Source organism: Puma concolor, chromosome C1 (assembly GCF_028749965.1).
Source record: "Puma concolor isolate L17-30 chromosome C1, mPumCon1.1.hap2, whole genome shotgun sequence".
NCBI classification, from domain to species: domain Eukaryota; kingdom Metazoa; phylum Chordata; class Mammalia; order Carnivora; family Felidae; genus Puma; species Puma concolor.
In genome coordinates this window covers 151,986,891-152,563,606 of record NC_141674.1, presented here as the reverse complement: position 1 = coordinate 152,563,606, position 576,716 = coordinate 151,986,891, and the positions used below count along the sequence as shown (strand labels likewise).

Below are 576,716 nucleotides of genomic sequence, written 5' to 3'. Positions count from 1 at the left end.
CAGAACCCTGAAAACAATATTCTGTCATTTTGCAGCATCTAGGCAGATATTGTTTGTTGTCAGCCTAATTCTTGCTACTTTTGTGGAAGACTTGTTTTTCTCTCTGGAAAAAATAAGAATTTTCTCTTTGAAGGGCCTGGGTGGCTCAGTTGATTAAGCCCCACATCAGGCTCCATGCTGACAGCTCGGAGCCTGGAGCCTGTTTCGGATTCTGAGTCTCCCTCTCTCTCTTCCCTCCCCTCGCTCACACTTTGTCTCTCTTTCTCTCTCTCAAAAATAAATAAACATTAGAAAAAAGAATTTTCTCTTTGAATATTCTGGACTTTCACAATTATGTATCTAGATGTGAGTCTTTTCTCATGTTTTATGCTGGGCATTTTGTTGGCCCTAAAGACTTATTTTATTCTTGAGCATTGGGAAATTCTCTTGTATTCATTTTGTATAACCCTTCTTCCTCTGCCTTCTTTGATCTTTCTTCCTCAAACTCATACTAAGTGGATATTATTCTGGTTGAGTTTATATTCTATGTCTCTTACCTTCTCCATCATTTTATTCATCTTTGTATTTCTGTTCTGAGAGATTTCCTCAATTTTATTTCCTAAACCTACAATAATTTTTTTTTGGTTAAGCTTATTTATTTATTCATTTTGAGAGAGAGAGAGAGAGAGAGTGGAGAGAGAGAATCCCAAGCAGGCTCCGGACCATCAGCACAGAGCCCGATGCAGGCATTGAACTCACTAACCGTGAGATCATGACCTGAGCCAAAACCAAGAGTCTGATGTTTAACCTATTGAGCCAACCAGACGCCCCTATAATGATTTTTTTTGGATATTATATTTTCAATATGTAAGAGTTTGTTGGAATGTTACTTTTTCATAAACTGGTTTCTGAATTGTAGCAATATCTGGCTGAATCTCACTGAAGATGCTAATTCAAGCTTCTTTTTCTTTTAATTTTTTTAAATGTTTATTCATTTTTCAGAGACAGAGAGACAGAGCATAAGTGGGGAGGGGCAGAGAGAGAGGGAGACAGAATCTGAAACAGGCTCCAGGCTCTGAGCTGTCAGCACAGAGCCCAACGCGGGGCCAAACTCAGGGAAGGCGAGATCATGACCTGAGCTGAAGTTGGACGTTTAACTGACTGAGCCACCCAGGAGCCCCCTAATTCAAGCTTCTTAATTTTTTTTATTTGTTTTCCATTTCCACTTTATTGAGGTATAATTGACAAGTAAAATTATAAGATATTTAAAGTGTACATCAAATTGTGGTTTATATACACAATGGAATACTACTTGGCAATGAGTAAGAATGAAATATGGCCTTTTGTAGCAACGTGGATGGAACTGGAGAGTGTTATCCTAAGTGACATAAGTCATACAGAGAAAGACAGTTACCATATGTTTTCACTCTTATGTGGATCCTGAGAAACTTACCAGAAGACCATGGGGGAGGGAAAGAAAAAAAAAAGGAAAGGTTAGAGAGGGAGGGAGCCAAAACATAAGAGATTCTTAAGAACTGAGAACAAACTGAGGGTTGATGGGGGATGGGAGGGAGGGGAGGGGGGGTGATGGGTGTTGGGGAGGGCACCTGTTGGAATGAGCACTGGGTGTTGTATGGAAACCAATTTAACAATAAATTTCATATTAAAAAAACTACAAAGTTCAGATTTTGCTAAAAAATAAAAAAATAATAAAAATAAATAAAGTGTACAACATGGTGATTTAATATACATATACATTGTGGAAGGAGTCCTTCTGTCTAGTTAATTCATCCATCACCTCATTTCTCTGTTTGTGTTTGAGAAAATTTAAGTTCTACTCTTAGCAGATTTCAGTTATACAACACAGTGTTATCACCTACAGTCAGTATGATTTACGTTAGATCCTCAGACCTCATTTACTTTGCAGCTGGAAGTTTGTACTCTTTACCAACCTCTCCCTATTTCCCCCAGCAATCACTTTTCTGCTCTTTTTCTAGGAGTTTGACTTTTTTTTTCCTCTTATCTTTTTTCTTTGAGCCTTCACGTTTAAATGATACTATGCAGTATTTGTCTTTCTCTGTCTAGCTTATTTCACTTAGCATAACGCCCTCCAGGTGCGTCCATGTTTTTGCAAATGGCAGGATTCCTTCTTTTTTATTGTTGTATAATACTCTATTGTATATATATATACCACAATTCTGTAACCATTGGTCCCTTGATGAACACTTAGGTTGTTTTCATATCTTGACTATTGTAAATAATGCAATGTACTGGGAGTGCAGACATCTCTTTGGTACCTGTTTTCATTTCCTCTGCATATGTAGCCAAAAGTGTGATTGCTGAATACAAGCTTTTTTTAATGGCTGTCTTTTGTTCTCAGAATTATATCTGTGGTCACTTTTTCTATTTTCCTTGGTTGTCTTTTTTTTCCTATTTATTCTTCTTAGTGTCTTTACTTTTTCTTGCATGTATTAGGGTTTTGATTCTTCTTTTTTAAAAAAAAGTATTTTTTTTTTCTCCTGATTCTTGTTTTTGTAGCAGATGTAAGAATAGGGTAAGAATGGAGAGACCCTACTATGCAGGCAGGGCTTATTGGCTGATGGGTTTGTTTACAGAAAAGAGGTCAGGAAGCCAATAAGTGAGAGGACTGGATCTACTCTGTTGCACTGACTCCCAGTTAGTACCTCTAGTACCCTTCATCATCAGTAGTTTAATATCTCTTAAAATTAAATCTCCTATTGGGGAGCCTGGGTGACTCAGTTGGTTAAGTGTCTGAGGTCAGCTCAGGTCATGATCTCGCGGTTCATGAGTTTGAGCCCCGTGTCGGGCTCTGTGCTGACAGCTCAGAGCCTGGAGCCTGCTTCAGATTCTGTGTCTTCCTCTCTCTGCCCACCCCCCACTTGAGCTTTTTCTCTGTCTCTCAAAAACAAATAAACATTAAAACAAATAAATATATTTTTTGCCTGGACTAAATGCTCAGCTTCAGAATTGTTCTACATCCGGAGGTGAAGAGTCTATCTATGGATGTTCAACTTGTACCCTTTATTGCAGCCCCATTTCTCTCTCCAGACTCAAGGGTAAATGCTATCTCTATTTTTGAACTGTTTATGGAAGTTCCTTTCTAGGTGTGTCCAGGGAGTTGCTATTTCTTTTCTGTTTCATCCACTGATGATACTGTCTCTGTTCCCTCCACTGTAGCATGCCTTATCCTTTTTTCCCTTATAATCAGTCTAATGGAGTTTCAGAGGGCAAAGAAATTGATGCATATGATAAGTCTACTGTCTTGAATTGGAAATTTCTTCAACCCTTTTCTAAAGTGTTTAGAATGTGACTCAGGGTATTTTTCCCCTCTCCCCAAGTATTACCATAATTTGAGGTAAATCATGTTCCCAGATAGATATCGCAAGTGACACCATACGTTCTTTTGCCAACTACTTTTCCAGTTATGTCATTCCTTTCCTCTATCTTGGCCACCCATCTCTGTATCCACACAAGAATACAGGTCCTTGTCAGCACCTTGAACTGAAATCTTAAATTGAAACATTCTGCTTTCTGGTAACAACTTTTATTTTATTTCCCACACTATCACTCAATACCTGCTTTTGGCCTCGTCAAGATATGTGGCTTTTTGGCCCATTTAATTTCTTCCTTCTCTTTCACCTCCTCCTAGATCCAGCTTGATTACACATCCCATCACTGTACCTATATATACTCTCCTGTCAGAATCTTAAACATGAACCAATCAAATTGTGTTATGGAATAAGATGTGTTAATGTCCCATCTCTACCGCCGACATGGCTTATGAGCACAAGATTATAAGCTGTGTGACTTGGGGAAGTTACTTAAATTTTCTGTACACCCATGTTCTCATCTTTAAAATGAGGATAATGGTATTACTGATGTTCTGAGGATAAGATGAGACAGTTATATATGAGGTCAGCCTCAATATAAGTGTTCAATAAACATTAGACAGAGTAATAATATTCTCTAATTTAAAAATATTAATGAAATCGCAGTGTGCTTTAATAAGTTGTATTGGGGCGCCTGGGTGGCGCAGTCAGTTAAGCGTCCGACTTCAGCCAGGTCACGATCTCGCGGTCCGTGAGTTCGAGCCCCGCGTCAGGCTCTGGGCTGATGGCTCAGAGCCTGGAGCCTGTTTCCGATTCTGTGTCTCCCTCTCTCTCTGCCCCTCCCCTGTTCATGCTCTGTCTCTCTCTGTCGCAAAAATAAATAAACGTTGAAAAAAAAAATTTAAAATAAGTTGTATTGACATATATGAAATGCTCACTCATTCAATTTATACAATTTAGTCAGTCTTTCTTGATTGAGCATTTCTAAGGAGATATCATATTTACATATTTAAACTACATCAAGGCACCCAAAGAAATGGGTTATTTCTCTAATTTTTTTTCCTAAGCTAACTTTGATAGTTAACTCTCTGCATGTCCAAGGAGAACTTGCCCTAATTATTATATTTGGAACCACTGATGTCTAATTATAACATCTATCAAGGTAGTAGTTACCAATTACAAACTGGGAGGAATATTGCCTCATACTCTCCCTTATATAACGATTGTGGTTTTAGGAAATAGACCAGATTCAAAGAGTGATTTAAACCCTGGCACTGTTATGCTGTTCTGCCACTTCTTTCAGATCTACAGTTGTGGATAGCTATTATGAGCTTTGAAGATCTCAGGAATCTTTCAGCTTGGATCTCAAAATCTCTTTGATGATGGGATTCTGCTGAATCCCTTAATTTTGACAGGTCCCTGAAGGAAGACCTTTTAGCCCCAGGCAATAATTATTGCTTTGATTACTAGATCTTCATTTTAATAAGACTAACCAAATTTATATTTTGAACCCTATACCTGTAGGGTGAGACTGTGATCTTTTAAGACATACATAACAATGTCCTTTGAAGATGTGAGAATTGTGCATATTTTAATGATAATGATTCTACTATCATACTCTTAAAATATCTCTGAATAGAGAATCAGTGAGATGTCAATTAAATTTAAAAAAATATTTGTTACTATTGAACCAACTTCAGGAGCTATTACAAAAAAACAACGTAATATGTTAACATTGGGTCCTGTTGGAATCTTGGGTAAGTTAACTAATTTGTCTGGGCTTCATTTTCTAGTCAGTAAAATGAGTTTTGATTATGAGTTAAATAAAATAACGTACTAAAGCTCTTTGTATATACCACTGAACTAGAAATATTTACTGAATCTAAGGAATCAGATGGGCAGGTGTGGCCTTCTTAAGAGAAAATTCTTATTTTATAAAAATCAAGGCTTATGTGGACTCCACTCCTGTCCTCATACCCCTTACTTATAATTTGCCATTAAATAATCTGTCTTAGATTTTGGTTAATAAATGTATCTCTTTTTATCTTCCTACTCCCAAATAACGAGAGAGAGCATCCCTATTCACGCCTTCAGCATGGTCTTACTGCCATTCACTTTCTACAGGTGTATCACTGGCTGTGTTTTCTAGGAAAACATCTACATCAAAATCATTTTTGGCAGATGCACAGTGGCTACTGCTGAACAGGTCTATAAATCTGTCTTAGTAAGCTAAAGGTTTACATTATAGTCAACTTTCCCAGTGGGCCTATCAGAAGGTAGTCATATTCCAAATTAACCCTCAGAAGGCCCATCTTTGGGGCAAAGCTCAGTTGAGCCTCTATTATCCTAACTCTTGTTCTTAGTTTTATATAAGCCAAAGTCATACTTTCCATTTCTGTTGCATTTGAGTAGACTTTCTGAAAAACATCCAGTCCTGACAAAAACTAGACTTACATTAAGGATATCAAACATGGTGTGTGGACTTTCTGACTCCTCCTGCCTTTATGTGGAAGTCAACAACCCATCAGGGGTCTCTTGCTTACTAAGCACAAACCCAGCCTCAGGCTCATTCTCAGCAAGAGCTCCCAAAAGGCAAAAGAAATGAATATGTAAGAACTTGCCAGTCCTGCTTATACTAGAAAGTAAGCTCCCTGAGGACAGACCTGTTTTCCTGACATACATGCTGACTGGATATTAACTCACTGTATAAAATAAGAATGGTGGTCAGTTTTCCTAATATTTAAAAAATTGTTAGCATAAATATTTTAATATTCACTCTGAAAGAAGAAAAAGCCAGTAAAGATGTTATAATATTAACAGGATCCAAATTTTGTTTGGATGAAAGCTAGAACACTTACAGTATCTCAAAAGGGATGGACATGTATACTTCTATTAAAGCAACATGTCCCTGGGGCGCCTGGGTGGCGCAGTCGGTTAAGCGTCCGACTTCAGCCAGGTCACGATCTCACGGTCCGTGAGTTCGAGCCCCGCGTCGGGCTCTGGGCTGATGGCTCAGAGCCTGGAGCCTGTTTCCGATTCTGTGTCTCCCTCTCTCTCTGCCCCTCCCCCGTTCATGCTCTGTCTCTCTCTGTCCCAAAAAAAATAAATAAACGTTAAAAAAAATTAAAAAAAAAAAATAAAGCAACATGTCCCTAACCCATGGAATCGGATGAGAAAAACTCTTGACATCTTTACTTCTGTAGTTGGTCTTATTTTTCTAAAAACAGGTTTAAACCAGTAAAAATTTTCCAGAAGTTGCAGTTTGAATCACCAACTTTCCAAGGAAAAAATAAACAAAACTAAATAAACATATTTCAGCCTCATAATACCCACTCACTAACAGTTTCAACTTAAATTTGTTCCTCTTAAAGCACCCCAATTTCTCCATAGAACCTACCAGTTGGGTCTCTTGTGGACACCCACACTTGGCTGCAATCCTAAGTGGTACTCAGACTAGATAAGTGTCAGTGTATATTTAATTGCTAAAGCGAATAGTTTCCATTTTAATTACACCCTAATCATTTATTACAGTCAGTCTTCAGAATGTAAAGTCTTGGAAATAACACACTAAAAAGTACTTGTGGACTCTGGGGCTTTGGCAGGCTGTAACAGAACTTATGAGAACATGTTGTGTGAATTTTCCAAAGGAGGCAATCAGAGAGGACCCACACGGGAGCTGTTCATTTGGAACCTAGCTGGTGGCTTTTATCTCAGGTTTGAGGATCTCACAAAGGATATGCCTGCAACTATAGAGCATAACCAGGATATTACTCTTAATCATTGCTTCAGTTTGTAAAGGATTCGCCCCATCAACTGCAAAAGAGGGCGACTCATCTAGAATCCGGGTGGCTACATCTCTCTGCCAGTAAGTGCTGAATGACTCATTTTCCTCAACAGAATTTTCATAAGACTGGAATCCAGGGAGGGATGTCTGGAGAATGTCTGAAAGGAAGTTCACAAGCCACTGTCCTGCTGTTTGCTGGAGAGAGCCTCCCATGGTAGTCAGGCCAGCTGACTAAAGCAAACAGCAACAGATTTCAGTATAGTTTCCTCATTATCTTTCATGAACAACTCATGAAATGTCACCATGAAGGTTGTTTGAGTCAGGTTGAGAATATTATAAACTTCCAGAAAAGAAAATCGTTGGTGGAAAAAAAAAAAAGACACAGTAGGTTAACAACTGTGTTTACGTGGAACCACAGAATCTATCCAAGTGAACTGCACTGAGCCAGCCAGAAAACTCCAAGAAACTGTTGTATGCATGCATTTTTTAAAAATTCAGTCAACCATCTTTCTGGTCTGTTGAATTGACCAGTTGCTTTGGAATTACATGGATTTAGCCAAAAGGAAATTGTACTTAAGACTTACTTCTATTTTCAAATGCTTTTTTATTTGTTTTAGAGGCTTTATAATTACTAAATGGTCTTTTCTCTCAGAATATATTCTGAGATAGGAGCAGAAATATCACTTTTGCAAAGCCATTTCCATTCTTCCAAAGGTCTGCTGGTAAATTATTCTTACTGATCTTTCCATCTTTCTGGCCTGTGCATACACACCTAACCCATACTAAATTTCACCAGATGGCATTTTATTTCTTTAAAGTAAAGCAGTCGTGGGTTTAGACAGTTGAATTTTTAAACTTCTGTATTTACTGAAAGTGCATATGGTGCTATATGGACAAAGAAATTGTGCTGAAAGAAAAACATTTCTGTCCGCAAGTACCTCATAATCTCCCAGGGGAAGAAAAATGTGCAGTTATGTGGTGTATGTCTCATAAAATCTTATATGGCTTTAATTTTCTTTCTCTGCAAAAAAAATAGACATATATATATTGTATGTACCTGGAAGTTCTACTATTTTAAATCATGTCGGTTGCAAATTAAAAGGTTATACTTGCCAAAGTGATCCATGAGCGATTTCTAGAAGAAAATGAAACATAAACCCAAACTTGTTAAAAAAAAATAAATAAAACTAAAACCTCTGTATGTCAACGTAAGCAGATGTTGGTGTAGAATTTACAAGGATGAGAAGGCTATAAAACCTCCCTTGAGCCACTCACAGTTCATTTTAAGGCCAAGAACGCCCCCAAAATCTGTTTCTAATTTTACAGAAATCTTTTGAAATTTGGCACGGTATTCAAAAGTCCGTGGAAAGAAAAAAAAAAAAACAAAAAAACCTTGTCCTAGCTTCAGCTTCCAACTCTGAAGACAGACTTGCTGCTTTTCAACGGTTTTCACAGATCCAGTGACCCACGCTGTGAAGTCAGCTAACTTTCAAAAACATCTGGAAAAATGAAGGTTAGTATATGCAGCCTCAGGTATTGCTAAAGAATGAGGACTAGCTGGGTTGAGTTTGATCAGAGTTTTCTATTGTTTAGAAGGTAAAGATTTATACATAAGTATGCACTTCCTGGAGTAGGTTGGGAGGGAGAGATTATTCTGAATATATTGCAGAAACATTTGTTCTGGCCGAGCTGGAAGAATTCCAGCAATTATAGCCAGATCAGTGGAAAACAATCAAAAGCTTTGTGGGGAGGGAGAAATAGGATTAAGGTGTAAACAAAATCTTGCCATTTCTACTTCCTAGCAGAAACTGTGCATCTGTCAATTTTCTTTATTTTATGTAGATATGGTTAAAAATTGTATTTGGAATTGCCACATCTGCTGTTCTTGCTTTGCTGGTGATGTGCATTGTCTTACGTCCTTCAAGAGGTAAGAATTTTCTCTCTTTTGCTCTCTCTCTGCTTAGGATAGCTTGGAAAGTGCACTAATGCATGGTCGCAAGTGATCGAACATTTCCTAAGTGTCTATTTCCCAAAGTAAGTCTGTTATTTCTAAGAAGACATAGAGGCTCACAGATATGTTGTTGAGCAACCAGAAATACTGAGGAATTTAAGGCACAAGTAGGAAGGGATTTCCAGTATTACTTTCGCAATAGAAAAGCCTAAGCACTATTCCGTATCACTCCCCCCACACACCCGCCAACAATATATGCTAAGTTACAAGTTTGGACAGGCCTTTAGAGAAAATATTTTTAACTAACATTGCTTTTCATTATCGGATTCGCTTATGGAAAATAAAGTAAGAATGGAAAAGTCAAAACAGAGCCTATGGGGTTTTGTATTACGAATCGTTCTAAAAATTTAAGAAGGCATTGGAAAATAGATATCGCAGGAATAGCTGTATAGAAAAGGTGAAATTGTTGCTCTGGATGCAGTAGCAATGAAAAATCAGATTAGAAGACTATCATCAAGTGAGCATTATGTCTAGTGATAAATTGATCCTTTTAAAAGATTAACATTGATCTCAATTTGCTGTAAGTTGGAAGATAGTGTGAACTGATATTGGGACTAGTCTGAATTTAAATTAAGACTGTCTACAAATAATCCAGTGATATTAGGGGAATAAGTTTTTATGAAACAGTTGATGAAGAGAAGCTCAAATTCTAAAATAGGAAAAATATCACAACAATAACAGGTCTTGAGCGTTGGGATCTCAGGAAAGGAGAAAAGTTTGTACTAATAAATATTAAAAGCTTGTGATAGCTAAGATGGGAAACATTTTTGGTTACAGGTTAACTGACAATAAATGCAGACCAGCGGTAAGCCTTTAGCTAAAAAAAATGATCTGTTGCTTTAAAAAAACAAAATGTAGAAAAATATTTTGAAAAATTCAAAATGTTACTGGGATTTTCACAGAATTATAAAATGAAGAAGTTAGTCAACAAGATGAAAGCAGTGTTCTTAGATCTTCAGTGTTAATCTTTAGTCCTTATTCCTGCTATCTTCTGGCACTGATTATTCTTAGGCTGCTGAGATGTGTGTGCCCATCCATATTTTTCGTATGTTTTTTCAAATTAAAATTGTTTTCAGACAAGTGTCTCACCTCAAAGGTTTTGGGCCATATTTTCCTCAAACTATTAATTGTCAGATGGCGGATTAGGTCTAAGTGACCTGTTGAATGCTAATCCGTTCAAAATTAACTCCTTATTTTGAGAGAAACTCACCAGTACTTGAAATCAACACTTTGCTCGCCCCAAAATTAATGTTCTGAGAACAAAAAGTGTGTGGATATTCCTCTGAGCTTGCCGCCATGTCCACAAGCAAGATTGGATTGCATTGGCACTTTGCAGTTTAACCCATAATTTTTAATAACAAATATACTATGGTTATACATTTAATTTTTTTTTTCAACGTTTATTTATTTTTGGGACAGAGAGAGACAGAGCATGAACGGGGGAGGGGCAGAGAGAGAGGGAGACACAGAATCGGAAACAGGCTCCAGGCTCTGAGCCATCAGCCCAGAGCCCGACGCGGGGCTCGAACTCACGGACCGCGAGATCGTGACCTGGCTGAAGTCGGACGCTCAACCGACTGCGCCACCCAGGCGCCCCTGGTTATACATTTATAAAAAGTATACAACACATAGACATTTGTGTAGTTGTATACGATCTCAATCCTTACCTTCTTCCCAAGGTTAGATATGTATATTACACACATAAATATATGTTATAATCTACATATATATTGAAGTCCTATCGTTTGTAACATAGTTGTCCATTTCAACCAACAAGATTAGTCTCTGAGCAAAGTAATTTCTTGAAAGAGTGAAATAGGGGCGCCTGGGTGGCGCAGTCGGTTAAGTGTCCGACTTCAGCCAGGTCACGATCTCGCGGTCCGTGAGTTCGAGCCCCGCGTCAGGCTCTGGGCTGATGGCTCAGAGCCTGGAGCCTGTTTCCGATTCTGTGTCTCCCTCTCTCTCTGCCCCTCCCCCATTCATGCTCTGTCTCTCTCTGTCCCAAAAATAAATAAAAACGTTGAAAAAAAAATTAAAAAAAAAAGAGTGAAATAATCAAATTAAACTTTAGATAAAATTTTATTACTCCTCGAGCAACAGAAAAATCACCAAAAAAAAAAGCTGAGAACTGTATCTTTTATATCCATGATACCATTCTTTTTCTATACTAAGTTGGCTGAAGCACTTCTCAGAATTGCCACTTCAATAACTTGTACATGGGACTATTCGTTGCCTTACTTTTCTGAGCAGGAACAGGTTTGAAGTTTTCCTTCCCTCAAGTCAGTGTATAGGCAGCCCTGATGCTAAGCACATCCTTCTGACCTCCCTCCTGTCTTCTCACCTCACTCCTTAATCATCCCAGATCCAGGACTTCGCTCTCACATCTGTCCGGTGCCTGGTCAGAATAGCATCTAAGGTAATAAGGCAGGAGGAGAAGGGAAGGAGGAACAGAGAATTCAATGCCAAGTAAGCTTCCAGTTAGCATTCTCACACTTCCTCAGAAATACCATTACCTCACATTGGCCTCAAGTGCCCTCGTATTCTTAGCCCAGGGTTTCTGTGCCAGTATAAGAACAGTCTTCCTTTGAGAAACTTAAACACCCACTTAAGAAACATTGGCTTGCTTATTTATTAATTACCGAATTGAGTCCCACCAATGACCTGCCCATCATTGTGCCAGTTACTGGGGAAACAAAGATGCAGTGGTCTAGATTGCCTTCTTAAATGCAAGGTTAAAACCCACTGTGGATGCATAGTCATCACCACCAGAGGAGATTTCTGCCAATCCCCACCAGGTCTCAGTGACAGAAGGAGAGAGATGGGCTTTTCCACACAGGGAGAAGGTCCCAGGAACACCAGCCTCAGTTCTAAAAGAGCTGTGGAGGAATTAGGCAGGATTTTAGGAAAAATAGAAAATGTAGTAGTAAAATGAAAAGATCCATTTACATTACTCACATAATAATAAAAACAAGGGACAACATTTTTGGATACTTCCAAAATTTCCCATTTTTATTTTCAACAAATGGGAAATTCATAGGGTTTTCTATCCCTTAGCCCAAGGCTATCCCCCTTGGCCTCAGCTGACTCTCCTTTCAGCGATGCCCTTTCTAGTCTCCTGACTCTATTCTTTTTCTCTCTTCTTCCCAAGCATCGCTCCACTTCTCTTGTGAAGATGCAATGAGGCCAAGAATGAAACTAACCTCCCCCCTGTTTTCGCCAACCCCAAAGACAAATGCACAGATCTTGTTACAAGAGATTTCAAGAGATAAACAAAAACCCACAAAAAAAACTAGAATTGGAAAGTAATAGAAGTTCCAGAATTTCTTTTTTTTTTTTTAATGTTTTATTTATTTTTGAGACAGGGAGAGACAGAGCATGAACAGGGGAGGGTCAGAGAGAGGGAGACACAGAATCTGAAACAGGCTCCAGGCTCTGGGCTGTCAGCACAGAGCCCGACGCGGGGCCCGAACTCAGGGACCACGAGATCATGACCTGAGCTGAAGTCGGCCGCTTAACCGACTGAGCCACCCAGGCGCCCCTAGAATTTCAAAAGTAAATTCTATATGGCCTTCCTTGCCTCATAATTTACACTCTCAGAATTCCTGGACCTGATTTGTATAAATTGTGTGTGAAAGGAAAGGTGGGCATGCACTGCCCCTCCCCTAAACTTCTACTGCGTGTAGAGTTCCCCACATGATAATGAGCAAATTCTCCACAAGTATTAGCTATTATTTTTTGTTTATGATTTTAATATAGAGTAGCTACTGAAATAGTGACAGCCAGAATTTTATTGTGTTCTTCATCCTAACATACATGGCAAGTAGGCCGTTGATGTATTCCAATTTCAACAGTGTTCTCCGTTCTGAGAGTAGGGAGTCTTTACCCCTGGGTACCATCCCTGTTCTTATCCCTCACCTCCTTGAACGAAAAACGAGTATTTTTCAGAAACTTTTGTGCACAATGCACTCACATAGGACACTAGCAGCATTGGCGCAAAAGCAAGAAGAAAAAAGGAAGAAGTTAAAGGAAACTGGAAAGGGAGGTGCAGAATAAAACTGAAGAAAAGAAAAAGAGAGGGAGAATGCAGTGTGGAGAAGTTGAAAGTTCTCCTGGGCAGTGCCTCCAGGATCTCTCAGTGGAAGGAGAACCATTGGAAGTGCAGCCTCAGATGTCCCTGAAATCCTCTGTCTACCTTTAAACATTTTGCCCCTTTTTGTTGTTTTGGGGTTGGCAGTGTTTTATACAAATTTGTATTAGTTGCCAATTTTTAAGAATCAGAAGATTTCACATAAAAATCTTAGATTTTTTACTCCACTTTAAATATTAGATCTGGCAACATTGGGCCCATGGTAACCGTTAGTTGAAAAGTAGGTGCTCTCTTTAGATGGGCAATGCATTCTCCAGTCTGCCACAGACCATACAACTTCCCATTTTATTGTGCACAGGACACCATATTCATTTACAATATCTGCCCGACTTCTGAAAACAGTTGGATTTTTAACCCTTGGACTGAATGAGGCATATGATTCCTCCTAGGATTAAAACTAGCAATCTACAGGGTTCCTGGGTGGCTCAGTCAGCTAAGTGTCTGACTCTTGGTTTCAGCTCAGGTCATGATCTCACGGTTTGAGTTCGAGCCCCACATTGGGCTTTGAGCTAACAATACAGAGCCTTCTTGGGATTCTCTCTCTCCTTCTCTCTCTGCCCCTCCCCTGCTCGTCCCCTGTTTCTCTCACAAAATAAATAAATAAACCTAAAAAATTTTTAAAAATAACAGTCTACTAAATATGAAAAACCTGAGATTAGCAGCCTAGAGTTATCCAATATCCACAACATCCAGTCCATTGTGGCCCCCTGACATGTCAATTATTTGTCCAACGATTATTTGTTAAACACCTTCCAAATAACTGCCACTAGTCTAGGGCATGGATGACAAGATCTCCATCCTTAAGAAAGAGCAGTCTGATGATAAGCAAATAAATATCGAAGATAGTTCAATTTCTTAAAAATGTTACCTAGAACAAGTAGAGTGAGGGTTGTATTGACATCTAGGACTGCCATAACAAAATACCACAGGCTGGGTGGCTTAAAAAACAAAACTTTATTTTGTCACAGTTCTGGCGGCTGGAAGTGCAGGATCAAGGTGCAGACAGGTTTGGTTTTTTTGGAAGCTTCCCTTCTTCGCTTGTAGATGGCTGTGTCCTCACATGGCCTTTTCTCTATGCACACACACTCCTGGTGCCTCTTCCTCTTCTTATAAGGACACCAGTTATATTGGATTAGGGCTCCACCATTATGATTTTATGTAACCTTAATTATGTACCTCTTTAAGGGCCCTGTCTCCAAATACAATCACATCAAAGGTTAGAGCTTCAGTCTTTGAATTTTGGGAGACACAATCTGGTCTGTAAAGAAGGTCATCAATGAGCCTCCTCTGAGATGACAACTGAGCTGCGACCTTAAGGACAGGGGGGTTACAATCCTCAAGCCAGGGATAAATCCTCAATGCAGAGGGAAATGCAGGCACAAAGTCCCTGAAGCAGGAAAGTGTTTAAGAAGTTCAAGGAATCAAAAAGAGAATGATAGCTGTGAGGTCAAATTGTGTAAACCAGTTAGCACAGGAAAATATGTATATACACATATGTTTACAGTTATACACACACCTATATAAAATCTACAGTGATTGCTTCCTTAGCTAGGTAATGCCTTATATAATTCATTTCAGAAGATATCTGAAGCCATAGACAATTTGGAAAGAACCGAAATCAGTATTTTGCAAGAAATATAATTTAGGATGTCTGCATTTTAGGCAAAAATCCACAGTTGGTAATATTACTATTACTACTACTATAACCTCCGTCATCACTGTTTGTAAAATCAGATACATGTGAGACGAAATCATCTTCAAAGGAGATGTGAATATGTTTTTAGGGCTTGAAATTTTCCCAGTATCAACATTCAGAACTGTGAAACAGACTCCCTCAAACATCTAAGAGTTTTAAGCTTATTTTTTCACTGTTCTTTTGGAGGAAATATGGGCAAGTCTGAAGGATTGAGGAAAAGGTTCAGAAAGTTCATGGACATGAAAGAGCTTTTGAGTTGAGCATAAACAAATCAACTTTGCAGATTATATTTCTGTAATTTGCACTTGGATTTTTAAATCACAGAAGATGATTCTTGGCAAACTTTCAATGAGTTTTGCCAAATTTTAAATAATATAGAAAATAATCCGTGTTTGGATGAGTCCCATCATGCAGAGGAGTTTACCTGTCTCTGATTTCCAAAGGGAATTGTGTTACAACTTACACAAGAACTTCTAGTCACAGATATACTTGAAAAAAAAAAATCTCTAAAGCTCAAATCAGGTTTGTGTATTTGGGGATAAAAGTTTTTAAGAACCAGAGACAGTCAAACTGAGTCTTAAAATATATTGTAATAATTAGCACAGTAGGCACAAATTGAAATGATTTTCCATAGGATAATCAAACACGAGCCAATCTTTTGTTTAAAATTTATTCCCACGGGGCGCCTGGGTGGCTCAGTCAGTTAACCGGCCAACTTCGGCTCAGGTCATGATCTAGCAGTCGGTGAGTTCGAGCCCTGCGACGGGCTCTGTGCTGACAGCTCAGAGACTGGAGCCTGTTTCAGATTCTGTGTCTCCCTCTCTCTGACCCTCCCCCGTTCATGCTCTCTCTCTGTCTCAAAAATAAATAAATGTTAAATAAATAAATAAATAAATAAATAAATAAATAAATTTATTCCCTATTTATATGCAAAGCAAAGAACTTATTTTTCATTTCAGTATCTTTGTGAATTAACAAAAATTATGTAGTAAAAACAGAATAACTGACAACTCTTATTAACCTGTATTCCTATTAATCATAAAAAGAATATGATTGCTTAGTATCTAAATTAAATTTTTTTTTTTTTTTTTTTTTTTTTTAATTTTTTTTTTTTTTTTTTTTTCAACGTTTATTTATTTTTGGGACAGAGAGAGACAGAGCATGAACGGGGGAGGGGCAGAGAGAGAGGGAGACACAGAATCGGAAACAGGCTCCAGGCTCCGAGCCATCAGCCCAGAGCCTGACGCGGGGCTCGAACTCACGGACCGCGAGATCGTGACCTGGCTGAAGTCGGACGCTTAACCGACTGCGCCACCCAGGCGCCCCTAAATTAAATTTTTTCATATAGGTTATGATTTTATACTTGGTAGAAAAACTGATGTAATAGAATATGTAAAATTAAAAAAAATTAATGTCTATTTATTTGTTTATTTATTTATTTTGAGAGAGAGAGAGAGAGAGCACAAGCAGGGTAGAGGCAGAGAGAGAGGGACACACAGAGTCCGAAGCAACTCCAGGCTCTGAGCTGTCAGCACAGAGCCCGACGCGGCCCTGAACCCACAGACTGGGAGATCATGACCTGAGCTGAAGTCGGACACTCCACCGACTGAGCCACACAGGCACCCTTGATGTGATAGAATCTTTAAAGTAACAGGATGAAAAGACTGTATGCCCAAAAATCAGGTAACATATATAAAATGGAAAAATTTCTAGAAAGATACAAACTCCCCAAATTTACTCAAGATTAAGTGCAAATCTGAATAGAACTATAAGAACTAAAGAGATTGACTTAGTGATTTTAAAACTTCCAACAAAGAAAACCCCAGGCCCAGATGGCTTCACTGGCAAATGCTACCAAACATTTAAAGAAGAATTATTACCAATCTTTCACAAACTTTTCCAAAAATAGAAAAGAATGCCTCTCAATTCATTCCACAGGCCGGTATTAGCATGACACCAAAACCCACAGAAAGATGTCACAAGAAAAAAAGTTACAGACTAATATCTCTCAGGAATATAGATTAAAAAAAATCCTCAACAAAATACTAGGAAACCAAATTCAGTTATGTTTGAAGGATTATATAGCATTACCAAGAGGAATTTATCCCAAGAATGTTGGTTTAACATCCAAAAATCAATTACTATAATAAACTGTATTAATGGAAAAAAAAGACAAAAACCACGTGATTATCTCAATGGACACAGGAAAAATTTAAGGAAATCTAACACTCTTTCATTGTAAAAGCACTAAGCAGACTAAAGATAGGAGGAATTTCCTCTATCTGATCAATGTCATCTACAAAACATTCACAGCTAACATCACAGTGCTATAAGATTCAGTGCTTCCCCCCTAAGATCAAGAACAACACAGCATGTCTTCTCTCACCACTTCTGTTCCATATTTTTTGATGGTTGTAACCAGGGCAATTAGGTAAGGAAAAGAAATAAAAAGGATCCAGACTGGAAAGGAAGAAATAAAATTATCTCTATTTGCAGATGATATAATATGGTTTATAGAAAATCTCAAGGAATTCACCAAAAGAAAATTATTCAAACAACTTAGAAAAGTTGCAACTTTAGAAAATAATAACAACTTTAGAAAAGTTGCAAGACACAAGATCAGTGTGAAAAATCAATTGTACATTAGCAATAAACATACATTAGCCATAAACAGTACAAAAAGATCTAAATAAATGGAAAGACATCCTACATAAACTTTATATAGATCAGAAAACTAAATATTTTTAAGATGGCAATACTCACTAAATTTATCTACAGATTAAAAGTAATTCTTATCCAAATCCCAGATAACTTGCAGAAATTGACAAGCTGAAAACTAAAATTCATATGGAAATGCAAAGGACCCAGAATAGTTATCTTGAAAAAGAACAAAGTTGGAGGAATCACACTTCCTTATTTCAAAACTTAGTACAAAACTTACATAGTCATAACAGTGTGCTGCCTGCATAAGGACGCACATATAGATCAATGGAATACAATTTCAAGTCCAAAATTAAAGCCTTATATATATGATTCATTGATTTTTTTGCAAGGGTGCCATAACAATTTAATGGGGAAAATGCTTCAACAAATGGTGTTGGGAGAACAGGATGTCCACATTAAAAACAGATATTGGACTTCTTACCTCTCACTATATGTAAAACTTAACTCACAATAGATCAGAGACTTAAATGTAAGAGACTTAAATGTAAAAGCTAAAGCTATGTGAGTCTTAAAACAAAACATAGGAATAAATCTTCATGTTCTTGGATTAGTCAATGGTTTCATAGATACAAGCAACAAAAGGCTAAGTACATAAATTGAACTTCGTTGAAATTTAATGCTTTGGGCTTACAAAGGATACCATCGAGAAAGTGAAAAGACTACCCACAAGATGGGGAAAAATATTTGCAAATCATATATCTGATTTGAATTCAGAACAAATAAAGAACTCTTAAAAGTCAATAATAAAAAGGCAAATAAACCAATTTAAACATAGACAAAAGATAGACATACCCCCATCCAAAAAAAAAAAAAGGTATGCAAATGACCAATAAATACATGAAGAGATGCTCAACATCATTAGTCATTAGAAAAACGTAAATCAAAATCTGAATGAAATACCAGGAATGAAGTTGCAGGTAGAGCAATTAGGTGTCCATTATAGTCTACCTAGTGAGAAATGGCTTGGTCTTGAAGCCATTGGTCTAGAAATGGAGAAAAGCAGACACAGTAGAGAGAGATTTTGGAGACAGGGTTGTCAGGTTTAGGTGCTGGAAAAAGGAAGAGGGGGAGGAGAGAAGTCAAGGATAACTCCCAGGTATTTGAATTGAGGAACTACATGGATGGTAGTGTCATTACTTGGAGGAGTCTGGAGGGGCAGCGTGGAATTCTTTTATTCTTAGCTTGTAACATACTGATTTTGAAATGCCTGAGAGATGTGCGAGTGGAGATGTTAAGAAGGAGGGCTTTTTTTTAAAGTTTATTTATTTATTTTGAGAGAGAGAGAGAGAGGGAGAGAGAGAGTGCATGTACACACATGAACAGGGAAAGGGCCGAGGCAGAGGGAAAGAGAGAGAATCCCAAGCAGGCTCTTCACTGTCAACACAGAGCCCCACATGGGGCTTGAACCCACAAACCGTGAGATCATGACCTGAGCCAAAACCAAGAGACAGATTCTTAACTGACTGAGCCACCCAGGCACCCCAAGGATAAGGTTTAATATACAGGTCTGGAATCTAAAGAACAAATCCAAGGGGGGGTCAGGTGTGGCAATGGTGGTGGAGGTGAGTCAGGCCAACCATGTGTAATAGAAATCCTAAAATGAAATGGCTGAGGAAAGTGGCTCTCCTCAGACCCCAAGGAATACCAACAGAAGCCACTCCAAAATCTAAACCAGATATTAGAGGCAGATGAGCTGGCAACGTAGACTGAGTGAGCCTTCAAAAATAAACAAGGTATGCTTTTACCTTCAAGGTCACCCAAATGGCATTTACTGTTCCTGTTCTCATGCATTATGTTGACCATGTCCTCTGATCTTCAAAGCTTTAGAGATCATGGGAAAAAAAATGCCCTAATTATAATAACATGGCACAATAATGACATAATACACAAACGGACTTGAAAAACTGACAATTCCTTTGACTTACGTTGTTTAGTGTTATTTGTAGAGAAAATTGTGGAAAATTGCTTTCAGAACTGCGAACTACTACATTCTTCAGTGAGACATTAAAAGGTTTCTTGCAACCTCTGCTTTGACGAAGCTCAAATTGCTCCGTTTTCTCTTCACTTACGTTTTGAGGTGTAATTATTCTACGCTCTTGTGTGTGGCTTGCTTCTTGACCTTATTTTTGTGTTTGTTTCGTTCTGTGGTTGTTTTAACGTGTGCTTTCACTTTAAATCACAGTATAGTAATAAAATGCGAGCCTCTAAGATCAGATAGAGCTGGATTTAAACTCCATCTTTGCTCTGTGTTAGGCAAGTTACTTTATCTCTCTAATTTCCATTTCCTAATCTGTAACATAGTGTTGATAATAGTACTTACACCCGAGAGTTGCTGTGAATATTTAATGGGACCAATGCGTGTAGTGTACTTAGTACTTATAAGAACCTAGTAAATTATTACTCGTCTAAGGCTGCCTCAGACCTATTTTTTTTTCAGAGTTGTAAGCCTTTGCTCAAATATAATGTTAGTTTGTGAATAGTATACTTCGCACCCTAATACTTCCTACCCTAACCCTTGCGGTGTTCACTCCAGAAACATGCATGACCTGGTGTGATGGTTGGAGGTGACGCTGCCTCACAGACAGCATCTCTGCAGACCCCACAGAAGCACAGGTGTGGTGTGTGTGGGGTCTCGGGTCACTTTCCCTGAGGTGGCTCATAAGCATTGCTTCCAAGTCAAGTTCAAAAGTGAGAGCAAAATGACCTACTAGCCATTTGTGTTCCCCTTTAATAAACCGTATTTTCTCATTTAGTTTATGATGAATATTGCAGCTAACATCAGATGTCTCTGCTCCAACACTTACTCTCAGTTTTTCAGGACTGGAAAATTAAAGAGCAGAAATAGAAACAGAATCCTGATAAAGAATACACAAAGTTTTAAGAAAGAATTAAGAAAATAGTGAATCATTACTTGTGAATCATTTCTATGAATTGTAATTTCTTGGATTTGTAATTGAAGTAATTTTCAGCTTTGCTTTAATAGGTTGAAAATGAAGATAATTAAAGTATGGTTAATTAGAGTGTTTAAGCGGTGTATGAGTAACTTGTGCTAAAGACGGGCCAAATTGAATTTAAGGGCACTATCAGGAATTAGGTGTTAATCAAGTGAGTGTCAGCTATGTATAGAAGAGAGATATGCTTTCAGAATTCATTTGTGCTTCTGTTCAACTATTTAAAGTTTAAGAATTATGGATGCCAAAACTAAACTTCCAAAATAATCAAAAGGTTATATTTCAAAATTAAAATGTTATTTGGAAAAGTGCATGAAAATCTATTTATTCATACAGTAACTATAGTGGAATATTTTTCAAGTGACTAGAAATTGTTTAGTGTGATTGATGCCACAGAGTTGCACTTTATACTGATTTACACACACACACACGTGCGCGTGCACACACACACACACACTCAAACCACTAGAAAACAATGACTCCCATGCTTTCCCTGCAATCTTCCTTTAATCTAATCTGGGGCAGAATCAGCACACACACACACATCCCTTGCCTTTTCTCCATTCTTCAAGGATCAGCAGAGGAATGTACCTAAAGAGGAGTCCATGTAGACACAGCCTCAACAGATAATGAGCAGGAGGATTGCACAGGGGCGTAAACATTAAGAGAGACCATCAACCTTTTGAAATCCACGATCAACACTTAGTTGTAGAGTGTCTTTATGTATGAGGTATGGATTGCGATGCAGACCAGGAATTTATAGGCAAAGAGCAAGTCTACTGATAGGCCCAGGAGTACATTGAATCAAGTAGATTCAACGAAATCACTAAATTTGGATTCTTTGAAGAAGCACCAACTTGGGGTGCTTGGTAAAAATAAAAGCTACCAGGGCCCCAGGGCCTAGAGATTCTAAATCAGTAGGTTTGAGACAAGGACTAGGAATCTGTTTTTCAAAAAGCACTCCCAGGGACTCCAAGGACTAAACTTTTATGCATTCTGTAAATGAAGATATGTCCAGGTAGAAGAGTGTATACATGAAATTCACAACATGGACAGGAGAGTAAAGAGTAAGGATATGCAAATCTTTGAGGGAGAATTGACAAAAATAAGTTAACACAAAATCTGTTTAGTTGATTTATTTTTTAATTCAACAATTATTTATCGTGCTCCCACTCTATGCCAAGTAGTCCTGGCTACTGGGCATATATGCATGAGAAAAATCAAATACAGACCCTACTCTCATGGGTAAACACCCACACCTTATCCAATTCACATAAATATAGAGATGAAAAGGGTATGTGTACAATATAATTTAGGTAAGTACTGAGATAGCAGTTAGCTAATGACAGTTTCATAGAACCCAGTGGAAGATCATTTTTGCTGGTAGCTGATACAGGGGTTTTAACACTGGTAGTGTAGTAAAACATAACTATGTTTATGGTCTTTCTAGATGTACAAACAACCAAAGCTTGGATTGGAAATTCTGAGTAAACTTCATGTTTCATAACTCATATTATGTGACCTAATGCAACTTCTCAGAACAGATATATTACTCCACTGCATTTATGAACATGTGGCCATTTTCAGCAGAAAGAAAAGAATGCCTAATTTAAATTCTTCCCATTTGATTTGGTACTCCTCTGAGCCCAGCCTGACTCTGGCATAATCACACCTTCTGAGCTCTGGCTACACCACACGTAAGGTTAAGAGCAGTGGCTTGCCCTAAATCTGTGCCATGAACCTTATTTCCACACCAACATAGCTGGCTCCTCTGGATATGTTTTTTGTGCATCCACTCATCACTTCTGGGTGCTGGTGGGGCTTATTATCACTATACTAATTAGCAATCTAATTAATACATGTTTAAAATTGCTTTTCAGATATTTTGAGTCATAATAGGACATATGCTAAGTTCTCTCTCTCTTTTTTTTTTTTTTTTTTAACATTTATTTATTTTTTGGGGACAGAGAGAGACAGAGCATGAACGGGGGAGGGGCAGAGAGAGAGGGAGACACAGAATCGGAAACAGGCTCCAGGCTCTGAGCCATCAGCCCAGAGCCCGACACGGGGCTCGAACTCACGGACCGCGAGATCGTGACCTGGCTGAAGTCGGACGCTTAACCGACTGTGCCACCCAGGCGCCCCCATATGCTAAGTTCTCTATATAGATTGTTGGCATTTATAGCTACTATGCACCCATTTAAAAAAATGACTAACTAGGGAGTAGTATGAAATACACTTTCATGTAACTTTCCTGAATAATCTAAATTAGAGGTTCTAAAAGAGTAAATAACTGATCCTTAAAATCTTTTTGAAAAATCTGACAAGGATCAGTATGATTGTTAAGGATATGAAAAGGAAAATGGGTAGGTATTTTAAAAATAACTTGAAATTCTTGTTTTTTATAAACTTTTTTTATCCATGTATGTGATATTAGTACTAACTGCATTTATGATCACAATTGTGATATTTCAGTTGTAAAGCTGTAAGATGACCAAAATGTTCCAAACACAACTGATGAATTTTATTCTATCAAAATAAAAGTGAACATTAATTATATACTAATGGTCTAATCTGAAACTGCATTTCCCATCTGTGGTTTTAGTAGATATTCAAAAACAAAACAAAACAAAAACGGTGCCAGTGGTCAAATTAGTTTGGAAAACACTGATCAAGAATATTTATTTGGTTGGGCAAAATGGGTGAAAGGGAGTGGGAGATACAGGCTTCCAGTTAGAGAATGGATAAGTCACGGGAATAAAAGGCACAGCATAAGGAACATAGTCAGTGATATTGTAATAGCGATGTAACGGGACAGATGGTAGCTATGCTTGTGGAGAACATAGCATAATGACTGTATAAACTTGTTGAATCACTATGTTGTACACCTGAAACTAATGTAACATTGTGTGTCAACTATTCCCAAATTTTAAAAAAAGGAAAAAATATTTAAAGAATACAGATAAGTTAATAGCAAAAGCTAACATTTATTCACTGATTACCATGTTCCAAGCATAGAGCTCAATGTTTCATTTCAATTAGCTCACTTAATTTAACCTTCTACAGAAATGAAAATTAACTGTAGCTATGAATTTCTCGATTAAGCATAATTGCAAGTAAGGAAAATTATATGCAAGGATATTTAAATAGGAAAATCTATTATGTAAGTCATCAGCCAAAGTCAAAGCATTACTTATGCTAGACAAAAAAGTGAATAAATAAACCACCAATGTTATATTTATTTATTGAATTAATATCAAAAAAAAGTTTTTTACAAAGCAATTATCTAGGGCTTTTTTTTGTATTCACAATAAAAGGATTCACTGAATTGAAAATTTCTTCATCTATAGGTTCAGGATTGTGTAGACAAAATTAAATGCATCTCAAAAAGGGAAGTAATTTCCACTGCAAATAGTATTAGAATTTCCCCTTGACTATATTAGAAACAGATTGTAATTTGCTTTTAGAAGAGTTAAGTAAAATTTATTTAAAATACTTAGCAAGTATTCTAATGTTATTGTAGTAAAATGGTCTTTTATTCATTGAATAGGAATTATAAAAATCAGTGGTGTATATCTTACACAAGAACATTCAATTAAATAGAAGAACTTTTATTATGAATAACTATCTGGCTTAGAATTCAAGGAGAATTTAAGAAGATGAATATTTTAAAAAACCGAATAACTTAGTGTTATTATTTAGGGTCTACTTGCAAAAGGGTTCACCAGCCACCTGTTGTTCTTATAGCCACCAGAATAATTTTTAGTAAATTAAGAAAAGAATTCAGTGTCCTAATTAAGCATATGGAGCATACATACATCAGTGTGAATCAGTTAAAATAACATAAGATGATATTATCCAGTTGGTCAATTAACTCTTATCACATGGCAGTACATTTATGTAATTACAAGGTTATAGAGCATGCTGATTCTCAAATTTCAAAAGCTAGTGTGGAAGTGCTGGAAGTATTATCATTTTCTAGTACAGTCCTTCATAATATTTCAGGTGAGTAAGCTATGATGCCAGAGATTGACTTACCAAAGCCATACAGGAAATTAGTAGTAGAATGATTCTGTAAAAAAAGAGGACATAGGTCTCATCCATCCATCCATCTTTCCATCCATCCATCCATCCATCTGTCCATCCATCCATTCTTCATTTAAGGTATTCATCCATTGAACAAGCATTTATGAAATGCCTATTGTATTCTAGATACAAAGGATGTGATGGTGAGCAAAACTACACATGGTCCCTGAACTTATTGTGACTGAGAATATGGTAGAAGGTGGAGAAATAATAATAAAATACTCAAATACATACATGATTACAAATCAAGACAAATGCTTTCATGCAAAAGAACATGGTCTATCGTAATGTATAACAAGGGAACCAGATCTAAACCAGAGGGTCAGAAGGAGCTTCCCAGAGGAAGTAGCCGTTATATTAAGCATTCAAGCATGACTAGAAGATATGGGAGGGGAGAAGGTGGAAAGAAGTGCAGAAGCCCCAGAGAAAGAAATGAGAAAGCCCAGTATGTTTGGAATCTAAAAAGAAATGACAGAGAGGCAAGAAGGGACTGGAGGGCCATCCCAGACCATCCAGGGCCTATAGTTCAGACTAACATTTTTGGTCTTTATCCTAAGAGTTATGGAAAGCTATGAGACAGTTTAGCAGGAGGATAAAGTTATAGCTCTCATCTTCAACAGTTTTATTTTTACATGGGCAAATACCAGATTCACAAATGCTATTCAAGGTAGAGGACATTTTTCTAAGTTTTGGTTCTGTAAGTGATGGCCTGGAGAAGGGGTAGGGTGGGAGGGATGGAGAATGGCAATATGGATATGAAGGAGGACTGGAAGATGGTTGCCATACTATCCATCTGGCGTATCTGACTGTTTAGGAGCTCTGTAATGAATGTGTTCTGAGAATAGAGTCGTGTTTGAAAAACACAATTGTTTTGGAAGATTCAAATGTAGGTGAAACTTGCCTGTGGTCTGTCAGCTACCTTAGGTGAGGTTTTACATGGAAATCCTCTACTTCTGGAAATTTTAAGATCATTTGTATAGATCATGTGGTTTCGGTTCTTTTTTTTTTTCCCCTGTCCCACTTTCTCTTTATAAAAATCCCAGTCAGGATAAGAAATTATCTACTTTCATTGATACATTCTCTCTTGAGATGTCTGAAGGTAAGGATTTTGGCTGATCTCTTGTGACCAAATGGGATGCTAAAATATGTCCTTGACAAACCAGTAGTAATCCAAGCCAAGCATCTATGACGAAGTACAAAGAACTGCTTAAAAGATAAGGTGTGGGTTTTTTTTGAAGTTTATTTATTTATGTTGAGAAAGAGAGAGAGGGCTTTTCTCACATGAGCAGGGGAGGGGCAGAAAGAGAGGGAAAGAGAGAATCCCAAGCAGATTTTGCACTGTCAGCACAGAGCCGCATGCGGGGGCTCGAACCCACCAACCGTGAGATCATGACCTGAGCTGAAACTGAGAGTCAGACGCTTAACCCATCGAGCCCCACCCAGGCACACAAAGGACGAAGTTTTTAAGCTAGGTCTGCAATCCCAGCTTTGCAAGGTTTAGGGTTGTTGGAAGGTCACCTCATCTTTTAAAAATATATTTTGGGGGGGAGGGCCTCCGGGGTGGCACAGTCAGTTAAGAATCCGGCTTCAGCTCAGGCCATGATCTCCCAGTTCATGTGTTCAAGCCCCGCATTGGGTTCTGTGCTGACAGCTGGGAGCCTGAAGCCTGCTTTGGATTCTGTGTCTCCTTCTCTCTCTCTGCCCCTCCCCCACTCACGCTCTGTCGCCCTTGTGGTTTGTCAGCTACCTTAGGTGAGGTTTTATATGGAAATCCTATACTTCTAGAATTAAAAAAAATTTTTTTTAATATTTTTTTAATGTTTATTTTTGAGAGAGACAGATGGAGCGCGAGTGGGGGAGGGGCAGAGAGCAAGAAGGAGACCCAGAATCTGAAGCAAGCTACAGGCTTCGAGCTGTCAGAGCCCTAGGAGGGGCTCAAACCCACAAACTGCGAGATCATGACCTGGGCTGAACTAGGAAGCTTAACGTCTGAGCTACCCAGGTGCCCCAGGTCATCTGTCATCTTATCTTTTATAAAAGACCTCTGACAACCCTGTGCTGCCTGAAGAGGGTTCCTACAACCCATCATGGCCTTCCTGAGTGCCCACCATACTCCTTCTGGTAAGCCGACTGTCTCTCTAGGCCTTGATTAGCCTCTCTATCAAGGCGATGACACTCACAACTCTTAACAGGGGTGAAAAGTTTAGCAATGGCAGTGTTTTCATTACAGGAGACAGGACAGATGAGAGACAGGCTCAGGATTTATTTGCGTTATTAATCATCTTTTTAGTAATACTGTTTCCATCTCCCCTAAAGTTCATGACTCTGAAGGAAGTACAACAAGAACACTCACATTGAAGGATATTTTAAATGGGACATTTTCCTATAAGACATTTTTTCCAAACTGGATTTCAGGTAAGTGGATTGTTTCTTTACCTTTTGAGGTTTTTGAAAATACGTGTTTTTGTTTTTATTTTTCGTGCCAATACATCTCAATGGTAACAGAGGCCATATCAATTGAAATAGAAAAAAAGAGCACTTACTTAGATAAGTCAAATGGCCACCAAAGCACCTTTGACAGAACCATTTGCCGAATAGTAATGATGCCAGTTGGATTTTCAGTAAAAAAGTGAAAGTTGAGAGTACACTGCTAGAACAATCTGAGCATATTGTATGACTCTTCTGAATATGCACCTATTGAGGAGAGGCCATAAGAATTTTACCAACAGAGAAATTCCATTGTTAATCTAGATAATCTGAGAAATGGACAAATCCCATCTTGGCCACAAAAAAAAAAAAAAATCCTTCATAGACCATAAAATTGATATTTGCATATACGTTTTCAGAATAGGATATTGTCAAATAAGTCCAAACAAATAGTAAGGTCAACTAAATTATTTATGGTATTATAGTTTGTATCTAAAGTGGGACTAAACACATTTAAATATTTTCATTTTTCTCTTTAGAAAATAAAATGCACATCAAAAGAGTTTTAAACTAAATCAAACAAACCCAAATATAATGTATTTTTTAGTTCAAAACAAATACACCATTTTAACACCAGTTTTTAAACACACCAGTTTATCCTCTTTGTTGTATCACAGAGAAAACCCAATTTTATTCCCCAGCACCCTGAACTGGTCACAATAGGGCAGCCTACTAGCAAATGTGGCATTTTTGTGGAAAATAGAAAAGAGCATCCTTTCCTCCCTTCCACTGTCAGCTAATTATTTTAAGTCTGACAAAGCAATGTCCTGGACAGGGAAGAAAAGCAAAGCACATCTGTGAAATAAGGGAGGTTTCTCTTTCTTATAAATGCATTTCCTACTAAGGGGGATCATTTCAAGTTTGTTTTCCTTCTTGTTTAAAGGACAAGAATATCTTCATCAGTCTACAGATAATGATATAGTATATTACAATATTGAAACAGGAGAATCATATACCATTTTGAGTAATAGCACCATGGTATGTATCCAGCATCATCTTCCTCCTCAAACCTTTGCCACCTACTCAATGACCAAGGAACAGAATCCAAACTCTCAGCACTTGACCTAGCCTTCTCGGATCCATCCCCCACTGAATTCTCCAGTTCTCTCTTCTAGTCACACTATACTACTGCCTTTGCCTCCTCTCAATCACCCAGCATCTTTCCTTCTCTGGGAAAAAAGTGTAGTAAGAGATAAGAGTTGAGAAAACATTCCTTATAACAGGCAAACTGAGGCTCAAATCCAGGTTCTGTCACTTCTTAGCTATGGAAAGTTAAATAAGGTTCCATACCACACCGGCCATGGTGTGCCTCATTTTCTCTCTCTGAAGAGTAGGAAGAATAATACCAGTCTGGGTTTCTAGAAGAGGTAAGTAGTGTAACATTTGAATGTGGGAGGACGGCACCTAACCTGGAATACACGCTCGACAAACAAGAACTATGAAATGTAGGCTTCTGCTGCTCTATGCTCCTAGGCTCTTCCCACTTTCTCCACCCTCAAAAGCCTACTAATGTTTTAAAGTCAAGCTCAGATGATACTCTCTTCCTCATGCAACCAATGATCCTCTTAATTTGATTTAATCAACTCTTTTTCAAATGCTTTCGCAATGCTATATTTGTATTTCTTCAATAGAACTTTCTAATTTGCAATACGCTACTTATTTTCAAGTTTAACATATTAAGCTTCCTGAAATCACAAAGTATATTCTATGTATCACATCTTCCTCTCATAGTGTTTAATAAATTTGTTTGTATACAGTAAGTACCATGTAAACGTTTTTTTAATTGCATAGACAGTATATGTATGTAAGAGTATGTCAGTTATGCGATATCCTTTTAATACTTCACATTTACATGGCTCTGGTTTTTCTTCTATATTCTAATTGACTTATTTATGATTTCAGAAAAGTGTGAATGCTTCAAATTATGGCTTGTCACCTGATCGGCAATTTGCCTATCTAGAAAGTGATTATTCAAAGGTATTGACTATTTAATTTGGGTATATCCGTTTATATCTGCTACTAATCCACAGTTTGGTTTATAAAAGTAAGAGGAAGTGAGAGTATATTTTTATCTCTAAATATTCAAGAAGTTAATGTGAGTTCTAGATGAGCCTAAAAAACATAACTGAAGCACATACGCATAATTCAGAATTTGGTGCACTTGTCTGGCTATCCTCCAACGGTAGAAACTACTTTCCTCTGGGGTAGGGGACTTCATTTGGGGGCACTGATATTTATCAGAAATGGGACAATTACACTTCTATTTCTAAAACTAGTTGACTTCATAAGTCATTAGTTAATCCTCACATATTTTAACCTTGTGAAAGTTAATTGTTATGGAAAATGGAAATATCGAGGTGTAGCTTATTTAACTCACTTGCTCAAGTTGGATAATATATGGTCAGCGGTACACTAGGGTTTAAATCTGTGGCTTCAAAAAACTGGGGTAGGAATATCCCACCAAATCGACCATTTACCTTTACTTCATTTCCCCTTCTTGAATGAAGTTATAGAGGGAAGTTGATGATCTTATTTTTTCTACTTACACAACTTCGAGATAATTTTGCAAGAAGGCAAAAGAATTTATTATCAAATGAAACTTCTAGTGATTACCTTTAGAGAGAGAACCTTTTTACTGCCATTTTTCATATCCTATGTGAGATATAATACAGAATGAATAGTTAATCTTGCCACCGCCCCCCCAAGTTGTTCAGTCTGCTGATTATTTTCCAGTAGACCGGGTCCTGGTCGCTACCAGTCTTCAGGAAGACATGTTTTAACCAGTTGGAGTTTCTTTGCCAAGAGTTTGAAAGCTCTTTTAAGAAACAAAATCCAAAATAATATTTGTATTATTCACTAACCACAGAACAAATACACTTAATGAGAAAAAGAGCAGTTTTTTTCAGGAGGAATTATAAACTATGGAGCTTCTATTTCTTTTTCAATTTCTATTATTCTTAAAAAGTGTTATATTTTAAGAAAGGCAAACATGTTGTAACAAAACTCTGTGTTGAATAAAATTCTCTTTATCTAATTTTAGAGGGTATCATTGTAATGAACTACACAGGTTTGGGGTAATCCTTATGGCCAGGGAGATCATGGGGGTTTTACTTCAAATCAAGGTATAGCATAAAGGAAAAATTCTTAGGATAGAGTGTGTCAAAGAAAAGCTTTTTATATTAAGAAATGTCTTCGGATATGCTTTTTATGGAGTGAGGGTTGAATCACTGCTGAGATTAGTTCTGGAACTTAGACAAACATCACAAAAGTCCACAGTAAAACTCTTTAAATGAAGACTCTTTTGGAATTGAAACATATCCTTCCTAGTGCTTTATGAAAATAGTCCTTTTATAATTCTGAATCTTGAATCATTTGTTATTATACATTATTGATAGAAGCTTTTTAAGAATCATAATTTGTCTCTGTCTCTCTTCTTTCCGACAGCTTTGGAGATACTCTTACACAGCAACATATCACATCTATGACCTAAATACTGGGTAAAATTTCATATCTATGTATTGATACTACTTAAATCCATTATGATTTTTCACTCCACGCTCTGATTTAAAGTTAAGATTACATTATCTTGTTACTGATCTTAGTGTTTTACTTCTTTACCGTGTATGGGCACCCATAAAAATTAAGAAATTTAAGGAAATACTTTTATGAAACATTTACCTCTTTTTATTTGACAAATGTTCCGTATTTTTTTTTTAATTTTTTTTTCAACATTTATTTATTTTTGGGACAGAGAGAGACAGAGCATGAACGGGGGAGGGGCAGAGAGAGAGGGAGACACAGAATCAGAAACAGGCTCCAGGCTCTGAGCCATCAGCCCAGAGCCCGACGCGGGGCTCGAACTCACGGACCGCGAGATCGTGACCTGGCTGAAGTCGGACGCTTAACCGACTGCGCCACCCAGGCGCCCCAAATGTTCCGTATTTTTATTCACCAGGCAGTTTTATTCTCCCTACTTTGGAACACCAAATTATAAATATACCATTTATGGACATAAACCTACATACTGAAAGCACAAACACGTGCATGGGAATGATACACTGCTTACAAGAGAGTGGCTGTTTCAACGGAAGGAAGCAGAAGGGCAGGAGATGCAAATCTCCTTCAGTTGTATCTAAACACAGGCTCCATTAATTGATTTTAAATTAACTGTTACTAAAATTGCAAAACGTTAATATTTTTTAAATTGGGGCTGTAGATAAGTTGGCATCTGTCATACCATTTTCTTTCTTTCTTTGTATGCTTCACTATTTGAAATATTTCAATTTAATCAAAAAAAAAAAGAAAGAGAAAGAAAGAAAGAAAGAAAGAAAGAAAGAAAGAAAGAAAGAAAGAAAAAGGAACGAGTAGGTAGGCAGAACACCTAGTGAGGGAATTCCTGACAGAAGGAATAACCTGTAAAGGCCCCAAGGGAAGGGAGAGCACAGAGAGTTTCGGAAACTCAAAATAGGTCAGTTGAGTTGAAATTGGAGGAGGGCATGCTGACTAGTGAGAGGTGGTGTAAGGTTGGGAAGGAGTTGGGGCCAGGAAGCAAGGGCCAAATAATCATGAGGAAACCATTAAGAAGAGTTTAGATGTCGTTCTGATGACAATAGGGAATCAGATTTGCACTTTAGAAAAATCACTCTGACTCAGTATGGACAATGAATTGGTTTAGTTACTCATCTTAATGTGATATCCTATTTGCTGTTATATAAAAGGGAAAAATAATTATATGGCTTGAAGAGGTATTGAAAAATTTTATGGTCTATTTCCTCTTTTGTCCAGTAAGAACACAAAAATTCAAAACAAAATCTACTTGTTTTAAGAGTTCAGAAAAGAGTGATTCTGATCTTAAACTGTCAATTTAGGAAATATGAACTACTACATAAAGTAGAAACTGAACTCATCTAATATACTCTGGGTCTTTCTCTTCTCTGTATCCACATCATCACCAAATTCAAAAATAGATTTTTTTCTTTTTTTAAGTTTATTTTTTTATTATTTTGAGAGAGAGAGAAAGAGTGTGTGTGTGTGTGTGTGTGTGTGTGTGTGTGTGCGCATGTGTGCGGGGGAGAGGCAGAGAGAAATGGAGAGAAAGAATCCCAAAGAGGCTCCGCACTATCAGCTCAGAGCCCAACACAGGGCTTGAACTCACGAACCTTGAGATCATGACCAGACCTGAAATCAAGAGTCAGACACTTAACTGACTGAGCCACCCAGGAGCCCCTCAAAAAGAAATTATTGAACACCTATTATGTGAAAAGCATATATGGGGAGATACAAATGAACTCGAGGCACTGACCCTACTCTCAAGAAAACTTTAAATTGGTGAAGTAAAATCCTTACTCTTTCAGCACAATTTCTTAAGGCTTTAATCAATTCCTTATTTTTCTTTTAATTGTTTTGAAATTCTCCACATCCTACCTTAAGGTTCAGCAAATTAAACAGCATTCCAAAAGAAAGTGACAATACTAATATTTTAATTATGGCTTGTATAAGTTTTATGGCCTCGAATCATTTTAAATATTTAGCTTTTGTGCAGTGAACTTAGTCAAGCCACTACTTGCCTGCTTGCTTTCTCTCTCTCTCTCTCTCTTTCTTTTCTTATCTGCACAACTTTCTAATTTGCCAAATTTGTCTTTTGTCAGGTAAATATAGCATAATTTAGGAAGTGAGGGATGACAAATTTGTTGAGATTCAAGGCAAGACCACATACCACTAATTCCAAATTTTCTATATGCTTCTGAAGAGTCTATAAAAATCTACCACAGAGAAAGTGAAGATAGTTCTGGTTTCAAGCATGGGAAGGAATACTGAGAGGAGACGACAGCCTTTGTGAGCAGCCTCCTCCACTTTCTCTCATAGTGTTAGTTATTTAGAAAACATAGAAAATGGCAGCTGTGGTGACTTGCCAGTCATGAAGAGACTCTGCGCTGAGATTTTCAGCTTGGCGCTGTCTGCATGCTTGCATAGATGATTCCACAGCATATGGAAACCTAAGACAGCGTTGCAATGTCAAAGGTAACATGAACGCTGGCCTGAGATAGAAATGCCTTTTCTTCTGGATCATTCCTTTGCCTGTGCCTTCACATGTGTTTCAATATATTGTGGACCTTCCCAGTGCCTGCTGCTCATATACTGCCCTCTGGCAGGCAGGATTCTCACTGCTTCACCAGCGGTCTCTCTCTTCCATGGCCATTATTCTTTCCCCAGTCAAAGCTGATCTGCCTGTGTTCCCTCACAGCTTGCTAGGCCTCAGGCTGCATGACCTAATAAGTTGTGTCAAAGTAACGTGGGTTACAATTCTTTGCAGGTTCCAGCTTTAAAAGAATGAGAAAAGTAGAAATGTCAGGCATGTTAGGTCCAGGCTGGAGTTAGTTTTTTGAGGGAGAGGACAAAAAGTCTTTCTTCAGGCTCCTCAATTTATACCTTGGAGGCAAGTCTAGTTTCGTTTATCTTCAAAAGCAGTCTTGATGAAACTATTAATATAATCTTCAAGAAGATAATAGTCAAAACTTAAGCATGGCATCCTATGACTCTTTAGCACTTACAAAAATCTGAACACATTCTCGTTGAAGAACTACAAAAGCCCCACAGTGCAAGTTAGTCAATTGAGTATTTGCAGGGTGAGTCTAGGCACCAAAGTGAGATTTTTGGCCAATAAGATATTTGAAATTTCCCCATGGGTGGAGAACTTTGCAAGCTTAAGGCATACTGCCCAGTGTATGATCTGTTTTTCAGTTTAGTTTGAGATCAGATGTTCCTTTCCTTTTCTGATTTCAAGTCAGATCCCTGGGGAGATTGTCAAATGGCATCTTATTTTCAAAAATTTGAAATGCATATGCATTCACAGAGATGGGGGTTGTAAATGAGAATGTGGAAGAGCACATATTAAACTTCAGCACAGCTATAGCATTTTAGAGCTGGAAGGCACTTCATCGACCATCTCAGCCTGATGTGTACAAATTTTACAGTCCTGAGGGTTAGGAGACTTGAGTTTAAATAGGGTCGGCCAAGAACCAGCGATGTGATTTTAAAAAGTCGTATCTCTCTAACCTCACGTTTATTTATTTTTTTTAATGAGGGTGTTCCACCAGATAATTTCTAGAGATAGTCCCACTTTCACAGTCTATAAATCCTTAATAAATCTTTAATTCACTTCATTACAAAGGTCAGAAAACTGAGACCCAGAGAAATTAAGTGACTTAAGTAACTGGTAAAGAACTGCTACCAGAACCCGATGCCTCCAGGGCCATTTTGTCACATTCTTTCCGTTAGGTTTGAGGAAGCCGAGGGCGATCCTTCATTTTTATTATTTACTTTTTTCTGTTTGTAAAGATGCTTTTTTTCCCCCTTGAACAGCAAGGTTTATTATTATTTTTTCTTCCTTTTTTTTTTTTTTTTTTCCTTCTAGACAGTTTGTAAGAAGAAATGAGCTTCCTCGTCCAATTCAGTATTTATGCTGGTCGCCTGTTGGGAGTAAATTAGTAAGTGTTTAAATTATAGAAGTGTTTAATCATTTAAATAAAAGAGGAGCCATTTGATTTTGGCCTTTGTTAAATTTCCCTGCCTGAAAGGAAAAAAAAAATTCATGACTATTTTAGTGGTTAAAAACGGGAAGAGTTTTGATAAATTGAAACTCATCTGAGAATTCCGCAAAATCTCAAGCTCATGGATAGACTTCTTTAAATATCGCAGTCAAAAACTTTATCCTCATACTCAGCCAGAATGCGTTGTGCCAGAAAGCTGAGGAAAAATATGGTTTTCACAAGTTTCCCAGACTAGCTTCAGACAACATGAAATTTTGTCCAAGCTCTTATTTAAGGACTCTAAATAAAGATTAGATCTGGCTAGCTATTAATATTCAAAGATTTATTTGACTTTCTGTTAATATGTACAATTATTTATTTGAGTAATAAAACAACAAATATATGGTAAACTTTATGCTTTATTTGATAGACTTTAAAAATCATAACTGATGTTAATGTGAGCTGGTTGGTTTTTTGACCTATTAAAATGATACTTTAGTTGTGATTCCTTCTTGCATCTGGATTACCATGCATTTTGAAGGTATTAGGTAAATAATTAAAACAAGTTTACAGGCTTTATTGTATTTCTTATGGAATTCTCCTTATTAACTAACTTACCACCACTTCTAGGCATATGTCTATCAAAACAATATCTATTTGAAACAAAGACCAGAAGACCCACCTTTTCAAATAACATTTAATGGAAGAGAAAATAAAATATTCAATGGGATCCCAGACTGGGTTTATGAAGGTAAATCATATTCCTTTTCTACCGTTGCTGTTTTAGGCTTTTAATTGAAAATAATTGCATATATTTAGTAAAGTTTAGACAAGTGGTATGTTACCGAGATGAATGGTGGCATTTCTGAAAGCTGTTATCAGGTTATGAACAGGATGTACATGTTCTCAAAGAACAAAATCTAATAATCAGGCTGGTAAAGCTGATTTTCATGAGCATTATAAAGTGGTAGTAATAATTTACATTTCAAGAAGTTTATGGTCCTTAGATGCTGTGTTGGTACATTTCCTCAGGTTTCTTTTTTCTTGAGGAATAAATCTTACTTCCAAAACTAAACAACTGTCTACATAATTTTGCAGAGAAATATTCCTAGTTTTTGATACTTTTGTGAATTGTGTCCTCTTTGTAGGCCATGTAGGATCCAGGACCTAACTGGACTTTAAGAAGTCTTATAGTTCTTGCCTTTATTAAAAATTATATAACCGAACTGCTTTTGTTTTTTTGTGTTTTTTTGTTTTTTTGTTTTTTTGTTTTTTTTTTGGTTTTTTAAATATTCCTAGGAGAAAAAGTCAACATCTAACACTTATGTCACTCTTGTAGTGTAATTACAGTTCTCCTTGTTTGGGCTACATTAGGTGACTATAAAAACCAGAAGCTGCCCCACGGGAAAAATCATTTATTGCTGAAATGCTTAATTAATTTACTTAAAGAATTACATTTCTGATTAATATCAATTCCTACGCAGACTGATTGATGTTTGAAATGAGGTATAAGTTAGGCTATGTCTTTAAACTCAGATTATTTATCTTTTTTAATAACCAAATTTTGGCATATGTCACACCCACATTAAATAAATTATTGCAGTCAGTAAATGGCTAATACAATATATTTTGAAGAATTTGCAATAATTTTAAGAGTAAGCCATAACGGTTATTTGTATGCTTGTATTTTATTTTTCAGAGGAAATGCTTGCTACAAAATATGCTCTCTGGTGGTCTCCTAATGGAAAATTTTTGGCATATGCAGAATTTAATGATACCGAGATACCAGTTATCGCCTATTCCTATTATGGTGATGAACAATACCCTAGAACAATAAATATTCCATACCCCAAGGTATGTTGAGTACTTTCAACAGATGCTTCCATTCCTCTGGTGTCAAAATGAGCAACCAACACCATGAATAGAGGTGGGATCAACAAGTTTGGAGAGCTTCTTATCCTTGTGCATTGTAAGGCAAACATTGTACTGTGCTCTATTATTTATGTGGACATCTGTTGCTTTGGACATCTGGTTGTGCTGGATGAAGTAGTCTTTGCAAAATCCATCGCAGAATCTTTGAAAAACATATGGTCTAGATTATGGAGGAAAAACAAGCTTAACTTAATTTTAATTTTTCATCTTTCATGCTCCAAATTCAGGGTAAAGTTCTGTTTTGCAATTCCTTCTTGAATTCTCATGTAAATGCGAACTAGAATGGAAAATACAAATGTTGAACTTGATGTTCCTGTCAGGTAGAAGCAGGCATGAGTTGTGATCTTTTCTGGACATATAAGGTAGGTTAAGTGTGTGCATCTAATGTCTTCCTTGAGGAAATTAGACATGGAATGAACCCAATGTTTCTTGTATAACCATTCTAGAATTCTGAGTGAAACACTTTTCATTCAGTCCCATGTCTGAAGAGAGGGCTCTTGTATGTATAGTAGGAGAACAGCAAGGTCACAGTGGAGAAGCGCTGTATCCTAATTTGACTTAGGCAAAAAATCTGAAAAAGGATCAAATAATAAATTCTCCTCTTTTACAAGGAATGGAAGTGACTGTAGAAAATAGTTCTTTGTTCTTTGGTCCCTGTTGTGTTTACTTGCCAAAGAGAACACTGTTACAGATGGACCCAGTGGGTCCCTCTATGGATATGTGTACACACAAGTGGTTTCTGATGCGAGTCACAGTGGGTATAGATAGAGAACTAGAAATCCCGGATAGTCTAAAATTTATGTTAAAAGTCATGTGATAAAAGATAATGGATAGGAGATGCATGTTTAGGTAGGAGACCCCTCAACAGCTGTATATAAAGTCTGAAAGACTGAAGATGTTTGGAAGTAAGAGAAGTGGCACTTGGGACCCAAGACGTAAAAGAATTTGGATCTTCAAGAGGGTGTAAGGCAGCAGGAAGAAATGGAGGAACCCAGAGCTGAGGACTAACTGACACCGACAGAGAAGTTGGGACCCAAATTTTCATGTTTTCCTTGAAGACTAGAGTTGTTGAAACATCTGACATCAAGCTGAGAGGTGAGGCAACTCAAAAGAAACCAGAAGTCCCAGCTAAGCTTCACAGTGAAACAGGAGGTCAGAGGAGAGCCTGGACAGTTCTTTAGATAAATCCAAATGGCATGGAGTCATTTAAGGCTGTGAACCTGAACTCTGTGGACTTAAATTGTTTGACAATTATAAGACTCTCTTTTTCTGTGTTAAAATAACAGGAACTCTAAGAAGCTGTCTGGGTGTGAACTACACTGTCATGCAAATTTAGGGTGTATAATAGCACAGAAAGTACAAAACAAGAAAAGTGCAAATTCTACAGTCACTTTATTTGGAGGTGACATTTCCCTAATTTGGGGGGGATGATAACAGTAGTAATGTAACCAGCTAGGAGACCGACTGATGATTGTCCTAGACCAAATTATAGGGCAAAAAGCAAAAAATATCTTCTGTTATTTATTGTTTATACTGTCTTCCCCCTTGCACTCCTTCCAGTACAGGGAGAAGTGATTATAATAATTATCCTAAGAAGAAGAAGAAGAAGAAGAAGAAGAAGAAGAAGAAGAAGAAGAAGAAATATCTGTCTTGAAAGTCAGAAAAGAGAATATCAATTATGGCACTGCATTTTCATATCCAAAATATTTTCCCCTATGAATCAAAGCTCTCTCATTAATCACTTAAAATATGTGTCTTCACTCTGGTTGACATAATATTTGTAATTGCCCTGCAAGTAAAATCGAAATGAAATTCCTGGTCATGTTATAATTCAACTGTTTTCAACAATGATATACTTAATATTGTAAACTTATAAAAAATGCCTAAACTCCTAAAGTGTCTTTAATATGCTAGTCATAATTAAAAATTTATGAGCATATAATCTCCATTTTTTCGGCAGGCTGGAGCTAAGAATCCTGTTGTTCGGTTATTTATTATCGATGCCACTCACCCTGAGCATATAGGTCCCATAGAAGTGCCAGTTCCAGCAATGATAGCATCAAGGTAGGGCAAGCCCAGATGCTCTCTTTCCACCTTAACCTGAATTTTAACACTTAAATTTCTTAGCTGAGATTTACACTTCTTTTCTAGTGAGTTTATGATATGTGTACTCTAAGCAGAAATAAATAAATAAAATTGGCATGTAAACCTAAATACGTAACCAAATTAAAAATGACATTTCTTAAATTGATTTTAAAGTGTCAGCCCCTTTCACACATGTAAGGATGATCAGAGCGATCAATCTAAGTGATACTCCCCTCAGACGTGTGAATGTAAACTCGGGATCAGCGGGCAAATAATAAAATTCATATATGTTCTCAGCCTGTCTTGTTTCAAGTCTGGTCTATGTTCTCTCAAGCCCAGGGTTTATAGATCATGTTTGATCACATATGCATGACTAACAAGAGGCCAACCCTCTCCAAATATTAGCAATTTTTACTAGGATGCAGTCTATTCACAATTATCTGGTTGTACAATTATCTGTTTGGGATTCACTGTAAGGAGACAGGGACATGAATCAGTCTCACTCCCCCAGCTTGGGGCCATATGTAGATCCTGTCTGATTAGTTCTGATTGTAGCAACCCTTCCAACCCTCCATCAGTCCTCTGTGGTCATTATGGTTGAAGCAGATCAAGGTAAGAGGCCGCCCACACCCAGCCTGGTGGGCCTCCTCACTACTTCCCAAACCCTAACAGGGCATGCTGCCCCTTGCAGGAGAGCCGGCCAGGGCAGAATGATTGATCACTGACAGGAAAGAGAACCTCAGCAGAGGCGTCAGTGGGGCCTTGCCAGGGTGAATCTACTCTTGGATAATTTAAATGTTTTTTAATGTTTATTTATTTTTGAGAGAGAGAGAGAGAGTGAAAGAGAAAGAGCACGAGCAGGGGAGGAGCAGAGAGAGAGGGAGACACAGAATCCGAAACAGGCTCCAGGCTCCAAGCTGTCAGCACAGAGCCCGACGCGGGGCTCGAACTCAAAAACCTGAGCCAAAGCCGGGCGCTCAACTGACTGAGCCACCCAGGCGCCCCTCTTGGATAATTTAAAATGGCTTTATTTGGGGAGATGATCCATTACTTCCCCCAACTACCACCAATCTAGTTGATGGGAACTTAGACTAAATACATCTTTCTTTCTCTTTCTTTCTTTCTTTCTTTCTTTCTTTCTTTCTTTCTTTCTACTGTCATTCTCCTTAGGAAGCAAATGGAATGATAGAAAGGGTACTGTATAAGGAGTCAAGAGGAGCATCTGTAAAATACTAACAATTTAATAGTAATAGCTAACATTTTCTCAGCACTTACCATGGAGCAGGCAGAATTCTCACGAACTTTAAGCACACTCAGCCAATTCTACAGCAAGCTCTACATTTGGTAATACTGTTATTCCCATTTGATAAAGAACCAGGGGCACAGATATGTCAAGTAAATAGCCTTACGTAGTAGAACTACTAGGAGGTAAAACCAGAATCTGAGACAGAGACCCTTCCAGTTCTGTGATTTCTTTTATATCAATGTCCAGAATTCTGTGGTTTATTTACATTGATGTTCTCCATCTATAGGTTCATTCTCAGAGCCGAGTGATAGTTGCTGCCATTCATTGACACCAACTATGTGCCAAGCACTGATAGAGGAGTTACTTAGTGTACATCATCTCTGATTATGATACTAAACCTGAATTTCAGCCCCTGACCCTGGTCACAGTTAAAACGAGGCCTCTAATACAAACTGCCTGGAGAGAAAGATGGGCATTTATCACACTTGGCTCTCTCTCAACCACTTAAAAAGTGAAAAATTGAGTCTACTCATGCAAAATAACCAGTTTAATGCTTTTCCCCCCTCTATATTGACCAATAGCTTTGGCCTCATGTCTTAAAATGTTTCCCAAGATATAAAAGTCCAAAATGAGGAGAAAGCTCGAATATAAAATAATTCCATTAGATGAACCAACTCTCTTATAGATATTGTTTAAGGGTCAGCAAGTATATTTAAACTTTCTCTGAAGAGAAGGGAAAGTTCTACCTTCTTTATCTATGGAATAGATATTTCATAATAACAAAATACATCCTTGAGAAAACAGAACTTGAGAAATTATTTGACATCATACTGGTTTATGGTAGTGACTGTTGTTTTGGTTTATTTGCAGTGATTATTATTTCAGTTGGCTCACATGGGTTACTGATGAACGAATATGTTTCCAGTGGCTGAAAAGAATCCAGAATGTTTCAGTTCTGTCTATATGTGATTTCAGAGAAGGCTGGCAGACATGGGATTGTCCAAAGGTAGGTCATATTAAACCCACAGAGGTGTATTTCTGAAGATGAAAGTGTATGAGGGAGGACTTATTTATCGCTAACATTTTGTATTATAAAGCCAGAATTACTGCATTCAACTCTTGATTGCTTTGCAAAACAAAACAAAACAAAACAAAACAAAAACAACCCTTTATTCACAGTCCATTATTTTTATTAAATAAGTAATAGACTCCTTGTTTTCTTGAATGACTTTAACATTGAAACTGAATGGAGAAAAAGACTAAATGAAACAACGTAATATTGGAAAAATAAGGTATCTGGTTCTGAGTTAGGATGAAATTCCATCCTTTTGAGAATATAAGATTGGTAGTCAACAAAACCCAAAATAATGAAGATGAGAAGATAAGATGGGTCTTTAGGGAAATAGATATATTCTACTTAAAACAAAACAGAGGGGCGCCTGGGTGGCTCAGTCGGCTTAGTGTCCAACTTCGGTTCCGGTCATGATCTCGTGGCTCATGAGTTTGAGCCCCGCGTTGGGCTCTGTGCTGACAGCTCAGAGCCTGGAGCCTGTTTCAGATTCTGTTGTCTCCCTCTCTCACTGCCCCAACCCACTCACATTATGTCTCTGTCTCTCTCAAAAATAAATAAACATTAAAAAAAAAAAAAAGAAATAGATAAAAAAATAAAACAGAAAAATGCCAACAGTGTTATGTCTATTCAATGTAAAAATAGAAAAATAGAAATTTTGAAGGAAATTGATGTCATCAAAAGAAAGCCAAACATTCCCATTGTAAAATTTAAAAGCAGATAATTGAGAATATGACATGAAATATCAGGTCAAACTATCCTGCTATCCTGTTATCTTGCAGTAATTCAGTGGGTTAATACAATAGAAATACTGTGCTAATTTTAGGAAGGGAAAACTTGAAAATTAAGCACAGATTTATTGTTGAGTTTTAATTGTTTCTATTGTTCAAATCCAAACATAATCTGTTAAATTAATGCGTTAGAAAAGTACTCCACCAATCTAAAAGCTTTAAAATGAGCCTGTTCATAAGTACTCCTATTAGAGACTCAGACACACAAAATGTTTTCTTTAAATAGGAAATTTGATGGATACATTTCATAAGACTTCTAATTATGAAGACATGTTTCATTAAACCAAATATAGAATAAACCTTTTTTTATCAAGCAAGAAAAAAAGCACAGAGGAATCAAAGTAAATCACTAAATTCCTTCTTGAAATTAGGACACTATGTTTTGCAAGAAAAGAGTCATATGAATCTATTTGGAAATATATCAGGACTATTATAGTCAACATTACTTGGGCTAAAAATATTTTTTTAAATCACTACTCTGTAAGAAGCTTGACTAATTTTGATGGAATATGCTAGAAGCTTTTTTTTATATCTTATTTATATTTTGCTATACAAAACAAAGATTTTGGCTTCAATGCAGTACCATAGGGGGAGAAAAAAGAATAAACTTGATTGTGGTAGTTAATTAGAAACCATTCATCTGATAAATCAGCTTGGGATGAATATATCTTCAATGTTTTTATTGAATCTAGGTATTAGGAATTGTTGATTTTACTTATTACTTTTAAACTGTAAGATCAGTCATTTAGACTAAGATTTTAGTTCTTAAAACTAGGCATTTAAAAACAGTAATTGCTTTGGAATCTGAAATTCTAATTTATAAAAATCAGGGTCAACTTTAATCTAAACTGACAGAATATAAAAGATGCTTATTCAAGGAGATGTGGAATTCCTTGGATATAAACTTTAACTTTACGGCCCAAAACAGTGATTAAATTTAGAATACCAGGTTTAATTAACCTTAGGATTTCAAAGCAACCTCTGTTTCAAAATAATTTGATAAATACATGGAACACATTTTCAGATAAGAACGGCAAAGTGTCGTGTTAGACAACAAAGCTGTGCCTTAAAATTTATTATTCCCTTGCTTTTTATGACAGTACCTTCTCTCATGGTTCCCTTTCTACTTCACTGACTTTTTGTTTTCAGCTCTTCTTTTTATGATTTCTCTATAAATCTTACTAATCTCCAAATTAATGTGTTTGTAAGGTAGGCTAACTGCTAGAACACCAATAAGACCCTTCTTATTATTACAATACTACAATACAATACTACAATACAATACAATACAATACAATACAATTAATACAATAGAAATTTTGGGGGGCGCCTGGGTGGCTCAGTCTGTTAAGCATCTGACTTCAACTCAGGTCATGATGTCATCATGGCTTGTGAGTTCCAGCCCCACATCCGGCTCTGCACTGACAGCTCAGAGCCTGGGGCCTGCTTCAGATTCTGTGTCTCCCTCTCTCTCTGCCCCTCCCCCACTTGTGTTTTTTCTCTCTCTCTCTCTCTCAAAAGTAAATAAATAATTTTTTTAAAAAAGAAGAAAGAAAATTTTTACACATTCATGTAACCACCTAATACTGAGTCCAGGTTTGTGGGAAATTTTAATTGTTGGGATGCTCTGCTCTGCACAGTCACTCTAGGATCCAGGTTGATGGCATTTGTGCTGTCTTCATCTAGTGACTTCCAAAGCTAGTCCAAGGTTATTCAAACCTGATCACCAACATCCCACTGGGGGATGGAAAAGAGAATGGAAGATCACATATAATAGGTTTATATAGGTCAGGCCTAGACGTAGAATGAGTCACTTCTGCTCACACACCATTGGTTAGAATTTATCACATGACCACATCTTACTGGAAATAGGCCTGGGAAAAGTAGCCTATCTATAGTCTTAGCAAACAGAGAAAATGATTGCTAATAATCTTCTAGTCTCTACCATAACTCTCAACTTACTCTTTAGGCAATTTTTATCTGTACCAGAGGTTTTGGTTACCATTTGCCCTCAAATTTATTCTGAGGATTTTAACTTTTAAATATCTCTGGCTACATCTTCTCTGATCCATATTTGCTATCCATACCTAGATTAAGGCCTTTATCATCCTTTTTCCCAAACATTCCAGTAGCCTTCCAATTGATCTCTCTGCCTCTTTCTATCTTGCTGACTTATAATCCATTCTCTGTATCATGTTCACAATTATATTTTCCAAATTGTGACTTTGAACTCCTTCAAAGGGCTCGTCTAGAAGGGGAATCTAAACTTCCTAGGGTGGCATAAAAGTTTCTCCAAGATCATTCTGATACCCAAACATCTTCCTTCCTCTTGAACTCTTTTCCATAGTCACCTTCCACTCAGCCATATGGAACCATCCCTGTGGTCTACTAAGCTGGCCTGGTCTCTGTGCTGTTCATTTCACCTAGAATGATCTTTCTCTAATTATTTGTCTAGGAAAGCCTGTTCATCCTTTTATGCCCACTAAATTTTGATCAACAAATGATTATACTATCCTAAAATGTACACCAAAATAAGATTCTGTGCACATTTTAAGATTCCTACCTACTTAATAAGATTAAGAAAAGAAAAAAAATTTAACCTAAACTCCACTGTGAAATGCTTTTTTAAAAAAATGTTTATTTGTTTATTTTTGGAATAGGATAGAGTGAGAGTGGGCATGCGAGTGGAGGGAGGGGCAAAGGGAACGGGAGAGAGAGAAATCCCAAGCCAGGTTCTGTGTTGTCAGCAGACCTGGGGGGCTCGAACCCACAAACCATGGGATCACAACTGAGCTGAAACCAAGAGTCAGATACTTAACTGACTGAGCCACCCAGACACCACTGAAATGGCTTTTTAAACTATACGACACCAAGTGCTTGGGTTGTGCTCAGCTTCCATAAATGAAATAATTCCAGGCACTGCCTCATGGAAAATTCAACCAGAATTATTAAAGGTTTTCAGTAAGATCCATCCCTTAGATTGCTCATGTATATGCAATAGTGTTGATGTATAAGATGTTGAATACGGTCATCTTAAATTCAAGTATGAAGTTAGGCTATTAGCAATGGTACACTCTGAGTGGGCAGCTTAACAGGTTCAAATGCCCAGATTTTGTTTAGGAAAAACTGTTCTCCTAATAGTGTGCTTGACGTGATCTTTCTTTCTTTTAGACCCAGGAGCATATAGAAGAAAGCAGAACTGGATGGGCTGGTGGAGTATGGTTTTGCTATCTTTTCCTTATATTTTAATGACACTTCACAGATTCTCAGCCATCAAAGGACTTTTTTAAATGTATCCAAACTGACACTACTCGTGTCATAGAAAAAACACCAAGGTAAAAAAAACACAGAGGTAGGGATCCTTCAGCAGTTTTGTGCCAGACAATTAATGTCTATATATTTAAAATTCTATTGAGAACAAATCATAGTCCTCATGTCACAACCTTAACTTTTTCAACTGACTCTCTGATATTCATAATTAATATTCTTATTAAACAAAATAAAGGCTCTTTTTCAAAAGCAATTACAATTCGTGATCGACTTAAAATAATACTTACTAGCCAGTTGAATCCAGAAAAACCAAATACATTGGGTATTCATAGTAATTTAAACACAATCTGCCTCTTATTCAATTTCATATAAACTGAAATGAATAAATGAATTATGTATTCGTTTCCAGTGTTTAAGTGGTATCAAATAGGAAATCGTATATTTTGTTATGGTTTGTGATCACTAGGTTTTTTGGATAGGCTTCTTCAGTGATTTGTAAGAATTTTTAGCGTAAAAAAAATCATGATTTACAAAGTTATCAATTGTGTACAATATTCTATTTGAAGAATATAAAATAGGACAGAGACCAAGTGAATGTTGCATGGATGCTGCCATTTATTACAAATACATGATTGAATTCAACTAGCATTTGGATTTAAAAAAACAAAACAAAACACAGTTTCTCTGAGTAGCACAAGCAAAGAAAAAGAAGACCCTTAGGACCTGGCTTAACACATTAACCCATGATACAAGGACAATAAAGACTTCAGAGTTAATTGTAAGATGATAACTCATAAAAATTCAAAGTTAAGATGGGTAGAAAGAAGGTAAATTGCAAAGTAAAAATCTTCAGATGTCAAAAACTCCTTGTACATTTTTCTGGAGTTAGCAATTTTAGCTTACATATATTTACTCTGTCTTTAGTTAAAGATATCTCAGTTCTAAATAACATAAGAACTCTTTGCCACTGTACTAAATAACATAAGAAAAATCAGCAGTATTCAGTGGAAGGACAGAATTTTCTAAATTTTTGGAATCTTGGTCAATCCATAGCTCATCTTCCAAAAAGACAATGCCTAGATCATTGTTTGAAAACTTGAGGAAAGGGGAAATTAATCTATGAGTTCACTCTCATTATAAAATTTCCAGTAAAGATTGGAGGCAAAGAATACTTTAAGACTTCCTTTGCTTGTATTCTCCGTGATGATAATATAGCTAGAGTTACTGCAGAATATTATGAGTGACATGATTTTACAAATACATAAACAAGGATACCAACAATCTTCTCAAAGACGTGATCTTTGGAATCCATGCACATTTATTCTGAAAATGCTGCATGCGTTCAAAACACTCTGAAATATTTTAGATTGCATCTTTTGAAATCTCTTATTTATAAGCAACTTGGAGTCAACATTTGTATCTTATCAATTTTTATAATCTGTATAGCACCAACCTTGTAATCTCAGCAAACATGAGCAGAGTGGATTAATTAATTAATTGATTAATTGCCTTCTAAAGCTGTAGAGCCTTGCTTTAAATACCCTCAGTGGAGGCACATACACATCCTTTGAGGGAAGATGAGATCCCTACATTAAATAAAAAATGATGCCAAAGTAAATCTAGTGAATAATGTATTATGGATCTGCAACATATGATTATGTGCTAGATCATTTTAACATCTGTAGCTTTGGAATTCTATTGGAAAAAAATCATCTTTTAATGTATTCATCTCAATCTCTTAAAATTTAAAATAGTCAGTAAACTTTCTAAATACCCAAAGAGGTATTGTCAAAAATTCTTTGTAGTGATAGCTTTCAGGAGTAAGTTCACACTCTCCCAAGGCAGCTGCTTTGAAGAAGTCATTAGATTTTACAAGCTTTGACATGTCTTTTGAAAGTCAGGCCATAGCTTCATATGCTTATAAGTCATATGTCATAATGTGCTGGATAGCTTCCTTTGACCTATAATCAAATCAGTGACTTAATAAAATTACCCAGAAAAAAACCTAGGAGTATGAAATAACCTTTCAGACATTTGTTCAAGTAATATCTATGAACTTTTTAGAGAAAGTGTACAGGCTAGTCATATCAGTATAAAATTAAAGAGTGATATTGGAGAAGTTGTTCCTTTAGATTTTATTAAGGAGATTTGAACTGAAAAACACCTTTGGAAATCACCTGTGAATCAGAAAAGATTGAAGGACTTGCTAAAAGCAATGGACCTGTTACGGTGCAGGGCACGGAACTAGCAAATAGAACTTTACCTATCACTCTCTCTCCTCCAGCATGAGATAGTCAAGTGTCTTAATTTGGGGGATGTAGCCTAATATCTCCTTTGGTATTTGATCAGAAAAATAACAAACCATGAGTTCACTTTAAACAAATTTCTTTTTGCCCTGTAGGGAACCCACAAAAAGAACTATTTAACCAAAGAATGTAGTATTGAATCAGTAAAATTTGGAGAACAAACACTAAAAGCATAGACTACAATGCTGCATTTAAATTATTTTAAAATAATTAAGCAATACGGCCCCTCCCTTTGCTGTCAGTAAAACCCCTTTGTTCAGAAAAATGAGCTTGTGGGTTTTTTTTTGACTTTTACGTAAGCCTTTATTTCCTTATTTCACAAATAAAGTTGGCTGAATTGGTTGCCGGAAAAACGAGTTTTCTGCTTGATGCTTGGAAGTCTGCTTTTCATCGAACGTGGACTCAGCTTAGGCATCAGCCTCTGATATCTAGGACCTTGGGTTGTTTACCAACCATGGCAAGAAATTATCAGGTGGTAAATAATCTCACCTTCCAAGTAAAACAGTTTAAATGGCTTTGCACATAGAGGTGAGTAATTTATCAGAAAATCTAAGATGATAAAGAGACTGTGAAGAGGCCTTGTTAAAACTGAGGACCACCTAGTTACCTGTGCTTTCTAGGGTCCAGGTGTAACTTGATGCAAGACGCATTTAACTCAGGATGCATTATGGAGCTAGCTCTGGGAAAGTGAATGCGGAAATATTTCACACTCTCTTTAGCTCACCCAAGTTACCTGTTCATCTAAAGCAGCTGTCCTCAGTGTGCGCAATAAAAGGGGAGAAGATAACATTCTTTGCTTAGCGGAGATAGTCTTCCTGTTTGCCTGATTCTAAGATCTTCAAACACTCTGCCCTTTTTTTTTTTTCAATGAAAATGAAAGTTTTAAGTTTTAATCCAGAACAAAACCTTTTTTAAAGTTCCTTACTAACCAGAGGTGTGAGGAGACTATGTTTTTACTCTGGCATCTTAAAATATTTTGTGACCCTGGTTCCATTTTAGTGGTAAAAACAATGCACAGCCAGTTTTTTGTCTTCACCCTAAGGAGTGAGAGGGAGGCATTGGAAAGTGGTTACTAGTAAGTAAGGATATCATCATTTGTCTGAGAAGGCAAAGCTTCATTCTCAAATGAAACAATGGCTTGTCAGACTTATACTAACAAAATTCCATCCACAAAATTGCAAACCAGAATTTCTTTTCCCTGGGCCTCTTTTTCACTCAATTCACTCTTAATTTTATTTAGAGGCACAAGTCTCAATACACAGAATCCTACCAAGGCTGGTCTTATTATTAATGAAACTCATAAAGGAACCATGGAAGGAGACAGCAGTTTCTCCTTATCCCATTTTTTCATTTTGTGAAAGGCATCCATTCTATGCCAAAGTGATAAGACTTAGGACAGGGTATTAGTTTCCTGGGATCAATGTGACAAATCACCACAAACCTGGTGGCTTAAAACAATAGAAATCCATTGTGTCGCCATCCTGGAGGCTGTAAGCCCAAAGTCAAGGTGTCAGCATGGTCCTGCTCCCTCTGAAGCCTCCAAGGAAGAATACTCCCTCTCCTCTTCCACCTCCTGGTGGCTCTTGGCAGGACTCCATTGGCTTGTAGCCATCTCCCCAATCTCTGCTCCCATCCATGAAGCCTTCTTCCCTGTGTCCCTCTGTGTTTCTTTGTACCCCCTCTTTTTATGAGGACACCATTCATTGGATTTGGGGCCCACTCAAATCCAATATGGTCACATCTCAATTCTTACTTTGATTATATCTGCAAATAAGGTCATTATCTTCCTTCATTTGAGCTGTTATGACAAAGTGCCATAGACTGAGTGGCTTAAAAACAACAGAAATTGATTTCTCACACTTCTGGAGGCTGAAGGCCTTAGACCAGGGTGCCAGCATGGTTGGGTTCTCGTGAGAGTTCTGTTCTGGGTTGGAGACCACCAACTTCTTGTATCCTCAAGTGATGGAGAGCAGAGCAAGGGAAGCAAGCTCTCTGGTGATTCGTAGAGGGCACTAATCCCATAAGGCTCTACCCTTACGACCTCATCTAATCCTAATTACCTGCCCAATGTCCCACTTCTAATACTAGCCCTAATTCATATTAGGGTTTCAAAATATGAGGTTTTTTTTTTTTAATTTTTTTTTCAACGTTTATTTATTTTGGGGACAGAGAGAGACAGAGCATGAACGGGGGAGGGGCAGAGAGAGAGGGAGACACAGAATCGGAAACAGGCTCCAGGCTCCGAGCCATCAGCCCAGAGCCTGACGCGGGGCTCGAACTCACGGACCGCGAGATCGTGACCTGGCTGAAGTCGGACGCTTAACCGACTGCGCCACCCAGGCGCCCCCAAAATATGAGTTTTAAGGAGACACAAACAGTCCATAATAGTCACATTCTGAGGTTCTGGGTTCACGTAAATTTTGGAGAACCCTACCCAGATCACTACAGACACCGCATCGAATAAGTTACATTTTAATAGCATGCAATCATAATCATCAATTTGGTCAAAAACCATCACTCAAAAGGCCTACAGCAACTAAAAGATACTGATAGTTTGGTTGTTGTTGCTTGGTCAATTCTGAAGGAGTTAAACATCTTGATTCCTTGTTGTGTGGAAACACTTCCAGCTAGAGAGAGCTGGCTTGGGATTATTTGTGGGAGTATCTACTGGCCGTGATGTAGAGTAGCTCTATCCTCACATAGCTATTTTACCATTTTACCTTCCTTTTATAACCCAACGGCCAGGAAAAAAGAAGCTGACAAATGTAAGATAAGGATATATATTTTTAATTTTTTATGTTTATTTGTTTTTGACACACACACACACACACACACACACACACAACACAAGCGAGGGAGGGGCACAGAGAGAGAGACACACACACAGGACCCGAGGTGGGCTCCACATTGACAGCAGGGAGCCGGACATGGGGCTTGAACACATGAAAGAACTTGAGATCATGACCTGAGCCACCCAGGCGCCCCAAGGCTATTTTTTTTTATGGGAGAAACTACTAACTAAAATTTGGTCTGAGGACTTTTGCAGGATTTTAGTTATCTATACCATGAAGGATATGAAAGTATGGTTTGCTGAGTGTCAGGGCCTCCTTAGGTCATTCACCAGTTCCCAGTAAATGACCAGTAGCGACCCTGGGAAGAGGTCAGAGATGGGTAATGAGGTCTGCTTCGCTCCCTGAGCTCAAGGAGCAAACCTCCTACTTGCTTGTCCTGGGTCTAGAAGTTTCTTTCCATCATGAAAAACTGTAACTAGCAGGGCATGATATTTTCATCTCTAAAATGTCTTCATTGAATCACTGGCATTAGGTGCTTGGCATCCGACAAATCAAAACTCAAAAAAACTATCAGCCTTCATGAGTCACGCTTTGGTCAAATACCACATTTTGAAGTTAGACTTGGCTACATGGCAACATTCATTTATGATTCTCTTAACTCTGTTCCAAACCACAGTGTCTCCAAGCATAGACATTCAATCAAATTAAACATTATAAACAGAGGGGCATGTAGTAGCAATTAAGCAGCAGTTGGAATGTGCAAATGCCTGTTAGAATTACTAGAAAAGCTGTCTAACTGAAAGAATGGCATTTGAGATGTGGTTGATGGACACTAGGGGAGGCAGGACATTCTGGTTCCGATAATCATGAACTATCCACTGCTTATAAAAAATTCTATAGTTTTAGTTTGGCTTGTCTTTTGAACATAACCTCTGTTCATTTCTTTCAGTTCTTTGTTTCAACACCAGTTTTCAGCTATGATGCCATTTCATACTACAAAATATTTAGCGACAAGGATGGCTACAAACATATTCACTATATCAAAGACACTGTGGTATGTTCCTTCCAAGATTTATCTCCTCAAAGATCATTCAGTTGAGGTTGCTCAAATAACGCTCAGCTTCACACAACATAATGTTTGTCTTTTTATAGGAAAATGCTATTCAAATTACAAGTGGCAAGTGGGAGGCCATAAATATATTCAGAGTAACACAGGATTCACTGTAAGTATTGCATGAAGCATGATGCACCATTCAGGTTTTAATTGGCACTGATGGACCCACAAATGATACTGTACCACCTCTTAGTTAAAAGCATTTTTTGTTACTTACTCTGTAGTGTAGTTCAGACAGCTGTGGTTTCATTAAAATTGTGTATTCTTTAATAGTTAACATGATTTCTTTTAGGAAAGAATATTTAGTCAGCAGTCACTTCTCTTCTGATACTTGGTAGATAATTACATTAAAAGTATAAAATTTTAGAAATAATAACGACTTTTAAACACAAATTTTACTCTTTAGCACTTGAAGAAATGAGCAAGCTTCAAAAGTCCATGAAGGGCAGCCCATAGATACAGAAAGTTTTTTGTAGTGATTCACTGTTATAGAAGTTTAAGATTATTATCTACAACAGCTATCTTTAAAAAAAAGTTTATTTACTTCTTTTGAGAGAGAGAGAGAAAGAGAGAGAGGGAGAGAGAGCGCCAGGGGGGAGAGACAGAGAGAGAGGGAGAATCCCAAGCCGGATCTGTGCTCTCAACACAGAGTCCAACGTGGGGCTTGAACTCATGAACCATGAGATCCTGACCTGAGCCAAAGTCAGGAGTCAGATGCTTAATCAACTGAGCCACCCAGGCTCCCCAGCTATCGTTTTTTGAGCAATTACTTCATACCATATACTGTAAAGTAGAAACAATTACCCTGGTTATACAGATGAGAAAGCTGATCCTTGGAAATTAACATGGCCAAGACTGCATATTTAATTAGTAGCAGAACTAGGATTCAAACCTAACACATATTAAATCTAAGGTTCTTATTGTGATCTCAACATGGGACTTCTTCCTTCCAGTTCTTTCCTCAGTCCATCCTGTGTGCTATCTAAATAAATCATCTTAAAATAATCATTTATGATCAAACTTCTCTAGTCAAGAATGTACAGTTTCTTTCCCTTGCTTCTAATAAAGTCCAAATCCAGGGTGCTTTCTTATAACCTGCCTGTCATTATCTGTAATTCTAAGAGCAAAGAAGGGGAATCATTAGTCCAGGCTCACTGGATAAAAACATGTCGGAAACCAATTGTCGATTTATGGCACTCTTGGAACATTTGACAAAGGAGTTTGAACATTATATGGAGCAGCCATTACAATCACCAGCGTAAGAAGAGTGACGAGATAAACGTGGATGGCAAATTTCAGACATAACAGGGTTAGGGCTTCAGGGGAAACCAAAGTCAGGGAGACCCAGCTATGGTCATAATCCAGGCCTGCAATGATAGAGACCTAAATTAGAATAGTGGCAATAAAATATGGACTCTTTGAGGAAAAAGCTACACCTCCTTTCTTTGTGTGTCCTTAGCACTTGACATAGTGCCTGACACATAGCTGGAATTCTGTAAATATTAGTTAAGTGAGTGAGAGGAAGGGTAGATAGACCATAAAGACAGATGGAGGTTGAACAAGACTGGTGACTTCGTGGCAGTGAAGGAAAAGGGAAAGGCAAGGCAAACTGGATTCTGCTTCAAGTGTCAGATGAAGGTAATCAATCTTGAAGCCTTTGACAGAACAAGAAAGCTGTGGGAGGGTGGGGGGAGGGTGGTGCTGTTTGGAAAAGATACTGAGTATTTTATTCACTAGTAGTTTGAGATGATGTGGGGGAAGGCAAGTGCAAGTGACCATCAGTCTATCAGAGTCCGTTGAGATCAGTAAAGTCATGTAGAAAAATGCTGGGTCAGAAGATACGTTTAATCCTAGGAGTGATTGGCATTCTGTTACCTTTTCTTTTTACTTGCGGGTAACAAGGTTTTTATGACAGTGAACATATGGTAGTACCTGAGCCACTGAACAGCCTCAAGAATTAAAAATTGGTAATTAAACCTAACTTTCTACAGTCTATTAGGCTCTTCTTGAAGGAAAAAAAAAAAAAGGCGGTTTCTTCGTGATATTCAGATGAACTCAGAGGAGTGAAAATCATGCCACTAAATTGGATTTCCCACTTCATGGCTATATTAAGACAGGTTAGAACTGGGACCCAGATACTTAAGTAACAAGTATGTTCTCTTGTGACTTCTTTTGCATCTGGGTAAATCAACATGCCCCTTTGTGTTGTGTCGTAGTGTGGATACGTTTCTGGATTTATAACAAACTTCTCTGTCAGGGCTTCTATAAAACAAATCCAAAATATCTTCAGAATCACAAACAGAATTAAATAATATAACATAGAGAAACCAGTAAACTTTATCATGGTAAGGAAGGGGGTGATATTAATCAATATCCTAGCTTATTTTGTATAACTCATAAATAATGAGTCAGAATATAATATACCTATAATAAAAAAAGAATATTTGGCACACTTTAATCCTCCTATGATTTGAAAGTCAGAGTAAGTATATAAAATTCAGTGTTATAAACAGCAATGACTGGGGCACCTGGGTGGCTCAGTCACTTAAGCATCCAACTTTGGCTCAGGTCATGATCTCATCGTTCATGAGTTCGAGCCCCACCTCAGGCTCTCTGCTGTCAGCACAAAGCCCACTTCAGATCCTCTATGCCCCCTCTGTCTGCCCCTCCCTCACTCATTCTCTCTCTCTCTCTCTCTCTCTGTCTCAAAAATAAATAGACATTTAAAAATAAGTTAATAACCAGCAATGATTTATCTACATAAGTGCCAATTAATATAGTTTCATTAGATGAACATTGGACTACATTGTTTATTAGTACTAAAAATTCTATCACCATTTAGTTATAAATATTTATCTAATAGCTTCTGAATGTATTTCAGGTTTTATTCTAGCAATGAATTTGAAGGCTACCCTGGAAGAAGAAATATCTATAGGTAATTTATGTCAATTCATTCTAGTATTTGTATACATTAATTTGAATGAAAATATGTCAGAGTCCTTTGGATACATAGAATATCTTTAAAGCATAAATGCAATAAAAATAATATATGAATTAAGGTAAAACATTTGGAGCATACTGTACCCCACATCAGTATAAAATATACACCCCCCAAATATTAGCTAACTCAAAATGTCTTCAGAAAGAAAAGCCAAGGAATTCTAATGCTGATAAAAACATGATACTAAATACTTCAACTAAATTTAGAGGTAATTGACGATGTTCATTCACTTAGCAGACACTAATTAAGTCCCTATTGTGTACCAGGTATGGCATTGACTCCCATATTGTGTGATTTCTTTTAACATGGTTCACCTTGGCATAAGCCTATTAGGATTGGAGAAAATTCCTCTCTCTTCCTAAATTAGTGTTTAAGTTGGCCCAATTGTCCCCTTGACAAATGGAATGGTGGCCTCGCCCCACTAAACATTTTTAGAAAGGGAGAAAAAATGAATGGTGCCCTCAACAGCCCTTTCTGATGTAGAAGTAAAAAGCATAGCTACCATGGGCTGATAATCTGCTATATGCCAGGCATGTTTTTATCTGCTTTACATATGTAATTTTGTTGAATCCCTACAACTTCAGGAGGCAGGCAATACTGTTATAGCCAGAATTTGTACCTGGGCATGCTGACCTAATCCCCTTACTGTTAACTGCCTACTTAATATTTCCAAGATTACACCAAAATGTGAACATGAATGCAGATTGTAACCAAGGAAATAAGAAATTTTCCCTCTGCTGCATTTCTCTGCTCCTTCCTGTATCATGACTTCTTATCTGTTGGGGAGAATCCCTCTATGGTGCCAGCAACGTCCCTGGCTCCCCTCTACCATGTCCAAGGCAAGATCAAGGGCAGCAGCAGAAAGAACACTGCAGCAGCCACAGATTATCTTACCAGTCACAACAGATTCTGACCCTGACCCATGTTGGCATCATACCATCTAGTCTGCCCCAAATGAGATTCTGATTCTGAATGTTTGGGGTAAGGTCTTGGAGTCTGTATATTAAAACCAACCACCTCCTTCAGGAGCCACGCAGAAGGTTCTACTGGGGAGAGGGTGTAGGTCCATGTTGGCTTATGTAAGAATGCCGGTAGGGAAGCATTCCCAGGAAGAGCTTCTCTGAACCAAAACTTCCTTCTGAAAAGAATGAAAGGCACAGGAGGCACTTAAAAACTGTGTTTTTTTTTTATTTCCAATTTGCTTATTACTAATTTCCCCTTCCAGATATATGATAAGAACAGCGACCCTTTTCTTGGTGAGACTGCCAGATTTCCTTGCATGTTTTACATGGGAGTACAAAAAGAGAGATGGAAAGATGAAGAACTATGCATTGCCAACCACTTTGTAAGATGTGAGAGATGAATGGCTATGGGAAGTGGTTACCTCACTTCCATTCAAGGTGTTAGGTATTTCTCCCACCCCAGAGAAACTGGGGGGGCTTCTCCCTCAAGTCTGGTGCCCCTTCAAGCAAAGATGATTGAAAATCAGGCTACATCAAAATACTGTAATTCCCCTTCACTTTAAATGATATTGGCAAGAGAAAAATAGAGTGGGTTTGATGTCAATATGTAAATTAGTCATTTTACATGGAGTAGTACATTTTGATAAATACAATCTCAAAATTTCAGCTTAGTTTTATTTTCATTTTCCTCTAGAATTAGCATTGGAAGCTATCCTCCAAGCAAAAAGTGCATTACTTGCCATCTAAGGAAAGAAAGGTGCCAATATTACACAGCAAGTTTCAGTGACTACGCCAAGTACTATGCACTTGTCTGCTATGGTAGGTAATGGACCCAACACGAACTCTACCACATCACTGCCAGTGGGGTCGCCTTCATCACCACTATCCTCTAGCCGATCTTAACTACGGGTTATCAAGTACCTTTATGGGAGGGGATCTTACCTATGTTATCTGACCTGATGCTTATGGCGGAAAAGAATGAAAAGAAGATAGGAGAGCATTATTATCTCTTTTTTTTTTCGCAGTTGAGGAAATAGAATAGCTTGCAAAATGTCTGCACTGCTGGCAAGCATCAGAGTTAGGATGGGACCAAGGATCTATTGACTGTAAATCCCAAGCTCTTACCCGCCACCTGCCACAGCACCATCTAGTTGTATGCAAACACCATCTAGCAGCTATTGCAGCAAGACTCGAGCAATAGTATTAAAAGAAGCATTCTGTGTTAAAAATGGCTGCCGGACTTCGGCCCCATTTGCCTGGAAAATGTCAAACTCTTATAGCCAGGAGGAAGAATAACGTCCTAGAAACCTGAGTTCCTTCCCTTGGAGGCCAATAATTCTTTGAAGTACAGTTTCAGCGAGGATGGAAAATAAAGTTTGTCACCCAGAATGCCCTTTCTAAATTTGGGAAACATAAGAATTCATTCAAATGTTAAAAAGTCATGGGTAATTAAATACACTAAATACTTCGTGGTTTTTTAGGTCATGTGTACATTTAGCTAATCATTTCTATACAAAATATTTTATGCATAACATCTTAGCTATATCTTGAACATATGAAAAGCAATGAAACAGGTCAGGTTGGGCATCAGTAGATCAATGAAATATGTTGGGGTCATGGAGATTTGGAAAATGGACTTGAGAAATACCTACTTTTCCATTCTCTGTCCCATCCCCATAATTAAATCCCTGAGTTTCTCTGGTGGGGAACAGCAAACAGAAGATGTTATTACAAAATGCACACCACTCAGCTCTTTCTGGTATCAACTCCCAGTGGAAGGCAGCTCAGAGAACAAAAGGAATCTTTGCCCGATGGAGATCCCTGAGCAGTTGCAGAAGACCCCAGGTTCTTTACTTCCCAGAAGGAAGGCTTCCCTGACATGCCATTCTCCTCACTCCAGTCATCTCGCCCCTGAACCAGAGCCCCAACTCATTTGACTGCGGAAATGAATAAGCATTTTACCCCAAATGCCCCCTGTAAGATGGCACAAGATGTCGGTTTGTTACAACTATTTTCACAAAATGTTGGGTCAATGACATCTTTGAAAAGCCAAGAGATTGTTGTTCATAATCGTATGTGCTGAATGTGGTTATGGTACTTAAAGGTATATATTAAATGTCCTTGTCAAATTATATGCAACATTTTTCAACCCAAGCTATGTATTCATGCAAAACATATTGAAAGCTTACATGCCAGGCATGTAGTATCATTGAATTAACTCTACTGAGTAATCTGTTTGTCTTTCTCTCCTGAAGGCAGAGGATGCTTTCCTTTAATCTTCACATTCATAAGGCCAAGAAAAATGGCTAATGCATAATAATTATGTATAATGTATAATGCATAATTGTTGAATGAACATAGGTACGAAAGAAGATCCAAGCATTACTGCCTTTTGTGAAGTCTAACAAAAAAACTTTTTCTTATGCCGATATATTTACTGATAAAGACATCAGTGACCCTACACTTGCATACACTCATTTGTGTTTATGTGCGTTCTGCATTTGCATAATGCTTCAACCCTTTTTGAAAGCACTATGCCACTTTTTATAGCGGTTTGTCTTCCTAATGTTTGCTCGAGTCTGAGTGCCCACTGAAAAGATAAGGAAGCAAAGACTAAGCTCTCCTCAAAAGTTGGTGGAAGAGTCCTTTCTAGAACTTGAATCGCCTGACTTTTCCACACTCACTCTTGCTCGGCAGTATGGTAATTTCCCATTTAGCAAAAAATATACTGTGTGGGAAGCATCACATCGTCTGGTGTTTTTGAAGCTCCAGTAAAATGAGTCACTGAGCCATCATAAGAAAAACCTTGAAATCTTTCCCTTTAGGACTAAGAGTAAAGCCTCATTATGTAACTTCAAACTCTCCAAGAGAGATGGTGAGTAAATCCCAGAGAATAGGATTAAATAGGTGAAAACCCTCTTCGTGATGCTGATGGAACAAAAGTAATGCAAAGGGGGGATTCCAGACAATTGATGCTTTTATGTCATTTGTGCTCAGGTCTTTTGTATCTAGGGCAGTCAGTTATTATTTAGTGTCATAATTTGGCCAGAAAAGATATGCTAGTTGTCACTACTGGAACCGCATACCCGTGAAAATTCCATAGGATGGATGCTGGTTGACTAAAGTCAACAAATTCTGATTCATGTTTCATTTCCTTACATTCTGACCACAAATATAATATGCGTTTGTCCCTTCTAATACCTTTGAAGAAAAGCTGGCCAAAATGACAATCTCTGAAATTAAGTTCTATACAATTTTGGCACTCCACACAATAACGAATTGTTGTTTTTTTGAGGGAGTCTAATAAATAGTATCCCTTCTCCTCACTCTCAAGTTAGACTGAAGGGTCAAGAAGGAAATTAAACTATTTAGCTTTATTACTTGTAAATGTTAATTGGAAAATGTGGTTAAATGTGTACAGCTTCCTAATATTGTACCTCAGAATTACAATTACACAAATATGGGTATGACTGGACAGCCACTGGCTGCCCCCACGGAGCCCGGCACTATCCTATTTGGAACACTGAGGACCCGACAAAAGCAGGGAGAACGATGCCAGGAACAACGTAGAAGAAGGAGTTACTTAAATCTAGGTCTTCTCAGAATTCATCAAAAGGTCACCCCCTCCTCTGCTTGCCTGGGATCCAGGGTGCTACCCGAATGATGTTCCAAAAAGAAGGCAGAAGCGTCAGAAGTGCAACGAAGCTCTACCCCTAACCTCCATGTTGTTTCTTTTAACGCATTGACTGCCTGAGCAAATTTATCCTTTAAGAGGATATTATTTTATCTCTCAAGTGAGAGAAAATTAGTGCTTAATTATTTGTAGGTCTTGTTAAAATGGCCAGTTTCTGCACAGAGGCCCTGAGTTCCATGCTGGAATATGTAGTGGACACTGACGTGCCACCCAGAACCTCCCACCTCAGGACTGAACCCCTCATTCTGCCAGCTGCTGAGGGTGCCAGCGGCTGACAGCTCACAGCTGAGCTCCCACCCTGGGACGTGCCTTGCCACAGCCAATGGCCACTCCATTCTGTGTAAAAGCCAGCCCGGGTGGTACATGAAGGCAACTCTGCAGGCCATCCAGCTCCGGAGCTCCCTGTGGGGGTCGGCCGAGTTTTGTGTTTTGACTGCACTGAAGCCCACCTTCCCTCACTGCCTCATCCCTCCTAATACTACCCCAGAAAAACTGCTCCCCCACAAAACTCCTGCTGGGTCTGTTTCCCAGGGAATGTGACCTGCCACAGCAAATTTGAACAGGCAACAGATTCTAGATAAATTTATTTCTTTATTTATTAATTACATAGAAAAAAGATGTTGAGTTCTACTGAGCATTGAACCAAGAAGCCAGACTGAAAGTATTATCTGGGTACTGGTGAAGGTTATTGGATAATAGAGACTTAGCTAACGTAGCTCATACAGCATGGTGTCTTCTCAGAAGGCCATTTGCCACAGCAGTTTCTGGGGTCCATTTCTGTAACTAGATCCTGAACTATTCAGGATCCCTCCTGGTAAAGCGCACCGGTGACTCTTCTCTCACATCTCAGCTCTGGGCTCTGATCTCTTGTGTAGGTTAAACTTAACTTACAAGGTGATGTTTTCTTCTCTCTGGGGGAAAAAAAATAGCTGTAGAATTAAAAGATGAAGTTGAGCCTGACATTAACCACAAAGATGACCAGCAGTTCTTATTGGAAACCCAGGGTTTATTTAAAAGCTAAAGCATGTGTTTGTTTTTATCCTGTGCACAGGCCCAGGCCTCCCCATTTCCACCCTTCATGACGGTCGCACTGATCAAGGTACGCTCTCTTGCATGCTGCTGTCTAAAGAAACCCTGAGCTGTCGGTGACATCACACTAGAGGAAGCAAGACACTTTCCTCACACCAACACGGGGACTGTGATGGAGTCTTGTTATCATAAAGCCTATTGTTATGTAGATTTGGGTATTCTTTGAGTCAAACTGGACCCTATGAAATTTAACAATTATTTGCAGTAAGAACCTGGCATAACACGGATGGGTTGTTATCACAGGGATTCATACTGTCTTCCCCAATCGGCCCCCTAAAAAACACAGCAGCTTAGCACTAGAAGGACAGTTAGGATATTTAGCACAACCTCCTTCCCAAATCAGAATTCCTGCTTTTTTTGTAACATCCCAAACTGGAGACAAATTCCAGATATAAGTCCAGTTCAAAGCAGAGAGTGACTATCACGCTGGCTTTTTGTTTTAACAGCTACATCACAGTGTTGCTACGTATGAAAGCCCTGAAATTCAGAGGCTTTTCCCATCTTCAACTATGATCAAGATCGTCCTCCTCCATCCTGTATTTATGATATAGGTTAAAAAGGGTTCACAGACCAAAGATGACTGTCTTTGCCCTCGGCGGAGTTATCCAAGTGTGTCACTGCCCCGTGCTCTCCCAGCAATTCCCCGTTGTCTTCTGATTTACTATTAAAGGACATTTTAGGTCGAAGTTGATGGAGACAAGGGACAATGAGGGACTTGAGCACTTGTGCCTGTGATCCTGATCCCTGAACAGCTTTGATGACAAGTCAGGAGACTGTTTTGGGATTAGTTTGGCTGCCAGCACAATGGCTCAAGTATAATAGGTGAAAATATGGTAATGAGGAAAAACAGAGTCAATTCAGGAGCTCTGGACAGGACAGGCATTGTAATACAGGGACTGTGAATTTAGTTTCATTTTGAAGTTGTTTTTTTTTTTTTTTTAACCTTGTGGCTAATAATGAAATACTTTTAAGAATAAGTGAATGTATTTCTCAATATGGCTCAATTCAACCTTGAGTAAGAGACATTTTAAAGCAATACTACATTCAAATCTGTAATCTTTTGCTTTAATGGAAATTCCCATAAATGTATGATTTCCATTTTATCATGGCTGTTAAAGGTCAGCTTCCCTTTTCTCAGGGCATGAATTTCCACTCTCTTATTATCCTTCTCCTCTTCCTGCCAGGTATCGATTTCTGTACTGCATACAAAAGTGTTACTACTTCTCCCAATACTTACAAAGCAGGTGCAGTGCTCATGTCATTTTCATTTGTCATATGTATTTATATGTTTTCTAACTCTCCTACAGAACACAAATTTTTTTAGAGCATAGTTATGCAAACTTGCCTAGCGATGAAATTCTCCAGAGATATTTATCATAAAGGCCTGAGCTTTCAGGCGCGCCCCAGAAATTCCAGTTCAGTACCTCTTTGACTGGGCTAGAGAATTTGTATCTTTAATAAATTCCCAGATACGTCTTGGAGCTGCTTTTTGGAATTGATGCTGTGTCTTCTATTCATTTGTAGCTTTTGTTTTCTTTTGTTTTGTTTTTACCCATTTTCCATTGCATTTCATGCCAGAAATCTTTATTCAACATATATTTATTAAGCACCTATCACAATAACCCAGGCACTGTGCTGGATACTAGATCTTAAAAATGAACAGATACTGGATTAGATATGACTGGATTAGATTAGGTAGATTTCCTTTCCTCAAGGAAATTATAGATCAATGGGGAATGCAGACATGTGAATGGACAATACTGTGGGGTAGAGAATTCAGATACAGGAAATAGAGCATGAAAGCACATAAGCAGGGCACCACATCTGGGTTTCAGGGGTTTGGAAATGTCTCATAAGGATAGATACGTCAAACTGGAAACCCACAAATATGAAGGAGGTATTAATTCTGCTTGGATGTCTGGCTTGGTCAAGTGGATTGATATTGATGTTTTTTTACTGGAAGAGGGATTCACAACAGAGAGAATATTTTTGTGGAGATGATGAGTTTTATTTTTAACGTTGAGCTTGAGGCACTGCGACGATATCCAAGTGGAGCTGACTGGAGTGGCAAAGTTTTGAATCTGGACATCATGGGATCAGTTTGGACTGAAGATGAGGAACACGAAGTCATTACTTTACGAAATATATGGTTACTGAGGCCATGGAAGTGGATGAGACTGCAGAGTAGGAAAAATGAGGGTGGGCGGAGGTAGTAGAAAGGGAGCCTAGAATAAAACTGTGCAGAATACCAACATGAGAAATGGGAAGAGGAAAATGACCCTGTAAAGGAGACACAGAGGGACCAGAAGGAGGACAACCTTGCGGATATGGTATCAAAGAAGGCAGGGAGGAGGGCAAAGAGGGCAAAGAGGGAATGCCCACCTGTGTCAAGTGCTGCAGAGAGTGAAGTGAGACCTGCTCTAAGTCAATGAATTTAACAAGAGGGAATTAGCATTGTCTTGGTCGGAGCACTTTCAGAGAACAGTGCAGGTGGCAGCCAGAATAAAGCAAGTTTAGGCTTGCAGAGGAGGTAGATAAAAAGACAGTATTTTCAATAGGTCTGACTGAGGAGAGGAGGGAGAGGGGGGTGGATGATGGCTGGAAGCAGTTGATAGAAGTTCAATTTTGTTTTTGAAAGATAATAAACATTTGAGCGTGGTTAAATGCTGATGGAAGAAACGAAGAGACGAAAGGGGTTGAAGACATAAAGGAGGGGAGTCCCCAAGGAGTTGGGAAAATGGATGGAGTCCAGAGACAGGTGCAGAGATTCATCCCTGGCATTGTGCTGACCAAGAATGAAGAAATTACTAATGTGATTTAATACAATTTCATATAATGTATGCAAGTTTGTAGACGTTGCAGAAAACAGTACAGTGGCTTCATTTTATCTGCAAAGTGGGGTCGGGCCATTTGAAAATAACATAGTACCTCAACCATGTGCTTTAGAAACCCAGAAGAGTTGGCCCTTGACGTAGCCCAGTTGAGGCTTAGTTGCTTCGGGCACAGCAGGTTACCCAACTGATTGAATGACCCCGTTTATCAGCTTTTCCACAGATTCCTCACATAATTTAATTAATGCGCAACATATAGTAGTTAATGCAATTGAAACAAAAGTTTCTTGCATGGTCCATCCTTTTTCTTTTTTTATTTCATCATAATGAATAGTCCACAAAAAATACAGAGCACATCCTACGTACCTATCATGTACTAGGTACTGCGTATACAATGATGAGTGAAATAAGTTTGAAAGGTACAGTCTAGACTGCAGCACTCCTCCCACATTATTGGCTTTTAATGCAAAGCCACATAGAGAAGCCCAGTCGGCATCCCCCAACCACAGTCCTATGAAATCTCATTTTGCTCCAAGGGGTGGGCAAAATTGCCAAGTTACCGTATGTACAAATGCTTCTCTGCACTATAGAGCATTAATAAGCTTATAAATTAAACTTGGCATTCAATAAGTCTTGAATCAGTAAGTTCAACAGCTAGCCAAATGGAGAAGTGAAAGTCTAACCAACCTGCCAACACTTGGGTATGATCTTCCAGTACCTGTTGGTAAAATGATAAAAATAAATAAGCAAACAATAAATATAATAATAACTAAAATATAAAAAGAAATAATAAGCAATTATAACACACTCTGTGACTCCACACAGGATTCCCTTTATCCATAATAGCTCCACACACAGAACCCACACAAAGAGAATGAAGAATTGGCTCCATTGTACTTAGAATTGTATATTTGTTTTTTGTTTTTTGGGTTTTTTTCTAGTTTTAGCTTTTAAGATGCCACAAGTATCTCTTTCCTGATGGATTATCCAAAGTTAAAATGAAATTTATTATGTATCTTATACAACTCATACCAAAACATCTATACTTGTTCTAAGATTAAATATAACATGTTGGAACAAAATGCCATGAGTATATGAAAACTGAGAGTTACAAGGGAAGTGGTTTGGCAAACTTAGTGTAGTTACAAGTACTCCTCCAGTTCCCTATCTTCAAGGACCACTTTTTAAAAAGGCACAAAAACAAGAAGTTCACAGGATGTCTTTTGTAAAACCTGCCATATCTCAGAAGTCATCCAGACCTTCTTTTAAAAAATAAATCTACAAATTCCACATGCCATATGAAAGTCTAACTTTTCTCTAGAAGATAGCCAGTGTCAATTCCAGTTCAAAATCAAACTTGCAAAAAGCCCTCTATTGCTAGAAACCCATTTGCATAGATCACCAAACTACAGCCTCAGGAGATCAATGGATTGTTCAGTTTCAAAGATTAAAGTGTGAAACGGAATTAATTTCACATATAAACAGCAGTTTTTAAGAAGATCTTTTAAGGTGAAAGACAGAAAGAGAGCATAGTGTTATATATTGTTATTTTACTAAGGTATGTAACCACCTTGAGGGAAACGATCTGAAGGAATATAATGTGCAATAGTTCAATTACAAAAAAAGGAAGAATATCGTGTATTACTTAAGCAGAGCAGGAAAGATTAAAAATAAACATGTATTTTAAAAAATCACAGAACTAATACTTGATTTTACACATTGAAAATTTTAAAAACAAACTTTGTAACTACATAATCAATTATTTTAATTGAGATTCCAGCAATATAGATTGTATTTCTTGTTTTTTTTCTTAGATGATAAAAAAGTCACCTTCTCAGATCATACATAGTTTCACGTTAGAAAAGTTGGAGATGGGAAAACACGGGGAATAAACGTTACTGTCTCTGTGGTTCTGCTCAAAATGTGTTGCGATGCCATAAGGATCAGTACAGGAGACAATGATTGATGTCTTCATAAACTCATACCTGCTTTAAAGGCTGGGTTAAAAATATGCTTGGCAATATGAAACTTGCTACACAGTTCCTTATACCGTTTCAGTTTTATCCATATTAAAACCAAAGGAATTTTAAGAAAGGAATTTTCTTGTGTTAATGCTACTAATTAAAAATGAGCATTTTATTTTTTAAGAAATTAAAATCCTGGAAGAAAACAAGGAATTGGAAAATGCTTTGAAAAATATCCAGCTGCCTAAAGAAGAAATTAAGAAACTTGAAGTGGATGAAATTAGTAAGATCTTATAAAAATTTCTCATTTACAAATATGAAGCTGAACACTTACCTTGCTTTTAAAAAACAAATTACAGGGTAAATATTATAGTCCAAACACTACAATATTAAAATAACTTAATTCAAGGGGCGCCTGGGTGGCGCAGTCGGTTAAGCGTCCGACTTCAGCCAGGTCACGATCTCGCGGTCCGTGAGTTCGAGCCCCGCGTCGGGCTCTGGGCTGATGGCTCAGAGCCTGGAGCCTGTTTCCGATTCTGTGTCTCCCTCTCTCTCTGCCCCTCCCCCGTTCATGCTCTGTCTCTCTCTGTCCCAAAAATAAATAAACGTTGAAAAAAAAATTTTTTTTAAAAATAACTTAATTCAAGCAATCTTACTACTATAATAGAGTTTCACAGAATGTCTTTAATATGTTTGTAAATAGAGTTGATCTGATACTTTTCTATAGCTCCGCTTCGACCCTGATATTTTTTAAAAGTTTATCTGATTTTAATTTTAGTATGTGTGCTTCTAGATAAACAATAACTCAAGATTTCTAGTAATTTATAAATTTGACAAAAATACACAGTAAAAATCAACTTAAAACATATGCTCTATTCTTCACAATTAACTAGTTATAAATTTATTTTATGTTATGTTGTAATTAAAGAAAATAAATAATGACATATAGTGGAATAAAGATTTTTCTTTTTTTCCCAAGCTTTATGGTACAAGATGATTCTTCCTCCTCAATTTGACAGATCAAAGAAGTATCCCTTGCTAATTCAAGTGTATGTAATATTTTCTTTGGTGTAAAAACTATTTACTGAAAATATGTTAAATTAAATACACATTTATGAGATAGAATGAACCATTCTCCTTGGTAACAGTTCCTATTGATGCTGTTTTTATATATTCCTCAACTAATCAGAGTAAATAAAATATGGCTATTTAAAATAGAATGAGGAAGTTTGGGGATTTTAGATGGACTGGCTTGCATTTGCTGTCTTGAATTTCCTTTGTATGGCAAATTGCCGAATGTGTCAGAATACCTTTGAGATAGAGAAATTGCAGCCAAAAAATATTGTAAATCATCTTAATGTCTTATGTAAGTGAGTTAGAAATGAAATAAGGGAATGGAATACATTTAGTGGAATCACACCCAAAATCAGTGCTGACCTACACACAATTTGCTTAAAACACCATGCATTTTTTTTAGTATATCTTATGCCTGCTTTTAGCAAGTGGCAGGTGGCAGAAATGACGAAAAACCCACACATATTCCTTGAAATGCCAACCCTAGATGTATCCGTTTTGGGGAATAGGAGAGGCTGTGTCCCAAAACAACTTCCTTGTAGCAAACCTCTGGGAAAAGCCTGGTCCTCTCTTGATTTTGAGCCAGTTCTAATGCCACTGTTATTGAAATTTTATCATACAAATGTACTGGAAATACTAAAGGCAATTCTTAGCTACGATGAGAAGTTGAGTTTTACAAAGGAATCCAAGGTTCTTTTTTTTTTTTTTTTTTCCCTTTAGGTATGGTGGTCCTTGTAGTCAGAGCGTAAGGTCTGTATTCGCTATTAGTTGGATTTCTTATCTTGCAAGTAAGGAAGGGATAGTCATTGCCTTGGTGGATGGCCGAGGAACAGCCTTCCAAGGTGACAAACTCCTGTATGCAGTGTATCGAAAGCTGGGTGTTTATGAAGTTGAGGACCAGATCACAGCTGTCAGGTGAGCACCTCATTCAAACAGAAACTGGCGTGCAACAAAAGTCATGCAATCACTGTCGGGTTTCTCCATCTTTCATGATTTAATTCTTTTTGTCTGTTTTCCTAACTTGCTCTCAAGTTAACATTAATCTTAAAGAGATATTTTTGCCCAATATGAGAAAAAAAATAATGATAGACAAGAGCTAATAAATGTGTAGAAACAAAATTTATAGTGATAAATGACAAATACTCTCAGTGTTTCAGTCGTTCTGATATCCTTTCGTTGATTCACATGGCTCACAACTAGAAAAAAAAATTGTGTAACTCTAGGGATGGTCTATAGGAAACCAAACATCTGAATTTGCTCAAGCATTGTGGATTCTATCTCATAGACTTAGAAATGTCTCAAGATTTCCTCAACACCCTACACTTACAGATACTAAGCATTCTTTTGTAATTAAGCTAGCTGGAAGTTTAGCTGTGTTAGCATGAAAGTGTTTTCCTGTTTTCATTTGACAAAACATGCATTTTAAGTAATACAAATTATATTATGAAAACATTCATGGGGAAGGCAGACCCATAACCTGAGTCCTTCCCAACCACATTCTCAACCATAATTTGTGTCTCCATCATCTTTTCTGAAACAAATAGAATATAGGCATCAAAATTGCTGTTTATTTGGAAACACTGTGCAGGATGCTTCAGGATATTTCTCTATAGTTGTTGGGTTTCTGTTATTATGTTGTGAGTATGTGAAGTCAGAGAACAGTAGTTTATAAATGTAAAAGCCAACACAGGCCAATTGCACCCTTAGTCGTGGATATATATGTGTGTGTAACGGCTTAAGGTCAGACATTGTTGCACAACAAAGAGCAATTTAGAAAATTCATTAGCACATTCCTTTTATCATCTTAATGTCACTGATAGTTACTGATTTCAATATAGCATACACAATGAAGATTGTATTTAACAGCAAGGAGGTGGGCCCAGACAACACTTTTCTGTGTTTTTGTCTCTAATCAAAGCAGAAGAGTTTAGACTCACAAGTAATTATTTTTAAAAATAGAAAAGTAATCATAACCCATATGTTTTCAAATTTTCCTTCCATTCTGTGAACAGTAATATACACACACTTCTATAACACAAAATATTCAATTAAAAACAGTCTATTTGAATAAAATCTGACAAACGAATAAGTAGATTATTAAATAATACTATGAAATCTCTAGGTGTCATTCACACCTCATTTCTAGGAGGCTCCATCTTTCTTGCTAATCCAGATTATTTGGCCTATCTGCTATTAACCTATTTAGGATAATCTTCTGCCTGATGGAGAGACACAGAAGAGATAGCTCAAAGAAAAATCCACCACGAGATCAGTTTCTCACATATGAATGCCATTGTGGAAATATGAACACCATTGTCAGTATTATAGACCTAATTCTTTAAGGATTATCATTATTTTTTTTGGCACTGCAGGTCACATCTATTTTTATTTAAACCATGCAATAAACATCAAGGGTACGCAATCCTGGGACCACATCAAAAGACAGATGTAGATTATACCTCATTCGTAATTCAGTTACATCTTTTCCAAAGTTCGTAGCGCTAAACAGTGGTTTGTTCTGGCATTGGTTGAAAACCAAACTTAACAGAAGCAGCTCATCATCCCAATCTACCAATAACAACAAAGTGCATCATTATGTGTTTTGCACTTATTTACCACCAAAATTGCAGCATTTGTATTTAAGAATACCTCAAGAAACAGAGCAGATAGCTTCTTATCGTGTTTCTTGGATGGAATGAAAATCTAAACCTGAATCCCATGTACAGGCCTTAGCTAAAATTGTTATTTCTGCTGTTCAATATATAGGACATGAAGCCACAAATTGTACCAATTTTCACAATAATATAAATGTCTTTGGCATTTAGAATTGAAGATAGACCAGAGGCAGTTATTGGCTACCTTTACCTTCTCTGAGCCATTTTTAGGATGGAATCTAAAGAAAGTCTTCCTGCTATAGAGCAGACATATGTTCACTCATTTGCTCAGCCATTCAACAACAGATCAAATATTAATGTATGCCATTGCAATCCACTCTGTATAAAACTGTACAATTTTTATAATCTCTACTTTCAGTGCACTTACAATCTTTGTAAGATGGATAAACCCCTGGCACTCTGAAGGGACAGCATTGCCATTAGATGGAACTTTTACTAAACACCCTAGTGAACAAGGGGAGGCTGTGTGGCCCGTGCACAGCACGTATGCAACAGTGGAGATGCCAGTTGAGGCTGGTCTGGCTTTGCTTGAAAGCGCCATTCTGCAAAAGTGAAAGGGAAGCCTTGGAACCGGATGCTTTGAGAAAACAAAAGCTAAAAAGGATAGATTTATAATGATGATCCTGGGAATAATTCAACCGCATGTCTGCCAAGAAGTGTTTTAGGAATCAGACACTGAATGTCTGACATGGGAATTGGGATTGTAATCCCTTTATGATAGCCCTCAAATTACCTTCCCACGAAAGAATGAAATTTATCCCCTTCAATCTCATATAGAATGCAATCTGGGCAAACTGTAAGAGACTCTTAAATACAGAGAACAAACTGAGGATTGATGGGGGGAGGGCAGTGGAAGAGAGGGGAAATGGGTGATGGGCATTGAGGAGGGCACTTGTTGGGATGAGCACTGGGTGTTGTATGTAAGCGATGAACCACAGGAATCTACCCCCAAAACCAAGAGCACACTATACACACTGTATGTTAGCCAGTTTGACAATAAATTATATTTAAAAAAATAAAAACTAAATTAAATGCAATCTGACTAAAATTTTTACATACCAAAAGAAAATCATGTGTACCTATTTGGAAATGAGAGTAAATGCTAAAGTCAATAAATAGATTTAAACAAAGCAAAGCAGTGTTAAAAAAAAAAAAAAAAAAAGCCACACAAGCTCACTACTTTGACTACACAAAAGAGAATGCTTCCAAGGAGATGTTTGTGAGGTCAAAGCACACAAGAAACTGAGACCTGCTTTCCCAGACTCCTCTGCAAATGGTACATACATAGGTCCCATAAAACTTCGTTAGTTATAGGATCAGTTCTACTAATTTGGGGTATATTTGGCACTTTTGGCATTCCCACAATTTAAAATTTTTATATAACTTGAAGGTTAGTGGTGAGAAAAATCTATCATACTGTTATACCTGGCATCAACAAGAACATTTCCAAAATAGGATAATAATTGATCCCTAGGGTTCCAAATTGACCTTTGGAATAGGGTCATTTTTATGAGAGAAAAGTTGTGAAGTTCAGTTTAGCCTCCAAAATGCTTTTTCATTTGTTCCTAACATTTTTCTTCATTTAACCACACCATCAACAGTATTTCTGATAACTGTCTTTGGAAGCGCTTCAGAATTTGGAGGTAAATTTTATAGAGCTTTGGTGGCCTTAAAGTGCTCGGGTTATCTAGCTAACCTTTAACCTAGTCCTGCCACATTAAGTGTTAATGTTTCATTTCCATGTTAACTATTGCACTATCATTTCCTGTAAATGTCATCCTTTCGGAATAAACCGAGGAAGGGAGCTGTTAAGAATTTCCTGCTCCCATGTATCACCTGCTATTTGCTTTTACCCCAGATGCAAGGCAATATGATTGCTAGCTTCCGGGAGATCATAAAATCGAAATTGATTTTATGGCTCAGAACCGTCTTCCAGCACGAGTGGCAAGATTTTTTTTTTTTTTTTAACAAAGAGAGCGAACCTTCTCTTCTTTCATTTGGTTTGTGAAGTTTGTGGAAGAATTGCCGAAATGCCACAGTTTGCTGCACATTTTCTCTGTTTTATCATGAACAGCATCCACACAGGTAGCAACTTCCCGTTTGCTGCTGCATTTCTTCCCCGTAGACTCCTCAGTGTCCCTCAGAATCGGTGTAGGGTAAGCTGTGACTGACGGGGCTTCTTCCCATCTGTTTGTCCCGGGCATTTGCCCAACTCCTCTGTGCATTGGAAACGTGCATGTTGAATCAATGCAACGAGCAAAATGGTTGCTGTGAAATCCCCTTAAGAAACTCCATTATTCAACTAATGAAACCACTACATCTTACTTCCAGAGAAAAATGACAAAGGACATTAACATAACTATAGGGAACAAAAAAAAAATGGTCTTTTTCTGGCGCTGCGTGTGCCACTTTGTTCTCCTCGCCTTCCCATTACTGTTGCATCCGGGTCTCTGCAATGGCTCATCCAGTTTGCTATTTTCTTCCACTGCTCCTGCTTCTCTGAGAGTTCCTGGAGTTCTTATCAAACCATCCCCCAAATAAATCACAATTGCTCTAGAACACCAATCCTCAAGGGGGCATGGGATAAATTAGCCTAAAATATTCCCATTTTCGCACCGACTTTGCAAAGTTATATTTCTGAAGGCTTCCCATGACTTTTATTTAAAAGTTGTCCTTCAGCACGGTCTCTTACTCCTAAGAAGACATTTATTTTCAAAATAGTTTTCAAACGATGGCTCTTCTGTGATGAAACGCAAACGAATTATGACCATATCCTAAAAGATACATATCCATGCTGTGACAAACCGAGGGTTCCTAAGTATGGAATGGGAGAGGGATGGATATTTTTTTGCAGATGAAAGCTACCGAAAATGAGACGGCCATTATCATTAACATCTAAGCATTTAACACTGATAAAATTTAAGGCAACAACAATGAAAATCTTTTTTTCCAAAATCTGAGGATTTGGATATTTGGTCCTAGTTATGGTGCTAGTATTTCTTGTGTTACTGTAAGACTAGGTCTTGACCTCTCTGAGTCTGCAGTAACTCACTCCCGCAATTAGGGTACTAGACTTTCAGCCTGGAAAGTACGACTCAATAGATGTACAGTAGAGCCTAAAGGATCCTTTTTATGCTTTGCAGAAAACATGATCATATTCTTTTAATTATTTGTAAGTGCAGCATTATTATGCATGTGTTTAAACAAAGAAAATGAAGCGTTTCTATTAAATCTTTGGATTAAATATGCTTGTGTAATGAAGTAAATGTCATGTGTACACACTTAAAATTCTAAAAATTTGTTTCTTTTATTTTAGAAAATTCATAGAAATGGGTTTCATTGATGAAAAAAGAATAGCCATATGGGGCTGGGTGAGTTGTTTTATATGTTTTATGCCTGTTATTCAGTTCAGCAATCATAATTTTCTAAAGTGTTCGCTTATAAGGTTTCTCATGAAATGTTAATGTTGCAACATAATTTAATCTGTCAATGGAAACAGTCAGTTTGGGTAATCTAGGCCTCAAAGTGGTGGCTTTAAGTGTTCCTTTTTCCCAATCATTTAATTTCTTTCTTGTGTAGCAAATTAACTCATAATTGATACATTTTTACTTAATTTTTTGGTATTAGATTACAGTATCCTGAATTGAACTATGTTCATCAAAGGTTTCATTTCCTTTGTTATTTTGGAGTTAATAAAGATCTTTTAGAGTTCATAATTTCATTTTTTTAATGAAAAACTAAGCTAACATTTGCAATTATAGGAACTTTTAGAATACAAATTCCCTAGTACCTAGACTATCCCAGTCATATCTTGGCTGTTTTGATTCTTTTTTTTTTTTTTTTTTGTAATCAAATTATTTTACCAGACCTAACATTAATTTGTGCTAACTGGAGAGGAGTATAATTTAGTTTCTGAGTTATAGGTCATGGAGATAACTGCCCACGTTTGAGGAGTTGTGTAGGTTCTCAAAATACACATTAAAAGGAAGAGGCAAAACTTCCCAATCATGGGCAATGAAGTCACTGGAAAGTTTAGAGAAATATTGGAAAGAGTTTAGATTTGCCCATTATAAATTATGATAATTACCCTTCAAAGAAGATTTCCTGTTTCACTTTTTGGTCTGAATTTGTACATTTGCAAGTCAATTTGCAGCCGTTTGTGCTTGGGTTGTTTTTCTTGGCTGTTTTCTCTGAGAGCGGCCTGCACAAGATGGAGGGAATGAAACCCAATATTGAAGGGAATCTGCAGGCTCCGACTCAGCTCTCAGCTCAGTGACCAGATGAAGAGCTGTTATGAATTTGTGGAAAGTTGTTACTTCAAGCCATTTGGTCCTTCTTAAAACTATCAAATGTTAAATATCTAAACAGAATGGAATTCAAATGGGTGGAAATAAATGAAATATTTTTATAGTGAAATATTTCAGATAAAATCTCTCCATCCATTTTTATGAAATTTCCTAAAGTAAATTTTCAAAAGATTCAAATTTCACGCGGAACACTTCCATGTAATCATTACCATTTCTCTTACACTTTTACTTTGCTTTTACTGCAAGCTCTGAAATAATCAGAAAGTGGAATTTTTAATTTCATTTCTACAACATCCTGGTATTAGTTTGGTAGAGAACCATCTATGTGGGATGATTTAAAGAACCCACTCATCACCTCAAAATACATCCATATCAGTCTGAAATTCTTCAATAAGGATTCTCACGATGTCTGTGCAAATGCTTCTAGAAGAAGTAGTATATTAGGTCCCCTTTATTGCTTACTTTCCAACATGGCAGTAATTGCAAGCTAAACCCTGAGAACATGCGCGGAAGAGGGAAATAAGTGAACGGCCACCGGATGCAACGCATGAGCAACCCCTGAATCAACAGGGCCCAGAAGATCCTGAAGGAAAAAGACCTTAATACTATACTGTTATTTAACAATTAGTTAAGAGTTATTTAACCCATCCATCCGATCACTGATTCAGGCGTTCTTTCATGCATGTAGTAAATTTTTATTGGATCTCAATTAGGTCTTATATTAGGTTCTTCAGAAGATGAAAAGATGAATAAGTTATAGCCCTGGCCCTCTGTTAGATAAAACAGAGAGCAAAAAAGCAATTGCTCAGCAACATTCCAAGTGTTAAGACAGACACAACTTACCGCGGAGAATACCAGGGAGAAGACTGGTTAATTCTGGCTCTGAGAGCTAAGGGAAGATTCAGAAATGAGGTAGTGAAGATAGGTTAGTAGTGGGTCATGCCAGAGAATGGAGACAACATTGCCAGGGTCCGAAGGTAGCAAGGAGTAGGGCACAGTTGGTCTGGATGCCTGAAACTTCAGAAGTGTAATCCATACATACTAAAGAAGGTGTAGGAAATTAGTTTGGATAGATAGGTAGCCAGATAACAGGAGGGCTTTTAGACTGCATAGAGAAGAATAGGCTCTCTCTGTGGCTTTGCAGACATTTCTCTTATTTTTCTATGTCTCCATCATCATTACACTCCATTCATTTTTTTTTAAATGTTGGTGATTTTCAGGATCTGACCTTGGCTCTTATTGTTTTTCACTTCCTTGGTGACACCCAGGTAATTTCGAAAATGGTGATGACAGTCAGATCCCTGCCACTAGCCCCCACCTCTCTTCTCAGCTCCAAATTTCAAATGCTCACTGGTCATCTATCCCAAATCAATGTCTTACAAGAGGCTCAGGCTTAACTCACACAAGCTAAACTTGTTATAGTCTGCTTAAAACAAGTCCTCATCTTTATTAAAGGACCTCACCACACACCTAGTCACCCAAATAGTAAGTTCAGAGCTATTTGCAACTTCTCCTGCTCCCCAGCTCCAACACTCCAGTGGTTAGTAAGATCTATCAGTTCTACCTTCAAACATTTAAATCTGTTCTCGTCATCCCCACAGCCAGTGCTTTAGTCCAAGTTTCTTCATATGTAATTTAGATCAGACCTTCTCAAACTTTAGCTTACATAAGCATCACCTGAAGAACTTATTGAAACAGGTTCTAGGGCCCTACCACCAGAGATTCTGATTCAGTACTCCCTGGGGAGGCCCGAGGATTTGCATTTCCCACAAGATCACAAGTGATGCTGATTCCTTTGGTCCAAGGACCATGGGTTTGGGTAGTTCAGTTGCCTCTGAACTAGCCTTCCTGCTTTGACTTCACAAGCTGCAATGTTACTAATGAAGTTAATGTTCCAAAACAGGAATTTACCATGTTGCTTTTCTGCTTATATGCTTGTACATTTTCTAATGTACACATCAACCTTGACCTGGTGCCCAAATATATTTCCTAGCATGCAAAGCCCATGACAAGCTGGCTGAAACCTCCTTTTCCAGCCTCATCTCTTTCCACTTTTCCCCATGCCTTATGAATAATTTGACTCATGTCTGTGCTTCCTCACTCCCATGTTTTTGTGAATCCTGCTCCTTGTACCTGCAATGTGTCTATCTTCTTCCATCCCCCTCCTCTTCCTCTGAAATGGAAAACTCACTTATTCTTTAAAACCCAACTCACACATGACTTTCTTTGTCCTCCAATAGTTCTTTTTACTGCTCTTCTGGGAATTACCATGGTTTATCTTGTCTGTCTATTGGTTTCTCCCATGAAAATGTAAGCTCATCGAGGGAATGGACTTCATCTGTTTCTAGATTTGTTTCTCAAACGTTTGGCATAATACCTGGCTATCTCATATATCGATGATGTTGTTTAAACTAAATTTAATCCTAGAAGTCAGTGTCCCCCCACATGTATCTTATTAGTACCAAGGGATTTTTCAGGAAAAGTTTATCTGGTCTAATAATTTGGTAAATTACAAAGTCTACATAATAGTATGTGCTGGCTCTGTGAAGGAGAGATTTCAATTAACAGTATTACCAAAAAGTATTTGATTCCATGGATACTTTTTTGAGATGCGCTCTTGAAGTCAGTAGGGAATAGAATTGGTGTCTTAGGAAGATCCTGTTGGCTGCAGAGCGAAGGAAGATATGAGGTAGGAGAGGGAGTGAGCCAAGGAGCTAGGTGAGCAGTAATATGGGCAACCAATGCCCACGGCCTGAATTTAGGCAGCGAAGTATGAGGTGGGAAGAGGTTCAAGTGCTCTTTTCTAGTATAATAAGCAGGAGCCTGCAAGACACTGAAGACTGGAAAGAGGAAGATATTGAGAATGACCATGAGCATTGCTTAGCTATTATTGTGTTTCATATCAAGGAAGGAAATATCTGTTTGCATGGAGTGTTAGGCGCCAGAGTGGTCTGAGAAACATACTGCAGCTAACCACATAAATTTTTGGTAGTCAGTGGGTGAATAAGATGAAAATCCTGCATTTCCCTCCATTATCCTGATTAAGAAGGGGAGAAGAGGCATTTTTATCTTACCCTTTTATTTTTCTGGCTCACACAAATCAAAGTCCAGGAGCCCTGTTTTTAGTTTTATTAGATATCCACTGTGCACCCAACACTATGCCTAGGGAGTGTCTGTTATAACTGGTTCTTAACTAGGCAATTTTGTCCCTCAGGGGACATTTGGCAATGTCTGGAGTCACTTTTGGTTGTCACAACTGGGAGAGTGCTACTGGCATCTAGTGAGTAGGGGCCAGAGATGCTGTTAAATATCTCACAATGCACAGGACAGCTCCCCACAAAAAAGAATTACCCAGCCTAAAATGTCAGCAGTGCTGAGGTTGCAAAACACTGGTTTATTTGAAGAAAAATTGAAGTAATTATTCTGACAATTGAAGAGCAGCAGGGGTTTTGCCTAAATTATTAGAATAACAACCTCATTTATGGGCCTTGCTTTGTTAATATAGGCCTAGCCAGGTGGTGTTGAATAAGCATTAGTTCATGATTTAATCTTAGTTCCTTTCTCTTCCAGTGACTAATTATAAGCAATTTGAATTGCTATGTGCGATCAGCGATGTAAAAGTAGGACAAATGCACCTCTAATGAGACTACATTAGACTCCAAACTTAAAGTTCCCCAAAGAGGTTTGCCCTAGTGCAAGGACAGAGCGGAAAGTCATGGGTTGTAGAGGAAGGTGTCCTCGCTTTGAGTCCCAGCTCTGCTGTTTCATGACTCTATGTTCACTCTGAACCTCAATTTCCTCATCATGAAATGCAGCCCTGATTTCCTCACCAAGTCACTGTGAAGATTAGCTGAGTTAATAGGAAAGTCATATATTCATCAAATATTTAGTCTATTCCCTTCTGTGTTCCAAGCCCTATTCTCAGGGCTGGGGATACCTTTGGTCACAAGACAGATGAAAATGTCGACCTTTGTGGAGTTAGGAATGGTTGGGAAGAAAAACAGCAAGCAAGATAAATAAGTAAAATGAATAAAATGTTAAATGATAAAATGCCCTGGTGAAAACCAAGCCAAAACAAGAAAGGAGCATGAAGCAGGGTTGGTGCAATTATAGATGAGAAGGACGGGTGAGACTCTTTGAGTTAAGACTTGAAGTGGGATATCCGGAGATATGTTCTAGGCAGTGTTCTAGGCAGAGTTCTAGAGTGTTCTAGGCAGAGGGCAGCAGCATTTGTGAAGGTCCTGGGACTAGATCATGCTTGGAGGCTCCAGAAAACATTAGGAGAGCCAACAAGCAGAGGGACATCTGAGGTGGGAGAAGGGAAGCAAAGTTGTGGGTCCTCAAAGAAGGTCACAACAGCCTTGGCCATACAAACATTAAGTATCTATTATTATCGCCTGTAGGTAAAATGTTCCAATGTACATTATGGCTCACACAAGAGTGTTCTATAAACCCTTCAAAATTCTGTGCCCTTCTAAGAATGTTTTTAAAGATATCCTTCATTTAAACAAAATGGCAAGGCATCTAAGTGCAAAGGACAAAATTCTAGAATTCTCATGGCCAATCTGCTCCGTGGGTTCCTTTCTTGCGACAGCCACCCACTCTGCCTTGGAGCCCCACCCATGGGAGAGCAGAAAAAAGTCAACTCGGGTTTATTTTATTTCCTCTTCATTTCTACAATAGGAATAGCTTTTCTAAGCTGCCTGAGAATTTAAAGAACACCTACTTTTGTTGTGCTGCTGCTACACCAGTTTTGCTCTTACAAATTCCTAGAGACAATTTGTATTCATCCTGCAAACACGGAAATTTTATTTAGATACAGCATTATTATCTAATCACTGGGTAGATACAGATTCATAACTTGTAAGATTTCAAACAGAAATGTTCAAAACCCTTTTCACTATATAGAAGCGCCTTTGATTTCAAATCTTGTTTCATGCTATTTCAGCGGGACCCACTGTTGTTACTTGTGGTGAACACAGTTTTCCAATAAAACCACAAATGATAATATTTCTAACTCAGGCTTACTTTACTGTCTTTGAACCTAAAACTGAAAGAAAGAAGGAAAGAACTCCCGTTTCAGTAATAGTCATTGCTAACCTACTAATTAAAACAAATCATTTTTATAAGTGAAAATTTTCACTTACCCAAAAGATTTTTAAACCCAATGTTATATTTTTAAAATATATTTCCCCTATTAAAACATGTTTTAGTCTTCTTTAAAGAGGCCATGATATAATTGGAGATGCTTCTATTCTGTGTTTTGTAGCCAAGGGTCCTCCATAAAATTCTTCAGAACTGGAAACCTACAACTGTAAACTAGTCAAAGAATTCTTCCTTGAACTCATCAATTCAGCAAGATTGTTTAGCTTACCGCCCCCCCCCCCCCCCCCCGCCCCATACCATGTATTTCACAGGTTAAGAATAGACCCTTGCTGGGGCGCCTGGGTAGCTCAGTCAAGTTAAGCAACTGAATATTGATTTCAACTCAGGTCATGATCTCACAGTTTGTGAGTTCGAGTCCCACGTCGGGCTCCGGGCTGAGAGTCTGGATCCTGCTTGGGATTCTCTCTCTCCTTCTCTCTCTACCATCCCCCCTCTCAAAATAAATAACTAAGCTTTAAAAAAAAAAAAAAAGAGAATAGACCCTTGCCACTGACCTGCCCTCACTACCATGTCGGTCTGTCTGTCTGCCTGTTGTCTCTCACTCTATAAAGCTCTCCCACTCACTCTTTCACCCTCTTTCTAAAGACTGACTTTTCTGTGGCAAAGGGTGATAAGATCTGCTGATCTAAGGGAATAGCTCCAGAGGCTTGTGGTTATAAGGTCCTAAGTACAAGACACATTACATTCCTAGTTGGAAAGTCCCACTGTTCTCTTGTGACTTGTGGGAAACTTCCTGTGTTGGGGCAAGAATATGCACTGAGAATCACTTCTTAATCTAGCACACACATTTTGGAGGGCTCAGGACCCAGGGCACTGTTTAGTCCACATTCCCAGGAGAAGCATCTCTCTCAGGCATGTTTCTACCTTTGACTTCCAGGGAGAGATGCCACCTTATTGTGTTCTTTTCTTCAGTTTTAGGAAAAGGTTCAATATCCAGGTGACACAGGCAGACATCTCCTGTTGTCAGGGTCACATTTGTGAACCATCTATTTGATTCCTTGGGGAAGAAACTTGATGAGAGTTAACCCTACTCCTGACTGTGCCATTTGTATCCCCTTTTGCATGTCTTTGTTCTTCCATTAAATTTGTGGGGGGCTATGTAAGACTTTACAATGGCTTTTCCTCCTTTGAACTGCTTTGCCAGAAATCTTCAGAGCAGAATATATAACACTACATTATACCCAAATTCTGGCCATTTCTCTAATATCCAGAAGATTCATATGTCCTTCCCTTATTGTTCTATTATGAAAACAAATAAGTTAATACACAGATGTGAGTTCTGCCTCCTGGGACTTTTGCAAGCTGTGAGAAGTATCTCGCTTTTCCATTTGGGCAATAATCTGCTTTCTTTGTGCATTTCTTTCAAGTAAAATCCTGGTTTTGCTCTGGCAAGGTCTTCATTGGAAAAATATGGAGGAAAGAATTTTGGCAGAAAAATTACAATTATAAATATCTCTTAAACTGCCCCTGCCATGCTCTGATTAGCACACCAAGTATTTTTAGTTTACTAGGGGTGAAATTATGCTGTGTCAGGTGGAAGTCACTGCCAAGAGTGCAAGATAGACATTTAATCTACCCCATGCACATCCCCGGCACCCATGAGTACTTATTGTGAGAGGAGTTGCTATAAAACTATCTTGGAGAGTTTCTGAAAGCAAATCTGGGACTGACTTGCAATGATGTCTCCACAGTCCTACGGAGGCTATGTTTCATCACTGGCCCTTGCTTCAGGAACCGGTCTTTTCAAATGTGGGATAGCAGTGGCTCCTGTCTCCAGCTGGGAATATTACGGTATGGAAACATTTCATAAATGTTGCTGCGAAAACATTTAACACATAATTACTCTATATTTGAGGTTGCTAGGAAAACAAATTATGCAGTAAAATTCACCCCAGCTTCACTGGGGAAAATATAATCTATAAACAAGGTTGTTTATATGATTCATTATAATCATGTTGCAGCAATCAAAGAAATCTTAAGAATGAGGAAGGACTCTTCTAAAACCCAGTATGTTAGTCTCTCCCCCAACACCTTGTGCCTCCTGCTAAACCAAACCTTTAGAACCAGAGCCAGCTCTTTGTTTTCGCAGGCACACAGGTGCAGCAGCTCTGGCTTTTAAGCACATTGTATGCAAAGTTAGGCAGAGCCACCGCTATTCACCTCCACACCACAGTTGGCAGCTGCCAGTTCCTTTGCTCCAGAAATCAAAACAAAACAAACCAAAATTTGTTGAGAAGTACACCTCCCGTGTGTGCCTATTTTTATGATTAACATTAACGCAGGATGATCAGTCGGAATTAACTCTAATAATTGAACAAAAATTAGCTTTCATCAGATCCTCGTCCCTGTGCTGGGATAGAAATGCAGCCACTATAACTTGGAGGGAATCTTCATTCAGAAAAAAAAAAAAGTGTGTGTGTGTGTGTGTGTGTGTGTGTGTGTGTGTGTTGGGAGAGGAGGATTTGGGGGACACAGTTCCACCCCACATTAAGACACCAATAAAAGTACTAGAGGCGGCTGCATTTGTGATTTCTTTTAAAATATAATGAGGTCATCCCATAAGGTCCTCCCTAGCTCAACATTTCCACCCCCACCCCGCCCCCACTGAAGGGCTTTGGGTAGAAGAGAAAAAACTTAAGAGCATCCTTTCTCGTGTTAGCTGTTCCTGTTTCCTCCTTTGCTTCGCCAGCCCTACTGAGGCAAATTGCAGAGCAAATGACTTGGGTGGAGCATTACAGTAAAGGAAAGCAAGAACCTTCCTCAGCAGCTCCACAGGGGAAAGTGGTGAGCAGTTCTCAAACTGAGGGGTCTTGCTGGTTAGTGAAATGAACCATTTCACATGCAAACAACATGTTCTTACATGTTTTACAGCATCTATCTACACGGAGCGATTCATGGGCCTCCCAACAAAGGACGATAATCTCGAGCACTATAAAGTAAGCATGTTCTGTTTAATTTAGGTCATTAACTAAGTTCCAGTATGTGCCACATACTTTTGAAGCAGTCATTCAGAGTTTACACTTTTGCTGGGGCCCCAGGCAAATGCGATGATCTTTTGTTAGCTGCAAAACACCTCCCTAGAGAGAAATTTACTCTCTTTGGATTCTCTTCTTTCTTTCCCCATCCTCCCTTCCCTCACCTCCCTTTTCCCCATCGTGCTGCCCACCCCCAACCCCCACACAGCTTGAGCGGGCATCATCTATGCCTAAGGTCTCACTCATATGTAACATATGACACATAAACTTTCCGTTTTTCAAACTAGGAATCAGATGGAAGTAATGCAAATGATGATGAAAATGTGTTGCTCTGACTCTTAAATATTTATCAACCAAAGCAATACATAATTTCAGTATTGGTGCTAAGTCCATCGCACAATGATTTAGCTAGTTTTCTATTAGAACTTGCAGCAACTAAAATGTTAATTTTTCCTCTTTTCCAGAATTCAACTGTGATGGCAAGAGCAGAATATTTCAGAAATGTAGACTATCTTCTCATCCACGGAACAGCAGATGGTGAGGTTTAAGCAAGACTCTTACACATAAAAATACTGAGCCAACATCACTTTGTTTAAGAAACATTAAGCATCCTCCTATGCCTATGCTCAGGGTCAGTACCTAAGAGTCAGGGACATTTCCATAAATGAGTGTGATTACTCACTGCTGACAATGTCAACTGCATGACTAGATAATTGTCGGTGTTCATTTCCAGGCGGTACATTGTCACTCTGTGCTTTCTGGTATTTAGCAGCACTTTAACTCTCTCTCTTTGTTGCAGATAATGTGCACTTTCAAAACTCAGCACAGATTGCTAAAGCTCTGGTTAATGCACAAGTGGATTTCCAGGCAATGGTACATAATTTCGTTTTACTCATGTTCACGGCCTTAGACCCGTAAGCTAAAAGGAAGAATCTTATTTTTTTATTATAATTATTACTTTTTACTGAAACCTGGCAAACTGGCTGTAGGGTAGAGTGGGCAGAGCATTAGCAGATAGGTCTCAGATCTTTCATGAACTCCCTGAAGGACACTAAGCAAGCCATGTCACCTCCGGGGATCCTAGTTGAGTCATATATGAAATAAAGGCATCCGTGAGATGAGCTGATCTTCTAGCTCGAAATCCAATAGTTCTGCGATCCTGCTTACATAAGTGTAGCTACATACTTAGAGTCCCCACAAAGGCCGGGAGACCCAAAGCAGCTAAAAGTCTCTGTTTACTCAGTAAGAAGCAATCATGGAATGTTACCAGAAGCCTCCGAGGCTCCCGGAAGTCAGGCGGCTCCGCTCAGAGAGCCCTTTCGTCTGTGTGTTCTCAGCACCTGACACATGCCTGGCCCAGCACACGAGCTGGTGTTTTCACCGAGCGAAGGAATGAATGAGCTAGCTGTAAAATCAAGGTTGCATGAGGAATAGGAAATGACGGCAGAGAGAAAAGTAAGGTGAAAACCACGGCAAGGGAGACAACCCCTGACAGCTGTTTCCCCCCTTCGGTGAGCATAAGTTCCCCCTCACTTGCTTTTCCTGAATAAGAACCTAGAAAAGGAAACCCTCATTTTGGAAATTTGGTTTTTAAAAATAATTTACAAAAGCGGACGTGAGGTTTTTCTGGTCTTTTTTATTGTGACCCCCCCCCCCCCACCCTAAATTCACCTGATGAGTATATGGAGCATTCCATCACGACCACGATCTACCTTTATTCAGTGAAAACAATCATCTTACCAGCATCTCCCCAACAATGAAGTTTAAATTTATAATGCCGTCTCCCTGGGTGTTTCTAATGATACTATGTTTAACTCCTATAAAAGGTGTTTACAGTTATATGTGTTGTGGATTTCCTGCAGCAGACAGGAATTGGATTCAGAGGCTAAAAGCCTCGTGGAATTTTTGAGCTAGAAGGAGCCTCAGAGGAAATCAAATCCAACCTCCTCATTTTTCAAATGAAGAAACCAAGCTCCAGAGAAGCAAAGTAATAGACCCAACACACCAGCTCTGGAACCCATGCCTGCCTCCGGATCCCCCCCCCCCCCCGGGATGCTGGCCACTGTTAAAGCTCAGCCACCGAGATCTAAAATCTCAGCTTAAAGAATGTGAGAGAATAGTGAGGGTTAATAGAAGGCTTTCATACCTTCCTGTTCTAAATGCTTACGTGTAAGCTAGTTTAGTTATTTAAGCGTGCTTAAGTAGAATTTCAACCACAATATTAGAAAAATTACCAGGACCTGAGAGCATGAGTAAGTCAAAGCTAGATGCATCATGTGCCTGTGGTTGTAACAGAGGCTTCTGTCCTTTGTGTTTCAGTGGTACTCTGACCAGAACCATGGCATTTCCGGCCTGTCCACGAAGCACTTATACACCCACATGACCCACTTCCTAAAGCAGTGTTTTTCTTTGTCCGACTAAAAATGATGCAGACGCAAGCCTGTATCTCAGTCTGAACACTTCATATAAATGCCTCCGACCATTTGCTTGTTTTACTCTTTCTGCTGTTAAATCCTGGTACAAACAAACAAATGAATGATGTTCTAAAGGCTGGCAGAAAATTAAAACTCAGAAGTTCAACCTCCTAAAGATTGTTTACATTTTCTGGCACTCTGTGAAAGAAGAGGAAAGGCAACCATGCCTTTTGCTTTGGACGCAGACAATGTTTCATCACCTGTTTATTTGCGGAAAATAATAAAGTCAGAAGTTAAAGTGCTATTATTTTGTCTGTGTGAATTAATTTCAGACTCTGGTTTTATTACAGAAAAAAAATGCTTACACTAAGCAAGCACACGAATAATATCAGGTGGTTATGGAGGAGAAGAACCCAAGAGTTTGGGACTTTTGTAAGTGGAATTCCAGATGCTGGAATGAGTAGCTCAGGGTATGCAAAAGCATTGCTCAGAAATCAAGTTTGAGATGCATTCTGCAGAGTCAGCCTGATGTTTACACTCTATGCTGTCCCTCCAAGAAATGTTTCTTACATTTCTCCCAAATTTCTTCAATGTGGCCAAAAGCCTTTGACAAGGATAAAGTCTGAATTTTAAATTCAAGCTCCTTTTAATAAATGCTTCAAATTTGGAAACATTTCTATTTTGTGTCTCTTCTGAGAATCAGTGATGCTAACTGCCTGCAGATTACTGAGCCACACAAAACTAAAACAGCAAAAAAATTAAATAAAATGGAGATTGACAGCCAGAAAGGAAAAGTGTTGTATCGATGAGATTTTTCTGGGGTTTGAATTCCACATTATCGAGCTCATTTTGAATAAAGAAAAAAAAAAGCCATAATGCTTGCAATCGCGAAGGTGATACTCCACCAGTAACAGTCCCCATCAATTAGAAACTTATGGGAGGCTTCCATCACTGTGGTTGCCACAGAGTTAAAAAGATCCAGGTCACCGAAGATATTTCTTAAATGAATGTTGGAAGTGGCCATGAAGCCACTCCCTAGGGGACTTTTCATTGATGTGTTCCCTGGCACTAGATTGCTCTAGATGATTTCTCCCCACCTCTAGCTTGATTCTTCCTCATTGCAGGCAGAAGACCGTTGTCCCTTCTCTCATGTTCTAGAACCAGAAGAACCAATCCAGGCATGGAGCATTACAGCAGGAAGGGGCCTCAGACCATAGACCACAGACTCTTCTAGAATTGTCACATATTTCTTTGTCCAGCTCTCTCTCCACTACTGCTTTCTGAAATCATGTCTCCCACGCAGGCCACATAGAGCCACCTCACCTTTCAGGAAGGGGTGCTTTGTCACGGGGCTTGGGTAACACCCACACAGATTCAGAATGGGCCATCGCCCCTCCTCCCCACATCTATGCAACTGCTGATGCCCTGCGGGGCAGAGAGAAGGTATTACCTCCCCGTTTTGTTCTGCGTGGAACAGCCTCCGAAGCAAGCCAAGATTTCCTCGTAATATTCTCATCATCCATTCTCCCCAACTGGGGGAAAAGAATAAGCAACGGTTCTTTCCTGATACCCTATCAAGGGAGACAACAGAGCAAGAGCAAAGAATAAGAAAATCTCGTTCCTTCAATGTCTTTTCTGCCTTTGTGGAATTTGCAAAGCTGTAATTTAATATCAACATGCAGTAAATGGTCTCCCACCTCACGCCTTTGTCCCCACTGCCACAGAGGCCACTTCTAAAAGACAAACCGAACTGTGTCATTATTCCAGGTGGAAGCCTCCAGGATTCTCCACGGTCTACAAAATAATATTGTAGATATTAAATGTAGAATATTTCCCTCATCACAGAAAGTGCTATTGGATGATGCTATCCTCGGAATCTTCACAGACCATATCTGGGAACATAGCATATGGTGGAAGCTCACTGATTGATAAATGAGCGAATGCCTCTGTGTTCACGGAAAATTCATTTTTCTCCATCACTGTTGCTAAAGCCTTCCCTGACCTCCTCAGGTAGGGTCATCCAGGTGCTCCTCAGGACATTCAGCATATGTTTATGTATTCATTCATTCATTCAACAAGTATTTGTTGAGTCTATCTGTATACCAGTCACTGTGCAAGACTTTAAGGATACAGTGAAGAGCAAGGCAGTAATTTGCGAGGCAGGTGTTTTGTTTTTGTTTTGTTTTTAATGTTCACATTTTATACAGCTTTACTAGATTCTTCTTTTGAGGTAGAAGATAAAAGATACATAAATTACCAAAGGGAAAGATTTAATAGGAAATACCAAACCAAAAGGGAAAATTAAAAACATCTTTCCTTTTCTATTTGTAGGAAGCGAATTGTAGTAATAATTATCCTTTGACCACATTTTATTCCTATATATGAGATTTGGGGAGGAGGGTGTCCCAACACCCTAACTAATGCTGCAAACTATCATCATGCTTCATAGATCACAAACTTGAGATTTTCATTCATCCATTTGACACATATAATTGCAAGCCACTGTTTTAGGTACTAAAGTTGACCCTCCACCTCCCCAAAATACATGCATATTAAACAAAATGCAGGCTTATGGGCAAAACCTAAAGCCTTATAAAGGTGAAAAATGAATGTAACTACAATGCAAGTTCAAATGATATCAGTGCTATAGGGGTGGGATTCTAACATGTGTAAGAAGGAAGCCGTAAAAAATTTCATCATCTCAAAATGACCTCAAATGTTAGCCCTCCAATGCTAGCCTTAGAGCTATTTTAAAAGGTTTCAAAATTCTAGGTGACTATCTCATATATCCTGACGTGAATGAGAAAGAACTAGTAAGAAAATGGGTATTTTGTTAAATTTAACATAAATGAGGGAACTTGCATTGAGGTTTAGAAAAAAAAAAAATATTAAGTCTACCCAAAAGCATAAAATGTATGAATTATTTCCTTCCAGAAACACTTTTTGAATACTTATGCTTTGCATGGCAGTACTCTAGGTACTGTAGGGCTTACAAAGAGGAATGTATGTACAATTTCTCCATTTCTAGACTGTTTCAGTAAAGGAGACTTAACGAATCTGATTTTCCCAACATTTGAGCATTTTTCAGAAACTGACAGATCTTTATGCAAATGTTGTTGCCAAGCTGTTTGTAATGGTGAAATTATACTTTGACAGTAACTCTTTAAAATATATTAAACCCAGCTAAGGTTTTTTTGGAAATGTTGCCAATTAAGTGACTTTAATGAGCTTCTTGATGGTAATGTAATTAAAATTCAGATGTTCTAATTGTAAAAAAAAAAAAAAATTACAGTTCTGGGAAAGTTAACAGTAAAATAAGCAAATGTAAAATGAATTAGGACTAATTTAAATGGTGATTATGTGGTCTTCTGGGAAGATTTTACCAAAACAATGCTTTCAATTATGCTGTTTGTAAAGAAGAAAGAAGACACCTAACAGATATTTTAAATTTATCCAATAAAGCGGAGATTTTGAGTTTATCCAATCAAACAGATTAAAAAATTCTGATCATGGTGAATCATTCTCAGCCGTGAAAGAATTGCTAAAACACCCCTTGGCATTATGGACAGGCACCTTGACAATCTGAAGTAGAATGTGTAATTCAGGGAGAAGTAAGTGTTTGGACCTTCCCAAGCTATTCATGGGGAAAACGTTCTGGCTCCTAGCAAAAGTCTCTAATGGCCACCTGCTCTGATTATTGGCATGCAATACTAACATGCTGGTCACAAACTCTTCTTTTTGACACACAGGTAATATATTTGGCAAGCTAGAGCAGCATAATTTCACCCTATTGGCCTCCAATTAATACTCCATTACTTACTCTACTTATTTAAAAAATTGCTTTGACAGACTGTGTTTTAACAAATATTTGTTGGTACAGCCTTACATACCTTGTTCTATGGTTCTACACAATCTGTAACCTGTGAATAAGAAAGAGCAGCAATCTACCAAAGGGCATGCCACCATGGTTTGACAACTCATCCTCCTTCTTTCATAAGTAATGTCCATTGGCAAGCAAAGACAGGAGCATCGTTGCTAGCCATTAATTATTAGGGGCAGGAATTTTTCTCACTGCTACAGAGGGTGAATTTCTGAAATGAATGTCTTAATGAAACATTTAAGATGATATATAAATCATTCATATGTTAAAATCTACTATCGATTCACACATATTCAGTTTGCTAATTGAAACATCCTTTCCAATATTCATGAACACAATCGAAATTTTAGATCTGTCATAGAATTTGCTTATATCACATCAGCATTAAGCTAAATTTTCAGTTTTGAGAGGTGACAAAGTAATGCCGCTGTCTGAAGATAAAAGTAATACTTCGCAGTGTTACAAATTCCCTCCTATCAAATAAAACACAAGGTAGCTCATATGTCAGTTCTTTGAAATATAATATGTTCATTATAACTTATTTTAGAGATAGCGGGCTTTAATAGGTAAGTGCACAGATATAAAAGTAGATTACCCGGTTTGCATCCCAACTCAGTAACATATTCGCTGTGTAACGTTGCTCAGTTTTCACGAATTCTTTCTGCTTTGGTATCCTTATACATGAAGTTCCAGGGTAATAATAGTTCCTACCCCGTAGGGTTGTTTGGAGGTTTAACTTAGTTGTTATTCGTAGAGCTAACAGTGTTTGACATACAGTAAGCGTTCTGTTAGAGTTTGCTAGATACATAAGGTAAACCACTTTTTAGTTGGCATTTTCAATAAATTAATTTTAAAGGAATTAATAGTCTGATCTTTATTGCAGCATTATTTGTAATAGCCAAATTATGGAAGCACACCAAATGTTCACTGACTGATAAATGGATAAAGATGTGGTGTGCGTAATGGAATATTACTCAACCATAAAAATGGATGAAATCTTGCCATTTGCAACACCATGGATGGATCTAGAGGCTATAATCCTAAGTGAAGTAAGTCAGTCAGGAAAAGACAAATACCGTATGATTTCACTCATATGTGGAATTTAAGAAACAAAAGAAAAGAAAAAAGGAAAAAGAGACAAACCAAAAAACAGACTCTTAAATATGGAGAACAAACTGATGGTTACCAGAGGGGAGGTGGCTGGGGGTACGGAGGAAATAGGTGAAGGGGATTAAGAGTACATTTATCATGATGAACATGGAGTAGTGTATGGATTTGTTGAATCACTCAGTTGTATGCCTGAAACTAATTAAATTAATAGTCTAAATAAGAAGCCAATAGTTTCTTTTCCATATCAGTGAATTTATTATAAGTGTGGGAATCATCAGTTCCTTATAAAGGAATCTCTATATTTTCTGAAACAATGTGACCCATGAGGAATAACTAATATAGAAATCATGAATGTCCAAGGAAGTTCATCGACTTTGGCACTTTCTCTTGAATGAGTCATTCAACCCCATATCTCAATACCTATCTGAGTATTTGCAAGCAGTGGCAAATACTATTGAATATTTGCCAGCAGTGATGGAAACACTGTTGGAGAAGACCTACAGCCTGGGAAAAATGCAGTTGAAAGACATGAACAGTTTGTTTACCCAGGCTTCAGGCACAGCCCCCAAAGCACCACACAGATCTTCCACTCTGGTCCTATCTCTACCATGCTCCCATCATCATCCAAACTCCAGCCCCATGAGTCTCCTTTTCTATTTTTTTCTTTTTCTTTTTCTTTTTCTTTTTCTTTTTCTTTTTCTTTTTCTTTTCTTTCTTCCTTTTTTTTTTTTTAAATCCAACCTCATTTCTGTTTCAGGGACTGGAATGTGGTTTTCTCAAATTTTCACGTGGCTGTGTCCTTGTCACCTAGGTCTCAGCTCAGGTAATGTCACCTTAGAGAGAATCTCTCTCATCACTGGATTTAATGTTGCTTCTCCCATAACCAGAGACTTCTAACTACATTATCTAAATTTGCTTTCTTGATAGCACTTATTAGCATCAGAAATTATTTTATTTATGTAAGTTCTCCTCTGGTACGTATTTTTCTCATTTGAATATAAGCTTCCTTTGAGCAGTGACCCTGTCCTTTTACCTCTCTGTATCCAGGGCCTAGACAGCCCTAGAATAAGGTAGGAGGAGCTTTGTAAATATTTGCTGAATGTATCCCCATATTCTGTGGATGGGAGGGCCCATGAAACTAGGATCCTTTTGTGTGACCTCACAGTGGAAACAGATCACATCCTTTCAGGAACTTAGCATGTGATAGGTACTTGCTGTTTCCCCCTCAAAGTGAAGAGAAAGTAAAATCCCTGAGCATCGAGTGGTCCAGAAGAATGAGATTAGGAAGAATATGAACCTTACCCAGAGATTCTGAAAGAGGGTGGTCTATGAAACAAAAATAATGTGGGTCAGGAAATGGAAGCACAGTCCACTGACTGCCCTACCCCTGATATCACTGCTTCTAGATCAATCACCAAGACACTGCAGACTAAGGAAATTTGACACAAAATCTTCAGACTAGAAAAAGTCAAATAATTCTCTGGAACGCTATTGATTACTCTAGGAGCTTTTATTTAAAAAAAAAACAGTAGTTTTTAAAATATTTTTTACCTAATATGTTTCAAGTACTAATAATTTCTTTCATGTGATAAACAAGTATCCCGGTGCTTTATACTGTTTCTATCTCCTGGTTAGATAGGTCTTAAGTTCAAACCTTGGAAGCTTTGTTGGTTGATTCTTTTATTTTTTAATTTATTTATTTAAATTCAAGTTAGTTAACATACAGTGTAGTATTGGTTTCGGGAATACAACACAGTGATTCATCTCTTACACATAACACTCGGTGCTCATCCCAACAAGTGTCCTCCTCAATGCCCATCACCATTTATTTAGCCCATCCCTCACCCATCTCCCCTCCAACAGGTTGATTCTTTTAAATGCAGAATACAAACCTGCAGTCATCAAATATAAGCCAATGAAATATATCTTCCAAAAGTTGAGCATTTTAGATATTTGTCTAGCTGACAACTCAACATGGGTGAACTGAACTTTCTAGGGTCTCACTGACGGACCCAAGTGTAGCCCTTTGTATCTGCAAGATTGCCAAACAGAATTCAAGAAAATTGAATTCTAATTCTTGCGATTTTGTAAAGCTCTGTATGTTCCTCAGATTCCATTACTCCCTCCATGTGCCACACTTACTGGACTAGATTCATGGCTTTGCAAGCCCTACGAATTCCTCTGTGCCCCAGTAGGTGATAATGCAAGGTAATTCCTAAGCCCTAAATCATCTTCCAAAAACTGAGACCTATAGGTCAGATTATAGGAGCTAATCCCACGTTTTGATTCACTCTTCTCTCCTCTGTATCTCATAATCTTCTGGGATTATAGTGGTTATATACACTGAAGATTTCTTTCCTCTTCATATAGAGCTCTCTCTCATGAGTCTCTTAGGCACTATTTATAGAGATGGGGTGGAACAACAATGCTAGACCCCCTAGAAACACAGTGGCTGAAGTATTCCCCCTGACTCAGAAGGTAAAAGCAAGGCCAGGGATCCACCATGGTAGCTTGCTTGATGCTGGTATGAAAACATTCTCAAGGGAATTGTCATCAGCATCATTATCCATCATCTTTTTTGATGAGACTGATGTTATATGAATTAAATTGGTAGTTGAGGATCTTGTATGAGACAAATGTAAGGGATGCTTGGAGTAGAGTTCCCCATCTCAAGCAACTTTTGAGGCCAGCCAGGTCATCAGATGAATGGAACAAACCAAGGAGGGTGTTAGTAAGGTCTCCGGTGACCTAAGGGTGGGACTCTGGCGAGCTGGTGAGTATATTAGAAGGCATAACAACCACTGGCACAAGCTGTTGCCATGTGGAAATACAGGTGTATTATTTCTTAGCTTGATTTTTATCGAAAGAAAGTAGAAAAACGGATTTTTAAATGGAAACTCCCTCTCAATTTTGAACCTTTGACAACTAATTTCTAAGTAAAGAAAACTTATCTGTTTGGCCTATGGATATCAATTTCTATTTTAAGTAATAATTTAATTGCCTTTTTTTTTTTTGGATTTCAATTATACACCCAGTACTCCATACACATTATTCCATTTAAATCTCCAAACTCTATCTGGTTAGGAAAACGAGGTAAAACTGTGGAACTTGCCTAAGGTTCCATGGGTTCAAGCATGGTCTTCCTACCACTACCATACCTCCATGTAACACAGGCAATGCCATTCCAGAAGGAGTGTGTGGAATGCCTTTTCTTTTGTTATATTACTGTCATTAATCAAATGCTCAATATAGAGTATAAATAAACACAACCCCAGTAGTAAGTAGGCTCTTATCAGTCATTATTAGAATTTAGGTACAGTTAATGAAGTAGCCATTAAGTGGCTGTTTAAATAAATATTTCCAGGGTGGCTTTGAAAATGGAGTTTTGTGTCTCACTCTATAACTTGGTAACTTCTACAGGGTTCGCATCTTGCTTCTGGCCCTAGTGAAATTTTGTGTATGTACAGGCAAACCATCCAATATGTAAATCTAATTCGTGTCTGGACTCAGAATGATGTTAGCTTTCCAATCTTCCCATCACCTCGTCTCCACTCATCAGTATTTCTTCTAGATGACTTTTCTCTAATGTTACCCCTGCTCTGTGTCTTCCCACACCTGTTCTCCTACCAACTCCTACATCATGGCCATGGAGCTACAGAAGGGGGCAGGATGGTAGGGAAGCTTCTAAAATATCACACAAGAATGGTCTCCAAGTTGGCATCGGTTGTGTCTTGCCAACAGTAAGGAGGCTGCCAAAGCAGAGGCTCCAGAAATAAAGAACAATGAAAGTGTAAACCTGAGGCTTTATTCCTCCAGATTAGGTTTTTAGAAAATCAAAAAGTACAATTTAAAAGAGCCAAGGTAAAATAAGTATTTTGTATCTCTCCCCTGTTTTTAGCTAGTAGCTATCAGTGTATGCTTTCAAAAAGTCACGTGTGCCTCCAGGTTGCCAAACACTGTCAGGATATCTGGAGTACTTTTATTATTTGCTTTTTCAAGATACAGTATCAGGAACCATAAAATATTGTTTACATAATCTTTGGTGAAAAAGCCATGCCCAGTGAAACTCTACTATCAGTTCTTTGACGTAGACTCTTTTGCATGGTATTTCCTCTTAACAAATGTTAGGAATTTAACATTATCAAAGTGTTTAAAAATTGTGGAACACCTTATGAATAATATTCACGTCATCCATGTGCCATATTTCCCAGAAAATAAGTCATGGGAATCATGATGCAATTGTTAAAATGTGTAATTTATTAAATGTTTAATTTTTTCATTAAAATTTTACTCATTTTTAAAAAAGAATTTTATGCATATTTTATACATTTTCTATATATATGTTTTATATGTATACTATACATGTTTACATATATATGTATATATTACATATGTATATCTAATGTGTACATGTATAACTATATATAGGGCACAGTATCTACAATATATAAAGGACTCTTTTTTTTAAGTTTAGTTATTTATTTTGAGAGGGGAGAGAGAGAGAGCTGGAGTGAACAGGGGAGGGGCAGAGAGAGAGGGAGAGAGAGAGAATCCCAAACAGACTCCACACTGACAGTGCAGAGCAGAAGTCGAGAGTCAGATGCTTCACCGACTGAGCCTTCCAGATGCCCTGAGAACTCTTAAAGTTCAGTAACGACTTAAAAATGGGCAAAGGACTTGAACAGACATTTCTCCAAAGAATATATACAAGCAGCCAACAAGCACATGAAAAGATGCTCAATATCCCTAGTCATTAGAGAAATGCAAATCAAAACCACAATGAAATACCATTTTACACCAACAAAGATGGCTATTAAAAAAAAAAAGAAAGAAAAGAAGTATTGGCAAGGTTGTACTTTGCTGGTGGTTCAGTTGCTGTGGAAAACGGTTTAGCAGCTCTTCAAAATATTAAACACAGAACTGCCATACAACCCAGCAATTCCACTCCGAGGTGTATACCCAAAAGAACTGAAAACAGGTTCTCAAACAAATAGATGTACAAGCATACCCACAGCAGCACTATTCACAATAGTCAAAGGGGAAAACAACTCAAGTGTCCATCAGTGAATGAATGCAAGAACAGATTGTGGTAGATATATACCACAGAATAGTACTCGGTTATAAAAAGGAGTGAAGTACTAACACATGCTACAGCATGAATGAACCACAAAACTATGTTAAATGACAGAAGCCAGACACAAAAGGCTGTTGTACGATTCTATTTATGTGAAATATCCATGATGGATAAGTCCACAGAGGTAGAATGCAGACGGGTGGTTGCCAGAGGTTGGAGGAAGAGAGAAATGAGGAGTCACTGCTTAACAATAGAGAGTCTTATTTTGGAGTGATGGAAAAGTTTGGGTACTAGATGGAGGTAGTTGGATGCACACTGTGAATGTACTAAAATGCCACTAAATTACTCACTATAAAAGATTTGATTTTGTTATGTGAATTTCCTCTCCTTTAAATTCATTTATAATGGTTTTCAGTATAAGTAATCTATAAAAGTTATGGTACCATTTCTAGAATCAGTAGACTCAGGCATTTCATAGAAGAGTATATTCCAGGAAACTAGGCTCTTGGGTGTTTTATAAATATTTATTTTGATCCATCCTCATTGCTAATGAAAGGAATATTTTCATTCTCAATTAAAGAAAATTAAAATTTGTTAAACTCTTTTAACCGATTGACATTCATAATACCAGACATCTGTGTACAAAAGAGAGGAAACCCATAGGATTCATCCCCTTCAGTCATTACAGATCCAAACCTTACACCTCATGAGCAATCAAAACATTCAGACCTCTCAAATATCAGCAATTCCCTTGTCTGACTTTTAAATTCCATTCTTCCAGCTTCTTGATCAACTGCGTTAGGCACAATGGCTCTTCCAAAGCAACATTTTCAAATACCCAACCTCAGGCTGCCACCTTCTTGGCTTCTCCCTGCCTCCTCATCAGTTTTCAAGAAAACAGGAAGAATGGGCTCTTCTCCCTATCAAGACCTGTCCAATATCTATGCTCTGCTCTAAATCCTTTGCTCTTTTAATACCCCCAAATTTTTCATCAGAAAGTGAAATCTGCAGCCCTTTAAAAGGGTGAAACCCTATTGTGTGACATTCTAAACTATGGATCTGATTCTTAAAAAATGAAATCTCCACAGTTTTTTTGGAAAGCAGTTTGGAAGGCCCTCAAAATATTAAGCATAGAGTTATCATATAACTCAAATTTTATTTCTAGAATTCTTCTTTAGAATTCTACTTCACCTAAGAGAATTAAAAATATAGTCCAGGGGCACCTGGGTGGCTCAGTAAGTTAAGCATCCAACCCTTGATTTTGGCTCAGGTCAGGATCCTGTGATCGGTGAGAGGGAGCCCCATGGAGGTCTCTGTACTGACAGTATGTAGCCTGCTTGGGATTCTCTCTCACCCTGTCTCTCTGCCCCTCCACCACTTGCATGCTCTCTCTCTCTCAAAATAAATAAACTTTTTAAAAAAAACATAGTCCAGACAAAATCTCATATTGAATGTTTCCAACAGCATTATATATAACAGCCAAAAGTGGAAACAACTCAAATGGCCATCAACTGACAAATAGTTAAACAAAATGTAGTATATACATATAATAGAATATCGCTCAGTCCTATAAAGAAATAAAATATTGGAAAAAAAAGAAATGAAATATTGATACATACTACAACACTGATGAACCGTGAAAATACTATGCTAAGGAAGCCAGATGCAAAAGGCCACATACTGAGTGATTCTATTCATATAAAATGTTCACAAAATGCAAATATCTAAATAGAAAGCAGATTAGTGGTCATCTAGGTTTGAGAAAGGGGCACTGGGGAGCAACTGCTAATGGGCACAGGGTTTCTTTTGGGGGTGATGAAAAAGTTCTGGAAGTAGACAGTGATGAGAGTTATACAACATCGTGAACTCACTAAAAACTACTGAATCATACACTTTAAAAGCTAAACTATAAGATAGCTGGAATTGCCAATCGTTTAATCTTTAGATGTCTTGCTATCATAGCCATCTGGCAGCTGTGAATGGATTCAGACAGCAGTCAAGGCAGATTCTGAGGAGGTTAGAAGATTATGCCTGGAATCCCACCACTTCTTTGCAGTCTTGCTCTAGAAAGGCTGCGTGGTCTGGATTCAGACCCAGAAGTGTGGCTTTAATTAACTTGACTGCTCTAAGCCCTCATCTCATCATTTGTAAAAACAGAGGCAAAAAAATAATAATAATAACTTACTGTGTCTTGTAAAAATTGGACAATAATATATTCAGAGAGCTTTGCCCTTAGTAGGCAGTCAGTAAATGTTCCATTATCTTAGGGGACTTGCTCCTCATTTCTGAAGTATAAAATAAACTGGCCTGAAACAACAGAAATATTTTCTATTTCATTCAATCGATTGTTATTTCTGAAACTGATTGCCTGTAATGAAGTCTCTAGATGAGTTCCAGGTGAAGTTTTTTTAAAAAATAATCACCTAATAAAGCGCTAACCACTGGAATGAATGGCTGCCGCACTTTCGTTCAAGCAGTCAGTTAAATGTAGCCCTGAAATTAATTTATACTGGATTGTTTTCATAAGCATCAACTGTCCTAAATGATACATTTATGTAGAACAAGTGCCCAAGAAAACATTAGATTTAAACTGATGCTTAAGAAATCAAACCAAATGTTAAGATATTCATTGAATCACCTTTTTTGCTACACGTTGTGCCTAGTATTGAGAGGAAGAAGTGTCAAAAAAAGGTGTAAGAGCCACAGGCTTTGACTTCCAGACTTTAGCCGATCAGTGTTTATGGAGGACACTAGTGATCACGGGCCAGATCTATGAGATGAGGAGAATCCATCTTTCTGCATTATAAGGGGCTCACTATTAATACTCTGGTGGCTCTAGGAAGAGAAAAAATAATTTATTAAAGTAAAAGTGAAATATCAGTCTTTACTTCCTCTGATAATAGCCAACAAAAAAAATGATTGACTTTTAGCAAAAAAGAGTCAGAATTAGAACACAGTACTGATGCCTTGTGGGCTATAGGACTGTTTCTAGGCGCAGAAAGAAATTATTTTTGGTAATTTCTTACAAAATGAAATTGTGGATATTAATTCTCTGTGTTTGAAGAATAAAATAGCTAAACAATGAATTACAACATAGTAAATAAAATTTTATTGTAAAGTAGGAAATAGTCTGGAGAGCTTTATAAATTATCCTCTACTCTATGATTTTATTATTTCAATATCACCAAAAATAGGCATATCTTTACAATACATCAGATAAATTGTGAATTGGCAGCATTGAGCAAGTTTCAGGCAGGGGGCAAGTCTGATTATAAGGCATAATGTATAGAAAAAAAGTGTTTATAACTCCATTTCACATTTTCTGCATTTTTTTTTTGGCATACAGATTTCAAATTTTAATTTTCTAATGGCTGAAGTTACTTCCTTTTACAGAAGCCTTTGAAAAATTGCAATGTTTTAATTGGTTCACATTAAAAACTCTTAGAAGCTTGAAGAAAAAAGTCTTTCCAGATGAGCAAGAGGTTGGATAAATGTAATGACATATGGTTTGTTTTTTATAGCTACAATATGCGAAAAATAGAAGCATAACACATGTATTCAATGATATATATGTATTTATACATATAAATATATATTCTGCTTATAAATTATGAGATAAGATTATTTTGTACAAATGCAATTTTGTTTTCTTTCTCTTTCTTGTTCCCTTTATGAATAAAAATAACAACTGAAACTTAGAACAATTTTTAACATCTCATTATACCAGGGATCTAGCAAAAGATAAAATCAATGTATGCAAAGCCATGATGCCACACAGTCCCCTGCTCACGCTTGTGAGCCTCAGGCTTGTGAGACCCCTACAGGGTCTCAGAGCCTCAGGGCAGGAAGATGTCTGATGATCTTATTACTGAATATTTCCTGACCCAGCAGGCTTCCTCTGAATCATTCCAGATGGATGGGTCACAAACTGTTCCTTAAATGTTTCTCAGTAAGGGTACTTCTCACATCCTCTGGCAAACTCAGAACATCCCCTGGTAGTTCTTCCTTTATTGTCCCTGGATGCCTGAGCCCATCAGGTCACTCATAAACAGGTTTTTATACTTATAGCTCATAAACATTAGATTTTTACATTCTGTGTACTCAATTTTTAAATTTTCAAAGGCTATTATTAAATGAATATACTTTCGTCATCAAAGCGTAAAAAAATCTCAAACTTTTCTCTCACATACTATTTATTTATTTATTTATTTATTTAGGAAGGCTCACACCTTTTCAGAAGGCTGTGGAAATGAGTGTTCTAATCTAGGAAGAACATGGCATATGGAGAGGATTATCTCTGAGAAACAAAAATGAACTTCAAACTCACAAGGCAATTTTACCTGTCACGCCCAAGTCACGCCTCCCGCCTCCGGAAGCACAGGCATACCCTCTGGAAGAATGTAGTGATGCAATCATGATTCCCTTACCCCTAAATGATGGCTCCCTCTCCCTGCTTTCACGGCAGTTGTTTATTGCCCAGGTGCTGTCCTGTGCTACCAATTCATCTCTAGACTTTGTTGCTCACCATGTGTCTCCAAACTACATTTATTTTACCTAGCTCATACTTAGTAAGTAAGGATCAATCTCGTTATTTATTTACTTACTTACTTACTTATTTATTTATTTGATGTTTTTATTTATTTTTGAGAGAGAGAGAGAGAGAGACAGTGTGAGCGGAGGAGGAGCAGAGAGAGAGAGGGAGACACAGAATCCGAAGCAGCCGCCAGTGTCTGAGCTGTCGGCACAGAGCCCCACACGGGACTCCAGCCCACGGACTGTGAGATCATGACCTGAGCCGAAGTCAGAGGCTTAACCGAGTCACCCAGGCACCCTTTAAACTCCTTTTTTAAAAGGTAAAATTGGGGGGCGCCTGGGTGGCGCAGTCGGTTGAGCGTCCGACTTCAGCCAGGTCACGATCTCGCGGTCCGTGAGTTCGAGCCCCGCGTCAGGCTCTGGGCTGATGGCTCAGAGCCTGGAGCCTGTTTCCGATTCTGTGTCTCCCTCTCTCTCTGCCCCTCCCCCGTTCATGCTCTGTCTCTCTCTGTCCCAAAAATAAATAAACATTGAAAAAAAAATTTTTTTTTAAAAATAAAAAAAATAAATAAAAATAAAAGGTAAAATTGGTATAATTATATGTTTCAAGCATACAACAGGGTAGTTTAATATTTATATATACCACGCAGTGACCACAAGTCTGGTTACCATCCATTACCATAAAATTGAGCCCCCATACTCCTCCACTTACCTCCAACTCCCTCCACCTCTGTAAAACCACCAAATATATTCTCTGTATCTATGGGTTTGTTTTTGTTTTCTTTGTTCATTTGTTTTGTTTTTAAGATTTCACATATAAGTGGATTTCACATACAAGATTTTCTTCTTTTTTTATAGTCGAGTAGTATTTCATTGTGTGTGTCTGTGTGTGTGTGTGTGTGTGTGTGTGTGTGTGTATTCCATCGTGTGTGTGGAACCCATTCACTTACAATGGACACTTAGTTGTTTCCATATCTTGGCTATTACAAATAATAATCAGCATAGGGGTGCATATATGTTTTCAAATTAGTGTTTGCATATTCTTTGGATAAATACTCGTAAGTGGAATAGCTGTACTATATGGTGTTTCTATTTTTACTTTCTTGAGGAATCTCCATACTATTTTCCATAATGGCTGCACCAATTCACATTCTCACCAAAGTGGGTGCTTTTCTCCACATTCTCTCCAACACTTATTGTTTCTTGTCTTTTTTATACTAGCCAGTCTAATAGATGTAAAGTGATATCTTATTATAGTTTTGATTTGCATTTTCATGATGATTAGTGATGTTAAACATCTTTTCATGTACCTGTTGTCCATCTATATGTCTTCTTTGGAAAAATGTTCAGATCTTCTGCCCATTTTTTAGAGTTGTTCTTTTGTTGTTGAGTTGTGAGTTGCTTACATATTTTAAATATTAGCCCCTTATCAGATACATGATTTGCAAATATCTTCTCCTATTTGGTAGTTGCTTTTTTGTTTTGTTGATGGTTTCTTTCAGTGTGCAGAGGTTTTATAGTTCCATATAGTCCCATGCAGCCCTATTTGTTTATTTCTGCTTTTGTTTCCTTGGCCTTTAGAGTCAGATGCAAAAAAACCAAAAACAGAAAACAAAAAAACCCACATTGTTAAGACCAACATAAAGGAGCTTACCACCTGTATTTTTTCTAGGATATTCATGGTTTCAGGTCTTATATTCAAATCTTTAGTTCATTTTGAATTAATTTTTGTGTATGGTGTAAAACAGTGGTCCAGTTTTATTCTTTGCATGTGGCTGTCCAGTTTTCCCATAACCTTTTTTGAAGAGACTGTCTTTTCGTCACTATATATTCTTGCCTCCTTTGTCATAGATTAATTGACCATATACAAGTGATTGTATTTCTGGACTCTCTATTCTTTTTCACTGAGCTCTGTGTCTGTTTTTATGCCAATACTGTACTGTTTGATAGTTTTGTAGTTTAGTTTGAAATTAGGGAGTGTGATATCACCAGCTTTGTTCTTTCTCAAGATTTCTTTTGATATTCAGAATCTTTTATAGTTCCATACAAATTTCGAAACTATTTGATCTAAGTCTGTGAAAAATGCCACTGGAATGCTACAGGAATCTTAATAAGATTTCATTGAATCTGTAGATTACTTTGGATAGTATGAACATTTTAATAATATTAATTCTATCAGTCCATTAGCACAGATTATCTTTCCATTTATTTGTGTCTTAATTTTTTTTTACTACTTTACATCTCTTTCATTTCTGGTTTTATTTGAACTCTCTTTTTTTTCTTGATGAATCTAGTTAAAGGTTTGTCAATTCTGTTTATCTTTTCAAAGACCAGCTCTTACCTATATTCAGCTTTTCTATTGTCTTTTTAGTGTCTATTTCATTTATTTCTTCTCTGATCTTTATTATTTCCTTCCTTCTACTAAATTTGTGCTTTGTTTATTCTTTTTTTTCCCTAGTTCCTTGCAGTAGTAGAGCTGCATTGTTTATTTGAAAATTTTCTTATTTCTTCAGGTAGGCTTACATTTAAATTTCCCTCTTAAAACTTCTTTTCCTGCATTCCATAGATTTTGAACTGTTGTATTTCCGTTTTTATTTGTCTTCAGGTATTTCTTCATTTTCCTTTGATTTCTTTGTTGAACCATTCAGTACCATGTTGTTTAATCTCCATATATTTGTGATCTTTCCCGTTTTGTTTCTGTAATTGATTTTTAGTTTTATATCATTGTGGTCTGACAGATATTTGGTATAATTTCAATTAAGTTTATTGAGACTTGTTTTCTGGCCTAAAATGTTATCTATCCTGGGGAATGTTCCATGTGCACTAGAGAAGAATATATATTCTGCAAGTTTTGGATGGAATGTTCTGTATATATCTCCTAAGTCCATCTGGTCTAATGTGTCTTTTAAGGCCAATGTTTCCTTATTGCTTTTCTGTCTGGGTGATCTATCGATTGATATAAGTGGGGTATTAAAGTCCCATACTATTATTGCATTGCTGTCCATTTCTTCTTTCATGTCTGTTAATATTTTATTTATAGATTTAGATGCTCCTATACTGGGTGCATAAATGTTTACAAATGTTATATTCTTTTGTAGGATTGACTCCTTCATCATTATGCAATGCCCTTCTTTGTCTTTTATGATAGTCTTTATTTAAAAAAATTTTTTTTCTTTATTTTTGAGAGAGAGACAGAGGACAGAGTGCAAGTGGGGAGGAACAGAGAGAAGGAGACACAGAATCCGAAGTGGGATCCAGGCTCTGAGCTGTCAGCACAGAGCCTGACGCAGAGCTTGAACTCATGAACCACGAGATCATGACCTAAGTTGAAGTCGGGTGCTTAACCAACTGAGCCACCCTGATAGTCTTTATTTTAAAATCAATTTTGCCTAATATAAATATAGCTACACCAGTTTTCTTTTTGCTTCCATTTGTATGGACTATCTTTCTTCATCCCTTCACTTGTAGTCTGTGCATGTTGTTAGATCTGAAGTGAGTGTTCTGTAGGCAACATATAGATGTTTATTTGTGTTTGTTTTTTTGTCCATTCAGCCACTCTAAGTCTTTTAATTGGAAAATTTAGTTCATTTACATTTAAAGTAATTATTGACTGGCATGTACTTAGTATCACTTTATTGATTGTTTTCTGGCTGTTTTTGTAGATCTTCTGTTTCTTTCTTCTTCTCTTGTTTTCTTTCCTTGTGGTTTGATTTTCTTTAGTGTTATGTTTGGATTCCTTTCTCATTGTCATTTGTGTATCCACTGTAAAGGTTTGCTTTGTATGTATGTATGTATGTATAGATTTTTATTTTGTCTCTTAACTAAGTATTATAATTTTACTACCTTCTGTAGCTTTATAAGTAGTGTAACTAATTTTATTATATATTTGTATTTGCCAGTGAGATTTTTAACTTCATATGCTTTGTTGTTACTAGTTTGTGCTTTTTCTTTTCAGCTTAATGGAGTCCCCCTAACATTTCTTGTAAGGTCATTTTAGTGATGATAAACTTTTTTATTTTTTGCTTACCTAGCAAACTCTTTATTTTTCCTTCAATTATGAGTGATAATCTTGTCAGGTAGAGTATTCTTGGTTGGAAGTTTATTCCTTTCAGCACTTCGAATATATCACTCCCTCTGACCTACAAAGTTTCTGCTGAAAAATCAGCTAATCATCTTATGGGGAGGTTCCCTTGTATGTAACAAGTTGTTTTGTTTTGTTTTGTTTTTTTACCGTTTTTGATATTCTCTCTTTGTCTTTAACTTTTGACATTTTAATTATAATGTGTGTTGGTGTGGATCTCTTTGGGTTCATCTTATTTAGAACTCTCCATGACTTCTGGAGCTGGATGTCTGTTTCCTTCCCCAGTTTAGGGAAGTGTTAAGCCATTATTTCTTCAAATAAGTTTTCTATCCCTTTTTCTCATCTTCTTCTGGGACCCCAATAATGTGGATATTATTTCACTTGATGTTGTCCTACAGGTTAAATGGTCAAGCTCTTTAGCTTTAAAAGTAACTGATTAATTGGTGCTAATGTCCTACCCCCACATTTATTTTATTATAGCTTTAATTTACCTTATTTTTTTGGAAAATTTCAAACGTATACAGTATAAGCAAAATCACATAATAAACCCTATTTACTCATCAGCCAGTTTCAACAATTATCAATAGTCAGCCATATTTGTATCATTTATACCTCCACCAACATGTCTTTTTAAATTTTATATATTTTTTCTTTTAGTTAAATTTTATATAAATTGAAATCACAAATCTTACCTGTACCATTTTGACAGTTGGACAAACCTGGATACCACACACCCCTTTAACAAGATAGAATATTTCTATCTCCCGAGAAAGTTTCTTCCTAGACTATCTCCTCCCTTCCTCTTCCAAGGACAACCACAGTTCTGAATTTTTTTAACCTTAGCTTTGCCTGTTCTTGAACTTCTAAAAATGGATTCATACAGTATCCAGTGTTTTTGCGTATATAGCTTCTTTCACTCAGCATAATATCTGTGAAATTCATCCATATTGCTTCCAGTATCAGTTATTCATTCTTTTTTGTTGTTGTTGTTATTGTTTAGAAGTATTTCATTGTATCAATTCCACACTGCAATTTGTCTAGTATTTTGCTTAGGTATAGACAATTCAGTTGTTTCCAGTTTTTAGTTATTATAAATAAAGCTGCTGTGAATGTTTTCATACATGTCTTTTTGTAGATAAATGTTTTCATTTCTTTTGGGTGAAATTACTAGATAAAGGGTAGTTGTTTATTTAGTTTTAAGTTTAATCTTTTCCCAAAGTGGTTGCACTGTCACTTCTTTTTAAATTGAATCTTTTTTTGTTATTTTGAATAGGATCATTAAATCAAGTGAACAAAAAAACCCCACAGTATAACAAGTATATGTTGAGAAGTATTCTTGGTATTGTATTTCAGTCTACCTGATTGTTCCATGCTGCCTCCTACGGGTAAGGGCTTCCATTAGTTTCTTGTGCATTCTTCCAGTTATTTTAATTTATTTTAATTTTTTTTAACATTTATTCATTTTTGAGACAGAGAGAGACAGAGCATGAATAGGGTAAGGTCAGAGAGAGAGGGAGACACAGAATCCGAAACAGGCTCCAGGCTCTGAGCTGTCAGCACATAGCCCGACTTAGGGCTCGAACTCATAGACCACAAGATCACGACCTGAGCCGAAGTCGGATGCCCAACCGACTGAGCCACCCAGGAGCCCCCTTCCAGTTATTTTAAATGCAGTGATGAGTAAATAAACATATATTTGTCCCATTCCCTCTCCTAACACAAAAGTGGCCTACTATGTATCCATAATGTACCTCCCTATTTCCACCTAACAACATATCTTAGAGTCTATACTGGTGAATAAAGAGCTTCTTCCTTGTTTTTTTTTTTTTTCTAAATTCTGCTCTATTGATGGCTCCTTGGATTGTCTCTGACTTGTTACTGTTATACACAATGCCGCAATGAAGAATCTTGTACCCACATCATTATGTGTGTGTGTGTGTGTGTGTGTGTGTGTGTGTGTGTATGTAGGAATAAAATTGGGACAAATTTTCAGAATGGTGCATGAGCCTTACTAGGCCAAGGGTTATAGGTATTTGTATTTTGTAATATTGTCAAATTTTGCCTACAAACATTTTGTAACATGATGTGCTCCCATCAGCAATGCAAGAGAATTCCCTTTGCCCATAGTCTTGCTACCAGGGTAATACCATGAACCTAGATCCTTTCCATTCCCAAACATTGCAACCCAACCATTCTGAACAGCTGAGGAAAATCAACATGCAAAATTCCCATACTCCATGATTTTGTCAGGTGAGGTCCTAAGAAGAATTCGATACATAATTTGTGAGGCCAAGTGCAAAATAAAAATGCAGAACCTTTGGGGTGCCTGAGTGGCTCAGTTGGTTGAGCCTCCGACTTCAGCTCAGGTCATGATCTTGCGGTCTGTGAGCTCGAGCCCGCGTCGGGCTCTGTGCTGACAGCTCGGAGCCTGGAGCCTGTTTCAGATTCTGTGTCTCCCTCTCTCTCTGCCCCTCCCTTGCTCATGCTCTGTCTCTCTGTCAAAAATAAAATAAACATTAAAAAAATGTTTTTTAAAGTGCAGAGCCCTTGATCAAAAGTCATTAAGAACTTCAAGATGATGAGAGCAGAGTATTAAACCAAGCATGGGGCTCTCTAAACATATGGCTTCATGCAACAGCATAGGTTTTAAGCCCATAAAAGTTATCCCTGGTCTTAATCATCATAAAGAAAGCAAGAAATCTTTGAATAAATACCTTACTTTACTTTAAAACTTGATGCACATTTTTGTACTCTACTCCATACAATAATTATGTTTTATATTACATATACCAAGTCAAGTTGACCTTTCAGGAAAGTATATCATAGCTATTATGTGGCAATGCCCCCTGGCAGCCACCAGGCACCTCCCATATAGTCTGATGGGAGAACTCTAGATGGCATACCCCAGAATTTCCCTGCTCCTAGATAAGCTATTTAGCACTAGTCATATAAATACAAGGACACCGCTTTCTCTGCCTTACATGTGAATAACTGAATAACTGCAACAATGGGAATTGAAGGCCAAGTAGAGGCTGGCGTTCGGACAGTCATTGGAAGAAGATCCACAAGTCCACATTGCACTTGATGTTTGTCTTATTTTCTGATAATACAATGTCCATTAGGGAGCCTGCTCTGCCCCTGCTAGGTAGGAGAGCAGAGCCCTATACAATGAGGCTCATAACGCTTCTGCATTTTCAGAATGCTTATTATTATGGTGTTGGGGACTGCCCAGAATCAGTGTTGGAGGGCTGGAGATGAAGCTAGAGGAAATTTCCTGAAAGAACTTGGCATAGGCACTTCTGAAATAACAGAAAGCAAATGCGGTGGAGGGAAACAAGTTATGTAGTAAGATATTGAGAGATATTGGAAAAGAACAAAGCCATGGACTGCGTTAAGGATTTTATATACATCATCCACAGAGCCCCCTTCTTAGGACTGCTCCACAAACAGGTAACACCTGAAAAGGAGGCCAACACAGAGGGATGAAGAGACATCTGTTCAAATAGGCAAAGACAAAAAATAGAACTGAATGTATAGTCAATGTACTCATGAGGACTGAGGTAAGAGAGGAGTAAACTGATCCACACTTTCAAGCCATTACTGTATTTATAAGTGTTAATCCACGTGTCCTAAGGAAGGCCACCTTTCTCTGCTCTTTCACCCCCTCTGCTGGTGGTGTTAAGAAGTAGTCCTCAGGTGAAAATACCAGCACACACCGAGAGGAAGGTGAAGAAAATGAGATGGGTATTTTATACAACCAAGCTTCTCAAACTTTAATATGCATATTAATTGCCTGGGAATCTTGACAAAATGCAAATTCTTACTGGGTAAGTCTGGACTTGGGCCTGAGAGTCTGCATTTCTAGCCAGCTCGCTCCTAGGTGATGCTGGTTTTTGGACCACACTTTAATTAGCAAGGCTTTATACCATCAGTAATCACCAGTACAAACCCCTTTCCTGAGGTCTCCCAATTTCACATAGAACTGATCTCTGTGGCCTTTAACTGGCTTTACATCAAATAGTGGGTCCAAACCGTGATCAAACAGTTTAAGTTCCCTGGGAATGTTTCTCCAGCTGCTTCCACGATTTACTTCCATAAAAGTCATTAGCTTTGGCATGCACTTGATGGTGTTCAAATATTGGAATCTAGCTAGGAAATGGTGCAATGATTTTGTCATATGGAATCACATTTTTATTTCACAACAGTCATTTAACCAACCCTCTCATTTTACAAATGAGGAAGCTGAGGCACAAAGAAAGGATGTGACTTGACCACAGTCACACAGCTTGTTGATAGCAGCCAGACTAAAATCTAATTACACCGACACTGTTCTCATGTCACCTGTCCAGGTCACTTCACATAACTCTCTTTCTCTAAAGTGACCAGACTCGTGTCTGCTAAATCCTGTATATCTTTAAAGTCCTAAGTGGTGGGTCACAAAGCTCAGGAAATGTGACAATATGCATCTCATCTCAACAGTTTTCTTCACATTTTCTCTTTTGTGAATTAGTGTCCGGGTCTCTCATCAACAGTGAGTCTTTATATATCCATTAGAAGAAAAAAGAAATACTAGTTCCTGTCTTATTATCATTACCTATCTTGGATGTTTAATCCTCATTTTGCTGTATCCTTTCTGCCTGAATCCAATTTTCCACAACAGGACACATTAGGTCTTAATCGATATTTTTAAAAAATTCCTCTAGAAAATAGTACAAATAAATTTCGTAGGGTGGGGATGAGAAAATTCTGATTAAGTATGTGTTGAGCAAATGATTTATTACTTGGGTAGATGATAGAATGAACTGATTATTGCATTCAGATGAATGCATCATAATGAAACAACAAACGGGAGGACTTGTAAGACCCCCAAATGAGGCCCTGCTCAAAGTGAGGTTAGCCATAGTCTATGTAATTTCACGGGTTTTTTGTCTTCGGCATCAAAATTCACTTTAGAGTACTTAAGTGATTTTCATGCCTGACTGAGGGTGAAGGGTGAATTTCCAAACTGCCCTTTCCATTCCCAACAACAAAAAAAAAGCAAGAGAGTAAATAAAAAGTTTCCTGGTCTCCGAGGTCCCACCCAATATAAGCTTAGAATGCAGATGAGCAAAGTGAGTAGGCGAGTGAAATCGTTTGTAACAAAAACTCATTATTTACAGATGAGAAATTTATACTGTCAGCGTAATATCTGTGAGTCTAAACAACGCTGAGAGTATATAAATACAGTGCACTGTGCTGCAGAAGTACAGGGCTCAGGACACACACATCCAAAGTTCCGAAAAGAGGGCTCGCTCTCTCTCCACCTGCTCTGTTCCAGTCAAGTGTCAGAAGGTAAGACGAATCGGGAGTGATTGCAAGATTGTAAATCTTGTTTGGGGTACAGTTAAGTATTTTTATGGGGCAAAGTATTACGAATTAAGTGCTGTTCTTTCATCTTATACTTTATTAATCATAATACAGGGGGCGGAATCGAGAAGAAAAAGTGATATAAAACGCATTTACATATATTTATTTCAACATAATCAAGCTGAAAAGCGCATTGGATGAATAATTCAATTTAAAGATATAAAATAGAAAGAAAAACAAAGATTCAAATCAATGCCCTTGTAAGATTTAACAGTTATGAGGACTGCATTTTAAAAGTAAATGGTTAACATTTTGAAAAATAAATATTTTGCTAGGGTTTGATAAATGTATATACTACTTTGAACAGAAGGCGCCTTTTAAATTCAGCAGAAATGTGTCCATTAGAGAAGCTATAGCAGCAATTGCTCCTTACCAATGAAAACTTATGGCTTTCCAAAAGAACAGAGTCAACATCATCCTTCAAATATTCAAATTTCTGATAAGTCTATCAAAAAATCAACGTCCGTGAAATCAGTTCACTGTAAATGAGACATAGCATATTTGGTGCAGAAAAAAATATAGTCAGTTATTAAGAAGTCTTTGGATGGAACTGAATAAAACCACTGATGAATAATTACCTCCCAGGGATTGAAGACCAATAATAATAAATAATATATCTAAAATGTCCACATCCTGAAAGGAAATTTAGTAAGTCTCTTCAGAAAAAAGCAAGATGTTCTAAAGTACCCATTTAACTTCTTAAGGACAAAGAACAATTTTACAAAGATCCTCAAAGGAGAAAATGATCAAGGGGTGTGTTTTTGCCATGTGCACGAAGGACTTAGCAGAGGAAATGAGCCAACCGGTTTGAAAAGGACTTATTTGGCCTACAACACCAATATGTTTAGGGATATGATATGTCACCTTATCTAGGTCTAAGGTTAATCTTTCTAAAAGGCTTCCTACACAGAGAATACTATCGTTACCATATTTTCCTTTAAATTTGAATGGCAATATGTGGTTCTTTAAAAAAACTGCAGATTCTCTCCTTAGACTGCCTAAAGGGGGGTAATTAAAATTCTTCTCTTATTGAGCAGGAGGTGGAGCTAAAATAACGTAAATATTTGCTTTCTCAGTAGTGGTATTCAAACAATTAATCTGATTCTTCAAATGTTCACAATTCCATAGGCTTCCACTAAATGAATAACTGACATCTTAAAAATCAGTTCCTTTTTCAGTAGAACTCATTTTGTTGACTGTAGAGGACTGAAGATACTCACTTCCCTACAATTGCTTCTCTTTCAGTTCCCACAGTGGCAAAATCCCACCTGTTCTAAATCTGCCTCTGTAAAACATACTAGAAAATATCGTAAAATTTTTTGGATCTTTGCGTAGAAGGAATTATTTAGGACTAAACCAACTTTTTAAAAATATTTTTTAATGTTTATTTCTTTATCTTGAGAGAGAGAGAGCATGCATGAGCAGGAGAGGGGCAGAGAGAGGGAGAGAGAGAGAGAGAGAATTCCCAAGCAGGTTCCTCACTGTCAGCACAGAGCCTAAATGCAGGGCTGAAACTCATGAACCCTGAAATCATGACACGAGCTGAGATCAAGAGTCAGACACTTAACCACCTGAGCCACCCTGGCGTCCCTAGGACTACATTGACTTTTAACAGTGGGGCAATCCTAAAAAGAAATGCTTGCCACCATAATTTTTTAAAAAAATTCCCCAAAGCATGAATTTACAATTGAGAATTATAATCAGAAGACACAACTTGCGTAGGTGACAAAGTTTCCTAAGTTTGCCAACTAGATGAACTGACCCAGAGCGAAATGCCAGATGAGGAACTTAATACTGATGAATGAAGAAGGATGAACCTGTAATTCCTAATGTGTTACTTTGTCTAATTGACCACTTAATCTAAAAAGACAGTATTTCAAAGAAAAAAAAATACCACTGCAGGTACTACAGTCTGCGTGTTTTAGTGCCAAAGACAGATAGTAAATATGGCTAGGATGTTCAAGAAAAGATTGATAGTTTAAAATGTTAATATTTATAAAATCCTTATCTCAAACCAAATGCCATTTGCCAAAAGTACTCATTCAAATCATTTACGGATAAGCATAATCAAACATGGATTGAAATCCCCACTTCTCAAAGTAAACACGGTCTGTCTTAAAGGTAGCAGAGAGAAGTCCATGACCAATACTGGACTCAAAGGTTCCATTCGGTAAACAGAGAAGCGTGCCCTGTGGGGTCATGCTGCTCACATTCATATTGATCCCCATCCCGTCCACACTGCATCATCAGGTCCTTGGCATCCAATGGCTTCACAGGGCATCTGCTTGAGATACGAAGACAAGCAACCAGGTGTATCCCACAACCAAGCCTAGGGTGTCAGTAGCGGTGAATGACGTATCCTGGACTAAGTCCAATTATAAAACAACCTGGGGACTTCCAAGACTTCAGAAGCAAGCGTTAATTTTCTTTATGACAGTGATCTCTTAGTTTCTTGGTTGTGATTGTTCAAGTTGCCAGAAGCATTAGTTTTTGTTGCAAATTGCTTGTCTTTAAAATGATTTTTCCCTTTAATTTAGAACAGGTCAAAGCACCCTAAAATACCTCAAATCTGTTGGCCGCTTTATAATTACAAAGTCTAGACCAAGTTACACTATTTAAAATATAAATGAATAATACATCTGAACCGACAGCTGGTATGCCAAGTTGTAGCCTGAGGCTGCTTTAAGATGGTTGAAATGCAGTATAATGTAAATGCTTGGAAGTGAAGGACTATTAATTGAAAGCCAGACTGATAGTGAAGGGGGTGGCATTATGGATAAAGTGCCATTCAGGCTAACCATATGTAGCATATCATCTACAGTAGATATTTTAAATGTTTATCATGGACATTTTTAATTTCAAGTCTGGAAATGAGCCTTCTGATCATTAACACAAGTGTCCTACACTAATGAAAGAGCTTAGTTGGTGGTACATTGCTTTTTTTTTTTAATTGGGTGGAACATATCTTTTGTATCCTTTTTTGTCACCCCCAAAATCTGGGGGAAAATATCATCTACTATCTGAAAAGAAGCAGGAAATATAATCAGAGTAAAGTTGATGACTAGCTTATACTTTCTATTTGTAATATTTACTTAGTCAAAATTGAACTAATCTAATTGGACAGGTTTAAATGTGGTTGCCTGTCTCCCCCCACCCGCACACCCCCCTCCCTGACTCTGTGTTCCCACAGGCAGCAAAAATGAAAAGCATTTACTTTGTGGCCGGATTGTTTGTAATGCTGGTACAAGGCAGCTGGCAACGTTCCCTTCAAGACACAGAGGAGAAATCCAGGTATTAAATCTCTAGACTTTAACTAACATGATATTATGGTTAGAATACAGCCTGTTAAAACTATGGTTCGTGAATAGGTCTCAGTAAAATACTCTGCACATTTTCCAAATGTTCAAGGTATCATTGTGATACAGGCTTTTCTGCAGTGTAGATCAGAGTATGTGCTGTTTCATACCCAAAGGGGTGGGCAATGTTGAAAATTTATTACACAGTAAATTATAGCTCTTTTGAATCTTCAGTTGATCCTATCTGTACATTCATTACATACTGTAGAATAGATTATTTTAACGATTCATACCAACTTTGTGTCCTTTTTAAAAATAATGGCTAGTTGTTAGCTATAAAAGTCATATGTGTTCATGATAGAAACTATTTTAAAAACATGCAATTTTGTTTTCAGTGCTCAAACTTCATTGTTCAGAGAAAACTGTTAATAATTTTGAAATTTGGTATATTACTTTCCTGTATCTTACGTGTATGGTGTATAAACGTATTCCAGATACGATGTTTTTTTTTTTTCTCTTAGCATTATGTTGCTAGTTTTTTCTTATACCATTAAAAATACCTATTATGTGTAGGACCTTTAATGCTTGCATTCTATTCCATCTCATAAATGTACAATATTTATTTAGCTATTCCTCCTTTATTGAACACTTAAGAATTCTTCAAATTTTCCCACAAAGAATACTGCAAATAACATTTTCCCCCTAGATTTCTTACTATTTTCTGAGGATAGATTTCTAGTAGTAGAATTACTATGTCAAAGGGTTTTGAATGAGTCTAATTTTTTTATATTATCTTGCCAACTTGCTTTCCAGAAAAGTCACACACATATACATTCCCATCAGCAGTATAGAAATACTTCTCTCACACTATTCTCCCCAGTATTTAATCTTCACTAATTTGACAGGTAAAAATAGTATCTCATTTCTATTTCTGAGTATTAATCACATTGAATATTTCCCCATATTTACCATGCCAATGAACTGTTGATTTCTAGCATGCGTACTATCCACTATACAGTTTCAAATTATCAAGTGCACTTTTTCTTGTCTTTCTTTTTTTTTAATGTTTTTAATCTATTTTAGAGAGAGAGAGAGAGAGAGAGAGAGAGAGAATGAGAGGGGGAGAGGCAGAGAGAGCATCTCAAGCAGGTTCTACCCTGTCAGTACAGAGCCCTATGTGGGGTTCAAACCCATGAACCATGAGATCATGACCTGAGTTGAAATCAAGAGTTTGATGCTTCATCAACCGAGCCACCTATACACCTCTTTTGTCTTTCTTTGAATGTTTGTCTTTCTTCCAGCATTAGCTATCATATACCCAGGTAACTAAACTTTTTTATATGAATATATGCAAAACAAAATTAGGAACATAAATCTGCTGCCCAGCAAATGATGTGGAATTTTTTACTCTTTTAAATATTCAAGTCATTGATCTCTTCTGTCATTATTAGCACAATCATGAGTAGATGAATTAAGTGAAAAAAGATTTATTTAATCCCATTTCAGAAAAAAAGAAGCCAGGTGAAAAAATCTATTACTAGAATTCAGAATCAGAGTGTATTCAATTCCAATACAACTATGGAATTCCCATGGCAAGCCAAGGTGTCTCCGAACTACCCACTGAAATACTCAAGGCACCTGCCTTCCAGCGTCATACGGTGCAGTATTTTGTAGAGAGGTACTATTGAAGTGATTCTACTCTTGGGGAGAGATTTAGTTGTACCCATCACTGTTCTTTACAGATCATTCCCAGCTCCTCAGACAGACCCGCTCGATGATCCGGATCAGATGATTGAGGACAAACGCCATTCTCAAGGCACATTCACCAGTGACTATAGCAAGTATCTGGATTCCAGGCGTGCGCAGGATTTCGTGCAGTGGTTGATGAACACCAAGAGGAACAAGTAAGAGTCTGAACCTAGTCCAAAATTTGCACACAAATATATTACATAAATATGTCTAAAATTTCTCCTGACTGTTTTTTTTTTTATCATGTTCATCAGTTAGTGCACATAGGCTCTTCCAATTTCGGTGATTTTCAAGGTTGGTGATACTGTCTTTTGTATTATTCCTTGAACGTCCCACCCTCTCACCCCTTCAGTCCCCTTATCTACCCTCCAATGGGACTTAGACTTTATATTCCCACCCGTGGTCTTAGCGATATTTACCCTCTTGGGCCATTTTCCTTTAAAATCAGAAGTTGACTTTTGTGAACCTGCAAGATTAGGAATCTAATTTCTGACCAAAAGATACAGAGAATTCACCATTCCCTTGTAGGGTTCAAACTCATGATTGTGATCACATTCAAAGTATCCTCTAGCCAAGTTAATCATGGTAAGGAATGGAAACAGATGCAGTCTTTTTCTTGTAGAATACAATCCAAGATACACATTTAAAATTACAGCCTAGCTGCACAGCATAAAGAGAGAAGAAGGCAAATAAGAACACAAGCCTATCGTAAGGCATACATTTTAATGTTGGATTTTCTTTGACAGTGTTGGGTTTTTTGCTACATCTAGGCTACTGGAGGAAATCATCTGCAAGGGTTTCACAGAGATGGTGGAATTTCACAATTTCTTTGGAGGATGGCCCACAAGGGGAAGGGAGTTATGCATACAAAGTAGCTAAAGGAATCTAAAAATCAGGAAAGGGCATAGATTTGTCTGGATAGAATAGAGGTGTGCCTGGGTGGCTCAGTCGCTTAAGCATCCAGCTCGGGTCATGATCTCATTGTTCATGAGATCCAGCCCCACACTGGGCTCTTTGCTGACAGCACGGAGCCTGCTTGGGATTCTCTCTCTCCCTCTCTCTGTGCCCCTTCCTTGCTCATGCTCTCTCTCTATTAAAAATAAAAAGAAATAAACATTTAAAAAAAAGAAAAGAGAAGGGAGAGAGGAAGGGAGAGCAAGAGAGTAGACACAAGCCAACAGGAGAAACAGGAGAGACAGAGCGATTGACCAAAAGTTCTTAAGTGAAAGTTACAGCTCCAGAAATGATGGTCATGGCCAGAAGAGACACTGGGAAAAGTTCCTGCCAAGGACTAGAGATGAGGCCTTTGGTAAAATGTGGAAAATCAGAAATTTGAAAAAAAAAAAAATGGAAACAGCTGTCCTCATTTCTAGAAAAAGAATGCCACAACTTGGTAAACTAATGTGAGACAATTATTTTCTTAGGCAGTTTCTGTTGTGTGTTTCAGATAAACCTTCTGGGGTAACACACATCAGGGAAACTGAGGGTGGCTCGTCACCCACCTACACAGAGCACTCTGCACATGCTTGAGGGTGAAATGGAGCCCTCTTCTTCGCTTTCCTCGTTGCTGGCCCATCACACGTTTCCTTTAGTCCATTATCCTGTGGTCCTTTTGCTGGATTTTGAGATGGCCCTTGGCTTTCCCTAGAAGCATTGCATTAACTCTGACCCCATGTGGACTAACAACAAACAGCCGCCTTACCTGCAAGTAGCACAGCACGGTGCAGAACCCACTTATATTGAGACTGAAGTGAATGCAGCTTTAATAATCAATGACACAGACAAGCAGGGGAGCCGAAAATGAGTAAGCCGATAGAGTGGAGGGGCTTTAGCCCACTTTCATTGTTACTAGCCCTGTCCCATCATCCTTCACTCCAGGTAATTGATGTAGCTTCAGGATGATCCCCCGGCTACCCTCATCTCCCAAATCTCCCTCAGCCCCTTCTACATAGGATCCTGAACCCCAGGCTGCACTGTTTAAAGGTGAGAACCATATTGCTAAAGAGACAGATCTTCAACTTAACTTTCACATTTCGTTCAGGAATAACATTGCCAAACGTCATGATGAATTTGAGAGACATGCTGAAGGGACCTTTACCAGTGATGTAAGTTCTTATTTGGAAGGCCAAGCTGCCAAGGAATTCATTGCTTGGCTGGTGAAAGGCCGGGGAAGGCGAGAGTAAGTCTGTACATTCTTATTTAACATTTTTTTTTTTGCATGATGCTGAAAACTTAGACTACAGTTATCTATATATGGATCTGGATTACAGAAGCAATTAGTATAGTCTCACAAAGTGAGGAAATAACTCATATTGGTGGGAGACAGTCTACAAAAGTCTAGTCTGTTTTACTTTTGATAGCAAGGATTAATAATATTTGTAATTAATTATTATTCTCTATTAGAGTGGCATTGTAATTAGGGCATTCATTTGTCAATCCAGAACACTCTTGATAACAAGTAGAATGCTTTTTTGATAACTGTACGAAGACAACCGGCTTAAACGAGAACTGTCTTGGGAAAACTAGGTTTAAGGAAAAAGGAGACACAATGCTGAAAACAGAAAGTCCGACTGTAAATATTTACACGTGGGATCACATATATGTGTGTGTGTGTCAGGATTCAGGTAAAAATGTGATGAAGACTAAAAGGAAGACAATTTAAGATGTGTAATGAAATGACCCTCAAAGCACAGATACGTGGGAACAGTCATAGATTTAACGATATGCCCATTTTTTTAATAGGGCTGTCATATAGACAATCACCAAATTGTCAAAGTTGAAAATGAAGCTAGAGCCTTTTGGGACTTTCTTGGAACTTACCACAACCAAACAGATTCCTGAACCATCTCATTTTCTCCTGATCATTTTGATTGACATTTGAAATATGAGAGGCAGGAAATTCATGTTCAACTCTTTTTTTTTTCTTAAGTGAGATTTAAAACAAGTTCACTGAGCCTTAAAGAGAGCTTAAGGCAAAAGGAAACTAGTATTGTTACTGACTTAAAACATGATCAAACCGATGAAACTAATTGGTAAAATAGTCACTTACACTTGAGGATATTTTGTAGTGTTTTAACGTACTGCAAAAATTCCTGCTAGAGCAAACCATTCAAAGAGGAAATGTTATATGGACTAAACTTTAATCGGCTAATCCTGTACTTGGCCAGGCTGTTCAGACAATCACTAGTTTTACGAGACATCATACATTTTTCTGATTTATAGACGAATTAGTCTCAGTAATAACATCTGTGCTGCCAATACACTAAAATAGTCAAAGCAGCCTGGAATATTGAGAAGGGCATGAAGCTACTCCTTAGGTCTGGTTTCAGTTCCCAACTCTGCTCTTTCCTACCTAAATCATTCCCTTGCCCACATGCAGGTTTCTGTGAGGCTTTTCATAGCAGGCCCCTCCCGGGGAAATAGAAACTTAATGTTTTCTCAGTGACCCTCACACATGCTACCAGGGATAAGCAGTCAATAAGCACTTCCTTAAAACCTTTAACCACTCATTTGGTCCTTATTCCTTCAGTTTCCCAGAAGAAGTCACCATTGTTGAAGAATTACGCCGCAGACACGCCGACGGCTCTTTCTCTGATGAGATGAACACAGTTCTTGACAATCTTGCCACCAGGGACTTTATCAACTGGCTGCTTCAGACCAAAATTACTGAGAGGTGACACCATTTTAGTTAATTCTGAAAACCATCAAAACTTTCATAACTATTATCATACAGGCTACAGGTGGTTCCCGGTGTGGGGGAGAGGGTCTTTATTTAGTCTCTTGGTATGTAATCAAAATTATGAATCCTTTAAGAAAACATTATTATATTCACTTTTCATCAGTAAGATTTATTCATTTACCCCTCTATTGCAAAAAGCATTTCCTGAGTGTCAATAAGGGATAAGGCACTAGGAACACAGATATGAATGAAACATGCAGATGTTAAGACATTTGCATATTAATGTCACATTAAAAATTGCTATTTATGGTGACATTTTAGCACATAGGAAAACACCAGTATACATGGTATTATGTCCTTACTGTAATAAGCATAGTAGTAAAAGTTTAAACACCAAAACTTAACCACTTATTTTCATAGGTTATAATTGCTTTTTATAATTTTTCATAAACTTTATATTTCATCATAGGGGAACTTTAGGATAAGTCGTCTCTGCAAATGTTTAAAGAGTTGAAAAGACTAAGGGATTTATAAGATGAAAAGATTGATGAACAAATTTTATCAAAGTAAATCACTGAAATATTTCCTGGATAAGTTAACTACTAAGTGTCATCTAAGTGTCATAGCTATTGTTAAATCACTACCTTTTTTTTTTTTTTTAATTTCTAGGAAGTAAGTATGTCACTGTTCAAGATCACTTCACATCACCTGCCAGCCACATGGAATATTTGAAATTTTAAGTTCTGTAAATTTAAGAGATGTATCCTGAAGCCATATTGCTTTGCATGCCAATAAATAACTTTTCTTTTAATATTGTGTGACCAAAGATTGTAAATGGAATAAACCATGGTCAAAGAGTTGTTAAAATACCAGCTTTAAAATGTGGAAGTGCAGAATTCTTTCCTTTTCTTATTTTGGATGAAGTACCCTAACCTGCTTACATTTAGCAATGAAATTACTTTTCTGTGATGTAATTTGTACATATAAATTATTTCAATCACAACATATCTGCACTGTAATAAGATAAGGGAAGGACTAGTAGCCACAGTGGTGAAACTGGAAAGAGAAATTCCTTCTTGAAACATTTGTCATAAAAATGCTCTGCTTTCAATATATAAATGGTAGATAAATAAAATTTTCAAGCTTCTTTACCATTGTCTGCCTTCTCTCTTCTTCATGACCCCACTCCTTCCAAACACCCCTTCTTCCTAAGCTCATAGCCCATGAGCCAAATCTGGTGCCCAGACATGGCTTCATGATTTGAATGGCTGCACCGTGCTTTGTGGGCAACCCTGAAAAAATATATAAACGTATTGATTTCTGGCTTATCTTTAAAAATTAAATCATCAGTTGGGGTGCCTGGGTGGTTCAGTTGGTTGAGCGTCTGGCTTTGGCTCAGGTCATGATCTCGCTTTCCATGAGTTCTGGCTCCGCATCGGGCTCCGCATCAGGCTCTGTGCTGACAGCTTAGAGCCTGGAGCCTGCTTCGAATTCTGGGTCTCCCTCTCTCTCTGCTCCTCCCCCGCTCATGCTCTCTCTTGCTCCTTCAAAATAAATAAAAACATTTAAAATTTTTTTTAAAAAATAAATAAAAATTAAATCATCAAGCAATATTAACCTGCAAAACAAATCTCATCTGGAGCTAAGTATCAGCTGTCTCCTGAAGAGTCACATGCTCATAGTCAATTTTGTTTATTTAAAAAAAAAAAAAAAGCTATTGTTTTCTGGTCTATATTTCATTTATTTCCACTCTGATCTTTTTTATTTCCTACCTTCTGCTAACTTTCGGCTTAATTGTTCTTGTTTTTCTAGATCTTGAGATGTAAAGTTAGGTTGTTTGAGATCTTTTGATTTTCTCAATATACACATTTATCACTTTAAACTTCCCCCTGCTTTTGCAACATCCTCTGTATTTTGGTGTGCTATGTTTCCATTTTCATTTTTTTCAATATTTTTTTTTAATTTCCTTTTGGATTTCTTCTTTGATCTATTGGTTGTTCATGAATGTGTACCTAGAAACTTCTCAGGTCTCCTTTGTTGATTTCTAGTTTCATACCACTGCGGTAAGAAAAGATAGTTGGTAGTTGGTATGATTTCTATCTTCTTAAATTTGGTGAGACCAGCTTTGTGGCCTATCATATGATCTATTCTGGAAAGTGTTCTATATGCACTTGAGAATAATGTGTATGCTGCTGCTGTTGGGTGGAATGTTCTAGAAATGTCTGTTAGGTTAATTTAGTCTAATGTATGGTTCAAGTTCAACATTTCCTAGTTGGTTATTGGTTTGGATAATCTGTCCATTGTTGAAACTTGGGTATTACAGTCCCCTACTACGACTATGATTATATTGTTATCCATTTCTGCCTTTAGATATGTTAGTATTTGCTTAATATATTTAGGTGCTCTTATGTAGGGTGTGTCTATATTTATGACTGTTATATCTTTTTGATGAATTGACCCCTTTATCAACATATAATGACCTTCTCTTTTCTGTTACTGCTTTGGCTTAAAGTCTATTTTGTCGGATGTAAATATAGCCACCCCTACTTTCTTTTAGATTCCACTTGTATGGAATATCTTTTTCCATCCCGTCAGTTTGAGCCTATGTGTGTCCTTAAAGCTAAAGTGAATCTTTTATAGGCAACATATAGTTAGGTCATGGTTTTTAATCCATTCAACTACTCCAGGCCTTTTGATTGGTGAATTCAATCAATTCACATTTAGAGTAATTTTTTTTAATGTTCATTTAATTTTGAGAGAGAGAGAGAGAGAGAGCACGAGCAGGAGAGGGACAGAGAGAGAGGGAGACACAGAATCTGAAGCAGGCTCCAAGCTCTGAGCTGTCAGCACAGAGCCTGACATGGGACTCGAACTCACAAACTGTGAGATTATGACCTGAGCCAAAGTCAGACGCTTCACCAACTGATCCACCCAGGCGCCCCTAGAGTAATTATTGATATGGAATGCCATCTTATTCATTGTTTTCTGGCTGTTTCATAGTCCAATTGTTTTCTTCCTCTGTTTCTGCTTCCTTTTGTTAATTGGTGATTTTACATGTTTTTTTTTTTTTCTGTTAAACAATGGCTTTATTAACATAAAAACATACATACCCACAAACTATAAAGTGCTAAGAAACTTAAATATTTAAGTCATAGCAAGCAGGTGGCAATTCAACATCCAAGGCCCCCAGAATGCTTGAAGGAGACCACAGCAGATTATACTTCCAGAGTTAAGAGGTCATTTTTAGAGGGGAAAGGAAGCCACATGTAATAGTTTTTCAAGCTTCCACTTCTCATCCAGGCTCATGGGAAGCATTCTCTTCAAGAGGAGGTATGCCATTTCATATTCCTCAAGCAGGTCAAAACTCTTGAAGACTAGAGGATATAAAGGAAAGAATTTTTCTATTTCTAGATCAGCATCACTCAAGGCAGGAATGGAACTTTTTGCTTTAACAGTCTTCCCAGTCATCTGTTTCACAGGGAACTTTGTCTATTTCTGTTTAAGGGCTCCATTAGTCTTTACTGACTTTTCTGTAGTTATGTTAACAGTTCTCAAAGCCTTTCTGGAAACATTAGATAAGGCTGGTGGAGCACCAAACATTTTGCCAACATGTGGCATTGAAACCTGAGATCTCCCATTGAAGGCTCTGGCTTGAAGTCCAGATTCTAGCTTTAGCCCATCCTTAGGTGCTACACAGGTACCTGGATCACCATTTTTCCTTAACAACAAAGATCATAGCAGCCATTCTGGATTAGGCAAGGCTCAACCTCTTTTTCTGCTTTTGATTCCCCTTTCTTTATCTTTTGTGAATCTTCTCTAGATTTTTGCTTTGTGGTTGCTCTAAGCTTACATAAAAACATCTTATAGATAAAGCAGTACATTTTAACTTGACGGTGACCTCACTTAATTCACATTCAAAAGCTCCACCAAAAGCCCCACAAAAGCTCTAAATATATATATATATATATATAGAGAGAGAGAGAGAGAGAGAGAGAGAAAGCGCACAAGGGAGAGGGGCAGAGGAGAGAGAGAATCTTAAGCAGGCTCCAAGCTGACCCTGCTGCGGGTCCAAGCTGCAGCTGCTCCAAGCAGGCTTGGAGCCTGATGCGGGTCTTGATCCCACAATCCTTGGATGACGATATAAGAGCTGAAATCAAGAGTCAGACGCTCAACTGACCGAGTCACCCAGGTGCCCCCTTTATATTTTAGATGTCACAATCTACCTCTTTTTATATTTTGTATTCTGCAGATGCTTTCTATTGCATTTTTCATTTCATTCACTGAATTCTTCAGCTCTAGAATTCGTTTGGTCCTTTTTATGATTTCTATCTCTTTGCTAAATTTCTCATTTTGTTCATGTATTGCTTTCCTGATTTTCTTTGAATTGTCTTTTTGTGTTCTCTTGTAGCTCATTGGGTTACCTAAAAATAGCAATTTAGAATTCTTTATCAACTAGATTGAAAAATTCTGTGTCTTTGAGTTCAGCAATTGGAGGATTATTGCTATCTTTTAGTGATGATATGTGTTCTTGTCCTTCGTGCTTCTAGAGTTTTGCATTGCTGCTTTCATATTCAAGGTAGTAGACACACTCTCAAATCTTTACTAGTTGCCTTCAAGTAGGATATATTGTTCATTGGTCCTATTATATGAGGGGCTTCTCTGACCTTTTATGGATACATCCACTCTACACTTCCTACTTCCTCTTGTGGAAGAATTCTTAAGCTTTTGTGTCTTCTCTGGTTCTTATGATTCACCAGGCTGGCTGCTGGAAACCTATCTTCTGTTTTCCAAAAGGTGGTACCACAGCTCAAGTTTGTGATTTCTCCCTTGCTCAAAGACCCTGATCTAATTTTATGAGTGTACTCCATTTACCAGAGCTGGCTCTCTCACCCACTGCACTGGGGAGCACACACCAAGGGACAGGCATAGAGTTGAGGGAGGTGTGGGTTCAGCATTTGGGGTATTGAGAGGGCCTACAGGCCTGATGGAGATGGGGAATGTCCACCATGCTTTCTTGTATGCAAATCATTGCCTTTACCACTCCAAAACCAATGTACCCATGGGTGATTTAAAAGGCTCCATTTGGAACTAAAATTTGGTTTAGAAACTGTATCTTCATTATACCAGAGTCAAAAGTGTGAGAACATCGCTGTGAATGTTCCAGTTCAGCAGCAGCCTTCAGAACCATGGGATGTCCTCATACAAAAGAGGAGAGGTAGTCAGCTAAGAAAACTGGCACATGGCTCCAATGAATGGAAAAGGGAAGGATAAAACAGAGTATGTGAATCAAGCCCAAAGGAATGACAAAAGTCAAAACCAGAGAAGATTAATCTTCCCTTAAGTAAAAGAAGCAAACTAAGGGACAACATTGGGAAATAAAGCTAAGGAAGGAGTCATGTAAGTGTAGAAATGAAGGTGAATTATTAGTTATGTATTTGTTTAACTGTGTGTAATACAATCCCAATCACAGAGAGTTAACAATATAGGTGTTTGATTCTTACAATACAAGAAATCCAGACATAGGGGGTCCAAAGCTAAACATGTCAGTAATAGCACATGGTCTTTATCCTTCTGCTTTGCCATCGTTAACAAATGCCTTTCCTCCCATGGTCACCTTAAGATTGGAAGGTGACTGGCCCATCTCCCAGTTTCCTGTTCATCTTCCAGGGAAAGATGAAGAAGAAAAAAAGTGAAAGATGGGTAGGAAGAGAGAGAGGAAAAAGAGGAAGAAAACAAGAATAAGATGTATAGGAAGTGAGAATTAACAATCAGAAATACAATGAACTGATTTTGAGAAAGTGAAACACTCTCAGAAATCCTCAGATTTTCAATTTTGTCTTGCTGGCCAGAAACGTGCCCCATGACCACATCCTGGCTCTAAGGGAGGCTGGGAAATGCTGCCTTTCAGCAGCATACAAAATCAGGATCATATTTATTAGGAAAAGGGAGAAAATGAATATTATGTAGGGAACTAAAATCAAAAAGCGTATTACCACAGTCAGGGGTAGATGCCCAAGCCTTAGTTTAGTGAGTGTCATCTTTGTAGTTTGAGGTTTTGTTGGCCTAATGTAAGTCCAAATACACTTACAAAAACAAAAATTAAGACTGCCCCTGAACTCAATGTGAGAAAAGTAGAACACCCAACAAAGAAATTATTGGAGAATATTCAATGAGACTCATACAAGCATTTTATATCTTCAATTATAAAACTAAGTTTAAATAATGGGAATACAGGAGTAAAGGATTCAAGTTGAATTAACCAGGCAGATAGAAAAGAAAGCAGAATTGTGCTTTTGTCATCAGAAGGTAAAACTTAAGGAAAAACTATTACGGAAAGAAGAATACTTTAAGATCCTAAGTGTTATTGGGGACCCTGGGTGGCTCAGTCGGTTAAGCATCCGACTTCAGCTCAGGTCATGATCTTGCAGTTGGTGAGTTCGAGCCCTGCAACGGGCTCTGTGCTGACAGCTCAGAGCCTGGAGACTGTTTCAGATTCTGTGTCTCCCTCTCTCTCTGACCCTCCCCTGTTCATGCTCTATCTCTCTCTGTCTCAGAAATAAATAAACATTAAAAAAATTTTTTTAAATAAATAAAGTTTATTTATTTATCTGGGAGAGACAGAGACAGCATGAGTGAGGGAGGGGCAGACAGAGAGGGAGAAAAAGAAAACCCCAAGCAGGCTCTGTGCTATAGCACAGAGCCTGATGTGGGGCTTGAACTCATAAAACCGTGAGATCATGACCTGATTGAAACCAAGAGTCAGACACTTAACTAACTGAGCCAACCAGGTATCCCTGAAAAACCTGTTTTTTTTTAAAAAAAGTGAAAACATGCATACTATAAGAAATGTTAAAGAGTAAATAATTATCAAAGTAAAAAGAAAAATTTTTAATTAAGACTAATTTGAACAACTCTATGTTAATACATTTAAAACCAGATTTAAAAAATACCTGTATAAAAAATATAGCTTACCAAAATTGTCCTCAATATAGATGGACAATCTAGAGAGATCATTTTCCACTAAATAAACAGAAAAAGGTTTTAAAGATGTCCCTACAAAAAACATGTGGACCATATAATTTCGCAATGGATTTTTATTTAACCTTGAAACATCAGATAATGAATACTATTAAAGCTATTCCAGAATACTGAAAACACAAAAACTTGTACATTCTTTTCCTGAAGTGAGCGAGTATAACATTGATAGTAAAATATGAAAACAAATCGCACAAAATTTTACAGATGAATGTCACTTATAAACATAGATTCAAGTATCTTTTAAAAAGAATCCAACTGTCCATTAAAAATACAATGTGGAGGGGCACCTGGGTGGCTCAGTCGGTTAAGCGGCCGACTTCCGCCCAGGTCATGATCTCGCGGTCCGTGAGTTCGAGCCCCGTGTCGGGTTCTGTGCTGACAGCTCAGAGCCTGGAGCCTGTTTCAGATTCTGTGTCTCCCTCTCTCTGACCCTCCCCCGTTCATGCTTTGACTCTCTCTGTCTCAAAAATAAATAAACGTTAAAAAAAAAATTAAAAAAAAATACAATGTGGAGAAATTGGAACACTTGTGCACTATTGCTGGGAATGTAAAATGATGTAGCTCCTGTGGGAAATAGTATGGCAGTTCCTTAAAAAGTTAAAAATAGTGGGGCGCCTGGGTGGCGCAGTCGGTTAAGTGTCAGACTTCAGCCAGGTCACGATCTCGCGGTCCGTGAGTTTGAGCCCCGCGTCAGGCTCTGGGCTGATGGCTCAGAGCCTGGAGCCTGTTTCCGATTCTGTGTCTCCCTCTCTCTCTGCCCCTCCCCCGTTCATGCTCTGTCTCTCTCTGTCCCAAAAATAAATAAAAAAACGTTGAAAAAAAAAAAAAGTTAAAAATAGAGTTATCATCAAACCCAACAATTCCAATTCTGGGTATATACCACAAATCATTGAAAGCATGATCTCAAAGAGATTATTTGTGCACCCTTATTCACAGCAGCATTATCCACAGTAGCTAAAATACGGAGACAACCCAAGAGTTTAATGACTAATGAGTGGATAAACAAAATGTGCCATAGACATACAATGGGAAATAATTCACCCTTATAAATGAAGGAAATTTGGGGGCGCCTGGGTGGCTCAGTTGGTTGAACATCCGACTTCAGCTCAGGTCATGTCTCACAGTTCGTGAGTTCAAGTCCTTCATCGGTCTCTGTGCTGACAGCTCGGAGCCTGGAGCCTGCTTCAGATTATGTGTCTCCCTTTCTCTCTGCCCCTCCCCTGCTTGCACTGTGTCTCTCTCTCTCTCTGTCTCTCAAAAATAAATAAACATTAAAAAATAATTAAAAAAATAAAATAAATAAACTAAGTTTAAAAGATGGGAATAAAGGAATAAAGGATTCAGGTTGAATTAACCAGACAGATATAAAAGAAGTGATGCGGATTATGCTTTGGATATGAAGTAGTTCAATATTAGAAAGTCCTTTAATACAATTCATCATACTGATAGGCATGAGAAAACCATAATCTCCTCTCCATAGATGCCAGAAAGGCACACCACAATATTGAATCCTCAATCATGATAAGATAGAAATTGACAGATACTTTTTAAATATGATAAAACATATACTGGCCCAAAAGTCTGCAGTTTACTTAATGCTATATATTGGAGAAATTCCCATTAGATTCAGAAACAAGGAAAATACACCATTATTTTGGCTACTATTTAACACTGTCTTAAAGGTACTAAGAAATTGAAGAAGTTAAGGTAATTAAATAAGAGAAAGTGCACAGTGAAAAAGAATGTACTAAAACTATATCTACTTAAAGATGATGTTTATATATCATCTCAAAAGAATAACTCAAAAGAATAAATGGAAAAATACTACAAATAATAAGGTAATTTAGTATATTAGAAAGATACAGAATGAATATACAAAACCAATAACCTTCAGAAAGAAAAGAAAACAAAATGAATACATCAATTCTCATTAATTCATAGTAGTCATGTTACATAAAACCATGGTAAACACTGAATTAATGAACATTGGGCTGCTAGGGGAAATACAGAGCGAAGTTCCCACAAACCTCCATTTTTGTCAACATAAAGCCATATGCCTTATATAGGTTTGTTTGCCAATGTCCTTGTAAAACATACCAGTCTCATAAGCATTAAAAACCTCCTCTTCCACCTCGCTCTTTTCCTTGTAACACTTAGCAGGTATTTTAAAAATTCTTCTGTAGCTTCCTGATCTACATACACAACCTGCCTTGTTTACCTGCAGATTGACCATTTTCCACACCATATAACCTTCTGAAACAGAGCCAGCAGGCACTGCTGAGAAGGGTTTAACATTTTTTCTTCACCCTGGGTAACTTGACTGTGCAGCTCTTCAGCTTTCTGCTAAATGTTGTCCCCTATGGTTTTTTGTTTGTTTGTTTTTTGTTTTTTTAAAAGAGAAGTCACCAAAAAAAGTACAAAAATGTGGACAGCATGACACTAAATAGACCATAAAAAAGACATTTATTTACAGTATGAGAGCTTAAAAAAGAAGGTTGAACATCACTTTTTTTTTTTTTTTATCTCAGCTGGGAATGTCCATAGAGCTACTCAATTTTTCACCACGCTGTGAATGTCCATGAATGATCATGAAATTGCTGGATTGATTTTGGGATTACAAATAAAAGTTTGTAGGTAAATTTGCAAATATGGAATCAGCAAATAATGAGGATCACCTATAATAGAACCACAATAAGATGGCAGGTATAATCCCAAATATACTAGTTTTATACTAAATGTAAATAAACTAAATATTCATATTGAAGACTAAAGTTATCCAACCAGATAAAAAAAATGTCGAACCATTACCAGTGACATAGTCTGTACATAAAGACATAAGGAGTTAAAATAAAAAGACTATAAAAGTTGTAACATGCAAATGCTCACACAAGAAAGCTTGTGTTGATATATTAATAGCAGGAAGTAGACTCTAAAGAAACTAGCATTATGAGAGATAAAGAGGAGCATTAAGTATGATAAAGTAATTAATCCATTGGGGATATATAGTGGTTCATAAAGAGCTTAAAAAATAGATGAGGTCTAAAATGACAGAATTAAAAGTACAGAAAAGTTCAATCATAGTGAAAGACTTAAGCAACTTGGCCAATAGTTGACAGAGCAATAGTTGAAAAATCAATAAAATCTGATAAACTCAATCAACAAGATAATTTTAATGTTTATGGAACAACGTACCCAATAACAACAGATGAATATTATTTCTAAGTGCATATAGAGTATTTATCAAGATTAACTTTACGCTGATCAAAAGTCTTCAACAGATTTCAAAGATTCTAACCACAGTAGAGTTAAGGTAGAAATCAAAAACAAAAGATATCTTTTTAAAAATGTTTTAAATGTTTTTATTTATTTTGGGGACAGAGAGAGAGGGAGAGGGAGAGAGAGAGAGAGAGAGAGAGAGAGAGAATGAGCAGGGGAGGGGCAGAGAGAGAGAGGGAGACACAGAATCCAAAGCAGGCTCCAGGCTCTGAGCTGTCAGCAAAAAGCCTGACACGGGGCTGGAACTCACGGGCTGTGAGACTATGACCTGAGCTGAAGTCGGACCCTTAACCGACTGAGTCACCCAGGCGCCCCAAAAACAAAAGATATCTTAAAAATTTTTTGAAACTAGGTAATCACTTCTAAATAACCCGTAAGTTAAAGGGGAGCTCATAAAGGAAATTTAAAAATACTTTGAACCCTATGGTAATGAAGATACAATAAATACAAACTGGAGAGAGAACTAAAGCAGTGTTTAAAGTTAAAATATAGCTTTAGGGGCACCTGGGTGGCTCAGTCAGTTAAGCATCTGACTGGCTCAGGTCATGATCTCAAGGTTCATGAGTTTGAGCCCCATGTAGGGATCTGTGCTGACAGTTCAGAGCCTGGAGCCTGCTTCGGATTCTGTGTCTCCCTCTCTCGCTGCTCCTCCCCTGCTCGCGTTTCTGCCTCTCTCTCTCTCTCAAAAATAAATAAACATTTAAAAAAAATTTTTTTAATAAAGTTAAAACATAGCTTTAAATGGGTTTGTTAGGAAAGAACAAGTTTGAAATCACTAGCTTAAACTTTTACCTCAAAAACCTGGAAAAAATTCAGAAATCCCAGAAAGTAAAAGAAAGGAGAATTTAAAAGATGGGAGAAAATAAATAAATAAAATTGGCAATAAAAAATAACAAAACCAGGGGCTCCTGGGCATCCAGCTTCAGCTCAGGTGATGATCTTGCAGTTCAAAACCAGCATGAGTTTGAGCCCTATGTCGGGCTCTGTGCTGACAGCTCAGAGCCTGGAGCCTGCTTCAAGTTCTGTTTCTCCCTCTCTCTGCTCTTCCCTCACGCTCTGTCTCTCTCTCTCTCTTTCAAAAATAAATAAACATTAAAAAAAATTTAAAAAGCCAAAAATTGGTTAATTGACTAGATTACTAAAATTAATAAATGCCTAGCAAGACTAAGCAAGAAAAAAAAAGGAGAAAAATTACCTATAATAAAAGGGGACCTCGGTAAAAAGATGTTATAGACAATAAAAGGGTAATAAGAATATATTATGTAAAATTATATGCCTGATAATTTTGACAACCACATGAAATGGACAAATGTCTTCTAAAAATGTTACTAAAATAGACACAAATAATTGGAAAATCTTAATAGTTCTCTATTTTGGAAATTGGATCTATTATTTAAAAAAACTTTTCCATAAAAGAGATCCAGGACCAGATGGCTTAACAAGTGAGTTCTTCTAAACATTTAAGGAAGAAAATATACCAATATTATATAAACTCATCAAAATAAGGAAAAAATAAGTAATATTTCCCTGCTCATTTTATGAGACAAGGACAACCTTGACACAAAAATATGACAAAGATTCTGTAGCAAAGGAAAACAACAGACCAATCTGGTTCATAAACATAGGTGAAAAATCCTGTACAAAACATCAGTGATCAAATCTAGCAATATGTAAAAGGAATATTACAGTACAGAGAAACAAGGTATATTCTAGGAATTCCAGAGTGGTTTATTATTTGCAAAACAAACAGAAAAAATCACTGTACTTCACAACATTAACAAAAATAAATACAAAAAAATCACATGCTAGTCTCAATAAATGTAGCAAATACATCTGATAAAATTCAAAACACATTGGGGTGCCTGGGTGGCTCAGTCGGTGAGCGACTGACTTCAGCTCAGGTCATGATCTCACAGTTTGTGGGTTCAAGCCCCGTGTCGGGCTCTGTGCTGACAGCTCAGAGCCTGGAGTCTGCTTTGGATTCTGTGTCTCCCTTGTTCTCTGCCCCTCCTCCACTCGCACTCTGTCTCTCTCTCAAAAATAAATAAACATTAGAATTTTTTTTAATTCAAAACACATTAACAATTTTTTTAAACTCTCAGAAGGAAATAAGGTTTAAGACAGTAAGAAACTGTACGGAAAACAAAACAAAAAAACATAGTAATATTAAATGAAAATCACCATTTTAAGAAAAGAAACAACAAAATAGAAAACCACTAACTACTCTAAGCAAGAAATAAAAGGAAACAATATTTAAAATAAAATGAATTGGGAAATAATCCACTGAAACAGATAAAATTAAAACAACTATGAGATTATTGAAAATGCTGAACAAATATATTTGAAAATATAGGAGACGTAGATAAAATTTTAAAGAAAATATAATTTTAAACATTGACACTAGTACAGATTTAAAAAGCTTAAATAAATCAATTTCCATAAAAGAAATGAAGAAAAGTATCAAAGAACCACCTTGTAAAAAGGCACCAAGTCCAGATGGTTTCACATGGAATTTCTATCAAACTTTCAAAGAGTGGGTAACCACAATGTTTCAAAAATTATGGGGAATTATGAGTCTGGGGGAATAAAGGAAAAGAATGTCCTTTTTTTTTTTTATCTACATAGGAGGCATAACATTGATATCTAAAGTTGTTAAAGATAGAAAATAAATAAAAATTATGGACTAATTTCACTTTGAATATTGATTTAAAGACCCTAAAAATATATCAGTAAGTAGAATTCAAAAGCATATTAGAAATATTAATACACTGTGACCAAAGTTGACTTATCCCAAAATTGTCAAGAGTGGCTAAATATTAGGAAATCTATTCATGTAATACAGCATATTAAGATATCTAAAAACAAAGAAAATTATCATGATCTTAACGCACCCTGCATAGGCTTTGAAAAAAAAAATTAGCACCCATTCCTCAAATAAAAATTCAATAAAATAGAATTAATGCATTATACATTTATATCAAACGTGTAAAACCAGCAGGCTAAACGGTGGCAAAGACATAGCACAGCTAGAATTGTCACACGTTTCTGGCAGTAATATAAAATGGGGCAACCACTTAGGAAAACTGGCAATTCGTTATAAAGTTAAACATGCATTTACCTTATACATATTAATGAAAAAGAACAGATTATTATAAACAACCTAAATACCTATATATCTCTCCATAGGATAATGGTAGAATGAATCAAGTTACATTGACAAAATGGAGAACTACATAGGCATCAGAAAAAAAAAAATGTATGTATACGAATGAATATAATTTGAACAAGTATGTTCTTAGTGACTTTTTTAATAGTAAAAAAACTAGAAACAACCCAAATGTCCATCAACAGGAGAATGAACAGAAAAACTGGTGTTTTCATGCAATGGAATTTTACACAGCAATAAATAAGACAAGATACTGAATACACGCAGCAACACAGGTAAGTCTTACAAATAACATGTTGCACAAAAGAAGCCAGATACATAATAGAACATACTACATGGTTCTATTTATATGACGTTTAAGAAGAGAACAAAGCAAGCAATGGCGGTAGATGAGCTTAGTGGTTGCCTCTGGAGGAGATGGTGTGGGATTTGAATAGAATGGGCACAAGACTGCTTTCTGGAGTGATGAACATGTCCTATTTCTTGAATGAGATGAGGGTTACGTGGGTGTATACATTTATCAAAAATCAGCAAAATGCACGTTTAAGATCTGTGCATTTCACTGTATATAAATTTTGCCTGAATGAATTTAAACATGCAAAATGTATGCAAATAAAACAAAATAAAACTCTACGGAGATATTATTTCTAATTCAAAAGCTTGACAGTACATTCTGTTGATGGGGATGTGGGTACAGAGTCTTTCAAACATTGCAGATGAGACTGCAAAATGTTATTACCCTTATGAAGAGAAACTTGACACTCTACCAAACCACTTGCACATTTGCCCTTTGACTCACCAGCCGTGGTTCTAGAAATTTACCCAAAGATACACACTCAAAAATTTTAAACTACGTGTAAATGAGATTATTCCTTGTGAATATTGATTGTTCATTGTAAACAATCAGAAACAGGGGCCCCTTGGGTGGCTCAGTCAGTTGAGCAACCGATTCTTGATTTTGGCTCGGGTCATGATCCTGGGGTTATGGGATCGAACCCCACTTCGGGCTCACACTGAGCATGGAGCCTGCTTAAGATCCTCTCTCCCTCTCTCCCTCTCTCTCTCTCTTTCTGCGCCTCTCCCCTGCTTGTGCTCTCTCTTTCTCTCTCAAATAAGTAAGTAAGTAAATAAATAAATAAATAAATAAATGAATAAATAAATAAATAAAATAAAAACCAGAAACAATCTGAATACCATCTGTAGGATACTGGGTGAATGGATTAAGATACAGCCATGCAATAGAGAACTATATAGCCATTTTAACGTTTATTTATTTTTGGGACAGAGAGAGACAGAGCATGAACGGGGGAGGGTCAGAGAGAGAGGGAGATACAGAATCGGAAACAGGCTCCAGGCTCTGAGCCATCAGCCCAGAGCCCGACGCGGGGCTCGAACTCACGGACCGCGAGATCGTGACCTGGCTGAAGTCGGACGCTTAACCGACTGCGCCACCCAGGCGCCCCTATATAGCCATTTTAAAAAAAGAAAGAATCTTAGGTCATAAAGCTAGGTTTGTTTTTAGTAGTGTTGTTAGTATAATAATTCTGACACTGTTAGCAATCAAGTTTCCAATGCATGAGAAAGGAGAAACAGATATGAAATCAGAAAGGGAAGGAAGCACTATGTGGACTTGAATTGGATGTATTAGTATGTATATGTGTGCATGAATATCTGTGTATTTTGTGCATAGGAAACACACAAGAATTAGATATAAGTATACGTGTACAGATATATTTGTTGAGAGTTTGGCTACACTACATAATACGCTAGGCCCTCCCTGGTGCACATGCCCAGATAGCAGCTGCAGAGTTACAGGTAAATGTAAATCCCTGCTCTGTGTCTTCTAAAAGCCCTCTTGATAAACATTATGCCCACTGCTCAGGGCGTTTCCCCTGGGACCAACTAAATAAGACCCCATGGTGGGGCACCTGGGTGACTCAGTCGGTTAAGTGTCTGACTCTTGATTCTGGCTCAGGTTGTGATCTCACGGTTTCACGAGTTCACGTTTCACATCAGGCTCTGCACTGGTAGCATGGAGTCTGCTTGGGAATCTCTTTCTCCCTCGCTCTCTGCCCCTCTCCCACGTGCTCTCTCTCTCTCTCAAAATTAATAAACACTAAAACCAAACACCCCCTGGGGCTTACCAAAATCCTACTCTTTTGATTTGAATTGACCAATTCAGCCTTAGCCCAGCAACCCCAAAGCACTCCACCCTCAAACGCTAATAAAGGCATGTGTCCCAGGTCCTCACGCTTTCTCTGCCTGCACTCTGCCTTGACCTCCTCCCGTGTGGCCTCTCACTTAAGACATGCTGCATACGTCCTCCAGTACCTGTGAGTAACTATTTGACTTTGTCTTGTGGTCTTTTCTTGAACTTTGGGTCACCATTCCACATCCCAGGGGTAACTTAACAAATGTTAATTTAACCGAGTCACAACACATACACACACATACACACACACACACACACACACACACGATTTCAAATACCATTTTCTACCAAAAAATCAGGAGCTCCTTGGAGAAATGTTTGATTCTCCTAAGGAATGTAAAGTACAAGATGAGCTTATGCCAGAAAATAAGGAAATGCTCAAAGGCTCGTGAAAGAGGTGGTACAAATGTGACAAAATGCTACACATTGACATACCTAGAAAGTGAAGAGTGTATCAGTGTTTGTTGCACTATTGTTTCACCTGTTTTGTAGTTTTAATATTTTTTCTATGTAAAAGATTTTTAAAATTTTATTATCTTTGAAGATACCAACATTACTCCAAAATAAATAAATAAATAAATAAATAAATAAATGGAAAGAAGCAAGCATTTGTTATACTTTTTCTGCCCATTTAGTTATTTTAGAATAACATAATAGTTGGTAAAAGTTTTGTTTTTAATTTATTTTTGAGAGAGAAAGAGAGAGAGAGGGAGAGAGAGAGAGAGAACAAGCAGGGGAGGGGCAGAGAGAGAGAGGGAGACACAGAATCCTAAGCAGGCTCCAGGCTCCGAGCTGTCAGCACAGAGCCCGACAAGGGGCTTGAACCCACAAACCGTGAGATCATGACCTGAGCCAAAGTTGGACACTCAACCAATTGAGCCACCCAGGCACCCCGGTGAAAGATTTTTTTTTAATAGAATTCTTGTTAAAAAATAAAAAAGAAATTATAGAATTAGAAAAATCACCATGTTGTGTTCCAAATTCCCAATTAAATACCCATGGGGACAAAATAGTGATAATAATGAATAGTAATAATAGTAATAGTAATCCGTTATTTTGTAGCCATGGCTGGTGATTCTAGGTACATTTCTACCAACTCAGCTCCTCTCGCCACCGTAACAACTCTCACTGTGTTCATCTACTCCTGCTCAATTATACCAGATTCTCTGGGAGATGGAAAGTGTTCAGGAGCATGCCAGGCCCCTTGTATTTTAGAGCAGTCACTGTGACCCTCGCATTTTAGCCCCTTTCTTCTTTTCAGTTTCCGTTTCTCTTATCATTCTCTTTAACTCTCCCTTTGGCCATCTTATCGCTCTGGATGTCTTCTGCTTCGGACACAGACAGCTACGTCTCCTTCACCTGGGCATTCTCCTCTCTTTTCTCCTTTCACGTGGAACGAACTATTAATCTCATAAAACAACTTTAAAGATTGGAGGGAAGTGGCAATTTGGAAGAGCATTTCAGTTGAATGACACTGAAGATCTGAATTGAAATAATGAGAGCAAACAGAAAGGAAGAGGTAAGCATGGACACAAGTGACATGGCTAGAGGGTGGTAAAAGTATGCCTCCCAGAGCTCTGGTTTGGCATCTAGATGCTGTCACTCACTGAAGAGTTCATGCTGGATGAAGAGCAGGTTTGGGGAGCTGGAGGGAGATTTGTGGGTTTCGTTTAGGACATAGGAAAACTATCCAGTTGGCTTCTATACCACCCGTACCCCCAAAGAACCCACTAAAACCTGTCCCACAAAGGAAGGATGCGACAGATCGAAGTACAGTGCATTAAGAAAAGACAGTAAAATGAGGCATACAGATAACAAGTGTAGACCACTGTGATCTCTCAAGTTCTGCCCAAAAGAAAGGGAGTAGAAGCAGCTACAAGGTCCCTGCATAAGGAGGACATAGCAGCAGTGTGGTTGGAAGGGCATTGGGATTGACACCATATCTGCATAATGGTTTATATCAAATTGAGACAATTTACTAGTTGTTCTGGTGAGAAAATAAGGGGGAAGAAGAGAGCCGATTAGTAGGAACAAGCGGTGGTTTCGGGTGACTGAACCGGTGGCTTTGTTAAGATGAGATGAGTTGCGAACACAAAGGTATCTCCTCCCAGCCCAGGCAGACCACACGATCAGCAATTTGGGAAAGGTTGTCATTGAGGTGGAGTTGCACTTTCTTCTTTCCAAGGGAAGGACCTAGAGAAAAGAGGCCACGAGAGTGACAGCCTCAGTCCTCACCTGGCATGCCAGGTTACACAGGTAACAAAAATCGACTGAGGAACAACATGGCCTCAAAAACTTTCTGAAGGCAGAATAGGAGTTTAAACCATAACTTTGCTGGAAAGGAGTTCTGAAGTTTTGCTCTTTAGAAATGACATTTCCCCCAGGGCAATTACAGGTTCCTGCCAAGACAGAGAGAGTTCTTGCTATTTCCCCAATGTTTTTGAGTGATCCCTCTCACTTTTCCAAAAATTACCATTTCATTTTTGATGTTTGAAATCATTTCCATCTGACATCTGGAACAAATACATGGCATTTCTAGGAAACGAGCTTCTTTTTTCCCCCCAAGAAACTTACATTTATAGTAACACATCTTCCTTGAAAATTCATGGTGCTTCAGATTCTTAACAACTGTATACCCCAGCTAGAGTAACTGAGCGTAAACAGTGGTAGGTCAATATGGTAGAATAGAGAGAAGACGGGCTTTAACATCAGGCAGAGTGGGACTTACATGCCAGCCTCATTAGTGACTAGTTGTACTGTTTTACCTCTCCAAACCCCAGTAAAGTAAGGAGACTGATCCCTACGTCATAATTTTGTTGTGCTATGGAAGTGACATAGCATATTTCAGGCTCGCAGCACTGTAGCGGGCGCATAGAATCCTTTCAAAATGGAATCCTCTATTACATAAATTATTTTATTTATTTTTTTAAATCTTTATTTATTTATTTTGAGGGAGAGTGCAAGCAGGGGAGAGGCAGAGAGAGAGGAAGAGACAGAATCCCAAGCAGGCTCCATGCTCAGCACAGATACCAATGTTGGCCTCGATCTCACAACTGTGAGATCAGGACCCAAGCCAAAACCAAGAGACAGATGCTTGACTGACTAAGCCACCCAGACGCCCCTACATAAATTATTGTAAAACACTTGATAAGCAGTTAATGTTATCAATGGTCTAGTAAATACACACTAGTTTTGTTATGGCTGTTGTGATGCGAACATAACACTAAATAACTGTTATAAATCTAAAAATGGACTGTTAAATAAAGTCACGAAGTTCAAGACAAGCACAGACATGTTCACGAATGAGACTAGATTAGTTCCTTACTGCTGCCGACAAATCGCCACCAAGTCAGTTGCTTAAAACAACACACATCTAATTCCTTGCCGTTTTGCAGGTCAAAACCCCAAAATGAGTTTCGATGGGCCGAAATCAACGTGTTGGCAGGGCCACCCTCTCTCCAGGGCTCCAGGAAAGAATCTGTCCTCTTGCACTTTCCAACTTCTTGGAGGCTGCCTACATCCCTCAGCTGCTGGCCTCTTCCCCTACCTTCCCAGTGTGCCTCTCCAATCTCAGCTCCCAACCTTCTATCTCTTTGTTCTCCAACCCTAACCCTCCACCCCCTCCAAGGACACTGGCAACGACATTGCGTCTGCCTGGCTATCTCCCCGTCTCGAGATCTTTAACTTAACTACATCTGCAAAGTCCCCTTTTCCATGGACGGTAATATCTTCACAGGTTCTCGGCGTCCAGATGTGGGCACTTCTCAGGGGCCGTTATTTAGCCTGCCACAAAACCCAAGACTTATTACGCAGATGTGGCATGGAGAAAGTATCAATTTTGCGGTGAAAGGCTTGAGATTTATTCTGGGATGTAATATATGCCAGAAACAAAGAGGAAATGCTGTCATTTAAGATAAGAAACGTTGCTGTTTATTGACAGCTGATTAGAACTTGAGAAGAAATACCATTGCCAGTTTTGTATAGTGAGCTGTGGAATAGACTTAAATGAGGAGCATTTTAAATTACAAAAAACAATATTGTGGAGAGGGGAAAAAAAAGTCTTCTGAAAAATAAAGGAATTGCAACTGTGTAGCTTGGGGCGGGGGAGGGGAACAGCGTAAGTCTTAATAATTAATTGCAAGGGAGTGGAGTGTGGGCCAGAGATAATTAGCAGGAAGGTTTGCTCTTGTCTTTTCCATAGTCACAGAGAGCTGTAAAAAGAGGAAATGGGCCAAGCTGCAGTGAGAAGCTGGGTTTTTAAAAAAGGAAGTTCTTGACCATGAAGATCAGACTACCAAGGGAAGCTGTGTAATCTCCATCCTTAAAGAGCTTTAAAAATAGTATAAACAGCCATCTGCACAAGATGATTTATGCATTGACCTTCAGGAGGCGGGCCCAGATCATCTCATGAAGTCCCTTCCAAGTGTGGGATCCTATGATTTAATCAGTATGTGATTTTTCTCAGCTCCACATTTTGTGAGATAACCAGCAGATGGAAGCCACAAATCCCCCAACATCAAACCAGAATCATGGTTCCTCACACTGGTAGGGCCCGGTCAAGCTTGCCAAATTGGCATCAGTTGTAAAAATCATTGAAGGACCCACCTCAAACATTTATTTATCTCCTCGTGGGTGTCTGGACCACCCATGTCCACAAAATACAGATAATCCTTATACTGATTCATGTGCATTTAGCTTTGATTTAGCATAAGAGAAAGTTGCATACGTTAGAAGTATTTGTCTGTTTTTGAAACCCGAGGCAGTACCTCTCAAAAATGTTATTAGAAATTTCCAGACCCTCGTCTAAGCAGAAATGAGGCCAATTGGACACTTTGCTTTGAAAAGATTCACAGCTCACTTGGGCCTGAGTGCTTCTCACTTAGATGACAGATACGGTTCTCCGTGTACGTTCATTTGTTCACTGAACAAATATTTGAGTGCTGACTGCATTCTAGATTACGTACAAAGCATTGGGATGCAACAGTGAGTCAGACTCTGCCCTTCTCTCATGCAGCTTAGAGTCAACTGGGAGAGACAAACAAACAAACAAACAAACAGGGCATTTTGATGCAAAGGGATAAAAGCTGCAATGGAGTCAGGGACAAGGTGCTAATATCGAGGAGCAATCAACCCAGTTGGAGGGGACCCAAGACGATTTCTGGAGGAAGTGATGCCTAAGGCAGCGTGTCAAGGATGAATGGACATTGCGGGGGAAGGCAGGTGGTAGAAGGAACATTTCATGGAGAGGGCACGGCCTGGTTGAGGGCTGCATGGTCGGGGAAGTGAGAGTCTGTGGGTATGGATGGAGCGTGTCAGGCAGAGAAGGGTGAAAGGTGGCCGGGGGGAAGGGACCGAGGGAATGTCAGAAAGGAGGCCTGAGAGATCAACAAGAGACCTCACAGGCTTGCGAAAAAATTGGGACTTGGTGCGAGGATACTGAGCAGCCATTGAAAAATCCAGATCAGGTCTGTCCTTTTAAAAGGTATGTTAGTGCGAGTTTGACTTCAAGGGAATGAAAAACACTTACATGTGTCTCAGAAAAAGGAAGTGTGTACCGAAAATATAAGGAATCAAGGTAAGATCTGAATGTCCAAGCTGAGCGAAAGGGCAACAATATTTGCTGGGAGCTACAGTGCCAGGCCTGGGAGCATCATGGCGTCTCGTTCTTCTTTCACTGCTGCTCCTTCGTGCCTCATCCCTTCCCTGTGCTCTTCCTGTTTTTCCAGTCCTGTTAGTGGTCACCAAAAGCTTCTGAACTTTAAGCGCTCAGGCTTGACAACTCAGAACAGACTGGTCCAGTTCTGTCATTCTTAGATCCAAAATGCCAATGAAAGGGACTTCCAGGCCTCGCTTCAGTCTAGGAGCTCATCTCTTGACTGAAGAGCCAGACGGGGGAGCAGAGATACAGGACAACAGGGCGGCCTTGCAGCAGCCAGTTGGATGGGGAAGGAGGGCTTCTTCCAGAAATGGAAGGGGCTGCTTTGCAGCTTTGCCTGTGTGGCCTGGCTGCAACTTGAATCGATGGAAACCTGGAAGCAGAGCCCCTGTGGAGATGGTTGTATGTGCGGAGCTTATACCTGGGCTCAGTGAGGAGAGGTGAAGCCTCCATTCAGCCCAAGAACGACACAGGCGCACTAGCCACACGCCCAGGGCAAGCTCTGGACCTCCGTTAGGCTCTACAATCCAGAGAACAGTTTTCTGGGAATGTGTTCTTATTCAAAACTGTAACTACTGGCAAGTTCTACTCTCATATATGAATTTCCAATCAGCATGCTTTTACTCAAATTGTTCTTTTGTTTCATCGTGTTACTAAAAAAAGTATGACAGGTTGGCATGCTTGTTTATGTGAATGTCTGCAACCGTAATTCCTTACATGGTAATTTGGAATCATTATATAGGCTGCCATTTATGAGATTCTCTGAAACAATAAAATCATCTTATCAGCATTAATAAAACATTCTTTAAATTTGTGAAGTGTGAGGTGTAAACCTTTTCATTAATGAATAATTTACTTCTCTAGAACTCCATCCGTTGTAAATTTTGACCAGCAGATGCTACATTAAGCTGTATGTATGCAGTTACCTGTTTAACCACTAGATGGCACCATACATCTTTCCTTCTAATTTTCTCTCAAACTAGCTTCTCAGAAATGGGATTTGCTTTTTTTTGTTTTCATTGTTTTCCAAAGAGTTCATCGTATTTTTGCACCGTTTATTTAATAGTCATCAGTGTCACTACTTTTCTGTGATATTACCTTTAATCATGTACTACATTTCAATATATGCTACAACTGTGTTTCTAGGCAATTTTATTATTTTATCTGTCAATCGTTATGGCAAAACCATGCTGTTTTAATTATTTTAGTTTTACAATACATTTTAATATCTTCTATCACCATCATTTCTCCTCACTTGTGTCTTCAATTTCAAAATCTTTCTCATCCGCTAATTTATCCGCGTGAAATTTCGGCTCATTTTATCACCTTAAAAAAATCTACTGGCAAAACAAAAAACAAAAAAAGGGGCGGGGGGCGCCTGGGTGGCTCAGTCGGTTAAGCGTCTGACTTTGGCTCAGCTCATGATCTCACGTTTGTGTGTTGGAGCCCCGCATCAGGCTCCGTGCTGGCAGCTCAGAGCCTGGAGGCTGCTTCGGATTCTGCGTCTCCTCTTTCTGCCCCTCCCCCGCTCATGCTCTGTCTCTCTGTCTCAAAAATAAATAAATATTAAAAGACAAAAGATCTACTGACACTATAATTGAAATTAGCAATAAATTTATCAGTTATTTTGGAGGAAAGTTACACCTTTGAAATATTCGTTTCCTTCAGCAGATTGAATGCTTCTGAACCAATGAATACAAGAATATACGCAAACTTCTTGGCATGTTACATGAGTGTGTGTGTGCTGGCGTACAGAATACATGAGTATATACAGAGGGACATAGTCAAATATTCCCTATAGAAAAGAAAAGTTGGGGAGAACTTCTCATGTCCTACTGTAACAGGTGGGCTAAATAAAGTACATAATCTCAATAGAATATTACTCCACTACATATAGTGATTTCAAATGAGAAAATACTCATAATAAAAGGCCAAGTAAATATATGTAAATATATATACAATGTGAGAACAATTTGGTTTAAAAAATAGATACCGAAAGCAATAGGTAATATGCTAACTCTTTCTCCCTGGGAGTAGCATTACAACAAATTTGTATTTTCTTTTTTTAATATAAAAAAAACTTAATGTTTATTCACTTTTGAGACAGAGAGAGACAGAGCATGAGTGAGGGAGGGACAGAAAGAGAGGGAGACACAGAATCTGAAGCAGGCTCCAGGTTCTGAGCTGTTAGCACAGAGCCCCATGCAGGGCTCAAACCTATGAACCATGAGATCACGACCTGAGCTGAAGTCGGATGCCTAACCGACTGAGCCACCCAGGCACACCTAATTTGTATTTTCTTAACAATTTTTAGAATTTACTAGAGCGAGCATGTATTGCTTTCATAATTAGAAAAGCAAAACAAGCTTCTACATAAGTTTCAAGGAAATTGCAAAGATAAACCATTTTCTTATACACAGGTAGACATATACCTAGGCATTAGATTGATTTGTTGGTCAATTTTTTATAAAAATTACTTATTAAATGCATACATTTGTATTATTCAAATCAGAAAGTCTCCTGTGGTCAAAAAGTACCTTTCTGATACTTTTGCTACATTATGTTCCCTATTCCTTATGACTTATCTCACGTTGCAAGTCACGGTCATCAGAAAGTGTATTGTTGTAAGATTCTCCGTTTTGACTTCTTTTGCACGATGTCTAATCTCTCAACTTTTCCTGAGAACAAGTCTTCATCTTCCAGTAAGTAAGAAAATTCAGTGGGTCCCAAACTTTCTGGTCTCAGGGGCTTTCTTTCCTCCTACAAATTGTTGACTACCCCAAAGACCTTTGTTTATTTAGGTTATACTTATTAATATTTAACATACTTAAAATGAAAGCAGGGATTTCTAAACATTTATTTAATTCATTGAAAATAACAGAATAAGGACAGGTTGACCACAATGGATTTCTGAATTCCCCTCCCCCCAGGGACACAGAGAATGCACAGCTTCCTACAGAGAAATCGCCTCTGAAGAAAACCCAGGAACCAGCCAAGCAACTCTCACACATCAGATGAACAAGACAATACCTACCCTGAAACAGGTAGAAATGGCCAAGATACACTCTCGCCATAAGCCCCGTGCCTGGCACAGTGCATACAATCAAAAGGGTACTCTCAACTCCTAGCTTCTCCCTGAGGAGTGAAGGGTTTGGACCCCACATTTAGTGCTACAACTTTTAAGACTCCCACTTTAGGGATGAGCCCCTAAACACTTAGCTCTGAAAGCCAGTGAAGTTTTGCATCTGTGAGACTCAAGACTACAGCAAACAAAGTAATAGTTCTTAGCAGGAGTGACAAGCATTCACTGTAGCTATCTCCATAGGGCTCAGCACAGAGGGAGCAAGGAAAACTGCCCATCTCCCAGTCTTTCCCAATCGGGTCCATCTGTAAACTTTGAAAGCTGTGGATCAGTCTTCTAATTTAACATACATCTAAGGGCTGACTGTGTTCTTCTCCAGAGAATGCCCACTCTCACCACTTTTATTCAACATAGTACTGGAAGTCCTAGCCAGAGCAATTATGCAAGAAAAAGAAATAAAAGTCATCCAAATTGGATAGGAAGAAGTAAAATTGTCTCTATTTGCAGATGACTTGATATTATATATAGAAAATCCTAAAGATTCCACCAAAAAACTGTTGGAACTAGTAAAGAAATTCAGTAAAATTGCAAGATACAGAAATCAATATACAAAAATTGGTCACATTTCTGTACACTAACAACAAACTACCAGAAAGAGAAGTTAAGATAACAGTCCCATTTATAACAGCATCAAAAAGAATAGGATACTTAGGAATAAATCTAACCAAGGAGGTAAAAGATCTATACACTGAAACTATAAGATACTGATGAAAGAAACTGAAGAAAACAAAAATAAATGGAAAAATATTTTGTGCTTATAGATTGGAAGAATTGATATTGTTCAAATGTCTATCTATACTATTCAAAGCAATCTACAGATTTAATACAATACCTATAAAGTGACAATGGTATTTTTCACAGAAATTAAAAAAAAAAAAAAAAAAGCAATCCTACAATTTGTATGGGACCACAAAAGACCTTGAATGACTAAAGCAATCTTAAGAACAAAGCTGGAGGCATCTCACTTCCTGATCTCAAACTCTATTACAAAGCTATAGTAATCAAAACTGTATAATATTGACATAACAACAGATACATAGATCGATGTAACAGAATAGAGAACCGAGAAATAAACTCATGCATATACAGACAATTGGTTTTTGAAAAATGAGTTAAATGAGCCCCTGAGACCAGAATATACGATGGAGAAAGGATAGTCTCTTCAATAAAGAGTGTTGGGAAAACAACATTGTCACATACCCGGGGTGAAACTGGACACTTATCTTGTACTAATCACAAAAGTGAACTCAAAATGGACTAAAAACTTGAATGTAAAACCTGAAGCAGTAAAAATTCTGGAAGAAAATTCCAAACGCTCCTTGACATTGGTCTTGGTGATGAGTTTTTGGATTTGACACCACAAGCAAAGGCAACAAAAGCAAAAATAAAGTGGGACTACATGAAATTGAAAAACTTCTGCTCAGTAGAGGAAACCATCAACAAAATGAAGAAAAAAAACCAATCTATGGAATGGGAAAAAATATTTTCAAGCCACATATCCAATAAGGGGTTAATATCTGAAATATACTGGAAACTCATACAACTCAATAGCAAAAAATTAAAATTAAAATTAAAAAAAAAAAAACGAAAACACATATAACCCAGTTAAAAATTGGGCAAAGGACCGAAATAGACATTTTTCCAAGAAGACATACAAATGGCCAACAGGTACATGAAGAGGTTCTCAATATCACTAATCATCAGGGAAATGCAAATCAAAAGCACAATGAGATATCACCTCATACCTCTTAGGATGGCTATTATTAAATAGACAAGAGATAAAAAATGTTGGCAAGGATGTGGAGGAAAGGGAACTCCTTTACACTGTTGATGGGAATATAAATTGCCATGGAAAACACTATGGAGGTTTAAAAGTAGAACGACCATGTGATCCACAAATCCCACTTCTGGTTATACATCCAAAGTAAATGAAACCATATCTCAAAGAGATGTCTATATCCCCATGCTCATTTAAGTTTTAGTCACAATAACCAAGTTATGGACACAATCTATATGTCCCATCAAGGGATAAATAGATCAAGAAAATATGATATATATACAATAAAATATATTCAGCCTTAAAAAAATGGGAATTCCTGTCATTTGTGGCATGTATGTACCTGGAGGACATTATGCTAAGTGAAATAAGCCAGACAAAGAAAGACAAATATTGCACACTATCACTTTTGTGTGTAATTAAAAAAGAAAAACAAGATCAAATTCTTAGAAACAGAAAGTACAGAAGTGGTTGCCAGGGGCTGGGGGTTGGGCAAAATAGAAGTTGGGAAAAAGGTACAGAGTTTCAGCTATAAAATTAATAAGGTCTAAGGATCTAATTTATATATAACATGGTTACTATAGCTGATAACACTGGCTTGTATAATTGAAATTTGCTAGGGGAAGAGAAATATTCTCTCACACACACATATACACAAAAGTAACATATGCGGTTATGTACATGTCAAGTAACTTCATGGGGGAATCCTTTTGCAATGTATATGGATGTCAAATCACGTTGTAGACATGTTTTATCGATTATACCTCAATAAAGCTGGAAAAGGGGCGCCTGGGTGGCGCAGTCGGTTGAGCGTCCGACTTCAGCCAGGTCACGATCTCGCGGTCTGTGAGTTCGAGCCCCGCGTCAGGCTCTGGGCTGATGGCTCAGAGCCTGGAGCCTGTTTCCGATTCTGTGTTTCCCTCTCTCTCTGCCCCTCCCCCGTTCATGCTCTGTCTCTCTCTGTCCCCAAAATAAATAAACGTTGAAAAAAAAAATAAAAAAAATAAAGCTGGAAAAGAAAGATTTTGTCTGAGACTTCAGCATCATTTGAACTTCTACTGGGGAAGGATATGCTTCCAATCTCACTCAGGTTGTTGACAGAACTCAATTTCTTGCAGTGGTCGGACTGAAGTATTTGGTTTCACCAAAGTTGGTGGCTTCCAACTCTCAGTTCCTTGAGGCCACCTGTAGTTCCTTGCCACATAGGGTTCCCCAACATGGCTACTTACTTCCTAGGAGCCAGCAAGCAACTCCAGCAAAATGAGCACTACATTTTTTTGTAAAAAAATTACTAATCACACATACCCCAACACATTTGGCATATTCCATTGGTTAGTGTCTTCAGATGTGTTTATGGAGGGGGTTGGCTGTAGAAAACTGCAAATACTTTGTCTGACAGAATGAGAAAAGCCTTTCTGAGGAGGAAGTATTTTAGCTGAGACCTCAAATGAGAAGTAACCAGTTGTGAGAAGATGGGGGATGGAGGTGAGGAGCATTTTGAGGAAAAGGAACAAGAAGTTGGGAATGTAGCTATACCCATAGACAGAAAATACTATCATACTACTATAACAATGGGCTTTATTTATTTCTGTGTCTGTGTTCGCCATCATCCAGAAAGCTGTATAAATTACCTCAGCATCTTCAACTCTTGCATAGTATAGACACTCAGTAAATTTAATAAATGGGTGGATTTAAAAACAAACAAACCTATTGTAAGTTAACATTAGTAACCATTTTTTTGTGGAAAAAATGGTATTTTCCAAAACAAAAAGAAATAGCAAAAAATCGGCATTGTTTTACTTTTTTTAATCTCCTTAATTTCTAGCTTAATAGAAGACAGCTGGATTCTCATGTCTACTTCTGCAATCTGTTGTGCTATCATACATCACATACCCTCTGGAGAAAGCCATTGTACATTCACAAGACAAAAATTAAAAATGGAAAATGACTTATTATTATTATTATTATTATTATTATTATTATTATGCAAATACTTGAGACCTGAAAAAGGTCTTGGGGAACTCCAGGGGTGCCCAAACCATACTTTGAGATTAATTACATAGCTGAATCAAACTAACTGAATTATCATTACTCCACATTTTTTCCTCTCTTTCTTTTTTAATACTCATGTACTCAACTGAAACAAAAATAATTATAATGAGAAAAGAACACTAGCATAAAACAATGGTTCCTCATTATCCACTTGCCTACATGGAGAATACTTTAAGCCACACCAATGTGCCATTCTAGAAATTACTGGGTTTGTTGAAGTCATCTCACACCCCCACCTCATCACTGCCCCACCACTACTTGTCTACCCACCATACAGCCTACTTTCTGGCCAATAACTACTTTTATTTCCATCTCACTTCCTAAACCCCAATTCCAACAATGCTCCTACTGCATAAACACCTCCAGTCCACTGATCCCATATTTCCAGTGGTTCTCCTTATATCCTCACGCACTTCCCCCATTATCCAGCTTAAATTCCATGGTCACTTATTATAATCACTCCCTTAAATTTGTCCCCAATTTCTTTGCTTTGCTCTCACTTCACCAAACTCCCTTGGATAAAACCCAATCCTGGTTAAATTCAACATTCTGCCTACTCTGTGCCTACACCCACACCGATGAACATGTCTAGAGAAAAATCCACTGATGACATCAATCTAGATTCATGATCGCCAACATTATGTGGGTGATTAACCCTGTCCAGCAATTACATTGTATTTCCTTAGATCATTTACTCTTCTAAGTAACTATGTCTTACTTTTGTTCTTCTCAAACCCCAACGCCTCCTCCATCCTCATTCTCAGATAACTTTCCCTCCTATGTAACTAAGAAAACTAATGCAATCAGAAAAGCCCTTCCACATCTATCTATCTGCATGTGTGCTCATACCACACTTCCCTTCTTGCACTAGAGTGGAGTCATTCATATGCCTACAGACCAGCCCCTCCAATGGTATGCTAGATCCATCACCTCCTATCTACTCAAGCCATTGCTCTAGCAATTTTCCCTCTCTCTCCTGTCCAATTTATTCCTCTCTACTGGGTCTAGCCCATCAGCCTACAAACATACTTTTATTATGTATTCATTGATAAAAACTCTTCATCCTATATTTCTCTCCAGCTATTGCCCGTTCTTCTCCTTCCCTTAACAACAAACTCCTTGAAAGAGCTGTCTATACTTGCTGTTTCGATTTTGCTCCTTCTGTTCTTTGTTGAACCTACTCTAATCAAACTTTTACTATGATTACTTCCCCAAATTTGTTCTTATAAAGCCCATCAGTATCTTACATATTGCTAAATCCAACGATCAATTCTCTGGCTTCATCTTCCTTGATTGTTAGCACTTGACAGACTTGTACAAGCCTTCCTTTTTACAACACTTTTTTCACATGACTTCCAGAACACTTTGCTCTCCTAGTTTTCCTCTATAGGACTGCTATGAAGGCAGAAGGGAGAAGAGTGCTATTTGAACCAGAATTGTACAAGTCTCTGTAGTCATTAGGAGATTGGGTTAGAGACAATAGTCAAATATAGAAGGCTTAGGAACCTTACCTGGGATTGAAGGAAAGAGAGTAATTGACCTTTGCATGATGCAATACCAGGGCATTGACCCTAGAAAGATAGTCCAGGGAGGAAGGTAGATATTGGCATTCAGGACATCAGCTCTTGGGGATCAGAGATCCAGGCAAATGGCCAACGGATGTAGTAATGACAGGCAAGGGGAAAGATAAGGTAACCATATTGAAAATCCCAACTCCAGCCCAGTAACCAAATTGTATTGATATTAATACTATTCATACATTTACTACCTAACTCATACAAAGTGGCTATTGTTCATGGCTATTCTTTCTGCCCAATATCTCTGAGCAATGTAGCTATTTTTACCCAACTGTATGGATGAAGAGACTGAGGTTAAATGGAGGTGTCCTGCAGGTTAAAACAACTGAGTAAAATTATACTGAGTTATTAACAGAGTTGAGACTAGAGCTCAGATCCAAGAAAGCCAATAAATAGTGCCATGGCATCAGTAACCAGTGCTTTACACACAGAATTCTGGGCGAGAGAATCAGAAGCTTCAGATGGCATGGTCCAGAAAGACCAGTAAATCAACATCAGATCTTGAGACTGGGTGCCAGATATGGGTGAGTGTAAGGATGGGGTGGGAATAAGTAGCAATACTGACAAGCCAGCAGGAAGTGGTACTTCCTGTGTGCCAGTACATGCAGATGAATTGAACTGAGTACAGGTAGAAGAAACAGGTGGGATCACCTGACTGAAGGAATGGAGTGGAGGTGTAGAAAGCTGACTCATCTCTGACAATCATCCCAGAGAAGAAATAAACCTACAGTTCCCTGTGGAAGATCTGATGTTTACTTTGTGGAATCCCTTGGCATCTGTCCTGAGAAGAAGCAAACATGTGGCATCTAGTGGATTGGCCATTGGGTGCTATAAGGGCTGAGCAAGGGGTGGGAAGGGTGGAATTTTTCCCTATATTTAACTAGATCATCATCCAAAGGATTTTAAACAGTTCATGGAAAATGCATAATGCTCAAAAAATGGAGTAAAAACTTGACAAAATATTTTTCTGACATGCAATTTGTTACTTCTTAGAGCAGGAGTTTTGAAATTTCAGGTGTAACAGTATATTAAACAAGTGTGACCCATAATGAAATCACAGCACCTGCTTTTATGATCCATTCCCCCTACACATGGGTTCAATGGAGTTAACCTTCCCTTGCCCTTGGATGAACACTCAGGCATATTCTAATGACTTTTTTAGACATTTTCAGATGTCTATGTCAGGAAAACGGTCACTTTAGTAACAAAGAGAGTTAAATCCACTAACTGGAGTATCTTACATAGTCCAAAACTGGAACTGATTTATCCTAAACCTCTTGCCTCCTTGCTTGGGCTGCTGCCCTGTGGAGGGTTATCCATGATTTCTTCACTCTGTGCTCTTCCTCTTCCCTTCTGATGTTCTTCCTGCAGCTTACTAGCCAGTTACTGGGTGGAGCTAGAGTCAGGAGAAGAACAAGAAATAGTAAGGGGATAGGCAATGTCCTTCATGAACTAGTTTTGTCTAAATGTTTTAAATGTTTACAAATGAGTCTTTCTTTTATGAATACTGTCATAAGCATCCTGTCAGGTCTCTCCTAGACCTCCCTGCAGTTCCCTTGTCCTGGACAGATGTATCCTATTATGGGTTGTCAAGGGTAGGATGACCAACCATCCCAGTTTTATCAAGGTGTATCCATCCCTGTTTTAGCATTGGAAGTCCCATGACCCAGGAAACTCATCAGTCTGGTTAAACTGGAAGAGTGGGTCACCCTAGTCATGCCTCTATAGCCCTTAATTAATCTGGTTATCAACTACAACTTCTGGATTCTGGTCCTTCACCCACCTAGACCCCTATTAGACAAAGACAATAATAAATTCACACTGCCTCTCTCAAATCACCGTCATGCCTATTCCACATAGACTATTCCTTCGCTCCTTAGAAATCTGGAGGTATAAACCCTTCATCTTTATTGAATCCAAGTATTTGTAGCAATTATCTCCAAATGTACAAGGAAGTAGCTCCCGGAACCTCCCTTCCTCTTTCTTGGAGGGAATCAAGTATACCGTGGGCCCATTAGAATAGATTCCTTTCCATTTACCTCTGAGAGGGTCTGGTGACATCCAGTGGGCCTCAAGGGGTGTCTAATTTGAGCTTCTCCTTGGGAAGATACATGTTCCTCATGGGTGTGGTCAAGCCTGCTTGTAACCCCTATGAGGTGGATAGTGAGCCTATAAATAACCCTGACCAGGAGCTGCCTATCTTGTCTATTCTATGAGGTAGGATAATAAAGACATTATTAATTAAATCACATTAAAAATATAAGAATAATTTTAATAAAATAATAAAATAAAACTGTTATTTGAAATAAAATAGCAGTGATAAATAATAAATTTTAATAAAATTTGATTTAAAAAATAAAGGTAGCACTTAACCCTGTTGCCATTGCCCTGTTTGGCTGACTTTCTTTCTTTATTTCTTTCTTTCTTTCTTTTTAATGAAGTATAGTTGACACAGTATTACATTAGTTTCAGGTGTATAACAGTGATTCAACAAGTCTATACATGATGCTATGTTCACTGCAAATACAGCTATCATTTGTCTCCATACAATGCTATTACAATACCATTGACTATATTCCCCAGGCTATGCCTTTTATTCTTATGGCTTGTTCATTTCATAACTGGAAGCCTGTTCCCATATTCGGCTTTCTAAGGTGTAAGCTAGGCACTAATCTTCTGAGAATCCCAACCGCAAGAAACATCGTTCAAAATGCTCCCGATGAACCCACAGAAGTCTCCTCTTTCTAAAGTTGGAACAAAGGAGATAATACCCACACCATTCCCTAGGTTGGAGCAACTTTTCTTTCCAAAGATGTCACTTCAAAATTCTCCATATCAACTCGGCATTTTAAAGTGGTTGAGGGGATTCAAGTCACGGAATGTAGATGTTGCATACTGTGATCTGGCTAAAAAATATCAGATCAAGTCTATCTTGGTGTCTCAGGCTCTAACTTTAATTTTAACACTCTATTACACAAGATTATAAAACACACACACACACACACACACACACACACACACACACACACCAAAACACTCTACCCAGTAGGTGGCACCTGCAGAAATACATGCAGAGCATTTGTAGCAGATTGTATTTTCCAAAAATTGCCATAGCAATGTTTATGTTCCCACATACTCTCCCAGAACCTTGACATCCTTCCCTCAAGCAATGCAACCTATTCTCTTCTGTCTGAATATGGAACACTTCAGTGACTTTCTTCTAACAAACACAATGTAGTGGAAGTCTGACTTCCTAGATTAGATCCAAACAGGTAATATAGCTTCTAACTAGTTTTCTTTTTCCTTCTTCCTCCCCTTCTCCCTCCTTGCTCTATGCTCTCTCTCAAGCAGCACTAGCTACATAATTTGTGGGACCTGAGGCAAAATGAAAATGAGCTGCTTGTTATTCAAAAATTTAAAATTTCAAGACAATGGTGACAGTGCAATAAACCAAGCATGGGCTCTTTTTGAGTGTGGGGCTTTGTGTGACTGCACATATCACAAGCCCAGGAAATCAGCCCTGCTGGAGATGCTGACCCTTGAAAGCCAGCCACCATGCAGAGAGGAAGCCCATGCTACATGGAGAAGCCACATGTAGCTCTTCCAGTTGAAAGCCCTAGGAAGACCCTCAGCCAACAGCCACACCAACCACCAGACATGTGACTGAACGAGCATTCAGATGATTCTAGTACTCAGCTTTCCAGTCTCCTGGATGAGGTCCCAGATGTTGTAGAAACAAGCTGCTGTCATTGTGCCCTGTCTGAACAGTCCATGTAAATAATAAAAGGTTCCTTTATGCCGTCATATTTTGGAGTTGTTACAAAGCCATCTTAATACAACAGTATGATTTATAGACACAATTTATGAAAGACTTCAGCCCAGTCACACCTGCCCACTACTATACCCTCAGACACCAGAGCCCTACAGTGTTGCTGAAAAAGTTCCAATGTTCTGGACTGCAACCAATACAACACCATAGTGACCAGACCACAAAACTTCCCATCTGCACCCTACTGCTGCCTAAAACAGCCCCTGCTTTTGGCATCTTGGCCAGCATCGAACCTTGACCATTCTCCAGATAAGGTTCTGCAGCTCCCTTTAGAGCTTTAGCCTTAGGATCTTTGAGACCATGCAACCCTGATATCATGGGCAACCCTCTAGGTACACTCGCCAATAAGACCGAACCCCCTCATCCCGAATTCAGACTTAGGTTTACTCTTCCAGCAACGTTGTACATTAAAGTGACCTGAGGGAGTGGCTTCAGAAATTATGCATCGTTTATATCAGGATTTCTATGAAAATGAGGGTCTGAGATCCAAATCTCAAAGTTTTGAAACCCAACCTTTTCATTAAGAACCACAATCTACTCCCTAAAAATGTACAATCCATTTGACTTAAATAGTTACTGGAGGCTGATGGCTCTGTCTTTCCGCCTGCTTATTTGAGTGACTTTGGGAGTCATATCTCTTGGAATTTAAAACACTCAACCCAAAGCAATGTAATATGTCATAGCAGTCTAGAAAAGAAATACAAAAACAAAAACTCTAACTAGAAGGTTAGACATTTTTTAGGTTTTACAAATTATGAAACCATGACCACTGAAAGAAACTCATCCATTATACAAAATGATGTTATGAGTTATTTTGAAAAATATAGGAATGTTCTCAAAGTAAATGGGGATTTTACTATAGTAAATTTATTCCATGCAACAACTTACTAAATTATCTATCTGTTCCACTCTTGTTAGTTCCCAAATTTAGCTGTTCCTAAGCAAAGATGCCTTTTTTTTCTGACTCTTCCTTTCAGTCATATATCAATGCTTGTACCATTTCAAAACCATGTAAACAATTAACTTACATGATACGCACTTTTAAAAAATCTAAATATTCTCAAATCTTGAAAATATTTCTCACATTCCTTTTTGGTATCCAGTTACCAAACAAAGTTAAATTCAGATTGTTATCAAACTTGTTGTCCATACCCAAACTGCATTCTGCTTATTTGGAACTCACCAAGCATAAGAAAAATTTAATAGAAAATTAAAATAAAATGGCATTGTACCCCTAAAGGGTTACATTTAATTATTAAAAAACAAATCTGTGACTTTTTTTTCTGTTTTCTTTTCTTTTTCCTGAACTATATCCAAATGAAACCAAGCAAGATCATAAAGAAAGGTTATCAAAATATGCAGTTCAGATTCCCTACAGGACCATTCCTATTGCCATAGTACTACAAAGTCGTAATAGCAGTAAACTGTGAGGAAATGTGAATTCCTAGTTGAAAATCTGAAAACAGGATGTTAGAGAACAATGGCAAGCCACCCTGCCTAGTGGTGTATGTACAGTTAGAGAAATTGGCCAAATTTTATTATGAAATAAATGGAAACATTTTTAAGCACTTTGGAATGTTTTCATACTATTTAACTCCAAGTAGACATTCAATTATAAGCTTGTTAAATAAAATAATATGGTTTATCTCATTTTTCTCTCATCAACGACTGTGCAAGATGGGTAACACTATCACTGTTGCACGGGGAACACCTTGGGATTACTCAGCCACTAGCTGCATTCAACCCTCTTCCAACATCACACATCGGATGCTGCATTCACTCATTCATTCATTTTCTCATTTGCTTATTCCTTCACTCTTCACACCCAAAGATGTGCTTAACACATTTGAAGAGTACCCAGTTCGGTGGGGAACAGAGACACGGGAACTCAGACGTTCCATTATGGAGTAAGCTATGTGATAGAGGTAAACTGTTTGGAGCAGGCAGTACTCCCCAGAGGAGGTCATACTCAGTAGCATCCTAAAATAGAGATAATCGAATGAACTTGTTTTAATGCATATTGTCTAACTCAACACTTCTCAAACTATGCTGGAAGGAACACTAGCATTTGGCTTACTCTCAATATTCTGTGGATAACAGAATATCCCAATTAACAAGAGTTGCTCTGTGGTAGGACCAAGCACTTCATTCACTGTAAATAATTTAAGCTGGCTCACTGTTTCATCAATAAGCCTGCTGAGTTTGATTATTCAGAATTAGTCCGACATAATCTGGCTCATTTATGCAATAAGACGCAAGAAATGATCTCACAGCTGAATATTCTGACCTGGGAGGATCAAGGCACAAGACCCCAGAACAGAGAAGACAACTGCTAAACATTGCATCATACCACAATTGTCAGCGTTCCTGTGGCTAATACTCTGCATGGCTTTTCTTAATTGCTTGAGAATAAATTGGACAGTCTTTGGATGAATTTAGTGGGTGTGATAAAAAGTGAATTCATTTTAAAAACAAACTAGAGGTGCTAATAAGCTGGATTTGTCAGTATTTAAGCAAGAAACCAAAATTGAGTTATCAAAGGAGCTTTTTGAAGTTGTACAAGGCAAAACCTCTCTACGCCAGGGTGAGACCAAGCAGCACCGACCACGAGAAGTCACTGAGCACCCACGTTTCCTGGGAGGACAGAGAAGGGAGCTGGGTGGATAATCTGAGCAGCACAATGTTGAAAGCTGAAATTAGAATTAGTTAGAAAAAATTCAAAGTGCGAAGGAGCCTCTCCACACATCTTCAATTGTACGCAGCAAGTAGCCAGGTCTCAGTAACAACGTTGAGAAAAGCACACCCTTTTGTGAATTAGAAACTCGGCTGCAACCGAAGTAGCCCCACCTCTTGTCGTGTGTTTCCTGCCATTGGAAGTCTCAAATGTGTGCTGGTAATTTCTACTACAATTTTCCCTCAGGATACAACTTGCAGCCATGGAATACATGGTAGGCGTTCTAAGGTTTGTTTACGTTTGCCATGGTTTTAAATGTCTGGAGCAAGACAGCACAAGTTCAGGGTGAAAGGGTGCCCTCTAGAACATGACAGGGCCCATCTCAGGGCTCACTATTTTAATATCTAAAGGGGCTTTGATTTTCAGCGGCACAGAATGCTTCTTACCTTAGCTGATACATCACACTTGCAAATAAGCCCCTTGGACACTTTGCGGCTTGATTATGTTAGCACCGAGGCTCCCCCGTGCTGCAATCAGAGCAACTAGGGGTAACAGAAATTTGTTGAGCGTTTGCCCTGTGCTGGCCTCTTTGCATTATTTCCTTTCTTGGCAGGGAATTGGGACTCACTGATTCTGAAGTACCCACACCTTGATTGCCATGCCGATAAAGTTGTCCCCACAGCACCTGGCTCAAGACACAGCAGGAACCGTCTGTCCCTCAGCCAAGGTTCTTTCTACAACTCGTGGGAAGGCTAATGTCCTTTCTTATTCTGCCAAACTTCACGTGAAGTATATTCTGTACTTTGGTTACAGAGGGAGGGAGGGTGTGGGAGAAAAGAAGAACAGAGAAAACAATGCTCTGCTTCTCATGTAAAGCTGCAATTGTTTTTCGGAGGAAGTACAAACTGCATGAAAGTGCCCTGTTCCTCCTCTTTCTACATCTAGCTCCCTCCACCCTTATTTTCTTGGCTCTTCTAAGACCCATCTTTTGGTATAAGAGGGTAAATATTGGGGAGGGGCAAAGAATGTTTGAAAACAATTCTAGTTCTTCTTTGGAATCCCAGAAAGCATGTAAAACCATACTTTTACCCATATGCAATGTACTCACCTGCCATAGTTGCACTGGCTTCCTGACACCCCCACTGTCATTTGTCACCTGTCCTACCTATACTGTGATGGAAACATAAGAAAAGATGCAACATCATTTCCACAACCTTGTAAATGCTCAAATCTTTTTTTTTTTTTTTAAATTCTGGAGTTTCAGAGCAAAACCAAGTGGTGCTAATTACTAAAAAGCAAGTTTTCCAAACCAAATAATAAATCATTTTGAAAGGAAATCTTCGAATCAGCCATTTACGGCATTTGGCTTTACTCTGTTTTATAAATATCAAGTCAGTCTTCACTGATCTAGTCCAATGAAAAATTAGGCTGAAAAAAAAAAGAAGAAAAAAACAAGAAATAACAAAATTAAGACTGACTCTTTTTTAGCATTGTAATTATAAGGAAATTTCACAATTGCACATACATGTGTGTAAGTAATCTTGTGAATTTATATACTCATTTAACAGATGTTTTCCAATCATCTACAATATACTAAGTATGCCACCCCCAACCTTAAAGCCTTAACACTATAATTCATTATGTTCTCTCATAGGTCATTGGGCGGACTGGGCTCAGTTGGGTCATTCTTTTTTTTTTTTTTTTTTTTGGGACAGAGAGAGACAGAGCATGAACGGGGGAGGGGCAGAGAGAGAGGGAGACACAGAATCGGAAACAGGCTCCAGGCTCCGAGCCATCAGCCCAGAGCCCGACGCGGGGCTCGAACTCACGGACCGCGAGATCGTGACCTGGCTGAAGTCGGACGCTTAACCGACTGCGCCACCCAGGCGCCCCTCAGTTGGGTCATTCTTATGCAGGGTAGCTCATGTAGTTGCAATCAGATAGTGGTTTAAGCCTTCAACTGATGGCTTGACTGGTTGGGACTTCCAAGTTGGCTTGTTTCACAGCTAGGATGGCTGGAACAACTGGGCAGGCTAGCTGCCTTTCCTCCCCCTCTCCCTCCCTCTCTCTCTCTCACCACATAGTCTATGACAAAGCCAAGTTAGATGTCCTTAGAGCCAGGAAACCCACAGCAGTCACACTTATGAATGCTGCCAGAGCACAGAGACCGAGGCAGAAATGCCACGCTTCTTATGGCCTCAGAAGTCACCAGCTTCTCTTCCACTGATTTATTATTTATCCTATTGATTATAATAATATTGATTATTATCCTGTGTAGCCAATTATTTATCTATTGACTACACAGGACAAGCCTACATTTGCTGTGGGAAAAAATTACCCAAGGCATGAATACAGGGAGGTTTGGTTTGTTGGGGAGACCATTGTTAGCAACTAGCCAAGATACATAAGCACAGTTCCTAACCTCAAGAAGCTAATAGTAGCTAAATAAACACTGAATTAAGTTTTAAGTCCCGACTACTAACTTTGGTTTTTCCATATGGTTGTCAAAGTCATTTCATCTTTAAAAACCAAACAACAAAAAACTGGACTGAAATACCTACTGAAATGAATTTTTAATGGTGAATTTTTAAGTATTATGCAGAAATTAACAAATCATGCTGTCAAGAATATTTATGGATGTTGCTCATATGGAAAGCAGGACACAGATATACATATATATATGGAAAGCAGGACACAGATATACATATATATATACTATATATATATATTGTATATTTGCAGACTATTCCTAATTTTGCTTAAAACACACATGTTAATACATGCACATGTACATACACATATAAATTCACGGAAACAAGACTAAAAAAAATCCCACGAACATATTTAAGATGGTTAGGATATAAGTGTTTGTTTTTTCTTTCTTTGTACTTTTCTAATTTCCACAATGAACATCTATTTCTTCTAAAACAGAATCAGTGTTATAATATAGTATATTTAAACTAATATCCTGAGAGGGAAGGAAAGTGAACAGTCTTTCTGGAATTTGGGCTTCCCAAGATAACATAATAAGATGGCGAATTAGCATTGAATCCTAATATGATACTTGGTAAAAGTGAAGTGAAGACTTTAGGGTAGCTGAGGTGAGGTTCACAGGACTTCAACATTAATCACCTTATATAGGAGGAGTTAGACAACAGAGTATTTCTTAAATGTCCTATGAGCAGAAACCACATCTTGACATAGGAAAGAGTACAAGGTCTCTGGGTTCTGTCCTCAAACACTGAGGTTCTTAAAAGAGAAGTGCTTTTGACCATGATATTTGTGTGATGCCATTTGACCTATTTCATAAGTTTCCAAAAAAGAGAATAAGAATAAAAACAGGTAAAAGAGGAAACATAAATAAATATATATGTATGTCTCCACAGTGTATGAGGTCATCCATCAAGGCCATCCATTGGGGAATCCAGTAAATTGGAATTATGGTGGGAAGAATGCCCTTTCCTCTCCTATAGGAAGATTATATGGAGAGGAATAGGAAGAAATTTCAGTGGGAGGAGCCCATGAGTGATAAGAAGAAAGAAGAACTTAGTGGTGATAGAGTGGCTAGTTGAGCACTAAGCCGCTGTCACAGGTAACGAAATGTAGGGCATAAACCACAGTTTAATTTAAAAATAACTCAGGGATGCTTGGATAGTTCAGTCAGTTGAGTGTCTCACTCTTCATTTCAACTCAGGTCATGATCCCAGGGTTATAGGATAGAGCCCCAAGTCAGGCTCTGTGCTGAGCGTGGAGCCTGCTTAAGATTCTCTTTCTCTCTCTCTCTCTCTCTCTCTCTCTCTCTCTCTCTCTCTCTCTGCCCTCTCCCCGACTTGTGCTCTCCCTCTCTCTCTCTTTCAAATATCAATCAATCAATCAATCAATCACTCAAGTTCTTCATTTTTCAAGGACTGTTAAAAATGTTGAAGTACATAGTTCACAATGCTACCCTAAAATTTTCTTTCCCCTTTATGGAATGTCTGCTAGTCACCTGCCCCAATATCCATTTTCCTTTTCTTCCTTTGAAGTAGAACCCGTGATTTGGCTGGACAGCTAGAATAAAGTAAAAACATCTCCCAGGTGTGGCCATGTGACTAAATTCTCGGCAATGAGTTTAAGTGGAAGTGTTGAGTGCAGCTCCTGAGAAATCTTCTCAAAGGGTGTCGGCAGGCCTTCCCTCTTTCTTCCTCCTTTATGCTGGCAATAATACAGATGATTTCACTAGAACTGAAGCTCCTATTTGGACCATGGGAGAGCCCGCTAAAGACAGTGGAATAAGAAGGGAGAAAGACCCTGAGTCCTTGATGCTTATGGAACTTCCATGACGGTGATGAACTACCTATGTTTGGACTTTTTATTTTTTATAATTTTTTAAATGTTTATTTATTTTTGAGAGAGAGACAGACAGACAGAGCACGAGTGGTGGAGGGGGCAGAGAGAGAGGGAGACGCAGAATCCAAAGCAGGCTTCAGGCTCTGAGCTGTCAGCCCAGAGCTCAACGCAGTGCTCAAACTCATGAATTGCGAGACCATGACCTGAGCCGAGGTCAGACGTTCAACCGACTGAGCCACCCAGGCACCACTATGTTTGGACTTTTTAAAGTGACTGAGGAAGAGGAACAATCTTCTGTGGTAGGTAAGCTACCATTCTTCAGAGGATTTTCTGTTGCTTGCAGCTAAATGTAATCTTCGCTGATTCAAAGTCAAATCCCTTAGATTCTAAATCTCTATATCTTCCTTTTCTAAAATCCCCTAGAAAAACTCCTCCATACTTGCAGTCTCCAGGATCCCAGCCTCAGTCAGACCCCAAGAGGTTTTTCTTTCATTTCCCAAGAGAAGAACATCTCACCTCCCCAGTAACCAGGTTCCTGTCATTCCATCCACTCATTCATCCTCCTGATTTCAGGCTGTAGCTACCTGTCCTCATTCTCAATTCTTCACCACAGATTTCACATGGCTGGTGGCAATGGCAGGACCACTCTGGAAGTCAGGATGGGAAGAAAATAAGCAATCACAGCCTAATCTTTCTTAGAGGAAGGGAAAGGGAGTTGTGGGGAGATCCATACATTAATTAAAATTAATAAATTTTACTGTATCACACAACTTTGGGGAAGCGAAATAATTAAGGGAAAATTTCAATGTTGAAAAGATACATTTTTCACACGTGCAAATAGCTTTGTAGAAAATGCATATTTTTTCCTGTGATTATTTCTTGTATTGAATAAGATAAATTGAAAAAATGAAAAATCATACAGCTCTTTGAGATGATATTTGAGAAAGAGCAATTCTGGAGCAGCATTTTAATTATTTTAGATCTTACACTTACATGGCATTTAAATGCATTACTTCTTTTTACATCCTGAACAACTCTAAAAGGTGAATATTATTATGACCCTCTATACACAGGAGAAAGCTGAGGCTCAGAGAAGTCAAATCCCTCACCCACGTTCATATAATAGTCAAGCTAATATTACTGTTCTCAAATATTGCCTGTCCCACACTATGGGAGGATTAGACCCTGTCACATCTTTGGCATCAGGCTTGGCAATGTGACTTGCTTGGGCCAATGAAATGTGAGTAGAGGTCCAGTGTCAGTTCCAAACATAAGTTTTGAGAGTGATTCTTCTACCTTCCTTTCCTTGCTATGAGGCCCGCCTGCCTGGGTAGAAGCTGATTCACTGAAAAAATATGTAGAGTTGAGCCACAACTGGTGGACACTTAATCCGACCAAGAAATACCACTCTGTTTATTTACTCCTGTCAGACAGTTTAGACTAAGGTGATGCGCAACATGAGTGAATGGAAAGCCTGGGTCTGAAAGCCCAGTGCACTCCATGCAGCATCTGCTTAGTGTTCCCTGGCATTTCAGCACAATCTAAAGAGCCGAAGGAATGGCCATAACTCTCCATTTCCTCCCTCCCCCATGGTGGGAATTTCTTCAGTCTACTTGAACCTGGCAACCTATTATCCCAGGCCGGTATTGATGTTTTCCCAAAGGGCCTGTTGTCAGGCCATTTAAGTGCAATTCAACACACAGGACTATTCTTGACTGGTGCCCAGGGCCCCTGAGGGCCCGGCTGCTACAGAACTCAGCTGGACAGTGGCTCTTCTGCCCACCAACGGGCTCTCACTCTCACTGCCATCAAACCCCAGCTCCCCACTCCACCATGGTCAAATGCACTAGGAGAGTTTCCCTGGACACTTCCCTCTTCCCCTCTTCCCTGTTCGAATCCCTCAGCTTTGTAAGAGGAATAAAAGCTTTGAGATTAGGGGTGTCACTGTAGTTCCAAGACAGAAGGCTTTAGGCAAGCCTCAAGAAAAGGCTACTCATAGCTCACCTTTATTAAAAAAAGGGAGATCGATAGGTATCTTGTCAAGGTCCAACAAGGAAGGACAGCAATCATCACAGAGAAAGCTAACATTTAGGCCGGAGCTGTACCAGGACATCAACTGTGGCTGACATGGCTGCCAAGGAAACCCTGAGTTCCCCAGATTTCATGGCAAGGTTAAGAATCAGCTTGGTAGCTATGTGACAGGACCTTGGCGGCAGGAGGGGGAGGGGTCCCAGAAATCTGCTGGGTAGAACACAACTTGGTCATCCTCTCCAAGGCTGGTGTGGCTTGAGAAATGTGCATAATAGTTTGATTATATTTGTCACAGCAAATGCTCTCTTGCCAAAAGTGTTTATCCACCACCACCAAATACATGGATACGACAACTTGTGATGAGTTGAAACTGTGTAAGTTTTCCCATATCTTATTGTCAGTAGTAGTGTTTTTCATTGATATGAAAGAATATGGGGAAGTTTTAAATATCTACACGGAAAAAAATCGTACTGGTTACAGTGCTTTTTAAGGAAACCTTCTTACTTTTTGGATTTTTTGGAGCCATTATGATTTTAGTAACCATCTTTAAAGTTTATTTAAAATCCCATTCCTTATAAGACCTATTATCAAAGTTTTAAGAGGAAACTCAGTGGAAAAAATATCTTTGCCACAGGGCAGATGATGTGAGGAAATGTGGATATATATTTCTGATATATTTTGTGAACCAGAAAGGATTTGTAAACTCACTAAGCACCTGTTCAACTAAGCGGAAGTCCCACCATTTTATTTGTCCCAATCCTACATCTGAAGAGGGTAAAGCTTGAGGGAAAATGAGGAGGAATAGAAATTAGAACAGGGGATTACCCAAAGATTCAAAGGAGGAACCTTCAAACAGTTTGCCAGATAGGTTTGACTTGCAGTAAGAGAAGTGATTCCAAGGTCAGTTAGGGCTGTATTTTACTGTCTTTAGAACAAATATAATGTGTCCTGTAAATTGATCCATTTCTATGTTTACATATTCTGGTAAAGTCCTACATGTGTTTATGTGTGTGTGGGTGTGTGTTTCCCAAAAGCTAAGGGGAAAGGGGATTTTCCTCACTCTGGTGAAGCTAGCGGAAGAGATCTGTTTCTAGGGCCCATAAATCCCGCTGGCAACAGCTGTTCCAACTGGACAGAGGAGGAGCTCAAAAGGAAGGAAGAATGGGAACAGCTGTTATAACTGATGCTATGCTCCTCCTCTCTCCCCACAGATTCCTTTTACTAGCTGTTCAAGTCTTCTTTTTCACTTTTTTACATGACATCTTTTTTTTTAATGTTTATTTATTTTTGAGACAGAGACAGAGCATGAATGGGGGAGGGTCAGAGAGAGAGGGAGACACAGAATCTGAAACAGGCTCCAGGCTCTGAGCTGTCAGCACAGAGCCTGACCCGGGGCTCGAACCCACGAACCGTGAGATCATGACCTGAGCCGAAGTCGGACGCTCAACCGACTGAGCCACCCAGGCGCCCCTACATGACATCTATCTTAATACTCTTTCCCCAAATTCCTCATGGCTACTCCCTTACCTTCATCAGGTCTTGCCCAAATGTCAGCTTCTCATTGAGCCTTCTCTGCCCCTCCATTTATAATTTTTTACAAGTTTTTATTTATTTATTTATTTATTTATTTATTTATTTATTTAGTGTGTGTGTGTGTGTGTGTGTGTGAGAGAGAGAGAGCGAGCGAGAGAGAGAGAGAGAGAGAGAGAAAGAGACAGTGAGAGGGAGAGGCAGAGTGAGAGAGAGAGAGAGAGAGAAAGAGAGAGAGAGAATCTCAAAGAGGCTCCACTCTGCCAGCACAGAGCCCAACCCAGGACTCGATCCCATGAATGAAACTGTGAAATCATGACCTGAGCCAAAATCAAGAGTTGGATGCTCAACCAACTGATCCACCCAGGCAGCCCTCTGCCCCTCCACTTAAAAGTGCAGCCCTTCCCTCTCTAAACTAACATTCCCCATTCTCCCTTTCCACTTATTTTCTTGGTAGCACGATTTTATTCCTTTAAAATATAATATGTCATGCATACAAAGAGTATATAAAAGATATTTGTATATTATAAATCACACTAACAGAACAAACACCTACGGAGTTTACCACAAGAATTTAAACCATTTTAAATTCCCTGTTGTCTTCCTCACCATATTCCTGATGTGTAACCAGGAGAATGTTCATAGTAGTACACATCATTTAAACCAAAACTGAAAACATCACAAATACCCATCAAAGAATGGATAAATGAACTATGATATATTCACCCAATAGAATACTCATCAGTGGAAATGAATGAACTATAGTTAAACACAACTGAGCATGGATAAATCTTAGAAACATAATGAGTGGAATAATTAAGTCCCAGAAGACCAAACAGAATATAAAATACCATTTATATAAAGCTCTAAAACAAGCAAAACAATGTTATTAACATGAATCTCCATAAATGTTAACACTATGGGACATATTCATCATCTTTATCTTAGCTAATTATTCAGATAAGACTCTTCCAACTTCAACATACATGTAAAATAATGTCTTCTCAATTCATGCCAATTTTAAACAATTTTAGTTCCCCAAATACAAAACTATATTTAACCTTCCAAGTTGGAAAATAGGAGTCAATCTTGACATCTTTTGTTTCTTGCCCACCATATAAAACTGATCACTTAAGGAAATTTTGCCTCTTCAATCTGGCCCCAATCTCCATCCAATTTCCCAGCTACCATCTCCTTAAATCAGATCTTCAGCTTTGAATTCTAGATATTTAAGTTTCCTAACTCACGTACCCATTTCAGCCTATTCACAGTTTTTCTGTGAGTTATCCAGATGATTAATTTTTTTTGGTTTTTATTTAAATAAATCTCAAGTTAATTTAATATGAACACAATTGATTTATCAAACAGTCTGAAATTGGTGAGAGCTTAAACTTGACACTTTTATTTTTGTCTGCAATTGCCACATTCATTTGTGCCAGGATAAATTCTCCTTTTCAGTTACTTTCAAATGACTTCCAGGCCAGTCCATTTTTATCCAGTTAAAACTTCCTTTTCATAGAGTTCCCCACTCCCCTTTGCCCCCAGCTCATGCTGCTTTACCCCTGGCCTTAAGCCTGTAGGGCACAAAAGGTGGGATCCTCACCTTTATTTGAGTATGTCCACTACTTGGGTGAGAGTGGGTGGGTGGGGAAATCGGAGTTATGAAAAGATACTATTGGGTCCTATGAAAGGGTGATGTTGTGGTTTTCACTTGATTATACTAATGACCCACTCCCTCAACATGGCTGCAGTGCAGCTGATGCCTCTTTGGGGGACACAATGTATATTCCCTTCAGGGCACACCATGTTCTTGCAGGAGGGCTCATCTCACCATTCAGTTCTGGGTGCAGGAGATCTGATCCAGCTCAGTGTATTGCAATCTCTTATTCAGTTATACCTGAAGCCAGCTCATACTGGCCAATTGTTAAACTTTCAGAAATTTTGGGAGCTGTTTATTAATCCATTGGTAGCTTGAAACCAGCCCTGGTGGGAGAACTCACACTACACTAATTGGTGAAAACTATAAACCAGTTCTATTTTCTTTTCTTTTGAAAAGCGAGCAGTCAAACATGTACTAGAATTTACTAAAATGTCCACAGCTTTCATCTCTCCCCAGTAATCTACTCCACAGCCTCTTGCTGCTGGAACCTCTTCATCCCAATCCTTTTGGGCGGGGTACTGACAACATGGTTAAAGCCTGCTATCGCACATAGTGTTCAAGTGACTCAGAGGAAAATCATGCACCCTTGCCACACCAAAGGGTGTGAGTGCCAACAATTGCACTGCTGGATGTTCACTCTTCCCCATCATCTCTCTCCAAATGTTTGCTCTTTCTGCTCAAACTAGGATAGGAGCAGTCTGAGCAATCAACTGCCTAAGGAGGCTTACAGCTCAGGAGAGAAATACTGATCCTCCCTTCTTAGAGCATTTACAATGTCTAGAAGCAATTCTCCTGGAGTCTCCTTTCCACTCGGAGAGGGGAGGGACTAACTTATCATACAAATAGCACTCCCAAGGTCTTGTCTCCCTGATGATTTTCCTGGGGCAGCAGTCCTCAAACCTTCTATCTCAGGATTCTTTTACCCTCTTGAAAAATATTGAGGACTCCAAAGAGGTTTTGGTGGGTTATGTTTTGTGGGTTCCTAAAATGGAGGAATTTTTAAAACACATAAACACAGAAGCATACATTCTATTAGCCATCAGAGTGATGACATCATCTCATTTCATGTAGCCTCTAGAAATCTCTACTGTGTACATGAAAGAATAAGAGTGGAAAAGGCAAATAATGTCATGTATATACATATATATATATATACATATATATGTGTATATATATATATATATATATATATATATATACACATACCTGTAAATGCTTTGGCGTTATTGACCCCTCAAATAAAGGTCTCCCCTCAACGGTTTCCCCTCAATGGTTGGGAGAAAATTCTCTATGAGCCTCTTGTGTTTCTGCAGGCCTTGCTAGCACAGGCACCAACTACCTTTGCTCACTACCTTTTTAAAGATGTTTGTATTGTGAACAACCTAGGAAAACTAAAGACTTTGTGTCCCTCCCAGTGTTTGCTCAGAAAAAAAGGGCACGTTTGATTTCTGTCAATTGTAATAAGGGTAATGTCTCTTTCTGGACTGTATACTGCTCTAGGCTATATATTTAGGAATTTTTATCCATAACCACAGTCTAATTTTAGAACATATTCACCACTCCACAAAGAATTAGCATTACCCTCTATTCTTCCTTACTCCTCTTCAGCCCTGAATAAGGTTTTTTAAATGATTATATCCTCACATTTTTGGAATTTGACATCAACAAAAACTTCACTCACTTAAGAAGATGATAGGAAATTTAAAATCATTTATTTGCAACTAACAAAATAGGGGCGTCTGGGTGGCTAGTGGGTTAGGTGTCAGGCTTTGGCTCAGGTCATGATCTCACAGTTCATGGGTCCTAGCCCTGCATCGGGCTCTGTGCTGACAGCTCAGAGCCTGGAGCCTGCTTCAGATTCTGTGTCTCCCTCTCTCTCCGCCCCTCCCCCACTCACACTCTCTTGCTCTGAAAAATAAATAAAACATTTAAAAAAATTTTAAAGGCATTTTAGATACTATTGAACCTTTTCATTTTCCATTAATTATATATTGCTAAGTAACAAATTATCCCTAAATTTGGTAGCTTACAACAATAATAAAAATATATAATCTCACATGACTGTGGCTCAGGAATTTAGGAATGGTTTGGCTGAGCATTTCTGCCTCAGGTCTTCCACGAGGTTGCAGTCAAGTTGTGAGTAAAGGCTATGATTATCTGAAGACTTGATCGGGGATGGAAGATGTTCTTCCAAAGTGGTTCAATCACATAGTTACTATGGTGGGCTGGAAAATGGCCCCCCAGAGATGTCCATGTCCTAAAACTCAGGATTTGTAAATATATTACCTTACATGGAAAAAAAGGACTTTACAGATGTGATTAAATTAAAAATCTTAAAATGGAGAGGTGACACTGGATTATCCACGCGGCCCCAGTGTGATCACAGAATCTATGTAAAATGGAGGTAAAAGTATTAGGATGAATAGTAGAGGGGTGCCTGGCTGGCCCAATCGGTAGAGCATGTGACTCTTGATCTCAGGGTGAGTTTGAGCCCCACACTGAGCACAGAGATTATCGTAAAGAAAAAAAAAAGATGAATAATAGAAGATGTGAAGACACAAGCAAGAGGCTGGAGCAATGCAAGAAAGGACTCATAAACCAAGGAATGTGGGGGGTCTTGAGAAGCCAAAAAAGGCAGGGAAAGATTTTTCCCCTTTGAACCTCCTGAAGGAACCAGCCTTGCCAACACCTTGACTTTAGCCCGGAAGGACTGATTTTGGATTCATGACTTCTGCAACTGTAAGATAATAAATCTGTACTGTTTTAAGCCACTACATTCATAGTAATTTGTTATGGTAGCAATAGGAAATTAATTCAATTGGAAAGTTGGCGCTGGTTATTGGCAGGAAGCCTCATTTTTTTGCCACAAGGACATCTTCTTAGAGCTTCTTTAGTGCCCTCATGACATGGTAACCAGTTTCTCCTAGAGCAAGTGATCCAAGCAAGAACAAGATGGAAGCCACAATGCCTTTCACTATCCAGCTTCAAATATCACACTTTAATTTACATAAAATCCTACTGGTTACATAGGTGAGCCCTATCCAAGATGGGAGGGGAGACTATGTAGGGCATGAAGTTGAGAAGCAAGAGTTACTAGGGTCCACCTTGGAAGCTGGCTAGCACACACAAGTATTTTAGATGATAATAAAACTCTAATTTAGAGAACCTTAAAAGAGAAGTCACCTTTGTCTAGTTTCTATGCCACTAAAGAGCACATCAGCCAGCAATGGCCAGATGACCAATATAGGTAAAGACAGAGATTGGGGGTGGGGGGCACCTGAGTGGCTCAGTTGGTTAAGTGTCCCACTTCAGCTCAGGTCATAATCTCGCAATTTGTGATCTCAAGCCCTGTGTCATGCTCCATGCAGTATGGAGCCTGCTTTAGATTCTCTCTCTCTCTCCCTTTCTCTCTGCCCCTCCCCCACTTGTGTGCATGCTCTCTCTCTCTCTCTCAATAATTAATTAAATAACGACAGAGATTGGGGCTTTTGGCTCACAGAGACATAGGCTGGCTTCTCTGACACTCCTCCTTCCCCTCCAACACTGGCCTGGGCAATGATACTGTTGGGGCAATACTCCTTGGACACCCTCAATATGAATTCATCCAGCAATTCAGCAGACCTTGTCACAGTCTGGATCTCTGAAAGCAGAACCTGAAACAAAGACTTACATTCAGATAGTTGATTTGGGGAATGAGTTCAGGTCAGGGCTTGGAAGAGTAAAAGCAAAAAAAGGAGAGAAAATCAATAAAAAGATGTCCTTAGACATTAGCCACCATTATGGTGAATGAAGTTCAATCCCACAGAATCTTCTGGGGACCCTTTTGAAATGCATTCAGAACGATGCCGGGTGATAAACATTGTAAGCATTGAACCATCAGTTCCCATGCCCTTGGTCAAAAACTACTTGATGGGCATTTATTTCCCACACCTCCAGATTGCACATGTGGAGGTGTCAAGGTGAAGCTTACAGAACACCAAAGCCATAGCAGCTGAGAAGCCCTGGGGCAGTAAGCCAGAGGCACACTGAAAAGTTGCAAGAAAGGTGCTGCTGGGTGTACTTGGGGAGGCTGGTAAGTCTGTGTGGAAATTGGTCACCACAACAGAGACTGACAAAGTGGACTGAGAAGATTTGTAGTGCTCCACTAATGGTGCTCCATATTCACTCTTTGTCTAGGATGGAAAATCTGCAATTGGCTAGGGAAATAGATAAGTATATGCCTAGATGGCAAAGAGCCACCTTGGCCATTCTGAACATGCAATATGGTGGCAGAGTAACACATGCTATATGTTTCTTCCTGGGAACCTTATGGCACTCTGTCTTCCATGGGAAAGGAGAAAGCAAAGTCTTTTTGCCATTTCCTAAGTCCCAAATGGCGTACCTGATGCCTAACAGGAAGCCCTCTAAAATGGGAGTTCCTTACCATCCATTTGTCCTCAGCTTGGAAACCTAATTGCCAATTTTAAAGCCTAAGAAAAACCATCTCAATCGTTATTCTATTGATAAGCATATTCTAGATCACCCAGATGACTACCATATAAACAAACAAGAAAAAGATTCTTTTTTAGTGTTCACTGTGTTTGCATTTGATAAGATCAATTATCGTAACCTGTGGTAAGTTTAAAAAGTAGCTAAAAAAGCTCTTCAACATTCTTCCCATCAAGACATCAAGACATGGGATCAATGTCCCCTCCCCCTGAATCTGAGAGGACTTGTGGCTCATTGTAACCATAGAACACAGTGGAAATGACCCTTGTGTGACTCCTGAAGCTTGGTCAGAAAATGTGAGGCAAGTTCTACTTTGTGAGCTGGGACACTTGGGAGCCCTGGGCTGCCACGTAAGAAGCCTGACTCTCCCGAGGGTCCCATGCTGTGAGGAAGTTGAGACTGCCTGCAAAGGCCTATGTTGAAGCTCCGGTCAACCACCAGGCATCGACTACCAGAGTGAACACATTGAGTTACCTCCGCCCTTGAGTCTTCTCAGCTGAGCCCCAGATACCATGTGGATAAGACAAGTCATTCCCACCGTGTTCAGCCTGAATTCCTGACTCACAAAATCCACAAAGCATAATAAAATGGTTATTTCAGCAGCTCAGTCTTGAGGGAGACTTAATACATTAAAAGGAGGTCAAATAACTTCACAGCATGTTGTATAGGTGAAAGACACACAACAGTTTGAGCAGCAAAAAGAAGTAAAAGAATTGAATCATCTTAAAACACAAAGTATTATAGGGTGTGTCTGGGTGGCTCAGGCAGTTAAGCGTCCCACTGTGGCTCAAGTCATGATCTCACAGTTCATGAGTTCAAGCCCCGCATCAGGCTCCATGCTGACAGCTCAGAGCCTGGAGCCTGCTTTGGGTTCTGTGTCTCCCTCTCTCTCTGCCCCTCTCCTTCTCACAATCTTTTTCTCTCACTCTCTCTCAAAAATAAATAAACATTAAAAATTTGTTTTTTAAATAAAAAAAACAAGAGGTATTATAGGCATAGGGAACTCTTTCATGATTATTAAAATTCATTCTTTTCATGAATTTATTTCAGCAAAACATAATCTTTCACATTAAGTTAATGTTAATTTGAATTTTAGAATTCATACGGTTTTGTTTTTATGTAATATGTAAATTCATTTGGGTTCTTTAGTTGTTTAATAAACTATAAGCAAAAGGAATTTATATATAACTAGTTAAAGTTGGTATATTATAGGATACATATTATAATAAAAATAATTTAAGTCAACTCTGAAAAATCATTTTCATTAAAAGGATTCATGTAATAATCAGATTTGCAAAAGATTGCTTTATATTGTTATCAGCTACCTTCTACTTAAAAACCACCAAAACAACCTATTGCCTGTTGCCTTTGGATTAAATACAAACCCCTTCATTAAAAAAACACAAGATCCTTCCCAATCCACCTCAAAAATCTGTCTTTATCTCTTCCCTCCCTTCATTCATTTGCCCTATGTTGCAGCCACCTCCAACTTCTCCCCAGTCTCCTCAGGAACTCCTACCCTTCTTTAAAGACTCACTTCAACTGCCACTTCCTCTGTGATCTTTACAGATTCAGAGGATTCCTTTCTCTATGTTCCCACAATGTATCAGTCCAGGCCTGGCAGAAAACAGGTGGTACATTCAAATGGGTAACGTTTCCTGACAGAAACAAAACATTTCTTGAATTGACACAAGAAAACCTTACCATTAGCTCTGACTTTTGGTCAACAGATGCAGGCAGCCCACTGTGGAAGGAGCAAGAGATTCAATGCCTCACCTCATGTTTATCTTTTCCTCCGATCTGCTGCCAGGGTCCTGTTGGCTGAACCCAATAAGAAGCCAAAGGACAAAGAAACCCACTGATACAGTAGTCTATCCAGATCAGCCTCCCCAGGGAAAGGCAAGGTGGAGAAGGATGGAGGGTGGCAATGGGCGAGAAGGGAACACAAGACATCCAAGCTCTTTATTTATATGTGAATGATGTTCTATTGCAATAACCTGTTTTCATGAGTGCTTTCCCACTGGACTCTGACCATGACATCATTACCTCCATATTCTCTGCACTTGGCAAAGGATGTGGACAGAGCAGTCTCTTAATAAGTGTTTATTGAATAATGAATTGATAAGGGAATGACATAGCTGAGAACACTGAGAGCATAACTGGTGTTCTTGAATATTTTCCAATTTTTAAAAAATTTTTCTCTACAGTTGTTTTATTCCTATCATTTGGAATGCACCCTCCCTCTTTTTTCTGTAATAAGCTCTCGTGTTATTTTTTTCCTAAGCAAAGCAGCTATTTGTATTGTATTTTCGTTTATTTGCATTTTGTTACTGAGATTTTAGTTCTTTAAGCCAGTTAGGATTATATCTTATAATAAAGCTCATTTTAATCTGTTTTATTTGTGTGTATATGATTGTAGAGCAATTTAATTTATAAAATAGGACACATTTATGGCACATGGCTTAAAATTTTCCCTTCAGTTTTGTTCTGATTTCCTAAATTTCTTTACACTATTTGTATGGATCTTGTCAATCAAATTTTATTCCGTATAAGAGATTAATAGAGGAATGCTACATTATAAGCCTTCCAGTTTCCTTGAATGATTTTTAGTATTCTGTAACACTTTTTTGTAATTAAGATTTAAATACCCAATCCCTCAAGACTTGCCATACAGAGAGCTGTCAATCAAACAATTGGCAGGCTCTATGATCCGCATGATGAAGTCTTTATCCCTACTCTCTGATGCCTTCAAGACCAGCTTTTGCGAGCTGATCCTTCATTTCACATGTCTTAGAACTCACTCACACTTCTTATGCTTGGAAATGTAACACACAAAGTGACAACGTAATCCACAGCTAATAAGTTAGCGGCTATAAAAATGAACATTCACATAAACTTGCCAAGCATGGAGGATGGAGGTGTTACACCGTACTCGTGTATATATGTCTGCCAGGGCAATAGTACATATGCCTTTGGAGATGCTTCTAAGTTATGCAGAGAAGCCGACAATAATTCTTGAACTTTGTCGTCAGGATCCAGTTTCATTTAAGAGCCAAACCAACAGCATCAAAACACTTGGCCATGATCAGCCACAATCCAGCCGGTGAAGAACACATATAAAACTAGCCCTTGGGTTGCAAATTTTGTGGAAATAAGGCTATCTGAGCTGACTCTGTTGTGTCTTAGTTTGGGATACACGCTTTCACTGAAAAAATAATAGCAATGAGGGAGTTCTTGGATCTATTTTCTGCATATCTTTTAACTCCTTTCAGAGTCAAGTAAAATGAATAATCACTATTATTGCTTAGAGAAAGATTTTGATATTAAATTTATATCATTATTCTGAGTATAAAAATATAATTCTAGTGTTTTAAATTTTACATTCAAAATTTAAATGTTTAGGTTTATTCCGTTACAATTAATACTTAAATTAATGCATAATAAAATTTAACAGTGGCCTAAGATTTGAACCCCACACCATAAAACTGAGTTTTGCCCATTGAAATCTAATTTTAAATTTACCTATCCTACACAATAAGATAGGGTATTTGATGTACGATGCTTTAAACATTTATAAATTCTTGATTATATACATCTTGTTTTAATGTATTATATTTCTGAATATTGGTTTTTTAAAAAAATTTAATGCTTATTTATCTTTGAGAGACAGACAGGCAGACAGACAGAGTGTGGGCAGGGGAGGGGCAGAGAGAGGGAGACACAGAATCCGAAGCAGGCTCCACGCTCTGAGATGTCAGTACAGAGCCTTACATGGGGCTTGAACTCACGAACTGTGAGATCTTGACCTGAGCCAAAGCCAGCCAGTTTAAATGACTGAGCCACCCAGGTGCCCCAATGCGAATTTGTTTTTAATAAATGAATAAACTCTCTTAATGTCTTCTCAATAGGACTTTTTAATTTTTATCATTTTTATTTTTTATGTTTATTTGTTTTTTGAGAAAGAGAGAGAAAGAGAGAGAGAATGAGTGGGGGAAGGGCAGAGAGAGAGGGAGACGCAGAATCTGAAGCAGGCTCCAGGCTCTGAGCTGTCAGCACAGAGCCCGCTGACATGGGGCTTGAACTCATAAACTGTGAGATCATAACCTGAGCCAAAGTCAGAGGCTTAACCGATGGAGCCACCCAGGTGCCCCTCTCAATATGACTTTTTAAAATTGTGTGAACTTGTAATCACATATGTGAGGGAAGAGCATCTTGAGTCCACTGGAAAGGTGAGCAGAGATTTGTGTTAAGTGGAAGCAGAGTTGCTTATTGGCAGAGGAAGGAAGCCAACACATGCCTGTTATAGCACATGTTTAATGGATCTTATTTTAGAACTTACAAGAACCCTAAGAGGTAGACATCTCTTATCCCTATACTGATTCATATAGTAAATCTCAGGAGAGTTGGATAAATCACCCTAATGCACGGGGCTGGGAAATTGTAAAGCCGGGATACAAATTCAGATGATTTTAAAGGTTTGTTCTTTTTATTATCCCGCCTAGTCTTCCAATGCACAGAAAATAAAATAGACTATAAGTTTTTCAAGAATAGGAGCTCTGCCCAAAGCAGCATGTATGCGTGCACTCACCAAGCATACATTCAGGGTCTACTCTGAACCAAGTTTTGTGCTAGGCCCTGAGAATACAAGGGTGAAGAAGAGAAGCAAGGACAGTCCCCATCCTTGAGGAGCTTACAGACTAGAGAGGGTTTCAGAAAAACAAAGAGACTACGATAATCAGTATGATCAGAGCCATAGGGAGAGAAAAGTGAAGGTGCTCTATAAATTCAGATTTTCAGGATTTGGCAAGGTGAGTTGGAGGAAACAGCCTCCAAGCAGAGACTTTGCAAACAAGCATTGTTTGTTTGGGTGCAGGAAACCAGGGACGCTACTGGAAAGAGAGTTCCTGGAAGGGGATACTGAGTGAGAAAAGGCCTGAAACAAAGAACAAGGTCACACTGAGAAGGTGGCAAGAATGGTGGAGATGAAAGGAGATATTGCAAAGGAATTTACAGACAATGCTCAAAGGATTGGAAACAATAGGACCACACTCACAATTGAGGACAATGTCTCTGGGCAGAGTATAGAGATCCAACAGAGGGGTAAGGAGAACAAGGAGCAGGGAGGGCACTAGAAGTCAGAAAGCCACTAGGAGAAGTGGTGGTGGCCTTCACTAAGAAGTGGTCTTGGGGACTGGGAGGTGGGAGAGCTGAGTCTGGAGACTGATGTGAGGGAGGAAAAGCACACTGGGACTGTCCACAAGCTTTGTTAAGTTTCTTAAGAATATTGAGAGAAAGCCCTAAAACAATTAATACAGCTCAACTCCCAACACACAGAATTTCATAGGAAACAACTATAAATTGATACTCCCTATTGACGCAAATGGAGACTTCCATGGAATATTACTCAGCCATAAAAATAATGAGATCTTGCCATTTGCAACAACATGGGTGGACCTAGAGACTACGATGCTAAGTGAAATAAGGCAGGCAGAGAAAAACAAATACCACATGATTTTGCTCATATGTGGAATTTAAGACACAAAACAAATGAGCAAACAAAGAAAAAAAAGAGACAAACAAAAAACAGACTCTTAAATACAGAGCATATACTGGTGGTTGCAGGGAGGGGGGGGAGATAAATAAAGGGGATTAAGACTACATTTAACTTGATGAGCACTGGAAATGTATAGAATTGTGGAATCATTATATGGTACACCTGAAACTGACATAACATTGTATATTAATTAGACTTGAATTAAAAATAAATTTTTTAAAAAGACAGTTCTCCTGAGCTCTAAAGTATAACTCTTCCTTTAAAAATCTTAAATTGCAGCATCCAGAGGGAAAATCTCTGATAATAAAGTACTCAAGCATTTTAAGGCATTTATCTTTAATGGGATTAGAAGTCTTAATCTACCTTCTTGGAATTAATAGGAGAGCAGGAATTCTTTTCCTCTAGTCCAGATGCAGTCGTTCTATGATTTTGCATTTTCTGGTTGTCCACAGAAAAAGATTTGTTCCATGATTAGTGAGCCTGTTAGGTTCCTCCTTATGTTTACGCTGCACGGTGTTATCAGATACTCATTAGCTTCTTTATTAAGACCGTCTATTAGATGCACACAAACTGAAGAAGAGCATCAGCTCTTTTGCATAATTTTGAGTTGTGAATTATTCCTGTATTCTGTGTACTGGGACAAAAATATAATGGAGAGGCGTTACGTTCGGACAGAATTTTTTCAACCCAAAAATGTTTCTTGGAATTCTCATCATAACGGTAAATTAAAATTTTTACTGGTCATTTTTTATTAATTTTGTGTTAGCACTATTTATTCATACAGAGCAGTTTAAAAATGTAAAGCATTTCTTATTGAAATACATAGTCTTCAGTGAGGTAAAGGAAGATTTCTTACATCTCCCAACACAGTTCACCTCTGACTCAAACAACACAATAGTCATTTCATAAAATGTATTGACATTAGGGTTGAGAGTAAATTAATATATTTTTTATAAGTTATGAGACTGATATTTAATTAGTGGGCTCAAAATAAAACAATTGTGTCTTCTTTCATCAAGTCCTGGTATATTATAGTATGGAACATGGTATCATGTTTCCATGTTGCAGCAGTATTTAAAACGATATTTGAACTTATCTTAAGTTTTTCTTAATAGCAATATGTTACTATTCCAATATCAATTTTATATTTGACACACGTATAAAATGTATTATTTTATGAATAAACCTTAAACATATCAGGTTGTACTATATTAAATTGTCATGCGTAGGTCAAAAATAGTCAAGGATCAGGATGACCACATGGTTCAAATCTAACCTTTACATACCTGTTTTCGTATCCCTTTGCATTATTAGCAATGGCCACCCAGTCATTAAGTGAATGCCTAAAAGAAATAACATTTATATGACATATATTCCATTAACCACTAGTTAAAAGTACTTGACCCATACATAAGCCTTAACTGCCCACAAGGATGACTGGGTAGAAAAAAGGTCCAGAAATCTGATCCTATGTATATTTGAGTTAAGCTTATGATTTTCACTAAAATAATAAAGAGTTGTTTGTTTTTTAGTAAATTCTGTGCTCGAATAAAACTTCAAAGGGAAACTTCTAAACATAAATGACCTACATACTAAGCATTGCCTTTCAAATCAATAGAGAGGATGGATAGTTACTGAAGACTGTCTACCAGCTATGCTTTCAATAGAGAATAGGAAAAAACAGAGGCTCTTCTTGGGAAAACAGGAAGATCGTGGACTTTAATTGGAAAACCTGGTTTGTCTGAGCAGTTTTATTTCACTTCCCTCAAAAGTGAGAATGCCTTGGTCATTCCTCTCTCAAAGAAGCTGTATGGCCTAGAGAGGACAGCAGGACGTTCAGGGAAGAGGTGAGGCACGTTGCATTCTAGAGCCTCTGAGATCCAGGAAGGAACTTAGAGCTGTCAGGTGGAGGTCTCTGTAGGGCCGAGGGCTGTCATGTTTCACCACTAGAGATAGCATATCAGGAGTTGCACAAAATTATTGGGTAGAAAGAAATTCTTGCCATTTATGCCTTTTATGAATTATATTTATATAAAATTCTACTTGTGTTTCGCAATATAAGTATCTTAAATTTTTGCATTCGCTCTTCCATATGTGCATTCTTAGCTCCTGAAAACCCTGAGAAAGAAAAAGAAAGGTTATAAATAGGAATTAGAAGATCTGATACCTGCCCATGAAGTGTGTACATTCGTGGGTGGAAAAGATGAACCTACAGGAAAGAGTTAGAGTATACACCTTAGTACACAGTTGTCCTCCTCCCTCAGGGCATTAGTCATGACAATACATTTCTGTAGCGCCTCCCTTCCCAGGAGCCCAAGCAACGGCCTGCAGGACAAACTGCCAAACAAGATACTCCTCATGATCCTTGGAAGCCAGTGACTCCATCTGGGAAACCAATTCAGTCTCTTCTTTCTAATCATAAGCCCCTCGGACTTGGGTCCTACCTAACCTTTGTCACGGTGGGGCAATACCTCAGGAGTCCTGGCAGGAAAATTAAATAATGCTGGTAAAAAAAGAATACCAATGACAACTCCACTCCCATTTATGGAGACTACCCCCTGCTCTTTAGAAGTGTTTTACTTAACTCGCCACACCTCTTAAATCTTTAAATACTCTTGTAAAGCACTGCTCCAAAAAGACAATGAGGCAGAGCCTGAGTAGGCAACTCGCCCACACTCTGTCTACTGTACCAATGTGCGTCTGTCCAGTGTTAGCTACCAAATAAGCCAGAGAGTGGAACAAAGAATGTTTGTTTGCATGACCGCAAAATTCTAACCCGCCCCCTACCCCCACCCTACCCAAAGTTTTCAAAGTTTCTAGAGAGATTCTGCAATGCAGTTTAAAAATCTACTGGGACTTTAAATCTATGGAAAAAGAAAATTGCCCAAATGTACCACCTCCTACCGGGAAACATCCCCATTACTTGTGCACCCCCTTCCCCTCTGGCTGGGTTACACACCACTTGAGGGTACTGTTTTATAACAGTCTGCTACAGCCCAGGCTGTCTTTCCCCTAGATAAGTTGTCTTCTCCCCACTGTCTCAGCTTAAGATTATTGCATCTACATTCCTTTCCTCCTGTGAACATCTGTTCAACATCCTTCAGACTGGAACCCATTCATGCACAGACCTTCGGGGCACTGGAATATTGACCCACAGCTTTTTCCTCTCGCAACTATTTTTAGCCTTATAGTTTGTATTTTTCAACACTCCAGTCATTTTCATGCCTCTACTTAGTCTCCTCATTTCTCCATGTTGTGTAATATTCCTTTGAGTTATCTTTTTCCAAGGAACTCAAAGAACTCGATGATTCAGCCCTCTGCCCACATACCCACATGAGGAAGGAGGCTCTCCTCCCTGCTTATCTGAGGCACAAAATTGTTTTGGCTCCAGTGCAGCTCTGTTTTTCCAGCTGTCAAGCAGCAGCTGACCAGATTTTTTTTTTTATCCACACTGAAAACTGACATGCAGCAAAGTGCGTTATGGCTGGTGGGGTGGATACAGGGTCTCAAAAAAGCACAGAAGCAAAATAGAATCTTGGAACTCAGAGTAGCAATGAACCTATGCAGAGAGGCAAGCTTGACAATTTTATTATGTGCTAGGTACCAGGCCAGCTGCTAGGAATAAACAGAATAAAACCCAGCCCTTGGCCCCTCAGAAGGGAAGGACACAAATGAATTAGCATTTATTCATTCAGTGTGTCTGTAAACACATTATGAGCAGCTATTACATGCCAGAATTTATTCTAGGCCCTGAGAGTACATCAGTGAATAACATAGACAAAATCCTTGGAGATGACTGGATGCAAAAAAAAGCATCGGATATAATTATATGGACTGGAGTCAGACCTCTTGGGTTCGAATCCTGGCTGTGTAACACTGGGAGGAATGTTTGCCTTTCTGTGCGTCGTCTGTGCGGTAGGAACGGTAACAGTACCCACCGCATAGAATTATTAGGAAGATCACAGGAGCTAATACATGTCAAGAACTTAGCAGAATGTCTAGTACCTAGCATGGGGTCCATAGTCTTACATATTATTACATTAGATAATATGAAAATTAATAAAAGGAAGTCTTATTTAGAATGGAGTCAGAAGGCTGGCAGGGGTAGTTTTCATGCTCCACCACTCCTCCGCAACTGCAGACCCAACAGGAAAGGATGCGCTTTGCACTTACGTGGTTACTACTTTACTACCCCAGCAAGCCCAAAATAGGCTCCCACCCCACTCCCCTCGACAGCCCAGCCAATGAGAGACTGCCGCAACTCAGCCAATGAAGAGCCACTATACTTTGAACTCCGGGTTTACGCCAATAGGCTTTTTGTATGTAAAAGCCCCTCCCAACACCTCCCCCTTACTCTACGAAAGAGCCTGTCTCTCCTTGGTTCTACAGATTTGCCTATGCTTTTGCCATAGTTTGCCTGTCTCCAGTTGCAATTCTTTGCTATTCCCAAATAAACCCATTTTTGCTGGTAAATTAACAGGCAGGGCATTTTTTTTTTTTTTTTTAGAGTAACAGTAATTACATTACAGAGTGAGAGAATTTTGTTAAAAAGAAGTGAGGCATGAAGCGCTCAGGGAGCATAGAAGCAAAGTACCTCACTTAGGAGGGGGTTCGGTGGACAAACTTAGAGGAGCTCCCACCGAAGTCCAGTCCATAAGATTAAGAGCTAATCCAAAGAAAAACAGGGGGAGTGGAGTACGAGGCAGAGGAAACATTGTGCTTGATGATTTGGAAGCGAAGGAGAGAGAAGCGATGCTTGGAAGTGCACCTAATTTAGCATAGGTGGGGGAGGTTGGGAGAAGCGGTTAAGAGCGGAGATCAGATCATGACAAGGAACTCCAGCTTTATCCTTCAGCAGGAGAAGCCATTAACTGTAAACGGGAAAGTGACAGAGCTGCACTGAGCGAAAGCACAAGAGAAGCCAGTCAGAGGAGACAGCTGCAGTGAACTGGATGGGAAGAGAGGAAGGCCCGAACTCACGTGAAGGTTTTTAGCTTAGAGGGGTGTGGACAAATAGCAGAGACAGGGAAGAGGCTGATGTGTAGCGTCCGAATGAGGGGACATCAAGGAAGACTTGTGGCTTTCTGGCTTGGGCAGTGTGGCAGGTGACGCCTCTCCCTGAGGTGGCGCCTGATGGAGAAGGATCAAACTTGGTGTGTGGGGGCCCACGGGGGAGTGAGTGTGGCTAGCGCCAGCAATAATTAATAATTAACTTACTGTTGGCTAAATTGCCTCTGATAGGCTTCTGAGTGATCCAGGCTGAGCCATCCAGGAGCTCAGATCCAGCAGAGAGATCCCTGCTAAAGAGATATATGGAGAAATCATCAACATTTTGGAAAGCTTCTGGGAGTAGCTGAAGTTACTCATTTATTATCTCATTAAATCTCCACAACTCTGTGAAGTAGGTTAGAAAAAGACCCACGGGCATATAATAATTGGATGACAGACCCAGGCTTGTCTGACTTTAAAATCTTCACTCTTTCCTCTTCTCCACACTGCCTTCTGGGTGGTATGTCGAACGTCTGGAAGAAGCACTTGTTTCTGTGTTTCATGGTTTTGGTACGTTGCTGATTTCACTCCAGCCCAACCCTGCTGTAGTTTCTGGAAATACAAATATTAATAAAACTTGTCTGCCACAGCCAAAGCAAGGTACAAGAGACAGAAAGACAACAGGTCGTTTCAATATAATATGGTAAGGGCAGTGGGAGAGGTATGCACAGAGCACATTTGCCACAACTTTCGAGAATCAGGAAGAGTTCTGGCCTCAAAAGTCCTAATAAAAGTGCACGTCCAATCAAATCCATTCCTTGGAATAGATGGAGTATGAGAGTGGAGAAAGGGGTGGAGAGGTGGGACCTTTGCCCGAGAGAACTTGTTTGGAGGAGTTATTACGCCAGGGGATACTTGGCATAGACGGGATCGTGAAAAGAGAAAAGAGCAAGACCTGAGTGGGAAATGGAAGGAAGAGCCCCTAGGGGACTCTCACACTCTAAACATCAGATCCACAGCTCAGTGCATTCACGTGGCCTCTGGGAATTCTAATATCCTCCCTCAGCCTCCCCCCCAAAAAAAAATGCTTTGGGGGGACCAGTAAAGCCGTCGTCTCTGGAATTTGGTCTTGGATTTTGCTAGCAAGCTTGGATGGATTAGCAATGTAAACTCCATTTGTAAACACTGTGATCTCCATGATGGGCCTGACTTGTTCACTATGATATTCCCAGTACACTGCCTGACAAGGTAGCAGGCAGTAAGTATGAACCTTGATTGGATTAAAGCTAAATGTAAATTAACAGTTAGTTACACTCAGAAAATTAAAAAGGTTTTTTAAGGAGGCGCCTGGGTGGCGCAGTCGGTTAAGCGTCCGACTTCAGCCAGGTCACGATCTCGCGGTCCGTGAGTTCGAGCCCCGCATCAGGCTCTGGGCTGATGGCTCAGAGCCTGGAGCCCGTTTCCGATTCTGTGTCTCCCTCTCTCTCTGCTCCTCCCCCGTTCATGCTCTGTCTCTCTCTGTCCCAAAAATAAATAAACGTTGAAAAAAAAAATTTAAAAAAAAAAAAAGGTTTTTTAAAATATATATTGCATTTTACATAATAGATTTACCGTGTTGAAATTTTTTGTTCTTCCTAGTAGAAGCCAGAGCCCTGAGTTGCCCATTGAAGAACGTCTGATTAAGTTATTTTCTCATTATTCATGGCCATCATCTAGTTTCCACCAAAAGACTTTGGGTGGTCTTTGCAACGTTACTCATAACCACATGACCTGATTTAGAATCAATCTTCTGTTAAAAAGGACACCACAAACCCAAAATGGAGCCACATAGGCCAAATTACCAAACCAAGGCTTCATACCTAATCTAATTGCAATTCCAAACTCCCCAGAAATGTAGTCTTCATGGGACAATCAGGAATGTTCTGGTCAGCACCAATCAGGTAATCTGTCTCATGGACTCACCATCACCAAAAGGAAATTGAGGTGATCCACCTAATAAGATCCCCTGCCATTGCCCCAAGGAAAGGTTACCTTACCTGGAACAATCCTCTTCTTCTTTTGCGAATAACTTCCTTATCCCTTATCCCTTATTTGTCTCCCTACAAAGACCTTCCATTATGTACAACTTCTTAGAGCTCCCTTTTACCTACTAGACAGGATGCTGCCCGATTGATGAATTGTTTAATAAAGCCAATTGGATCCTCCACTTTACTCAATTAATTCCAACCAAATTAATAATCCACTGTTTCTTGTGAAATCTCTTATAGTTTGTCTGCCAACATGTTAATGCTAATACATTGGTGGATATGACAGAAAATCTTAACTAGAAAGAGATAAACATTTGTAATGAAATCCTCAAGGAGTCACTTGAACACTGAGCCTTTTCCTAGGCCCCAGCAAAGTCAAAGTTAACATGTAAGTATTCAACAAACTCAGTAATCATGTATTTTTCTATATAAGACTCCTACTGAATGACTTATCTTAATTTTTTAGCACTTGCTTCTATTTCCAAGCATCTTTGAATATTATAACTGCTATCGTCAAATGGCCACAAAATGTGGACACATCATTTAAATTATTAAGATACTGATGCTAATAAAGGACACGAGAATGATGTATAACTGCCTTTGGGGTGGTCGAAGAAAACAAACATCAAGATGTGCATGCTGCTGAGATACTGGAATAGAACAGTGAGAGAATTATTATTTATGGTATCTTTTTATTGATGTAATGTCTTCCATGGCTATATCTTCATTCCATATTATGGAAATAAAACAAAGACCATCCAAATAGGAACAATCAAAAGCTATGTTTTCAGAGCTTAATAGTGTAAGGGAGTCAGCCACCATCACTTGGCATTTGGGCCCAAGGCAGGCAGGGGAGTGGGAGTGCGTTATAGGTTAAAAAAAAAAAAAAAAAGCAGGAGGTCTTCAAGTGCGCCCTGATTGGAGAATATTGGCATGGGAAAACAGGAAGAAGTCTGACTAGAAATAGAATATCTTGTAAGATTAGGTTGGGGAGCATATTAATCTTTTTTCTGGTTAGTTCCAAGTTAGCGGGGGAAGCTGGCAGTCATTGACCAAGCCCTGACCAAGGTTGCTGTAGAGGCTGTAAGTCGGAATCCAATTGTCATATATGATCTGGTCATTATCTACCTGCATATGGAGTTTCTCAGCATTAAGATTTCAGAGGTTAGCTTTCCTAGAATGAACTCAGTATATCTATCATATGCTGGAACCAGTGCTCCAAAGGAGTAAAGATATCCTGCTGATACTGAGTAATTGCCACATTGGTGTTGAAACTGTGTTAAATATACACCAAGCATTCTCACTGAGGACAATTTTGTTCCAAGGGAATGATTCTTGGGGGGCTATATACATATATATATATATATATATATATATATATATATGTATATGTATATATATATATGTATATGTGTATATATATATATATATTTGTATGTGTGTATGTATATTTATATATTTATATTTATTGCTATTTCTTTCCTTACATTATAGCAACCACTACCTACCCAGCCCATCCACTCCACCACTAACTCCAGCCTCATAAACATGTATCAACAGCATCACATCTACCACATGTTTAAAGCTTGAAAAACACTAAGGAGGAGATGTCATCATAGCCACAGCCGCTTTGTGAGAATATGGTTCTAATGATCTTGAACACATTTTCCCATAAAGTCTTAAGTCAGTCTTCTTAGTAACTTACTAGAAGCAAATTCTCCCAATTAAAAAAAACCTACAGAATATCCAGAAGGCACCAGTGAAAGAAAAACACAGAAGTCTTCTCCCCCTTGGGCTGGTGTCTGGTCTAAAAAGTAGCAAAAGGCCTTTCCTGAGCACTAAGTGTGACAAGAACCCCTTATTTGGTATTACTCATAATTGGGGCAAAGCAAACGCCCCAAACCACAGCTGGGGAAGTTTTTAGAGAGTTATAGTTAAGTAAAAATCAATGTGATTAAATTCTTTTATGATAAGCTTCACAAAGAGAAGCACCTTCCCAATTAATTTTGCAACATCAAGTGTATTGCCCCTCATCCTGTCTTCTTTCTCTCATCCATCCAGCACATACTACTGCCTGATTCTCACAGCTGAAGTTCAAATATTAACTTTTCCCCAGCAAAAACTTTCAGTGGCTCCCTAGTATATGCTGAATATTGAATTTAAGACCAAAGAATATTTGACAACTGACCTTTATTTCCCAGTACTCTCTAGAATACCCTATATCCTGGCGAAACTACACTAATAGATTTTGCCTGAAGATCCTCCAACTTTCTCATTCAGCCTTTGTGTGCAGTTGTTCTTTGGCCTAAAATTTCTTTCCATATATCTGAATCCACAGAATTATCCAGCCAGCTTTCTATCTTTTATATATCTCTTGGTAGGATTGAATTTTGTTGTAAATAGGTTCTATTTAGGATACAACCAGAATAATCTTCCAAACTATGGTTGGTAGGAAAAACAGAAACAGATGGGATCAATGTTGAAGGTAACCTGTAAAGTGAGTTTTGATCTGGATTTTAAAGGAGGTGAGGTGTGAGGTTTGGTTTGGGCAGCAGGAGTCCATTCCCAGATAAGTGGGGCAGATTACATGGGGGATAGGTATCCACTGAGCAAAAGAACAAATAAAAACCTTTGTACTTACTTTACTTATCCTCTAAAGCCAAGACCAAGGAGGAGAATCTGTTCAGCTCCCTCACCACTCCCTCTGTCCTGGACCAGCCTCTCTCTTTCCCTTCTTTCTACTTGTGAGATCCCCCTTCTTCCATGCCTCTGGTTCCAACCCCCAAGAACACAGAGAAAGATTTTAGATATTTTTTCTTCATTTATCATTTCACATTTTCATTTTTTCAATACTTACTACGCATGTGTTCTGAGCATTTCACGAGACCCTGGAAAATGAAGGACCAAAGAATATTATAAAAGCATAAATGGAACATTTCCAATCTTTATGAGAAGATGATTAGCAAATAATACACACTATCACCATGTTGGGTTGTTTATTTCGTTATTTTTCATTTGGGCCCTCCCATTTACTCTTTGCCTTATCTTCCCTGCCCATTGCCTTATGAGTCTGATCCCTACAGATTGCATGCTCTATTATCCAGGTTTCTTTGCCCTCTGGTATTAGTTGCTTTCAGCCAGTAGGAGGTACCAGCAAGATATTAAAGAGAAGTAGGAGAAAGTTACCAAAGTATTTATTCCTTCTGCTTTTCATCTATGTTGTGCTGTAATCTCACATTGGTTCCATCTTTGCAGGGCAACAGCTCACTCTAGGTGACCCCACCTCCAAGACTGAGGGTTCTTAAAAGGGGTTGTTCCCATAAACAGCTACAAGGATAACATGGTAACCAGAGTTTCACCTGGAATGATGGTGGTTCATTTATCATGAGGTACTTAAGAATGAAGTAGATGGACAGCATTCTAAACTATGGCTTGATTTAAGCAATCAGAAAAATTCTAGGTCTGTGGCAGAAATCTCACTTAAGTTGCCGTAATAGAAATTCATAGCCTCTTAAGTTTCCAGACTCAAACTATTTCATTCTCAAACCAGAATGCCATGTTTAAAATGAAGTCCAGGGGCGCTTGGGTGGCTCAGTCAGTTAAGCACCTGACTTTGGGTCAGGTCATAATCTCAAGGTTTGTGGGTTCGAGCCCCATGTCAGACTCTGTGCTGACAGCTCAGAGCCTGCAGCCTGCTTTGGATTTTGTGTCTTCCTCTCTCTCTGCCCCTCTCCCCACTCATGCTCTGTCTCTCTCTCTCTCTCTCTCTCTCTCTCAAAAATAAATAAAAATGGGGGCGCCTGGGTGGCGCAGTCGGTTAAGCGTCCGACTTCAGCCAGGTCACGATCTCGCGGTCCGGGAGTTCGAGCCCCGCGTCAGGCTCTGGGCTGATGGCTCAGAGCCTGGAGCCTGTTTCCGATTCTGTGTCTCCCTCTCTCTCTGCCCCTCCCCCGTTCATGCTCTGTCTCTCTCTGTCCCAAAAATAAATAAACGTTGAAAAAAAAAAATTTAAAAAATAAATAAATAAATAAATAAAAATGTTTAAAATTTAAAAAAATAAATAAAATAAACATTAAAAAATAAAACAAAATAAAATAAAATGAAAGCCAGATCTTTTCGAGGAAGGAGCCTGCAGTTGCCACACTAACTTAAATCTTCTTCCAAGTTTCCCTCAGGAAGACACGTGACATAAAGTTAAGTTGGAAAGTGACCTGTGAAAAGGGACATGCTCAGACCTCCCGGGAGTTATTAAATACTAGCCCTAGGTTTATACTCATTTCTATAGGGTTAAAACACCATTATGGTCCAGTGGTATATTAATTTCCTATTGCTGCTGTAAGAAATGATTACAGGGGCACCTGGGTGGCTCAGTTGGTTAATCATCAGACTCCTGATTTTGACTCAGGTCATGATCTCTCTGTTTGTGAGTTCAAACCCTGCATCAAGTTCTGTGCTGACCGCTGGGAGTCCGCTTGGATTCTCTCTTTCCTTTTCTCCCTGCCCCCCCCCCAATAAACAAATAAACATTAAAAAAAAAAAAAAAGAAATCACTAGAAACCTGGTGATGTGAAACAACAGAAATATATCAGCTTATAATTCTGGAGGTCAGAAGTCTGAAATAGGTCCTACTGGGCTAAAATCAAGGTGCTATCAGGTGGTGTATTCCTTCTAGGCTCTAGGGAAGAATTCTTCTCCTGCCTTTTTCAGCTTCTAGCCTGCATCCCTGACTGGTGAAGAGACGTTACGGTAAGAAAGGCCAATGGGAAGCCCCTGGAACTGTCCCTTCCCCACAGCTACAGAGTAAAATCAAAAGTAATACCACATCCCTGGTGGTATTATCACAAGATAAGAACCCAAAAAATGCAAGAATGCTGGTTTTCTATCCTACACTCAATTTCCCCATTCATTTAGTCAGTGCAAAAGTAAGATGAATTGTGGAAAATGTTTATGAATCAACCTCAGCAGCCATTTCCAGTGTGGTAACTTTACTGGGTCAAACAATATCGACCTAGTACCTGGGGGCTATTAACCTGAAGAATACTTTTTTCTTGATCTAATTAATAGGACCATCCAAAAGAGTTTTTCTTAACTTAGAAGGGTCAGCAGCATAGTTTCACCATCTTACTTCAGGGCTACGTCAACTCTCTTGCTCTCTGTCATAATATGGTCTCCCAGGACCTTGGTCGTATCCCATAGAATATCACACTGATCCATCACCTGGGTAACATTATGCCAATTGGACCTCAAGAACCATAAGTAGCGATTTCGTTATGTGCTTTAGTAAGACAAATATGGCCACAGAGTAGAGGGTAAATCCCATGAAAATCATGCAAAGTTTCAAGGAATTCAGTAGTCTAGAGTATGCCAGGATATCTCCTCTAAAGTGAAAGATAAGTCACTATACCTTGTATGCCCACCACGAAGAGGAACAGTGTTTGCCAGAACTCTTCAGATTTTGGAGAAATGATATACCATAACTGGAAGTGCTTCTCCAACCCATTTGCCAAGCGCTTCTAAGTCTGTCTGTCTCAAATGGAGCCTGGAGCAAGAGAGGGCTTCCAAGTTGAGGCTGCCCTGATACTTGTATCTTAATGATCTAGCAGATGCAGTACTTTTAGACATGTCTGTGGCAGCCAGAGATACCGTACAAGGCCTCTGGCAAACCCCAATAAGAGAATCACAGAGGGTATGCCTAAGGACTCATGTCCTTTTTGCCAATTTATTAGCTACCTATTGATGTATAATAAAATACCCCCAAAACTCTGGGGCCCATCTTAGATTTTGGCTACAACAGTCAACAATTATTCACTATACGAAAACCAACTCCTCTCTTTCTCCAGGGCCCTGGTAGAGACAGAAAGCATGATCCCGGAACCAAGACTACCAAGCATAGTAGTCTTCTAGGGCTGCTGTAATAAAATACCACAAACCAGCAGCTTACGCTTCTGGAGGCTGGGAGTCCCAAATCAAGGGATCGGCAAGGTTGGTTCCTTCTGAGGGCTGTGAAGGATGAACCTGTGCCAAGTTTCTCTCCTTGGCTTGTAGATGGTCATCTTCTCCTTGTGTCTTTTTACATCATCTTCTTTCTGCGCATATCTGTCTCTGTGTCTAATTTCCCCTTTTTATAACCACTCAGATTAGAGCCCACCCTAATGACTTCTTTTTAACCTGACTACTTCTGTAAAGATCCTATTTTCAAAACACCTGTAGCTTCATGGGGAGTTCTCGATAGCCAGGTAACAGAGGAAAGGTCAGCTTTATGCCAAGTAAGCTGGCAGCAGTCCTAACTGGATGGCTGCTGCATCACAGCCCCTCTCAGGGATGTCTTGGAATAGAGTAGGAAGAGAAATCTTCCTAAGGGGCAGAACTTTTATTACAGCTGTTTTTTTCATTTTTCATGGAAAGAGAAATGGCCTGATATAAGATCAACACTGACTCATAGGTGGCAGCTAATGTGTTGGCCAGCTGGTATCTTAGGGACTTGGAAAAAACAAGCTTGAAAGACTGGTGATAAAGAATTTGGGGTAGGGGAGATTTGGGAAAAGAATATCTTGAAGAGGGAAGGGTTTGAAGATATTTGTGTCTCATGGAATGCCCTCCAGAGAACAAGATTATCTGTCCCATGGATGTCAGCCAACCTCCCCCCAGCTTCCCCTTGCTGGATGTATGGTGCCATGATACCGGCATGGAGGCTAAGCGTGGGCTCAGCTGTATTGCCTTCCCTCTCCAAGGCTAATGTGACTTGTGGCTTCCTTCCTCCATTGCTTTGTGCACAAACTGATAAGAGCAGAGGCCTACACTGAGCCCCCAGTATGGCACCATTCCCTGTAGTCCTTGTTGGTTGGCTCTTTTCATCGCTCCAGCTCACAGGCTCCAGTAACACTATTGACTCACCTTCTGAGCAGTTGGAAAAGGGAGGAGCAGATGGAATTGAAATATATGACTAAAGGCAGAGTTGAGAGGAATTGGTGGCCAAGTGAATGTAGTAGGAGAATGGCAAAGAAAACCTGAGATGAGTGAAGTTTTCAGTTTTTGTGAATGGTGAATGGGAACACTTTGAATGAAGACAGGGATGATCAGAGAAGGGTAGGGAGAGACTGATGGAGGAGATGAAGAGTTCAGTTTGAGCCTCTGGAAGTAGGTGAGGGTGAGCATATGTATGCATCGTGAGCAACCAGTGGTCAAGGAGGGGGAAAGATCCTGAGTTTAGAAGCAAAGTCAGCACTTGAGATAAAGGATGAAAACTTGATTTTATTCATAACTATGTTAATGTCCCACAGGACTTTGCATGTTTGATCTTTTACCTCTAACTATGGACACGGAGACTTTGCTTTTCAGCTGCAGTGAACAAGCTGAAGAGGCCTTTAAGAAATGGTGGGGCGGGGACACTTACCCTCAGAGGAAGTAAGCATAGGGAGACCCTAAAGGCAAATGTTTACCACAGCATTTTATACTGAAAGTGCCAAATGCACAGACCTCACCTGTCTTGTCCCACTTCTCTATCTCCAGCAACTAGAAGAGGGTCTGGCACCTTGTAGCCACCCAAATATTTAGGGAGTGGTCAGAATAAATGGGAGGATGTGGCAATGAGGGAAGGAAGGAAGGAAGGAAGGAAGGAAGGAAGGAAGGAAGGAAGGAAGGAAGGAAGGAAGGGAGGGAGGGAGGGAAGGAGGGAGGGAGGAAGGAAGGGGGGAAGGAAGGGAGGGAGGGAGAGAGGAAGGAAGGAAAGGAGGGAGGAAGGAAGAAAAGGAGAAAGGAACCAACCTTCAGAGCATAATGGGGACGTGGGGAAGGGAAAAGCCAAAAAGACCTCCTTTTCCCTCACCCTCTGTAAGACTGAAAGATGAGAGGCCATGTGGAGTAATGGTTAAGAACATGGACTCTGAATTCAGGCTCCAAGACATCCTAGCTGAGCGGCTTGGACAAGTGACTTAACTTTTCTGTGCCTAGGCTTCCTCCCTGCAAAATAAACACAGTAAATGCTTACAGAAGCTCCTGGGGAAAAAGTAAGTTCCACATAATTGTTATTGTTATTATTTTTGGCAACTTGATGAGAAGGTAAAACAAGCTGGAAATTCCCTGCGGAGGGTGAATTCAGCTACTTAGCCTTTAAGCGCCATTCACAAATTGAATAATCCCATTCTCTCACTTTGCCTTCCAGAAGCTTTAAACACCCCCCTGCTTCCCAACATACTTTCACTAGCAAAAGACAGAGGCCTGGGTTTTAGCACAGCTGCCAGCAATGAGCCGTGAGTCCGCAGACCCCACGGGAGCCGAGCACCCAGATCCCTTATTAGCCAAGGCCGACCGCCGTCTGTGCGTGGGGTGCGGCCCGCAGGCTCACTCCGGTTCGCGCTCTCGCCACCCCGCCCGCGCGTCCCGGGGCCACCCCGCCCGCGCTTCCCGGGGCCCCCGCGCCCTGCGCGCCCCGGCTGCCGACCCGCGCCCAGCACACGGGGGAGGCGCCTCTCGGGCGCCCCCCGGCCGGGATGCCAGTGCCCGGCGCAAGGCGCGCCTTCGCCCGCAGCCTGCCCGCGGCCTTTATACCGAGCCGGCCGGGTGCTCACTAATGTTTAACTCGGGGCCGAAACTTGGAAGCGCCCAGTGACTCCGCGCGCCGAGCAGCGGAGCTGGAAGCGCGTCTCGGCGGCTTGCCTGACTTCTGCCTGCGCTCCTGCTCCGAACGCTCAGTTCCGGGCACACGCCGACCATGAAGGTGAGTGAGGAGCGCCTTTCCCTAACCCCAGGGGCGAATTGTAGGTGCTTCTTCACCAGACTCTCCCGCAAGTGACCCCGAAGCTCGCGGAACGGAACCAAGGGCTCCTGTTCGGCGGAAGTTCCAGGGCCACCCTCGACAGGTGAAGGGACCTCCCCGAGTTCCCGCCAGGCGCTCGCCCCCCGGGGTTTCTGCTAGAAAGAGGTGCCAAGCCTTGGAGGACGCAGAGAGCCATCCATAAAACGCTCGCTCGAACCCTCACCTGGCTTCTCCCTCACTTGGCTTCTGACGTTCAGGAGGCGTAGAGAAGCAAACGCTAGTGTGCTTGGAGGCCAAAAGTTCAAGGGCGACCGCTCTTGGCAACCTCCGCGCTCCAAACCCTCCCAGCCCACTGTGCCCCCTTTCCAATGCACGCCCATCGGCAAACCCCGCTGCCTAGGGTGCAGGGCGGGCCCCGACCCTCTACCTCTACTGCGCTGGGGCTCGACGGCTCGCTCTAACCGGACACGATCTGACCCGCCTGCAGACACTGTGGAAGGTGCTCCTGGGACTGCTGGGGCTTGCTGCGCTCATCACCATCATCACCGTGCCGGTGGTTCTGCTGAACAAAGGCAGTAAGTTCGAAACATTTGAAAAAGATAAGACAACTGGAGACCGGGATCGGGTTCTACCTTACCACACCGAGAGCTAAGGATCTTGCTGGGGGCTTGGACCAGTGCACCAGGTTGTAGGTGAGGCTTCCCTGGTCGTGGCTAGATGCCCTTCCCGGGGTCTCCAGCGTTCAGGCTGCAAAAGGTTGGCAGCGGCCACATTTTATGTATCATAAATACACACTTCCTGAAATTAAGGAGAAGCCTTAGGATTTCTTTTTATTAAATTCCAAGTTAAATGTTTAATATGATTTCAATTAAAAAAAAAAAAATAGCCTCCCTAGTAGGGATCTTCAAAGGAGAAGATGTGGTGTTTGAAGGTCCCGAACAGTAGTAAGGCTGTCATAAAAGGAGGGGAAAAATGAGAGAAAGAAAACTCCCAAGATACAGTTTTGAGAAAAGACTGTATGGGGAACCCAGGTTCTTTTCCTAACAGGGCGATGGAAAGTCATTAATTGGAGAGTTGAGATGCAGGGAAATAACTATTGACCACTTATAGCAGTATTTCAGAGTAAATCATAAAACTGGTGTACGTGGTAATATTCGGAAGGGGATGGGATCAGTGATGTGTGGTGGATTCTTTCATTGAAAGCCACCTTCATTTCTTTTAGCTTTCCTGACCCAGTGCAGCTCTAGTTCCTGATATAAAATGTTCATGTAATGGAATACACCTTATTGGGTGCAAACAAGTGAGAACAACTAGTTTGGGTCTCTTGTGGCCTTACTTTCCTTCTAAGTAAATATTTACTTTCATTTCAGTAAGACACATTCTAGTCAGCCAACTGAAGCATTCTCTCTGGATGCTCTATCTAACCAGGAAATGTGCAGGCAGTGCTCACGTACTGAGGGGTCTTCTCCAGATTTCAAGGTGACAGCTCAGAATTAGTTTGTGAAGCTATCAAGGACTATGTTTGCCTGGCAATTCCAGGACTGGGGCAGAGGTCCCAAAGGTTAAGTAACTGAGTGTGCTGACCTATTGATAATGACTTTTAGTTAAGAAAGCAATGGTTACCATCGTTTTAAACAATTAAATGGCAGACATCAGCTCACTTATATTTGACTCTTGTTTTTTTGAAATGATACTTTGTATGTTTAAACAACCACACACACAAAGCCTGGCTGTAAGAAAAGAATGGATCATCCATACGATCAATAAATATTCACGTGGCTTACATTATGTCCCAGGCACAGTGCTACTTGCTGCAAATACAAGGCTTGAAATTTTTAAAGATCTCTGACCTCAAGAACTTTATAGCTAGTGGGAAACAAATATGCAAAAAGTCATGCATTTTTTTTTTTTTTAAAACGGATAGCTCATTTGTCTCCAGAACATCACTGAAGCACACCACAGCATCACTGGAAGAATGGGTATAAAGCTGTAACTATCAGAACTTTCCTTGAGGAAACTTGGAAGGAACACCAAACTTTGATGAAGCCACTTGAAATGGGCAGTGAGATGGTCTAGGAGACTGGGTCAGCCAAGTGCCTTCTAGGGGTTGGTCGGGTTAACTACAGGGATTTTGCTTTGCCGGGGGAGCATGCAGACTAGAGAGGGGCTGTCTTGCCATTTCCTGAAAACCACACCTCGTCTCTTCCCCCGCATGAAATTTGGACAAATATTTCAAGAACATTCTTTTGGTGGGGACTTCTCCAGAGATTCCTGTGTCTCCATCTAAGTATTATGATTGGATAAGATAATTTAGAGAGGCTTGAGCAGAACAGACTTGCCTGTGGATTAGAAGGAGTACTTCTGGGAAGGTCTTCTCATAAGAAGTTTCTTCTGTGGGAATGCTTGAATGGTTACTATCAGTTTCTGGGGATAAGGTTTTCCAGAAAACATAAATGCCTTATGAGTCAATACAGAGACACAAGGGCACATCCTCTAACTGGATTATAAAAGGGCTCCTAGCAGAAGAGGAGAGTGGGAAGCAGCGAAAGAAGTTTGATTTTTAACCATAGATGATGAAGAACTCCAGGAGAATTGTGAGCATGCCTGGACTGTTGGGCAGGGCAGTGGGTACAGGGGTTGAACAGGGCAAGGCTAGAGGGGAAGCAGGGAAGTGTCCTAGAAGACTGACGGTGCACAGCAGAATTTGGAGACTATAGGGCTGCTCAGAAATGTGACCAATTAGACTTTGGTAATTGATTAAACATACAAGGAAGAGGAGGGTGGCTAAGGATGTTGCCCTTGGGCAACTGGGTGGATATGTGGTATCATGGGGTGCTTTGTTTATGCTTACACACTCAAGTTCTCTTCTCATATTTCTTAGTTGGAATGTACGTATATTTGAGGAGGAAAGGGAAATCCTCTTGTTTCAACTCCTGCTTTAGAGGGGCAGAGATGAAAACTAAGGAATGTGGCATTATCATGAAGTCCACGATATCATTCCTGGGCTGTGCCACAATGAAGAGCAGCATTCTTACAAAGAATCCAGAGTCATCACCCAAGAAGTGTTCTCCATATTGTCAATCTAAGTTTAAAGTTAAAAAAAAAAAAAGTACTAGGAAGGAAAAGGGGATAGGAAGTGGGAGAGAGCAAAGATAAATGGAAATAAAAGGAAGGGAGGGAGGAAGGAAGGAAGGAAAGGAGAGGGAAGGGGAGGGAGGAAGATTTTGATAGATCATGCAGAAAGCTAAGAAATAAACAACCAAAAGAAAGGAGGAAGAAATGAGCAAACCCAAGTTCATCCTCTGAGAGGTTGGTTTAAGAGAAGGTTAAGTGTTTCCATATGAAACACTGACTTTAGCGGAACTAAACACACCCAGAGGAGAGAGAGAGTGAAAGAGAGGCATAAGCGTAATACTTCTGTATTTTTTTGTAGAATAAAAACTCCCTGAGGTCAGGAATTATGCATGTCATCAAGCAAAATTAAAAGCTCACCTCCTTCTGTATGTATAATAAAGGATTGTATTTTGTTTTAAACCCTTCATATATCCTATTATAGAAGGATATTACATTTAAACGTTCAGTTTCCCAGAGAATCCTCAGTAAAATATACAAATATAATGAAAGTATAGAAATCCTCATGGCTTAGTGGTAATAAAATCTCTGACTCAATATTGGTGAGCCCTTTATTTCCCCTTTCACATTGTATTATAGGCTGGGCTTTTGAAAGATTTATCAAATAGTTTTATTATTGTATTTGTTATTTGTCAAATAGTTTTATTGTTGAGTTTTATTATGGGATAGAAACGTACCTGTTCTTCTCTTGTTCTTTTCACTGCTTTAGCAGTAAATTTCCTCAGTATCTTCTTTCAGTGCATGGGAAATTTGACTGCTCACCCATCCATCAGTAATAAAAGGAAACCCAGATGTGAAGGAGACAGGAATACTCAAAGAAAAGATAATATCTATGAAGTTTGCCTGAGGAAATCCAGTATCTATTCCAGGTTTAAAAGCACATAAATGAGGCTGAATGAAAGCTTTGTATATTTCAGGGGACAGTTTCTAAACAGTGAGCTCTGTAAAAGCTCGGGTTGACTCCAGCTAGCTCAGTTAACTATTGTCAACCTTTGTCAAGTGCTCAGGAGGTCAGTGGGTTGGTCTTTTTCAGGCCAGCTATTGTGGCTCCCTAGCCACAGTATGTGCCTTAAATTTCTCTTATACATCTTGCCTCTCATCCCAAAGTGGATCAGAGAGAAAAAGGCAAGACTGTTTGCCCAGTTGATGGCTAGAGAAAAACAACATAAAATGACTGATTAGAGCTGGATCAGTGTACTTAAAGTGCTGATGCCCATGGGAAATGTGGCCATAAATACACACAGGACCACCTTGCTTATGGAAGAGAAAGTATGCAAACATGTAATAATAGCTAACGTGTTCACTCTGTGCCAGGTATTGGGCAGAGGGCTCTCCATATGCTTTTCCTCTGATCCTTAGGACAACCCTTTGAGAGACTATTATCATCTCCATTTTTACAGAAATGTAAATTTTACTTTGAGAGAGTGCTTTAGTTACTTATTACTGCATAATGAATTACCTTGAAACTTAAAACCACAAACACTTGTTATCTCACAACTTCTGTGGGTCAGGAATTTGGCAGTGGTTTAGGTGGGAGGTTCTAGCTAAAGATCTCTTACGAGATTTTGATCAAGATGTCATCTGAAAGCTTGACTAAGGCTGGTGGTTCCACTTCTAAGCTCTCTCATGTGGCTCTTGGCTAAGACATCTCAGTTCCCCACCATGTGGGCCTTTCCATGGCATGTTAGGGTAGCTGGCTGCCCGTAGAATGAAGGATCCAAGAGAGCAGCCAAATAGGAAGCCACAGAGCCTTTTATGACCTTGCTTCAGAAGTGATATGCCAGCACTTCTGTATTATATTGCTCGCACAAACCAGCCCTGATACAGTGTGAGAGGGCATTACATAAGGGCATGAATACTAGCAGCAGAGATCATTGGGGACCATCTTAGAAGCTGGCTACCAAAGAAGTTAAGAAACTTGCTCAGAGTTCCACAGAGTTCAAATTCACACTCAGGCAACACAACTCCAGAGCTGATGCTCTTAAACTCCAAATCATTCTGGTTTTGATCAAGTATAAAATTAATGTGGCCATATTAGCATAAAGTTACAATTTCCCACGTATATGCCTATATTATAATTTCATGGCTGCTAATCCCTGATGTCAAGTGTTCTGAGGAAACACACCTGCCTCTGGTACCTCCATTCCTATATAAAGCCGTGGACAATGACGTCCAGCTTGGGCTGATATCCTACCCTGTGGACTGGTCTTATTAAGTATCTTTACTAGTAGTAGGTCCAGATTTGTTCTTTGCACTCAATTACACTTACTTTGTTTCTAATGCATGTTATGTTGTTTGATTTGATCTTCCCAGAACAATCCATTAAGGTATTATTATCTTGACTTGTTACACTGAAGTTTAGGGCTTTGTGAATAAGTACTAGAATTTGGAAATCCAAACCTTTTGACTTTTAGCCTTCCCTGAGTCTGCTGATTTCCATCTGTAGCTGTTTTAAAGAAATGCTTTGGTGGGAATTTTTGTAAGTGAATGATTAATCATTGCTTTATGGTTTGATACCAATTCCCTTTCATTGTTGTAAATCAATTATCTTGTAAATATTTTTACCTTTAGTCTTCATAGCTCCAGCGTGACCTCTAAAAAAGGGTGTGTCTCTCAATTTCAGAGTAAACTAAAACCACAAAATCAGAACTTCTGAGTTAGCTGTGTTCTTTTTTGCCATGTACTATATTTGCAGCTTCATATTTCACTTCAAAATTACAGCTTTCTATGAAGTTTTCTGAACTCAATTATAAAGCATTTGGTTTAGTTACCTGTATACATTAAGTGTACATTTCTTCATTATTTGGTTCACTGGGGAAGCAAGTAGACCCGTGATCTTGGGTCACATATTTCAGCATCTAAGGGCCAAGAAGCAGAGGTAATTCCAAGCAGAGCCAAAGCCAGCAGGGACTTTGTTCCTGGCCCCCTGAGGACTAGGGTGGCTCAGGGTGTATAATGAAGGAAGAGGAAGCAGGAGGGGTATTAAGTGGGGACTACCTCATTCCCCTTCCCTGACTTCACACTGGGTACCTCCAGAACTGGCTGGGTGGCCCCTGTGGCCTTAACATGGTCTCTGTGGGGCTGAGAACCTCTTCTTATTTTCCTCAGTTGTTGTAAAGCTCCATCTACTCAAGCTTAAGGTCACAAATTCCATGGATGGCTCTTATTCTCTGCTGTTTTCCTTTATTCTTTTATTTTCAGGCAGGAAACTTATAAGATTTAAAACCTCCTGAGGGCTAAGGTCCTATGATGGCCAGATGCAGGATTTGTTAACTCACCAACACGTATCGAATACTTATGCATGTCAGGTGTTATTGTGGGTATAGGGCATCTGGCCCTAAACAGTAGAGATGAGGAGCCTGCTCCCACGGACCTGTATTTTTTTTTAAACATTTATTCATTTTTGAGAGTGAGAGAGACAGAACATGAGTAGGGGAGGGGCTGAAAGAGAGGGAGACACAGAATCCAAAGCAAGCTCCAGGCTCTGAGCTGTCAGCACAGAGCCCAACGCGGGGCTCGAACTCACAGACTGGGAGATCATGACCTGAGCTGAAGTCAGAAGCTTAACCGACTGAGCCACCCAGGCGCCCCCCATGGACCTTTAATATCTACAGGCAAGTAGTCGGCAAGCACATGAGTAATTTCAGATCATAATGGTGCTAGGACAAAAATTAAGTGTGCTAGAGAAGGTGGAGGGACACAGAAAAGGGGTTTCTTTTTATTCCAAGCATGAATGTGGATGATCTTAATTCCATTTTGAAAATATGTCTCTCACTCTGAGTAGATAATGGAGGTGAGTGGGGGCATTTGTGAGAGATGATGGCAGATTGGACAGGGTGGTAGTATTGGAGATAAAAAAAAAAAAGGAAAGCAGAATATACTTTGGAGGTAAAACAATGTATGGTGAAGAGCGAAGTGAAGAGTGAGGGAAGGAGCAGAGATAAGGATGACTCCTTGAATGGCTGTCTTCATAGTTAAAGTGGGGAACTTTTTCTTGCTCTCGTGGCTCTATCTTTCCCACAAGAACTAATCTACAATGGTTCCTCTGAACTAATGCCTTTGTCCTACTGTGTCGCTTCAGGGATCAGGAGGCAGGACTCAGAAATGCCTTCTACACTGTGCACGTAGCACATACTTGTCAACAGATGGTAATTCTTCAATTCAGCAAATATTTATGGAGCATCTTCTAGATGCCAGGAACTTTCTTATCCACTGGAGATATAAAAATGATAGATATGGCCCTTGTCCTAGAACAATTCACCATATAAAAGGAAGCGTAAACATTAACTATGGTAAAAAGGGCTAAGTGTCCTTCTAGTAAATGATCCAAGTGCTATAGATGCACGAAAGGGCAATGATAAATGCCGCCCAGGGAAGTCTGTACAGAAACCAACCAGGCATGAAGGATTAATCATTCATGGACTTAAAGACAATCCTTCCAATACTGGAGCCACTAGACTGGCTTCCAGGCATACAGTTCACCTACAAGTTTAGTCCTCAATGGTTTATGGCCCTTGATTCTGTATCAAACAGAATGTTTCTGGCGGCAGGTAACAGAGTACCCAACCAAAACTTGTTTAAAGTATGGAGTGTTACTATTGTACTGTTATTAGCATCTTACATAACTGGAAGTGTAGAAATAATGCCACTCTAGAGTATGTTAATGCAGTGGTTTGACAGCATCCTCAAGGGCCTGGCATCTTCCTGTCTTTTCAGCTGCACCCTTCTCAGACTGTTGGCTTGTGTTCTCAAGTGTGTCCTTTTGGGGTCAAGCACATCATTGCTCACACAGCTGTTTTGCAAGGGAGAAGATGATGCTGTTTTTCATTCATAGTCTGTTCTATCAGGGAGGAAAAGCTTTTCCAGAAGTCCCTCAGCCCAAGGCAGACTTTCTCTCACGTCTCATTGGCCAGATTTGAGTCACTTGTCCATTCTAAACTAATCACTAGTGGGGGGCGGGGTATGAATTTGTGTTCTGGATTTTCTTTGGAACTGGAGTAATCAAGACTCATCTTTCTGGGATGAGGAGGAAACTTCTTCCTGAACACATGGCAGGGGAAGGGTAATTACCTAAATTGAATTGGGAATTCCAAAAGAAAGAAATAGCCGGGCACAGGGTGTCTGTGTAGGCATATCATAGATTTTTTCATTCCTTTATTTTTGTTACATTGAAAGATTTAATTTGCTAGCAAAAGAAAGTAGATGTCAACTACTTTGACCAGCTCTGAACTCCAAAGAATCTGATCATATAACTCTCCTTCCCCTCTTCTCATCTTCTTTCCTAACTGCCTGAGTTTATTGCAGAGCAGGGTATTATTATCCTGAATGTATTTTGACCCTAGTACTTGCTTTTATCATGGTATCCAAAGTGACTAAGGATGGGGAGGAATTGTATTTGAAATATTTAAGATACAAATCTGAGACAGCAGAGCGGGTCAGAAACATCTGAGGAGAATTACTCTCATTTTTTTTTCGTTAAAAAGCCCATACAAATTGTCATATTTTATTCAATTCACAATGTGAAAAGGTAGCAGAAAGAGTCAACAGAAATTTTAAAAAGTAATGTTTAAAAAAATTTTTTTTAACGTTTATTTATTTTTGAGACAGAGACAGAGCATGAACAGGGGAGGGTCAGAGAGAGGGAGACTTTCAGAATCTGAAACAGGCTCCAGGCTCTGAGCTGTTAGCACAGAGCCCGACGCGGGGCTCGAACTCATGGACCGTGAGATCATGACCTGAGCTGAAGTCGGCCGCTTAACCGACTGAGCCACCCAGGCGCCCCAAAAAGTAATGTTTTAAATTACACAGTAAACATTAGGCCTGCAAAAGTTGACCCAGGAAGGTAGGATTTGAAATAACTAATGGCCATAAAAACAAAATACAATAAGTAAATAAAAGCAAACAAGATAGCCTCATAGTGTCTGGATTTGATGACTCAAATCTTTGTTGTTAAATCTCCAGAGGGGGCAATTAATCTACATGGTAATGATTTGATGAAAATGAAAATGGTTTGTACTGAAAAGCACATCTAGAACCCAACATCAGTGGCTTCTTGTAAAGCCTGGAAATCCCCATGCTCCCCACCTGCTCCCTTGCCTACCTTCCTAGTGGACTCTGTAATGTGTCTCCTCTCTCCCAGGCCCTAATATCCCCTCAGCTGATAACCTGGCTTCCTATTTTAATGAGTAAACAGGGCCATCAGAAGAGACTGCCCTCCATTCCCACCAGCCCCTCTGAGCATTCACCCACACTTGTCCCTCCCAGGGTGCTGGGTGAACTTTCCTGGCACCTGCCTGAGGCCAGATCCTCCTTTGGGCACTGATTCTGCCCTTTTTTCTTTGCCTAGAAATAGGGCTTCAGTTCTTTCTTCTGCCCTCTGTATCCTCATTTTCTCCTCTCCATCTAATTGTGTTATAACCTCTCACATGAGAAGAGAAGTGAAGGGAAGGCAAGGGAAGGGAAAAATCTTTTCTGGATCCCACATCCCTGCCAATCACCAGCCCTTCCCCCCACTCCCCCCGCCACCGGCCCTTTCCCTTTCCCTGCTCTCTTTACCACAAAACTCCTCAAACAGCTTTGTGTTATCTCTGTCCACAGTTCCTCTCCCCACGCTGTCTTAAACCCACTGCAACAAGGCTTACCCTTACTCCACCACTAACACAGCTCAGTTCTCCTCAAGGTCTCTAACCTGTGTGCTGCTAACAGCAGAGCGCTGTTCTCTATGTGTCTCACTGTCCTATCAGTTAATCATCCTTTCCACCTCTCCCTGGGTTTCCACTCTTCTCCTGGTGTGTTCCTTCTACTTCACCACATGCCCCCTCCATTCTCCTTAGAAGTTTCTCTTCCTGTCTGACTTCTAACCTTTGACCAACCAGGGCTCCATCCTGGAACTCCCTTCCTTCCTTCCTTCCTTCCTTCCTTCCTTCCTTCCTTCCTTCCTTCCTTCCTTCCTCCCTCCCTCCCTCCCTCCCTCCCTCCCTCCCTCCCACTAGGTGATTTCATACACTCTCATGGCCTTAAACACCATCTGTAACCTGACATGCCCCAATTGCCAGACCAGATGTCTTTTGGGACCTCTGTGTACATATGTATGAGCAGGCATCTCCATTTGGATGTTATTGGCATCTGAAAGCAACATTTCTCTGAACTCCCCCTAAACCTGTTCCTCCCTTAGTGGACCTCTTCTCGGCAGATAGCAATTCCGTTTCTCCAGTTGCTGAGGCCAAAATCCATGCAGTTTCCACTCCACAGACCCACTTATATTCAACCTCCAATTGGTTAGCAAATCCTGTCATTTCTGTCATGTTCTTTCAGAATTTGACCATATCTCACCACCTCCACTGCCACCACCCTGGTCCACAATGCCATCACCTTTCACCTGAATTTTTACCAAAAAATCTTCCTATTTCTTTTTCTTTAACTTTTCTACAGTGCATTTTCATCACAACAGATAAGGTGACTGTGGTAGGCAGAACTCTAAAATGACTCCTTAAATTTCCTCCCTTCTCCCATGCACTAGCCTCTAAGATACATTACAATGGATTTAGTTCTCGCGATTAGGTTGTTCTGTGGCACGGTCCACTTCAAGAGAGGGAGATTACCTAGGTGGGCCTGACCTGATCATATGAGCCCTTTAAAAAAAAAAAAAAAACAGAGTTTTTCTGGCTGTTCACAGAAGGGGTAGTCGGAGGTTTGAGGCACAAAAAGGATTTTTCACGCCATTGCTGATTTGGAGGGCCCACGTGACAAAGGATGTGAGAGGACTCTACGAGGTGAGAGCAATCCTTGGCTGAGAGCCAGCAAGGGAACAGTGACATCACTCCTACACCCATGCAAAACTGAATTCTGCCAACAACCTGCATGATCTTGGAAGCAGCTTCCTCCCCTCTCTCCCCGAAAGCCTCCAGATGAGGGCTCAGCCTGGCTAATGCCTGGATCTCTGCTTTGCTAGACCGTGGGCAGGGAATCCAGCCATGCCAGGCTGGAATTTGACCCACAGAACCTTGAGCTAATACACAGGTGTTGTATTAAGCCACTATGTTTGTGTCATTCGTTATCCACCAATAGAAAACTGATACAGTGACCATTTTTAAACAGAGGCCTGATCACATTCTCCTCTGTTCAGACCAGTTGGATGAGTCTCCATCTTTCAGAGTAAACACTGGAAATCTGGACAGCCAGAGAGCCTATGTGATCTGAGCCTCACTGCCTCTGTGAGTTCCTCCCCTGTTCCCTCCTCATCATTTAAGTACCTGTCCTCAGAGGTTCTGTATTTGCAGATCTTTTTGCCAGGATTCTTCTTCCCTGGGACTGTCTGTTGCTTATCCCCTCACTTCGTTTAGGTCTCTGCTAAAATGCCACTTTATCCCTGGGGCCTACCCTCACCAAATTACTGGACACAGTCCTGTCCCCAAACCTGACCCTCCATTTCCCCTTCCCTGCTTTATTTTCAATGTGGCACCTATCACCACCTCACATATGGCATATGGCATTATGTACTTACTATTTGTTCCTATGTCCCCCCATTTGAATGTAAGCTTCCTGGGAGTTAGAGTTTTTCATGTTTTGTTCACTCTTATGTCTCTAGTGCCCATGACATCAAGGAACAGCATGCTTGTATTAGTTTCTGAGGGCTGCCGTAACAAATCAGCACAAGGTGCATGACTTAAAACAACAGAAACTTATCATCTTATGGTTATGAAGTCTAGATGTCTGAAAGCAAGGTGTCAGTAGGGCCATGCTCACTCTGAAGGCTCATGGGAAGAAGTCTCCTTTGTCTTTCTCCTGCTTCCGGTGGTTATTGGCAGCCATTGGTGTTCCCTGGCTTGTAGCTAGATCACTCTGATTTCTGCTTGCATCTTCACATGGCCTTCTTCCATCTGTCTCCACATGGTCCTCTCTGTCTTCCAGGTCAGCAATAATATGTCTTCACATGGCCTTCTTCCATCCGTCTCCACATGGTCCTCTCTGTCTTCCAGGTCAGCAATAATATGTCTTCACATGGCCTTCTTATAAGGACACCAGTCATTGGATTTAGGGCCTGCCCTCATCTAGTACGACCTCGTTTCAACTAACTGCATCTGCAAAGACCCTATTTCCAAATAGTTACATTCTGAGGTTCCAGGTGGACATGATTTTAGGGGGAACATGTTTCAGCTCAGTACAGTCTGGCAAATATTTGGCGAATTGAAGGAATCATCTTGAAGCTCATGCAAAAAACATATTTTTTGATTAACATTTTAATGTTGCTCTAATTCTGATTAAAATACTTACATTCATAAATATGGAGTCAAGCCATCCATTTGTAGAGTACAGTGCTAGCAGCTGTTTGATGAAGATAAAATAATCCTTCCAGCTTACTTATAGTCTAGTTAAGACAAGACTGTTCAGATTACATATTTAAATAATGGTATAAAATTACTTGATTAGCTGGAAAAACATCGGGTGCAGAAAATAAGCACCAAGGAAGACGAGGAGGGAGAAATGAGTGCCATGTAAGTAGTAAGGGACAGATCCAGAGGCATGAGGAGGGACAGTGAGAAAATGAAGGCCACCCGTGTGGATTGTTTACTTGAGATGTTTGCTAATAAATACAGGGAGAGAAATAAAGAGATAGCTGCAAGGTCAGGTAAATATTTTTTATGATGGCTACATCCTGTGCATGCTTAAGGACAGGGCAGAAGTAACCACTGACCGTGGAGATGCTGAAGGAGAAGAGGTGAAAACAAAGTCCCTTGGGATAAAGAAGGCAAGGACTGGAGACACAGGGCGGGCTGGCTTCTTCCTCCAAGTGCTGAGGAAAGGGTCGGTGGAGGGGTGGTAGGAGGGGCATAGCACAGAAGTGGGAAGCATCATGGGGAAGAGGCCCCTTAGAGTAGCTTTTGCTATGAAGGAAGAATTGTTGGATATTTCATTGGATAAATCCATATTCTTTTGAAAATGGGTACTGCAGGACCTGATATATTTACGGTTGTGTTATGTTCTAAATCTAGGGAACATGAAAAGAAAGGAAGAAAAGAAACTTGTTAAGTTCCTAGTTTTCTGATTCCTTTTTATGAGTTCAGGGAAAAGATAATGAGTTTCTGGATGCACCAGGCAAGAATGAATGACGGTGGTATGACCTCCTTTCCAGGAAGTCACAAAGTTTCCACTTTTAGTAACAGTCCATAGAGAAAATTCTGGGGTTTTCAGAAAGAATTGGCACCCCTTTGACTTTGGAGCACTAGGACAAATTATGTTCTAATGCAACCTACCAACTCCTCAAGTCCAAATGATATTACCAACCTATCTATCTGGATTCAATGCAAACGTTGAATTTGAACACTTCCATAAAGTCTAATGTATCCATCTATACCAATTCACAAAAACTGCCAGCATGGAATCTACCATATGCGACCACCCTCCCAAATATTTAAGGTGTTTAGAAGGGTGGTAATAACCATAGGCTTCAGAGCCATATTGCCTGGTTCAAGTGTAGCTTCAGCACTTAGTAGCCATGGGACTTGAATCCACTTACTATCTATGCCTGTCTTCACCTCAGTTTCCTTACCTGTAAAACTGTGATGAGAATAAGTTATTAAATGTACGATGCCTAGAATAGCCCAGCACACTGGAGGAACTCTGTAAACATTTGTAGTTGTTATTCTTTATGTATTTTTAACTCGTATGTTCTTTTAACAGTCCCAGAGGCAGGTGCTATAATACTAACACTTGTCTCACAGAATGCTGGGAAGGGGAATGTTTGTGGCAGTTTTGTTTTCTGGTGATCATTTTTCCTTATATCCTGGCAGACAAACACTTATCACAGAGTGGCCTTGTTGATTATACCCATAAATCTTTCTGGAAAATTCTTCAGCAATTCAGTATTAGAGCTTTCAGCTTCACCAAATGCTGATGTTCTCCAACACCTTCTGTTGATATCTGACTGCAACTACTTTTGAGTATTTCTCAAGAGAAACCAGCTCTTTGCTAAAATAGCTGCGTGTTTCATGGGCCTGTGAACCATTTATCCATATAATTTATACATTTCCACCTTTCACTTGTTTCTTGTCACCTGGAATTACACTGGTTTAATGTCAGTCAACATCGTGGGTGTAAAAGCCTTTATTTATAAATATGAATTTGGGCTATTATTGTGCCAGTGTTTATTCCCAGAAGGGTCCTAACAAGAGAAGAGGAAGTGACTATGAAAATGAATGAATGAATGAATGAATGAATCACTTTTCATTTCAAAAAGGAATAAAGCAGCCCTGATGCCCTGTTTAGTGCAGGTTTCCTGTGTGGGCTTCCTGGGGTGAAGGCAGAGTGAGTAAACCCAGTGCAGACTGGGTTTAGATCAGGAAGTCCTCTGGCCTTGCACTTATTTGCCAGTGGCTATAAATACCTTCATCTTGACCCGAATTTTGAGGCATGAATATTCTGCCTACTGTCACTTTTCTGCATATATATTGGAGTCTTGTGCTGATATTGTTTCAAGGCAATTAGAGTTTCAATTCAATATCTGTCTTTCAAAACTGATCTTGGGAGCAGTTTTGTTTCTGGTTTTTTTTGTTGCTTACAGTTTTGAGGAATGTATACACAGTGTGGTCAAAGGAAAGCTAAGTCTGGCCACCTGTTTTTATAAATAAAGTTTTATTGGAGCACAGCCACATCCATTTGTTTACATGTTGTCTGTGGCTGCTTTCAGGCTACAGGCAGACTTCAAGTAGTTGCAACAAAGAGGCCTGACCCACAAAGCCTGAAATATTTACCATCTGGCCCCTTAAGAAGTTGCCAACCCCAGGCCTAGATATTGGATTCTTAGAGACTATCAAGACCTTATTTTAAAGGCAAAATGTGTTAGTCCTTATATTGTAAAAATCCAATGGCATGAAAAACACAGAAATTGCACTCAGTGTTTCAGCAGCGAGATTTAATATGAAAATTGGTTGCACAGATTAAAGATTAAAAGAGAAATTCTGAAGTAACCCAGAGACAGTAGCTGCAAGAATGTGCCATCTTTAGGGGTTGGAAACAAAGAGGAAGAAAAAGGACACAGAAGAAGGCTCTAATGGGTGTAAGGCACCCAGCTACTTCTGGCACCGTGGGGAGCCACAATGAGGCAGGACTGGGCATTCCAAAGGTGCTAGAGGCTGGACCAGGTGCTACTTCTGGGCGCATACCGACAGGATCAACAAGAAAAAGGAAGTCCTTCCTCTTCTCCTACTGGCCAACCTACTAACTAGACCCATCTGGCCAAGTGCACTGCACTTTGTGCTCCCACTGTCACTTGGAGTTCATTGTGCTGGTATTTGAAACCGTGTTACTATGTTTGTATTGTCCGTTTGTACTGTGTTTGTATTCATTCAACAAATACTTAGGGACAGTCTATTATATGCCAGGCGCTGTTCTAGGCTTGTGGTGATGTGATAGTAAACAAAACCAAACACAACAAAATCAGTGCCCCTATGGAGTTAACATTCAGTCAAATAAGGCAGAGAGTAAACAAGATAAGTAAAACATATGATATGGTAGATGGTGTCATTGTGAAGGAAAATAAATAAGCAAGAAGGCCCATAGAGAATGCCGTGAAGGGGGTGGGAGGTCAGGTCTTAAATAAAGACCTGTGGGGGGTGAGGAAGGAAGTCTTGGGGATATTTGAGGGTAGGAACATTCCAGGCAGAGTGTACCACAAATTCAAAGTCCTTGAGGCGGTAGTGGACTGAATCTGTCTAGGGAACAGCCAGGAGGCCAGTGCAGACAGAGAGAAATGATATGGGAGGTGGGGGGGGGGGGGAGGAGGTGAGGCTGGAGTCATGACAGACAGCCTCCTACTAAGTTGTTCCCTTTATCCCAAACTGTTGCTATTCTGGGAAATATGAATTGTGACATTTGGTTGGCCTTTCAGAGTGGACTTTTGAAAATACGGTGATTATATACCTAACAAAACTTTGGTCATCTGACACTCTGATCTTACAGTAAATGCGTGGAGGGTATACTCCCAGGTTCTACAGGCTCCAGCTCAGTGGTCATGCATTTATCAGATATCACTTGGTGTACCTGGGATGTTTCTCTTATGAAGTGAATCTGGCAATTGTGACGATAGTCTAATGCTTCTTGTGTTTAGTAATCAGAGAAACACCACGCTTCAAAAATTCTCCAAGTCACCAAGTTGAGTGTTTTTCCTCCCTGCTATAAAGTGCTGACTCCCACTATGAATGCTAGGGATGGCATGAGACATGTTAAAGGGAGAAAGTGATGTTCACTAGCACTATGCAAATAATTAGATTGTGCTATCCTAGATGTTTTCTCAATGTGTCGCTCTTAGGCTGTCTTACTAGGATCATTTGGGATATGAACATAATGAAACTTATTACTCTAACTATTATTTTACTGCAGATAAAGTCCTAATCTCTGCACTACTGCAAGGTACTTGAGAGGAAAGACTCCTCTATTTGTGTTTGTGTCCTTGTTGCCTAGCACATGCTTGAAACAAAACAATAAATAGTGTAGCATACTCTAAGAGACTCTTAAATAGAGAGAACAAACTGAGGGTTGATGGGGGGGAATGTGTGATGGGCATTGAGGAGGGCGCTTGTTGGGATGAGCACTGGTGTTATATGTAAGCGATGAATCACGGGAATCTACCCCCAAAATCAAGAGCACACTGTACACACTGTATGTTAGCTAACTTGACAATAAATTTTATATATAATTTATATAAACACACACACACACACACACACACACACACACACACACACCACACAATAGTGTAGCACATCTGGAGGGATCCCTAAATTCTAAATCCTAAGCTAAGCATTTTGCATACATTATCTCATTTAATCACAGCACCTCCCCATGAGCTATGTTATGGTATATTCTTGTTTTCTAATAGATTAAAAAGTTGAGGTCTTGAAAGATTCAGTAATTTTCCCAACACCTCAGTGCAAGAATTGGACCTAGGCTGGCATCCAAGCTCTCTGATTTCAAAGCCACCAGGGATCCAACACTTTATTGGTATTTGTTGGATTTATTCAGATGGGTGGTAGCCTGCATATGCTACTGGATAATACAGGGTCTGAAGGGCCTTCCAGTCAATTTCTTCTTCTGCTTCTTGATTTTGCTTCCTCTGTCCCTATGTCAGGGCTGCTATTTTGCTGTGGCAAATTCTAAAGTAACACTCATTTTATTTCTTTAGCATCAATACAAAATGTTAACTGATTACCATATGGAACACAAGAACTCCATAACCAGATATCTTTTTCCTGTGTTTTAACAACTTAATGAGTTTATGATCCGTGAAGAGCACATTTCTTTTTAGTTGCATTGCATTAGCCATTTATTTACCAAAACAGTTTGTCTTTGTGAAGTAGAAATATTCACATCACAGTCTAATACAGACAGATAGTTTATTATTCATAAATATAAAATATTCAAAATATTCTGTAATCATAAGGTAATGATTGGTCAAAGCAAGTCTATTCCATGGAACTAAACTACTTCCTCACATGGATCTTACCATTTTGGAAATACTTTCATTCTGAAATGATTTTGATCCTACTGCAAGACTTCATTAAGATACCACACACTTTGATGAGAATTTACTATTAGGTTGAATCACTTTACCGCTATTTTGTCATTTTTGACTGATAAGAGTGACATTTTCATTTGGTTCAACCTAATAGTTGTTCTCACCAAGAAAGTAAAATCTAAACTTGCTAACCTTGATTTTGATTTTTAAATTAAACAAGACATGAATCTAAGAGTTTCTCTATAAGCTGATGGGTAACATATGATTAACCGCTTTGCTTGGCTAGCACGATGATTTGAACTGATAAGTCAAGTGAACGGCATGTCCCAGGCCCACCAGGAAAACCACACAAGCAGCCAAAGAGCTTCATCTGTTGCCACAGCAGTGCCCTGTGAGTGAGCAAGTAGACAAGGGAAAAGAAACATGAGCGTGTCCTGTAAGCATTTGACAGAAGAGGTTGTAACTTGGCAACAAATTATGAACTTGCTAAAGGTCAAAACTTGGACTTGGCACTCATGCCTTACAGAACTCGCTTATCTAGATGTTTCAAAAGTATCTTCCAATGTGCACTGCTTATCAAATGGCAAGGCAAAAAACAAGGAACATTTGTTGCTCTATTTGCTCCAGTTTAGCAGTGCTGTTCTGGGACTGGGTAGCCAGGATATGGAAGGCAGCTCGCAGGGTCATGGTAAAGTGACTGAGTGAGCCTAACATAAACCTAGGGAAGCCTGGTCCTTCACATATGTCCTGGGCCATAGCAGAAGTATGGCATCAGTGTTGATATTTGGAACATCAGCTGATGGATTAAAATCATACTGGGCCCATTGTGAGCAAAAAGGAGCCCAAACATGGTAGAGATGATGGGTTTGGGAAAGCTATGGCCTGATGAGAGAATGAGCTCAGCATTGTCTGAGACAGGAGAGAGGTGAGTGCTCAGTGAGTCATCCATCATGAATGTGAAGAATAACACCCTGGGGGGCAGGTGACATCACAGGGAATTTTGCTCAATTATTTTAATATTCCAGATTTAAGCATGCTACCCTAAAAAGCCAGGACAAATACCATTCTGTGAGATAAGATAACATTGTATGTAGTCTGTTCTAAGTACTCAGTCAATTCTCTTCTTACAAAGTCAAGAGTCAGTGAAAGATGCTCTATGTTGATACGTCTGTTTTATTATATATATATATATATATATATCTTAGGTTGTTCAGGCTGCATTAACAAAAATACCATAGACTGGGTGTCTTACACAACAAATACTTATTTCTCATAGTTTTGGAGGCTGAGAAGTCCAAGGCAATGGCAGATTAAGTCTCTGGTGTCTAGTGAGGGTCTGTTTCCTGTGTGGAAATGTGGGAGAAGTGGCAAGAGAGCATTCTGGAGTCATTTTTATAAGGGCACTAATTTCATTCATGAGAGCTCTACCCCCATGACCTAATCACCTCTCAAAAGCCCCATCTCCTAATACCACCACATTGGGAGTTAGGATTTCAACATGTGCATTTTAGAAGACACAAACATTCAGTGTTCTCCACTGTAAACGTGTGTGTGTGTGTGTGTGTGTGTGTGTGTGTGTGTGTGTGTGTGTGTAAATTGTTCTATAGCAATAGGTCTACCTAGATATCAGCGGGTAATATAGGACTGTGAATGTCTATAACTGTTTATACCTTGAGCTGTACTAACTTTGGAATGTCTTTTGTGTCCATTTTAAACTAATAGCTCTTGATAGGGTATATATCCTCAATGGTATTTTCAAATAGTACTTGCTTTATAGCTATTTGATGTGTCAGAGAATGATAAGTTGAATACAAACAATTCAGGGTATTTAGTGAATAAATCTATAGATTTGTGGTTTTGCAATCCAATATGAGTTTCAAATATTTTCTGTAACACAAGGCTTTACTTCCTGTTTGAAAGTTTGCATGTCCAAGCACTGGTTTTACCCATTTGCTATATCTCTGCGAATTTTCAGGGGTGAAATGCAAGACTGAATTGAAAAAAAACACATTAAAAAAAATCTTTAACGTATTTAGCAAACTAGGCTTAAAAATATCAATGAAGTAATAAAGTTTAACTATTGAAACTGAAAGTTTTGTATGCAGAAACAAGGCAATGTTATCAGATAAGATCCAAATAAATAAAATCTTAAGAAGATCCAAATAAAGTCTTAAGAACATCTTTTAAAAGAGCATTTTGTGTAAGAGAATTGCCTTTCCACAGACTTTAAAAAAAAAAATAACATGAGAAGCTGCTACTGGCTTTTCAGTCCCCAAAAGAGTAAGAAGAGTTATAGGAAAGTTATGATGGTGGCTGCTTTTGTGACTGACTTATGTTTGCATGTATGTGGAAAGAACAGAGAATATGGAAAAACTCTGTCATCACTGGAGGCTCTGTGGTTGGGGAAGGAGCATTACACTGGATTTGTTAGGCTTGTAGAATGATATCCTACATGTGCCTACTATGCTATAGAACTGTGCTAGGTACTAAGGTTGATGAAAAACAAAAATCCAAGGCCCTGTCTTCAACAAATACATGGCCTCGCTAAGTATACAACACTGGTAGGCATGGAAAAATTGTTATCAGCAGAAGTTATTAAATGAGTAGTGTTGGGGCAAAAGTCAGAGGAGACAGCACTGAAGTCTTGATGAGAGAGGAGGGCGTTGGCAGGTGGAGGACTGTGCCAGCCTGGGAAACAGTTGGAGATGTTGTAGGGAGGAGGCTCAGGAGAAGGGGCAAAGTCAGAAAAGCCAAAGAAGGTTTACTGGGTTCAGTAGGCAATCAGCATGACGAGGTTAGAGGCTTAATGCACAGAGTGAGTAGAAATGACCCTGGAGAGTCTCATGCCAGACCGTGGAGGTCACGAGTGCCAGGCTAAGGAGTTGGAATCTTCCTGTGGGCATTGGGGAATCCGTGAAGGCTTTTGAAGAAAAAGTCACCAGGATGAAAGTGGATTTTGGGAAAACCGTGCCAGAAGTGGTGCAGTGGAAGAATTGGACTGGGAAAAATTCAGGGCAGGATACCTGGAAGAAAGATTTCGCAGGAAGAATCAACAGGGTTAATAGGATGCAGGTGATGGTAAGAGAGAGCGACATCACAAATGATTTTCAGACTTTGAAGTGGGGTCTCCAGTAACAGAATCTAAAACCACACACACACACACACACACACACACACACACACACACACACACACACACACACACACATTCCCTAGGGAAAATTATTTTCGAAGGAAGACAATTATCTTATACAAGGTAGGTCTGGGGTTAGCATGGGACAAGTCACTAAGAAGGCCCCACACAGCACTGGAAATGTGAGTTTAGGGTGTGGAAGACTAAGGTAGTGAGTACACGTGTTGTTATGTATTTAAATGGGAAATATGCCTGAAGCCCAGGAAGTCCCATTCTCCAGAGTCCTCTGGAAGGAGAAATGTAGAAAGCGAAGAGGAAAAAGCTGAAGATTGAACATCAGGGCATTTCTGCCTTTGAGGTCAATGAAGAAAAATAGAGTCAAGGAGGAGATGGAAAAATAAAGGCTAGAGACTGAGAAGGAGAAGCGAGGAGGTATCACAGAATCCAAGAGAGGGTTTCATAAAAACCTCCCCCAAGTTCAAGGAAAGATGATAGAAACAAAGGTCACTGAACTGGGTGCTCAGCAGGTCTTAAAGGTCTGTGCAAAGCAAGAGAGCTTGGAAGTGAACCTTCAGGCCTCAAAGAAGGACAGTCTGGCCTTGTGCCCATCTACTGTGCAGCCACATGTAGCTACTGACCAGGAGTGTGCCTAGTCAGCCTGGATATGCTGTAATCATAGACGACATGCCAGTTTCAAAGAAGTAGTATAAAAAAGAAGAATGTGAAGGATCTCATTAATAAAATTTAAATATTGATTGCATGTGAAATGATAATATTTTGAATATTTGGGGTAAATAAAATATGCTGCTGAAATTATTTTCACCTTAAAATCTTTAAATATGGTTACTAGAAAATGTACTTAAGTTATATTTCATTGGATTTTGCGGATCTAGACCTTATAGGGAAGCTTGCTAATATAGGCACTAACATAGCTCCGGGAGGTACACCAATCATATACGCTTTAACAGTTAAGTGCATTCACCCAGCCTGAAGTCTTTCAGAATGTGTTTTCCATTTTGTGAGTGTATTCCTGTATATTGTGACCAGTGTATATTACAGTGATCCATTTGTTTATTTTATCCAAAAGTTAGGTTATTCCATCTTACTGAACATTTGGCTCTTTTTTTCAACCAACAGATGATGCTGCAGCTGACAGTCGCAGAACTTACACTCTAACTGATTATTTAAAAAATACTTTTAGGGTGAAATTCTACTCCTTGCGGTGGGTTTCAGGTAAGGACTTTTTTTTGGGAGGGGACAGATTTTTATGCTTGTGCTCATTCTAGTTAAGTTGTGGGGCACTTTTGTGGCCCTGAGAAGATATCCTTGTTTGGTTAAATAACATAGGAGAGTTGTTTTGTTTTTTTTTTTCTCCTTAAGCGTGCAAAGAGAAATAATACCTTAGTATTTCTTTGATACATACTATAAAAAGTTAAAAGTGAATTGAAACCTTGACAGTAACGATGGGGAAACGGATGCATACTAGTGTCATATCCATCATTTAATGTTTCTCTGACTTACAAATGCTTATTGAGTACTTGCGTGAATGTAAACATTAAGTTTTTACTGGATAATTTTTAGCTGATGAAGACATTTAATCATAACTTGAAATACTGATCTGACCATTTTCTTTCTTTAGATCACGATTATCTCTACAAACAAGATAATAATATCTTGCTATTCAATGCTGAATATGGAAACAGCTCCATTTTCTTGGAGAACAGTACATTTGTATGTTTAATCGCATAATTCATTCCTACTTTAAGGATAAATTCTGGGGATTTTTTTTTTTCATAACCTTTCAAATCATGAGTACTATCATTTCTCATCTGTTGAACTCTCTCTGCAGCATATGGCACAGTGGATCTTTCTCTTCTTCTTGGAATGCTCCCTGCCTTGGCTACTTTTTAGTCTCCCTTGACGATTCTTCCTCCTCTGCCCATACTCCTCAGTGTAAGTGCCCCTCAGGGCTCTGTCTTCACTTGCTGGCCTCTGTCCCCACTTGGCATGCTCTCCTTCTGTGAACTTCATACACTTCCACAGCATCAGGGCTCTCTTTTTCACCTTGACTCTTGAATGCACACCTTCAACACTAACCTCCTGCCAAGATCGAAATCTTTTATTTCTAGTAGCTTGCTTGCTCCTGTCCACCCATGGCCTCAAGATATTTTAAATTCAGTATCCCAAGTTAAACTAGTTATTTCCCCTTGACTCTCCCAGCAAACTGAAAGCACCCTATTCCTCTTCCTGAGTTCCCCATCTTGGTACGTAATGCTCTCCTCTGAGTCACTTAGGCTAGAAAATGAAATTCTACTCTTTAAATCCTCAGAATCCTCTTTGATTCCTGTGTGACCCCACCCCCATATTTAGCTACTCAACAAACCCTATCATTTCTCCCTCTGCAATGTCAAGTACCCCTCAGATTTCTGTTTCCACTGTAGAGTCCTGGTTCAAGGTCTTTTTAATCTGTGTGAGTGAGTATTCTAGCTTGTGTCCCTATCTCCATTCTGTAGACGAGACCATTGTATTGCCCAAGTCTAGGGCCGATGCAACCCTACTCATCTCATGTCAGATATCGTGTCAACCAGAGCATCTTTGTAAAGACAGATAAGATTCTATCACATCCATGTGCAAAAAGTCATTTATAGTTCCACTTTTTATATTTCAGTCCAAGCTATTTTTTGAATTTTACATCCTCCCACCTTATATATTTTCTGATGTACCCTATACTGTGTTCAGGTTATGCCTAATCTCTGGATAGTCTCTTAATACGCATGCCCTTTCACACATCTGGTGTTTTGCTCATGCTCTTCCCCCTACTGGGAAATTTCTCTCTCTTTTCCTGATCCCTACCCTCATGGTGGTCTTCCGTTGGTTGGAATTAATCCTTCCCTCTCTGGTTCTCTAACCCAGATCACCATACACCTTGCACAATGGTCATTTGTGTCGGGGGATGTGCCATTTCTGGGAGCTCCCAAGGCATGAGCCACATGTCTAGAACCATACCTTGTACATAGTAATTACTCAATAATGACTGTTAAATGAAGCTGTTCAATTGTTCTTTTTTCTATCTGCTTGACAGGATGAATTTGAACATTCCATAAACGATTATTCGGTATCTCCTGATGGACAGTTTATTCTCTTAGAGTACAACTATGTGAAGGTAAAAGAAATGCTGTCTTACTATGACATTTAAAGAACCCTATGAACCCTATGAGTATGTTACTTTATAACTGATTTCAAGTTCACGAATATTTAAGATTGACACCTAAGTAATATAATAGGCACTAAAATCTCATTAATCCAGCATCAAAAGGAGCAATAGCCATTCTCATTCATAAAGGGTAAGTCCAACAAACTTTTTCAAAGACTGCTTTTTCAAAGCAGTCTATTTTTTGGTGTTTTCAAATACTTAAAAGTACAAGTAATACATTATAGATATAAAATACAAGTTAAAATAGAACTTATAATTTAAATTGTTTGACTTGCACATCCAGTAACAGAACCCCTTATTTCCTTTGTCTCAGCTTTATATATAGTAAACTCTCAGTAAGTATTTGCTTTAGAAAGAGTCATACTTCCTCTCCTCCAGAAGAGACTCTGCAGGGTGGTTCAGATCACCTCCCAGCTTCCAGGTCCTACCATATACAAACCATTCTAAAGGGGGAGCCTCAGCTCAAAATCAGAGTCTCACACACTCAGGAAAGCTTAATCACATATTCTCTTCACGTTTAGAATGGCTACAAATTGCCAGTAACTTTAACTGCAGCTTTTTATTTACTTTTATTTTTTCTAATGCTTATTTATTTTGAGAGAGCGAGATGGTGAGTGGAGGAGGGGCAGGAAGCAAGAGAGAGAGAGAGAGAGAGAGAGAGAGAGAATCCTAAACAGGCTCAGCACTGTCAGCACAAAGCCCAATGCGGGGCTCAAATCCATGGACCATGAGATCATGACCTGATCCCAAATCAAGAGTCAGATGCTTAACTGACTGAGCCACCCAGGCGCCCCTTAACTGCAGCTTTTTAATTATTCCTGGATTTGACAACAGTTGTCAAGTATAGGAAGTCTTAAGACTTGTAGGAAAGATTAAAAACCTGTAGGGATATTCTGCATTGAAAGCAAAATACAAAGCTGGGGATCCCCACCTCTGCCTTTTTATTCTAGAATAAATAATAAATACTGAGCAGCCTTATCTCACGCCCCAACACTTCTATACTCAGGCCAAGTAAACCCCATCTCCTACTCCATTTCCCATTTCAACGTGGTGGCTCTCAATCATAATATTTACCCTGGATTCACTGTGTCCAGCTCCATTTCCTGGACATGAAGACTCTGACTCTGTTCTGCTAAACCCATAAAGTAGGAGCCAATCAGAATCTTAGGACAACTTTAACACATCTGTTCCCAATAATGGATTGTTCATTTAATTCAGTGGTTTTTATTGCTCTCTATAGATTAAAATCACTTGAGGAGCTTTTAAAAATTCCCAGTGGCCACATCCAATCCCCAGATTCATAAATTATAGTATCTGGAGTAAAGATGGCATCCATGTTTTTTTTTTTAATGGGCATATTATTTTAATGACCAAAGGGCTGAGAACAACTGAATACAATTGCCCATGTTAAGGACAAACATAAAGGTTAAGGTAGAAACAGAAAGGTAAATACCAGCTCAATTTACTATTTGGCCAAGTTCAATAAGTGCTATATGATGTATACTAATGGATGTATTTCACTGGTAGACCTTAGCTGGGCAACCATCATTGGTAATTTGTATCTGCCTTGTCACTGTAGTTTATGTATGCATTTAACTGCTTTTGCTGTTTTTCTGGTATTTCCTTCATTCTGCTGCCATCCATGTTTTTCAGGCAGTATCTACAGGACTCCTTTTAAAAACTAAGTTAGGGGCGCCTGGGTGGCGCAGTCGGTTAAGCGTCCGACTTCGGCCAGGTCACGATCTCGCGGTCCGTGAGTTCGAGCCCCGCGTCGGGCTCTGGGCTGATGACTCGGAGCCTGGAGCCTGTTTCCGATTCTGTGTCTCCCTCTCTCTCTGCCCCTCCCCCGTTCATGCTCTGTCTCTCTCTGTCCCAAAAATAAATAAAAACATTGAAAAAAAAAATTAAAAACTAAGTTAGATCATGTCATGCCTATGTTTGAACCCTCATGATCAGTGATTTGCCATCCCTTGCAGAATGAAACACAAACTTTAACCACAGCATCCTCAGAAGCCTATGTGATTAGACCTCAGTCTGCCCTCGCTAACCCAACTCCTACTACCTTCTCTGGACTCACCATCTCGGCCAGTACTTCTCACCCCACCTGAACCTTACAATCACCTATGGAGGTTTTTAAAAATACAGATGCCTGCAGCCTACCCCACACCAACTAGTTCAGCATAGTGATGGGTGGGGCCCAGGCATGGGTAGATTTAAGGGCTCCCAGGTAATTCAGTGATCCAAAGAACTTTTAGGTACACCACTCTTCATTTTTCACAAGCATCATTCATTCTCCTCTAAGGGCCAAAGTATTTGCTATTGCTTCATTCTGGAATGTTCTTCCCCTGATTATCATATGGTACTCCCTTTTTAGTAAATTCAAGTCCAAGCTTTCTTGGATTGCTTTATCTAACTTGGCCCTCTGCCACTCTGTTCTCCCACACTTCACCATTCACTCCCTACCACATTAGCTTATTTTACTTTCTCCATACCTTTGACTGCAGAGCACTAAATTACAAGATTATTCAAAGTAGAGCACTCCATCTTCTCTTTTATTTCTTAGAATGTCTGATAGAATTTTCTACAGCATACATGTACAACGTGTAGTAATCTCTATTCATTGCCTAATGCTCCAGACAGTAATAGTTGCATCATCTATCACATGTTGACGATATTCCAGTTGACTCATCAGGTCTCAGGATAACTGAGAAAAGTCGAGTTTTATTCTATTTCCTTGGAAGTCTACTGTGCAAAGTTCTTTAGATTTTACTCCATGGCTTCTCCATGACTGAACTGAGCGCATTTCAAAAGAGCAATTATTATTTCTACGTTGTGGCTGTTAGCAAATAAGTGAGTGAATGAGTGAAAACATAAATACATAAGTACTGTACGGCCTGGTATGTATGTTTTCCTAACATGTCCCCTTGCTGCTGAATGCTCCAGAGGTAATAGTAGCATCACCTATCACATATTGACAATATTCTAGGAGCCCTGCTTAGCACTTCACATGCATTCTCATGAACCTCTCTTCAGATTGTTGTTGACATTATCCCCATGTTCCTAAAGAGAAAATTGAACCTTAGAAAGAAACTTGCCTGATATTACATAATGGAAACTTGTCTTAGTGCATTTGGGCTGCTGTAACAATACCACAGATGGGGTGGGTTAATACCAGATTTATTTCTCATAGTTCTGGAGGCTGAGACAGAGGTCCACGGTCAAGGTGCTAGCAGATTCAGTGTCTGGTGAGGACCTGCTTCATGGAACACAGTTGGCCATCTTCTTTGTGTCCTCAAATGGAGAATGCGGCATGGAATCTCTCTGGAGTCTCTATTTCAACAAAACAAAACACACCTTATTTATTCTTGAGGGAGAGAGAGAGAGAGCATAAGCTGGGGAGGGACAGAGACAGAGGGGGACAGAGGATCCTAAGTGGGCCCTGTGCTGACACCAGAGAGCTCCATGCAGGGTTCAAACTCACAAACCATTACCTGAGCTGAAGTCAGCTGCTCAACCAGCTGAGCCACCCAAATGCCCCTGGAATTTCTTTTATAAGGGAACTAATCCAATTCAAGAGGGTTCCACCCTCATGACCTAGTTACCTCCCAAAGGCCCACCTCCAATACCATCACACAGGGGGATAGGATTTCAACGTATGAATAACAGAGGGTGGGCGACAAACATTATAGCCAAACTTGAATCCAGGTTAGAAGACTCCAAAGCCTGTGCTTTTCACAATAATCTTTCCCATCTTTGGCCTTCGGCTTCTCTTTGCTATGATGCTTTTGTAACCGCTTCTCTGTGTGGCAGTTTTCTGCCATCGAGACTTGGTCTAACAATCACTTTTTCATAGGCCTCTCTCCCTCTCCAGGCCCTAATTTATGATGCCTGCCTCTATTATATCTCTTGAGATTCTTTTCTCATATTTACTTGTCCATATCCCCCATTCAACTATGAGCTCCTCAAGGACAGTGAGCCTTTCTCAGCCAGTAATGCCTGACAGAGGATAACCGCTAATGTTTATAACCTAAATAGGGGGATGAGTCTGTTTCAACGATGAAGTGAACACCCCAGACATTTTAGGTTTCCTTTTGCAACTCATGATGGATCTGTCATCCTGAGTGATCTCAAACCTTCTTAAACCTCTTTTTTAGCCTGTAGCACACCGTTTGTCTCTTGCAGATAGAGCATTCAGAGGTTTCCCAGAAACAAGCATGGATTGTGTCAAAATAATCCAAGATTTAAAAAAAAAAGTATGACTCACAAAAGTTAGAGACTTAATACATAATTGTTGGCATGAGAGGATAGGAGGGTGATAAATGATAAGTGGGAAATATTCTTCAAGGTCGGAAACTCTGGCTTGTGTCTCAGCTCTGCCATTATACAAACTGGGTATCCTTGAGCTACCCATTTTGTTTATTTCATTCTCACAGGTAAAATTTGATTTTTATATCAGTTTGGTTTATTTATTTTTTTAGTTTGATTTATTTACTTTCAGAGAGAGAGAAAGAGAGCAGGGGAAGGGCAGAGAGGGGGGGAGAGAGAGAGAATCCCAAGCAGGCTCCACACTGTCAGTGCAGAGCCTGATGTGGGACTCAAACCCACAAATCATGAGATCATGACCTGAGCCAAAACCAAAAATTGGATGCTTAACCCACGGAGCCACCCAGGTACCCCTGGTTTGGTTTATTTCTTGAACACAGACTATGTGGCTTGTGCTAGACAAGATTCCAGGTATTTAAAGATGAATAAAACACAATTTCTTTCATCTAGGAATATGGTAGGGAAGACAGACATAAAGACATTGTTTTAATGTGTACATGCATTCACATAAAACATAATTTTCCATAAATTCAAATCTGTGTATATATATGTTATCTTCAGTCTTACCTTTTTTTCCTCTTATGCCTGGTTCTCTACTTCTCTCCACCCCCATCTTTTCCCCAGGTATCACATGTTAAGAATCGTGTGTGTGTGTGTGTGTGTGTGTGTGTGTGTGTGTGTGTGTATTATACTATCCAATCATTCTGTGAAGATAGATATTTTTTAGTTATTGCTTATTCCATAAAAAATAAAATCCTACTTTCCATACTTTTTTGTAAATTGCATTTCTCACTCAATGATACCACGTGGAACTTCTTCCAAGGATTCTGGTATAGTTCTACTTCGTTTATTTTTAAATTAACAGACTTAATTTTTTTTTAGAATAGCTTTAGATTTATAGAATATGAGTGGAAAACACAGAGTTCCCATATTCTCCCTCATCATCCCCCACTTCTGTCCCACTTTCCCCTATTATCAACATTTTGCATTAGTATGGCACATTTGTTGCAATTGATGAGCCATTATTGATACATTATTATTAACTAAAATCCACCGTCTACATTAGGGTTCATTCGTTATGTCGTACATTCTATGGGTTTTGGTAAATCTATAAAGTATAATGACATGTATCCACCATTACAGGATTATATGGAATGTTTCACTGTCCTAAAAATCCTCTGTGCTCCAGCTCTTCGTCCCTTCCTTCCCCCAAACTCCTGGCAACAACTGATCTTTTTATTGTATCCATTAGTTTGCCTTTTCCAAAATATCATGTGGTGGAATTATACAGTATGTAGCCTTTTCAGATTGGCTTCTCTCACTTAGCAATAGGCATGTGAGGGTCCCTCCATGTCTTTTTGTGATGTCATAGCTCATTTCTTTTTACTGCTAAATAATATTCCAGTGTCTGGATGGACCACAGTTTGCTCACCCATCCCCTACTGAAAGACATCTTGGTTCTTCTAAGTTTTGGCAATTATGAATGACACTACAAATTTGTAGGGTTTTTAGATATGTGTGAGTTTTCAACTCATTTGGTTAATAACACGGAGTTTGCTGGTAAAGTTATTTGGGTTTGGAGTTTCCTTTGTGCAAATATTTTTATTGATTGATTCAATGTGTTTATTAGATATGAGACTTTACAGATTTTCCATTTTTTCTTGTCTCAGTTTTGATAACTTAATTTTCAAGGAATTTGCCCCCTTTTTAACTTTTATATTTATTGGCCCCCCAAAAATGTTTGTAATATGGTCTTGAAATCTTAAATTTTTTTAATGTTTATTCATTTTTGAGAGACACAGAGTGTGGGGCGGGGGGGCAGAGAGAGAGGGAGACACAGAATCTGAAGCAGGCTCCAGTCTCTGAGCTGTCTGCACAGAGCCTGATGCGGGGCTCTAACTCACGAACCATGAGATCATGACCTGAGCTGAAGTCGGACACTCAACCGACTGAGCCACCCAGGTCCCAAACAAGATGGCTTTTTTCATTTCTTTTCTTTTCTTTTTAGATTTTTATTTTATCTTATATTTAGGAGGATCCGTGCCCAACATGGGGCTTGAACTCAGGACCCCAAGACCAAGAGTCTGTGCTCTACTACTGACTGAGCCAGCCAGGTGCCCAGGTCTTAAAATCTTTTAATCCCATTTTAATCCCATTTTTCATTTCTAATACTGGTCATTCACTGGTCTTTTTTTTTTTTCCCCCTTACTTTTACTGTGTTAGCAATTTTATTCATCTTTTCAAAGAACCAGTTTTGGGCTTTGTTGATTTTTTTTTTCTCTACTGTTCATTTTCTGTGTGATTACTGATTTTACCTTTATTGTTTCTTTCCTTCTCATTTATTTGGATTTGGTTCGCTTTTCATATTTTAGATATTTGATACCGTTGTTTAAAATATTGATGATATATATTCCAGTGTTAATATATATTACCAGGTGGCTTTAAAAAAAAGTCTGTAACACTTTGTATTTTCATGATCAATGTAGGAGAGTATTTCTCCACATCACCACCAGCGATAAAACTATAGATCTTTGAAATATTTTGTAAATAAGACGGTTGAAAAGTGAAAATCTGCATTTTCTTAAACAGGTGGACTTAACATGCTATGGTAAATGCTAGGAGTAATGTTTACCAGGGGGTAGCATGTGGGGAGCACTGTGATCCCAAGAAGTTTCCTTGGCAGGGGTGAAGCCAGAGCTAGGTTACAGGTGAGGTCCTGAGGAGTTTGTACCAGATGGTCTCTGAGAATCTCTTCCTAATTCTCAAATTCTAAGGATTGAGATAGGGAACCACAAAACGTGACACAGAATTATGCAATTTGTTATATTACTTTACATCTTCTCTTATGTGCCTGTATCAAGTGGCTGAACTATCAAGGATCACAGGAACCTGAAATGTCTGTTTTCTTTTACAGCAATGGAGACATTCTTACACAGCTTCATATGACATTTATGATTTAAATAAAAGGTCAGTGACTTCCTCATAAAAGCTATTAAGCTTTTTTAGTGTAATAATACTTTTTTGAAAAGAAGAAGTCCCACTGTGATTTATTCATTTGGTAATGTTTCCTTTTATCTTTTTTTTTCAGGCAGCTGATTACAGAAGAGAAAATTCCAAACAACACACAGTGGATCACATGGTCACCAGAGGGTCATAAATTGGTTAGTGAGTCTCTTCTGTTTTCAGAGAAACATAGTGGCTCAAAGTTCTGACATGCAGAAGCTACTTTCCCTGATACAGAACAGACACTTAGGAAGCAAATACTTCACTATCAAATAGAGTGTTATTGCCTAAAATAGCATTTTTCTGGTCTTACACAGTAAATACAGTTCCTAAAAGTTTCTGAACTGCTACTGGGGAATTGTCTACATACTGGAAAAATGCACTTAAACTCCTCAATTCTATTTTCTGTTGTACTGAGTTTGTGGTTTTGTTCGTTTGTTGAGGTGTACCTGCTTCTTGCTCGTTCTGTGGCCTTCTCTCTGTCACTATAGATATACCTCCATGTTCTATGGTGCTAGGAGAATGGCAGAAGTCCAAAAGAAACTGACCAGGAGGCGGGATGTTCATTTGTAGACGGAACTCTCCATTCTGACATGCAACCACACTCCCTCAACCCCCAGCCCCCAGAAAGCAATGCGAAGCAGGCATCCTTGTGCGAGAGTGGTCAGCCTCCTGGGTCTTTCTCATGTACTTCATTCAGCATGCACATGGTGGTGGTTGTAAGCTGTTTCTAATATGTGAAGAGTGTCTTTAGAATTATTTGGAGGTTATAGCTGTATACTTAGCATCTTTAAAATGTGAGGAGGATAGAAAAGGACTGTTTATCTTGCTCAAATTGAATAACCCAAGGTAGTCATCACATTTGCATACTTTATTGTTTGAGGATAAAATAGTTGATAGATATTTTTTAACTCTAGGATAAGATATATTATAGCAGGTTATTACTTATTAATCTCCTTTTCAATATTTCTAGGCATACGTTTGGAAAAATGATGTTTATGTTAAAAATGAACCAAATTCATCAAGTCATAGGATCACCTGGACCGGGGAAGAAAATGCAATATATAATGGAATAGCAGACTGGGTTTATGAAGGTAGAGACTTTAAAGCTTTTTCAAATTCGAAAGTCTGTAAGGTTTTTTTTTTAATAGTTAAACATTTCTTTTAAAATGGAGAAATTCAATGGTATTCAAAATAAGTTGCATTTCTTTTAAATGTCATCAAATCTCTTTAGCACTGACAATGCCAGGTGTCCCACAGCACAAGGATTTCTTAGCAGTAGCTAGTTTTGCCTGTGTCCTCATTGTCTCTCAATGCCCCTATTGTCTTCTGTCTCCTCCTACAAAGGGCCTTTCTGTATAGGTAGTTTTTCTGCTTTACTGGGGCATAAAAGCTTCCAGATTAACATCAGATGTTTCTCTAACTGGGCCTACCTAACCCAGAGTTACTGAGGAAAGCTAAATACTCCCACAGCATTCCAAGAGCTGACAAAATATTGTCTGGAGGTTGGAGACTAGAGGAGGAAGAAAGCATCTGTTTTACAGAGGATTTGTGTTCATTTGAACTTGGACAAATCATAATTTCCTGTTTTTAAAGAAGGAAAAAAATAATTAGAAAGGCTTAGGGGACAAAATGGGCAAAAAAAAAAAAAAACAGAACTAAAAATATTAAAAAAGGATTAGTCTTCCTTTTAGGGTAGAGTTTTAGAAAATATTAACAAGACATTTTTCATGTCTATAGTTGCCAAGGTACAAGGCCATTTTGAGACTGTTCCAAACTGTTTGCGAGGTTGCCTCATGCTTATTAAGTGCCCATCCTTAGTTCATCCTATGAGTTTTTCCTCATAGTTAAAAAAAATAATAAAATAGTTTTTTTTCATGACGTAATATTGGTTCTTACCCAGTTCAAGTCCAGTTCCACTAAACGGCTAATGTTACAACAACAAAAATCACTTTAAAAGAAAGATAAATCCCCATGGCCCATAAATAAGATTTGATTAAAACTGATAATGAAATTTACTTAGCGATTGAAAAACATCTTTAACACCTGTTGGACAGCTTGGCACAATCTGAAGGACTCCCAGAGTGGACACTAGGTAAAGCCTCTTCCCAAAGCTGCGACTCGACGCTTCCTTATAACATCGGAGTGTATCTCTAAGATAAGAACACACCTAATACTAATGTCCTTTCTAACCTAGAGAATAGCTGGAAATATCTCATTTTGCATGTTAATGACAAGCAAAGGAATGGCTTCCCGGTTCCACTGTGGGCCTATCTCTAGAAAATGGGACTTAAGAGTTCCTCCAGGGAAATTCCTACAATTGGTTTTGTATATTAATGAATGATCCGTACTTGGAAAGGGCACACTTGCTTCTCCGTATATTGGATCCACCCTCCCATTAGAGCCCCGGTCTCCACTGCAGCCATGATGACTTGTGGAGTATAAGATTGAAAGAGTATGTTCTGAGAGTCTATAGGTTCATAAGGAAAAGAACAAACAAGGCTGCAAGGTGTAGACAGGGCCACGTGCTGTATCATGGAGGGACACTCACAGAGTAGCTGATCATCTGGAACATGTGTCCCTTGCCCCACCCCCTGTTCCCAAATGGCTTCCTCTCTCAATTTCCCTGTGTTTTCACTTTGCCTTATTTCATGATTCTCCAATTGATTATTACCATAGTTAATAGGTGTCTTCTTTTGTAAAAATGATAATAATACTTTATCTTCTAGTATGAAGTTAATTGCATGACATTGACTCTGAAGTATGAGTGTAGTTTACCTAACCTCAGGGTGAGAATGAGAATTTTGAGAGCAAGGATGAAAAGTGACAGAGAAAGAAATAAATTTGGAAGATGGAGCACTCCTTACCCCTCAAGTAGTCGTGCTGACAGTGGGGGTGTGGGTAATTGAGTGCAATTCACGCTGAGTGCCAGTCACCTGTGAGGTGCTGCGTCAGGTTCTAGAGACGCAGGGACAGATGCTAACCAACTACTGCTGTCAAGGAACTCTGCCCAGATAGGAAGACAAAGTTGCCAGGGGATAATCATCACAGAGTGAATTGACTGACCTATTCAGGGGAGGGCACTAGGTTCAGAGAATACATAAGGAAGGTTGGAGAGGCTGGACAGGAGGTATCATGGGATAGTTGAGGGAAGTCGTGGGGGGGAGAGGTTGCCATAGACACTTGTGCTCACAGCCAGCTTTGTATCAGGAAGGGCTGGAAATCTGTTCCTTCCTTTGTTATTCTCCCTTCTTCCTACTATTCATTCTCAGCTCTTTGAGTTTGACCAGAAGTAGTTTTATAATAATGGTTTTAATACATCACGATATGGAAAAATATGTTCTGTATTACAAATAACTACCAATTCAAAACACAGAACACTCCCTGCTATCTGTACTTAAAAACATTTTTAAAAACCATAGCCTTGCTGTAATTGTATTCATTTTATGTAATTGCATCTTGATCTTAGACTAGAACCAATGGGTAGAAGCACAAGGAAGGAGACATCAACTCAGTATATGAAGAAGTTCTCAGTAGAAACCCCTTGACCTGGACTCACAAGTCCTGTACCCTTATTCTTGTCCCTGACAATTATTTCAGTCTAACCCCCTCAGTTGCCTTCTCTGTACAATGGGATATGAATAGACTCACCTAAAGATCTTCGTCATGACTGTATCAGATAAGTGTTTCTTAAATTCTAAACTGCTATGCAAAAGTAACTTAATGACATAGGTATAAAACAAAGCGCGGCAGGCTGCCTTACTGAGGAGGTTGTCTCTTCCTTGGAAGAGCTGGAATAGGCATGGATGGACATAGAGCATGAAGGTGAAAAGCATGGATTCAAACCAGACAAGTCTGGATTCATTCTTGATTCTCTAAGTTATTGGCCACATGACCCTGGGCAGATTACCTATTCTCTTGAAGCCTGTCTATCTCTTTGTTCATCTGCACAGGAAGCTACTGTGAGGATTAACTGAAATAATAGATGTCGGTTGCTTATCAGTGTCTGGCACATGGTTAGCACACACTGGATGCTAGTGGCTCATCATGATAATTATTACATTTTGTTATGACTGTTGTTGTTTCTGTCACTGGTACTGCTATTAACCGTTATTATTATTGAAAACAAGCATTGGGAAGAAACTTGTAAAGAGGCTTCAGGAATCAGAAAAGTGATTGGGGCATGTGCTAACTCTGAGATTCAAGTCTCTATGCTTTTGCTTTTACCTTTACACCCACAGCAGAACATGGGATTTGTGGGTTAAATCTACATAAAGAGGAGCGCCTGGGAGGCTCAGTCAGTTAAGTGTCTGACTCTTGATTTTGGCTCAGGTCATGATCTCAAAGGTGGTGAGATAGAGCCCCTTGCTGGGATCCCACTTGCGATTCTCACTCCCTCTTACTCTGCCCCTCCCCACTGCGTGCGCACGTGCACATGCTCAGTCTCTCTCAAAATAAATAAATTTTTAAAAAATCTACATAAAAGACTAGGAGTCTCCATCTCTTCTACCTGAGCCCTCTGTAAAAGAGGTTTTGGCATTTTAAGAGCCAGAGATTGGAAGTCCCAAGAATAGACTCCACAATCAACATAGGAAGGAACTACATTTGCCAGAGAATGAGTCCAACAGTGTTCTGGAGAGCAAGACCTTTCCTTTCATTTGCCTCCCTCTTTGACCCTCTTCTCTCACCATCAATGGATACACCAGAGGAGTGTGTTAATCCATGGGAGTCTTTAGTTTCTAGCCTAAGTGAAGGAGGTATTTCTTGATAGGGGTCTCACGGAGCTCCTTGTCATTCTAAATTCATCCTTCCCACACCTTGTTTGTGCCAAGAGTAGTAAAGTGTGGGCACCATATTAGTTTGATAGTCTGGAGCCACACACCACCCACCAGTACCCTGCGGGCTCAGTACAAACTGAGCCCAGTTGGGGAGAGTATGCTGGCATGTTGACTGTTTGAAAATTAGAAAGGAGAATCAGCCCCTTGTGTGAAATTTACTTTTAGTACGTTTTGCGGCATAAATTTAGAGGATTATAAGATAAAGAAAAAAAATGCAGAGCTTATATTAAATATTGTGTGCTAAAATATTCTAAAATGGTCCAACGGGTTACTTATTTTCACAATCCAGATCTATCCTTGAAGATTTTATTTTTATTCATTTGTATTACTCTGAATTTGGAAGCCCAGCAAATGCAAAATGGTTCATTAGTTGAACTCTACTGTAATTACTAAAGCTAATGAGAACAATATTTTGAATGCCAAAGCCAATTTATCAGCTACTTCTTGTAACAGAACAATTTATGTCTTTTTTCAGAGGAAATCTTCAGTGCCTACTCTGCTCTGTGGTGGTCTCCAAAAGGCACTTTTTTAGCATATGCCCAATTTAACGACACACAAGTCCCACTTATTGAATACTCTTTCTACTCTGATGAGTCACTGCAGTACCCAATGACTATGCGGATTCCATATCCAAAGGTCTGTACTCCCATTCGCATGGTGGTTCCGTGATTTGATGGGAAGAGAATGGTTTCATTTAATCCTTTCCTGCTAATGAAAATATTGTCAGTCTCTCTTCAACAGCTTGCTGTGATTACTCTTGCTGAAGTCAACAGCATCTGGCAATTTTAAAGTATTTTTATTATCCCAGGAAAGAGTGTGATTTAAGGTTTTGTAATTTCTCCAAAAACTTTGAGGAATGACAAGCCGAAAAAGATGGGGGAAATGCTTTTGAAAGAGGTAGGGGGAATAAAAACGTTTCAGTGGAGGAAAAGAGAGGCTGTCACTGAATCACATCTTATTTGTAGAAGTTGGAGTGTGCCCTCGATGAAGTTGAAAAGCTCGGTTGTGCATCAGGTTGTATTGCTAATTAACAGACACATGACTAGTTTCGGTGATTCTAGTATAGATTTGGCCCTAATGTAAATTTCACACGTCCTGCATTTGGAATAATAGTGTCACATCTTGGTTTTCAAGGCTGTTCTCTCCCCTCCGGGATGCATGCTTATGATAATTGAACAGCTCTGTTAAGCAGTGTAAGCTGAGGAAGAGGAGGATTTAGAAGGGAACCAGGATTCTTCACCAGTATCATAATATTAATGGCCACAGTATCATCCATAGGAAAATCTAATAGTAAATGTTTTTGCTGTAAGCAACTTGGGAAAAGGGATTTTTATTTTTACCAACTCACTCAATTTGCTTCATGAAGAGCTGCCATTTTAGGAAGACAGAGGAAGTTAAAAGAAAAAAAAAAGATCAGAGACTAAATATAGAGATGTATTTTCAGTGGAATGTTATTTTTTGATGAGTGAAACTGGCAAAAAAAACACATAAAACGCTCTCACTAAAAATATATTATTTCTAACTAATTTGTCAATTGAAGATCTATGTGTATATATTAAAAAGTTTTATAGATTTCTGTCATCATATTGATTGCAAAGCTCAAATGTGATGAACCTGAATTTGGAGTGCAAATGATTGCTTCCTAATTAGCATTATTGGCTCTTGACTCAGGTAAACTCATTTTCTTGGTGGGTTGTGTCTTTGGCTGAACCCAAGGTATTCTTCCTAGCTGTCAGCCATTAGACTTCTTGTCTTTTGGAGTCAGAGTATATTTGCAAAATAATAGAATTGATTTTTCAAAAGCTTATCTTTGCACAAAATACATAAATTATGAACATCCATGATTTAAACAGGAGTGCTTTGGGCTGTCAGCATATGTTTCTGCCTGAATGTGAGTAAGTTGCATTTCATGACTTTCTTTTATGTTCGTTTTATCTGTATTAAATCTTCTATATTAAATTTTTTGAATTTTTTAAATGTTTATTTTTGAGAGAGAGACAGACAGACAGAGCGTGAGTGGGGGAGGGGCAGAGAGAGAGAGGGAGACACAGAATCTGAAGCAGGCTCCAGGCTTTGAGCTGTGTTACAGAGCCCTACCTGGGGCTTAAACTCATGAACCACAAGATCATGACCTGAGCCAAAGTCAGTTGCCTAACTGACTGAGCCACCCAGGTGCCCCTATATTAAATTTTTTAATGTGTCTTATTACTATAATTTTATGGCTGTAATGCAGACATTTTTATACCATTTTAAACCTGTGTAATGATGTTATATTTTTTGTCACTACCGGTTCTGTTATTGTTTTTTCCTAGGCAGGAGCTGCAAATCCAACCGTAAAGCTCTTTGTTATAAAAACCGACAATCTCAACCCAAACACCAATGCAACTTCGGTAGAAATCACTCCTCCCGCTGCTATGTTGACAGGGTAAGACTCTTGACCAGAATGTGCGGGTTGTAAACAGTTTCGCACTTCTCAGGGAGGACATTTTAACGACGTGTGTGTTGAGAACCTGCTTTATGTCTTCACACTGGGCACAGTTCTAATGATGGGGTTGCGCAGTGAATAGAGAGAGCAGCCAGGGCCCCAGGTATCATGGAGCCTACCCTCGAGATGAGGGAGGCAGACAACAACCAGGTAAACAGAATCCTGCTGTGACAAATGTGAAGTCAATCAAAGCAGGGCCAGGTGATGGTGATGGTGGGGGGGAAGTTAAGGAAGCTCTCTCTAATGAGATAACCTGTGAGCAGTGACATGAGAAGGAGGGGGCGGCTAGCCACCTGAATACCTGAGGGTGCAGTATCCAGGCAGGGGAAGAGCAGGTGCCGAGACCTCGTAGAGGGGACGTGTGGGGTGCACAGAGGCCCTGGGAGGAGGCCAAATGACCAGAGCTGTATGAGTGGAGAGGAGAGTGATAGGAGTGAGGTCAGATCATGAGGGCTTTGCAGGTCTACATGAGAACTAGAGGAATTCAGGGAAACTGTTACATTGAGGGATCCTCATGATGCTGATGTGCCTCAGGATGTCATTTGTCTAAATAATCCTTGATGGTTTGAAATTCTGCCACTGAGTACCCCCAGCCTCCTGTGCTTTTCCTATAAAGATGACCATGGTATTGCCTGCAGTTTAGGCCTGCAAGTTGCTTTCTATTCGTTTCTGTTAATCATGTTGGTTTTCTTGTTGCTTTTAAATAATAACCTGTATATACTGAATGAACACTCACTATTTGCCATACACAGGGCATTATTGCATGCTTTATTGTATTAATCTCTAACTCTCAGACAACTATTGTCATATGCCTGTTTTACACATAAGAAAATGAGGCTTAGAAGTTAAGAAAATGACCAAGTATGAGTCTATATTCAAACCTGTCTTTCTGACTTAGAAGAAGGAGCTTTTAAGTGCCCTGCTAGGTGCCTCCTTCTGTGTGAATTCAGCTGATGCTCTCAGATTCCTGGAGTCATCATCAGAGCAACATGGAAGCATCCTTCTCAGGGTGGAATTGACCACATCAGGCATGCTGTAGGCTCTGCTCTGTAGTCATTAATTCATTGACTTGATTAGAAATGTCTGTATTAACCTATTCATTTGGGGGGGGGGGAAGGAAATTGATTATCAGTAAATTTAAAAAATTGTTCTTCCTGAGTTTGTCTAAAGGTATAAAAATTTGCCTGGAGGTTCTAACATCTACTAGGTGGCCCCATCCAGTCATCTCTTCTATCAGCATTGCTTGAGCACCCAGTATTTATACTCACAAGTGTCCATAGGGCTGGATTCTGCCTTTCCAGCATTTATGATCAAGCAGAGGATATAACACATTGCAATAAGTGACTTCAAAAGCAGACATGACAGAGGTATAAGCAGAAGGCCAGAGGCATTCCGAGGAGGAGGAGATGAGTTTTCCATGATCCCAGCGATCAAAGAAAGCATCCTAAGGAAGGTGTGGGTTGAAGAGGTAGGGTTCCGAAGGGCACAGTTGAAGGAGGTGGCACTGAAGGGGAAGGTGACCCATGAGCAGGGAAGCACGGGGCTGTCCAGGGAAAGAGCAGCAGGTCCTGTGACCTAATGGTTTACAGCCAGCATCTGTCTGCAGGGAGGGTGAGCCACAGTCTCCTGCTCTGAAAGACACTAGAACCCGGAAGGGGCTTTAGATCTCACTCATGGTTTACAAACATTTTTAAGGACCTGGAAGCCCCCCCCCTTTTTTTTTTCCAAGTGAGCTGCAACACAGAAGTACAGTACCAGAAAACAAATGAAGATTACTGCTCAGGTTGCAGGCATGGGCCCTGTCCCCTCAGCTTCCCCCCGGAGTCAGGATATTAGGCAGAACCTGCAGGGGTTCCAGAACACACTCAGGACAACACTGTAGAACACAGATGAGAGAACCGAGGTTCAGAGAGAGAAACTCATTTGCTCAAGGTCCCATAGCGTGTTAGCATGGGAGCTGGGAAGAGAACAGAGGCCTGCACTTGCCAGACCAGATTCATCGAATAATGGAGTTTAAATGTATTGAGTATTTCTGTGGGCAGGGACTGTGCTTGGTGCTCCGCTCACATCTCACTTGAAACACTCCCTACAGTGTTATTGTCACAGCCATTTCACAGATGAAGAGATGGGATCTTCCCCACTTAGAAACCATGTTCCAGGACCTGAGATCAGGAAACCTATGCAGGTCTAAGGACTTAGTTTTTGCCCTGTAGGAATGAACCATTGCATCTTTATTCTTTGTAGTTGTTTATGCTACATTCCTGGTGGGGACTGCCTCACTCACTGGGGATATTTTGTGTGAGACACATTTTACCAACAAATCATTTCTGGAAATGCCTCAGGAATGTGTTATATAGGGAATGTTACAGCTCTGGTCTCTGTTAACACCAGTGAGGCCACAGCTTATCTAAAACCATGCTGGAGGTCCTCTCTGGGGAAAACATTTCAACAGGTGGTGATGCCCCATTTTCTAGCCTTATGCAAACAACTGGCAGGGCCAGGTCAATCCAGGCAAGTTGGTAAGTTGCCAGGCACCCTCTGCTATGTTTTCTAGCAATCCACTACTTCCTGGAGTTGTAGGATCGCCGGGAGTGTAGCCCTGTGAGGGTCCTCATGTCTCCTCCCTCCTCTGCCTAGGCACCCATCACTGATTTTCCCTCTGGGCCATATCCTTGCACCATGGAGCTTCCAGCAGGAGAAATCCTTCTGGAGGCTAAGGCTGGTTTGTTGTTCTGTTAGGAATGGGCTCCTCTGCTGACAAATGAGAAGCGCATCCTGGCCACCCTTCCAGCAACCTGAGCCTGAACCTGAATCAGGGAGAACCTCCCTGCCAACCCTCATTGATTGAGAGGTCAGGTTGATTAGATTCATTAGGCTGCCCATTTGTATTGATGACTCATAATGGGAGTTTGTGACTCAAAATATTTAAGAGAAAACCACACATACTGAAAAACCATAAACCCCCTAACTGCTTTATTTAGAGCCCTGTTTCACCTTGCTGGATTGAAGTAATAAGAAAGGGAGCAATCTTAACAGTAGTATCTCCAGTGCCTTCCAGGGTGCCTGGGATACAGCAAGTGTCCAATCAGTATTTGCAGCATAAATTGAATAAGCTGATGCGTGGATGAATGAGATATGCTATGTGTCTGACTTTATGTGTGTGCAATAGTTTATACAGCCAGCACCAAAGATGACCTGCACAGTGACCCTGCATAGCAAATCCCTCTTTCCACCTCCTCCCAGCCATCTGCAAATTCTGTGGCCTGAGCTAGAGAATTGGGAAGGACATGTTCTATTGAGGTGACCCCACCCCACATCTGGCCAATTGGCTCCAGGGACCAGTCACACCCAACTCATGATCTGCCTGCCCCTACCCTGTTTTTCTGCTCCTGCGTGATTCAATAGATAAATGTTTTCCTCTGAACGGCTGGTGATCCTTGGTCTATAAAGTAAGGATATTGGGGTCTAGGGTCGCCACCCGGGAGATAAATGAACTGGACTGAAATACCCTGGAAGCTAGCGACACCTCCAGAAACGAGGCCGAACAGCAGCTCACATGCTGTGGGTGCCGCCCCCTGGGATGGGCTCCCTCTCACCCTACCCCTCCTCAGCGATCTGTCAGCAGCCCCAGGAGGGCTGGCATCCATCTCAGAGCAGAGGGTGGCAGGGAGCCCGGGGCCAGCACTGGCAGAACGCCCACTTCCTTGGGTGATTCACCGAATTAATCACTCTACCGTCTGCAGTTGCTCTTAGGAGCAATTGCTCTCCAATATTCTTTCCAGTTAGTAATGCCTACCTGATGTTAAGTATCCTGAATATACCAAAAGAAACATTTACACAAATTAGGGGAATTAATGTAACTCAACAGACATTTATTAAATGCCTACTCTTTGCAAGCCAGCACTTTACAAGTATGACCTTCAAAAGCAAGTCTCTCCCAGTAGATTCAAATACAATTTGCTTTATAAAATTCAGCTGTTTAGTTTACACACACTCTGTAGGAATAAATAGATCTCACAGAGTGAGGAGTTCGATCCTGAAGAAAATGCAAGCGGGTCGAAGCTAGCCAACAATATTCACCAGAGGGATGGGTAGAGGTTCTACAGAGGGAATGACTGGGAACAGAAAATCTGAAGCCAACTGCTTGGTTTGAATCATGGCTCCAACACTTCCCAGTGTGTGACCTTGAGCAAGTTACTTAACTTCTCTACATTTCCCTTTCCTTGTCTGTAAAACATGAACTCTAGCGTTCCTACCTCATAGGGTGCCACGAGCTTTATGTCAAGCCCCTGGAACAGTTCCAGGCACAAGTAGACTCCCCTTGGGTTTGAACTCCTACTGTTATGTCCAGGAATTACTCCACTGCTTTAATATTAAAGTCAGCCATATTCTCCTTGGTCTAATACCGTCCCAGAAGTTAGAAGAGCTTGTTGAATCACTCTGCCTAACCTGGGATTGGCAGCCACTGGCTCAAGGGAAGGCCTTCTTCTGCTCCTACCCACCATTTCATAACCAGTCTCCTCAGTACATGCCTCTCTGTTTTTACAGAATAAAATCAGCAAATAGCACACAAGATAGTTGATAATCCTGCTTGTTGGATTTTTCTGGTCTTAAGTGGGACTTAAACCTTTCAATAAAAAGTGCAGTTGGGTCATTGGTTCCCTTACTTTTTTTTTTTTTTTTTTTTTTTTTTTTTTTTTTTTTTTTTTTTGAGTCATTGACATCTCAGACTGGCATGATCTTGGCTCAGGGCTGGGTTATGCAGCGTCATTCTGTCTCCCCTTAATTGCAAATCCTGAAGAGAATCTGTGATTAAGCGGAAGTATGTTTATATGAAAATTCAAAATGTACCGTCCCCTTGCTGGTGAAAGGCCATTCTGGAGGCATCACAGGGTACAGAGTACACCTCGGGCTACAGTGAGTGACAGAGGGAGTGGAGGATACAGGTTCATGAACCTTTGATCTAGAAATGGGCAGGGAAGGTGCCAGATGCATGTGAGTTTCCTGGCAGACTTCCTAAATTCCATTACTCCATTTTTTCAAATGGGGAAAAGTTATTTCTCTACTGCTGATTTCCAAACCTGGAGCATAATTTATGGTTTTTAGTAGATAAAAGGACTTTGTACCAGGTGATCCACTAATCATGTTAGAGAGTATTCTGCCCGCCCCCTTCCGGCCCCTTCCCCCTACTAGGCCACTTTAGAAAAGGGAAGGCTCTTTTTAGAGCCCCTGGTCCTAATCGATGCCCAGGAAGCCCTGAGATAATGTGTGCAAGTATGTTAAGAGGCTTTTTTTTCCCTTAGAGAGAGGTACATGATTTTCATCCAGTTTATAAAGGGATTTGATCTATGAGTAAGAACCACTAGCATAGAGCAGGGATAAGCACACCAGGCCCACTGGCAAATCCAGCCCCATGCCCGTTTTTGTATGATCTGCAAGTAAGAAAGGTTTTTACAATTTTGAGTGATGGGGAAGGAATTTACAATTTGAGTAATTGGGGAGGAAAATCACGAGAAGAATAATACTTCATGATGTGTGAAAATTATATGAACTTCAAATCTCAGCATTTCACTGGAACACAGCTACAGTCGTTTGTTTGTATATTGTCTGTAGCTGCTCTGGTGCCACAAAGGCAGAGATAAGTAGTTGTGACAGAGCACATGTGGGCTGCAAAGCTTCAAAGATCTACTGTCTGGCTCTATACTAAGAAAACCTTCAGACCCCTGGTCTAGAAAGTTAATTTCAAAAGTTTTCCTTTCTCCCTTGCATTTCATTATTGCAGTCCCCTCTGTAAGTATTTATTCCTTATTCCTGGGAAGATTTATTTGCCTTACCATGTTCTCATTTAATGCCTGAGGACTGGGCACAGGGCGGAAGAGTTGGATCCAGTGAGGCGCCCTTGCTCCTGTGCGTGCAAAGAGGGGCTCACACTCTCACACCCTGCAGCCTGGCAGTCGTTAGTGGTAAGCACTTTAAGACTGGTTATATCAGTGTAGAAAAAGAGGGTTTCTAAGAAAGCATAGTGGATATTTGAAGAAGACCTAAGGAAGTCAGAGCACTGCAGTGGTTTCAGACTGAAGGTTGAACCAAGAGGGCAGCCAGGACCTAGCTCATAGGGTGTTCATGAGACACCGGCCATGCAGACTGATGGTGTACCGGTTCTTAATAAGCAAAAGAAAGGGCTGAAATGGAGAGGAGTCCCTATATGTGGGAAGGTGGTGCTTTGCTGCTGGGTGAAGGGGTGTGATCTTTCAGTACCTGCCACCAGCAGCGGAGACAATGAGGAGGTACCCCTGGGGACATTAACACAGGAGGTGTCCCCAGCAATAAAAGGGGGATAGCGAAGTGGTGATCCATCCTAAGTGCTCAATAAACAGTGGTTGTTTGCTTTAGTGTCCGTGAGGGGAGTGGAGATAGGTAGGACACGGTCTGTGAATTCTGAGGAAGGACAGAGCTATTTAAGCCACAAAGAATAGGATGGGATTTTTCCCTTCAGTGCTGCCTTCCAAGAATTTCGGTGAGTGTCTGTTTTGTGCCAGGTATTCTGCTAGGGCCTGGGGACACCCTGTGAACAAGACAGCTGTGGTCCTGCCTCAGAGAGCTTGCAGTCAAGTAAGGAGAGCAAAAAGATGCGAGGAGGGGGTGGTCACAGCCTGGGAAGGGAAGAGCAAAGGAGCATTTTAGCGCGTTCAGGGTGAAGAAGAGGATATGGCCATGGGCCAGAGGGGAAGAGAGGGGAGGAAAAAATTCTTTGGGAATTTTTCTGAAAAGGGGATAAGGCTTTGATCAGACAGCGGAAAGGAGTGATTTAAGAATCATTGTTCAAAATCACACTGGGGGCTAGGAAGAGTAAATAAAATAAAATATAAATGATCCGGAGCAAATATTTAGGGAGGCTAGCAGAAAATTAAAGTGTGAATTCTATGCATCTCACTACAAATCAAAAGGTAGTTCCAAAACTGCTTAAAGGTATGTGTTGGAGGAAGACACAATGCTGGAGATCTCCCCAGTTGTATAAATTTTATGTTAAGGTTCCTTATTTTTTTTTCCACAAGTTCATGTTTTGAGTCTTGAGAAAAGATTTTTTACAGTATAATTATTTGATTTTCAAAGTTTGTAGAGATGTGGGTCAATTTTTTCCCCTTTGAAAATGAAGTTGAGAAAAAGGTCAGTTGTAATTTCACCCTAAAAGCAAGAATTTTCTAGAGAAGCACGTCAAATTACCAGAAAATATTCGAATCTCAGCCAGTGTCTCTGGCCTCCCTGTAATTTTCTCTCAAGACAGCAGAAAAGAGATGGGAAAATGTCACCCTTGACTTCCTGGCACCACCAAAGGCCAAGCTGAGGACTTGAAAAATCCCGAGCTGTGGTGTGAGTCACGTTTGCCAAGCCACTACTTGATGTTAGCTACTGTTTTTCCTGTCAGATATATTTTAATTTCCATTCAAAACTAAATTACACTTTAAGCTTTCAGAAAAAGTAAAATATTGTGTTATTAAATGCTTTCAACAACGATTTTAAATTATATGCCTATTAAGATTGATTTCAGTGAGTAAAATGTCTGTCTGTACCAAGGTCTGGAAATAGTTATTCTCTCTCCCCTCCCTTCCTTCCTCCCTCCCTCCCTCCTTACTTCCTTCCTCCCTCCCTCCCTCCCTTCCTCCATTGCTCCCTTTCTTCCTTCCTTCCTCCCTTCCTCCCTCCACCCCTCCATTTTTTCCTTCCTTTCTTCCTTCCAGGGATTACTATTTGTGTGATGTAACGTGGGCAAATGAAGAAAGAATTTCTTTGCAATGGCTCCGAAGGATTCAGAACTATTCAGTCATGGATATACGTGACTATAATAACTCCACCGGCAAATGGATTTCCTCAGCGGTAAGGTTTAATGGGGATGTTCTGCTTCTAAAGCTACATGTGAGCCAAGGACAGTATGAAAACAGGCAAAGTGAGTGATTGGGAATCAGGAAATAAACTCTGAGTTTCTATTCTTTCTGACTGTCAGATCCTGAGGCAGTGGGTAAGTTTTGACTAACTTTTAGAGAATCTGATATCTGGTGGTACTTCCGTTTCACCTTTACTCACTAGTCATACTGTTTTAGTTATGGATATTATCACTCGGGGAGGAGATGGTAATTGGAAACCCAGAAGACAGAATTTGATGTCAAAATTCAAAAAGCTCAAGAGGGCCAGTGGCTGCAAGGGCCATGAAGTGTGTTTCCATAGAGAAAATATGGGCAGTGGCAAATGACTGGCTGAGTATGTGTGAAAGAAAACAAGATTCAAAAGGCCACAAATCTGCTACCATACTGTGACTATCATTAAGCAGTAAACAGCTTTAGAACATACATAGATACCTACCCGGCTGAAAGGGTGGTAACATTAAGACAAAGGCAAGTGTTAATTCAAATCTGAGGTGCTTGGGGTGTTGGGGGGTTTCCCACAAGAAACTTCAAGGTTTGGCCAAGCTGGTGAATCAGAATTAAAGCCCCTTTGGGGACCAGCAGCCTCAGGAGGGACAAAGCCCAGGGAAGGTTTGCTGGAATATGTCAAGCACACCTCTACAAGCCATTTCCTGGTAATAGGCTCTGTGCTTACACACCTCCCCTCCCTGTTCCCATCCTGGTTGGACACAGTGAAGATTCTTGCCTCAGAAAGCTTGGGCACCCTGTATCTTGATGTGCTCATTTTGTTCATTTATACAGCAAACATTGAATACCTAATGTGTCCCAAGTTCTGTGCACAGCTCTGGATTCAAAACAAAACAAAACAAAAACAACAACAACAAATTAGACAACATGCTGTCCCCAAAATGTTGATGTCTTAGTAGGGATTACCATTATGATAATGAATAATAGTAGATACCATTTCTTGAAGACTCACAGTGGAGTCAGAGATTCAGTGAGGTTAAGGGGTTTGCTTCGGTCACATGACAGCCAGAATTCAAACTAAAAAAATCTCAAGCTTTTGGTTTCCTGTAAAACATATCATCCTACTATCAAGATATTGTGACCTAAAAGGGTATAAGCAAGGTACAGAGGTAATGGAGGGCATAAGAAGGTGATCCACTCAACTGGGGACAGGGGATGGGAGAGATGACAAGGAAGAACTAAAGCAGCCTGGGCAGATAAGGGCACAAGGACCCTGTGAGCAGAGGCTGTGCAAAGGCATCCAGTGAATGGCTTGGAGTGTGCAGGGTCTGGGGCTCCCAGAGGACCAGGGGTTGGGTTGAGGCACAATGATGAGAACTGAGGGTGGGGGTAGACTGAGTCTCAGGCACCATTCCCAGGAGTTTGGACTGACTAGTAAGACACAGGGCGCTATTTCCAGGTGTTAAATAGAAGAGGATCATGAGATAGAACCATCTGTTGCCAAGTGAGGTCAGCCAGGGGTTGAGCAGGGTGGAGGGCAGACTAGAAGAAGAAAAGAGCCACAGGGTCTCAGCCAGGAGGTCATGACAACAAACCAGGGGAAATCAGACAAGAACCCGAGCTAAGGCAGTAACCGTGGAGAAGGAAGAGAGGAGTCAAAGAACCAGGAGACAGGGGCTGAGGAGGTGGCTGTGAGTAGTGGAGGCATCTAGAGCGACTCCCACATCTCTGGCTTGGGTGAGTGGTGGCACTAGGCAGAAGAATGAAGGTGTAGGAACAAGCTGGTGGGGATGGAGACAAGATAAATGACATCATCTTCTGTTCTGCACCTGTTGAATTGAAAATGCTGATGGACCTTCCAGGGCCACATATGGAGACAGAGCCCTAGGCAAGAGAGGTAAATGTTCTAATGCGACAGTCCTAACATAAATACAAATATATAAATGGAGACAGTTTTCAACTATTTTAAGTACCATTTCATTTGTATTACCATGAATTGCAGCTAAAGAATTAGAATGCATAGCTTACTTCTCTCTGGAACACTGTCCCTGTATTTTTCTCTTCCTAGGCACAAGAACACATTGAAATGAGTACCACTGGCTGGGTTGGAAGAGTAAGTGGTTAAGAGTCATGTTGTTTTGTTTTGTTTTTTTCATATGGATCAGATACGCAGAGCTATTTAATATGTAGATATACCGGGGTGTCTGGGTGCCTCAGGAGGTTAGGCATCCAACTCCTGGTTTTGGCTCAGGTCATGATCTCATGGTCGTGGGATGGAGCCCCACAATGGATTGCACGCTGGCCATGGAGCCTGATTGAGATTCTCTCTCTTCTTCTTCCTCTGCCCCTCCCCCACTTGCACTCACGTGCTCTTTCTCTTTCTTTCTCAAAAAAAATAAAAAATAAAAAAATAAATATACCAAATGAGGGCCCTATGTTATTTGCTATTAACAGAAATATTACTTGACCTATTTCTCAAAATACTTAAATGCCCCCCGCAGAGATATCTTTTTATACAGAATATAGAACATGCTCAGCTGGAAGAAGTAAAAGGACAAATTAAAACTTAATAGCAGACAAAACAGAAGACATACTCGAGGCAAACTGTAGGTCCTGGAAAGTAAAAAGCAAACCTATGCTGAAAAGCCTCTAAGATGCCAAATATGCTCATTGACCTCATCTTCAAAGTCCTGTGCTTTGGAGGCAGAAAACATGGCTTCCATCCACAGCCTACACCAATGTGTAAGGAGATGGGACTACATCCAGTAGCAACGCAGCGGCAAACACACCACACTGCTGTGTACCTCCCTCTGGAGGAAACAGTACTCGTGTGGCTTCACGCTTTCCTAGGCCCCAGATGCAGAGTTTCATCCAAGAAAGCACGGTGACCCGCAGGGACTTGTCACGCTTCTCGCTCCTGCTGCGCTCCGCCTTGGGCAGAATCACCAGCCGTGTTGCCACCAGACCATGGAACGAAACAAGTTCACAAAGGAAGTGCAGCCATTGCGGCACCTCATAGAAAGACGATGAACAAATCTCGCCTAATTTTTACGACCACTTCTATTAAGTCTCCTTTAAGACAGAAACAAAGGAACAAAATGTGTAAAGATTTCACTCATATCTCTCAGGGCATAGAGGGGAGGCCCCTGGTCCAGGAACAGGACCCCTTCCAGCTGGGCTCGGAGTTCCGATAGCATTCGCACGTCCCTTTTCTTCAGGCATTGATTGGGCAGAGGGGAGAGGTTTGCCAACATGAAAAGTGGTTTCCTCCATGGCAAGAGACACGCTACACTTCCTCACGACTCTTTGAAAAAAATATGTTTTTTCCTCTCTGTATTTAACCAGACAGATGCCACTTTTCACACATTTCTACTAGGCACAACTCCATCCAGGGGAAACAGGGAAATGTATTAAAAAGATAAGGCTGTGAACACAGGTCTAGAGAGGGGAATGTGTTTCAGAGCTCTGTAATGAGAACACCAAGTGTATTGCACGCCTCAGCTTGCTCCATAAATGAATCCACTTTGAATCACTAAATAGAAGAGGGAAGCATTTTTCTTCCTTCCCAAAATGGGAGCTGATGAAAGAGGAAACATCTAGGGTAAAGTGAACCAACAATTTTAAAAGACCATCTCCTACCTGCTCTCAAATGTAGTCGTAAGGCGACATATTCCTTTCAGGCTGGGATAGATACTCTTCTGCTTAAACTACATTATGTTCTGAGAACTATCTTTTATTGAACTGTGAAAAATGGAAATTTTATAGTATATTTCCATACAACTACTTTTTTGGTAAATTGTTGATCCTATTTAGCAAAATGAAAAGACTTACCATAAAAATGGTAACTATAAAAATGTTTCCATGTGAAATATACGACAGACATTCCTTATAGCACCCAGTCCAGAAATGGTTAAAGACTTCCTGGCTTTCAAAAGGAAATATGTATTTTAAAAAGAGGGAATAAATCCCTCAAATTACAAACCACTTCTTATCTGAAACAGTAAAGATAATAGTCTGTTTCAAACCAACAAACAAAACAGAAAGCAATCAACTCATGGTTGTGGGGAGGGACGGGGTGTGGGGAGATGGGTGAAATAGGTGAAGGGGATTAAGAGGTACAAACTTCCAGTTACGATAATAATAATAGTGTGTTTCAAGAAAGCACACCTGTGACATTGAGAAAATTTACCTCATAAAACTGAACAGATTTTTGCCCATTTGTAGCCAGAAGTCCTTGAGTTATCATCCACAGAGAGATGTCCAAAGATAACAATACCACTGCTCTGTGTTGAGTGTCCTGTGTAAGCCTTTTTATGTGCTTTCTCTCATTTACTGTGCACAAAAAATTCCCTGAGAGAGCTCTTTTTGTCTGCATTTTCTAGAAGGAGAATTTTCTTTTGAGACACTGTGGTTTCATTTGGCAAGTAAATGAAGCATGGGTTTTGGGCAGAGATGTTGAGAGGACTTTCAAAAATTAAAGTTGGTGCTGAGATGAGACTAATGTGCTCTAATGTGTTTTTTGTTTCTATTTTATTCTAGTTTAGGCCTGCGGAACCTCATTTTACCTCTGACGGGAGGAACTTCTACAAGATCATCAGCAACGAAGATGGCTACAAACACATTTGCCGTTTCCAAATAGATAAGAAAGTGAGTATTCCTACGTAATTTACTTCAGGTTGATCTCTTTTTTAATGCAACTAACTTGACATGGAAATCATTTGGTAAAGTCGATCAAGGTGTACTAATAATCTGATTAATTCAAATTCCAAAGCAGTATCTAGAGTACAGTGGGATGGGGTGGGGACACCCAAAAAGGCCCAAGATCATCTGAACTGTTGCTATAAATGATTTAACCCTCCACTTAACTTTGGCGAGAGAGTTTCATAAACCTCTTTTTAAAAAATTCCATTAGGATTGCACATTTATTACAAAAGGAGCTTGGGAAGTCATCGGGATAGAAGCTCTTACCACTGATTACCTGTGAGTATTCTAATAATCGATCGGATGGATGTAAATATAGTTGTTGTAATCACACCCTCTCTGCCCAGAAATAGGGGAAAATCTCCTACAAATAAAGAATAGTCTATTTGGAATGTGTTCAGTACTTTTTTCTTTTTAACATACGGAAGCCTTAATGATTTTCACATATGCTTAGCAGATTTGATACCCTGCCACCAAGTGGCTCTACCTCTTGCTCTTACCTGCTTTACATTAGAAGAGCTGTAGCCTCTTTTTCTTAAACGTCTTAGAACACTGAACCAGAATCAGGGGCGTTTCGTGAAATGTTAACTGTCACCGAATTCTGGAAGGCTTGCAAAGGCTATTTTATATCTGTCCATGTTTCGGCCTCGCTTTTTGGAAAATGGAAAGCTTTGCAGAGGCTGTCAGCTACCATGCACGAATTGTGGCATGAATTGAGGAGTGTTATTTTTCATTAGAATCTAAGGCACTTTTATAATTCGTTATCGGGTGTCACCATGGAGGATTTTTGCCCCTGCCCAAAGCAGTCTTTGAAGGTCCTCTTTAGAAGTGGCTCTGTGGCCCTCAGGAAGATGGTAGTTTGTGTTCTAGAACAGAAAATATGGGAAAAAATAGGTACACATGGGCTCTCAACTTCAGGCTACTTGTCCAGTCACATTTTTCTTATGAGAGACTTTTTTTCTTTTTTTTCTTTTTTTTTGTTTTGTTTTGAGTTTTTACTTGTCACTTTAATGAAGGGAGCAATTCCTGCATTCAGATATTTTAGTCTGTTTACAATCTCCTGTTTAGAGATAATGGGGGAAAATGGCCTCTGGGGGAGAGGGAGCAGGGAAGAATGATACAAGAAGGGCCAGAACTAATGCTTGGTGTTGAGTTAAACAAAGTGTGCTTGACTTTCTTTAAAAACATAATTAATATACATCTCATTTGTTTTCTTCCCAGATACTACATTAGTAATGAATATAAAGGAATGCCAGGAGGAAGAAATCTTTATAAGTAAGAGCTCCACCAAGTTGTTGACTTGAGTCTTTTTAGCTGAAGAACAATTTCTGGGTTGTTGTTGTTGTTGTTTTTTTTTCCTTGTCTTAACCAGAATTGTAAGTTCTAGTTTCTGTTCTAGAAGAGCTTTGGTTCCTTTATAAATCAAACCTCCACATGTCACCAAACGAGAATGGCTTTATTAGATGCTTTATGTTATTTCCAAACAGTAGGAGGTTTGAGGTTATTACGAATTAATTCATGTATCTATCTCACACTAAAAAGAAGTTTTTGAGCATTGCTTTGACATTCTGATAGCTTTGAAACCAGAATATGGCATTATTCAATTCCATCCTTTCATTTCTTCTTTCATCAAGCACTTAATTTCCACCATTGGTTCACAGAATCCAACTTAATGACTACACGAAAGTGGCATGCCTGAGTTGTGAGCTGAAACCAGAGAGGTGTCAGTACTATTCTGTATCATTTAGTAAAGAGGCAAAGTACTATCAACTTAGATGTTCAGGTAAGTGTGAATGGACATGGGGAGGGAAGACAGCATCACCATGTCTGTCTGTCTACCCAAAGCGGTTCCCAACATTCCCTTAGGCTGCACGTTTTTCCAGCCTTCCACTCGCCGGCTGACGTTCCCTCTTCTCTTCGGACATCATTCACCACCCTCCTGGCTCAGTCTGCCCATTTGTCCCTTTCTCTGTCCCATCTGGGAGACATTCTTGCTGCCCTGCTCAGTTTTCTTCTCTTGAATCTGAGGTGCTCTTGAAATCACTGAAGTCCCCTTCTCTGCAAGCTCTAAGTGGTGAGTTAACCACCCTTCCTCCCCTTCTGGCCAAGAGACTTGCATGGCTTGCTTTTGAACACACACACAAGTACACACACACAGTGGAGCCTATGTATAATAGAGGTAGTTCATTGTTTTAGACAGACAGACAGATAGAGATAGATATATATTAGATTTTTTGTTGTAGGTTTTTTAAGTGTCGATTTTTTATTATTTTATGCACTTGCCCCTCTAAATGAGAAAATACATGCGGGTAGTGCCTGCCACCCAACCTGCCCACTGTTCCATCTTCTGTTGCTGTTTTATTTTCATTTTCTTTATGATAAATGAAGAAACTTGGCAAGGACGGGCAACAGGACTTCCACAGGTGGCACAGCTAATAAGAGGTGGCACCGGCAGAACAACAGGATCCAAGCCCAGGTCTCCACCTCCCAAGCACTCGGATAAGCACTATGCTAGGTTACTTCTCAAAATGAAAGAATCTGGATACTCTGGAAAGAATCGTCCCCTCACCGAAAAGAGACCTCCAAACCAGCTAACTGAATCTTTCTTTACCAGCACAGTTTCTTTATTGTTACATTTTAGTTTCTGTGACTGTTTTTAGTCACCACTTCTTGAGCATGCATTTCATACTGGGAACTGTGCTAGAAGTTTTATATTTGTGGTCTTGTTTGATTCCTAAGAAAACTCTATAAAGTAGATATTGCCCTCATTTTGTATGTAAAGAGATCGAAGCATAGATATGTTGTCCTAAGTCACACAGCAGGTAAGCCAGGGTTCAAACCCAGGTCTGTATAATGCCATCACTGTGGTTCTGATCACCAGTAAAACATTAATATTATCTAAATGCATGAAAATTAAATAGCTCACCAAATAGCTTTTTTATACATTACCTTCTAGTCTGCAACTACTACAGTTGGGATAAATAGTGAAGATATGTTCATGTGAGAAAAACACTTTTGCATGCCAGAAAGGAATAGCTTATCCAAGTCAGGCACTGTGCAGATGTGCCCCCTGGCTCGGGATTCCGTAGAGGGGGGGGGGGGTGCGGGGGGGGGAGAATCTGCCCCTTCCCGGGGGGGGGGGGGGGGGGGGAGGGGCTGGTTCCAGAGCTCCACCCTGATGGGGCGGGGCCTGAGAGTGGGCGTGGTCATCGCAGGACTGTGGACTTAGGGTGGGGAAGGAAAGATAGCAGCTGTCAGGGGTCTGCTGGTTTAGTTCACAGATGAGGAAATTGAAAGCAACATGCCCAAGGTACCCAGTAGGGCCAGAGGTTCATTTTCTGCTTCATTCTCCTGATCCTCGTGCCTTTCCGGTAATACTTATTACAATCAAATTGCACTTATTTCAAAGAAAAAAACCAGCTACCACTTAGTAAGCCCCTTATACCACTATGATAGTTATTCTATCAAAGCTAAGTGGTATCAAAATGATATCAAAGTTAAATGGTAACAAATGCCGTTTTTGAAAACTATGCTATCTCCTTTTCTTTCTTAAAAAAATCTCACCTAAAACATTTTTCCCTGGTTATGTTAACAGGCCCTGGTCTGCCCCTCTATACTCTACACCGAAGTAGCAACGATGAAGGTACTTTCTAAGATTTCACCTTTCGTTTGCTCATTAGAAAAGTGTGTGTGAATAGGACCAACATGTACTTAGCACAGTGGGATTTTTTTTGGCTTTAGAGTGTTTGAACCATGATTTGAACTCAAGGTTTCTAATCTAAAGAATGCATAGTCCCTTGGAGTGCCTGAGTGGCTCAGTAGGTTAAGTGCCTGACTTCCGCTAAGGTCATGATCTCAAGGTCTGTGGGTTTGAGCCCCATGTGGGGCTCTGTGCTGACAGCTCACAGCCTGGAGCCTGCTTTTGATTCTGTCTCCATCTCTCTCTGCCTATCCCCAGTTTGTGCGCGCTCTCTCTCTCTCTCTCTCTCTCTCTCTCTCTCTCTCTCAATAATAACTAAATAAACTTTAAAAATTATTTTAAAAAAAGAATGCATAGTCCATCAGTGAATTGCCACTTATTACAGCCTTGCACAATCCATATTCTTCACATTGTAATGAATGACTGCTGTCTCGAATATTTATTTAGAACTGAGGGTCCTGGAAGACAATTCAGCTTTGGATAAAATGCTGCAGGAGGTCCAGATGCCCTCAAAAAAACTGGACTTCATTATTTTGAATGAAACAAGTAAGTTGAATTTCTTTCAGAACAGAACTGCTCACGGAAACCCCAATAAAAATCTCTCCAAACGTGACAACTTGATCTGAAAATACACATTTTATATTATATGTAAATCTAACCTAAGTTTATTTTGTCTATGAAATAGTCTGTCACGAGAACTGCTGGCTTTACTTTTTGTTTTGTTTTCAAATACAGCACCCTTCTATGTGAAATTTAATTCTGTTAAGAGGAAGCCTTTGGAAAAAAAACCAGTATTGCTACCCCATACCCCAGCTTCATTTTGTTAGGAACTCTGCTCTATAAAGTATTAATTGCCCGTTTAATTTAATGATATCCTGACATATTTTGCCTTTAACCCAAAGAAGTAAAAAATATATCTGAGATGACTATAAAAAAATTAGGGTTGGCTGTAAAATGCTGAAACTTCAGACTCGGAAGAGAAATCTTGGATTTTTCTAACCTTCTCCCTGCCACAGTTAGCCTAGTCCCCGTGCCGGGAGCCTGGATGATGTGCAGAAACCACTAAGAATGGGGGGGTGGGGGGTGGGGAGAGGTCTTTGAGCAGGAAATGCAGTCGGGTCGTTTTTATTTGGTTGCTCGTTTTTTCCATTAAGAGCTAATTACTCGTGGGGGATGGGGGAATCCACCAGGACTGATTTATTTCACATTTTAAAAAATATATAGGGTGATAATAGAAAATATTCAAAAAGATTCAATAGAAAAGATTCATCCAAGATTAAATGGCAGGAAAAGCACCAGAAAACAGAGGGTGCTTCTGAAGAACTCCTCAGCATGGGGCTACTCAAAAATGAAATGTGCATAGAATCACCCGGAACCTTGCTAATGTGGCTCTGTGATCCAGCAAGGAGGGGTGAGCCCAGGGTTCAGAGTTTGGAATTAGCCCCTGGGTGATGCCAGTGTTGCTGGCCCCTGAATCAGTCATGGTGGGCAAGAATTTAGAGTTCCGGAGAGCCACCTCGACTGTTGGTGCAGAAGGCACTGCATACTGGAGACTTGACAAAAAGTGGGGGACCCTGAAAGTTTTTGACTCAGAGAAGCCATAGGATTGGATGGACAACCTGCTGGGGAGGTTGGAGCTTCCAGAACCACCTTCCACAGCCACCTCATCTGGGAGGTGGTTGTACATTCAAACTCCAGGAAAGGAGGGCTGGGGGGAAGTGGGGGTTGAGGTCTTGGAGGAGGGGCAGAAGGAGGTGGGACTGGTGACTTCAAAGAACCCCCCCCCAAAAGAAAACACTCCATCTTCAGAATGATGGAGCTAAAACACTTCTAATCAACTAGTACCCATTCAAACAAAGGAGAGATGAAATGGTGGGTTTGGCATCCTTACTGAAAACAATATGGTCAACACATAGCTTGACATTCTATGGAAAAATAATAAAGACTTAAATTTAGAAGGCATAAAATAATCAGCAAAAGACAAATTAAAGAGAAATCTATTTATATAAAGATTTTACTCCTAAACCTTTCTTTTTACATCAACTGAAATAACTGTGAAAGAAAGAAAGAAAGAAAGAAAGAAAGAAAGAAAGAAAGAAAGAAAGCAAGAAAGAAGCAGCTCTAGAGATAATGGATTTTTTTCGCCTTCAAGCTAAATCTACTGAAGCTGGAAATAATCTGATTAAAATATGAAACATCTCTCTCTCTCTGTCTGTCTCTGTCTCTGTGTGTGTGTCTTTAACATTTATTAGTCTAACTCATCATCTTCAATTTGGGAGCAAAGGAAACCAATTCATTACTTAGGGCAAATTTTATTAAACTGATGCTAAATCAAGCACAGAGAATAAAACAGATCTGCAGACCATACAGAACGTTCACAACAGTCTGCGCCGTGTAAACCTGATTTCGTTCTGTGAAACACAGAGCTGAAAATGGGAACTCAGCTTTGCGGTCTGGGATGGCAATAAGAATTACAAAAATGTTATTAAATCAGAATTTTAAAATAAAGTCGGGGCCAACTAAAAATCCTAAACATCTTCAAGGAAATTCAAGAAGAGGAAAACATTTTGGAGGAAAGCTTAGAACATAAGCCATAAACAAACTAGATAAGTAGATCAGATGCCAAAGAACAGAATCATAAAAACAAAACATTAGCAATTCTAAGATGCACTTTTATTTTACAAGGCACCAATGTATTTAATAGATACATTAGAAAAGACTTTATGGCTTTAATCTTAACTAGTATCCTAACCTGAAAGAGAATATGTTTATATCTTAAAAACATGCTGAATCCAAGCAGTTCATTTTCTTTCTCAATTCTAATTTAACAAATTGTTGACTACTAGCTATGATTTATCACTGACAGGGATAAGAGACCTAGATCATGTGCTAATAATTATTCTTAATTTACTAATTAATCTTTCTGTTTGTTTAGAATTTTGGTATCAGATGATTTTGCCTCCTCATTTTGATACATCCAAGAAATATCCTCTCCTAATAGACGTGTAAGTATTCAAGAGGAAGGAACAATTTGGAAGTTAACCACTGTACATGTTTTTACCCAAGGGCAGTTTACAGAAAATTAACGTTTAAAAAATGTTAAAAAAAAAAAAATCCTTCCTCTCTTCCTGAATCATTGTAAGCAGTTTTACTGTTTCCTTCTCCCATTTTGCAATCACAACCCAAATCTTTGTTTTCTACCATCTTTCTAATGGAGAGAGTAGACACCCTTCTGTCATAATTTTGTTTTGATCTGTTTCTCTGCACTACAAGAGAATTTCAAAGAATTTTCAGGTCCCAGTTTTATCCTTACCTCTTGCCCATTTTAACATGTAAGAGATAGGTATTAATAGTATTAACAATTTCTTTACCCCCAAGTTTCCCCAAACATCTTGAATGGTGGCCTTTGATTCACTAGGACATCAGGTTTCTTTTCCATTAGTTTCTAACATATCACTGCCTGGTATTTTCCACTTGCATCTTTGGTGAAGAGACGATGTGATACAGGAAATCATTCATTACAATCCAAACGTCTTCAGGTGTTAGAGAAAGTTCTGAAACACAAATCTTTGAGCAGTAAATGTAAACTCATGCAAATTCTAAATATGGCATCTTTGTAAAATATTTTTTGATAATTACTGGGAATATATTTTACTTTAGTCCTTCTAAAATTGCCCTGAACTCACATATGATGCCACAATGCCACTCTTCCTGTCCTTGCTTGTCTCATTTCCTTTATTAAAAACAAAACAAAAACAAACCAACAAATGTGCTGGGGACCTGCTGCACACCAGGTGATTTGCAAACCTATATGAGTTCTATTGCGCCCATTGTATGGGGAGGGGGAAGGGAGGGACGTGAATATCCAACACAGCCTGTTGCACTGTATTTACAGTTCCATGTAAACAAAAAAAAGCTCAAAGAAAGAGAAAAAAGGTATTTTAAACTTCAAGAGATGCTGTTTGATTTTCAGTAAGCCTTATTACTTTGACTACAGTGACACTAGTTTGCTTTAGGTTTCAAACCCCCTACTGAAAACAGATCCTTTAGAAAACAGTGATATTTTTATCTTCTTTGACTACCTAGTAAGGAATGATTAGACCTCTCTTTTATAAGGAAAGTTTTAAAAAACAGAGTAAATTTACTGCCTGTTTTTTTCAGTTATTTTCCTCTTCCCATCCTAACATGTCTAAATCTTTGCTTTCTATTTCTTAAAATAATGTTGTTTAATCTTAGTGGGTTAGGTAACTTGACACATAACTAATATTAAGGGAAGCTATTACTCTACCATATCTAATATCATTGAATCTAATATCATTTCACATGTTGTTAAAAAATGTTTGCTCACCCAAGAAATGCATGAGAGCATTTGTCTCTTTAAAGTTAGAATGTTACGATACTTAGTTTAAAATTAAAGTACTATAATGTTTGTTTAAAATCAAACTTCTTTTGACTTCTTTCACTAGGAAGAGAAAAGGCATGTTGTGGAGGGGACAGTGAACAGATCAGTAGGAGAAATGGGCTTGGAGGGAGAGGTATAGGAGAAGGTCTGGGTCCAGGAGTCTCGTAGATCGTGCAAAGATGACATATTTAAATGTGATGCAAGGAGCTATCGGGAGCTTGTCTTGATTAACAAATGGAAATGAGAGGGCTTGATGGAAAGTGTGCATCCAGCTGTTTGGGAGTGGGAGTTAAACACGTTAATAAGTAGAATGCTGAACAACAACATGCCCATTTTTCAATACAGTCTACTTCTTTCTCCTTTGAAGTTTTAAGGAGTAGCATTCATTCATACTTTGGCCCATTCCACAATGACTCGTGCACATTTGTGGCCTTAGTGTGCAACCCCATCTGGGGTTGCGGGGAAAACAGTGCATATTATACACCAAAGTGGTCCTTAAGGAAGTTCCAGCCTAGGAAATACATTTGTAGTCGAGAAGTGTTGGTAAGCCAGGGAGGAAGGATATATTCAAAGCTGCCTTTATTGTCATTCTCATTAATTTTTCCTAACACAACTTCCCTGTCCCAACTGTTAAGTCTTTATTTCTTTGATTTCCAAGAAACATACGACTTAGAAAATGTTGGCCTGTGAAGTCTGTGTTTGATACCAGTCTTCAAAGATAATACTGATGGGCATCTTTGAAGGAAACACACAGCCATTATAGTCATGTTGCCAAGTTTTAGAGGGACCATTGTGGGCACCCTAGTGGCTGGCACAATTTCAGGCTCATGATCTGGAAAGATGCATACTTATTGTCCACAGGGAGTAGAAATATAAGCACTCCTCATTTGATTCAGAAAAACCACAAAGGCTAACAATTTGGGATTTTTCACAGATATGCAGGCCCGTGTAGTCAAAAAGCAGACGCTATCTTCAGACTCAACTGGGCTACTTACCTTGCAAGCACAGAAAACATTATCGTAGCTAGCTTTGATGGCAGAGGAAGTGGTTACCAAGGAGATAAGATCATGCACGCAGTCAACAGAAGACTGGGAACATTTGAAGTTGAAGATCAAATTGAAGCAGCCAGGTGAGTGACTAGGAGATGAATTCTAAGATCATCTGATTTTCCTCCCTCAATTTATATTTCCAAGTTGTAAAGCGTAAAGAATGTGGAGTGTTTTGGGATGCACCTTTCATCTTTGGGGTGTATTTTCATGAAGATAATCACATTTATGTAAAAATGTATGTCATTATAGACGTATATAAAGGTTAAAGAAGACACAGCTCTTAAATTCCTCTGTGTGACTCTAGAAAGATAGTTGGTATATGTGCTACCACCCTCTAGGAACAGAGACTCAAAATTCAATTAATACATGGACAAACTGAGGGATAAACACACTCCTGAGGAAACACCTAACTCAACAAGTAAGCCATCCCTGTAGTCAAGTACAAGTGAAGGAGTTCAGTGTTCCTTTAGAATGTAAGAAGCTACACTACACGTGACAGCTATGAAGTCCTAGGAGTGGCTCTTACAGTCTGGATGAGGGCCACTTCGCCATTTGGGGGAAATTGTGGAGCAAAAGCCATCTTCACTAACAATTATAAGGGTTTCATTAAGTATGAACCACATCTCATTCTCGTGCTTTCCAGTCACAGGACCATAGATAGACATGATCTGGCTTAAGAGAGATTTTAATCATGAATAATGGTCACCATGTAATGCACATGTAACATGGGCAATGTTTTGCCTGCATTGTCATGAGAACCACACAGCAGCCCTGCAAGGTAGGCGTCTGTACCCCATATTTCAGGTATAAAAAAAATTGCAGCACCTTAGGTAATTTGCCAGGGGAAGTCAGGATTCGAATCCAGTCTCCCAACTCACATACAGCTGCATTCAACTGGTAAATGGGAAATGTAGTCTTTTGAGGTTCTATAACCAACTGCATGGATGTCTAGGGAGACATTATAAGTGGTTGATTTAAAACAATGTTGTGGAATCATAAACTAGCAAATGCAGCAAAACTGTGAATGAATAAGTGGGTGGAAGAAAATGCTTTTAAAAACAAGGAACAACCAAAGAGAAGATGACAGAAAATTTAATAAGTATCCGTAAGTCTCTTACACCAAAGTTAATGATTTGCTATTTTCCTTTAAAGTAAAAAAGAGAGAAAGGGAGGTTTAGATTAGAAAGAGGATGAACTGGTTCAGGAGTAATGCTGTGATATTTTAAATCTAAATGTTTACCCAAATTGATCCTCTGTGAGAGAGGGCAGAGTTTCCATGGCTTCTCAAATCCAACATTACAGAATTGGGTGTCCACAATGTACATCTCCAGTTTAAAAAAATTAATGAGGGGCATTTGGGCCACTCGGTCAGTTAAGCGGCCAGCTCTTGATCACAGCTTAGGTCATGATCTCACAGTTCAGTGAACTCCAGCCCTGCCTCGGGCTCTGAGTTGATGGTACCGCCTACTTGAGATTCTTTCTGTCTCTCCTCTTTGCCCCTTCCCCGCTTGTGTGCGCGCTCTCTCTCTCTCTCAAAATAAATGAACTTTAAACAAATAAAAAGTAAAAACTTAATGAGAATGTATTTATACAACAGAATACTATTTCAGTGACTGAAAAGAACAGCATACATAGATGAATCTCACAGGCTTTTGAATGAAAGAAGCCAGGCAAAAAGGTGTATATCCTGCATGACCCATTTTATATAAAGTTCAAAAACAGGTACAGATTGGAATCCTGAACATGAAATGAAATGTTTTCTTTTTGCAAAGGGAGAAATGACCCAGAGGCTTCCAGGGGATAGTAATGCACTATATTTTGGTTTAAGGATATACTAATTTCCGTAAATGCTTATCAACTTGTACACTCATGATTTGGTGGACATTTCCATACATATATGTGGTCTAAGTTTTAAAAGTTTACAGGGAGAATATAATGAGTTGAAAACTACTTACTTTTATTTTTTGCTAATAATGCTTAACTCGGCATCCTAAGGCATATATCTACAATTGAAAACACAAAAATTCTCCCAAGTCACATACAGGTCAATGTAAGGGTCCCCAACCCACATCAATACTACAAAGTTAAAAGAGTCCCACTCGCTAGATTTCTCCTTAAAGGAAACAAATTACCTTTTGATATAAGGCTAAGATTAAGAAGAGGGTGCATAAAACATTTTTCTCATTTCTTTACCTCGATACCAATTCTGAACACAATTTAGTGGCAAAAAGACTTCTTACTTCATCAAGGAAAAATTGCTTCCTATTTAATGGGTGCTGAGCTAACTAATCAACACCCACCATAAGAAGGAATTTATTTAGAGAATGGTGTTTAAGTTCTCAGGTAGGGGGCCCAGAGACATTTCTAAGCCCCACCCAGATGTTCTCCATGCCTCTATATATCTCCATGGTGGGGGCATCCTCTCTTAAACTGAAAAACATCTGGAGAGATTTAAATTCAATTATGTAAAGAAAAGTGCATCTGGGCTGCAAATTTTTATATAAAGCTGTGAAAAAAACTGCCAGGATTTGTTTTCTGTGAATCATACACACACACACACACACACACACACACACACAGAGAGACAAAATTTTTGTGGACCCCCAACAAAAGTAAACCTTGTTCATCTGGCCCTTGAGTTTAAAATGACAGACATCCTTCTCAGGTGTTTATTTGATTGCTGGCAGTGATTAATCTTAGATTCCAATAGGATGAAACAGAGAACAAATGGCAGGGTTTCCTATCTGTGCACTTATCTTAGTTTCTACACACAAAGCCGTGCTAATTCATGGACTTCTTCCATGTATTTTAGACAATTTTCAAAAATGGGATTTGTGGACGACAAACGGATTGCAATTTGGGGCTGGGTGAGTAGTTGTTTGGTTAATGAATCTGTATGCATATAGTTGGTGAATATAATCCAGAGCATGATAATTTACCTTTGGCATGTAAATATTTAGAGATGGAAATCATGTATTTTTAATCTAAGAAGATCCAAATAAAATGTCTTCGATCTCTAGGCAGTGAGTCCCTGTTGGTCAGGCATACAGCTTTGTTTATTCTGATCAAGGAGGGAGGTGAGGGAGGTAAGGAAAAGAGAGAAGTAGAATGGTGAGGAAGGGAGAGTAGGAGACAGGGAAGGAGGGAGATTTTCCTCACGAGTCAAAGTCAGTAAAGACCTAGTGTGTATTGATTTTGTTTTCTTTAATTAGTATCCAGCAAACTTTTGATGCCTTTCCCCCTTAGGCCTATCAAGAAACGGGATGAGGGCTCTGAAAGTGTAGTCTTTAGATATTGTCCAATTAAGGCCAATTTAAGCCCTTCTCTACCATGCTTTCTATCTCTGAAGAGGAACAGTATATAAAGATGTGAGAAATATGGAAACTGTGACTTGCTTACCATATGTCCTGAATTCCTTTACCTCCATAAAAATAACCGTTTCCATTCCTTAGTCATATGGAGGGTACGTAACCTCAATGGTCCTGGGAGCAGGCAGTGGTGTGTTCAAGTGTGGAATAGCCGTGGCGCCTGTCTCACGGTGGGAGTATTATGGTATGTAATTACTATCAGGTACCAAAAGATACGGAATGTTGACCTTAAAATTTTGATGACAAAACCATTCTTTTTTGAGTTTCAATGTTTCTACAGGAAATAAGCTGATTCATCGTAGATGTACTTTATGGATATCTAAAATCAAATGGTCTCCCTTATTCTGCTATTAATATCAAAAGCCTGGGTGATATTATTTGATATCTACACATTTACTTATCAATAAATACTGTTTTCCAAATTTCAAAACATCCCTAATGCTACATTTCTGCAGGTAAACCCTTCCTTATCTTTATTCTGCTTTGAATTTGGGGGCTTCACATAATAGCAGAATAAAAGAAGCATGTATTTCTTTTTCTTCCAGTAAAGGTCAGATATAAGTAGGGCTCTTTAGGTGGGAAAAGGAGAACAGGGACAGGGAAATTCCTAGGGGGTTTGTCTTTTCCCCACTGTCTCTAAGTTAATGAAAGCCACTCTAGGATCTCCTTTTCATCATTCAGAAAATAATTATATAAGGCATCATAATTCCCAAGGGGGAGGGAGTGAGCACTGGAACACTAGGTAGGTGGTGAGAAGATGAATTATTTTCCTCACCTCTTCAGACCCCATCTCAAATCCTTTATGTGATAGACTCATTGGTAACAAATATGCTTATTAAATATTTTTGGCCCCAATATATGGTAGTACCAATCTTGTGGAAGGCCCTTTTTTAAAGCCCAAGTCAAGAGATTTATCTTATTAAAGATAAATAAATAATAAATACATAAATAAATAAAATATTGCTATCTTTATGTTAAAAAAATGGAAAGCATAGTTACAACTTTGTCCATATACAAATGGTTTTGTTTTCGTAGAAACCTTTCCTATTTGATGCTAATTGTTCTGTTGCTTAGCCTGTTTTTGGAGACCTCTGGTGGCCAATAAAATAACAGAAGCAATCTTTATGAGTTTAGAAGTCTAATAAGAAGAGAGCTTCATTAAACGTATATGGACCAACCCAACTTTCTAGACATAGGAACATTCTAGAATTCTTACATATGCATTAATTTGAACAATTTTATTCAAAGATCAGATAGAAGGAATACATAAATGGTATTTCAAAGATGTATTTGTAGAAGTTTACAACTGTATTATGCATTTAAAATATACTCATTAAAATTTCAGAACTTTTCACACATGTAAACCTGATTAACATAATAAAAAAGGGTTATTATGTTCTAGGACAAGAAGAACTGAAGTCTTCTGCTGTTTGAGGAAAAATTTATTTTGTTCTTAAAGACTTTTCCCCTCCATCACATGTACAACCTAAATTATTCATATTTAAATGTTAAAATATATGAGCATTTTATGAAGATCTTATATTTTAAAACATCTTTAAAATATTATATTTTCTATATTAGTGTCCTCTAGATATGTAAAATTACGTATAGCCTGTATTCCTTTTAATCAAAATGATAAAATATTGCCATTATTTCTTTTGGAGGACAATATTTTGATCTCCATAGGAAAAACATAAAGAACACATGTGGAGTAACTAACACTCATTATCAATATAGTTTTTAAATCTACAGTGCCAGTCATTTAAAAAAGGTTAGAATGTTACCTGAGGTAGTTGTTGTCGTGTGTGTGTGTGTGTGTGTGTGTGTGTGTGTGTGTGTGTGTGTGTGTGTTGAGTGTTGTGTATATATATATGCACCCTGTTTTCAACCATATTTATAGATAAAAGAGCTTACATCATTTCAGCAGATATTAATGTAATCTATTTCACAGTACACAACTGTTACAATACCAAAATTGAGGGCTCACCACAAAATGAGAGAAAACAAATGTTTGACGTGCATTGTGTTGGAGTAACTGACATAATACAGGGAAATCTAGCAAATAAATGATACCTGAATTCTTTGTTTTCATTATAGTGAATTTTAACCTGCCAAAAAAAAATATGATTTAAGTAAGCAACTAGTAAGTGAACATTATAAGGGGTTTCCAAAAGGAAATTAAGGTATATGCTTGTGTCAAGATCAAAAACTCCAGACAGTTGAGGCATTAAGTGACTTTCTAACTTAGATTCTTTGAGAGGATCAGATGATAATGTAAAGAGCCCTTACCTTGTAGCACTTCACATCTGATTTTTCTGCAGATGGATTATTGGTTGGGTTTTAGATCATCTAGTTTGATCTCCCTCTGCCCTCATTGGTTCAGGCTAAGTGTGGAAAAACGTGAGTCTGAGCAGGTGTGTCTGGTTGTATTAACACACCCAATAAAAATGATCTCAAGGAGACACTCCTGAGGGGGATACTGTAGACCTGTGCACAAGTTAAGACATGTGAAAGCACATAAAGTAACTCAATAAAAGGAAGAAACGTTTTATTGTGTGAATTAAGCATTTTGAATTCTTTTTCATCACAGATTCAGTGTATACAGAACGTTACATGGGTTTGCCGACTCCACAAGACAACCTTGACTATTACAAGGTAAGAGATGAGAAACCAGATCCATTTTATAACCTATTTATAAGTTGTTTAAGAACATTTTTAAGTGTATCTATTCTAGAAAATATATATTTTTTATTTCCAACAAAATTCTTGTTAAAAAGAAATAACACAGGTGGTTTAGAGATACTCCAATAGCTTCCCCTACTATATTCTGCATAATTACAGTCTTTATCGTATGCTATATAGGTCACAATATGCATTCATTTGGAAATACAAAGCAACACCAGATAATTACTTTAATTATAAAAATTTCATTTAGAAAACATGTCAAATTCAACATATTCCTTTAGAGCCCAGAAGACTCTCTAAACCTTTAGCTATATATTAAAATGTCTATGGTATTATCATAATTAAGATGTATGTACAAGCCTATGATTTTCTTCTTCATACCAACTATGTACCGTTTGTTCGAACCAGGTTTGGGTAAAACAGGTGATGAGTAGGTACAGTTGGGCAACGCCCTGCAAAGCCCTTGAACCCACATTACTGAATAGCATCCAACATGGCTGGCTGATGGGAGACAAGTGGGCAGGTTGCTCTTCAGACAAGCTGTAGCATTTAGAATGTGGCCCAGACGCAATGCTCATTGGCAGCGGCCTGTGCTAGTGTGGATGCCATGGCGGAGCCAGAGCACTGTCTCTGGTGCCACACTGGTGTCGCCGGGAGTGCTAGCCTAAGTCTAGGGACCTGTGTGGCACTTGGGCCCTTCCAAAACTTTCCTGAGTCTATCTGTCACGTTTGTTGAAAACGCCAAAACTTGCAGATGACAAAGTAAATCATCTCGTGTTTACATTCTCTGAGGGAAATTCAAAACTCTTCTCAGGACAGTGAATTAAAAAGCAAGAAAAACAAAAAGAGGAGTAAGTTACCAAGATTTCTCATCTGTGCCACAAGTCTCTGTACACGGGCTTCTGAGCAGTATTTGTACGTTTCTGTAAGGTGCCGCCATTGCTATAGATTCTGAATCCGTGTGGTCAAAACACAATAAAACTAAAATGTTGAGTTTTGCAACTTAAGTATACACAGTTTAGTTTTCTCCCTTTGTGCTTTATTTGTGAAGGCTCAAGGCAGAGGCCGTGCAGGGAGGAGCGTGTGGCTGTGTCTGGGCCTGCGTGTGTGTTTTCATCTGTTTTTCGGTCGAGATAGGAAAGTGACGACCTGTAATGTGACATGCACAAATCATCTTCCACTGCAAAGTGGTCCCATAGTCAGGTTGTCCCCATTTCCACTGGTTGTCCCCCCTAATGCTTTGGACTCAATTCTTCCCATTCTGTCTCCTCCACATCCGATAAGCTGCTGTAGACATCCTTTCCTTTCTTCGGCACCACTTTGCTGCTGTCACGTGACTACCTGGTTTTGTAATAATAACCCAATTGGTGTCCCCTTCGCTTGTCTTTCTACACTCCAGTCTATACCACAAAGAGGTGTGAGATTAATCCTCACATTCTCACATACAACACTTTCATGGATCTTTTGTGTGACTCAACTGAATCCAACCCTCAGTCTTTAACCACGTGGTCAGCCTCCTTCTCACAGTGGTCTAGTTCGCTTGCAATGGTCACTGCTCTCTGAATATTTCTGGACTTTTCCCTGTTCTGTTCTTATGCCTGGAATGTCGTTGCCCCTATATATCCATTTACTAGGAAATCTGTACTCCTCTTCCAGTGGACTGACATCCCCTTTGGCTCTTAGGACGTTTTCTCGTATATCTCTGACTCTTCAGGTTATCTTGAATTCATGGTTATTTTGTAGTCCCTTTTCCCCTCAGCACTATTATTAACTGTTCAAGTCTTTACTGGACATTGTGTTCGTTAGATTACCCAATGTGAACCTGAAAACCTTGCCTGATTTAATGTAAGAACTTTTTGAAGGAAAACAATTCTTACAAAAATTGCATGTCTCCATCACTTCTCTCATTTTCCATCTGGAGTTTTCTTGTCCGTAACTTGACCAGGACGCTTACGGTATGGCGTATTTGCTGGGTTGCTGAAGGGTTTTCCAAAATATCCCAAAGTACTAAAAACTCCTGGAACCGAGGTGTACTGTCCAGGACCCTAACCCTGGCTCTAGAATCTGCTGGATGTTAAGTCAAAAGTTCATTTTAAAAATCCCGTTCTGAACAGTCTTTGAACCTAGAAGCACAGGGTCAAGTCCAAACCCTGACGTCTAGGGAAGTCCACACCACCTACCCTAACTTCCCTCGACGAACATCAGCCACCAGGGCGTTTCCTCTTGGGCCAGCCCTCCCCCGATAGGATGATGGATTTGAATCTACCATTTCATCCTGCATCGTTCTCCGGATTTTCCTGTACGCTCCTCGTTCCCACATCGATCCCGCTCTTCCTCACCTCTGCTTGCCCCGAGGTGACCACGTTCATCTCTCCCCTTAGGTGTTCGCTGCATGAGGTCGTCATGTAAATAGAAGTCCCTTCCCACTGCCAATGGCAACACGCGCACACTGGGTGCACAGAGTCACTCTTACACTTCACTGTACAGATGGCACCCGAGGACTGTTTAATCCTTCCACGCCAGGAGTCGAGTTTTCTTGGCACAAAATTCAGTGCTGGCAATGGACACATTAAAACTGCCAGTACCAGGGCGCTAAAGGTTCCCAATGTGTTACTCAGAGGAATGATTTGGGCGGGTGAGAGTTAAGGTGTGTAGGGAAAGTGAGGCAAACGCGTTCACTGAATTGTTTCCACCCTGGTAAGTTGCTTCCTCAGAGTGTGGAGAGCTGAATCTAAGTGCCTATATTTGGTGCACAGCAGGCTTTAGAATAAAGCTGCCCTCCTTTGTTTTTTAAATAAGCCTGTGCTTTTGTCTCTGGCAAGAATACATTCAAAGATTCTATTTTCCTCCGAGGCCCCAGCTGCCCCTCTGGACCCCATCTTTTACTTTTCTTTCCCAGGTTGTTTTTATTTCTCTCTCTCTGCTTCTCTCCCTCCCTCCCTCCTCCCACCCTTTTGGAAAAGACAAAGAAGACAATTCCTTAGAGGCTTTCAGTACCCTGTGCATGTCTGTGGGTCAGAAGGAGATATTTTGAAAATGGTTCCCATTTAGTCTGACCCACGGACTCTCTTCAATACATCCAGGACAGGAAGGACCAAAGTGTGTAATAAGCAAGTCCCTGATCTTTGTTTACATTTGCAGCTAATGAATCATCAATCAGTAGCCAGGATTATTATAGCCTTTATAAGAGAAGACGATTTTTAATTTAAAAAGAATGAGAAAAAGAATTCATTATTAGGTCATTGATAACCCGGATTTGGAAGAATTTAGAGAAATCCACATCACCAAGAGAAGCACATTGTATGAAGTAAAGGTCCTACTTATGGTTTAGGAAAGGGAATTTGAGAAACCATTTGTGTACACAAATGGAACAGGTAGGGATGCCATGTATAGTTGTTCAGCTTGTGCACTGCTAAAAGCAGTCTACGCTCCGTTCACTAAGACAGGCACCTCTGGGGCTGCGTAGAACCAGAAGGAATTCCTTTTCCTATTCTTACAAAGCTGCCATATAGATTAGCAGACCCTAGGACTAAGGCTCAGACCCAAAGCAGTGATACGAACAGTGACTCCCTAAGACCCTTTGTAGATAATCACCCACCTACTGCCAAGTGGCAAGGCAGGAGCACTTTTAAAGGCAGTGAAGCCTGTGGAGACATCTTTTCACTGAAACAGTGAGTTTCAGTCCACAGCAGACCAAAATGGTGACAGATTTGAGCAAAGGACTCATAGGCAATGAGAAAACCCTCAGCCCCACTGGCAAAAAAGCAAATCGCAGCTGCAGCCATACCTTGAGGAGTATGTTTCTCACTAACACTGATGAGTGGTCTTTCATATGGTCAGTCATAGGTCTTTTAATCACACCTATTAAAAAAAATAACATGTGGTAGACTTTCACTCACCCATTCAAGGTGCCTGGTATTTTAATTGTTCAGAAGTTTATTAACTTGTTGGTGAGATAAAGCATGCACACAAAATTTTCAAAGAGAATTAAAAGAGAGTAGGTAATAAACTATGAACTCAAATATGACAGAGTACCCCCTATGTGTGGAAAAGACCAGCGGCTTCCAAATTGTGATGAGCCCCAGGAATTTTGTAGCTTCCGAGCATGTAGGGCAGGGAAAGGAAGTGGCCAAGAAGTTAGGATTTCACCTTTCCCTCCCAAGCCCTCTCAAATGGTGTGCGTTTGTAGGGGCGTCCAGTTTCATTTATTTCATTCATTGTTTTCACTCATTCATTCAGTGCTTGCTTCTATGGCCGGACACTCTTCTAAGGTCTTTACGTGGATTATTCTGTTCAGTTCTCCCTCACGTTCTCTGAGATAAGTGCTCTAATTATCTTCCTTTTACTGACACTGAACCTGAGGCACAAAAACGTTACATACATATAGAGACTGAGGGGTGGGAAAGGGTGGGGCGCTTATGTGAAGCCAATAAAGAAAGATTTTGGAAATAAAGAGGGAGGCCGCAGACACTCTCCGTAGGTTGCAGAGAGGGACGAGGCAGACAGGGCAGCACACACATGAGTAGCAGGTACAGCTGGTTTCCTGGGGATTTGTGAAGCAGGTTGGAGGAACTGACAGATACCATGGAGGCAGGGCTGTGGGAAGAGCAGGCCAAATGGTGGCCTGTAAGGCAGGACATAGACTGGGGCGGGAATGGATTTATGAGTACGCACAGAGAGAGAGGCAGAAGATCAAGGGCAAGAGAAATGGGGCCCAAGTCCTGAGCCTTGTTGCCAAGAGAAGAGGGCAGCCTGGAACACACAGAAGGGACTGATTTAACTTGTAGAGGAGATTTATTTTGCATTTTGCTCAAAATTTGATAGGCTTTTGGCAAGTGTATGAAACAGTCATAGATTTGGCAGTCTTCTGCTAGCAGATTTGAAATGTTCAATCCTTAAGAACTGCTGCATCGTTAGGTTATGCAAAACAGGGTGCAATTTTGTAAATATGCCATCTTGTACTGATTTGACATTTGTTCTATTATCCCAGAATATGCCAAAGGGAGAGAGACCTTCAGATTTAAGCCAAACCTTAACTTGTTTGTTGAGTGCTGATAAAATGTTGACTGCTGTGTGATCTTTAAAGAAGCCAGTGTTGCTTGGTGAGGCCTGAGGTAGGGCCCCCTGTCGGGTTGATGGGTTCTCTTTCCTTGGCATCTCATGGATACAGTTGTTTGATAGACGTAAACAACTAAAACATCCGACAGAGCGGGTTGAATTCATTTTTTTTTCTTAACACATTTCTGTGGCCTCTGTTTTCTGTGGCGTTAATGGTGCTTCCCAAATTAGCATTAGTTCATGCTCTTTACGAGGTTTTGGTTGCAAGCTGGGGAATGCATCGAGGAAGTCGGTATGCCCGTAATAGCTCACCGAGGTGCTGGCTGGCCGTTAGACCAGTGGCTGTTTGCTTTTTCTACAGAAATCTGGAAATGGTGATGAGTTGCTGGCTGGGATGTGAAGGGACATTGGGACATAATGCTAAGGGGAGAGACTTTGGAGTTAGACCTGTACTCAGATTTGACTTCCACCGTTACTAGCAGTATGAGCTTGGAGAGATTACTTGACTTCTCTGAGCCTTAGTTTCCTCATCTGGATAATGGGGATAGTCAAGCCTACCCCACAGGGTTATTGACAGGATTGAATGATACACCTGCACCTGCCGCGAAGTCAGCTTTCAAAATGTGGCAACTGCCACCGCCATCCTCAGGAAGCAGACTGTCCTTCTGGTTCCTCGATGGCACAAAGGGTAGCTTCAAATTGTCAGAACTTCTGTTTCTTACACTCCTTCCCCGTTCTCATCAGCTCTCTCTTTATTTCAAAAATACAAAGATGTATTTGTTGGAAGGTGACTGAGGAACCAGCATGATCCAACAAGCAGCTACAGATGGTTCTTCTTAGGGCTGAAGGAAAAGCTCCTCACAGAGATGCTGTGGAATCGGCACAGCCACTGGACCAATCCTTCCCACTTCGTTTTGCCAGACTGTTGCTGACAGCGGGGCTCTCCGGAAGTTTCTAGCCTCGGGAGAGTGCCAACCGCACCACCATTGCATCCTCGCCCGTTTATCACTCTGAGCTTCCTTTTTAGTAGCTGGTGATAGACTATTCGGCTTCTAACTTAGTCATCCATTTCCTTTGCTATTTCTGTTGCCATCGATAGGCAAATGGGGATTATCCTATCCCAGTGGGTTAAAATAGCACAATGATATTATTTCTGATCATTAACCACATGTTCAGTGAACATGTCCTCTCTTTCTCTGGCTTGGGGCGAGGCCTTCCACAGGTTCAAGTGTCCCACACAGGGGACAGCCCAGGGTCTGTCTTGATTGAGAAGCCAGGATTCTTGGGTCTAGTAGCGGATGATCCGTGGTGCCAGAGGCGAGGGTGATGCGGCCACGTCTTTGGGCAGGGGGTGGGGGGGGGAGGGGGAGAAAGGCTCTCTGCAGCCTGAGGGCCTGAAAGCGGGTGTGGGCCTCCAGGCTGCCCGCTCCTGCCCAGCCGTCCACCTGGAGCAGGGAGGCCCCTCTTGAGGCTTGTCCCTGGGAGCAGGGGGACCGTGCATGGAAAAGGCACACCTACCTCCCAGTTGCAGGGGAAGCTTTTGTTTTATTTTTCTCTTGCCGCATTAAAGTATTTGTCTTTCTTTCTTTGTAGTGTAATATTGTTAATGTAAAACAATTTGCATCATGACACTTTTATCACAGTTTTCGTCTTTTTCTCAGTATGTTGCATTTCTCACCATGTCTAGTTCATCACAGCTACAGTGTGTACATCACAACATTTATCTTAGGCTCAGGGTTTTACTTGTTTATAAAAATTGTCTTCTTTCAGCCTGTATTCACTCCATTTAAGAAAAAAAAAAAAAAAAGGCAGCCAGAAACTGTTTTGGTCCAAACTCCAGTAGTTATCACATTCCTTGCTAACTGTCCTGCGTATTTATATGTCTCCTAACTATTACTCCGTGTTTCAATGACATTTCTCAGTTTTATGGCTCGTGGAGGTTGTGGGAGCAGCTTTTGCTGTTCACGCTGCCAAGCCAGGAAGGCCCCGTGGGGGCTTTGGGAGGTGAGGTGAAGTGCCGGGGCTGTCCCTGTGGGTCAGGTCTCGCGGCGAAGTTGAGCGCGGTGGGTGAGCAGAGCGCTGGATTTCATGGGGGGCTGCCCGAGGTGGAGGAAGCCGCCAGGCATGAGCAGGGCTGGCAGCAAGGATTGCTCAGGGGGACGCCGACGGGAGCGCCAGGGCCTGGGGCTCCCGTTACTGACGGCTGTTCCCTGTTCGCGGGCAGTGTTCAAGTCCCAGTCTCCAGCTCCTCAAGCTTTGAATCCTACTCTGTGCTTCGGGGAGAGTGATTTCAACTCTTCCCTCTCTGGCGAGAAGAAACCTCTCAGGGCTCCGCATCAGCGGCCTCGTGGGAAAACACGCCTGCCGAGTCTCCCAGGGCTGTGCAGACCAGCTCCCTCTCGCTTAGTTCAGCCTGAGAAGGCGTGGGAACCCAGCGCGAAGGATACCCGGTGTCCTTGCGCGTCACAGATTCCACGACCGTCACTTAACAGCCTGTTTCTCCCTGCTCCTCTGCTGGAAGACCACATCATGAGCTGCTGGGAATTTTAGTGGCCTCAGCCCGGCAAGGCAAGCGAAAGCCTCCGCCGTCAGACCCCGTGTCCAGCGGACACTTCCTACAGGTGTAACCTAGTGCAAGTTGCTCACTTCTGAATTTGGGAGCCTCCATGGAGAAAGGAGGGTTTCTACAGACCTCTTTCACAGGAATGTTGGCAGGATTGAGCAGAGCAGTGTTTTTACAAATATTCCCATTTCACAGAAAACAGGATTCAGGGAGCAGCATGCCTCCAGGTGCACAGCTCACCGATGTTGAAACGGGATAGAACACAAAGCCTCTCACATTAGCCCCATCCCCTTCCTGCCAGACCATCGGGGTTCCCATCAAAAAATACGAAGCTGGTGTTAGCTACAAAGATGTCTGTGGAATACAAACCTTGGCACTCGTAACGTTGACTTTGACCTCCCAAGATGCTGAAGACATAGCTGGATGATTTTTGAAGCTACGGGAAGACGACTGGCCCTTCCTCTGTCCGACCCATAAGGAGACAATAGAAGCCAACTCCAGCTCACCCCCCTCCCAAAGGCACTAGGATGTCTGTGTGACACTTGTACCTTCATCCCAGCTTTGTAAACGTCCCCAAACCAAGACGAGATGACCATGAAGGCCCCGCCCCCACCCTAGAAGTCCTGCCTGCCTGAGGCCAGTCTTCAAAAAGCTAACCTCTCAATGTTTTGCCCTATTTCTCTGGCTGATTTGGGAATGGCTTGATCCAATAGCAGGATTTTCCCTAATACAGAATGAGGCAGATAACAACAACCCACTGATTTTCTGAGGCCACTCTTGATCTTTTTCACCCCTTTCCCCTCCCATATGTTACATTTGCCTAGGCTTGAAACATCTGTTCCAAAAGAGGTAATACTTGCTCCTCATTCATTGCCTAGCAATGTGGACCAAAGTTCATGTGACATATTGCAGAGTATGTTCAGTTGCAAATGCTATGTACAGGCTCTTTGAAATGTAGCATGTATGGCACCATGTGACACATGGTTGCCATGGCAATACACTTTTTGGCTGAACTACAGCATAAGCCCATGGAACATACATTGCTAATATGAGACTCTGCCCTGTGCTAATGCATAGGACACAGCCAATCTGGGATCTGGGACTCAAGGGGTTTTGCCTGCAGCCCTGGTGGCAGGTGCCCTCTGCCTGCGTGTGCAGGGAAGATGTGACATCCTCCCTTTCCAGTCCTGTCTCCCAGGCACAGGGCATGCTGTGCATTCTGCCATGCATGGAGACAGCATTTGCTTAAATATCGGTTTGCTATATTTTGTATCAAAGGGGGCCCCAGCTGAAAACATTTTATTTTGTAAACTGAAGTGAAAAATCAGTTTATGGCAGATCTTTTTTTGAATAATGACATTCTTTTTCCCAATTCCAGAATTCAACAGTCATGAGCAGAGCTGAAAATTTTAAACAAGTTGAGTACCTCCTTATTCATGGAACAGCAGATGGTGAGTTTCAGTTAATTAGACTTTTTAGTATCACAGACAGGTTTGCAATTTCACTACTGACAAAACAAAAGCATGAGGGGCAAGACTGTTACATTTACTTCAATAAAACAGTGTTGCTTTCCACAACTCACTTGTCTTGGGCTAAATGGGATGCTAAGTCCTAGAACTTCAAATAGTCCCTTTCTTCTTGTGCCTTTCCCACCCTTCCTATCAGAAAAGGAGCTGCTATTAGTTACTTTATGATTCCTTTCTCTCTCTGCAGATAACGTTCACTTTCAGCAGTCAGCTCAGATCTCCAAAGCCCTGGTGGATGCCGGAGTGGATTTCCAAGCAATGGTACGGCAAAACTTGGTGGAAACGGAGGGAACTTGCTGGTGGGGTCTAGTTGCCCCTCTCTGGGCTCCTTCTCCTCAGGCAGCCCCAGGACACAGGGACAGAATTAAAAGGGTTTTTATTTTTCCAATAAGAAGCTGGAAGTGATATCCTTAAAGCCATAGGCAGAGTAGTGTTCGATACTATTAGAGACTTGGGGGTTGAGAAGCACAATATTGCGTATCTGGGGAGTGTCAAAACACTGCTCTCCTATCCATGTGGTTGTTCAGTCTCTCCCTGTTTTGATTCAAAAGTAATCACTTAGTAAATGTGTGGCAGACTAATTCTAAAGTGGAACCAGCATGATAATAGCTCAGCTCCAGTATGGAAATCCGCTTCTGTCTAGGATGTATTACTAGCCATTCTAACACCAGTGGGACATTAATAATCAGCACGGCTGCGTTACCTTTTGTTGAACAGCCACAGGTAATGAACAGTTAGGCTTGTTTTGTGGAGTTGGAAATGGCTAGGGCTGTTGTTGCCTATATAGAAGGATGCTTCTAGATATTAAGTGAAATTCATTTTCTGCAATAGACCTTTTCAGGTCAAGAAGGAAAAAGAGACTGTGTGTGTATATAACCAACGTATAAATATATATGTATGTGTGTATATTTATATGTACGTGTATGTGTGTGTTACACTAAATATTTTTGTGTAAATCACTTTCTTGCCTGTATCCACTAGAAAACCTGCTTTCCCTCACTGTCTTCTCACACACACACCCTTTGCTCTGTGATCAGTTCAAAGGGTGCCCACCATATGGGAGTGGAGCAGTTATTTGATACCAAAAACAAACAAATGAAAAAAACAAACCCCAAACCTGGTATATATCTTTTGGGTCAGACTCTTAGGAGGTCGAGGTTTATTTGTCTACTATTCAAAGAAGAGACACGATGCTTTAATTAGGCAAATTTTTAAAGTTCATTTATGTCTCCATACTCTATGGTTGCCCAGTAGTGACTTCCCACTTATTTAATGTAGGATGAATTGATAAATTTTTGCCTCGGGTCAGCTCTTTCATAAATAGCAGACACACAGATAGAAAATTCCAGTGAAAAATCAAAGTGTGTTTGCAAATAATACATTTGACTTTTGACCTCCTGTTAAACATATATGAAATATTGAAATAGATTTTCTAGCTCCTTGGTAACATAGGAGTGCATACGAGTGCTTTTAACAAACTCATTTATTCTAATATCGTTTCTCTCACTACAGTGTAGGAGTAATCTGACACTTGATAACAATTAAAACTAGTGTGCTTAATGGGGTAAACATTCTTTCCTGTGCATGAGGTGGTTCTGGGGCCTTTGAGCCAGATCTTAAAAAATGGACTTGGATAGTTTCATTAGAACATGTGTATATCCTTAAAATAATGTTTTAATTCTATGTATGCTTGTTGAGAGCTTATTTGAATTATTTTTTTTACAAAAAAGGAGACAACTGGCTTCCTACTTCTGACCTTTTTCTTCCTCTGCAGTGGTATACGGACGAAGACCATGGAATTGCCAGCGGCCCAGCCCACCAACACATATACACTCACATGAGCCACTTCATAAAACAATGCTTCTCTTTACCTTAGCACCTCAAACGGCTTGCCAAACCTCATTGAAAGCCATTTTTGTTCTGTCTCAAAGCTGCACTGTTATGATCGTGGAAAAAAAAAGTACACGCAAATCGAGAAATTCAGCGTTACTCTTGTTCCCAAATTTCATATCTATAACCCTAAGAAGGGACTTCTGTCTTCACGACAGATTATTACCTTCCGCAAGTTTGAAGTATTCTGTTTCTGTTTATTATTTAAAATCATTACCACATCAGTTGCTGAAACAACTAGGAGTTGTTCATATGGGAGCTCTGCATAGGTTCCCTGGGAAGCGTTCATCTTTTTCTAACTGGACCAGCCCATGCGTGCTCTCTTCTTTAAAGGGAACGCAGTGATGTCCCTGAAGCGGGGGTGAGAGAGGGAGGGTTAGGGAAAGAAGTGAGGAGGCATAGCTGGGAAGTCAAGTCCGAGCCCAATGACCCGACCAGACTACGGTCAGCAACTCTTGGAGGAGAGCTGTTCACAGCTAGATGGGCACGGTTTTCTGAGAAAGATTATTTAACCAGTCTCAGGAAATCATAAATGCAAGCACCGACTTCTAAGTAAAACCACAGCAGTTGAATAGACTCCAAAGAAATGAGAAGGAAACTGGCAACAAAGCAAGGCCCGCAGGTGCTGGTTATGGCTACAGGTGCTAAGAAAGCACAGCAAGGGTGAGGGGAAAGTACTGCCAACGGGCTTCATAAAATACTGATGTTTCCTGCTGAGGGAGGCAGCCTGGAACTGAGATGTGAGCACATCAGCTTGCCCTGTTAAAAGATGAAAATATTTGTATCACATATTCTAACTTGAAGGAGTCCTTGCATCAGTTTTTCTCATGTCATTTCTCTGAGCGTCTTAATTAAAAGGGGATTTTAACTTCCTTGGACTTGTTTTTAAAAACTGAAAATAAACCACAAAGTGATGTATTATTATTCCCGTTCTACATCCTGTGGAATTTCTCCTGGTCGTCGAATAAATGTTCCTTCATTTTTTCAGAGGTAATGCATTTTGTGTCTTGAATGAGACCTAAACCACACTGGCATATGGACACGCTTATCCAGAAAGGCTCTTGTTTATTTTGCTTGTTATCCCAGACTGCCTTGTAAACATGGAGAGAGTTCAGTTTTTGTTTAAAAAAAAAAAAGCCAGATACATAAAAATGTGTTAAATTAAGCACTTCATAGGGTTTTTATGTAATACATATATAATTTCTGTTATCACACACACATATATAGCATTTGAAAAACCCAAATAATTTTTATTTTTTATGTAATTTATAATTTTATTCCAGGAAACTACGATGACGCTCATATTATAGGAACAAATAACATCAACAATATCATCTCAGTATAGGTTAAGAAAAAATTCAATTAAGGGTTGAATTATTTGTGGCTGACACACCTATATTAATGAAAGCATAGATTTCAGGTGCTGAATTTAGCCTAACAGATAACTGAGGAAATGTGATTTTTTTTGTTCCGTTACCTGCAAAATGGCCTCATTTTAAAAAAATTGATTTTATGAACTCAGACTTAGCTTCAGACCATTTGCTGGAAAAAGTTATCTCAGAGTGAGCTCCAGCATAAAAATCTAAAAGTAGAAGAAATGGAAAAAATCTATCAATTCAACATAAGACCAGTGAGTCACACATAGGAATGGACAGAGGGTTGTGAAATTCAGCTTCAGTTGTACTTCGGGACCATGTCATTGAAGAGCTTCACCTTAAGTCTCAAACCCCACTCACCCATTAGAGACATAAATTGACCTTCAAACCTATAAAGCCCCTGTCATAATTCTATTTCTTAATAGAGTTCAATCATCATGAATGGGCCAATCCCTGCAGAGTTCTATATCTAGAAACAGTAGTCATAGATCATATGTCCACACCCTGTACTGAATTAATAGTCACAAAAACAAGTAGAAATTCTTTTAATTGAAACCAAATATTGTGCAATATCAGATGTTGTACAGATATTCAGACCATTTGGCAATATCAGATGTTAACATCAGATATTGCACAATCTCAGATATTTTACAGAAATCAGTAAGACTATTTTATACAATAGTAGGTGTTATATAGTATCAGATACTACACAGATATTAAGACCCCTGTGTAACATCTGATATAGTACAACAGTAGTTTCTAAACATGTTAAATGTTTTCTCTGGCGCTCAGAAGGAATAAAAAATTCTAGCATGTATCTTTCATATAATGAGGGTTACAAAAGTTAAAGTAGATTTCATTTGGCCCTCCTAGGGCAAGAGTTACTCTCCAATAAGAGTTTTAAATTGGCTTATGGGAAAAGAAGGTAAAGACGTTGACAAATAACTTAGAGATAAACTTCATCTGAGGCTAAGCTGGAGACACACAGAAACGAAGTGCAGTACCAAAATGTGAAGACTTGCCTGCCATTGACAGTTGCGGCCTCAGCAGGTGCACAGATGCTAAGATTCCTATCACACACAACCTGTTGGAGCTCAGCAGTGCCCAGGAGCAGCACATACACCAAAGGAAAGGAGCGATAGTCACATCTCTTCTACAGATCCAGAGTTTGCTTTTACTTTTTGCTCAAGATTTTTAGAAAGTCACTTGAAAATTATTTATGGACATTTTTGGAAACCTTGCTAAAAAGGATGATATACCTCCATGCCTTCGCAAACAGAAGGCATAGATCAGTTCATCCTCTAAAGCCACCACCATAAAGATCAATTATCACGTCAGGCTGTATGTTATGTCATTCCAGGCATTTTCTTATTCACAGGTGGTCACTGAAGCTACCAATGCTACTACTTGGTATTTGCTGCTTTTGAGCTAAGTTGACGTGAGAATTGCAATTTATAAAACTACTAGATTTGCACAATATTTAAGATGCACTAAGTTCTAAATCAAAAACATACCAAAACACAAGGATGGCTTTTTTCATAAAGAGAATTTTGTCAACTTTGTGGTTCTTTCAGCAGTGTCTGAGATCCTTTTTACACACATCCTCAATGGTCTGCAGTGTGTATTAGGTCTGAGGTATACAGGTGATTGAGAATGAGAGACGAAAGTAAGTAATAAAGCATACCATGACTGCCCATAAGAAAAGCTCAGAGCAAGGTATTAGTAAGACCAATGTCGTGCTCAGTATAAATTTATCATCTTTCTGCATGTCACCTGTGACAATATTAACATTTAAACTTGAGAACTGGAATAGAAAAAAGTAATTTCCCCACTGCTAAATTGAGAAGGGTATCTTCTCTAGTGTTACGGACTTTAAACTTCCACAAGCTCAACGAAATTTGTTATTCTTCATAATCTTTCAGCTGAACAGTTCATCCCAATTTTGTCAGATTTAAAACACGTATCTGGTGAGAAGCTGACCCATCAAATAACCAAAACCCTGATTATTTCATGAAGCTTCTCCTCTCCAAGTCATGATACTTGTGACTTGTGAGCAAAGAACTTCATCGGGCAAGTTTTGTTTCCAGTGTTAATCACAAAAATATGAGTCACAAAGAAAGTGTAACATACTGAGAAGAAATATTACTCATCTTAACTTGATTCTGGTTGCGTGACCTGGAAGGAGTACCTTGTTAAGGAGGGCGGCAGTCGCTCCTCGCCTCCTGCTGGAGACTCAGTGCACTGCAGCCTGGATAAGGTGGACATGGGTTAGAATCTCCGCAGCACCACTCAAGCGAGAAACATTTTCAAGAGCGCTACTTAGTCTCTTTGAACAGTTTCTTAATTTGAAAGAAGTACAAAAACACCTACTTCACAGAATTTTTGCCTTGCTGTGAAGATTTGTGCATACACTATGCCGGCATTGTATCCATGCGGGCACCCTCAACCCCCACCCTTCCCCTCCTCCTATTCACGGCTATTGAGCTTTTTATCTTGGTTTATGACTCCACGGATGATTCCATAGATTGCACAGTTCCCCACCTTAGGTGTCTGTGTCTACAGGTGCTGGGTACACAAAGGTGTTCAGTAAGCATTCGCTTTTGCTTCTTTCTATACTGCCATACCGGCGAGAGTCTTTTCTTGGATCTTTAATACATTCTTAATAAGATGAGCAGCAGCATTTTGTGATATATTTTACTTAGGATTCTGTCCGCAGCCTTTCCCAGCTGGAGAAAAATCCGAACACAGACCTAGGCTCTGGAAAGTTACAAAGAAGGGATAAAACGCTATTCCTAATTTTTAAGGAACTTATAAACAAATGGAAAGAATAAGTCACATGGCAGAAATCTAGAACTACACACACCAGAAGCAAGAGAATCTACGTACAAAGCTAAGACCGTGGTAAGAACTATGAGATGAGCGGAGTGAAAATGTGGGCGGGGAAAGGTGGTTTCTGGATTCATACCGGCTGCCATTGGCTGAATTTTGTACTACACCTACATTTCTTTCATAGTCTCAAGATTACTATTGATACTTTTCAGAACTTTTTTTTTTCAGATACAACACAAAACATATCATATAAAGGAATGTTCTACATGAAAACATTTATAGTAAAACTATTGTATTTGGAGTTACCTACATACCTAAGGAGTATGCTTCAGCCTGTTGGGTTTCAGTCACAATAAAAGTTTAGAGACCACTCACAGAGTGTTTGCTTTGAGCCTCGCAGTCATCCTGGATCCCTAAGGAAATGATTCCACTTTGTCCCCCACTATAGTCGACTTCCACTGCGCTGCTAGACTCATCTTTCCAAAAATCCATGCCTCTCCAGTACTCAAAACTTTTAATGGACAGCGGGCAAAGATCATAATATACAATTTAACATCATTTTATAATAGAAGTGATCACCATCTATTTCTACCTTTTCTCACAGGTCTTCATTACTCTCCTAACACTCCACCATCCTGGGCTGTTTGCTTGGTTCCAAATATGCCATACATCAAATATGTCAGGCTCCGGTTACACCATATAGCTTTACTTTTTTATTTCATTTTTATTTCAATACTGGCATGTGTTTGAGAATCTTTGCAGCTCTTGGAGTAGGTTTCCTTCCCTATTTCCATCCTAATTCATATGCTACCTCTTATATAACATTTTCCTCAAACTCTGCCCTACTCAAAGTTCCATCTTTAAGTTATTCTCTGCTTTCATTATGCAGCCAACTCAGTACATACCGCATTGTGCTCTAGCTATGTGTCTACTGTGCCCTTGGAAGCAAGGACCACAGTTCTCTTTTCAAAGTTCCAGGTCAAAAGTAGTGGCCAGTACACCAACAGAAGCTGAACTGGAGTTGTATCAGTGAGCTGCAGCTTTCTGAGGAAAACAACCAAAGAGATCTCAAAAATAAAGTAAGCAATCCTTGAACACTGGGCTTCTTCGAGGGGACTGATTACAAGTAATCTTTCCCAATGGAAATTTAGACAATCATATATCCAAATCGCTCTCACACAATTTTCAAATGCTTGTAAATCTCATTTCCTTTCACCTGATGAATATATGAGATAGTTTATTAGAACATTTGGGTAGCAATCTTGAAACAATAGTAAAATAATCAGGTGACCAGGAGTGAACAGCTACCGCTAAGCAGGAACAGAGGTAGATCAGTACAGATAGAAAAAAAAAAAAAAAAATGAGCCACACTTTTAAGAGCCAAGAAAAATCCTAAAAGATCTAGATCTAGGGATTGTGTTGAAATAGAAGTGGCTTGTGAATTGTCAGTGGAGAGTTTCTATCAAGCTATGAATTTAAACTACACACCAAGGAGATATTCAGATTAAATTTAGGGAAAAACTTCCCAGTATCAAAGGCTGTTAAATGGTAGCAATTATAAAGTATACTCACGAGTCAAGAGAAAAATACTAAAGTACATTCGAGTTCTGAATGTAATTACTTCTATAACATACTGGCAGACGGCTACAAAAGAAAAATAGTACCATCTGACCCATTGTAACAGGGAGGAGAGAAATTTTAGGAAATGCTTTTCCCATGGTGTGTGTGTGTGTGTGTGTGTGTGTGTGTGTGAGGGGGGTAAAAACCGAAGTTTATGGAGTTCTAATAATGGGAAAGCCTACCAAAGACCTTGGAAGGTTTTACTAGTCTGGGAGCAATGCCATTTGCACCCAATTCATTGCTTTCTGGAAAAATGAAGAGATATATCCTACTATAGCTCTCAGAATATTCTGTTCATAAGGTTCAAATTGTCTGAACACTCTTGAAATATCTGCATCACCAAATTTTCTTCACAGGGGTGTTTAAACTTAAATATTACGTTCAAACAATCAAAATGTTCTACATCGATTTACTGACTAACACTAAGGAGAAAAAAGACAAGACACTTTGCATCACAATTTAAAATGTGCAAGGAAATTAATTAGGATAAATATTTATTTCCACATAACATTTCTTAGTTGTGAAAAACACAATATCCTAGTCACATTTACACATTACTTGAACTTTGCAATAAATTACATTCAAGATATTCAGTAATTTTGACCAGGAATCTGAGGAGATTAGAAGGAAATATATAACACTACATTTTTTTCTTATATTTTATATGATTTCAAAATATTAGGATTGACATAGAGCATTAAAATTCACACGAGAACAAAATAACTATAAAAATACTCAGAAATACAGAATTTCATTGGATATGATTGCTTATTCAAATAAGTGATCATGTGAAGGTCTAAATTCACTATGATCATTTGTAACAGAATGGTTATTAATGTATTAAAACACTAGGAGGCTGCTTTTAGGACTGACTGGCATGCAGAGCTAGTCTAAATCATAAAACAATGGGAATGTTTACAATGTAGTATCTGTATTATAAAACACACAAAGGCAACACATTTGGAATGGAAAATTTCTGTGTTTTTCCTTGGCATTTATAAACACAGATTTTATTAACTGCAAATTATCTGTATATGTTTTTAGGTTTCTGTTCCGTAAAAGAGATGGCTCCTCAAAAGACTGTGAGAGGAATTTTCAGAAAGTATCAAAATGTTGAACCTAATGGAAGCTTTGTTGGGTTTTTTAAATTTCCCTCACAAGCTTAATCACAAGAGGATTTTTTTCTCACTCTTCATATGCAGTTATACACAAAATATGTAATTAATAGTTTGGAAAAGCCACAGGGCTCTGAATTATTGTAAAATAGAACACCGCAGATTATAAGGTTGGTGATCACTGGTGATTCTTAGGAAACAAGAGCACTATAAGATTCCATCTTTATTAACTTCACATTCATCTAAAAAGAAATGAAATACTGTATTTTTAGTAATGCTCGGAAATTCTTAACTTTGCTTCCTCTTGTACAAGCTCAGTAAAAATGGATTCTTTCAGATGGACTGAAATATCTACAGAACCCTCTCAAACAGAATCTGAAATTTTCATTTAAAAGATTATTTTTCTACAACATGCATTCAATTAAAAAGTGGAAAAGAGCTTTGCAGAAGGAAAAAATTACAGTTGGAGACCTGTCAGCCTAACATTAGAACATGATTCAGAAGCAGCATTAAGCAGTACGTGACCTTTAGCAGCAGAGTAACTGGGGAGTGAAATTTCACGTACAAGGATTCACCATGTGGCCTTCCACGAGTGTGTATAATAGGTTTATTTGGAAAACATTTGTTTTTAATGGGAGAGAAATTTAACAGCATATTTCTGATAAAGATTTATACTGAAAATCTCACAAAACTTACAAAGTTTTCCGGAAGTATTTCATACAAGCCTAGTATTTGATGGTGTAATCACAACCTGAATCACTAACCGACCACTACTTGACTCCTTGCATTAGTTTCTGATTCTTTTAAACAAGTTGTGAACAGGTTCTATGTATTTTTTCAAATGACTTTAAGTGTTAGTTAGATATATAAACTCTTACGTATTAAATGTATCGTAATAAATCAAGGAAATGCATAAATACAATTATTAAAAAATGTTTCCAAACAAACTTTTTGATTGGGGTCTTCTGAAAGAAGTCACTAACGCTAAGCTATAAAAAAATAAAAAGAAGTAAGACTACCTTTCAAAATTCTTCTGAATGAAATGACCAGGTAGCTTCAGGTCACTAAAGTAGGAAAATACAAACTAGGTAAATATGACATCTCTTTAAGAAAGCTATTGCTCTCATAAAACCAACGATGAGAATCCAGTGTTTACAAATGTCTAACATACAGCAAGGAGCACACAGATTCTTGCATTAGCTATTGTATATGCTCACAAGGGTATCTCACTGTTCAGAAGTTTAAACACAGAAATGAAACAAATTATTGCACTACTTACAGTGTGAAGGTGGATTTGGGATGAGAGACAGAATTTACAATACATGATCAAAGCAGTTTTATTAATAATTGTGGTGCTCTTCTCATATATATGTAAAAAATAAATTGAAGATCAAGTCATAGACAAGTCTCCCTGTCAACACCTTTCCCTGAGTCCGCTTTCTTCTCTTTTCGGCTTTCAGTGCTACAGGGGGAAGAAAAGGAGAGATGTATTACTGCGATCCAGCACGGAGACTGTGAGGTCTGCTTGCTCAGACACAAAACCCATCAGCCCCAAAGTACCACATGGGCCCTTAGCATTGCTCTTTCATGCTGCGAAGCATAGCTAGATAGCAACAATTACAACCCCCTGCACTCGGTGAGATGGAAACCAAGAACTGCAGAAAGGGAGAAATTCAAACAACAGTAACTAAAACACAAAAATCAGACATTTTTAAACAGTTCCAAAAGCATGCAAGATTAATACCATGGTCCTCATTTGGGCAAAGGAATTACTGCTAATTGTTGAAAATGCCAGTCCTGCCCCCATCTGAAGAAAGCACTGACATCATAATGACACCAAAGAGATGTCACGGTAGGTATTTCAGGGCTCGCTCGAGTGGCTCATCCTTTGTGCACAGACTGGATCCTGATTTTTGGTGAGAACTATGTCATGGTCTGTTGGAAAGACACATCTCCACTGTCATCGGGGAGGCAGTCACCCCACACGCTGCCCTCCACACACCTGTGCAGACTGACCGTCACCCTGTCCATCAGAGGAACAATGTTTTACCTCACTGCTTCTGTAATGAACTCATTCCCAAGTGACTTCTGTTTTTTTATCTGCTATCCAATTAACCTTATTAGCGGGCAAGCTGGTAACAAAACTCTACCACTTCTGTCTTCATGGGGTATTTTTTTGGTATTTTCCCAAAGATCACTTTTCCTACTCTCATGTTGACAGTTTTCATGGAAAACTCAAACAGTGTGCTCACGTGCGAGAAGCTCACAGCAAGAATACAGGCTTCGGGGCAGGGGCGGGGGATGCACAGAATGGCTTACTCCCCAGTGACCCCCAGCACAGGGCAGCGTTGCCCCCACCTGGGGCCTCTCCTGTCCTTCCCTGCCACTGATACAAGGGGTGAGTGGCAACTGGCCTCTGGGGCCCCGAGCTGGAAGAACCCACACACTTTCACTGGCCACTTCTCCCCTTAACCTAAATTTATGAGATAGTTGACAGTGGGGAAACCCTTGGTTTTAGAACTCTTCTCCAAGTAATAAAGCGACAGTTAAAGCCTCCTCCCCACCCCACCCCCCCTTTCTATGCGGCCTCCTGCGCAGCTCTCTTAGTGGTCAACAACTTAGACACATTCTACGAGTGTGTTTTTCAAATTGCTTTTCCTCCAATTCAAGCTCGAAACAGCCCTTCTCAGTTGTCACCACCACCCGGCGCCATCAGGTAAGAAGTGCTGCAGCTTCTGCCGTCCGTGGCACGCTGCCAGCACTGCGAGCTGGTGTGAGCGAGCGTCTATGGCACCCGGGTTTATGCCTGCCACACTTCTCAGCACGCACTACTTACAGGTCAGAGCAAAGCAACTTTTCTCCCTTGTCTTTTCTCCTTCCACAAGAAGAGATGACAGTGTGCACATGATGTGTTGAGAGCCTTAACTCTGTATTTTTAACTCCTCTATCTGCATGACTCACTTCCTTCTACTTTAAGTGCCTTTCATATGACAAGTGGCTGCTATCCTACTTTTCAAATTAACTTTTCCTTGGGCTTTACCTGGCTCCTCGTCTCTTCTCTTCCGCCAGACAAAGCCAGTGAAAAAGGGAAGGCATGGGGCAGCGGAGGAAGCCTGGACTTGGAACTGGAAGGTTAGGTTCAGTTTCCGGAAGCCAAGAAGGAACTCTGTGACCTCGGACTAGTTGTTTAATCTCTCTGCGGCTTGGTTTCCTCATCTGTAAATTTGAACTATATGAGTCCCCAAATTCTCTGGTAGCTCGAAGGCCAGGATTCTGAAGCTGGCATTCTCAATCGCAGTGGGGCCCTATCTTTTGAAAGATAGACTACAAGAGCCCATCTGTAGGAGACCCTAGGGATGCAGACACACTGGCACGGTTCCTGTGTGCATAATGCTAAGTTCCATAAGCTTTTTATAAATGAGCACATTCCCAGTGGCACTATTAGTCACCAAGTGGTGAGAAAAGATTCAGAATGTTGACTTAATTCACAGATAATGCTTCTTCCTGATGTCCTGCTTTGGTCCTACTGGTTGTTTGGTTACAAAACAATAACCGATTAAATGATCAGGGCTTTTTTCCCTCTCTAAAACTGGTGGTTTTGGTGTCAGATTTCAACAAACTTATAAAGCAGAAATTTTATAACCAGCTCAAAACTTCTATGAAAAATACTATTGACTTGAACCCATCTTCTTACTGTATGCCTATTACTGTCTTTATTTCCTTGTTACTTTCATTTTTCACGATTCCAATAAGTTCTAAACTTTCATTGTAATAAATATACATATTTACTAAATATGTAGCACATCTATGATGTGCTATTGCAGTAGATACATATTACATAGCTGTTGGGTACCAGGTACTCTGCAAAGACCAAGGGATACAAGACAGATGAGACAGTGCCCTGCCCTGGAGGAGTCACATTTTAAAATCTAAAGAAATAATATTTCAGGAGAGAGCAGAACATGACCCGCTACCTTCATGCTGCCAACTAGTGATCTATGAAACTGTTATGTTTCGATCACACCAAAATAGTTGTTGCAAACAACATTTACCAAGAAGTCATGACAGGGCACAGGCCTAGGAAATCACAGCAAAGGAGGAGAATCCAGGATAGAAGAAGGTGGTGGAAGTGGGCGGCCAGAGGGGAGCAGAGAAGATGGTCCCAGAGCCTAGCCTCTGCCACCAAGGCAACACCAAGCACTGTTTTTCCTAATGTTGCCAGGTAGCTTCCCAAGAAATGTCAATCTCAGTGTTAGTTGTTCGCCTATTCTGATGCAATGTGTGGTTTTTAACGAGACCTATTTCTGCCAATCCAGTTCAAGAAGCCACAGAGGACCTTGTCACATGTATGCGCAGCACTGTTGAACAAGGATCAAATTAGACATCCTGCAGATGTGGTCAAATTTTCAGTGAGTTCTGATATCCTTCTTTCAATCAGGCGAGATAAAATATTGTTGACAACGAACAGTGGATGAAATGATGGATAAAATACAAGTGCTATTCCCAACTACACTGTGGAAAGGTATCTAAGCTTCTTTAATAGGCATACAGGACCAATAGCAAGGGACAGGATGGAGAATAAGGAGAGGGGCCGTGTCAAAAACTGCAAGGAAGCCAACTTAGGCCTCAAGAGATACAGACCCTGGTAAATGGGTCTTCAGGTTTGGGTTTAGTTTAGTTTAGTTTAGTTTTATGCACCAAGAGATACTCTAGTAGGCACAACACTGTTAGAGTTCTTGGTCATCAGATTTCAATACCTTCAACAGACACACCATGAAAAAGCAATGGCTTTGGGAGGGTATTGTTGTTATTAGTGTTGGTGGTTTTTGGATTTCTGGAAGCCACACACTCTGCCAAGTTTCACTGTTATAAAGATGAAAGACATTAACCATTAACCAAGAGGAATTTTTCACATGGAAAGCTACAGACAATCCATCTAAAGGTAAACTTTCATTGCACAATAGTTTGAATCTCATGTTAGGAGGAAGGTATGTTCAAAGAGTAAGAAACAGGGGTGCCTGGGTGGCTCAGTTGGTTAAGCATCCAACTTTGGCTCAGGTCATGATCTCATGGTTTGGGAGTTCGAGCCCCACATTGGGCTCTGTGCTGACAGTTCAGAGTCTGGAGCCTGCATCAGATTCTGTGTCTCATTCTCTCTCTGCCTCTCCCCCCACTTGTACTCTGTCTCTCAAAAATAAATAAATGTAAACAAAAATAAAAATAAAAACAAAGAGTAAGAAACAAGTGGTTGTATCAAAATATAAAGGATGGTCCTAATTAAAACCGAACCTGCTTAAAGCACACTACATTGTTTTACAACAACTAGTTTTTTGTGTGGTGAAAAGCATCACCTGACTATACTATTTACTTTAAGGAGTACCTAAAATACTATGACATAAAATTTTTTGCTTGAACCAAAGAAAAGCAGAGAAGGAGTTTGTACTATGGCTCCATTTAGTACAGGAAGAAAAGCAATCTATAAGTTGGTTGTCTCAAATTTTCTACATATTCTCATGGCTGGCATTTTATTTTGAGCTCATAAACCTGGAGTTCCCATTTTTTTAAAAAAAATCAGAGAAATGCCATATTTTTAATGTGAACGAGTCCATAAGCACATATTTCAATGGGTTTAAGAAATTACCCTTCTCATAATTCTGATTTTCTTCCAAGACCAAAACAGAATTACTGTGAGGATGACTCTATCAGACTGTAGCGGGGATCTTTGGGGAAGGAAGATAAAGCATGTTTTAGAATAAAATATGACTTCTGTTTGAGCCAAGCAAAGAAATACATGAAGATTTTAAAGCCCTGTTACAAGGCAGAAAACATCAATCAGAAGTCTTTGAGGGAGCCTACTGAGTAACTTATATTAACCTCCTTTGGACTAAGTGTTAGAAGTAGTTGTTAAGAATGGAGAGAGGGAGAGGGGGAGGGAAGGAGAGGGAGGGAGAGGGGGAGGGAGGGAGGGAGAGAGAAAGAGAGAGAGAGAGAAAGAGAGAGAGAGAGAGAGAGGTGACTAATTCCAGATTTCTGGGATGAGAAGACTGTGCACATCCACTGTTTGTCTTTTTGGGATAGAGATGACATTGAAGCAGCATGCCATTTTGGGGTGACAAAAACCAGCAACAAGAGATATTCTGTAAGTCTAATGTATCATCTTTTCTGAGCCCATGTTTCCAAATATTTCTCATGAAGCCAGATAAAGCTTGCAGGTTTGGAAGCATGTGGTGCATAAATGGAAGCTCCCAGCTTTGCAATTTCTTAATTCAAGGATAAATTTTCTTTTTTTCCAATATAGAAATTTGATGTCATCACTAAATATGGTGCTGTGCGATTTGTTGATTTATATATGATGTATTCGTGTAAGTCATGTAGGAAAAAAAGTTCACTCAAGCTTCCAACCTTCTTAAAGAGCTGAGTAGTTATAGGAACACCATAAACACTCAGTCCGATACTGGATCTAAGCCCAAGCCTTTCCATGTCTTTTGCCTCCCCAAAACTCACACAGAGAACATAGGCTGACCAGGTTTCTAGAAGACACCATTTAACACAGGAAATACAACCAAGGAATAGGTTTGAGGGAGAGGGTCTTACCTTTGGGGAATCAGCTTCTAGAGTGATTAGGAAGGGGAGCTTATGACAAAAATGTAATATAAAAATTAAGTAGAAAAAGTTAATTTAAGGTCATGAAAATAAAGGAACTTAATAACTAAACACTGTCCCAAATCCCTCAATCACTCTTTAATAAGAAGAGCTATTAGCATAACACAGAGATTTTTCTTCAGATCAGTATCTAAGAAGACTGGATGGTTTGAACGCTTATAAATTCTGGAAAATTCAGTTGGAAATCCTGTGATGACTCTTCATATTTAAGGACACACTCTTCCCCAGCATGCATTTACAACTTAGCATCCACAACTATAGGAGTGGTTTGTAATGTTTGCATACAGAGAAATATGAATGCATAGAACTTTCTGGAGCTGAAAGTTTTGGAGTAAGGAAGTTAGGGAAGATTTTCAGGGAGTTGGAACAGGAACCTGGAAATATACTAAGTGCAAAATCACCATTACATGTGCATATGGGGCTTAAGAAAGGACAATGGGGGAGTGCAAAATGTGGGCAGATATCTAAGAGGGTTCTGGGAAGTGGGTGATGAGTGAATATAATGGAACTTTATTGCAAAAGAGTAGGCCAAATGAATGTCCGAAAGTGGCCTGCATTGGGACTCATTTACAGCACCATTCTCCCCACTGTCATAGTTTTGGAATAAGCTTTTAATCTGAAAGGGAGATGTTGAAAAACATGCCAACAAATGTGCCAATTACAATTTCTGCCTACTTTTAAAAAGAGTTTTCTGTAATATTTTAGACCTAAATTCAATGGAAGCCAATACTATTCTTTCCCTAATAGATTCATGTCATAAAATGATTGGAATCAGTACAAATTCACATTATTTTGGAATTCAAACCTTTTAGAAGGAAAGCTTGACTCCTTATCTTTTGAGTTATCGGCAGTCATCAGAAGGTTCCTCCACAAGGCAGTCTTTGACATTTCATCGGAGATATTGATCACAGATGGATCATCTCTAGATAGGAGTTTACCCAAAATGAAATTTAAAAAATTAAGTAATTGCAGTTATCTAGTGATAGAAACTAAATATAGGACAGTCTTATACCTTTGTACAGTATTTTTCACGGTTAAAAATTAAGAAGTAAATAGTTCTCTCAATTTTTTTTTTAATTTTTTTTTTCAACGTTTATTTATTTTTGGGACAGAGAGAGACAGAGCATGAACGGGGGAGGGGCAGAGAGAGAGGGAGACACAGAATCAGAAACAGGCTCCAGGCTCTGAGCCATCAGCCCAGAGCCTGACGCAGGGCTCGAACCCACGGACCGCGAGATCGTGACCTGGCTGAAGTCGGACGCTTAACCGACTGCGCCACCCAGGCGCCCCTCAATTATTTTTTTAAAATCTATGAAAAACAAACATCTCAACAAAAGATTCTAGTTATATAGACACTGGTTTTGGCTAGAGTTCTCCTAATTCATTTCAAATTACAGAGATGAGTTTCTGTGTGTTTATTGCTTGGGCTCTTGCCCCTACATTCGTAGCCGAGCAAATCAACTTCAGTCTCCTGCTCGGACTCTACAGTGGCTCTCACACACTCAGAAAAAAAAGCCTGGTAGGGGTGCCTGGGTGGCTCAGTCAGTTAAGCATCTGACTCTTGGTTTTAGCTCAGGTCACTTGCTGTTTGTGAGTTCGAGCCCTTCATTGTGCTCTATGCTGACAGCATGGAGCCTGCTTGGGATTCTCTGTCTCTCTCTTTCTGCCTCTCCCCTGCTTTCTGTCTGTCTGTCTCTCTCTCTCTCAAAATAAACAAACAAACAAACAAACATTAAAAAGACAGAGAAAGCCTGGTAGGTGGACCATAGGCTCTGTCCCTGCCCTCACCCTCCAAGTTCATCTCCTGCCATTACAGCCCTGCTCCTTCTACTCTGGCCACAAGCAGTGGTCTCCCGACTATTCTGGAACACTCTGGGCTTGCTGCCTCAGGGCCTCGTATTTGTCCTGCCTTCTGCCTATGATGTTCCTTTACATGGTACAACTCTTTCCCTCCTTTGTTTAAATGTCACCTACTCAGGCCTTTGCTGACTACTGTATTTAAAACTTCTGGGCCACCTGAGTCGTTCAGCCAGTTAACTGTCCAACTCTTGGTTTCAGCTCAGGTATAATCTGTTTGTGAATTCAAGCCCCACGTCAGGTCTGCACTGACAGTGTGGAGTCTGCTTGGGATTCTCTCTCTCTCTCTGCCCCTCCCCCACTCTCTTTCTCTCTCTCTCTCTCTCCCCCCCCTCAAAATAAATAAACTTAAAAAAATAAAATAAAATTTCTATTTCCATCCACTCAGAGTACCCTCATCCTCTTTTGCTTCTTGTTTTTATTGCACTTTTCACCATCTAAAACACTATCCCATATTACTTGTGCCTTTATTTTTTGCCCCCCCCACCTCTATTCTACTTGAATATAAGTTTTATGAGGATGACGATTCTTGACCATTCATCTGCTACTGTTTCCCCAAGAGTCAAGCAGGGCCTGACACTTGGTGCCCACTCAATAAATACTGGTTGAATAAATGAAGGCAGTCTGTGTATTTGGCAGATATCTTTCCAAATGACTAGAAAGGCCTTCAATATCAGGGCGCGTACAATGCTGGGTGCTTTGTTTGCATTTTAAAATGGCACCAATTTTAAGTGATGTCCAGAATTCTCTAAAATATTCCCAGGGCTAGAAACACAACCAAATAGAAGCAGAGATAAATTATAGGCCAAGTCAAAGAAAGTTTCAAGTGAGAAAAGAGCACTCTCCTTACTGCATGAGGAAAAGATACCCTGCTGTGAAAAAAAACCACCTTCTATAGAAATCCTAGGCTGACCTCACATGACCCTCATCAGTGGTTGTTCACAGACGGCAACAAATTAGACTTTTTTAGAGAGACACCAAAGGTCTGGAGCAAAACCTTGGGTCTCACAGGGTCCCTCCCTTCCCAGTCTGGACATGTGTTCTTTTTAGTTCCTCAAATCCAGCAGCCCCTAGTAACTCAAAGCATGAAATCAACCAGTTTCCAAAAGAATGTCATATGGAATACATGTTTTTCACAATATTATGTGACAAAGAGCCTTGTAAGCCGAAGAGTTTAGAAAATACTGGATTGGGGAGCCTGGCTGGCTCAGTCTGATTCTTGACTTCAGCTCAGGTCATGATCTCAGGGTTCATGAGTTTGAGCCCCCATTGGGCTCTATGCTCACAGAGTGAAGTGTGCTTGGGATTCTGTCTCCCTCTCTCTCTGCCCCTCCCCCATATGCGCGCGCGCTCGCTCTCTCTCTCTCTCTCTCTCAAAATAAATAAAAATAAACTTAAAAAAAAGGAAAAGAAAATTCTGATTAAAGAAAATTAAACTTAAAAAAAAAACATACAGCACTACTTAGATTCTTTAATATGCCAATATACACTATGAATCTCCAAATGGAAATGTGGTATGGAAATTTATTTAACCAAAGAATCCTTTTGAGACGGGTACCACATGAGACCAAGTATCTATCTACAAAACACACGTGGGAATTTATTGATTCAATGAAACAATCAACAGGATTTTAAAACTTACATACAGTTTTAAAAAAGATAAAATGTCTTCTCATGTTTAGGTGGTAGATAATTATATTTTAAAAACCTAGGTAATGTGATTTTACAGTCAGACCCTGAAGATCTAGAAGATTTTTCCAAATTTTTGGTAAATACTATGATAAATTCTTTCCAGAGGGAAAAGTTTTCTCTGCTTTTTTATTGGCATGGTCTTAAATTATCCTTAAGTGCTTCAATATCTATATATCTGTATGTAATTTTTGGCCAGATACGTTTTTAAGTTTTTATTATAACTCACAGGCATTTGCATTCTTTTGTTATGTCTTTGTGCATAAAGAAGATAGGCATATTTTGGAAGAGTTACATAAATACTTCCTAAAATGGCTGGTAGATGTGAATCCTTGAACTCAGGAAATAGATCATCTCTTTGGAAGTGCCATTTTTTAGGGGTAACTTCCCAGAGTTCAAACATCTACCAGTGATCAATTTAGTGAATACCTAGCTCATTTATCCTGGAATTGAATCTTGACCAGTCTTCAACTGATACTTTTAGAGCTTTTGTATACATTATAAAATATGAGAATAAAAGACTTCAGACAACAGTCCCCTGCCCCCCTTCATTTTCAGCCACTTGCCCCTACTCACGCAGCTACCAGTGTCAGAACTTAGTTCTAGGACAGGGTAATCTAAGTCCTACTTCCATTTCTTTCTATTCTAACACAGCTTCAACAAACCTTTGTAGGAATGCACACAGTTCACAATTCTTAAGTAAAGTATACAACAACACGTTTCATGACTCCAAGTGGTGTGCTTTTCCACGCGTATCTTACCTATAGTGCCCTTCCAATGGGAGCTGTACTGTGCCCTCATCTTCCATAGCTAGCATACTTTGTTCTTCCTGGAAAGACAAATGTAAAACATACAAAGTGAACCTGATGAATCTCCATTTTACATTAAAGAAGAAACACAGATTAATGTTTCACTATCTCATTAACCTCAGGACCTTCCACTTTGTTTGCATTTATTAATGCTAGCACAGGTCCTTTCGATAAAGTATCAGCTACCAAGAACATAAGTAATTAATGAGAGTCTCCTACCACAAAGTAATTTAAATGCTAACAACAATCTCCTTCATGTCACTCAATGTAAAACGTGGTTAATTTCCAAGCAGATTTTTCAAAATAATCTACATTTTAAAAGGAAAAGAGTACGGGTAATGTAATTGTTTTCATTGTTATAAAGTGTACATTACATTCCCAGAATGCTCTGTTAGAAGGGAATGAGGATGTATTTAGAGAGGTGGTTCTCAAACTTTATTTTACATCAGAATCACGTAGAGGGCTTTAAAAAATATACAGATTACCAGGCCCCACCTCCAGAGTCTCTGATTCAGTGGGTCTGGAGTAGGGCCCAAGAATTTACCTTTTCCAGTGACTTTCCAGGTGATGCTGATTATGCTGGTCTAAGGACTACACTTTGAGAACTCCTGCTCTAGAGATTTGGAAAGAGACAGGAGAAGATGCCTTCCTGTATGGACCAAACACAGGTGTGTTTTCCACTAGGCACATCTTAGGCTTTAGTTTTGACTCAGATTTCTTCTTACAATGACAATAACCTACCCTTCCCCAACAAGTAGGGATATTTCATATAATCATTTCTTCATCTATAACACTTTAAAAGCATATCTTTATGATAAAGATAACCTTATGCTACCATATTAAAATGTCCTGGTTTAGGGGAGCCTGGGTGGCTCAGTCAGTTAAGTATCCAACTTCGGCTCTGGTCATAATCTCATGGTTCGTGAATTCAAGCCCCGTGTCAGGCTCTGTGCTGACGGCTCAGAGCCTGGAGCCTGCTTCGGATTCTGTATCTCCCCCTCTCTCTGCCCCTCCCCTGCTCGTGCTCCATCTCTCTCTGTCTCAAAAATAAACAATACAAAAATAATAAAATAAAATATCCTGGTTTAGTTTTCAATAATGTTATCAACCTTTTTCTATCCACCAAAATATTTTACTTATCTGTAGATTGCAGCTTCTATTTAATGCATTTATTCTTCAAATGAGTCAATTACCAATGCTTAAGTTCAGAGAACAATGTGGGGCCATTTCAAGATGTTAGAATCATTGGTTCTAAGTCCAAAAATGGAATTTTATTTATTCTATTGTATTTATTGTTTTATTTGAGTCCAGTTGAGACACGAGGCTACTAGTTTCAAGTGTACACGTAGTGACTCAACATCCCTACATCCCTATATGTTATGCTGTGCTCACAAATGTACCTACCATCTGTCACCATACAACACTATTATAGGATCATTGACTATATTCCCTGAGCTGTGCCTTTTATCCTGTGACTTGTTCATTCCGTAATTGGAAATCTGTATCTCCCACTCCCCTTCACTTATTTTGCCCGTCCCCTACCCCTTCCCTCTGGCAACCATCAGTTTGTTCTCTGTATTTATAGTTGATTCCGCTTTTTGTTTGTTTATTCATTTGTTCTGTGTTCTAGATTCCACATATGAATGAAATCATATGGCATTTGTCTGTCTTAGTCTGGCTTTTTTCACTTAGTATACTACCGTCTAGGTCTATCCATGTTGTCCCAAATAGCAAGATTTTATTCCTTTTTTGTGGCTGCGTAATATAGAAATGGAATTTTTAAGTTAGAGGTGGAGAGCTAGATGATTTCTTGACCAAATGGGAACTGAAGAGAGAAAATAGGGTGGGCCTGGAGGCTTAGCAGTAGGTTGCCTGATCTAAGTCAGCTTCCAGAAAGACTTGATCTTTGGCTGATGTCATTTCTGGCAGGCACGGCTGTTCCTAACATTATCCTCAATATACGGACCCTGGCCTCAAGTTGAATGCTGCTTCATCTGAAGAGCCCTTGTCATATTTCTCGTTACTTAAAGATACAGTGTTTTCCATCTAGAGCCTATTCAGCTAACCTATGACTATGAAATGTAATGTGGGGGCAGGTCTCATTTTCACTCTTGGAATGCTCTCTGTACACATCCAATCTACTGACCAAGGCACGCTCCCCTCCGCTGGGACCTTATCCACCCTGCATACAGATATCTATGCCCAGTCTCTGTGGTGTACTAATGGAGAGGCCAGAGAGTACATGTCTCTGCTACTTCTCTACTTATAAGTTCCCACCCACACCCCCAACCAAAAACCCTATGCTACATTTATACTCTGTGGTACTAATGCACGTGTCTGTTTCTCCCTTGCATTACAGGAACTAATCCTATTCTCTTTCTCTCTTGTTCCTCAGGGACATTTGTTCTTTTAAGATTCATCTGATGTACTTTACTACTTGTGTATTATGCCTATTTCTCTTGTCAATGGAAGGACTATTAAAACTAATTCGAAATGAGTAGACAGCAACCATTGGTTGGAAATTACACATTTTAGCATTTGAGCAGAGTTAATCTGCTGCCTGGAAGAAGGCATGCCTTGCAAATGGGTTAGTCACTATATATGGAACATAATACATATGTCATATTAACTTATATGCACAACACTGAGGCCATGGACAGAGCATATGTATTCTTGCAGGTAAAAAAGTTTACTTCTGCTATAGAAAACATTACCTTAATGCACATGGAAGGACATACAGAGAAAACAGTCAGTGATCCCAAATGCTATTTAAGTAAAACCAAGATACAAACAAAATGCAATTCTCTCCTTGTCCACTGAAAGGTAAGCTTGGCATATCGTATGTTTTCTGACTAACTCGGAATCAAATGTCAGGAAGGCGTGTCGAAAGGTTTAATAAAGAGTACCATTCAAAAAGCAGAAGAGAGGAACAGCGTCACCAGCGCTCGGGTTACCTGGCAGCAGAAAACGAGGGCTCAAGATTGAACGTAACAGCCAAAAATTGGACCAAAGCTTTGGGAACAATTTTGTTTTTTCCTCAGATGATTTTCCACTTTTCTCTCCAATTGCTTTCAATAATTATTTTGCACTCTGTGGCTTGTTAGCATGTGTGGGCTTTATACTAGTCATAATTCTATCCAAACAAAAACTCATCACCTCTAAAGATAGCATTTCCAAGCCATGCTTATCTGAAGAAAAGGGGTGGCAGAGCAGCCGCTGCCTTGGGTGCCAGAAGGAAGCTGGGTGGGCCCCCGAGCCCAGGGACAGAGGGCCGGCTGCATCCCAGGCAGCGCTGTGAGGAAGCCAAAAATCTGAGACTTTCTGGGGAGGAACAGTCAAATCAGGCATTGGCCGTCACGACAATGACAACCTAGTTTATCTCAATCGTACAGGAACAGAGAGTGAGAGCACCCAGCTAAGTGCTACTTGTAAGTCAGAAGAACCTTGAAATGAGTTCCATTCAGCACTCCGCTCATACGGGGTCCCTCAAAAAATATGCTGAATTCTACAACATGGTGAAGATAGTAAAGGGTGATGATCAAAGTTGACCCAAAGACATCTGAAGGGTTTTGCCAGTTTGACTAAAGGGCTACTCATGCTGTGATTTGAATGCTCTCTTTTCACTAAGATAGTCAAAGCATTTGTCAGATACTGAATTGCTGAAAGATAGTCAATGCTATATCCAGTAAAAGGCAGGAAAATTGGGAGTTAAAACAATGAATCTAATTTATAGCACTCAAACATTTACTGAGCATGTATTATGTGCAAGGCACACAGTGGAAAATCCGGGAGCCATTCACGAATCCATTTGTCAAATATGTATTAAGCATAACCTACATGACAGCAGTCTGCTAGGTGCCCGCGATACAGCAACAAAGAGACAGACACTCTACTCTCAGAGGATGAGAAGGGTCATTGTAAAAAAAATACAAGAAGAGGGGCGCCTGGGTGGCGCAGTCGGTTAAGCGTCCGACTTCAGCCAGGTCACGATCTTGCGGTCCGTGAGTTCAAGCCCCGCGTCGGGCTCTGGGCTGATGGCTCAGAGCCTGGAGCTTGTTTCCGATTCTGTGTCTCCCTCTCTCTCTGCCCCTCCCCCGTTCATGCTCTGTCTCTCTCTGTCCCAAAAAATAAATAAATGTTGAAAAAAAAAATTTTTTTTAAAAATACAAGAAGAGAGGAAGTAGTATCTGAGCCAGTCTTATTTGATCAGTTTAATAGAAGAAAGGAAGAAACTCTAGAAACAGTGCAGGCCAAGAATAAAAAGTAGAAATAAATAAGATGTGTTTGTATGACAATGAACAACCAGACTGGCCTGAGCCAAAGGCCTGTGCCGAGTGGAAAACAAAATTGGAGTTAAAATGTGGTATGTTTTGATTAGTAGGATGTATGAATCGGAGTTATATTTTGTGATAGCATAAAAAATAATTTGTGTATCATGACAAAATGCTCGATGCTACCTTTAGTGAAATAGGTAGCATCTTCACTATATCCACTTCTCATGCAAAGTCTATATCTATGTAAGAACCCCCAAGAAGCTCAAAGTACAAACAAAGCAGAGAGCCAGTGTTCACAAAGATGGCTAGAATATTAGAGAAAATATTCATTAATTTTAGAATTCATAGATCTCAAAAAATGGAAGCGACTTTAGTGATCAAGTCTGACCCCTTTAGTTTATCCAAAAGGAAAACAAAGTCTACAGGACATAAGAAGTGTCAGACCATTTTCTTCTTTGATTACTAATAGAATAGAAAATGCTGCAAACATTACACACACACACACACACACACACACACACACACACACACACACACAAACTCTGAAAACCATAAAACTTGACATTTCTAAGAGCTATGTATTAAAATTTCCAACAGATAGAAGAGCCATTACATACAACTACTCACTTCAACAATGAAAGCTAAAGGTATAGTCTATATACAATTTTACATAAATAATTGGATGCAACATATATTTTTCATCAGAATATTTGCTTCAGTATCTCTAAGTGACTTACCTAAATTATTACAAAATTCAGAAATTTCGATAGTGGAACCTTGGATTTAGAAGATTATATTCTGGAGAACCAGATACTGTGGTTTTAGAAAAGGCCTTATCTCAAATTTTAGCATGCAGCAGAATGACCCGGATGTCTGGTTAATACAGATTTTTGGACCGATCTGCAGAGTTTTGATTCAATAGGTCTGGAGTATGGTCCAAGAATGTGCATTTCTAAGAAGTTGCCTGGTGTTGGCTGATGCAGCAGAGGTCCTAGGATGACACTTTGAAAAAATCACTGCTTGAGGAAGAAGAATATGCTTGCCTCACTCTAAGATTCAATTACAAATAACATTTGCCTGTGTAATAATTAGGCCATGTTTCCCAAATCCACAACCAATTCTCATCTTTCTTAGCAGTAAGATCTGCTCTGTAATTTGTTTAACTGCACTTGTTCTTAGTTTGTTTTTTGCATCTTCTTGGCCTTGCTCATGATCCTTCTTCATACAGATCACAATTCTCACTTGCCTCTTGTTTTATTCCCATAGCATATATGTTAGAGTGAACCTCCCATAAACCAAGAAGTGTCAATATCATGATCACTGCCCAGAGCTGGATTTCCAGGATTTATCTAACATTAACTGCCTTCTGCCCCCACCCAGGAGCAAACATTCTGCTGGGGCTTTCTGCTTTTAACAGCAGCCCTTTTGTCAAATGTGTACAATGTCCTAGAGAATATTTAAGTAGAAAGGAAGGCATGTTGGTACTCTGAGCACATTTGGACATCCAGAATTTGATTCTGCAGTCTTCCCTTTACACAGAGCAATGTGCAAAATGTCAGGGTTCCAATATTCATTTCTATCCTGATTATAATCCTTTCTTTCTAAAAACTGAAGCATATGCATATGCATATGCATGAAGTACATGAAAATTTGGAACAGAAGCTCTGCGACCTTGGACTGGCCTGTGTAGCTATTTATTCTGCTTAACTCATTATTGAATTTTAAGGTCAAACTAATGTTTTCTCAATGCCATAAGACCAGAAGCGGGCTACTGATAAGAAAACCCTAGAGCATAAAGGTACAAGCTTGTAACTATCATCAAAAGGACAAAAGGTGAGCCTACTTTAAATTCAAGTCTCAGGGAGCTGAACATTTTCTGCTATTTACCATCTTTCCAGATCACAATCAAAGTTACTCAATTAATTTGAGCAATTGCAGAAATGCAGCATTTCTGGAGAACTTGTCCGTTTACCACCTGAATGCACAATTTCTTGGAAGACTGGGCCTTGGTATAAGATGCCACAGTAAGAAGATGAGATCCTTCAGTGGAGTCCATAGCCTCAAGAAAATGAAATACCGAGATCTGGGTGATCAAATAGAAAATCAACCAGAATTTAAGTTGGTTAAATCCTTCTTAAATCCTTCTTAAAATTTTCCCGTTCTCTATACTAATCATACACGTTTAATAACTAATTCCAAGTTAGAAGGTGAACATCTTTAAACTTCCTTTTCTCTCTCCACTTGTTGGATGGAGAATTACCTTTCTTTGCATTGGTCAGAACTGTATTTTAATATAATTAAATTATGAATTATTTCTTCACTGTATTACTGATTCTCTTGTTTCTTTCCATGCACTGAGATTCGCATGAAAGCATCATTATATTAATCTATTTGAGACTTTAAAGGTCTGTAAATCTGCCTGATTAATGTATTATTGCAAGGCATTTCCCCCACTTTTTCTCATACTCTGATCTGAAGGATACAAGGACAAATTTGCCTCAATAAATCTTTAATCTATTTTTGTATCCTTTTGGAAGACATGGAGTCTGAGAAATTTAGTAATATTTGATTACCTCTAAAATATTTATCTTCATAATCAAAAAATAGTAAACACCCATTGGAATACAGTGGGCCTATAATGTAAAAAGGTTGGAAGCTTATTAAATAGGGTCTTTTTCTAGCTGAGATTAATAAATTCCAAAATGGTATCTGGCACACATTTATACCACACCATATATATGCAGCTTCAGGAGAGGTTCTGAGCAGTGGAAATAAGGGAGAATCTAAACTTTTCTTTAAATGACAAAAGGAGAGAAAATTAAATATAATATATGTGATATATACATTATACAACTTCTCATTTTACAAAGTTCTAGAACAGCAAGGATGCTCCGTGGTATGGTAAGGCCTAAGGAGTACGCTCTGAAAGAGATGATTATATGGCTGGGGCTGTTGCTAACTTTCTCTATGGAGGTAGTGGAGACATTCGAAATCAAAGCAAGAAAGTAAAGCAAAACTACATTTAGAAGTTACTGTTTTAATATACTTAATATCATTCTCATTATCAGAAAGACTCAGAAAAAGCTCATGGTCAAAGGGTTTTATATTCAAAATCATCTTCTTTGGAATTTAAACTTTTTTGGGTATTGTTTTCAAGAATAATTGCTGAATAATTTTAATTACATCAAGTATGGATAATTTAAGCCTTTTGAATTTTTATATTCCAGTGTCCATCTTATTTACATTTAATTTATACCAAATTCTGTCATATTTTTCTTGAATCCTATCTGAGGAGGAGGCCAAACCTTTACTTAAGCCCTAAAATGCAATATCATACTTAAGGCATTGTTTTTATTTTTTTTTTTATTTTTATTTTTTTAAGGCATTGTTTTTAAAAACCTTTCATAGTTAGGGGCACCTGGGTAGCTCAGTAGGTTAAGCACCTTTTAATCTCAGTTCAGTCAGGTCATGATCTCATGGTTTGTGAGATCAAGCCCCCCATCTGGCTCTGTGCTAACAGTGCAGAGCCTGCTGGGGATTCTCTCTCTCCCTCTCTCTCTGCCCCTCCCTTGTTTGCACTCTTGTCTCTCTCTCTCTCAAAACAAATAAATACATTTAAAAAACAAATCTCTTATAATTAGGGGCACCTGGGTGGCTCAGTCGGTTAAGTATCCCACATCAGCTCAGATCATGATCTCGCCCCACTTCAGACTCTGTGCTGACAGCTCAGAGCCTGGAGCCTGCTTCAGATTCTGTGTCTCCCTCTTTCTCTGCCCCTCCCCTTCTCATGCTCTGTCTCTCAAAAACAAATAAATGTTTAAAAAATTTTTTTTAATCTCTCATAAATAAGAAGATATCAAAGAGAAAACTTAAGAAAAATGACAATTTTATAATATGATATTTCAATGTTGTATTAATATTACTAGAAGTATGATTTTAAGTATTCATTCTACATTATTTGGAAAAATTAAAATAATCATTCAAAATTAAGGTACATCATTATGATCAATCTCTAAAGCGGGGATCCATTGTCAGCAATGGGAGACCATGGAAAAGCAGCCCATATTTGTAAAAACATCTGAGCAGAAATTTCACTAGACTTTGGGGCCTAGTCTGACTTTAACTAATGACTGAGGAAAAATTAAAACCATTGAAATGTTTGCAAACAAATTCCCCAAAGGAGAGAGGAATAAAACCTTGGCTTGAGAAATTATGCTGTAGATAGGAAACTGAGTACATTTACTGACTGCCTAGTAGAAGAAATGGTGGAAAAAATAATGCACAATTCTTACCAAATATTTTCTTTCCAGATGAAAGAAATGGAAATTTTGTTCTTATGTTTTATAATCTATGGGCTCAATCATTTTGGTAGATAGTATACTGGTCTTTTTTTTTTTTTTCATTTATACTTTGTAGTTTTTATAGAAAATATTTTTAATGTTATGATTACTAGCCTTCAAAAGAGACCCAGACTTACATATGAACTTCAAATATGCCATAAAACTTAAAACAAATGGTCTTAACACATGAAACAGAATAGGATAAATCAGTAGTCCAAGGAAGTAATTAAATCCCAAACTCTCTCAAATCACATTTACTCAATCTTAAATCACTTTGAAAGCAGGTCAGATCAGTGTAAGCATTTAATCTATTTCAAAAAAAAAAAAAACCCCTAATTATATATTTTAATTAGAATTAGGATCTTTCCATTAAAACTTAGTTCCTTAGAAAAATACCAAGAGGACTAATATCTCTTTTTTTCCTTCTCACATATTCAACCAAAAAGCAGTCATTGCGGGACCATAACTTGGAAATAGTTAAGCATCAGTAAGGTTCTACCATCCACAAGGGAGGGAATAGAAAAGCAAAGCTTACAATTTGGAGGATAATGAAGTACAAAGTGTTTGCTTATTTCACTAGGGTTTGGTTTTCTCATGTAAGGTCTGTGATCAAGTTTCAAGTTTATGATTTTAAACATTAACCCTCCAAACATTAATAATCCACCTGTGGTTGTTAGTAACTGCTAACTATCTAAATATAAACATGGGATTGATTTTGCAAAGAGCTGTTACTATGCAAGTGCTCCTTTTTTGTCTCTTTATAAGATACTGATTTTGCTCAGACTTACTTCTTTTTCAGCATCTTCTAGTTTCTTTTTCTTACTCTCGGGCATTAAATCATCCAACCAGCTGAGTTCCCGTTTTGTAAACAGAAAGTCCATCAATTTTCTCACAAATACCAGAGCTAACACCTGAAGTAAACAGTAAGATAGTTTAAAACAGGGAAAAAATTAAAATGGGAGATGTAGCTTTGGTTCTTGATGGAAACAAGTCAATTTCAATTAAGACTGAGATTAAAGTGGCACTTGAAGTCATGTGTGTATGAGACACTGTACCTTTGCATCCTTCAGTTCCTTTTCTTACCACATCCCCAGAATAACAGCTCTGATTTTGCCCAGTAAAGGAGTCTCTTAAAGAGGCCATTAAAAAAAAAAAAAAAAAAAGCCCTACAAAATATATTGGATTGTTTCCTTTGATAGATGTAATTAATAATTTGCATTATTTTAATGAACATTAAACCATTCTTATCTGTGATAATATTTTAAATTATTTATAGTCACTCAAATTCAGTATTTGAATGCAGTATTTGAAATTTATATGAAATATTTCATAAAATTTAATTTTAAAATCCCCCTAGTTTTTCAGATTTGCTAGTGCTACATCTTCAATGCTACATTTTCAAAGTTTACATTTTTCTACCTAACTTCAATTAATTCAGACCACTGTGAATATTCAGAATGATAGAGACAAAACTAATATGAATCACTGAAATTCATATATAATCTCAAACTCTATCTTAGTCACTAGTGTTAGTAACTCAAGTTTATGCCATGGTTTCCAATAATAGTTCAAAATGACTCTATTGTTCCAATTTCAGTTTTATGTGTTTCCAAAGCAGAAAATCAGAGGAGGAGAAAAAAAAAAGTGGACTTAAAAGTTTCTTACCATCATGGGAAAGACAATAGCAGCTCTTGAAACTTTTATTATCCACAAAAGGCCAAGGCAACTCATCTGAATAACTGTGAAGAGATGGACTTTTCGAAGTGGTACATGCCTTAGGTATATAAAATCTGGCTGATGTTTTGCAGGCATCCAGAAGAGCTTTATTCTATCAAAGAACTAAAAGATAAACAGACTAAATTTCTTTTTACAGACAACAATACAGGTAGGACGAGTAGATGTTCAATATGGTCCAAAATATGGTACATCTGGATCACACTTAAGTTGACCTCTGGGCATCAGGACAATGGGATTGCCATGCGTACACTCTGAAATGCACAATTTCAGTTTCATAGCATTCCACATTTTCTTGAATATGGAGACAGGCCATAACTTAGAAGAGTTTAAAAATATTAAAGTCAATGCTAAATGTTGCTGCTTGGAAGAGTATAGCCTTGAGAGAAAAAAGAAAATCATCATCCTCTTTCTCATTAACACATCGCAATTAGCTTGGGGATTCCTTGGCTCCCATACTCTCTCCTCTCCTGAAAGAGCTCATCCATACCCAAGGTTCAAATTTCACATGCTTGTTAGAGACTTCTAGACCTAGGTCTCTACTTCAGCACTCTCGGTCTTGCTCTCTCTCTCTCTCCTGAGCTCTCGACCCAGATCCTGCTGCTGAGTAGGATGTTTTGATTCTGCTGTTTTGGCCCTGACACTTCGACCCCCAACAAGGTTTTGAGGTTGTCTTTAGAAACACAAACACCTTAGCCACAAAGACTTAACCTAGATGAATTACTGTTAATAAAGTATTTTCCAGAGCAAACTTTGTTAATTTGATTTCTTGATCAATTTCCTATAGTGCATGGTCAAATCATTTACAATTTTTTCAACTGTATTCTATTATTAGTTCTGTTTAAGTCTTACCATGAAGGTAGTCCAATTATTTTTGACTATATATTATTGTTACAATTTTGATTTTGAGACCATTTTTATGTACCAACGCAAAATTTCCCAATTCAAATTTTATATATGAAATTTTCACAAGAAGTTTAAATCTTCAATCACATTCTACTTACTAACATATTTTACTGCAGGTTAGTTTTATTCTATGTGGAGCGTTTTGTTTAATATTTCTCAGGCCGATTTTTGCAGTTTCCAATGTTTCCAACAAGAAGTGATTATTTAGAAAATGATGGTTTCAATCACTGTCAGTTCTTTCATACCATTTCTACAGTAATATCTATTATGCATCTTCAAAAGACTGATATTTGATCTTATCTTTTAGCTAATTTATGAAAAATTGCAAGCAATTCTCATCAGGTATTCCAAAATTAATATGCCAAGCAACAAATACCCATGGAGTAAAATGTCAGGGCCAAACATCCTTTTTTTTTTAACCAAAACTTGCTATATATATATATATATATATATATATATATATATATATATACATACATATATATATAATAAGAATCTCAAACTCAACATAAACCCATCTTTTCTTCTGTGTTCCTTGACTTATGGCACAGCATGACCTTTCTTCCCTCAGTCATCTAAACCAGAATCATATGTAGGTTAGTTCATCCACTGTTCAGGTATTTATTTATATTCATTAATACCTTCTAAAATCATTTATTGAAAACCTTCTATGCCAAGTACCAAGTGCTGAATTTCTTTTTCTTGGTTTATCCTTCTCCATATTGTCCCCAAACATTTCATTAGCTCTTATTTCTATCTCTTAAATATCTCTTTAAATTACATGTCATTAAAGAAAATTTGGTGATTGGTGGAGGTGGGAATAGGGAGGAAATAAAGTAAAATCTCTGGCTTATAACTGAATGTTTCAGTTTCGATAGAACTTGTTTTTCCCAGCTATCATTTCTCCATTTGTGAAGCTGTTATTGCATAAGTGTTCTTCAGTGTGTGGGTGCTTCCATTGTTATTGCTTAAATGGCACATTTGCTTTACTTTGGATTCCTGAAGTGTTGGAATGAATATAGATGTGGTTATATATCTGAGTATAGAAACAGCATTCATAAGAACACTGTGATCTGTTTTTTCTGCCATGTTGCACAGTGAGAAGCCTAGATAATATGTTTCATAATATTGCCAAACAGGTAGCATACAGGTTCCTTCAGCATATAGGGTAACTAAGTAACCTGCTCCTGGAACTGTTGGTACCCAGCACATGCTTATTACTACTCAAGTAACGATAATCATGACACATGTATCCTGAGTTTTGCATTTGGCTTTTATCTTGCCCTAATCTCAATATTCCACTCCCCCACCCAGTTAGCCCAAATAGGAATTTCAACTTCCTGAGTTCGGGGTTCCCTTAAATTTTCACTAACCCTGTTCTCAGTGTGAGACCCTGCTTGCTGTTTCATTCGTGCTATTTAAAACTCATTTTACTTTTCTCATGGGCCTTTAATAAAGTTTTCCTCAATTTTCAATTCACACCCCAAATAATTCCAAAACCTGACATGCTTGTTTAGTTCTAAACCTCATGGGTATAAAATCATGTGAGTGGAATTAGGAGGAAAAATCTGTTGAAACCTATCAAAATGATTTTACTTTGTTTCTTAAACTTCTGCTGCTGTATTTATGTGAGCCTGGGGCCTAATAATAAATACTTTTCACTTACAGATGAAATTAGTGCTCGTGGAACTTTTGCCAAAGGCAGAAAACAAACAAAAAAGCCCACAAAAAACAGTAAAACAAATAAAACCTCTTCGGTACTCTTCCCTATCTGCATTATCAAACCAATTCTTTCAAAATACATTTTTCATACATGAAATTATAAATGAGCAAGTTAAATCCAATTTGAGTAAAATTTAAATGCATAACACTTCTCAACCATTTCCCTCTCCCAGGTAAATTTCACCCAGTGTCAGGAAAAAACAGTCATAGTATCTATTTGGGATGTCCAGTGATCTTTCAATGACTTTGTATTGAAGTTTTGCCTCAGTTCTGACATCCAGTACTTTCCTAAGGCTGAAGTGCTTTTTCTTCTCCCAAAGTCAGAAACTGGTTAGTTGTTCATTCAGGAAGAGATTTCTGTGCTGCCTGTCCCACAGTGTCAAGAATTTAGCGAAGCTATCCCCCATGGTATTATTGCCTTGGTATCCGTTCTGTTTGGCTAAGCAGCCTGTGGTCACCTGAATTGACAACTAGCCCCTCATGTAAACACATGCCCTGGACTACAGCCGGCAGACTAACAAGCAAATGTAAGTTTCTGAGATGGCTCCCCGAAATGTCCTTACAATAAGCACTCTCCCCTAACTCCCACAGCCTTCCCCTTGTGTGCTCCTTAGAAAAGACCCCCATGGGGCTTCCCAAAACCCTGCTCTTTTTATTTAAATTGATCAATCAGCCTTAGACCAGGAACCCCAAAGCACTTTATCCACATATCCAAATAAAGGCACGTGGCCCAGGTCTTGATTCTTTCTCTGTCTGTACTCTGCCTTGACTTCCTCATGTGGTCCCTTCAGGTGTGCCAGGTACTTCCTCCAGGACCTGTGAGTGATGAATTACCTATTTCAATTTCTCCTGTAGTCTACCGTTGAACCACAGCTTGCCATCCAGCACCCTGTGCTCCATTAACATGTGTGAAATTTGACAAAATCATAATAACCAGGTGACCTTTCTTTCATGTATCTGAACAGCAATGTGACTAGTAGTGTCATAGGAAAAGCAGCAATTTATGTATTCCTTTTGGCCAACAAATTTATTTTCAATAAATAGCCCTCAGAATTCGTCTCCTTTCAAGAAAACTTTAGTGCTTCAGATCAATAATGTTAAGTTATAAGACAAGATTATTCAAAGGTAAATTTAAGTAGAAATCTGCCTCTGTCCTTGTGTGGCATTCTTCCCTGTGTCTCTCTGTGTCCTCTCTTCTTAGAAGGCTGCCAGTCACTGGATTTAGGGTGAAGATGAGCTCATTTTGAGTTCCAAAACTAATCTATCTCCAAGACTCTATCTTTAAATAAGGTCACATCCTGAGTTTCCAAGCGGGCATGAATTTGGGGGAAGCACTATTCAAACCATTATAGTATCATAAGCACGAATAATTTGCTAAGCACCTCCGCAAAGATTTACAATACAGTTGTGGTCATTTTAAAATGTGTCCACAAATTCTTCCACACTAGTCTCTTCAAGAGATGGGGTCTAATTTCCCTCCACGTGTGCAAGCTGGATATAATGACTCACCCCTAACATACAAGAAAAAAATGGAAGTGACCATGTGTGACTTTGGCAACTAAGCCAAAAGGCACAGTGACTCCACCCTCCCTCTCTTTCGGGTTGCTCACGCTGATGGAAGTTAGCTTCCGGGTCATGAGGGCACTTGAGTCTCCTGTGGAGAGGCCTGTGTGGCAAAACAACAACAACAAACAAACAAACAAACAAACAAACCTGGGGCATCCTGCCAAAAGCCAGGGAGAGGCTGATGCCTTTTCCCACAGCCGTGTGATCAGCCATCTCAGACCCTGGTCCTCCAGTCCTATTCAAGCTTTCAGATGCCTGCAGACCTTGTCCACGTTCTGACAGGAACCACATGAGACACCTGGAGCTAGAACCACCCGGCTAATCTACTCCCAAATTCATAACCCGCACAAAATGTGAGATAGTAAGTGTTTGTTGTTTAAAGCCACTAAGTGAACTGTAATCTGTTGTGCAGCAATAGAAAATTCGTATAATTATATTGATTTAACCAATACTTAAACAACTAAGTTTTCCTTTGTACCTTGAAATTGCCTCACCCTGTACCTTTACTTTTAATTTTTTTAAAAAAGAATCCTATAACTATAATTGTAACAATGATAGAAACACAAGCATAAAAGGAAAAGAATCACCCAGGGTCTCACTACCCTAATAAATTGTTTTTATTTATCTGCCTTCCTTTTTGGTCCATTCACACTCACAGCTTTATAAACCTATGGTAGGTACAGCTTGTTTTCCTACTTTTTTGCTTTGGATTATTAAGCCATAAGCATTTTTATCATGTTCCTTTTATGGCCATCATAATTACCAATTTTAAATGACTGTACCATAGACCACTTAATTATTTTACTGCTGATGGATAGTTGGGTTATTTCCAATATTTTGATAGTATGTGTTACAATGAACATCTTTGTGCATACAGTTCTTTTCTGTTCCATACACACGATTACAGTAGCAAAGATTAAAAGCTTTTGGATATATTTTGAAATATACTGCCATTACTTTTCTAAGAGGGTTGTAAAGTCTAAACCTTATACAGTTTTAACATAACTTACGGTAAACAAAAGTACCTTAAAGTTAGGAACCAGGTTGAAGAAATTTAATTGTGGTCTGAAAGCTGATCGTCAGATGATGTCATTTTCTTAGCTATCACATGATTTAGCATGAATCGACCCAAGATAAGTCATCACAGATGTGCATCATTTACTGAAAGCAATTTACCTGAATTCCCTTTAGAGATGAAGCACCCATATAAAGAAACACCCCATATAGCACGGGCATGGGAATAAACTGTAAAAGAACAATTAGAAAAAAGATACAAGTTATTTTCAAATAACTGCTCATGCTGTTTTTCACTTACCAAAGAAAAACACAGAAAAATATTTTAGAAGCAATAGTGGGCCAAGTCAGAAGACTCAGGTTCAAATCCCCACTCTAGCACTTTTTTAGCTGCATAATCTTAGGTCAGTTACTTAAGCTCTCTGTGCCTTAGCTTCCCCACATATATCTAAAGAGGGATGGGGATAATAGGGTTGTTATGAGTATTTAATAGGCCAAAGCCTAAAAAAGTACATTTATAACACATAATAAACAATAAACTATTATTATTGTACTACTATAGGGAAATTTGAATTTTGCCTCACAATGATAAGATAATGATTTTTATGTGACCACATGAATATAACTATACAAACAGGACAAAATAAAACAGATGACAGTTGTTTTTAATCTACCTGGAGGGGAAAAAAAGGTATGTGTTCAATGAAAACTTTGATATTTTCTGTACCAGAGTGCTGAGACTATTTCAGGCACAGAAATATTTAAGATGGTGAAAATTTTTGTTAGCATTTGAAGAGAAAAAACAAGACTAAATTTACTGAAAAGAGAACTACATTTATCTGGAAATAATTTAGGTGAATATTAGATATATTTTATAAAGTTATATTTATTTTTATAAAGTTTGTTTATATTATGTAACTTTATTGGTTTCTTAATTGGTCAGAAACATAAAGCAATCTTGATATAAGCCTATTCTATTTATAACTGTCTAATTTTCTGTCATAGAGATAGTGAAATTTGGTATCAACAGTGTGTAGTGAAATTTGCTATAGTTTTTTTTCAATTTTTACCATTGTTTTAAATAAATACAAGTGTTACTTTAGTCTTTACCAGTTCTGAGCTGGAGTAGCACTTCCAAATGAATCTGATGCAGGTTATTATAGTAGTTTAGAAAAATGTAATTATTTATGCCATTGAAATGTTTTCTCCAGGGGCACCTGGGTAGCTCAGTCAGTTAAGCATTGGACTTTGGTTCAGGTCATGATTTAGCAAAGATTCGTGAGTTCAAGCCCCCTGTTGGGCTCTGTGCTGACAGCTCAGAGTCTGGAGTCTGCTTCAGATTCTGTGTCTTCCTCTTTCTCTGTCCCTCCCCTGCTCTCACTCACTTACTTGCTCTCTCTCAAAAATAAGTAAACATTAAAATAATTGAAATGTGTTCTCCAATTACATAGTTTTAAATGAGGAAACTTTTTTTAAAGTAATTTCTATGTAAAAGTTAAGATATGTGTTAACCAGGCTAATACAGATATTTATTTATAAATAAATATAGTAGCTTTGGAAACTATGACTCAGAATATGCTTTTAAAATAATGTAATTTAGGGGCGCCTGGGTGGCGCAGTCGGTTAAGCGTCCGACTTCAGCCAGGTCACGATCTCGCAGTCTGTGAGTTCGAGCCCCGCGTCAGGCTCTGGGCTGATGGCTCAGAGCCTGGAGCCTGTTTCTGATTCTGTGTCTCCCTCTCTCTCTGCCCCTCCCCCGTTCATGCTCTGTCTCTCTCTGTCCCAAAAATAATAAACGTTGGAAAAAAAAATTTTTTTAAATAATGTAATTTAATTCCCTTCCTCATCTTTTCTCCATTTAATTTTTGGGTTGGTTAAGGTTATTTGATAAAGCTTATCTGTAACTATACACTGAAGTGTTCAATGGATGGTTTATGTTCACAGTATTGAAAGATTTAGGCTTCAAACATTCTCTTACACTGATTTCTAAATATGACAACTAAAATGAAGTTTTATTTGCATAATAAAGTAATAAGAAAGAAAAAAAGATATTGGGATTAAAGATGAAGAATGGAGCTAACATCTAGATGTTCTTACATTATGCCAGATATTTGCAAACATGTGAACTGTTCAATTTTTCTCTTTTTACTGGACTAGCTCAGCATAATTCTAGCTCTATAGTTACTTATATAACATAGAAATGAATTCTTACAAATGTACTTGCAAAAAATGATAAATATAAGTAAACTTGTATAAATGACTGAAGGATTCCATCAAAATTTTCAAAGTACAGGCAAATAAAATGAGCTATAATTTAAAATATAATTGACATACCTTGGTAATATCTGCCAAAATTCTATGACAAAATAATTACTCTTTAACGCTTTTCAAAATGGATTCAATTATTTTAAATGTGAAAAAATAAGTATATACAATAGTGATGTCCATGTAGCAGTTTCATGTAACATTTAATACACAAAACTGCATATGTGGCCATGACCATTACATTGCTCATCTCTGTACCTCTATTTTGCACTAGGTAATGTTAATTGCAAATACATCGGACAAGAAAATAGAGACTTTATTTCATGCAGGCCTACAGTGAACTCAAGTCAAAAATTAGCTAAAAATGAGTGACCTGTCCCCATAACTTGGTAACTGTTTCAAAATTATGATAATAATTTACACATCAAACTTTACTTTGCCAGACTAAATTTCTCATGTATTTAAGGATTCTGAAATATAGCCCATAACTTCCCGTTAAGAAGTTGTATAAACATGGTAAAGAAATTTATCATTTGTATCACATGCTCTCTCTCAACTTCATAAAGGTAGATTTAATTACCTTCAGAATACTGGTCATGAAGACTGATGAACCCATAAGAATAAAAATCATAAGCCCAGTAACCCTTTGCTCCCGAATGCCAAGAAACTTGGGCTGTTCTCCTGGAGCTGAACATTCTGATTCCAGTTTTAAGCTGTTGACATGAGTGATGGACAGGACAGTGGCAGCCACAAACCACGGCAGGCCCATGATGGAGCACACCCCTAGCATGACAGCCACCATCAATAGATCCAGATGGTACCCGCAACCTTTCTGTGGAAAGAAAAGACGATTCTCACAGAAACTGAACTTAGCATGGAGACAAATGATACCACCACCATGAAACCATGAGAATAGAAAAGAGAGATTACCTTGAGTCTTAGACAACTGATTCTAAAATGCAAAACAAGTTAAAGATAAAAAGGTAACAGTGTGAAAACATATAATCCACTTAAAGAAAAGCTGCAAATGTTCCTTTTACAATTATGATTACAGTGACTTCTATCTACTTTAATAGGTTTAATGTATTACTGGGTTAATATTATGTTAGTTTCCATTCTATTTCTGTTGGATAATTGAAGTCATTATTAAATACAGTCACTTCTCTTAGTTTCCTTAAGTAGGCAAGTTGAATCACAATTCGTATATCTACTCATTTGTGATTAATTCATACCAAAAACTTACTGAACACCATATACCAGGCATCAGGTAGAAAACAGAAAACAAAGTAAGGATTGTATCAACAACAACACTCAGAATGGCCTGTGAATAGAAATTACTTCCTGACAATGCTTAAGAAGCCCTTCACATCAGATCTCCTAAAGAGAAACTCTTCTCAAACATTCTGTGTCCAATTGCCTTCTTTTGTCTCAATGGGACGGTGTCCCAATGTCTTACTGGGAAAAATAATATCATGGAATCTAAGCTTCCTTATATTTACCTATTTTTATTCTAATACAGCTTTTATTCTCTATCTTATTCTCATCTGTTTCAGTTTCAGCACCAGAAATATTTGGCCCCTCCCTAAAATGAAAGTTTTTGTGTTTTCTACCTCTCTGTGATCCTGCTCCACTCTCACTGACCTCCAGGTGTTGCAAACTTCCATGCTTTCTAGGACCAGGCAGGAAACATAACTGAGGAAACAGGTGCAGGAGGCATGTGGAGTGGAGATGCAGGGAAGTGAGACAGCTCTCTAGGAGAGGGTGAGTGGCTGAGGGCAGGTGGGGAAGAGCAAGCAGCATTTCCCTCGCCTTCCCCCCACCATAGGAAATCATCAGCAAAAAGCCTCAGAGGTAGCAAATGGCGTGGCCTACTTTACACTCCAACTATTAATGACTACTTCATGAAAGGTAGTATGATAAAGTGGTTAACGGCTTAGGTTCTGGAGATAGGTGGCCTGGGATCAAATCCTGGCTCAACGAATGTCCCTGGACAAATCATTTAACCTCTTGTGCCTCTGTTTCCCTATCTGAAAAAGGATGATGGTGATAACAGGAGGCACCCCTTTGGGTTGTTGTGAGAATTAAATTATTTAACTTTGAAAATCATTTAGAACAATGTCTAATATGCACTAAGCATTCAGTAAATGTTAGGGACTATTATATTCTGGCAATTGAACAATAATTTTTTATTTGTACTCATTTGTTTCAAGGCTCCTCAATAAAATTACATGTTTCTTAAGGGCAGGTAACTTATATAATTTCTCAATATTTCCTGTAGTTTTTTTTAAGATTTATTTATTTTTGAGAGAGAGAGCACAAGTGGGTTAGGGGCAGAGAGGGAGAGGGACAGAAGATCCAAAGTGAGCTCTGCACTGACAGCAGCAAGCTCGAAGTGATACAGGGCTGGAACTCATGAGCTAGATCCTTGAGATCATGACCTGAGCCAAAGTCAGACGCTCAACAGACTCAGCCACCCAGGTGCCCCTTTCCTGTAGTTTTTAACACAATCATTGGCACACAAGAAGCAATCAATAAGGAACAGATTGGCTTTTTTAGAGGGAAATATGCATACTTCAACCATTATAGAATTGGGTTTAATAAGTATAATTTAAAATAAATATAGCCATTAAATTTGTTATTATGAATATGAGCAGAAATTACCAATTCTTCTAGAGGAATAATTTTGGCCTTTTTTTTTTTTTTTTTAACCAGGCAGTTTTACCAAACTACAAGCAGTTTCTAGTTAATATGAAAGCTCCTATAGCCAGGAGTGTGAAATATGCTGAGTATTTGTTGCATACTCGTCCTGGTGGTGTTTTCTTTCTGCTATTTTGTTTTGTTAATCATTCTATTAAGAGAAACACTCTTAAAGTCAATTGTACTTCCTTTTCTTTCTGTCTACCCCTACAAAATTATAAAAGTGCAGGAGACGACAGGAGAAAATGGCAGATATCCACATAAGGACATTTTCCTCCTGTGTTGTCACCACGACAGTGGCAACCTTCCTTGGGTTGGCTTAGCTGTAGCAATGTTCCAGCTCACGAGAATGCCTAAATTCAAATTCTCTCGTGAATAGGACTCTAGAAACTTTTTTTTTTTTTGCAAGTAACTCAGGAAAGATTTTTATTCCTAAGAGCTGGGACACCAGAAGAGAAACACTCTGGTGTCAGCTTAACCAAAACAGCATTGGAAGAAGCTTCACCAGAGCCACACTATGGTCTTCTAGTCCAATGAACAATTTGGAAGATGTAGCCACATAGAATAGAACTCAAATTTTGGTCCCTTTAAAGGACCATGTCTTAACCAGTTAGAGGAGTGTTTTGTCCTGGGGACTCTGGAATGAGAAGGATGTAGAAAGCAAAGGACCTAGCTCTGCCTCTGAGGGAGTATAGTGTGAATGGTGCCCCCTGGGCTGTTTTGCAAAGTTAAGGTACTGCTAAGAGAGAATGGAAGAAGTGCTAACAGCCATGAGATAAACATCAGAGGAGGGCAGGGGACAGGGGCTTTGAGATTCTCACTTGCGCATGCGTTTTTTGGCACATCCTAGGCTTTCCCAGGGTTCATGTTCACTATGGCTTAATAATACAAGGAAGGCCTTCTTCATGATAGTGATTTCCTATAGCTCTTACTTAGGGTTTTACAAATACGATACAAATATAAACAGTGCAATTCTGGATTGCAGGAAGCAGACAAAATAATGGTTTCAGAGTGAATAATTTCATTTTTAAATTTAGAAAGCTAGTTTTGTAAAACACAAGTATCTAATAAACACAAAATATAATCCCCTCCCGATTTTGTTGTACAGTAATGGGAGCATCTTAATTTCATGTGAATCAAAGGAAATAAAGCAGGGCTGGCACTTCTACTAATTAATCATCATCCTTCTTGCGTTTCATTAAATATCTTAAAACTTGGTCTTTGTACCCAAATTATTAGCTGATAGGCATGACAGCCAAAGAGAAGCATCCCTTTGTCAGAGAGAGAACTCTGTACCTTCTAACATATTTCTGTAGATTTTTCTGAAATAAAGACAGAATCGGAGCTTTTATTCTCACTTTCATCCATGAATCACAGGAAATGGACATATGGGAGGAAAAGGGAGCATAGCAACAGGTGATGCTACACCAGACCCCACTAAAACCAACATGCAGCAAGACAAGAGGCCAGCCAAGAGGACCATCTGATACCCAGATGCCACTGCTGAAAAAATTCATTTCAAAGCTTGGCAGCAATTTCCTGCATCTGTCAAGTTAACCACATAAAAGACTATAGATTGACATGAAGAACCAGGCTGACAAAGAGGGCAAAAAAGAACATATCAAATGCCATAATCATCAAGAGAATGTGGTGCCAAATGAATGTTGCAAATGCATTCATTTACTCAAGTGATCTGAGATTGTATTGCTGTTTATTAAAAATGATGTCAAAAGAAGACTGAACTGTCTACAGAAACATGTAGAAAAGCCCACAGTTGTATCTTAACAGAAACTTTCTTTTCTGTAACATAGTGTCTTTCTTTCCACTTTTAGAGAATGTACTTTTAAAAAAGGCAGTTATTTCTAATGCTTTTCAAAGGGATTCAGCTAACCTATGCCTAGCCCACTTCTCTAGGTAAAAGACAAGAAGTGCTAGAGAGAGTATGGATTTGTATCTATATAGAATATAGATAATAATTTGCCTTCTCAAATTTTTACACTTGCATTTTGCAGCTTCTATCACTCCTGAATGACCCCAAAGACCATGAGGTGCAGTGAGTTGAAATTTTGCTAATTTGAGCCTCTTCATTCTGAGGGAGGAGGAAGTCACTTAGTGAGTTGGGCCAACTTCTTCAGCTCAACACAGCTTTACTCTGTATGTAGTAACACTCTCAAAATGATATAAACATTTTTAATGGCATGAAAAAATGCCCTATAAGAAAACTACTTTGGTAATGGAAGTGAAGAAAAGGTGAAAAGATCTAAAATGTAAGTTTGGGAGACATACAAATGATGAATTCCAAGGTGACTTGGATATATGATGTGGACTGAAATACACACTGTGGGGTCAACCAGGTGTTTGTTACAGAAACTAGAAAACATGATTCATTAAGCTTTTGGGGGGCATAATTCAACCAAGGCAAAAATGGGTTTTCAAGTGATAAAAAAAAAATTAGCAAAAGCTGAAAATGTGGTTAACTTGTGGTCTGGGGATATACTCAAGAAACACGTATCTTTTCCTGACAGTGTGGTTCAAGTCAAAGCCAAGAGACTGTGCAAACATTTCGGTGAAGCAACAGGTGGGGAGAGTAGCTATGGAACAAACCGTTACTCTGACTCAAGAATGTTCTGAGAATGTGATTTTTTTATTGTTATTAACAGGAAAATCAGCAGCAGCAGACCGCACTATACTGAAGCTTATAATGGTTAGAGGTTAAAAAAAAAAAGTGTTCAGCATACGTAAAATATATCTTCACTGGAAGGAACTTGCTTTGCAAACATCCACATCTAAGGAGGAGGATGGGGTGTTCAGACTTACAGGGACCAAGAAAAGATTAATTCTTCTACTCATGGCAACATAGCAGAGCTTATGATGAAGTCAGACTTGCTCTATTATTTACTAAATCCAGGCTATGAAGGGATAAAATATAAACATTTGATTGCATAGTCACTTATTTGTATAATAAAAAATTAATTATAAATAATGTAATATATTTTAGTAATTCAGCCTCAAGTTTATTTCAGGCTTTGGGGAGCCTGGGTGGCTCAGTCGATTAAGCATCTGACTCTTGATTTTGGCTCAAGTCATGATCTCGCAGTTGTGAGTTCAAGCCCCATGTCCGACTCTGTGCTGACAGTGAGAAGACTGCTTAGGATTCTCTGTCTCCCTCTCTTTCTGCCTCTCCCTGGACCCCACAAAATAAATAAATAAAATTTTAAAAAATGAAATGTTTTAATGCTACATTTAATTCTACAAATGCAAGTACTTGAAAAGCCCACTTAAAAATGTTACATGATATTTTAGCTATTCCGCATAATATTTAAAGGGAAAATATAGTGTATGTGCTGAGTTGGAGCTTTGGAAAGACTGTGTATATCAAGGGCCTACCACAGGCTCATGAAGAAGGAGGAGCAGGTGTTATGTAATTTATAAGGTTTGGAGACCTAGAAAGAACAAGGAAATGGAATGGCCAAAAAAGGTTATATTACCCTCAGCAATCTTCACTTACTTCTATATTTTGTTTCAATACGGTTCCATTAATATATAGGAAAAAATACTGCCTGTACTAGTTTAGCTGGTAGTCTTTACAAAGAATAATTTTTTAGTGAGATCAGTGGGATTTCTGCCTAATTATAAAGGCTAAAAACAAAAACAAAAAAACCTAACTTACTTGAAAGGCTTACTTTCTTCCTAAAATAGGAGTCTTTTAGCTCATTTTAAAATGTGTAATATAATGAAATATATATACAGCCATCAAAAATGATAATGCAGATATATATTGGCATGGGATGACTACCATGTTAATGCTCTTACATGAAAAATAATACAAGTAACATAGGTCATATGAAAATATATATTTGGGTATATATCAAAATTTTAACAATATAATCTCTAAGAAATGAAATTATGTTTTTCACTTTTGTCTTTTAACTTTTTATATTGTCTAATTTTTTTTCATTTATTCTTTTTAAAGTTTACTTATTTTTGAGAGAGACACAGAGAGCACACACACACAAGTGGGGGAGGGGTAGAAAGACAGGGAGAGAGAAAATCCCAAGCAGACTCTGTGCTGTCAGCTCAGAGTCCGATGTGGGGCTCAATTCCACAAACCAGGAGATCATGACCTGAGCCGAAATCAAGAGTTGGACACTTAACCGACTGAGCCACCTAGGTGCCTCTATTGTCTAATTTTTTTTTTTTAATTTTTTAATGTTTATTTATTTTTGAGAGAGACAGACAGACAGACAGACAGACAGACAGACAGAGTGTGGACAGGGAAGGAGCAGAGAGAGAGGTAGACACAGAATCTGAAGCAGGCTCCAGGCTCTGATCTGTCAGCACAGAACCCAACGCGGATCTCAAACTCACAAACTGCGAAATCAGGACCTGAGCCGAAGTCGGACGCTTAACCGACTGAGTCATCCAGGCGCCCCCCTATTGTCTAATTTTTACACCAAAAGCATATGTGACTTTACAATGAAAAATATAAAGATGCTTTCAGTTTTAAAAAATAAATCAGTGTCTGGGAAAAATGTTTTCCTACTTCTTAACAGAGTTAACAGACTAACAATATTCAACCTAAAGTACTTACACATGTTTTATAGATCTATTTGATCAACTATGTAACTTTCCTAATTAAGTTGTGGCAGTATTTGCTTTTGCAGATGACAGATATCTTAAAAGCAAATAATATTTTTGAATAATTGTTATTAAATAAGTAGTCTATTAGACTTGGAAATCTGAATTCCTTGTTTTGAGGCCTGCACATCACTCAAAGTTTCCAATATTGAATGGTGTAGTTCAGTGGTATTTTGGATCCAGCTCGTATAGGCTTATGGGAACCAATAGTTTAATTTCCTAAATTTCTTCCTGCCAATTGATGTCACATTGGTAACTTGAAATGGGTCACGGTGGGAGTATTCACACCATGAAAATCAGCAAACATTATAAACCAGGGTCTCTCTTTTGTAAATGCCGAGAACTGGCTGTTAACCATGTACCAGCATACCACTTGTCTAGTTTCCAAGACTTTTCTGACATATTTTTGTAAAATTATCTTTCTAAAAAAAGTTTTTATTTAAATTCCAGTTAATTAACATGCAGTGTAATATTAGTTTCAGGTGTACAATACAGTGATTCAACACTTCCATGCATCACCCAGAGATCATCACAAGGGCCCTCATTAATCCCCATCACCTATTTCACCCATCCCCCACCCACCTCCCCTCTGGTAACCATCAGTGTGTTCTCTATAGTTAAGAGTCTGTTTCTTGTTTGTCTCTCTCTTTTTCCCTCCGCTCATTTGTTTTGTTTCTTAAATTCCACATAATTAAGAATTTTGTCTGACAAAAACAAAAAGTGAAATTGAACACACTCCTTTTAAAAAAGGTTTGGAGCACTAGAGTTAGTTTCTACAAAGAGAATGAAGAACGCTCTTTGTTTTCAAATAGACACACATTTTCTCCAAAATATACACCAAATTCCTTCTTAGTAAGATTTATTATAAATAATTGTGCTTTCTTACATTAATGCCATTACTATTTTCCATCAAATAGTTCAATCACAGATTGTTTAATCCTTCTAACAAACATACTTATGAAATCCTGTAAAGTAAAATTTCTGTTGCTCTGACAAGGAAACTTTCCCTAGAGTTTAAAGAGTATTGGGGCGCCTGGGTGGCGCAGTCGGTTGAGTGTCCAACTTCAACCAGGTCACGATCTCGCGGTCCGTGAGTTCGAGCCCCGCATCGGGCTCTGGGCTGATGGCTCAGAGCCTGGAGCCTGTTTCTGATTCTGTGTCTCCCTCTCTCTCTGCCCCTCCCCTGTTCATGCTCTGTCTCTCTCTGTCCCAAAAATAAATAAACGTTGAAAAAAAAATTAAAAAAAAAAAATAAAGAGTATGTGAAGATAGCAGGGAATTATCCCCACTATATCTGATACCAGAACAAAACAATTTGATTAATTGTGCATGTTCTGCTTTTATAAGTTTTGATTTAGATTATTTTTGACCATTCATTGGTTTTGTTGATTTTATATAACATATTCCTAGAAGTGATAGTGCTTACATTAAATATCTCAGAAATACTGCACACCAGTGAACAACTTTGATTATTCACGGTTGCAAAATGACAGAGTCAGAATATAATAAATAAGATATATCCATATTTATTCTCTTTGTATATAAAAAAGTCATTGAAATGTGCAATAAAACTCAGCAAAGAGATCACTTACAAACTATAACATTTATGGCTGGGTTTTCCATAATGTCATAGACATTATGGAAAAATGAATAACTAAAGCAAATGAGAAATACCTGAATATGTAATTTGTTCCAATAATGAAGGCAACCTAATAGATAATACTTAGGGTCAAATAGAGAAGTAGAAGAATGGCATATACAAGACAAATTGGTAAAGCTGCACGTCACCAGAATAGATGGTTATTTCACTAAATTGTTTTAAACATGGTAAAGGTACAGCCTTGGCAATGTGTATTTTAAGTTCTGGAAGTAAGGTTTCAGAGTGTAGGCTCAGCCAAGTGCTATAAATACATTAAAAAATTAAAAATTAATTAATTTTAACCTCATTGTAAAACAAAGTGTCATGAATACAGACAATAAACATTGCAAACCTGAAAACATTATCTTAATATTTCACTATACAAATGAACAGGCAAAGTATAATAAATATCAGTCGACATCCATTAAGTCATGAGCATTTGCATTAAAATGGATGCTAAAATATACCTTTAGCTTATGCTCTTTTCTGTTGATGATGACAGCTGTAATCTGTTGGTCCATAAAAATTAGAATAGTACAGAGCAAAGCTGGAATGATGGCAGCTATTACTGTCCACCATGGATTTGGACCTAAAGGTGTAACAAACCAGCCACGATCATCTCTGGTAGGCTACAGGAAACAAAAGAATGTATATAGTTAGTTACTGGATTAATGAATACCTAATCAAATTAAGTCTTACAGATGCTACCAGGAAAGCACCAATTATACACTGATATGCTGTGTGAGCTACCTTTAATAATAATAGTAATATCCACAAAGCATTTATAAGGTACAAGGCACTAGTCTAAATGCTTTAAATATTTTAACTCTTTTTTTGTTCAGAACATTCTAAAGAAGATACAGATAATAAAATTGAGGCATCGAAGGGCCTAGTAAGTTGTCCAAGATCCCAAAGGTGTAAGTGGTGGAGACAGAATTTAAACTCTGACTGGCTCAAAAATCTATGTTCTTAATCAACACCTACAGTAAATAAAATAATATTAATATTTATAATTTGCAGTTGACAAATTTATTTACATTTATAAATAGCACACTGACAAATGTGTATAATTCTTATATGTGTGCACAGGCCATTATTTGAAAATAGCATACAGACACTTGGTCCTTTCCGGAGTTCAGGGAATGCTTCTGAACATTGCTGGTGCCTGAGACGAGTCCCAAAGGAATTCATTTTGACAATTCTTTGAGGACCTCCCCATCCCCATCTGACAGGTGAGAAAACTGAGGCTCACAGAGGTTAAGTAACTGGCCCAAGAATTGCTTACTTATTAACATGGTCAGAATTCCAGTCCAGACCTAATTTTATCTCTTTCCCAAGGCCTATCCACTGCGCAATTTTGCATCAAAATAACGCATTTTTCCCTTAGTTTCAAACCATGTCCTTATCTTTCAGGAGTGTTGCATATAGATATTCCTACTAGAATAATTGACAGAAAAATTTTTCAATTAGCCTCTAGATAACACTTCTGGTTTTTTTTTTTTCTTTTTAATATTAAACCAAAATTTTTACTCATGCAGTGGGCATTTTATTGAATGTTCTATTACCCTCTATTCCTTATATTTTCATGAAAATCTCAAGTACTAGGGTTACAGCTATCATCTAAATGAACATGCAGAGATGGAGACATAGATAGTAAATGCTATGATAACTTCACCTTGAAAACACTTGGTACTTGTAGTTTTGGAGATGGAATCCCAATGGCATAGTCAATTAAAACCATACACAGAATTGTAAGAAAGACAGCAAAGTCACTCACTATGGATCGAACCTAAAAATGATGAAAACACTTGTCACTTAAAGAACTATAAATAGTAAGGAATACTCAAGAACACAATTCAGAATCACAATTTATAAACACTTTATGACATAATATCACAAAATTATATTTGATGCATATTATAATATTACAATTAGCTCTGTCAGAGCCTGAGTATATATTTATGTATTCTGTCATTAAGATGGATATGCACTCGGGGCACCTGGGTGGCTCAGTCGGTTAAGCGGCCGACTTCAGCTCAGGTCACGATCTCGCGGTCCGGGAGTTCGAGCCCCGCGTCAGGCTCTGGGCTGATGGCTCAGAGCCTGGAGCCTGTTTCCGATTCTGTGTCTCCCTCTCTCTCTGCCCCTCCCCCGTTCATGCTCTGTCTCTCTCTGTCTCAAAAAAAATAAATAAACATTAAAAAAAAAAATTAAAAAAAAAAAAGATGGACATGCACTCAACCTTTCTAGAATCAGGCATTCTGTAATAGCTACATGGTGATTGTGCTGTTTTCAGAATTCATTTAAAATCTAAGTTTATTAAGTGCATCAATATTTAATACACAGAATAAGACTGCATGGCCAGCATTAGGCTGAATTTTAGGATTCTTTCTACCGAGGGTACCATTTTAATATGATAATCTAAAGCACAATAAAAGAATCTATTTATATTGAAGAAGCAGAATATTTTAGTTAGTTTATCTGGATTGTTAAGTATGGAAGCAGGGAATGTGTACTACAGAGCAGAAAAAATTTAAAGTTGTTCTGTATAAGCTAGTTCTTTTTCCTTTTTTAAAAAAAATTAATTCCAGTGTAGTTAACATACAGTGTTATAGTCATTTCAGGTGTGCAATACAGTGATTCAACAATTCCACACATCACCCAGTCCTCATCAAGATAAGTGTATACCAGTTTTTAAAGCCATTTTCCATTTATTTAAAAGAATTTTTTTGAAGTTTATTTATTTTTCAGAGACAGAGAGGGACAGGGCGTGAATGGTGAGGGGCAGAGAAAGGAGACACAGAATCTGAAGCAGGCTCCAGGCAAGGAGCTGTCAGCATACAGCCCGACACAGGGCTCGAACCATAGACACGGAGATCATGAACTCAGTTGAAGTTGGCTGCTTAACCGACTGAGCTACCCAGAGGCCTCAAGCCATTTCTCATTTATAAAGTCACCGTGGATTAATTAAATTGAGCTCTGGGGAGGGGAAAGGAATTAATCTTCCACCTTAGGGAAGGAAGAGGTGACAAAAACAGAAGTTTTACCTGGAAGAAACAGTTCTTAAAACATTTTCCTAGAGTGGAATTTTGATCATAATCTTTAGCTCATCCCTAAAAAGCTTGTTTTCTTGTTTCTTTTCTTTTTTTTTTCTTTTTTTTTTCTTTTTGGCTGAGTCAGACATTATAGGTGTTACTTTGCAGTGTTAAATATTGAACTAAGCTGTTTCTCTGTTTACTTTCCTCTCCAAATATGCAGATGCAAACGTGGTGGGTTAGGGGGAGGGACTGACACTTTAAAAATGAAAAAGAGAATAGTGTTCCAATGAGTCTTGCAGGGGCTTTCCCAATTAGAGAATGTAACAGTGGCTCCTATGAGGTATCTGTCAGGCTGGAATAGTTCCCACTGTTCACTGGGCAAGAAAGTGACAATCAGTAATGCAGTGTGTGCTTTTGATTTCCAAAAGCGTAAGTGGCAAAGTGGGAGCTTATCTTTGGGATCTGAAGTTAGAATAAAAGCCCAGAGGGAACATGCAGTCCCAGCACCTGAATCACAAAGGATCCTAGCACCTCTCTCATCGCACCTGACTCCTAACCTGGCAAGCTCCTTCACATTAAAAAAAAAAAAAAAGCTTTTTAGTGGCTCCTTTTAGGACAGCAATTGCTATTTCTTTTGTCTTAAAACCCATATGACTATAACATACTTCGTGTTGATCAGGAAAATTGTAGTCGAAGTACCTTGGTTGGAAAATAGCGGCTGGTCTTGAACTGCTTCAGGGTGGCTGACAGAGTAACTGTGGAAAAGAACAGGATCACTGACCAAAACAGAACATCTGGGACATATGGGTGATCATGGCCACAGGCTCGTCCAACATATTCTCCATGCAACGATTTGCATTCCTGCCAGAGGAAGTAAAACAAATGGAGCAAATAAGGGGAAAAAAGGACGCATTTCTTTCAGAAAACTAACATCTTAAGATCAATCTCAAGGATTGAACAGAGTAAGCTTCATGAATTCTATTTGAATAGGTAGTGAGCAATTTTAGAGATTTAGATTATGTTAAAATTGAACACGAACCACTTACAACATTTTTTGCTTTTTAAAAATTATATTTAAATCTACAAAATTAATTGATTACCAATCAATGTATATTTAACCTAATCTCCACGAAGTTCCTAACACTAGATTTATTGAAAGTATGACAGGCTTGATGAGTGGTAACTAGGGTGAACACTATGCCAAACCATTTAAATATATGATCTTAATTGATTTCTACATCCACCCTATAAAATAGGGAGATGTCATTATTTCTATTTATGTCTGAGGAATCTGAGACATAGAGAAATTAAGTAATTTGCCATGGCCTCACTGCTGCTGGGTAGCAGAGCTTTGAGACAAACATGGTGCCTGTGGTGGGAATATTATTGCACAGTGAAGAAGAACAGTGATTTTGTAGAATTATCTAGTCCAAAAGCTACCAAGAAAAATGAGAAAGGCAACAAGAAAACTATGATATATTGCTACTTAAAATAAAATTGGGAATCAAAGATGGAGCTCAAAATTAGGTTACAGAACAAAAGAGAAAGACTTACTATGTGAATAAGGCAAAGTTCATATTTATTATGACTTGTCCTTGATCCAATATTATTTTCCTGGTATGTATTTTTATAAGCCCCTGAAGGATCATTCTAATTACTACCTTAGCCAGGAGGTGGCAGCAAAGTCAAAAAAATTTCTTTTCTCCAAGAAAAACAGCATTTTGAAAATTAATAATTTGAATTGAAATAAAAAATTATTTTAAACTCATTTTGATTTCTCTTATTTTATATTAAAGATCCTATTACTGAAGTATTTTTTTTCCAACACAGAGAAAATAGTGCTTTACGTGATCCAGTGACCTTATTAGTACTTGAGATATTCTGGACCTACACAGAAATTGAATTGCACCAGGGCACAGAAAGATCTTAGAGAAAAATATGGACTGAGGACTGATCAGCAGCAGACTCTGCCCAGTACAGAGTCTGGACTCCTTGTATAGCAGAAAATGAATACCTTTAAAAGATTTTGGAATAGGTCACAGACAATCACATTTTCCAAAAACAAACCAACAGCCAATAAAATCTATTTGGGACAGCTACCCCTAAGGCTAGAATTCTTGAGAAATATTGTTAGCTTACCTTATAATTCTTTTTAAAAAATTGTGTCCCCTTTTCTAATTTAGCTGCAAATATCTTCCTTGCTAGCTAAAGTTGAAATTCTAATTATCCATATTAAGCTAATACAGAGCACAATAATTTGGATAATTAAAAGACCAAAGAAACCACACCCTCCCAGCCTTACTTATGGTTTTAATTTTCCTTCTGTCAAAACTCTTAAAAAATATACAAAGTGCCAAAAGTGAATCGTTGCATTTTTAGTCTCTTCTCTTGCTCCTCTCCAGAGATGCTGGTAGAGCAATTATTAAGCAAAGTCATGATTACACAGAATGGCTAAATACAAACAGGAGCTAGGAGATGAGTTGCAAACACATCATCTATAGATTTGTGGCCATCTTCAGTCTTTTGTGCCAATATAAAAGTCTTCTAAATATTCCTTGGATTTGGCTGGGTCTTCTTCTCGACTCTTAAGAACATAGATGCCATTTAAAGGAGCATTCAGTGCTCATATAATCTATAATAAATTGCCAATAGCTTGCCTTGTTACTTTAATTCAAAGCAAATTTGAAAAGGGTGGGTTTTTTTTCTTCCTTTGTAGAGGGCAGTATGCTATTTAAAAATAAAAATCGTGACCTACAAAATTCTACATTAATTTTCTGGTTTATACTAACTATACCCCAAACACAAACACACACACACGAACCACTTATTTTATTAATAAGAAATTAAAGTTGGCATTATCATCTTCCTCTTTATATACATACAAGCTAATGTAATTCTAGCACTGAGACAATTCTTAGCCAATTTTTAGTCAATTGCTCATGAATATTTTAAACCTTGCCTAGGAATGACTGATTTTGAGATACTGTTAATATATATGTATATTATCATATATATATATATATATATATATATATATATATATATATGAAACCTACATATCCTAACTTGCCATAAAAGACCTGAGTTAAACATTATACATGATAGCCAAGATATGAAAATAACCTATATGTCTGTTGATGGATAAATGGATGAAGAAAATGTGGTATAAATATACAGTGGAATATCATTCACCCTTAAAAAAGAAGGAAATCCTGTCATTTGCAAAAAACATGGATGAACCTGAAAGAGACTATGCTAAGTGAAATAAGCCAGACATGGAATGACAAATACTTTATGACTTCGCTTATATATGGAATCTAAAAAGTCAACCTCATAGAAGCAAAGAGTAGAGTGGTGATTACCAAGGACTATGGGGGATGAAGAAAGGAAAATAGGGAAATATTGGTCAGAGGGTCTAAAGCTTCAGTTGTGTGGGATGAATAAATTCTGAAGATCTAATATATAACATGGTGAATATGATTAATAATACTGTATCATATAGTTCAAAATTGCTAGGACAGTAGACCTTAATAATTCTCACCAAAGGGAAATAAAAAGGAAAAGAAAGGAAAAGAAAAAAAAAAGAAAAAGGAAAAGAAAAGAAAAGAAAAGAAAAGAAAAGAAAAGAAAAGAAAAGAAAAAAGGTAACTATGTCAGGAGACAAGTATGTTAACCAGCTTAATTGTGGTCATCCTTTCACAATGTATACGTATATGAACACATCATGTTGTACATTTCAAATAGATACAATTTTTATTTGTCAAACATACCTCAATAAAGCTGAAAACCAAAATGAACCAAAATAAAACACTTGCATTAAGTAGTAAATTTGTGACATGGAACTACTTTTCAAAACAATCATTGAGGGGCGCCTGGGTGGCTCAGCCAGTTAAGCGTCCGACTTCGGCTCAGGTCATGATCTCAGGGTTTGTGAGTGCGAGCCCTGCGTCGGGCTCTGTGCTGACAGCTCGGAGTCTGGAGCCTGCTTTGGATTCTGTGTCTCCTTCTCTCTCTGCCCCTCCCCCACTTGTGCTCTATCTCTATCAAAAATAAGTAACTGTAAAAAAAATTTAAAAAACAATCATTGAATGTTTATTGAATACTTACTATGCATATAGCAGTTTGGGAGAATCAAAGAAAGCTCAAATTCTTCACCCTTGCAGAGTTAGCAAGGCATAAATTACAATTCATGAGATATGTAACAATTCAACAAAAACTTTTCAAATGAATAACGTATAAAGTAAATGTTATATCACTATTTTTATAAAACCAGTTATGATAGCCATTAGCACAGTGTTTTATTAATAAAATGCTTTTGGTGATGCTGGGGATTACACTGAAAAAAACCCCAGCAATTATAATCAAGACAAAAAAATTTAATGGTTTTCATTGACTTAAAAATTACAAGATTTTTTCATTGTATAGCATTCCCTTTGGTGATAAAGGCTATTTCTGGTCAAGATTAGCAATTACCCATTGCAAAAACTGCTTTTAACTAATGAAAAATAATATGAAAATTTCTGCCATAATGTTAACACCTAGTACAGAACTAAAAAAAAAAAAAAAGTGCAAGATTTGCTTTGATTGCAAAATATTTCTTTACTGTACTCTGCTTGACCCTAAAACTTTTAATATCTAAAATTAACTCATTGCCAGCCAGATCAATTGTGCTATGAGTCTCTTAGAAGGTTATTAAGGATTTTCCATTACATAGAATGAATATTATTATTTAACATTAAATTATTAAGAGAATATATATTACACATAGAGTAAATTATCATGTTAAATAATCTAGAGATTAAATTACTGGGTGTCTGTACTGAAGAGGACACCAAGATGAGTACATAAGGGACGCTTTAGATGTAATATCTTTATAGTCTACCAAAGGGAATATAAATGGAAGATACATTGCTGACTAGATCAACCACAATCCCATGTCTAAATTCTAAGTAACTGTAGCATTCTTTCTTGTTCAACATTTCTTTTATTGGTCCATTTAAATGGCTCTCCGAAAGGAAACAGTTTGGTAATGTTATTTTTCTAGGGACAAGTAGATGGAACAGAATTAAATGTTAATTGTAACAGAAAGAAACAAGAATAAGTGAAAGTTTATTCTAGAGAAAATAACTAGTATAAGAAAAAATATAGGTCATAAAATAAATATAGGTCATAAAATATAGGTCAAGATAGAATTTTAAACTGAGTAAGCAATTTGATTTTGATTCTGAAAGAAAACATTTCATGGGGGAAATTTGCAGAACTAGGCAATAGGTCAAATGTTCCTATAGGTATCATACTTAGAGTTTTACAATATTTGAAAAACAAAAAAATGATTTCTAGGAGCACCTGGGTGGCTCAGTCAGTTAAGCATCTGACTCTTTCTTTCAGCTTAGGTCATGATCTCATGGTTTGTGAAATTGAGCACCCCCCCCCCAACCCCCACTCCCAGTCAGGCTCTACACAGAGCACTCACAGCACAGAACCTGCTTGGAATTCTCTCTCTTCCTCTCTCTCTGCCCTTCCCCTGCTCATGTATGCGTGCATGCACACACACTTTCTCTCTTTCTCAAAATAAATAAATGAACTTAAAAAAAAAAAAGATTTCTATGTTCCACTAACGGGCTCACTTGCTAAAATAGGTGTTTCATGCAATGAATTAGTATTCATATAGTATTATGTCGATGGTTATAATGGAATTTGAGCTTATACAGGTTAGTAAAGTGACAGGAGCTATGGATTATAGTGTTTGTAACTAGAATAATTCAGATTCTATTTAACATTTAGTAAAAGCAGAACACTCAATTTCTCCAGTTATGATTAGATTGAACAGAAGAATACAAATACAGATGGAAAAAGAGGTGTACAGACATTATAAGAGATTAGGAAGAAATGAGAAATGCAGTTATGGGGTGGGGGGGGGGGCAGAATCACAAAACAGAGGAAAGACAAATTTTTCCTTTCTTTTAAGTACAGGATTTAACCCTGATAGGGAAAAAAATCATTGCCATTCCTTTCCTTGAGTGAGAGATAAGAAGAAAATGTAAGTAAGAAAGCCCTTCCTGAGGAAGGTGCCAGAATTTTTTTAATAGTGATTTTGTTCTTCCTAAGACTTCAATATTTATACTAAAATATTAACAAACATCCCCTCCCCCTCAGCATATTCTGAACAGCTGGAGCAGGATTACAGAGTGAAATAAAAGCATTCTGGGTTCTTTACACAGAAGGCCGACTTACTTCTGCCATATGGTTTCATTTAGGTCAACACCACTCTTATTTAATGTGCCTTCAGTTAATCTGGCCATATTATGATTGCTCTTAGAGTAACTCAGGCCTACTAACTATTAGTAAAACTTAATAATGAAGGAAAACTCCAGTTTGCTAATGAAAACCTAAAAATGAAATTAAAATTAACACAAAACTATTACTTGTATAATAGTTATGCATTCAAAATAATTCACCTTAGTGGCAATAATTCATTCAAAATGTCAACAAAAGCCCTTACAATAGTAAGATCCAATATATGATTTATTTTTCAGTGTTTAACTTACCGACACAGTTAGGTTCTCCCAAATTATGTCAGAAGCAGAAATATTGGACTCCCTCCATTCCTTCAATGTATCATTGCTAGGATTATGCGGTTCTACACAGTTACACCTGAAAAGGCAAAATAAGTGTCTTTTGTGAACTAAGTACCTTTTGTCACTGTACTTGAAACAAATGTGTGATGGATCCTTCTTCTCCAGTTATAACTTTCCTCTATCTGAGAGAAAAGTAGTTAGGTCATCCTAAACTCCAAGACAGAAAGCATGATAGATATATTGTTATCTAGACATTAGACTACTGTATAGTACTTCCTCAAATGAGAGAGGTCATTTCCTCTCTGTCCCAGTGACAGGAAATCCCTAAATGTATTGGTTAGAACACAAGGCTTTTGGGGGCTTTTGAAACCAGGATGCCTCCTAGCCTTTACCATGACAATTTGCCCCTAAATTGTAAGTCATGTGGTAAAAATGATAAATATACAAATCTATTATTATAAATTAATTATTTTTATTAATATTATATAACCATATCAATTAAAGTTATAGTTAATTTATATTCTAAAAGTCATTTATAGTTTTTGCTAATTAGGCTGAAGCAAGTACTCTAGGTATCAAAAAAATCAATCAGTACACGAAAACTTTTTTAATACCTACTATATAGAAGGTAACATAATGAATGCCAGGTGGGGATAAGAGAAGAGGGGAAAATGCAAGATTTGGGCATAGTACTGTTATTATGTCATAGAAAACAGTTTTTGACTTCACGATTCTTTATAACTTTATAAATAAATCAGAAGAAGACACAAGCAAAAATTACCAACAGATTAATGGTCTCAGATGTTAGTTTCAATTTACAAATTGTTTGTTTCCAAAAATTCATTCATAAGCTATTTGTCCTTCAGAAAACAGTTTCTTACAGAAGCATTTTATAAAAATGGTGGTTGGACTCCCCAATTAACCCATATATATATATATTGCATAACTTAAAAGTTATTTGGACTGCTGTATTAGTGGTATTAATCAAACTGTAGAACCTGACTACCATTACTAACATTATTTCTGTAGAAAAATATCTTATAGTTTCTACTTGGCAAATCCCTCTGCCTAATTAAACAATAGTCTCTCTTATGTCTTCTACTTCAGACACTTATTCGTTCACTTATTCTTCAAAGAATATTGGGTGTCTATTTATTATTGCAAGACACTCTACTTGACACACAAAAAGCATGCTTCCTGCTCTCACTAAGGAAGATTAGAAGATTCCTCGGCTGGGCTCACTTGGGGTTGGACCTCTAAGAGGGTAAAGTGTTCCAGTGAGAAAATTGGTGACAAAGGTTTTAAGGGACCGGGATATAGAAGCATTGGCTACTATGGGCAGCTGCAGTGACCCCCATGGTAGCAGAGGGAGAGCTATAGCAAAAGGGAAACAAAGGAGCCTGAGATGCAGTAGTAGACATACATTAATGCAATTTATTTAAAACTATAGGTTACTAAGTCCCAGGCACAGGCTGGCTGTACATAAAGCTCTATTCTTTGCTGCCTGCATGGCCATGGGAAGACCACTCAAACACTCTAAATCTTGGTTTCCAACTGCAATAAAGTCTTGCTCAGGAGAATCCCAAAGAAAGTCTGGACTAAGAGAAGGGCTCATACTAAGCAAAGAAGTACAGTAAGAGGTAAAGCTGAAGATGTTGAAACTAATTGAGAGTGTGACTATACACTTGATTCCAGATATCCTCCCTCTACAACTATACACTAATACTTCCCTTCTCCAGAAAAGTTATATTCCCCCCCAACAAAAGAAAGGTTAGAGTTTCCCAGAATCTTTAGTCAAGCTGATTAGTAAGGTCTTCTGCTGTACAAATCCAGTCCATAAGGAGTAGGAGATATGGCTGTTATTTCAAATGTGCCAATCCCATCACAAAGTAATGAGACACATGAAGTAGGCCTAAAGAAAAGAAAAAATGAATCTGTAAAAACTCATCTTAAAGAAATAAAGGAATATGAATTACCTGTCATAGAATTAAAATAACCATGATAAGGACTCTCCATGAACTCAAGAAAACAATGAACAAACAAAATGAGAATATCTGCAAAGAGACAGAAAATACTAAAAAGAACCAAACAGAAATTTTGGAGCTAAAAAATATGATGACTAGACTGAAAAATTATCTAGAGCAATTCAACATTAAGCTCAATCCAGCAGAAGACTCAGTGAACTCAAAGATAAGCCATTTGAAATTTTCTAGTCAGAAAAAACAGAATGAAAAACAAAATGAAGAAAGCCTAAGAATTATATGAAATACTATTAAGCAGACCAATATATACATTATGGAAGTCCCAGAAGAAAAAGAAAGAGAATAAGGAACAAAAAGCTTACTTAAAGAAAGCTTTCCAAATCTGAAGGGAAACTGACATCCAGATTTAAGAAGCCCATAGAACTTCAATCACAGTGAATTCAAAGAAATCCACACTGAGACACATTATAATTAAACTGTCAAAAGTCAAAGAGATAGAATTCAGAAAGCAGCAAGAGAAAAGCAATTCACATGTAAGAGAACCTCCATAAGACTTTCAGTGGATTTTTCAGCAAGAACTTTGTAGAAGGGAGTAGGATGATATAGTCAAAGTTCTGAAAGGGAATCTATCAACCAAGAATGCTATGTCTGGCAAAACTGTTCTTCAAAAATGAAGGAGAGATCAAAATGTTCCAGAACTGGGGGCAGGGGAGTGGGGTGGGGGAAAGCTGAGGGAGTTCATCACCACTAGACCTACTTTGCAAAAATGGTAAAGGAAATTCTTCAGTGTGAAGCAAACAGACCCTGAAAAGCAACACAAAAGTATATGAAAGTATACAGACACAAAAGATTACTGTAATGGAGGGGTGTCAAAAATCGCTTTTTAAACTTTATTTATTTCGAGAGAGACAGTGAGAGAGAGAGGAGGAGGGGTGCAAGGAGAGGGAGAAGAAGAGAGAATCCCAAGCAGGCTCCACATTAAGTGAGGAGCCTGACACAAGTCTTGAACCCACGAGCCATGAGATCATGACCTGAGCCTAAGTCCAACACCCAACTGACTGAGCCACCCATGTAGCCCCCAAATCACTTTTAATCCTGATCTAAAAGTTAAAGAACAAAAGACTAAAAAATCACCTATTTTACCCATCCTCCCATCCACCTCCCCTCTGGTAACCATTAGTGTGTTCTCTATAGCTAAGAATCTGCTTCTTGGTTTCTCTCTCTCTCTCTCTCTCTCTCTCTCTCTCTCTCTCGTTTCCCCTTTGCTCATTTGTTTTTTTTCTTAAGTTCTCAACACCTCACTTTAAACAATGCATAGCATCCTGACAGAAGAGAAATAAGGAAACAGAAGACTTAAACAACACTATAGACCAAATGAACCTAACAGCGTATATAGAATATTTCAGCCAACAGCAGCAGAATACAGTTTTCTCAAGTACATACAAAATATGCTCCAGAACAGATCACATGTTACGTCACAAAGCTACGCCTAACAAATTTAAAAAGACTGAAATCATACTAAATATATTTTCCAACCACAAGGTAATAAAACCAGAAAACAGTAAGAGAAAGAAAACCAGAAAATTCACAAATACATGGAAATGAAACAACACACTCTTGAACAATGAATGAATCAAAGAAGATATCAAAAGAAAAGTTAGGAAATATCTTGATACAAATGAAAATGAAAATACAATATAATGAAACTTATGGTATACAGCAAAAGCAGTATTGAGAAGGAAGTTTATAGCAGTAAATGCCTACATTAAAAATGAGGACAAATCTCAAACAACCTAACTTTAAATCACAAGGAACTAGAAAAAGAAGAACAGACTAAGCCTAAAGTTAGCAGAGGAAAGGAAATAATAAAAATCAGAGCAGAAATAAATGAAAGGGATTAGCAAAAGAGAAAAGATCAATGAAACAGAGTTTGTGTTATGAAAAGATCAATGAAAGTGACAAATTTTTAGCTAGACTAAGGCAAAAAATAGAGAAGACTCAAGACTGGAAATGAAGGAGGAGGCATTAAAACTGATGGCTCTGAAATTAAAAGCTATTAAGAGATTACTATGAGCAATTATATGTCAACAAATTGGATAACCTAGAAGAAATGGACAAATTCCTAGAAACAAGCAATCTACCAAAACAGAATCATGAACAAATAGAAATTTTGAACATACCTATAACTCGTAAGGAGACTGATTCAGTAATAAAAAATCTCCCAACAAAGAAAAGCCCATGACCAGATGGCTTCACTGGTGAATTCTACCAAACATTTAGAGAAGAAGTGATGTTAATCCTTTTCAAACTCTTTCACAAAGCTGGCAAAGAAGGAGCACTTCTAAGTTCATTTTATGAGGTCAGCATTACCCTAATACCAATGCCAGGAAAACATTCTATAAGACAAGAAAACCGTAAGGCCATATCTCTGATGTATATTTAAGCAAAAATCCCCAATAAAATACCAGCAAACCAAATTCAACAGTACATTAAAAGGATCATACATCATGAGCAAGTGAAATTTATCCTTGGATTGCAAGGGTGGTTCAACATAGAGACATTCATCAGTATGATATACCACATTAATAGAATAAAATATAAAAATCATATGATCATCTTATTAAATGCATAAAAGGCACTTGACAAACTCAACATCCTTTCATGATAAAAACACTCATCAAAGAAGTAATAAATGAATTAAGGAATATTGCAGGATAAAAAATCAACATAAAAAATTCAGTTGAGTTTCTATAAACTAACAATCCATAAAGAAAATGAAGAAAACAATTGTATTTACAACAGCTTCAAAAAGAATAAAATACTTAGGAAAACATGTAACTAAAAGCATGAAAGATCTGCACTTAAAACTACAAAACACTGCTGAAAGAAATTAAAGACATGAATGAAATCATGTCTATCTAATCATAAAAATCTATCCATGTATTCATAGATCAGAAGACTTAATGTTGTTCAGATGTCCATATTACCTACCCAGTGATCTACAAATTCAATAAAATCCCTATCAAAATACTAATGGCATTTTTTTAAAGAAATATAAAAATATAATCCTAAAATTCATATGGAACCACAAAAGACCCTGAACAGGTAAAACAATCTTGAGAAAAAAAGAATAAAGTTGGAAGTCTTACACTTCTTCATTTCAAAACACATTACAAAGCTAGAATAATCAAACAGTATGATACTGGCATGAAGACAGATATATAGACCAACAGAACTGAATAGAGACCCTAGAAATAAATCCTCATTTATGCAAGCAAAAGATCTTCAGTAAGGATGGCAAAACTACAAATGGGGAAAGGATAGTCTCTTCAAAAAATGGTGCTGGGAATACTGGATATCCGCATACAAAAGAATGAAACTGGACCTTTATCATACACTGTATATAAAAACCAATTCAAAATAGAGAAAGACTTAAAAATAAGACCTGAGACTATAAAATTTCTAGAAGAAAACAGGGGGAAAGCTTTATGACTTTGGCATTAGCAATGATTTCTTGAATGTAACACCAAAATCACAGGCAACAAAACCAAAAATATTCAGTGGACTATATCAACCTAAAAAGCTTCTACATATCAAAGAAAACAACAGAAAGAACAAACTATGGAATGGGAGAAAATGTTTACAAACTGTATTTGATGAGGTGTTAATATCCAAAATATATAAAGAGTTCCTATAACTCAATTGCAATAAAATAACCTGATTAAAAATGGGCAAAAGACTTGAATAGACATTTCTTCAAAGAAAACCTACAAATGGCCAACAGCCACATAAAAAAAAATATTCAACATCACTAATCATCAGGGAAATGCAAATCAAAACTACAATGAAGTATCACCTCACACCTGTTAGGATGACCATGATAAACAAAATCAACAAAACAAGAGGGAAGAACAGGTGTTGGTGGGGAAATTGGAACCCTTGTGCACTGCTGTCAGGAATGTAAATTGTGCAGCCACTACAGAAAATAGTATGTAGGTTCCTCAAAAAATTAAAAATAGAACTACCATATAATCCAGCAACTCCATTTCTGAGTATTTATACAAAAGAGTTGAAGCCAGGATCAGGATAATGAAGATATATTTGCATTCCCATATTCATTGCAGCATTGTTCATAATAGAGGTAGAAATAATCTAAATGTCCATCTACAGATGAATAGATACATAAAATGTGGTATACACACATAATGGAATATTATTCAGCCATTGAAAAGAGAAGGAAATCCTGTCATATGCTACAACATGGATAAACACTGAAAAAAATATGCTAAGTGGCTTATTAGCCAATCAGAGTAGAACAAATACCTTATGATTCCAGTTATTTGAGGTACTTAAAGTAGTGAAACTTATAGAAACAAAGTAGAATAGTGGTTTTTAGGGGTGGAGGAGGGGAAAATGGGGAATTGTTCAATGGATATAGAGTTTTAGTCAAGCAATATGAAAATGTTTAGAGATCTGCTATGTAACATCTGCTGTACTGTACACTTAAAATTTTAATAAAGAGCCAATAGGATAGAATTACTGAATTCTTGGAAAAGATTGAAGACATTGAAGCACAGAAGGCAGGAGAAAAAGAAGGCAGTCAGCAATTCCAAGAAAGATACAAGGTTTTACAAGAAAAGCATATTCCAAAGAGGAAGAAACTAAAACATGGAATGATTTTGAGCAGCTCATGAAATGTTAAAAAGGAGAATTCATTTGACCACGATGTTAAGAACATTGCTGGTTTTGATTCTTCACTATACTGTATATTTATTGTTTTTGTGGTTGTTGTAGGGCTTGCCACATACATCCAGCTATTGGGCTCCACTAATTGCTGGCTAATTGCTCTATTGTTTTTGACAATAACCTTGGCATAAATTACTCTGGTGATCTGATCCTATTAAATTGTAGCTCCTCTGCCGTTGAGGTCATTGTTTGAAGTTTTTCTGATCCTGGAAGGGCTCTTCTTAACTGTCTCATCCCCTGGTTCTCTCTGGTACACTAGCTAGCCTATTGTTCAATCTGTATCTCTCATACAGCTACCTACCACGTCTTAACTGCTTTCCACCAAAACTTCTATTATTTTTGAGACCATGTTTAGGCTCCGCTTCAAAGAAAACCAATCTCTTTGGAGAGAATTTTGGGGCTCCCCTTGGGTAAAATCTCTTCTTTTTAGAATCATTTTTTAAAAAAAGTATTTAATCTGCTACAGAGGTTAATTATATTTGCCTAGGTAATATATAAGCTATGATTCAGGTTTCATCTGAACATGCAGAAGAATTGCCTCAAATCCTTACCAAGCTTTGTCATAAATTCAAATAATAACATAGATGACTATGGCATAGTAATACTGCTGAAATGAAAACTCTTAATATTCATTAGGAGCAATAGTCTCTTTCTTGTTAAAGTAAATTAGTATTATATTGTCTGAATTTGTTATAGCAAGCGGCAAACATTCTACTTTTTAGGTAGCTAACAATTAGAATTCTCCATGTTGGTCATTCTGCTAATTTACCTCAAGAGAACAAAAGGGTCCAACACCACATAGTTTAATAGGAAATGATCTGAATACTCTGAAAATTTGGTGAAAGTAAATTTATATATGATAAAAGGAAAACAAACTGTAAAATAAAGAATACACGGCAAGTTTCTTGCAGAAGTAACGTAACAAGGGAGAAAGGTAGCACTACAACAGATGAATGGATACATCTATGTATAAATTTGTGTGTATACATACATGGATATGCTTTCTCCAGCTACCTTATATTATGATGCATGTAGATATGGTATGCATATAGCTACACTTGCATGGCAGGAGACACTTTGTTTCCTACTTTAATAGTTTGATTTCTACATTTTGTAGATGGAGGAAATGGAGTGGTAACTTATTCAAGGCCATACTGATTAGATTTGAATGCAGGTCCGCTTGACTCTGACCTCTGCTCTTTTAGCTACAGTATGCTTCCTCCAGCTGTTAACTTTGTGCCATTTCCATCAGCACAGCCAAGAAAGTGAGATGGCTCCAGAATAAATTAAGTAATCTATACCACACTGTATGCCAGGTATCACACCTCCATTCAGTATGCTTGCCCTGTGTACCATTCCCTCAGGGTTATGGTCTCTGTTTTCCAAAGTGAGTAGACTGTGTTAGTGAGGACAGTGGCATAATGTATTACTCCATTCCATTGTTCTTTCCTGTGCCTGCACCTCTCATGTTTGAAATCTCAGCAGTCCGTTCTCAGAGGCTGCACGCTGGTATAGGAAGTCTAAAAAAGCTATCTGTATGAACCCTTAAGAGTTCAAAGAAGGCTCTGGAAACTAAGATTTTATGCTCTTAAATTTCAAAAGCAGATATTTCAGATAAATAAATCGAGATAAAATGAGAAAACATCTCACTTTCCTGTTATTCACTTGTACTAATGAACTTAGTCCAAATAATTCTAATTCAAAACTCCCAAAAGAAAAGAAAAAGAAAGAAAAGAAAACTAGAGACAGCAAATGTGAAGAGATGAAATATGAGTTTGGAATAAGCTCTGTTGTTAATTTCATCCCAAATAATTTTTAGTAATTCTGGCCATAGATGGAAGGATTAATGAAAAAGAAAATTCTTCAGGTGCATAAATGGCCGGGTGCCTAGGACACTGGACTTTGGATTCTCCAGCCAGAATTCCTGTTTCATTCAATTCCACACATTTAGTTGAGTGACCTCAGACAAGTTGCTTAACCTCTATGTTGTCTTCTTAAAGTGGGGATAAGGATAGCAACCACATGGGGGTATTATGAAGGTAAAATGAGTTAATTTAGGTAAAAGCAGCTAGAAGAGGGTCCAGCATAAGCAAATCTTAACTAGGTATGAGGTATCATCACTGTTATTGTTATACAATTGTCACTACGACCAGCTCATAGACTGGGATGTTCAACAATCCAAAGGCAAGAGAATGACGGTATCTGCATTTTTTTACATTTTTAAAAACACCGCTTATAAAATGCCAATAATTTTGACTGGTGGCATTAGATTGTTTGGCTTAAAATATACTCTTCACCAAACACATCCTCTACTTACTCTGCCCAAAACAAAGCATGTGCTCTATGCCATCTTATTTATATAAATGGCTACAGAGTGATTAGATAAACATTATAATTAAATGCCCTCATCCAGAAGTCTTTGCTTTTGTTTCAGGGCTAATGGAGGTGATCAGTCTTCCTTACATGAGAAGAGCCTGTGGCTGTCTTCTGGAAAACATAATTTGGTAGAACTCCCTTCAACATTATTACTAATTTTAGTTTCTAGGTTGCAGATGCTCTCCCTTTGCCTTTGTAGTTATTATTAGTACCTTCCTGTGTGTGCTGAACAATAATGGTTTGTGATTCATTTTTTTGAAGTCTCTTTATTGACTAAATTAGCCCCCAGTGTGCTATATAGTAAGTTAAGTATTGATTTAAGGCATAAAATCAGAGAAACTATGATCTATCTGCAGAAGTCAAACACATTTTTACGCCTGTTCTTTTTTCTTTTTCAAAAAGTATTTTGAGTTAAAAAAAATAATAAAATCACACTACAGAATATTTACAGAATAAAAAATGAAAAAGAAGTCTCTCATATTATTTCCACCAGTTATGGTAGTTTTTTTTAACATATTTCTTTTAGTTCTTCTTACGTATATTTTCAACATATTTATAAGCATACAATGTCTTTAATCTTTTTTATATAACACTATAATGAAAGCATTTTCCACATTGCTACATTACTCTTCATAATTATAATTTTTAGTGGATGTGACATAGTTTACTTATTCATTATTACTAACCATTAAATCTGTTTCTATTAAGATGACTATTTAAATAACACAGTGATAAGTCTTTTCTGAACATTTATTTCCACATTTTGGAATTTGTTCTTAGAAGAGATTGTCTAAGTGCTTATACTTATCTCTCTAGGAAGTCATTTAAACTTATAGCTATATCATGAAAAAAATAGCTTTTCAAAAATATGCAGAATAACTCCCTAAAACACCAGGACTACTAGCTAATACTAAAAATGTAAATACTCTCTCCATTAAATTCTTAAACTTTTTCTCATCTGAATTTCATTTCCATTCAAATAGCAACATCCTCTCCTTGGCCTCTAAGTACATAACTTTGGAAGTATTTCTCACTCTCATGACATTCTGCACCTTTATGTGTTAGCATTTACGTCAGCTGTAATTAAGCACTTATTTGTGTAATGTTTAATGTCTAACTTTTTCAATAGATAATATGCTACATAAGAGCAGAGACCCCATCTATGCTGTCATTTTTACATCCCAATGTCTAGCACATAGCAGGCAATGTTGCTTATTCATTCATTCATTTAAAATTATTTTGTGCTGAGTACTTTGCTAAGTGCTATGGGGAAATACATAGAAATATATGACAGTCCTTGCCTTTTAGGAGTTGTAATAATAATAATAATCCTTTACTATTAGTATTATTTTAATATATTGTAGGCGAAAGTTCGTGGGCTTTAAAACTGGATAGATTTGAATTTGACTCTCATTTACCATTTATTGGCTATATGATATTGGGCAAATATTATATTTTATTATTAGTCTGTTGAAGCCTCATATTGATCATCTGTAAAGCAGGGTTAATACTTATTCTACAGGTTATTGTGAGGTGAAGTTATGTATGCAAAGTTTTGTTATAGTTCATATAAATTAAAAAGTATTTCATAATTTTTTTTGTTGAGTGAATGAATAAAGTCCTGCTAATTTGGATTTGCTTCCTTCCCCTCCCCCTCTCCCCATCCACTTTCTTCCCATTACTATTGTCTGAGTCAATAGTCAGAAGTTAAACATTTCACACCTAGGTTATTGATCCTTTCTCTATATTATCACCTTCTAATCTATTATCACATAATTCTTCCCAGAGCTTTGTCATCATCCCCAAGTTTTTACCATATAAAACTTATTACAACACTTAAGGATCCATGCCAACTGGTCCCAGGAGTCCATTCTGTCTACCTCAGGGCCCTTGACTTTAATTATGACATGCTCATGTGGAACTTACAACAAAGAAAGAGAAAAACATAGACATGCCATATATAATAAACTCAAGGGTTTCTTCCATGAATATTTGTTCTATGAATATTTCCCAACTTCCCAGAGTAGTTTGTTACTTCTTCCTCCAGGATTTTATACACATATCTAGTATAAATACTGCGCTAAGCTGCAATTATTTGAGTATGCATTGCCTCTAGCTCCCTTCTCACTGATTCAACAAATACTTGATGTGCAGCACAATGTACAAAGGGCATCTGTAGGCTCTTCTTGATAATCACTGAGCTCCTTGAGAGTGGAGACCACATCTTGCTTATTTTCATACTACCAGCACTAACACAATACAGAGAAGACGAATCGGCACTGAAGGAATGAGAAGAGAATGTGTGATGAAAATGGAAAATCTACTTATTATACCTTAAAAGTTTTGCTCTATTCTATCTTTATAGGTTGCTCTTTTCCTGAAATGGGAAGTCAATTTGGTTATGGGGAACTGATTTGATGAGCACCACCTGGCCCTAATTAGCTAATCTTGTAACTTGCCATAGGATGAATTTCCCAGACTCCAGTTGAACACTTTGAAATATACAGAGAAAACAAGGCTTTCTTTCTCATAATCTTATCTCCTTTATCCCAAATATTATAGGTTTGATAGGCATCCTTCCAGATCTCTTATTTCCTATGTATTTAAAATATACTTCCTATGCATTTTTGAGAGTTAAAACATTGTCTCTAGAAGGCTGCTCTCAGGGGCTTACCTAAGGCCACAAAACAAGATATTGGTGCAGATTTCTATCCCCAAACTTTTAAGCCAAGTTGTTATCAAGCTTCTTAAAAATAACAAGCTGATGTAGGGCTTCAACACGATGTAGTAAAACTCATTTCTAGCCAAGATTTTTTTTCCCTCCTTGTCAAATGCCTATTTATGGGTAATAAAGTACTTTATGTTCTAATAAGCTCTAAAATAAGAATCCATTTTACCTCCATTATTCAAATATTTACGTTTCTTATCCCTCTATTTTTATATTTTTTTACTCCTGCTAGAAATTAAAAACTGCTTGAAGGTAATATAAAAAGACCTAAATACAATACAAATTTATCCAAATGCTTCTATATTCTAAATATTAATAATAACAATTACTTTGGCAAACCAGTGGCCTATAATGTAGTACAGCATCAACAGGGTTAAACTAGATGTTAGATGGCTAAGGTTTTAGCCCCAGTTCTTCCACTTGGGTCAGCCATAAACCCTTCTGAGCCTCTGCTTTTGGGTTTTTTTTTCTTGTTTCAAGTTTTTTTTAGCCCTCAAAAGAGGTAATATTCATTCAACACTTACTCATTTATGCAACAAATATTGAGTATCTACTTTGTGCCAGGAACTGATTCAGACATCGGAAAAGCAGGGATCAAAACAGACTAAATTCCCTCCCCTCATGGACCATTTACTCTAGGAATGGAACAGACAATAAATTAGATTGACAGGCAAAGGTACCACTCTAAATAAGCACAAAACTACATGTTGGTGAGGATGTAGATCAATGGGAACTCTCATACATTGCTGGTGAGAATGAAAAATGGTACAACCACCTTGGCAGTTTCTTACAGAGTTAAGATACACCCTTTCATAAATCCCAGCAATCCTGATTCTAGGTATTTACCCAAGATAAAATGAAAACATAGCCCAAATAAAGTCCTGCAGGTGAAGCAATATAGCCCCAAAGCAGAAACAACCCAAATGACAATCAATTTGTGATTGGATAGACAATTTGTGGTACGATCATACAGTGGAGTACTACCCAATTAAAAAAAAAAAAAGGAATAAATTGATGCATGCAACAAAATAAGTAAATCTCAACAGTATTTAAAATAAATGAAAAAACGCTAGACACAAAAGGCTCCATACTCTATAATTCTATTTATATGGAATTCTAGAAAAGGCAAAACTTTGGAGACAGAAGTCTTATCAGTGATTATCAGAAGATGTGGGTTGGGTGAGGGATTCACTGCCAAGGGGCGTAAGGAAACATTTTGGGAAATGCTCTACATTTCAACTGTGGTGCTATTCATTTGTCAAGACTCATTTAAGGATTACTTAACAGGGGGTATATTCTATTGTATGTAAATGATACCTCAATAAATCTTACATTTAAAAATATAACTCAATTATATAATATTTTAGATAAGAAAGGGAAAGAGAGGAGGACGTTGAAATTTTAGATAGAAAGTCCTCAAGTAGCAAATTTTGAAGAAAGTAAAGGAACAAGCCACATAGATATCTGGAGAAGGGCATTCAGGCAAAAGGAAGACCAAGTATGCAGATGGAAAGGCAGAAACATGACCAGTGTGTTTCAGGAAGGGCAAGCATATCAGGGTGACTGGAGCAGAGCGGTGAAGAAGTAGGAGATGAGAGAGAACAGATCACACAACAGCTGCAAGATAATGGCAAACCATCAGGAGGCTTTGAGGTGCAGAGTGACATGAGGTGACTTACGTCTTAAGAGAATAATCCCAGCAGCTTCATGGAGAACAGTCTATGAGAGACCAAGTGTAAAATCAGGAGCACTAGTTGGAGGACAACTGTAATAATTTACACAAGAGATTATGGAGGTAGAGAAAGTGGTAAAGGGTGTTCAGATTCTATACAAAGCCATTTGATTTGCTGAGAAATCTAGGTGTGTGAGAAGGAGAGTCAAGAATAAAGCACTTTTTTTTTTTAGTCTACACAGTTGAAAGGACGGGGATGCCATTGGCAGGAGGAGAGACTTGAGAGAGCTTCCTCTTACAACCTAACACAAATAGGACTAAACTATAAGCATCTACCCAGTATGTTAGTTTGCTAGAGCTGCCGTACGAAAATACCACAGACTGGGGGGCTTAAACATCAGAAAGTTATTCTCTCACAGTTCTGGAGGCTGGGAGTCCAAGATCCAATGCCAGCAGGGTTGGTTTCCTCTGAGGCCTCTCTCTTTGTGCAGATGGCTGCCCTCTTGTTGTGTCTTCACAGGATCTTTTTGCTGTGTAAATACATCCCAGTGTCTCCGTGTGTCCAAATTTTTCTCTTATAAGGACACCAGTCAAATTTCATTAGGACTCACCCATATGACCTCACTTAACCTAAATCACTTTAAAAAAATTTTTTTAATGTTTATTCATTTTTGAGAGACAGAGACAGAATGCAAGCCGGGATGGAGGGGGCGGGGAGGGGGCTGGTGACAGAGAAAGAGAGGGTGACAGAACGTGAAGCAGGCTTCAGGCTCTGGGCTGTCAGCTCCGAGCCCGAGGCGGGGCTCAAACCCATGAACCATGAGATCCTGACCTGAGCAGAAGTTGGATGCTTAAGTGACCGAGCCACCTAGGCACCCCATAAATCACTTCTTTTAAAAGCCCTGTCTCCAAATGTAGCCACATTCTGAGTTCCTGGCTTCCACATACAAATTTTGAGGAAACACAATTCAGCCCATAACATCCAGTAATATGATTTCAGAGTGAGTAGGACCATCTTCCTTATCCTCCAAAAACTTGATTTTAGAATTTAAAAAAATTATGTGTTGGGTGCTTTATTCTTTTAGATATCAAAATTTTAAAAACTTAGAATAAATAAAACTGGACTCCTACAAATCATCTTTAGAGCAAGTTCTAACAGACCAGGTACCTATGCAATGAAGACATGAGCAACACTGGAGTAAATGGAAGCAACAGAACTGGCCTGGACACAACCTCACAGAGACTAGCAATGAGTGTTCACTATACAACATAGTTTGCTACCCTTCACATACTATGCAAACAGGCTTGCCAAGAGATTGTTTATAAAGATAGGTTTTGGGGTGGTATACCGTTCTGCCTGCTACTGAGAACTGTAACCATAGAATGTTTTTATGAAGTGAATGCCTTCCTTTCCCGAGTTGTATATACATACTTCTTCACTTGACGTTTTCCTGTTTGTTAAAAAATAAATGTGAAGTGCATAAGCTGAACACCTTATATCATCAAGAAATTCATTTATAAAAAAATAGGCTAAGCTAACTGAATTTGGTTAGTTTTATAAATATCTAGTAAGGAATAGTGTTCAGGGCAATTAGCATATTAATTTCAATAGTTAAAGGGAAGTGTTTCTTCCTCCCAAACAAGTTATTAGCAACGTCTCTAAGCATTCATTCAGCGTGACTAATACTACAAAGAACATAGCAGTTACACTTAAAATATCCAGCAAAAGTGACATGAATGAATAAATAACGTAGCAACCTTTTACATGAACAAGAATAATTTTCCATCCCAATAGGAATGGCAGATACCCTGAGTAAAATTATCAAATCACATACAAAGTGCCAACACTGGCATTATACTCATCTCATAAAGAATTCATGGCAATGTGCCCAGCAGGTGAAATATTCCAAAAGCTGGATACTGGTACTGTTTTAGCCTATCATCAGGTACCAAAAATGGCTGGACAGTGAATCAGTTAGGAATTAAGCCTCATGTGCCATCTCCAGGAGTTGAGGCTATATGATTCACTTGACAGATTTAACTTTTAAAAAGACTTTATTTTTAGAGTATTAGGTTCACAGCAATATTGAGCAAAAGATACATATACCATATACCCCCTACCTGAATGCATTTATCACTTCCCCCGTTATCAACCAGAGTGGAACATTTGCTGTAATTGATTAACCAAATTAACATACCATTATGATTGAAAGTCCACAGTTCACGTTAGGATTCACTCTTGGTGTTGGACATTCCATGGGATTGGAGACATTTACAATAAGATGTATCCACCATTATGGTATCATACAGAGTAGTTTTACTGTCCTAAAAATCCTGTTTTATTAATGTTAAGTTTTACAAGTTCTTTGTAGGTTTTAGATAACAGTTCTTTACTAGACATGTCTTTTGCAAATATATTCTCCCAGTCTGTGACTTGTCTTTTCAATCTCTTGACATTATCTTTCACCAAGCAGAAAATTTTAATTTTAATAAGGCCCATCTTTAATTTTTTCTTTCATGAATCATACCTTTGGTGTTGTATGTGAAGAGTCATAGCTTTAGTCATAGCTAAACCCAAGGCCATCTAGATTTTCTCCTACATTATATTCTAGGATTTTTATAATTTTGCATTTTACAGTTAGGGATATGATCCATTTTGAGTTAATTTTTGTGAAGAGTATACAGTCTGTGTCTAGATTCATCTTTTTTTTTTTCTCATGTGGATTTTTAGCTGTTCCAGCACCATTAGTTGAAAGACTAGCTTTGCTCCATTGTATTTGTTTTTGCTTCTTTGTCAAAGATTAGTTGACTATATTTATGGGGGTATATTTCTGGGCTCTCTATTCTGTTCCATTGGTCTATTTGTCCATTCTTTTGTCAATACCTCACTGTCTGGATTACTTAGCTTTATAGTAAGTGTTGAAGTCAGGTAGTGCCATATCCTCCAACTTTGTTCCCCTTCATTACTGTGTTGGCTATTCTGAGTCTTTTGCCTTTCCATATAAACTCTAGAATCAGTTTGTAGATATCTATAGAATAACTTTCTGGGGTTCTACTTGGGATTGTGTTGCATCTATAGATCAAATTGGGAAGAAATGACACCTTGACAATATTGAGTTTTCCTGTCAATGATCATGTACTATCTCTCCATTTATTTAGTTTTTCTTTTATTTGTTTCTTCAGAGTTTTGTTGTTTTCCTCATATAAATGTTGTACAAATTGTGTTAGATTTATATCTAACTATTTTTTTGGAGTGCTAATGTAAATGGTATTGTGTTTTTAATTTGAAATTCCATTTGTTCCTTGCTAGTATATAGGAAAGTGATTGCTTTTGTACATCAACCTTGTGTTCTGAAGCCTTGCTATAATCACTTATTGCCTCTAGGAGTGTTTTGTCGATTCTTCCAGATTTTCTATATAAACAATCATGTCATTTATAAACAAAGACAGCTTTCTTTCTTTCTTTTCAATCTGTATACCTTTCATTTTCTTGTCTTGTCTTATTACTTTTGCCAGAACTTCCAGTATGATGTTGAAAAGGAGTGGTGAGAGGGACATTCTTAACATATTCCTGATCTCAGGGGGAAAACTTCCTAGTTTCTCACCATGAAGTATGTTACCTTAAGGTTTTTCTGTATTATTTACCATGTTGAGGAAGTTCCCCTCTATTCCTAATTTACTGAGAGTTTTATCATGAATGGGTGTTGGATTTTGTCAAATGCTTTTAGTGCTGTTATTGATACGATCATGTAATTTATCATCTTTAGCCTATTGATGGAATGCTTTGTATTAATTGATTTTGGAATGTTGAACCAGCCTTGCATACTTGAAATAAATCCCACTTGGTTGTGGTGTGTAATTTTTTAAACATTGTTGGAGTTGATTTGCTAGTATTTTATTGAGGATTTTTGCATATTTGGTCATAAGAGCTATTGGTCTGTAGTTTCCTTTTCTTATATCTCTGTCTGGTGTTGATATTAGGGTAAACTAGCCGTATAGAATGAGTTAGGGAATATTCTCATGATTTCTATTGTAGAAAATTGGTATAATAGTTTCTTTAAATGTTTGGTAGAATTCAACGAGCCTGGTGCTTTCTTTTTTGGAAGGTTATTAATTATTGATTCAATTTCCTTAATAGATACAGGCCTATTTAGATTATCTATTTCTTGTGTGAGTTTTGGCAGATTTTCTCTTTCAAGGAATTGGTCCATTTTATCTAGATTATCAAATTTGTGGGCATACAGATGTTCATGGTATTACTTTATATTCTTTTTAGTTCCCATGGCATCTTTAGTGATGTCCCTGCTTTCATTTCTGATATTAGCAATTTGTATACTCTTTTTTTTTTTTTTCTTAGTTACCCTGATGAGAGGCTTATCAATTTTATTGATCTTTTCAAAGAACAAGACTTTGGTCCTCTGATTTTTTTTCTCTGTTGATTTCCTTTTTAAAAAAATTTTTTTAATGTTTATTTTATTTTTTTAATATGAAATTTATTGTCAAATTGGTTTCCTTACAACACCCAGTGTGATTTCCCATTTTTAATTTCATTGCTTTCTGCTTTTTTATTATTTCTTTTCTTTTGCTAATTTTTAAATTAATTTGCTTTTCTTTTTCTAGTTTTCTAAGGTTGAAGCTTAATTTCTTTTTTAATCTATGCATTCAATGCTATAAATTTCCATCTAAGCACTGCTTTTATTGCATCCCACAAATTTTTATAAGCTGTGTTTTCATTTTAATTTAGTTCAAAATGATTACTTTTAATCTTACCAGTACAGTTCCTTACACTGATTAACAAGTCAGTACTTTTACCAATGAAAATCTATTTCCGATATTCAGCAAAGCCTTAGTGTTGATTGAAATGTGACTCACAGGCTTGTGATAACCTTTTCTGGTGTTTAGGCTCTCTGCTTTAATGTTAGCTGACTACTCCTGGAGTTTGGACTCCTGACTAAAATACCAGCTACCTATGGCTGTAAGTTAACCTACATACACATATTACCACAGTGTCTGTGCTGAGATATTTTAATATAAATTGAAACATCATTATATTCCACTTTAAATATTTCAGAATATACCCTTAAATCTAGGTCAGTTCAGGAAGTGAAGAGAAATGAGGTCAGTACTTCAAAGACTGTAAGCCTTCTGAGAATGGTCATCATATCTCAACAAAGTGAAATGATGAATTGTGGCCATGCAATGCATCTTAGAGAAGAAACCACCAATTTTTGCTTATCACTCTCCCTCTAATCTTGGATGCTTATGTAAATTTCTGCCCCTTCATAGCTATTTAGCAACAAAGCATGAAAGATAATTCTATATAATGTCTGTAAATCTATAGTTACAGAGAAGGAAAATAGTAGCTAAAGGTGCATCTGAGAAGTAACATTATTGCAAGACAGTTAAGAAAGGTTTACTCATATCTACCAACCCCCTTGGCCTCTAGAGATAGAAAGATGAAGAGATTCTAATCTTGTACACATAGGCTCATAATCCATTAGGAACAATGAGGATAACACAGGCAAATAATAAAGTTATATTGGATATTATTGCTAGTGGAGATAAGACTTTATCATTGAAATAAGAATTTAATTCAGAGCAAAAGGGAAAGCAAAGATATCAAGGGTTTGGATTAAAAATCAAGAATGAGATGGGTTGCCAGAAGTGTATTTATTGAATAATCATTTATTGAGTGCCTACTATTATATTTATTAGATTCTAAAATGTCAGATAATCTACTTGCTTAATGTCAGTTGTAAGGCGCATTTCCAGAAATGTAAAGATATGAACATGCTCATTTTATGCACGTGCCAAGCACTTTGCTAGGACAATGGGCTCAAAGGGGTGTCTAATAGTCATGGACGTAGCATTACAGAGATTAACCTGGTGGAGCTACACATACATTACACAAATAAATACATAGAATATAATTACAAATTTATTTTGCAAGAAATCTGGATAAATTTTTCAAGTGTATATGTAGTAAAAATCTGATTTAAAAAGTGGAAACACAGGGGTTTCTCTAAATCTGAGTTTTATTCTTTATTTTTTGATGAGTGAGTACTATAAGGTCATTGAGCTATGAGAACTACCCTTTCATCTTCTTTTCCCCTGAATCTCAGAGCAACTTTTGAATCTCTGCTATAGTTTGCAATCCTGCCTCTCATTTCTTCCAGATGACTTCTACACCATATTGGCACCTTGTCTAACTCTTCAGTCAGAACTAGTTTTATGGATCCAGATTTGTACATATGTAAGTACATTAAGACTCTCTTAACATCTCAAGTTTATTCAAAACTTCCTGTTGAAATTTTTAAGAGTCAGGTTAAAGATACTGTAAAAGAGTACACTTGCCTTTACTTGCCAAACAAGCTTGGCCAGGTGACGTCAATTATTTTACAACACATTCAGTTAATCAATATGTATTAAGTATCACTTACTATAGTTACAGTATTATGCTGAGACTGGAGGGATACAATTATTACATGTTTTCTATCTTAAAAGAGGCTCAACTCTAGTTGAGGACATGAGAAAAATAATACCCTTCTATGAGTATAAGGTCGGTCAATAAATAACATTTATCCAGAACAGCCCTGGGTTATGTGGAGGGCTGAGAGTTGGATAAAAACAACAAAGATAGGAAAAAAACAAAAAACAAAACCAAACAAACAAAAAAAAAAAACCTTTCAAGAACCTAATAGTAAAATCAGTCCTCCTAATGGCTTGGTAATTGTTGATATTATTTAACTCTAGTCTGCTAGTATATTGAAAACTAGAGTAACAGACCCTGGTCTCTGCTTTGACCCAACCAACTGCAAAGAATTCATATCACCCCAATCTTTCTTTAGCTAGCCATCTTTGAAAGCTTTAGATTATTACTATATATTGAAGGAATATTTCATGTTACATAGCAGAATGCTTTATTCTATTTTTGCTGTTTCTTAAAATCAAAGCAACCTAGAAAAAGTTATTCCCACAAACTCATTACTTATTGCTAACTTGACATATTCAGCTTGATCATCTGGTATAATGTATATATTCTTGAAACTAAATTGATTATCTTGACACTTGCTCTTGGCACAATGAAAAGAAACTTATAGCTTCAAATATAAGGTCTACATATTACCACATTATAAGGTTAGGATGCCAAAGGAACTAGGAAAGTCTTTAAAAAATCAAAGACATTTTGTTATTTCACTGGTAAAATTATGGGTTTAGGAAAATCTGAACACAGGAGGCCCAAGTATAAAGAATATCTGAAACGCACATCCTAAATATGATGCCTTTTTCAATATCTTACACCTAAACCAACTATGTGAAAGCATGGGCATATTAATTTTGCAAAGATTGCAATCTCAGATATGCTGCATCCTAGCTATGACATTTTTTGAAAAATTTTTCTTATAAAAACTGTGAAAGCATGAGGCCGGCAAACATCAGGAGAAAATTTTAGGTGACCATGAGCATGATGACACTTACAGACTGATTAGTGTGAAAAGGTCATGGTGGCAAGAACAAGAAAAACCACAAGTATCATATGGAGCTCACGAAACAGAAAATGCTTTGGGCACAAGCATGATATTACACTGTGCATTAGCCATTATTGTTAGCAATACTTTTCTTTACCTTTTTTAAATGCACATGACCGAAAGTACGCTAATAAATATATTCATCATACGCATAGCGAAATATTTGTTTTGCTTCTCCAAGACCAGGTAATAGCAATACCTGATCAGATTCATGCACACACTGTGAGTGGTACTGAGAGCCAGGGAATCATGGCGTGAACATCAAAGTGAAGATGGTTCAGTAAAGATGTCTGGTCAGCACATTTCCCAGGGAGACTACCAGTCTCCAACCATTTCACCTCACCACCCAGCAGGATGAACCCATCTTTCCATCTCTGCTGCCTTCCTTATTACGGCTGAGAAGGGCACATGGGCAATGGAAAACAGTGATTAGCACACATTTCTGCTCAGCCTTCACATAATTAGGTTTTAGATGTGTACACTGTGATAAAGCGTCACTTGAACCTAAACTCGTGGGGATCCTTTTTTAGAAAAGCGGAGATGGAAACATTAAGAAAGTCAGGACCCATGCAACTCTCCTCCTGATTGCCATGAAAAGCAGGAATCATGGGCAAACAAAGCTATTTTTGCTTTCAAATTATCCTCTGAGCATTTGTCTTACTGAACCCCACAATTTGTCTTGATCTCATCACTTTTGGGGAGGTTGAAATCCCATGTTTACCCACTCCCTTACCATCATCTCTAATCTCTCTCTTTCCTCTGCCTCTCTGTCTTCATTTTCAAACACACATAGCTCTTTTCTGTCACAAATTACCATTCTCAGGATCTCGCTGCCCTCTCCAGCAGTCACTGTTTTTCACTTTCTTTGACCAAATCGGCCTCTGCATACTTTCTCCCTTTCTTTACCGCCTACTCTCATCTTCATTTTTTGCAAACTAGCTTGTAGTCCTGCCCCCCTCCCCACCCAGTGCTGTTTCTTACGTTAACAATGATCTCTCTCCCTCGTCCTGTTTGATCTCTACACCACTGTCCTCTAAAGACTTCTTGACCCAGCTTTGTCCCATGCCTTTTACAACCTGACACCATCCATGTTTGTTTGTTTTTTGTTTCTTTTTCTGATTCTTCTTACTTTTTACCTATTGCTTGCATGCTCCCATTCTTCTATCTTCAAGCTATGACCATTATCCAGGGCACAGTCTTTGCTTCTCTGATCTTTTTCCTTTTTACACCTGGAGATTTTCAATGGTATTCCTCAGTGTGAGGTACTTTGATGCTGCCACTGAAGGTTCGGGAACAAATGGAAGGGTGGGTGGACAATCTGGCGCCTCCCCACCACTGCACATGGAATAGTTCTGCTTTTACCTGTTTTACTTGGGCCATATTTTGTCTTTAGGAGAGCTTATTTGTATTCATCAGTGTACTGATGTAATTTGAAAATTACATCAAAACCATAAAACCTGGATCCAGCTTCTTGTTTTACCACTATCTATTTGACTTTCAACAAATATTTCAAAGCATCCATGCATTTCTTACGTCCAGACCTGCACCATTCCTTCCATCTGGACTACTCTCCTGCCCCCTTCCTCAGCACTTTCCTAACTCCTACTGGTATTTTGGTCTTCTTCTTCGTCTTCTTTTTTTTTTTTTTTTTTCCTAAGTAGGCTCCACATCCAGCATGGATCCCAATGCGGGGCTTGAGCTCATGACTCTGAGATCCAGACTTGAGCTGAGATCAAGAGTTGGACCCTTAACTGACTGAGCCACCCAGGCACCCTGATGTTCTGGTCTTCTATGTTACTTCCTCCAAGAGTCTTCCATGAACCCCAAATCTGGGTTGGGTATTCTTCTAATGTGGTACCATTGCATTCTGCACCAATCTCTTAACACAGCACTTCTTTCATTGTGTTGCCTGTTTGTCTGTATCCCCTATTAAACTGGAAGTTCACTGAGGTCAGAATATATTATTCATGTCTATAGCATAGCGCTTGGCATGTAATAAGTGTGAAAATCCAGGCAGAGATAATTATACATCCCTAGTACCTAGCATAGTGCCTGGCATGTAATAGGTTTGAAGATTCAAACAGATAACATACATCCCAGCAAGGAGATCCAAATTGGGTGACACTGTTCTCTAAAGAGAAACAAAAGGGCACGTGTCCATGTTATCCTTCATTCTGATCAAACTATTCTTCCCATTTGCCTGCTTCCTGAGTGTCCCTGACACCTCCTTCATCTGCTTCTGGATCCTGTTCACAACACCCTTGCTATTTGCTTTTATTGGGAAAGTTACTTTATGTTTCCACTCTGATTTTTCTTATCTGAGACAGAGGTAGAAAGACCAGGAAAAATTTGAAGTACTAAAAATCATTCTATTTTCAACACTGTATCATTACATCATTCTTAACAAAATCAGAACATGATACTATTTTGGCCTAATTTCAACAATTCTGATGTATGTCAATGGTAAATAAAGATAATAAATCTTCAAAGGATTTGGGGCCATATCTAAGCAGTTTATAAGAAGACCATTGGTGATTGATGGAGAGGTTATAACGGCCTTGTAAAGAACATATTGGTTCAAATATTTGCTGTACAAAAATGTACATACAAATGCAACAAAAAAAATCCTAAAATTAAATCAAAGAAAGGAATAATGTAATGTTTGTGTACTCCACAAACACAGTCGTAGAGAAATTCCAAACTCCTGGCATACTAAAACTGGAAAGTACAATAGGTACAGTCCCATCTTTAATCCTGAACTGTTAACATCACCTTCAACTGGCAAAGCCTGAGCACCTCCACCATTAATATCGTGCATTCTAAAAAGCAAAATCACATTTCAATTCGGTGAGTTTTGCTTTTGTTTTTATAATGAGAACTCAAGAATCAGATGAGTAGCTGATGAGGTGGCTTTTAAAATCCTGTTCCCCTCTGAGAGTCTGATCAGGGATTTAGATCCTGAATCAATGTAAGACACTTGATCTGCAATGGAAGTTCATCCTATTTTTTTTAAACAATAGCAATTTGTAAAAAGACAAGCCCTATGGCCACTAGGGGAAACGTTACTTACGAGTATTGGGTCAGCAGTTCCAAATCATTATGCATGTTGATTGGATATGCTTCACTGAGTTCAAACAACTTCTCTAGGGCCTCATAGATGAAGATGATGCAAATAAGAGAGGCGAAAGCTTCTTCGGTGAACCGGGTGATGTAGCAGACGAGGGAGCTTGCGTCGGTCGCCACAAGTATGATACAAAGGGTTGCCGTCCAAAGTCCAATACTAGCTCTTAAAGACAGGTATGACAGCCCATATTCTCTAGGAGGAGGAAAGAACAGCGGAAATAAGGTCATTTAACAGCTCGCCACCATTTTAAATAGATGGGAATAAGTCTAATTCAGGAAGTGAAAGTAAATAACCTTCACATCCCATGATTTTCTAAACTCAAAACGTTTGTCAAAAGGGGACATCTAAGAGGACAAAACTAAAAGAGGTTTCTCATGCTTAGAATAGAATATCATTTTTTATAAATTTTACATAGCAAATCGCACACATATTCTACTTTTCCTTTATTTCCATGGAGAGACACAAATGGCAAACTGAATCAAATCCATTACGTCCACCTCTCCCAGCAGACCCCAAACATGATGTTGGGAGAAGTATAAACACGGTGGAAAAAGGGAGGAAGGGCCAAAAGTATTTAACACTTACTTGCAAAATTTAAACAAAATCTTTTCAAACACCAAAACTGGTCCTGTACTGCCCAATATGGTAAGAGGCTGTCCACCAAAGAGGGAATAGGCTATCCCAGTCATAGATGCTCCAAAGAGAGATTCGATTGCACTCTGTGTAGAGATATAAATAATTCCATTACCTAAGCTACACAGGCAACCATTATACCTAAGAAGTACATGTTAAATACTCTTTTTCATTTGCTATGAAAAACCTAGTGACCTTGGGCAGGATGTGGAGTAAGGGAATAAGAAAAGGGACAAGCAGTCAGGAGAATATGAATGGTACTGAATGGGGATGTGTTCTCTCCACATTCCTCATCTTGCTTTTCTTTGGACTATTAAAAGTTTACATGTATTCGCGGTCAGTGTCAGGACAGAAGCGTGGGCTGTGTAAGTGGGAAATGGATTCCTCATGTCCATCTCTCTCTCCTTGTGAGACTGGGAGCCAAAGCCAGACAAGGACTGGGGTTGGGGCGGGGTCAGGGATGAGAGCAGAACCTTGTGTAAGACTAAGAATTAACAGTTCTGAGACATTCCACTTCCAGATTACCAGTTATAAAGGAATCCAAAACTAAATGTTGACTTATCTAACTATCATTCCTAAAACTGATTAGGTTTTAAAATTCCAGGGAAAGCATAATACATACTATACGACCTTCCGTTGCTTCTCCCAGCAGTCCTCCAAACGTGATGACTGGAGACATACACGCGCAGTAGAGAAATAGAAAAGATGCTAAGCACTGCAGGCTGAAAGCATCTCTGAAGTCACTCCAGAAGTATGGAGCTTTTCTTTTGATATCTAAAATAAGTCCCCCAAAAATCCTAAGACGGGGGGAGGAGGGAAACACAAGAGTGAAATCCAAATATAAAAACACACACCCACAAAGCAAAATCCTCATTTCCTTTTTGCCAGGTCACAGTATACGTTTTCCATCAGCGGAGATGAGACCCATTTTAACCTGCTACATTGTATTAGCATGATCTACAGAGATGGCTTTGTACCACTGTGTCTCTTCAATTCCTAACTAAATATTATGCCAGCAACCAGAAAACCCCGTGTTCTCTCAAACAAGGTGCAGAGCTGTCCTTCAATCAAAATTCAAATAATGAGATTTAAGGATCACTCTAATCTCCGTGCCATTTCTATATCAATCTACCCCTCCTAAACTCAGGCCTACTACCCTCAGCCGTTGGCAGTATTTTCTAATTGTTTACATTTCATTTAGCATAGCAGAAAGTGAAGTTTGGGAGGATAAGGTGGCTTTTGCGTTCTGCAATGGTGAACATTACCCTAGAGAGAAGAAGTAGCGTTTAACCATGGCTCCAGTTACCTACTTTCTCTGCCAAAATATTCCTCACCACGTATTGTTTCAAGCAGGCATCTAAATGGCCTTATGGATGACAGTAATACCTAGTAAAGACAGATAGATTCCATAGTTGTTTTCATTTTTAGGAAATTAAGAAGGGGACCTTATAATAACCAACCCAGACAAATGTAATTTTGATCCATTATTGTCTAAACTTATCCCAACATCTATCATTCACAAGACAATAATGGCCTTACTTAGTATAAATTCACTTATTCTAAATATATCCCAAAACCACACCAAAACACTTGAAAGAGGATTTGGGGGGTGGAGGGGAGAAGAATAGCAGTAAATTGTGAAATGCTCCCTAAAATGTGAGGTCTAAAATATTTTTAATCTACTAGGAATGAGAATATTAATGAACAGGTATTCTCATTCTTTGAATATTTAATAATAACATATGGATTTAACACTTGGCTACTGAAAGCTCTTTGTGCTCCATGGAATAAAGATGTCATATTAAAATGAATAAGACTATGATTAAGTTCCTACACAAAGGTTAAAAAAAACCATTATGTTCCAATCTACTGCCAGTATGCTAGATATATTTGGATTATGCAAAGATATTAAATTTTTATTTATTTTCTGGATAGAAATGTTCACAGACAATCTAAGAACTGCCTCAAAAATTATTGTTCTCTTGAGACGCTAATTCTGGTTTGCCTTGAAAAAAGTGTATCTTCAGAATAACTGAAAATTTTGACTCTTACTTGTAATCACCCTGACCTGACTGACATAGACACAATAGTAACCGGTTAGTAACTATCTCACTATTACATAAGTGAGAGACTCCTTATGTTTTCCTGGTGATTGCTTCCATCAGAAGGATGTGGACTAGGAGAAAGTGAGAAGGATGAAATTCTAATTGAAAAACAGGACATTTAAACTCAAAGAAGCTTACAGAGAACCCATGAAACTCATACACACAAAGATCATCTTAGAGTCCCCTTTGTGCGTTTGATAAACATGTGCATATTTTTTTATTTGGGGAGGATCATTTCTGAGTGATCTGTTAACTTATCAAAGTCACAATTCAAAATAGATTTAATCCAGTATTTATTTATTCATTTATCATTTACATCCCACCTAATCCCCAAAATATTTTGAGGTGGTTATGAACTATTACTTAGTAGTTAATATTTGTAGGTTTGATAGCACTTTCTGGTAGACCACTGTTTTCTAATTAATTACTTATTAGGGCATAAAATAGTGTCAATAGCTATGATATTACTGTGTAATAAACGTGCTTTTAGCAGCAAAAATCTAAATCCGGAAGTGGGAGGTCATTGCAGAGAACAGTGCAAGAGCAGCCCAGATGTACACCAGCAACTCTCGGAGAGCAGATGAGTAATGGATACTTCAAGTCATGTCAGCAACAGAATCTGTGGAAGAACTCTGGAGAAGCGAAGATACCGGATATTGGTGACCTGGGAGGATTTAGGAAGCAGTAAGGAAAAGTGAACTTTGAAAAAAATCTAAGCTATGTGGCATGTTACACCTGAGAGAGAGAGAGAGAGAGAGAGAGAGAGAGAGAGAGAGAAACCACCCAAAATAAAAAGACAGCATTTGAAAATATGAAAGCAAACAGAAGGAGTAACCACGCTTCCAGTAAAGGGAGAAGGAAAAAATTGTTTGAATCATCTCAAATTATGTATGGAGGCTGAGGAAGACATTAAAGGACCTTTCCTCAGAGACAAAACATAGATAAAGGGAAAGAACAGAGGAGAATTAAAATGCATAGAGTTGTCAGAAACTCGAAAGTCAGCTTAAAGGACACAGCGCAAGCATTCCAGGAAATGGCCTTGAGAGGAAGGGGGTACCAATCCTGCAAAGCCTTTGCCCTTGCCTTCAATTATAATGGAGGCTGTGTGCACATATTCCCTGAAGACAGACCCTCCCAAGGTTTTCTGATTTTCTGCTCACACATTGCTTGGAGAGAGACAAGCTGTCAAAAAATGATAAAGAACCATTTTGAGAAATAAATTGAAGCTTTCATCTCTTCAAAGATGTGTGATTAGAAAAAATAAATCATATGGCTCTTTCAAATTACAACCATAAAAATAAAAAATACTATTATATACATCCTACTTGCATGTAATGAGATAGGTTCTATAAGACTGAGTTCTTGGTATTTATTTTTATTTCCATCTGAACTTGAAGCTTTCAACAGGCCCTTTTAGAAGGGGCCACTGACAGTTTTCTTATTCATTCTACGAATCTGTGAACACATTTTATGCACAGCAAAATGAAAGACTAGGTAAGAAAAAATGGAATGATGTATTCATTGTGCTGGTTTAATAGTAACAAAAATGATTAGTAAATACTGGGAAATCAAATTTATTGGCATTACATAGGTGTTCACGGAATAGATATTCAAATAAATAAATACATACATACTCAAATAGGTATTTATTAACAGGTATTCAAAGTATAAAAAAAATTACATCTCTAAACAGCAATTCCTGACACAAAGGACAGTATATCATTTGGTCTTTGAAGTCCCATACAAGTACTTTTCACTGACCTTCCAGTTCGCTGGAGTTCAGGTCCACTGTGTCCTCCGTGGGGCTCTGCTTCCCCATGAGCAGCTGTTCCATTTGGTACAGCAGGAATCTTCCTCTTCTCCTGCAGGAAGTTTTTTGTTTTTGTTTTTTAATTTCAGGTGCTAGTTGTAAATAACAAAAACAATTTTTTTCCCTTGAGGCAATATGCAGAGTGGCCAAGAACCCAGGCTCTGCTACTTATTTGCTACATGAACTCTAATTAAAGTTATCTAATCTCCTAATGCTTCAGTTCCCTCCTCCATTCACGAGTGGTAGTAACAATACCTATCAGCGTGGTTGAGAAAATTAAATGAAGTGATGGACATTTACTCAGTCTTTCGATTAATCTTTATTGGTGCCTTGTGTGCCATTCATTGTTACGGATGTTAGAAATGCACAGGTGAGTGAGAAAAGGCATTCTATTAGTGGAGACAAGCAAGTCTCTAATGTCAGGTAGACATTCAGCTAGGAAGACAATGAAGGAAAGAAAGGGGACGAAGAGAGACCAGGGTTGGCTAGGTTGGAATGAGGAGGCACTAGTTACGGTGGTGTTGTATGCCTGGCATAGTTCAACTGTTCAATCAACTTAAACTATTATCGCTAGCTATTTTTAAGGGTGGTTCCCTGTTATTCTGGCAGATATCTTCCTACCTAAGGAATGATTTACAACATGGTTCTTTCTGACTCACGGAGATCCCAGACTCTTACAAATGGAAACTTCCATTCAGTCATTGACAAATTAACTGAGGCTTATGGAAGTGCTGTCTTATCACAAGCCTGTTCCACCCACTTTTGTCGGTGACAGAGATTTTTAAAAATCATAAAATCCTCCCTATTGGTTATCCTAGAGGATGCCAATGTGTTCAAAAGGGCTGAAAAGTATCATAAAATTTTTTTAAGTGGTGCAGTTAAAATATTTACTTCACTGCCATTCCAAAATAGTCTAAGCATGTGAATTAGCAAATGATCTTATGTACAATGGGACATTTAGGTAAAGTGGCACAGGTTTAAAACATGAGAAAAATAGGTTTTGAAATGCACAAAATAGAGAAAAGTTCATTGCTTGATATTTTTACAACTTCCCAGGTATATGAATAGGTACAATGAACAAAAATTCAAAGATTAAAGAGAGGATGTCTGTCAGCTGATGGAGGAACTGCCTTTACACATAAATAGCTATTATATACAGTAAAGGGCTTTAAGGGTGGCCTTGGTACCCTAAATACCCAACAGTCACCCAGGGAAATACTTCTTAGCTTCCATAAATCTCAGAAAGCAAGTGATATTATTTGGTCTCGTGGGTAATTATCCCTTACTGGCTATGTCTCATTGTCTTACAATGGAAAAAGCTATACATTGATAAGGCAAATGATAAACCATGAAATATATTAGCCATTCTAAAGTACCTGTTTCATCAAGGAGTGTTCATCTTATAGTAAGGGGGAAAGGTGTGTGAAAAGAGATGTATGAACAGTACCGATGAATATTCTGAGGAAAATATAGGAAATATTTTTTGTTCAGAAACACAGGTATTTTGGTTTTTTAAAACAAATTAAAGAGTGTATATATATATTTGACTACTCAACTTATGCAATCTACTAATTCAACCAACCAATACTTATTGAAAGCCAATTTGTGTCAGGTACTCAACCCCACCACTAAGACACCAGTGGACAAATCAGGCCTGTGGAACTCACCTTCTAATGGGGAACCCAAACAATAAACAAATAAACACATAAGTAAATTAATTCTACAATGTGTTAGATTAAAACCTATGTAAAAATGAAAATTAAGAGCAGAGTTAAGAGGGGGATCTGAGGTATGGGGTGGGTGGGTAGGGAGGAAGGAGTGGCAATTATAAACAAAGCGGTCAGGTAGGATCAGTGAGAAAGTGTCATTTGAGAAAAGCCTAAGGGAGCTGAGAGAATAAGCCATGAGAATAACTGGGGGATATCCAGACAGAAAGAACAGCAAGTGAGACAGTGTCAAGGCAGGGATATGGCTGTAGGGTTTAAAGAACAAAGAACAAAGAAGCCGACATTCTTGGAAAAGAGTTCACAAGGAAGAAAGTCATAGGAGTTTACTTTGAAGAAATAAAGGGAAGCCAGATTGTATAGATTTAGTAGACCATTGTACGTATTTGGCTTTTATTCTCAGTGAATTGAGAAAATGTTGTAGGGTTTTGAGGAAAGGAGTAGCATGGTCTCACTTGGAGTCACTCTGGCTGCTGTGCTGATAACAGATGTTGGGGGCCAAGGACAGAAACAAGGAGAGTGATTAAAAACAAAACTATTTCAATAATCTAGGAGGGAAAAAAATGATGGTAGCTTGAACTAGGATGGCAGCAGTAGCAACAATGAGAAATGGTGTAATTCTGGATAAATATTAAAGGAAAATCCAAGAGTATTTCCTGGAAGAATGGAAATCTAAGAATAAATTTAAAAAATGAGTGTTTTTGGCTTGACCAACTATAAGTATGGAGTTAAGACGTACCAATAGAGGCAGGTGCAAATGCAACAGACTTTGAGAAAAGATCGGAGTTTCTTGTATACTTCAGGAAGTATTATATTGCCTTTTCTAATATAAATGCAAAGATGAATACAGATATAGAAATGAAACAATCTACAATTCAGTTCAAACTTTGCATATGTCAGGTTTTAGATATCTATAAGACATCCAAGGGGAGACATTGGCATGTGGATAAATAACTCTCAAGTTCAAGGTAAATAGTAAATTTGGGAAAGGATTTAAAGCTATAACATTGGATGATATTACCAAGAGAATGAGTGTAGGTAGAAAAGAAAAGATGAGCAAAGACTGAGCCCTGTATCAGCTCAACATAAAGAAATCAGGGGAAAAAAGAAGAAACCAGCATAGGAGATTGAGGAGTGACCAGTGAGCTAAGAGAAAAACCAAGAGTGTGGTGTCTTGGGAACCAAGCAAAGAGAGTACAGGGAAAGGGGAGTCATCAACTCTGTCAAATGCTGTTGACTGGCAGGCAAATAGAATGCAGACTAAGAACTATGGGATTGAACAGTGTAGAGATCCTCGGTGACCTTCATGTACGTAGTTTTAGTGAAGTGATGGGGCAAAAGTCTTATTGGAGAAGAGGAATTGGAGGCAGGTAGTTCAGAGAACCCTTGTGCCATTTGGTTGCAGAGGGGAAAATAAGGAATGGATGAGTAGCTGATGGTGATAGCAGTATTGAGAGGTTTTTTTTTTAAAGATTTGCAAATTAGTAAGGTTTTATGCTAACAATAATGACATAATAGAGAACAAAAGAATTGATGATATAGGAAAGAAAGAGAATTGGTGTAATGTCTTTGAGTAGGTTTGAACAGATGGGATCTAATGCAAAGGTAGAATGCTGACTTTGGATAATTCAATAATAATATATAGGAAAGCAGAGTATGTGGGAGTAGATGCCTGCAGGCAGGTAGATGTGGTGGTGGGAGTCTATGGAAGTTCCCTTTAAGTTATTTCACATTTCTCAGAGAAGTAGGAAGCAAATCTGAAAGTGAGGGTCAGAAGGATGTGCTGAAGATGTGAGGAGAGAAAACAGGTGTGAAATAGTCATCTAGAGAAACTTATTGGACCAGGGGAGATAGGATGATGAACCGGCAACATTAAGGGCCCACTTGAGGTATGTGGTCATGAACTAACGAGATTAGTCAGTGTAGCTGTTTTCCTTCAGCTACATCCAACTGCATCAATGCAGGTACAGATTTAAGAGTTGGATTCACACAGGGTTGTGGTTTTAACAAGCAAGTAATTGGCGTGAGAGAAAAGCAAAGAAGTTTATGGTATACACAAGGGAGTGATTATAAGGACCCACACAAAGTTCTAATTTTCAGGGTTATCCCTTGAAGTGGACAAGTTCTTCTTCTCTTAACTGAGAGAAAAAGGTATTAAAAATTCTGTGACTTATACATTTCAAAAGAACATAAAAACCACGGAAATTATCCCATGGAGGAAAACAGTATTTAAATAGTATGAAGTCAGAGTGCTTAATATCTTTTAATTTATCTTACTCTGTCAGAGTGCTTAATATCTTTTAATTTATCTTGCTCCATTTAGTGAAAGAAAACATAGCTCATAGCATCTATTATTCAATTACAACATGCATTTAAAAAATACTAATGTTATAAAGAAGCATAGCAGAACCCAAGTGCCTTGATTCTTAATTCGATGTTCTTTCTACTATTGCCTCTTAATATTCTGAGTCCAGTAATTAATCCTGATTTTAAAGAGTCTCATAAAAACAATTTTAAAAATACAGAGCTCCCAGTCCTCCACTTGCCTCAAAAATATCATTTCTCAAAGGCAAGATGTTTTCAAAAATGCTTGACTTCAGTCTTAATGTTCAAAAAACTAAATGGTATTAACAAGTGACTTTTGAAGTCTCACTCATTTTCAAATGTATTAATATTTTCACAGAATTTTTCCCAAATAAAATCGATTAAAGAGTTTCTTTCTTACCACTTCAGGAAGCATTGTATTGTCTTTTTCTAATATCATAAGTGCAAATATGTTTACAAGTACAAAAAATAAGTCAATCTATAACCCCAAAAATTACACTTTCAGCAACTTCTTTTATTTTAGTAGATCAACTGAAACAATGTGGCTGCAGGTACAGAATCACAAAATTGTAATTGTTGAGAAAAGGAAATCAAATAATCTTTAATAATTATGAAATGACTTCAGAAATAAGACATCAGTGTGTATTTCTTAAATCGATAGGGAGATTGAGATTTTTTTCCCACCTCTGTCTAACCAGGAGAACATTCTATGTCCGGGTCTTAGTCAACTAGAGCAGTAAGGTCAGGCAAGTTGGACTCCACAGGGACAAAAGCCCTAGGGAAGGCTGAGTAGATGACATCTGTGGGGGCTGCAGGGGGCATATTCAGTAGGAAGAGACGTGGCAATATGAGTGGCCTTAACAAACATTTGGCTACAAATCTCAACAAAGTCAGGCCTGTAATTTAAAAATGACCCCAAATAATAGCAAAATAATAGTCTTTATTTTTACCTCTCTGGATTATATAATAAGTGAAATGCACACTGGAGTTTTAATTTTTACAATTTTTATATCATACATCCACACAAAGGTAACATGAACATAAGAATTCTAATTTAAAAATTCTGGGGTGCCTGGGTGGCTCAGTCGGTTAAGCATCTGACTTCAGCTCAGGTCATGATCTCGCAGTTTGTGAGTTCAAGCCCCACATTGGGCTCTTTGCTGACAGCTCAGAGCCTGGAGCCTGCTTCAGATTGTGTGTGTGTGTGTGTGTGTGTGTGTGTGTGTCTGCCCCTCCCCCACTTGCACTCTGTCTCTAAGATAAATAAACATTTAAAAAAAAAGTTAAAAAATAATTCTTCCCAATCAGAAATAAGATTAGCAGTAAGGGGGAATTTTCTATTTGATATGATTAAGCCATGCCTTTAAATTTCCTTTTTTTTTTGTAATGCTTTCATTGCTTTATTTTTAAAAATACTGATCCACCTGGAACTTGTAAATGTTCCAATTTAATGCAAGACAACATTAAATAAATCTTGACATTAAGTAAAGAGTACATACTTATCAAAAAGAATATTATTTTTTTACTTTTTTTTAAGTTTTTATTTTAATCATCTGGTGCCCATCTTCACAAGGGCCCTCCTTAATCCCCATCAACTATTTCAGCCATTCTTCCACCCACCACCCCTCTGGTAACCATCAGGTTGTTCTCTATAGTTAAGAGTCTGTTTCTTTGTCTGTCTCACTTTCTTTTTTTTTTCTTTGCTCATTTGTTTTGTTTCTTAAATTTCACATGAGTGAAATCATATGGTATTTGTCTTTCTCTGACTGACATATTTTGCTTAGCATTATACTTTCTAGCTTGTTCCATGCTGTTGTAAATGGCAAGATTTCGTTCTTTTCTATGGCTGAGTAATAGACCATTTTATATTCACCTCTTCTTTATCCATTCATCTATCGATGGACACTCGGGCTGCCTCCATAATTTGACTATTGTAAATAATGCTACTATAAACATAGAAGTGCATGTATCACTTTGAATTAGTGTTTTTGTATTCTCTGGGTAAATAGCTAGTGGAGTGACTACTGGATCATAGAATAGCTCTATGTTTAACTTTTCAAGGAACCTCGATACTGTTTTCCACAGTGCCGCACCAGTTAGCATTCCCACCAACAATGCAAGAGGTTCATTTTTCTCTACATCCTTGCCAACATCTGTTGTCTCTTGTTTTTAATTTTAGCTATTCTGACAGGTATGAGGTGATACCTCATCATAGTTTGACTGGCATTTTCCCGATGGTGAGTGATATTAAAAATCTTTTCATATGCCTATTGGCCATCCGAATGTCTTCTCTGGAGAAATGTCTGTTCCTGCCTTCTGCCCATTTTTAATTGGATTATTTGTTTTGGGGTATTGAGTTTTATAAGTTATTTATATAATTTTGATACTGACCCTTCATCAGATATCAAAAAGAACTTGAAAGCATTAAAGAGCTTTGAAATGTCATTAAAGTTTAATTTCTAGAAATACAGCAGAATAAACATTCCTACTTAATAGACTTCAAAAAGTCTGAACTGTGAAATGTTCAGTGTGGCAAGGTGGATTGACTAGGCAGAAAACAAGATCATGTGACTTTATTTTTCAACAGGGTGATAAATGATGTCACCTAGGAAAAATATAAATTATTGAAAGCCTTACTGTATACATTTTTATCTAGTTTCCACTTGGTACATTATAAAATGGCAAGAACAGGCAGTAAGAAAATCCAGACACATAGCAAAATTCGATCTTTAATTCTTTGATCAGGTTTCCCTCACCAAGCTCCATACACAAAAGGAGGAGAGAGGAGGAAAATGCCAATGACCCCAGAGAAGCCATGGTGATGGGAGTGTTGTGTCTGGGCTGGAGGCTGAATTTTCTTTCCTTTTTAAAAAAAAAAAAAAAGTTTATTTATTTTGAGAGAGAGAGAGAGAGAGAGAGTGGGATGAAGGCAGAGAGAGAGGGAGAGAATCCCAAGCAGTCTCTGCACTGTCAGCACAGAGCCCAATGCAGGGCTTGATCTAAGGAACTGTGAGATCATGACCTGAGATGAAATCAAGAGTCAGATGGTTAACCGACTGAGCCACCCAGGCAGCCCAGGCTGAATTTTCTTAATATTCACCAATTTCGGGGCGCCTGGGTGGCGCAGTCGGTTAAGCGTCCGACTTCAGCCAGGTCACGATCTCGCGGTCCGTGAGTTCGAGCCCCGCGTCAGGCTCTGGGCTGGTGGCTCGGAGCCTGGAGCCTGTTTCTGATTCTGTGTCTCCCTCTCTCTCTGCCCCTCCCCCATTCATGCTCTGTCTCTCTCTGTCCCCAAAATAAATAAAAACGTTGAAAAAAAAAAATTTTAAAAAAAAAAATATTCACCAATTTCAAAGTAATATATCAAAATATGGAAAGATAGCAATGGGCTTTTCTCAGGCCATATTTTACATGTTTATTAAAATTTTAATTTTCCTCCAGTATAATATGTTTTAAGGTGGGTTTAAAATCTTTCCAGGCATATGGGACCATTTGATTTGGTAGTATATCATCAATATATCAGATTTCTCAGTGAAGTGTGTTGGATAGCATTAAGACTCTGTAACTTCATATCCCTACCTTCTTAGGTGCTATATAGGTTCTGGTACCAATTCCAATGTGTTCCCCATTGAACCAGGGGGTTCTCCACACCAACAAGCAATGCTACAGATACTAGCTCGGTATCCTACAATCCAGCTCAACTCTGACACTATTTAATGAGACACAGCATCAGATTCCATTATTAAGGGTTTACACCTGCAAGATTGCCCCCGTCTCACCCCAAGTTGCCACCTGAGTTTCTGACTGAGTGGCTATAAATCAAAGATTCCCATGACCCTCTCCTCGGGTTCAATTAATTTGCTAGAGCAGCTCACAGAACTCAGGGAAACATTTTGCATACAGATCACTGGCTTATGATGAAAGGATATAACTTTCAGGAACACAGCCAGGTAGAAAAGATGCACAGGGCAAGGTATGGAGAAAGGGTGAGGAGCTTCCTTGCCCTCTCCAGACATGCTTCTCTCCCCAGTCTCCACATGTTCACCAACCTGGAAGCTCTCTGCTCCCTGTCCTTTTGGGGTTTCATGGAGGCTTCATTACATAGGCATGATTGATGAAAACATTGGCAATTGGTGACTGAATGCAATCTCCAGCCCCTTCCACTTCCTGGAGGTGGGAGGGTGGGACTGAAAGTTCTAACCCTCTAATCACACAGTTGGTTCCAGTGGCCAGCAGCCCATCCTGTGGTGAGTTCCAAAAGTCACCTCATTAACATCTTGCTCCCCACTTAGGAAATTTGAAGGGGTTTAGGAGCTCCATGCCACAAAAGGGAATGAACACCAAATATATATATATATTATTAAAAATCACAATAACACACAATTTAAATCATTTTGAATCTTTTCAATGAGTTATACTTTTTTAGTACATGTATTTAAAAGACAAAAAAATGATGGGATTTTTAAGAGTATTTTCAAATATACATACCTGGGAAGGAACATTTTTGGGAGGCTCTATACGAATGCTTGGATCCCATTCGCCAGGAGGAAGAACAGTAACCTGATCTAGAAATTCATCGATTCCTGATACCAAGTCATTGCGATCTTTAGCTTTGTAAGCAACATCATGAAATACCTACAGGAGGAAAAGATAAAAATAATAAATAAAGATAAAAAGTAATCATAAAATCTTAATGTGTTCAGTGTTTTCATTTCCCAGTTATCTTACATGTGATTATAACAATTTGAAGAACTAGGCAGCTCTAACTAAAAAAAGTTTTTAAACTATTATAATTTATTCTACGAACGCACACAGATATAGATTTTTCTTAGAGTGCTAGAATGAATGTTGAAATTTCTGAAACAAAAGTAAGAAAAAGAGAAAGGAGTATGAAAGGAATCTCATTCAGTTAGAATTAAGGATTCAAGCTTGGCAAAGGTTATTTTTGTGTGGCAAAATCAAACTTTCAGAAAGAAGCCCTTGCTTAAAAACAGAGATAAGATTTACAGAATATATTGAAAATTTTAGCAATACTTATACCCTGAAACATAAATTAAACTAATTTAAAAGGTTATTTTGTTTTAATTTTTAAATAATAATAAAGTTATAAATGAGTGTTTTCTGAATATATATCACATCATCTATACAGTATAACAAGCATATTTCCATTCACAATGAGTTACATTTACACACACGCACACGCGCACGCTGTGGTAGTCATTTATGCTATTGACAGACATCACAGTTCTTCTCGACATAGGGTAAGATGTCATTCCTTGCCTTCTTTGATAGTGGGATTAGGTGTACCCCATTTAGGTGCACATATGTCAATTTCAAATGGAAGTTATGACAATCTGCATGTAATTTAACGCATTGTCTTTTGTCTGCCGTAGTGACTGAGAAAAAGCAGGGTGAGGGGGAGCTTCTATGGGCCTGGGTACCTGAGCGACGATAATCTGCAGAACCCCTCTGCTAACTTAGGACAGACACAGGCCATGATAGAAATAAATGCTCACTGTTTTAAACCACTGAGATTGTAGGTGGTTATTCCTGCAGCATAACACAGAGACAAATGGTATATTTAACATAACAAATGAAGAAAGTAAAAATAAAGATACATGGGATAATTTAGTCTATATTAAACATAATATGAATATTTCTGATACTTTTTGTATTTCATATAATATGAAATGGAGCAGACATTTGAGGCTTGGGGTTACTAAATTATTCTTATGCTGAGTTACATATTACACTGACCACCTTTTCTAAAATTTCCAGGGAAATTGTGTTTTCAAATATTCTACTTTTAGAACATTTGTTTTAGTTTCTGGTTTGATACTCAATCTAAACTGCTGAAGAAGAGATTATGATTATTTTCAAAGGCTTTTGCTTTACTTTCCAACCAAGAACTTTTCACAGATGATCATTGGTATGATAAACATATAGTCTTGTTTTAGGATAATTTGAAGACACCAAAAACATATTAATGGTTTAGTTGTATTTTGGGAAAGATATTTTTTCTAAATATTGACAACACTGATTTCCTACCATAAGCCACTGAGTTTATAGCTCAGAATATCTCTCCTCTTCTACAGAGTTTTATATGATCATGAGACCCAATCTAAACATTTAAGAGTTGCAAATGTTCTTAATCCCAACAAGAGTTTAACTACTTTACTGTTTCCCTGTTAGTAGCAACTCTCTTGAAATCTTTCTTGATTTGACCTCTTAATTAAAAAAATTGTTTCGGGGCGCCTGGGTGGCTCAATCGGTTGGGCCTCCGACTTCGGTTCAGGTCATGATCTCACGGTTTGTGGGTTCAAGCCCCGCATTGGGCTCTGTGCTGACAGCTTGGAGCCTCGACCCTGCTTTGGATTCTGTGTCTCCCTCTCTCTCTGCCCTTCCCCCACTCACAGTCTGTCTCTCTCTCCTTCAAAAATAAATAAACATTGGGGTGCCTGGGTGGCTCAGTGGGCTGAGCCTCCAACTTCGGCTCAGGTCATGATCTCGCGGTTGACAAGTTTGAGCCCCACCTGGGGCCTGCCATGGATTCTGTGTCTCCCCCTCTCTCTCTGCCCCTCCCCCACTCATGCTCTGTCTCCCTTTGTCCCAAAAATAAATATAAACATTAAAAAAAATAAATATTTAAAAAAATTTTTAATTGCTTCAAAGGATCACATGATCTTATACCTGCTTTAGATATATGAATGTCCAAATTCATTCAGGGCAGCTGATTTCCTATTGTCTTCAAACTCCTCAGATACCACAATTTGTTTGATTTTAAATTAAAAACATTCTTTACTATTGATTTCCTATCACCAATTTCCCCAATAGCTTTATTTTAAAGGGCTCTTCTCCCTTCTCTTTGTTTAGCTAACCTAACATTCTGATTTCAACATACATTTGACTTTTAAGAGAAGCCTTCCCTGATCCCCTCTCAAACAAGATTAGACATCCTGTTAATACGTTCCTAACACCTTGTCCTTTTTCTTGATAGCTTTCACTGTAATTATAATTATTGTATTGTTAATTATATAATTAGTTGTTTAATGCTTATTTTTCCTGCTAACACATGAGCTCTGAACATTCATTTAATATTTATCAAACTATTTATATGCTAAGGATACATCAGTGAATAAAACCAACAAAAATCCATCCCCTCATGGAGCTTACATTCTAGTGGGAGGGTAGGAGTGTATATATTTTGTTGGAGGGTGGAAAGTCCAATACAGAAAAATGAGGTAGGAAAAGAGAATAAGGGTATGGGGGGTGCTATAATTTTAAATAGGGTGATTAAGGAAGACCTCAGTGAGACATTTCAGCAAAAACCAAGGTATTGGAAGCAAGAGCTCTCCAGGCAGAGGGTATATCCAGTGCAAAGATTCTCGGGTGAAAGCATGCATGTCATATTTGAGAAGTAGCTAGGTGGCCAAATGCTGGGAAGGAATGAGCTAGAGGGAGAGCAGCAGGAAAGGTCAAAAGGGCAGAAAGTCATCCTGGGAGTTTTTAGATCTTCATGAGAATTTTCACTTTTACTCTGAATGAGATAAGAAGCTATTAGAGGGCCTTGAGCAGAAGCCTAGCTCCTGCTGTTGTCTCGAGAACAGAAGGAAGTAGGCAAGGGCAGAGAGAGCAGTAGGAGTTCTATTGCGATGGTAGAATAATAATGGTGGCATGGGCCAGGTGATGAGGGTAAGAACCAGGTGATAGCAGTTCAGAAAGTCAGAAGTAGTAAGATTCTGCACATAATGTGAAAGTAGAGGCAGGCAGATTTACAGATAGATCAGACTTGAGTGTGAAAGAGGAGTCAAGGATGACTTCAGGGTGTTCCATGAGGCCAGTGCCCAAAGCTTTCATTTCTACCACTTTATCTCCAATATGTAGTAGGCAATAAATATATATTCTTCACAATAATAACATGAAATATTTACAATTATTGTCATTCCCAGTTTGAAGATGAGGCAACTGAGGCAGAGAGAGTGGAAGTTAACTTGCTCAAGACCACACAATGAGGAAGTACCCTTTCCTTCTTTCTTCTTTCCTTTTTTCCTCCCCCCGCCCACCTCTCTTCCTCTCTTTGTTTCTTTCTCTTCTTTTAAAATATAGGAGAGTCTGGGGCGCCTGGGTGGCGCAGTCGGTTAAGCGTCCGACTTCAGCCAGGTCACGATCTCGCGGTCCGTGAGTTCGAGCCCCGCGTCAGGCTCTGGGCTGATGGCTCGGAGCCTGGAGCCTGTTTCCGATTCTGTGTCTCCCTCTCTCTCTGCCCCTCCCCCGTTCATGCTCTGTCTCTCTCTGTCCCAAAAATAAATAAACGTTGAAAAAAAAATTTTTTTTTAAAAAATAAATAAAATATAGGAGAGTCTAGACCATCTTTATAAGGAGATAGAAATGATAGAGTAGGGAAGGAGAAACTGATAATGTAGGAACCATAATTAAGGAGCAAGTTTCAATGCAGTGGAAGGGAAGAAGGAAGGATACAGAAAAGGAAGCTGAAAAAAAGCAGCAGTGAATTAGGAAGAAACCTCAATAAATGTGTTTGTTTCATTCAAGCCTGCTTTTAATATTTTTGGACCTTCATTCTTCTATGTTTTTCTTAGAATAAGTTTATCAAGCTCCTTGATAAATCCTGTTGGAATTTTGATTGGAATTGCATTGATTTCTCTCTCACCACCACTGCTTGCCCAAATTGTTGCAATGCCTCTCAAGTGGTTTCTCTGCTTTTTCCCTTGCTCCTCCACAAGATAAATCATGTCATTTCTTTTCTCAAAGTCTTTCATTTGCTTCCCAACTCCAAGTCCCTACAGAGACTGGCCTGTTGCCTCTTTGACCTCATTGCCTACTGCACTCTCCCTTTCTCTCTCCTGCCCAGCCATGTTGTCCTCTTTGCTGTTCCTCAGATATTCCTGGCAAGCTCCTGTCTCAAAGCATTTTCCCTCATTTATTCTTTTGTTTGGAAAGTATTCCCTCAGATATCTGAATAGCTTGCTCCTTCTCTTTTAGGTTCCTGATTTTAACTTGCAACTGTCTCCATTCCATTCCTATCTTCCTTCCCTGCTTTGACGGTTTCCTCCAAAGCACTTATCACCACATATCATACATTTTACTTTTATGTATTAGTCTATCTTTTCACTAGACTATTAGCTCAATGAAAGAAAAGGCTTTTGTCTCTTTTGTTCACTCATATATCCCCATCAACTGCAAAAGTGCCTGATAAATAGTTCACATTCAATAAATATTTATTGAACGAATTAATAAAGAACAAAGTGAAGAAGGAATTCGACCTAATAGAGACCAAGACTCATTATAGTAAGAATACTATAATTAAAATAGTGATGGCGCAGAGATGGATGGGGGTTTTTTTGAAAAGCACTTATTACCCACCATTGAGTACATGATGGACTAACCAATAAATGGTACTAAGCCAAGTGATTATATAAAAATGAAATTGGATCTTTACCCATCTCCCATGCAAAAAGCAATTCTAGGTATATTAAAAACTTGTATATGAGAGATAAACTAAAAAACTCATTGTACATAAAAGAATGTATTTAAGCAATAGTTCTTATTTCAAAATTTAGTTTCAAAACAAAGCACACAATTAATTTTAGTTGTTATTCATGAAAAAAAAAAGGAAAGAACAGGTATTCAACAATGTCAAATGCCAATAGGAGATCAAGTGACACTGAGTACAGAACATGGAATAGTATATCTGGTAAATAAGGACCTTACTGAAAGCAGTTTTAGCACAGTGGTGCCAACAAAATTCAGACTGTAACACATTGAGATGAATGAAGCTAAGATATCGAGAACTAGGTGAACACTACTCCTACAAAGCTGTTGAGATTCAGATTCAGTCAACAGTTCTTCAATGGTAGATGCTATATGAAGCAGTAGGTATTTCATTTTCAGGATGGAGGAAACCTGGACATGTATTTGATATGTATTTCTTAAATAGCTACTGTATTTGGGCATGTTCTCTGATTGAACAGAAAAGTCAGTACTGACTCAAAATCTGGGTAACAGAGAAAACTGTTGGCTCAAAAGCCAAGAACAAGAAAAAGAAAAATGATGTCACTCTCAGGAAATTTTTTGTTTTTGTCTTTCCTTTTGTTTTCATAAACGTTATTTCATTATTTATGTTAACATATATTGATTTTATTTCATAAACATTATTTCAGTATGTTAATATATATTGGTTTTATTATTATTTTTAAATGAATTTCATAAATACAGATTTTTAAAAATTCTCAGTTTTAAGTTCTATTATGATAAATATTGGCATGCTATTATATAAACAAAAAGTCTTTGGTGTGCTTAATAATGTTTAAGAATGGAAAGGGGTTAATACAATGGTCGTAGTGCCAATAAGCAAAATCATATGATTTATCTCTAGCAATGCTTAACGGAAAGGAACAAAATAGATTACTCAATTGATTCAAGATCAGGTATTGCTAAGAGGACTAGCACATTCAGTCATTAACTCATTAAAAAAAAATTATTAAACCCTGACTGAAGACCAGATGCCAGGCTAGCTAAGTCTAAAGACACAAAAGGAAAAGACAGACTATGTATGTACAAGAAGTTTCCAGTATGGAGAGGAGAAAAACAAACAGAGCTCAGGCAACAAAAAGTTTTTTTGAGCACCTGACAAAACCAGGGCACAAAAATGAATAATAAGTGGTAACAGCTGTCACAGAATTTACAGTTTGATACTGTAATCCGATTCATCAGTTTCTTAACTAAACTTTATGAATCAAACTAAATTTTGTTCTTAATGAGTGTAATTATTCATTGCCTTCAAAGCGATTAGATAAGCAGAACAACTTGTCTACCTGTGTTTTGAACAACAAAAAAAAGTGCTTTCTCTTTTAAAAGAGAAAACATTTAAATATTTCTTGATATTCAATTAATGCACTATTATAATTAACATGCCCTTTATCGTTAATCGCCCTCGTCTTCTATAGTAACTTTCTGGCTGAGTTTCTGCTTCTCTATCCCACTGGTGAGAGTTACAAATTACTCTAAAACTAAGCTCTAAACTTTCAAATCTAAGGGATTTATGTTTGAGCCCTCATTAGATGGCCAATGCTTGTTCTCAAATTGGGTAGTTCTCTTTAATCAGGGAAATAGATGGAAATCCTTTCTTTCTCTGCTATCACTCTCACCCTAAAATTTAAAAAACATGGATGTTTCTCTGTTGTTCCACACCCAGTGGATTAGTTTTAAAAAACTTTGGAATTGAAATCTTTCTGTTGAGAAAGTCTTGACACCTAATTGGGGAAAGGAAGAATTAGGAAGAGAGATACGTTGAGTATATATGTACCTCCCATGACCCAACGTGTCCCTCTTATCGTATAACCTATCCCATGCCCCAGAAACAACTTAATGTAATGTCCTAATGTCTTAAGATGTGGAAACATAACACAAAATACATGTGCATAAAAGTGACAGTACTTAAATTGTGGACTACAAATCACAGTGGCATATATTTTGCAATGCTGTAAAAATTGTAAAATATTAACCATTATGGAACCACTTAAAGCAAAGATACTGTGTCTTCTCATGAGAGTTCTACTAGAGCAAGTGGGTGGTCCTCCTGAAGCCCTTTTTTTAACTCCCCTGTCTTCTCTCAGATGTCCTCAATAAAATGACATTCACTGTAGTGGACCGAGTAGTGTCCTCTCAAAACATAAATCCACCTGAACCTCAGAATGTGACCTTATTTGGAATAAGGGTCTTTGCAGATATAATGGAGGTAAAGATCTCAGGATAAAATCATCCTAAATTAGAGTGAGCCCTAAATTCAATGACAGGTGTTCTTGTAAGAGACAGAAAAGAAGAAAACACAGAGGCACAGAGGAGAAGGCCACATGAAGATGGAGGTGAAGACTGAAATTTTGCCACCACAAGGCAAGAAATGCCAGGAGCCACCAGGAGCTGGAGAGACAAGGAAACATTCTCCCCTAGAGCCTTCGAGAGAATGTGGTCCTACTGACACCTTGAGTTCACACTTCTAGCTCCCCAAAATGTGAGAAAATAAATTATTCTTGTCTTAATCACCTAGTTTGTGATAATTTTTATGGCAGCCATAGAAAACTAATACACTCGTTGATTCTCAAACTGATGAAAAATATGTTTTTCTTCTGGTTTTTGGTTTCCTATATGTAAATATCAATAACAAATCCATACAAAACCATAAAACATAATTTGGACAGATATAATAGAATTTATATCAAACCCTAAAGTTCAAAATTTCAGATTTCATAAACCTAAGGAAAAGTTATATAACAATACTAATTTGTTTTTTTTTTTCAAATTTTCAATCCAAAGCCATGTATTTCAATAAATACCTTAAATTCTTTAGATGAGATTCTAGAAAACGTATAGCCTGTTTATTATTTACTACTAAATTTTGAATGTATGACCCTTCTGTGGTCTTTTGTACTTGCTCTTCTTTAACAATCAAAAACAATAAAAAATAGATTTCCACAAGGTGCTGGGGATACAAGAAACCAGTTATATGTTAGCACTTATGTTCTTATTTTCATGATCATACATTTTTGAGACATATACCTCTTTGAGAAGCTGCTAAAAACTTTTTTCCAGTCCCAAAAAAAGTACATACAAATTTTTTACACAGAAAAATTTGTGTGCTGTATCATAAAGATCACAGCCCCCTTGAAATCCATCTGTAGCTCCTCTAATGGTTCAAAGACTCTCAGGTTAAGAACATTCAGGCAAAACTGTAAAGAGAGTTGATAGATGTTGCATAGCTTTTGGTGTCATATATACTATTCAGATACACTGTCATTGTTTTCTCTTGAAGTCCTAAAATTATTTTGCCCAAAATAATTACAAGATTTGTAATGATATTAACAATGGCACTCACTTTAGCAGGACATACACTATAAGGGAATATTAATAAATATCTTCTAAATGTCACTAAATAAAGAATTTTCTCTAGAGTATGAGGTTTTAAAGCATTATAGTCATGTGTGTGAATTTATTACCCCTTTCAAACAAATTTTTTCAAAGGAAATTTTATACTGGAAACATAGAAGAAGGGGGATTTAATAGAGAGAAATCTGATTCACAACAAATAGTCATGAATACAGGAACTCCAAAAGTTAAGTGTACCTAATGGGGAAAATGTTCCCAATGAACTTGAATAAATACCTCATCTGTCATTAGGGTTGCAATTGATCTGCCAATCTCATGGTACTGTTGACCCTTTCCCAGGGGTCCCAGAAGAATGAACAAAAATCTGTAATTAAGAAGAAAAAAAAACAAAAAGTTTCAAGGTAGAAATATAAAAAATAACTTTAATAGTTACAGAATCACTCAGCTTAAAGGACTTATTTAAGATGGGGGATTTGATGTAAAATACTTACATATTTTTTCACAGTTTATTATTGTTTGGAAACATTTTAAGATGATTTCCACTTATGCTTAAGATCCCTAAGCAATGGGAATCCATGGTTATTTTGATCTCAGTATTTTCCCATATAGTTACCCTTAGAGTCTACATGATAGTGACAATCTTAAGGATTGTATAATCCTTAGAGGAGGAGGGTGAGAAAACTAAAATACGATTAAGCTTTTCTGAATTACAAGGAAGAGAACTCACTAATATTCAAATTGTAGCATCGGGTAAAGAGGAAAAAGGTAACATAATAGTATAAACAAAGAAAGAACATGGTCAAAAAAATAGCAGTTATATGTGCAATTTGCATTAAATAAAAAAAATTGTCAGGAATCAAAAGATAAATTAGGCAGAAGAAACAGGGAGTTAATGATCTACTAATTCCAATTATGGAGGAATATAAATACTAGCTACATTGTGATATTCCATCTAAATTAGACTGAAAGTCTAGCAAACTCATCGTCACAACTGGAGCTTTTGAAGAAATCTATACACGCTTTAGTTTTGGAGGACTCTGGCAATTGTCTCTGAAAAAGGTCAATGCTGCAGAGAAATTGAGAAAATTTTAAAATGCCCTATATTCTGCAATATAATTCAGTGGTATTAATTTGCTAAACGGTTTATGTTCTTACATGTGAAGACTAAATAGCTTTATAAGGTATACCAAATCAGATACTATACTCCTACCTTTCATTTAACTATAAACTTTAAAGATTGTACATGTTTTTACACGAAGCATATATTGCACAGTCTTAGAGAGTCTGACATCGATCTTTTTGTGTTAGTTTTACCTGAACCCAAGTCAATTTCTACTATACAGAAATGTCTACTACACATTTAAAAGAGGACCAGCTTACTGTGGTGGCAGGTGCTTTATCAACTATAATACTTTTAAGAAATTTTATAACCTATGTACATCTTGCTGTTTTTCAGGTTTCCACTTCATGGGCTATTTATAAAGTCCTAAAAAATTATTTTCTGACATTTTTACTATGTGTGCTATTATATTCATGGTGTGCCCTTTGTCCTCCGAAGAAAGAATAATTAGGAACCTTGAACAGCTTTCTTTATTCTACTTGTCTAACTAATCTTCTTCCATTTTTCACCTTTCCAAACTAAACAGTCTAGTCTTTTTAATCTCTCCCTTACACAGTGGCTCTACTGTGCCCCTAATTTTTCCTCCATTGTTCTCTACACATATTTTGCTCTGTCAGTATGAAATGAGGTCACCTAAACCTTGACAGTTTTCAAAGTGAGGGTATGTAACCCCATTAAGGCTTTTCTCTACTCCTGGGAATTTTTCTTTTCTCTCCTTTGAAATACAGGAACTATCATTGTCATAAATAGCCATCATTGACGCAGAATTTCATCAGACACCTTCCTAAATGGTGGAACAAGAATTCACTGCTTGGAGGACTGAAAAGGAATTTTAAACTACTAAAATAATACCTCTACAATTAGTAAGTCTGATATCTGACACCTGAAGTCCAAATTCCCAGAAACTCTGAATAGGTTGCAAGTTGTATATAGAAAAAATGCGGTCTAATCAGAGAGTCAGATGCCACGTTAATGTGCTCAAGTTTTCTTCCCTGTTTTTAATAAAAGTTGGCATGTATCAGAAGTCTTGGGAACCCTCCCAAGGATGAACGGACACTTCTTCCTACAACCTGAATGGTAACCAGGTTCCTGCCTCAAATCTGTTCCTGTCACAGATTCAGGGATAGGGTCACCAGATCCCACTTCCCTTTGCTGAGCTCTTATGGAATGAGGCCTCTCCTGGCTAAACTAGTCCACATTTTTGGAATATTTTATCCACCAGCAAAGCACAGAGTGATATAATATGCTATGTTTTTAGTTAAGGCCAAAGATCCATGGAGGAAACGTATTTTACAAACCAAGAACCTGAACTTTTCATCATTTTTAAATTGGCTGAGGCATTCAGTGTTTGGAAGTGGAAGGATACTAAAGCATCTGGAACAGTTGCATCAATCAGAGGGCACCAATCATGGGGGAAAGGGGCCCTCCTTAAGTATGTTTTGCTATATGAATGCAGATGGAGTAAATAGCTGTCTGTATACAGGAATCACATTTAATGGGAGGGAAAGGGAAGAAAACAAGGTCCACTGAATGAATCGCTAGGAACCTAACATGCTGAAGTTAATGTTCTTTTCTTTTCTCCACAGTTTTGCCCATGGACATATATTTTATTTATAAAATAGAGATAAACTATAAACAATGTAATTCAGTTCGTATTATCCTTAAGTTGTTAGTTTCTATGTATAGTTGAATGAAAAAATATGTTTAGGTAATCAAATTAAATTTGCACTTTTGATTTGACTTCAACAACAGTACCATGATGCTACTACCAATAATTCTTCAGACTCTGCATGGGAAACACATATATGCCTGGGATGGAAATACACACTACATTAGATAGAGCAAGGCCTCTCTTAATGATGGCACTTGCATGCATTTGGAAGGCATACTAATTAAAGCATAAGCTATGAAACTTTTACTTTTCTGAGTCTGACCACACTCATATACAGGATCCTCTCTTCAGCCCACAATCAATTTTTAGCCACATTGCAATCCTTGAGGACAGCCCAACACTTTACCCTTTTTATCAACATTATAAGAAAGGATTTGTATGGTGATATTGACCAGGGTATTCAGAGATGAGGAGCATGCCTAACAGAAAACATCGGAGTTTGAGAGAAAGGAGGAAAGAACAGAATAATTTTTAAAGTATTTTTCTCCTCTTCCACAAACAAGAAGGAACAATTTTGTGCATTTCACATTTGTTTCTAGGAGAACTTTCAGAGGAAATTATACTTATTTACTCTTTGTTTTCTTGTTTTGGTTTTGGACAATTTCTTTTACCAAAAAAAAAAAAAAAAAATGGTTTCAGAAAAATGCAAAAGATGCTCTTATACTTTTTACCTGGTTGGAATTGGGACTTCAGCCAGGCCTTGAAGCAATACAGCAGGAGACAACCTCACAAACGCAACCACAGTTCGATCCAAGAATTCCAATTCCCCAACTAAGATGTTTGAAGCTTCAGCACCTGGAGGAATCTTTTTCATAAAATGCAGATCAACCTGAGAGCATCACAAAGTAAAATAAGATAAACCAAAATTTGCTAAGTCATATCCCAGCACAGTGCTTCACAAGTGGTAACCCATCAATAAACATAGGTGAAATAAATATAACTTATATAAATAATATGTAAATCAAGTTTTAACATAGTTAAACATCTCATTTGCCCTTTAAAAATAATAACTTTCTTCTTGTGTGTTTTTCGAAGTTCTCATATAGAAGGTGAATACTCTACTTTCTCTATTCAATGTTTTTAAAAGAAGCTTCTTCAGCATCAGCAATCTTGAAATTTTCAGGGAGAAAAGCATGTGTGCTCAATTAGATGAATATATTTTAATCATCATTTAATTAGTATTTGCCAATAGGCTTAAATATTTTTATATTACATTATCTTAATTTTGTGACAAAATATTTCAACTAATACTCAAAATATGCCTATTTCAAAAGAAATATACTCATGTTTCTCTTTACAGTATAAATTATGATTTTAGTCTATCTTTCTTCTAGTTTTTCTATATCCTTCACATTCTATACTTGGCCTGACCACTCTTCAATTTTCATTTCTCATCAGACATTAGAATTTAAATATAGCAAAGTAAAGAAAACAATAAATGTATTAACATTTGACGTTGCTGAACGGGCAGAGTTGAATTTCTGGTATGAGATGTCTGTGGTTGAAATGAATGAACACAAAACAAAAGCGATCATTTACAAGAAAAAAATGCTTAAAAGGCGAAGTCTGAAAAATGATTGTAAAACACTGTCAAAAGTAAATATCAATTTTTAATGGTCAGGGCCTCAGTGAAAACTAAGCAATGACTTTAAAGTCAATTTCACAAGGCCTATTTCTTGTTTCTAATTCATTTGAGTTGCTTTTTATAGATACCTTTTTGTAGGGAGAGTAAGAGTATATCTGCTATAGTAACTGGTTTATGCTCTCATGTGAATGAAATGGGGGCCCAAGATCAAAGTCGGAATAGGTGCGAAGAGAGAAAAGAGCTTCAGTAAATATAGGTGAGGCTTGGATTTTTTTCTTTTGCAAATTTAATGATTTGAAAAGATTTTTTCTGAGAAGTTTACAATGAAAAAAATTAAAACTTTTGGATGAGGACCTTAGGAAGTCCACCACCAGACTGTAGTGACAACATTTAATATGTTGCTTTCAGAAATCAAGACCTCAGCATAGCTATTTGGAAGGATTATAACTACTTAATTTTTCTGTAAGATATGAGTGTCATAAAACATAAATACTATTATGTGACATATACATTTTATCACAAGGATTAAACATAAAAATAATCTTCAGTACTCCACTAAAAATAGTAAACAGAACCAATGTTCTATTTTAAAGAAAAAGAAAAATGATTTAACAAACCAAAACTGCCTATAAAAAATTATGACAAGTATTATAAATTGCAAAATTTTCAAACTACAAATATACTTCCAAATATAAATCTGTAAACTCATAAAACATATACATTGGGATATCATATGGTAAATATTTTCCTTTTATAGAATCCTTAATTTATAGATACAAAGTATTTATTTATCTTAATACTGGAAGGTTAAATTTCATGGAAATTTTTATCATATTTTTGTATTTATTTTTCAAGCTACAAGAAATGCACACTTTGAAAATGCTTTAAATTGGTAATGCTTTACAATTTTATGATAATGCATACATTTTCAAGAAGGGAATAAAAGATACACTATTAGCCCTGTGAGAAAAACATAGTATATTTTCATCTTCGAGCCTAACAAACAACAAAGTTTTTTTCTCCCAATGGAAATAACAATTACACAATGTTAATACACTGGAACAAAATTTAAACTAAGAAAAAAGCTCTTTAAGAAAATCTACAAATGAGGGGCGCCTGGGTGGTGCAGTCGGTTAAGCGTCCGACTTCAGCCAGGTCACGATCTCGCGGTCTGTGAGTTCGAGCCCCGCGTCAGGCTCTGGGCTGATGGCTCGGAGCCTGGAGCCTGCTTCCGATTCTGTGTCTCCCTCTCTCTGACCCTCCCCCGTTCATGCTCTGTGTCTCTCTGTCCCAAAAATAAATAAAAAAATGTTGAAAAAAAAATTTTTTTTAAAAAAATAAATAAATTAAAAAAAAAAGAAAATCTACAAATGATAAATAGGAATTATATTGGTAATAGCCATCATAACTTTACTGAGAAATTTAAATTCCACCCAAAACTTTCTATAAGTTTATTTATTGTTTGGCAAATGTCATAGGCTTCACTAGTGAAGTCTGTGCCTCAGACTGGTGGCAATCATACAAATAAATGCCTTAAGATGCAATTTAATTAATTAATGAGTACATAGTGTGCTAAAAATAGTCAAATTTATAAAAGGAAATATACAGTCCTAGCATTTGAATTATTTTTGTATTACATAATACCTAATATATCTTGATTTATGTCTGTTGTTTAGAAAAAACATTAAAATACACAGAATTTGAGGTTTAGCAAATTTATCTTTTGCTTTGAAATGTAATAACTTATAGCTTATCTGGAGTAGCCATTATATTATACTCATTACATTCTATTATTCTTGGAGTAGTCATATATTTGGGGGTAAGAGATTATATAACACATCATCTAATTATATTATTGCATTATACAATTACATATTATATTGTTCCTGGATTAGCCCTATATTTTTGTATTTGTGCTAATATACTGTTCATAAGAACCTTATCTGACAATCAAACCTTTTAATATAACAATTGTCTCCAAGACAATCCTCACGTGGACTCAAACACTTGGAATGAGCATAAAGAAACCCTGAGATTTTCTTGTTCTCTGAACAGGACCTTGAAGAAATCAAGCTATACTCTTATGAATATGGATGTACACTCAGGCTTCTGGGCTCTCCAGACCTTTATGCTGAGAAGGGAAAGATGCTTTATGCTGGGCATTTTGTACTTAAGCCGTGGGTGAGAAACAGGTATATCTCTAGGGAACAAGGTTAGACAGAAGATCATGGTGAAACAAGAAGTGTCTGGACAAGCCACATGCTGAGACGGGAAGGAAATGCTGATGGGACTTCAGGGAGAAAGCTTAAGTCTTAAGGCCATTATAGAAAGCACAAGAAAATTAATAGGGATTCTCTGGGGCAGAAATGGTGTTGTGACACTAACCAGCCAGTGATCTTGAGCAGCTCTCTTACTCTCTCTGGGATTCAGCTTTCTCACTTTCTAAATGAGAAGATTTCCAAGGTTTTCTACTGTTCAGGGATTTAATAATCCAACTCACTGTAGTACGTTTCACATACTAAAGACAGATGCAGAGGAAAGTTCTCTCTACATAGAAAATAATATGAAGTCCTCTTTGGATCTTTTGAAATAAAAGAAACATTACCAACATCTGAGAAACACTAAAATAGTCATCTCCATGTCAGTTTAAAAAACAAAGAGATATGGAGTGTTTTCACACATCTGCTTTTTAAAAGCATTGTGGGAAGCAAAAACCTGATAACTCAGATTATGTTCAAAAACATTCCTTAAGTTAATGAATTTAGTGAGCTTATCCATTGGAAGGGTTAAAAATATGTAGATTGAGGGCACTTGAATGGCTTAGTTGGTTAAGCGTCTGACTTCGGTTCAGGTCATGATCTTGCAGTTCATGAGTTCGAGCCCCGTGTCAGGCTCTGTGCTGACAGCTCAGAGCCTGGAGCCTGCTTCAGATTCTGTGTCTCCCTCTCTCTCTGGCCCTCCCCTGCTCACGCTCTGTCTCTTTCTCTCTCAAAAATAAACATTAAAAAAAATTTTTTTAATGTAGATGGAATATACCAAAGATATATGATCAAGTCACATGTCCTTAACATCTCAAAATTCTAATGGGTTTTGGAATCTAAACATTAAAGCTTAAATCTTTACATAGACACAGTAACCTGGAGACTAGCCGAGCTTTGAGCAAATTCACTATCAAAGTGAAGTCATTAGAGCTAAAAATAACAACAAACAAAACAAAACAAAAACAAAAAAAACTTTACCTCATGTACCTATAAAATCTGGCATGAAAATTTATTTCCATAATGATGGATCACATGTGATTTTCCCCAACCCTATTACTCCGCCCTCCCAGTTTATAAGGTAAAAAGTATTACTTGGAAAAAAGTTCCAGAACTAAAGGCTTAAATTCTATTAAATCTCATAGGATTTATTCAACAAATACATCTCAAGCACTGTTCAAGGCATGAGACATCCAGAGAAGACCAAAATATATTATATTCTGGTCTAGTATTTATTTTTGATACTACTATTTCCACTAATATTAACAACAACAACAACAACTACTACAGCAGCCACATTTTACTGAACATCTACTATATGCTGAGCACTCTGCCAGGCTCTGTGTATATATTCTCATTTAATCTTTACAACAAAATTATAAATAGGTATTGTTATTCTTATTTTACAAATAAGGAAGCTGAAGTTCAGAGAACTTCTCCAAGATCAGATCGCTTATAAACGCTGGAGTTAGAATTCATGAACTGATTCTCTTCCTCAAAAGCCACGTTCTTTCCAGTGCTCCATGATATGCATGAAACACTGAGGAATATAGATGGTTGGCACTGAGTAGAGGGCTATAAAAATTTCACTTGCCTGTTAAAAGATGAAATGGACCAGCAATTGGAAATGTAATAAGGAAGAAAAGGGTTAAAGGAAAGAATGTATATCTTTTCTCTCTTCTGTAGTTCTAATTGTTTTGGGGGACCTGAACATAAGACTACCGTCTCCAACGGGCAGTATTCATTTGCTTTCAAATGTGATAAAGCATTGGTGAAGGCTGCAAAGATAGGTCAGAGAACTAAAAGCAAAATGATATGGAGATATAAAATTCAGTGTCAAGGGGTTATATCCTTTAAACAAGTTAAAAGGTAGTTTATTTGAAGGGATGTGAATTATTATCCTTGTTTTTGAGAATGTTAAATATGCCCTTGTTATACTGTTAATGCCTGCATAAATAGGTAAGCAACTTTTTATGTCACTGCTTTTAAGATATTGTTTCAAATGAAGAATTTCAGAAATTAAATATATGGCAGTTTCTGACAATTTTGTTCCAACTTGCAGATGAATGAAGATGTGATGCTTTAAAAAGATGTGTTTTTTGGAGCGGCAAATGGAATACATTTGAACTGGCTTAATATTTGAATCACATGCCTCCATACGGTGAAATGAGCTTTGAACCACTGGAGAAACATAGCCCGAGTGTGCCCTCACCTCTCTCTCTTGCTGGTGTGGAGGTCCTTTTTCATGCCTTTGTTTCATCCCACAGGGACTAGTATGCCCCTTTTGTTGGCCTCCCAGTCCCTGCACGCATAATTAACAGACTTAAGCTGGTACACCATGCTCCCACGGAGACTTCGCCAGGCACCAGAGGGAGAACATGCACATGACTAGACCTAGGCCACTTGGGCATTGGCAGAGGCATTCTGAAACAGCAACAAGGAGCTGATGGCCATTAATCTTCAGAAGCTTGATGCAGGCAACTTCCTCTGCTCTGCCTCCCTTTCCCACCTCCTCCCACTGTTAAAGTGATTGCCAGTGCTAAGCATTTTAGGGGGAAAAGAAATCACTCTGGGTTAGGACTGTTTCAGCCACTCAGATAAAGAGGATTGTTGACTCTCTTTAGTTTTCGTTAACAGGGAAACTCCTCTTTCCTGTTCAAGCGTTAGTTTGCCATAACCTACAATAGCACATATACAATGTCAAGAATTTGCTGACCAAAATCACATGTATTCTATTTTCTTAGAATACGTTCAGGTAAATGATTTCATTTGAATTGTCTCTACTTAGATGTATCCCCCAACAGAGTCAGTTTTTATCATGTTTTATTCAAAATTCTGTTGCCTTATTATATTCTAGTGTTTCCCTACACTAATGCTTTGCTACATTACCATGATGAATCTTCATATGATTTGTTTTTCCACAGAGGAAAAATGATTTTGAAAAAAAATAACCAGCAAACCTTTTCATCAATAAACTTCTGTGATATTGTCTGTGAAGTCATCTCTCTTTCTACAGGAGATACATTATACCAAGTGGCTGAAACCTGAAGATGGTACATAAAACTTACACATTTGGTTTTGTGAATAAGCAAAATGTTACATGTGAACTTAAATGCTAACATCATCTATTACAGGATCAAGCTTTGGCTAAGAAACCAAAACAGCGCATGCAAAAAGTTGTGTCAACACCTCTTAAAATGGGTAGTAATGTCTAGTAATAATTCAGCAGCTTACTTAAATGAGAGAGAGAAAAGCTTACCTTGCTAAAGTCAACAGTGCTGTTTTCTCTGCTCACATCATTTTTATTTTCAACACAGGCTGGAGCAGACTGAGGAGAAACAACCTGACCTGCTAAAAGAAATTGTTATTACAGAATACAAACAATTACTTACAGAATTCTAGACAGATTGAGTGAAAAATGAATTAATCTAGGCTAACAGAGGTTTCTTAATGAGTTTATGAGGTAAGCATGAAAGGTCAATATAAATAGATCTATATCAATACAAAACTCTTATTTATTAGTTACAGATAGAAATGGGAGAATTCAGTCAAGAAAAAGAAAGCCAATCCTTAGATTAAAACTCAATAACTAAAAGTTATTCTCTATAAAGAAAATCAGCTACAAAATATTTAAATCTAATCCTGGTTTGGAAACATCACTGATTTCTAAATTTCATCCAAAACTAATGACAGGTATAGATGACATATATTCATGAAAGGATAGATATCTATTACGACTTAAGCTCAACCTGAAGAATTTTAAATGTAAAGTTTTTTTTTTTAAAGGAAATATCTGAAAAGTACACAACTTATTGATGACTTCTGGTGCATCTGAAAAAAACGAGAAAAAATTCTTTGACAATAACACTTAGAGATTTCTTTATGAGAGGTCTAATTAGAAATACCCTTCCCTTACTCAGTACTAACACTTTGAATATGATTTTATCCTTGTTACTACACAATTATATAAGCGTACTGATATTGGTCTGCATGGGAAAAGATCAATAACCTTGAATTGCATTAGTCTTCCATTAACACCAACCAGCAACCTCATTACTTTGTAGTCTTTTTCCCATTAGGAAGATTATGACAATAGTTAAATAAATGGACAGTAGAGGAGGGGATATGACAATGTGTATTTAAATTCCAGTTCACTAAATATGAAACATCTTTTTTCAATCACAACTTATCTGAAATCTGCCCAAACCCTGCAATTAAATGATAAAAATTAACTAACTCTGCTTAATTTCACTTGTGTCTTTCTTCTTCTTCCAAAATCTCTCCCTATCCTCACTTGTTACTTTTGCTGGGAAATCAGTAATGACGAACCAGCTTTGAAGCCTTGACCATATTTATGACCATAACTCATGACCCCAAATTACTGCTCTTATTCTCCTCAGTCTTAGGAGTACTCTCTCCTCTCTGCCCGCCTCTTCTCTGTATCTACCTAAATCCCAATTTTATTCAAAGTTCACCTTTACTCTCATCTTTTCTAGTTACTAGAGTCTGTGCTTATCTGGACTTCTCTAAACTCCTAGTATATATACAAATAGGACCTTTTCTTTAAACTCTCTCCTGAAATCCCACTTACTCCTCGTTACCTAGAAATTACCAAGTGTGACTTAAAATACTAATAATTTACTTTCAAATATTACTATAATTTTGTTTTGGGAACTGTTAAGGCTCTCAGGCAGTGGTCATTTATTAATAGGTACAATTTTTTTTTTATTTTAAAATTGTTTTATTGCCAGAAAGTAATGGACTTAAGGTTCTTCCAAAACTTAAATATTTCTCTGCTTTCGCTAAACAAAGTAAAATAATATGGTGAAGATTTTAAAAATGAATTTTCAAGTGAATTTACCTCAAACTATGTGTGCACATTCTGATTATATCATATTCCAAGAAAAATAGGAACTTCAGAGAAACAACAGACTTAAGCTGCATCAGTTATTTTCATTCTCCCATTTCTAACTGCACTGTGCAGCTACGACTGTGAACTTTTCATTAGCAGCCATTTCATTTATCATTCTCAAAATAATAACCGTAATCTTAAAAAAAAAAACCTTTTACATAATGCATTTGTGCTAACAGATGTCTTCAATCACCAGTTTCACATCATTTCTCCATATTTTCATGAATTAGAACATTAGATGTATTTAAACCTAAATTTACTGAATGTTGTATAAAATTGAGTGGTGACATTCAAGGCATGGAAAAATTAAATAAACATATATCAGCTTTCTTATAATAATTTATTTCATGTGGTTTAAAACTACATGGAGGGACAATTATTTAATTCGATCAGTAAATACATGCAAAAAGAGGGTCAACCCAATGCGAAGTCACCAACTTCAAAGAGATTTTATGGGATAGACAGTGCGCTGTAACTTAATATCTGAATAAACTGGATAGCCTATGTTTTCACATATATACTTTAAAAGCAGAATATTTTATAAATTAACTCCAGCTCATGTGATATCTTTTAAACACGGGCACTAGTATTTCCTCTTATAAATATTAACATTTTGAGATTCATTGTTCTCTATGCTATTCTTGTTCTAAGGTGATGAAAATTTTACAAAATATTATCTCATAAAGGTGGTAATCAGGAAGAGATTCGAGTTCTATTTCTATGACTATTTGAAGTGATATGGATAATGACCTAGTGGACAGTTTTAATTAGCAGGAGACAGAGTAGATGATGACAGGAAATTTCTTGCAAGTTCTAGATTCTACAGATGTATACAGAATGTATGCTGACACAGGAAAAAGGCATAGAAACTACTGGCCTATGATATAGAAATATAAACCACAAATTTGATATATTTTACATTTCAGAGGTAATAGTTAAATAATAGTAGTAAATATCAGTAATGAATATATTTAATCACATCATCAGTCCTGCAAAGTTTAAAGAGAACTCCAAATTTTTTTTCTTAATATGTATGTTAATTTGTTAAACTGAAACAATAGACATTAAATATGTTTATCTTCAAGGCAGCATCTGAAAACTTGGCAGGATGCAAAAAAAGTATATAGATATTATTATTTAAAAATTAAAATGACAAGTTTAGTTTGGGTTATTTTGAAAAGAGAGAAGCCTTTAAGGGGCTTAAAATATTGTTCTATATCTAGATCCATCTATATTCCCCAATATATATATATATATATATATATATATATAACAAATTATGAATCAGTCTATTGGATGACCAAAAATTCCATAAATCAAAATAAATTCTATAACTATAGTCTTTATCTTTGTAAACAATGATCTCTTTACTTTATTCCAACAATTATTGACTTTCAGAAGAAGGGGGAGGGCTTGGATTTCAAGACAACTTTTATTAACTTAAATACTGTTATATAAGAAAAATCAGAGGTTTTGAAAGGGCATTCCTTATTTTCTCTGTGATGTTTCAAACAATAGTAATTCACAGAATGACAATTTTCAGGTAGAGGACTGTACCTTCAACCAAAAGTGAAAATGTTTTCTAAAAAAATAACAAAGAATTTGCTAGGATATTTTCGCCGCCAGGAAAAAATCGTATAAAGTTAGGATTAGCACTCACATATGTGTGTGGAAGCTTTATGAATGCTGTTTTTTTATGATACTTTTTTTAATCACAATGTCACAATGCTTGCAAACATACACGTTTTTGTCTATTTCTTAATATTACCTTCATTTTGCCCATTGACCACTATCCACATTAATGTATCCTATAAATAAATGTCATTGCCATATTTAATCACATCTGTTATTATAATTACGTCAATAGTTTTGAGGCATGAAGATGACTATCCAAAAAAAGGAGACATTTATTGACTCATAACCTAATTATATTTAGAGTAAATTATCCAAAAACTAATGAAAAGTGGACACCATTAGTATTAACTAGGAAATGGTCATGACTATTTCAACGTAAACATTTCAGACACCTAACTTCATCCTACATATGTATATTTTTCTAGGCTTTTAAACTCAACTAGTTCACCACTTAAATCCAAAATTTTAATATTTGTCATACATCTTATTAATTAAAGTGCATAGTACGTAGTACTCATTTTAGCAACTGCTTGAATTAATTTTCCTTTGAGTCATGAATTCATTTTTTCCTCTGGGCTTCCATGAGGGAGCATATATCAGCCAGATAACAAGTGGTTATAGACCATGAATTTTTCCAAGGTAAAGTGTAAAAGATGTGGGACAAGCTTAGGAGAAAACTGAGAGTAACTCAAGTAACTAATTAGAAAATGAAAGCTCTGCCTTTCTACTTGTTACTTCATAAATTTTTCATTAAGTCCATTGTGAGACTGGCATAGTCATTTCCCTCTTCATAAAGTTGTGAGGAAGGAACATGAGATTATATCAAAAGTACCATTTTTTTTAAACTTCAAGTGATGTCACTGTCATTAAACTATCTCATTATGGAAACACGACTGTAAAATACATTCTCAAATTATCTGTTAAGCATTATATTAACTCAGTTAATCCCTTACCTATAGTTTTCTTCTTCTTTAAATAAATTATGTAGGTAAGTATTGTCAAACAGCAACTTTTACATTTCTATGTGGCCAAATTCAAATCAAGAGGAGAATAATACATTGCTCAAGTATACCATTATCTGCTACTGCTTAATCCACTGAAACTCATGTGTATTGAAGGAAACTGGGATGAAGACATAAAGGTACGTTACTATTAACCTAGAGACCAAGCTGATTTACACTACCTCAGAAACCTTCAACGCATTTAGAGTACCCAAGGGGTAGGAGATGAGGAAGGTACAGAGATGAGATGAGCCTGTTAGAGACAGACACAAGACAGAGCAAAATAAAGAAATATAAAGATGAATGACAAAGTTACATACATGTGTAACAATACATTTATTCATGGGAATAGAAAACATGAAGAAAGAAAGGCTAAATATTTAGAAAATGTTGATTAGGTGAGCTACATTTCAAAAACATAAAAAGTATGCACATAATTAAACTTCGAGAAATATTAGTATGCCTGAAAATAATTAACATAAGAAAGAACAAATTTAAACACATCATATTAGATATATTTTTGCTGTTAATATCAACTCTCGATATTTCAAAACTCAGTAGCAATATAGCCTCTTAACAGAACCATCACTGTGTCCAGTCACCTTGATTTTTTTTTTGGAATAATGGAAAATATCTTTATTATACAATGTTTACTTCTGTCACCTACATAAATCTTCAACATGTTTTCTCTCAAGTAATTCTAAGAATTATAAGTCTATCGCTTCTTGGTCTTTTGGCTAAGATCAACTGTAAGAATTATAGGTCTAGTTTTTTTTTCTTCAAAGATAGAACGTTATGAGATATAATTTTAAAATTTTTGGTATCTTACTTATGAGACCACAGTATTTAAAAAACATGAAAGCATATAAATATCTAAACACATAATAGCATTATACGTATGAAAATAAAAAGCACAGCATTTGGAAAAAGAAGAGATTATAATGCAATAAAACTGGTTTCCAAAAGCCATAAATAAAAATCATTCACAATACACATGTGTACATTATTTTAAGAGCTGGAATCTATGCAGGCCTAAAGAATCAACTCATATCCCATCCTTCCCAATCTAAATGTTCTCCAGTCATTTATGGTTTTGAAAGTAAGTCAGAGACCCTCTGCTCTGTAACTCCTTTTGAGATCCTAAATAAAAGATACAACTGGAAAGTATTCATAATGGGGGGGGGGGGGAGAAAAGATATATTAAGGAAAAGAAATAGATTATTAGTAAACACAGTGGAATGAGAAAAGCCTACACCTGAGCAAACTAAGAGTCTCAAATTATTTTTAAAAATGTAAATGTTATCAGTAGGGTAATAATACTTGATATTAAATTTGTAGTCCAAATGTCTCAAAATGTAACCAAATGCATGACCTAAATGATAAAATATATATCCTGATATTTTTACTTTGCAGATCATTTAATACAAAAGTCTTATTTTTATTTTTAGAAAGTCCTTCTGGTTTCAAGGAATTCTTTGAGTATTCTTGATATATTTACTCTGAGTACTTTCTACCCATATCTTTTTCAGGGTTTTAATGTTAAAGAAGATATTATTTTTCTATTATTTTTTGCTGTTGTTTTGCCAAATGTAACTGTCACTTTTTATTGAAACATCAGAATCAGACATTTAATTCTCACAGTTTTGATGCTTAATGAAAAGTGAAAGTTAAACACAGCATGGTGGCATTAAAATGCATGGTGGATCCATAGCATCCTGTATCTTGGCCCTTAAGAGAATGTGCAAAACACCAAGAAAAAAATTACACAAAAAAGTAAAGCTAACATATTTAGAGGTGAGACCGACAAATTATCACAAATCTCTAAAAAAAAGTTATGAACAAAATAGTGCAGACTTGGGGAAGAGAGGAGCTGGGAAATCACTATCTTGCAAATTAAATCTATGACATGGGGAAGATCCACACATGAAACTCAGACTGAAATACTGAATTTAATTAACCCTTGGGATTACTACCAAGGTAATATGCTCAAGGAAAAGTCAATTAAGGCAGCAGAAACCTTATCTAATATGACTCGTTTAGACTTCTTTACATAAATATCAGCTCATTTTTGAGGGAATTTCAACTGTTTTGCCTCAAAAGTGAAAGTATATTAAATAAGAGGGGGCTTATTTCTATCCCTATGATGGCGAAGGAAAACGTTAGTTTTCAAGTTTCTATAAAACCCGCTTTCCATTTACTTCCTATTCTATAATCTTAAAAAGAAAAAAGTCAATCTTTTTACAAGCAATTCCCTGCTGAAGAGATTTTTTTTCTTAATAATAAGAATATTATTTTCACCCTTTTGGATTTCTTGAAATCGTTTTGCATCTCTCTGTACTACTGCACAAAAAAATAAATCCCTTTTGCATATGTTGAAATAATGTCAAATCTATATTTATGGCTATGAATTTCGATTTGTTTATCTAGAATTTGTCAGTTTTTAGAGTTCCTAAGTAGATTGAGAACCTTAGTAATAAAGGTCTTTCACACTTTTTTTCACTTCTGGATAGGAGATTTATTTCTAAATTGGTGAAGTCTATACATATTTTCAGAATTCTCAACACACATAATTATGCAAAGTGTATGAAGAAGCAAAACAGAGTCACAAGGAGGTGTTATAAGCCCAGGCTTAGAAAACCATTTCTGACAGCATACTTTACAACAATACTTAATTGGGTATATGAATCTTATTAGAAATGTTTCAAAAAAAAAAAAAAGAAATGTTTCTAAGTTTTTATTACCCTAATGTGTGCCTCAGAGAGATCTCTATGTGTTTTAGATAAAGGCTGATTATACAGACAGTGACAGAATCACTTCAGAACTACTCATATTTTAGTTTTCAGAAAAACTAAGCATTTGCCTCAGTAAGGCAAAAAGTAGGCTTTCAGAAAACTTTGTATTCCTTTGTGTCTATACTTGGACTTGTGATTCAAGGCTATAATTCTTGATTATAATTCTATCATTGTAGAACTATTACAGAATTCTATATATCTATATATATCTATAGATCTATCTATCTATATCATATCCCATCCTTCCAAATCTATCTAGGTAGATAGATCTATAGATATATATAGATATGTCTATAGATAGATTATAGAATTATAGAGAATTATAGTTTAAAGCAGTAACAAGGAGTGTGTCTAGTCTACATGATATTACAATAAATTAATCATCCAGTAAATTCATTACCTTCTTCCCTCCAAGAACAAATGCAATAAAATTATTTTATAGTAAACATTATCCCCAGGAAAATTTCAAATATAAATTATGGCTAGTTCACAGCCCACAAGCCTTGAATTTTTAAATAAGTACATGTCCTTCTTATAGACATAGGTTTTATGGTATGATTTCTATTAAAAGTAATGAAATGAAGGCAGAATTTTTAAAATGTGCTTATATTGGTAGAGAATTAGTTCACAGAAATATTTTAATAAGATCTTTAGAATCATGTAGATATAAGCCCAATGTGAAAATTAGTAAATATCTGAGTCTGGTTTTTTTATATCATCACACCGAAATAAGTACTAGTATTATAAGCATAATAAAAGTACTACATTTAGATTGCCTCAGAATATAAAAGCTTCATTTCGTCATTTTTATGTATAACATATTTTAAAGCAAATTATGATTTAGAATATGAATATATTTTAAATATGCGCTATGATTCAAAGTAAGTTATAAATTCTCAAAATGCCCAGTGAAATCTACAAATACAAGCTGGTATATGTCATAAAGAGCTTTACTGAACTTTTTACAGGTTTCCATCACTATGCAAAAGTAAAGTGTTCCTATGAAACCTTTTATAAGCTAAAATGCATGAAGAGCATCCCCCACTTTGCGGTAGTTTGCCTTATGCCACTTCACTTTTAAGACCTACATTAGTACAGTAATAGCTTTTTTCATAAAAACAAAATCCTTTTTGGATTTCTCTTGGTTAGTGAAAACAGGCACTAATGTAAGTCTTTCATAAAAGTCAAGTGGCATAATGGGAACTTTTAGAAAGCAGGGGATACCTGTATATGCACAACTACAGACTGCTCTATAATGACAATGACCTACATTGTTATTGAAGCGTCTTTTAAAAAGCAAATAAGTATTTCAAAAATCATTTTGCCATTAAGAACTGGTTCTATGCTCTGAAACAACAGTACATCTAACCATCTTCAGTGATTTATTATAGCATTTTTTATAAGTATATGTTTGATTCAGTAGTAGGAAAATTGGTTTAAAAATCCTATTTAAAGCAAAATGTGGAGAGAACTCATTCTCATGCATTTGTATTTAAGGCATCACTAACGCTTTTGAAAGTAGAAGTGAAATGACATAAAATAGTCCATGCAGTAATATACATGCTTTAGTGCATTTGTAGCAATCAGTCTGTCTAGTAAAGCATTTGAAATTACTTTTCATTAATTTTTTATCTTTTAAAGCTGGAAACTTTTATAGCTGATGAAAATTTAACAAATTTGTATCATCCTCATGATAACTTTATTTTCCTTCACAAGACTAATGTCCAGGATGGATGCAACAAGAGATTCCTAAGCTACTTCCTTAGTGCAAATGATGAAGGTTTCAAATAGATGCAAGAAGAGAACAAACCACACAAGAAGGAGAAAACAGTTTCAAGCATAAACTACTAGGAGTAAGGCATGATTGCTAAAAAAAACAGTGGTTGGTGTCATCTCTGTGGTGTGAGTGGATAGTAAGTACATGTGGCTCCATGGACAGTGTGGACATAGCACAGCAAACAGCAATGAGCCTACGAGCTGGAAATCAGGCTTCATATATGCAGAGCCACCAGCTGGTCTTTTCAATCATAATCTCTCATGGAATTTGCCGACTATGAACAACATGAAATCAATATCTTTTTTCCACAAACAATAACTGGTGATCATTCTTCATTTTAACCAAAACAACCATAACTTAAAGCATTGCATTACGTTCTCAAGTTGTGGAACAAGGACTAAGACTTTGATTGGGATACAACTGATGCTTGGTTTAACGTTCACTGCATTTGAGTACGTAACTTCTCATTAGACAAAAGTTCTTTTGCGTTCTTTCATGAGCATTTCAGGAAACTTAAATTCTTTGTTAAAATTTCTATAGTTTGATGCTTGATAATCAGACTATATATATATATATATATATATATATATATATATATATGTGTATAGAGATATATGTATATATCTCTATACATACATAAAAGAAATAATTCTACAATAATTGAAAACTATGTTTTCAAATAAAATACGTTTTAAAGAATTTAGAGACACTTTGAAATTTCAGATACCTATAATAAACATAAAGAGTACAATAAAGAAACATTTACCATTTTTATCCATGGAATTGGGTTCTGATTGTTTCTTGCCAATATCAGCAAAGGAACGAACAATGGGAATTCTGTTGGTGAGTTTTTTCTGATTCTGGTGGTGATGCTGTTTCATCAGTGCCTCATGGACCCTGTGACGTATGTCTTCATTGAGCTGACCTGAGCTTACTTGTTGGTCAAGGACCATGTCTGAAGAGGAAAGGCAAGAAAAGATTAGCACTGCATAGTATGCAAGCAGCAAATCACTGAGTCCAAATATGCACACCCTAGATAATATTATTCATCTTAAAATAGAATGAACTCCTTTAAGAATCTCTAGATACGGTCTTACAAACAGAAACTTGCCTCTTTTTGTTGAAATGTTGCACAAAAAGACTTGGGAAAAAATTTTAATATGAACCGTTCAATTTAAATATGTAATAATTCAATGGAGTATTATTGTTTAAATGGACATAGTTGTATTGAGAACAAAGCACTTTATATTCTCCATTATTCACACTGATGGGAAAAAACAGTAGCAGTGGTAGTATCAATATAATTACTATGTTTAAAATTGTAGGGGCGCCTGGGTGGCTCAGTCGCTTAAGCATCTGATCTCGGCTCATGTCATGATCTCATGGCTCGTGAGTTCAAGCCCCATGCCGGGCTCTGTGCTGACAGCTCAGAGCCTGGAGCCTGCTTCGGATTCTGTGTCTCCCTCTCTGTCCCTCTCCTGTTCATGCTCTGTCTCTGTCTCAAAAATAAACAAACACAAAAAAATTATAAAATTGTAAGGTGGCTTTATACTTCTATTTTAATATGGTTTTTCTCCCTTTTTCTAGCAGAAAATGACTTCTGTATTTCCTCTTTAGGTAAACAAAAGTCCATCTGTAAAAATCTGAGGCAGGGAGGCTTAGGCAGCTATCTAGTCATTGCATTTGGAGAGTAAACAACTCTTTCACATGGATATTAAGTCAACCCTGGCACACCTTCCTTGAAAATGTGTTTATATTTAAAAGGTCTTCTATAAACATAAAACAAAGAATAAAGGTGAGATTTCGGAGGCTATAATTAAGCAGACTGATATTTATCATAGTAGCGTCAGAAACACCTATAAAATAAGTAGATGAGTAACAGAATTTTAAGTTTTTTGGTAATATACCAAGATCACTTCAGTGAGCCTCATTGTAGGAAGGAGAGTAGATGGTGGAGTAGGAGGATCAGAGCTACATTTACAGAACTGAAAATGGCCTGAAGGCAGGCAGAACAGGCCTTCCACAGCTAGTCAGAGAGAGAACGCCATATACAAAAAGGTAAGAAAGGCAGAGATGTGATTGGAAACCAAACCCCTAGCAGCACTAATCACAGATAGGACTGGACATCACAAACGTGGAAATGCAAGAGGATCAGACCCCCCACCCCCCAGGCAGTCCTGGCAATGAGGACCCACACTGGTAAGAAAAGTTCCCTTAAAATCTCTGCCTCTGAAAACCAGCAGGGCTTAATTCCAGGAGCTTCATAATTAACAGGCTTAACTCCAGGGGAGCCTTAAGGCAATAGAAAACTGTAGTCCCTACTCTTAAAAGGCCAGCTTACTAAATAATTCCGCTGAAAACACAGCACAGAAGCAGCAGTTTGAAAACTGTCTGGTGTGTACGTGAAGATTTATCGACGTACCAGAGGCACAGGGATCTACAGGAGATTTCACTGGGAGCGAAAGTTCTGGCAGGTGCCATTTCTCTTTCACTCCCCCCACCCCCATCTAGACAGCAGGACATTTGTGGGAGCCAGCTCTACACTCTCCATCTACCTTGTTAGCACTGTGTGCCCCACTCAACACACCTGCCTCTGCAGGCACCCCTCCAAAGCAGCTCCTGACTGGATCTGACTCCAGAAGCAATGGCAACAAATGCAAAAATAAACAAATGGGACTATATCAAATGAAAAAGCTTCTGCGCAGCAAAGGAAATCAATAAAAAGAGACACTCCTGAATGGTAGAAAATATATGCAAATCATATATCTGAGAAGGCGCTAATATCCAAAATATGTTACAATCTCACACAACTCAACACCAAAAAAATAAACAACCTGATTAAAAAATGGGCAGAGCACCTGAATAGACATTTTTTTAAAAGACTAAAGGTAGCCAACGGGCACGTGAAAAGATGCTCAACATCACCAATCATCGGGAGATGTAACTCAAAACCAAAATAAATTATCACCTTACACCGGTAAGAACTGCTAGTATCAAAAATGACAGGAAGTTACAAGTGTTGGAGAGAACGTGGAGAAAAGGGAACCCTTGTGCACCGCTGGAGGGAATGGAAGTTGGTGCAACCACTGTGGAAAACTATATGGAGTTCCTCAAAAAATTAAAAATGCAATTACCATATGATCCAGTAAGTCCACTACTGGATATTCACCCAAAGAAAATGTACACATTAATTTAAGAAGATAAATGCCCCCGGGGTCACCTGGGTGGCCCAGTCAGTTAAGCTACAGACTTTGGCTCAGGTCATGATCCTGTGGTTTGTGAGTTGAAGCCCTGCCTCAGGCTCTGTGCTGACAGCTCAGAGCCTGGAGTCTGCTTTGGATTCCCTCTCTCTGCCCCTCACCTGCTCACACTCTTTCTCTCTCTGAAAAAGTAAATAAACATTAAAAAAAAAAAAAAGATAAATGCTCCCCCATGTCTATTGCAGCACTAGTGTCCATTAATAGATGAGTGGATAAAGATGTGGCATATACATACATATATACAACAGAATGTTAGCAATAAAAACGAATGGGATCCTAACATTTGTGACAACATGGATGGACCTAGAGGATACTATGCTAAGTGAGATAAGTCAGACAAAGACAAATACCATATGATTTCACTTACACGTGAAATCTAAAAAACAAAAGAAATGAACAAACAAACAGAAAAACAGACTCTTAAATATAGAGAAAAAACTGGTGGTTGCCAGAAGGGAGAGAGGTAGGAGGAGGAATGAAATAGATAAAGGAAATTAAGAGGTACAAAATTCCACTTATAAAATAAATAACTCATGGAGGAGGTCCCTGTGTGGCTCAGCTGGTTAAACATCTGACTTCAGCTCAGGTTATGATTTCATGGTTTGTGAGTTTGAGCCTCACATCAGGCTCTGTGCTGACAGCTCAGAGCCTGGAGCCTGTTTTGGATTCTGTATCTCCCTCTCTCTCTGCCCCTCCCCTGCTCATGCTCTATCTCTCTGTCTCTCTCTCTCAAAAATAAACATTAAAAAAATTAAAACAAAAAATAAGTCATGGAGATGAAAAGTACAGCATAGGGAATATAGCCAGTACTAGTGTAATATTGTACAGGCACAGATGGTGAGTCATTTATTGGGGTGAGCATTGAGTAATGTATAGAACTGCAGAATCAAGTTGTATACCTGAAGCTAATATAACATTATATGCCAATTATACTTCAATAATAATTTTTTACACTTCAATAATAATTTTAAATGTTTTAATTAAAAAAAAAAACATAGTCAATTCTGTTTTTAAAGAAACAACCAAAGTCGCAAACGAACTGATATTGTATGATTCTATTTATGGTACATACACACATACAGAGAAAGGATATTGTAATGATACACACCAAATTGTGTGAGAGTGGGTAGGAGTAGGAATAAATAGAAACTTCAAGGTTTTACCTTAGCATCAGAGTGACTCATATAAAACTGCCATTTTGTAAGTCAAAAACAGATATCAGCAATTTCATAACTTTTTCATTTTTTGCAGGAGGAGTTTTAGGTAATAAAAAATACTAAAAGAACACTGATTAATCACATAATAACAACAAAAGAACAAGTATCTCCTTTTTCAAAACTAGGGGATTTGGAAGGGATAAATACATGAAACAGGAGGATTTTTAGGGCAGTGAAAATATTCTGTATGATATCATAATACTGGATACATGTCATTATACTTTTGTCCAAATCCATTCAGAATGTATAACATTCAGAGTGAATTCCAGTGTTAAGCATGGACTTTATGTGATAATGACGGGTCCATGTAGGTTGATCAGTTGTAACAAACGTAACATTCTGGTGAGGGATATTGTCCATGTAGGTTGATCAGTTGTAACAAACGTAACATTCTGGTGAGGGATATTGCTAGTGAGGGAGGCTATGCATGTGTGAGTTCAGGGGGTTATGGGAAATCTCTGTATCTTCCCAATTTTTCTGTGAACCTAAAACTGCTCTAAAAACTAAATTCATAATTTAACAACAACTTCAGTATAATTAATCTGCTCCCAGATTATCAAATATTAACTATTTAATTTTTTGAGGCACTCTTTATAAAAGGAGTAAAGCAAGCATATCACAATGAATTGCCTTCCACAATCCTACTGAGTACAACGAAAAATTCAATATTAGCATAATTCTCCCCTACAAACAATGTTTACTTCGGTGTAAAAGGGAAATGGACTAAGGAAACAGATTTGGGTCACTGTAGCACATTCTAGCTATGTGATCTTATAAAGTTGGATAACCTCAGGGTTCTTATTTGTAACATAGAGATAATATCTATCTCATATGCTGTAGGCCCAAATATATAAGGCACCTAATGGACTGAATAGAATATTGAGACACTCAGTAAATATTTTCCAGTGTAAGATTTCCTTTAAGTAGGTTATGGGTCCCAGGTTTGGATTTTGGGTGGTTTTAATACATTCATAATTATTTTATAATGGTATATCAAGTGAAGGCAGAGTTAGGTTTATCAATAACAGAAAACTCAAAGGAGGAGATTCAAGATGACAGGGTAGGAAGACCCGAACTCACTTCTTCGAATGGACAAAACAAATATACAGCTACATGTGGAAAATAGTCTGTGAAAAAACCTGAGAACTAGCCGAACACCTGTTCCACAACAAAGGATAAAAGCACCACATCAAGACTGATAGGAGATGCAGAGACATGCTCTCACCAAACACCCCACCCCCAGAGGGGCAACCCACAATCAGGAGTGATCTAAATACACACACACACACACACACGCGCGCGCGTGCGCGCGCACACACACACACACACACACACACCAAATAAGCTAATGTTACCATATATGTTAACTAACGAGAATTTAAATAAAAACTTGAAATAAAAGAAAACATCTAAAAGATCTATGGAATGCAACAAAGGCAGTTATGAGACAAGTTCACAGGGATACAAGTCTACTTCAAGACACAAGAAAAATCTCGAATAAGTAACTTTACATCTAAAGGCACTAGAAAAGAAGACCAAATGAAGCCCAAGTTAGTAGAAGGAAAGAAATAATAAAAATCAGAGCAAAGATAAATGAAATAGAGACTAAAAAGACAATAGAAAAGATAAATGAAATTAAAAGCTGGTTCTTTGAAAAGATAAACAAAAATGACAAATCCTTAACCAGACACATCAAATTTTTTTTTAAAAAAAGGAAAATGCAAATAAAACCAGAAATAAAAGAGAAGTTACAACTGATACCACAGAAATACAAAAGATCATAAGCAACTACTATGAATCTACACCAACAAATTCAACAATCTAGAAGAATTGGATAAATTCCTAGAAACCCACAACCTTTCAAGATTGAATCATGAGGAAATAGATAATCTAAATATACTGATTACTAGTAAGGACAGTGAATCAGTATTAAAAAGAAAACTTCTAGTGAACAAAAGCTCAGGATCAAATGACTTCACTGATGAATTCTACTAAACATTCAAAGAAGATTTAATACCTATACTTCTCAAACTATTCCAAAAAATTGAAAGAAGGGAACACTTCCAAACTCATTTTATGATGCCATCATTATGCTTATACCAACCAGACAAAAACACCACAAAAAAAAAAAAAAAAAAAAAAAAAAAGAGAGAAAGAAAGAAAGAAAAAGAAAATTACAAGCTGGTATCCCTGATGAACATAGATGCAAAAATCCTCCACAAGATATTAGCAAACCAATTTCAACAATATGTTAAAAGAATCATACACCAAGATCAACCGGAATTTATTCCAGGAATGCAAGAATTGTTGAAATCAATCAATGTGATATACATTAACAAAATGAAAGATAAAAATCATATGATCATCTCATTAGATGCAGAAAAAGTATTTGACAAAATACAACACCCATTTGTGATAAAAACTCTCAACAAAGTAGGTGTAAAGGAAATGTACCTCAACATAATAGAGACCATATATGACAAACTCAGCGAACATCATACTCAATGGCGAGAAGCTGAAAGCTTTTCCTCAAAGATCAGGAACAGGACAAGGAGGCTCATTCTCACCACTCTTTGTCAACATAGTATTGGAAGTTCTAGCCATAGCAATTAGGCAATAAAATGAAATAAAAGACATTTTCCAATTAGTAAGGAAAAAGTAAAACTGTCACTACTTGCTGAAAACCCTGAAGATGCCACCAAAAAACTATTATAACAAATGAATTCAATAATGTTCTAGCATACAAAATTAATATATAGAAATCTGTTGCATTTCTATAAATTAATAATGTACTATCAGAAAGAGAAATTAAGTGAAAAAATCCCATTCACAATTGCATCCAAAAGAATAAAATACCTAGGAATAAATTTAACCAAGAAAGTAAAAGACCTATACTCTGAAAACTATACAACATTGATGAAAAAAATTGAAGAAGACACAGATAAATGGGAGGATATACCACACTCATGGATGAAGGAATTAATATTGTTAAAATGTCTATTCTATCCAAAACAATCTATACATTCAATGTAATAATCCCTATCAAAATAAAATGACATTTTTCACAGACAAGTAGCTTAAAATTTGTATGGACCCACAAAAGACCCCAAATAGCCAACACAGTCTTGAGAATGAAGAATAAAGCTGAAGGTATCATCATCCCTGACTTCAAACAGCACTTCAAAGCTATAGTAGTCAAAACAGTATGGTACTGGCACAAAAACAGACACACAGATCAATGAAACCGAATAGAGCCCAGAAATAAACCCATGCATATATGGTCAATTAATCTACAACAAATGAGGCAAGAACATACAATGGGGAAAAACAATCTCCTCAAATAAATGGTGTTGGGAAAACTACATACAGAATGAAACTAGACTATCTTACAGCACACACAAAAATTAACTTATAATAGATTAAAGACTTGATGGCAAGATCAGAAACCTTAAAACTTCTAGAAGAAAACTTAGACAGTAATTTCTTTGACATCATACATAGTAGCATTTTCCTGATATGTCTTCTCAGATAAGGGCAACAAAAGCAAAAATTAACAAATGGGACCACATCAAACTAAAAAGTTTTTGCACAGCAAAGGAAACTCAACAAAACAAAAAGGCAATCTACTGAGTGAGAGAAAATATTTGCAAACCAAATATCTGATAAGGGGCTAATATCCAAAATATATAAAGAACTCCTACAACTGAATAGCCAAAAGCAAAAACTGGACAAAAGATCTGAATCTAAAGACACATAAATGGCCAACAGGCACATGAAAAGATGCTCATCACCAATCATCAGGAAATGCAAAACAGAACCACACCGAGACCTCACATCTGTCAGAATGACTAGTATCAAAAAGACAAGTAATAACAAGTGTTGGTGAGGATGTGGAGAAAAGGGAACCCTCATGCACTGTTGGTAGAAATGCAAATTGGTGCAGCCACTAGGAAAACAGTATGGATGCTCCTCAAAAATTTAAAAATAGAACTATTGGGGTACCTGGGTGGCTCATTCGGTTAGTGTCCAACTCCTGATTTTGGCTCAGGTCATGATCTCACAGTTGGGAGTTGGAGCCCCATGTCAGGCTCTGCACTGGCAGAGGGATTCTCTGTCTCCCTCTCTCTCTGCCCTTCCCTTCCTTCTGTATGCTCTCTCTCTCTCTCTCTCTCTCAAAATAAATAAAGAAACATTAAAAAAAAATACAACTACCATTTGATCCAGCAATTCCTCTTCTGGGTATTTATCTAAAGAAAATGAAAATACTGACTCAAAAATATATATGCAGCCTTATGTTTATTGCAGCATAATTTACAATAGCCAAGATATAGAAGCAACCTAAGTATTCATTGACAGATGAATGAATAAAGAAGATATTGTATTTATACACACACACACACACACACACACACACACACACACGAATAAACTCTTGCCATTTGTGACAGTACAGATGGACCTGGAGGGTATTATGTTAAGTGAAATAAGTCACAGAAAGACAAATACTATAAGTTTTCACTTATGTGTATAATGTAAAAGATAAAATAAGTGAACACACAAAACAAAACCAGACTCACAGATACAGAGAACAGACTTATGGTTCCCTAGGAAAGGCAGGTTGAGGGAGAGCAAAAATGGTGAAGGGGATCAAGAGATATAAACTTCCAGTTATAAAATAAGTCATGGAGATGTAATATACAGGACAGGGAACATAGATAAGACAGAGAGACACAGATGGTAACCAGAGTCATATGGTGAGCATTTCAAAATGCACATAAATGTCAAATTACTATGCTGTACACCTGAAAATAGTATAATATGTGTGCCAATTATACTTCAATTTAAAAAACCAAAAATTCCAATCAAACTATAAAACAATGAATTTCATTGGCTCACATAATGGAAAATCAACGTTAGGCTGGATTTAATTCTGTTTTTCTGACTCTGTCAGTTTCTCCCTCCTCTAGGTGTGAGTTCAACCTTAAGGCTGATTTTCTTTATGGTCATAAGGTAGCTGCCAACAGCAAAAAAGAAATATATATCTTTGTTGATATCCTTTGATATTCTTTGACTTTTGTGACTTTCTCTTAAAAGACAAATTCTCTTAAGTCCTACTGACATAGCCCTGTCCATGCTGAGACAATCCCTGGCTAAGGAAATATTGTCCCCATGACTGGCTTAGGCTGATTAAGAACTAACCTTCACTCTGGAGTCAGTTTTCTAAACTATAGGTAGACAAACTTTTTCTGCAATGGGCCAGATAAAAAATTTTAGGCTCTGTAAACCATGCAATCTCTGTAACCACTGTTCAACTCTGCCTGCCTTTAGAGCATGAAAGTAGCCATAAAGAACATGTACACAAATGAGCATAGTTGTGTGTCAATAAAACCTTTTTATGGACACTGAAATTTAAATCTCATATGATTTTCATGTTGTAAAATATTAATCTTCTTTTCACTATTTTTCAATCATGTGAAATATAATACCATTCTTAGCCCACAGGACTAACAAAATAAGGCAGTGGTGCATATTTGCACATAGAGTGTAATTTGCCAAACTTTGCTCTATTACTTTTCTGTTTACAATGTAAAGAGGTAGAATGTATGTGCAGGAATCGGCCATAATATTCACTCTAGTTACCTCTGAAGTCCCTTTCAATTCTGAAAATGTATGATAGTGTAGAATATTTAAATCTATATCTCACTTCTTTGGAGATAAGTAGTTATAATTAATTTGAAATAAAGTAAATGATAAATTACCAACATATGTGACTTTACACTGAAATCTTGCTAAGATGGAAAAATGTATATAAATATAAAATATGTAGCATAAACTTCATAATGAGAGTTGTAAAGTAGGTTATTAAAACACCAAAAGGATACCATTGTATCACAGCTTCATCTGTAAGCTGTGATGTGTATCCTCAGTTCAATATTCTAATCGAAATCAAATGAATCATATAAAACCCCATGTACATAATTACAATTTTTAGTTCTTACCAAAGTACAGTCTTTCCAGGCTTGAGCACTTCAAAAACCTTTAAGTCACTAGCTTCACAGTTTTTCAGAAATAAGGGCTTATTTGAAACAGTTACATAAGAGAAAGTAAATAGAAAAAAATGCTCATCTGCTCATTAGCCACACAGAAATACACAGTAAACTCCTCTGAGGTATAAACTGCATCAAATAGATCCTAATGAACTAGAAAAGTTAATCATCTTGCTTAAGAACATAACTTATACTGAGGTGAGATTTAAGTACCAATGGGAATCTGATTCACTAATCACTTTCATTGTTCTCTTCACCACTATAACATACATTAGTGTTAACCTTGAAAAGTAGGAAAGGATAATGAGCCATAATGGCTTTGGGCCCAGCATCAAGTCGTACAATCTCAGCAGGCTATGATGTCTAAATAATACAGTCTAGCCTGCCAAAGCACAATGCCAAGATCTGGGTGATATCGGAGGAAGCAAGAACGAAAAGGATAAATAAGTCACATGCTTCTAGCACCAAGCAGGCTCTAGGAACACTAGTACTCTTTGTGGAAAAAGCCTCAGAAAATGAAAATTAAGTTTCATTTTAACTGGGCAATTATTTTATTGTGATCAATCCATCTTGACCAGTGAATGAAAACCTCCAGAGATCATGAGATGTTACCAATTCTATATAAATCTCTGCCTCTTAAAAGATAGTCATATACATTAAAAGCCCATTGTTTTACAACTTCAAAAGATGTGAGGGGTAGGAGTGAGAAATAGAAAGAATCTAAATTCAACAGTTTGCTTGACCCCATTCACAGGAGTGTGTACACTAAAAATGTAAACTACCCTAAGAACACTTACTTTCCAGATCAAGGATGGTAATAGTATAGACATATTTTAAAATGTGGCTATTTCCATACTCCCAAATCTGCAGATTACATTCAGTGGAGCAAAATATTGATTTTTCCTCCAATAGTCTATTTTTAACAACAAAAGTTTTTTTTAATGAGTTGGGAGCTATGACTGATAGTCTGATCATGGTACTAACTTTAATTTGGTTTTCATTTCTTACTCCCATTGACAGAATTAGGTTAAAGCATACACACGCAGACAGAATACTTCCATTATTAATCTTTACGGGGCTGAATTTCAAAGAGATTAACACAGCCCATAAAATCACGTGTAATTTATATGAATATAATTAAGAAGCATTTTAAATACAATTAATCTCCATATCAGAATAAATCATGGTAAGAAATTACATATGGAGAATTTAGGATTTGAAAAGGTTAAATAAGATTTTGAAGGAAGACATTTAAGTTTATTCTGAGTTTCCTGAAACATTGGGAAATAGACATTTTTAAATTAACTTTGTCCAAAAGAAAATCCTACTTTAATTATACTAGACATTCTTGACAGACCTGCCAGATACAAATGGGATTTCCTCCTGTTAAGACTACAAAAATCTCTTTAAAGAATTATCTAAGACTCTATTAAATCAGAACATTGATATAAAAATCCTTGATTATTCTAAAACAATATCTGGGTCATATTTCTCTATTAGAAAATGTCTAGAAAATATTAATGCTGCAAAGCCTGCACATTCACAAAATGGAAGAGTTTAGAGCCCTTAAAGATACATATTATATCCAGCTTTTGGAAAATTGAAACTAGTGATTCATATGTTAGTAAGTGCTTAACATATAGGAAAACATGACAAATAAGAGGTGAAAATAAGTTCCAGTCTTATTATTAACCACTAAGTTCACAAATTATCATGAAATAGAATAAAACCAAACTTATGATTATAGGTTAATAAAAGAAATTATTCCCATGTCTGCAGGTATTACCTATGATACATCATTTTCTGTTTATCTGTTTATAAAATAGGGCATATATCCTCCTCCCTATCTCATAAAGGTTACCATGATAATAAAATATAATGTGAAAATATAAAGTTAGAAGTCTTAAAAATATGAAGCATACTTATTACGCTTAGCAATAGGGCTCAATTGCCACAAAGTAAAAATAGCAATAAGTAAACAGTAAGAAAATCATTATATGCTAAAGGGAGAAAATGTTCTAATAAGATTTATTGAAGGCAGAAATAAATACCTTTGGATTAAAGAAGTCAAATTACAATTACTCAAAAAGAGGGAATCTCTTCTCAATAATGAGTGAAAAGGAATCTAAGGTAATAGTGATCAACAAGTATTTTTAATTATATGTTTGTAATGTGGTATTAGCTCTAAACTAATGACATCTTCTGGATGGTATTTTACAGAGTGCTCTACACTGTAAATGGGACATTCAAGATGAGCTACTTTAGAGACAGAAAGATACAGACTAATTAAACAAGAAGAATAAAAGCTATTTGGGGTATCAAGTCTTCCATTGAACTACTTTCCTTTGTAAGGATAGACTTAGAAAATGTAATTTGCTTTCAAGAGCGAGAATTAACACAGCTAACAACCTTCCCACAGCTTGGGGAAAGGAGCAGTGGTAGGGAAAGGAAGCATAAATTTAGACAATAAAACGGAACTAAGGTGATGAAATGAACAGAGGTTTAGTCAAATTCATGGGAGATTTCCTGGTAGAAATAAATTTCTAAAGAAAGCATTAGAAATTATATGCTTTAAGAAATTTAAAACCTGGTAAAACTCTGAAGGGTATTTTCTGAGGTTAATTTTGCCAGGTTGAGGAATTTGACAGCCTCATTAGATATAGCCAATCCAAAAGTATTTTGGATTACTCCATTTTTCAAAGGTAATGTCATCACTGACATAAACAGCAGGAACAAACTCCTTATTTTGGACAAGATCTTTAACTTTCAGAATCTCAGTTTATTTATAAAGAAATGATAACAATAATAATACTGAGGCCCAATTTTGTTTTGAGTATCAAAAAGATAGTACAGAATTACTTAAAAGAGCTTCCTAAATTGCAAAGTACCATGAAGAACCCAGCCATTTGGTTCCTAATTAAAACATAAAAATGTTTAGGGGCTATCGGCAGGACCCCATAATGTAAAGCTAAGAAATTAAGTTGGATAACTACTGTTCCAGCATTCACAAGAAGTTTGCTAATTCCTAAGTTAACCCTTTTCTTTAAGTCTTGATTTAGAGTGATCCATTACTGCATCCTGTGTTCCTCTGAAAAGTATACTGTATTTATCTTCATATAGCCTATTTGGCTCTAGTTATTTATTTTATTTTTTTTTTATTTTATTTTATTTTATTTATTTTTTCTAGTTAGGTATTTTATTTATTTTTTAATGTTTGTTTATTTTTGAGAGAGAGCAGGCATGAGTGGAGGAGGGGCAGTTATAGAGACACAAAATCTGAAGCAGGCTCCAGCAGCGTTGACAGCTCAGAACCTGACTCGGGGTTTAAACTCACAAACTGTGAGATCATGACCTGACTTGAAGTCTGATGCTTAACCAACGGAGCCATCCAGGAGCCCCTTTGGTTCATTCTTTTAAAGGAAAAGCTCTTTGGGGCGCCTGGGTGGCTCCGTCGGTTAAGCATCTGACTTCAGCTCAGGTCATGATCTCACGGTTGTGAGTTTGAGCCGAGCAGGGCTCTGTGCTGATAGCTCAGAGCCTGGAGCCTCCTTCAAATTCTGCATCTCCTTCTCTCTATCTGCCCCTCCCCCATTCTCTCTCTCAAAAGTAAATGAACATTAAAAAAAGTTTTTAAAAATAAAGGGAAAGCTCTTCATAGGTGTAGTATGAAACTCAGAAGGAAGGCTTCTCTTTCCTGTTTGCTTTTTTTTTAATATGAAATTTATTGTCAAATTGGTTTCCATACAACACCCAGTGCTCATTCCAACAGGTGCCCTTCTCAATACCCATCACCCACCCCCCCAACCTTCCCATCAACCCTCAGTTTGTTCTCAGTTTTTAAGAGTCTCTTACGTTTTGGCTCCCTCCCTCTCTAACCTTTTTTATCCTAAGCCAGGATATCCTTCTTTTCACACATATCACAATGTATGCATGCCTATCTGCATCAATGTCCAAATAAATAATTTTTAAAGTAATTAAACAATCATTAAAATCTGGGCAACATCTACTTCAAGTCATTCTCTTTCTTCAGCCAGTGGTTGTAGTATAATATAAGGAACACACAACTTACAGGGGCCCTTAGATGGAACAAGCACCATGAAAATCTCAGAATTTCTATTTTCTTACTGAAAATTGGGAATGACACTTCATGAGGCTATTCTGAAGATTAAATTATGTACAGAATTTTTTAATATAATATTCTCTCACTTATGGAATCAAAAAACATTTACAGAGTTTTGGGGTGTTTTTTCCTCCTCTGTAATATAATGCAGACATTAAAGTTTCCCTTAAGTCTTTCTACTTTGCAAAAAAAATTCTACATGGAACTGCTTTTATTTATTTTTTCCAAACTAGAAATTTTTTAAAACTGCCCAAGTCCTTGCTTTGTTTTTATTTTTAAAATCTCCATTAACTATTTTATTTATACTCTTTCAAAACGTTTTGTATTATTTTGCTTTTATGAAAACACATTTATCATGTTTGTCATGTTTAATATCTTTTATCAAAAGATACAGGAGTTCTTTGTTCCTATTTCTAGAGTAACAGTAAGATGTTTCCTACATATAACTGCCTGTGTTCTATAGCCATAATAGGCTTCTAATACAAATCTCTCATCCCAGGGGCTAGTCATAGTATTAAATTACAAACTAATTTCAAATGCATTGCTTGCCATCCTCTGGAATTAATGAGTTTTAAGTTTAAAATAAATGGTCATACCTTTCTGTTCTATTCTAAATTAACAATTTTTGTATCTACTGAATTTTTAATATGATTATTTCAGGTATTTGAATATTGAAAAAATCATTTTCTAGTTTTATGGGGTTTTTTTCCTTCAAATTTCTAATGGTGACAGCTTAGTTAAGCATGATAGTGGAAACAGTATATCCTAAATGGGAGTCAGGATTAGTTCTTTGTTCTAGACTTGCCATTAACAAATTAGACCATATTTCTCCAAATTTCAACTTCTTTTATCTAAAACAAGGGGGTAGGAGAAAGTCATTTTTAAGGTATCATCTGCTGACCATAAGAACTGATCTTCCAAGAGTCACAGAGTTCTAAGGAAAAGAAAATAACAAACCTCAGCTGTACCCATAAGAGTGAAACAAACTAAGGGAAAAAAAAAGATATACCTGCAATTTCTTCTAAAGTGTTGGCATGCATGTCCAGTAACACAGTTCCATTCAGAATACAACTTCTCAGCTCAAACAAGCTGTGCAACGACAGAGTGGCCACATAAGGCTTGCTCCATCTTTCTCCTCCGTCTTCCACATCTTCTTCAAACTTCAGCCACCTACACAAATAAATATTATCAGCACATTGAATATCATATTGTAGATGAATGATCCTTTATCCCAAGAATAAAAAGCAGAAACAGAAAAACAGTCACATTGCTTCTAGATTTTGTGGGCTTGGGAAGTAAAACCTAGCCCAAGTTATTTGGTTTATTTCATTTTAATTCCACTTAACAAGCATTCTTTTTGTCACTGAAAGATGTATAGAAAGCCAAGAAAAACTCAAATGTTATTTTTGTTAGTTTGTCAAGTTCTGAAAAAATATTTACTGTGTTTATTCAGTGGTCACTGTGAATCTGCTGTAAAATTAATAGAGTATACTTCATAGAAGGATAACGGCAATTGAAACAGATGCAAAAGAAAATGAAAGAATACTCATTTTTCTGTAGTAGGAGGTCTTAAAATAGAATATTTGATCTCCTGATAATTTTTCCATTCGATTTTTAGGGAGACTAGTATAACTTGGGCCCTCTTCTGTAAGAAAAATAAATATTAGGCATGCTTGGATGAAATGTAGTACAGTCATTTCCTGGGGACTACAGGAACCTGTAAGCACTGAGCTCAGTCTCTAATCCCTGGGCCTTCCTTCCCGGGATGGAGAACAGAGGAACCTGGACATCAAGGCGACAAACGGGAGACCGCTGCCTTTTTGGAGTGAAATGAATTGTAATATTTAAGTTTCTTCAAGTAAGATAAGTGGAAGGAATGAAGAGAAAAAATGGAAGAAATAAAGAGAAACCAGAGATTCTACTGCTATGGCACAAGCACTAAATTTCTCTCATTCTTTTAGGGACTTGTTGTCTAATCCTAATAGATGACCAACTTAATTCCACCATTTGTAATATGTCCTAAATAAAGCCTAAATTGCCTTTCCTCCCCTTCTCTTCACCATTTTCCTTATTTCTTCTCTCCTTAGTCATTTTTGCCCTAACTTCCTCTTTCTGTGCAATATCACTCAAATTCTCTATAAAATATTGTATTATTGTTTTATGTAGTCAAATGATCCAGCTCCAGGGGAGGAGAAATATGTTGCAGTAACTAGTTAGGGAATCAGTGGATCAGCCAGAAAATAACCAACCACAAGGGCTAGTCAGAATGATTAATGTGCAGAGTTCTAAGAAAGATAAAGAAAGCTATTGATCTGTCCTCACTGTTCAGGGAGTAAAACATTGTCAGGAAATGAAAATGAAACCAATAGGGAAGAATAGTTGTGCCTACCAAAAGTTTATAGACAGGGAATACCTAATACCTACCATAAGTTTATAAGATATTTGAAGGTTGCAAAAATTTACATTTAAGCCACAAGTCACTGACTGTATTTCTTCAATGCTGGAATTTTATAGAATTTTTTTGTCTACACCGCTGGGAATTTTTCATATTATTGGTTTATTGATTTTCAGGCCTTGATGGGGACATAATATTTCATAAATCATTTGATAGTTATTAGTACTGTTCATCAACTAATTCTCCCTCTCTACCTAGTAAAGAATAGGATATCACCACCTGGCTCCCCTTTTACTGGGTGAGATGATATGACTACTGACTACCTCTGGATAATGAATTGTAAGCAGAAATTATGTGCATCACTTCCAGACTATATTTTTTGCCCATTCTTCTAATTGATTTGTGTTCATACTATTGAAATTTGGGAGTTCTTTACATATTCTACATATAATATTTTTGTCAAATATATGGTTTGCAAATATTTTCTCCTTACGTGCAGCTTGTCTTCATCCCCTTACCAGGATCTTTCATAGGACAAAATGTATTAATTTGGGTGAAGTCCAATTTATGAATATTTTCTTTTATAGATTGTGCTTTCAATATCATGTCTAGAAATTCATCATAGACGCCCTAAGTCCTCAGGTTTTTCTCCTGTTTTTTTCTCACATTTGTATAGCTTTATGTTTCACATTTAGATTTATGATTTATTTTGAATTAAGTTTGTATACACTCTGAGGTTTAGATTGAAATATTATTAATTTTTAACCTATAGCTGTCTAATTATTCAAGTACGCTGTTGAAAAGACCATCCTTTTTCCATTTAATAGCTTTTGCCCTTTGTCAGAATCCAGGTAGCTATACATGGTTTGGTCTTTCTCAGTCCTCTATTCTCCTATATTTTTTCTCTCAAATTTGTATAGCTTTATGTTTTACATTTAGATTTATGTGTTCCATTGATCTATGTGTCTATCTGAAAAGAAATTTTAAAAACAAATCTATCTAAAAGGTATATTCCTTCTTTAAGAATAATTTCCTTCAAACTGGAGGCTTGGTCTTTTAGAAAAGAAGAATGGAGTCTCTGGGAATTCCAGTTTGGTAGTTAAGAAAAAAAAAATAAATGGATGGACAATTTGATATGGCCATAGATTTTATGAATATAAAATAGGAAGAAGCATAAGATACTTCCCATAAAAGAAACTCACAAGTGACAAGTGTCGAGTTTCTAAACATTTCAAGATTCAGTGCTTTAGGCCAACTCCAGAATGATGTCAAAAGCTTTAAGAACTATTTAAATAATGTTTTTTAAAAGACTATGTTAAAAATTATATTTTATATTATATACATATATTCTCTATACACACACACACACACACACACACACACACACACCCCTAAGTGTATTTCTCTTTTCTGTTTCTTTATTCCATTTCATATTTCAAAGATAGGAATTAAGAGGTCTGGGAACACACCAAATCCTGTTTAAAGATTTGTAGATTTGTAGTCAGTTGCAAAATGCCTGATTGCAGTTAATGACCTAAAGTGCTGCAATTTATTCCAGTTTTCAAATAAACTCAGCTGACATTTGTTTGAATAGCAAACTACAGCAAACAAGAGTCTCACAGGCATGAATGAGATGTAATGAACAATGAAAAAAAATCAAAATTGTAGGCCAATTGCATGACATTTTCTGTGGAGGGGGTGGACTTAAACCCTTTGAGATTATGTGATTTTCCTACGGTGTGTCTGGATCTGTTCTCATCCATGATTAACACATTGGAATCTCTTTCTACTAAACAACAATATAAAATAGGTGTTTCATGAATTCTTTGAAGATTAAGTTGATGATAATCTCTTCTGTAACACTCATATTAAAAATCTACAAAACAAAATTCTTCTGCAAATTAGAAATAGATGTTCTCCTTAGAAATTAACTCCCATTTATTCTATTCCCGCTAATTCCTTTTAACTTTCCTAAGAATTTTTATTCTCTGATTCTATGCAAATGGAAAATAAAATACCAACCAAAATTGTAGCCTGGGGAGAAGTTACGAACTCTTAAGAGAAAACATCCTCTTTTGGGTAGGGCTAAGGCTACAGATGGTGGAAGAGGGACAAGGTTAGGGTGGAGGCTAGATATTAACATAACAACAACCATAAAGTGCCTATTTTAAGGGGAAAGGGGAAGTGAAAGATATCCAAACCTAGAAATATTAGCTATTCTTTTTTTTTTTTTTAATTTTTTTAACGTTTATTTATTTTTGAGACAGGGACAGAGCATGAACGGGGGAGGGTCAGAGAGAGAGGGAGACACAGAATCTGAAACAGGCTCCAGGCTCTGAGCAGTCAGCACAGAGCCCGACACGGGACTTGAACTCAGGGACCGCGAGATCGTAACCTGAGCCGAAGTCGGACGCTTAACCGACTGAGCCACCCAGGCGCCCCAATATTAGCTATTCTTAATCCATATTATCTTCACATCTCATAACTCATGGAAAAATCTTGATGACTTAAACCTTTACTAATTTTGAATATCAAATGCTTTCAGAGCATCAGTAAAATTGTTTTGATGAAATAATCCGTTTTGACACTGCCATGTCTGTATCAGAGGCCAACTGCTACCCCCTGCTTTGCCTCTTCTGAGCACATTTGTGGGAAGCATTTTTAAAGGGCAACTACAGTGAGTCAAGCATGTTGTCTTCATAATTGCACATCTGTGGTATCTTTGCGGGCTTTTCTATTAATAACATTATATGTTACCTATAAGCAGGACATTGGAATTGTGCTGATTTCATTAGCCCTTATCACATGGCTTCTTTTAGGGTTTTTAAAAGTGAACAGCTGTTTTTCACAAACATTTATTAAATAATTATGATTCAAAAATTTAGCTTCAAAATCTAAAACTTTGCTTAAGTTTTACTTGGCAACAGCAGTGGGCATGAATTATTCAAGATGTGATATGTGACAGGTGCAATGTGCTGATAAAATGTCCTTTTTATTTCTACTATTAGGGTAGAAAATTATTAATCCCCCCAGAATACTAATCAAAAGAAAGAAGGGCTTCAAATATTTATGCTAATGACTTATTAGAATTAAATTGCATTTTCAAAATTAGATGGAATCCTAAATTAACTAAAATTAGTCCTTTTAGATGAACTAGGGCAACCAGAACAAAATTACTTCTGTTACTTTAAAACCCACTACATTTCTAAGCCCTCAATAAATACACTCTGTACTTCCCTGATGTATTGTGTCTCCGCCAAAATTCATCTACCCTCCTCTTCAATGTCTGTTGCTATTTTGATTGCTCATCAGATGTCTCCTTGAACCTCAAATAGCTGCACCATACGTAAGGTTCTAGAAGGATAGCTAAGAACACAGATCCTATTGAATAACATTAGAGAATACTAATAATTAACTGGATCAACTCTTTTGTTCTTTATCCATGAACAACAATACATTTTGGTGGTTTAGGATAAACATGTTGTTCAGGTTTATCCACGAGAGTAAAAGGAACAGATCACTATTTTATCTGGAAGGTGAAAAATCACCAATCATTTTAAGAATAAGCGAGTTACTCCTGACAAAACACACATTCCAATCTTACTTCTCAGCTCTATCATGTAGGATGAGAGTAAAGAAAAGAATATAAAAGAAATGCTTCCAAAAAGTACTTCCCAGCAATAAAGAGACTCAAACTAACAACAGCTTCCTAGTCATCATACCCAACAGATCACCCTTCTTCCTGCCATCCAGGAATAGCTATCATTTCTTATAACCAGGTCAAGACAGATGTGTCTAGCTTAAACAGGGAGGTTTGCATTTTATTTTATATATTTTAACGTTTATTTACTTTTTAGAGAGAGACTAGAGTGTGAGCAGGGGAGGGACAGAGAGAGAGGGAGACACAGAATCTGAAGCAGGCTCCAGGCTCTGGGCTGTCAGCACAGAGCCCGATGTGGGGCTCGAACACACGAACTGTGAGATTATGACCTGAGCCACAGTCAGATGACTGAGCCACCCAGGCACCTCCGCATTTTAAATTCCTTTTCAACAACTCTTTAGTCATGAGAGAGTAAAATTTATAATGCTAATTGGTGCATAAGATTATCTTATATTGTTTTTCTGTCACCAAATAACAAAGATGAGCATTCATATTATATATTTGAAAAAGTCCAAAGCACTTAGTTTTTGATGCAGTTGGAAGAAAACAATAAGATGGATGGTTTTTAATCTTAAAATTTACCATGTCATATAAAAACTACTTCAAATTTAGTCCTATATTTAAAATATATAATAAAGCTTCAGAAAGAAAATGATTACATGATTTTTTTCGTTAAAAAAGGTAATTCATACAGAATAACATACCACTAAACATTAAAAAAGGCAAATAAATAATACAATGGTTTGACATAAAATATGAACAGTTAGCTCACAGGAAAAAAATTAAAACATATGCAAAGATGTTCCATTTCACCAATAATTTTAAAAATGTAAATTAAAATAAGATTTATTTTTTTGTCTATAAAATTAGCAAAAAAAAAAAAATCTAAAAGCTTAATGATTTACTCCAGCAAGGGTTTGAGGGAAATAAGCACTCTCATACACCGTTCATAAAAGTATGAATTACCAAAACATTTTATAAAGTCAATTTTACAATCTCTATCAAAATTTAAAAGCCTGCTGTTCTTGGTACATAAGTTCCACTGCTAGAAATTCACCTTACTTAGGGGTGCCTGGGTGGCTTTGATGGTTAAGCGTCCAACACTTGGTTTCCACTCAGAACATGATCTCAAGATTAGTGAGTTGGAGCCCAGCATCAGGCTCTGCACTGACAGTGTGGAGCCTGCTTGGGATTCTTTCTCTTCCTCTCTCTCTGCCCCTCCCCTGTTCATGCGCTCGCTCGCTCTCTCTCTCTCTCTCTCCAAATAAATAAATACACTTTTCAAATAAAATTGTAAAAAGTTATTTTGAAAAAACACCTATGTTGAAATGTACACATATCCTAGAAACACATTACAAAATATTTTTATCCTCACCAAATAGTACATAAATCCAGTATACCTACAGCCTCTTAGAATGCTTTCCCTTTCTTTAAAAAAAAAAAAAAAAAAAAAAAAAAAAAAAGCCCCACACTCAAATTATCATATAATATGCCTAGTTTGGGCACAGGCCAGCAGTTGAAAAGATAGAAATAAATTACTTTTAGATTCTTATTGTTTTCCTGATGACACACAAATTATGCTGCTGTTTATCTTTCAGGCTGCAGCTGTTGCTGGCTCTGCATCACTGTTTACTATAATTGCTGTCTTCAGATCTCATTCTGACCCATATCCCATTATAGGATATGCCCAGGCCAGATGAGCCATTTCAGAAATCGACAGCACTCACGAATGTTTGCAAAACCGTGGCTTTACAAATCTCTTTTCCAATAGCATGAAAATTATTTCCTATACCTTCCCGCTCAGCAAAAATCCTCACCTGGCTGTTTCTCGCCATTCAGCATCCTCACCTTCACGCCAGCAAATCTCATCCAGTTCTGTGAAAAGGTCATGAGGAATGTGTTCCTCATCATCATCCTCAGTTCCAAGAATAAACTGTACTCGTTGTGATGGCGTGTCTAGAGAAAACCAGAGATGTGAGTATGCATTACCACGACTTCAAGCTTAAAATTTCCTGGTCACCCAACTCCAACACCACTCCAGACACACCTCCCTGCCCGCCCCCTGCAACACTCATCCATGGTAGATTTGGTAAATTAAAACTAAATTTAGCATTACCTGAAGTCTAGTATAATTTGGGAGCAAAAATATGTAAAATGTAGATACATTATATATATATATATATATATTCAAAATAATATTATATATATATTCAATATATTCAATATATATTCAATATATATTCAATATATATATATTCAAAATAATATTAAATGTTATGATTATTTTTGGATTGTTTACAGCATTAATCATAGAAACTATTTCTATATTTCCCTCACACACACATACATGCATTTTCTCTCATCATATATGCTATACTTTATGGGAATATTTAGAACAGGCTATGATAAAATTCACTTATACTAAAACTATGCTGAATGTAATTCACCATGAACTCCTCTGTGAGGCTCTTTTTTAGTCACACCTTTGTCCCTTCCCGAACCCTGACAACCACTAATCTGGTCTCCACTGCTATGGTTTTACCATTTCCAGAATGCTATCTAAACAGAAACTAAATCCAAAATCATCTGAGTGCGATATCATCTACTGGTGGTGTTTGCTTAAACATTCAAAGATCTCTCAACCATGACTACAATGCGAGTCACTACGTTCTTGGTACGGGAGTAAAATAATGTGTGGTTTGGACACAAGACACACAGTCTCAAAGGTGTACATGGTGTTCCCGGAAAGAACATGTTGTTCACAATTTGAGGGTCTCTGGAGAAGGGACCTACACCATTTGGCAGACGTAGATTGACGGTGTTTTCTACAAGGCTTCCAGTCCTGCTAGTTGGCCTTAGAGTTTCCAGTTCGGTTAAGATAACTGGATCTAGACCCTGTTTCTAGACGCACTGCATGAGGACAGTTAGTCCAATCTGATCTGTTTGCCCATGCTACCCACGAAGTGGCATTTACTCATTCCACTGTGCGACCGCTACAGAAAAGGGGGTAGGGAAGACATCCAAAGGTGTTATTAGGATTTTTGTGTGGGAGATGAAGGCACTGAGAACATCCTTGCATTTCTGATAAACTTCTTAAGTTCAAAAGCAATGATAATACAAACAATGGGCAGAGTCACCTAGCAGAGAATGGCAGGACAGCAGTCAATTATATTTATGGATCTTGTCACAGATTGGGAGAGACACATGAAAGTATCTTTCTTTATGAGGAATACTCCAGGAGAAGTTCTGGAAGATCATTAAATTCACTTCCACGCGGTACCATTAAACGTGTTCATCTCCAGAAGCTATACCTTCACCTTCTTTCCACCCTACTCACATCCAGACCTTTTGTTGGAAAGGGTAAGAAGTAAAAATGAAAAGGGAATTTTCACAAAATTTATAAAAATTTATGCCTTCCACTTGAATTCATTTGGGCCACTGCAGGGAGACTTGGCAAGCAGTATACTCAACCAAGTGGTGATTATACTTATTATTTAGGACCGTGTCAAACCGACAAGAATATCTAAGTGCCTAAACCAGAATTAAGTACTGAATTCCCGAGGCCCCCTGTTAGCTGGACTACCACTCAGAGAGTATACCAATCAGGATGGACTAAGGTTGCTATAAGGGAAAAGGGATGATATATCACATCCAGAAATGGTCTTGGTGGAATCTTGGATAGTCAAAGCAAGGTTATTAATCCCTTTCTTCCTGATCACGATCCACAAAGTGGCTGAGAGTAAATTATCCCTTTCTGGGGGGAGCCACATTCAGTGACCAAACTGCCTTCGCTAATATGTAGTACGTGGACTAGGAGGAAAGGAGGAAGGCAGAGTCAGAAGTCTTTTCATTTTGATTTTTGAAGATGTCCTTCCAACATTTAACAATAACAGATGCCGGTGGGTAATAGGGACTGTGGAAGGTCCACTGGATTTTTGAGTGAATTTGGGGATAAACTAAAGCATGTTATCTAACTTCAAATGATTCAAAAAGCTGAAAACATAACACAGTTTAGTTTCAAGGGCCACAATGGCGTATCTAGAATCAACTGATCAGAGTGGAAGAGCAACACGATAACCTCAGATTAAAGACATCTGCTGACCTCTTATCAAGATAACATCTCCTAAATTCTAGCCCAGTTTCCATGTAAGGGCTACAGGACTTTCCCAGGGCTGCAGGCTGACTACAAGAATTTACCTAAAATTCTTTGGTGAGTGTTTCATTCTTTAGCAGGTCATTTATATCAGCATGATAAACCCAATCCAGTACGGTAGGAGTCCAATATTAATTGGTGCCTAATCTGTGGTTTCCCCTTGAATTTGTCTCTTTTAGGGAAATCTTCATGACAGGGTCAAAGCTCTCTTGGGGCGCCTGGGTGGCGCAGTCGGTTAAGCGTCCGACTTCAGCCAGGTCACGATCTCGCGGTCCGTGAGTTCGAGCCCCGCGTCAGGCTCTGGGCTGATGGCTCAGAGCCTGGAGCCTGTTTCCGATTCTGTGTCTCCCTCTCTCTCTGCCCCTCACCCGTTCATGCTCTGTCTCTCTCTGTCCCCAAAATAAATAAACGTTAAAAAAAAAAAATTTAAAAAAAAAAAAAAAAAGCTCTCTTGTAGCAGACAAGATCTACTGCAGAAAATTCCAAGAACTCTTACTTCCATCTCCAAATGATCTGAAGTTGGCATGGCAGACCATAAGAGGAATCTGAGCTAAACAACAACTCAACTATTGCCATTCTCCTGTAACCAGCATTGCATGACCCACTTTACCCATTTCCCAAGAAAGCCAGCCAACATTCTCATGATTTGCCTGATTTGTGTACATAGGGCTGATGAATTTCCCTCTCATGCTCAGTGTAAGTACATATCTCTGAAACTATTGTCTGAAAGGAAATGCAAATTTGTTGTGCCAATTGCCACAATTGACAGACCTGAGACTGACTAGAAGATTGTCAAGGAAGTCCCCTTGCCTAAAGGAGGGTTGGTACCAACCATTTAGGCAGCTGTTTTAAAATTTATTCCCTGGTTCTCAGCCTACAACTATCCTCTCACACTGCCCCAATTCCTACTTTAAACAGTCAATAAAGTAAAGGAATATTTATTGCTCCACTGATTTACAATTTGATCAGCAAGTTTGCTACCAATCCCAATGGACTTCTCTCAATCCATTAGTCATCCCATGAATCAGCTCTGATGTTCTCCTCCTCCGTCCTCCAAACATCCATGTCTCTGTCAGCATCCCTTCCTCATTGCCAAAACTGTCAAGAACTGTGAAGGGTGTCAGCATTTACCCTGACATTTTATGGATGCTGGCAAAAGACAGGAGACTCCTAGAGACAAAACATAGTTTATCACTCACAACAATAGCATTCATCAGATTAAAATCATTTGTACTGGTACTCCAACCACAATTCCCATAGGAGAATGTGCAAAGAGCCAAGAGATGCTGCATAAACAATGGGTTGTGTTACAAGAGGGAGCCAATGTTATGGGACCCAACTCTTTCCTAAGGGACAGTAAGCCTCCCTGACCTCTGTCTCATAGGAAGACATAATGTTTACTAAACTGGACAGTAAACAGAGATACTATCTCTATCTTCCAAGTCTGTTCACTATACTGACATCCTTGAAAAGAAAGGCACAAAGGCAGTCAATGCCTCTGCTCACAAGATATAAAGGAACATGGCCACGAATATGGTTGTGGGGACACAATTCTCCAAGGATCTGTCACTCTCAGAAAACATCTTTGGAGTCTGTCTTGCTAAATTGAAACTAGGCCTTATAAACCTTCTTACCATCTTTATACCTCTTAATATTCCCAACTTTATTTATCCATTCTTTAATTTACTCTCTAAGGATTATATATTAAAAAAAAAAGAAGGATGCCTAGGGATTTTGCCTTCATCATTTCCTCTTTGGTTTATATTTTTAAAAGATTATCTGATTATTTACCTAGAGATCTTTACTAGGTTGCTGGACACAAAATCAAAATATAAAAACCACTCTATTCCTATATTGCAGTAAAAATTATTTAAAAATCTAGTAGAAAAAATTCCATTTACTTTAGAAGCAAAATACAAGGCTATATAGGAATGAATTAAAAAATATGTAATACATTCATAATGAAAACTATAAAACTTTATTAAATGATATAAAAGTAGACCTAAATAAATGAATGAATATATACTAATGAGAAGCCTCAATAGTGGAAAACTATCTCATAAATTCAATGTTATTCCAACAAAACATTTGGTATTTTCAAATATTTTTGTAAAACACAAAAGAATGAGTAAATCTGTAACAAACGCATAGTAATTACTGAATTCTATAATATTAAATATTTCACTTGTAAAAGTAAACCAATTAATCAGTTATTTAAAAGATTAGGTTACAATGATCACAATTGAGAGGATTTCAGAAGTCAGAAGTGAAAATATACATATAATACAAAAGATAGCATCATACTTTCTGAGTAATAAATAAATGTTTGTGGTGAGGAATTGCCTATCTCATTAGCTTTGTCTTCTGCCACTCTTTCCCTTGTTATTCCATTCAGAGTACATTAGCTTTCTTTCAGATTCTTTTTTTTTTTTTTAATTTTTTTTTTCCAACGTTTTTTATTTATTTTTGGGACAGAGAGAAACAGAGCATGAACGGGGGAGGGGCAGAGAGAGAGGGAGACACAGCATCGGAAACAGGCTCCAGGCTCTGAGCCATCAGCCCAGAGCCAGACGCGGGGCTCGAACTCACGGACCGCGAGATCGTGACCTGGCTGAAGTCGGACGCTTAACCGACTGCGCCACCCAGAAGCCCCTCTTTCAGATTCTTAAAAATACCAAGCTCCTTTCCATGACGGGGTCATTGCACACACTGTTTCCTCTAGCTCTCCTATGTATCGTTCAGCATCTACTTCGATGTGATATACTTCAGCAAGCCTACCTAAACAGCTTTGCAAAATACACGCAGAAACGCGCATATAAGCACATTCGTATGCAAACAATTAAGTTAGTCATCTGTTTTCCGAATTCATAGCACTCTGTACTTCTAGTTACACTTATCTTGATCGTAATTTTAAATTTGTTGCACAATAATAAATTAAATATTTTAAATTGTCAAAATTAGTCTCTTGGAAAAAAGTAGGAACAAGTCCTAAGAGAGAAAATTATGCATGCAAAAATGCTTTTCAAACTATAAAGCATTATATGAGTATTATTGATGATGATTGATGCTAGTGGTGTAAAATGATAATATAGGTCTATCAAAATAGATTTAGAGTTTAAAACAGGAAGAATGAGAAAATACTACTGCCATTGATTAAAAGAGCTATAACATGGATGGACCTTGAACGCATTATGCTAAGTGAAATAAGTCAGAGAGAGAAAGATAAATCCTGTATGCTCTCACTTGCGGAATCAAAACAAAAAACAAGCACACACACACAAACACACACACACACACACACACACACACACACACACACAAAGAGATTTGTGGTTACCAGGGGCAGGGGGGTGGGGACTAGGGGAACTGGAAGAAGGTGGTTGAAAGGTATAAACTTCCAGTTATAAGATGAATAAGTACCAGGCATGTAATGTACAACATGATGACTATAGTTAACACTCCTGTATGATGTTTAGGAAAGTTGTTATGAGAGTAGATCCTAAGTGTTCTTAGCACAAGGGGAATTTTTTTTTCTCTTTTTATTGTTATCTGCATGAGATGATGGAGGGTGGGTGTTGATTAACCTATGGTGGTAATCATTTCACAATATATGTAAATCAAACCATCATGTTATATACATTAAACTTACACAGTGATGTATGTCAATTATTTCTAAAAAAAAAAAAAAAAAAAAAAAAACAAAAAAAAAAAAAAAACGGAAAAAGAGGGTTGTCAAAATGAGAACCTGTATTACAAGCGGAGAGCTCAAAAAAAAAAAAAAAAACTTTTAGATACGCTGAATTTGAAGGGACTCTGGGACAAACATACAAAGATAGGGCAGTTGGAGGTTTGATTGTGGAAAAAAGGGCAGGGTCAGTGGTAGAGACATGGGTGGCATTCAACCAGAGAAGTCATATGATTATAATGAATGAGTACTCAAAAATGAAAGAAGAGTAGGGACAGAAAGAGACTCAACATCAGGGGAGTAATCAGCTTAAAAATTTGGAAGAAGGAAAAGGAGTTAACAAAAAAATCAGAAAAGGAATAGACAGATATGTAAAAGAATTGACACATTAAGCAAATATATTTAATGGATACCTTCCATAGGTCAGGTACTATTTAAGGAGTGAATTACACTGATATAAACAGAAAAAAAATCTCTGCCCTCATAGAGAGTAGAGCTGATGGAGAGATAATATAACATAAGCCATGTTTGAAAAGGATTTCAAAAGAATAAGAAGTCAATAATGTCAGATGCTATAGAATCAATGATGAGAACTAAGTAGCAGCTACAGGATTTGGCTAGTTGAATGTTCAATAGCACTGCAATTCCAGAGAACATATATTATCAGAAATAAACAGGTTGTTTCCATTTGGAATAGAGATTATATTTTCAACAAATGGTTAGTTAAGGAAATCAAACTTACATAGTTACACTTCCAGAGGAAAACCACTAATAGAATAGTAATTGTAAACAAGCAAGTTCCCTAGCAAAGTTTCATATTTTTATTATTACCTATGTTACTTATATTGTTTTAATTACTCACATATTAATACCAGGTTCTAAAGTACAGTTTTCCTAATAATGAATGAAAATATTCTCCTTTCTGTAGGCTTTGTTTCCAAGTTCAATATTTTTCAGGCACTTTCTGGAGAATAGTCAACAGATATGTCAAGAAATGTACTTTTCATAACAATATAACAAGTAAAATGACAGAAGTGAATTGTAAAATTTGCATTTTACATACATGACCTTAATGTCATGAAGACTGCAAGCCTCTTGAACTATGACATTTAGCTCAAGGGAGCAGATTCACAATATGAAATGTTTACCATTATGCATTTCTGAATTACTTTATCCTTGTTTTTTCCTCTTTATCCTTGTGTACTTTAGGTAAATCAATATTCAGATAATCTATCTTATGAAATTATGAAATAATGACCACTTTGATGTTTCTGTTTCAAATTCATGTCCAGTCTCTGCAGATCAATATTTTCCTTCATTTGAACTTTAAAATTTTGCTCATGTTTTTTAATATTACATACAGTCTGCTCATTTAGATTCCTACATTTACTTCATTTACATAATTGAAATAATGTATTTATTGCTATTAATGATAATTCGCTCATTCTGTTATAGGGTAACAGATTAATAAAATAATATTTCAGCTGAAGCACCAAGAGCCAATATGTATTTCTCTCCAAAGAGGATATAAGAATACATGCAGAATTTATAAACCATGTTCCTGAAAACCTACTTATCTAACTCCTCACCCACAGTAAGGCTATAAAAGGTCATAAGCTGAAAATAGTAGACATGTTTTGGAGAGGACTTTTTCAGAGAAAGCTGTAATGTGAGTTCCAAGTCTCCTTGCTCCCCTACAAAGGCAGGGAAGAGGGGTGTCTACCCCTTCCTCGAGCAAAGTGAGTAGACCTCCAAGGGCATCAAAAGGGCTTGATATATCCCCTGCAATGAACTGGGGTATGATTTCTGCCTGAGAAACACAGTCTGCCTAGCTGCTGATGGCTGAGATTGCTGCTTTAGTAACATACTCTTCCAGTATTATCAAGGCAATGGGAGTATGTATATTTTCTGTGAATCATATATGGGCCACACATGAGAGAGACAGAGAGACAGAAGGAGAGAGAGAGAGAGAATGTGGAATGTGGACTTATCTTTGATCCTGTCCAAGAGGCTGCCATGAAGCAGAGACAAGACTTTAGCAGAGAGGATCTGTTACTATAGCTGAATGCCTAGGGGATTAGGAGGAATAAGCAATAAGGCAGAAGAGAGTGCAGGTGAGAGACCCTCCAGGGGACAATGAGTAAATTCAAATCCTTATTAAGCCTAGAGTGTGTGAAATCAGCTTGCAATAGTATGAGTTAAGTAAGAACTTTCCTGCCCAACCCCCTTAGGTTTTCTCATTTCCTATGATCCAAATCTGAAAGGATCAGAAACCAAAGTCAGGACTATGAATGAACATCTGAAAGAAGAAGTTCAAGGTAGGAGAAAAGAAAAAAGCAACTACATCCTCTTTCCTCAACTGCAGCAGGCCTGGGCAAGACAAGGGGCAAAAGCCTTAGGGTTAAAGCAAGTTCAAATTTTTCACTATTACATGAGACTAAATATTTTAATTACTGATTGGAGGACTTTGAGTTACCTAAAAGTGACTAGAAAAGCTGAGAAGTCCACCAGAGTTTTCACTGGAGAGCAGAATAACAATCAGACCCACTGAATAAATATAAAGAGATGGTGCAAGATAGAAGTACTTTATGATTAAATCTGACTTGTAGTATTCATTCAATGTAACAGTTACAAAAATCATACAAATGATCATACTTCTTTCATATTCATAAATGGGTCATTAACCTTTAAACCCTATGTTTTACTGACACAGTTGACTATGTTGAGATTATAAAGAGAGAGAAAAAAAAACAGATTTTTAATTTATTAGTATCTTCTATGGGCCAGCCATTTTCATTTACTATCTCTTCTATGTCTTACAATAACCCAGTTGAAAGGGCACTGGTATTAATCTTAAAATACAGCGCAGGGGCGCCTGGGTGGCTCAGTCAGTTAAGCGTCCAACTTTGGTTCATGTCATGATCTCACAGTTCAAGTCCTGCACTGGGCTCTGTGCTGACAGCTCAAGTCTGGAGCCTGCTTTGGATTCTGTGCCTCCCTCTCTCTCTCTGTCCCTCCCCCACTTGCTCACATGCACATGCTCTCTCTCTCAAAAATATAATCATTAAAAAAATTTTTTAGGTGCACCTTGGTGGCTTAGAAGGTTAAGGGTCCAGCTTGGGCCAGGTCATGATCTCACGGTTCATGAGTTCGAGCCCTGCATCAGGCTCTGTGCTGACAGCTCAGAACCTCAAGCCTGCTTCAGATTCTGTCTCTCTCTCTTTCTGTCTGTCTCTCTTTCTCTCCCCTCCCCCACTCACCCTCTGTCTCTTTCTCTGTCTCTCAAAAAATGAGTAAACATTAATAAAAATTTTAAAAATAATCAGTGCAAATAATGAAGGAGGTTGAAAACCGGTGCATTCACGTCCATGAATAGGAGGATTCAATATTGTCAAGATGTCAGTTCTTCCCAACATGATCGATACATTCAAAGCAATCCCAATTGAAATCCCAGAAAGCTATTTTATGGACATCATCAAACTGATTCTAAAGTTTATATGAAGAGGCAAATGATATTAGCCAACATAACACTGAAAAATAAGAATAGTTGGAGGATTGACACTACCTGACTTCCATGCTTACAAGGAAGCGACAGTAATCAGACAGTGTGATATTGACAAAAGAATAGACAAATAGATCAATGAAAAAGAATAGAGAGCCCAGAGATAAACCCCCATATATATAGTCAACTAATCTTTGACAAAAAAGCAAAGGCAATATAATGGAGCAAAGATAGCCTCTTCAACAAATGGTTGCTAGCACAACTGGATATCGCATGCAAAAACATGAATCTAGACATAGACCTTATGTCCTTCATAAAAATTAACTAAAAATGGATCATATTCCTAAATGTAAAACACAAATCTGTAAAATTCCTAGAAGACAACACAGGAGAAAACCTAGATGACGTCTGGTATGATGGTGCCTTTTTAAGATACAACACCAAAGACTATCCGTGAAATAAAGAATTGATAAACTGGAATTCATTAAAATTAAAAATGTCCAGCTTTGTAGGAGAGGCTAAAGTCTGGGATTGTGATGGCTCCCGCTTTGGTTTTCTTCTTCAACATTACTTTTGTTCTTTGGGGTCTTTTATGGTTCCACACAAATTTTAGAATTGTTCGTTCTAGCTTTGAGAAGAATGCTGGTGCAATATTGATTGGGATTGCACTGAATGTGTAGACTGCTCAGGTAGTGTTGACATTTTAACAATATTTATTCTTCCAATCCATGAGCATGGAATGTTTTTCCATTTCTTTATATCTTCTTCAATTTCCTTCATAAGCTTTCTATAGTTTTCAGCATACAGATCTTTTACATCTTTGGTTAGGTTTATTTCTAGGTATTTTATGGTTCTTGGTGCATTTGTAAATGGGATAAGTTTCTTTATTTCTCTTTCTGTTGCTTCATTATTGGTGTATAAAAATGCAACCGATTTCTGTACACTGATTTTGTACCCTGCGACTTTGCTGAATTCATGTATCAGTTCTAGCAGACTTTTTGTGGAGTCTGCTGGGTGTTCCATGTAGAGTATCATGCCCTCTGTGAAAAGTGAAAGTTTGACTTCATCTTTGCCAATTTTGATGCCTTTGATTTCATTTTGTTGTCTGATTCCTGATGCTAGGACTTCCAACACTGTGCTAAACAACAGCAGTGAGAGTGGACATCCCTGTCGTGTTCCTGATCTCAGAGGGAAAGCTCTCAGGTTTTCCTCGTTGAAGATGATATTCGCTGTGGGCTTTTCATAAATGGTTTTTATGATATTTAAGTATGTTCCTTCTATCCCGAATTTCTTGAGGGTTGTTATTAAGAAAGGATACTGTATTTTGTCTTTTTCTGCATCGATTGACAGGATTATATGGTTCTTATCCTTTCTTTTATTAATGTGATATATAACATTGATTTGCAAATATTGAACCAGCCCTGCAGCCCAGGAATGAATCTCACTTGATCATGGTGAATAATTCAGTAAGTTTTGATGCTTAAGTCATAAGTATTCAGGAATACAATATGCTATTTTGCCAACTTCCTTCTTCCAGAGTAGCTTACTGGGGAGACGACCACCTCTTTCCTTCATCTCTTTTTATGTGATTTAACCAGGGGATTCTTCAGTGTGTACTTGAAGAAAATGTGTATTCTATTTTTCTTGGATGGAATGTTTTATATATATCTTTTAGAACCAAGTATTCTGAAGTATGCTTCAAGTAAAAAAAAAAAAAAAACTGTCCTTGTTAAAAAAAAAAAAAAGAAAAAAAATTAAATAAATAAAAATTAAAAATTTCCAAAAAAAATATTTTAAAATTAAATTAAATTTAAAATTTCTGCTCTATGAAAGATAATGTCAAGAGGAAAACAAGACAAGCTGCAGATTATGAGAAAATATTTGCAAAAGACACATCTGATAAAGGGCTGTGATCCAAACTACACAAAGAACATTTAAAATTAAACAATAAAAAAATAAACAGCCCACTTTTTAAAATGGGCCAAAGACAGAAGACATGAACAGATATTTCTCCAAAGAAGACATCCAGATGGCCAACAGACACATGAAAAGATGTTCAACATCACTCATCATCAGGAAAATGCCAATTAAAACTATAATGACATATCACTTCACACCTGTCAGAATGGCTAAACTAAAACACACGAGAAACAACAGGTGTTGGTGAGGATGTGGTGGAAAAAAAGAACCCTCTTACACTGTTGGTGGGAATGCAAACTGGTGCAGACACTCTGCACCTTTGGAGGGTCCTCAGAGAGTTAAAAATAGAACAACCCTATGATCCAGCAATCACACTACTAGGTATTTACTCAAAACACACAAAAAACACTAATTCAAAGGGATACATGAGCCCCTATGTTCATAGCAGCATTGTTTACAATAGCCAATTTACGGGAGAAACTCAAGTATCAAACAACAGATGAATAGATAAAGAAAAAGTGATATCTCTACAATGGAATATTATTCATCGATAAAAAGGAATGAAGTCTTGCCATTTGCAATGACATGGATAAAGCTTGAAAGTATAGTGTCAAGCAAATAAGTCAGAGAAAGAAAAATCCCATATGATTTCAGTCATATGTGGAATTTAAGAAACAAAACAAATGGGCAAAGGCCAAAGAGAGAGAGAGAGAGACCAAGAAACAGACTCTTAACTATGGAAAACAAACTGATGTCTCCCAGAGGGGAGGCAGGTGGAGAGATGGGTGAAATAGGGGATGGGGATTAAGGAGGGTACTTGTGATGAGCACTGGGTGATGTACGGAATTGTTAAAATACTGTATCATACACTTGAAACTAATTTAACACTGTATGTTAACTTTACTGGAATTTATTTATTTTGTTTTGTTTTGTTTTTTTTAATATGAAATTTATTGTTAAATTGGATTCCATACAACACCCAGTGCTCATCCCAACAGGTGCCCTCCTCAATACCCATCACCCACCCTCCCCTCCCTCCCACCCCCCATCAACCCTCAGTTTGTTCTCAGTTTTTAAGAATCTCTTATGTTTTGGCTCCCTCCCTCTCTAACCTTTTTTTTTCCTTCCCCTCCACCATGGTCTTCTGTTAAGTTTCTCAGGATCCACATAAGAGTGAAAACATATGGTATCTGTCTTTCTCTGTATGACTTATTTCACTTAGCATAACACTCTCCAGTTCCATCCACGTTGCTACAAAAGGCCATATTTCATTCTTTCTCATTGCCATGTAATATTCCATTGTGTATATAAACCACAATTTCTTTATCCATTCATCAGTTGATGGACATTTAAGCTCTTTCCATAATTTGGCTATTGTTGAAAGTGCTGCTGTAAACATTGGGGTACAAGTGCCCCTATGCATGAAACTTAATTTAAAAAGAATATAAATGAATGAATGAATAAACAAATAAACATAGGCAAAGACCTTAACATAAGCCTCACCAAATAAGATAAACAGATAGCAAATAAGCAGATACAAAGACTCTCCACATCATATGTCATCAGGGAAATGCAAACTAAAACAAGATACCATTATGCATCTATTAAAATGGCCAAAACACTGAATGGTGCTTGGGACCAACACCAAATGTTGGCAACAATGTGGAGCAATCAGAACTCTCACACATTGCTGGTGGGAATGCAGAATGGTGCTGCCACTTAGAAGACAGTTTGGTGGTTTCTTAGAAAACGAAACATATTTTTACCATATTATCCAGCAATCACACTCCTTAGCATTCACTCAAAGGAAGTGGAAACACGTCCACACAAAAACCTGTACACAGATGTTTTTAGCAGCTTTGTTCATTAAGTGCCCAAACTTTGAAGAAACCAAGATGTTCTTCAGTAGGTGAATGGATAAATAAACTGTAGTACATCTAGACAATGAAATATGATTCAGTGCTAAAAAGAAATAATCTATCAAGATATGAAAAGACATGAAGGAAATGCAAATGTATATGATTAAATGAAAGATGCCCAGGGGCGTCTAGGTGGCTCAGCCAGCTGGGTGTCCAACTTCAGCTCAGATCATGATCTCACGGTCTGTGAGTTCAAGCCCCGTATCAGGCTCTGTGCCATCAGCTCAGAGCCTGGAGCCTGCTTAGGGTTCTGTGTCTCCCTCTCTCTCTGACCCTCGCCTGCTCATGCTGTCTTTCTCTCTCAAAAATAAATAAACATTAAAAACATTTTAATAATAAAATAAATGAAAGAAGCCCATCTGAAAAGACTACATTAGTGTCTAATTCCAACTACATGACATTCTGGAAAAAGCAAAAACTATGGAGAGAATAAAATATTCAATGGTTGGCAGAGGATAGGAGGGGGAATGAATAGGTTGAGCACAGAGGATTTTTAGGGCATTAAAAATACTCTGCATGATATTATAATGATGGATATATGTCATTATGCATTTGTCCAAACCCACAGAATTTACAACACCAAGAGTGAGCCCTAAAGTAAACTATTGGACTTAGGGCGATTATGATATGTTTATGTAGGCCCATCCTTGGTAAAAAAAAAAAAAAAAAAATATGTATATATATATATATATATATATATATATATATATATATATATACCATTCTTGTGGGTGATGTTGTTAGTGAGGGAGGCTATACACGTGTAGGGGTAGGGGATATATGGAAAATCTCTATAACTTCCTCTCCATTTTGTTCTAAACCTAAGACTGCTCTAAAAAATAAAGTCTTAAAAACTAGGGCACCTCAGTTTTTAAATGTTATTGTTCACACCAGTCTGCAGCCTATATCTTATGCATGATTTTATGTATTCAAGAAGAAGGAGAAAAAAGAAATTACGTTTATATAGCATATTTGCTTCAGGCATTATTTCTTTTTTACAATGTTAATAATGTGAGGTTTGGTTTTGTTACCAAATATTTTAGGAAGTTTGTCAAACTAAATTTTACAGAAAAATGAACAATAATTGAGTCAATAGCCAAGTCTGGTGCTTCACTACCTCTTCAAAGGAAGATGCCAATTTCCTGGATGGAACATGAATATTTATTTTGAAATGAGACTGATGAATTCCTATAAATATCAAATGTACTTAAGAAAATCAACAGTGTAATATATACATTTCCAATCCAGTGTATCTTAAAAAAGAACCTGGTACTGCCTTTTTCTTAAAAGTGTACTATCTGGGTGATAGTTTCTAACATCTACTAAACCAAATCTTATCAATATCAAATGAAATACTTCTAATCTGCCGGTTATCTTAGTGGCTGGTTGTTTTGGCCCAAAAAAAAAAAAAAAATCAGTACTTTGAATAGCCATTAAAAAAACAGCATAGGGGCGCCTGGGTGGCGCAGTCGGTTAAGCGTCCGACTTCAGCCAGGTCACGATCTCGCGGTCCGTGGGTTCGAGCCCCGCGTCGGGCTCTGGGCTGATGGCTCAGAGCCTGGAGCCTGTTTCCGATTCTGTGTCTCCCTCTCTCTCTGCCCCTCCCCCGTTCATGCTGTGTCTCTCTCTGTCCCAAAAATAAATAAATGTTGAAAAAAAAAATTAAAAAAAAAAAACAGCATAAATTGCAATTTTAGAGTTACACTAAGAAATCAATTAAGTCTTTCTGTTAGACCCACCCAGTGTGAGCAGAGACAGCCATTTTGTATTGCATGACACCTGTTCTAACTACTCACTCACTTGTCAGCAATCACATCCCAGAGTAGCCATGCCTCAACATTGGTACTATGTTCCTCTTGTTTTTCAATCATTTTTGTCTCATCACTGTTTTCAATGACTTTTTTCAGTTTACTCTGCATCAATAATCTGGGGATCTATAGTATCATGCATCCAGCCCCAAAACTCAATTGTTGTGCACATGAACTGTACATCTTTCCCCTCATAAATCATCAGGATCACTCACCACACACTTTAAAACACTAGTCATAAAAAAAAAAAAACACGAGGACAGTTATGAATAAAGAGAATTTGGAAGTCTGAGGTTGGGTACCAAGTATTTAAAAGACTTCTCTAAGACACAATGGTAACAGCAATAGTATAGAAAATGATGATTTATTAAAGTAAGATCATCTACTCAAGGACAAGAAGTATTTTATTTGGGTTCAAAATAACCTATAACTTCCTGTAGCCCGTTTTTCATTCTTTAAAGTATAAGTGATTGTACAGGTATTAGGGAATTCTCACAAAAGTCTTTTCATGATTATCCTACCAACATATTTTTAACACCTTAAAGAGGGGCTCAGGTTATGTTTCAATATGGCAAACGTTCAAATGTTTTAAGGACTATTCTTTTAATGTCTATGTACCTTACAATTGCATGACATAAATCATGGAAATTACAGTACTATAAAAATCAGAAAGATGTTTCTAGGCATAAATATTTGTCTTATGTTGATAGAAATTTTATTTATTTTTAAGATGGTAACTGAGGACATAGAGCATTATGATACAAACTGTAGCCAAGAATATGGTGGATCAAAATAAGGGGCTATTTCTATAGTTACTAAAATATATAATGGATATAAATAATAGCATAGATAAAGTTGCACTAAGGAATAATGGTCTTAGTAGTGTTTCTGGAATCTGCAAGACAGATCAAAAGACACCATTAGAACAATGAAAAGGTAAGCCATAAATGTGAGAAGGTATTTGAGGTATGTAAAAGCACCACAGGACTTACATTGCTAATATATAAAGAAACTCTACAAATCAATGGGAAAAAAAATCCAGTAAAAAAATTCTCAATTAAATTTAAAATTTATTAATTTAATTTTAATTAAGTTTAAAAAATTTAAAGCGAGGGAGAGGGAAGATGGCGGCGTAGGAGGACGCTGGGCTCACCGCGCGGCCTGCTGATCACTTAGATTCCACCTACACCTGCCTAAATAACCCAGAAAACCGCCAGAGGATTAGCAGAACGGAGTCGCCGGAGCCAAGCGCAGAGAGAGGCCCACGGAAGAGGGTAGGAAGGGCGGCGAGGCGGTGCGCGCTCCACGGACTGGCGGGAGGGAGCCGGGGCGGAGGGGCGGCTCGCCGGCCAAGCAGAGCCCCCGAGTCTGGCTTGCAAAAAGCGGAGGGGCCTGACGGACCGTGTTCCTACAGCAAGCGCCACTTAGCGTCTGGGAGGTCATAAGTTAACAGCTCTGCTCAGAAAGCGGGAAGGCTGGAGGACAAAGGGAAGGAGAGCTGCTGAGCCCCCTGACGACAGAGCTCAGTTTGGTGGGGAACAAAGGCGCTCGCCAGCGCCATCTCCCCCGCCCATCCCCCAGCCAAAATCCCAAAGAGAACCAGTTCCTGCCAGGGAACTTGCTCGCTCCGCGCAAACACCCAACTCTGCCCTTCTGCGGAGCCAAACCTCCGGCAGCGGATCTGACTCCCTCCTGCTGCCACAGGGCCCCTCCTGAAGTGGATCACCTAAGGAGAAGCAAGCTAAGCCTGCCCCTCCTGCCCCCGTGCACCTTGCCTACCCACCCCAGCTAAGACGCCAGATCCCCAGCATCACAAGCCTGGCAGTGTGCAAGTAGCCCAGAGGGGCCACCCCACCCCACAGTGAATCCCGCCCCTAGGAGAGGGGAAGAGAAGGCACGCACCAGTCTGACTGTGGCCCCAGCGGTGGGCTGGGGGCAGACATCAGGTCTGACTGCGGCTCCGCCCACCAACTCCAGTTATACACCACAGCACAGGGGAAGTGCCCTGCAGGTCCTCACCACACCAGGGACTATCCAAAATGACCAAGCGGAAGAATTCCCCTCAGAAGAATCTCCAGGAAATAACAACAGCTAATGAGCTGATCAAAAAGGATTTAAATAATATAACAGAAAGTGAATTTAGAATAATAGTCATAAAATTAATCGCTGGGCTTGAAAACAGTATAGCTGACAGCAGAGAATCTCTTGCTACAGAGATCAAGGGACTAAGGAACAGTCACGAGGAGCTGAAAAACGCTTTAAACGAAATGCATAACAAAATGGAAACCACCACGGCTCGGATTGAAGAGGCAGAGGAGAGAATAGGTGAACTAGAAGATAAAGTTATGGAAAAAGAGGAAGCTGAGAAAAAGATAAAAAAATCCAGGAGTATGAGGGGAAAATTAGAGAACTAAGTGATACACTAAAAAGAAATAATCTACGCATAATTGGTATCCCAGAGGAGGAAGAGAGAGGGAAAGGTGCTGAAGGGGTACTTGAAGAAATAATAGCTGAGAACTTCCCTGAAGTGGGGAAGGAAAAAGGCATTGAAATCCAAGAGGCACAGAGAACTCCCTTCAGACGGAACTTGAATCGATCTTCTGCACGACATATCATAGTGAAACTGGCAAAATACAAGGATAAAGAGAAAATTCTGAAAGCAGCAAGGGGTAAACGTGCCCTCACATATAAAGGGAGACCTATAAGACTCGTGACTGATCTCTCTTTTGAAACTTGGCAGGCCAGAAAGAATTGGCACGAGATTTTCAGTGTGCTAGACAGAAAAAATATGCAGCCGAGAATCCTTTATCCAGCAAGTCTGTCATTTAGAATAGAAGGAGAGATAAAGGTCTTCCCAAACAAACAAAAACTGAAGGAATTCGTCACCACTAAACCAGCCCTACAAGAGATCCTAAGGGGGACCCTGTGAGACAAAGTACCAGAGACATCACTACAAGCATAAAACATACAGACATCACAATGACTCTAAACCCATATCTTTCTATAATAACACTGAATGTAAATGGATTAAATGCGCCAACCAAAAGACATAGGGTATCAGAATGGATTAAAAAAAACAAGACCCATCTATTTGCTGTCTACAAGAGACTCATTTTAGACCTGAGGACACCTTTAGATTGAGAGTGAGGGGATGGAGAACTATTTATCATGCTACTGGAAGCCAAAAGAAAGCTGGAGTAGCCATACTTATATCAGACAAACTAGACTTTAAATTAAAGGCTGTAACAAGAGATGAAGAAGGACATTATATAATAGTGACAGGGTCTATCCATCAGGAAGAGCTAACAATTATAAATGTCTATGCGCCGAATACCGGAGCGCCCAAATATATAAAACAATTACTCATAAACATAAGCAACCTTATTGAGAAGAATGTGGTAATTGCAGGGGACTTTAACACCCCACTTACAGAAATGGATAGATCATCTAGACACACGGTCAATAAAGAAACAAGGGCCCTGATTGAGACATTGGATCAGATGGACTTGACAGATAGATTTAGAACTCTGCATCCCAAAGCAACAGAATATACTTTCTTCTCGAGTGCACATGGAACATTCTCCAAGATAGATCATATACTGGGTCACAAAACAGCCCTTCATAAGTTTACAAGAATTGAAATCATACCATGCATACTTTCAGACCACAATGCTATGAAGCTTGAAATCAACCACAGAAAAAAGTCTGGAAAACCTCCAAAAGCATGGAGGTTAAAGAACACCCTACTAACGAATGAGTGGGTCAACCAGGCAATTAGAGAAGAAATTAAAAAATATATGGAAACAAACGAAAATGAAAATACAACAATCCAAACGCTTTGGGACGCAGCGAAGGCAGTCCTGAGAGGAAAATACATTGCAATCCAGGCCTATCTCAAGAAACAAGAAAAATCCCAAATACAAAATCTAACAGCACACCTAAAGGAAATAGAAGCAGAACAGCAAAGGCAGCCTAAACCCAGCAGAAGAAGAGAAATAATAAAGATCAGAGCGGAAATAAACAATATAGAATCTAAAAAAACTGTAGAGCAGATCAACGAAACCAAGAGTTGGTTTTTTGAAAAAATAAACAAAATTGACAAACCTCTAGCCAGGCTTCTCAAAAAGAAAAGGGAGATGACCCAAATAGATAAAATCATGAATGAAAATGGAATTATTACAACCAATCCCTCAGAGATACAAACAATTATCAGGGAATACTATGAAAAATTATATGCCAACAAATTGGACAACCTGGAAGAAATGGACAAATTCCTGAACACCCACACTCTTCCAAAACTCAATCAGGAGGAAATAGAAAGCTTGAACAGACCCATAACCAGCGAAGAAATTTAATCGGTTATCAAAAAGCTCCCAACAAATAAGAGTCCAGGACCAGATGGCTTCCCAGGGGAGTTCTACCAGACGTTTAAAGCAGAGATAATACCTATCCTTCTCAAGCTATTCCAAGAAATAGAAAGGGAAGGAAAACTTCCAGACTCATTCTATGAAGCCAGTATTACTTTGATTCCTAAACCAGACAGAGACCCAGTAAAAAAAGAGAACTACAGGCCAATATCCCTGATGAATACGGATGCCAAAATTCTCAATAAGATAATAGCAAATCGAATTCAACGGCATATAAAAAGAATTATTCACCATGATCAAGTGGGATTCATTCCTGGGATGCAGGGCTGGTTCAACATTCGCAAATCAATCAACGTGATACATCACATTAACAAAAAAAAAGAGAAAAACCATATGATCCTGTCAATCGATGCAGAAAAGGCCTTTGACAAAATCCAGCACCCTTTCTTAATAAAAACCCTTGAGAAAGTCGGGATAGAAGGAACATACTTAAAGATTATAAAAGCCATTTATGAAAAGCCCACAGCTAACATCATCCTCAATGGGGAAAAACTGAGAGCTTTTTCCCTGAGATCAGGAACACGACAGGGATGCCCACTCTCACCGCTGTTGTTTAACATAGTGCTGGAAGTTCTAGCATCAGCAGTCAGACAACAAAAGGAAAATAAAGGCATCAAAATTGGCAAAGATGAAGTCAAGCTTTCGCTTTTTGCAGATGACATGATATTATACATGGAAAATCCGATAGACTCCACCAAAAGTCTGCTAGAACTGATACATGAATTCAGCAAAGTTGTAGGATACAAAATCAATGTACAGAAATCAGTTGCATTCTTATACACTAACAATGAAGCAACACAAAGACAAATAAAGAAACTGATCCCATTCACAATTGCACCAAGAAGCATAAAATACCTAGGAATAAATCTAACCAAAGATGTCAAGGATCTGTATGCTGAAAACTATAGAAAGCTTATGAAGGTAATTAAAGAAGATTTAAAGAAATGGAAAGACATTCCCTGCTCATGGATTGGAAGAATAAATATTGTCAAAATGTCAATACTACCCAAAGCTATCTACACATTCAATGCAATCCCAATCAAAATTGCACCAGCATTCTTCTCGAAACTAGAACAAGCAATCCTAAAATTCATATGGAACCACAAAAGGCCCCGAATAGCCAAAGTAATTTTGAAGAAGAAGACCAAAGCAGGAGGCATCACAATCCCAGACTTTAGCCTCTACTACAAAGCTGTCATCATCAAGACAGCATGGTATTGGCACAAAAACAGACACATAGACCAATGGAATAGAATAGAAACCCCAGAACTAGACCCACAAATGTATGGCCAACTAATCTTTGACAAAGCAGGAAAGAACATCCAATGGAAAAAAGACAGTCTCTTTAACAAATGGTGCTGGGAGAACTGGACAGCAACATGCAGAAGGTTGAAACTAGACCACTTTCTCACACCATTCACAAAAATAAACTCAAAATGGATAAAGGACCTGAATGTGAGACAGGAAACCATCAAAACCTTAGAGGAGAAAGCAGGAAAAGACCTCTCTGACCTCAGCCGTAGCAATCTCTTACTCGACACATCCCCAAAGGCAAGGGAATTAAAAGCAAAAGTGAATTACTGGGACCTTATGAAGATAAAAAGCTTCTGCACAGCAAAGGAAACAACCAACAAAACTAAAAGGCAACCAACGGAATGGGAAAAGATCTTTGCAAATGACATATCGGACAAAGGGCTAGTATCCAAAATCTATAAAGAGCTCACCAAACTCCACACCCGAAAAGCAAATAACCCAGTGAAGAAATGGGCAGAAAACATGAATAGACACTTCTCTAAAGAAGACATCCGGATGGCCAACAGGCACATGAAAAGATGTTCAGCGTCGCTCCTTATCAGGGAAATACAAATCAAAACCACACTCAGGTATCACCTCACGCCAGTCAGAGTGGCCAAAATGAACAAATCAGGAGACTATAGATGCTGGAGAGGATGTGGAGAAACGGGAACCCTCTTGCACTGTTGGTGGGAATGCAAATTGGTGCAGCCGCTCTGGAAAGCAGTGTGGAGGTTCCTCAGAAAATTAAAAATAGACCTACCCTATGACCCAGCAGTAGCACTGCTAGGAATTTATCCAAGGGACACAGGAGTACTGATGCATAGGGGCACTTGTACCCCAATGTTCATAGCAGCACTCTCAACAATAGCCAAATTATGGAAAGAGCCTAAATGTCCATCAACTGATGAATGGATAAAGAAATTGTGGTTTATATACACAATGGAATACTACGTGGCAATGAGAAAAAATGAAATATGGCCTTTTGTAGCAACGTGGATGGAACTGGAGAGTGTGATGCTAAGTGAAATAAGCCATACAGAGAAAGACAGATACCATATGGTTTCACTCTTATGTGGATCCTGAGAAACTTAACAGGAACCCATGGGGGAGGGGAAGGAAAAAAAAAAAAAAAGAGGTTAGAGTGGGAGAGAGCCAAAGCATAAGAGAGTGTTGAGAACTGAGAACAAACTAAGGGTTGATGGGGGGTGGGAGGGAGGAGAGGGTGGGTGATGGGTATTGAGGAGGGCACCTTTTGGGATGAGCACTGGGTGTTGTATGGAAACCAATTTGACAATAAATTTCATATATAAATTAAAAAAAATAAACATTAAAAAAAATAATAAAAAAAAAAATAAAAAATTTAAAGCACTAAAGTTGGATAGGCACTTCACAGAAGAGGCTATCCAAATGCCAAAGAGCATATGCAAAGTTGTTCAATCATATCAGTATTCAAGAAATGTGAATTAAAACAACATGGTATTATACACCTTACCAGAATGGCTAATGTTAAGATAATGCCAAGTGTTGACAAGAATGGAAAATGACATAAACCCTCATACTTTTCCGGTGGAAGTATAAATATGCACCCCACTTTGGAAAATTATTTGGCATTATCTACTCAAATTGAAAATATGCATACCAGGGCACCTGGGTGGCTCAGTTGGTTAAGTGTCTGACTTCAGCTCAGGTCATGATCTCACAGCTCATGAGTTCAAGCCCTACATCGGGCTCTGTGCTGACAGCTCAGAGCCTGGAACCTTCTTTGGATTCTGTATCTCCCTCTCTCTCTGCCCCTCCCCTGCTCACGCTCTCTCTCTCTCAAAAACAAATAAACATTAAAAAAAGTTTTAAGAAAGAAAGTATACATACCCTACAGTTCAACAATAAGTTCTAGGTATGAGAAATACATGTGTGTACCAAGAGATATATAAAAATGTTCAAAGCAACAAAAGTAGCTTCAAAATGTAAATGATCCAAATGTCAATCAGTAGAATGCACAGCATATACAAGTAAACAGATACTACACAAAAATGAAAATTAATAAACTAAAACTATGGCCAAAAACATTGGTGAATCCCACAAAAACAATATTGAGCAATAGAGAAAGACAGAAACAAATATCTCCTATATGACTTCATTTATATGAAGTTCAAAAACTGCCAAAACACCCAGTATAACAAGACAAGCTCGTGATCCTTTTGGGGAGGAGAGGTAGATAGTGACTGGAGGGATCGCTAAGAGAGGTTTGTGGAATGCTAGCCAAGATGGCAGTTACATACATGTTGATGATCATTCACGGAGTTGTACATTTATGTGTCCACACTTTAACACTCTTAAATATTTGTTATACATTATAATAAAATGATTTTTTAAATATTAATACTGTTATATAACAGCTAAGAGTTAAATAGGAACAGAAAGTCATTACCCATCACAAAATAGCTTTCTGAAGTCATGTTTTCTATATTTGCTTTCTTATTTCCTGAAGCATATGCACAATTTACTATATAAAACTAGAAAAATCCTAGGCTTAATTCCATGGTTGTGCTAATTTCTATAGTACATTTGTGTCCCATATTTTACCCAAGCATTTTATACAGTCTATGGTTTTTAGATGTATTTCTACTGCTTATAGATTAACTAATTATAATTGATCTACCTCCTATCATCTTTCCTGTTATGTTCTTTGTTGGGAGGCTAAGAAACAAATCAACATTAAAGTGTTCTGAATTTCCCTTGTTGTCTTCATTCTTTCACTGACTTCAGGTTTATGCTTCAAATTTATCATTTTTAAACAACCCATTCAGGGGCGCCTGGGTGGCTCAGTAGGTTAAGCGTCCGACTTCAGCTCAGGTCACGATCTCGCGGTCCGTGAGTTCGAGCCCCGCATCAGGCTCTGGGCTGATGGCTCAGAGCCTGGAGCCTGCTTCCGATTCTGTGTCTCCCTCTCTCTCTGACCCTCCCCCGTTCATGCTCTGTCTCTCTCTGTCTCAAAAATAAATAAACGTTAAAAAAATTTTTTTTAAAAAAAACAACCCATTCATGTTCCTGGTTGAAAATATAATTTCAAGGCACCCGGGTGGTTCAGCTGGTTAAGCAGCTGATTTTGGCTCAGGTCATGATCTCACTGTTGTGAGTTCAAGCCCAGCGTCGGGCTCTGTGCTGAGAGCCTGGAGCCTGTTTCGAATTCTGTGTCTCCCTCTCTCTCTGCTCCTCCCCAACTCACGCTCTGTCTCTGTCTCTCTCTCAAAACTAAACACTAAAAATTGAAATATATATATATATATATATATATATACACACACACACACACATATATAATTTCAAAGTATAACAAGATGCCAGATTTTAGCAGTTTTCTAATATCAGAATTGATTGTAATAGGAAGGAGAATAATCATCACATTCTTATACAAACAATCATGCTTATTACGTGGAGTAACAAAAGTAGGTTGAACTTATTTGCCAGCATCAAAAGTGTTTTCTATAGTCAAAGCATCACCACCACCACTACCACAAAGCTGAAAAGGTGGGTCTATCTTTGGACTCACCTAGGAATCACAATTCAATCATCAGATCTGGCAGACTAGAACGAACCATTGCAGGTCTGTGATATACGCATAATCTCTTTTGGCGACTGTAAAGGCCTGTTCACTTGTATCTGGATGCAGCACTAACACAACCGGGTCCCTAACAACACTGCCTTACACAACTAGGTCATATAATAAAGTGGGATCTGGCTGATGTTCCTCATACAGTTTGGTGACAAAAATTTCTTAAGAGTGCCAAAATTCAAACATTTACCCCAAAATCTTTTTTATTAAATTGATGTTTGCTCCAGAAATATGAGATAAATTATCACATGTCTCCACAGATCCATACTCCAATTTACAACCTAAACTTCCAGGTTCCTGGAAGCAGAGGGGGACCTATGCTCCCTCGCATTCTCCTTTATCCTATATCACTTTGGAAACTGAATTCTGAAGAATTTTCAGGCACCTGTAAGAATGTCTTCAAAATATTTTCTTTGAAATCCTTTCAAGTAAAATAAATATTTTTAATGTTTATTTTTATTTTTATTTTTGAGAGAAAGAGACAGAGATGAAGAGAGAGTGGGAGCACGGGAGGGACAGAAAGAGAGGGAGACACAGAATCCGAAGCAGGCTCCAGGCTCTGAGCTGCCATTACAGAGCCCGATGCAGGGCTTGAACTCACGGACTGCAAGATCATGACCTGAGCTGAAGTCAGATGCTTAACTGACTGAGCCACCCAGATGCCCCTAAAATAAATATTCTTAATAAATATTCTCAGAAATTTTCTATGAAGCCTTCAGCATAGTAATCTCATATATGCTCACAGATATATCAAAGCAGAATATCAAAGCCCAAATCAAGTGGGATGGTGTTTATAACATGGATATGACTGGGTACTTGATTATCAAGGCACCTGAACTGACTGTGGGTTAGGAATAAAGACAGATGATTGGTCCTGAAGAAGCTGAAAAAAAAAAGTGGAATCTAGGAAGTTCTACTGCTTAGAGACCACCAGGGTGCCAAACATTTGTCCCTTATAAAACAGATCTTAGGTCTAAATGTCAACAGAGATACTCAGATGGTTGGGGGAGGAAGGAAGTAGGTGGCATCCAAAAATAGTGGCTGACACATCAGAGGGAGAATCTGGGCCACCTGACTAATTTCCAGTTTTACCAAATAAAGAGGCAGAAGCTTCTTCAGATCAATGGTTCTTGATCCTAGCTGGATATTAAATCACCTGGGATATTTTTTAAAGAATAACAGTGCCTAAGGAAATATCCAATATTAATTGAAGTCTTTGAGGGTGGGGCCCAGCATCAATATTTTTTAAAGCTCCTCAGATGATTCTACTGTATAACAGGGTTTGACAAGGAACACTCTAGAGCTTTATTTGTCAACTTGTAGTGTGTATATCAGTTATCTAAGTATATTATTAATGTACAGATTCTGATTCGAAAGGTCTGGGGTAGGGCCTGAGATTCTGCATTTCTAACAAGCTCCCATGTGATGCTAATATCACTAGTTCATGGGCCACACTTGAAATAGCAAAATTTCTAGAACAGTGGATCTGAAGCTTGGCTGCACATTAGAATTATCTGGGGGTACTTCAACCAAATACCTACATTTAGGCCCCACCCCCAGAGATCCTGATGGGTATGGGGCTTGACCATCAATATGTTCTGAAAACTCCTAAGTGTAGTCAATGTTGAGAACAACTGTTGTGAAAAACTGACATACTGCATTAAGCCCTAAGAAAAAAAAATGATGTCAGAAGCAGGGGGAACAAGTTTATTTATGTTTATTTAGTAAGCATTTCTCAGGTGATGTGAATATATTGTCTCAAATACTAGAAGATGAAAGCTCGAAGTAACCATTAAAGTTTAGCCCAACATATATAATCCATTCTCAGAATCTAAGAGAGAATCTGTATATAAGCAGGTGGAGGATTGAATAAGAAAAATCTACCTAATTTTCACTTTGTTACATTCCCAGACTCCACCTCAGAAAACAAAACAAAACAAAACAAAACAAAAAAACACCTGAAAATGACGGGGACCCTTATATACCTCTGAGCCCACTGACTCAGAGATCCTTATATCATGCAGGTGAAGATTCCCAGAATACGTTCCCTTACACACTGCAGACAACAGTCATTCTAACTCTGGCAGAAATACATGCTACTGGGGGAAGGTTAATGCTCTAACTATACACACTGATTGAAACAAGGAGCATACTGATGCCAGTGCCTCTCTAAGAAAAACAACTGGGAAACTATACAAATACTACAAATTAATATATAGTCAAAATAATCTGAATGGCCCAAAGGAAGATCATACCTCTGAAAATTATCCACTTCAGGATCAAAAGAAAATGCCCAGCAATAGCTGGGAATTATCAATAGACTATAAATTATAAACAGAGACTCTATCAAGCAGAACAACAAAAACTAGTTAGGAAAGGACAAGAGGAAATGTAAAGAAAATAGTACATGATAAGAAAAAATTTTAAGAAAACTAAAAATGCAACCACAAAATAAACCAATAACAGAAATAGTAAAATGCAAAACTGATATTGCAGATAATCAAATGGATAATATGAGAGACTAACTTTAAACTACAGAGGAAAATGACAAAGAGCAGATATAACTAATCCAACAGGCAGATAATTAATATTCACAAAGAAGATAACAAAGGAAGTGGAACAGAATCAGATAAAATAGGAAAATGTGCTCTAAGTGGAAAAATATCAGTATGTGCACATTGGAAAGGCTTTTTAATACACCCACCATTAGGCCTGTCTTAGCAAATTTCTTAATTAAAGGGACACAGAAAAATGTCTATAAGCATTCAGGCTTAAAAGATACAATGTTAAAAAATGAAAGAAAAAAAAACACCCATAGAGACCATAGACTTCTCTGCAACACTTACTGAAAACATATTGAATAAAGCAATATTTATAGAATATTAAGAGCAAAATTGTTACCCCAAACGTTATATGCCACTAACTTCATATCTGAATACAAGATAATGACTAGAGTGGTATTGTGGGTTTGAGCGGGGGTCAGGGATTATCTAAAATGGGAGTCTCTCTCATGTTTAAAAGATGCTGAGAATAATCCAGTTGCAAGGAAGAGGTCAACCAGATTATAAATTGTGTACATTTCCAGGTAGGAGGAAACAGGAAATAAAACATAACTGAAAAGAAAACTCCCTTGTTACATCAAAAGAAAGTTTCAGATACAGGCACATAGGAGAGAATTGGAATGAGTTGGTTCTGATGACACATTTTCCCTCCAAAGTAGAAAGCATCCACTAAGTGATAGTGAAAAAACGGATGTTGAAGAATGATGAAAAAGTTTGAAAAATAGTCAATTTGAAAATCAAAGAAATGCAATAGAACTGGGAGGCACTGTTGAAGGTTGATTGTGTCATGAATTTAAATAGTTACAATCTGCCCTGCTGAATGATTATGGTCAGCACAGTGGGCCCATTGTGGAGGCAGGGAGAAAGCAAGAACATGGAGGGACCCCCAACATAAATATGGTTAAGTGGGAGTAATCGTATGAATAAAATTAAAACAATAAACCTATGATATTCAGAATATTAGCAAAAGTATTAGTAAAATTATAGGCTATGAAATCATAGCCTATCAATGCAAGAGAGATGGCAGCATGGATAGAAAAAAGTAGAGCGGTCAAGGAGTTGCACAGGTAGACAAGAAGGAGAGACACATGTTCTGAAAGCATTGACGATCTCAGAGCAAAGTAATTATGGTTGAGTAGGGGAACTAGGTGCAGTGAAGGAGAGGGTCATAAGAGATGGGAAAGCCAGGTTCTTGGTTATGTCATGAACACAGGCATTCATGGCACTCAGAAATTGTTAATAGTTACCGTATCACTATAGTTTGATATTCTGTATCTACTTCGAAAGGAAGAACATTCAAAATAGTAGAATGTCCATGTCTTAAGAGGGAAATTTGGGCAGCATCAGCAATGGTGTATGTGGGAACTTAATAAAGGCATTCCCCTCTGGATTTTTAACTACTTCCAGCAATGACTATTATTTGAATATGTGTGTGTGTGTGTGTGTGTGTGTGTGTGTGTGTGTGTGTGTGTGTATACACAATAAAGTGTTTATACAACTAAGTTTTACTACTTATGTGTATTTCCTCAATCACAAGGCTATTTAAATATATATATATAATTATATATTATATACATTATACATTATATATAAATGTATATATAATATATATATACAATAAAAGGTTTATACAACTAAGTTTTACTACTTATGTGTATTTCCTCAATCACAAGGCTAAGCCAATTCTCAACTTCACAAAGCACAAGTTGTGTTCAATCAAGTTTTTTTTATCTCTCACTTCTCCCCCATCTGCCCAACCAACATCTTTTGTAAAAGTATAAACAATTTTATGAGTATGAGGCATTATTGCTAATTATGGATTTAGCAAGTATATTATTACCATCGTAAATTTAATAAAAAACAAGGAGAAAGAGTCTTACCAAAGGAAGGTGACTCCCTTCCATCCTCTAATCCCGAATCTCTCTCTCTGTCTCTCTTTCTGTGTTTATGACCACGATGCCTGTGACGTCGATGGCTTTTTCTTCCTCCCAGGGGCACATGAACTCCAATAAACAGTGTCCGATGACCTTCATCAGAAGCAAATGCACAAATTAAACTCTGAATTATTCCAGAGTACAGAGGATAATGATTTACATATTAATAGAACTCCATTCAATTCAATCCAGCAAGTCGTTTTAGAATGTTTATGATATGTACATCTTGGGGCTTAGCACTGTATTTTTGCATTTATACTATTTGAGTATACCACAAATCTATCACAAACACTTATAATACTAATTATTTGGTTGTATATTTTATAATTACCTTTAATTTATTGTCTTAATCTCTCTGTGTCTATTCTCCATAGTTTATAATTATACTCGTCTCATTAAAAAAAATAAAAAAAGCAATTGTTCTATTTTCTCCCTACCTCCAACTAATGGTGTTATCTTGCCAGTTCCCTTCCCTTCACAGTTAAGTATGTGAAAAAATCACTATCTAATAAAATAGATTCCACCAAGGTCCCCATTAATGCCAAATCCCATGAAATTTTTTCAGGTCTGTTATTTCTATCTGTGGCACTTGATACTTGACCACTCTCTTCTCTACGACCCCTTTCTCCTGGTACTCCTCCTCCTCTTTTGTTTTGCTCCTATTAGTTTTCTTTGCTGGTTCCTCTTCTATTCACCCACTCAAGGTTGGATATCCCCAGATTCCATCTTTGACCTTATGATTTCAGCTGATACATACATATTATGGGCTTTGAGATCTAAAATTTGATGCCAGATTGCTCTCTTGGACTGTAGGCCTATGTATCCATCCACCTATCAGACATATTACTGCGATATCCTTTTCACAGGCACATCAGACTCAACATGCCCGTGGAATTAGTCCTTTTCTTTGTCTCCCAAGGATCTACTATCATCTATCTTAGTAAGTGCACCATCTATCCAGTCATCTCAAAGCCCATCTAAGTTATCATCAGGTCCTTTACATCTCTTAAATCCATTCCTTCTTCAGTATCCCTAGTGCTATTCTCTTAGTTGGACTCTGATCCTGTCAGTCTTGATCCTGTCAGAATGACTCTTAGAACATTCTCCTTACTGCTTTTTTTTTTCTTTCCTAGCTGCATTCTTGTCCCACCTCTTATCAATCTTGAATGCTGATGGCTTTTTTTTCTTTCAAAAAAGCAAATCTGACTAATTATTCCCCTGCTTTAAACTCACTGGTTATTCGCTGTTGCCTGTAAGATAAAGCTTTTAGTACTCTATAAGACCAAACAGTATCTTGCCTCTGCCTATTTCTCCGGCCAGGCTTCTAAATACACTCTGCTTCACAAACTATGAGCCAGTATGAGCCCGTTCATCCCTTGATAGCCAGATGTTCTCAAGTCTCTGTTTTTACTTAATATTGTTCTTATTCTTCCAACCGTAGGAAATGTCTTTACCTTGTCTCTCCTGACTATCTGATAAATACCTACTCATCTTTCAAGTCTAGTGTAAGGATTATGCCACCTATAAAATTTTCTATACCCTCTCACTCTAAATACAGTTGACTACTCTCTCCCTTAAGGACCCTCTAGTGCTTAATCAATAACTCTTAATTGTAATTATTTACCTATAAGTAGTTTTCTTCCTAGGGAAGGCCAATATGTTAGTCAATTTGTATTGTTAGCACCTGACACAGTGCCTGGCATACAGCAGATGCCTAACAAATGTTTACTGAGATAACAAATATTTTATTGAGTGGTACTGTGCTAGGTATCAAGAATACAAATATAAACAAGATATTATTTTATTCTTATAAGTCAGCAGGTTTCAGCCCTTCCCAACTTGTATAAAAAGTGGAACTCACAAGTGTGATATATTGCCTTGGGTATCCCTGCCTTGAACAAATATATCAAAATCAATGAAGAGATATGAACCCCAAAACAGACATACATTAACCTGTGCATTCAATACAATCACAAATTTCTTCCTTTTGTTTTAGTTAACATACAGTACAATATTGGTTTCAGTAATAGAAATCAGCGGTTCATAACTTACATACGACACCAAGTGCTCATCACAAGTGCCCTCCTTAATACCCATCAATACCCGTCACCTGACATTATTTCAGTGTTAACTAGAACAAATAATCTAAAATGTATAGGGGGAAACTGAAAGAAAAATAATCAACAACATTTTGATGAAGCTCAGGGAGGGAGAATTTACCTTATCAAATATCAAAATATACCACAAAGTTGTATACTTAAAATAATTCCCAAATGTTGGCACCTTAAGTGTTAGTAATTTCAAAATACTTGGACCATTGCTACATTCTTATTCTCTAATATGTTGAAGATTATTAATCAGGGAGAATGTGCAAAACAAGAAAGAATTCAGATGGAGTCTTGTATAAAACTAGCATTTAAGAATCAGAAAAAAGAGGGCACCTGGGTGGCTCAGTCTGTTAAGCGTCCAGTGCCTGGTGTTGTCTCAAAGTCATGATCTCACAGTTTGAGTTCGAGCCCCACGTCTGGCCCTGTGCTGACAGCATGGAGCCTGTTTGCAATTCTCTCTCTGCTCTTCCCCCACTCATTCTCTCTCTCAAAATAAAGAAATAAGCTTTTAAAAAAAGAATCATGGGGCGCCTGGGTGGCGCAGTCGGTTAAGCTTCCGATTTCAGCCAGGTCACGATCTCGCGGTCCGTGAGTTCGAGCCCCGCATCAGGCTCTGGGCTGATGGCTCAGAGCCTGGAGCCTGTTTCCGATTCTGTGTCTCCCTCTCTCTCTGCCCCTCCCCCGTTCAAGCTCTGTCTCTCTCTGTCCCAAAAATAAATAAACGTTGAAAAAAAAAATTAAAAAAAAAAAAAGAATCAGAAAAAGAGAAACCAAAGTTTAAAATTTAAAAACATGAAGTCACAGGCTTTCAATTCAATATGGGAGATTAGGGGCGCCTGGGTGGCTCAGTTGGTTAAGTGTCTGACTTCAGCTCAGGTCATGTCTAATGGTTCATGAGTTTGAGCCTCACACTGGGCTTGCTGCAATCAGCACAGTGCCCACTTTGGATCCTCTGTCCTACTCTCTATCTCTCTGCCCCTCTCCCCCTCTCATAAATAAAGGAGATTAGATACCTGCTTTTTATCTCTATTTTCTCTGTTAACTATCTTCTTAATGCCAAGTTAGGAAACAGTTTCCTTTTTCTCGTTTTAAAGTTTATGAATTTATTTTGGAAGGGCAGGGTGGTGTAGAAACAGGGAGAGAGGGAGAATCCCAAGAAGACTCCACACTGTCAGTGCAGAGCCTGACAGAGGACTCAAACCCACAAACAATGAGATCATGACCTCAGCCAATCAAGAGTCAGAGGCTCAACCCACAGAGTCACCCTGGTGCCTCTAGGGAACAATTTCTTAAAGAGAACTAACCATAAAAAAATTATTAATAAGTTCTATTACATTTAAATCAGGAACTTGTCTTCATTACAAGAGTTGGGGAGGGTGGCAAAAACATAAAAATATATTTCTAACACATATAACTGATAAAGGACTAATAAACCAGATATAAAAAGAAATCCTACAAATCCTAAGAAAAAGATAAAAACTGAATAGGAGCACAGGCAAAAATTTTAAATAGACACTTAAGAGACAAGAAAATACAAATTGCTAATATGGGTAGGAAAAGGTGCTCTACTCCACTAGCTCTCAGGGAAATGGAAATTGAAACCATAATTAGATACCTCTATACTCCCACCATCTTGGCAAAAATTGAAATGGTTGACAATTCTATGTTTTGTTGTGGTACAGACCAGTTTCTCATCTAGTACCAGTAGTATTATACAGAACTACTTTGAAAGAATATAGCATTTTTATTGAAACTGACAATATGCATACTTTATAATCCAACAATTTCCCTAGACCCTAGAGAATTGCATGAAGATGTAAAAATGTAGAAGAAACATGTATAAGAATCTCTATAGCTGCACTGGTTATAAAGACAAAGTGCTGGAAACAACCCCAAAATACATTAACTGAATGCATAATAAAGTAGGGAGGTATCCACACCATGGGATATATACAATAATAGTGAACAAACCACAGATATGCACAATGTAGAGGAATCTCACAAACAGTACTGTGCAAAAAATGTATATATAATTTGCTTTATAAAGCTTTAAAAATGGAAAAACTAAAATATTTTGTTCAGAGATGCATATATAAGAAAAGATTAATACAAAAATCAGAATAGTTGTTTACGTCTACAATAAAAGTGAATAGAAGCTGTGACTGGGGAGAGGCACATGAGGAGCTTCTGGGGCATTAGAAATGTTCTGTTTCTTGATACAAGTTTTTGCTTCAATAATGTTTATGAAAATTTATGCATAAGCTTTCTGCTCTTTTCTGTATATATGTTTCATTTCAAAATTTAAAAAATCAGGGGTGCCTGGGTAGCTCCGTCGGTTAAGTGTCTGAATTCAGTTCAGGTCATGATCTCATGGTTTGTGGGTTCAGGCCCCACGTTGAGCTCTGTGCTGACAGTTCAGAGCCTGGAGCCTGCTTCAGATTCTGTGTCTCCCTCTCTCTCTCTGCCCCTCCTCTGCTCATGGTCGGTCTCTCTCTCTCTCTCTCTCTCTCTCTCTCTCTCTCTCTCTCTCTCAAAAATAAACACACACTAAAATTTTTTTTAATTTTTTTTTAAAATTAAAGAAACCAATAGGGGAGAGTTGCAAGAAGGGGACAGTTAACCAGTTTACATGCTATAAAGAAGTCATAAGATTAAGACTAAAAATTAGTCGTTAGGTTGGAAATTAATGTTTACTGTTACCTTCTTAAGAGCAATTTCAGTGAATGAGGAAATGAGTAAACTTGAGGAAGTTTAGGGCTTTACAGACAGTGGTAGTTGAAGTAAACTTTAAGATCGCAAAGGTTTCTAATAATTACTGATTAAGATAACCATTCCCTGATGGATAAAGATAAAGGATACCATGGACCCAAGGGGCAAGTCTAGAGGCCTGGCTGGGTCTAGTGAATATTGTCTTTGTCTGTGAAATGTAGATTTGATGGGTATTTGCCCACAGTAACATCCTAAAAAGTTGCCAAGTCAAGACTTAAAAAAACATCTGAAACCATATCCAAGCATAATCAGATAAGAGGATGCCAAGACACACAGCCGAACTGATGTCTTGAGAACATTAAATGCAAGGAAGACCAAGCTGAAGGAGTTTCCTGAGACACAATCTTGCAAGGCTGGTGAAAATATCAAAACTCACTTGGGTAAACAACTATGATTGACTTGCTGGATCACATGGTAAGCTTATGCTTACCTATATAAGAAAGTGCCAGACTGTCTTCCAAAGTGGCTGCATCATTTATATTCCAACCAGCAATGAATGAAAGTTCCTGTTGCTCCACATTCTTGCCGACATTTGATATTGTCAGTATTTTGGATTTTAGCTATTCTAATGGGTGTGTAGCGATATCTCATTGTTTTAATTTGCAATTCCCTAATGACAAATGATATTGAGCATATTTTCATATGGTTATTTACTGTCTGTATTTCTTCTTTGGTGAGGTGTCTGCTCAGATCTTTTCTTATTTTACACTTGGATTTTTGTTTTCTTATTGTTGGGTTTTAAGAGTTATTTATATATTTTGGATATAAGTCCTTTTCAAAACAAGTTTATTTATTTATTTTGAGAGAAACAGAGACAGTGCAAGCAGGGGGTAGGCAGAGAGAGTGGGGGGGGGGGGGTGGGGAGAGAGAATCCCAAGCAGACGCCACACTGACAGTACAGAGCCCAATGCGGTGCTCAAACTCATGAAAGTATGAGATCAGGACCTGAGCTGAAACAAAGAGTTGGATACTTAACCAGCTGAGCCCCCCAGGTGCCCCTTGATATAAGTCCTTTATCAGATATGCATTTTGCAAGAATTTTCTCTTTAGCTTGTCTTTTCATTCTTCTAAGTGTCTTTCATAGAGCATATGTTTTAATTTTAAAGAAGTCCAGTTTATCAATTTGTCCATAATAGATTGTGTTTTGGTGTTGTATCTAAAAAGTCATCACCAGGGGCACCTGGGGGCTCAGTTGGTTGGGCGTCTGACTTTGGCTCAGGTCATGACCTCACAGTTTGTGAGTTCAAGCCCCACATCAGGCTTGCTGCTGTCAGCCTGTCAGTGCAGAGCCCGCTTCATAGCCTCTGTCCCCCTCACTCTCTGCCCTTCCCTCCATCTCTCTCTCAAAAAATAAATAAGAAACATTTTTAAAAATTAAATATTAAAATAAAGTCATCACCAGGCTCAAGGTCACCTAGATTTTCTCCTATGTTATCTTCTGCACTCTGCACAAGTTCCTGTTTTACTTTTAGGTCTATGATCCACTTTGAGCTATTTTTTGTGAATAGGTGTAAGGTCTAGACTCTAATCTAAATACTGAATTCACTCATTAGGTATTTGCTCCAATGAGTTGAAAGCTAAAACATAAAAACATGCACACAAATGTTTATAGCAGCTTTGTTCATAATTGTCAAAAAAAAAAAACAGGAAACTAAGATGTCCTTTAAATGAATAAACAGTGGTACAGACATTAAATGGAGTATTATTAAACAATCAAAAGAAATGAACTATCAACCATGAAAATATAGCTTTTTCTTTAAGGTGTCTCGAATGAAGAAACCCTAAATTCATATTGCTAATTGAGGAAGTCAGTGGAAAAGCTATGTACTGTAGGATTCCAACTATATGAAATTCTGGAAAGAGTGAAACTATAGAGACAGTAAAACTATCAAAGATTTTCAGGGGTTCAGGGAGAGGCAGTAAGAGTGTTTAAGTTAAAGCACAGGGCATTTTTAGAGAAGTGATATTGTCCTGTATGATACTGTAATAGTGGATATGTAATCTTACAGATTTGTCAAAACTCATTGAAATGTAAAAAACAAAGAGTGAACCCTAATATACACTATGCAATTCAGTTAAATTCCACTAATGTAAAATATTAGTAATAAGAGGAAATTGTGTGCAGGGAGGAGAGGGGCATCTGTACTTCCTGTGCAATCTCTACAGACCTAAAACTGCTCTAAAAAATAAAGTCTTTTAATTAAAAAAAAAAGTCAAAACTCATAGCTCATGGTAGATTACATGTAAGGGTAAGATTACATGTAAGGGTAGATTACATGTAAGAGAGGACTAATACTGTGTTCTCATGGTCACATATTTTATGAACATTTATTAGTGTAAGATTCCTTCATGATGGAAGCTGGAATCTTGAGTGTCTGAAAATTTTGAGAAACTAAGAGGAAATAGAAGTGGGGTGGGTTAAATGGGTGATGGGCATTAAGGAGGGCACTTGCTGGGATGAGCATTGGGTGTCATATGTAAGAGATGAATCACTGGGTTCTACTCCTGAAGCCAAGACTATGCTGTATGTTAACTTGAGAATAAAAAATACATAAATATAAATACATACAAACATAGGAAATAGAGGTGGAGATATACTTGGGTTGGCTTTAATGGAACATATTTATGTGATTTGCCATCACGCCCATATATGAATAAGTCATTGCTAGCTATCCTGGAGTTGGAATAGCTTCCAGGAATACTCCTCATACCCACTGTGCCAAACTCATCTGAAGTTGTGACACAAAGGTTCAGGGCTGCAGTAGTATCATAATGTGCAGGGACATCACAACGTGCCTCGCATTGGAGCATGTGGGTAGCGGAGACGAAGCAAAGTATAGAGCCAGAGTTAGTCTCTGGAAAACTCCTCTAAATCTTACAGGTTATATATGCAAGAAGCTTGATAAGTTTTCGTAAATTTTAAGACAACCCTGAAAATTTTTATGAAATTATAAATAAGTTGTAAAGATGAAAGAAATTTTCTAGACTACTATAAATGTTAATTAATAATAAAGAGTGAGTTAATTTTCCATATCCTCAACAGAAAATGATACTTAAAAATCCTTGACACTAGAGACCAAAAATTGGTGGGAAAAAGTATTACAGAGGTATGTCAGTTCCTTTTAAAAACTATCCTATTTCTCCAAATGTTACAATTTTGTGCTATTATTCAGTTTCCCAATAAGTATTTGTTGAGATTTTTTCATTCTAAATAGATATCCACCTCTGATTTATATTCAAATTTTGATTTTTTTTTTCCCTAGAGAACCTTCAAAAATGCATGTTTCAGGCCCCACAAAACCTAGATCTGCCAACCTGTATGTGGGTAGCCCCCAATTCTGTGTCTCCATCTCAAACCTCTCTCAATCCCAGATGACAGTCTCACCTGACACCTCCACTACATGTCTAAAGTACTTCTTAAAATCAAGATGTACAGGACTAAACTCCAAGTCTTCTCCATCCCAACTCCCTCCTAAAAAAAACGCTCCCCCACAATCCTGTCCATCTCAGTCGATGACAAAACAATTTTCTGGCTGCTCAGAACAAATACCTTGCAGTCACTGTAGACTCCTCTCTTTCTCTTAAGCGCACAACCAATCGAAGAAGAAACGTGTTGGAACACCTGGCAAAACATATCCAGAATCTGCCCACTTATTATTTCACTTCACTACTCTAGTCAGGGCAACATCACCCAACCTGGATGACTGCAACAGTCTCCCAGCCGGCCTTCGTAGGTCCACCTTTAGCCCCACTGTCTATGCCAAACACAGTAGCAAGTGTAGTCCTCTTAAAATGCAAGTTAGATCCCATCATTCTTCATTTTATCCTTCCAGTGTTACCCTATTTTACTCAGAGAAGAGGCCACGATTATTCTAGGGCTTTCCAAGGCTCTTTGTGATCTGCACACCCTATTCCTTTTAGCTCTCTGATCCTCTCTGCTGCTGACCTCCTCCTCACTTACTCCTCACTCACTGATCTCCACTTCGCTTAAGCCACACTGGCCTCCTTGCTGTTCTCACTGCCACCCGGGGGGCTTGCCTCTGTCTTTTTTTACCGCCTGAAATATTCTGCCTACTTGGGAAATTCCTCACCTCTTTCAAGTCTTTGCTCATATTTCACCTTCTCAGCAAAGCCTGCACTAACCATCTACTTAATATTACACTCTACTCTTTCTGACCCTTTATGCTCCTCATTCTGCTCTATTTTTATTTTTTCTATAGCACTTACATACCATGTCATTAATTTATTATGTTTAGTGCTTCCTTTCTAGTTTCCCTCAAAAGTTTTTGAACTTAAGAAGCGCAGGGATTTTTTCTTTGTTCGCTGATGTGTCCCAAGTATCTGCAGCAGTACTTGATACTTTTTGGTGCTCAATACATTTTTATTGAGTATATAAATCTTTTGTATAAATTGAGATGATGGGGCGCCTTGGTGGCTCAGTTGGTTGGGCGGCCGACTACAGCTCAGGTCATGATCTCACGGTCTGTGAGTTCGAGCCCCGCATCGGGCTCTGTTCTGACAGCTCAGAGCCTGGAGCCTGCTTTGGATTCTGTGTCTCCCTCTCTCTCTGCCCCTTCCCTGCTTGCGCTATGTCTCTATCTCAAAAATAATAAACATTAAAAAAATTTTTTTAATAAAAAAATAAATTGAGATGATAACTTTAAGTAAAATATATAGGTAATAGACACAATAATGCATTGGCTACTAAACACATTAAGAAATGAAAGTCATAGGGGCGCCTGGGTGGCGCAATCGGTTAAGCGTCCGACTTCAGCCAGGTCACGATCTCGCGGTCTGTGAGTTCGAGCCCCGCGTCAGGCTCTGGGCTGATGGCTCAGAGCCTGGAGCCTGTTTCCGATTCTGTGTCTCTCTCTCTCTCTGCCCCTCCCCCGTTCATGCTCTGTCTCTCTCTGTCCCAAAAATAAATAAAAACGTTGAAAAAAAATTAAAAAAAAAAAAAAAAGAAATGTAAGAATGGGGGAAAAAAAGGTATGACCACAAATTTCAAAGCAACAGTGATTAAAAGGTCACAATTTATGCTTATGGAACTAAGGAGAAAGTATTTCATGTTTAAGGAGAAAGTATTTCATGTTTCTGCATGACTAGAGACTTCTAAAGCAGAGAAAACTGGAATCTGAGTTAAAGGACAAGCTTTGGGGGTTAAAGGTGGACAAAAAGAGACCTTCAAAGAGAGGTAGACATTTATTTCTCAGATTTATGTCTTTACATTTCAAAAGATAATATCCCCATAGCTACCAGTTTATATCCGAAGGGTTTAAACTAGGGGATCTTCCTCTTCTCTTCCTTGAGATTTGATTACATAAGGGAGATAAGATTTCCCTCCCTCTCTCAGGAGGGGAAAAGGAAGCTGTAGAAAAATTCCCGTATAAACTTAATTCATAATCTTAGGGCTCCCCTCCTGTGCCTATAACCGTCTAGTTCTCATCATATCACCTTAAAGGGAAAGAATGGGGCATGGAGAACCAACGTGGTTATTGCTACAATAGTAAGAATCTGCCTCATCCAGACCACCTCATGTTTGCTTTTAGAACAAAATAAAGAAACGTAGATATTAAAAACATCAACAGATTTAAGAGAATTTCTACAAAGATTACATGAGAATAGAATAGGTATAAAATATTAGACATGAGGCCTATGATATAGCAGACACACTTGTTACCTCCCTTTCCCTTCATCCTGCTCACCCTCAGTGGCTGAGAGGAATAAGAAAGCAGAATGAAGTTTTCCTGTCCTATTTCATCGTCTCTCTGTTTCCCTCTATATTGCCAAATTTTCTAACCCCAACTATAATAACCCTGGTTTCAGCAACTAGAGAATCATATTAGATCCTGTGGAAAACAGTATGTAAATAAAATTTCCAGGTTAATATTACCATAAATTTTTCCTCAAACATCATATTCAAAATTGAATTTTCCGTCCTAGCAGAGATCACTTCAAAGAAGAAAAAGCATTCAAAATAATGAAAAATGTCATGGTTCAAATATAACTTGAATATTATTAAACCTAATCTATTTTTTAAGATTATATAGAGAACAATTTTATTTTATGATATATAAAGTCCAAAAATTTAGTTAAAAGAGGGAATCTTCTCAAATGAGCATTTTTAAGTTAATCAAAATAGTCAATAATTACTTTTATGCCATGTTAAAAACCCCCAAATTAATAAAAATCTGGAATCATTTAGATACAAATTTATTTCCAAAATATTAGTAAAAATGGAACAGTGCTATTAAAAGCAAAGATTTTTTTCAAGGTAAGCACAGAACACTAGAATTTACTCAGAATTGACTCTATGTCACTTGACAGAAAATACAGTTTCCCCATTAGAAAAGCAAAGTTTCATTAAAGGTAACAAACACTGCTTTCTGAGTAAAATGTTGCTAACAAATCCTAGAATTTTGACACTCAAATTGTGTGGATACAGTCTCATGGAGCAGATACAGAACTACTGTAAAAATTTTCAGTATGTAAGAGGGACCAGTACTGAAACACCACTTGATGTGACCGTGGTCAAAGCATTCTGAATGTTTACCAAATGCAGTGAGATTAGAGGTGCATTTGGGGATGGAAAGAAATCCTACTATAATTAATAATAATACTAATACACTATTCTTTATTTCGCTGGGAGGAAAGAAGTCAAGCTACCTACTCTTGAAGAGAACTGTGTTTTTTCTGTGAAATGAATATAACACAGCTGGTGCATAGTTACTGAGTTGCTACAGCCATTCAGACGTATCATAGGAAAAGGTCAAGTACATTAAGCTGAATAATCATGTGATCTTTAATTCCATGGAGACTCTAACAGAGTCAGAAAACACAACAAGCCATCATTTATCATAATATATCAAAGAATTCTAAATCCAACAGAAATTCTCTGCTGAGGGACAGCAACAGAGAGAAAGAAAAGAGACCAAGAGGGTGTGAGTGTGTGTATGTAGACGCTCCCGCACTGTTGTTTCTTGGAGTGTTTCACTGAGAAAAAAAAAAAAAGTATCAAACCAGTCTGGTCACAGTCACCCAATCTCAGGGCTAGATTTGTAATGATTACAAAGCAAAGTGTCACATGACTATGATTATTCTATCAAAAAAATAGAAATCTTGTAGGTGCTAATGTTACTCATCAAAAGAGCCATAGTCTGGGATTTACTAGTTTAGAAGGTACTGTGGTATATTTAAAAAAAAAAAAAACAACTACTTCTTTTTACAGGTTTATGACACTGTTTGAGAAAAACAAAGCAACTAAATTACTTTGTATCTTGAGATTCAAGCAGTGTTATTTTTTCATCTTGGAACCTAAAAACCCTCAACATGTAAGGGTCAGCATTTGTCAAATAAATGAATGAAGCCTAATAATATCATATTTTCTAAGAGAAAAAAAAAGCCAGGGAATTCCCAATTCTGGTAGGTTGTAAAACAGCTTGATATCGGATGTTTCCAGAGCTCTACGAGAGGCTAGAATTCAAATCAGGCAAGAAACGGGATAATAAGGAATGTTTATAGCATATGATCTCTGTACTTAAAAGATAACCATCCATTTTGTGAGGACTCAAGTCCAACAAAGAAAACAGCAGCCAATATACAAATTAGAATACAAATAAAAAGCAGTAAACAATTACAATCTGCATTAAAGCTAATGTTCTTATGTGGTATCAGCCATCAAATGCTGTAGGCATTCATATTAGAGCGAAATCAAGAATAACTTGAACAATCGAGGAAAGTTTCACGGAGAAGGTAGAACTTAACTTGAGTCGTAAACAATAAGTAGGTTTTGCATTAGCAGAGGAATGGGATAATGTGTGCAAAAACCAAGGAGCATTTTGGGGGGATAGTGTGAGATGCATGCTAGAGCAGGGGCAAAATAAGGAAAGATATAATATGTACTTTTATAATCACAGAAGCTCGCAATTTCACCATTGTTTTAAAACATTTATGTTTGTTGTTTTATGTTGCAAGGAAGAGGGAGAAAATAAATCAACATCTGTTCTGGGATACTTTATTTTTTTTTTTAATTTATATATGAAATTTATTGTCAAATTGGTTTCCATACAACACCCAGTGCTCATCCCAAAAGGTGCCCTCCTCAATACCCATCACCCACCCTCTCCTCCCTCCCACCCCCCATCAACCCTTAGTTTGTTCTCAGTTCTCAACACTCTCTTATGCTTTGGCTCTCTCCCACTCTAACCTCTTTTTTTTTTTTTTTCCTTCCCCTCCCCCATGGGTTCCTGTTAAGTTTCTCAGGATCCACATAAGAGTGAAACCATATGGTATCTGTCTTTCTCTGTATGGCTTATTTCACTTAGCATCACACTCTCCAGTTCCATCCACGTTGCTACAAAAGGCCATATTTCATTTTTTCTCATTGCCACGTAGTATTCCATTGTGTATATAAACCACAATTTCTTTATCCATTCATCAGTTGATGGACATTTAGGCTCTTTCCATAATTTGGCTATTGTTGAGAGTGCTGCTATGAACATTGGGGTACAAGTGCCCCTATGCATCAGTACTCCTGTGTCCCTTGGATAAATTCCTAGCAGTGCTACTGCTGGGTCATAGGGTAGGTCTATTTTTAATTTTCTGAGGAACCTCCACACTGCTTTCCAGAGCGGCTGCACCAGTTTGCATTCCCACCAACAGTGCAAGAGGGTTCCCGTTTCTCCACATCCTCTCCAGCATCTATAGTCTCCTGATTTGTTCATTTTGGCCACTCTGACTGGCGTGAGGTGATACCTGAGTGTGGTTTTGATTTGTATTTCCCTGATAAGGAGCGACGCTGAACATCTTTTCATGTGCCTGTTGGCCATCCGGATGTCTTCTTTAGAGAAGTGTCTATTCATGTTTTCTGCCCATTTCTTCACTGGGTTATTTGCTTTTCGGGTGTGGAGTTTGGTGAGCTCTTTATAGATTTTGGATACTAGCCCTTTGTCCGATATGTCATTTGCAAAGATCTTTTCCCATTCCGTTGGTTGCCTTTTAGTTTTGTTGGTTGTTTCCTTTGCTGTGCAGAAGCTTTTTATCTTCATAAGGTCCCAGTAATTCACTTTTGCTTTTAATTCCCTTGCCTTTGGGGATGTTCGAGAAGAAAGTATATTCTGTTGCTTTGGGATGCAGAGTTCTAAATATATCTGTCAAGTCCATCTGGTCCAATGTCTCATTCAGGGCCCTTGTTTCTTTATTGACCGTGTGTCTAGATGATCTATCCATTTCTGTAAGTGGGGTGTTAAAGTCCCCTGCAATTACCACATTCTTATCAATAAGGTTGCTTATGTTTATGAGTAATTGTCTTATATATTTGGGTGCTCCGGTATTCGGCGCATAGACATTTATAATTGTTAGCTCTTCCTGATGGATAGACCCTGTCACTATTATATAATGTCCTTCTTCATCTCTTGTTACAGCCTTTAATTTAAAATCTAGTTTGTCTGATATAAGTATGGCTACTCCAGCTTTCTTTTGGCTTCCAGTAGCATGATAAATAGTTCTCCATCCCCTCACTCTCAATCTAAAGGTGTCCTCAGGTCTAAAATGAGTCTCTTGTAGACAGCAAATAGATGGGTCTTGTTTTTTTTATCCATTCTGATACCCTATGTCTTTTGGTTGGCGCATTTAATCCATTTACATTCAGTGTTATTATAGAAAGATATGGGTTTAGAGTCATTGTGATGTCTGTATGTTTTATGCTTGTAGTGATGTCTCTGGTACTTTGTCTCACAGGGTCCCCCTTAGGATCTCTTGTAGGGCTGGTTTAGTGGTGACTAAATCTATTCTAAATGACAGACTTGCTGGATAAAGGATTCTCAGCTGCATATTTTTTCTGTCTAGCACACTGAAAATCTCGTGCCAATTCTTTCTGGCCTGCCAAGTTTCAAAAGAGAGATCAGTCACGAGTCTTATAGGTCTCCCTTTATATGTGAGGGCACGTTTACCCCTTGCTGCTTTCAGAATTTTCTCTTTATCCTTGTATTTTGCCAGTTTCACTATGATATGTCGTGCAGAAGATCGATTCAAGTTCCGTCTGAAGGGAGTTCTCTGTGCCTCTTGGATTTCAATGCCTTTTTCCTTCCCCACTTCAGGGAAGTTCTCAGCTATTATTTCTTCAAGTACCCCTTCAGCACCTTTCCCTCTCTCTTCCTCCTCTGGGATACCAATTATGCGTAGATTATTTCTTTTTAGTGTATCACTTAGTTCTCTAATTTTCCCCTCATACTCCTGGATTTTTTTATCTCTCTTTTTCTCAGCTTCCTCTTTTTCCATAACTTTATCTTCTAGTTCACCTATTCTCTCCTCTGCCTCTTCAGTCCGAGCCGTGGTGGTTTCCATTTTGTTATGCATTTCGTTTAAAGCGTTTTTCAGCTCCTCGTGACTGTTCCTTAGTCCCTTGATCTCTGTAGCAAGAGATTCTCTGCTGTCAGCTATACTGTTTTCAAGCCCAGCGATTAATTTTATGACTATTATTCTAAATTCACTTTCTGTTATATTATTTAAATCCTTTTTGATCAGCTCATTAGCTGTTGTTATTTCCTGGAGATTCTTCTGAGGGGAATTCTTCCGCTTGGTCATTTTGGATAGTCCCTGGTGTGGTGAGGACCTGCAGGGCACTTCCCCTGTGCTGTGGTGTATAACTGGAGTTGGTGGGCGGAGCCGCAGTCAGACCTGATGTCTGCCCCCAGCCCACCGCTGGGGCCACAGTCAGACTGGTGTGTGCCTTCTCTTCCCCTCTCCTAGGGGCGGGATTCACTGTGGGGTGGGGTGGCCCCTCTGGGCTACTTGCACACTGCCAGGCTTGTGATGCTGGGGATCTGGCGTCTTAGCTGGGGTGGGTAGGCAAGGTGCACGGGGGCAGGAGGGGCAGGCTTAGCTTGCTTCTCCTTAGGTGATCCACTTCAGGAGGGGCCCTGTGGCAGCAGGAGGGAGTCAGATCCGCTGCCGGAGGTTTGGCTCCGCAGAAGGGCAGAGTTGGGTGTTTGCGCGGAGCGAGCAAGTTCCCTGGCAGGAACTGGTTCTCTTTGGGATTTTGGCTGGGGGATGGGCGGGGGAGATGGCGCTGGCGAGCGCCTTTGTTCCCCACCAAACTGAGCTCTGTCGTCAGGGGGCTCAGCAGCTCTCCTTCCCTTTGTCCTCCAGCCTTCCCGCTTTCTGAGCAGAGCTGTTAACTTATGACCTCCCAGACGCTAAGTGGCGCTTGCTGTCGGAACACAGTCCGTCAGGCCCCTCCGCTTTTTTGCAAGCCAGACTCGGGGGCTCTGCTTGGCCGGCGAGCCGCCCCTCCGCCCCGGCTCCCTCCCGCCAGTCCGTGGAGCGCGCACCGCCTCGCCGCCCTTCCTACCCTCTTCCGTGGGCCTCTGGTCTGCGCTTGGCCCCGGCGACTCCGTTCTGCTAATCCTCTGGCGGTTTTTTGGGTTATTTAGGCAGGTGTAGGTGGAATCTAAGTGATCAGCAGGCCGCGCGGTGAGCCCAGCGTCCTCCTACGCCGCCATCTTTAAGGAGATTGTGTTCTGGGATACTTTAAAAAATGAACGCAAAAGAGAAGGTGGTACCCTCCACCTCCCCAACGCATTTTAATTAATTTATGATTTTTCAACAGCTCTGCCACTTTGCTTTAGGGAAATAGCTTAGGAAATGAGCAAAAAATGTAAAACTGTAAACTATTCCAGATTTATTTTTGTATTGTGTTAATCCAAAAGACATGTGCACATGTAGAAAGTGGCTCATTCTGGGAATTACGGTAATTAAGGACAAAGAGAGAGACTTGTTTGGGAAAATGGAAGAGTCATTGAGAAGAAAAAGGTTTCCATGAAGAAAGTGGGTGGGATTCAACTATAGAACCAAAAGAATAAAACAAAACATTGGAAAGTAAAGATGAAAAAACACAGCCTTTCTGTATAGTTATATACAAATAAGAGATAATGTGGTAGATTTTTTCCAATGGCCCCAAATATTTTATCAGTTTCTCCCAGCTGTGGTGAAATCTCTTCCTCCAAACCTTGACTCTTGGCTTGGCCAGATGACTTGTGTGGACCTCCGGGACATCAGCAAGTGTGACACAAAGGCTTGGGGAGGACTTGTGCGCCGGTTTCCTGCTGTTGCTTCCAGGAGCTCTTACGGTACCATGTGACCAGATCTATCACATCTGTCTAACATATAACTGCCAGGCCAGCATACGCTCTCTTAGCACCTTGTACTTCCTTATAAAACTTTTCAAAGTTTCAAGTAAGTAACTAAGTGTATAATCAGATAAATAAGGGTGCATTACTTCACTTCGGATTGTTTTCTTCCTCAAGAAAGGTGTAAAATAAGTTTCTGTGGTGTTAAATAACTTATAGGACATTTCTAACCCCTTCATTTATATTGAGTCAGCATTCCTTTTCAGATTTAAAATTTCTTTCAGTCAGAAAACTTAAAAACCTCCAGGTATTTAAATATTAAGCAAAGTTAACAAGGAATTTATATATTAAAGCATAGTCTAAATTTCACTCTCAAGATCACAGAATTTACAACCAGAAAATTCTTCAGAGACCGTCTGATTAAATACCTCTCATTTTAACATGTGAAATAAATAGGAGTTAACATTTCTAATACTAAACTAAATAAATAGAAGTTAACTCAACATTTCTTTATTTTCTTTTCTTTTTAATATGAAATTTATTGTCAAATTGGTTTCCATACAACACTCAGGGCTCATCCCAACAGGTGCCCTCCTCACTGGACTCAACATTTCTAAAACTAAGCATATTGCTAAGTAACCATAGCCAATAGGGCAATTTTAACAACTTAATATGGTTTTTTTTCCTTATATGAAACTCTACTATTTCCATGTTAAAATGATAGTATATTTTGTCATCTATATAACAATCTTCCAAATATCTTAATTTAGCAGTCATGTTTAAGTATTCCCTTAGCATTTTCCTCAACTAATATTTGTATGAGATGACCTCTCCTGAGGTCATATCCACCTTCTCCAATGTGTCTACCCTAGTTAGATATAATCAATATATGAAGATCCACAGGACACATCTGGAGCGTTTTGGTTATGCCCATATAGACACCTACAGCACCTATTGGTGGAAATAATATTCCAGGAAGTGAAACATCCAGGGAAAATATGAAGAGTAAGAAGGAAAAAAGAATCAATGTGGAGAGAAATAAACATTTCAAAGATAGATGAGAATTGGAATTGTCAAAGTTTTAAAGAAATAGATGGAACCTCTCACATGTTAATGGGAGTGTATTTCAGTATAATCATTCTGGAAGCCAATATAAAAACATGTATAGGGGCACCTGGGTGACTTGGTTAAGCGTCTGACTTCAGCTCAGGTCATTATCTCACAGTTCATGAATTTGAGCCCCATGGCTCTGTGCTGACAGCTCAGAGCCTGGAGCCTGCTTCAGATTCTGTATCTCTCTCTCTGCCCCTCCCCTGCTCACCCTCTGTCTTTCCCTGTCTTTCAGAAATAAACATTAAAAAAAAATTTTTTAAACCTGTATCAAAATTTTAATTTAATAACCTTTTGAGGTAGTGAATCTGTTTCTGAGATTATGTAGGGAGGGTCAAATGCACAGAGATACATATACAATAATGTGCAAAGCTGCTTTGTTTAAAAGACAAAAATGAGAAATAATCAAAACTTCCATTGACAAGGGATTAGTAAAATAAAGCATGGTATAACCATGCAATAAAATGCCAATTAGAAATTTAAAAGAATAGTATCTATACTAACATGGAAAGATGCTGATGTTTTGGGTTTTTTTTTTAATTGTTTTAATGTTTATTTATTTTTGAGAGAGACACATACAGAGTGCAAGCGAGGAAGGGGCAGAGAGAGAGGGAGACACAGAATCCGAAGCAGGCTCCAGGTTCTGAGCTGTCAGCGCGTAGCCCAATGCGGGGCTCAAACTCACAAACCACGAGATCATGACCAAGCAGAAGTCAGATGTTTAGCCGACTGAGCCACCCAGGCGCCCTGATGTTTTTTAATGAAAAGAGAGTAATTTAAAAGTTAAAAGGGTACCATAAATCCACTTATATATAGTTTAGTTATAATCATGTATATGTTTATGACACATAATTAATGTTTTGTTCATAATATTAATTCCATTATTAATCTGCTCAGAATATTAATATATTACTTTTAGGAGGTGCATTTTCAGGATTGTTGTTTTGCTTGTCTTCTTTATACTTATTGTATTTCTTGGATATTTCTAATGGAATGCATATTTTAATAATTTTTAAAACACTAAAACTAATGTTATTTTGAAAAAATACAGAAATGTCAGGCAGAAGAAGAGAGGTTAAAGGGTAAAATAGAAAAATACCAAGGAAGACAGGATCTGAGAAAAGTATCAGCCAAGGAAAGAAAGATAAGAGAAGAGAGGTCTAAAAGCTAAGGCATTGTCAAAGTTCTAAAAGCAACAGAGAATTCAAAAAGGATGAGGACAGAGAGCCACTGTAGTTGGCAATTAAGAGCACTTTTTAATAGTCAAATAGGATACACACTAAGAAATAAGCTATTTACATAAACAGTCCATGTCTCAACTTACTAACATGACTTTTGTTTTTGCGATCACTGTTAACAACTGCATTGGTGTTGCTGACACTGTAATTTTGTATTAATAGCTGTGATGTCATAAAATGCTTTGGCACTATGTCATCTAATTAAATCATGGCAATTATCATTACAAGGAAAAAACTGAGTTATGCAAAGGATAACATAAGCATATTTTAAACAATTTAGCTAGAAATTAGATATCCTTTTGTTAATAAGACTTTCATACTTTTATTAGAAATGCTCCCAAGCTAATTTAGAAGCAGTTTCGAAAGTGGTCAAAAGGAATATTCATAATCTTCCTGTCTCAGAGACAAAAGCTTAATTTACCATCAGAAAATTAAAATTTTACCTTCTTCTAATCACAAATTCAATTATTTTGTTTCCTTTATTGGCATCCCACCTGAACCTCATTAAGGGGTAGAAATGATAGAGAAAGGAAGCAAAGAGAATCCAATTTTTTTCATTGTGCTTTTCAGCAGTTCTGTCTAAAGGCAGTAGGGACAAGTAGGCTGCCAGGAAAGCAGGAAAATAGAATGGGGAGTAAAAAGGTTCCTTGGAGAAAATATAAGACAGCATTCAGAAAAATAAGCTCAGAATACTGGTACGCAAAGTGAAATTAATTCTATTGAGGTTCCAGTGCTACCAGTACTGCTAAATTATAGGTGTGCATTATCCAAAAAATCAAAATGACCTCTTTCAATTATTATATCAATTTATATTTTAATGTAAACATTTATGTGCCAAGTGGCCAGTGACATTTTTTTCCAAAGGGATGTAGGACTGAAGTGCCCTATCGCCAGCACCAGTATCTAAACCTCCTTAGAGAATGCAGGGTATGAAATAGAAAATGGCCCGGTGCTTCTATGCCATTAGCACTTAATTAAATATTGGTGAATGATGACAACTTCCCTAGAAAGGTCCTACGTGAGTGGTAGCCTAGCCCCGCGTGTACTACTGTGAGACCGACCCTCTAGAAAGGCAACAACCTGAGGAGGCTACGCTCACACATAACAGAGGAGCTTTGAAGTAGGATCACACCAGGGGGAAAGATTAGCAGCTGACATAGAGATTTAGAATTTAATCAAGAAGTAGACTAAGTTGATCTACTTCACAATGTCACCTTCATGGTCCTACTCCCTCATTATTAAACTGTGTCACTAAATAATGAATACCCTTAAGTCTCAGAGGCCTGGAAAACGCAAAACTAAAGGGTAATATTAATATAAACCTATATGGTATATATTAAGAAGCTTTGGTCATTTGTGGTCTGTCTTCAAAGTTTTCAATATTTAAGGATTCAAATATTTAAGGATTAAAGGGATACTTTCTATGCGGTAAAATTCCTTCTTTTAATATTTATAGGATTATATTTAATGTAATGAAAAGGAATTTCTTTTCATCTATATCTCTGAAATAGTGATTGAAAATGTTACACACACACACACACACACACACACACACAGTCCTATTCAATTCACAAATGATATATTTAAGTCACATTAGAAAGCAGATACCCTCCTCCATCCAAAAAAAAAAAAAAAAAAAGAAAGCAAATACCCTAAATGCTATACCATACCTTTGATGGGTAGAAATATTATTAAACACAGTTTGACTTATAAAGAATAATGAAAAGTGATTAACAGTAAGGGCTTTATCCTAAGACCGGCTACCTAAAAACTATCATCCTAAGCAAGGGATACAAAATGTATATCCAGGGCTCTGAAATTATGAAACCATAAATTTGCAGGATTTCATAATTACATATACACACTAGAATATATGTTACTGTCCTCAAGCAAATACATGTCTATAACTATTTACAAATGGCCTAATAAACCATAACCAAAGTTATAAAAATACTTTAAGATCTTTCAAATTTTCTTGGAATTACAATATACCATAAAAACAGATTATAAATAACTATCAAGTTGTTGCTCACTTAAAATAGGTAAAGCATCATGAATAAATTATATATATATCAAAATATATTGATGTGTGTCACATACACAAATTATGTGAAATGACTAAAATGAAGAAATACGGAACATGATGTATAGCTCACATGATAATTTTAGAAATAAAAGTATTTAAAACAATACTCTCTCATTTGTTTCTTATTCTTAGGATACCCATGGTAAAATACAAGAGTTCATTATGAAATGTGCTCAGGTGGCAACGATGGCTCAAGAAGGAAATGAAATTTAATATTCACTATTCTTCAGTATTAGTCTATGTGCCTAATTCCCATTCTCAAATATTCAAAGTATTTGGCAGGCAAAATGTACAATTTCATATGGGTCCTATGTAATTAACTAATTTCACTACTCATTACCAATGGACCAACTACCACTTAGAACTGCCCCATTAATTGACATTGAGCCAATATCAACAATACTAAATGCACAAAAGCTAATCAACTAATAATGGCAGGGGAAAATTAACCTTTTTCAAAGAAAAGACATGTGGAATAAGGAAACAATAAGATTATTCATTTTGTGGTGCAGCAGAGGCGAGAATTTAAAATAGGAGAACATGAGGTTATGATCTCACCGGTTTTCAGTTAGAGAGAGGTTCTCTTATTTATGGAAATGAATCTCTCTAATGGGAATTTATTAACTATAAAACTCAAACTTTTGCAAAATTATTCAGAAAACTATTGTGATATGGGTATTAGTTATTGAATCCTTTATTTCTTTATAACAGGACATGAAAATCTTAACTTTTTTTTAAATAGTCATGATCAAATGAGTAAGTATGCCCAAGTCTTCCAATCACCTTGCCCCATTCAGTCCTCTACAACACAAGACTCAGTATTATCTTTAATTCTGCAATACAGTTGTGAAAAGCCCAGACCCTTGTGATTTTTGAATCCCTGCTCTACCACTTGCTAGTCCTTTGGCCTGGCCTATTAGTCTTCTGTGCTTTAGTTTCTTTAACTGTAAAATGGAGATTACAATAGTACTCTCCTCATTTAGTAATTTCAAGAATTAAGTCATTGTCTACTACCTCATGCAAATATTGAAACTTCATCTACAGCATTCTTTGCCCCATGCAGAAATTCCAGTGCTTTGGCCATACCATATTAACTATTCCAGAATATAACAAATGCTTCCTTCTTTGCCTTCAGAACACCCTTCCTCCTTCAAAGCCCACCTCTGTCTTTGTGAAGCCAAACTTGGTTTCTCCCAACAGAATCCACTTTTTCCTTCTCTTGGAGATAAAAGTTTAGAAATAAAATGCATAGGCCTAATTTTGGCTCTTTCTTGCCTTCCTTTTTTTTTCAATTATTTTTTACTTTGATTGCAAAATACTGTGTCATAAATACAAGATCTGCACTCATTATCTTTAGTTTTTTGGTGGAAACCACTTTTGACATGATGATGATCATAATCAGAAAACCATTTCAGTTACCATAAGAGCTCAGGAATGGGGTGAAAGGAAGAAAGTGGGAAGATACTACCATTGATAGAACTATATTGTATGATCATTTTGTGCTAGGTGCACTTTGGGTGCACCATCTAGTAAGTGATCCCCAAAGGAAATAAACTAGTAAACCATTTTTCTCCTCAAGTGGGATGAACAAAAGAATATCAATATAGGGGTATACTTTTCTTTATTAAATCCTTGACTTAAAAGTATGTTACTGTCTGCTAAAAGCAATAAAGGATAAAGAAAATGTCTCTTTTATTTAATGTTGTAGGCCAAGATTTAAAGGTAAGTTTAATTTTTCCATTACAGTTCTACACTTATGAATTCCTGAAAATCAGATTGAAATATAACTAGATTGATTTATCTCAGTGCAGCGCAACATAATCAGAAACTTCTGTATTTACATGTAAAATAATTTCATGGGTAATTATTTGATGAACATTAATTGTGTACCTAATTACACTATATAAATTCACTCTTATGTGATTAGGGATATGTTATTGAATGACACATAAATGAGATTCAATGCAACACATTTTAAGTACCTACCTAATTCAAGAAAAAGTGCTAGATAACACAGGAGAATGTAAATATGTGTAAGATGATGATTTGTCCCTAAACAAGCTTATAATCAAAAAAGAAAGATAAGAAATAATGTACATAACATTAATATAAAAAAGATGTAAACTCAGAAAGAGACGTGTGAAGGAAGAAAATAATTATTCTTCTCAGAGGAGTCAGGTAACACTAATGGATGGGAAAAGTGGGCATTCCATTCCTGTGTGCAGGGAAATCACTAGCAAATGGCAGAGATGGGAAGGCACCAATTTGGGCCAAACTAAAAGGCTTTAAACAGAAGTCTTGAATAATATTCCTGGGGTTTACTGTGTCTTCTATGTTCTCAGACTGTAAAAAATAGAAACATTTGCTAAAAATATGGAAAACAATAGTCTCTCACTAAATAGGTTCTTTATATATCAGTGATTTGGGGAAATATTTAACCTGTGAGGGGAGATGTGAGCTATAATGTTAGGCAACAAAGAAACATGAAAGGTAAAAGTGCAAGCATTCTACACCATATACAGACTTAACTCAAAATGGACCAGAGATCTAAATGTATGACCCAAAACTATAAATTAGAAGGAAATATAGGGAAAAGTTTTATGACATTGGATTTGGCAAGGATTTCCCAGATATGATACCAAAAGCATAGGCAACTAAAGAATAAGTAGACAAATTGGACTACATAAAAACTAAAATTTTCTCTGTATCAAAGGGCACAATCAACAGAGTCAAAAGGCAACCAATGAAATGGGAGAAAATATTTCCAAATCATATATCTGATAGGAGGTTAATATCTAGAATATATAAAGAATTCATACAACTCAACAACAAAACACCTAATTAAACAAGGAGCTAAGGACTTGAACAATAATTTTTCTAAAGATGATGAACAAGTAGCCAACAAGCATATGAGAAGATGCTCAATATCACGAATTATTAGGAAAATGCAAGTCAAAAACCACAGTGAGATATCACCTCACACCCATTAGGATGGCTTCTATCAAAAACAAATAACCAAAGAGAAAATCACAAGTAGGGACGGGGCACCTGTGTGGATCTGACTTCGGCTCAGGTGATGATCTCGCAGTCTGTGATTTTAAGCCCCACATCAGGCTCTGTGCTGACAGCTCAGAGCATGAAGCCTGCTTTGGATTCTATGTCTCCATCTCTCTCTGCCCGTCCCTGCTGACACACTCTCTCTCTCTCTCTCTCTCTCTCTCTCTCTCTTCTCTGTCTCTCTCTCTGCCCCTCCCCTGCTTGTGCTCTCTGTCACTCTCAAAAATAAATAAACATTAAAAAAAACCCTACATCTGAGAAAATCACAAGTATTGGCAAGGATGTGGAGAAATTGGAACCCTTGTGCACTCTTGATGGGAATGTAAAATTATGAATTGCTATGGAAAACAATATGGCAGTTCTTCTAAAAACTAAAAACTGGAATTACTGTATGACCCAGCAATCCCACTTATGGCTATATATTCATAAGTACTGAAGGTAGATTTCAAAGAAATATTTGCATTCCCATGCTCATAACAGTGCCCTTCACCATAGCCATGAGATGAAAGCAATCATTTGATCAACAGATGAATGGATAAACAAAATGTAGTATATACATACAATGGAGTATTATTTAGCCTTAAAAAGGAAAGGAAGTCTATACATGCTACAACATGGGTAAACCTTGAGGACATTATGCTATGAAATAAACTAGTCACAAAGACAAATACTGCATGACTTCATTTATATAAGGGATCTAGAGTATCCAAATTCACAGAAATAGAAGATAGAATGGTGCTTGCTCCAGGATAGGGTAGGGAGCAAATGTGGAGTTGCTTAATGTGTATAGAGTTTCCACTTTCCAAGATGAAAAAGTTTTGAAGATTGGTTACACAACAATGTGAATATACTTAACACTACTGAACTGTATACTTAGAAATGGTTAGATGGTAAATTCCATATCATGATTTCTTTAGCACAAAAGAAGCATTTTTTAAAAAATTGGCAAAAAACAACCCAGTTGCCCTGATTGGAAATCAATCTGTTCAGTCAAAATTAATAAAATAATAGCATGTCATCTTTACTAAATTTTCTTATCTTTATTATCATCTAGTTATTACTAGGACATACGACAGTTGCCATTAATTTCTTCTTATGCCTGCAGAAGATATAACATGGTCATATCTGAAAAAAATTATTAAATTCTTTAAAAAGTACAGGCATCAATTGTGAAAAAGTGGGACGAGGGTAGACAATGAAGAGAGAATCTAAGTGAGTAAGGGTAACTGAAGGGGCACTTGGTTATTTTTATTGGGCCTGTGGAAACTGACCAGACCTATCTATCCATCCATCATAGAGTTTCAGACTCAGTACAGTGTTGGCACTCTCATACTATCCTTTTAACAGATTCACAAGTAAACAGGATCTGAAACCCATCTGGGTTTTTTTATGTTTATTTATTCATTTTGAGAGAGAGACAGAGAGAGACAGAGACAGAGATGGGGAAGGGCACAGAGAGAGAGAGAGAGAGAGAGAGAGAGAGAGAGAGAGAGAGAATCCCAAGCAGGCTCCACACTATCAAAGCAAAGCCCGATGTGGCACTTGAACTCATGAACCCATGAGATCAAGACCTGATCGGAAACCCAGAGTCATATGCTTGAACGACTGAGCCACCCAGGCACTCCTGGAACCCATCTATCTTATCAAGGCCTCCAACATACTTGCCACTTCATGTTCATATGTTCAGTATAGTGAAACAACTTAAATGTTTTGCAGAAAATCCACTCAGTTCAAGTCTTTTTGGACTCTCTTATGACAATTGGTAGAAGATTTAACAGCCCTGGAGCAAGACCATAAATGTATATTGTTATACTTTCCAAGGGTATGTTTACTTCTGGTAATCCTTCTTGATAGTAATAGATACAAATGCACTTTCCCCATCAATAGTTGTATACCACATGCATGAGGTCATGTTAACCTGCTCTAAGAAGATTCCATTTCTGACAAAGCAGTGGCAATTGATGCCACCATTTGGCTGAGTCTGTAATCATCCACAACTGTCCTCTATGATTTGACAATTTCTGCAAAGATGGCACTAATCTCTGCCATTTCCATCCAGTATCGCATGCAATACTGATTTTCATTTACTCTCATGGCCAAGACAAGTAGTTTGAGAGCCCTTCTCACCCACTACAACTGTTCTTAGCCCCACAAAGACACCAAGGTGAAGGTCCTGCTAATTACCAAGTATATATGTCTCTTGGTACTGTTCAGGGAGCAGGAAAATGATGAATGAGTCAGGTTCCTCAGCAACAGACTCTGAGACAGAGATTTGTGTTCAGGGAGGTTATTGAGGAAAACTGTCAGAAATAACACCCTTGCAGAAATATGGGCAGCAGCATTTGGTAAGGAAGAAGTTTAATTATGGTACAGTTGCAGTAAAGGCCTTCATTGACTCCAGAAGGAGCTTTGAAGCTGAGACCACCCTTCAGAGTTGAAAGAAACTGAAGCAAAGGGGCTAGGCCTTTATACTCCTTCACTGAGGGTTCATTGAATGCAAGATGCCACAGGGGAGGTGGCTGCCTCAGCAAGAAACAGTTACTTTCAGGGGAAGGTAATTTCTGGGGAAGAATTCAGCTGTGGGACAATAGCAGGCAACACCAACAGCAACCAGAGAAATAAGCACCTCAATCCTTAAGAGGGGATGTTAGTGTTCGTGGTAATATCCACTACTAAGGTTATCAGATTTGGCAAGTAAAAAGCAATAAATAAACATATTGCATGGCATACCTATACTAAAAAGTTACTCATTACTCATCTAAAATTCAAATATAACTGAGCACTGTATATTTTATCTGTCCACCACACATGTATTAAAGGGAAAGTAGAAGAAGGAATTTCAAGGATATTAATGTATTTCTCCTTTTGTAACCTGATACTTTGTACAGTACTAATCTCACATGGATGTGGGAGACCAAAAATAAAAACTGGTAAACCCCAACAATTTTTGCTCTACCTGCAATCCTGATTTGGTCTAATTACAGGGAATCAGTTGCTGCTCACTACATTTTGCTACTGGAATCAGAAATAAGTTTAGAAAGAACACTAGCAGTTTTAAGGAGGGTGGATTGTGGGAAAGAGAGCACCCAGTATACAGAGAGGGAAAGAAAAAGAGCAGTGGCAGTGGGAGTGAAAAAGAAGAAATGAGAAGAGAAACCCCGAAGATAGATTCAAAGAATTTACTGTCTGATGTAGAAAAACAGGAGGTGAACAGAATCTAATAAAATTGTATGCTCTTGATTTCAGGTAATAGGAAACGAGAGGAAAAATGGTACAAGATACACATAAAACAAAAACATATTTGAAGGGAGAAATTATACATTTGACATAACATTCATCAAAATGTATAATATATGTGAATACATTAGCTAATATACTATACCAAGCTGCTAATATGGTCAAGTGATCATTTCCATTAAACATATTTCACCTGAGACTTTATAGATATTTTTAACCACCTGGCATTTCTACAAGCTGTGCACAGGATGTTACATTATACTGGTAATTCTATTAGCTATTAATAACTCTTACATACATATAAATCCTATAAACACTAATTTTCAAATTTAAAATCTTAATTGAATGAAGAGTTTATAAATTGTGTGGTTTTCTTCAATAGTAATTCCAAACTCGATTTTATTTAAAATAAATATCTATTTGTGTTTTATCTACATTACTAAAGAAGTTCTTTTTTTAATGTTTATTTATTTTTGAGAGAAACAGAGACAGAGACAGAGAGCACGAGAGGGGAAGGGACAGAGAGAGAGGGAGACACAGAATCTGAAATGTACCCCAAGCTCTGAGCATCATCACTGAGTCCGAAGCGGGGCTCGAACTCAACAGCTGTGAGATCATGACCTGAGCCAAAGTTGGACGCTTAATCGACTGAGCCACCCAGGCGCCCCGCTGAAGAAGCTCTTAAAATGTGGAGCTCTGGCCGTTTTCTTTAATTACACCAAAGGAGAAACTACTACCCACATTACCTGCAGCAATGCTATCTTTATAACTGGCACTCTCCCCTTACCCATTTTATATTATGCTGTCAGTCGATTTTTCCTGAACCATGACATCCAACACACTATACCTGCATTATTTTCTAATTCAGAATAATCAGTCCGGGAACCATTGATAGATCTATTGATTCTTTGTGTGCATCACAGCAGAATCCTGTATAGCACCCTCAGATGCTAGGATGTCTATCTACTTAGTATGGTCTGGGAGCAGAACAAATATTTAGAAAGTCAAAATAAGTAAGTTTTTTCTATTTTATTTCAAGATTCTAAAATGTAATGTTACATTTACACTCTGTGATGTTAATTTTAATCACCAGTGACTTAGCCACAATTATTCTCTTCTGGGATTAAAATGGCCACTATAGATATCAGTAAAGAGAAGAAAATCTGACTTATCCAGTTGTGTTCACCAATCAGAAATCTCTTAATCACACTGTCCTGAATACCATGCCAAGTAAGAAAATATGTATATAATACACATTGATAAAATAATTAAAATAAACTTATTAAATTCTGTTTTTGTAGTATATATTTTCCATCCAAAGGGAACATTCAGTATGTCACTGCAATTTTTTTAATTGTTTTTTTTTAATGTTTATTCATTTGTGAGAGAGAGAGAGAGAGAGAGAGAGAGAGCACAAGCGGGGGAGGACAGAGACAGAGGCCCATGAGACACAGCATCCGAAGCAGGCTCCAGACTCTGAGCTGTCAGCACAGAGCCTGGAGTGGGGCTTGAACTCACGAGCCATGGGATCATGACATGAGCCGAAGTTGAAAGCTCAACCGACTAAGCCACCCAAGGCACCCCAGTATGTCACTGCAATTTTTGTAAATTATTAAACTGTTAACTTTCAATTATCTGTGTGCAGATTATCACAATCTTTAAACCCAAGATGTTTTTTTCCTGTAATGAGTATACTTTTAGGCCAGCTTCTTGCTTTACTGAGTTTTCTTAAATGTGCTTAGTGAATACAAGTGTAGTTTAATTCATGACAGGACATTAGTAGCTGGTAAATACTCTACTGGGGAAAAAATGTAATATAATGGCATTTCAAATCCAAGGAGAAATTATCTTTATATTCTCCTTTATCAATTTAGATTTTTCAAGTTTGTGCTCCCTTCAATTTGTGTAATGAAAATAGATTGCATAGCAAATCACTACACCCACTCAGGAAGTATAACCTTCCCAGACCTGCATATTTTCTGTGCACCACACAAAATGTCAGGCACTGAGTAGGTATACTTGCTGAAAGTTTAAATATTATATCAATTCTCCTGTTATTCAATTGTTGTAGCTAAATATAAGATCTAAGACCTATGAATTCCATTGTAATTTAGTTACCTGACAATTCCTAGGAGGAATATCCCTTACTTCTCAGCTGTGGTGGATTATTAAGAATTATCTCTGATTATTTTTACTTAAGATTACTTTTTTAACCAAAAGATGAAAAATATCATATACCTGTGTCTCACTAATAATAATTTCTGGTTAAAAATGAAAATTAAGTAATAAGGAGTGTACATTAAATTGTGGTGTAAAATCAAAACCACAATAAGATACCACCTCACACCTGTCAGAATGGCTCACATTAACAACTCAGGCAACAACAGATGTTGGCGAGGATGCGGAGAAAGAGGATCTCTTTTGCACTGTTGGTGGGAATGCAAGCTGGTGCAGCCACTCCGGAAAACAGTATGGAGATTCCTTAAAAAAACTAAAATTAGAACTACCCTATGACCCAGCAATTGCACTACTAGGCACTTATCCACAGGATATAGGTGTGCTGTTTCAAAGGGACACATGCACCCCCATGTTTATAGCAGCACTATCAACAATAGCCAAAGTATGGAAAAAGCCCAAATGTCCATCGGTGGATGAATGGATAAAGCAAATGTGGTGTATATATATACAATGGAGTATTGGCAATCAAAAAGAATGAAATCTTGCCATTTGCAACTACGTGGATGGAACTGGAGGGTATTATGCTAAGTGAAATTAGGCAGAGAAAGACAACAATCATATGACTTCACTCATATGAGGACTTTAAGAGACAAAACAGATGAACATAAGGGAAAGGAAACAAAAATAATATATAAACAGGGAGGAGGACAAAACAGAAGAGACTCATAAATATGGAGAACAAACTGAGGGTTACAGGAGGGGTTGTAGGAGGGGGGGATGGGCTAAATGGGTAAGGGGCACTAAAGAATCTACTCCTGAAATCATTGCTGCACTACATGCTAACTAATTTGGATGTAAATTAAAAACAAACAAACAAAAATCCTTTGAAAAAAAATTGTGGTGTAGTAATAACTATCAAGACTTAATGTAAATCTTATGCCAGGCACTATTCTAAGTATTTTTCCCTTAATTCTCATAAGAACTTTATGAAATATATTCTAATGTTACCCTTACTTTATTTTTTAAATTTTATACTTTTTAAATTTGAGTATAGTTGACACACCATGTTACATGAGTTTCAGTAGTGTATAACATAGTGATTGGACAAATTTATACATTATGCTATGTTCACACGTATACCTACCATCTGTCACCATACAACACTGTGACGATATCATTGACTATATTCCCTATTCTATTCTGCACCTTTTATTCCTGTGACTTATTCCATAATTGGAAGCATAGGTCTACCACCCCCTTTACCCATTTTGCCCATCCCTCCACCCATCTCTGCAGACATCGGTTTGTTCTCTGTACTTACAGTTCTGATTCTGTTTTTTGTTTGCTTATTTATTTATTTTATTAGATTCCACATATAAGAATTCTTTATTGGTCTGACTGAATTCATTTGGCATAATACCCTCTAGGTCCATCCATGTCATGACAAAAGGCACAATCCCATTCTTTTTTATCACTAATATTCGTATGTGCGTGTGTATGTGTACATGTGTGACCTCTTCCTTATCTATTTGTGTATTATAGATAGTAAGGTTGCTTCCATATCTTGGCCGTTATCCCTATCTTCTGTTTAAACGTTTATTTATTTATTTTGAGAGAGAGAGTGAGCAGGGGAGGGGCAGAGAGAGAGAGGGAGAGCAAGAGAATCACAAGCAGGCTCCACACTGCTAGCACAGAGTGCAATCATTGTTATCCTAATCTTAACAGTTGAGAAAACTGAGGTGCAGAGAAGTTAACTGGCTGAAGTTTTCATAGCAAATAAGGGGCAGAACTCGTATTTAATCCAGTGCTGTTTGGTTTCAGAGTCCATCCACTGAACTGTCAGACCATACTACCTCCCTGCTGACTTATTTGATCTTCTTCCTATTGATGCCTCCACCTCTCACATATATCTGAGTGAAACTAGAATGCCAGTTGTCTTTAACTTTCTTTCAGTGACAGCTTACTCTGACAACATAGGCTGGACTAGCTGCCCTTCCTGTCCTATTGTCCCCTCTCATGTAACACCTAATGTGCCAGACTGTCGTAACTTTTTTTTTCTTCGTTCCCCAATTGATAGTAATTCCTGAAGCAATAATTACTGAAAGACTGGCATACAACACAGTGTCTGGAATATGTATAGTAGAGATTCATTACATGTATGTTGGATGAATGGATACTTCTCATTGTTTTTAGGTCTGCCTGGTGGCATTTCAGGCTGCGTTAAAGCAATCATATCCACAACCCACCACCGCCACCATGACTCTAATATCTACTTTTACAATTCTCCAAATTGTGACAAACTTCATATTTCTCTTTGAAATACTTTAAGAAAGCATAAAAAAAACTATCCCAAGGGGGGAAAAGGGTCTTACCTTCTAAATCTTCTTTCTCAAAGTGTGTTTTGAGAATAGAACGAGTTCCACCTCTATCCACAACTGCCTCTTCATCATTTCTCTGTAGAATGGGAAGAAAGAAGATCAAATGACATTTCATTTGTCTTTATCCACAGGGATACTTTCCAAGACCCACTGTAGATGCCTGAAATCACACTAATACCAAACCCTATATAAACTATGTTTTTTGTTATGCATACATACCTATGATAAAGTGTAATTTATAAGTAAGGCACAGTAAGAGATTAACAATAAGAATGAAATAGAGCAATTATAACAATAGCCTATAATAAAAATTATGTGAACATGGTCTCTCTCTCTCAGAATATCTTATTGCACTATACTTACCCTTTTTGTGATGACATGATATGATAAAATGCCTATGTGATGGGATGAAGCAAGGTGAATCATGTATGTAGGCACTATGACATAGCATTAGCCTACTATTGACCTTCTGATGGTATCTCAGAAAGCAGATCATCTGCTTCCTGGCCATAGTAGACCTCAGGTCAATCACAGATAAAAGTGGACTAGTGTACATATATTCCCATAATTCCCTTAATTTCAGAAAATAAACTATAATTTAAATCCAATATTTTAGGGGTTTAAGTCAATCACTCAAATGTAAACAACTTTCTATTTGATTATCGAGTGTTAGTTTAAAAAGGAGATTAAAATTAAGTTAACCACATATTCAGAGAAGAATGTCATTTGACTTTCCATGAAATCGAAGATAGTCAAACATTCCAGTTGCCATCATTTGTTAGTGAAATGAAAAACAGAAAACAGTTATCCTGTCAATTTTGTAACATGCATTTTTTTTTATCTCTGATAAAGAATTCTTGTTAACAAGAATGACATTTGGACTATACAAGGAAAATATGGAAATCATTAGTATTAATGCCACTAATGCTATGGCAAGGTGAAATAATTTCATTGCCATTTAAAATGGGGTTGGGGGAGGGGAGGGTGGGTGATGGGTATTGAGGAGGGCACCTTTTGGGATGAGCACTGGGTGTTGTATGGAAACCAATTTGACAATAAATTTCATATATTGAAAAAATAAAATAAAATAAAATAAAATAAAATAAAATAAAATAAAATAAAATGGGGTTGGGGAATCTAATCTCTTGAAAGCAATTACCAGCAATTATTAGGTAAACTACAACTCTAATTACTTTGCTTCAGTCTAATGCATTTTATTCAAACTAAACTTTTAATTATAATCCTATACATTACACTTTCTCTACACAGTCTCTCTCTATATAGAGAGAGATAGGGTTTTTTGTATTTTGTTTTGGGGTTTTTGGGTTTTTTTTGTTTTGGGGGAGTTTCTTTTATTTAGAATGGCTGGATGGAGGTTCTCTCTTCTGAGCAGTGTACATACACTGAAAACAATATACTCACTGATTTGGTATTCAATAAAATAATGGGGGGGAGGGGAAAGTATAATCCATTAAACCATGCAGGAATGAACAAAATACAAAATAGTGAATGAAGTGAAAGACAGATTATTTCCAAATTTTATTTGATTGTGAATATCTGTATAAAAATTGCTTTAAAAGTGAACATTGAACACAAAGGAAAAAAGGTAGGAAGGGAAAGGAAAGAAAACGAAAAGGTAGGCTAAAGATGAATAAATCTTCCAACATGTATTTCTAAGCCTGTTCTAGTATATGACTATTAGAAAAAATTAAAGATTTCTGTTTCTTCTTCAAAAGCTTTAAATTCCCATGCATAATCTTGATAAAGATTTGGCCTCCATGTTTTAGAAATCAGTATTGTAAACTGTAGGATTACAGAGTAAGGACCTATTCAACGTAGAAAGATCAGCTCTCCTATGCTTCACACACAGCAGACACACAGTAGAAAAACATGGTTTATAGCCTGTAGTCCTGTGTCTTTCAGACAACATGGGCTGAGACAGGTCAGGGCAGTGCCTGAAATCAGAGCGAAAGAAACCTATACCACAAATGAGAGAAAACACGAAAATTAAGATATGATTCAGAGCCTACTGTTATTGTATTTGGCAAAGTTTTAAAAATCTGTTGGTTTGAGGGGCGCCTGGGTGGCGCAGTCGGTTGGGCGTCCGACTTCAGCCAGGTCACGATCTCGCGGTCCGTGAGTTCGAGCCCCGCGTCGGGCTCTGGGCTGATGGCTCAGAGCCTGGAGCCTGTTTCCAGTTCTGTGTCTCCCTCTCTCTCTGCCCCTCCCCCGTTCATGCTCTGTCTCTCTCTGTCCCAAAAATAAATAAATGTTGAAAAAAAAATTAAAAAAAAAAATCTGTTGGTTTGAGCAAAATAGCAATAGAAAAACTAAAGACTTATATATTTATATAATTTTCCTGAACTAGACAAATGCAAATTTCAGCCTCTCTAGAATCTATTCCTGATATGTTTACAAATTGCATTTATCCTCTGTACAAGACATATTCAAATATATGTCACATTGGAATATATCTCTGCCCTCCAGGGTGTTAGGAAGAATGCCAAAAGCTAAGTCATGCATCCGTGTTCAGAGGTCAGAAGAAGCATTATTCCACCATACATTACAGTGGCAGCCTTTTAAAACAATTGCATAATGGGAAGTTTTATACAGATGTTTGCCCCTGTATATAAAATATTTAATTCTTATTTCAAGGGCCTGAATCAATTTTCAACTTATACAAAACAGTTTTCTCCTTACTTATATACATTACATATACTATTCACGTACAAAAGATAATTCTACTGAACAGTTAATGTTAGGATATTGAGATAAAATAAAATTTTGCAGACGTAGAAGTGGAATATAAATAGGAAATAATTGGTTATTTAATTACAATATGAATTACAAGCTGAAGTGCCCTAATTTTAACGTTTCATTGATGGAAAGAAAAGAACTTGAAGCTAGAATATGAACGTAACTCAATGTAAGTGACTCATTTTGCAGTTTCATAGAACTTTAAATACTCTCCAGATAGACCATAGAAACATCAAATGTCAAATGTCTGATCTTTTAGGTTGAAAATTCCCAAGATACAACTTAATACTAATACATATAGTGAAATTCCTCTACTGTGGAGATAGTTCAAAAGATTATTTCAATATTACTGAAGACTTTTTAACAGAGTACTCCTCTTCCTCCCTATGACCAAGAGCAAGTAAGCAAGGGTGTGATGAATGAAGACAATGCAGGGACATGTGACACTGGGCACCAGACTGTGTGGTAATCCCAAATACACCAGTAAGAATATTTCTAATTCATTTTATATTGCTACCCTTTTTAGATTTGCTGAACATCAAATACATTAATGTACCCTAATATCCATATGTATTTACTTACTTAGAACAAAGTCTAGCACCAAGAGAAAACACATAAATCTATTGCATTGCCTCTCAATACAATTTACCCTTGCTACACTATTGGCTAAACATTTATTCCAGTATATAGTATAAGACAATGTTTTAAAATTTGGGGTGGGTGGCATGACCCATAGTGAGAAATATATATTCAACACAGTCACATATTCATGTTATCAAAACAAAGTTTCACAAACCAACATTTACCCTTACTATAAACAATGTGGTATGATATTTTCTATTCCAAGATATTCTGTTTCATTTAAAAATACTAGTCACTATCCATTAAATTTATTTCAGTACTTAAAAATTAGTGGTACGGATGCCTGGATGGCTCAGTCGGTTAAGGGTCCAACTCTTGATTTCAGCTCAGGTCAGGGCCTCGCGATTCGTGAGTTTGAGCCCCTCGTCGGCTCTGGCTGACAACGTGGAACCTGCTTGAGGTTCTCTCTCTTCTTCTCTCTCTGCCCCTCCCTGTTTGCACTCTCTCTTTCTCTCTCTCTCCCAAAATAAATAAATAAACTTTTTAAAAAATGAGTTATGACCTGTTATTTGAAAAACACTGGGATAGACTATGACCCTGGGACAGAGTAACAGCAATTAGTTCACACAGAAATCACATCTTAAATCCATTTACATAGGCCTCTAACTAAATGAACAAATAGCAATACTATATTTTTCAAATCAATATTTTAATTTTTGAAGTTTCTGTCATGTTAAGTGTAGGGACACATTATGTAATTACATATATATCTTTTGATGAACTGTTTTCATTTTTTTTCCCAACAAGAGAGTAATGGTTTGCTTTTCCTAGTTCCACTTAAGTACTTTTCTCCATGCCTTCCCAAGAAAGTAGGAACAAATAGTATTATCTAAGATCCTCTCCAGTTAAACTCTGCTTATGACTAAACTGAATTTGTATTCAACTATTTTAAGAGCAAACATCATATAACTGACATAACCAAATATAATTTATAATTTATATGTAGAAAATTATAATTTTCTACAATTTGATTACTTCTAAACCTTAATGTTAGAAGTGTCTTAATACACTTGTGTTGAATCCAAATGTATGTAAATGTAAATTGGGAATATTTCTACCTCCAAAGAAAGTCTTTAAAGGGAATAGTTTGCTGTTATTATTTTTACTGAACAATTACTAGAGAGCAATAACGGAAAAAATAGCTTTCTAGCTCAGCTGTCATATTTGAAGTGACCTTGAACCAGTACAGTCTCTCATGAAAGAGCAATTAACATGGGCTAGCACATTTAGGTGTTAAAATATTTAGGAAAAAATATCAACAATTTCTTCTATAATTGTTTGTAAATATCATGAAGCTCTCTATGAGTGTACAAAAATGCATTTTTTTCCTGATTTACCATAACTCTTGAGCACAATATCCACAGAAACAAACTTTTCTAATTTTATCAAAATCTAACAGTTAATCCCATGAGCAGAACAACTCAAACTTTTCATGTCCTTTTGATAATTCTCATCTCATTTGCAAATGAGTTAATAAAAGACAGAGCAGTTCATTTTCATTTCATTATTCTTCCCTGGACTATTTATCACATTAATTTTTTTAAAGCAACCTATCCTTCAATAAATGGGGCTGAGAAAACTGAACAGCTACATGCAAAAGAATGAAACTGGACCACCTTTTAACACTACACACAAAAATAAATTGAAAATGGATTAAAGATCTAAATGTGAGACATGAAAACATAGAAATTCTAGAAGAGAACACAGGCAGTAATTTCTCCAACATTAGCCATTATAATCTGTTGGTCTTGAATTTGCTCACCAAGTTCTCAAAAAATGTTATTTATTTTCATTGTTATTTATATTATTATTTGTATCACTGGAGCCACAGAAATAAATGAGACATGGCTGCTTCCCTCAAAGAGCTTATAGACTTCACCTTCAGTACAACACACAATGGCATTATTAAATTCATACAGGGGATGTTCAGCCGTAACGGTTATTATTTTTCTCCAAGAAAGTAAAGACTCCATTAAAAAAGACATGTGAGCTGATGTTTAAAAGATCAATGTATCTTTTCCAGGCAGACAAGGGGACAAAGTAGAAGTTCAGTTGCAAGTATCAAGACAAGAGACTAGTTATTTGAATAAGAGTGAAAGACAATAGTTGAACCCAGAGCAAGACTGACTAGATAATAAATTACGGAACTACTGATTTTGTTCTCCTAACAATCCAAATGTCTGGAAAGAAAACCTCTAAAACCCAGGATGAGATCGAAAATCTTTTTTTTTTTTTAATTTTTTAAATGTTTATTTATTTATGAGAGAGAGAGAGAAAGAGAGAGGGGGAGGGGCAAAGAGAGACAGAGACATAGAATCAGAAGCAGGCTCCAGGCTCCAGGCTCCAAGCTGTCAGCACAGAGCCAGAGGCGGGGCTCAAACCCACAAACCGTGAAATCATGACCTGAGCCAAAGTCGGATGCTTAACAAAATGAGCCACTCAGACACCCCAAGTTTGAAAATCTTGATGTAAAAAAGTAGGGCTTCTAGAAATTAGAAATTTATATATATATACACATATAAACTATATATATTTATATATATACATTTATATTTATACTTACATGTACTTACATATATAATCCTTAAAAACTCCACATATATTTATATAAAACTCTCTCTCTCTCTCTCTCTCTATATATATATATATATACAGTATATATATATATATATATATATATATATATATATATATATATATACATATCTCCATATATATTCCTTAAGGTTAAAAATTCCAAAGATGGGCAAAGCAGTAGACTGGACAAAGGATATAAGAATTAGGGAATAGGCAAAAAGATCTGAAAAAAATCACACAGAACATAGCATAAAATGACAAGGATATGAAAAAAACATGAAATAGGTAAGTTTTAAAATGAGGATAATACGATGAAGTCTAACATATACCTAAATGGATTTCTAGAAGATAAGAATAGAGAAAATGAGGAAGAAGTACTATTTGAAAATAATAGGTAAAAAATTTCCAGAATTGAAAAAACAGGATTCAGGAAACACAATGAATCACAAACAGGATAATTAAAGAACAATTAACACCTCCGCATATCATGTGAAACTGCAGAATGACACATTGTTACAGCAAGAAGGGAAAAAAAAAATGATTACCTACAAATGAATGACAAACTAATAAAAATAGATCCCAGAAGACAGTAAAATAAAATCTTCAGAATATTAAGGAAAAATCATTATAAATCTAGAGGTGGATACCCAGTAAAATTATCACTCAAGAAACACCCTTCTGACAAACAGAAAGAGAATTTATCACCAAGGCATCCTTTGTAATGGAATTTCAAGGTATATACTTTAGGAAGAAAACCAATGACCCCAGAAAAAAGGTCTCAGATGCAAGAAGGAATCCCAAGCCAAGAAACTAAAGGACATAAACAAATATAAAGAAAATAAAAATAAGATGAGTTTAAAAATCAACTTCATGATTTCTAAGACCATTTCTAATTACATTTTTAAAAATTTTTTTAATGTTTATTTATATTTGAGAGAGAGAGAGAGATAGAGACAGTGCATGAGCAGGGGAGGGGCAGAGAGGGAGGGAGACAGAATCCGAAGCAGGCTCCAGGCTCTGAGCTGTCAGCACAGAGCCAGACGTGGGGCTCGAACCCACGAGCTGTGAGATCATGACCTGAGCTGAAGTTGGATGCTCAACTGACTGAGCCACCCAAGCGCCCCTCTAGCTGATTTTTTTTATACATATTAAGTTGTTTTCTACTTTAGTGTAAGTAAGGGTCATTTTTGGTCTCTATTCATGTAGTTATCCATGCTTTATCCTAAGATAATAACATTTATAACTCTTCATCAATACCCTTCTCCACTCCTGCCACCCCAAATCCTGATAGTTTCACTGACATACTAGAGAGTTGTGATATCACTTAGTATTAATTCTAAGAAGAGGATAAACATCTACATATACACTTTAAAATACAATTAGCAATTTTTAGTCTCTCCATAGTGAGTAAAGACTTGTTCCTTACAACTTTGTAAGAATTATGAAATTAGAGCACTACATAAATATTAGCCTTCTCATCACAAATTAGGACAGTTCTGAGTTGGCCTATATACACAAAAGTCAATTATATGAATTATTTAAACAGAAATAAGCTCATAGTACCTGACTTATACCTGAATTAGACTTGAATACTGAAAAATTTGCAATCTGAAGATAGAAAGTTTCCTAATAGAAGCAAAATCAACAAATCAAGGCAGAGAATGGGGATAGTAAAATAATATTTATAAGCAACATGGAATAATTCAAAGATATTTTTAGATAACTAAAAGGGTACTGAGGAGTAAGAAACAAAACATTAGGAGATGAACTTTAGTGATAAGAAAACAAGCAGTGCAAGGAGATACTTCATATACACTTGAGTTATAAAAGTATAGTGTTTAAATACTTAAAAAGCAAAGTAAGCAAGTCTAACCAGTTTGGTGTTTTTTTTTCTTTAACCCCAGTGATTGTTTTTTAGTGGTATGCTTTACAATGTCATAGGCAAAGTGGCAATAATCTGAGTAGTGACGTAGTTTAAAAAAAATGGCTTTTGCTATATTTAATACCCATTTTAAGCAAATTGATTTTCCTATACAAATGCCAAAAATGTGGGAAAGCCAATGGAGAGGGCCACTTTATTTACTTCCCACTTTAGATCTAAAAAACCAACCAACCAACCAAAAACACTTGTGCTCTTAAATTTTCTAATTATCTAAAAATTCAAGGGATATATAGAAAGAAAATATAAATACCCTAGACATGGGGAAAATATAATTACATTAAAAATGGGATATGAGATAAAGGCAAAGGATGAGTAAAAATGTGTACATCTGACCACTGAACAACAGAAGTTTGAACTGTGTAAGGCCACTTATACACAGATTTTTTCTTTTTTTTTTTTTTTTTAAACTTTTTTTTTTTTAACGTTTATTTATTTTTGGGACAGAGAGAGACAGAGCATGAACGGGGGAGGGGCAGAGAGAGAGGGAGACACAGAATCGGAAACAGGCTTCAGGCTCTGAGCCATCAGCCCAGAGCCCGATGTGGGGCTCGAACTCACGGACCTCGAGATGGTGACCTGGCTGAAGTCGGACGCTTAACCGACTGCGCCACCCAGGCGCCCCGAAGATGGATTACTTCTTATGTTTCCTCAACTACTTATTCCTTTCACAAGCCCAAGGACTATTATTTGAATTAAACTGATTTTTGATTGAGATGTGAGAATTTATTCTACTACGTAGAAGAACCAAACTCCAATTATTAGAAATATATATGAATTATCTGTCCCTCTATGTATTATATAATAGAAACAGCCAAAACTGATTTATAGCTAGTATTATACCTATAAATGTTTATTGTTTATTAAACTTATGGTAACAATAGGCACCTAGAAAAGTCCAGAAGAGGAAGCAGAATAGCAGCTAAGAAAATCTCTAAAACCAGACCACCAGGATTCATATCCAGTTCTGGTACTTCTACTTACTTGGCCATGTGACTTTAAGCAAGTTCTTTCTGCCTCAATTTCCTCAAATGCAAAATGGGGATTATAGTGTTTACTTTACACGATTTTTATGAAGATTAATATAAAGCATGCTAACATGCTTAGAACAGTACCAGGGAGTTCTATATTGGTGTTAGTTAGGTAAATACACTTTATCTTATATAATCCTCCCAACAGTTCTAGAAGATAGATATTTTTGTCCCTATTTCAAAGATGAGAAATCTGAAGCTCAGTTAAGACAGGTTAAATAATTTGTCCAAGAGTAGTTTGTTCAACTAATATGAGGTAGGGTTAGGATTTGAATCAAATTTTATATGGCTTTAAAATTCATGTTCCTTCTACTGTGTCACATACTGATTCATTTTCTTAAAGCTTAGCCATTTTTCTCCCGATTTTTACATACCACATAAATAACATTAACAATAACAAATTTGGGGTAGAAAAAAATTAAATAACATTCAAGCCTTCTTTCTGAAATCTTATAATTTTCTACATTCTCCTCTAATCTATAGAAAACAAATATGCAAAAGCAGTTATATATTTTGATTTTTTAATCTTAAAGTATGGTTATTACTAGTGCTCACAATATCATGTTGTCCTCTTTCTCTTCCTGGACTACAAGAAGAGTATTATACATATCCCAGGCCCTTGTAGTAACTAGTGTTGCCCAAAGGGACATAATCAAAGTGATGGTGTATCATGTCTGGACCAAAGTACAGAAAAGTGAGTGTGATTTCTCCATTCTCTCTCTTCCCAGGTGTAGAGACCAAGCAGATCAGGTGATCCGGTGGTGCAGTTATCTGTAAAATCACTGAGCCTCTGTCAGTCTGAATTCCTGAGCAACTGCGTGGAAGAGAAGTTCCCAGTCTCAGCCCTGACCCACATTTATTGTATTTATTGCACGAAGCTACTGAGATTTTAGAGCTGTTACTGCAGCATAGCTTGATCTATCCTAACAAGAAAACAAACATTTTTTTTAATGTTTATTTATTTTTGAGACAGAGAGAGAGGAAGAGAAAGAGCATGAGCGAGCATGAGCGAGGGAGGGGCAGAGAGAGGGGGACAGAGGATCCGAAATGGGCTTAGTGCTGACACCAGATGCAGGCTTCAAACTCACGAACCGTGGTATCATGACCCGAGCTAAAGTCAGACACTCAACCAACTGAGCCACGCAGGAGCCCCAAGAAAACATTTTTATATTTATACTTCCTCAAATTTATACTTTCTAGTGATTACATACTTTATTGTTGATGTCATATAGTTTAGTGTTTAGTTAAGCCTTCCTGTAGTATTGGTCACTTAGATTTTTATCTAATTTCTCACTAATGTAAATAATTTTTCATTATTCGTATTTATAGAGATTAAACGATGGAAAACTTAAGCATAGAGATAAATTACTGTATTTACATCAAAACAGTGAGCACAACTGGGTAGTTATTTAAAAGTACGCCTTTAAAATGCAACAGAATGGTAGAATTGCTTTTTTATGAAATAAAGAAAGGTGTTAAAGGAAGAATTTAAGAAAAAAGTAGTAAAGAAGATACTCGTTGGTGCCAAAATAGCTAAGTGAGAGCAGAGATTTAAAAATGAAAAGGGATGACAATAATGGAACTGTGAGAAAAACCAATGAAAAACATCCAAAAGAAAGGGTCAACAAATGGGGACAGAAAGAATGGGAAAAAATGTAGATGCAAAGTTTATATAAGAATTTATGTTTATTTTCTTAATAGTAATTTGGAAAAAATGATAGTAACTTGGAAAATAATACTTTAAAATGCATTGTATATGTACCTTATTTATGTTTATGTATCTCTAACTTTCCTCAGAATTTTCAAGGAAGGAAAGGGAATTAGGAGAACAAAGAAAGACATAAGACTTCAAATTCTACAGAAAGATTATATCTCATAACTGAGTCAATCAAATAATTGGCAAGCAGCCAGATATATTTAGCTATCACTATCCTAACATCAAGTAACTGAGAAGTACTGATTGCCATTATGTTTTGAAGAAGATACATCTTTATGGCAAAAATCTATAATTTATATGTGAAACAATGTCTTGTAGCCAGATACTTAGTGCTTAGGGTTTATCCCAGCTTAATTTTATTGTCCTTGTTTCCTAATATTGTCATAGAGGTTATTTTACAGAACAATTTCAATTGTGTAATTTTAAAATAGACATATGGTAAGCCTTCCAATCAGAAGCCAAATCTGTCAACAGGTCTATTTCATAGTCCCTGAGATTAAACCAGAGGGCGTACAATTTAGAAAAAGACAATGGAACTCAAGAGTTCAGCAAAATAAGCTGTTAAAGATGGGAGGACTTTAAAATTTTTAATGTTTATTTATTTTTGAGACAGAGAGACAGAGTGGGAGCAGGGGAGGGTCAGAGAGAGGGAGACACAGAATCTGAAACAGGCTCCAGGCTCTGAGCTGTCAGCACAGAGCCTGACTCAGGGCTCTAACCCGCAGGGCTCAAAACCAGCAGCTACAAGATCATGACGTGAGCTGAAGTCCGACACTTAACTGACTAAGCCACCCAGGCTCCCCAAAGATGGGAGGACTTTAAAATGTTGTGATATGACTGATTTTATAAGGAGCTATAGAGTTTTATGAAAGAACCCCTGTCTATAATTTATATAGAGATTTATGTAGTTTACAGAAGTGAAATAACCAGGAAAGTTCAATCATTCCTTTATCAATCATTTGTTCATCAATAGTTAAGACTCATATGACTACTGCTATAGACTATACGTTTGTGTCTACCACTAAATTCATATTTTGAAACCCAACCCCCATTGTAAGAATATCTGAGGGTGGGATCTTCGGGAGTTAATTAGGTCATTAAGGCAGAGCCCTCATAAAAGGGATTAATGCACTTACTAAAAACACCCCAACAAGCTCCCTTAACGCCTCATACTGTATGAGGACACAGGCAGAATATGGCATCTATGAATGAGGAAGTAGGCCCTCACCAGTCACTGAATCTACAGAAGCCTTAACCTTAAACTTCTCAGCCTCCAGAATTGTGAGAAATAAATTCCTGTTTATAAACCACATATTTAATAGTATTCTTTGTTTCAGCAGCCTGAATGAACTACGACAATTGCTAATAATAATGGCCACAGACAATATTCGATGCTTTTCAAACATCATCTCACTAAACTCTATAGGATATTATCCCCAGTTTGCAAATGGGAAGCTGAGGCTCACAGTAATAAAGTAAGTTTTGCAAGATTACAGAGCTAGTGTCAGAAGCAGGATTTGAACTTTGATCTTACCCCCAAACCCATGCTCTTTGCCTCAGCAAAAATTCAGAAAAGAAGTTGAGCCAGTTTAAACTTTGAAGAATAGTTTTTGAAATAGTGTGGAGGACAGGCAATGAGGCAGTAAGATTAGCACATACAAAGACATAGGAAAAAATTACACTTAATTAGAAAAGCCCAATTGTTTGATATGATTATCATAGTACAAGATACCCAAAAAAGCATAAAAATGAAGCTGGAAAGTGAGGGTGTATCTACATAATAAAGATCTTGGTGTGACTCACATTATTTCCCATCATATAAGCAAAGATTATGAATTATTTTATAATTTAATGCCTTTTAAAATAATTGTTTCTCTGCACAGGAGAAATACTTTAAGCACGGACTCATACATATGGTTCAGAAATGAGAAGCCATCTGATTTCAAACTACTGTGAATTATCTTATGGAGGATATAATATGGCTTTCTAAATCTTAGCTTTTCAGCACAAATGTCTCTTGCTCCTGACCTCTTCTTCAAGAGAACATTAGACAACGCAAATAATAGGTCCTTAGTAGGACCTATTCAAGAAGAATAGTTCTTGAAATAGTGTGGAGGACAGGAAATGAGGCAGTAAGATTAGCACATACAAAGACATAGGAACCTATGCTTAGGTTCCAAAGCATAGGAAGCTTAGGAAGCTTAGGTTCCTATGCATAGGAACGAAAAGCATAGGACCTATTGCTATTGCCAGATAGCAATAAATTATTGAAGGTATATATAAAACTTATTGAAGTGACATAAATTAACCCTTAATATATTGTATCCTTCTTTCTTGAAAATCAGTTAGTATTTCTTTTGAAAAAGACCAACAATTAGGATCAGAAATAGAAAATGTAAACACAGGGCACTCAGTCGGTTAAGTATCTGACTCTAGATATCAGCTCAGGTCATGATCTCAAGGTCCTAGGATCTAGCCCCGTGTGGGGCTCTACGCTAAACCTGGAGTCTGCTTGGGATTCTCTCTCTCCCTTTCTCCCCCCGCCCCCAAGCTCTCTCTCAAAATGAATAAAAATTAAAAAGAAAAAGAAAATGTGAACACTAATCCAGATCTCCTTTTCCTTAGCAGCAAAAAAAGTTTTTAGCTTCAAGAAGTGATTGAGAAAAGCAAATTTAAAAAAGAAAAGAAAAAGTGAATACATCTCATGTATCAAAAGCTACGCCCTCTATCTAATCAAGTCATACAATTTATTGAGAAAAAAGAGTGCAACATGGGAAGGTTAGGAGTAGATACACATGTGAATGAAGAAACTGGATTTGTATTTAATATAACAGAATTTCATATTTTAAAAAATCTGTGATTTATCTATTCTTTCATATAATCTGTGACAGCTGGTTCTTCATATAATAGAAGCAATGAGAGACATTTTTTTGGACAATCAAAAGAGAAGATTCAATTGAAGAAAGGCATTTGTAATGAAATAAAAACAATGCTTTCTATTTTCATCAGTTGTTGATGGTTTGATCAAACAACTAACAAGCACAATTTCTTTTTTGTTTTACAAGCACAATTTCAATTCATAATACCATTTATTAAGTGACTAGAAATGTATGCCTTCATGATACATCAACTGTCATTGTATTTAGGATCTCATTATTGTTACCTAATCATAACTACTATATGTCAACATACAGAAGAAAAATAAAAATATCAGCGCTTTCCTATGTGGTAAGCTTCACAGCTTTTTTGCCATTTGTTATGAATATAGTTTAAAATCAAGTTCAATAGTATAACAGATTATCTATGAAAAAACAAAAAGCATGCCTTAAGATGTGATTCTAATTCTATTTTGTTGGCATTAGCTCTTCCCACTCTTCCAGTGAGAAGTTCCAATCTTATGCTTCCCAGGCATATTCATAGAGGTCATCTGATGCAGTATCTCCCCAACATAGGAATACCATTTACAATATCACAATATGTCTGATTTTTGCTTGAACAAATCTAGTAATAGACAGCTAAGTACGACATAAGTAAAGCCACTCCATTTTTGGAAAGTGATAATGTTCAGAGATATTGTAAGATTATAAGACCACCTTTGTATTCTCAGGATCGATCTATCTATCATCTATGTATCTAAAATAAATGGGATGAAATCATGGCAAGGCAGACTTTGATCTCATTCATTCACTGATTCATTCACTCACAAAATTATATATATAATTATATACTAATATAATATTGACAATTACTTAATAAATTAATGATGCCTCATATAATTATATATATAATTTAGTGAATGACTGAATGAGACCAAAACTGCCTCCCTATGATTTCAACCCATCTGTTTCATTTTTGTTCGCATTTTGGAGCTATGTTACTATTGGTAAGAATGCAATAATACCACTAATGCTTAAACTGAATCTTAAAAGGACAAATGGGATTATCAAGGTGAATAAAAAGAGCATTCCAGGCAAACGGCACAACTTGTACAAAAGCAGGTGGTATCAGGGACTTCAAAAGATATACATCCTCAGTCTTTTTCATGACAGGCTTTTTTCTTTATATATCCCATGATTATAACATCCTGATGAAGAAAGCATTAATACTGCGACTTTTACTGTAATTTTTTGTATGAGGAAAATAAGATACATTCAAGTTTTCCAGCAAGGCAATAGTAGAGCTAGAACTAGAACTAAAATTTTGGCTTTTCTGATGGCCATTTGAATGGTCAGTCACTAGATAATTCTAACTCTACATTCTGAAACTGTTAGTCCCTAGCTGTCCAACTTTTCTCAGCACTGCTTGTAATTACAGTAATAATAAGAACTAACAACAACAACAAAGGTTTTGTAAGGTTTGCAATGTGCCAGACACAGTGCTAGAACTTTACAGACATTTATTCATTAGGAATCTTTAAAAACCAATGAGTATTCTGAGACTTAAAGAGGCCCTGAAACTTTCCCAGAACCCTCAGCAATTAAGGGCTATAGACTGGTTTGAAGCCAGGTCAATACTCTTAACCAATATGCTACACTGCAAAGGCATTATATTACTTATTCATAAAATCTAAAATTCCTTAATTTAACTTTAAAATACTTAAGTCTGGTTCAACCTATTTATGGTACCTATTTATGTACCTCAGGTAATATAAATTCCTAATGGTGTCCAAAGTAACATAAGCCTTATTTTTCCATGAACTTGTCATACTAATTCCCTATTTTGTTATTCAACAAAAATGTATTAAGTAGTTACCATGTGCCAGGCAATGTATTTGTATTAGCTTTAAAGAAAAAAGAGGGGCGCCTAGGTGGTTCAGTTGGCTAAGAGTCCAACTTCAGTTCCGGTCATGATCTCACAGTCTGTGAGTTCGAGTCCACAGTGCAGAGCCCACTTCAGATCCTCTGTCCACCCCTCTCCCTACCCCTCCCCTGCTTGTGTTCTAAATAAATAAATAAATAAATAAATAAATAAATAAATAAATAAAAATAAAAGAAATGAGACGCTGCCTTTACCCTTAAACTGTTCATAGTCGAGATAGGAAAATCAATGACTACAATGTAGAATGCATTGTGCTTCAATTAAGGTAAATACTGGGATCCAGAGGAACATTAGGGAAAATCACCTAATTCACTCTAAAGGAATAGGGAATGTTTCAGTTGCAGGCAATGCTTAATCTAAGTAAATCTTGTGGCATAATAGTTAGCCAGGCAAAAACAAAGAGAAATGAGGGGCCAAAGGCATTACAGGCAAAAAGGAGAGCATTTTAAAGGTTTGAGAGAGTCTGTCTCTAGCTAACTAATAGAATTTAGACTGAGTTTAATTAAAGATGGTTAAGTTTAAATGTCACTTCCTCATAGGGGCGCCTGGGTGACTCAGTCCGTTAAGCGTCTGACTTCGGCTCAGGTCATGATCTCACGGTTTGTTGGTTCGAGCCCCGCATCAGGCCCTGTGCTGACAGCTCAGAACCTGGAGCCTGCTTCAGATCCTGTGTCTCCCTCTGTCTCTGCCCCTCCCCCACTTGCTCTCTCTGTCTCTCAGAAATAAACACTAAAAAGAAATTTTTAAATAAATAAAAATAAATAAACAAATGTCACTTCCTCATTCCTCAAAAAATTACAAATAGAACTACCATATGTTGCAGTAATTCCACTTCTGGATATATATATCCAAAAGAAATAAAATCATGATCTCGAAGAAATATCTGCACTCCTATGTTCATTGTCACATTATTCATAATATCCAAGATAGGGAAATAATCTAAGAGTCCAACATAGGTAAGTGGGTAAAATAAATATAATGGAATATTATTAAGTCATGAGAAAGAAGGAAATCTTGCCATTTGCGACAGCAAATGTGGTTGGATGGACTGAGGGCATTATGCAGTCAAATGCTCTACCACTGAGCTATACCCCTGGGACTGAGGGCATTATGCCAAGTGAAATAAGTCAGACAGAGAAAGACAAATACTCTCACTTTTCTGAACCCTGAAAATTATCTTGAAGGTAATGGGGAGTTTTAGAATGAATGTAAGTAAGCAAATGCCAGTCGCTGCTTTACATTCTGGAAAGAGTACTAAGGCAGCTGAATGATGATGCGTAGGTTACTTTGGGGATGGGTAACAGGAAGAAAAAGAAATATCAGTTAAGAAATGATTACAATAGTCCCGGTGAAAAAAGAATATGAAATCACACTAACGTCAAGACTATGGAAAGAAGGGGTAAACTTTAGACTCCCTAAGAGAAAGAATCTACATAACTTAGTAACTGGATGTAAGGTTAGGATTAAAAAAAAAAGTGGAAACAAAATTATCAGGTCATCACGCTATGGAAGACAAAGAGGTTTTAAAGAGAAAATAGTAAGTTAGTTTGGGACATACCAAGTTTGAGGTGTTTGTAAGATAAATGAGCAGAGATGTCTAATAAGATGCGATGTCTAGAACACTAGACAGAGATTAGGATGCAGACACAAACTATAGGTTTGGAATTCTATTTATTCTACTCTATTCCATTCGATTCTAATTTTTTTTTAATTTTTTGAAATGTTTATTTATTTTTGAGAGAGAGACAGAGAGAGACAGAGAGACAGAGTGTGAGCAGAGGAGGAGCAGAGAGAAGGAGATACAGAATCTTAAGCAAGCTCCAGACTCTGAGCTGTCAGCACAGAGCCCAATGCAGGGCTCAAACCCATGAACCATGAGATCACATCCTGAGCTGAAGTCAGACACTTAACCAACTGAGCCACCAAGGGACCCCTTCCATTCTATTCTACAATCACCACGTACAGCAGCAGTTCTCAATTTTGGCTGTTCATGATATTCACTTGGAAAACTTTTTGTAAATTAAGAAGCTGGGTTCCATCCCCATAGACTTTAGTATTTCTGAGATAAGCTTGGGGCCTCAATGTTTTTAAAAAGCGAAACATTTGATTCTGATGTATAGTCACAATTAAGAATCACTGGTGGGTAATTTCAGTCATGAGTATAGATTAGCTCATGATTTTCAAACAGTACATTGCACCAATTAGGGAAGATAGAGAAGAAACTATCAGAAAGATTATGGCAATAATAACTATAATTTATTGAACACTATGGCAGGAACTGTGCTAATGACTCTACATGTATTATTTGTAGTGGAAGAGAAACCCAAAAAAGGGTGCAATGAAAGTCAGTTAACACCTCTGCCAAGAAGTCTTCCCTAGAAGTTTCAGTTTGCCTTGACATCTCTTATCTCAATTCAGCATTTAGAATATACTAACTTATACATAGCTATCTAACTCACATTTACAGAACCCTACGCAGTAAAACAAAGTGGTTAAGAGCAGGAGTTCTAGAGCTAGACTTTCCAGTTTGGATCTTATATCACGATATCCTTTGCTGGCAATTTTAATCTTAGGCAAACTACTTAGTTTCTTACTTAGTATACTATATATAATTAAAGTATAACGTGTATGTATGTATACACACCTATGTCCTAAATTTGTGTGTATGTGTGTGTATATACATAAGATCTTTGACGAGACAGATTTGTTTTATATCTTTTGTAGGTTTTATAACTTTCTCCTCAACTTTACCTAGTCCAGTGGGGAGTAATTATAGTGACTAGCACTTGGTAAGCTAAGCACTGTTTCAGGTTACCTTACTTTTATTAATTGATTAATTCAATTGATTTCATCAGAAATCTAGACATTAGTACATCAGCATCCCAACTTTACAGCTGGCAATCCTGAGGAAAATAGAGCTCAAGTAATGTTCCTAAAATAAACATTGCCAGTAAAGTGGAAGATATGGGATCCAACAAAGGGAATCCAGCTTGATAACTCTAGCTGTTAAGTATTATGCCATATTGCCTCCCTTTATACTATGCAATAGACTCAAATTCTTATGAGATTGAATAATTTTTTTTTTTAGAAAAAAGAAATGGATACGAATAGATGTACACCTTTAAATGCAGCACATTTTGCAATGTGCTTCATTGAAACCAGGCCCTTTTTGCCTTTTAGAAAGAAGAGTTTGATAAAGACATATTCAATTATCTTTAATTCTTATTTACATTCTGTATTATCATTTTTGAAATGCTTGGGGTGGGGGAAGGATCACATCACTAAATGTCTTTTATCTACTTTTTTTTTTTTGAGAAAAAATGTTTAAATGTTTTAAAGTTTTAAAGCAACCCAAAGCCCAATGATCTCCAAGGTTTCTCCCAGAAATGAATCTATGATTCTAAAACAAGTACTGAAATTTTATTGGATCCCTACTAGAAGTATTACCCTTTCCCAGGCAATGTGAAGTCATAAGGATTAATAAGAACCTCACAAGAACGAGAAAATGAGGTTTTAAAGTAATTCAGATTTCTATAGAAAGAAACAGAATATTCTCAATTATATGGGTCTGTTAAAAATAGAGCCAGAAGAGCTACTGTGTCCGGTTTCATTTTTACTCACACTGGTGGTATTCCATGCGTTTCACTTCTGACATACTTTATATGGATTATGTGCTAAGTAAGAGTATTCAATTCCAATCTTTTCACAATTCCCAGGCACAAGTATCATCTTCCTGGGTCTGATAACAAAGTCACACCCCAGCTGTCACATTTAAAGGAAATCTGCTCTTGGATGTTACCCAGCTTTTTTACTAACCACAGGCAATACTGAAATGCTTCTGGTGTATGGAGGAGATTTAAAGGCGATATTAAAAGTATTTAGCAATGATGATTTATATTATCATTTCTAAATGAACAATGAGTAAACCTAAAATATCCCTGAAACTTCCATGATTATAAACAGCATTTCTAGTTCCAATTTTCCTTAAGACAAAGTCTTTATTATCCAAGTATTCACCATAGTGACATGTATATTCATTGTATTAAAATGATCCCTCTAGATTGTCCTTGGTCTAGTAAATGTCAAAAATAAAACCAAAGCTAAATCAGATTACCTACCAATAAAATAGAGTTTACATCAGGGACAAGCAGGAGGTCTCTTAGGATCTGAAATCTAGGACTTTTGAGTGGTTGTGGATAGACAGAAATGCTCTCACGTGCAATTTTGATAGAGAATTTTATTAAAATCCTTCATTTTGCTTCTACCCCCTACCTTGTCTACTAACTACTAAATCTACTCAGGAATTTAATTTTCATTTTCAAAGTCTCAAGAGGGTTAGAGCTCTAAGAATGACTGCAAAATATAGGTGCTGCTCTTTTGGTTTTTTATTTTATTTTCTCCCAATAAGTAAATCAACATAGACATATTCTCGGTTTAGAAATCATAATCTAACAGTCAAGACTCTGTACTATCTGGTCCCAACACACCTTCCTGTGTTAGCCTGAACTCTCCTACCGTGCTATAGCCAAAATGAACTAGTCAATACTAGTCAAACATACTATTTGCTTTCTGCTTCCATGTCTTTGTTCATGTTGTTTCCTCTGCCCCAAAGGACCTTTCCCATCTTGGCCAGTCTTGGTCTACCTCAGATGCTACCTTTTCAGACTTCCCTACCTTCTCATCTAGCCTCTCCTCTCCTGTCCCCATTCAGCTTGAAATATTCTGCCCACTGAATTCACAGCATCATGATTTACGCTTCTTTCTTCTCTCTTTTGAATCTCTAAGGCACTTACTACTTTCTACTTTCTGTTGTAGTGCCTTGTATTTAGTGTTTATGACTCACTACCTGTGACTTCCTGAAGCAGGGACCTATTGGTCTTTATATCTCTCCCCAGTACTGTGCTTACTAGAACATCATAGTATTTTGTATGTTTGTTTGAAGAAATTGCACTGTGCTGAGATATGATTGACCCTGTGCCAATTTGAAAGAAATAGCTGCACATTGAGAAAATTGCTCAAGAGAAGAGAACTAAAAGGCAAAGAGATCATAACACTTAAGCATGTGTATTTCATCCAACTATCAAATTACTCACTTGGACTCTGGGGCTTGACAGAACAGCATGAGTTTGAAGTACCCAGGTACACTTATATGTGGATTTTTTTAAATATAAATACAGTACACAGTACTGTAAATGTATTTTCTCTTCCTCATGATTATCCTAACATTTTCTTTTCTCTAGCTTACTTTATTATAAGAATACAGAATGTAATACATATAACATACAAAATAGGTGTTAATTGGCTGTTTATGCTATCAGTAAGGCTTCCAGTCAACAGCAGGCTCTTAGTAGTTGAGTTTTAAGGAAGTCAAAGTTATGCACAGATTTTCAGCCGTGCAAGGGGTCAGCACCCCTCCCCTCCGCATTGTTCAGGGGTCAACTGTAGATATTTTTACATTAAATAAACACCAGCAATTCAAAATAGCATAATCTATCAAATAGGAACTTGAATAGGTCTATTCACATACAGTATTGGATTTATAACACATATCATTTTAGTCTTTCACCTACAATAAAAACATTAACCAATAAAACTAAAATGAAACAAATAAAACAAGTGTGTTTAACTGTCAGTGAACGTTTTTGTACTGGACATTTTTTTAATGCTTATTTTTGAGAAAGACAGAGAGCACAAACAGGGTAGGAGCAAAGAGAGAGAGAGAGAGAGAGAGAGAGAGAGAGAGAGAGAGAATCCCAAATTGGGTTCTGTGCTGACAGCAGAGAGCCTGATGCCAGGTTCCAACTCATGAACCACAAGATCATGACCTGAGCCGAAGTTGGACGCTTAATTGACTGAGCCACCCAGGGACTTCTTGGACATTTTTAATGATTAAAAAAATAACTCAGATCATTAAGTCTAAGCTATATAATTTCTCTATTATTTCCCTTAAACCTGGATATTTACTCCTGAATTTTAATATTCAACTACAATTAAGGAAGACCTGCAAAGCCCCCATAATCTTTTTTTTGTCATGAATGAAGTAGTTGGTGTAATATAAGAAAGCAAAGAATCTTTACACAGAATACAAACAGAAACTTAAGTCAGCCTATAAGCAGATGCAAAAAAAACTTTAAACACAACATTTTTCATCAAATCACAATTCTTATAGTTAATAAATGTTACAATGCAATCAGATGTAGGATGTTTTTCCTTGTTTGCATTTTTATAGCCATCTTTATTTCAGTATACCATATGTTTTTGACTCAATTTCTTATTTGATAAGGAAAATGAAGGAAAGGTAACAAAAGTAAACTACATAACTACTATTACTAACACCTGCTGATAGCTCATCCTAGCTCAGAGAATGTACATACTAATGTCTGTCAACATATAATTTTGGCAATAATGTGTTTGTTATAAATACCAGGTAGTTTTACAAATGTTTTATATATATCACCTCATTTCATCTTCACAACCACTCTTAGAGATAGGTACCATTATTATTTCTATATTACAAATGAGGGAACGGATACCCAGAAAGGTTAAGTAACTTGCCCAAGATCACATAGCTGGTAAGTGGTATAGCTAAGATCTGAACCCAGTGAACACGGCAGTCCAGATACTCAACCACCATACTTACCACATCTTACTGCAGCCAGCTAGCTGTTACAAACCAGGAGAATTTGAAGTCAATTTTCTCTTGCTCTGATACAAGAGAACAGGCACTTTGTAGGCACTACGGGGCAGTGTGCCCCACCTTAGGATTCTGGGAGAAACAAGGGTTTTGTATCCACTCTACCCACCTCCTTGCTACTTTTAGCCAGCATACTGGTATGAAAGTGAAAAGAAGCGGTGCCTGGATGTGCAACAGCCAGCTGGCTAAGGCCTACGTCCATATAAGTTTCTCTCAGTCCCCTTTCTCAAATCCTAAAGTGAGTCTCATTTGCCCCCATTTTATTGAAAAAAAACTCCCTAATGACCTAGTTAGCATCAAATGCTCCCAAACTTGCGAGTCTTGATTTCCAAAGTTTAATCCCTATGAAGTCAAAGTCCCCTTCCATAATACACAATGAGACTAGACTGGTCACATCCCTCTTTTGAGCTAATTCTTAAGGTCCCTGCTTCTGTTTCCTGCCAATGGGTTACATCCACCTTTACTCTCAACATAAATTGCCAACTATGGCTCATAAAACACATAAAAATATTTTACAATGCCTTGATACAATAAATTATGCATTATAGAGTTACATGTAACTCATCCAAGGATTCATTAGTTTATAAATCAAGTTAAAACTGATCGTAGCATACCGTCTTTGAAAAGTCAATTCAAAACATGAGCATGGCTCATTGCGTATATTTTCTCAGAATCTCCTTGAAAGCAAAACACAACTTTTTCTTTGCTGTACTTCTCACAACACCAAATGCAGTATTGTGCAAATTCAGTCCACATAATGTTGACTAAACGGAACAATTACTCAAATCGTTGCTTATAGACAGCTTACCTTTAGAAAACCTTTATGATGTAAAATGTTTGTGTAAAATAGTAAAGACAGAGGCAGCCATTGTAAAAAGCAGATGACCAATCATTGCTGGGCAGACTTACAATCAAATCCATTCAAAAGGTCAAGATCATCTGGCCACACAGGAAAAAGGGTTGACATTAAATTTAACTGTCCGTGACATTCTAACCAATCTTTACTTTTTAAGGTAATGCATTTTGACATAGCAACAGAGAGAACTTTTTCTCCAACATGTAAAAGAAATGACAACTCTAAGGCAGTAGCTTTTTTACCTTACAAAATTATTGAGATATCCTGTAAGTGCCACTAAAGGAAAATAACCAAAAATCTTTATGGTTTAGTTTTTTTGAAAGGTCATAAATACAGTGAAAAATAGCAGAATGCTGTAAAACCAATACCTAGAAGAATCCCAAAGCAATGCCAAGAAACAGAATGTACTCATAGCGACTAATACATGCAAATACTGGAAATAAATTCTAACAGATTAAACAGGTTTTGTAGCAACTAAAAGGTATATCCAAATCATTCCAAAACTAATCAAGCTTAAGAATATGGCAATCTTCCCTACTAATAAGAATATAAGCTGGCTAAGTAGCCTGAATAACATATAAATTATAGCCAATATCAGTAGGTATAATTTTTAATGTGTTTTTAATTAAAAAGGAGAAACCAACCCCTTAACTGAAGTAAATCACTGTTTCAGACTCCCACTTCTGTCTTTTGATAAACATACTCCTTTTCATTACTATAGCATCACCCTGATGAGGCATTAAATCCTAATCATGCTACAAAATCATGAAAACAAAGCCATCTTTCTGTTGAGAAATGCTGCAACATTCTTTTTGCTTATTTAAAATGGAATACCTGGTCAAATATCTAACAAGCCCTCTAAAACTAAGGAAGAAATATGTGTAATGTAAAAATATAAAATATCCTTTTCTTCAAAATTGGAATGTCAAACATGGGCACAGTGTCTTATCCAATTCTGAAGATATAACAAAACCAAGTTAAATGCATTATACCTTAATAAAAATAGTTTAAGATAACCAGCAGAGTTTCAAGATAAAACGGACATATAAATCCAAATTCTTTGCTGTGATGATTCCCTACTCTTTGTAATTAACATGTTTAATGTAGTCAAGTCTTTTAATTTTGAAAATGAAACTAAGCTAATGCGGAGTATCTTTGTATCAAAAAATCTGAAACAAGCTTAAATGTCACAAGCATTCTCTGTAAAAAAAAACAACAACAACACAAAGCAAAAACAAAAAATAGATTTATCATCTGCTTTCAGCTACAAGCAATGCCTTCAGCAGACATCTACATTAAGAGGAGTAAGAGCATCATTATTTCAATAGATCTGGGAAATAATTTAAACTTATGCCTTTTAAAACAGTTCAGATACTGCAATATAAATTTTAGGAAATTAGCTTAGATGTGGGCAAACACGATTCTACTCATCAAAGTTGTATTCCTGTGTGGTTGTACAATGGTAGCAACATCTATTTCTATGCTTAAGAAATTCCAGATAAAAAAATTTTTAATATTTCACTATCTATAAGCAGCCAGCTATGATGTATCCTTATCATACTGAACAAATTGTGCTATTTTTATCATTCGAAATAAGAGATGCACATGACTGTATTCGGGCTTAATCTGAAAAAATCTGGAGAGCCCCAAACCTTGCTTTTAATTACAAATAAAGGATCTCTTTCCTTACTCCTCACTTGTCCCCCTCAAAAGAAACCTAAAGTAAACATGAACTCAAACACACACATACGCATTTCTAAAATTCATATTGTTCACAGCTGGTGTCTATTACTATAAATATCACTTGTTCAAATCTCCTAAGAAAAATCTGATAATAAACAATTACATTGATTAATATATTCTACATGACTAAGAGCTAGAAAAAGCAAGAACTCAACAATCTAATAGTATCATCATAATTCATGAGAGCATACCTGATGACTTAGAGATTGAAAAGGCTCACAGGTTCCAGACTGCATGACCTTTCTATTTCCAGAAACCCCTAAAGATTGCATTTCCTGTCTTATAAAAGATAATCACAGCCATCTCTATGTCTCAGCATCTTCAGGGCTAGTGAAGAAAACATCAAACAGCAGATCTGTCCATCAGTATCTGTTTAAGCCATCAAGAAGATATCAAATCTCATATATTGTTTATCGTCTCCCCTTTGCGGTTACAAACACCCCCGTATTAAGGGACGATGACACAGTTGTATTTGCTGAAGCTGCTAATGCTGTCTGAAAACAGTAAGCTTACTGCTTGGAGCAATTCTGCATCATCCAAACAGAGAATGAGCCACATCCTTTAGATTTCCCACTTCTGCTACTATAAAAATTTCACTTGCCAAGAAGAGTTTGATTTTGTCAATCCTTTAAAAAAAAATAAGCAATGTTCTACTTAATTAAGTATCCAATGTGTCTGCTGCAAATACCATGTTAAAATATCAACTCTTAATTATTAGGCAGTTTTCTTCGTACATGACTAAGCTTTAGATAATGATTTAATAAGCAAATTGTACTCCCATTTTAAAGGAATCTTCCCTCCAAACCATATGTATCATCACTCATCCAACCCATCAGAATTAGAAGTCCTTAAAAATGAAGAATTTTTATTCTAGTAATCTTTGAAAATTGTGTTTAACAGTCGATAAATAAATAGGTAAGCACATATTCACTTTTAATTCCTAGGAACTTCATTTTTATCTCATATTATTTAGACCAACATGCTTCAAATCAAACTACCTTTTATATTTTAAGATCTTCTTATAAAGAGTTTAACATGCAAAATACAATGTGCTTTTATCAAATTCCAAAATTCATGGTTAAACCTAGGAAAGAAATTTATGTAAGCTATTAGCATTTTTACTGTGATTTTTCACTGAATTTTATTTGTGTTCAACAAGGTTTTTATAATGCTTTCTTTCACCACAGCATCATGGAATCAGGAAATTTAAGACTGATAAAGCAATCTGATAACAGAAAAACAATATCCTCTAAAATTATAAATGAAAAGATTTTCTTTTGTGGGGGGCTCTAAACACTAAATTCCAGTTAGTTAATACACAGTGTAATATTGAAAATATTTTCTTTACCATGTGGCAAAAGATTGTGTTTTAGAAATGACACAAAAAATAGACTAAAATTATAATCAATTTAACTGAATTCAAAGTTAGGACACTAAGTACAACATATTATCCTAAAACAGCCTTCACATTATGTATAGCCTGAGTTAATGAACACTTCATTTATATACTTGTGAACATTTTGTTTATAAACCTGTGAAATAAACTAAATAAAATTTAATGATAGCTGAAGTGCTTACAGAAAATGTTTTATATATAGACTAATAACTCAGTATACTTTCCCTTCTCCCACTCATGACATTTGATGAGCATAATATGTATTATCAGGGAGACTAGTCAAAATGAATCTTAAAGATTGGGCTTCTTTAAGAGGCTGAGGGGTGAGGGACAGGAAATAGGGAAGAAAGGGGAGATGTTGGTCAAAGAGTACAAAATTCCAGTTAGAAGATAAATAGGTTCTGGGGATCTAATGTATAGCATAGTGATTATAGTTAATAATATAGTATTATAGACTTGAAAGTTATAATATGGTGATAATTATTTTGTTATATATAAATGTATCAAATCAACATGTTATACACCTTAAACTTACACAACGTTGGATGTCAATTATATCTCAATATATCTGGGAAAAACAGTTATTACACCTTAAATATATACAGTTTGTTTTTTGTAAAACAATAAAGACATCGGGCTTCTTCAATAGCCTGATTCACACTATCCCTTTAGAGAAGTTACTACCTCTAACTAAACTTGTGCAGTATTTCTATTTCCGCTATATGTATACAATCACACACCTAGATGAAAAAAGTATGTAGGGAAACAGTATTTAATCTCTTATTGTATCTATGCAATATTTACTCTCTTACTGTAATCAAAATAGGACTCATTCTTGAAGACCTATCTTCTGAATAATACCCTCCTAAACTATATCATCTCCCTTTATATATTCATTCTTTCATGTATGAAATATCAAACATCTTCTATGTGTCAGACACTATATTGGTGCTAGAGACTTCATGACAACAAATAATATGCCATCACAAAAGCCAGTTAATTAAACATGTTTTAAATATATTTTGTTATAACAGAAGAAATAGGAAGCAATGTAAGAGCAGTAACAAGGCGTCTGACCTTAGTCTAGGGATCAGAGAGTATCTCCTTAAGGAAGTACTGCTAAAACTGAGGAGCAGGTCACATTCAAGGAATGATAAATACAGCGTGTTTGGACTATGAAGTGTAAGTCGGACAGGAGGGAGAGACAAGACTAGAAGTTTGAGCCAAAGTCCAATCACAGAAAGCCTTAGAAGCCATTGAAGGCTTAGAAGCCTTGGGGCTTTATCCTTAGGGAAATGAGAAGCCATCAAACATAAGCAGTTTTGCAATTTTACAAGACCCTGGTTGTGGCACAGAATCAAGTGTGTAAAACAAAACTGGAAGCAGAGAGACAAGCTAGATAATTTCGGTCAAGGGATAATGATGGCCTGAACAAAAGTGGTAACAGTAGAAATGGAAAGAAATTGATAGATTCTAGATACACTTTTTAGTTAAAAGGGGTAGAATCTGGGGATCAACTGTGAAAAATAAGGGAGAAGGAAATGTAAGATTAGTTCCTAACCTTCTATGTTATTAGAGATTTCATCTTGACAAGCAATATACTTTCATCACATGCTCTGTTGTATTTATTTATCCTTATGTGCATATGTTTAGTTTTTACAAAATAGCCAGAAAATTGTGAGAAGACTCATTTTATCTTCCTTCTGTGTCTTCTTATAACGCACTTAACAAAGTTACTATAAATGACTAAATAAATGAGAAATAAATAGAACATTGAGATTTTCTTTCATATATTTTGTCATAACATGGATATAAACTTTGTTTTCATGGACACTATTAATTATTATATAAAATCTAATTTTCTTCAGTAGTTACACAATCTCTGCAATAAAAATATGAAATCTGGAATACAAAGCTTTTAATTTCTCTACCATCTAGTTGACAAAATCACTTAAATGGAACAGTTATTTATAATTCATTACTTGACCCACTTAATAGTAATTCAACATAGACTAACCAACTACAATTAATAGATATCCATTTTTTAGATGACCATTGCACTGTGAAAAACTTATTCATACAAGGTGCTACTTACAGCAATGTTATTTAGATATTCTTGTATTAGTAAAGCACAATGCTTCTACATTTTTCTTAACAAATCTCTCTAACAAAGATTTGATAAAAGGGATGAGGAACAGCCAAAGCATAGCAAAGGAACTCCTTGGCCTGAATTAAGAAAGAACCAAAAGGGTGAAAAGCATAAATCAAAAGTAATTTTACATATTTAGTGATTTATTGAATATCAGACCACCTCAAATAATAAAGGATCAGCATCTTGAAAGCAGCAAGAGCTTTACAATAATTAACATATATTTAGCTTCTGTTTTTCACCTTTCAGGAACTTTGTGATCTAATGCCCTCATTTTCCACATAAGGTAACTGAAATTTAGAGAAGTGGAGGGACTTGTCCAAGGTCAGTTAGTAGCAGAACCAAGGCTAGAATTCAGAATTCCTGTTTCATTTTCCACAATAAAATCACTATGTCTTTTCATTTTATCTTTGTAATATGTACTTTATCTTCAGCAAAGTAACTTCCATTTTAATGTTGTTTCATATGTTTTTGATAGGCTGAGAAACATAGTAAATACTTCAGAAACCTATCCATAGAGTCAAAAGTTTTTTTATATTCAAGTTTACTTTTATCATAAAGCATCCATTTTTTATTTTTACTTAAAGATAACTGATTTCAGAGAATACCTCTGAAAAACCTAAGTAATTCACTTTGTTTTATATACTGCTGCTTTAGAAAGTGTATATTAGTTCAACTTTTCAAAGTAATTTGGGAAAGTGTATTAAGACCCTTAAAAATATTTCATTCTTGGGGAGCCTGGGGGGCTCAGTCGGTTAAGCATCCGACTTTGGCTCAGGTCATGATCTCACAGCTCATGAGTTCGAGCCCCACATGGGGCTCTGTGCTAACAGCTCAGAGCCTGGAGCCTGCTGCGGATTCTGTGTCTGCATCTCTCTCTGCCCTTCCCCCTCTTGCACTCTCTTTCACAAAAATAAACATTAAAAACATTTTCATAATATTTCATCTTTCCAGTATATCCAGTTTCAGAGAATCTGTCCAAAGGAAATAATGGAGATTACAGTTTATGCACAAAGACGTTTGGTGCCACATTACAAGAAGAGAAAAAATAGGAACACAAGAAAAGGTTAATTAAATTATAACAAAAATGAAATGCCATGTGAACCACTGAATATTATGAATGAAAGATGTTAATGACAAAGAAAAGTGTACATTACAGAATATTAAGTGAAAACCAAAATCTCAAATATACTTCTGTGGTACAAAATCAACTATGTAAAACACACATTGAAAAAATAGATGAAATAATGAATTTTAAAAGATATCCCCCAATATGACTCATTTTACAAATATATACATCAGAGTCCAAATTTTTATAATAAAAAGAGGAAAAAGTTTCTGGGAAGTATTTTATTTTATTTTTTAATTTTTTTAATGTTTATTTATTTTTGAGACAGGGAGAGACAGCATGAATGGGGAGGGTCAGAGAGAGAGGGAGACACAGAATCTGAAACAGGTTCCAGGCTCTGAGCTGTCAGCACAAAGCCTGACGCGGGGCTCGAACTCACGGACCGTGAGATCATGACCTGAGCCGAAGTCGGACGCTTAACCGACTGAGCCACCCAGGCACCCCTCTGAGAAGTATTTTAAAGTTGAACAACTGCTCTTGTTTCTATGTGCTTCCTCTTTCCACTAAAACCTATGCCTCAAATTTCAGTCTTTCTGATGTTGTATTCATATTTCTGCTCTAATTTAATAAAAATATTCAAATCTACTTCTATTAGATTATCAATACTTTAAAAATCATTCTGGATGTGCCTTGCATATCGTTTATTAATATACGTGTGTGTGACTATTTTCATGCTATTTCTATTGGGTTAATGGTGGTACAGACTGTTTCTGGCAAATCAGCTCTCACACCTACTTCAATGTTATATGAAAAAAAAATTTCTATAACAATGCTTAATGGTTAAATGGTATCCTGTCAAATAGAGGTACCATACTTTATTTAACCAAATCCCTAATCTTAGACATTTCGGGGTGTTCTTTTTCATTTTTCAATACTATAAATAATAGCATGATAAACATCTTTCCAGAAACAGTCTTATACATATCCTCTATTTCCTTAAGATAAATTACAATAAGTAAACTTACTGGATCAAAGAGTATAAACGTTTTTGTAGTTTTAGATAAAAACTGCCAAATTACCCTCCAGAAGTGTTATATCCACTTACATTCTCCAAGAAAAATATCTTATTTCCTCACTGCCTTGCCAGAACTGGGTATTATCATATAAATTTTATGTAAATAATAGTCTCAATATGTTAATATGAAAATAAAGGAAAACTGGGCATACATTAAGACAAAGACTTAAGTTAAGGATAATTAAACCAAATATGACTATGTTTATACATTTTCTAACAACAATAACAAAAACCTAGAAAAAATAAGCTTCCCTGTTTCTGTACACATACACAAAGATATAACACTGGTCTCTAAGGAATATGCCCTAAGATTGGAAAGCAAAACAGCAACCTTGGAATAAATGGTACTAAAATATGGCACAGCTAACTAATTAAAAACCAATGCAGCATCGGGAATATAGTCGATAATACCATAATAACGTGTATGGTGACAGATGGTAACTACACTTCTCGTGCTGTGCACGAACAGAATTCTATTCTAACGCATAGAATTGTCAAATCACTATGTTGTACAACTAAAACTAATATAACATTGTGTTGACTATACCTCAATTAAAAAATGCAATTATAAATATGAAATTAGTCTTTATATTTTCTCTGTGACATCTATGGTATGAATCGATCTAGAGAGGAAGAATCATTCACCCAGTGCAATGCTATTTTACTCTTACAAAATATGAAACACAAAAACATACAAACAGAAAGATGAATTTTTGTGGTCTTAGGAAATCTTTCAAATGGTTATCAAACACACCTTTAGCCAAGAAACCACACAGGAGAACCATTAAGTCTCCAAAATACCATATGTAAAAACAAATATTTTTGTGTGTAAATTTATTCTCTCCAGGCCCCACTTATTCCAATGCCAAGTACATGGGGGGAAAACATAAATAAAAATTCACAATGTGTTTGGTCTTTAAAGATTTCACTGGTTTAAAAAAAAATCAATAAAATCAACAAATCTTTTGAGTGAATTTTTCTAATAGATTTACCCATTATTAAAATGTCATCTTGGCAATACTAACATTGTACTTAAAGTGATAGTTATGGTGAATTGAAGACAGGACTGTCCTTTTTAATTCTAATGTAGACAGGGTCACAGGTTATAAATAAATATAATTTTTAACGGCAACAAAAAAAACACTGAGAAAAGTTAAAACACCTCATAGCCCACCCTTTATATGCCAAAAGGACACAGAGGTCTGTGGGTTGAAAGCACAGGCTATAGAGACAGACTATGATGTCCAATCCTGCTTCTATGACCTTGGGACCTCTATGTACTCTCTGCCTCATTCCTTACATATCAAGTAATAACAATCCTACTAGGGTTATTGCAAGAATTGTGATTAACATATGTGAGGCAGTTAAAATAGTGCCTGGCACAGAGTAATTGCTGAATAAATCTTTGCTCTTATTCCAAGAAGGCTGGCTTGTTTTAGTATTTCCTTCCTGTCCCCCAAAAAAAGACAAAAAGAAAAGTGGTATAAGATTATGAAACAATCAGAAGTACATACATAATTGAGTACAGCTTTCAAGAGCTGAAGATGGCAATGTAGCCACTCCAGATAACCAACTGTGTGGAGCGATTTTTTTAAATTCGAGGATATAACACAATTTTTATAGCTTGGGAGTCAGGCAAATTTTGATTAAATCTTTGATTCATCAATCAGAGTCCATGAGCAACTTGCTTAAGTTCCTAACCTCAGTTTTCTCATCAATAAATTATAGTTAATAATTTATTCCATAGAATATGGAATATTCTATTCCATAAAATTGATTGTAAAGTTAAACAAAAGAATATATATAAGACAGTTAGCATAGTCTACCAATATAAAAGATCAAGAAAGTGGAAAGGAGAATCAATGAATCATGTAAAACTTGATAAGCTAAAGTTAGGGGGGAAAGTACATAGTAGAATAAAACCATTTCCTTTCCCCTTACTATATCCAGTGGCCATTTCTCTACCCTCATTATTCTCAATTTTGGAAACATTTACCTCTCAATCCTGGCAGAGGGTAATTACTAAATAAATGTAATTGATATGTTAATGATCAGCTAGCTAACCAAATCCAGCAACTTTTTTTAGTCTTTATTATTTCATCCTATCTAAAATTACTGTGTTACTAGCTAGTCAAAAACTCCCCATAAATGCCCTAGTCTAGCATTTGATGACCTCCATAGTCTCACCCTGATAGACCTTTCCAATCTTAGTGATCCTCTGTGTCAGTTGTCTGATCCCACCTACATCCTATAGCTCACCATTCCCAATAATCTTTCGGTACTTGAAAGCCTTCAGCATTGCTCATGCTATACATGCAGATCTTGGTGCCATCATTTTTTAAGTGTAGCATATTTTACAAGTCATAAAACTTATATGGATCTCTGTTTCCTATTGGTAAAGTAGAGATAACAACAGTACCTATCTACACAGTGTTCTTTGGGGATTAAAGGAATTAGAAATATATAGTGCTTAATTCACCCAGTCTACCTACAACATAATAAGTATTTAACAACTGCTGCTGTTGTTGGAATGCATGCTTCTCCCTTTTTCCATAGACCTGGATCCTATCTTTTGACCCAAATTTAGGAAGACACAGTGGTCCGTGAAGCCTTCCCTGATCACATGAGAGGTCTTACCTCTCTCTCTCTCTCAGCTCTTGATCCTCAACTTTCCTTCCTGACTTCCCTGAAACCCCTATGCTTTCTTTTAGAGTTACATATGGCCTTATCTTCACTCTCATTCTCAATTACTAAGCTCTTTAAAACAGAAATTTATGTATGATTCATTTTCATATAAAACTTCATACAGTTCCCTGAACTTAATATATACTTGAAAATATTTATAGAATCAATGAAAGAATGAAGTCCAATGGTAATTTTTCAGACCACTATAATACACCTGTTTGGGGATGGCTGTTTCAAAACTGGTATTCTTACGGCAAACAGAGGAGCGGTTTCAAAGATAATTCAATTGAAGTAAAAACTATAAATGTCTGCCATGATATTTGCTGTCACCAAATATTTGTTCTGTTAAACAAATATTTCTTTATATAGTTCTCTTTAGTGCTTATGGGTTGTAGAAGACAGTAATTAGTCTTTTAAGAAGCTCCTTTTTTTTAATTTAATGAAAGAATGTTCCTTAAGCCTGACTGTAAATACAGCCATAATTATATTTTAAATTTTAATTATTGGGAACATATTCTATAAAAATATCCTAATGAATGAGAGCACAAAGATAGAAGGGCAATGATGTTTATGCAGTATTTGTAATAGCAAAATATTTGGAAAACTCTATTAACCAGTAAGTGTTTTGTTAAACATAAGTAGTATTAAATATATACCTAAAAGTCTTCAAGGAATCCCATTAAATTTCTAACAGCTATTATCACTGGGATTTTAGATTGAGAGGATGACCAAGAAGGACTTGTCTCCAGGGGCACCAGGGTGGCTCAGTCAGTTAAGCATCTGGCTTCGCTCAGGTCATGATCTCACGGTCTGTGAGTTCAGGCCCTGCATCAGGCTCTGTGCTGACAGCTCAGAGCCTGGAGCCTCCTTCAGATTCCGTGTCTCCCTCTCTCTCTGCCTCTCCCCAACTCATGCTCTCTCTCTCAAAAATAAGTAAAACTTGAAAAATTTTTTAAAAAAAGAAGGACTTGTCTCCAAAATCATACCTCCTAAGTGATGAAAATGAAAGTAAACACAAAACATCAAGAAAATGAAATTTAAAAATCATCAACATTACTTTTCTCTCTTTCCCTCCAAAAGCAATCATGGTTGGGTAAATAAGAGTAAATAAATCAGTGTAAATAAAACAGCAAGAGTCACCTTGTAAATAACAGTCAAAATAAATACTGATTACAGGTATGCTAGTAGTCAATTTCAGACTGTGGCACATATCAGAAAACTTCAGAAACACAGAAATAGGGAAGAAAAACAAACTCTTCATTCAACTGACCTTAGGATTCTTAATTTCTCTGTATTTGAAAGTTATAATATTTATTCAGTCTCCATTTTACTGAACTCCAGATATCTTACTGTTATCACACTGAGGACAAAAAGTAATTGCTACATCATATTCACATACACAAATATTTTTGCTTAGTTAAAATTTCACATTTGATCCTTTTGTGTATAGATACGTGGAGATTTAAACAGATTACTGAAATCTAGACTAAAGGCCATAATTACTTTGAATACAGGACACAGAAATACAAAAAAAAAAGTATTCAGAGGTGACAAACTAAGGTTTTTAAATAAGCTGTTTCAATATCATTTACATCCAACAGTAATTTTAAACTAAAACAATTACCTGTATAAAGAGAAATTCTGCAAATTTATTTTCTGTTGATTGATGGTTGCTTTTAAGTTTCAAATTGGGTTAAGAAGGTTTTAAATCCTGTTTCAAATTAATTAAGTGAAGTAGCAAGCTCAGATCAAACAAGAATCTGAATTATTCTGGTCACAGTCACACAAAACAGTTTGCTGTGTTTCCATGTTTCTCTGTTAAGTTCTTTGTCCTTACAATGTTTGGTTTTCCTTTCCCTTCTAACATAAATCTCTTCCTATAAAAAAGTATACACAGAAATAGAAAGGCTCTATTCCTTTTATTCTTCTATTTTTTTAAACAATCTGCTATACTTTCTGAATTTCACTCATTTTGTGGTGTGCTGCTTTTAACACCATGAGGTCTATATAAAGTAAAATATGGGTCTGGCCTTAGGCAACTTGAAATATATTTGGGGGAGGTATGTGTGGGGGGGTGGAAAGTTGTGCACAGACAAGAAGAGTGCAAACATATGAGTTGTCCATACAAGTTTTATGGGAGTTGAGGGGTCTGAACGCCTGTGAAGATTTTCATGGTTAATTTCGAAGTTCAAATTATTGATTCCCCTGACCCCACAGATTTATTTATGCTAAGCAGCTATATCATCAAGTCATATGCAACAAATGTGTCTCAAGGTCATACGTGTTCTAAACAAAATTATTAGAGAATGTAGGAAAGATGAGTAATAAAAGGAAAGAAGGTGGGGTGCCTGGGTGGCTCAGTCGGTTGTGTTGGACTCTTGATTTCGGCTCAGGTCATGATCTCACAGTTTGTGAGATTGAACCTCATGGAGGACTCTGTGCTGACAGTGCAGAGCCTGCTTGGGATCCTCTCTCTCCCTCTCTCTCTGCCTCTTCCTTGCTCACTCTCTCTCTCTCAAAATAAATAAACAAACTTAAAAAATTTTTAGAAAAAGAAAAGAAAGTATCGCCTAGAAAAGACAGCTATCTCTCAAAAGTCCTCAAAATTGGCATTACCTTAGTAAATGTGTCAAGTTTTGAGTATTTCCCTTAAACGTGCACCCTTAGGAATACAATTTTGTTTACTTGCCAAGATTTATTAATATATATGACTACGAGGTACTGTCTCTCTAGTATATCACCATGAAAAGCTAAATTGTAATGAGTTGTTTAGCAAGTATAGCATCAAACCTAGATGAGTTAGCTATAATATTCAAATACTTGTTGTGTAAAGTAAAGATATCCCATCTACATGTAGGTAGGTCATTGGATAGGTAAAGCACTGAATTGCCTATATTGGACTTGATGGAGACTATCAACATTTGCCCCAGTAGCCTTCCCTTTGTCCATGCTCTCCTAGCTGCCGACTGTTCTCCCTTCAGATTGAATAGTCTTTCGTTAGCAATACTCAACCTGGTTTTAATAAACTTTTTTAGGGGCACCTGGGTGGCTCCATCAGTTAAGTGTCTGACTAAATTCCATTCATCCATTGTGAATGTAAGTTATTCTTTAGCTGTGAGTGGAAGACTAAAGAAAGGACACAAAAGTGCCAAGAGATATTTTAGTCAACATATATATATATATATATATATATATATATATATATATATATATATATATACATATACATATATATATATATGTGTGTGTATATATATATATACACACATACATATATATGTATATATATGTGTATATATATATACACACACACATATATATGTGTGTATATATATATTTTTTCCTTAACATTAAAAAGATAGTTCCAAAACAATTTTTAAAATATAGTTTGATTATAAAACAGTTTTATCTAATAAATTTAGGAAAATAAGTGGAATATAACAGTTGCGGTCTTAGCTATTAAACCTCAGTGAGTACTAATACATTTCCAACTTCACATAAGAGATATATTTAGAGATTCTTTTTGGGTCAATAACTTTATAATCATTATTCAAATATACACTTTTTATTATTCTAGATACAAAAAAATGAAGAAAATATTCTTTATTCAAGGCTTTAAAATGACAAAATTATAAGCAGTTGCAAGAGATCATTAAGCCAAATGATTCTACCTTAGTGAAAATTAACAGCTAAGCCTTCTAAGGCAGACAATTTTTCTATCCTATGTTTAGACAGGATAGAGAATGGAGAGTTTTTCCTTGGTAACAGTATTTAGTGTTTACTTCCAGAACAAAAATGTTTTAAACTTTCTTTATAAGTAATTTTCTTACTATAATTAAGCCCATTTCATTTCATCCTTATCACTAAACAAAATATAATTATACTGTTGTTTTTATGAATAAAAAAATAATTACATTGGGAGAAAGATGAACATTGCTTACTGTTTCTTAACATGAAAACATTGCTTAACAAATATCTACATTTCCTATGGGAAAAGTATATGTTTTGGAGTAAAACTAGTGAAATTAGGAAAGGCTATATTAAAGTTTTAAATTATTATAATTCATTTAATTACATAAATGAACTAGCACTTGCTAAATTGGCTTGTATGATCATTCTAATTTATAAGATATTATTTTAAAATCGTATCTATTCCTTTCTTCCTAATTACTAAAATACACTTCTTTATTACAGAAAACATAGAAAACAAAGAGCACAAAGAAGAAAAACATACCTGCAGTTCTAACACTAAGTTCTAACACTGCAGTTCTAACACTAAGAGAGCCACTGCAAATATTTTGATATATGTCCCTCCAATATTTAAATACACAGAATTATAGATAGATAGATAGATAGATAGATAGATAGATAGATAGATACATTTCTTTTCACTTAGGAATTCATCACGCATACTTTCTGATATTTTCTGTAAAAGTCTTCTCCAGCCTAAAACTAATGGCAGGACATTAATCTATCACAAGGACATACCTAATTAACCGTGATTTCCGATTATTTTGTTGGTGTAAACAGTGCTGTGATATATATAGCCCTTACTCAAAATTTTGCTCATACTTCTAATTATTTTTTCCTTTATTTTTTATAATTTTTAATGTTTGTTTATTTTTGAGAGACAGAGTACGAGTGGAAAGGGGGCAGAGAGGAATACACAGAATCTGAAGCAGGCTCCAGGCTCTGAGCTATCAGCACAGAGCCCTACACAGGGCTCGAATCCACAAACCAAGAGATCATGACCTGAGCTGAAGTCAGATGCTTAACCGACTGAGCCACCCAGGTGCCCCTAATTTTTTCCTTCAAATAAACTACTGGAAGTAAAATTTCTCTGACAGAAGAAATTAATGCTTCCAGTACATGTTGCCAAAGCATCTTCTAAAGAAGAATGAAACTAATTGGTACCTGTAAGTAAGTAAATGGTAGCGTCCCTTTCTCTTATCCTTGCCTCAATACTAGTTATTTTCAATCTTTTAATCTTTAATAAATTGGTATTTGAAAAAATATATCTCAATTTTGTACTCACTTACCATTTCTATTACTATTGAGGTTATTTGTAATTTTTTGATAACTGCTTGTTCTCTTGATTTTTTTTTTTTTTTTTGCTTGTTCTTTTTATTCTTCCACAAGCACATTGACAGTGTGCTTTATAAACTTCTCTGAAGTCCCAGGCTAAGGGATTTAAGATTGATTACAAAAGTGGTTTTTATACTAAAAATATCAACTTTTGATAGCACATATGCTGTAAATATTTTTCCAAATTTGTTACTTAATTTTTAATCTTATTTCTTCTATTTTTTATAATTTCCTCCCTGAGCTACCTCAGGTAACTCAGCTTCCTCTACCTTTCCTTTTTATATATTCTTGTTGGGACCTACCTCCTGTGCCCCCAGGACCTTGTACTTTATTATAGTATTTGCTTACCCATTCTCACCACCTGACTATGACCTCCATGAAGTAAGATTGTGCCTTTGTTAATACCACAAACTTCTATAGTGCATAATCTCTAGTAGATGTTTAATAAATATATCCCGGATCAATGAACTCAAAGATTATGCCTTCGCTCTAGTGTTCACATTTCCAGAGGAAAAATACTTCTTAATAATAACAATATTACTTGAAAATATAATATTTAGTGACTTCAGAACATCTTTTCAAGTCTCAAACTACATCTTTGACCTTGAGTCATTTTGAGACATAGTGCCTCTCTACTTAGAAATGTAGGAAGTTCTTTAAATTAGTTTTTCTAATAAAAGGGAAAATTAACATTAAGTACAATACTGATTCTTTTTTCAATTAAAGAATAATTGCACATGCAATACTGTATTAGTTTCAGGTGTATAACAGTGTTTCAATATCTGTTTACATTACAAAATGGTCACCACAATAAGTCTCATCACCCTCTGTCACTATTCTTTTCTCATTCTAACCTTCTTGATTACACCTTTTATAACTTGAGTATATTGAGTAACTTCTCGATAAAGTAGCTGAGAAACTTCATGAAAATTTTTGGGTACATACGATTTGAATTAAACCAAATAAACTTGGATCATAATTATCAGGACATAAAAGAAAGGAGAAAATTCATTTTTGTATAGTAGTTAAAAGCCCAGTTAAGTCAAAGTGCTCAAGATCAAATACCAACCTCACCACTTACTAGTGTGTAATACTAGACAAATTACTTACTCTGGGATTGGTAATGGGACACACTTACAGAATGATTGAGAGGATTATATGAGATAACATAGGTAATGCACTTAACACAACGACCAGATCATGATAAACACTCAATAAATGGTAGTTATTAGTTTTTAAATGATCTACCTATGTTGCTTTAAAGAATCATTAACCATAAATGAATAAATAAATCCCTGCTGGAAATAACCATGGATTTAGCAAAATTGAGTTTCCCAGGTGACAAGAAGCTCAGCTGCAAGTCAATGCCTGCACCTGTTTCTCTATGGAGTCCATGTGCGAACCTGTTGCTTATCTTCTCTCCCTAAAGAATCTTAACATGCATAATATATGACTCCTGAACTGTCCCTTTTTGGAACTCATAATCAGCAATTCTGGAAGATGACAACCTGTTTCTGCTATCCCCTCTCCAGCATCCTGAATGATTATGTAACAAACCTGTATTTTAAGTTATATCATCCCAAGCCTTTAGCCTATATTTGTGAAAAAGCCACCATGCATGATGCAAGAACAAAGACACACATGCAGAAACTTCATTTTATTTACTAACATCCTCTGAGCATTTAATCCCAGCATTAAACCTGTGAGATGGATATTATTTCTATATTTTACAGTTGAGAAAACCAAGGCTCAGACAGATCAAGTATATTTTCCAAGATCACACAGCTACCCAAGTGGCAAAATTCTTTCCTTTTCTTTTTATAAAACCCTATCCCCGGACAAACATCATCTTCTTCTCTTGAGCCCTTATTCAAGCCCTTCTCCAAGATGGCCCTGTTTTCTAGCTACATCTGGGAACATATTTTTTATTATTCTCTCCAGGGCACTCTTCCAGAAAATTTTCTGAATGAGCAGAACTAAAAAAAGGAATATGGAGAACTCAAATAGATTGCAAGGAGGGGGAAAATGCAAAATTACTATGCTCCTGCAAGAAAAGAAATGGCCACAATAGCCAAAAGGTAGAAACAATCCAAAATCTATCAATAGGTGAATGGATAAACAAATTGTGATATATTCATACAATAGAATACTATTCCACCTTATAAAGGAATAGAATTCTGATACATGTTTGAACATGGGTAAACCTTGAAAATATGTTAAGTAAAATAAGCCAAACACAATAGAAAAAAACACTGTATGATTCCACTTATATGAAGAACCTAGAGTAGTAAAATTTATAGAGAAATAAAGCAGAAAAGTGATTACCAAAGTTTGTGGGGGAAAGAAAATTGGGGGAGTTAATGTTTAATGGCTACAGAACTTCAGAATGTGATTATGGAAAAGTTCTAAAAGTCAATAGTGGCAACGGCTACACAACCATGTGAATGTACTTAATGTCACTGAGTTGTACACCCACATAGTGAATTTTATCCTTTTTTTGAAGTATAGTTGACATACAATATTATGTTAATTTCAGGTATACAACATAGTGACTTGACATTTATATACATTATGAATTGACCATCACAATGAGTCTAGTGACCATCTGTCACCAACAAAGCTATTACAATATTATTGACTATATTCCCTATGCCGTACTTTATATCCCCATGACTCATTTTTTTTATACCTGGAAGTTTGTACCTATTAATCCCCTTCACCTAGTCACCTATCTTCCAACTTTCCTTCCCTCTAGCAACTACCAGGTTATTCACTGTATTTATAAGTCTATTTCTGTTTTATTTTGTTCATTTGTTTTACCTTTTTAGATTCCATATATAAGTGAATTCCTACAGTCTTTGTCTTTCTCCGTCTGACTTATTTCACTTAGCATAATACCTTATAGGTCTGTCCATGTTGTCACAAATGGCAAGAATTCATCCTTTTATATGGTTGGTAATATTCCATAATATATATATAAAGTTTTCTTTATCCATTCATGTATTGATGGACACTTTGGTTGCTTCCATATCTTGGCTATTATAAATAATGCTGCAATGAATATATGGGTGCCTATTATCTTTTTAAATTAGTATTCTCATTTTCCTCAGAAAAATACCCAGAAGTGGAATCTCTAGATCATATGGTAGTTCTATTTTTAATTTTCTGAGGAGCCTCCATATTGTTTTCCATAGTGACTACACCAATTTACATTCCCACCAACAGTGTACAAGTGTTCCCTCTTCCCCACATCCTCACCAACACTTGTCACACTTATCTTCTTTATAATAGCAATTCTGACAGGTGTGAGGTTATACGGTAAATCATATATTAAGTAAACTTTATCACAATAAGAAAAATTGAGGAAGTTTGTCTAAGATGGCTATAGAGTAAGACCTTGAACTTCCCTCCTCCCATAGACACAAAAAAATCTACAGCTACATATGGTAAATTGCCCCTAAGAAAAACTACCTAAACAAGCTCCTCCACAAAAAAGAATAAAAGGGCCACAATGAAACAGGTAGAAGAGGCAGAGACACTGTCGCCAAAACCTCCACCCTCAGCACTACAACCAACAGTCAGAGGGATCTCACAATTATGGATATTCTCCCTGATGAGGAAGGGAGTTTGTGCCCCATGTCAGGCACCCCAACTCTTGGGATATGCACTGTAAAGATGAGTCCCCAAAACATCTGATTTTAAAGACCAGTGGGGCTGTAGCGAATGGAGACATCTTACCATGAGACCCAGCAGAAGTATCAGTTTGAATACTGCCTAGATCATAAGTGAAGGAGATTCATTTGCTAATAATAAAACATCTGCTGGAAAGGGAGGGCCTGTTGGAACTCTCTCTGGGGATGAAAATGCTGATGGGTGCCATTTTTGGTGTTCTCCCTCTACCCTATTAGCTCTGGCACAGAAGACACCATTTTTGCTTTCTCTCTGACCTGTTAGCCCTAGTGTCCACAACTCATACCCATGTGCCATTCCCTGCAGTACTGCGTAAACCAGGTGAGTGAGCACCTCATCCTTGCACAACCCCACCAAAGACTGTCAAGCTATGCAACACACAGAGGACATCCCTTGATTGCCTGGCTGTGATGGCCAAGGTGATTGCATTTCTGGGCCATTTAAATCTAAAACAATGGCAGAAACAGTTCTTGGCAGGCTACCACCCCCAAGGCAATAAACAGCAGACTGAAACACACTCACAGTCTTCCTGTGGAAAGGCCTATCTACTTGACTTGGGACTTCAGCCTGAGAGGCAGTCTTTAGGTTTACCACACATCAAGAGGACACAAAAGTGCCCTCAGGGAATATACGCTGGGGGACACTATCTTTGAGCTCTCACTTGGCCTCAGTACAGTTCACTGGTACCTCCCAGAGAGGAGCTCATAAAATAATCAAAAGCCTGGATTTTGCAACTGTTGTTAAGGGGATATCTCTAGATCACTTGGTCTGGAGGCCAGCAGGGTCTATGATTGTATTCCCACAGGACTATATATATTTGCATACCTTAAAAGCTGCTGCCTGAGGGTCTAGCTTCTAATCAGCCTCAAATTAGGTGCTGACTGAGATCCCTCCCTCTGGACATTCACAGATCTTATCAAACCCTCAACAACTCTGACCTACCAAGAAAAAATCAGGCTGCTTAGACAATCACAAATATTTGAGAGATGACCAAGAGCCAAGGCAAGGTTGAATGATAGGCTCACCTCTTACACAAAGCGACACCTACAAGGCTGGGAGAAACACTCTTTTTGCCTAGTACACAGAAAAAAACACAGGAAGTCAAGCAAAATGAGGAGACAGAGCAACAGATTGCAAATGAAAGAACAAGATAAAACCTCTGAAATAAAAACCTTAATGAAAAAAGATAAATCATTATCTGATAAAGAGTTCAAAGTCATGGTCATAAAGATGGTCACTATACTAGAGAAAGGAATTCATGAATACAGCAAGGACTTCAACAAAGATAGAAAATATAAGAAAGTACCAAAGAGAAGTTACAGAGTTAAAGAATAAAATAACTGAACTGAAAAATACACTAGAGGGATTCAACAGCCAACTAGATGAAGCAGAAGACAGAACTGGTGAGCTGGAAGACAGAAAAGTGGAACTCACCCAAACAGAGAAAGGAATAAAAAGTAAAAAGAATTTTTAAAAATGAAGTAGCTTTTCAGGGACTTTTAGACAACATCAAGCAAATAACATTTGCATTATAGGGGTCCCAAAAGGAGAAGAAAGAGATTTAGGGAAGAAAACTTATTTGAAGAAATAATGGCTGAAAACTTCCCTAACCCAATGAAGAAAACAGACATCTAGATCCAGGAATCCCAGAGAGTTACAAACAAGATGAGACCCACACCAAGATGCATTATAGGTAAAATGTCAAAACTTAAGGATAAAGAGAGAATCTTAAAAGCAGCAGAGAAACAACTTGTTATGTATAAGAGAACCCCCATAAGGGGTGCCTGGGTGGTTCAGTCAGTTAAGCATCTGACTCTTGGTCTCGGCTCAGGTCATGGTCTCACTGTTTGTGCATTCAAGCCCCATGTTGGGCTCCACACTGCCAGTGCAGAGTCTGCTTTGGATTCTTTCTCCCTGTCCCTCCCTCGTTCCCTCTTTCTCTTTCAAAATAGAGAAATAAAACTTAAAAAAGAAAGAGAGAGAATCCCTGTAAGATTTTCAGCAGATTTCTCAGCAGAAATTTTGCAGGCCAGAAAGGAATGGCTTGAAATATTCAAAGTGATGAATGGCAAAAATTTCCAACTGAGAATATGCTACCAGGCAAGGTTATCATTTAGAATTGAAGGAAAGATAAAGATCTTTCCAGAGAGACGAAAGCTAAAGGTGTTCATCCACACTAAACTAGCCTTACAAGAGATAATTAAAGGAACTTCTTTAACCTGAAAAGAAAGGACACTAATTAATAACAAGGAAAAATATATATAAAAAAATCTTATTGATAAAGGTAAAAATCTTACCAATAAAAACAATGGATTGATCACTTATCAGTCAGTATGAAGGTTAGAAGAAAACAGTAGTAAAGATAACTATAAATACAATAATTAGTTAAGGAATACACAAAATAAAAATATATGAAATGTGACATTGAACACATAAAACATAAAACATTGAGAGGGTGTGGATAAAAATGTAGTTTTAGAATGCATTCAAACTTAACTTGCTATCAACTTAAAATAGATTTTTATATATATAGGCTGTTATACATAAGCCCCATGGTAACCACAAACAAAAACCCACAGTAGATGCACAAAAGATAATGAGGAAAAAAAATCTAAGCATAACAGTATACAAATTCATCAAACGTCAAGGGAATAAACCAAGACAAGAAAGGAACAGAGAGGAACTACCAACAAGACAAAAAAACAATTACTTTATCAACAATTACTTTAAATGTAAATGGACTTAATTTTCTAAAGACATAGAGTGGCTGAATATATTTAAAAAAAAAAAAAAAAAGGACCCACCTACATGCTAGTTATAAAAGACTCACTTCAGATGTAAGGACACACACGACTGAAAGTGAAAGGATGGAAAATGTTCCATGCAAATGGAAAGCAAAAGAAAGCAGGGGTACCTATACTGATGTCAGACATACAAAGACTGTAATAAAAGACAAAGACAGGCACCACATAATGATAGAAAAGATCAATGAAACTTAGAGATGGTTCTTTGAAAATATTTAAAAAATTGATAAACCTCTGGCTAGACTCACTAAGAGAGAGAAGGCTCAAATAAATAGAATCAGAAATAAAAGAGAAGTTACAACCGATACGAAGAAAATACAAAGGATCATAAGAGACTACTATAAACAATTAGGCACCAACAAATTGGCCAACTTAAAAGAAATGGATAAATTCCTAGAAACATACAATATTCCAAGATCAAATCATAAATAAATAAAAAATCTGAATAAACCAATTACTGGTAAGGTGATAAAATCAGTAATCAAAAAACTCCCAATAAATAAAAGTGTAGGACCAGATGGCCTCACTGGTGAATTCTATAAAACATTCAAAGATTTAATACCTATGCTTCTCAAGCTCTTCCCAAAAAAACTAAAGAGGAGGATATGCTTCCAAATTCATTTTATGAAACCAACATTACCCTAATATCAAAAAGACAAGGATACCACACAAAAAATTATAGGCCAATATCCCTGATGAATACAAATGCAAAAACCTCAATAAAGTATTAGCAAACCAAAATGGACAATACACTATAAGGATCATATAGCATGATTGAATGGGGATTTAATCCAGAAATGCAAGGATGGTTCAACAACTGCAAATGAATCAGTGTTACACATTAACAAACAATGGGAAAAAATCATATGATCGTATCAATAGATGCAGAAAAAAACATTTGATAAAATATCCATTTACAATAAAAAAAGAGAGCTCTCAAAACGTGAGCATAGAGGGTACATGCCTCATCATAACAAAAGCCATATATGACAAGCCCACAGCTAATATACTCAAAAGCAAAAAGCTGATTTTTCATTTAGATCAGGTATAAGAAAGGATGCCTTCTCTCACCACTTTTCTTCAACATAGTTATTGGAAGTCCTACCCAGAGCAATTAGGCCAGGAAAAAAAAAATCAAAAGGCATCCAAATCGGAAAAAAAGAAATAAAACTGTCACTATTTGCAGATGACATGATTTTACATATAGAAAACCTTAAAGACTCTACCAAAAAACTGTTAGAATAAATATATTCTATAGAGTTGCAGGGTACAAAATCAATATATAAAAATTTGACACATTTTTATACACTAAAAACAGAAACAGAAAATAATCCCCTTTACAATTACATCAAAAAGATAAAATACCTAAGAATAAGTTTAACTAAGGAGGTGAAAGACTTGTACACTGAAAACTATAAGATACTGATGAAAGAAATTGAAGAAGACACAAATAAATGGAAAGATTTTCCATGTTCATGGATTAGACCTAATACTGCTAAAATGTCCATGTTACTCAAAGCAATCTACAGATTCAATACAATCTTTACCAAAATTACAATAGCATTTTTCACAGAACTAGAACAAACAATCCTAAAATCTGTATGGAACCACAAAGATCTGAAATAGCCAAAGCGATCATGATAAAGAAGAACAAAGCTGGAAGCATCACACTACCTAATTTCAAACTACAGTACTAAGCTATAGTAATCAAAACAGAATGGATCTGGTACAAAAACAGACACAAAGATCAATGAAACAGAATAGAGAGCCCATGAATAAACCCACACATATATGGTCAAGCAATTTACATAAAGGAGGCAAGAATATATAATAGGGAAAGAATAATCTCTTCAATAAATGGTGATGGGAAAACTGGACAGTCAATGCAAAAGAATGAAACAGGACCACTATTTTGCACAGTACACAAAAATGCAAAATGAATTAAAGACTTCAATTAAGACCATTACAAACTCCTAGAAAAAAACATAGATTGTAAGCTCCTTGACATTGGTCTTAGTGATACTTTTTTTGGATCTGACTCTAGAAGCAATGGCAACAAAAGCAAAAATAAACAAACATGATTACATCAAACTAAAAATTTTCTATACAACAAAAGAAGCCATCAAAAAATAAAAAGGCAACATACTGAATGGGAGAAGATACTTGCAAATCATATATCCAATAAGGAATTAATATCCCAAATAGATAAAGAACTTGCACAACTCAATAGCAAAAAGGCAAACAATCCAATTTAAAAAGGGGGCAGATGATCTGAATAGACATTTTTCCAAGGAAGACATACAGATGACCAACAGGACATGAAATGATGTTCAACATCACTAATCATCAGGGAAATGCAAGTCAAAACCACAATGAGATATCACATCACACCTGTCAGAATGGCTAGGATCAAAGAGACAAAAAATATCAGGTATCATAAGGAAGTAGAGAAAAGAGAACCCTCATGCACTGTTGGTAGGAATGTAAATTGGTGCAGCCAGCAGGAAAAATATTACAGAGGTTCCTCAAAAATATAAAAATAGAACTGTCCTATGATACAGCAATTCCACTTCCGGGTAGTTACCGAAAAAGTAAAAACATTAATTTGAAAGGATATATGCACCCCTATGTTCACTGCAGCATTATTTACAATAGCCAAGGTATAAAAACAACGTAAAAGATGTGGTGTGTGTGTGTGTGTGTGTGTGTGTGTGTGTGTGTGTGTATTCAATATAATGTATTCAATACAATGTTAAATTCAATATATATGTATATATATAATGGAATACTACTTAGCTATAAAAAAAAAAAAAAAAGAATGAAATCTTGTCATTTGCCTCAACATGATGGGTCTAGAGGGTATTAATGCTAAGTGAAATAAGTCAGACACAGAAAGACAAATACCACAACTTCACTCATATGCAGAATCTAAAAACCAAAACAAAACAAAAGCCAGTCCATAGACAGAGACCAGATTAGCGGTTGCCAGGGTAGAGGGGAGTTAAGCAAAATGGGCAAAGGGGATCAAGAGGTGCAAACTTCCAGCTGTAAAATAAATATCACAGGAATGTAAAACACAGCATGAGAGGTGTAGTCAATAATATTGTATCAAGGGGTGCCTGGGTGGCTTAGTCGGTTGAGCATCTGACTTCAGCTCAAGTCATGATCTCCCAGTTCGTGAGTTTGAGCCGCACATTGGGCTCTGTGCTGACAGCCTGGAGCCTGTGTCTCCCTCTCTCTCTGCTCTTCCCCCACTTGCACTCTCTCTCTCAAAAATAAATAAACATTAATTTTTTTTTAATAATATTGTATCAAAAACTTGAAAGTTGCTAAGCAAGTAAATTTAGAAGTTCTTATCACAAGAAAAAAATGCTGCAACTTTGTATGGTAACAGTAAATACACTTCATGTAGTGATGATTTTGCAAGTCTACCAATGTCAAATCATTATGTTGTACACCTGAAACTAATACAATGTCTCTCAATTATACTTCAGTTCTAAAAAATGGATATGATTTCTACTTCTGATTGTAACTCTAGAGTCTACTGTCTATTATAATCTTATTAGTTTTTATTTTCCCTACATATTTAGATCTTACAAAAGGATAACATTTTATGAAAGTGTTTTAGTTATTTGTCAAGCATTATACTTCTTTCACTGCAATTACCGTAATACCGAATCAGTGGAGCCATTACACTTCAAAATGCCTCCCTTTGGCTAGAGATTTAAAAACTTCATCTCTAAAAACATTTCCACCAACCAACAAAGGAAGACAAAATAAAGAATGATAGTTGTAGCTTCAAGGAACTCTAATAAAAGCCCCTAGGCTTTTCTCTACCTTAATTCTCCTGAACTTTTCTGTTACAATGAATACTATCATCCACCATCCTTTCCTTTGAAATTCTCCCTTTGGTTGGTTCTCTGTTCCCTATATACCTCACTGTGTGAATAATTTCTGTAGGTTCAGGACTTAACCTTCTGATCTTCTCTTTATATATATTCATTATTCAATAAAAGTTTATGGAATTCCTCCTAAGTACCTCACACCCTTGCAAAGGGCTAGGAATATAATAGTAAACCAATATGGTCCTTGTCTCAATGGTCTAGTGTGAAAAACATAATTAAATAGGAAATTTTAAAACCTCTTTTTCAAGCCAATCTACTCTCTGTCCCATTGCTATATGGCATCTGTGGTAGTCTGCTATAGGGTGGCCCCAAATAAACCATGCTATCCTGTATTCACAACCTTCTGTAGAAATTCACTGTGAATCTCAGCTAGGCCTGCAACTTGCTTTGAAGGAATAAAATGTGCCAAGTGTGAGCCAACACCTTCAGGAATCCTGACAGCTTCCACTTTTGCACTGCTGGAAACCATGCACTAACATGTAAAAAGTCTGTCTACCCTACAGCAAACACCATTAGGAGACACCACGTGGAGGACACAGAGACAAAAAAAAAGCCAGCTACCAAGCACTTTCGCTTCGTCCAGGCAGGCCCCAGCCAACTCCAGATGAGAACCTTCAAGAACAGCGAAAGAGCCATACAGATAAGCAACCCAGGTTACAGCCATACAGATAAGCATACAGATAAGCCACACAGATAAATAGCCCAGGTTACAGAATCATGAGCATATAAAATGATTGTTTACTAATTTGAGGGTGGTTTGTTCTGCAGAATTAGATCAACAAAAGAGCAGCTCACTGGACTTAAATCTATAAACTTCCATGAATATGTCATCATCTCATCTTAGAACTAAAAACTGAATTCGTTTGTCTTCCCATTCGAGTCCCATCCAACCAACTTTCTTTCCCCTGAAGTAACCACCATTCTTACAGAACTCTAAAAACATCATCTACACTCACTGACTTTATGGTATATTAGTACTGATGGATATTAATGAATGTTAGAATAAAAATGGTTGCATAGACAAGTAAATTTGAAAAACACTGGATTAAGTAAAATTATAAAACTCTTGACTATTAAATTTCTTAGAGACTTTGCAGTCAAGCTTGTTCAATTCAAGAAAGGAATATAAAATGAATATTTTTAAAATATATTTGACATGGATTTCTGTTTTCCATAAAGTAAGACAAGTCTTTTACAAAATATGTTTTGGGAAAATGGACAAAGTAAGGGCAAAGTGACATATTAAAGAAAAAAAAAAAGAAGAAGACAACAAGTCTGATAGTTCCTAAGGGTCTTCATTTTCTCAAAAGTCAAAAGTCCATTTTTCTATATATATACTACAGTTAAATAAAAATAAGAGAAAAATAGAAATATTAGCTCAATGTAGAGATAAGGAAGTATGATAATACTAAGAACCAATAGCATGGAACTGTAGTGGTTTGTGTCAACATAAATGCATGATTTTTTTTCTCATTAGGTCTGCATTCTAGGGAAGAAACATAGAAATTGTGAAGAAGAAAAGGAGTCGCAGTGATCACATCAAAGTTATAAAAAAGATAAGAAAGCTTGGTATATTAGTAAGAAGAGCATTAAAATAGCTATAAATGGGGGGGTGTCTGCCTGGCTCAGTTCAAGGAGCAAGAGACTCTTGAGCTCAGGGTCATCGGTTTGAGTCCCACATTGCATGCAGAAATTACTAAAAAACAAATAAACTTGAATAAATAAATTAATTAAATAATAATAATACAGTTTTTAAAAAGGGGCACCTGGGTGGCTCAGTCAGTTGAATGTCACACTCTTGATTTTGGCTCAGGTCATAATCCCATGGTTCAAGGAATCAAGCCCTGCATGTGCTGACAGCACAGAGCCTGCTTGGGATCCTGTCTCTTTCCCTATCTCTCTGCCCCTCCCCCACTTGTGCACACACACTCTCTCTCACTCTCTTTCTCTCGAAATAAGTAAATGAACTTTAAAATAGCTATAAATGTCCTACAGACCAAACAACCAGTCATATGTAGTCCTAAGTTGTTTAATGGAGTAAAGTAGCTCCTGAAGATAGGAATCCTGGTAAAGACAAGGAGCTTGTTCAGTAAGTACAGGAAGAGAAGGAGCAGTTACTAAATTTTTGATCTAAGAAAAAGCTAATCAGGTTTGTAACATAAAAATTCAGGATTACAAAATATATGATGATATAATTAGGGGAAAGCATTCTGGACTAAAATTCAGAAGACTCAGAACTAACTAGCTATGCTACATTAGATAAGTCACTTAATATTTCTGGCTTCAGATTCTCATTTCCAAAATGAATATGAACTATATATGTAGTCCTTCCTGGTTTCAGAATTCAGTGAGCCTCTAATTCTAGGTGGATTTATGCCACATGATGATTAAGTCTTTAACAGTGCATGCCTGATGTGAAGTGCTGACAGCGAGGAATTATATGAGTCATGAGCATTAATGTTAGCAGCCAACTGCAGGGAAAGGAAGATTGTGAGTCTGTTATGTCCTCTATGATAGTTATAAATGGATTTGGGTGGATAGTAAATGATAATAAGTATTTGAAGTAAGTGACATCAACTTCACACAAGATCAAGAGGAGAGAAGGCTGCAATTTTATATTCTTTAAGTAAAACTGGGTAAGCCAATACTGCTGGCTTCTTCCAGAACTGAGGAGATTTTTTAAAACAAGAAGAAGAAGAAGAAGAAGTCATATTCCAGTCTATTGGTAAGTCATATAAATAGAGCCTTTAAAATATTATGGGCATCTATCTCTTCATCTGTGTGGAACACAGCCATTACCATTGCCTAAAGTCTCATCATCTCACCTACCTTATCTTGAAATTCTTCCATTTCATCTGACTCTAACCCTTCCTCTAAAATCCACTCTGCAGATTGCCATTAAAATAATATGCCTTTAAACTTGCTTTCATCACATCATTCTCCTATTCAAAAACTTATAATGGTGACCTCTTGCTATCCATATCAAGTCTAACCATGTCTATCAGATTCTTAAGGCCCTCCATAATCTGACCTCATCCATCAGTCTCTATTACTGTATTCTTCAACAAAAACTAACCATTCTAGTCAAGTATTTGCAACACAGGTCACCCTTCTCAACACCCTTCCACTAATTTCTCCTATTCCCCATACACACAACATTAATTCCCACCTCCATGCTTTTGCTATAGGCTCTACCTCTTAGAAACAAATATATTATCCCATCCTGCTCATTTACAAAAATCCTATATGGTGATTGGCTGAAATTCCAGCTAATTTACATATTTATTGGCCATCTATTTATAAATGACAACAGCTCTGCCTGCAAGAAGGTCATAGTCTAATAGAGGAAATAAATGTATGAACCAACAATTACAACACTCTCTGAGCAGAATGCAGAGTTCTGAATACATAGAGCACAGGCATAAATGGTAGATCAAAAATGGCTTCCTAAGAGAAGTAAATCTTCATCCAGTCTTTAATGAAGAGAAACATAAAGAGATATACCAAATGCAAAAGTATGAAGTGTCACATTGGGTTCAGAAAAAATGGAAGTAATTCAGGGTATATGGAAAATTGTATGTATTCCTGTGAAAGGGGGCAAAATATGAAGCTAGAAATACTGGCCAGGGTTAGAGTATGATAAAGTCTTAGTGACATGCTGAAGCGTTTTGATCTTGCCCCAAAACAATTGGAAATGACTGTCTAAGTAGGGGAACAGATTTAAGTGATGAGACCTAGCTTTTAGGAAGAACATTCTGATAGGAGAATGGATAAAAGAAGACCGAAAATGAAAGCAGAGACACCACTTACAAGGAGATTTTCATATGCCACAAACAAACAAACGAATAAAAAATGCTGACTTGCAGTTGCAGTACAAGCAGCAAAGAGATTCTGGATATTTAGAAAGTAAAACTGATAGCACTTAGGGATTTGATAAATTCAATATGTGAAGCTGAAATAGAGAGCTTCTGAGGGTAACTTAACACCAATTTCTTCTTCCCATACTAATTACAGCCTATCACATGCAATTTGGCATTTAGATGCTATCATGTCATTTTGGATATTTCATTTTAGATGCATTGTTTTTACCTCCCTATGATGACACATCCACTGAGGACAAGGACTAGGCCTCTACTTTTACTTTTTGCATTCTTCTCAGCACTAAGCACACTAAGTGCTTAGCAAGTATTAGTAAACATTTACAGGATAACTTGTTTTATGCTCGATCGAGCAAAACATGACTTACTTTAGACTACAAGCTTGGACTAGATACATTTGAGCACCTTGAACATAAGTTCAAAACAAATACTTGCAAACTGAAAAATAAACTAAAGACACAGAAGTCTCAACCTCCCCACTGTGCATGAAATATTTGTATCACTAAACAATCACCAGAATGACTAAAACTTAAGACTGACAATAGCAAGAATTAGTAAGTATGTGAAGAAATTTGAACTCTCATGTATTATTGGTTGGAAGAAAATTTTTTGGAAAACTCTTGAGCAAAAGGTACTAAAGCAAAATGTATGTACATGCTACAACCCAACAATTTCACTCCTAGGTATACATCCAAGAGAGAGTTCATATGTCTATAAAAAAAATATGTAGGAATGTTCATATCAGTTTTATTCATAATAGCTTAAAATTAAACTAATCAAATACCCATCAGTAGTAAGTGTAGATAAGTTAGTAAGTTGTAGTATATATTCACATAATGGAATACTACATATAAAAAAGAATGAAATACTGCCACACGTAAGACCATGTATGAATGAATCTCAGATAATGATAATCAAAAGGAATCAGACACTAAAAAGTTAATAGTGAATGATTTCAATGTATATGAAGCTCAGAAACAGGTAAAACTAACCTATGGTGTTGAACATTAGAATAATTTTTACCTCTGTGTAAGAGAAGGCATTGACTGGGAATGGGCATGAGGGATCCTTCCTAAGTGTTGAAAAGTTACACAGGTATATACATATATAAACGTTCACTGATTACACAACTAAGATTCATGCACTTTATTGTGTGTATAATTCATTAAAACATTTTAAATACCTGTGTAATCCCTCATTTTGGCATTTATACAAACAACTTGTCACATCTTAGGGCAACTCATGAACATCCGGTTTCATGTACTCCAGTACATCCTCTCTATAAATGGCAAAAATGAGCAAGATTTTAAGGAGGGAAAACACTTTCCCCATCGCTTTGGAGTATTTAGAGCTTGAATGCCATTCTCTATTCCCATTTTGTATACAAACACTTCCTGACACCCCCTCTCTGAGTCATCTTAACCAATCATCCCAACTGGGTCCTCAAAGGAATTCAGCTGGGCCTAAAGGAAGTCAGGTGGTAAGGAAAGATGCATCTGTCTAAAGTTAATATCTTAAAATGCATAGTGAGGGGGTGCCTGGACGGCTCAGTCGGTTGAGCATCCAACTTCAGCTTAGGTCGTGATCTGGCAGTTTGTGAGTTTGAGCCCCTGATTCGGCCCTCTGCTGTCAGCGCAGAACCCACTTTAGATCCTCTGTCTCCCTCTCTCTCTGTCCTTCCCCCCATTCATGCTCTCTTTCTCAAAAATAAATAAATATTAAAAATAAATAAAATGCACAGTGAAAAAGAGAAAAACAAGAAAAAGGGGTGGGTGAAGATAATAAGTAAAGAGTCCTCCCATCTAAGCCTTTGGAAATTGAAAGACCCCATAAGTAGGGCAAATGGGGAAAGGGAAGACCATGTTATTTCAGGGCATACCCTTTGCCTTCCGTGCATCCATGACCTCTTGTAAAAGTAGCATTCTATTGCTATAAGAATTAGACATTTGGGGGGAAAACAAATGGATTATGTTCCATGTGTAATAGTGAAACCATTCATATTCATTTCTGCCTCTACCATTGGTTCACTGAGCCAAATCTTATCAAGTCACCTGATTTATCCATATATCAGTTTTGTCATATATAAAATAAACAATAGCAATAGCATCTATCATATAACTAGGATTGTGACTTGTACATAATAATTGCTTGATAAATATTACCTGCCACTATTTGACCAAAAATTTGAAGTGATTCTGGTAAAACTGTCTGGTATTTGCCCAATCCATTAAACTGAATTGAACAATTCAAGGTATATAGCATTCTATACTCAAGAGTAAGATACTTGGTTAAATCCACTTGTAATAATTGTCTGGTGTTCTGCAGAGCACTAGCCTCACAAAATTTTAGTAGATACACTTTTTTAAGTTGTGTAATCAATAAACAAAATTAAATTGTTACTGTAAGGCTTCTCAGAGCCTTTAATGGGCTAAAAGAGATGGATATAGCATTTACCCATAGTCACCACACAGCACAACTCCAGAGGGTACCATTTACATAGAACTACAAACATCAGTGCAAAAACAGCAGCCTAGCATTTTCCAAATATATCTGAGTATCTTTTTCTGGAGCAACTCAATGTAAAAGTAATCCCCAGCAATACTGAATTAAGGTCAATTTCTCATATCAATATTTTTCAACATATTTAACATCATATTTCAAGATCATTTTTTTGCTTGTGTGCTTTTTCGTTTTTTTTTTTTTTTTCATTTTTGGTTCCAAGGCCCAGTATTTATATATAATTGAACTCTCCAAAGTACAGGGAGAGATCATTCCATTTTGTAATACTTAGTCACACTCAATTTATTTTAATAGCATTCTCAAAACTTAAATGCCTTAACCTCTGAAATACACAACTTCTATAAGAGTATTAAAAGTGTACTGACTACAAAGTGAATTTCTTGGTTAGCAAAGATAATCAAACATTACTACATGTCGAAATTTCATGCAAGACATGAGGTAGAAAGGAAAGGGGAAAAAATGAGAAGTTTAACATACCAACGCCAACAAAAGAACAACAAAAAAGGCACTGAATTACCTTTATTTCATTTAAAATGACATTTCAGCATTTGCATCTGTGGTCCATACAGAACCCATACTCTTCTCAAAAGGGATGTATCCTGATCATTCCTATCCACCCTGATCCCATGGTTGTGTTATAAATGCTACCAAGAATTTCTCAAAGTAACACTGTTTTGTTGATCTTCCTGAAGTAGCAAGTTGTTCTTAAATCTGGGGGGATTACAGGGTCTTTAGATAATCTGATGATAGCTCTCTGCCCATATAAGTATACAAGGCACAGCCACTGCATGTTATACCTACAATTTCAAGTGATTCATGCAACCTTTGAAACCTACCCATGATCTCTGGCCCTCAGGTTCTAGTCTACAGGTTTAGCACAAAGCATATTTTCCCAGACTGCTTAGGTCAAAAACAGAATTCTAATTTTGAATAAAAATTTTAAAAAATACATTAATTAAAGGACTCAAACATTTGTGACAGAATAATAAAAAAAAATAAGCATAGAAGAGCAAAGCCAAGATATACGGTGTTTATTTCAAAATAAATCTTTTAACTAAGCAGCATATACTTTACACATTATTCACGAGTTTTTGGTAGAAGCGAATTGGAGCAGAAAAATAACCATTTTATATTTAAATAAACAAAATGTAGGGATAAGAAAGAAAATTTAAGAAGAGTTCATGGAATTATAGAAATGTAAAATTGAGGGGAATTAAAAGGAGCTTAGAAAAGATCTAGGTGAGTCCTTTTATTTTGTGGATGAGGAAAGGGAAAGCCTAACAGATTAAGAGCCTTGCCTAAAGTCACATAGCTAACACGTGTAGGATAGATTAGGGTTTCTTTACTTTTACGTCTAGTTTTTAAAATCCTATAACACTCTTCCAAAATAAAATATAAAAACAAACTGCAATGAAACTGATTTTTTTTTAATTTGGGGAAAGATTATTGGGAAAAGCTACTAGAGCAAGACATGAGTCTTGGGAACCCTTGTGTGCCATGTCTGTGCTATCTGATATTCAGAGCCTTCTAAGCTGGCTGGACACTGTGTGGCCAGGACCTAGGTGCACTTTCTTCTGTCAGAAAGATATTCACTGTGATGAAGGGTATCTTTGGCATATGGTAAAGAAAACCAAATCTGAAAATAGAACAAAAGGAAACTCATGAGGTTTCAAGAAGGGCTCAAAGGCACAATTAAGTCAGTGGGCAAGTGGGAGTTACTCCCTCATCACATAATACAGGCTGTGGCCTTACAGGCCACTGTCACACAAAGTTAATTACAGCTACAATAAGCTGGTCCGATTGCAACTTCTCAATTCTAATCTTGAAATGGATTTTATTTTCTTAAGATCATTGAAATGAGATAGGTCTGCTGTGTTAAGAGCTTTTTATTAAAAGTCTCAGTAAGCTGCTATAACTTGGAAGGAGAAACAAGTATTAAATGTTTGCCCGTTTTGAGAAATGTCATGCTTGAAAGGTGTTTGGTTTTTTGGGTTTTTTTAATGTTTGAATTAACTTAACAAAGTTAGTTCCCTTAGTTCTTTACATCTGTCTGTCTCACTGGGATAGGCTTTTAAACAGCAGGAGTCATTTCTGTTTTGTTCACTGCTAGACCCCTGCGTCCAGCTCCTGTGGAGTAGGTGCTCAACAAAACTATTTACGTCTTTATAGAAAGAGCAAGGGTGCAAGGAAGGGAGAAAGACTATTTTCTTTCCAAATTGGGCTATATATGAATATATACATTGGGCGTGTGTGTGTGTGTGTGTGTGTGTGTATAGATATATATAGATATATAGATATATAGATATATAGATATATAGATATATAGATACATAGATATATAGATATATAGATATATAGATATAAGAGCGAGGGTGCAAGGAAGGGAGAAAGACTATTTTCTTTCCAAATTGGGCTATATATGAATATATACATTGGGCGTGTGTGTGTGTGTGTGTGTATAGATATATATAGATAGATATATAGATATAGACACACACACACATACACACACATATATATAAACAGGCTATGTATACATTTCTTCTCTTGATCACAACACTATCTATGTACAATATTATAAAAATTAAAACATTTTGTAATATAATTTTAGGTGATCAACCAGCTATATACATCTTGTTGAAATGTATCTATTTTAAAATACAGATTCTATTTTTTCAAATATTCCTGGTAAACAAACTTCTAATCCTTATTTTTTTAAATGCATTACTACTCAATGCTTTATACCCAAGATTCTCATGTTTCAAGGCAGTTTTAAAAATTCTTTGTATAGCATTTTAATGAAATATAGAAGCAAAGTTGCATTATTTGTTTAATCTGTTTGTCAAAGTAGATCATATTCACCACTGCTAGGAAAATCTTACCAAGTTGCACCTTTTATATAATTTTCAAAAAAAAACATTTCTTCTTCTCTTCCTCCCTCCCAACTACCCACATTCGAAACAGTGATTATAATTTCACTAATGTACATTTATCAAATATTTCAAAGTACACCTTGACCTGATGAAACTGACCCTCACAACAAACCCATAATCAGCTGAAATTGAGGCAACGCATTGTGTGCTTTATTTTAAAGACAGAAAACTAAAATCTCGGGGTCATAGAGTGAATTAGGGAGAGTCCAGATACAACCTTGGACTCTTTCAACATCCATCCAAGAGTGCTATCGCTAATTGTTAGTTAACTCCATTCTTAGTTATTCCATGGCTTCCTCGACTTTACCTGGGAAGTATAGGGTATAATTAGTATACAATTCATTGCTCAGCTCCCTGCCCAAGGCAGTTTCCCAGTGCAATAACACTACACTAACACACCCAGATGATAGAAGCATTGGCCTGAGATAGAAAACTCCAGAGTGGTTTGCTCTTTTTTTTTTTTTTTTTTTTTGATGACCTAAAATAACTGGCCTCCTTTCCTGAATTGCACCATCCCAAGATGTTTTCCTTTTACCTTATACCTCTGAGCACATATTTTTAAAATAACCAAAAAAACTACAGTTAAGCAAAAAATCCCTTCACAGAATTCTTTACATTTAAAGAAGCATAAAATTACATATTCATTTTGGTATAATTTAGCATGAGGATTTAATTCTGACTGAGAAGTAGATCAATAATTTGAATAAGATTAATTAACGCCTATTAACATCAATTGTTAGTGCCACAACTCATTTTGTTGCATTGTGAACTGTTTGTTTATATATAATCATGAAATGACACAAACCTATATGCAAAAAGCTAAGTAATAAGTCATAAAATGTTTCCATATTTCTAACACACCTCAAAATAAAAGATGATGCAGAAAATCAAAAAGGCAAAGAACTCAGTGAATCAGAAAGACTGCTGTCTCTAATTTGAAAACAAGTGGGGGAGTAGATATTTGTTACTTCATTTCTTGTTAGAAATCCTGGGTTTTGAGGGAGCCAGGGTGGCTCACTCAGTTAAGCCTCCGACTTTTGATTTCGGCTCAGGTCGTGGGACTCACAGTTCGTGGGACTGAACCCTGCATCTAGCTCCACGCTAACAGTGCAGAACCTGCTTGGGATTCTCTCTCTCCTTCTCTCTCTGCCCCTCCTCCTCTCAAACTTTCTCTCTCTCTCTCTCTCTCTCAGAATAAATATATAAACTTTAAAAAAAAAGAAATTCTGGGTGTTTTACAACAATGAATTTTGAAAGGCACTCCAGATATCTCTCAAGTTTCTAAAAATGCATAAAGCAGAAAAACTTATTATAAAATTAAAGTCTCCTTTTCAAATAATTCAAATATCATTTATCTCTAAAGAGGCCACCAGGGCTATCCTGCTTAAACAGTTTGGCCCATGCTATTTTCACTTCTCAAAAGCCATCAAGTCTTTAATGAACTGATTCCAAACTTTATCAGCAGTCTCCCTTCTTGGCACATCCCACCCACTAAACACCCTGTCTGCCGCTCATGACAGTTTGTCCACACACCCATTCTCTTTCTACCAAATTCCTTTCTGGAGTCAAAGCTCAGTTCACCTTTCCTGCTCAAGCATTCTCTAATTCACCCAAGCAAAATTAAATAGTCCCACACCACCAAACTCATTTCCACTTCTTAAGAACATATTACCTTCTACCTGGATTTATGTATTTTTACTCTTTCTGAATTGCAAGTACCTTGAGGTCAGAGACCATTTTTATCTATCTACATGTCTCACCCCCCAGTTCCTAGCACTATGGTTGTAATTTAAAAAGCTAAAGTTTCCCTAACCACTGAAATGCTAGGAAAATACTTCACACGGTCCAATAATTTTCAGACAATTTTTAAATTTATGTGATGCATTATATTGGGATATGTAAGATAAAGAAACAAATCAAAATCAAATCAATTGATATTTACTGAAAACTTATTTTACTGTACCTATTCAGTACAAAGGCTGTGAGGAAGCATACAAGCGTTATTAAAAGGGTTCCTTCATTCGAAGGATACTCAACAAGGACCATAAAGAGATTCAGACAAATACAACAGGCTCTCAGAGGAAGAAAAGACATCTTACACTTAGTGTGGTCTGAGAAAGCTTTACAGAGGAATGAGGTTTAATCTTGACTCTGGAGAATTTAATTTCCTGATTATAGGAAATGCTATACTCAAGTAGAAGGAACTAAGGAAGCAACGGCACAGAGACAAACATGCTCAAGAGAAATAATTTTCAGAAAACTAAGGAAGAGAAATTGGGTTGGACCAGACTGTAAAAACCCTTGTAGACAGAGTTAATCTTAAGACCTCGACTATTATCTAAAATCAAGGTAAATGGGGGAGTAAATTATGTGGACATAAGACAAAAATCTAACCAAGAACAGAAAGGACTCAGATAGGAAGAGTTGGGGGATCAAATATTCCAATACCCTTGCTTCATTGATTTTCAATGTGCTGAACAACTCAAAACAGGTTACCTTTGAGAACAGCAAATTGTTCAATCTAAAAAACAGGGTAAGTAAAAATTTCTTCTTCCCATATTCAATGCCTAAAGCACAGTAAATGCTCAATAAATGCTTGTGGAAGGCAGAAAAGAAGGAAGGAAGGAAGGAAAAATAAGGCGAAAATAAGGAAGGAAGGAAGGAACGAAGGAAGGAAGGAAGGAAGGAAGGAAGGAAGGAAGGAAGGAAGGGAGGGAGGGAGGGAGGGAGGGAGGGAGGGAGGGAGGGAAAAAAGGAAGAAAATTGGTAATAAGGGAACTAGGGAGGTCTCTAAATACTAGCAACTTAGAAGGCTGCTTTTCAGACAACTAGATACTGTAAAAGACCTTGGAGTATGAAACAGTAATGATAATATTATTTATTACTGTGTGCCAGGCACTGCTACACTTTATATGCATTAATTCATTTAATCCTCACCACAACCCAAGAATTATTATAACAAATTTATGGATACCTAAACTTTGGCTAAGAGAGACCACAAAATAGGCACAGCCAGTGCAAGCAGTAAAACCAGGATTTTAACTCAGACCATCTGACTCCAGACCCTGCACTTATAACCATGAAAAGGTGGTCATGGCTTTCCTCAGTTTATGGAAAAGACATCTGACCATGGCTTCAGAATGAGTCTAGTCGGTTTCAATGAGCCACCCACCCAGTTGGAGGCCTAGATTGGCTATCTAAATTATGATTCACCACACTACTATTTTACAGTGACAGCGACGATAACAATCTGTTGCCTTTTCTTTAAGATAAAAATAAGAGTAACATACTTTCCTCTGCCTACTTTAGGTGAATAGTGAGGGTTAATCATATTTTAAAATGTCAACTGTGCCCTATATTTATATATCACATTTATCTGATTGTTATCTGATATTCTTATTACCAACTTAATAGTATAAAAAGTATCTATTATTATAAAATGATCTCTAAATCCAAGTGTGTTACTCACATTCACATTGTATGTAAGAGTACCTGTATGCCAAATTAATAGCACCAAAAGTAACCATGGCACATTTAATTACCAAATTAATCTGCTTAGACTTGAAAGGGCAGTCAAAAAAAAAAAAAAAACACACACGCTAATCTGTATTTTTTAAATATATAACCTCAAATAAGTGAAAAAGATCAAGTACCTTTCTACTGGATACATCCTTTAGTGTTCCTGAATAAGAAATGTTTGTCTTCAAAGGCCACAAACCCTACCCAGTCTCATAATCAGAACTTGGCAGCAAAGACATTGAATTCAGCTTGTTTCCAACAACAACAACAAAAACAAAACAAAACAAAACAAAACAAAAAGATAAGTCCACCTACTGGGCTAAAACCAAATTGTTGCATCTGATAAAATGGAAATTGTTTTACAGTCATAAAGCTTGTATCAAGGATTTCAAGGGATATTCAGAAGCTAATTTATCACAAATACTGACAGAAGGCAAGCTTCAACGTGAAGCAGATACAAACTAATTCATGCAAGAGGGGGAAAAGTCCTTCTACACAAAATTCTCAGCATAAAGCTTGAAAAGCTAGAACTTGATAGCATGACACAATGCTTTCATTTAATAATGAAAGGTGCCACTTGTAGAACATTCAAAGTGAAATAAATTGAAAGGTGAAAATGCAGTCTATTTCTCCATGCACAAACTAGATGTAGAAAAGCAGGAATAAGGATAAATTAATCCATTTAGAAATCTTGTATATATTAAAAAAAAATTCTAAAAAGGAAAAAAATAGACATATCCATGTTCACTGTGGATAAAAACAAATCAAGTGATGTGTTCCAAAAGACTATATTATAACAAGGTATGAGAATTGAAATTTATATAAAGAAGGTCATGGATTTTTTGCACCAGTAAAATCTATTTTGGAAAGGAAAATCTTCAGCTGTCAAAGACAGAATCACAGAGTTGATAAAACACTATCATCTAATATTCAATTCTCTTTTCAGAATAATCAAGTGATCATGTGTTCACTACTTGAATACCTCCAGTATGAGGAACTCATTGTTTCTGAAGCCACCTATTCCATTTAGGGATAAACCGTTTCTCTGTAGCACCACTGACACACAGAATAAACCTAATTCTCTAGGTGAAAGCCCTTCAGATAATTTCAAACAGCTATCGTATCCTTTCTAAATTCTCTCTTCTCAAGACTAAACTTTCTTGATCTCTTCACCCATTCCCCAGTGGCATAGTCAAGTCTTTACCTTCCTCCTCCACCCCAGCTGCCCTGCTCTTAAATGTAAAAGTCCAGGTATATACTCAGACCGGAACAGAGCTCATGAAACTCCTTCTGCTAGTCAGTGGAGTATTTTTTTTAATATAATTTATTGTCAAATTGGTTTCCATTCAACACCCAGTGCTCATCCCAACAAGCGCCCTCCTCCATGCCCATCACCCACTTTCCCCTACCCACCACCCATCAACCCTCAGTTTGTTCTCAGTCCTTAAGAGTGTCTTATGGTTTGGCTCCCTCCCTCTCTGTAACTTTTTTTTTTTTTCCCCTTCCCCTCCCCCATGGTCTTCTGTTAAGTTTTTCAAGATCTACATATAAGTGAAAACATATGGTATCTGTCCTCTGTATGATTTATTTCACTTAGAATAATACCTTCCAGTTGCATCCATGTTGCTGCAAATGGCCAGATTTCATTTTCTCACTGCCAAGTAGTATTCCATTGTATATATAAACCACATCTTCTCTTTATCCATTTGTCAGTTGATAGACATTTAGGCTCTTTCCATAATTTGGCTATTGTTGAAAGCGCTGCTATAAACATTGGGGTACATGTGCCCCAATGCATCAGCACTCCTGTATCCCTTGGGTAAATTCCTAGCAGTGCTATTGCTGGGTCATAGGGTAGGTCTATTTTTAATTTTTTGAGGAACCTCCACACTGTTTTCCAGAGCAGCTGCACCAGTTTGCATTCCCACCAACAGTGCAAGAGGGTTCCCGTTTATCAGTGGAGTATTTTAAAACTTGTAGTTAGAGTTACTTATTAGTCAACTAACATATATGTACCTCAACTATAAAGTATCTATTACTAAAGTAACTCATATCAGTAATGCTGCTACAGTGCAACATATGCCCATAACACCTTTGGCCAAACTGCCTTTAGTGTCATTTGACCTGTAGTGAAAAATAATTAGACTCACTGCCTCATAGTTACACATTCTTGTTTGATTGTTGTAGCTATTATTACATTTTATTATCCTATTGTTATTCTATTCTATTATTTTTTTAAAAAAATAAAAATTATTTTGCACTATAATGCAACTACTATATATGACATATTTTGTTCTGGATAACCTCTGGTTTCTTAAAGAACTAAATCTACCCTCAAAGCATGAAAATCTGCTACTGCAGTCAGAACAGTTTGCCATACAAGTTCAAATACAAATTCAAGAGAAGAACAAAAATATTTTTAATGATCCAGTATTACTGGAATATATTTTTTTTCTCAAAGTAACTGACACCAAGTCATTGTGATAGGTATATTTTGACATGTTAAAAACTTCACTTTAGCTTATGGTTATAGATTATACTGAAGATATGGCTGAAAAGGTAAGTAGGGATGTCACAGTGTCTTCCTATTCTCCTTTGTGCAAGGTCAAACTAGACCTTTCTTCTTGTTGCTGAATTATAAATGATAAAGTGTTTGTACATAATAACCTCCGTAGGTCCTGTCATACTGTGTTCCAATTATTTGTTAACTTGTCTTCCATATTAGAGTTCAAGCTCCTTGAGGGCAGAGAAGTTGATTTTCATCTGTTTCATCAGCTCCTAGAACAGAACCTGGAACTCAATAATAATACTTGCTAATATTTTTAATATTTGCCAATATATCATAAAATTAGGCAATTTATCCAGACTTCTCAGTCTCTTTTTCAGTAGGATGAAGAAAATGAGGGGAAAGAGATTATAACATCCAGATGTTACCTTAAGATGGGAGCTTAAAATGCTCAGACCTATTATACCCCCAAATATACTGGCAAATGAAATGCTGCACATAGATATGAATACACAAACTGCATGTCAATAAAAATCAATAAAAAATTATCAGTGGCATTATGAATACTCTTTCCAATTTCAATAGTTCAAAAGTAATTTTTTATGAAAGACATGTTTATTGTTCACATCATAAAACTAAAAGCCTTTGCAGACCAACCCAATAGTGTCAAAGTAACCAAGTCTATTTATAGAATATAACTTATAAGCAGTGAATTTTATTAAATGGTTCATTGCATTTTACAAATCATTAGCATGAACAGAAATATATTTACATAAATTATATTGTTTCTTTCAAGCTATTATTAACTAGAACATGCATTTCAGTAGATGCTGGAATTATACTATGTTCAAGTAAGTATACAGCTAATCTTTAAGAACTCCTTCCATATTAAATGTTTCATATTCTTTATTATTTGTTATTTGAGAAATACTAGCTTATGAATTATTCATAATATCTAGCCAGATCTGTTACATCAGGTGTCAGATTAATCTAGGAGGTAGAAAGTGCTGAGTTTTACATGAAGTATTCATTAAACTTAGTGAACTCATTAAAGTATGTTAATTAGGTAATAGACAAAGGAACTTGGTATTTGGTAGAGATTGGGCACTGTTAATACCTTGCTTTGTGCTAATACCTTGGCTGCAGTTTTTTTCCCCTTTAATGAGCACAGGGAAAAGCTGATTATTCCAAATGCAGAAAAAAAACATCACATGTGTTACGTGTTGGAAAAATTGCCCCAGGTGACAAAAGGAAACACATACCAAAAGGAACTGGCACTCTAACAAAGAGAGTATCATTTCAAAGCTTCTAAAATTTTCTTTGGTACAATATTCTGTCATGAGAAAACTACGTGTTAATTTTGATATTCTCAAAAATATTTCATTATTACCAATTCCTGTTGGTAATACAGCTTTTTTTTAATCTCAATTAAGATCTGCCTATGTCACAAGTATATGATGCTTGTCCTTCCTTGTTTATTATTTGGGCTTTTTCTTTCTTTTTTTACACTGCAAATGGAAATACCTGGGAGCATGAAGGCTTATTTGTAGGTAAAGAAAAAAATCACAAATCGTGTCATTTCAATAAAATAATTTTCATAAACAAAGTAGCTTTCCAAAGGCTATACTAAGAATTTTCCACAGAAAGATCTGAACTTGAACAAAGAAAAAGCAAGCATTTGGATGCTCATGACAAACCACCACAAAAACTGCATTGCAAAAATGGCCTCTGGGCTCCTAGTTTTATCTAGTCACCTCAAAGCTGACTGCTTAAATTCAATGAACCAATTTTCTATGGCTCAGTGTTACATGTGCAAGTTTGCTTATGCAAAACCCTTAATTTTCATACTAAAATGGAGTTGATTCATGAAAATAAAAATAAATGTTTCTCTCCCTCTGTTAAATACCTTAGGATTTGGTCTTTCTTTGAAAATTAAGTATCTACTACTATACATTCAGTCCTTGATTGGAATCCCCTAGAATCCAACATGAAAGTTGAAACTAATATTTAACATGCTTCCTTTCTCAGAGGACTTCACCCCTCTTGTTTTCCCCCATTTCCTCTTCTTTCTGTGGAAATAATTGCCACTTTACACACAGAATTTAACTACATAAACAAAATGATTCCACCAATATTAGAATGTATATGTCCTACTTAGCGATACAGAACACCACAGCCAGCTCCATTTAAAATATGACTGTATCAGGGGCGCCTGGGTGACTCAGTCGGTTGAGCGTCCGACTTCAGCTCAGGTCATGATCTCACGGTCCATGAGTTCGAGCCCCGCATCGGGCTCTGTGCTGACAGCTCAGAGCCTGGAGCCTGCTTCAGATTCTGTGTCTCCTTCTCTCTCTGCACCTCCCCTGTTCACACTCTGTCTCTCGCTCTCAAAAATAAACATTAAAAAAATTTTTAAAAATAATAAAAATAAAATAAAATATGACTGTATCAGTGCCATAGACCAGGCTAAAATATTGATCTTTAGCCTTTGTCATCAGATACATAGTCCTGATAGGTAAAGTAAAATAAAGTAAAATAGAGTACATAAAATAACCTCTTTTGAAAAGTTAAAGTGCAAGACTACTTCCTGTATCATCAATTCCAAGTGAAAAATGTACTCATTCTAAGTAGCATTTACCAAAAGCTGTTGCTATTTTTGGATTAAACCTGTCTTTCATGGGATGATTTCAGTTATGCTCCTACATTTCTGCCTATAGAAATATATTCTTAAGTTTCTGAAATAATTTGCATATTAAATGTCATACAAACTTTTCTAGGAATATATTTCAAATTTTAATTGTAGTATATTCATTAAAGTAAATTAAATGTCAAAATATTAAATGCAATGTTTTGGTATTGCCGCTGCTTCTTTGACTGTTTCTCAAAACTTCAAAAACTCACAAGCAAAAAAATGTTTCTGCTAAGAAAACCATGTGTGTATATAAGGCCACATGAATATGAAATACAGGTCAGCTAAAGGACATAACTTTGCCTATAAAAGCAACTATGGTACTACATAATTTTCTGACATTATATCAACTCACTCCCCTAAAAAATTAGAAAGCCCAAAGGAGAAAAAAATCCCTCTGAATTTAGACAATAAGAAGTCAATGTTTCCCATTTATATTTTCATTTTCTTTCTAAATCCTTCATGTTCTATACAGTACATTTCAAAAGAGCAATATTTTAGGAAAAGTTTCAAATGCAAACTACACATCCAAATGATCTAATGTGGTCTAGCAATGGATATCATAGTCTCTAAATATACTAGGGAGAGTTTATTTACACAAAGTCACTGTAATGGAATCTATAAGACCTTCTGTATGAATCATCTCTGATTACAGATTCTAAAAATGTCTTCCCGCTGGTTTACTCATTAGATATCAAATATCCCATTTTACCTTATATCAACATTCTATAATTTGCCAAGATCTAAACACAGATGCTATTCTGATAATCTGCCAGCCCAGGTAGCTTTTAGGCATTACGCCCATAACTACAGAAAACTATCAACTCTTCTGTTTATAGCTTCATATTAACTTTTGTGATACAGTCACTGCAACAGACTGAATCAGACTGAATATTTATTTCCCCCCCCCCCACCACCACCACCAAATTCATATGTTGAAACCTAATCCTCAATCTGAGGGCATTTGGAGGTGGGACTGTGGGAGGTCATTTGGTCATGAGGATGGAACCCTCTTGAATGGGATTTAGGGCCCTTATAAAAGACACTCCAGAGAGCAACTTGCCCCCTTGCCAAGTGAGAACATAGCAAAAAGATGGTTCTCCAGGAACCAGGAAGCAAGCCTTCACCAGACACTGACTATGGCATTGTGATCTTGGACTTCCCAGCTTCCAGAATTGTGAGAAATGAATTTGTGTTGTTTATAAACCATACCCAGTCTATGGTATTTTTGTTACAGCAGCTCAAACAGACGAAGACAGTCATAGAGAGAGCCAAAATTTTCATGTATTTTATTAAGAAAACAGTATTCCATGCAAGATCAAAAAAGAAGAATTGAAGTTAGAATCTCAAAGCTTCTTGTTTCCACTTTTTCTCTGTCCAGTAGGCTACCGCCACTATTAAAAATATTTCCTAAATGAAGCTAACATTTCACTAGTGCAACAGAGCAAATCTAAGAAATGTTCCTTAAGATCATGTTTCGTTGCCTCAAAAAATTTCTTGGTAGTTGAAAAAAAAATGTTATAAATATCTATTAACAAAAAACACAATAATGGAATGTACAGCCTATACATTTCTACATAATATCAAGGCCTTTTACTAAACCAGCAGTTGTTAAAACAAATTCATATTATGTTATACCAATAATTTGGCAAGACTTAATTGTTTTATCAGCATTTCTAGAAACAAACTGAAACAAAAATAATGTACAGATAAAACAAATTTTTATTACTGCTCCAACTCCGTAATACTTTGCAACGGAGATAACGCAATCAAATGTTCAAAGAGTTTCCTGCTTCTTCCATACTACCAAGTTTCCTGGCCTCTGTCTCCTTCAACTAGTTTTATAACTTATATTTTCTTCCACTTTATATCATCTCGCTCCATTAATAAGGATTTAGTCTATATTCAAATATGTGAAAAGGGAGTGTTGGATTTTACATTCTAACGAGATGCAATAATCACAATATTATATCACAACTTAAGAGGTAAAGCAAGAATCCAGAAAGAACAAAAATAGTGGAAAATAGTCCCTTAAAATACTTGTAGAAAACAATGGAATTCTAACACCAAGCCACCAAAGAAAAAAGGTGAGTGATGGTAAACACGAAATAAGCAGAGATAAACACTTCATTCTTTACTTCAGTTTTTTGGGGTTGGTTTTGTTTTGTTTGGTGATTATTTTCAGGGGAGGGGGGCAGAGTACTGCTATTTCTCTGAAATTGGTTTACTAAGTGGCTGCTTTCCTCTGGAAAACGTCGCTCCAGTATTTTAAAAATTGTTTTAGTCCCTTCAGAAATGAAACAGGATATAAGTGGTTAAAATAAACTCACTGGTATAAGGGGATCCCTAAGAGGCAAGTTGAGGCACTGTGAGCAACAACATGAACGATATTGTCGTTCTCATCAAACTTGCAAAAGCAGATTATGAGATTAGCAACAGGGGCCCCCACAAGGACACATAGCTGAGCAGAGGGAGCAACACACTACCAAAAGTACCAGGTTCACACCCATCTTTCCTCTAAATTGGAAGTTAAGGAGAAACATTTTGTCAACCTCACAATCATCCTCATTAACTACTTACTCTTTCATTAAAAGCCACTTCAAAACACAATAGACACTTCCAAGAAGCTTTAATGAGGATATACACATAACAATGGCTTGTCATGTGGGGACCAATAGGTAACTAACTGTTCAGCGCCTGGGTAAAGAAACTGTATTATGGAGGCACCTGGGTGGCTCAGTCAGTTAAGCATCTGACTTCAGCTCAGGTCATGATCTCTTGATCAGTTGAGCTGGAGCCCCACATGGGGCTCTGTGCTGACAGCTCAGAGCCTGGAGCCTGTCTTGGATTCTGTGTCTCCCCCTCTCATTCTGCCCCTCCCCCATTCATGCTCTGTCTCTCCCTGTCTCTCAAAAACAAATCAACATTAAAAAATTTTATTAAAAAAAAAAAGAAACTGGATTATGGATTTAATACGACCAAGAGCTAAATTTTAAAATATGTATATGGCTTTGAAAGATCTACAGTGGCCAAGTCTGAAACGTACTCGTTTCAATTTGAACTATACAAGCCTCCACTTGACAAGCAAATCATATGGGAATCTGATTAACCATGGGTCAAGATATCTGAAGGGAACACTGTAGGGAAACAAGGGAATTAGGAACAAGTGGAAAGTAGTTGGTTTTTATTATTACTATCGTTGTATCATGTTTGTAACACAGCATACCTATTTTGACAGGGAAGAGTAGCTTCTAGTCACGTGGATTATTGGCAGATAATGTTAAAAAAAAAAAAAAACTTCCATCTCCTTAGAGAACAATCGCTTTTAAATACAAACTAATTATAATAAATTAGAATTTTAAGGAGGCTAGAGAGTCACTCTGTATTTGTCTCCTCAAAACAATCAATAAAGAGGTTTGGTTATTTTATATACAGTTTTAAACCATGAACACTTAAGCAATATTTTTTTACCATAGGAAAAAAAAACAGTCTCTAAAAACAAATGGGATTTAATGACTAGATGGCCTCTTAGGGTCTCTTTAGCAACTATCAAGAATGAACACACCATTTAACACACTCATATTAGATCAAAGCAGTGGGAAGAAATTAAAGAGTCTATAGAGTCAGGATATTATTCACTTTAAAAATAATTATTAATGAATAGACTATCTCTTAAAACTTCTATAGTTACTTTTTAAAAGTAACATATGAGGTCCTATGTTTGGCTTATGAAAATTGCAAGTTTAAATAAAATTCTGTTGCCTGGGACGCCTGGGTGGCTCAGTTGGTTAAGCAGCCAACTTCGACTTCGGCTCAGCTCATGATCTCGCGGTCCATCAGTTCAAGCCCCGCGTCAGGCTCTGTGCTGACAGCTCAGAGCCTGGAGCCTGTTTCAGATTCTTTGTCTCCCTCTCTCTGACCCTCCCCTGTTCATGCTCTGTCTCTCCCTGTCTCAAAAATAAATAAAACGTTAAAATAAATAAATAAATAAATAAATAAATAAATAAATAAATAAATAAATAAAATTCTGTTGCCTGAAGTAAAGTATCCTAATGTCCTAAAATATTCAGTTATAGTGAAAAAAATACCATTTGTTGCTGAAAGCTTAAGTTTCAACACTTCTCCCTATTCAGTTTTGGATAAATCATGTTAGCTATGCAGTTTGAGTAATTCAATCTGCAAAATGGGAATGAAACCAGCCAATAGAAAGCCTAAAAATATTAATGAACTCCTCAGAGATCCATAAATAATGTTAAAAGACAAAGCAGTGCATTTTGAGGGGCATTCTAAGAAAATCTCCAAGAAAATTCCACAAAGCATTTTCAAACAGAAGCTAAGTATTCAGACTATCATAAAGATTTCTACTCTGAATCTAGTCAGAAGAAAAGACCTCCACCCATTCAGCTCATCAACATTGTCATTAAATATTATTTGCCTTTCTATGCTTATACTAGAAGAGAAATTAAATTAAAAGTTCCTAATGAGCAGCAGTAAGAAAACTATACAGTATAAATTAAAAATTGTTAAGGCTACAATTTTGAATTGACAACACATGATCTGGGGTGTTTGGGAAATCTTATTCACGTAATCAGAGTTTATATCTAAATTTAACTTAATAGATGCTGACGTATTTAATATACAATGTACTTTTGTCCTTACTTTCATCCCAGACGATTGTATAATCCTTTTGACCAAATACGATAAAAACCCTGGATAACAATTATGTTCTCACACACTTCCACTCATCCTCACTGAAAATTCATCAATATATCATTACACTTTCAATTTTGGATAATCATACTTTAGCAGATGGAACATGCCACATAATAAAATACTCACAACAAAGTTAGGAGAGGTAAGGAGAGCAGTAAATACACTGGCTGCACCAAAATGCTAGAATGCCAAACAATTCCGTGCTTTTTAGTTTTTCTAACACACGACTCACATACCATACCCATGCAATGCACTCCTTTAAAGTGTAAAATTCAACAGTCTTTACTCTGTTCACAGAGTTGTGCAACCATCACCACAATTAACTGCAAACATTTTCATCACCCCAAAAAGAAACCCCTGTGCCCGTTAGCAGTCAATTTCCTTCCCCTGCCAACCTTCCTCCCCTCACCAGCCCTAGGCAACCACTAATCTACTTTCTGTCTCTATGGATTTGCCTAATCGGGACATTTCATATAAATAGAATCATACAATATGTGGTGTTTGGTGATTTCCTTCAATTAGCATAATATTTTCAAAGTTCATTCATGTTGTAACCTCCACCAGCCCTTCATTCCTCTTTATCACATCATATTCCATTGTATGTATAAACTACATGTTATTTACCCATTCATCAATAGACAAGCATCTGGCAGGGCACCTGGGTGGCCTAGTTGGTTGAAGGTCTGACTTCGGCTCAAGTCATGATCTCACAGTTTGTGAGTTTGAGCCTCACATCAGGCTCTGTGCAGCTCAGAGCCTGGAGCTTGCTTCACATTCTGTGTCTCCCTCTCTCTCTGCCCCTCCCTCATTTGCTCGCTCTCTCTCTCTCTCTCTCTCTCTCAAAAATAAATAAACATTAAAATAAATTTAAAATAAATTTAAAAAACAAGAAAAATGAAATCAAGACAGGATCACTAAATTAAAACTTAGATTTTCGGGGCGCTGGGTGGCTCAGTTGGTTAAGCGTCTGACTTCAGCTCAGGTCATCATCTTGCAGTTTGTGAGTTCAAGCCCCACGTCAGGCTCTGTGCTGACAGCTCAGAGCCTGGAGCCTACTTCACATTCTGTGTCTCCCTCTTTCTCTGCCCCTCCCCAGCGCTCTCTCTCTCTCTCTCAAACATAAATAAACATTAAAAAATTAAAAAAAGAAAGAAAGAAAAGCATTTGGCTCTTTCCACTTTTAATCTATTATGTGTAATGTTCCCATGATCATTCTTGTACAAGCTTTTCTGTGGGTATATGTTTTCCTTTGCAATTCATTTGTGAATACTCATTTCAAAAAGATACATAAAAGTATTTTCTTAAATACATAGTGAAAAAAAGAGGTTAGAGTGGGAGAGAGACAAAGCATAAGAGACTCTTAAAAACAGAACAAACTGAGGGTTGATGGGGGGTGGGAGGGAGGGGAGGGTGGGTGATGGGTACTGAAGAGGGCATCTTTTGGGATGAGCACTGGGTGTTGTATGGAAACCAATTTGACAATAAATTTCATTAAAAAATACATAGTTAAAACATTGTGTAATTGCCCCAGTACCTTCTCTTGGTGGGTGTGATTCTCAGTAAAATAATGTTCACCATGCTATGTGCAATTCCGGTTCCCCTTCTAGTTTGCTATTTGACATCAATCAGAATTACTATCCATTAAAATGATCACCAGAGCAAAAGAGCAAAACCAGGAATTTTTTAAAAGCTCTTATCTCATGCTCTCTCAAATAAACCAAAAAGGCATGAACCTATTGAGCAACAGGGAAAACACTACCATTTGTTTTATTCTAAATGTTTTATGCATCTGAATATTTCTTTAGATTGATTTGTTTTTTGTTTTTTGCTTCTGGTTCAAGGTTCTATGTTGCATCTAAAAGGTAATGGATTCAGTCTAAGCAATTCTAATGCAAAATATAGTGCATTCACAAAGTAGAACTTCTCAAGTCATGGAAGTTCTTATTTGTTGATATTATTTGCAACTGGAGACAAATTACATCAGTACTGTGGTAAGCAGAATTCTAAGATGGCCCTCATGATTCCCACCCCCTGCTATTCATATCTTTGTGTAAGACCATCCCCCTGAGTGTGGGCAGAACCTGTAACTGCTTCTAGCCAAAAAAAAAAAAAAAAAAAAAAAAAAAAAAAGGCAAAAGTGAAGGAATATAAATCTCATGATTATGTAATGTCATGTGACCAAGGTGAAGGGATTTTGTACAATTAAAGTCCCTAATTAATAACAAGTTAATCAAAAGCAATTATCCTGGGAAGGCCTGATCTGATCAAGTGAAGCCTTTAAAAGAGGATCTGTAGGGGTGCTTGGGTGGCTCAGTTGGTTAAGCGTCCGGCTCTTGATTTCAGCTAAGGTCATGATCTCACGGTTGGTGAGTCTGAGCCCCACATCCAGGCTCTATGCTGACAGTGCAGAGCCTGCTTGGGATTCTCTCTGTCTCTCTCTCTCTCACTCTCTCTCTCTCTCTGCCCCACCCTTGCTCACATGCACACACATACACACTCTCACTCTCTCAAAAATGAATAAATAAGCTTTAAAATAAATAAATAAGAGGATCTAGAGAGTAAAGACTCAAAGCAGCAACACTACAAAAAGGCCCAGGGCCCTACTCTGTCCCTTGAGGACACTGCTTACATGTACACACATGAGGACAAAATCCAAAAGTGGATGTATAAATAAATGTTTGAATTTCTAAATAATCATCCATAATGTATTGAAGATGTTACCCATTCTTTAGCATCAAACTGAAGATACTACCAGGCACAGAAGCTTCATTCAGAACCTAATTGGTGATCCTTCTGATATAGTGAATACTTATTGACAAACTGCCTATGATTTACATATGATGAATATAAGGTTAACACCCTTCAGCAGCCTAGCATTTATTGGCGGAGTCAGACATAAACAAATAACAACATTTCATGTCATATAAGCTACAAGGAACATAAAAACAACCTACATTACAGTGCAAATGAGGTAGGTATATATAATGAGTACAGAAATGGATCCACACAAATCAACTAAGGTTCGTGGAGCAGACTTCTGATGTCACTATGTAAAGGAAGGGGCTCACATTCACCACCCTCTAAGTGGTCCACTAAATCCTTCACATACAGTGCCATATTTAATTCTCATAATTCAGTCAGGTGGAGTTATTGTTACCTTTATTTTATTAATAAGAGTATTTCTAACCAGAGCCAGTAAATAACTAGACCTAAGTGTAGAGGGGAATGCCAGGATTTTACACTTAGATCTCTAAAACTCTATAACATAATGCTTCTCATAAGTAGTTAACAAAATAAAACTTTACATTTGGTATACTTCTCAAAGCACTTTCAAAAATATTTCTGCTTATACTAAAACATCTCATAGGAATATAGCTGTTGTTATTATTATTTCCACTATATACTATGGAAACTACCATTCAGAGGTTCTTATCACACAGTTAGTGAAGGAGGACTAGAACCTGCCCTTTGGATAGCTGGTCTCTTACCTTTTCCACAATACTCTTCAGCAACACTTTAGAGAGAACAGGAAGGGGGTGGGGCGGTGGTGGGGAGAAAAAGGAAAAGAAAACATAGCTGTGGCTCTGACCTCTAGCTGTTCTTTAACAGTGATTAAACCCCATTTTCTATGATCAAGCATCTATTTACTTCCATCAGTCACTAATTTTTGTCTATTTAAATCCATGCTGTCCTTTCTTTTTCAGTAATCCTGAAAACGTAGATGCAATTCACTAATACCATGTCACCTAAAGATCTACTAGCATATTCTTTTGCCTTGGTTATTCTTTATTCCTCTCCAGCTTTCTGCAAAAATGACACACAAATCTGCTTGCCCCAATTTCTCTAATCTTCTTGCTCTTTCATACGCTTTTGCTAATTACTGCACTACCCGCAGCTGTTTTTCAACATTCCTCCTTCCTATTTGCCACACATTCTCCTCTCACTCCTCCTTTAAACCTCTTACACCATCACCTTCTCTTTTTTCCCCTATAGAGATTCAGATTTCTCCGTTATAGTGCTTGTCTCTGGGAGCCCTCCTCAGTTCCCCAGGAATCCTATTATCTGTAAGATAGCACTAAAATGTTTTTAACGGAGTATTTTTTCTGAGCAAAATAAAAAGGAAAAAGAAACCCAAAAAAGGCAAATGTTTTGTCATTAAAGGGCAAAAGTATTTTAGAATGGTTAAAAAGGTAAATATTTCCTAAATGCCCAAATATTTACCAACTAAGCTTTTATCAAATTAATACCACTTGCTAGTCTTTTCTTTGTATGCCCTAGTAGTTTCCTACTCATAGGTCCCCAATGTAAGTATATAATGTACAAAAGTACTCTGAGCAAGGCAGTGAGCGGTATTGAAACCCCATCCTGCCTGAAATACTTTTCACTGACTTGCCTCTGCCCTAGGTGATCATCAACAGAATCACTTCTGCTAGTGAAGATAAGTAGCATGGTTGCACAAAACTCTGTTAAAATCTAAATATATAGTAACCATGTGACCCAGGAGAAGGAACAAAGGAGCACAAGCCTTGGCAATAAATGATGAAGTTATTTTTAAAGACACTCTCCCTCTAAAGCTAATGTACAGGACTCTCTCAAACACCACGTAAGGAACTATTTCCTTCACTCTTACTGCTCCTATACCTATACAAATTATAAAGTAAATTATAATTTTTTTTTACTTCAAAAGCTTAAATGCATCATTTTATGGTAGTTTATCATGACTTTGACATTTTCCCTACAACGCACATGGATGATTGCTGTCAAATGAAAGATGTAAAAGCAAATTTTATACCTTAGACAAAAACTAACCTTTTAAATCCTCTTATTAGACATAATAATTACTGTAATGCTGGGGCGCCTGGGTGGCGCAGTCGGTTAAGCGTCCGACTTCAGCCAGGTCACGATCTCGCGGTCCGTGAGTTCGAGCCCCGCGTCAGGCTCTGGGCTGATGGCTCAGAGCCTGGAGCCTGTTTCCGATTCTGTGTCTCCCTCTCTCTCTGCCCCTCCCCCGTTCATGCTCTGTCTCTCTCTGTCCCAAAAATAAATAAACGTTGAAAAAAAAATTAAAAAAAAAAAAAAGAAATTAAGGGTAGAGTTTTAAAAAATAATAATAATAATAATAATAATTACTGTAATGCTATTTTATGACACTTATTATTTCGTCTTTAAAAAAGTTTCAGAGCAAAGGAGGGTTCAAATCTACCTCTAATTTTTAACTATAAGTGTTATAAGTTTTATTTCTATCAGAACAGCATGGCCATCTATATACTCACTAATGCTCTGCCTTAGAAGTTAACTATCAGAAAGATTCTTGTAAAGCTTTAAATTTACATAGAATCATCTACTCAGACATTCTCAGTAAGAATAGATCTTAATTCGACCTAACAAAAATAGCCATGGGGACTTGTTTTTAATTTTCAATACAGAATAAAATTTTATCTCTATATCCATGTTTTCCTGCAAGGAACCACCTAGAAATTATTTTCATTTCAATGTAAACAGACATTGTAAGGGGACTTGCACTTCTTTCCGGTAATGGGGCACTAGGTAATTCAGACCAACCCTCCCACTGATAACTTTAAATTCCTTTATGTGAACTTAAAAACGCTCTGGATGAACTATAACATCTTTCTGAAAGCACAGAAGAACTAATTAAACAGTAAGGAATTACTGGGCAAAAAGAGAATGAAAACCAAACAGGCAAGTGCGGATTTGAGGCCACTCGCAACTCTGAGCTGCTCTGATCTGATTGAGAGACTCAACTGTACTCCTGACTGCCTCTTGGAATTACAGAGCAAGATCTGGAGGACTTGTGGGAGTGACTGAGATGTCAAAAGGCTGGAATCTCCATGTAAGGATAAACTGGAAGTGAAACAGCCTTCACTTCATGGACTTCAGTCAAGCACTGAATTACCTGAATGGCACAGAAAATTTCACATACTGAAATTGGATAAGATAATCCAGAATTGCTGGTACGTTGGACGCCTGGCAATAACAGAGGAAAAAAAAAATCACCTGAAAAGGATGACAACATCATCGTAGACCTTAAATTATTTCTATGAATAATTTTATACACACATTATTTAGCACATGATCAAACCGAACCAGACAAAGAAGAGCTATATAATAACATGAATAATAACCACCATAAATAACAGACAACAGAAATGGACCCACCAGTCCTCTATGGAAAGGAATTATCAGAGAATGTTTTTTAAAAAAACTATAATTACTACTACAATATGTCAATAAAAGTAAAACGTGATATTTTCATCAAGGAACTAGAACTATAAAAAGTAACATAAAGAATCAACTAGATAGAACTAAATATGAAACTAAAACCTATCATGACTGAAACTAGGGATAAATCAAAGAAATTATCTAGAAAACAGGATAAAGAGGCAATCTATAGAAAATGCAGGAGAAAGAGTAAGGAGATAATCAGATCTGGTGAGATAGTATAACTTGAATTGGAATTTCAGAAGGACAAAGAATGAATATAAAATAAGCATTGTTCGAAAATATAATTATTAAGAATTTCCCAAAACTAATGAAAAACATAAAATCACAGATTCAAAAAGCCCAAACAGGCCCTGAGTAAGAAAAAAAGACCAAACAACTGAGAAACTTGTTGTGGAGATGGCAAAGGAATCAGTAAACATATGTTGAGACCAGAAACACAATAGAAAAGATCAACAATACTGAGTAAGATCTGGTTTTTCAAAAACATAAACAAAACTGACAAACCTTTAGCTAGACTAAGAAAAGAGAGAAGACTCCAATAAAATCAGAAATGGAGTAAGAGCGGACATTACAAATGATACTATAAAAATACATAGGATCATAAGAGACTACTATAAACATTGTATGCCAACAAATTGGAATAACTCAGAAGAAATGTAAATATCTGTTGAGCAGAGTGATTGTCTCCTAAATTAACAAGGCAGCTAACATCTAAAAACAGGCATTGCTTGAAGGGAAAGAAAAAACATAAGAAATTATGGCACAATCTCACCATAAACGGTGGGGGTGGGGGGAGGAGCCATGTTATTAACAAGTCAGATACTCTCTCATTTATTTCAATTGCCTGAGCATTTCATCTTGGCCCCATGTCTATTATAATTACCTATTTTAATTTTTTTAAGATAGCTCTTTAATTTCACAGAAAGATCTTATTTGTTGCCCCATATTAATGCATTTATTTTTGTCAATAACAATTGTTAGATTGTATTCTAGCAATCTAAGTAGATCAAATAAGGGGAATATATTATAATTAACTTTACTCAACTAATAGCTTAACTCTAGAAAAAACGTGGGTCAAGAGACTATGAAATATTTTTATTTTTATGAATTTTATGGTGTAACAGCAAAGGGAGAAATTAACAATTGTAGATCTATTTTTTTTTAATTTTTATTCTTAAGGTTTATTTATTTTTGAGACAATGTGAGAGACAGAGTGCAAGCAGCAGAGGGGCAGACAGAGGGAGAAACATAATCCGAAGCGGGGTCCAGGCTCCAAGCTGTCAGCCCAGAGCCTGATGCAGGGCTCGAACTCACGAACCGTGATATCATGACCTGGGCCAAAGTCGGACGCTCAACCGACTGAGCCACCCAGGCGCCCTGTGGATCTATTTTTATGTGCCATATAAAATGCCTACAAAAACCATGCAAAATAGGTATTATTAGATCTCTATTTTTCAGATAGATAAACTGAGGTTCAGAGTAACCTAGTTAACAGTTAAAGTCCTTTATCTTTCTACCACATATCCATATAGATTACCTAATAAAAAAGTATTCAGAGGGGATCATTTATTCTACAATGCTTCAAATTTATTGTTTTTGTTATCATAGCTTACTACACTTAGACAACATTTTAATGATAATAGATTAATTGAAGTAGAAAGAAAATCATCAGACATCTCAAATATCATCGGAAATGTTGTATGTTAAAATCCAGCAAGTTATAAATTTTGTAAATTTCACAATGTAGCATATATTCCCCATTTTCAGGACATCACTTTTAAGCCCATAACATTCCGAATTTTTATTTTAAATGAGTTTTGGTTTTCATCACGTGAAAATAAAGAAACATCTATATTAACTAAGAATACATATGCATTTCAAATATAGCTATATATTTATAAAGCAAAGCACATTTTAAAAAAAATTCTTACAAAACAATGTTCTATGGGCACCTGGGTGGCTCAGTTGGTTGAGCAGCTGACTCTTGATTTCGCCTCAGGTCATGATCCCAGGGTTGTGGGATCAAGTCCAGGTCAGGCTCTGTGCTGTGTGGAGTCGGCTTGGGGTTCTCTCTCTCTCTCCATCTCTCCCTCACACACTCTCTTTCTCCCTCCCTCTCACTCTGCCCCTCTCCCCCACTCTCACACTCTAAAATAAATTTTAAAAATTAAAATTAAAAAAAGAATGTTCTAATTCTGAGGCCAAACATTTACTGGCTTGAATATTTAGCATCAGGTCAGGGATTTTTGAATGACAGGTGACTCATGCACCAAACAGTATTTCAAGTTATCATTTTAATGCGAAAATGGTATTCAATTTTACATCACTTATATTCTTACACATATTATTAGAATGCAATCTCAAAGGTGAGAGATTTTCAAAAATTCTGACTCAATTATTAGGTAGTGGTCACATTTGTTTTCATAGATTCTACACACCCTCACTTGTTTAAATACAAATAATTAGGGCACCTGGTGGCTCAGTCAGTTCAGCATCCGACTCTTGATTTCAGCTCAGGTCATGATCTCATGGTTTGTGGGATCAGGCCAGTATTCTCTCTTTCCTTCTCTCTCTGCCTCTCCCCTGCTCACACTTGTGCATGTACATGCACGTGCCCTCTCTCTCCCTCTCTCTCAAAATAAATAAACTTTAAAAAATAATTTAAAAAGTAAAAACCAATAATTGTATAACTAATAAGTAACATTGTTTTCTATATTTCTTGTTTGTAAATATTTTTATTTCATTTACCAACTTTTATAAATAAATAGTGGACAAGTCATTCAATATTTAATACTCTGCCACTAAAATATAATTAGACAGTAATAAGTTGAAACAACTTTACAAAGGGGCTTGTCAAAATACAAAAGAATCCCGAAGAAATGAAATATCCTATATCACTTATAGCTCTAAGTATTTTTAAAGCAAAATATCAATATGTTAGGAAATAGGTATATTTGTATATGTTATTACCGTTGAGTTAATACATGACATACATATATATCTGTATATATGTATGTATCTTTTCCCTTAATTCAACATGATCCCTCAAAACAACAACAACAAAAAGTTATCGGGAACCAACCTAAAAGTTCCCAGTGGCAAAAGCTAGAACAATTTGAGCAACAAAATAAATAATACAGTATTGTATTATAACCCAATGTACAAAATAAATATGCATGAGTCCATATTGATATAAATAAATGTTTGGATAAATACATAAATGGGAAAGAGAAGGTAAGTCTCTCTTACAGAATAATTTCATATAATGTATATAATAAATACTTCCCCCATTCCAGGAGGTCTATACAACCTCTTCTCGCAAGTGTAGCCTAATGACTTGCTACCAAAAAACAGAGTATGGAAAGAATAAAATAACAACTTTACAGTGGAGAAACGTGGCAAACCTTACTCTAATCAAGTGATCAAGGTTAACATCACCAGTGATAAGTCATATTGATATCATATACAACCTGATAGGACGTAATAAGAAAAGCATTTCAACTCTGTGATGTTCTTTCCAAAACCACATAACCCCAGTCTAATCATGAGAAAAACATCAGACAAATCCAAAGCGAGGAACATTCTAAAAAATACCTGACTCATACTTTGCAAAACTACCAAGGCCATAAAAAAGCAAGGAAAGAGAGAAACTAGCACAGATCAGTGGAGACTAAGAAGACATGAATACTAAATGCAATATGGTATCCTGGATGAGATCCCAGGACAGAAAAAGGGCATATGTGGATAAACTGGTAAAACTTGAATAGAGTTTGCAATATAGTTGAAATTAATGTACAAAGTTAGTTTATTAGTTTTGACAAATACACCAGGTATGATGTTAATATTAGAGAAAACTCAGTGAAGGATATATGGAGATGCTGTATCTTTGCATCTTTCCTGTAAATCTCAATTTATTCCAAAATAAGAAGGTTAGTTTTTTTTTTAACTCATTAGGCTTGAATAATAATAAAGACAATTATCTGTCTCGGTACACCTGGGTGGCTCAGTCAGTTAAGTGTCTGACTTAGTTTTGGCTCACGTCATGATCTCAGGGTTCATGAGTTCAAGCCCTGCATCTGAGAGTGCGGAGCTTGCTTGGGATTCTCACTCTCCCTCTCTCTCTCTGTCCCTCCCCCACTCGCTCTGTCCCTCAAAATAAATAAATGAACCTTAAAATATTGGCACAAATTTTGTACATACTACCACATTTGGGGGAAGTCATAGGTTAACAAAAAATTTCATAGAATGTATAAAAATTGGATTAGCCAATCTGAAACATAATTTTCTCAGCATTTATTAAAATTTGTAATGCAAATAGACATCTCAGTACCTACTCCAGAGAACATTCATAAATTTTTTACTGAGGCATTATTTAAAAAGGGAACAGATTTTGAAAACAACCTAAATGCCCATAATATGAAAGAGTTACCATAGACTATGGAATATGCAACAAACAATGAGATAGAGCAATCATCTAACATGCATAGATCTCCAAAACATTGCTTAAATAAAAAAGCAATTTGTAAAGGCAATAGTATGATGTCATTTTCAGAAACACTCACAATGTCATATATTATCCATGGGTATATGCCAGGTCTGGAAGCATACTCACCAAACTGAAAACAAAGGTTACTTCTGTGGAGAATGGAGGAGGCCAGCAGTCAAGATGGTGATCCATTGACACCTTACAGTCTATGTTTTTTAGAAGTAAGTTACATTAATTTTTTTAAAGTTTTAAGTATTTGTTTTTAAGAACATTTTAGTCCTACTAAGCACCAAGCTTATATGCAAAACTGAAGTCCACTGAACCAAGTCCTTAACACCCAATGGCACATACTATATGTCTTCAATAAATATATGAATGAGTAACTGAATGAGTGAGTGAAGAGACTACATCAGATACTTGTTTTGGAAAATACAGTTGCAACCTCACCTGAGAAACTTATAAGGTAACTCTGCCATTTCAGAGCATCAGAAGAAATGTTGATCAAATTAAGATGTGAGACATTGGAGTTTAGTTCTGGTTCTGCCATTAACTTATTTCATAATGGTCAAATATCCAATTGAACCTGAATTTGTTGATCATATATTCTAAAAAATAATGTTGCCTGTGCTAATGACTGCAGAGAGAGATGGAGGGAGGAAACAGAAAGGTGATTGCAATAGAAATCCCAGAAATTGACCCACAGCTGTATGATCAACTAATCATCAACAAAGCAGGACAGAATATCCAATGGAAAAAAGACAGCCTCTTCGGTAAATGGTGTTGGGAAAACTGGACAGCAACATGCAGAGAAATTAAACTGGACCACTTTCTTATATCATACAAAATGGATGAAAGAAATGTGAGACAGGAAACCATCAAAATCCTAGAGGAGAACACGGGCAGCAACCTCTTTTTTTTTTTTTTTTTTTTTTAATTTTTTTTTTCAACGTTTATTTATTTTTGGGATAGAGAGAGACAGAGCATGAACGGGGGAGGGGCAGAGAGAGAGGGAGACACAGAATCGGAAACAGGCTCCAGGCTCCGAGCCATCAGCCCAGAGCCTGACGCGGGGCTCGAACTCACGGACCGCGAGATCGTGACCTGGCTGAAGTCGGACGCTTAACCGACTGCGCCACCCAGGCGCCCCGGGCAGCAACCTCTTTGACATCAGCCATAGCAACTTACTAGACACATCTCAAAAGGCAAGGGAAAGAAAAGCAAAGATGAACTATTGGGATTTCAAGATAAAAAGCTTCTGCACAGTGAAAGAAACAATCAACAAAACTAAAAGGCAACCTATGGAATAGAAGAAGATATTTGCAAATGACATATCAGATAAAGAGTTAGTATCCAAAATCTATAAAGATCTTATCAAACTCAACACCCAAAAAACAAATAACCCAGTGAAAAATGAGAAGACATGAATTGACGTTTTTCCAAAGAAGACATCCAGACGGCTAACAGACACATGAAAAGATGTTCAACATCACTCAATATCAGGGAAACACAAATCAAAACCACAATGAAATACCACCTCACACCCATCAGAATGGCTAAATTTACACAGGAAACAACAGATGTTGACAAGGATGCAGAGAAAGGGGAATCCTTTACACTGTTGGTGGGAATGCAAACTGGTGCAGCCACTCTGGAGGACAGTACAGAGGTTCCTCAGAAAGTTAAAAATAGAACTACCCTAAGACACAGCAGTTGCACTAGTAGGTATTCACCCAAAGAATACAAAAATACTGATATGGCGGGGTACCTGCACCCCAATGTTTATAGTAGCATTTTCAACAATAGCCAAATTATGGAAAAAGCACAGTGTCCACTGACTGATGAATGGATAAAGAAGATGTGGGGTATATATACATAATGTAATACTACTCAGCCATCAAAAAGAAAAATCTTGCCATTGGCAATGATGGATAGAGCTAGGGTGTATTATGCTAAGTGAAATAAGTCAGTCAGAGAAAGCCAAATACCATATGATTTCATTCATATCTGGAATTTAAGAAACAAAACAGATGAAGGGGGAAAAAGAGAGGGAGGCAAATAACAAGAGACTCTTATTTAAAGTCTAGAGAATAAACTGATGGTTGCTGGAGGGACAGTGGGCAGGGAATGTGCTAAATGGGTGATGGGTATAAAGAAGGGCACTTGTGGTGAATCACTGAATTCTATTCCTGAAACCAATATACATTACATGCTAACTAACTAGAATTTAAATAAAATCTTTTTAAAAAGACATAAGATCATATATGTAATATTTTGAAAAATGCATGGATGCTATTGTAAAAGAACCGAAGAGCTTTTAAAAATAAGTCATAATACTGTTTAACTAGGCTCATATCATCATTGCTCTGCCCCAAGTACTATTAGTGAACTGGTCCATGGCACTAGACCCAATGCTCTAACCCAACTCGTCTAATCTATATGACATCTGGACGATGGAAAGAAGTTTCACAATGTATGAAATCCAGAAATAGAAATTACCTATATTCAAATTTTAAAGAAACTAAATCTAAAAAAAAAAAAATAGTTTAAAAGAGAATTATTATAAAAGTCAGTAATGTCACACTAATACTTTCATTTTTAGCTCAATCAACCTAGGTTTCCCTTTTTTCTCTAACAGGAATACATTAGATAACTAATCATTCCCATAACTATGTTGTTCTTTTCTAGTTCTTTTCTTAGAAAAATTAATTTATACATTTATTCTAAACTGGCTTTGAAATTAATGTTATATTTTGAGGAATACCTATCTAGTTCAAAATACAAATTAGTCTGTGTTAAATGTTCTCAAATACTGATTAAACAACATCCAGAAGTTCCTTTTATTATAATCATGTACATAAAAATGAGACTTGTACACTGATTTAGACATATCATCTTGATTATCAATATTTCAAATTCTTCATGGTTTAATCACCTCTAATTTGCACATGAAAATAAGTATGTTCCTTGACAATAATCCTAACAGATGTTGAAATAACTGAAATTAGTTTAATTGTTTGAAGAATTATAACACTATTAAACATGATAGGCATGTAAATGTTGCTAACTACTTGGTTACAAGGACATTTAAAGAACTACCTAGTTTCAAAGTTAAATCAGAGTAATTTGATTTCTCCAAATGAAAGAACAAACCATAATAGATTTTGGTAACAGTCTTCAATTAAGAAAATCCTGTATAATCATTCCAGAAAAAGAAAAAGTTGATTTTTAAAAAGCTGTTCTAAAATCTCTGAGCATAAAAGACATGTAAGCCCTAAAAGAATAGTACCTATTTTAGAACTGTGAATAAGTGAGGAAGAAGTTAGAAATTATGCTGTCATAAAACTCTTGTTACCTAAGATACTGAAAATTCCAAAAACAATACTTATAAAAACTAGGCAAAAGGAAGAATTTCAACAAATGTAAAAAGTTTTTATATCATAGTAGCTAGGCTTTCCATAAGCTTTTGTCAATATACCAAAGATAAAAATATCCGCTTACTTCTAATTTTGAAGCAACTAATTTAATTTACAAAGAAGAAAGCATTTGTTAGATAAAATTTTACAGCATTATCAGCAATGCTGATTATAAAATATATATTTACTTATTTAGACATTTGAAAACATATCTTCCAATCTCTTCTGATTCCCACATAGAACTTCAAAATCAGTTAATGATCTGTAAAAGTATGATTTTGAGCTCCAATAGGTAGCTATAGACTTCCACACAACCTGGAATTATAATGTGAAAACTATTAATTTAGCCTAATTTAGCTTTACAGCAGATATATTTCCCATATATTTTTGATGCAAAATTCAAACTGATAAAAACATGTTGAAGAGAAACGTCTGCATTTTTCATTTTTAGCATCCTAAGAGTCAATTTGGTTTAAAGGAATTATTAAATTTTAACTACTAAAATGGAAGAACATCACAAAGAAATGCAACTAGTATTTAATGCGATTAAGCCAACCTAAACAGAGAGTACTCCAAATTTTCATTGTAAGCTATAAACCATACAATTGAAAACCATACATGTTTTTAGACTCAACACACCTTTTTATAGAGTATCTCTACTATATTCCAGCTCCTGTACCAGGCACTGGGGATATAGACATGATGCAGACACAGTCTAGTTTGGGAGATAGACTCATGTCCAACTAATTATAAAACGCATTGCTGGGAATGCAAGCTGGTGCAGCCACTCTGGAAAACAGCATGGAGTTTCCTCAAAAAACTAAAAATAGAACCACCCTATGACCCAGCCATTGCACTACTAGGTATTTATCCAAGGGATACAGGTGTGCCATTTTGAAGGGACACATGCACCCCAATATTTATAGCAGCACTATCAACAATAGCTAAAGTTTGGAAAGAGCCCAAATGTCCATCGATGGATGACTGGATAAAGAAGATGTGGTGTATATATATACAATGGAGTGTTACTTGGCAATCAAAAAGAATGAAATCTTGCCTTTTGCAACTACGTGGATGGAAATGGAGGGTATTATGCTAAGTGAGATTAGTCAGTCAGAGAAAGACAAATATCATATGACTTCACTCATATGAGGACTTTAAGAGACAAAACAGATGAACATAAGGGAAGGGAAACAAAAATAATATAAAAACAGGGAGGGGGACAAAGCATACGAGACTCATAAATATGGAGAACAAACAGAGGGTTACTGGAGGGGATGTGGGAGGAGGGGATGGGCTAAACGGGTAAGGGACATTAAGGAATCTACTCCTGAAATCATTGGTGCACTATACCTAACTAATTTGGATGTAAATTTAAAAAATAAATTTAAAAAAATAAATTAAAATAAAAAATTAAAATTAAAAAAATGCATTGCTACCCTGATTATGAACCTCTTATGGAAACGTAATCAGTTTATCTGTTTAGCCACCAGCTGTGATTATAAACAGATCACAGAATTACATACACTTTTCAAAAAAGCCACTAGCACTAGAAACTAGTTTATAAAACTATAACTTTTACAAAATATGGGGCAATCTGTAAATTTTACATATAGTTAACTATTACATTCAGTGGAACTTTAAGCTTCTGTTAAACTTTTTAAAACTTTGATTCAGTTCACAGAATAGTCAGGTACATTAATAGAAGTTATATCTATTGAATTATATCATCACCTTTTCCTTAGGCTATTTTCTTTCCCTCTTCCAAAGGTAAATCCTTCCTAATATTAAAGGGAATTTTGCATATAATTCAAGTGAACAAAAATGAGTAAGATTTTAAAAGTTTCCAAACACATTCTCTGCATTTGATAAATGTTCACTTCTCTTTATTTTGACTGGCTCTCAGATTTATGTAAAATTCCCTTACTTGGTTTTCAACTTGAATGTTCAGCCAAAACTAAATTCTTTGGGAATATTACATTTTATAAAAATCTTAACTTCTTGAAAATATAACAAAGTCCAAACAATACTGTGTTTTCTTGTACAGGCTTTATCCAAAATAATCAAAGGTGAACCCTTGTATCTTTATTCATATAATATAAAACCACGGCAGTGGCTTATCAGAAAGGATTCTGTAAATGGAAAGTCAGACCAACATACAATAATTTCAAATGTACTTGTAAATGGCTGGGGAGAAAAATCAGGGGGAGGCTAATAAGAATTACATGTTTTCGGAGCGCCTGGGTGGCCCAGTCAGTTGAGCATCTGATTTCAGCTCAGGTCATGATCTCACCATTTGTGAGTTGGTGCCCCACATCCACTGTTGTCAGCACAGAGCCCCCTTCAGACCCTCTGCCCCCCTCTCTGCCCCTCCCCCGCTCACACACATGCACTCTCTCTCAAAAATAAAAACTTAAAAAAAAATTTTTTTAATGTTTATTCAATTTTTTGAGAGACACAGAAAGAGTGAGTGTGAGTGGGGCAGAAAGAGTGAGTGTGAGTGGGGCAGAGAGAGTGAGACACACAGAATCTGAAGCAGGCTCCAGGCTCTAAGCTGTCAGCACAGAGCCCAATGGGGGGCTCGAACTCATAAACCGTGAAATCATAACCTGAGGCAAAGTCGGCCACTTAACCAACTGAGCCACCCAGGTGCCCCCAAAATAAATAAAACATTAAAAAAAAGAATTATATGTTGTCTTCCCTATACATATTCTCATTATTATATTTTGTTTAACAGCTATATGTTAGCTACGGGCAAATATTATCACAAGAGGTTGTGTGTTATAAAAAATAGTATAGGTATATCTACAATTTTTAATAAAATTTCCATTAAAGCCCATAGTTTCATGGGAGCATGTAAAACTATGAGAGAAAAAGTTACAGGGAATTGCCAAAATCCTTCCTATACATGGACACAGATAAAGTGGGTGGTCACATCTAGCCCAACAGGGATTCTTTCTCCATTTCCTTTTTAAAGAGAATTTATAGATTGATACAGATATCCATTTGTTCTATCTTTTTGTAGATTCTACTTTTATCTACTTGGCATCCATTCATCACAGAACCAAGTATAGTAACTATATTTTCCTATTTTCTATATTACTGGTGCTTTGGCATTTGGGGCCTTATAGACCCAGGGAGAGATTGCCCCTTTCAGGACTAGCTAAATCCCAAAGATAATTAACACCTTGCCTACAAACATACTCTTCACATGCAAACTAACCAACCCCAAATCTATACCACCAACTTCCTCCTCATCTAAGTCACCAACCAAACCTAAATCATCTCAGAGCCAAGTACCAGGCGACCAGAGACCGCTTCCAAAAGCCCACAGGAATTATTCAAATTAGACAATTCTAAAGTGTTCACCCTGCCTTGCCTTTCCCAATAAAGGCTCCGGCCTAAACCTGCCCTTGCTCTTCTTCACCTTCCGAAACCTGTCTTCTGCCATCTGACCAAAAGCCATAGCTTCCCCTTGATCCTGCACAGCACTAGCAACTTCCTCTCCAGAGACCTGTCAGTATAATGAGGCTTTCCTGGGCTCCCCTGTGTTATTTTGCGTAACTAAAACTTTTGTACCTTTGAGCCACACCTCCAGACGCCCTCTCCTCCCCACCCTCTAGCAACACTCTCTTACTCTCTGCTTCTTGGTGTTTGACTATTTTATTTATTTATTTTTAAATATTTATTTTTGAAAGAGAGACAGACAGAGCACAAGTGGGAGAGGCGAGGAGAGAGAGACACAGAATCCGAAGCAGGCTCCAGGCTCTGAGCTGTCAGCAAAGAGCACTATGCCAGGCTCAAACCCACAAATCGTGAGATCATGACCTGAGCTGAAGTCAGACACTTAAACAACTGAGCCACCCAGGCGCCCCAGTGTTCAACTATTTTAGATTCCACATACAAGTGAGATCATGCAGTATTTGTCTTCCTGTGTCTGGCTTATTTCACTTAGCATTATGTCCTCCTCAATTGTTTCTGAGTATTCAATTATTACTTCTGAAAATCAAATGGTCTCTAACTCTCTCAGGCCTAAATCACTCACTGTGAAACGTTAGATGGATTAAGATCCATCTATTCTGATCTTATTGTAACCTCGTTGTTATTTCAAACCGTAGTCCAAAAAGTCCCCAAAATCTTTAATAAATTTTGTTTAGTTTGTGTCTTTATTTGTTTTTTCTTTGAAGAATGGTCAATACGAATGGACATTTTTGTTTTCCTCAGGCCCTCCTGTGTCTCCTCTTGTGGCCACACCTGACTGACCATCTCCTAAAAGGGCAATACTGAAACTATTGACTTAAAAAGATAATCTGAATTACCTTTGAGTCTTATTTATTTGTACTGATCCTTTTTACATGGACTGTCTGCACAGACATTATTATCAAAACAGTGCAAAATGTTTCCTAAGCCCATGATTGGCACAGTTTACTATACCTTCCCATGTGGATGGAATCTTTGCTGCATTTCTTAAAAGACAGGAAAGCCTTCTTTAGCTCCTCCATTCTCATCTAATAGGGAGGTTGCCATTAAGGTAATTAATGTAACTGAATTAATTAAAATTTTAGATTCATTAAAATATGAGCCATTCATATATTAATGTTTGTATTAAAGTTCAACTGCATTTTGTTAAGCACTCTTGCTTCTTGTTTTCTAAAGATGCAGGTTATTTTTTGAGATAAATATAAATATGTGTTTATAAATTATTGAAACACAATCACCAAATTATTGTTTAATGGAACAATCAGAGATTCAATAAACTTTTAAAGTCTTTTCATTCCCTCTTCAAGATACTTTCTGAACCAAGAGAAACACCAGGAAAGTATATTTTTTCCAAGAAAAACTGATTTTAACGTCAAAAGTTTCAATGTAACCATGAAAGGTGGTAGAATTCATTCTAACATATTTGACCTACTGGAACTCAAGAGAACTGAGATTACTAGATATTTTGCATTGAGATATATCACTAGCCTAAGGAATCAAAGATATAAGCCCTTTTATAACTTATGCCAGATCATGCAACCATCTCTAAAGATGGGAGAAATCTGTTTAGATGAGAAAGTCGTATAATTCAGTATTCCTAGTCTGCGAGAGATAATGAAGTTTAAGTATGTTAAAAAGAAATGGTTTTTAAATCATAAAAGGGAACAAGTAAAATTATAAGCTACTTAATGTAATTTTATGAAAGGTTGATCTTTTTAAAGCTGTGTTCAAGATTGAGAATGTTTTAAATGAATACAGTTAGAATTTCCTGAATTATGAGAAAGCTTCATTGATTTTTTAAATGGACAAAGGCGATATTAAGTTCACCGTTTCTGCATTTTTGTCCTCACAAAGATTTGGCAAAATATTATATTACCTTACATCACAGAAATGGTCTGTACTGGAGGTTCCAGCTCCTTTTGTTACACTAGCACTGGTATCTGAAAATTTTCTAATATCGGGCTAAGAGAGTGGATGTTCAGGATTTGTTGTTGTTTAGCTCTTATGATAACCACTTAAATGGATATTTATGTCAAAGACTAAATAGAAAGTACCACTTTACAATACCAAGACAAACATAAAACAATTACTGTTGTATAACTGTTACCAGATTATTTGATTTAAAAGTAGATTAACCTAATCTCCATTCTTAAGAACTAATTATATTTTTCAAGCCACATAAGGAGAAAAAAAAATATTAAATCAGACTTATGAGCCCAGTTCAAACTACCATGCTTTACGTAAGTGACAACCTATTGGAAGGTCTAGAATTCTACTTTTGTCAAGTTTGTCATCTACCAGGATCTTCAGTTACTTCTTGAACATGACTCTGATGACATGAAAGGTCCTAGATGGTTCAAATAAGAATGACAGTTCTCTTCTTACAGAGTGATAAAGATGAAAGTGCTGTACATAAGAATCATCTTAATACACCAAATGTAACCTGTGCCTATTATAAACTAATAAACAGGAGCACCTGGGTGGCTCAGTCGGCTAGGAATCCAACTTCAGCTCAAGTCATGATCTCACAGTCAGTGAGTTCGAGCCCCACATCGGGCTCTGTGCTGATAACTCAGAGCCTGGAGCCTGCTTCAGATTCTGTGTCTCCCTCTCTCTCTCTGCCCCTCCCCTGCTCATGCTCTATTCTCTCTGTCTCTCAAAAATCAATAAATATTAAAAAATTTAAAAAAAAACTAATAAACAGTAGAGCTGAGAAGAAGGATAAAAACATTGAAACACCTTGTGAATTGGACCTCTCCAAACTTCATTCTTAAAAAAAAAAAAAAAAACGTTTAAAGAATGTCTGTGGTTTTTGAAGAGGAACGATTTCATGCATTCGAAGATGACTGAAAATTTTCACGGCCAAAAAGGTATCTAGTATGGGTCTGTAATGATGGGGCCAGAGGTTCATATCTTCACTGTATAAAGAAGCCATGCATAAATATAAAAAAGATAGGCTAGTAACCACAAGCAGCATTTTGGTAATAATTTGATAATTTTCCAAATCATTCGACATTCTTCTGAACTGTGATTTAAAAAAAAAAACAAAACACCCCACTTCATAGAGAAACACTACCTATAGCAAAGTTGGAAATGGAATACAAAAGAAAGTGTTAGCAAAATGTTTCCAATTGCCAACATTTTAAAAATACCTGTGAGGCTTCTAGTGAAAATCTAACCTAGTTATACAATCATTCTGGAAAGAATTTTGACAAATATTTATAAATAGCCTCAAAAATTAGCCTAGTAGTTCCTTAAAGAAATGACCCATCCCAGGGCTGAGGCAGAGAAAATACAAGATGACCCTGGAAAATCTTGTGGGGTCAGATACTAAGGAAGTGCTCAAAAACAAATGAAAGCATGTTGAAAGGACGAGAACCAGTTGAAGGAGCTCCTAATATCCAAAGATGAAACCATCTGAACAATAAAACTGGAATTGAGAGTGCTGGGATATGGCCCATAGAGTAAAATAAATATCTCTGAGTCCATACTGAAATAGGCAATTGAATAAATAAATGGAAGAGAAGTGACAGCTCTTCCCTATAGAAAAATCCTAATTTCTGAATGCAGAAAGAATGAAAGAAACAGAAAATCACCATTAGGCAAATACCACAGTAATAAATAAATAATAAACAGGAAATAGTAACTGATGAATGCTAAAATTTGTGGGCAAACGATTGAGGAAAAATAGGATATTTGCTATAGTTTCGAGTATCTCCTCCAAGATATTCATTACTACAAAAGGGAAATTTTTAATTTTACAGGTAGAAAACCTAGCAGACACCTCCATAATCAAGGTTAACATACCCAGAAATGACATCATCTATCCCCTGATATAACTCACTGAGAAGGAAACATCACTTCAGTGGTATTCTTGACAATAAATGCATAACCTCAATCTCATTGAGAAGCTTGGAAACACAAATGGAGAGATAATCTACAAAAAAAAAAAAAATGCCCTGTAGACTTCAAGAGTGTCAAGGTCATGAAAGATAGGGGAAGACTGAATAACTCACAAAATGGAGATGATTAAAAAGACATTGGGACACCTGGGTAGCTCAATCAGTTAAGCATCAGACTCAATTTCAGCTCAGGTCATGATCTCACAGTTTATGGGTTTGAACCCCACAGCAGGCTCTGCACTGACAGCATGGAGCCTGCTTGGGATTCTTCCTCTCCCTGTCTCTCTGCCCTCCCCTGCTCATGCTCTCTTTCTAAAAATAAATAAACAAACTTAAAAAAATAAATAAAAGAAAAAGAAGTGATATCTAAACACAAAATGGGATCCTGTAACAGAAAAATGACATATGATACCCTAATAAATACGGTGGTTTATTTAATAGAATTGTACTAATGTTCATTTCCTAGTTTTGATTGTTAACTCTAATTATGTAAGATGTTAATATTATGGCAAAGCAAATGAAAGGTATATGGGAACTCTTTGTACTATTTTTGCAATTACTGTGTTAAGTGCAAAATTTATCTCAAAATAAAAAGCCAAAAAATAACAAAATGAATGTTTTCTTTTATATGTCCTTTTCTATGCTTCTAAACTATGCTAAAAAATAAGTATTAATTTTATAATTAGGAAAAATGAACGTATTATATTTACCAGATATATTATTGGCTTGCATCTTATTACTGTCAAATGAATAAATCAAGTTATTACATAAGAATTATTAAATCAATAATTCATTATCAAATTAATTATGCATATTGGGTATAAAAATCTTTGGTGAAACTATTTTCAATCAAAGAGAAATATTATGCCAATAGTAATAACAACAATGATAGCTATAATTTTTGAGTAATTACTCCAAACACTATAACTCATATATAAAGGTATGTACATAATTATATACATAATTGATTCTCACAAGCCTGCAAGGTAGATGTTACTATTATTGTCATCATTCTTATTTTATAGATAAGAAGAGTGAGGCTTTGAACAGCTGGGAAACTTGCCAAAGCTGGCATACATACTTAATTGGAACAGTTAGAACTGTCTGACTCTAAATTTTAAGCTCTTGACAACTGAGGTCGACTAGTGTTGCTGCTTAATGTATTACCCATGATATGTTTAAGAAGGACTTGCATGCACTTAGCTCTGTTAGAAAGCAGTACAAAATTCTGTGAAACAATAGACTCTGCTTTTAAGAATCTAGCACTCTAATCAAGGAAACAAGTCATATCTATGTGTATTTATATATGAGTAAAAATAATTTTATATACACATATAAATTACAAAGTGATATGTAACATGTAATCAATGCTAAATGAGTAAAATGAGCACTCAGCAATTTTGTAATCCATTATGATCTATAAAAAATATCCCCATTTTTTTTTTGCAAGATTTGGTCTTCTAGCATTCCCACAGCTAAAATAACTCAGACACACTATAATTTTTCAGTTAATTTTTTAAGGTAAATATTCTCAAACTTTAGTGTACATGAGAATCACCTAGAGAGTTCTTTATATTGCTTGTTTATTGGCTCCATCCCCTTGATATTCTTCATACTTGAGTAGCAAGGCCCAGAACCTGCATTTTTAATGAGCCCTCCTGATGATTCTGATACAGGTGCTTCTTGAGTGTGAAGTTTCAATAATAATCCCTTTATTTGTAAATAATAATAATAATATCTCCTAGAAATGCTCTGTAAAATTATATAATATCAGTTTTTATAGGTATTTATATCACAACATTATTCATTAATAAAACACAAAGTACATTATATACACTTAAATAACAAATTATACATTATGTCTAGGTCCTGATGTCTGCATGTTTTTCCATTTTATTACCACAGTCTTATTTCTGAACAAATCAGAAGACTTTTGATAGGCTTATTCCAAAAGCAGCTTAAATATCAACAGGAAATCACCTCTGTATTTATGAAAGGAGCAGAGTGAATCTAACAAAAATGAAATGTGCTTCATAAGCAGAGCTATGTTTTGATTCCATCCAGTAGTTATTATATACCTAACTACTTTTTATGGCACCTGTTTTCTGGAATGTGACTAGGTTATCACCTTTGATATCAAAGCCTCATTAGTCAAAAAAAAGTCATTAGGAGGCAATTGCCTTCTCTAAATAATTTTGGTTTCTCAGAATAAGCAAGAATAAGCATTGGTAAAAATAAATGTTGGAGGCACTCCAGCAACCTAACACATTCAATATGCAATGGGAAAATTCTTCTAAAAAATACTTGCTTATTAAATCCTTAGAGCATAATTTTCATGATAAATGATCAAGTATTGATGATACTCTTATGAGGACTTCATCATTAGATCAAAACCATACCAAGTCCTTGGCTGTAATACATTCTCACTCTACCCCCACTAAGTCTGTAGATTAATCTCTATTTCCATTTTCTTGGAAGACTTCTGGAGTCCTAAACTCTTTGAAAATGGCCTAAGTTTAACATAGGAACGCATATATACATGGCATCCAGAAATTTTTGTGTCATTTTGTATACATAGAAGTCCTCACTAAAAAAAAAAAAAAAAAACTACAAAACATTGCCATAAGAAATTAAAGATCTAAATACGTCGAGAGACAGTCCACGTACATGTTTTGGAAGACTCAGTATTGCCAAGATGGCAATTCTGCCCAAATTGATCTGTAAATTTAAAACAATCCCTATCAAAATTTTTTCAGGGTTTTTGTAGAAATCAATAAGTAGATCCTAAAATTCAAAGGGCCTAAAATAGCCAAAACAATTTAGAAAAAGAATAAAGTGGAAGGACTTATAATACTTGATACCAAATTTTACTATAAAGTCTCAATAATAAGACAATGTAGTATTAGGGTAAAGAAACACACATAGATTAACAGAACAGAACTTAGAGCCCAGAAAAAGTGACCTTCTATTGATAATCAATTTACTTTCAACAAAGCTGCCAAGAAAATCCACTGGAAAAAAAGGTGGCCCTTTTCACAAATGGTGCTTGAGCAATTAGATATCTATATGCAAAGAATTTAGACTCTTACTCACACCATACACAAAAATTAACTCAAAATAGATCATTGATCTACATGTAAGAACCAAAACTATAAAACTCCTAGGAAAAAACATACGAAGAAAACTCTTCATGAGCTTGGTTTAGGCAGAGTTCTTAGATTCAACACCAAAAGCACAATTGATAAAAGAAAAAATTGATAAATTGCACTTTGTCAAAATTAAAAACTTCTGTATTCCAAAAGTCATCAAGAAAGTTAAGGCCAGACAGAAAATATTTGCAAATCATATTTATGACAAAAAAGTTATATCCAGTATATGTACTATATATATATATATAAAACTCTTACAAGACAACAAATATTAATTTGAAAATGGACAAAATATTTTAATCAACATTTCGTAAAAGAATATATACAAATGGCTAATAAGCACATAAAAAGATGTCCAACATCATTAGTGCTATAGACCAAATGTGTTTCCCCAAACACATACTCCAAATTAGTAGATTGAAACCTAACCCCCAAAGTGATGGTATTAGAAGATGGGGCCTTTCTGGGGCACCTGGGTGTCTCAGCTGGTTAAGTGGCCGACTCCTGGGATAGGCTCAGGTCATGATCTCACAGTTTGTGAGATCAAGCCCAGCACTGGGCTCCTCACTGACAGTGTGGAGCCCCCCTGGAATTCTCTTTCTCCCTGTCTCTCTGTCCCTCCCTGACTCACACATGCACAAGCTCTCTCTCACTCTCTCTCAAAATAAACAAACTTAAGAAGAGGAAGAGGAAGAGGAAGAGGAAGAGGAAGAGGAAGAAGAAGAAGAAGAAGAAGAAGAAGAAGAAGAAGAAGAAGAAGAAGAAGAAGAAGAAGAAGAGGCCTTTGGGAAATGATTGGGGCTTTTATAAAAGAGGGCCCCAGGTAGCTCCCCTTTCCATCTGCCATCTGAGAACATAGCTGAAAGATGGCTATCTATTAACCGGAAATGGGCTCTCATCAGATACCAAACATACCACTCATTGATTTTGTACTTCCCAGCTTCCAAAGATGCACAAAATAAATTTTTGTTGTTAATAAGCCATCCAGTCTATGATATCTTGTTATAGTAACACAAACGGACTAAGAAAATAAGTCATTATGAGATTGCAAATCAAAATCACAACAGCATACCATTTTATACTCATTAAAATGACTATTCAAAAAAACAATATCAGGGGCGCCTGGGTGGCGCAGTCGGTTAAGCGTCCGACTTCAGCCAGGTCACGATCTCGCGGTCCATGAGTTCGAGCCCCGCGTCAGGCTCTGGGCTGATGGCTCAGAGCCTGGAGCCTGTTTCCGATTCTGTGTCTCCCTCTCTCTGCCCCTCCCCCGTTCATGCTCTGTCTCTCTCTGTCCCAAAAATAAATAAACGTTGAAAAAAAAAAAATTTAAAAAAAAAAAAATCAAAAAGACAATATCAAGTGTTGGCAAAAATGTGGAGAAACCTAAACCCTTCTATTATGGTAGAGCTGGTACCTGTGAAATGGCACAGTCTCACTGAAAAAGAGTCCATTTCTTTGAACATTATATATAAACTTACTATATGATCCAATAATTCCACTCATAGGACTCTACCCAAGAGAAGTGTAAATATATGCCCACATGGAAACAATTATAAATGAAAATTTATAATAGCACTATATATAAGAACCAAAAGTTAGAAACTATACAAATGACTAAAGTCTCAATAAACAAAAGAAGGTCTGCTAGCCATATAATGTAATACTTTCCAGCAATAAAAAGGAACAAACTTCTAATAAATGCTACACTATGAATGGATCTCAAAAATGTTTCACTTAAGTGAAAATAGCCAGATGCAAAAGACTGTCTATTGTACAATTCTACTTATATTAAATGTCCAGAAAAGGCAAATTTACAGAGACGAAAATGAAATCAGCAAAATGTAGATTAATTATTGCCTAGGGTCAAAAGTGGATATTGACTACACGTGGACTGGAGAAAGCTTTTTGGGACAATGAAATGTTCTAAAACTGGATTGCAGTGATGGTTGCTCAGTTCTATAAATTTACTGAAAATCACTGAATTGTACACTTGCAACAGAATTTTATGACATGTAAATTATATATATATATATGGTGCATTTATTATGATATGTAAAAAATCTCCTTAAACATCATAAGATCTTACAAGAAACATACTTTGAAAATCAGTATAATATGATTGATAATTAATCTGTTTCCTTTGGATTTTGACTTACTATACAGTAACATAATACTGTATGAGGCTAAACCAACAATGACCTTTAAAAAATGTTGGTCACACAAAATGAGGTATAATGGGGAAAAAAGTATTTTCCTAGAAATTTAGTTGTTTTGATGTTCCTTATGCTAAAATTTAATGTATAACAAGAGAAAGTTCAGAAAAATGATCTGGAGAAAAAAAATAACAATTTGACCCAAGTGAAATAGTTCTCTTCCTCTCTCGTACATAGGATATGCTATATACTCTCTTAACTCAGCTTTGAGGATATATTCCCAAAGACCTCTAGGTCTGCAAATAGTTCAGTGAAACCCTGACTAGCCTTAGCACTGTCTTCACAAAAAGAATACATTTTGTGGTAGACATGATCTAGGGTGTGTGTGTGTTTGTGTGTGTGTTGTGAATCTTCATGAATTTTTCATTTGCTCTTTTCTTGATTTATATAAATAGGACTGATATAAGAATTGTTTAGATCCTCAATTTTTTCCCTGTTAGTGATAAAGGTTAAATAACTTGCCTATTTTTTTGCAATACTTTTTAGGTAAAATTCACCATTTTGCAGTATACAATTTAGTATAATTCACAATGTTATGTAACCATCACACCACTATGTAACTCCAAAATATTTCCATCACTGAAAACAAACAAACAAAAAAACAATAGATGTTAGCAATCACTCCCCCAATTCTGCCCCAGGCCTTGGCAACCACTAATCTACTTTAGTCTCTAAGGATTTTCCTATTCTGAACTTTTCATATAAGTGGAATCATGTAAGATGTGGCCTGCAGTGCCTTACATTTTATAACATCTTATATCATAGTACTTTCATTTTTGAAGAGGTAGATGAAAAAGTCCATATTATAACGGTATTCCTTTTTTTAAATTGGCTCTAATTAAAAAGTCACTTTTTAATTAGATGTAATATTTTCAAATGTTAGCTCAGTACTTATTAGCTATGGGAACCTGGGTAACTTACTTGACCTTCTCAGCCTTAGTTTCTTTATCTGTAAGGCTGGATAACATTAGCAACCTTTCAGGATTATCATGAAGACTAAAGATGTGTGTGCTTAGAGTGAGCCTGAGACAATACCTATTATTACTTCATAAAACTTGTCTAATTACCATCATCATATTTAACTTAGCACTCAGATGTTGACTCTATGCTAGAAGCGGGACTACACAATGATGGAAAGAATAAAGAGGTTTGGACTCTAGGCCAAGCTCTGCCATTAACTAATGTAAGCAGCATACCCTTAAATACATCTTCTTATCTCTTGGTTGTTCAGTTTCATCATGCATTTAAGTAAATTAGTGAGTTAGTCCAAAACCTGCAATTGAGCTCAGTAGTCCTTTTCAGGCCAAAACATTTATGATTCCACAAAACAGATGCATTAAATACTAGTTACTCCCCTTTTCTAAATAAGAGCAACATAACCTCAAAGAGTATCTGAGACAACTCTTTTAAGTGGAACAATATATTAGAACTTTAATTTACACTTATTTTAACTACAATAAATAAAAATTAACTAATATTACTATATAGATGGAGAGTGGTATCCTCACAGAAAGCCAAATGATCACGTGTCATGCATCCTATGAGGTAGGAGAAGGGAAGAGTGGAGTTTCTCTACAAAGCAGTGTTAAGAGTGGCACCCACATTTCTCCATTCACTTGAAGTATCTTGCAATGCACTATGGTCTATGCCCAATTTATACTTCTGAATTAATCATCATCCCAAGGTTATTGGGATACATTGGAAGTGTGATTATTTTGGGCCATGTTCACTAACTCTATTTGAGTTCCAGACCTTTACCCAGATATTTTCTAAGCCTCCATCAAAGACTATCTCACTTCCTCATCTGCCTTCAATATTTTTACCATAAACAATACTTGTAGGCTTTAGATTCTACCACTCATTAGCAACCTTGGCATCCCATATGTACATTTTATTTTTATAGTCACTCACCATTGTAGAGTAAAAATTCAAGTCATAAAGGGGAAAATGAGGATTTCTTATACTGCATTTTGCTTCCTACATATTACTATGTGAGTATGTTTTTTTTAAATTAGTACTATAATCTAAATCACCATTTAAATAACATATAAATACCAATATTACTTAGCCAACTTACATATTCTTTTCATTACTTTGACATTTTAGTCCCCCTTTCCCTCATTTAATAACATAGAAGATTTTTCATAAGGTTCTTTTCACAAATAAAGCAATAAACTGGGCCATTTGGGAATCTAGAATTACCATTTTAAAAGGAGCTCTATTCCACCAATAAATTACCTTTAAAAAGTGATCTTTACTCTAGTTCCATACCTCAGGGCAGTTTTACAAGCAAGTTCAACTTAAAATTAGCTCCTTTTAGGACATCAGAATTTTATAAGGGATCCAACATGGAACCACTAAAATATCACCCAAGATTAAATGGCATGAGATAGAAATACTTGTTATAAAACTACTCTCCTAGAAGTCTCTTCCGTTGTCTAGTAATTTACTCCTAGAAGCAAACTCAACACTCAGTGTCAAGGACAAATTTGAAGTCCTATGCAGTCCTAAATTCCTGGCTTCATACTTTCAAAAGATTAATTCCATCTTTACTAAAGGGATACCACCCTCATTACTATCACAAATAGTCTTCATATTTACCCATCTCAAACAACTTATGACAATGATTATTTGAGGAGAAAATAGCAGTTTTTCTCTAAAAGCTAAATTGAGCTCTATCTCTAGACTAGCTAGAGACTGTGAGCACCATGTGGACAGGGTTTTTGTCTATCTTGTTCATTGCTATATTCTCAGCCCCATGAACATGTTTGGCCAAAAGTAGGCTTTTAATAAATGAAAGAATCTTCTGAACACGGCTTGATCCATAGCTTCAGATGTATCGGTCAGGTACCATCAAAGCCAGACTATACTCTGAGCCTAGAGGAGCTGAATGTCCTAACCCTTAGAGTGATGAGGGCCAATAAATGCTATGATGCCTTGTTCAGCAAAAGAAAATTATCTGTAAAGCTCCCTAAGGAGGACTGAGAAAAAAAGGAAACATGTCAGGACCTCCTTCACTCACACCCTTAAAATGTACTTTATATACACTAAAATGAAGGTAAACCTTGGAAGCTTAAAAAGAAACTTTTACTCCCTTTCCTCCCTATTAGCAGCTAACTTTTATTGAGCACTTACTAAATGACAGATATTTCACATAAGTTATTTGATTCACTCTTCTCAAAACCCAAGACATACGTACCATTCCCTTCCCGTTTTTCAGTTGAAGAAACTGAGGCTTATCACTTCCCCGGGATCATAAAGCATGTAAATAGCAGTGCTGTGACCTACCAGACTGTGTTTTTAAATATTATGCCATATTGCCATTTACATAATTATTTGCAAAGTCATCTGATTAATTTTCTAAAGCAGAGTCAAAAGCTATTTCTTCCTCCCTCTTCCAAGTATAAAAACTCCAGTCCAGGATCTGATTATGATAAGCCTGATTAATAATGTAATGTAAAAAAAAAAAAAAATAGTGCTTTTCTTTCTGAACTAGTTTTAGAAGACCTATATTCCAGTGCTGGCTTCAATACTCTGTGACCTTAGACAAGTTATTCCAAGTCCCTATGCCTCAATTTCTCGTTTATAAAATTAAAATAATAAAATCTGCTTTACTTAAAATGACTGCTTTGAAAACTAAAAAACAAGTCATAAAAGCAATTGAAGCTGAAAATACTATAGAAGTATAAAAGTAGGCCAGTAATTCAGCATCCATTCTAGCCTCTCAAGTTTATTTTTCATATAATCAACTGCTAACATGATCTTCTTTTGCCATTAAACTATGTAACTATGTAACTATTCTGTACTGGCCATTATCCACATAAAATGCAACCTTTGACTCCTCAAAAATTTCCATCAGACTGATGATAGACCTTGTTTTCTAGCCAAACTTTTATTTTCTCTGCTCCTTTAAGCCATACACTGATTGCCCATCTAACCCAGTAATGCTATCCTCTTTTAAAGTCTTCCAGTTAATTCTCACTTGGTCCTAAACCCTGTAAGTGTTCCCAGAAGTGACAACTCATATGCCACATCAAACTGACTTCAGCGTGCTTTTCTAGGCCAACTTCCAAACCCCTTCCCCCTAAAAAAAGGGGTTTTTCCATATAACTTAACCTTTCCTAAATCTCCATCCTTCAATTCCTATGTATAGTCCCTTCCTTTCATCCAAGGAATGATAGTTCTCTCTGACATTCTTGACATCCTTTATTCTGAGTACCCACAGAATCCTAATTTATATATCTATTCAAGTTAGGGAAGAGAGACAAATATTTTATTCTCATTTTTATAAAATAACTCCACTTTGATCCACAGAGAAATGTTTCTACTTTTAAGCAGGCAGGCTAATTGATATGCTTCCTTTTTTCCCCTCACAGCCCCCGCCCTTTATTTAGGCTCCATTCTTGGTAGTGACGCCTGCGTTCTTCCCATCCTCCTGCTCCCTCCCAGCCCAAATCTAGCGTCCTGAGGAGAACTGAGCATGCTCAGTAGCCACAGCCAATTCCGGGATGCAAACTGGCATCTTTTGCAGATTTTGAGCCCAGCAGGAGAGGTAAGGCCCTAAAAATACAGTGGCCCAGAATTTGCCCACTCCCCGAGGTATCATTTGATTTAAAGATGTGTTCACAGCCTAGAAATGGACGTGGAAGTGGACAGCTTGCTCTCAGTCCCTATTCTGCAAGGTGGGTCACCAACCTGAGTAACAGAGAGCTGAGAGCAGCCCCTCTTCCTGGTTTGGAGCAGGGAGGAGATTTCTGCTGTTCTGAGCTGTGATAGTGCTGATAGACAGCTGGAAGCTTGCATTTGGCATCTCTGTTGCATCAAGAAAATACTGTTGTTGTTGTTGTTGTTGTTGTTGTTGTTATTGTTATTGTTATTTTTCTTTTTTTCCTTGAACACAGCAACATCAGCTGCTCCAGGCTGAGAAAGATGTTGCCTGAAGAGCTACAAAGTCTGTAAGCCACCCAGAGACTGTGGAGAGGATAGGGAAACCAACTACTTACCCAAGATTTAGATCTGGCTTAAGACCCAGAAATAAGCAGGACATTTCTAAATGACAACTCATGAACCTTTCAGATATTCAAAGCTGAATTGTCAGCCTGTCCCCCCAAAATGCATACCTTCTTTGTATGTGAACCATGACATATTTCCTTTTAAGAGAGATTGACAAAATACACACACACACACACACACACACACACACACACACACACACACAATCCTCCTGTTCTCCTTTCCCCTGGTTTCTGCAGATACTAAATCTCTCTCTAGAGCTGCAACAGCAGCAGATCCCCTTACCTCACTGCCAGGGGGATGAGGCATAGGGAGGAAATTTATCATGAATGGAATATGATAAAAAGGGAGGGGGCTTCTCTGCAGGGTCTTCAGCCACCACTGCACAGCCTAAGAAACAGAGATAGGCAGAAACGGGCTGGGAGAGAGACACACAGCTGTCCCTGCTGCTAAAACCTAGCCATCTCTTCAAACAGCAGCAAACATGAGACATTTCATCACCGTAGTGCATCCATATTGAGAAGGGGGAAAAAAAAATCATGTGCTTTGCGTTATGCATTTCAGTCACCCGAGATGGGAGGAGACCCCTGTCCATATGTCGTGGGAGCTATCCACCACCCCAAAAGTACGTTCACTGCATCTAGCCAGCCGACCGCTTGCCTGACAGGATTTGCAGCAAACGCGGTTAATCTGTGACAGCAGGTTGTCTCTTACCGTAGGCAGCAGCGGCTCCATTTGAGCTCCCTGGTCTTTAATCTCCATGTTTTGTAACGCCTCTGGAATAAGCACCTTTCTCTGCAGTGTCTTCAATGTCCTACACTCAGCCCGGCACTCGCTCTGCTTAGTATTCGGATCAGGTAGCTCTGAAGCAGGAGGCAATTGCACACTCCAACTCACCAGAGTCACATGGCTCCTACTCGCTCGGGCTGCTGGCCAGGTTTTGCACTGAATGCCTTGGATCCCTGGGCCGGTAAGAGAGATCTCCCCAGCCCTGTGTCACTGCCCACACCTGGCTGCTGATATAAAATACAGCCTGCAGTGCTGCAAGTCTAATGGACATTAAGGATCTCACCTAAGATGCTAACTTCTTATCAGACTAGTCCAAGGTGGACTCCAACCAACTCAGCCAGATTTTAACACTTCGAGGCAATTCACTTCATTCCCAGATCCCCATGGGAGACATAAGTCAAACAAGAAGATGTTAATAAGGTGTCCTAGATGTCCTGCTGTGAGTACATGGGGTCTTTAAAAACAGGTAACATGACATTGAAACTGATATGCCTTAGTGAGATTGAACTACGCATTAACAAAATCAGACATTAAAGTCATTGTTGACTCACTAAGAATTGGTCATACAGATACATTCAATATTTTAATTCTGAGAAACTTAGGCAAGGCACACGCTATCACAAATTAAAATATATTTTTCTCTGATTTCCCAACAAATAATAGGGAAAGAAAGTATTTTGATAGTAGCAATTATTAAAATACTAAAGCATTCTGAAGAGACAATGAATCTGACAAAAAGCATATACCCTTTTGCCTTAAAAGTATCAACAAAAAAGGAGTAGAAAATTCTCTAACTAATCCATGGGAGAAGATGTGTCAGTGAGAGGAGCTCTTTTGTAGGGAAAAGAAGTTGATAATGGTTGTTGAGTGACTACATATTTCCTAGAATTGATTATAAATCTAGAGTATTTTAAGTAATGAAGCCCACGTATCACTGAATCCCAGACTGAGTACAAAGGTTACAAATGCAGAGGGGTTAGTAGAGTATGAGTGACAATTACTGAGATAGCTTATCTGAGATAAGAAATTTTTCACCGGATTTAAAAAGCATTCATCAGCAGGAGTGAATATTAAATTATTTTCAGCAACACACCAAAATTTTCCACAACATTCCTGATAGGTGGAATTATTATTACCTTTTATCTGTTTACCGTCTCAATACAAATCTTTATAATAAACTCTTACCTTGATAAGAAAATATTTTGTTTTATAAACTAGAATGATTAATATATTTGAGTGGCAGTTTTGTGCACATGTAGAGATGATTCTAAGGACTTAAATAACAAGACATTGACTGGCAAGTTGCTAATTTGGGGCCCAACTTGACTTTCTACCATGGACTGATAAATAAAAGCTCCCTTTCCACTCACATAACCATAATAAAGCATCAAAACAACTTATTAGGATAAAAGCGGTGACCTCTCTAGACAGATAATTTCTATCTCATTAGGAAATTCTAAGTCATCCAGTTCATATTTGTTCAAAAAGAATTCAAATATAACTAGGAAAACATCTGACTCTTTATTCCAAGAGCCAAAATAAAAATAAGATAGTATGTATTTTAAATGACTTTTAAGCAATACTTTCCTATAATGTATATTGATAAACCATATAGCTACTTTGCTGGAACAACTATTCCTGAGTGTTCACTATATGCTAGAACTACTATTCCTATCGGTGTTAACAGGACTTAGCCAGAGTTTCAACAGACTACGTTCTACTTCTAGAGTGCAAGGAAGCCCATATCTCTGAAGTTCTCTGATCCAAGATAATGAAATGAATGCTAGCTTAGTAAAAAGGAAAGTGGGGAAAGAAAGGGATCCTCAGTTAATCCACACTACTTCTATTTTACAACTCTAAAGACTTCAGAATTAAGGCCCATATCATAGGAAAATACAGCCACATCCTAAGTAAGTGTTAATGAAGAAGTACTGATAACTTCTAGGGAAAAAAATCATCACTAGGGAGTAGACTTTTCACTAACAAAACCATAGAATTTTACAGATAGGCCCATGGAGACCAACTTCTCCATTCATCTTCAAACTCAGAAAGTGAAAAGAACAGAAGTTAGGGAAGAGAAAATCCAACTTGTATGAGCAGCTTGTTTTTCCAACTACGTATTGTCCACCTTGGAGATCCTGATATGTCCTTGGTGGAGGCTAGGAGAGGAAGTAGCTGGGATATACATTTTGAAAAACACCCCGTGTAACTTTTCTCTTTCTCCAAGTCCAGAGCCCTTCCACTACAGTCAAGTTTCCTTGGATCCTAGATGATTAAAAATGAGTTCCTCCTCAGCCTGTTTTTATTTAGAAATCCGGTGAGATTTCATTAGCACAATTTGACAGCCATAATTTCAAACATAACATTAAGTATTGCAAAGGCTATATTTGTCCAAGGAACTGAACGTTTCAGACATCTAACTGGATGAGACAATAGTCCAGTTTTCATTCAGTCAGTCCTACTATGTGTGCGGCACTGTGTTACTGATGCTGTTTCCCGTCAAACTGAGCAATATCAATGTGGAATTTTCCTCTCTGAAGAATGAAATAAAAGGAGCAATCGGCCACAAGCCAACCATACAAAGGGGAATTACAGAAAGCACTAAACAGAAGAGCCACCTTCCTTTCCAGCTGCCCATGTAGCGGCCAATAGAAAAGGAACACAGCCACCATGGTGTGCTTCCTTCCTTGATCTGTCCTGCATCCTGGGACTCTTGCTGACCTCAAATTTTACTAATCCCCCAAGTATGCAAGTCAGCATGGAGCCAATGTCCTTTCAGTTCCTACCTCCTTTTGCTATTTTAAGCCCTGGGGGTTAAGATATGCACATTAATGCAATGTTTATCTTAGAGAAGAGGCCATCTAATATTATATTTGATACATCTAATTGTACCTGAAGAAGGCACTGGACTCTAAAGGTTATTGCCAACACTATTATTTCAAGAAAACACTTTTTCATCCTGGTAATATTGGGTTCTGGCTTAGATCTGAAAGTCTTTTGCACTGACTCTTTTCAGTATAAAAGCGCTGAATTTTAGTTAGGCAACAAGATCAGAAATATATTCTGAACATTAATACGATGTTGTTGATAATAGTAACTCCAGATTAATATTTTCAAACCGTCATTTTTCACATATGTAAATGTGTCAGTACTGTTCATATCATTTACTTAAATGTTATCTCCTTTTACTTCTATCCTTTGGGATCTATACAAATGTTCTAAACAATTTAAAGTACCTTATGTATATTTAATAAATTTGTCAAATCTAAAAGTGTTTAGTTGAATTTGACAAATTCAAGAAATATCAAAACTGTTATTTCTTGACAACTTAAAAAATGATGACATCTTGGGGCGCCTGGGTGGCGCAGTCGGTTAAGCGTCCGACTTCAGCCAGGTCACGATCTCGCGGTCCGTGAGTTCGAGCCCCGCGTCAGGCTCTGGGCTGATGGCTCCGAGCCTGGAGCCTGTTTCCGATTCTGTGTCTCCCTCTCTCTCTGCCCCTCCCCCGTTCATGCTCTGTCTCTCTCTGTCCCAAAAATAAATAAACATTGAAAAATGATGACATCTGACCATTTAGGAAAGGGAGAAAAACACCCACTCCCAAATGTGGCCTATCAGAAGGAAACTCATTGTAGAACAATAGATTTGAAAGGTGGCAAATCTCACTCCTTTTTATAGACGCTTTTGGCTACCAACCTGATAGGCATGATTCTGGTCATCAACTATCAAAAAAAGTCCCATTTCTCTCAGTTCATGATTGTTTCAATTTTCAGGATTGGAAAAACCGAAGACTTGATCTTCACTCTTTGCTCCAATTTACCCATACAGGGATACCCAAAAAAGGCCTACTCTGTAGATTGAGAACTAGAATACAGCATCTTAACCCAATCCAACTCAATTCAATAAACACTGGGGGGAGAGGGGAGTGAAATTGGTGAAGGGGATCAAGAAGTATACATTTCCAGTTATAAAATACATAAGCCATGGGGATGTAATCTGTACAGCATGGTGACTATAGTCAATAATACTGTATTGCAAATTTGTAAGATGTTAAGCAAGGAAGTCTTAAAAGTTCCCATCACAAGAAAAAAAAATTATAGCTTTGTATAGTGACAGTTGGTAACTAGACTTATTGTAATGATCATATACAAATGTTAAATCATTATACTGTATGCCTGAAACATGGGACACTGCAAATAATGATTATTTTGTTGCAATTCTTCATAAAATGGTGTAGAAAAAGGACAAATTAAGGATTATTTAGCTACAAGATTAACTCTGTAATAAGTGTGACATTGATTATTTTCAGGTTAGGAATAGAGATGATACATTCAAGACCATTTAACAAAGACAGTGATTACTAGTCTTAAATGCTGATAATTGAAGACGCAGTAAGTTGAAGCATGCATATACTTCCAGCTTACATAACAAGTAAAGGAAAATTTGCTTTTCTTCCACAAAAATAAATAACCTAAAGATTCTAGATCTCTAGATCTCTATCGTAAGGGGGAGAGAAGTGCTATTAGAAATTA

General features: G+C 37.5%; 4 protein-coding genes, 2 long non-coding RNA genes and 1 pseudogene across 17 annotated transcripts; 3 read left to right on the top strand and 4 right to left on the bottom strand.

The window, feature by feature from the left end:
• The first annotated feature begins 8,475 nt into the window (after positions 1–8,475).
• On the top strand, positions 8,476–83,805 carry FAP (fibroblast activation protein alpha). 2 transcript variants are annotated; one of them, XM_025935024.2, is made up of 26 exons: positions 8,476–8,626; positions 8,956–9,040; positions 27,045–27,143; positions 28,099–28,193; positions 29,118–29,192; positions 30,660–30,712; positions 34,630–34,702; positions 35,375–35,495; positions 36,444–36,598; positions 38,637–38,740; positions 40,878–41,013; positions 45,039–45,083; positions 51,185–51,289; positions 51,388–51,458; positions 54,231–54,284; positions 56,007–56,131; positions 60,058–60,105; positions 65,075–65,173; positions 65,870–65,939; positions 66,685–66,879; positions 71,956–72,010; positions 79,804–79,903; positions 80,984–81,048; positions 81,552–81,624; positions 81,887–81,960; positions 83,407–83,805. In XM_025935024.2, the coding sequence occupies exons 1-26, from the start codon at positions 8,621–8,623 to the stop codon at positions 83,506–83,508; spliced, it is 2,283 nt and encodes a 760-aa protein (XP_025790809.2). In that variant the 5' UTR covers positions 8,476–8,620; the 3' UTR covers positions 83,509–83,805. The 2 variants fall into 2 exon arrangements, with proteins under 2 accessions (XP_025790809.2, XP_086574879.1); XM_086718753.1 differs by lacking the exons at positions 8,476–8,626; positions 28,099–28,193.
• Positions 83,806–107,401: 23,596 nt separating this feature from the next.
• On the top strand, positions 107,402–117,460 carry GCG (glucagon). 2 transcript variants are annotated; one of them, XM_086718752.1, is made up of 6 exons: positions 107,402–107,510; positions 110,776–110,876; positions 112,624–112,785; positions 114,672–114,809; positions 116,160–116,303; positions 116,979–117,460. In XM_086718752.1, the coding sequence occupies exons 2-6, from the start codon at positions 110,785–110,787 to the stop codon at positions 116,983–116,985; spliced, it is 543 nt and encodes a 180-aa protein (XP_086574878.1). In that variant the 5' UTR covers positions 107,402–107,510; positions 110,776–110,784; the 3' UTR covers positions 116,986–117,460. The 2 variants fall into 2 exon arrangements, with proteins under 2 accessions (XP_086574878.1, XP_025767926.1); XM_025912141.2 differs by lacking the exon at positions 116,979–117,460 and having other exon boundaries at positions 116,160–116,307.
• On the bottom strand, positions 116,059–120,054 carry LOC147578502 (securin pseudogene; annotated as a pseudogene).
• Positions 120,055–144,137: 24,083 nt separating this feature from the next.
• On the bottom strand, positions 144,138–170,348 carry LOC147578501 (uncharacterized). Of its 2 annotated transcripts, none has more exons than XR_015255265.1 (4): positions 168,451–170,348; positions 157,554–157,684; positions 153,817–153,878; positions 144,138–147,601 (listed from the first exon to the last, which is right to left on the bottom strand). It is a non-coding gene; the product is annotated as an uncharacterized LOC147578501 (long non-coding RNA). The 2 variants fall into 2 exon arrangements; XR_015255266.1 differs by having other exon boundaries at positions 168,523–170,348.
• DPP4 (dipeptidyl peptidase 4) lies at positions 156,963–266,515 on the top strand. 2 transcript variants are annotated; one of them, XM_025934890.2, is made up of 26 exons: positions 187,720–188,032; positions 188,559–188,646; positions 209,986–210,081; positions 210,488–210,579; positions 211,931–212,011; positions 219,300–219,352; positions 219,474–219,546; positions 220,362–220,482; positions 224,702–224,862; positions 226,539–226,651; positions 234,451–234,586; positions 236,648–236,692; positions 239,119–239,226; positions 239,492–239,559; positions 240,502–240,555; positions 240,942–241,063; positions 242,876–242,923; positions 243,428–243,526; positions 245,916–245,985; positions 248,317–248,511; positions 251,244–251,298; positions 251,884–251,983; positions 254,390–254,454; positions 263,484–263,556; positions 263,819–263,892; positions 265,406–266,515. In XM_025934890.2, exons 1-26 carry the CDS (start codon positions 188,027–188,029, stop codon positions 265,505–265,507), a joined length of 2,298 nt encoding a protein of 765 aa, XP_025790675.1. In that variant the 5' UTR covers positions 187,720–188,026; the 3' UTR covers positions 265,508–266,515. The 2 variants fall into 2 exon arrangements, with proteins under 2 accessions (XP_086574877.1, XP_025790675.1); XM_086718751.1 differs by lacking the exons at positions 187,720–188,032; positions 188,559–188,646 and adding an exon at positions 156,963–157,340.
• Positions 170,974–188,741, bottom strand: LOC147578500 (uncharacterized). 2 transcript variants are annotated; one of them, XR_015255264.1, is made up of 5 exons: positions 188,295–188,741; positions 182,174–182,204; positions 177,749–177,901; positions 173,587–173,643; positions 170,974–172,934 (listed from the first exon to the last, which is right to left on the bottom strand). It is a non-coding gene; the product is annotated as an uncharacterized LOC147578500 (long non-coding RNA). The 2 variants fall into 2 exon arrangements; XR_015255262.1 differs by lacking the exons at positions 170,974–172,934; positions 173,587–173,643 and having other exon boundaries at positions 177,650–177,901; positions 188,295–188,737.
• Positions 266,516–271,804: 5,289 nt separating the features above from the next.
• SLC4A10 (solute carrier family 4 member 10) lies at positions 271,805–572,365 on the bottom strand. 7 transcript variants are annotated; one of them, XM_086718749.1, is made up of 28 exons: positions 572,110–572,364; positions 493,069–493,204; positions 468,098–468,179; positions 435,761–435,907; positions 406,814–406,952; positions 399,950–400,110; positions 385,063–385,251; positions 375,439–375,530; positions 374,392–374,481; positions 369,008–369,165; positions 365,821–365,908; positions 357,133–357,279; positions 348,547–348,647; positions 345,303–345,477; positions 344,633–344,766; positions 343,994–344,239; positions 319,861–319,966; positions 314,012–314,173; positions 311,950–312,063; positions 310,742–310,903; positions 301,881–302,132; positions 299,198–299,266; positions 293,759–293,932; positions 292,882–293,004; positions 283,432–283,499; positions 279,930–280,046; positions 279,056–279,094; positions 271,805–273,923 (listed from the first exon to the last, which is right to left on the bottom strand). In XM_086718749.1, exons 2-27 carry the CDS (start codon positions 493,147–493,149, stop codon positions 279,082–279,084), a joined length of 3,390 nt encoding a protein of 1,129 aa, XP_086574875.1. In that variant the 5' UTR covers positions 493,150–493,204; positions 572,110–572,364; the 3' UTR covers positions 271,805–273,923; positions 279,056–279,081. The 7 variants fall into 7 exon arrangements, with proteins under 7 accessions (XP_086574875.1, XP_086574876.1, XP_025768458.1 ...); XM_086718750.1 differs by having other exon boundaries at positions 279,056–279,072; XM_025912673.2 differs by lacking the exon at positions 279,056–279,094 and having other exon boundaries at positions 572,110–572,365.
• Between the last annotated feature and the right edge of the window lie 4,351 nt (positions 572,366–576,716).

What these genes read in the sequence shown, in the direction of transcription:
- FAP (XM_025935024.2), top strand. An exon ending in ATCTATGACCTAAATACTGG is followed by an intron (nt 30,713 to 34,629) that starts GTAAAATTTCAT and finishes TTTTCCTTCTAG; the next exon opens with ACAGTTTGTAAGAAGAAATG. An exon ending in GACCAGATCACAGCTGTCAG is followed by an intron (nt 66,880 to 71,955) that starts GTGAGCACCTCA and finishes CTTTTATTTTAG; the next exon opens with AAAATTCATAGAAATGGGTT.
- GCG (XM_086718752.1), top strand. Translation starts at nt 110,785, where the DNA reads ATGAAAAGCATTTACTTTGTGGCCGGATTGTTTGTAATGCTGGTACAA. An exon ending in GACACAGAGGAGAAATCCAG is followed by an intron (nt 110,877 to 112,623) that starts GTATTAAATCTC and finishes TGTTCTTTACAG; the next exon opens with ATCATTCCCAGCTCCTCAGA. An exon ending in ATGAACACCAAGAGGAACAA is followed by an intron (nt 112,786 to 114,671) that starts GTAAGAGTCTGA and finishes CATTTCGTTCAG; the next exon opens with GAATAACATTGCCAAACGTC.
- DPP4 (XM_025934890.2), top strand. An exon ending in CTATCAACTTAGATGTTCAG is followed by an intron (nt 241,064 to 242,875) that starts GTAAGTGTGAAT and finishes TTATGTTAACAG; the next exon opens with GCCCTGGTCTGCCCCTCTAT. An exon ending in CTCACGGTGGGAGTATTATG is followed by an intron (nt 251,984 to 254,389) that starts GTATGTAATTAC and finishes TTTTCATCACAG; the next exon opens with ATTCAGTGTATACAGAACGT.
- SLC4A10 (XM_025912673.2), bottom strand. Translation starts at nt 493,149, where the DNA reads ATGCAATCTTTAGGGGTTTCTGGAAATAGAAAGGTCATGCAGTCTGGA. An exon ending in GAAGTCCCAATTCCAACCAG is followed by an intron (nt 365,909 to 369,007) that starts GTAAAAAGTATA and finishes TCTTAATTACAG; the next exon opens with ATTTTTGTTCATTCTTCTGG. An exon ending in TCAAGCTTTCCTTCTAAAAG is followed by an intron (nt 273,924 to 279,929) that starts GTTTGAATTCCA and finishes TTCCCCCTGTAG; the next exon opens with CACTGAAAGCCGAAAAGAGA.